The sequence below is a fragment of the Synchiropus splendidus genome, chromosome 18 (assembly GCF_027744825.2).
Source record: "Synchiropus splendidus isolate RoL2022-P1 chromosome 18, RoL_Sspl_1.0, whole genome shotgun sequence".
Lineage (NCBI taxonomy): Eukaryota > Metazoa > Chordata > Actinopteri > Syngnathiformes > Callionymidae > Synchiropus > Synchiropus splendidus.
Genome location: NC_071351.1, coordinates 10,213,075 through 10,772,487, shown reverse-complemented (window position 1 = coordinate 10,772,487; position 559,413 = coordinate 10,213,075). Strand labels below are relative to the sequence as shown.

At 43.9% G+C, this 559,413-nt stretch overlaps 41 protein-coding genes and 2 long non-coding RNA genes across 81 annotated transcripts in view; 22 read left to right on the top strand and 21 right to left on the bottom strand.

Annotated features, from left to right (window-relative positions):
• Nucleotides 1-9,049, top strand: part of kcnd1 (potassium voltage-gated channel, Shal-related subfamily, member 1) — a 37,232-nt gene extending 28,183 nt beyond the window's left edge. Inside the window, exons 5-9 of the mRNA XM_053850383.1 lie at nucleotides 2,857-3,019; nucleotides 3,477-3,560; nucleotides 5,559-5,654; nucleotides 6,005-6,255; nucleotides 6,328-9,049. Of these exons, the coding sequence (XP_053706358.1) occupies nucleotides 2,857-3,019; nucleotides 3,477-3,560; nucleotides 5,559-5,654; nucleotides 6,005-6,255; nucleotides 6,328-6,535 (802 nt within the window). The 3' untranslated portion in view covers nucleotides 6,536-9,049. The remainder of the gene's footprint in view (nucleotides 1-2,856; nucleotides 3,020-3,476; nucleotides 3,561-5,558; nucleotides 5,655-6,004; nucleotides 6,256-6,327) is intronic.
• Nucleotides 9,050-9,734: 685 nt separating this feature from the next.
• LOC128749573 (suppressor of tumorigenicity 14 protein homolog) lies at nucleotides 9,735-18,728 on the top strand. The gene is made up of 19 exons (XM_053849300.1): nucleotides 9,735-10,071; nucleotides 11,316-11,478; nucleotides 11,564-11,694; nucleotides 11,757-11,827; nucleotides 11,942-12,135; nucleotides 12,487-12,519; nucleotides 12,595-12,823; nucleotides 12,890-13,026; nucleotides 13,145-13,242; nucleotides 13,320-13,420; nucleotides 13,715-13,848; nucleotides 13,921-14,025; nucleotides 14,189-14,296; nucleotides 14,517-14,633; nucleotides 14,804-14,929; nucleotides 15,172-15,355; nucleotides 16,113-16,384; nucleotides 16,451-16,587; nucleotides 17,591-18,728. Exons 1-19 carry the CDS (start codon nucleotides 10,030-10,032, stop codon nucleotides 17,750-17,752), a joined length of 2,544 nt encoding a protein of 847 aa, XP_053705275.1. The 5' UTR covers nucleotides 9,735-10,029; the 3' UTR covers nucleotides 17,753-18,728.
• Nucleotides 18,729-21,459: 2,731 nt separating this feature from the next.
• Nucleotides 21,460-28,635, top strand: LOC128750057 (tyrosine-protein phosphatase non-receptor type 7-like). Of its 2 annotated transcripts, none has more exons than XM_053850199.1 (12): nucleotides 21,460-21,508; nucleotides 24,957-25,058; nucleotides 25,406-25,551; nucleotides 25,701-25,881; nucleotides 25,950-26,034; nucleotides 26,099-26,178; nucleotides 27,260-27,397; nucleotides 27,458-27,613; nucleotides 27,684-27,877; nucleotides 28,049-28,162; nucleotides 28,279-28,366; nucleotides 28,450-28,635. In XM_053850199.1, exons 3-12 carry the CDS (start codon nucleotides 25,451-25,453, stop codon nucleotides 28,558-28,560), a joined length of 1,248 nt encoding a protein of 415 aa, XP_053706174.1. In that variant the 5' UTR covers nucleotides 21,460-21,508; nucleotides 24,957-25,058; nucleotides 25,406-25,450; the 3' UTR covers nucleotides 28,561-28,635. The 2 variants fall into 2 exon arrangements, with proteins under 2 accessions (XP_053706174.1, XP_053706173.1); XM_053850198.1 differs by lacking the exon at nucleotides 21,460-21,508 and adding an exon at nucleotides 23,330-23,521.
• A 703-nt stretch (nucleotides 28,636-29,338) lies between these two features.
• On the top strand, nucleotides 29,339-34,143 carry LOC128750058 (ADP-ribosylation factor-like protein 8A). The gene is made up of 7 exons (XM_053850200.1): nucleotides 29,339-29,764; nucleotides 30,554-30,634; nucleotides 30,850-30,923; nucleotides 31,011-31,104; nucleotides 31,236-31,303; nucleotides 31,397-31,467; nucleotides 31,724-34,143. Exons 1-7 carry the CDS (start codon nucleotides 29,642-29,644, stop codon nucleotides 31,774-31,776), a joined length of 564 nt encoding a protein of 187 aa, XP_053706175.1. The 5' UTR covers nucleotides 29,339-29,641; the 3' UTR covers nucleotides 31,777-34,143.
• Nucleotides 34,144-36,769: 2,626 nt separating this feature from the next.
• Nucleotides 36,770-40,874, bottom strand: gpr37l1b (G protein-coupled receptor 37 like 1b). Its single transcript, XM_053849796.1, has 4 exons — nucleotides 39,995-40,874; nucleotides 38,579-38,887; nucleotides 38,134-38,505; nucleotides 36,770-37,563 (listed from the first exon to the last, which is right to left on the bottom strand). The coding sequence occupies exons 1-4, from the start codon at nucleotides 40,586-40,588 to the stop codon at nucleotides 37,390-37,392; spliced, it is 1,449 nt and encodes a 482-aa protein (XP_053705771.1). The 5' UTR covers nucleotides 40,589-40,874; the 3' UTR covers nucleotides 36,770-37,389.
• A 5,728-nt stretch (nucleotides 40,875-46,602) lies between these two features.
• On the top strand, nucleotides 46,603-75,275 carry itpr3 (inositol 1,4,5-trisphosphate receptor, type 3). 2 transcript variants are annotated; one of them, XM_053849074.1, is made up of 61 exons: nucleotides 46,603-47,010; nucleotides 51,214-51,284; nucleotides 53,020-53,141; nucleotides 53,479-53,565; nucleotides 55,385-55,543; nucleotides 55,624-55,722; nucleotides 55,785-55,868; nucleotides 56,027-56,173; nucleotides 56,252-56,347; nucleotides 57,046-57,090; nucleotides 57,178-57,320; nucleotides 57,556-57,655; nucleotides 57,758-57,918; nucleotides 57,982-58,123; nucleotides 58,238-58,402; nucleotides 58,533-58,705; nucleotides 58,781-58,900; nucleotides 58,975-59,050; nucleotides 59,255-59,370; nucleotides 59,482-59,733; nucleotides 59,946-60,090; nucleotides 60,161-60,302; nucleotides 60,694-60,902; nucleotides 61,636-61,756; nucleotides 62,413-62,439; nucleotides 62,581-62,635; nucleotides 62,734-62,899; nucleotides 62,997-63,164; nucleotides 64,611-64,685; nucleotides 66,184-66,303; nucleotides 66,405-66,527; nucleotides 66,602-66,802; nucleotides 66,872-66,987; nucleotides 67,174-67,309; nucleotides 67,422-67,547; nucleotides 67,625-67,750; nucleotides 67,828-67,948; nucleotides 68,015-68,196; nucleotides 68,592-68,740; nucleotides 68,832-68,940; nucleotides 69,013-69,106; nucleotides 69,181-69,356; nucleotides 69,761-69,920; nucleotides 69,998-70,215; nucleotides 70,280-70,480; nucleotides 70,558-70,668; nucleotides 70,743-70,838; nucleotides 70,967-71,068; nucleotides 71,144-71,227; nucleotides 71,377-71,487; nucleotides 71,561-71,753; nucleotides 71,821-71,940; nucleotides 72,033-72,208; nucleotides 72,295-72,459; nucleotides 72,520-72,709; nucleotides 73,009-73,113; nucleotides 73,181-73,299; nucleotides 73,432-73,597; nucleotides 73,668-73,828; nucleotides 73,903-74,064; nucleotides 74,206-75,275. In XM_053849074.1, exons 1-61 carry the CDS (start codon nucleotides 46,919-46,921, stop codon nucleotides 74,323-74,325), a joined length of 8,097 nt encoding a protein of 2,698 aa, XP_053705049.1. In that variant the 5' UTR covers nucleotides 46,603-46,918; the 3' UTR covers nucleotides 74,326-75,275. The 2 variants fall into 2 exon arrangements, with proteins under 2 accessions (XP_053705049.1, XP_053705050.1); XM_053849075.1 differs by lacking the exon at nucleotides 62,413-62,439.
• Nucleotides 75,276-79,032: 3,757 nt separating this feature from the next.
• On the top strand, nucleotides 79,033-95,744 carry LOC128749264 (myosin-7B-like). Its single transcript, XM_053848674.1, has 48 exons — nucleotides 79,033-79,164; nucleotides 79,578-79,987; nucleotides 81,477-81,576; nucleotides 81,650-81,753; nucleotides 82,151-82,294; nucleotides 82,405-82,561; nucleotides 82,722-82,749; nucleotides 82,901-82,994; nucleotides 83,063-83,155; nucleotides 83,226-83,289; nucleotides 83,361-83,459; nucleotides 83,549-83,652; nucleotides 83,736-83,874; nucleotides 83,971-84,089; nucleotides 84,164-84,313; nucleotides 84,643-84,813; nucleotides 84,901-85,080; nucleotides 85,153-85,285; nucleotides 85,352-85,428; nucleotides 85,507-85,594; nucleotides 85,829-85,946; nucleotides 86,118-86,241; nucleotides 86,320-86,456; nucleotides 86,528-86,698; nucleotides 86,770-86,854; nucleotides 87,039-87,281; nucleotides 87,405-87,581; nucleotides 87,656-87,801; nucleotides 87,968-88,058; nucleotides 88,130-88,287; nucleotides 88,404-88,635; nucleotides 88,753-88,879; nucleotides 89,048-89,166; nucleotides 89,316-89,512; nucleotides 89,592-89,775; nucleotides 89,835-90,000; nucleotides 90,068-90,192; nucleotides 90,269-90,384; nucleotides 90,445-90,631; nucleotides 90,852-91,061; nucleotides 91,123-91,248; nucleotides 91,450-91,540; nucleotides 91,595-91,674; nucleotides 91,750-91,854; nucleotides 91,917-92,012; nucleotides 92,079-92,213; nucleotides 92,357-92,762; nucleotides 94,106-95,744. The coding sequence occupies exons 3-47, from the start codon at nucleotides 81,477-81,479 to the stop codon at nucleotides 92,366-92,368; spliced, it is 5,802 nt and encodes a 1,933-aa protein (XP_053704649.1). The 5' UTR covers nucleotides 79,033-79,164; nucleotides 79,578-79,987; the 3' UTR covers nucleotides 92,369-92,762; nucleotides 94,106-95,744.
• Nucleotides 94,902-168,137, bottom strand: sulf2b (sulfatase 2b). 7 transcript variants are annotated; one of them, XM_053848676.1, is made up of 27 exons: nucleotides 162,026-162,169; nucleotides 160,458-160,549; nucleotides 146,499-146,581; nucleotides 140,529-140,706; nucleotides 125,201-125,250; nucleotides 110,485-110,714; nucleotides 109,965-110,085; nucleotides 109,043-109,161; nucleotides 108,828-108,979; nucleotides 108,369-108,538; nucleotides 105,501-105,651; nucleotides 104,656-104,755; nucleotides 104,069-104,144; nucleotides 103,866-103,994; nucleotides 101,941-101,997; nucleotides 101,063-101,192; nucleotides 99,459-99,696; nucleotides 98,891-99,083; nucleotides 98,640-98,736; nucleotides 98,261-98,355; nucleotides 98,130-98,189; nucleotides 97,470-97,639; nucleotides 97,262-97,404; nucleotides 97,072-97,195; nucleotides 96,968-97,004; nucleotides 96,842-96,898; nucleotides 94,902-96,770 (listed from the first exon to the last, which is right to left on the bottom strand). In XM_053848676.1, exons 6-27 carry the CDS (start codon nucleotides 110,642-110,644, stop codon nucleotides 96,740-96,742), a joined length of 2,610 nt encoding a protein of 869 aa, XP_053704651.1. In that variant the 5' UTR covers nucleotides 110,645-110,714; nucleotides 125,201-125,250; nucleotides 140,529-140,706; nucleotides 146,499-146,581; nucleotides 160,458-160,549; nucleotides 162,026-162,169; the 3' UTR covers nucleotides 94,902-96,739. The 7 variants fall into 7 exon arrangements, with proteins under 7 accessions (XP_053704651.1, XP_053704652.1, XP_053704655.1 ...); XM_053848677.1 differs by lacking the exons at nucleotides 160,458-160,549; nucleotides 162,026-162,169 and adding an exon at nucleotides 168,095-168,137; XM_053848680.1 differs by lacking the exons at nucleotides 140,529-140,706; nucleotides 160,458-160,549; nucleotides 162,026-162,169 and having other exon boundaries at nucleotides 146,499-146,516.
• Nucleotides 168,138-171,697: 3,560 nt separating this feature from the next.
• On the bottom strand, nucleotides 171,698-174,841 carry mrgbp (MRG/MORF4L binding protein). The gene is made up of 5 exons (XM_053849795.1): nucleotides 174,626-174,841; nucleotides 174,173-174,294; nucleotides 174,029-174,110; nucleotides 173,046-173,120; nucleotides 171,698-172,673 (listed from the first exon to the last, which is right to left on the bottom strand). Exons 1-5 carry the CDS (start codon nucleotides 174,765-174,767, stop codon nucleotides 172,453-172,455), a joined length of 642 nt encoding a protein of 213 aa, XP_053705770.1. The 5' UTR covers nucleotides 174,768-174,841; the 3' UTR covers nucleotides 171,698-172,452.
• A 1,922-nt stretch (nucleotides 174,842-176,763) lies between these two features.
• Nucleotides 176,764-182,688, bottom strand: hm13 (histocompatibility (minor) 13). Of its 3 annotated transcripts, XM_053850276.1 has the most exons (12): nucleotides 182,318-182,688; nucleotides 181,049-181,084; nucleotides 180,168-180,266; nucleotides 180,017-180,099; nucleotides 179,857-179,945; nucleotides 179,596-179,681; nucleotides 179,369-179,494; nucleotides 179,010-179,067; nucleotides 178,787-178,907; nucleotides 178,591-178,693; nucleotides 178,303-178,388; nucleotides 176,764-177,513 (listed from the first exon to the last, which is right to left on the bottom strand). In XM_053850276.1, the coding sequence occupies exons 1-12, from the start codon at nucleotides 182,537-182,539 to the stop codon at nucleotides 177,441-177,443; spliced, it is 1,182 nt and encodes a 393-aa protein (XP_053706251.1). In that variant the 5' UTR covers nucleotides 182,540-182,688; the 3' UTR covers nucleotides 176,764-177,440. The 3 variants fall into 3 exon arrangements, with proteins under 3 accessions (XP_053706251.1, XP_053706252.1, XP_053706253.1); XM_053850277.1 differs by lacking the exon at nucleotides 181,049-181,084; XM_053850278.1 differs by lacking the exons at nucleotides 176,764-177,513; nucleotides 181,049-181,084 and adding an exon at nucleotides 177,707-177,960.
• Nucleotides 182,689-183,303: 615 nt separating this feature from the next.
• LOC128749536 (deoxyribonuclease-1-like 2) lies at nucleotides 183,304-190,583 on the bottom strand. 2 transcript variants are annotated; one of them, XM_053849236.1, is made up of 11 exons: nucleotides 190,501-190,550; nucleotides 188,491-188,535; nucleotides 186,920-187,088; nucleotides 186,709-186,809; nucleotides 186,361-186,372; nucleotides 184,684-184,770; nucleotides 184,478-184,575; nucleotides 184,276-184,388; nucleotides 184,054-184,211; nucleotides 183,902-183,998; nucleotides 183,304-183,823 (listed from the first exon to the last, which is right to left on the bottom strand). In XM_053849236.1, exons 3-11 carry the CDS (start codon nucleotides 187,079-187,081, stop codon nucleotides 183,692-183,694), a joined length of 960 nt encoding a protein of 319 aa, XP_053705211.1. In that variant the 5' UTR covers nucleotides 187,082-187,088; nucleotides 188,491-188,535; nucleotides 190,501-190,550; the 3' UTR covers nucleotides 183,304-183,691. The 2 variants fall into 2 exon arrangements, with proteins under 2 accessions (XP_053705211.1, XP_053705210.1); XM_053849235.1 differs by lacking the exon at nucleotides 188,491-188,535 and having other exon boundaries at nucleotides 190,501-190,583.
• Nucleotides 190,584-191,049: 466 nt separating this feature from the next.
• Nucleotides 191,050-197,962, top strand: snx21 (sorting nexin family member 21). Of its 4 annotated transcripts, none has more exons than XM_053849232.1 (6): nucleotides 191,050-191,197; nucleotides 193,657-193,968; nucleotides 194,109-194,302; nucleotides 194,576-194,717; nucleotides 194,785-194,950; nucleotides 195,814-197,962. In XM_053849232.1, the coding sequence occupies exons 2-6, from the start codon at nucleotides 193,665-193,667 to the stop codon at nucleotides 196,280-196,282; spliced, it is 1,275 nt and encodes a 424-aa protein (XP_053705207.1). In that variant the 5' UTR covers nucleotides 191,050-191,197; nucleotides 193,657-193,664; the 3' UTR covers nucleotides 196,283-197,962. The 4 variants fall into 4 exon arrangements, with proteins under 4 accessions (XP_053705207.1, XP_053705208.1, XP_053705209.1 ...); XM_053849233.1 differs by lacking the exon at nucleotides 191,050-191,197 and adding an exon at nucleotides 192,585-192,750; XM_053849234.1 differs by lacking the exon at nucleotides 191,050-191,197 and adding an exon at nucleotides 192,761-193,192.
• LOC128749537 (uncharacterized) lies at nucleotides 191,891-193,779 on the bottom strand. Its single transcript, XR_008412943.1, has 2 exons — nucleotides 192,592-193,779; nucleotides 191,891-192,511 (listed from the first exon to the last, which is right to left on the bottom strand). It is a non-coding gene; the product is annotated as an uncharacterized LOC128749537 (long non-coding RNA).
• On the bottom strand, nucleotides 193,958-208,917 carry LOC128749534 (serine/arginine repetitive matrix protein 1-like). The gene is made up of 11 exons (XM_053849229.1): nucleotides 208,528-208,917; nucleotides 203,451-203,683; nucleotides 202,453-202,639; nucleotides 202,287-202,382; nucleotides 201,726-202,218; nucleotides 198,932-201,592; nucleotides 198,275-198,574; nucleotides 195,690-196,189; nucleotides 194,250-194,416; nucleotides 194,096-194,181; nucleotides 193,958-194,023 (listed from the first exon to the last, which is right to left on the bottom strand). Exons 1-6 carry the CDS (start codon nucleotides 208,552-208,554, stop codon nucleotides 200,658-200,660), a joined length of 1,971 nt encoding a protein of 656 aa, XP_053705204.1. The 5' UTR covers nucleotides 208,555-208,917; the 3' UTR covers nucleotides 193,958-194,023; nucleotides 194,096-194,181; nucleotides 194,250-194,416; nucleotides 195,690-196,189; nucleotides 198,275-198,574; nucleotides 198,932-200,657.
• A 2,231-nt stretch (nucleotides 208,918-211,148) lies between these two features.
• LOC128749815 (peptidase inhibitor 16-like) lies at nucleotides 211,149-221,037 on the bottom strand. The gene is made up of 6 exons (XM_053849735.1): nucleotides 220,426-221,037; nucleotides 213,784-213,934; nucleotides 213,325-213,392; nucleotides 213,144-213,253; nucleotides 212,901-212,992; nucleotides 211,149-212,696 (listed from the first exon to the last, which is right to left on the bottom strand). The coding sequence occupies exons 1-6, from the start codon at nucleotides 220,714-220,716 to the stop codon at nucleotides 212,179-212,181; spliced, it is 1,230 nt and encodes a 409-aa protein (XP_053705710.1). The 5' UTR covers nucleotides 220,717-221,037; the 3' UTR covers nucleotides 211,149-212,178.
• Nucleotides 221,038-226,460: 5,423 nt separating this feature from the next.
• edem2 (ER degradation enhancer, mannosidase alpha-like 2) lies at nucleotides 226,461-230,707 on the bottom strand. Its single transcript, XM_053849767.1, has 11 exons — nucleotides 230,502-230,707; nucleotides 230,193-230,303; nucleotides 230,042-230,081; nucleotides 229,858-229,963; nucleotides 229,675-229,800; nucleotides 229,388-229,599; nucleotides 229,179-229,320; nucleotides 228,954-229,078; nucleotides 228,747-228,891; nucleotides 228,552-228,673; nucleotides 226,461-228,044 (listed from the first exon to the last, which is right to left on the bottom strand). The coding sequence occupies exons 1-11, from the start codon at nucleotides 230,591-230,593 to the stop codon at nucleotides 227,577-227,579; spliced, it is 1,689 nt and encodes a 562-aa protein (XP_053705742.1). The 5' UTR covers nucleotides 230,594-230,707; the 3' UTR covers nucleotides 226,461-227,576.
• A 771-nt stretch (nucleotides 230,708-231,478) lies between these two features.
• On the top strand, nucleotides 231,479-232,974 carry LOC128750053 (macrophage mannose receptor 1-like). The gene is made up of 5 exons (XM_053850191.1): nucleotides 231,479-231,621; nucleotides 231,731-231,950; nucleotides 232,058-232,399; nucleotides 232,498-232,589; nucleotides 232,670-232,974. Exons 1-5 carry the CDS (start codon nucleotides 231,493-231,495, stop codon nucleotides 232,784-232,786), a joined length of 900 nt encoding a protein of 299 aa, XP_053706166.1. The 5' UTR covers nucleotides 231,479-231,492; the 3' UTR covers nucleotides 232,787-232,974.
• A 156-nt stretch (nucleotides 232,975-233,130) lies between these two features.
• Nucleotides 233,131-238,901, top strand: ccdc135 (coiled-coil domain containing 135). Its single transcript, XM_053849798.1, has 18 exons — nucleotides 233,131-233,220; nucleotides 233,942-234,030; nucleotides 234,100-234,265; nucleotides 234,342-234,467; nucleotides 235,233-235,427; nucleotides 235,570-235,722; nucleotides 235,800-236,024; nucleotides 236,160-236,240; nucleotides 236,317-236,386; nucleotides 236,454-236,582; nucleotides 236,652-236,780; nucleotides 236,857-237,065; nucleotides 237,137-237,334; nucleotides 237,395-237,505; nucleotides 237,950-238,060; nucleotides 238,198-238,392; nucleotides 238,459-238,598; nucleotides 238,751-238,901. The coding sequence occupies exons 2-18, from the start codon at nucleotides 233,942-233,944 to the stop codon at nucleotides 238,836-238,838; spliced, it is 2,415 nt and encodes an 804-aa protein (XP_053705773.1). The 5' UTR covers nucleotides 233,131-233,220; the 3' UTR covers nucleotides 238,839-238,901.
• A 151-nt stretch (nucleotides 238,902-239,052) lies between these two features.
• Nucleotides 239,053-245,597, top strand: LOC128749434 (PHD finger protein 20-like). Of its 5 annotated transcripts, none has more exons than XM_053849042.1 (18): nucleotides 239,053-239,091; nucleotides 240,231-240,310; nucleotides 240,475-240,646; nucleotides 240,876-240,960; nucleotides 241,147-241,220; nucleotides 241,291-241,501; nucleotides 241,592-241,675; nucleotides 241,845-241,904; nucleotides 241,998-242,184; nucleotides 242,271-242,380; nucleotides 242,447-242,587; nucleotides 242,776-242,862; nucleotides 242,954-243,099; nucleotides 243,179-243,278; nucleotides 243,346-243,541; nucleotides 243,608-243,815; nucleotides 244,153-244,381; nucleotides 244,493-245,597. In XM_053849042.1, exons 2-18 carry the CDS (start codon nucleotides 240,231-240,233, stop codon nucleotides 244,627-244,629), a joined length of 2,307 nt encoding a protein of 768 aa, XP_053705017.1. In that variant the 5' UTR covers nucleotides 239,053-239,091; the 3' UTR covers nucleotides 244,630-245,597. The 5 variants fall into 5 exon arrangements, with proteins under 5 accessions (XP_053705017.1, XP_053705018.1, XP_053705016.1 ...); XM_053849043.1 differs by lacking the exon at nucleotides 239,053-239,091 and adding an exon at nucleotides 239,112-239,156; XM_053849041.1 differs by lacking the exon at nucleotides 239,053-239,091 and adding an exon at nucleotides 239,861-239,879.
• A 683-nt stretch (nucleotides 245,598-246,280) lies between these two features.
• Nucleotides 246,281-253,554, top strand: LOC128749436 (protein NDRG3-like). Of its 3 annotated transcripts, XM_053849047.1 has the most exons (17): nucleotides 246,281-246,388; nucleotides 248,159-248,242; nucleotides 248,708-248,740; nucleotides 249,901-250,006; nucleotides 250,118-250,238; nucleotides 250,325-250,387; nucleotides 250,462-250,522; nucleotides 250,605-250,691; nucleotides 250,753-250,809; nucleotides 250,883-250,986; nucleotides 251,048-251,113; nucleotides 251,176-251,227; nucleotides 251,295-251,342; nucleotides 251,472-251,507; nucleotides 251,931-251,982; nucleotides 252,386-252,423; nucleotides 253,180-253,554. In XM_053849047.1, exons 2-17 carry the CDS (start codon nucleotides 248,183-248,185, stop codon nucleotides 253,195-253,197), a joined length of 1,002 nt encoding a protein of 333 aa, XP_053705022.1. In that variant the 5' UTR covers nucleotides 246,281-246,388; nucleotides 248,159-248,182; the 3' UTR covers nucleotides 253,198-253,554. The 3 variants fall into 3 exon arrangements, with proteins under 3 accessions (XP_053705022.1, XP_053705021.1, XP_053705020.1); XM_053849046.1 differs by lacking the exon at nucleotides 252,386-252,423; XM_053849045.1 differs by lacking the exon at nucleotides 253,180-253,554 and having other exon boundaries at nucleotides 252,386-253,173.
• A 995-nt stretch (nucleotides 253,555-254,549) lies between these two features.
• Nucleotides 254,550-256,079, bottom strand: rfc2 (replication factor C (activator 1) 2). Its single transcript, XM_053849048.1, has 6 exons — nucleotides 255,808-256,079; nucleotides 255,609-255,714; nucleotides 255,454-255,555; nucleotides 255,126-255,384; nucleotides 254,801-255,061; nucleotides 254,550-254,728 (listed from the first exon to the last, which is right to left on the bottom strand). The coding sequence occupies exons 1-6, from the start codon at nucleotides 256,034-256,036 to the stop codon at nucleotides 254,621-254,623; spliced, it is 1,065 nt and encodes a 354-aa protein (XP_053705023.1). The 5' UTR covers nucleotides 256,037-256,079; the 3' UTR covers nucleotides 254,550-254,620.
• Nucleotides 256,080-256,795: 716 nt separating this feature from the next.
• On the top strand, nucleotides 256,796-265,597 carry usp11 (ubiquitin specific peptidase 11). 2 transcript variants are annotated; one of them, XM_053850216.1, is made up of 21 exons: nucleotides 256,796-257,026; nucleotides 258,220-258,329; nucleotides 258,580-258,710; nucleotides 258,873-258,993; nucleotides 259,114-259,259; nucleotides 259,528-259,589; nucleotides 259,964-260,060; nucleotides 261,377-261,550; nucleotides 261,704-261,862; nucleotides 261,930-262,154; nucleotides 262,237-262,320; nucleotides 262,410-262,504; nucleotides 262,583-262,786; nucleotides 262,923-263,032; nucleotides 263,193-263,618; nucleotides 263,697-263,767; nucleotides 263,865-263,977; nucleotides 264,042-264,191; nucleotides 264,260-264,375; nucleotides 264,435-264,523; nucleotides 264,597-265,597. In XM_053850216.1, the coding sequence occupies exons 1-21, from the start codon at nucleotides 256,917-256,919 to the stop codon at nucleotides 264,759-264,761; spliced, it is 2,958 nt and encodes a 985-aa protein (XP_053706191.1). In that variant the 5' UTR covers nucleotides 256,796-256,916; the 3' UTR covers nucleotides 264,762-265,597. The 2 variants fall into 2 exon arrangements, with proteins under 2 accessions (XP_053706191.1, XP_053706192.1); XM_053850217.1 differs by lacking the exon at nucleotides 256,796-257,026 and adding an exon at nucleotides 257,264-257,427.
• A 193-nt stretch (nucleotides 265,598-265,790) lies between these two features.
• On the top strand, nucleotides 265,791-270,296 carry LOC128749893 (calcium-responsive transactivator-like). 6 transcript variants are annotated; one of them, XM_053849890.1, is made up of 11 exons: nucleotides 265,791-265,934; nucleotides 266,101-267,234; nucleotides 267,609-267,685; nucleotides 267,751-267,835; nucleotides 267,898-268,003; nucleotides 268,335-268,463; nucleotides 269,340-269,441; nucleotides 269,585-269,674; nucleotides 269,735-269,824; nucleotides 269,891-270,006; nucleotides 270,074-270,296. In XM_053849890.1, the coding sequence occupies exons 2-11, from the start codon at nucleotides 267,166-267,168 to the stop codon at nucleotides 270,098-270,100; spliced, it is 891 nt and encodes a 296-aa protein (XP_053705865.1). In that variant the 5' UTR covers nucleotides 265,791-265,934; nucleotides 266,101-267,165; the 3' UTR covers nucleotides 270,101-270,296. The 6 variants fall into 6 exon arrangements, with proteins under 6 accessions (XP_053705865.1, XP_053705864.1, XP_053705867.1 ...); XM_053849889.1 differs by having other exon boundaries at nucleotides 269,885-270,006; XM_053849892.1 differs by lacking the exon at nucleotides 269,585-269,674 and having other exon boundaries at nucleotides 269,885-270,006.
• A 1,250-nt stretch (nucleotides 270,297-271,546) lies between these two features.
• Nucleotides 271,547-273,879, top strand: LOC128749900 (mitochondrial ribosome-associated GTPase 2-like). Its single transcript, XM_053849900.1, has 6 exons — nucleotides 271,547-271,879; nucleotides 272,191-272,338; nucleotides 272,397-272,512; nucleotides 272,581-272,799; nucleotides 272,859-272,997; nucleotides 273,065-273,879. Exons 1-6 carry the CDS (start codon nucleotides 271,670-271,672, stop codon nucleotides 273,460-273,462), a joined length of 1,230 nt encoding a protein of 409 aa, XP_053705875.1. The 5' UTR covers nucleotides 271,547-271,669; the 3' UTR covers nucleotides 273,463-273,879.
• Nucleotides 273,880-274,414: 535 nt separating this feature from the next.
• On the top strand, nucleotides 274,415-276,769 carry LOC128749993 (uncharacterized). Its single transcript, XR_008412999.1, has 5 exons — nucleotides 274,415-275,170; nucleotides 275,248-275,314; nucleotides 275,393-275,661; nucleotides 275,764-276,300; nucleotides 276,414-276,769. It is a non-coding gene; the product is annotated as an uncharacterized LOC128749993 (long non-coding RNA).
• Nucleotides 276,770-293,158: 16,389 nt separating this feature from the next.
• Nucleotides 293,159-294,788, bottom strand: LOC128749717 (chymotrypsin-like elastase family member 2A). The gene is made up of 8 exons (XM_053849589.1): nucleotides 294,721-294,788; nucleotides 294,564-294,652; nucleotides 294,396-294,493; nucleotides 294,209-294,328; nucleotides 294,008-294,144; nucleotides 293,515-293,660; nucleotides 293,301-293,453; nucleotides 293,159-293,221 (listed from the first exon to the last, which is right to left on the bottom strand). The coding sequence occupies exons 1-8, from the start codon at nucleotides 294,755-294,757 to the stop codon at nucleotides 293,204-293,206; spliced, it is 798 nt and encodes a 265-aa protein (XP_053705564.1). The 5' UTR covers nucleotides 294,758-294,788; the 3' UTR covers nucleotides 293,159-293,203.
• Nucleotides 294,789-295,772: 984 nt separating this feature from the next.
• Nucleotides 295,773-297,378, top strand: LOC128749718 (chymotrypsin-C-like). The gene is made up of 8 exons (XM_053849590.1): nucleotides 295,773-295,826; nucleotides 295,892-295,980; nucleotides 296,051-296,148; nucleotides 296,207-296,329; nucleotides 296,385-296,521; nucleotides 296,586-296,731; nucleotides 297,075-297,227; nucleotides 297,300-297,378. Exons 1-8 carry the CDS (start codon nucleotides 295,790-295,792, stop codon nucleotides 297,315-297,317), a joined length of 801 nt encoding a protein of 266 aa, XP_053705565.1. The 5' UTR covers nucleotides 295,773-295,789; the 3' UTR covers nucleotides 297,318-297,378.
• Nucleotides 297,379-297,615: 237 nt separating this feature from the next.
• Nucleotides 297,616-300,138, top strand: LOC128750037 (chymotrypsin-like elastase family member 2A). The gene is made up of 8 exons (XM_053850161.1): nucleotides 297,616-297,660; nucleotides 298,194-298,282; nucleotides 298,367-298,464; nucleotides 298,525-298,647; nucleotides 298,723-298,859; nucleotides 298,921-299,066; nucleotides 299,132-299,284; nucleotides 299,345-300,138. Exons 1-8 carry the CDS (start codon nucleotides 297,621-297,623, stop codon nucleotides 299,360-299,362), a joined length of 804 nt encoding a protein of 267 aa, XP_053706136.1. The 5' UTR covers nucleotides 297,616-297,620; the 3' UTR covers nucleotides 299,363-300,138.
• Nucleotides 299,257-304,640, bottom strand: tmem51a (transmembrane protein 51a). The gene is made up of 3 exons (XM_053850162.1): nucleotides 304,403-304,640; nucleotides 302,043-302,490; nucleotides 299,257-301,841 (listed from the first exon to the last, which is right to left on the bottom strand). Exons 2-3 carry the CDS (start codon nucleotides 302,447-302,449, stop codon nucleotides 301,445-301,447), a joined length of 804 nt encoding a protein of 267 aa, XP_053706137.1. The 5' UTR covers nucleotides 302,450-302,490; nucleotides 304,403-304,640; the 3' UTR covers nucleotides 299,257-301,444.
• A 2,894-nt stretch (nucleotides 304,641-307,534) lies between these two features.
• Nucleotides 307,535-410,101, bottom strand: kazna (kazrin, periplakin interacting protein a). Of its 6 annotated transcripts, XM_053850590.1 has the most exons (21): nucleotides 410,037-410,101; nucleotides 408,852-408,948; nucleotides 407,237-407,466; nucleotides 406,447-406,733; nucleotides 393,757-393,914; nucleotides 376,747-376,936; nucleotides 338,617-338,724; nucleotides 319,707-319,898; nucleotides 315,548-315,684; nucleotides 315,169-315,339; nucleotides 314,929-315,012; nucleotides 313,737-313,926; nucleotides 312,988-313,124; nucleotides 312,714-312,834; nucleotides 310,212-310,420; nucleotides 310,033-310,151; nucleotides 309,034-309,265; nucleotides 308,862-308,963; nucleotides 308,416-308,582; nucleotides 308,199-308,340; nucleotides 307,535-308,054 (listed from the first exon to the last, which is right to left on the bottom strand). In XM_053850590.1, exons 4-21 carry the CDS (start codon nucleotides 406,514-406,516, stop codon nucleotides 307,896-307,898), a joined length of 2,688 nt encoding a protein of 895 aa, XP_053706565.1. In that variant the 5' UTR covers nucleotides 406,517-406,733; nucleotides 407,237-407,466; nucleotides 408,852-408,948; nucleotides 410,037-410,101; the 3' UTR covers nucleotides 307,535-307,895. The 6 variants fall into 6 exon arrangements, with proteins under 6 accessions (XP_053706565.1, XP_053706567.1, XP_053706566.1 ...); XM_053850592.1 differs by lacking the exon at nucleotides 314,929-315,012; XM_053850591.1 differs by lacking the exons at nucleotides 407,237-407,466; nucleotides 408,852-408,948; nucleotides 410,037-410,101 and having other exon boundaries at nucleotides 406,447-407,220.
• On the bottom strand, nucleotides 408,959-416,104 carry prdm2a (PR domain containing 2, with ZNF domain a). The gene is made up of 4 exons (XM_053850589.1): nucleotides 415,874-416,104; nucleotides 415,020-415,063; nucleotides 410,315-414,267; nucleotides 408,959-410,100 (listed from the first exon to the last, which is right to left on the bottom strand). Exon 3 carries the CDS (start codon nucleotides 414,201-414,203, stop codon nucleotides 410,337-410,339), a length of 3,867 nt encoding a protein of 1,288 aa, XP_053706564.1. The 5' UTR covers nucleotides 414,204-414,267; nucleotides 415,020-415,063; nucleotides 415,874-416,104; the 3' UTR covers nucleotides 408,959-410,100; nucleotides 410,315-410,336.
• A 3,423-nt stretch (nucleotides 416,105-419,527) lies between these two features.
• Nucleotides 419,528-426,939, bottom strand: si:ch211-156j16.1 (uncharacterized protein LOC564557 homolog). 2 transcript variants are annotated; one of them, XM_053848262.1, is made up of 4 exons: nucleotides 426,665-426,934; nucleotides 421,672-422,178; nucleotides 421,498-421,603; nucleotides 419,528-421,102 (listed from the first exon to the last, which is right to left on the bottom strand). In XM_053848262.1, the coding sequence occupies exons 1-4, from the start codon at nucleotides 426,726-426,728 to the stop codon at nucleotides 421,096-421,098; spliced, it is 684 nt and encodes a 227-aa protein (XP_053704237.1). In that variant the 5' UTR covers nucleotides 426,729-426,934; the 3' UTR covers nucleotides 419,528-421,095. The 2 variants fall into 2 exon arrangements, with proteins under 2 accessions (XP_053704237.1, XP_053704238.1); XM_053848263.1 differs by lacking the exon at nucleotides 421,498-421,603 and having other exon boundaries at nucleotides 426,665-426,939.
• A 756-nt stretch (nucleotides 426,940-427,695) lies between these two features.
• LOC128749066 (forkhead box protein J3-like) lies at nucleotides 427,696-481,672 on the bottom strand. Its single transcript, XM_053848256.1, has 13 exons — nucleotides 480,950-481,672; nucleotides 464,933-465,047; nucleotides 464,050-464,505; nucleotides 445,066-445,140; nucleotides 442,758-442,841; nucleotides 437,559-437,660; nucleotides 436,270-436,413; nucleotides 433,940-434,153; nucleotides 431,658-431,912; nucleotides 430,704-430,805; nucleotides 429,923-430,177; nucleotides 429,496-429,597; nucleotides 427,696-429,428 (listed from the first exon to the last, which is right to left on the bottom strand). The coding sequence occupies exons 3-13, from the start codon at nucleotides 464,407-464,409 to the stop codon at nucleotides 429,313-429,315; spliced, it is 1,809 nt and encodes a 602-aa protein (XP_053704231.1). The 5' UTR covers nucleotides 464,410-464,505; nucleotides 464,933-465,047; nucleotides 480,950-481,672; the 3' UTR covers nucleotides 427,696-429,312.
• A 2,901-nt stretch (nucleotides 481,673-484,573) lies between these two features.
• rimkla (ribosomal modification protein rimK-like family member A) lies at nucleotides 484,574-495,334 on the top strand. Its single transcript, XM_053848261.1, has 5 exons — nucleotides 484,574-485,172; nucleotides 489,261-489,491; nucleotides 491,684-491,770; nucleotides 492,511-492,714; nucleotides 493,562-495,334. The coding sequence occupies exons 1-5, from the start codon at nucleotides 485,010-485,012 to the stop codon at nucleotides 494,047-494,049; spliced, it is 1,173 nt and encodes a 390-aa protein (XP_053704236.1). The 5' UTR covers nucleotides 484,574-485,009; the 3' UTR covers nucleotides 494,050-495,334.
• A 78-nt stretch (nucleotides 495,335-495,412) lies between these two features.
• On the bottom strand, nucleotides 495,413-503,858 carry zmynd12 (zinc finger, MYND-type containing 12). Of its 3 annotated transcripts, XM_053848258.1 has the most exons (8): nucleotides 503,650-503,858; nucleotides 502,170-502,299; nucleotides 501,942-502,113; nucleotides 501,709-501,878; nucleotides 501,237-501,359; nucleotides 500,732-500,813; nucleotides 499,243-499,388; nucleotides 495,413-497,534 (listed from the first exon to the last, which is right to left on the bottom strand). In XM_053848258.1, exons 1-8 carry the CDS (start codon nucleotides 503,790-503,792, stop codon nucleotides 497,385-497,387), a joined length of 1,116 nt encoding a protein of 371 aa, XP_053704233.1. In that variant the 5' UTR covers nucleotides 503,793-503,858; the 3' UTR covers nucleotides 495,413-497,384. The 3 variants fall into 3 exon arrangements, with proteins under 3 accessions (XP_053704233.1, XP_053704232.1, XP_053704234.1); XM_053848257.1 differs by having other exon boundaries at nucleotides 501,709-502,113; XM_053848259.1 differs by lacking the exon at nucleotides 499,243-499,388 and having other exon boundaries at nucleotides 501,709-502,113.
• Nucleotides 503,859-504,520: 662 nt separating this feature from the next.
• LOC128749942 (epithelial membrane protein 3-like) lies at nucleotides 504,521-506,565 on the bottom strand. Its single transcript, XM_053849965.1, has 5 exons — nucleotides 506,124-506,565; nucleotides 505,593-505,684; nucleotides 505,427-505,529; nucleotides 504,992-505,132; nucleotides 504,521-504,891 (listed from the first exon to the last, which is right to left on the bottom strand). The coding sequence occupies exons 2-5, from the start codon at nucleotides 505,668-505,670 to the stop codon at nucleotides 504,716-504,718; spliced, it is 498 nt and encodes a 165-aa protein (XP_053705940.1). The 5' UTR covers nucleotides 505,671-505,684; nucleotides 506,124-506,565; the 3' UTR covers nucleotides 504,521-504,715.
• A 738-nt stretch (nucleotides 506,566-507,303) lies between these two features.
• On the top strand, nucleotides 507,304-515,352 carry ccdc30 (coiled-coil domain containing 30). Of its 3 annotated transcripts, none has more exons than XM_053848608.1 (27): nucleotides 507,304-507,383; nucleotides 507,904-508,040; nucleotides 508,610-508,783; nucleotides 508,844-508,964; nucleotides 509,033-509,202; nucleotides 509,333-509,410; nucleotides 509,801-509,957; nucleotides 510,509-510,580; nucleotides 510,754-510,869; nucleotides 510,953-511,044; nucleotides 511,111-511,303; nucleotides 511,364-511,462; nucleotides 511,720-511,854; nucleotides 511,909-512,046; nucleotides 512,107-512,276; nucleotides 512,341-512,506; nucleotides 512,568-512,621; nucleotides 512,716-512,886; nucleotides 512,951-513,160; nucleotides 513,222-513,379; nucleotides 513,458-513,623; nucleotides 513,685-513,806; nucleotides 513,868-514,009; nucleotides 514,086-514,222; nucleotides 514,287-514,404; nucleotides 514,472-514,536; nucleotides 514,624-515,352. In XM_053848608.1, exons 2-27 carry the CDS (start codon nucleotides 508,026-508,028, stop codon nucleotides 514,805-514,807), a joined length of 3,423 nt encoding a protein of 1,140 aa, XP_053704583.1. In that variant the 5' UTR covers nucleotides 507,304-507,383; nucleotides 507,904-508,025; the 3' UTR covers nucleotides 514,808-515,352. The 3 variants fall into 3 exon arrangements, with proteins under 3 accessions (XP_053704583.1, XP_053704582.1, XP_053704584.1); XM_053848607.1 differs by having other exon boundaries at nucleotides 512,568-512,648; XM_053848609.1 differs by lacking the exon at nucleotides 509,333-509,410 and having other exon boundaries at nucleotides 512,568-512,648.
• Nucleotides 515,353-515,849: 497 nt separating this feature from the next.
• On the bottom strand, nucleotides 515,850-523,453 carry znf362b (zinc finger protein 362b). Of its 2 annotated transcripts, none has more exons than XM_053848612.1 (9): nucleotides 523,095-523,453; nucleotides 521,075-521,138; nucleotides 520,630-520,852; nucleotides 520,318-520,422; nucleotides 519,231-519,549; nucleotides 518,833-519,057; nucleotides 518,681-518,759; nucleotides 518,462-518,620; nucleotides 515,850-518,379 (listed from the first exon to the last, which is right to left on the bottom strand). In XM_053848612.1, exons 2-9 carry the CDS (start codon nucleotides 521,135-521,137, stop codon nucleotides 518,263-518,265), a joined length of 1,290 nt encoding a protein of 429 aa, XP_053704587.1. In that variant the 5' UTR covers nucleotide 521,138; nucleotides 523,095-523,453; the 3' UTR covers nucleotides 515,850-518,262. The 2 variants fall into 2 exon arrangements, with proteins under 2 accessions (XP_053704587.1, XP_053704586.1); XM_053848611.1 differs by having other exon boundaries at nucleotides 520,630-520,879; nucleotides 523,095-523,452.
• Nucleotides 523,454-523,886: 433 nt separating this feature from the next.
• si:ch211-112c15.8 (tumor necrosis factor receptor superfamily member 1A) lies at nucleotides 523,887-528,622 on the top strand. Its single transcript, XM_053848613.1, has 10 exons — nucleotides 523,887-524,496; nucleotides 524,945-525,017; nucleotides 525,084-525,200; nucleotides 525,260-525,382; nucleotides 525,452-525,494; nucleotides 526,017-526,114; nucleotides 526,209-526,355; nucleotides 527,322-527,359; nucleotides 527,437-527,521; nucleotides 528,079-528,622. The coding sequence occupies exons 1-10, from the start codon at nucleotides 524,482-524,484 to the stop codon at nucleotides 528,417-528,419; spliced, it is 1,080 nt and encodes a 359-aa protein (XP_053704588.1). The 5' UTR covers nucleotides 523,887-524,481; the 3' UTR covers nucleotides 528,420-528,622.
• A 1,125-nt stretch (nucleotides 528,623-529,747) lies between these two features.
• ttc34 (tetratricopeptide repeat domain 34) lies at nucleotides 529,748-534,162 on the top strand. Its single transcript, XM_053849724.1, has 8 exons — nucleotides 529,748-529,972; nucleotides 530,371-532,012; nucleotides 532,066-532,288; nucleotides 532,498-532,690; nucleotides 532,752-532,918; nucleotides 532,998-533,271; nucleotides 533,330-533,544; nucleotides 533,632-534,162. The coding sequence occupies exons 2-8, from the start codon at nucleotides 530,406-530,408 to the stop codon at nucleotides 534,160-534,162; spliced, it is 3,210 nt and encodes a 1,069-aa protein (XP_053705699.1). The 5' UTR covers nucleotides 529,748-529,972; nucleotides 530,371-530,405.
• On the bottom strand, nucleotides 533,941-538,465 carry alas2 (aminolevulinate, delta-, synthase 2). The gene is made up of 10 exons (XM_053848610.1): nucleotides 538,322-538,465; nucleotides 537,098-537,437; nucleotides 536,934-537,029; nucleotides 536,641-536,863; nucleotides 536,384-536,568; nucleotides 536,145-536,324; nucleotides 535,897-536,061; nucleotides 535,274-535,542; nucleotides 534,897-535,059; nucleotides 533,941-534,825 (listed from the first exon to the last, which is right to left on the bottom strand). Exons 2-10 carry the CDS (start codon nucleotides 537,420-537,422, stop codon nucleotides 534,662-534,664), a joined length of 1,770 nt encoding a protein of 589 aa, XP_053704585.1. The 5' UTR covers nucleotides 537,423-537,437; nucleotides 538,322-538,465; the 3' UTR covers nucleotides 533,941-534,661.
• A 371-nt stretch (nucleotides 538,466-538,836) lies between these two features.
• LOC128749231 (N-terminal EF-hand calcium-binding protein 1-like) lies at nucleotides 538,837-549,261 on the top strand. The gene is made up of 12 exons (XM_053848614.1): nucleotides 538,837-539,078; nucleotides 541,662-541,686; nucleotides 544,734-544,842; nucleotides 545,040-545,065; nucleotides 545,123-545,220; nucleotides 546,413-546,665; nucleotides 546,720-546,799; nucleotides 546,859-546,912; nucleotides 546,978-547,090; nucleotides 547,153-547,230; nucleotides 547,296-547,387; nucleotides 548,555-549,261. The coding sequence occupies exons 1-12, from the start codon at nucleotides 538,962-538,964 to the stop codon at nucleotides 548,581-548,583; spliced, it is 1,074 nt and encodes a 357-aa protein (XP_053704589.1). The 5' UTR covers nucleotides 538,837-538,961; the 3' UTR covers nucleotides 548,584-549,261.
• Nucleotides 549,262-550,250: 989 nt separating this feature from the next.
• LOC128749957 (large neutral amino acids transporter small subunit 1-like) lies at nucleotides 550,251-558,202 on the bottom strand. 2 transcript variants are annotated; one of them, XM_053849991.1, is made up of 12 exons: nucleotides 558,064-558,202; nucleotides 556,160-556,331; nucleotides 555,303-555,824; nucleotides 555,025-555,150; nucleotides 553,693-553,798; nucleotides 553,583-553,627; nucleotides 553,023-553,146; nucleotides 552,846-552,949; nucleotides 552,462-552,558; nucleotides 552,239-552,388; nucleotides 551,926-552,100; nucleotides 550,251-551,726 (listed from the first exon to the last, which is right to left on the bottom strand). In XM_053849991.1, the coding sequence occupies exons 1-12, from the start codon at nucleotides 558,112-558,114 to the stop codon at nucleotides 551,641-551,643; spliced, it is 1,758 nt and encodes a 585-aa protein (XP_053705966.1). In that variant the 5' UTR covers nucleotides 558,115-558,202; the 3' UTR covers nucleotides 550,251-551,640. The 2 variants fall into 2 exon arrangements, with proteins under 2 accessions (XP_053705966.1, XP_053705967.1); XM_053849992.1 differs by lacking the exon at nucleotides 558,064-558,202 and having other exon boundaries at nucleotides 550,256-551,726; nucleotides 555,303-555,844; nucleotides 556,160-556,314.
• Nucleotides 558,203-559,413: the final 1,211 nt, after the last annotated feature.

The window sequence follows — 559,413 nt, the reverse complement described above, 5'->3', positions numbered from 1 at the left end:
AATGTTATACATCATCTCATGCAGATATCAGCGCCCCAAATTTAAACTAGTCAAATTCACCTCTATGTTCTACAATCTGCTTGTTGTTGCATGAAACATATTTTCAACATAGTATTTCTGGTCCAAACATGAAAAATTGAAATCGATTTTTTATGAACAAACCAATTTCCTAAGTCACTTGTGCTGCATAAACCAACAAAGAGACACCAGTAAGCTGCCGCACGCATGCGAATAAACAATACCAGTTTGGCGTTTTGTTTCAACAGCTTCCCGGCGTTCTGCCACAGAGTCGTGCCAAGTAAACACCGTGGCAGTCACTTAACATGGAAAGCACTCTGCTTCAACCAGCTGAGCCAAAACCCTCGTAAACATAACACAAGAAGACCTTACAACAGAGACATTTAAATACAATTTAATTTGCTTTTTTTTTCATTTCCATCTTCCGCTAAACAAGAAGAAGCTGTGTCACGGTCCTAAGCTTTACAACAGTCTATAAACTACAGCACAGTGGGTTGATGTTCCAGCTGTGCAGCACGTTGACATCTGGTGTATGTTTTAGTGAATTACTTGAAATGTAATCGGAGTAACCTCGAAATCTTGAGGACCTTTGAGATCATGAGACTTGATAATACTTTTGTTTCATAATAATCTGCGCCCCCATGCTAATGGTCGAGCGAGGGCAGTGAGATTTGTCTCCACTTCTGGCTTTCACAGGAGCTGCACATCACTCGCTATCTTGTCAAATGTATTACAGAGTGGACGCCCAACTTTAAACACCAACACTGAGGCCCTTTGTCCAGATTCATCCTCTCTGTTTGGCCCCAGTTGACATCTGTGTCAATTACTTGCTGTGTTTTTGCCAACAATTACAGATGGGTCTTGCTCCTCAGCGCCTCTCTGTTATTCATCGATCTGCTCCCAGCTGCCAATACCAGTGTCGGCTGAGGAAGCTGCAGGTCCAGGGAGAATGACCTGTTTTTGCTTTCCAACTTGTCCCCCAACTCGGCACTCTAAAATACAAATGTTAAGTCGCCAGCATGCACAATGTAATGGTAATATTTCAGCTCAAATTGTTTGTAGTTTTGTAGCATTCACTGTTGTAACACCTTTATTACCAGGCTTCATGCGTGTCAAGCTATAGAGCCAAACTTGCTCAGCACGTGACAAGATGACAATTTCTGACCTAATTCTGTCTTCTTGGTGAGATAAAAAAAAAAACACAATGAGGGATTAGGATCAGGTGAAAAATCCAAATCCCTCAGTGTAGAATAATCTGCTACAGACTAAATTTGAGGCTTCATGTTAATTTGCATCTTCAAATATGAGAAATGTAAGATCGATCCAGTGTGATCTGCATTGGAATATATTTGTAAAGTTAACATGAGTACAGCTGAGAAGGGCGACTTCCTTTTCTGCGGACATAATCCTCAGTGCTGGTCGACAAGCGGAGCGCTTCACTTCATTACCTGCATATCTGATTTGCTGTAAAGTCTGCACTGATTTGCATTTTGAATAAAGGAAGTTTAATTCCACATCAGTCAGATAATGCCTAAGAAAAGGAGGCAATCGTTTTATCGTCATAGTTCATACCGTGCTCAGCAAGATTTTGATTCATTCAGTCTCTCTCTTTTACAGGACAGTTCCTCATGAACCGCACTGAAAGTTTTGTATTATTCAGCTTCACTCTCCCTCATTGATAGTGTTATTTTTTTAAATGCAACCTGCCTTATTTGTATAGTACTTTAATATAGAAATACAATTCAGTAAGGAAAAGCAAAAGGGAAAAGGGAAGTACTGACCTGAGAACTGAATCCTATAGGTGAAAGAAAATGGAAATAGTGAGTCACTTGTCACAAGATGTTTTGTGAAGTTTTTGTTGCGGTCAAAACACAAATGAAATATTGGGAATAGTTAAATTGCAGAAGCAGCGTACATACATCATGTACTTCCAGAACCATAAATGATGGCAACTTTCAATGGAATCTGCAGCAAAAATCGGGCATTCAAAAAAAAAAGTTGTGCTACATCTGAAGTGAGGCAGAGATGAGCCATCGAAATCACTTATTGGCTGATGTTAGCTTCACATCTGAAGTCGGACCATGTAAACAGTGAGTGGAAACAAGCCTCCCTTCTTGCATGTCACGTTGAGACATTGATTTCTAACCAGACAGCACCCTTAAAGCACCTTTTTTTCAAAGGATGTGGGTGAGCGCAGCAGTAATCTCTCACTTATTCGGTCCAACTGAGAGAAACAACCACCTTGGCCACTTGCCCGCTCTGTAATCCCCCTTCTCCTCCTCCTCACCATCTCACTACCTGTGATTAATGGCTGGGCACAGTGAAAGGTGAAGGCCGTTGCTACGTGTGTGTGTGTGTGTGTGTGTGTGTGTGTGTGTGTTTACAGCTGGATTATTTAATCATCTGCTTGTAATAAGTCACTGCTGCAACTCTTCCACCGAGTCAATCGCACATGTTTACACTCCACATGGGTCCAGTTTCATGTTGCATTATGATCTGAGTGCAACTTATAAATAGTAATGAAGTGATACAAGATTTATGCTCACTTTTCCTCAACATTTCAGTGTTTTTCAGGACCGTTTTCTTCTTATAGGTGAGTGCAGTTTTTGCCATTGAAAAGTTGGCCTTGGAAAATCGCTCAGCTTCCATTGTTAATAATAATAATAATAGTGGATTGTTATTACACAGTGTCATAGGCTCATCACCCCTGGAGGGAATCCACCCCCCTGAAAAATGCTCCATTATGGTTTTGTTTCTTGTATGATCTGCTGAACTCAGTTTATAAGCCACTCTCACGGCACTTTGTTCGACTGATAATGTCACTGTCTCCTCCTGCAGATACGGCGACATGGTTCCCAACACCATCGCAGGAAAGATCTTCGGGTCCATCTGCTCGCTCAGCGGAGTGCTGGTGATCGCCCTGCCGGTGCCTGTCATCGTGTCCAACTTCAGCCGGATCTACCACCAGAACCAGCGCGCAGATAAGATGAGAGCGCAGCAGGTTTGTCATGGATCATTTAGATCTGTGATGTTGACTCTGCAGCCCAGCGGCTTCTTTTTAAACCCTGCACAACCACCACGAAATATAAGAAACTTGTGGCTGGGTGATTTAATTGTAATAATATTAGGCTTTTATCTTCTGCCTGTACAGCAGTGGAAATGATTCCCTGCACACCGTATCAGAGGTGTATGCCCATAGGAAGCTTCAGATAAGTGTTAACTGGCGGCTGTGTTTGGAAATAATCCTTTTAATGTAGGAGTTAAAAGGTGGAAGGTTCTCCCTTCGAGGGGTTGTCCATCATACCATGAGCTCAGAAGTTCACTTCGTGATAACCCAAATCATCTGGGATGCTTCGTTGGAAATAGCAAAAATACAGAAAGTCCGACTTGACAAGAATGTTCCGCATCAGATGTTATGTGCTGACTCTGCTATTTTGTGTGTGTTTCTGCCCAAACAGAAAGTACGTTTGGCTCGAATCCGCATGGCTAAGAAGGGAACAACCAACGCTTTCCTTCAGTACAAAGAAGACCAAGCACTTGGGGTGAGAGTGTACACACACACACACACACATACACACACTCACTGACAATTGATAGCTACACTTCCTGACAGTGATGTTGAAAGCCGGAAGCGCCAATAGAGACAAAGAGGTGAAGAAATAGATTCACCATCAGAGATATGAGAGTTACATTGAAGGAGAAAAAGGCTTGTGTCCAGTGTGAAGGCTGTTTCAGTCCAGAAAATATATCACAGTTCCAACAGTCAGTTAAGTTTTCTTGAGGTATGTATTGAAATAAAGTCAATACAAGAGGAAGACGAAGAGGGTGTTGTCTTTAAATTGCATTTTGGCTGTGTTTTTTTTCATAAACACCCGTGATCCTGACTCTGGGTCCCCACTCACTCACTGGCAGGGGTAGATAGAAGGTTCACAGCCTCTAGAGGATGACTCACGTTCACTGGAGGACAAAGTTTGCCGCCTCTGTAAGACATTATGAACGACTGTAGAATTTGCCGTGGACTTGCAAGTCGTTGCATATCCTTTTAAATCATTATATCTCCTTGCTTGCCATGCTTTCCAGGCCAGGTTTTATAGCATTCAATCCCAATAAATATCCATTTTGTGTTTTATTTCCACCATTTTACTTGATGAATATATTCATTTTCAAATTACTTTTAGATTCAGAGCATTTTACTGCTGATAAATGCACACGGCAGGTTCCATAATGCACAGCAACAGTTCCTGTAAGCTCTCATATAACAGATCTGGATTCTATTTTATCATGGTCACCTTCACTTCACCCTGTTTAAATGTAGCACATATTTCTATATTATTTAAATCAGTGCTCTTATGTTTTACACTTGAAAATTCCCTCCCACCTCTTAAGTTTGCAGTCACTTAATTTTGATTTTTTTTTTTTTTTTTCAGTAACATTACATTGTGCGTTACTATTTCTGTCTTTAAACACAACAAAAGTCCAACTTTGTGCTCAGCTTTCTGGAAATAAGAGTGATGAGAGTAAACCTATGTCATTGTACGCACACATCAATTCAGCTGAAACTATATATTTTTTTTCAGTTTGAAACACATCCAACATTTCTTGAAGTCAATCAAAACTAGGGGTTTGTGCAAGTAAGAAAATTGAAAAATAAGCCTGCACTTTGACTTTGACCTGCTATTTTAATTCAAATTCAATAAAGCTACGCCCTAATTATATTAGAAACCACAACAGTAAAAGTGAATATTAAAAATATATACGTTCTGCTATAACAACAAAGTCTCACAGCTAGTGAAATGAGTTTACTTTTTAGAAGATGAAAAAATGCATAACCCAATACATTGCTGCCCCCTTCAGGACAGGCGGGAAATGGCCAAAACATGTTTTTTTACAATATTTTTTTCATGAATAAATAACGGGGCGTTTATATTTATATATTCACATTTATATTGATTTGGTGTTTGTAACCTTAGTAATGAATGAACACACGGGCATCTAAGGCTTTCACAATGAAAGTTCAGTTGGAATGAATAACAGGAAAAACTGAGAGCTCAGGAGAAGACAAACATCCTGTCAGTGTAATGTGAAGCTCAAATGAAAGTGAGGCCTTATATATCACATACAGTGCTCACGGCTGAGCCGAGAATCTTCAAGAGGATCAGATGAAGCGGCGAGACTTCTTAAAATAGGGGCTTGAAAATGATCACAAATGGAAATCAGCCATCAAATGATCATTTTCATTAGATTTTAATAAGGAGTGCTGTCGTGCTCGGCGGGTCGCCGCTCAGAGTGACAGAGTTTGTGTCTTTTCTCAGCTCCCTGGTGATGAACACGCCAGTCAAACATGCATATATCTAATAAATGCAAATCTGCTGATGCTTTCTGGTATTTTGATGCTGTTTCTGTGTGCTATTATAGTGTTTCTGTGCTCTGGGGTTTTACTACCTGTTTCATTTCAGACTGAGGAAGGGTTGAAATCCTGAGTGTTGAGATGCTGAATTATGTAATAGTTGAAGTATGTGGGTGTGTGTTTGTGTGTTTAGGATCGAGACAGTGACAGCACCGCTCTGTGCGTGAAGAACAGATCAGCATTTGAACACCAACACCATCACCTGCTGCACTGCCTGGAGAAAACCACGGTCAGTCAGTCCAGACGCATGCACAAGGTTTTAAAAATGGGTCCTAAAATAACATAACTTACTTTAAATTGTGAGCGGCGTATTGATATCCTGATAGTAATAATGCACACTACGTGCGGAGTAAAGGTTAGGTAAGTGTTTTATTAGTTATGTAAATATGAGGTGTGGACACTGAGTCTTATGAGGAGAAACAAAAGTCATCTCTAATAAACTAAGATATAGATACAAGAGTATCATAGTGGTGACTATTAACTATTATAAAAGTTGTTAAGCTTATACACGCTGAGATTTTTTCATTTTTAAAAATACAAAATATCAAGTAAAACTTGTCTTTTTTTTTTCTCCTGTAGAACCATGAGTTTACCGATGAGATAAACTACAGTGAGCTGTGCATGACGGAGTCGGTGGGCTTCAGGACCAGTCGCAGCACGTCGCTGTCCAGCCAGCAGGGAGCTCAGAACAACTCCACGGGCTGCTGCCCCCGTCGCGCCCGCAGGAGAGCAGCCATGCGTCTGGCCAACTCCACCGTGTCAGTCAGCCGGGGGAGCGTCCAGGAGCTTGACACCCTGCACCTAAAAACCACCTCAATACCCCCACAAACGTAACATCTTCTCTATATAGTTGGACACAGAGCTTTTGGGTAGAAACTCATTGCCTTGTTTTTTCGTTTCAGTCGCTCAAGTTTGAACGCTCAAACGGAGAACTTGAAGCTGAACTGTGGAGAGCAAGACTTCACCGCCGCCATCATCAGCATCCCGACACCTCCGGCCAACACGCCGGACGAGAGCCTCCCACCGTCGCCCGCGCCCATCCCTGGCATCCTGCGCAACACCCGGGCCACCACCTACACCCACGAGACCGTCAAGATCTCATCCTTATAACCTCCGACCTCACCTGCCGCCACCTTGCCGAACCCACCTTGACCCCTTAATCTGCTGACATCTGAGTGCGAAGCTCCTCACCGGCTTCTACTCACTGATTTCAGGATGGCGTGGAGAAAACTTTCAAGACCGGTAGAATGTGCAACAATGCAAGAAGAGTTGGGAAACCTTTCTGGAATCACGCTACATGCCTACATTGCCTGCGACACGAACGTTACCCGCAGCACAATCTTCGACCTCAAACCTAGTCGCACAATACTTTGGGTTTGAAGAGCAGTGCAGGACTCTTCGCCACAATAGCCGCTTGCAAGCTCCTCTTTGAGTTCAATGCAAAGAAACTGAATGGTCTTGTCTGGGGAGGCTGTCTTGAATGAGGAGCGACCTCAGGTCTGGAGTGAGAACATGGATCAACCCTCCTCATCTCTTCTGCCTCTTTTTTTTTTGTGGAACGATTACTTAGCCATGTGTGGCGGAACTATTCAAGCCCATCCATTTGAATACAGAGATGCTTTTTTTTAATTTTCAGGATCTTCAAGGCCAGACTGCTCGGTTTCAGGTTCTCAGCCTCCTTGAAATGGACTGAGGATGAATCAGACATGCAATACTTCTGTCCAAAGTGCTCAGCAGTCAGTTTTTTTTAAAGGAACGCTGAAGGTGTCAAGTGAACTGAAACTGCAGTTTAGCACCACGCCGAAGCTGCTGCTCGATGGAACAGAATCTGGCATTAAAGGATCTGCTCACTGTTCACATATCTACACTAAGCATGTCTGAGCAGTGCGGAACTGGACCATTTCCTTTGGTGTCATGTGACCTCACCCAGACTGGGGTCTTTTCATTTCTGAAATATGCAACGTGCAACAACAAGCAGGAAAATAGCATCAACAAATGAAAATAATACGATTACATAAATATATAAATATATCTATATCAACGTGTGTCATTTATTGCAGGGAATAAAATGTAAAGCAACTAAGTTATTTATTTGTTATGCAAGGTCATAACAAATATTCTGCAATAGATTTCAATGGGGAAGGAAAAGCAAAGCGGAAATGTCTTCAGCATGAAACCCCTGATTGTTGAGATGGCGTGCACTTTGTGTTGACACAGATTTGATATCATTACGAACCTCTTCCATTCAGATTCATGTCCATGCTTTATATTTTCAAATATCCTGTGAGCTCTTTTGCTTTGAACTAAAATAAATAGCTAGTGAGTGGCTAGCTGAAATGAGCAGCGCGCGAACAGCTCAGCGATGGCAACTTCAATTTAAATACATTTTTTAACTGAACAGGCTTTGCATCAGTCATCGATATTCAGGAGCACATGATTTATGATGTCAACAATCTATGTGTAAATAGAGAGTGCACGCTATCTGATTGTTAACGTGTCAAGTATTTTAGCAAAGCATTTCCTCGACCATTCAGAAGCAAGTGTGTGACACGCAGGCCAGAAGACGTACATAATGTAACATATTTTGTATCATAAACGTTCACCTGCATCTTCCAACCAAACCCTCAAAAGATAAGAGAATAATACTTTAAAAAAAAAAAGAAAAAAAAGAAGAAGCTGGAAGCCGCCGGGTGTGTGGCCGGCGTTCCTCCGTGCATGAGCCTCGTACAGTAGAAATAGCACTACTGATCTTAGAGATTTCTCGACCATACCGAGGAGAGGAAAACACTGTAGAGGGGAATCTCATCAGACATTGTTTTGCATGATGACGCTTTGTTTATTTTTTCATCTTCCTTTCCCAAGACTTTTCAAGACGAGTGTTTGCACCACGACAAAATGTAGAAATAACAAAGTATATTATTGAATTGTTGATTTGAGGAATAAAAAAAAAAACATTTGGGCATGTTGATGGCAAACATGCGTACGGACGGGTGTGAGTGAGTGTGTGTGTGTGTGTGTGTTTATGAGGGCGTGTTTGAATGATGAGCAGTCACAAATATGCATGGATACCGTTATAGGTATTTTATCTGTTTTCTCCTGTAATTTAGAAAGACGTAAACAAGGTTTCTTCGCTGGAGGGAACTCAATGTTCCTAGTATTTTTATAGTTGATGTGGGTGACGCCATCACACAATGCAAGTAGACATGATTTGTGGGTTTATCATTTTTTATTGAATATGAAGAGAATGAGTCAATATCAGTGACCGTGATCAAGTTAAACTAGCAGAGTGCTGTTTTTTTTACATTAAAAAGACAGAATTCCCATGAGATACTATGGACTAAAACAGTTGAGGAAGTTTTACCAGTCGCATTTTTGTACTGTAGAACGACCTTCGACCCAGTGACCTAGATGTTTATGGTGCATGTCACCCAAAGCCTTGTCATTTCAAAGTCCCTCCAATTACCCAAAGAAAACACACCAACTTGACTTCTAGGAATCTAACAGCACACCGGTCTGCGGTCTGCTGCAGTTGCCTCCAGTGAACAAATGTGAACGCTGAGCGAATGAAGGAGAAAACAGTATTAAAGCACAGAGGTGTATATTCCATTCCACTAATAAAGAAAACAGAAACATCAATGTTGTCGATCATTTCACCTCAAAATGAGAATTGGAATGTAATAGTTCGATGTAAAGAACAATTCTTGTGTACTATTTTGCCCAAATTGTGTCACATCTATAGCTTCTCCTGGCCAAACTGCTTCTACTGCTTCAGTTTTACTTTGTTTCTTCACTTTGGTTAACATTAAACGCTCCAAAAGTGTGCAAAATATATTAGGTAGATGAGATGTTCAGACTGCTCCTGGTTAAACATACATCTTTTCGCGTGCTTGTTGAACTTTAATAGGCATTAAGAATTATAAATAATATATATGTAGTATACAAAATTCAAACATTGGATTTATGGCGAAGACTCCAGTGAGAATAAATGAACAAAATGAAATGGATGACTCTGTTTTACTCCAAATCTAAGCTCAAAGAATGTCTGACAGAAACTAAACCATTTTCTGTCGTCTTTTAACTCATTTTACTGTCTATGGCAACAGCTATTTTTGGCACATGCCTTTAAGCGGGTGATGTCTGTGACCTGAGATGTGACCCGCAGGCTTTAATACCCATTGTTTCCTTTCAGTTTCCGTCATTTGATCCTGCCAATTTAAATAATAATAGTGTAGTTCTTCTCTGGCGCTATGAATCATGGGAGGCGGTTGCGTCTCCGGTGTCTCTGCTAACAATCTCCTCCCCTCAACAGTATCTGTCTGATCTTTCACATCTAGCGCTGCTCTCTTCAGGACTGTCTCGCTACTTTACATATTTGGATTGAAACATCAAGTCTGGTGAAGAAGCGGCGCCGCCAGTGACGTCTTTTTTTCCGCCTGGATCGCCGCAAAACTTCCTAAAAGTCTCGTGTTATTTGTCGCGCACCTGTCGTCGCCATGTCCCTGGCTCGCCTGTAATGGCAGGAAGTCAGCGACCCTCACCTGAGGACGGACTGCGACAACGGCGATATTAGACATTGAAAACAGCTCGGAGAACAGAGAGCCGTCATGGATGCACTGGATGCCGGTCAGAGGTTCCGACCGAGACAGGTGAGTCTTTAGTGACGTCACAGGGGACATAGGTACAGGTTTGTCAGGATCTGACCGAAACAAAAACAAGAAGAAAAGGAAGAAGAAGTAGATACGTAAGCGAACGAATGCACTTTATGACCACTAAATTGTGGTAATAACAATAATAATAATGCAACATCTTAAAATGGATTTGGTAATTCTAAAGTCAGTGTTCGTTGTGGTTGTATAGTTGTTACATGAATTTTATTTCTTTCATTAATTTTATGCCTGTCATTGGAGGACAATAGTGTCCCAGCTAGACAGGGCGAGAGGCAGAGTGTTAAGCTCTTCAAGATGAGGGGTTGTTGTAATGTTAACTACAACCTGTAGGTGGCGCTCTTTTTTTCCACACTGTTCAGTTGCATTGGTTTGCCATGACAGGTGTTCAGTGGAATTGATGTAAATTTCACTGTCACTCAATATTCTTTCAGAATAAACAACTGTAGTTTTCAGTATTTTAATCTAAACATTTGATTGAGTTATTCTTCTTTTTTAAATCATAATGAAATGGCAAAACTCCGTGTTAGTCACTGAAGGCTCCAGGCTTTGGCTCAGTCCTGTCAAGTGGAAGAAAAGAAAGCAGGAGCTGTGAGGGTGTGGAGGCGACAGGGTTCGACACGCTGACTGAGAGTTTCAGCTGCACAACCGAAATTCCTGTTCAGCTCCACCCTGTTTACTTGTCTGATCGATCAACATATGTTAGCGCACTGTCATGCTTCAATCGTGGCACCTGAAAGATTTGATTTTATATCACCATAATAATAAAACAAATCATGACTGCGAGAATATATTGTATTTTTTTCTAGTGTACTAGTGATTCATCATATTTTACTGTTGGAGTTTAAGAACTACTTGTTTCAAAATATTCTCAATTTCTTTTTTTTCTTCAGTATTAAGTTATGGCGAATATATACTTTTAAACTTCCATTTTCAATTTCAGAATGTGTGGCTTGAGGCTTCATGTTTGTACCGTCAACAGAGCGGGAGTCACCAAGTCTGTGACAGGGACTGTCTTGCACTAGTCAGTACAGTTGCTGAGGTTTTATCACCCCCTTTTTTGTATTTTAGCACCAAGCTCACTTCCTCTTCGCCTTACAAAACATTAACCAATGAAAAGATAAGTCTGCACGGTTGAATGATACCAGCCGGGTGCTGCTATTTGCTCCAACATTTACGACCACAACTGTTAAGTGTCCTTGTAATGTGCCTGTCTCTTCTCACAGGATGGTGACTGGGACACCACCCTTCAGTTTCTTCCAGCATCGGACTCCAAAAAGCTTGAAAAGAAGCCTGGTTTCAGGAGGAGGATTTGGGTTGGCGTGGGCCTGGTGGTGGGAGCGGTCGCACTGTCTCTGCTAACAGGCCTGCTGGTGTGGCACTACCACTGTACGAGCCTTTTACACTTCAGTACTAGTTGTAATTGCTGTATATATATATATATATATAAAATTATTTTCTCTCATGCCCTCAGTGAGGACCGACAACCGTGTCAAAAGGGTCTATATCGGCTCCATGGGCATCACTAACCAACGCTTCGTGGCACAGTATGAGAATCCTCGAAGTACTGAGTTTTCCCACCTGGCATCTCTGGTCAGGAAGCAGGTGAGGCTCATCAGTTACTTCTGTTTTGTTTTTGTTTGTTGACACAGTTCTTTGTCTTTCAGCTGAAACAGATTTACTCCAAAAACTCTGTGCTGACCAAATACTTCAAGGACTCTACAGTCCAGGCCTTCAGGTATGCACCTCACTCTCTTCTAGTACTGACAGTAAAATACTTTCTACTGAGTGATCCCAGTTATTTCACGCTCAATGGAAATGAGCTGGCTAACATCTGTTCTTGCCGCTGCAGTGAAGGTGCAGATGGCGCTGACAGCATCACAGCGTACTACCAGTCCATGTTTGAGATCCCCATCACACAGGAGGAGTCCGTGGACAAGGCCATGGAGTCTTTAGAGCCGGTGGCAGGAAGTCAAGTGCAGCCGCGACAGGGACGCCTCAGGCTTCCCACCAACGCTCTCAATGTCAACAGCGTCCAGTCCAGAGGTTGGACCACATTTATTTTTATTACTATTTTTTAAAATCCAAATGTTAGCATGCTGCCAGTTATTCTCCAAACAACTCATTTTAAATGCTGTCTTTCTACAGTCAAATTTTGCACATCTAAAATGAGTTTTGCACGTACAATAAGATAGTTTTTTCACTTAAGAAGATATTTTTTGACCCATAAGGGCTGGCATCATTTAATAATCTTACACTTTATATTAAGGGCTCATGTCATTTATAAGTTGTTTATCATTGTTCATTATTATGTTTAGCTTATTTAGCTAAAGAGAGGAATATTTATTTTTGTTATTTCACTTCTGTGTGTCACAATTGTTTGTTGACCCTCTGCAGCCATCGACCCTCGCATGACAAAGCCTTCGCTTGGTGAGACTTCTTGGCTTTAAATTTAACATGTTTATTTAGAGCACTGGCTTTAACTGTATTGACTCGCACCTACAGACAAGCAAAGCTATGATATCCACGTGAGGAAACCTGGAATCATTCAGTCTCCGGGGTTCCCGGATTCCTCGTACCAACCCGACGCCTACCTGCAGTGGAGGCTGCGTGCCAGTCCGGGCCACAGAGTCCGACTGGACTTCCACACTCTGATCCTGGAGGAGGACTGCCAGCAGGACTTCATCAAAATCTACGACACGCTGGCCCCGATTGAGGACCGCTTGATGACAGAGTGAGACATCACATGCCTCTCTGATGGTGTCAGTCGTGAGATGCTTATGAGGCTCTGACTCCACAGACAGTGCGGCTTCCCTCATGAGTCGCTGACCTTCTTGTCTTCTGGGAACGTCATGCTGGTGACTCTGATCACCAATGAAGAGAAGAACTTTCCTGGTTTCAGAGCCAACTACTCGCAGATCCCTGTGGACGAGCAAGGTGCGGCCAGCATGAAACATCTTCCAGCTCGTGTGGGCTTATTTATCCAGGACCAGATTTAGGCAGTGGCTATATTGTTCTATGAAATATGCTGAAGGTGTTGATGCTTCTTCCCCAGAGTGCGGACGGTTGCTCACCACAGGCAAAGGCACCTTCTCCTCACCTTTCTTCCCTGCCAACTATCCCCCAAAAACAACGTGTGTCTGGCACATTGAGGTAAAAAAATAGAAAACAAAACAGCACTGAAGACATTGACCTTGATTCCCTCCAGCTGATCAGTATTTCTGCTTCAGGTCTCCAAGGATAAGTTTGTGAAAGTTCAGTTCAACAAGTTTTTCTTGGGGAATTACAGCGACGAATGCAAAGAAGATTACCTGGAAATAGACAATGAGAGGTGAGATTTCTTCTCCTTATAAATAAAGTAATAAAATATGAATAAAAGAATATGGAAAAATAAAATTAAAAATTAAAGAAAATAAGTGAGACGTTGCAATTACACGAGACAGCGATGCATAGAATTGTTGTTATGATTAAATATATAAAAATACACATTTCATTGATCGTGTTGCTTAAGTAGTTGAAAGTATTTTATACCATTAGTACACAGAGAACTATCCCAGCATTATATGCGCTCAGTGGAGGTGTAGATGTTCACTCAGTTGCTGAGCTCTGTGTGTCTTTATTCCAGACTGTGTGGCAGCAAACTGAAAAGCACAGTGATCACTAGCAGGACCAACAAAGTCACTGTCAAATTCCACTCCGGCCCGTCGCACGTGGACCAGGGATTCAGCGCTGAGTACGAGGCTTTTGTTCCCGACAACCGTAAGTTCTGTTCTCTTTGAAAGACTCCCCTGTTTTGGAAGTAACTTAGATTGATTCCATGTCGATGAGTAGCTTGTCCTGGAAGATTCCAGTGCTTCAACAATCTCTGCATCGATAAGATGCTGAAGTGCGACGGCTGGGACGACTGTGGAGACGCCAGCGACGAGCAGAACTGCAGTGAGTCCAAATGCATCACTCACTCCCACTATATAAATATATTACATTTTATTTTAGCATTTAATGAAGTGGTTTTTTTTAATAAAATATGAATAGAAACAGAATTGTGTGTCCTTTGCCCTGTATTCGTGCAACTAAAAAGGCCTCTTCTGTGTCCGCACAGAGTGCAATGTTACTCAGATCAAGTGTAAAAATGGTCGCTGTCTTCCAAAATTCTGGGAGTGCGACGGTTTCGATGACTGCGGAGACTCTACGGATGAAGGAAACTGCGGTGAGACTCGGCCGTACATGATGCTCAGCTCGCTTTTTTTAAAAAGATGATAAGTGTTTATCCAGAAACATGAAGATAAGGTGGTCAGGAAGAGGTACTGCAGCATGAAGGCAATTCAGCAATAATGACAAAGGGACTTTAAATACACAACACAGCAACAACATGAGATGCGTTAGAAGCGTTTTTTTTATTTGGTTTTTGTTTTTTTTCCCTCCATAAGTGAGATGCAAACCAAATGAGTTCCTGTGTCGGAATGGTCGCTGCATCCCAGACAAGATGAAGTGTGACGGAAAAGACGACTGCTTGGATGGATCTGATGAGTCCAAATGTGAAAAATGTGAGGAAAAAAACTGACACTTAAACACGCCATACAGTCATGAATAAAGGACTTTCAAATTTGGGAAGTTAAGCTTTGAGGGTTATTAAAAAGCAGAACAAATCGGTCGTTTTCTATTGAACTTTTATTGTATTTAAATCCACTGACCACCGGTTCTTGCTGTCGCTCAGCTCTGGTGTTGCAGAAGTGTTCTGAATTCACCTACCGCTGCAAAAGTGGAAGCTGTATAAGCAAACTGAATCCGGAGTGCGACGGGGAGCCGGACTGCGAGGACGGTTCCGATGAAGACAACTGCCGTAAGTTAGACACACATCTGACCCATGGAAACACATCTGAGCTGAGAGAGAGTCGCAGCTGAGTTTTTCCCATCCTGTTTTCACTTCCGCATCAAGCTCAAGTGGCAACTGAAGTGGATGAATATTCTGCTGCTTTTGCCTGAATCATGATCAGTTGACCTGGAGTCATGCTCATTGCTTCCACCCCATAATATATTCAGGCATTCAGATGTTTGATTTGTGTGCTAATGTGTTTTTTCCAGAATGTGGGACGAGGCCGTACCGCAGCTCCCGGATCGTGGGCGGTCAAACGTCCCGGGTGGGAGAATGGCCTTGGCAGGCCAGCCTCCATGTCAAGGGCACAGGTCATGTGTGCGGAGGATCAGTGTTGAGCAGCCGCTGGCTGGTGACTGCCGCCCACTGTGTCCAGGACAGCGGCGTGTTGAAGTAAGAGCTTTTTACTGCCGAGCGAATGTGGGAGAGTGCGTTTGTGAATATTCTGGGAACGATGACTTCAACTTCTCATCTCCGTCTGTGGTCTTTTCTAACATATTCAAACATTTATGACTCGTAACGTGGATGAAAGTTGGTGGAAAAGTTTGGGCCGCAGAAGAACCTGCACTGAAACATGAGCCTATTCCACTTTTAACACTGCAGTACAGATACCAGGGCTGTCAAATGGTGTCCCTACATGGAATGCTGCTTGTCAGGTTTTTTTTTTGTGGCAGTTCGGAGCCACAAGGAAACTTCATACACCAGAACTTGAGCTGTGAGATCCCCATGAAGACGTCACCAAAACCCCCTCTATGGTCTGGCGTACATTTCTTAACAGCGCTCCTCAGAAACTTACCTCCATAACAGATAAACCTGTACAAATCGTTGGCCTAGTTGGTTTCACCACCGGTCACATCACCAGCTCCGGTGAATACAAGCAGATTTTCTAATTTAATAAAACACAACACACAGTCAAATCACTGCAATGAACCATATAGACGTTTGAAAGGCTTTTCACTCCTTATCGGAACCCCGTAGTGTTACTGCCATCTGCTGTCCGTTTGACCTCATTACACTCCTGATATTTAACCTGAAAAAGATTGTATGACAGTGACATTGGGTTAAAAAAAATGACTATGTGTCATTTGGCGAGTGATTTTCTTGTTTGTACTTGTGTGTGTGTCCTGACCTGACCTTGTGGCGCTGACAGATATTCCCAGGCTCAGGAGTGGGAGGCGCTGCTGGGCCTCCATACGCAGAGTCAGACCAACGAATGGACAGAGAAGAGGAACGTGCGGAGAATAGTCGCCCATCCTGATTATGACCCGGTGACCTTTGACAACGACATCGCCTTGATGGAGCTGGACGCCAGCGTCCCGCTCAACCAGTACATCTGGCCCATCTGCCTGCCCCCGTCGACGCACCACTTCCCAGCCGGTCAGGAGGCGTGGATCACGGGCTGGGGGGCCACACGAGAAGGAGGTGGGCTTCGATGGTTTTGTTATGGCGCCAGGCTGAGTTCATCCATGTTCAAATGTTCCCCGCCAGGTTCTGTGGCGAGGGTCCTGCAGAAAGCAGAGGTCCGGATTATCAACAGCACCGTGTGCGCCAGTCTGATGAGTGGTGAGGTGACAAGCAGGATGTTGTGCGCTGGAGTCCTCAAAGGTGGCGTCGATGCCTGTCAGGTGAGGGGTTTACAGTATTATCCTGAATGCACTCTAGTGCACCAATTTTTCCCATTGACAATGAATGGGAAGAGGATTGAACACTTCAGAAATTTGCCTCTACTTCCTTGGCTCGCAGCTCCCCCAAACTTTGGCCTAGAAACTCTGCGAAAAGCTCGAAACGCAGCCACACTCGTCCCCTGCCACCCTAAAGAAACAGGTCGGAGCCAAGTCGTATTGTTCGTCCATAAATTGGGCTCAAATACCCCATGATTTGCCAAAAATCGAAAAGCAAAAGTGGAGCAGAGCAGTGGAAATCTGGTCATGTTCGAGTTTCTAAACTGCGATAGTGGCCAAACAGTGGGGCGCAGAAATATGAAAATCTCCACTTTTTTTTAGTCACACTTGTGCTCTCTCGTAAAATGTGCTCAGAATTACTGTCACACTTTCGGAATTTGCCTGAGAGTCGCCAACGCGAGGTAAAATGCATTGGAGCTGTGTGGCTGCTGCTCGAAAATCGTCGTTTTCGACGTTAGTCTTTTTCAACTCGCCATCCTGGCTAAATCGTGCACTGTAGACACATGAAATGTGGCTCAGTTAGAGACCAAAGCCTCAGGATTCTCATGGTGTGCTCGGTTTCTCGGCTATCTGCTGCGTTTTCCGAGATTTGTTTGGGGAGTAGTTCAGCTCAATGATTCAGCAGTTCCGCTGTGTGTGAAAGGGAGAGGGAGTGTTGCCGTGGTGACGGAGCTGCAGAGTAGGGGAAAGGTCACAGCCTGGTCAAACTGCAGTCACACTCTGGTGCATTCAGAAGCTGTTTATTCATAAACAGCAGCGTCTAGTTTACTATTATTATTATTAAGATTTCCTGCTTTTAAAAGTCACTGTAAACAGACTTTGTCAAATCGACAGCTCACGAAACATTAATATTTATTCAACTGTTGCAATGCTTTTTGGGAGATGGCTATTAATAAGGTCACATGTGCAGTTCTGTCTCATCAAAGTCATTCTGGCTCTCTTCCAGGGCGACTCAGGTGGGCCACTGTCCGTCACCAACCCGAATGGACGGGCGGTTCTGGCTGGTCTGGTGAGCTGGGGGGACGGTTGTGGTCGCAGGAACAAACCTGGCATCTACACCCTCATTCCTTACTATCGCAACTGGATAAAAAGCACTTCTGGAGTGTAGCAGAAAGAGCCACGACAGGAATGAGTCAAGAGCTTTTGAACTGACTAAATCGTAATCATCCACAAACTGCGAGTGTCTTCCGACGGGCACACGCCTCCGGTCCATCCTCGACTTACTGAATGTGTTTCCTGGAGTTTCTCTCCACGCCTTCCATCACCGTCATGTTAAACCAACTCTTGTCTGTTACAAATACTCATGGCGATGCCACCAAGTTCTTTTTTGTTAATTTATGGAAAGTAGAAAATATTTATTAGAAGTAGTACCAAAGATTGTCTGAACATTTTTGCGTTCAAGTTGTGCTTTTTTTCAAAGCTTTGTCAGCCTCATTTTTTTCTGAAGGAGAACCTCAGGGATCCACGCTAGGGCCTCATTACAATCTAAACACTTCCTTTGCCTCAGAGAAGCATGAGTCAAAGTGATGGAACTGTTAAGGAGCGTTTAAAATATTCATGAAATGCAGTTTTTAATTTTCATTTTAGAGGTTGGGAGCTTTTTAGGATGTGTTTCCTGTACCAGACTATAACAGCAGATATGTGTCGGTCTTTTCTTAACTTTTATTGTTAGTTATTCCAATTAGTCTTATTTTTATTATCCCTGATGGCAACTGTATTTATTTGTATATATAAAATCCTTTTTTAATTTCAGTGTTTTCAGTTGCCTTGGTGTTTTCTGTTTGCTGTTATGTGTGTGTGTATGTAAAATACACTGGTTAATACCGTGGAGGACTCTGACTCGCTGACATCTGCTGCAAGATACTGAGAGAATGATGGCATATTTACAGTTTTATAAAACACGTTGCTGCTTTCTAACTCTGGAATGATGAGCTATTTTGCTACATTCTCCTAACTAGTCCTTGTGTTTTACATTTAAGTCAATGCTGGATCAAAATAAATGAATGAACTATGTGCAGTTCGAAGAGCCATGTAGAATGAGAACGTATTTTTTTTAAGCAGACATTGACACCTGGTGGATTAAAGTGAACTGTTTAACTGTTTCTCATCATGTCATAACATTATGACCACCGAATAATGTGTGTGTGTGTGTGTATATATATATATATATATATATATATATATATATATATATATATATATATATATATATATATATATATATATATATATACAGTGGTACCTCGGTGTCCGAACGTCCAGGAATCCGAACAAATTGGAGTTCGAACAAAAATTTCAAGATGTTTTTGCATCTGATTTTGAACGAAAATCCAGAACTCGAACGCCCCCGAAATAAGCCGGAAAAACATAGATCGATCAGCTGACCCACGACGCGCTTTGTTATTGTGTATAACGCAGCCTCTGTATGCAGACGTGTCCCGTTAGCTACATTTACTGACTGTTTTTTCTTCATATTGAGGTGTAAAACCTTTTACTGTCTCCGCACTGGACCGTGGTAGAGTGTCACAGGGGAGGTGCTCGCTCTCCACACCTCCGAGGCTGGAGCGCAGCGCACTCCAGGGTTTGATGTCCTGTTGTGGGCTGGAGCTGGGACAGGGATGAGGAGAGTCTGGGACAGAGCGTTACTTGGTTTATGACTTTGTCACAGCCAAACTGCACAGAAGCGCACATTCAGAGCTGGACACGCACCGGGCACCTCTTCACTTCTGGAGAGACGTCACTCACTCGGCAACCCCTCCCACATGCAGCGGCCACACACATAGAGGAACAGCGCACCTGCAGCAGACACTCTACATTCACTCCTACAAAAGACTATTGTAAGGCTTGGAACGCATTCTTTCTTTCTCCATTCATTGTGATGGGAAAAATCGATTCAGATTTCAAACAATTCGCTTCTCGGCCGTCTGGAACGGATTGTGGTCGAGAACCGAGGTACCACTGTATGTATATATATATATATATATTTATCTTATATGTTAAGTAATTTCAGGAGAAAATTACAAGCGGTTCTATGGGTGGATCAGAAATTGTGCTCTCATCACGCTTCCCACCACGCGCGTGAATTACCATAGAAAGGAATTCACCGGGTCTAGGAGGACAACAGCGCCCCCACAGCTCTGCCTCTGTCACACCCCGGGGTTCCGTAGAATCACTGCCGCTCCTTTTATTAATCGGAGGGGAAATTAGCATGAAGACACACGCGACATGCAGCTAATGACCCCAGCGAGCGTGAGGAGGGACTGTGGGGCAATAAAAAGTTCCTTGGCGTGTGTCGAATAGTTTGGCAGAAGCTGGAGGATTCATATGGAGCGGAGATGGCGCCGGCTTCTGCGAATAGAAAGAAGATTAAAAATGATTTCAGCAAAATGGATTTGTCTCCGTTCGCTGCCTCATTCCCGTCTGCAGCTGCCGCACTGCTGGTTTGGCTCTGAAAAACTGAAACTGTCACTGGTTGGAAACAGGTCAACTTACACAAGTGTTTTGACTCAGCCCACGTTCAGTCACGTGACCCGCTCCGGTTAAATCTGGGCATCTTGACTTAATAAAACGCAACAAACAACTGAAACTATGTAATTCACCAGCTTTCATGTGACTACGGTGACGGTATATGGATTTACCAGCGTTTTTTAGGGTTTCTAAATCGTACCCAGAGTCCTTCTTCTTCGCTTCTCATGTCTGTCATAGAGGCTCCGTCGTCACGCTGCTGCCACCTGCTGTCAAACTGAGCTCATTGCACTCTCAATATTTTGAACACGAAATAAGTGATAATAATATTAGTGCAGGGCAATAATATAGAAGTTAAAAGAAATGAATTGAATATAGTATACTTAACCCTTATAATACTGAATTGAAAAATTGGATTGTCATCACATTTGACTGCTATTTTCACTACTGCTGATTAAAAGTTAATGTTATTATTCCCACAAATTTCTTTTCAAGTACATTAATAATGAAGTTACTGCTTCTTTTGGTGCTTCCCAACAGCTTCCTCCTGTCTTGTCCTCCTTCCCCAGTGATGCATGTCCTCTTCAGGTCCATCATCCATGAACCTCATTGGTTGACTTCCTCTTCTCCTCTCACCTGGTCTCTTCATGAAACACCCTTGTCCACTGCTTCTCCTTCCGTCTGGCCTCTTGAACTTTTATCCTTGAATCGGGCTCTAAACAAACAGTGTCAAAACAACAATAAATTAAAGGGGGCAACTGCATCGACACAAACCAAAAAGCAACACATGCATCTGTTAAAAATGCAGCTCCACTTCTTGTTCCCTGCCAAAAGAAATTACTCTGTAAATTCCCTCTAAATGGGTTCGTCCTAATTACCAAGGCAGAATGATGTTGTGACATGAAATCCAAACTGCAGGTTGTTAAGTGCACAATAACCAGGCGTCCCTCGACTGTGTCATTATCTCCTCTGACAGAGAAGATGAGTGCTCTCATCAACACCGCCGTCTCTGCGATTCATTTTTATTTCCACGACGACTATAAATGCTGGGTAGCCTTCTCCTCGGCATCCCGGTAGGATTGTTCACTTCACGACTGGAGAGAAAACAACAGCATCATCTGCATATTCCGCCAGACCGTGCAACACAGCTGTCGGCGCCCCCTACACAGGCGCACACATCTATAAATCTACGCTGCTGGAGCCGGTGGCGTGCAGTCTAAGGGGGACCGGTAACCTTGGACGAGGGGAATAGAAAGTATATGTGTGTGCTAAAAAGTGTGCGTGGCAATGAGAGTGGGTGGGTGCAGAAAAGGAAGTGGTGGCGAAGGTAGAAGTACAGACATGTGACAGCAAGAAGCAGATGCAGAAGACGACAAGAGGACCCAAGACCCAGACGCAGGTAAAGTTCCAGAGAATTCACTTTTCATCTTAAAGTCAACTGGAATGTTTATTTAAATGCTCTACCATCGAGTTGTGAAGGACCCAGGACATCATTGTGGCCCCAAAGCATTGCTTGGTCGTCCCTGCTGAACAGTGCGACGTTTGAGAAATAATTTTGCCTTGTAAACATCTCTTCATCTTGAATAACTGTTTTACTTCTGTCTGATGTACCTCATTTTTCATAGTGGATTTCTGATTTCATATAGAGTTTATAATAATAATAGTTTTACAGTAAACTATACATGTCACACTAACTGTTTCCTTTGTCATCAAAAGATATGAAGCTTATTGCTGATGTTTTGAGGAGTAATTTTTATGTCAAACTTTACGTCTGAGTTCCGTCTTCATCGTCTATTCCGTCGGCACTAACTTCTGGATTGTTTGTAACCGAACCGTATTCTTGTTTTTTGCACGACTTTTTTGTTAAGTTAATTTTTCAAACACATATTAATGGAAATTGCCATGGACAGTCTAAAAAAGTGTGGCTCGGGGGCCACATCTGGCCCTTTCCCTGGATTCATGCGGCCCTCCCGAGGTCAGGGAAAATTCCAGTTATTAGTTAGTTATTTTTAGGAGTATGAGTTAGATACTTTCAATGAATCATGCTCACTTTAACGGTACTTTTTGTAAATACCTTGTACTATTTTTATGAATTAATTAACTTTTTTACCCATAATTCTATGCAAAAACATTCACCACTTAAATAGATCATCCAGTATTTATTTCTTCTGATAATCTTTAAATAAAATATATGTAAAATAAAATGGTATAATTAAATCATGACATATCAATTGTATACTCATTTTTTATTATTTATTTTTTATTATTATCAGTAAGGTAAAAGACAACTACATGTGGGAAAGATTTTTTGAATTAATGTCAGACATGAGAGAAGCATCAGCAGGCGGTCGAATCTTTTTATCCACGGCTAAATTCACCTGTGGTGTTCCACCAGGTTCTGTTCTCGGTCTGATCTTATTTTCCATCTTCGCTGGTCCTCGGATGACATTTAAATTTATGATGTCACCAAACGGATGGGGAAAATTTCACTTAAAAAAAGAAACATTTCCCTCGCCAAAAACTCTCCCAGGTTCCCTGATAGCAGCCGCGGTTCCTTGTCCAAAAACATGACTCAAATATCTCTTAAATCTTGGCGGCTTGTTTCGCTCCTCACTTTTTCTTCAGCTGTTTTCTTCAGTTAAAAATGATATCTAAGCCAAATCTATACTGTCACATGCTGGTTAATATGTTCATATTCTCTCGCCTTGAACTCTCCTCTCACTGGCATCGTACCTCAGACATGCTGACCCTAGTCAGGACATGGGTCCTCACCGAAGGTCAAGACTTCAGGGGGGGTCACGTTCCCACGAAGGGAACCTCAGCCTAAACCCGTATTTCATCTGAAAACCCACCGCGAGTGAGAGTTTTCTTCGCTCAGCAAGCGGTGGTCATGGCGGTCTGGAGAAGTTTTGGCCTCCAAATGTGAGCGTATTTTCTCCTGTGGACAGAAAGCACAATGCGGAGGTGTGAGCTTGAGTCAGCGCTCATTAACCAGGTAGATGTTTTTAGCCGCACACCTCTGAGCTGGCGTGTGTGATTGGCCATGCATGATTCATGAGCAGTTGTTGCTGGTGTTTTAGTAATCGACGCCCCGAGCATCTCTCCTCCTCTCTTTCACTATCTGTCTATCTCTTCATTCACTCTCCCTCCCTCCCTCTATCCGCTCCTGAACACATCATATCAGAGCAATAACAGGCAGAAAATATCAGGACATGTCTAATCCTGCTGCTTCGTCCCTCGTTCTTCCACACGTTGCCGGTTTTTCTTTTCATTACTATCACTTTCACGCTCCCTTCATCACTCCTGCGTGTTTTTTCTTGCCTTCCTTCGTCAGTTTGCTTCGGAGGAGAAACCAGGAAAGCAGGTCACCTCCAAAGTTAGATTGACAAAGTACCACATGGGAAAAGACTCGGTAAGTCTTGAGTTTTGAGTCCATGTGGCGTTGTTAGTTCTGTTATTGCTCAATACGTGTTCTTCTTCCTGACTGTTGGTGATCAGTTCTTTCCCATCGTGGGTGTTTTTCTTCCCGCAACATTGAATTTTCTGTTGAACAGTAATGGAAGGGCTCCAGAAAAATATCATATGGCCTCGTGATGAAAACGGCTGCTGGGGAGTCCGGTCGGACTGGAATCTGACTAAGCAGTGGCTTCACTCCGTATGCACACATGTCAATGAGCTCCAGGAGGGAGGTGACATGAGGACTACAGGTGTGAAGCGAAGGCCGATGAGGATCCTGTATGGGGCTGGATTTAATGGACGAAGCTTTGATGAGTCACGTGCAAAGTCTATTTATTTAATAGCTTGAATTAATGGCTGGTTATTGTACTGAGAGGGAAAAAATAAAGTGAGGGACTGTTTCATTTTATGGCACTAAGCCAGTGAATGTAACAAGGAAATTCAATGATAAAATATTTGAATTTCATTAAAGGAGATCAGACACATTCAAGCCCTACAACATTAGGGATATTGTTTATTTATTTATTATTTAATTTTCATTAAATTGAAAAAAAAGAAACACGCAAAATCATCTCATCTAGTGACACAACTCAGAGGGAGGCTTCATGATACAGTTCATTTTCAGAGCTCAATAGGTGGCGCTGTCTGTTTAAAAACAAAGTGAGGTTTCTTTCATAGCTGGAGAAACAAAAGTTTTTACAGCAGAGACTGCCATCTAGTGGACTCTGAACATTAGGACTCGGACTCAACAGCGATGAGATACGATTGCCATTTTCCCAAGGTGAATCAGACAGTTCTCAAAATGACAAGTAACTAGTATCCAGATGAGGTTGAGGCAGGGGTCAAAGGTCACGGTCAAAGCACCAGCAAGCAGGGAGATGGGAAACTTGGTGAGAGGGAAGTGGTGACATCAGGCCAAAGATATGGTTGGAAACAACACGACCTAAGAATTTCTGTCATAGCATGCTAGTAAAAAAGCCTTGTATCTCAAGTCCCATAATGCACTGCAGCAGTTGAAGCCATTTGCAAAAGCACCACTACGTGAACGGTTGAGACATTGGTGATCAATGTGAATGAATGTTTGACTTAGTGGCCGCACGGATGTTTTGAAGCAGAAAGCATTTGCTCACAACTGTTGAAACAAAGTAGCCATTTGCCGCCAGATATTTGCCACATATTTGCAGAACTGTTGATCAACTTTTGGAAGTCTGATCGCAGAGTTCTCCCGCCAAACTCGGTGCCTGCATGTTTGTGTGTGTGTCAGCGTGCGGGGGCGTGCTGACTTCCTGCTGTGAGGAAACGCTCTTCCGATGGAGACACTTTTGAACGTTTGAGATCCAAACTGATGTGGAAACTCGGTAATAGATTCTGACAGTTCTTTCTTTTAACAGCAGCTCATGACTCCGGAATAATCTGGTGCTCCAGGAGGACGTGCATGACCCGCTTCAGGCCAAACTCAAGAATTTACTAGGAATTGTCGCATCATAACTCGGGTGAGTGAGGTTTTTTTTTGCTCCACTTGGAGCATGATATGAGTCAATATTTTTTTACTATTGAGCCATAATAGTTATATATTAGAGTCTGTGCTGAACTTGAGTGGAGAAAATGTCAATCCCGACCAAATACACCTCAAAATTTCAGGGGTCTTTTAAGACATCACGACAAAACAGATGTTTTACTGCTGTAAACTTGCTTCACTTTTGTTTATATGTCCGGGGCAGGATAAGGAAGCGAAGCTAACAAGAATAGCATTGTGATCAGAAACAGAAAGAATATGAACCGAGGTGGCTCAGTTTCATGCTCGGTAACTAGGTTATAGAGACCTCTTGTTCTCTTGCAGGTTCTCAGCGATGACCTGTTGAACCGTCTGGAACACTCGAGCAAAATGGCGGCGGTGAGGCCAAATTCCCCGACTCCTGAGGACCCAATCACACCCCCTCCCATGACCACACCACCCCGGAAGGCTTCGGTTCGACTGCAGGAGAGGTGCGCATGACTTTATGAATGACTGAATAAATCTCAATTTTTGTTCAATCCACCACCATATATATATATATATATATATATATATATATATATATATATATATATTTTTTTTTTTTTTTTTTCTTTTTTTTTTTTTTTTTTTAATGCAGACGCGGCTCCAATCTGTCGCTGCTCCTGGATGTGAGCGGTTTGGGGGCGGAGCCTGTGTGCCTAGTGTCCACACCAAAAGAGGTGTGGCTTCAGCTTCTCCACACCTCCTCTCGCCCACTCACGTACGCCGACCTGCAGGAGGCAGCCTCGGACATAAGCGCCTTGAATGTGGAATACCAGGTACAAAACACATAAGAAATATTTCACGGCTCTGCGGCGTCATCCGATCGCCCTGGTCTTCTCCACAGAAAATCCCTCCGAACTTTGTTAGCGCCGCTGAGCTCGACGTTCCGGGACACACCATCAAAGACAGATATAAAACAATCTTGCCCAGTGAGTAACTTGACGTCCACATTTGCATCACGGGCGATTTTAACTCTTGTTGTCAACATCTTAGACCCAGAAAGTCGAGTGATACTGAAGAGTTTTGAGGAGGAGGCGGGGCCAGACCGCTACATCAACGCTAACTACATCCGGGTCAGAAGCACATTTATTTATTTTATGAAGAGGTTGCATTGTCTTCTGACGCTTATTGTCACACTTTATCTGAAATTTAATCGCTGTTTGTGGTACATTATTGTAATTTTTAAATATATATTTATTATGCTATCAAAACTCCTTCCACACAAACTACAAACTGACCGTTTTCTTCACAACATTATGAGGGGAACTACTATTTATATGAACCATGAACCTATAACACACAGCAAATAACTTATTTGTATCTGAAACACGTTGCGTTAGCATCCATTGCAAGTTTTACTTTTCTAAACAAGTATATGTGAGGACATATTCAATATTCATTTATGGGCAGTGTAGATACCTAATATACTCAAGTAAGTAGTGTGATACAAAATACATATTTTCAAGTGAATTATTTGTATATTTATATTTGTTTGCACAGTTGTTAATGCCACCAGCCAGTTTTCATGTAGCGCTGCAAAGCTAAAGATTGTAAAGCTTGCTTCATTCATTTTTATATCACCAAGGTGTTGTACTCAGAAACCTCACTGTTACTGAAGAATATTACCGAACGTTGGTTAGAAAACACTGCCGTCTGAGTTGGCTATTCTAATCTTGATGTCGCCACTGTTCATCCTATGATCGGCAGCGGTGAGAAAAATGTTTCCTCTTACTATCTGACAGGGTTTGACAACTTTGTCATCAGCGTAGGCGACTTCTTCTTTGTGTGTTTGAGTGTGTATCTCCGTGTGTGTTTGTGTTCGACAGCTGACAAACAATATCTGATATAAACACTCTTATGCGGAGTCTGACAGCCAGGAAAACCACAGCGAAGAAGGAAGTGACACGTCCTTGACTCACTTACCCGCCACTACCCGCAGCCCAATCCTCTCACTGCCCACGCAGCCCCAGCGCTCTGCAGTCCTGTTAGAAACACCATTTTAGCCAAGGAATTACATAATTCTATGCACATTAAAAAATGGTTTTTAACCTCAAAGCTCAATGATGTGATTAAAATTACCACAGGAGAACATCTGTCACCATCCACTTCGTGTGTTGTGAAGTTTGAAGATGTTTTTTTCCTGCTATTCTGCAGGGCTACAAAGGAGCTCCAAAGACCTTCATAGCAACACAGGGGCCAATGTTGCACACTGTGGGGGACTTTTGGGATATGGTGTGGCAGGAGCGGAGCAACATCATCGTCATGGTTACGAGACTCAAGGAGAACAATGAGGTGAGAGACGAAACACGTCTCAGGATGTTGAGCGCTTTGATTGATATTTAATTTTTGTAGAAATGTGAGGTTTATTGGCCGCAGCGGAGGGACGTGTGCAGGAGGCGGGGAAAAACAGAAGAGGATGAAAATTCCGGACAGTTTGGTCGGTTCCTTCTCAGGGTGAAAGACAGTGAAGACAAAGACGGCTTTACAGTCACTGACTTGGAGGTCCAGGTAGCAACACACACAACATGTCCTTGTTGCTTTTGATGGTATGAATGTTTCGGATTACTATTATTCCCAGCTGGGTGAGGAGCGTCGACTGGTCAGACATTACTGGTTCACGTCATGGCCTGATCACCACGTCCCACAATGCACCGCCCCTTTGTTGCAACTGATCAAGGAGGTGACTGAGCACCGTGATGCCGTCCAAACCAGTCACACTCACGCTGACTCCGGACTGAATGTGGCCCCTGGGCCGATCACTGTCCACTGCAGGTTGGTGCTTTCTTTTCTGGGATTTGTTCATACAACTGCAGTTGATCTGAAGCCACATCCCTCAAAACACAATACCGTCTTTATCATTTAATCATCGCACTGTTTACACTTGTCATTTTAAATACAATTATAATTTTAAAAAATGTTTCTCTGTCCTTGCATTTTCATCAGTGCAGGTATCGGTAGAACCGGCTGTTTTATAGCTGGCAGTATTTGTTCTCAGCAGCTCAGAGAAACAGGTCAGGTTGACATTTTGGAGACTGTGTGTCAGCTGCGACTCGACAGGTACGTGAGAAAAAACAAAACCCTTTTGTTCCTCCTGTATGCATTAGAGATCCACAAATCTCTCATTAGCTTTGCATCCATCTGGGGAGTGACTCTGCCCATGTCTTCCTCTACAGGGGGGGGATGATCCAAACTACAGAGCAGTACCAGTTCCTCTACACACTCATGGCTCAGCACAGTTTTCAGTTACAAAATGATGATCAGGTACCACATATATTATTAAATGGTTGGCGGCATGTGCAAACCTGATTTAAGGAGCTTAAGAAAGCTGTTTCTGTGTTTTCCAGGTTAGGAGCCAGAATCTGCCTCAAGCGTTGAACCAGCAGACTCCAGACGAGCAAGTCAGATTAAAGCTACTGTGTCTCAGACTGGAAAACTCACAGGACATACAGGAATGATGCTCCGACTTTTTTATTTCATGTGTTTAAAAATATTTGTGAGTAATGGAACACAAATAAAACAAAATGGCTTTCCGTTGGAAGTTTTTTGAATGTGGGGGAAAAAATCTGAGGTGTATTAAGTGAATCTATTGCACTAGTTTTTTATGACAGGAGATGCAGCTCCGACACCGTGACCTGGTCCATTGGTTACTCACTCATGAGCAAGACCCAGAGAGGATCTCATCTTCAACCTGGACGGGACATTCCAACATTTTCTAGCCGAGAACCATGTTCCTGTGAGAATTCAATTCTATATCTGACAGAGACGACAGCAGTCCATCAAAAATGCAATTGCAATGCATTAAATATTTTGTAAAATTAAATTCATTATTATTTTTTATTATTTCTTTGTCAATATTTGAGTAGCTGAATTTGTTGCAATGGGAAGACGGATATTGCATTCCATACAGTAACTTCAGCTCAACGTTTTTCACCCGAAATAGTTGGTGTTTGGTCGAGTTCTTGTTTTTCTCTAGAACATTGAGAGAATTACATACTATTGACGGCAGGGGGCAGTGTCTCATAATGACTACTCATCGCAGTCTCGTCTTTGTTCCGCTCTCGTTGGCGTTTTTTTCCGTAAACCCCACCCAAACCGGAAATGTAATCGACTATTTGACTTCTAATATTAATTTGATGTTAATAACGTAACGTATCACTAAAATATGACACAAACCTGATGAGCATTCTGTAAATTCAGTATATTTGATGGGGAGGCTATAAGCGTAGTTATCCGCTGACAACGCTTTGTTAGTTTATTTTGAAGGGTTAAGCGGAAGTACTTAAGAGACTTACGCGTGATTTGACGTTGCTGGATGGCAAAGGCGTAGCTAGTAAACATCTCAGAAAGCCGAGGAAAGACAGCGGGCGCCGTCGCTTGACAACACCGATTGAGAACAGATATTATTCGGCTTGAGTCGACCCAGTCTGTGTCTCTCGGTCTCCTCTAACCTGCCGGGACTGTCACGGCAACAACCGCCGCCTCCTAAAGCACCGAAGCAGCCGGAGTTAGCGTTAGCATTAGCATCAGACGACAACCATGATAGCGTTGATCAACAAACTGCTCGACTGGTTCAAGGCGCTCTTCTGGAAGGAGGAGATGGAGCTGACGCTGGTGGGCCTGCAGTACTCCGGGAAAACCACATTTGTCAACGTGATAGCGGTGAGCTTTGCCGTCGCCAGATGTTGGTTAGCATCTGGGTGCATCTATTGTTACACAGCGGTCAAGTGATGGCACGGGGATGGTGAGGTCAGCTGATCTGGGCTTTATTATCGAGCAAAGGAAAATATCTTTTCGAAATTGCTATCGCGAATATGTGATTTATTTTTATTTTTTATCTTAGTAGGAGCTAAAAGCAACCCTTCCTCCCTATACTATACTTCCACTTCTGTTGCATTTGAGTTTCGGATCGTGCCGCTGAATTCAACACACGTTATGCTTAGTTTATGCTCGGTCCAGTGGTCCAACTGAAAGTGGGTCGACTATCCTCCTGACAGAGTGACCTTCCTTTTCCTCGAGATGAAGTCACTCCCTTTCTTGCAAGAACAGCTGACATCAATCTCCGGGACTCCCGTGTGTCACATTCACGATTGGAAATCCATTAGATTGATCTTCTAGCCTTTGACTAGATTATTTTCAGTTTTAAAACGAGAGAATTTCACTGCCATCATTTAATTCATCAATGTTCTTTTCAGTAGCATACATTTTTTTGGTTATTATTAATACACATCAGATTTTATATACTAATAAAGTGTGATGAACTCATGATACTTTTCTGTTAATGCCTCTGTTGTATATTGTTTGATCACATTTACTATCAAATCCAATTTGAGCTTACCTGTATATTCATCATCAAGCTTCTCTCTGCAAAGTTACTTGACACAGCTGAACAGTGCTTATTTGTGGGGAATGTTTTCCAACCATCGGTAGCATCTATGTTGTGTTTTCCAGTCTGGTCAGTTCAGCGAAGACATGATTCCCACAGTTGGATTCAACATGAGGAAGATCACCAAAGGCAACGTCACCATCAAGGTGACTATTTTTATGTTTGTGCTCATGGCTTGTTTGCGCACCATGCTAGCGTTTGACTAAGAGAAACAAAAGCGTGTGTGTTGTGGTCACATGATAAGTGAGTGATCAACAATGGCTAGAAATGGATCACAAGACACACACTGACTTTTTAATCTGCATCATCTTGGCCACAACATGATGATATCTTTGTCCTTACTCTGCAATCTACTTCCTAGTTGTGGGATATTGGCGGGCAGCCTCGCTTCAGAAGCATGTGGGAACGTTACTGTCGAGGCGTCAGCGCCATTGTGTGAGTCCTGAGGTTACTTTTCTTCACACTTATTTTTACTATGAAAACAAAATGGAAATCCCCTGTATACACTGCTTTATAATGCAGTTACATGGTGGACGCAGCCGACCCAGAGAAGATTGAAGCCTCTAAAAACGAACTTCACAACCTGCTGGACAAACCACAGCTGCAAGGAATTCCAGTGAGTCCTTTTCAATAGATAGTGTTTTGACTTCAAAATGAAGAATACAAAATAATGTCAATCACAGTGTTTATTACACTTTGCAAACCTTAAAAGTCAATTAAAACCAGACTGTTTCGTCTGGTTTTTAGGTTTTGGTTTTGGGGAACAAGAGAGACCTCCCCGGGGCGTTGGATGAGAAGGAGCTCATCGAGAGGATGTAAGTGAAACACTCATTATTTTATAGTGGTTATTAGGATGCATTCATTTTTTCGCTACTTAAAAACATTCAATTGATTGTCTTATTATTCAGGAATCTGTCGGCCATCCAAGACAGAGAGATCTGCTGCTACTCCATCTCCTGCAAGGAGAAAGACAACATCGGTATGACGCTCACTCTTGTGAACTAAGTTTTCAGATAACAACCATCATTTAACCTGCCGTTATTGAACACATTTTTTGAAAAACAACATGAAAGTGAGTTTAAAATATTGCGTCAAGTATGCACATAAATTGCTAGTGCTTTTAGCTTTTGCGTTTTGCGTCTCGTGAAGCGCCATCTATAAAGAGACAGGCTTCTTCAACACGTGGGACAGAAGCCCAAATTCATGCTGCTGACACCTCACTGGTCTTTCTGCAGACATCACTCTCCAGTGGTTGATCCAACACTCCCGGACTAAGAGGAGTTCCTGAGAACAGACACACTCCCTGCGTCGGAGCAGTCCGTGCCCACAAGATCAACCCTTCCCGTCCCCTTCACACGCCACTTTTCCCACTCACCACCATTCGATCTCGCTCTAAACATTCTTTTCCAGACGCTGTCGTCTCTACCTCGGGATGCACTGACGCTATCATCAACGATGCTGAAATATAAATATCTTTAGCTAAAGTTTCAAAATCATTAGTAATTTGGTGTATTTGTAAAATCCAATTCGAATAATTCAGAGTGTCAGTGCATCGTCACATGTCTGCATCCCTCCCATCCATAGCGTTTTATTAAACCCCTCTGAAACTAAAAGCCTTTTGTAAATCCGCTCGACTGTCAGCCATGTTGACTTTTAATCGTCGCTGAAATTGCCGTCACTTAAAAAAGGTGCCATCGGATTCTTTCCCATGAGCCTCCTCTTCTTTATTTTGCACCCAGAAACAAAAAAATGCCTTCATCCATTTCTTCTCCTTCCTTCATCCCCCAAACATCCATTCATTCCTTCGCATTTATACCTAACCCGACAAGCGCCGCCCCCCTCCTGGCTCCTCCTCCGTCTCTTGTAACCAGCCCGTGCTCCCTCCTCTTCCTTCCCTTTTTCTTTTACTTGTGTCCTCGCCGCCTCACTCCCTTTCGAGCGAGGGATGAAATCTTTTTATTGCACTGTTGATTTTTGGTATTGTAAGATATAATTAATGACAATAATGTTAATAATCTTATCGTGACATAACCTGTCCAGATTTAAGGAGGCGGTACTAGAACTGGAGGTGTTACTGTTTCTGTGTATATGTAATAAGCTTTTTTTTCCTCATACGTTTTATATTTCTTTTTTTTTTATTGTTGTTTTTGACATCATAAAGACTACGCTCGATGTGTAACCAGTCCAAGTGTTTTTCGCTCCACGGCGCCTGCTGATTGGACCGGAGCTGTCATGTGATGTCATTTTCATGTGCGACACAGCGAAGCAAGCGTAGTAGTTTGGTTCACTCGTCCATACTTGATGCATCTTTCGACTAATCCTCTGCGCTAGGTCATTTTCCAATTATTAAATCAGAGCGTGATTCATCTATTTATTTTAATCTCGACAACAAATCATCACTCGCCACGTTATGGAAAACATGTATTGATTTTTATCATCCAAACTGTTCAGGCCTAATAAAGATGAAGAACTATTTATTGTTCATCCGAAAAAAGCTTTTTTTTGTCTTTTTAAACTCACTCCTTCATCATGTGACACTTTAATCTCGATTATTTAAATGTTCAACCATGCAGACACCAACATTTGAAGTGCAATGTCTGCCTTTATTTATTTATATTTTTGGGGTGCCTTTAGGTTGCAGCATGTACATTCTTTGTTGGTGTATCTGAAGGGATGTGAAGGTGAAAATGAGTCAACGTGGAGCAGACTTTTACATTTTTCAACTGGGCTCCTATCTTGCTCCTGTAGACAGTGACATCACAGGGCCTTCTCTTTTCAGGAGATGAGATCACCAGCACACTGAACCCCTAAAAAAAATAATCGGACTCTTTCCTTATCTCCTGCTTTATTGCCTCACTCATAAACTTTATGAATAATGATCATTTATGGGCGCGATGTGAGCGTTTTTCTTTTTTCATGGACTCGAAATAATTGTGCGTCTTTATGTTACGATATCTAAATGATGTAATGTAACCTGCCGTGAGTGTCATTACTTCAAGTGCATGAATAAAATGATGGGAAGTCGGTCAAGTTGATCTGATGATTTGTTGACCTTCAGAAATGCCATTCATGTGAATCTTACAACCCCCCTCCACACAGGCTCCTCCTGTGAGAGTATATTCATGGTGTCATACAACACCATTGTTTCGAATTTAGGTGCCGCGTTTGGTGACCGGTGAATCGGCATGTAGGTTCTTTTGTTTGTCTCTATGTTTGCATGGAGCTAAGATCAGCGGGTTTCAGTGAAATTGGAAAAAAAAAGTTGAAGGGCTGAACCTGGATGTAGAAAACTAACTCACAATTCAAACATTTGGGATTCGTGTTCAGTACTGCATGTCTATTCAGTATTTTCACATGATCTTATTGAATATTTATGGGTCAAAATTGATATTTTGGCGTTTGATGATGAGACGGTGGATGAGCTTGAGGCGTGGGTCGAGACTTGGCGATATTTTGGAGATCCTAAAAGCCTCCGTTGATTTGTAAGTGGCCTCATCGTGGCAGGCAACAACACAACGTGAGTTTTCAAATTGCTTTTGATACTGGTTTATACACACAAAGTCGGGCTGTTGTTTTAACTGGATTGTTTGGCTCGGTGAAACATGTTGAAGAGAATCACACATGTAAATGATGCTTATTAAAGGTGTAAGAACAATGATGTCACTATTCTGTTTGGTCCTTTTCCCCTGGCTGATGTGGATCTTGGCCTCGATGTGGCCCCGGAGCCACTGTTTGAACAAGTTGTGTGACTACATTTTCCTCTCTGGGTGTGGCATCGCAGTCACTACATGTGTTGGGTTCCGCTCTTGTTGTTTTCACCCAGCTGCCCACACGTCGCCATGTGCCTTGAAGTCTTGTCACCGCTCTGGTGGCAGTTAGCAGTCAAGAATCTGATCTGCAGGTTAGAAACCAACCCAGATGAAGTGCTTCGCCGGGAGCCACATGCAGCCATTTTCATGTGTTTATGCTGCATTAATGATTGTGTTTTTAGTGTTATTCACTACATCTTTGGGTTTCTTAGTATTAGGACTTCCCTTTTAATGTAGCTGTGAACCTACGAATTTAAGGTAAGATTTCATAATGAAATAATCCCCCCATGTTTGAAATAATTAATAAATTATAAAGAATTTAACAACCACAATTTCCCTTTATACCCTGTGTTTAGTTCAATTTATAACCATTTTTTAATTAAATATGAGGGAAAATACATGGTATATTACATTTAAAACGGTACTCAAATAACAATTTATGTGACTATCACTTTAAGTTTCACTGTGGCCCGTCGGACACTCACTGTGGCCCGTCGGTGATTTTGTGTCCGCAATTTGGCCGATTAAACAGCAGAGGGCAGCAAACAAACGTTGAACAATCGTGTTTGGCCGATGACTGAAGTCGCTTCTTGTCGTTTTTCCGCCCTAGAATTGAACTTCAGCAGCTCCACAAATAAGTCAGAAAAACTCCTGCTGTCTGACTTTGTCCCCTGCTCTTTCGTTTCTTTAAGCCTAGTCGACTCAACATATAAGGTGGATTTGTCTGACAAAAAAATAAATCAATTGGAGAATATAAATAAAACAAAATCAGTTGTTGAATTTAAATGAGACAAACCGCAGTTCACCAATGACCAATAACAAGCTATAGATCAGTTATGCATTGGATCAGTTTTGCGGCAGTATCTCATTGGCAGTGTAGGAATGTTGCATTACGTCACTGCGGCTTCTCTCCCATGATGCGATAGAGATAATTGACAGATTAGAGAGGAGACACAGAGTGGGGAGCCGGGTTTTTCTCAGGGGAATCAAAAGCTGAGTGACAAATGAAGAAGTGAAGAACTTGGAAGCAGAAAAAAAAAGCGGTCATCTGGTCACTTGGCTTGATAAAAGTCCCTCTCTCAGTCCGCCCATCCCCTCCTCATGTCAGCCGCTGGCTGGAACTCTCCTTTGGTGGTGTGAAGTGTGTGTGTGGATGTGCGTGAACCTTTTAGATCTTCCAACAAAGAGAACGGCCTCGGCACTTCCTGTCCGTGATGCGAGGTGGTCCAAGCACCTCGCTCTCCGGCGGGACCCCATGCTTGTCGTCATGGCAGCATTACAACGGTGTCCCCCCAAAAGTCCTCCTTCCCTCATCAGTTTTCCCAAAGAACAAAACCAACATTGTGCGCTTGGTTCCCTCGCTCTCAGTGAGTGTGAGACATTCAGGTCAGATTAGTTTGTGCTCATTGAGCCTGAGCTCACAGCAACCCACACGGACTCTTGATTCACTGCGTGTACCTCAGTCTGAGCAGCGTTTTAAAGCTTCTCCTCTGAACTATATGAATTCAGTCTGCATTATTATTGACCCCTGCTTGTCTTCAACAAGTAACTCATCGTTGAATAGTGAATTTGAAATGCTTTTATTCCTTTAAAAATCCTCTTTCGTTGTCTCGCCCGTGGATTTGAAGATCTTGCTGACTCACGCCAGGGCCCCAGATGTACTAACAAATATGCAGTTGACAGCCCCCCCCCAGAGGAATTTGATGGTTTGGGATGAAAGATGGCTTTGTTGGAGCAACTGGCCTGGTGCCTTGCTGTGATTTATATTTGACAATTGTGCGTGGAAATGAATGATATTCAAGAATCCGGTTCACCAGCTTGGAGCGGCTTTTAACCTGAACCTGTGGGTGTGGATTGACAGGGCTGGGCTCGGACCTGCGACCCTCGGTTTTACGTAACCACGAACCACCCTTGGTGCCCAACCAGTGTGCTGGCATGACCAATGCAGGTCTAGTCGACGCCGAGTGTTGGTGGCTTCATTAGCGAACAGAGGCGGTCTGTTCCGCCGCTAGCATCAGCTCATCACTACTAATGAGAACAACATCTCCCTCCTCCATCAGTCCTCTCACTCTGGAGGTCCTTTTTCTCACTCACAAAAGCCGATCTGAGGCCACAAATATCACACTTTTCTAGCTCGGACTTGCAAAAATAGAGAGCTTGTTGTCACTCATGAAGCTCCATCTTTAAGAAGCTAATGCAGGCAGTGTCCTTTGAAACCCTAGTGTGTGTGTGTTTGTGCGTGCGTGTGTGTCTTTCTCAGGCGTGAGTCTGGGCTGTAATCCCATAGCGACGGGACAGTCGTCAGGTCATTGATATTCAGAGCAGCAGCTGAGCTGAGGAGCACAACTTCTCTCTCTCTCTTCAAAATGCTTCCACTTCCTTTCTCTCGATGTCGATAAATCATCTTCCTCAGAGACGACCGGTGAGAACATTAGATCATTTTCATCATAAAATACCTCTGACTCTCATGAGGAAATCTGACCGTTTATTGTGTGTAACTTTCCCGATCACAAAAGCACAGGTCAGAACCTTAGGTTGCAGTCAAAACTCGAGCTGTGTTTTCCGCTCACGTTCCACTTCAGCTGTTAGTCAGCCGGCTTCTCTGTCCAAAAATATAAAACGGCAATCATTTGAATAACTGTTTTCATTCCCATCTTCAATTTGGTCATTGAAATCCAACATCAACTCGCACATTTCATATTCCAAGAGCTAGTCAGCGTTATGGGTTTTACATCGACTCCCCTCTACTGTTACAAAGACGTTAGCTTGGTTCTACGATACTCTTGCTACGCTACAGTCAAAGGAGTCCAAACTTCTACGTCCATCACTCCGCCAAACAGACCCGACCAGTCACATTCAGGTTAACAGCCTACAACAAACTTGGTAGAGCAGATGAGTCCTCGTGGAGTCGTTCACTAGTGCAAGCATCTCTTCCGACATTTCTTAAGATTAATGGTCATCCTCAGTCCACAGTTCAGCTGCATGAAAACACGGCGTCAACCAAGATGGCTTGGCTGCAAACAGAGCTCGACAAAAAACGCTACAGATGTAGAAAAGTGGCACGTGTGGAGCAGATCATTAGGAACACAGCTCTAGCTGGAAATGGAAAGGATCGCAGATGTGTCTTTAGCCTTGTCGTAAAAGATGGACGTCTCGTTGGAGGACTTGAGTTTGGTGTGAGCGCAGCTCGGAGAGCCCTGAGCCGTGGACCTCTGGCACTCCTGACAGCAGCAGCAGCAGCAGTCCATGAACGCCTGGCCCAGAGCCTGCAGACAGGGTGGAGATACTTTTAGCTGCAGGGTGGTTTGTAAGCTGGTAGCTGAAGAAGGGGACGATGATAATGAGAAACGACAACAGGAGTAGAAGACAGAGAAGAAAGAGGAGCTGAAGGAGGGAGGAGCAGGGCAAAGAGGAAAGTGAAGAAGGAGGAGGATAAAAAGGAGGTGAAGGGAAAGATGAAAATGAGAAGAAAGAGGAGAGGAGGATGAAGAGGATGTGAAGATGAGGCTGAAGAGGAAGAAGGAGAAGGATGACAATAGACGATGAAGAAGGAGGGGTGGAGAAGAAGGAGGAGGAGGATGATGGGGAGTTGATGGGAAAGATGAAAAGAAAAGGAGAAGAAAGGAGAGGACGATGAAGAGGATGTGAGGAAGGTAGATTAGGAGGAGGACAAAGAGGAGGAAAAGAAGAATGAGGGTAGAAAGAAAGAATGACAACAATGAGGAGAAGAAGAAGATGAAGAAGAAGTGGGAGATGAAGAAGATGGATGACAGCAAAGAGTTGAGGAAGATGAAGAATGAGGGGGAAGATGAAGAGTGTGTTTCTGAGCGACCTACCTTACACAAGCAAAGCAGCAGGACCGGGGTGACGGACGACTTGAAGAACAACAGGAAGTGGTTCAAGAGCGCCAGCATGGCTGCTGTGTGCTCAGAGATGGTTATCCGTGTGTAGGCCAGCGTGATGCTGCACACGTGCTCGGGCAGGGCACAGATGCCGTAGACCACGGCCAGCGCCAGCAGCGTGCAGTTCAGCTGCCGCTCCACCACCTGGTGCTGCTGTCGCTTCTGGCTGGACGAGCGGTCCTCCTGGCTCCGTTGCTTCTGGGCGGAGCTGGAGTCGCTGTTGACGTTGCGGGTGGCCATTTGGCAAAGAACGGTGAAGAGAACAGGGAGGCAGAAGTAGCATCCGAAGCACCACCACATGCGACCCTGGAACACATGACAAGCGTGTTGTAACCGAAACCTTGATTCACTGGTGCAGTCAGAGCAATGAGCAGCTCACCTGTAGGTACCTCAGCAGCAGGGAGTGGAGGGAGTCGGGCAGGTAATGTGAAAGAGGAGAGGAGGAGGTGATGGTGCAGGAGTCAGCCAGCTGGCCAGTGGAAGGGGACACACTCTGCGTGAGCTGCCAGAGGAAGATCTCAGGGCTGGACAGCAGGAGGGCCGTGAGCCACACCAGCAGCAGCTTCAGCAGCACCGAGCGGCAGCGCTCCACTCGCCGTTCCTTCAGGTGGGAGGAGCTGGTGGCAGCGTGGAACCGATCGATCCCCAGAGCACACAGGGTGAAGGAGGTGATGCCGAGAGACACGACCTGAAGCGGAGTCAACAAAGACTTGACTCGCTGAAACATGCCACTCCATCATCTGCTAAAAATCCAATTTTGAAGTGGCAGTGTTCCCAGTGAGGACCGACACAAAAGCTTCGCAGTCCACCTACATTGAAAGCCAACTCTTTCAATAGAAGCTACAACTGTTGCAGTGCATTATGGGACTTGTAGTATGAGTGATGCCCATTCATAATAGACACACTGGTATGACGTGATGAAATAAGAGACCACTTCTTGTTGATAAATGCCAGGCGCGGAGGAAAGTTAGCCGCGAAGCAGGACGTGCCAGCAGATAACCATGGCAACTGACTCTTCATGAACGCAGCTTCCAATCAGGTTTGCTAAGTGGGGGCTGTGGCCCCCGACGGTCGCTCCCTGGTCACCACACTATTTAGGATCATTAGACCAAAACGCGGCACTGTGTTGCAAATAGCTCCGCCTGACACGGCGTTTCCGCATGGACGCACTTGACTGCAGAGCACAACAGACTTCCCACAGGACTCTCCACCATTACTTTGGTTGGTTCCTGTCATGTTTTCTCTTGGTGTTGACTGTGACTTGAGTCAAACAGAGAGCCTGAGTCCTCACATTATGTTATGCGCTTATGTGTTCCTCGATTTAAAACCAATTTCCTGCACAGTCATCTTGAACTGACCTGCAGCGGCACTGTTATATTCCCACCTATTTAGCTTTATTTCAGCCGGACAGACTACTCTTCACATTTTGGTGTGTTGTGAGTCCATACCCAGCCTGTAATGTTAAGTATCAATAAATGCCTGATGTTTTGACAACAACAAAATATGAACATCAGAAATTGAAAACATCAATCTAGGGCACTTGGTACAGGCTGATATGGTGTTTATTATCAGGGTTTATTCTCAACTATTTACTTCATTATTCACCGTAAATAAAAGTGTGTCTGCAATGTAACTGATTCAAATTCAAAGAAATTCAAATTTAAGATGGAATGTCATGGATTGAATTTCATTTTTGATAAAGTTTCCCTTGCTCTATTTTGATTCACCATGAAGGACCAAATATAAAGTGTTGACATTGTTTTTTTCCACGTTCATGTGTTTTGGCTCCGCCTACCTCCATATAAGGCACCACGCGACAAGTGATGTCACCAAGGATCCTCCTCTGGGAGAGCTGGTTGAGAACCACCACCGGAAGGCAGATAATCAGGACTAGGAAATCCCAGAATGCCATGCTGGCCAGCAGGTAGTTCCAGGCCGACCTCATGTAGAAGTTGTTCCACACGATGCACATGACCGCCATGTTTCCCACCACACCCACCGCCAGCACCAGACCGGCCAGAAACAGGATGGCGTAGGCCACATAGGAGCTCTCGTCCAGCGGGTAGAAGGGGTTGCGGAGTCCGGGGCTGGCCCTGGTTTGGTTATGTCTTCTGCTGGATGTGTTGAACTCACTTTCCAGCGGAGCAGTGACGGTGTCAAACTCAAAATACTGCCCAAAAGTGGACTGCTGCTCGTCTTCATCGGTGCCACGGGCCTGCCGATGATGCTGGTCCAGGTCTAGATCGAGGACCTCCTCCAAGTGTAGGCTGTGATCAGGGCTGATGGCGTCGTCCCCCTGGCTGCTGAGCTGGTTGGTGGTCCGAGCAGAAGAGAGGCTTCTCACACCTGTTATCAACAGCAGCAACCACAGAGCTGCAGATGCCGACATGATGAGGGTCACCGACGAAGACCAGCTTGGTTCTAGAAAAGTCCTGGATCTTGAAGTTCTCTGAAAGTTCCTCACTCGATCTTCTCGCCCTCTCCTCTGCTGTCTTCTCTTCACTCAAAGACTTTCTCTTTCACCATCCATCTGTCATCCCAGCAGCTGGTGGAGCTCCGGTCGGAGGGGGCGGCAGGGTGAGGGTCCGCGTCTGGTGGAGGCAGCAGTGAGACTGTGGACTGTCCTGGGGCTCTGATGGGAACCCGTCGCTCGCCAGTTTGCCTGGCTGAAGCTTTTGTCAAAACACACACATCCACACAGGCATACAAACAAGGTTGGCACAAAACTTGAGTCTGCACAATCATGCATGCACACTTTTTGTTCTCCTCCACCAGACATTTAACACTCATCTCTGCTGCCACCTACTGGCGATTCAAACTCTAATCTTCTTGAAAAAGCTTCTTGGTGCAACGTGGAAGAGTGGAAGAGAAGAGTGGGCGGCGATCTAGGTGGAAGTTCTTACCAGTGACTCCAGTTAATGTCCGTCTTGTAGGACAGGTGCATCTCATCATCTCCTGTGGCAAACAAAAAGTTATATTTCTATTTTAATATTTTATTCACGAGGCTCACCAGCAGGCACCTCACGACCGCCTGGTGACAGATGACCAGCATGTTCTCCTGCCTCTCCAGCTCCATGATGCTCGGCTCCAACGGCACCACCAGTAGCTATACTCCTACCTCAGAGCAAACTCCACCAGGTCATTCTCATGGGTGTCTTCATTGGTCATGTCTTGACACACAACCGGAAACGCACAGGATCTAATACATGGAAAACATATGAAAAAATAAATGTAAGACAAATGACTGAAGCATGGGAAGACTGAGCCCCCATCTGTGTTTGAGTGTTTGCACCATCATGTCTCACTCAAACTCCTGCTGGAGTCTGCCCAAGGACATCACACTGCTGGCAACTGAGGACATGCTCGCAACAAAAGCAAGCGTCCACCCACCTTACAGCGTGACTTCAACACACACATCAGAATCAGATTCAAATGTATTGCCATGGTCAGTGGGGATCCCACCAACTAGGAAAGTGTTTTGGAATAAACCAGCTGTGTCTTGTGACCCCAGCTGTGTGATGTGACCCCAGATAACCCAGCTAAAAATAGTCCACTCACATATGCAAGTATGTTATTTAGAACTCATGTCATTGTACAATGACAACATGTTGACATATTCTAAGCTACGTATCTTCCTTCTGTATGAAATCACTGCAAGAGCACCCAACACCTTCACACCTGAGCATCAAGGTTCCCTCTAATGTTTCAAGTGTGCGGTCACCTGGACCTCTGTGAGCCACCTGTCGTTGTTGGCTGTGGTGACTGCCATCATAGTTCAGAATAGCGTTTAGAATTACTTACAATTTGTGAAATTTAAAATATAAAAAATAAAAGCCATTATTATTGTGCAATAATAAAATATAATGTTAAGCAAAAACAAGATTTATTATTTTACAAACCAATCCCTTCCTCGTACAGGAAGGTCACGTATATATATGACCCCTCATCACCCCTTTCAAAATTAAAAAAACATTATCTTCACGTTTACACCAAAACGCTGTCCCTTTTTTGTTCCCTACAAGAGTGCTTGCAATACCCTTCATAACCGTCAGAGGGCGTTGAACGACCACCAACATAAATCTGAGATTGTGGTTGACCTGATTTTTTTGGATCAATTATCACCTATTAGTAATCGTTTGACACTTTTAGAACATCTTTGCAGCTACTAATCGTCCTTTCTTTACACATAACCCACCCTATAAATTGTCTCCAGTCAGATATATCCTACCCATGTCATCATTTACTCACCAACACGTCCTCACCTCTTATTGCGTCCAAGGAATCTGTCTTCTGGAAACTTGTCTCGCTCCACACCAAGATTCCCTGTGGAACAGGGAGGACGCTTTGTCTTAATAAATGACAAGTTACGTGTTAAAGACGGTTCAATTCTCTATCCAAATACAACTGCAGTGTTTGTTTTGTTTGACATGTGGATACAGTATTGCAGTGATGGAGATGTGTAACCTTCACTGATGTATTTGCTGACTGGGTGGAGTTTGAGAAACAGCCTGACAGTTTTTTGGTGCGCGTTCTTGACCGTGTTTGAGAAACGGGTGTGTTTGTGTGTCTTACAGTTGGTCCTCAAAAATAATCAGGAGTTAAAGCTCAATTTTGCATCTTTTATGGTTCAGAAATATGCGCATATTTGTTGTCAGTCAATGCAGCCAGAGACAGTAAACATTTGCCTGCAACTGTCAGGGAAGAACAGATCGAACACTAAATAGTTGACACAGCGAGTATTTATTTTAGATAGCAGTGATGTATTTATCTTGGGTCGAGTTTTTCTTGAGTGAAAATGACAAGGTAGCAACTTTGGTATTTAATGTTAAGATTACCAATCCAGGCTGTTTGTGCCCTGTTACGGAAGTCAAAGGTTTTGAAGAAAAAAAAAGTTCTACGTTAGAGCAAAGAAGGGACAGCAGGACAAACGCTTGTTGACTTAACCAGATTTTACTGTTTTTTGGAAGACCATTTCAAGCAAAATAATATTCTAGGACTTTTTTTTTTACGTCCAGTTTGTCCATCATTAAAGGATTTAAACTTTTTACATGTACTAGAGAGCAGACACTAAATTGTTTTAAAAGTTTTTAAACTTCTGACTTAAAAAAAAAAACAAGCTTTGACACAATTAGTTTTGTTTACTTTCTGCTCTCTCTGTACCCTGAACTATAGATCTCTACCTCTTCTAAAGCGTGTTTGTCTTTCCTTGTTCATCCAGTTTCCTCATCAGCTCCTGTTTAAACATTCTTGCATATTTCCACGCCCTAAATGAGACATAAAACAGTTTCTTCTTGTCAAATCTGGAATGAAAACGTGCTGGGCAATTGGTTAAAGAATATGTCTGCATTAAACACTTAACAACACGACGACATTTGTGAAGTTTTGTGCATTTTTTTTCTCCAAACAGCATACTTCAGTGTTTGTCACAACCCTGAGGATGAGCTATAAACCTAATGTCTTCTGAGTATTTATAGGAGGCACATCAATATTGTGTCATCCATCAGTTATAGTGTAACAAAGCAAATGTATAACAACCATTTAAGTGATTGAAGGTGGCTAAGATGCCACAGGTGGGAGCTCTGGCTAAGGTCAGCGCACTGTGTCCGCAGTTCTATAAAAGGCTCTCAGTCTCTCCAATGGAAATATGGAATGGGTCAATGCACACTTAAGCCAGGACAAAAACACATGCACACACCTTATATGGGAGGGGAAGGTGGATGGAAAATGTGTGTGAAACAACAGAGCCTGGAACTTCTCCTTTTCTGATCTTAATCTCCCCAAACTGCAGTTACGACCCCCTCCGAGCTCAGCCCCTACTGTCCATATATTTAGTTGAGATGAACGATATTACAAAGACGCCTGGTTTAGTCTCTGAATTTCTGTCGGGAAATTCAGGAAAGACGTTTATTTGAGGTGAATTTTGCATTTCCTGACTATAGATAGGATCACTTGAGTAAATAAGGTTAATTCCATTGTCTTTCTAATCACTCAAGCTTCCAAATTTTTGGTTCTCTTCTCACCTGAGCAAAGGTGACCAGGTCACACCCCAAGGAGGCAATAACCATTCTACAAAGGGTGAATAAACACATCCCCACTCATACAGCGACAAGCTGCAGTGCTGTCCCATTCAATTGACAGACCCATGTGAAGAACAGGATTTTGATCATTTGCTAATACTGCCTTAGGTACCTACTGTTATTTTTAATATGCTGCATGTCTCCACCTGTAAACTAAACATCTGCTGACAGAGTATTTATATTTAAAGTAAATATTTGGGCTAATTTTCTTGCGGTGATCGTGTCTAACCCAGATCATCTTGAGTAAATCTTATCTCATGTTAATGAGCAACTAAAATAAATTTGACTGAAAATTGTGTGGTGGCAAAGACACCACCACACAATTTAAATATTAAATATAAACTGCCCCAGGGTTTCCCAGTTGAAATAACAGTCGTCGTGTGCCTCTATGATGATAAATGATTCTCTTATAGTACCAGAAGTAAAAAAAAAAAAATCATTCAAGTAAATAAATAAACTAAAGGTAATGCAAAAGTTAACTATACCCATCAGAGATTCCAGCTTTCGCTTCCCAACTATATGTATTTGTTTCCAGATTATTTGCATAACTCATGTTTGACATGGCTATGTGTGTGACATCAATAATGAAAATGCATGGAAAACACTACATACACAACATGACTTCCTCGATTTGTAATATTTAAATGGGCAACTGGTGAAGGGCAATTTAGCGCCTCTAGTGGATATAACGGGAGGTGCATCACAGTTATTGCCTTTCCTGAGATTGAAGTTACATTTTTTTTGTCCCATCACCACATTCCAAACACATTGGAAAGTGATAAATCGATGCTTACGGAGGCAGCTTCCACCAAAGTGAGCCAATGAGATGTGAGCTAAAGCTATCCATTATTTGATCGACAGGCTTTTTTTTGCTTTTAATTTAAAACAGTTTTACACTAAAAATACACTTTTTTTTACACAGACTGAGCACTACAAAGCCTTAAGTCTCAACAGAGCAGTGTTCTGCTCCAGCAAAGAAACTTAGGGCCCCATTCGTGCCAGCTGTCACCATGACGAACACACTATAAATTTGTGGGTAAATGGGACAGAGTTGGGAGGACTACTAAACAGGCGTTACAGCAATGTAGCTGCAGAGCTGGTGGCAGACAGATATATGCATCAACTTAACAACATGGATCGCTGTTTTAAAGACAATAATGCAGGGAAATGTATCAGATGCAGTTTGCTTTTCACTTCAAATACAGGGTTTAGCATGTGATACTGGGATGGAAATATAAAGATTGCGAGTCAGAAGTATAATAATATTGTTAGAGGGTTTGAATTGTGATCAACTTTTCTGGATATAAATGTTTGGCCTCACACTTTAAGATTTAAGCCAATGAGACACACCTGGGTGCCATCAAGGTCAACCGGTCTTAGTTGGAATGAGTTGTGTAGCTGGATTGAATCAAACGCACAGGGGTGAGATGGCGCAACAATCCAGCTGCCAAGCGTGTGTGAGCGCGCGTCAGGTCCAGTGAGTTCAAACTGGTTTATGGTAGCAGAGTGACAGCATCAGACCTGCTACCAGCCTGTTGCCTGCTGCTTTAACTGCTCAAACAGGAAGTGCACCCGCCTCTCTCAACACAAGCACGAAAACACACGCACACACGCACAATCAGTTTGGAAATTGTTGCTTTCCTTTACCTGTTGCACAAAAGTGTGGTCCACCACAAACCTCCAACAATTTCCGCACTGTGCGCTTTAATCACTTGCACGTTCTCAATGGGGAAACAGGACTCTGTTTACTCTGAAATTCCTTAGAAAGTTGAGAGGAATGTTGCCGTAAAATGCAGCAGATATTCAGTACGAGATCGAGGTGTGGCTCCATTTGATTTTCACATTTGAGTTTGTCACTGTAAACTGACCAAACATGGTTTTGCATACATATTAGATGCTACAATTAATGCACCAAAGTGGGGAATGTAACTGGAAATGTAATGCAATAATACTACTGAATGAGATGAATATTTTTTTCAGTCTTTCTTGTTGTACAGTAGAGTAATAATAATCATAAAAAACCATTAAATGTCAACATAAACACACCTCAGTCACACAAAACTACAAATGAACGCCTGTCAGTCGTCACTTGAACGCATCATTGATCATTTTGAATGGAAAAGGTCCACGCAATTGCTTCACAATTCTAAACTCCAGTGACACCTAGTGCTTCGTATGAGAACTGCCACCAAAAAGGAGACGTTCATATGTTGTGACTGTGTGTGCTGGGCACATTTTGACTCTGTTATTCTCATTTGTAGCTTGTCATCCTTATCGACACCTCGATTCACTTCCTGGTTGCACACACCACTGTCAGCGCGCTGAGGAGGGAGGGAAGAGCAGCGCCGACACTTGACTGTGTGAGCTCCGAGCGACTCACACACGCTTCGAAAACTTTTGTTCCGCGGTCATATCGGGTTGTAAAGTCAATGTATCTTTCAGAAACTCGAGCACCACGCTGAGCGCTCATGAGCGGAGTCGCGCGCGGGGAACCCTGGAGGTTGACTTGAGAGCTTTGGACTCCAGCTGCTGCAGGACTCGGAGAGACATGGAGCTTCAGTGAGTTGTAATGCTTTGGGGTGTTTTCAGAAGAAACGGGACCCAGAAGTGAAAGGTTTTGGAGACCCAGAACCAGCAGCAGCATGTCGGACTCTGCCTCCAGCTTCCTTCACATTGGAGATATCGTGTCTATGTACGCGGAGGGAACTGTCAATGGCTTCATCAGTACTCTGGGGTGAGTGTCTCAACCTCTGCTTTCTACTGATGTCTTCAAGAGTTACTCTAAATAAACAACACCTACTTAGTGTCTTTCAAAGATATTCATTTCTTTGTCTTACATGTATTAATTTACACTGTAATTCACTAACAAACTCCACTTACAAAGCTACATTTTACACTATTTAGATCAACTTATTCATCTTTTGACAAGTCAAGCCTCGTAAAAGACGAGTTCTGTTTAATGTCATTACGTTTATTTATTTATTTTATTACTGGCTGAAAGAAGGTTCTGATCACAATGTGATGGGATAACAAAACTGAGATGAGAGTTAAATATTTACAAACCTTTCATTTACTTAGACAACATCAATACACCCCAACATTCACATCTTCCCAACACAAGTAGACAACAGCACTTAACCACTTTGTAAAATACTCATTTTTAAATATTCTAAACATATTCGCCACATAATACAGAGCAGTGAGTGCTTTTATGTGGATACACTTATAGGTGTCCTGTAATAAACTGACCAGTCCCATGTAACTGGAGTTTGCTCTTGTAATAGGAACAAGAGGATGAAAAATATTGAGTGAATAGTGTAATTTCATACAACTTATATTACTATCACGACAATTCGATACTTGTAAGAAACTTTTTGTGTGTTGCAAAGATAAACCATAAGATTGATGTGAAATGATATGACCACGTCACTGGATTATCATCATCATCATCATCTCAGTTGTGTGACAAAGGCACATATCTTTGCAGTATTTAGAGTCAAATTATTTTGTCCCATAAGGAAACAAAGAAGCACTTCCCTGTGAACTATTTGTGCTGTGGATCCTGAAACTGTTGCTTGCTTCAGGGTGTAATTTGCAAAGAAAACAAAGGACTGAAACACACACACACAGTAGGAGCAAATAAATACCTGTAATTGTGTCAGTTGTGTTCTATAGTGCGGGAAACCTGGATTCACTACAGGCTAACTGACATCACACTTACACATCTAGTGCCTAGAATGTGAAAAGGTGCTACAATATACCATCAGATTTCGACCTGTGTAAGTATCACGTACATGGCCACTGCATGTGAATGGAGATTAGGATCTGATGGCTAACCCGTTAGGTTCTGGTACCAGTTCTCACTGGAAAAGAAAATTCATGCTCCATGAAAAAGGTGGTTCCATGTCCTGTTTGTTGGAGATTTAGAGCATAAAACTGCAAATTTGAGATCAAATCTGTTAATATTAGCAACCTTTTGCACAGTTTCATGAAAGTACATTGTTTGGAATAAATACTACCAAAATAGCTATAGTTCACCAACACGTCCGTCTTTGTTCTCCACTTATTCTGGTTCTGGGGTTGTATTTTGTGGGGCCTATCCTAGTTGCATGGGGCGAAAACTGGGGCACACCTTTGATTGTTTGGCATTCAATCACAGGACTTGCAGACAACCAATTCAAGCTGAGTGGGGACAAAATTCAAGATAAACGGACCCTACAAGGCAGCAGCTCTACAGTATTTCAAAGCTACTAATTGCCACAAACCTAAAAACTAAGTTTCAATTTAATATTTTCATCTATTACAATATGGTATACATATTTTTGGTAGGGTATGCTGTATATATTGTCACCTGCCAGTCATGCAGTTTTTAAAACCATTCCGCCACTGTGTCAATGTTGTCTTCATCACGCTTGACCCAAAATAGTTGGTATTTCACATCAAACATGTTACCATGTCCGAAATTACCGTATCGCATTAACATTGCATAAAAGATCCATAAATTCACTGAAATTTCATGACCACGCCGCACCAACATGCTCTTTTTCTCTGGCACAAACAACTTCCATGGCAGGAAGAGGATGTGACTCTACGTCTGTCCTGGACTGATTCACAATGTGCCAGTGTGTATGTGTATGTTGTGCTGGGTGTATTTCCTGATTCGTGGTTTTTCACCCACACTTTTACATTTGACTCCGTCCTGACCTTTCCAGCCCATTTGTGGCCTCCACAGTCACTTGTTGACTTTGGCCGCTCTCCCTCATCTTGTATTTGAAGAATAATGACTCATCATATGGATGCAGGTGAACTTTACTTCTTAGTTTTCGCCAAAGTAGTCATTTTGTCCAGTTGCAGATTTGCTTCAGGAGGTGGTTACATTCATTTTTGCAATACAAGACTACATTTTGTCATGAAACTTTTCTTTTTACCGACTCACTCTTCAAATTCACTCGGAATGTGCTTCTTAATTTCTACTATGTTAATTAAATAATGTCTAAATTGTCCAAACACGTGTGTATTTGTGTTGCTGTCTGTGCCTAGTGATGAAGCGAATTAATACAGCACTCTTTTCTATCCATTATTAATGGACAAGTGTTTAAGTTGAATGAATGAGCCTATTCGAACGTATTTAATTTCAGTAAAAAGTAAACATACTTTTTGTGTCTCTTAAATGTGATGTAGGAACTTGAATGACTTCCTGTTTCTTTACTCATACATCATCAAGTCACATATTGCAACACTGGTCTAGAATTTTATCTGGAAAGGCATGTTTTGCTTTGAAATGTAATTCAAGAAGTTAAATCTGGAATGAGAATGTACTCACTAAGGAAACAAAGGAGGAAGTGGAAATTCCCAGCGTGTTAGACAAACTGGTATTTGGGTAAAGTACGAATTGATTAACTGTATTTATAACAAACACATTTTTTAAATTTAATTTTCAATGCTTCTATGAACACATGAGACAACGTGCTTGTTTTCCCAAACATTATGAAGAATTACATATTACTACAACTCTCTTGAGGTGAACAGGTTTTTAGGTATAGAGCTACGCAACTCATTCTAATAGGTTTTGTGATGTAAAATTAACATCTAGATCATTAACATTCTCTGCTGTTAATAACTTTCTCATCTTTTTTGTGACTGGCATAGTGGACAGCTGTAACAACACATGCCACATACTGCAGGTCTGACTTCACACATTTGATAGAGTTTGGTTCCATGATTCTTTCTTAAGGCCAGATTGGTTCAAGTTTAGTGTGCGTATATTTGAAGTACATTTGAATAAGGAGTGTCTGCCTCCAGTGCTTTCCCTTTAGTCAAATTAGTTTCCTGTTTCATTATCAAATTAGATAAATAAATTCAATTTTGAGTTGTTGGTTCATATGAAGGGAAATTAAATATTCTTAAACTTTACTAAAAAAAAACAAGGGATGAAATACATACACAGTGCTGTGATGAGATGTGTTTAAGTTCCTTTCAGCAGAGGAAGCCCCTTTGCCTATTCAGACATACAAATTCAAATGGCTGTATTCAAATCTCTTTATCCTGCCACACAAGACATATGGGTACGGGAAAAATGAAAATGCGTTTTCCTCCAGCCACTGAAAGAAGCATGTCAATGAGATCAGTCACCTGTGAGAGTAACATGCACAAACCTGCCATGATAAACACACATTACCATTAATGCATGTCCTGGTCTGCCAACCCCATAAAACTATTAGGCCGTTGACTGTGAAGCTTGACCGACAATAGATTTTTTTTTTAACAAAGTGTATCAAAAAAGATGGAAAAATAGATGATGATTGATTCGAATGGTGACTTTGATTCCAATTTTCTGCTTGGGTTAATGAAGTGTTATCAGCTGACTGTTTGTGATCGTATCTGCATACCTGAGGGTTTGTGACTGACAGGCAGCTGCCGTAAATGGAGCCCACCTGGCAGGTAGACAAAAGAACTGATTGGCTGTTGTTGTAGTGGTGGTTTAGAGTCTGTGGGAGGCGAGGTGCTGTGAAAACAACAAAGAGGCCGGGGTGATGGTGGCAGGGAGCAAGTCTTGACACTCAAGCCAACAACATGCACAATAGATTCTCCAACTCTGGAATCGTTTTTCACACTTCCATTTCATTATCGACTCCCTGGCATTCAGAGATGAACAGGTAATCCAGCTGACTGTGTGAGAGCGTGTGTGTCAGACAGCCAGAGGCCAAGTGTTTCCTAAACACCGATGGTAATACTTCCTTTAATGACCCCCGACACAGCCTGGAGCCCAGACACTTGTAACACATTTACCAAACATGGCTCCTGTGAACACCAAATGAACATCAGATAACCTCTGCATTTTGACTGAGACCTTTCATTTCCTTACTCTTTTTTTGTTGCCTCGATCAAAATCCTTCTAAAATGGATAGTTAAGTTGTCATGTGGTCTTTGTGTGCAGGTTGGTGGATGACCGTTGTGTGGTTGAACCAGCTGCCGGAGATTTGGATAATCCTCCGAAGAAATTCAGGGGTAAGACTGATGGGTCAATTTCTATCGAAATGTTTTTGTCTTTCCGTAGTTGGAAATGTGTCATGAGGAAAACTTGGCGTGGAGTGCTTTTTTTTTTTAATGACCCACAGGCTAAAAATCGTATTTGTATGAACAAACATTGGCTTCCAAATTGATCACTGAAGGAACTGTGAGGAGATCTACTCACATATAGATCATCTAACAGGATTTGTGTATTCTCTCCCGAACCCACGATCTCAATGCAGCTGTTTTTAATTTGTCACAGCTGGATCCTTTGAAGTGGAGAATCCATCCTCATACTTCTCACAAAGACCTCTGATAACAGCAACATGGTCCGGGATGCTTGCAGAGCACCAGCTCATAATTTGAAGTTAAAAATACCAAAAGTATCAGCAGTGACTGGATTATCATCTACTAAAATTAGGATTGGGACTTTTATAAATTGTTTTCACTTCATAAATTACTAAAAAAATACCTATTAGTCATGTATAGACTTTATATTGAAGCACAAAAACTTTATGAAATAGCATTCCAATGAGCATTCCACCCTGATGTTGAAGCTTATGTACTCAGATTCATCTAAAATTAGATCAGTCTGCCTTCAAATATTAAAATGTGATCAATCACAATAGATAACTAACAATGAATAACTTTTTTTCCACCCCGGATTATGAGCCATATTTGTATTTGTATTTGTATGGAGATCACACTAAGCAGATGTGCATGTTTTGAGAAGGATCAGAACAATTATTGCAAACATCAGACTAGATCAGGGACTGTCTGGACATGTCTGCTGTTGTCTGAAGGTCACACACATGCAGATACAAAACACAAATTGCATGATACCATTTGCTCCCCTGAGTTAGTTTTGACAGTGCAGACTTCAGACTAGAGCAGTGCTTCTCAATTATTTTCTGTTGCAAACCCCTCAAAAAGAAGTGAACATTTCGCGCCCTCCCAACTCTCCATCGCCTCTGTAAATAGCATCGCTTGTCTATAAGTAGTCTATATTATAAGGAGTCTGCATAACATTGTATCCTTGTCAACATTAAAGAAAAGAAAAAGAAAATAATTTAGATCAACTTTCAATAAAGAATAACTTCATAAACATTGTTTTTGTCTGTAACAGAAGTGGATGTGCAATTTTTCTGTATTGTAGTACGGCAAAAAAAGTATGTTGTTGGGGGAACTAGACATATCTCACGGCATTGCTTCACATTTTGAAAGTAAAATAATAAATCTATAATCTAATAGCAATAGCTTCTGCCAGGCGAATGTATTCAAAGAATCAATAAAAGAACATGTGGTTTCAAATACAAACATGCCAAACATTTCCTGCCATATTTTTACATTTGCACTATGATGAAAACCATACCTAACTGAACAAATTATATTGAAGCATATTCTACAAATATGATTGTTTGCAATGCATAGTTTCACTATCTTTATTTGCATTAATTCAATTAAATAAAAAAAATACTTCAGTCATTTCCATTGCACAGTCGCGGTCTCTGACATCCAGCCATGTTTGACTTGGAGGCAGCCAGAGTGTTGACTGAATGGTAGGCGGATGTTGAGCACTCATCCGAATATCAGGAGTCAATTATTGTGAAATCAGTGGCACAAAAGGGAGACAATGACAAGACTAAAAAGAAGAGGATTGAAGTCCTTGTTTGCAAGTTGATCCATGAACAATTATCGTAAAATAATGTGCTTTTTAATGCTTTATTTGCAGACTGCCTGTTCAAGGTGTGTCCCATGAGTCGGTACTCCGCTCAGAAACAGTTCTGGAAAGCGAAGCAGGCCAAACATGAGAAGGATAAGATTGGGGATGTTGTGCTGCTACAAAAACTGCAGGTATGTATTTGCATCTGGTTTCAGCTTCATTTTGCTTCCATTGCTTTTATGCCCATCCATCTTCCCCTGGTTATCTGGGGATGGCTTTCAGGGACAACAGCTCGAGCAAAGAGGCCCAGAAGTCTGTCTCGCTTGAAGCCTCTTTGAGCTCTGCTGGTGCAATACCAAGACCACAATGTGTCAGAAAACCATAGCATTGTAAATGAAAATGGGAAAGTAATAATCATTGAAATGTGTAGTTGTATGCGCCTTACATATTGGCCTTATTTGACAGTTTCAACGCCTGTGAAACTATGATTTGATTTTTAAAGGACACTTCATGTCTGTCCTGTTTCAGCATGCGTCCAACCTTGAGCAGAAGCAGAATGAAACAGAAAACAAAAAAGTCCATGGAGACGTAGTGAAGTATGGAACGGTCATACAGGTGAGTCACATCTGTAATTTCCTAAACCTGCCTACTAGTTTTCATCGCTTCTATTATTTTCCAAGAGGGTTTATGAAAAGAAACTGAGGCGTTGGGAGAAATGAACGATTTCTACTCTGTATTAGAATATTTACATTTTATTGTATTAAAACAAAATAGTGCTCCTTAAGGATCCAACATCAAATGAAAGTACTTGAGAAGAGAATAATAACAGATCTTTAAAATGTCCCATGTGGGTCAATTGTTTAGTCCAAAAACATTATGTCAACCACAGCCGTTGAGATTTACAGCTGTCATTAAATTTTACAGTCATTTGCTCACCTCGGTAGTGATATCAAAGCGCTCAGGAATTTGGGCTGTCCTGGTGAATGCTGTCTGGTCAGTGATTATCTCTCTAGTAGCTCTGATTCATCGTAGGTGTAGTAAAACAGGCCTTGGGAAAAGTGTGCCAGTAAAAGAGAAAGATGGTTGATGGAGTATGAATATGGAGAGTATGTTTTGGACAGTGCTCTACTGGTGGTTTGTTCCTGGTGTGGGAGCAGGAAGTCAGTTTCCATGTTTGCCCCTTGTGTCTTCCTTGACTGCTTCCATGAACCCCATTAGTTGTCTCTCTCTTCTCCTTTTATTTATCATTCTTACTCCAATACATCTCTCCTCTCCTCAGATGAAGCTCTGTTATAAGCTGCATTACTTGTGGTTCGCAAATGCTGTCAAATGAATAACTGAACAAGAACTGAACATTTGTTCAGCAATACTTTTTTTCAGATCACATTATTTCTCCTTGACAAGTTGCTATCAGGCAAGTGACAATCTCAATAAGGGCAAACCTTTTCCTCTCTGTCCCATGACAAGTTTCCTAATTTTATGTTACTTAAAAGCACTGCTGGTAAACGTAAAGATCATTGTCTCTCCGGCCCTTTTTTTTCCTTCGCCGTAGGTGTAGGAACATGTGCCAAACCTGTCTGGAACGCACACAGAAAGTGACACACTCTCCTCGCAGGGATGTGCTGTTATCTGATGAGTCAATATTGACCTTGTTCCAAGGCTTTTGACCTGTCATTTCGCTCACACACATCTAGGTGTGGCTCTCCTGAGCAACGCTGCAGCTGATAGCGCTCACTTAATGATTCACGGTGAAAACATTCTGCAGCTCTTCTAATACATTTCTCTTTGCAGATAGCAGCGAAAGATAAAAGCCGGGCTCCGATGTTTGTATTGCATAAGTCTGTAAAATTGTGGTACGAAACTGTATCTTAAAAAAAATGTGTGAAAACTGGTCTAAATTCTAACGGAGGTCTGAAGATTATTATTTATTATTTGCTCAACATGACTTGCTCTGGGGCATAATGGTTCCAAAAAAAGTGTAAATAGTTGCGCAATATTGAAATTCTGATCATCTCAAGTGCAAGTGAGTGCTGGTACATAAACATATGAAGTAAATGAAAGTGCTGGCTTTTCAAGCATGATAATGGCATTTTATGAATGGCTTAATTTGAATACCAATAATGTCTATCATTTTCTGGACTGGGCATCCTCATAACGTGTGGGGAATAGGTAAAGAGAAATGTGAATATTAGACTGGAGAGCTTCACAGGATATTAATGTGAGATGAAATGAAGAAAGTCTTGCATACTATACCGTTTCTTGTCAGTGTATTTGTTGGTTTTTCTGCGGGTGGTTGCTGGTTTATGCAGACCCTGTTGGCTGAATGAGAAGGAGGTGAAGATCAAGGAATGATATATGTGTTTGTGTTTTTGGCTTTGCCTCTCTGACTGTATTAGATTATTATTATTGTCTGAACTATTGTGTCTCCATATAGTTGCTCCACATGAAGAGTAACAAGTACCTGACGGTGAACAAGCGTCTCCCTGCTCTGCTGGAGAAGAATGCCATGAGGGTCACTCTGGACGGCACAGGGAATGAGGGTTCCTGGCTTTTCATCCAGCCATTTTGGAAGCTGAGAGCCAATGGTGACAATGTAAATCAAAATATTACGTTATTACTCGTACATTCACTCTGTTGATGATGAGCCACTGATATTTTCTCTGAACGGTCCAGGTGGTGGTGGGAGATAAAGTCATCCTCAACCCTGTAAATGCAGGTCAGCCGCTTCATGCTTCCAACTATGAGCTGACTGACCATCCAGGATGCAAAGAGGTGAGACATCATTACAGGAATCGCCACCAACCATCTTTCTAATGACTGTCCCTTTCACACAGGTTAATTCTGTCAACTGCAACACCAGCTGGAAGATCAACCTGTTCATGATGTTCAGCGACCACAGAGAGGAGGTTCTAAAAGGCGTAAGTGCAGTCCGAGAGCAGTGTTCTTCTAATGTAATATTAACCCATTGGAACATTGTCAACGACTGAAGCAGATTCCATCGCAAACTTAAACTTAATGTGAAAAAAAGAACATACAGTTGCTTTGGACCATATATTGATGGAGGTAACTTTTTCAGGGTGATGTGGTGCGTCTCTTTCACGCTGAGCAGGAGAAGTTTCTCACCTGTGATGAGTATAAAAGCAAGCTCCACGTCTTCCTCCGGACCACACTGAGGCAGTCTGCCACCTCAGCCACCAGCTCTAACGCTCTGTGGGAAGTTGAGGTACTAAGTATGTGGACTTTTGTAGTCTCACTGATGCACATTTTGTTAAACTTAGATATTTTCTCATTGGTATTTTAGGTAGTACATCATGATCCATGTCGTGGGGGTGCTGGACACTGGAACAGCCTCTACCGGTTTAAGCATCTTGCCACTGGAAACTATTTGGCGGCAGAGGTAACTCAGTTGTTTTGGAAAAAAATAAACCTCGGTCTTTCACAAAAAAAGATGCTCTTTTTTCGTTTTATGATTGTAGTGTATAGCGATGACTTTAAACAGGAGTAGTCTAAATCTACATGAAATGAAATGATTGGGATTGACACATATGTTGAGGTATACTATAGGAAACTACATAACTTTGATATTGATATCATAAGTTTGATATTGAAGAATGTCATAACATTTGTGTGTTAGAGACTTTTGAGATGTGTAAATCACACAGTAATAAATGCTAAAATAGGCTGATTTTCCTTGGGGGAATGTGGGATAAGTAAAGTGAGAAACAGATGTTGGACTGGATGTGATGATCCAGACGTTCCTTGTGAAGGGAGGGGCGGCGTGTGCAAAGAGGGCAGTGGCGTGCAGCTTTGATCCACTGCTCCAAGATAAAAGTAGTAATAGAAGTTTATTTTTCTTCTTTAGAAAGTGGAAGTCCATAAGCAATAGTCTTTTTATTCCCTGTCCAAACAGCCGGACCCAGGAATGTACCAGAATTGATCCTGCATTTAGAGCTTGTTTGGATTTTGGATCTCACACTTTAGGCAGATATTGCATCATCCTCGTAATAGTTAAAAAGCCAGAGTGAAAGTGTGACTTGTCTTAACAGCCAATAATGATTTCACTGCTCACAAGTGACATTTTGATTTTAATTGCAGGAGAATCCTGGATATAAGGGCGATAATGCTGAGCTCTCTTCGTCTGTGAGTTCTGGACTTGGGTTTCTTTAATGGAACTGCACTGCACCTCATTTTTGCTTTAGTTCATGCATGTGTTTCACTTGATTCCAGTTGGATAGCAGCCGTAGCAACAAGCGCTCCCATGGTGAGAGGATCAAGTACAAGCTCGTCGCTGTGCCTCATGGGAACGACATTGCTTCGCTGTTTGAGCTTGACCCCACCACACTCCAAAAGACAGACTCCTTTGTGCCACGGTAAGCTAGCTTGTCACTCCTTAACCTGTAATGGCTTGCTGCAAAATTATGTTGCATGCATTAGCGTAAGTGTAAAGTGTATTTATGGGGTTATTGGGATCAACTTCCTTTTTTTTTACTGTCATCGCTCAACCTTTGTCCATCATTTCACTTCATAATTGAATTGAAATAAGAGTAGTACAACACAGAAATGATTCCAATGGCACTTGTGTAAACAATCTTTTAACATCTGCAGGAACTCATACGTGCGATTAAGGCATCTGTGCACAAACACTTGGATCCAGAGCACAAATGTCCCTATCGATATAGACGAAGAGAGACCCATCAGACTCATGGTGTGTTGCATTTGAGATGATCCTACTGCCCCATTTTGTTCATCCAAGTGATAATATTTTTGTTATATATTTGGTTGTAAATGTGTCGATCTGCTGCTTCAGTTGGGAACCTGCGCGACTAAGGAGGACAAAGAGGCTTTTGCCATCGTCTCAGTTCCTGTGATGGAAATCAGAGATCTGGACTTTGCCAACGATGCAAGTGCCATGTTAAGCACCGTTGTGGACCAATTCAGTCAAGGTTTCATCAGCCAGAATGATCGTCGGTCGGTTTCCTCAGCACTGAACCTGTTTCAAGTGTAGTTCTTGACTGATTCTTTATTTCACAGCTTTGCCATCAAACTGCTGGAGGATGTGGTTTTCTTTGTGGCAGATGTTATCAACAGTGGTCAGCCCGTGCTTGACATCGTCATGACCAAAGCCAACCGAGAGAGACAGAAGCTGATGCGAGAGCAGAACATTTTGAAACAGGTATGGCACAGCATTTGCAATCTACTCCTTATTTTGATGCTGTTTCATCTTCATTCAAGTTAGTCCTTTTTATGAAAATGCATGCTGATCTGGTGTGTTTGTGTGTGCCCTCAGATCTTTGGGATCATTAAAGTTCCTTTTAAAGACCGAGGGGGAGGTGAGGGGCCTCTGCTGCGGCTAGAAGAGCTGGCCGACCAGAAAAACGCTCCCTACCAGTACATGTTCCGTCTGTGCTACAGAGTCCTGCGTCATTCTCAGGAAGACTACCGTAAAAACCAGGTGAAGTCAGATTTAGAGATGTCATCTTTCTATTAAATTGGCTCCAGTTCATGCCATGTCTATATATTTGCTGTGGGTCACCAAAAAAGAGGTATTGTGAATTTCTCTCAACTTTTCTTTGCCTCTACAGGAGCACATAGCAAAGCAGTTTGGTGTGATGCAGAGTCAGATTGGCTACGACATCCTGGCTGAAGACACAATCACCGCGCTGCTGCACAACAACCGAAAGCTACTGGAGAAACACATCACCAAAACCGAAGTGGAAACTTTCGTAAGCCTTGTCCGGAAGAATCGAGAGCCCAGGTAAATATGGCCAGTGACAGAAAAAGCATTTCTGGCAGCAGGTATTTTAAATGTGATTTTTTTTTTTAATGGCAGGTTTCTGGACTACCTGTCAGACCTTTGTGTGTCCAACAATGTGGCCATCCCTGTCACCCAGGAGCTCATCTGTAAATGCGTCTTGGACCCCAAAAACCAGGACATCCTCATCAAGACTGAGTTGGTTGAGACACATCGCATAACAAATGCATTTGTATCTGTATCTGAAGGATTTACATCCTCTTTATTTTCAGACGTCGCATCCCCAAAGAGCCGCCTTCAGGTGGCGTTCAGGGTGACTATCTGGACGATTTTGCCGATGAGGACGAGGTGGATATTTTTAATCCTGCTCTCAGATATGAACTCATACTCGATTCCCCACTAAGAGGAGTATTTGTTTAATAAATCTCAAATAATACACACAAAAAACTATAAGAACTAGATGTGTACGTGCCGTATGATATATATTTTTTTCAGTCAACAAATTTGACCTATTCCATCTGTGGATTGAGTTTCTTGCCTTGTTTGCTGCAGGTGTGGCTGGTGTGGACTGACAAGACCAACGAGAGGCAGGAGAAGAGCATCAGACACCTGGCACAAGAGGCCAGGCAGGGGAACACCCATGATGAGAATGTTCTAACCTATTACAGGTAATTTCAACTGAAGTCCTTCTGAATGAATCATCAGGCCGATCAGGAAATTAAAAGTACAATAATATATTGGCGTTCACTTCCATTGCTTCCATTTTGCTCTTGTCACAGGTATCAGTTGAAGCTTTTTGCCCGGATGTGTTTGGATCGTCAGTATCTTGCCATCGATGAGATCTCCAAGCAGCTTGATGTGGAGCTCATCTTCCTGTGCATGATGGATGAGACTCTGCCCTTCGACCTGCGAGCCTCTTTCTGTCGTCTCATGCTACACGCACATGTAGACCGAGACCCACAAGAACTGGTCACCCCAGTCAAGTTTGCCCGACTCTGGACTGAAATCCCGACATCAATCACCATAAAAGAGTATGTTTTCAAACAAATATTCCATAGAAATGTGTTGTTAACTACATTGTTTAAAGAGAATTATACTCGAAAAGTCATTTTCATCAAGCAGTATCTTCACTTTACTTTAGTCGGTGCTTTTATGTTTAATAAGCAATAAGATTGAAGCTGCACCCAAATGGTGTTCTTAGTTCAGTGATCTCTTTATCAAGCGATACAATTTTTGTTCTCAGTTACGACTCTAACATGGATGACAGCAGAGACAACAAGAAGAACCGTTTCTCCAACACTATGGTATTTATGGAAGAATACCTCAACAATGTGTTGAATGATGAAGTTCCATTTCATAATGAAGAGAAGAACAAGCTCACCTATGAGGTCTGACTGCAAAAACTACTCCGTATATTCTGTTCCATCTTGACTCAACACTGTTTCTTTACCTTCCCAGGTGGTGAGTTTAGCCAGACACCTGATCTACTTTGGTTTCTACAGTTTCTTTGAGCTTCTCAGACTCACAAGAACGTTGTTGGGCATCATTGACTGTAGGCCGAACCCAAATACTGGGATGATGTTCAGTGATGACGGATCAGGTAAATAACTAAACTATCATCCATTGGCTCATGTAGTATGTAGCTCTTACTATTGAAACAGTCGCTGCTATGACCTAATAGCAATGACAGTGTTACATTGATTTTTAGGATGTGCATTTTTGCAGTAGCAAAGATTCCTGTACTGTAGACTGAAGCATATCTTGAATAATGTCTTTGGTATGAATGCTTTCCGCCACAAGGGGGGAGTTCCTCTACCATTGTTATAGCTGGAGTGACTGTATAATCATAAGAGGTAGTGCCAGAGCCTTCGTAATTATAGATATAGTTCACAGTTGTTGCAGTAGTCATTGTTATTGTTCTTGGTTCAGTCGTTAAAAGTTACTATATAACTGTAATCCATTGTACACTGACTCATTGCTTTTGTCTGCAGGGAAGAACGTGAAGCGATCCATACATGGCATGGGTGCGATGATGTCCACCATGGTCCTTGCCAGAAAGCAGTCTATATTTGGAGGTCCAGGGGCAAGAGGGGCTGGACTGGGTGCTGCACTTGATGGACAGAGATTAGGAAAAGATAGTATCGACAAGATGGACCTGACAGTGATGGACACCAAGCTGAAAATACTGGAGATATTACAGGTAACCAGATAGAGGAGTGAAAGTGAGGCAATACAAATACACTGGTGGGAGTTTGGAGGAGGGAGAAATTACTGGAATACTTGCCAAAATAAAGGTGAAATATTTCAAAACCTCCCACTGAAAGTTGTGTCAGTGTTGAGTATTGGTACATCATCCTCAGGGCTTATGCATACTACTATAAGTGCAATGCAAACTTGGCTCAGCAACATGAGAAGTTGCAGGCTTTTGTTCAGACAGAAGTTGTGTGACAATCACGTCCAGCTTAAAGGCTGGACAGGTGGAAGCCATGAGGTGTAAACACCACCATTGCTGGGTTTTGCAAATGGACACGTTCACTTATTTTTGCTTTTTACTTGCTTTCAATATAGTGTAGAAGATTTTTTAAAAAGAAGAAACATTGATATTTCAGATTTTCACATTTGTTTTTATTTAAAGTCGCGTGTGTCCAGTGGAATCCAAATGTCAGTGTCCGATTACAGAGTTCATGTGAAATGCATTCCTCTTAATGATGGTGGATGACATTGCTCTTAGAAGTTTAACGGTGTTGCAGTGTGGAATTTCATCTCGGAAAATCAATTGAACGTCACCTGTCGCTCTCCCGGGAATGTTCTGCTGATGGACAAAAGAATAAGGCTTAACTGGCTAATCCTTATGATTAGCTCAATCTTTATTTTTTTCTTTACAACTTGCACTGGTATTTATGCCATACCTTTTTTTTCTTCCCTCTTTACAGTTTATCCTGAATGTCCGCCTGGACTACCGCCTCTCCTTCCTGCTCTCTGTGTTCAAGAAAGAGTTTGTGGATGTTTATCCAATGGCTGACGCAGATGCGACCACCAATCTGGAGCATGCCGGTATTTCTTTTAGCGCTTGGCTCTGGCTATTCTTGCAGCACCTTCTTTTCTTTCTTTCTTTTTGTTAAAGAAGATGGCACTCAATCTTAAGATCCAAACTGTGCATGTTGCGTGAAAAATTTTGCATGCATTTCTGTAAAATGCTTTCTATAGAAATGAATGAAGGGAAAGATGGTGTGTTGAAACAGAGGTGCACAACAAATCCACAGATCACGTAATGCTACTAGAATGTGCAGTGGATGATGCAATTTTACGTTGTTGCCAAAAAGTATTTTATCTATATGTACTCAAAAAAGAAATGCTCTATTAAAGAAGTGGTGATTGTAACTACTCGATTAAAGGCACTGCTTTGGCCAATAATGCTATTTCATAATGTATTTCAAGATTATCAAGAACAATTTGCATACCTAGCGTAACAACATGGTAGCATCACATATTAAAGATGTCTGTGACGTGCATTGGCTACGTGGTTGCAAACTATTATATCATGTTGTCAGGTTTTGCATCTTTTCAAAACCAGGTTTTTTCCTTCAGACTTTTCTGTGGTGGTCATGGGCATACACATCTATAGAAGCCATAGAGTTCATAACTGATAAGGATCAAATTAATCTTTGCATCTTTTAAAAAGATGTGTTGTCACTCTTCGATGCTTTCAGGCATTCCAATCAGCACGGAAACTACAGGTAAAACCAGAACTAAAGTAAATTAAGATTGCATTCACATAGACTTAGAGTTCTGGTGCAACAAGGCATCGTTTTTGCTTTTGTTTATTTATTATGTGCGCTTGTGATACATGCTAAATGTTTTATATTTCTCTTCCAAAGCTACAATTAACCTTCAGCACATTGGAGAACAAGCAGAGGCCATGTTTGGAGTTGGGTATGTGCTTTTGTCCTTTATTTGGTCAAGAAGGACCAATTGTTTTATAAAATAAATCACTGTTTTACCTCTATTTGTGTGTCTCTCGGTACGATCAGTAAAGGGAACAGTATTTTGGAGGTGGATGATGAAGGCGGCCGTATGTTTCTGCGGGTTCTCATCCATCTCACCATGCACGACTACCCTCCTCTGGTGTCTGGAGCTCTTCAGCTGCTTTTTAGACATTTCAGCCAAAGACAGGAAGTGCTGCATACCTTTAAGCAGGTGAACACACACAAAAAATTATTCATATTTTGTTTATATATTTTTCACAAAATAAAATATGTTTGAATCATGTGAGTTCTGCCTTGGTTTATCATAGGTGCAACTGCTGATCTCAGCTCAGGACGTGGAGAACTACAAGTTGATCAAGGCTGACCTGGACCGCCTTCGCACCCTAGTGGAGAAATCTGAACTCTGGGTGGAGAAGAAGAGCTCAGGGGGAGGAGATGGAAAGAAGGAAAAGAAAGATAAGAAAGAGAAAACTGAGGTAAACAGTGGCAGTGTTTGAAATAATGTTTGAATGTTTAATGTGTCATTGTTTTGACTTCACAGGCTGAAGAGGTTAGATAATCAAATAAAGCATAATGTTTAAGTATTACGAACATTTTATTTATGAATAAATCTTACCACCAAAAGCTCAGAGCATGATGACAGATTCATCTGCCTCAAAAAAACTCTTTTACTAAATAATTTCAGATTTCACATGAGTTAAATGAGTTTATGAACACAAGTTGATTGGACATCCACAAACTAAAGATTTGTAATGTCACATCGTGAGGAGGCCAGCTACACTAGATAACAAACTGTATTTCTTGAACTTCACAAAAGGGACGTAGAACTCTGGATCACAAAGTGTGAAAGTTGCCATCAAGTGTGACTTCTGAACCCACAAACACAATATTTGTCTTAACCTCCATCACTTTATTTGGAGTGATCACTACAATATGATGGTCTGACATGTCATTCTGGTTGATGTTTCTGTGAAATCAGCTGTGAAAAACTGGCCTCTTTGCTTGTCATTTACAGTCTAACTTATCCACTAACTATTCAAAGTACTGTACTAACAAAAACAACCAACATTAAACAAGTTTATGGTCATTTAACTAATCATGGAATTTCTCTTGCATACTAATGCACCCACTTGCTCAATAGCTAGCTTTGGATTCTCAACAAATGAACCAGCTAACACTTAAATTATCATACGTCAAGTAACAGTGAGAACAGTAGGTGAAACGGCTGAGGTATTGTTAAGCTTTGCATCTTGGTTTTTGAACTTGTGTACTACTGGTGTGGGGCTTGCTTGTGTCTTCACTGGCGGAGGTGTAACTACATTCTACTGGGCTTGGATTTGGATACCTTTACTGCATGTCACAACGTCCTCTCTTCTGATACGCTTCTGTAAAAGACACTCAGTGCAGCAGAAAGTCTGCACTGATCACACCGACCAACTCTGGCCAGGTATTTTGTCTTTTTTTTTGTTATTTTAAAGGTGATTTAGTGATGGAAGGTGAGTTTGGTGTATTCATGCCGGACCTATTTTGTAATTTTATCTCCCTGTATTGCATGGAAACAGCCAAGTAAGATGTGGCTGTTTGAGGTGTGACGTGTGACGTGTGAGTCACTTATGAAAATTGATGAGGGAAGATTTGTTAGATTTGAGTTTTTGGAACGGATCAATTTGCACTGTTCTCGTTGCTACAATATATCAACAACTCACCCGAATCCAGACCTAAAATTGTGATGCTTCATCAACTTGAAAACGCATCCTTAAATTGATCAAAACCACTGAGGCAGTGTAACTATTAAGCACCTGGATTAAGCATCCGCTATGTGATTTTTAACATGTTTTAAAAATATAGGAGAAATAAATGATGATGAGTAAGAGTTGCCCAAGTAGACATGCACATGCCGTTTTACCCTCTGCATCCTCCAGGGGGCTTTAGAGGACAGCACACCCAAGAAGGACAAACAGGAGAAGAGCAACGAGAACTACCAGAATGTCAAAGAGGTTAGAACTGTTTATTATTTTCTCCTCCTTCACTTCTTTGGTGTTGAGTGCTCATTGCTGTATGGTTGCTGTCCTGCACGTCCTTAAGATCGCCTGCCAATCAATGTTTTTTTGTTTTTTTTAATAATTATTTTTCATTTATAGGGGTTTGTTTGCGGCATTCTTGTCTTCGACTTGTCAATGTTTCTGGTTTGTTCCGCTTATGATTAATATTAAGAGACTAAAATGAAAATAACTACTTTTTAAGACAGAAATTCCTCCAGCAGCGTAATCTTGTTGCTTCTAGTGCATCTTCAATTTGACCACAAAAACAGTGTCCTTACTGTGTAAACATTGACTTAAAGGAAAGACCATTCTCTATAAAGGAAGATTTCACTTAAGTTTCACAGATTCTTGGCTCAATAGCTATTTAAAAGAATGCAAACGTAAGTATCAACCAGGAATGTATCATGCTGTTTTTTGTGTTTGTTTAATGTTTAGATATTATCAAACCAAATGGTATTATTCAGCTGCACGTATGGTATTCTTCTTCACACACACACACTGGTTACAGCAAGTTGTCATTGTACAGCACCCATATGACCTAATTCTGCTTCCAGTCTGCTCTGGCCAAATGTATTGGAAAGTCAAGTACCTGTAGCGTCACTGAATCACGTGTCTTAGTCAGCCCAACTATGATGAAACATGGAAACTTAAAAACCATGATAAGGTGTGTTTTGGTCACACAGAAAAATGGGTTCAGCCTCTGTGGAACTTACCAGAGTTTCAGCAATACATTGTGAACCTGGTTCGTCCTTCTGATTATAGTAACGCAGTGCTCCTGGCAAATGTGGTGAGACTGACAGGAGGGTAATAATAATTTGGTGAAACTCATGAGTCATCCATGCCACACTTGCACAGTAGTACAGACATGCAACTCATATCCTGAAGTTGAGAGATACAAATCAGGAACTAAATGTAAAACACAGCGATCACTGTAACTCTTCTTCAGAATGATCTTATAAGTTCACGCTGTTGGTCTCTGTTGCTGAAAATGGTTGGTACTGACCAGACACTTTGAGGTCCAGATCGCTGTACCAACACAGGTGGCATTCTCACTCTTTCATTTTTGCACATGTACCTTTTGAGCCTGTCTAAAAATGGGGTATAAACATGGAATTCGACAGAGAGTAGAGTCAGTCCTGCTCAAGGTGGCATTTTTGAATTGGAAATGAGGAGTTATACAAGTGCTGTTTTTCTTGTTCACTAAAAGCGTTTGGCTCACTATTGGTTAATGAGATGGTTACTTAGACAAGGATCCAATATTGCATTGCATTTTCAAACACAACAGTGTCGGCAAGTTTCAGAATAATGAGGCATGATTGTTAATGGTTAGTTTGATTGTCACTGGCCCCAATTTAAGTTAAGCCTAGTAGCGTAGCACATAGGGGACTTATTCTTGATAATGATTTTACTGTCACATCGAACAATGACTTTGACCATCACGTCTGTGCTGCAGATCCTGGAGAGGTTGAATAAAATGTGCAGCAGTGGAGTTTGGAAGAAGCAGCAACGGTTGCTGAAAAACATGGGAGCACATAAAGTCATGTTGGATCTGCTGCAAGTGTCCTATGACCAGGTATGAAAAACTCTTTTGAACTCCACAGTTCCTCACAGTAATTCTGACATAATTTAAAGCCAAATATATAAGTAAAAATGTTCTCGTTTCTGTTTCTGCAGAATGACGTGAAGATGCAGGAGATCATCAAGTTCACTCACCTGTTCCTCCAGAAGTTTTGCATGGGGAACCAGGAGAACCAGGCTCTGCTGCACAAGAGTCTCAACCTTTTCCTAAATCCTGGGGTATGACACTTGAAAACCAATACTCTGATACTGTTTTGCTTCACATTCACATGAACCTTTTTATATCTCTGTAGCTTCTAGAGGCTGAGACGGTGCAATACATCTTCAGCAACAACTACCAGCTCTGCACTGAGATCTCTGAAAGTGTCCTCCAACACTTCATCCACTGCCTGGCCACACATGGCCGCCATGTTCAGTACCTCAACTTTCTCCACACCATCATTAAGGCTGAGGGAAAGTATGTGAAGAAGTGTCAGGACATGATCATGACCGAGGTGGGAGAACAGACCCTAACCCTATTCTATGTTTAGTTCCCTGTTATAACACTATGTTTCTTTTTGAAGTTAACTAATGCGGGTGAGGACGTTGTCGTCTTCTATAATGACAAAGCTTCCTTTAACACCATGCTGGAGTTGATGGCGGAGAGCAGGGAAGGAGTTGCAGAGAACAGTCCACTCAGGTAAAACTGCAGCTGCAGTACAACTGCAGTATTTCATTGGAAATATATTAATCAAATAAAAATGAGAGGGGATACCTGCAAAAGGTATCTCCTCTACTTGATGTAGGAATTGTACAACAGAACCCCACTCCTGTTAACTTTACTGTGTAAATGTAACTAATCCAAGGACTAAAAATTCTCTTGCAGGTATCACATATCTCTGGTTGAGTTGTTGGCAGCCTGTGCTGAAGGGAAGAACGTTTACACAGAGATCAAGTGCACTTCGCTGCTGCCTCTTGAAGATGTGGTTCGAGTTGTGACACATGACGACTGCATCACAGAGGTGAGTTTGGACTGGGCTCATTTTCAGCCTTTGCATCCTGACACTGTGCAGTTTGGAGGAAACTCTGAAACTCCTTGAAAGACCTATGATGTCACATGCTTGATTTTTCAAGGTCAAAATTGCATATGTGAACTTTGTCAATCACTGCTACGTGGACACTGAAGTGGAGATGAAAGAAATCTACACATCCAACCACATTTGGAAGCTGTTTGAAGACTTCACCGCTGACATGGCCAGAGTAAGAGAAATCCACTCATGGTGGAGTTTTTATTTCGGCATGCTCAGTTCCTCATATGAACCCATATCTTTTTGCAGGTCTGTAATAAAAGAGACAAGCGGCTGTCAGATCCAATCCTGGAGAAGTACATCATCAATGTTGTGTTTGACACCATCAATGCCTTCTTCAGCTCTCCTTTCTCTGAGAACAGCACCTCTCTTCAGGTAACTGTCAGAGCAAATTACTCTCCTTACTCCAGCCACAGAGTCATGAAGAAAACTGCTCTACTTATCTTCCTCAGAGCCATCACACCATCGTCACACAGCTGCTCCAGTCGTCCGTCAGACTACTGGACTGCCCCTGGCTGCAGCAGCAACACAGGGGTCAAGTAGAGACCTGCATCAAGACATTGGCTATGACAGGTGATTCCTCAAGTTGGACCATCAACATTTGAGCAGCTCAATAAGTATCTGTTTCATTGTCTCTAGCTAAAAGTCGCTCCATCGCCATTCCTCTGGATCTGGAGGCTCAAATCAGTTCGATGTTGTCAAGTTCGGCTCTCAACATGCTATCCCGCTCCAACCCCAACTACAAGTCCTCTACACGTTCCACTCGACCCATTGCTCCCAGCAACCCCTGGGACTACAAGAACATCATCGAGAAATTGCAGGTACGCCATGAACCCAGCTAAGGAACTTATGTGAGTCTTTGGTTTATCAGTTAGTCTTCTAGCAAAATACCTCGTTGAAATTTTTATTTAACATTGATAATGGAATGAAGATTAGATTATGACATTTTGACAGTGTTCAGAATCAGCATCTGGACTCACAAATCTGCTGACTGATTGACTCTCACCGTCAATTGAGAGCTTCTGCAGCGTGAGTGTCAACAAAGTTCTTGCTCACATTTAATGCACGTGCTGTAAGCCAGTTGCGGAACGCTACTGCCATCTGCTGTCCACATGTGGTTTTTAACATACAGTAGACGTTTTTAAGTGACTAATCATTCACCATAATTTCAAGATTTCACCCAACACAGTTAAAATATTAATTGTGCATCTCTCAGGACATCATCAACACACTGGAGGAACGTCTGAAGCCCCTCGTGAATGCAGAGCTGTCGGTACTGGTGGACGTACTTCATCAGCCCGAGTTGCTGTTCTTAGAAGGGACTGATGCCCGACAGAGGTGCGAGTCGGGAGGCTTCATCTGCAAGTAAGAAAAGCTCAACATATTTTACAAACTCTCTCGTTGTTTTGCTAGTGAGTTCATGAGTCTGTAAAATGCTAAATGTGTTTGTGTGCAGGTTGATTCAGCACACCAAGGCGTTAATGTCTTCAGAAGAAAAGTTGTGCATCAAAGTGTTGAGAACACTTCAAGAGATGTTGATACGAACTTTGGATTTTGATGACAAGGTCAGTCTAGCGTTCTAAAATTAGGCTGACCATTTGTGTTCAGGCACTCACAAAATCCTCTCAAACCTTCAGGGAATCAGTCTTCGGAAAGTTTTGCTTCAGAACTACCTCTACCCAAACAAGAAAAACAGCCCTAAAAACGATCTGGCTGAGCTTGGCGCAGCTGGTGAGTTTCTCTTTCCTCTACACTTTACAGTCATATGTTGAATACAGTGTAGATTGTGTATGACTGTGTGTCAGGAGGCGAGCAGGAGCGTGACTGGGCGGCCGTGGCAGCAGTTCAGTGTCGCCTGGACAAAGAAGGAGCAACAAAGCTGTTCACAGATCTAGTGATGAGCACAAAGACTGACAAAATCTTCCAGGAGAGTATTCAGTTGGCTATATGTTTGCTGGAGGGAGGAAACACAGAGATTCAGGTAACTTGGGATGCTCCGTTTAAGCAGTTGCTCATGTACACAGAACAACTTTATGAGCTTGTCAATTTTCTTCCAAGTATTATGGCTCACAAAACGGTGTAAATAATTAAATACAGTGGAGACTAATGTTGCACAGTGATATGTAAAACCTTTAGGCACCAGAGTGTTTTCTACAAAATATTCAACTTTGATATCACCATTTCAAATCTTGAAAATCATTAGAGATAATGGTGTTCTGTAAGTGAGAAAACTCTTCACTTAATTTACTGCCTGACCAAAATAATTCTGTATTTGTAATTTCTGGAAATAAATGTAATGTAGAGAATGTAATACTATTACTTGTCATGTATGGTGTAAAAATACTGCACATTTTTCACACCATAATTATTAAACATATTTTGTAGAACTCCTTCTATAAGCTAATGATGGGCGACAACAAGTCAGAGAAGTTCTTCAAGGTGCTGGATGACCGTATGAAAGAAGCACAGACTGACATCAAAGCTACAGTGTCTGTGAACGTAGGAGAGATGACTCACAAGGCCAATGAGAAAGAGCTGGAGAGTGGTGAGGCGAGAATATTCATTATCAGAGTGTTCAGTGGGAGGACCGATTGATGACTGAGATCTTGACCTCTTGTCAAGGTGCGTCTGCGGCTTTGGTTCTAAACGGCACAGGTGGTCACCAGTTATTGGTCCCGGGTCCGTCCATTGCCCCGGTATCAGGACCCTCATCCCACCCGGCCCAGCCAGAGTCTGAACAAAGAGAGATTGACACAGAGATGGGTCCAGCAGTCACCATGATGAAGCCAATCCTGAGGTTTCTGCAGCTGCTTTGTGAGAACCACAACCAGGACCTGCAGGTACGTCATTTGGTGGTTTTGCCTCTAACCTTTTTGCCAACTCAAACTTTCATTCTTGTTCCAGAACTTTCTGCGTTGTCAGAACAACAAGACCAACTACAACCTGGTGTGTGAGACTCTGCAGTTCCTTGACATCATGTGTGGAAGCACCACTGGCGGGTTGGGTCTCCTTGGCCTCTACATCAATGAATCAAACGTCCACCTCATCACTCAGACCCTGGAGACCTTGACTGAGTACTGCCAGGGCCCCTGTCAGGAGAACCAGGTGATCACGCATTTTCCTGGGAGAAAAACCCTAATAAGTTCTTAACTTAATAACTTCATGTTATGTTTTCATTTCAGACATGCATTGTGACACATGAGTGCAATGGTATTGACATTATAACGGCTCTGATCTTGAATGACATAAGTCCGCTCTGCCGCTACCAAATGGAGATGGTGCTTCAGCTGAAGGTAGTTTGCCACACACTGAGCCTGACTTACTTTTCTAAACTCACTTGATTCTGGTTTGTCCTTGTTGTTTCTAGGACAATGCTTCCAAGCTGCTCTTGGCGCTGATGGAGAGTCGTCATGACAGTGAGAACGCAGAGAGGATTCTGTTTAACCTCCGACCTCGAGAGCTGGTCAGTCAGCCTACCCTTTAGGATGTCTAAAGATCTCTATTTGGACTTAAGGCTGATAAAAATGAATGATTTGTTAGTTACAGAGCCTGTGATTTGCTACACCTGATGAAAACAATTTTGGTTTTCAGGTGGAGGTGATAAAGAAGTTGTACAACCAAGAGAATGAATGTGAAGGTGGAGAGGTCTCTCCTCGTGAGGTGGCACACAACATATACATCCTGGCTCAGCAGGTACAGAAAAGCTTCTCTGTCATGATCCAACCTTCCTCACTTCCTTCAAGTCATGTCATGCTGTTGGTTTTCTAGTTGGCGCGACACAACAAGGCACTGCACAACCTTCTGAAACCACCTAAAAAGAATAAAGAAGGAGATGAAGGCATATCCTCAATGGTAAACATCTACTGCTCCAATCAAAGGTTTTATTTTGATTTGTGCTCAAACAACCAACATGAGCCTTTTACCCTTGATGTTTTCGATTTATTTTATTTCGGGTGACATATTTTATTGGAGCAGGATGAACGCAGTCTTCTATTTCGCAGTTGAACCTGAACAATCGCCCGCTGTCCCAGATGTTGAAGTCCACTGCTCCAGCAGATGTTTTGGAACAGGACCCGCTCGAGTATTATGACCAGCTTACGTCTCAAATTGAGGTATTTGTTATAGCAAGGATGAGACTCCAGCTGCCAGTTTGAACAGCTGCCTGATGATGTCATGATGATGCAGATAGTGCGAGATGATCGCAGCATGGAGCAGATCGTGTTTCCTGTTCACCCCATCTGTGAGTTCCTGACCGAAGAATCCAAGTGTCGCGTCTTTAACACTACAGAGCAGGATGAGCAGGGGTCAAAGGTCACTCATTTCTTTGAGCAAACCTCTTTCCTCCATGGAGAGATGGAGTGGCAGAAAAAGCTCAGGAGTAAGAAAACAACCATTATTTACTAGTTTTATCTGACTGGGGCTCTAAAGGTTTTACCGTGTTGCAGGTATGCCAGTGCTGTACTGGTTCTCCAGGAGGATGACTCTGTGGGGAACCATTTCCTTCAACCTGGCTGTCTTCATCAACCTCATCATAGCTTTCTTCTACCCGTATGCATCAGGACAAGGTGAATCAGAGTGTCAGCTAGTGATGAATGCACAACAGAGCGACCATGACGTTTCTTCTTTAACTTCTTTGAATCATCTCCTCCATTTCCAGCTGGAGCAATAGATGACTCAATGCTGCTGATGCTGTTCTGGATCCTAACTGGCCTGTCAGTGCTGGGTTTGTTCTCGCAGCGTTATGGCCTCCAGCCACTGACCCTGGCCTTGATACTGAGGTCCATCTATCACTTTGGCATAGGAAACACTCTCATCGTGCTTGGAACACTCAATGTACGACAACCAAGCTTCTGTTCTTAAATAAAATTAGAAATCTTTTTTCTTCCAGTTAACATGCTTGTTTGTTTATGTCTCCTCAGCTTATAAATAAAATCGTCTTCGTTGTAAGTTTTGTTGGAAACAATGGGACCTTCATTATGGGATATAAGGCCATGGTGATGGATGTGGAGTTTCTGTACCATCTGGGTTATGCCCTAACCTCCACTCTGGGACTGTTTGTCCATGAGCTTTTCTACAGCATCCTGGTGAGTCAAGACGTTTTGTTTTCATTTGCTTGTCTTGTTAATCTAGTTCTTCATCTGCAGCTCTTTGATCTGATCTATCGGGAGGAGACCCTCTTTAATGTGATTAAGAGTGTGACCCGGAACGGTCGCTCCATTCTGCTGACGGCTCTGCTCGCCCTCATCCTCGTCTACCTCTTCTCCATCGTCGGATTCCTCTGCCTCAAAGAGGATTTCATCATGGAGGTCGATCCGCTGGCACAAATTGCACAAGGTAAAAGTCAAAGTTGCAGCTCAGCATTAACTGGGGTTTGATGCCCAGTGAATTAAATTATATCCCACTCTCAAAGAAAGGGCAGACTTGAATTTTAATTTGAACTTCAGTCCAGTACATAATTTCTTCACTATTATCACACACATTATCCTGTATAGTTTGTATGTCTACAGTGTCACCTCGACTTTGTCCTTAAAGTATTAATCTGTCAACTGCACGCTCACAGCTAATGTAGCTTACTATGTCCTACACAATGTAATTCTTTTTTTAAATTTATTTTTAATTTTTTATATTCTTAGCTCCTCAGCCGAGTGAAGCATCTCAGGACTTCCTCAACTCCTGTTCTGCAGACAAAGTGAGCTGCACAGCTGAGACCGGTGTCATGGCGGACACAGAAGATGAAGGTGAGACTTAAACCAACATCAAATAATATTTTTATGACTAAATGAATATTTTTTATTTGTATCGCAGAGGAGGCCAACACAGAGAGAGCGTGCGACACGTTGCTGATGTGTATTGTGACGGTGTTGAATCATGGCCTGAGGAACGGCGGAGGAGTTGGTGATGTTCTCCGCAAACCTTCCAAAAATGTAATGTAATATTTACTCCCAGGAAAAACTAAGTGATTAATGTTGTGTGAAATCTTTTCATGCTTCCAAAAAAGATACTTTAGAGATAGTTTGCTTGGTCTGTGTTTACCTTGAACTTTGTCATGTGTGCAGGAGCCATTGTTCCCAGCCAGAGTTGTGTATGATTTGCTGTTCTACTTCATTGTCATCATCATCGTCCTCAACTTGATCTTTGGTGTCATTATCGACACTTTTGCCGACTTGAGAAGTGAAAAACAAAAGAAGGAGGAAATCCTGAAAACAACTTGTTTTATTTGTGGTAGGTCTTCCTTTAATTGCTCGGCCTGTGTTGAAAGCCTCCCTTCCATGATGTCTTTGTCGTTGCACAGGTTTGGAGAGAGATAAATTTGACAACAAGACGGTTTCATTTGAAGAGCACATCAAACTGGAGCACAACATTTGGAATTACTTGTACTTCATCGTACTGGTCCGAGAGAAGAACAAGACCGACTACACCGGTCCTGAGAGTTATGTCGCTCACATGATCAAGGTGCTTGGTGTTTGTGAGAAGAATCCACCTCTTGAGTCAGCGCTTTTTACCAGAGAATCTCTTTTTCCCCTCAGAACAACAATCTAGACTGGTTCCCGAGGATGCAGGCCATGTCCCTGGTGGTGACCGACGGTGACGGAGAGCAGAACGAAATGAGGATGTTGCAGGATAAGCTGGCTTCAACGATGAAGGTGGTGCTCACCTTGACCACACAGCTGAACGAGCTGAAAGAGCAGGTGCGGCGACACATATATTTGGAGACGGTGTCACTCACTCACCGGCAAAACTGCACTGATATGGGTTTTAAATCGATAGATAGATAGACACCTGTTTTATGTTAAGTCTGTATAATAACTGTCACCTGTAACTTGCTGCAGATGACAGAGCAAAGGAAGAGGAGGCAGAGAATGGGCTTCGTGGATGTCCAGCAGGGAGCAGCCAGCGCCGCTATCCCTCCCAGCGCTGCCGGAGGAAACCACCAGGTGTACAAAACGTAGACCTATGGTCAGACTTCTGCTGCTGTCAGTCGCCAGACAGCTGGACTTTTGTCATCTGGAAAAAGAGAGTAGCTCTGAGGTTGTTGTTTAACGTACTGCTTTCATGCTTCTAATATGGAAGTCATTCATCTTCCAAGTTTTCTCTGGCTTCTAAAAATAATAGAAACAGATGTACAAACATTGCACAGTTCCTTTTAACCCTTTGAGGACACACCTTTGCATAAAGAGGGATTCTATTTTTTTTTTTAATTGTTCCCTGGTTGCTAGAAGACTTGAACATGGTCATTTTGTCTGGGGTGAAGTGTGGAGTAATATATTTATAATACTGTGGGATTTTTTGTTTTAACAATGTAAATTAGCTCAGTGCTAACACTGGATTGAATGAAACTGCTCGTGTGAGCAGTAGGGTACTACAAATGTCATGAAGTTTGAACCTTGAGTTTGAAGTAACTAAATATATTTTCTGTGATCACTTTGTGTTATTCTTGTTTTGATAACTTCATCGGGAGGAAGTCCGTCTGAAAATATTTGTCCGAAACACTTCTGTATTTGAGCTTGCCACTGACATCAGCTTCAAACATTTCATTGGATTCATATGATTTGTTTTTGGAGAAGTTGCAGATTAAATCGTCCGTGGTGTTTTTATTTTATTTATTTATTCATTCTTGAGGCTATTACATTATTCAGCCACAAGATGGGGATAAAACACGGAGCTGTAGATAACAAACGTGTACATCCCGTAATGTCATATTAAGAGCCTGATCATTATGAAGACGAATCACAAGATTTTTTTCTTCCATAAATAAGAGTGGTATGAACCAGAGTGCCAGACTATCGGGACAGTTATCATGGCCCCTCTGCGGGATGGCAGTCCCTGGAAGACCACCCTGGTCAAGTATTGTTTTCTACATTTTAAAATGGCTTAATCTCTCCGTCCAAAAGCAGTCAGCTGTTATCGACAACAATAATAAAATAAATAAAAAATGGAGAATCAAAATTCAGTAATTATTTTACATAAACACACGTCTGTATTTATGCTGCAGATAAGTCACATTTTTGGCAACAATTTCAAGCTAAAAATCAATTTAGCCACATATTTATCTGTCAAAAAATGAACGAACAAAAGAGCAGAGACAGGTTGCTGCGATCACAATTGAACGTCTGTAGTGAGGAAATTAAAAACTCAGTGGACGACTGCTGCTGATGCAGCTGGACAGCTGGAGGTTTCCCATCACTAGATGACTTAGAAGTCTATTTTGGAAGGTCCTTGACAGTGAAACAAAGCTTCTGGGTCACACACAGTCATTTATGATGAGATAACACTGGCATCAAACCTTTTTATGATGAGGCGAAATAAGCTGAGGATTGCAATGGGATTTCTTTCCATGAAAACACTTGAGATTGATTCGAAGAAGCTTCCTCGCCCTTCAGCTCTCTCCATAAACCACTCTGTCATTGAGGTTATATAGCATTATGGGATGCCATCTTACGTGGTATATGCAGGACAACTTTTTTTGTTGTAACTATTTAATTTCTCAGTGTTTTTGTATTTAAAAAATATGTATTTTTCATCCACTTAAACCCAAACACAGTGGCAGGATGCTGCAGTTTTGTGAAACATACCTCGAGGTTCATGGACTTCAGAGTCAGATCCCTCCCCCCTACTACATTAGTGAAGCAAGTGCACGCAGTCAGGACTTGGCTGGCCGCTACTAAGAACCGCATTCCTCCGAGGCTCCATGGTAAAGCCTCAAAATCCTGCTGGCAGATCCAAACATACATACGCAGACGCAGATACACCACGACAGAACCCCTTTTATGGAAGACCGAGGGGAACAATGGATCAGTCAAGGGTGAGACATGCTCATATACTGTATAAATACATGCCAACAGATTAGATGGAGCACGAGCCGACCAATAGAAGCCAAAGCAAAGACAATAAACACTATTTATAAGCGATCACCTCATGAGTGTGTGTGGACTGATACGCCTCAGATGTACCTGCAGAACTGAAGCACATCTGCAAAACATTTTTTCCCTTTTCACTTTCCTCCACACGCCTCTGCTGACTTGCTTTGACTAGCTTCTCAGATGGAGAGACTCTCGGGAGTCTCTGTGACCTGCAACATCAAGTCACATGTGGCTCATATTTTTGCTTCACAGTGCTGAGATGAGTCGGTGGCAGCATTCAAACTTGTGAAGCATGACTTCCCAGGTTTAAAGGGATTCCGTCTTTAAAGGGGAGATTGTCGGGGCGCTCGCCAAACCTTCAATGACTCACGCCAAGACAGCCACCTAGAATATTCTGCAGATTTGTGTTGAAAAATAAAACTGTCAGCGCCCTGTCGAGGAACAATCCATCCACCTCTTGTTGATTTTTCCCCCTGTGTCAAAGAGCTGACTTAGCAGGGATGAAGAAGTGAATGGCCAGGGAGGAGACAGCTGGTCGGGAGCAGAGGTTGGACCGACAACTGGAGGGCTTACCCAGAAATGTGCAGTCAATCCGAGTAAACCTTTATATATAAACGCCTGATACAAAACAGGTCAAGTAGGGCTCTGAAAAGATGACAAATGGTGAGCAACTGCTTGCTCACGAACATGAACCCAGCAGATATACAGGGAAATCAGAGCAAAGTCTGTCATGCTTTCAGAAAAAAATGAGAAAAATAAGTTTCAATATTTACCTCGCCATAATTTGTTTGGCCAACTGGACCACTTTGGATCGATCACAGTCCAAATAGTTCTCACAAAGGGAAAGAGTGAATCACCATTCTATAACTGTTCCGATTTATTGCTGAGGATTTTGGTAAGTATTAAACAGGCATGTTCAACGTGCCACTTTAGTGTGTGCGGTCAGGTGATGAGTCACATGCTGCCTACGTTTTCCAGCTCTATCTATTCTTTCACTTTAGTTCTCTGTGGTGTGTGTTTGTCTCAGCCAGCCAAGCTAGTTCTTGTCGGCTTTTCTAGTTGGCATGGCCAGGTTTGGCAGCCAGTGTGGACCCTTGTCATTCCAGAGTCGCACACTGGGGGATGTGTGTTGGCCCGTGTCAGTCTTCTTTTTGATCCTTGCATTAATAAATTGTTCTTTTAAGTAAAACATTGGGTGTTTGCCTGCAGTTCTTGGTCGGGTACTCATTTAGAAAATTCTATAAATATCCATGGCTTTAACCTGAACACGTACAGTATCATTTTTATCCATTATTTTCCCCCAGGTCATGCAAAAAGCTACTGAAACAGCTGCCACTTCTTCAGGGAGCCACAACCTGGCATAGCATTCCTAGAACAGCAACGTGAGCATCGGCGGCTTAGTCTAATGGAATTTAAATTTGAGATAACTGAAGATTTTAGAATTGAAACAGCTGTATAGCCACTCCACAAATTGGGAGAATTTTTAACCGGATGAAGGTCAAAATGTTATCTACCTGTTGTACAGGATCCCAACTATCTCCCTCTAAATGATTCTGATGACCACCAAAAGTTTTGGTTTTTACTTTGTGCTTTGTCACTGCCATTCCAAAAAATTATAATTTATATGAGTCAGTGTATCCTTGACTAAAAATAATGACACACAATTAACTTACATTCTTCATTTGCAACGGCCAGTTTGGGAATGAAATCTGCAGCGTGTAAACAGAAGCAATCTGGTCGTGTATGAGTCCCAACAGTTCAATAAAACCCAGTCAATCTCCCTGCGTGTGTGAGTGGTGTTTGCTACTGTAAATGAAAATGTTTGTCATTACCGCATTAGCAACTTTTGCTTACCGATGATGGACAAGTGAGCAGGACAAAGAGGAGTGGAAGGAATGGTGAGGGATAAGGATGAAGGCCCCGCTGGGATCACTGTAGGGCTGCAGTCTATTACAACCGGGCTTCTCATTGTCACAAACCTGTCAGTCATTTCTGACCTCTTGGCTTCAGCTGCTGCCTCTGCGACCTGACACCAGATAAGTAGATGAATACTATAAATGTATTTGGTGTTTGAGTACTCTCATTTGTATATGTCCGCTAATTTATTAAATCGGTATTTCATCCGGCAATATTAGAAGAATTATTATTTAATTCGGTGAACGTATAATGTATACTGCTTATTTGAATTTTACCTATGAATCTGAGCTATGACACTCCAACAAAGCGTCTCCCTCTGAGGTGATAAAGCAGGTCCAATATTACAAGTTTTCCTGTGTTTTGACGGTGTAGTCAAACTATAAATTCCATTTCTGAGCCCACAGTAGCGCCGGCGAATGGTTCCAGCTCAGCTTTTAAGTCACACCTGCTCACATTTGTGTCAGGTTTTAGACGTGTCATCGCAGTCTGGCATGTTTGTGCTCCTGCGGATGACGTCATGCACATCACAGACACTATGATTCTCAAGCCATCATTGATCTCCACTGGATCAGTTCATAACTGGGTGTGAAGCTGGAAGTATGATGATAAGCGCAGTAATAATTTTTGAAAACAATGGCTCTGCTTAGAGTGTAATTTTGACCATGAGGCGAGAAACTGTCAGACCAAAAACCACTCTCTGTTCTCTGAACAATAATGGCTCATCCATGAGATTGTACTCTAGAAGGATGTGCCTTCCATTTTACTTTTCTACGAGAGTAACTTGTAAATAAAACTATGTTGGGATTGTGCGTCCTGTTAAGTGTGAGTGACAAATGTAAGTGTTGTGAGAATTGTCCTATATCCTCCTGAGGCCACCGTAGTTGGGAGAGCAGCAACTGGGGGCGCGCGCGCCGCCGAGGACCGAAATTCATTACGTAATAATGGATGCACTGATTCGAAGTCGATTAATGAGATTTAAGGAACGTATTTCGCGTCAGTCGTCCTCATATGGTAACAAGTGGACTTTTTTTTTTATCTCTTTAAGAAAAAAACACGTCGTGTTATTTGGAAAAAATGTTCCAAAAGTTCAGTTATGTAATTTAACTACTCGTAGTCAAAGTTATTGTTCGTTCAACATGTTGTCCGTTGCAGGGTGGTGAAATATATGTATATATCATATTAAACTTTGGCGTGTTCTACATTATATAAAGAGCAAAGTACATAGCAATTCAGAAATAAGACTTGACTGCTTGAATATAACCAATGTTTAATGTAATGCACTAACAATTTAATGTCTAAGATAGCGACCTTTTTAATATGTTTTTTAATCTTTCTTGAATCATGTTTAATCCTTTGAAATAAATTCTAAATAATGCACAATTTAATTGCATTCATGCCCATGATTTGTTCTGTCCCGTTTTCAGAGGGGGAATGGTGCTCATTGCTGGCTCACCAATGTCCATAAAGATAAGAGAAATGTGGACAGAACAATGGACAGAGTTTCCATAAATAACTCCTGGATCAGAAGGTGAGAGGGACAGAGAAAAACAGGATTGGTTCGGGAACACATGTGGGCTTTAGTACCGTCCGTCTGCCTGCAACCTTTTGGTATTCCACCCTGTCCACAGCAGGCCTTTTAAGTCCACAAGCCTGTCTATTATAACCAGTTAGCTGTGGAGGAGAAGGTCATGTGACGCTGCATCCTTCACGTGAAGGTTATAAAGTAAAGTGATGCTGTGAAGCAAATGTATTGGGTCCGTCCTCTCATCCGAACTAGCAAATCTGACGCACATCTGTTGGAGACCCAGTGACCAGAACAGACAAGCGTGTCACAGTGAGTATTTAACGTACCGGATGCGCTTGATGCATGTTATGTTGCTAGGACTTGTGCGCAACACAGTTAACTAAATGTCTTATAACAGATTCAAAACAGATTCACTTCACTCTGTAAATGTAAGCTGCACTTCAGTAAGTGAGCGTTGTGCTCACAGGTAACTAACTTTCTGGTGTTTATCCGTCTCAAAAATCTTCCTCAGACAGTCACTGCAAACAATTTGTAATGTATTGCCATGACCTATTTAAAATCTTAATAATTTACAAAAAAGATAATTTTATTATCTTTATTTATAATTTTATTATCTATTGTTGTTTGTTTGTATTGGATTTGTTGGATCTGAGGTTACGTTATCAAAAACAAGTTCAAAATGCAATTTAATCTTTTTGATGCAGTGTGGTGGTCTTGTGCTTGGCTTTTACTTTCTTTTAAATGTGCAACCCTCATATCTATGTTCTCAAAAAAATCCTTTTACGTATGATCTAAAGTGTTAGGTGGATGTATTACATTCATTAAATGTTGCAGAAAACCAAAATAATAAGGATAATTCATGATTTTTTTTTTTTACAAACTGAAGAACAAGTTAAATGAATGTTATTGAGCCTTGGACTTCCTTATATCTTCTGCCCTACTGACTACTTTTAAAATGTACACTGATATCCATCCTCTCATACTAAAAAACTTGTTAGGATTGGGGCAGTTGTTTGCTGTTCTCCATCTTTGTCAGTAGCTTCAAAGGACATACAGTGCCAGTGAGTTTTCTAATATAACTGAATTCTGTTGACTGCAAATCTGTCGAGTGGTACCATCATGTCGCCTTCCAAACCACCTCCAAGTGCTCTTTTTGAATATCACTATTCAGACATCAAGCTGATAATAAACAGCAACAAATATATAAAAGTGAAACCAATAGAACTGAAGATAAAATGATATTGTTTTTGTTCATCCATTGAGGGATGCTGAGATATAAATAAATCGAGGGGACGTCGCATCAATGGATTTGAAACAAAAAATAGAACAAGGCAGCGCTCTGCGCATTAAAGGATTCTTTTGAGCTGATATAGCAGCTGTCAGCTTTGGCTGTAATTTTGATTCCGGAGGTAAACCTGCACTAAATATATTTGCAGCAGATATTTGCCATGCCAACCTGGTGAAAGCATATCTCTGTTTATTCAGTGTAGTTTGAATCGCTCTCCGAGGGCGGTGAATGCAGTGGATTGGTGAGAGAATTCTGAATTGGTTGTGAATGTAAGGGGTGTGGATCTTTTGGGAGGGGAGATTAGAAAAGATTCCAAGGTGTTTATGATTATAAGCACATCCATTGCAGACATGAATTTCCTTTCAGTAAAAACACCATTCAAAGCTTTGTATTTAATAACAAATTTAATATTAATATTTTGGAAGCTGTGTGCAATGCATCGCATTTTTTGTGAGGTGCTTCTGTCTGTGAAAGGCATGTGATCTAATATGATTCTTTTGTTGTGTTTAGATGTCTCGGTTCTTAGACATCAAGGAGCTGGGAGAAGCCGCTCGCTTTCTCCGCCTCACCAACCTGGAGCAGTTAGCAGCCTTGGCCAATGCTTTCGATGGTATTACTGATTTCTTTGTTTCATTTTGTGTTATCTGTGTTTACATGCTTTCATATGTTGTCTTTTCTCCAAGGCACGAAGCGTGTGTGGATGCCTGATAATGTTGAAGCTTATGTTGAGGTGGAAGTTCGAGAACGGAATGGAGACAAGACCACCGTGGAGACCAAAGACGGGAGGGTTAGTTTGCAGTTCGTCATTGAAAATCACATCCACTAGCTGTAGGAAACAAGTAAAGAACATAATACACAGGTGATATACCTGTTGATGGAATCTAGGGTAAAAATATTGAGTGAAAAAGAACACAATATGTTCATGATGTAGTCGTTGACTGGCCTCCTCGAGGATTTATTGATGAAAAATAAAACAAACTCTGCACAGAATGAGCCTTTTTTAATACATAAACAATAGGAGGAAACAGAAGAAAACTTCAATCATACAGTATTGGACATCACATATGAAGTCAATAAGTGATTGACACTAGCATTATTTATCTATGAATCTGATAATAATACACAATTCAAGTCTCTGATTAATTTATGGATTGTTAAAAACGGCTTCAATATTTGTGTTTCAGTTTGTCATAGTGAAAGAAAATGATCTGCAGCCGATGAACCCAGCCAGGTTTGACATGATGGAGGATCTCTCGACTTTGACCCACCTGAACGAAGCCTCGGTTCTCTTCAACCTGAAACGGAGATATAGCATGTGGATGATTTACGTGAGTATCAGTCCTCTTGGAATTCAAAATGTCTTGGTGAATCCTAAGTTTTGGTGCAGGAGAACCTCTCAATAACAGCAATTTGACGGCAAAACTCTTCTCTCAACCAGACTTATTCTGGTCTGTTCTGCGTGACAATCAATCCTTACAAGTGGCTGCCAGTGTATTCAACTCAAGTTATCACGGCGTATAAGGGGAGGCGTCGCAGAGAAACTCCGCCTCACATCTACTCAGTGGCTGACAATGCCTTCACCGACTTGCTGCAAAGTGAGTGCTGTAATGAATGCTGTGATATTCCAAAAAGGAGATGCTATTTCTTTAAAGTTCTGACTGAATATGACTGAAAACTTGTATCAGTAAATGTAATCTTTCAAATGCAAAGTCTCACAATAATTCCTATTGATGCCTCATTTTATGTCCTCTGCAGATCGTGAGAACCAGTCAATGCTGATTACGTGAGTTCATGACAATGGAAATCAATATGTTGCTGTATTTTATTTAAAAAAAATGAATGTGTGCCACAGCTCAGACTCAACCATTGATGCCTTTGGTGTTAAGGGATGTTCTGAATCAGTCATGTGTCTCATTGCCATTTCCCTCTGACAGTGGTGAGTCTGGTGCGGGGAAAACAGTAAACACCAAAAGGGTGATTCAGTACTTTGCTATCACTGCTGCTCTTGGAGAAAATTTGAAAAAAGGAGTAAGTAAATGGATCCTAAAGTGCTTGTTAAGCAGTTCAGGATATGGTTTTTAACACTGTCGTCTCAGGCAAATTTGGAAGACCAGATCATTGAAGCTAATCCTGCCATGGAAGCGTTTGGAAATGCCAAAACTATTCGCAATGACAACTCCTCTCGTTTTGTAAGTTATTTTAAAAAGCTTCATTCTGAAACTAAAAACCCCACCTAACCCTTTAAATTGCATTTTGCAGGGGAAATTTATCCGAATTCATTTTGGACCGACTGGGAAACTGGCGTCTGCTGACATTGACATTTGTAGGTTCAGGTTTATGGATTATATATTGGAAGTGTCTTTTAATGTAACTGCATGCTCCGGTGTCTGGCAGATCTGCTTGAGAAGTCCAGGGTTGTATTCCAGCAGCCCGGTGAGAGAAGCTATCATATCTATTACCAGATTCTTTCCAATCAAAAGCCAGAACTTCAAGGTAATCACAATGAACACATTTTTTTCCACACGCATTCCATGAAATATGTCTTTTTTTATGGATAACTGCTGGTAAACATTCTTTTCCAGACATGCTGCTGGTGACCAAAAATCCCTACGACTACCACTTCTGCTCCCAGGGTGATACTAAAGTGGAGGGCATCAATGATGGAGAAGAGTTAATGCTCACTGATGTGAGAAGTCATTCTTTTATTTGGGATGCATGATCCTAACGTAATAAAATCGCTGAGCTGTGTGCATTTGTCATTGTGTGTAGCACGCCATGGACACTCTCGGCTTCACTGCAGAAGAGAAGTACGGCTGCTACAAGATTGTTGGCGCCATCATGCACTTTGGTAACATGAAATTCAAGTCAAAACAGAGAGAGGAGCAGGCTGAAGCTGACGGCACTGAGAGTATGTATTTTTAGATCTATGCGATTTAGTTTAAACACTGTCTTTGTCTTAACTGAACTTTAGATAATTCATTCAATGTGCATGTGTTGCATTCAGGTGTGGATAAAGCAGCGTACCTCATGGGCATCAGCTCTGCTGACTTAATAAAAGGCCTGCTGAATCCCCGAGTCAAAGTTGGAAATGAGTTCATCGTAAAGGGACAGAATGTGGAACAGGTATTTATTAACATGCTGTTTTCAAATAAAGCAGTTGATATGTATTAATGTTCCATTTATGGCGTTCTTTGTAGGTGTACTTTGCTGCTGCGGCACTTGCAAAAGCAACATACGACCGAATGTTCAAGTGGCTGGTCGGCCGCATCAACTTGTCCTTATCAACCTCTTTGACTCGCCAGTTCTTCATCGGCGTCCTCGACATCGCTGGATTTGAGATTTTTGAGGTAAAAACAAATCTTCTATTCATCATTTGTATATTGTATCTACTGTTTTTTTGTTTTGGGTGAACTGAAATGTATGGTAATTTCATCTCTTTCTATGGTGATGAGAATGGTGAGAAGGATCATTTCAGTGTTCAGCTAGCAACATTGTAAACATGCAGAAACTCTGTTACCCTAAAAAATCCCTCATTTTACTGCTTAAATGTATTACAGTACGTTCATTAAAACTGGTGATTCTTCCTCCCACCATAGAGGAAAAGCCGGCCCACTGTGTTGTAGTTTTTTGTTATGGTCGACCCCAAAATCTAAGCCTTTTTCTGCGTTCTTTACAGTTCAACAACTTTGAGCAGCTGTGCATAAACTTCACCAACGAGAAGCTGCAGCAGTATTTCAACCACCACATGTTCATCCGGGAACAGGAGGAGTATACGCTGGAGGGGATCGAGTGGACTTTCATTGATTTTGGCTTGGATTTGCAGGCCTGCATTGACCTTATTGAGAAGGTATTCTTTCATGATTACTTTAGGATCTGTACACATGGAAAGCATAGCAAAATGAATCATATAGATAATGTTAACTTTCTACACCAGCCCTTAGGTATCCTGTCCATCATGGAGGAGGAGTGCATGTTCCCCAAGGCCACGGATCTCAGCTTTAAAACCAAACTGTATGACAACCACCTTGGAAAATCACCAAACTTCCAGCGTCCTCGCTTGGACAAGAAACGCAAATATGAGACTCACTTTGAGGTCGTTCACTACGCCGGTGTGGTGAGTATTTGCTGTGAGTGTGAGAGAGTCATTGTTCTGAAGCCTTCAATCATGCTGTGGTTTTATTCCTAGGTGCCTTACAACATCACTGGCTGGCTGGACAAAAATCGAGATCCCCTGAATGAGACTGTCGTTGTTTTGTTCCAAAAGTCTTCAAACAAGATGATGGCTGCTCTGTTTGAGAGCTACGTTTGTGCTGAGACAGGTCTGCTACTTTAGAAAAGTTTGGCCTTTTCAAGTTGTCACTAGCAACACGAATGTTGTTTTTCAGTTAATGATCCGAAGCAAGAAATCAAGCGCAGGAGGAGGAAGGCTGCTTCATTCCAGACAGTTTCACAGCTGCACAAGGTGAACTGGACTGAAGAGCACAAGCTTATGTATAGATGTGTGCAATGTATTCCAATAACAGGTCGTTGTCCTTAACAGGAGAATCTAAACAAACTGATGGCCAACCTCAGAAGCACAAGTCCTCATTTCGTCCGCTGCATCATTCCCAATGAAAACAAATCGCCAGGTAATCGATTTATCTCTTCCAACAGTAACTGTTGATAACCTATTGCCACTGGAGAGCGCCATTTGCGCTAAAATGAAAACACAAGCAACCACTATTTCATACCTTTTCACCTTAAAAAATACTGCCGGATAGTTTGAAGTCTGAGTCTGACTGTTCAAAGGCCCACTATGTAGAGGGCCCTGATAACTTTGGCCCAGTTTGCTGAATATTGAAATATGTTTTTTGTGCATTCAGGAGTCATTGACCCCTTCCTGGTCCTTCATCAGCTGAGGTGCAATGGAGTCCTGGAGGGAATCCGAATTTGCAGGAAAGGCTTCCCAAACAGAATCTTGTATGCCGAGTTTAAACAGCGGTGAGTTTCACAACCTGCATCTGAGGAAACTGCTACATTTAGAAATGTTTTGTTGAAATAAATGCAATGGACGACATCAAAGGCATACAACTTTGAGTGCATATATTTATATATACTTTTGGTACCTTACTTAATTTGATAATGCACAATTGTGTTGTTTTCATTGTCTAGGTACCGAATCCTAAATCCCTCAGCAATCCCTGAGGATTCATATGTGGACAGTAGGAAGGCAGTGGAGAAGTTGCTGGGCTCCCTCGACATCGACCACAGCCAGTACAAGTTTGGACACACTAAGGTACGACGACAAACAGGTTAATATGTCATTTCCTCACTGGTTTGCTTTTTATATTTTCCTTTTGTAAATCATGCACAGGTGTTTTTCAAGGCCGGCCTGTTAGGTCAGTTAGAAGACATGCGAGACTACCGGCTGTCCCAGATCCTGACCATTGTCCAGGCAATGTGCAGAGGGAAGCTGATGAGGGAAGAGCGAGAAAGGATGATGGCACAATGGTCAGTGTGGCTGTAAATAAAATATTAAACATTTTTTTCAGTTCATTTATCACCTTCCTTTCTTCCTCCAGGTACGCCGTCTCAGTGATCCAGTTCAATCTAAGAGCATTCTACACAGTCCGAACCTGGCCCTGGATGATGCTGTTTTATAAGCTCCGCCCAATGCTACGAAGCGCTCAGGTGGAAAAGGAGCTTGCTGTCCTGAATGCAAACTTGACAAAATTAAAAGAAGCATATGGCAGGTTTGTTCCCCATGTTTTAAGTCTTCAAACTGCAGGTGTGGACATTGTGCCCTGTTTGTACCTTTTATCAGATCTGAGTTGAAACGGAATGAAGTCGAGCAACGACAGGTGGTTCTGGTTCAGGAGAAGAACGACTTGCAACTGCTACTCCAGGCTGTAAGTCAGATTTTATTTTGTACTTGCTAAAACATATGACTTTAATTGTTTTTCTCATGAACTGAATATCAATTAACTAGCTTTTGTCATATCTGGCAAATTGATCATGGATAAAAATAGTAACTGAATGATACATTTACTGTTTCTAATGATATTGTGCTGCTTATCTCGTGCTGCTGTTTAGGAGCAAGACAACCTTGCCGATGCTGAGGAGCGCTGCAGCCAGCTAATCCAGTGCAAAATCTCCATGGAGTCCAAGCTCAAGGAGGTGCATGAGCGGCTGGAGGACGAAGAGGAGGTCAGCTCTAAGCTGATGGTCAAGAAGCGCCAGCTGGACGAAGAGGTGATTTCACTGAAGAGAGACGTGGACGACCTGGAGATGACCTTGGCTAAAGTGGAGAAGGAAAGACATGGGGTGGAGAATAAGGTCTGTGATGTGTCTGGGCTCCAGAAATGAGAAAAAATAGGACAAGTTTTTTGTCTGTCTGAAACAGAAATGTCAATGATCGTATTGTTTTCTTATGAAAGTGCTCTGACTGCCTCTGTCCAGGTGAAGAATCTGTCCCAGGAAATGTGTGTTCTGGATGAATCCATTTCCTCTCTGACAAGAGAAAAAGGCGCCTTGCAGGATGCTCACCAGCAGGCGCTACATGACCTTCAGACTCAGGAGGACAAAGTCGCTATGTTGGCCAAGGCCAAAACTCGACTGGAGCAGCAGGTGGACAATGTAAGAAAATCTAGAGTCCTGATCAATCTGTAATGGACTGTGTGAACAAAGTAATGAGTCAAATTCTCCTGTAGGTGGAGAGTTCTTTGGAGCAGGAGAAGAAAGTGCGTATTGACCTGGAACGAGCCAAAAGAAAGCTGGAGGGCGATCTCAAGCTGTCCAACGACTCAGTGAGGGACCTGGAGGGTCAGAAGGAAGAGATGGAGGAGAGACTGTCTAAGTAAGAAAAAGATCTCACTGAAAAGATGTTTTGGCTTCATAGACTCATGCGACAATGCATGTGTGTTTACATACAGAATATGCATGTTTTTATGATGGAAAACAGTATATTTTTAGTATATTATTTTCATCAATCTCACAACTTCTATTTACGACATTGTCTATAGAAAAGATGTAGAGGTGGGCCAGCTGCAGGCGAAACTGGAGGATGAGCAAGCTTTGGTGGCTCAGCTCCAGAAGAAGATCAAAGAACTCCAGGTCTGTCCCTACTGGCATGATGTGTAGATGAATCTTCATGAGCCGCATAAACGAAGCAAAATTTCCACCAGACTCGTATCGAAGAGTTGGAGGAGGCGTTTGAGGCTGAGCGGGCCTGGCGCACAAAGGCGGAGCGCCAAAGGAACGACATCGCTCGAGAGCTGGAGGAGCTGGGCGAGAAGCTGGAGGAGGCTGGAGGAGCCTCTGCGGCTCAGATTGCGCTCAATAGGTGAAGACTGCTTGGAACATGATAGTTCAGTTTTATTTGCACTGCTTTATTCTTGTTACTAAAGAGGCTGATGGCTTGAGGACTGAAAAATATCTGTTGTGTCTGACAACGCTCAGGAAGCGGGAGGCTGAGTTTCTGAAGATGCGTCGCGAGCTGGAGGAGACCAGTCTTCATCATGAGACGACAGCTGCTACACTGAGGAAGAAGCACGCGGACATGGTGGCAGAGCTCTCGGAGCAGATTGATGCCCTGCAGCGACAAAAGCAGAAGCTGGAGAAGGAGAAGGCAGAGTACAGGGTGGAAGCCGAAGATCTGTCCAGCAATGTGGAGCAGCTTTCCAGGGCCAAGGTGCCAGTGAAATCAGACACATTGCATATGTTGTTGCTTTAGTTAGCGCTGCACTGTGGGTGAGCAAATCTGATAAAACTGCGGGTTGTTTTTAATCCTCTGTATGTGTGTGTGCAGACTGCTGTGGAGAAGATGTGCAGGGTTTATGAGGACCAGCTGAACGAGAGCCGGAACAGGATGGATGAACTCCAAAGACAACTCACTGAAGTGTCTGCCCAGAAGGCACGAGCTCTGACGGAGACAGGTGAGAATTGAATTCTACGACTGTATTCAAACATAGCACTATAAAGTTTGGTCAAAGTTTTGTAGCTAATTTTCTTCCTGCAAAAGCTGAACTGAAGACGTCAGACTTTTACAAAAAGTCTGACTATCAAAAAGGCTGACTAGAAAGCTCTCCTGTTTTCTTCCGCAGCTGAGTACAGTCGTCGTTTGGAAGAGCGAGAGGTTCTGAGTAACCAACTTCAGCGCTCTAAGGCTGGACTTTGTCAGAACGTGGAGGATCTGAAGAGACAAATGGAAGAACAGAGCAAAGTGAGTCTCCTTTAAAGGATACTTCACTGGCTGAGGTTTGCGCTGTCTGAGTGCTTTTCCAGTTTTCGTCATGTTGCTTTCTGTCTCAGCCTGTTTTTTCTAGCCAGCATTGAAATCATTCCCACAGAAAATATGTCGGTGTGTTGCAGGCTCGTGTGGCGCTCGCTCATGCTGTTCAGGCTTCCCGTCATGAGTGCAGTCTGCTCAGAGAGCAGCTGGAGGAGGAGCAGGAGGCCAAGGCCGAGCTTCAGAGGGCTCTGTCTCTCGCCAACAGCCAGACTGCTCAGTGGAGGGCCAAGTACGAGACCGACGCCGTGCTTCGGATTGAGGAACTTGAAGACGTGAAGTACGTTACAATGAAGCAACTCAAAATCATATTAAGTTAAGTGCTATGTACAGGTTGTTATTGCTCTGCTTTCTATCAGGAAGAAGTTAGTGGTTAAACTCCAGACGGCTGAGGAGGCAGCAGAAGTCTCTCAGGTGAAGATAGGTTCTCTGGAGAAAACTAAACAGCGCATGCAGACAGAGATAGAAGACCTGGTGGTGGAAGTGGAGCGTTCGAATGCAGCTATCCTGGCTCTCGAGAAGAAGACACGCAACTTTGACAAGGTTTGTCAGTCACATGAAGTGTCTCCAGAGACAAGAAAACCATGTTTTTTTTAATGCAGCTGATGATGGAGTGGAAGGAAAAGTACGAGGGCAGCCAGTCGGACCTCGAAGCTTCTCAGAAAGAGTCTCGCAATCTGAGCACTGAACTCTTCAAGCTGAAGAATAGCTATGAAGAAGCCCTGGACCATCTGGAGACTGTCAAACGAGAGAACAAGAACCTCCAAGGTTTGTGAAAACATTTCATAGATGAAGATATAGTTGTTGACTGTGTGTTGAATTGACTGCTTCGCAGAGGAGATTGTTGACTTGACTGAGCAGATAAGTCATGAGGGAAAGACCATCCATGAGCTGGAGAGAGAAAAGAAACTTCTGGATGTGGAGAAGAGTGATATTAAAGCAGCCCTGGAGGAGGCTGAGGTAGTCACTTCCTCCTCATACCATGTGACACTTGACTGGTCTGTGCACGACAAAACCCTTTGCCTCTTTTGTCCAGGGCACCCTGGAGCATGAGGAGAGCAAAACCATGAGGTTTCAGATGGAGCTGCAGCAGATGAGGGCAGAAATGGAGCGCAAGATTGCTGAGAAAGACGAAGAGCTGGACAATTTAAGGTGCTGTGAGTTGTTGTTTTTTTTCTCCATGATCATGTAGTAACCGCTCTTCTCCATTAGGCGGAGCCACCAGCGCACCCTGGAGACCATGCAGGCCAGCCTGGAGGCAGAAATCAGGAGTCGCAGTGAGGCCGTCCGCCTGAGGAAGAAGATGGAGTCGGACTTGAATGAGATGGAGGTTCAGCTGGGCCAAGCCAACCGAGAGGCATCTGAGAGCCAGAGGATTTCCAGGCACCTGCAGACACAGGTCACTCTTCAGACGTCTGGGTGGATTGTGAAGGCGTCTGTGAAAGTTCACTCTGAGAATTTAACCAGAAGATATGAACAACAAATGTCTTGTGTGTTTAAAATGAGGCCGTATTAATGAAGGTGAATGCTGACTACTGAAACTTTGTGCCAAAATTGGTGAGACGTGAATCGACCCCAGGCTGGCAGAGCGACAAAAACAGACATGTTCTGTGCTGCAGGTGAAAGAGCAGCAGGTGGAGCTGGAAGATAAAATCCAGTTGGCCAACCAGCTGAAAGAGCAAGTGGCCCTGGTCGAGCGACGCTGCACCCTGATGGCGGCCGAGGAGCAAGAGCTCCGCGGCGTTCTGGAACAGACCGACCGCTCCCGCAAGATGGCTGAGCACGAGCTGGTGGAGGTGGCAGAGAGAGCGAACCTCCTCAACGTTCAGGTACCAGCCAGGCCTGTTGAACTGCGCAGTCACACAACCACCTGACTGGGCTGTCTCCCAGAACACTGGGCTGCTGAACCAGAAGAGGAAGCTGGAGACCGACCTGTCGGTGCTGAGCAGTGAAGTGGACGAAGTGATGCTGGAGAGTCGCAGCGTGGAGGAGAAAGCCAAGAAGGCCTTCAGTGACGTGAGTTACTCCAGCCGCACATTACATACCGAATATGTAAAATACAACATTTGATTTTATTACAAAAAGGAAACTGTTGTTGTGTTGCTGATGTGTTCGAGAATTACTTGATTTCCACTGTATACTTTTATTTATATTTGGTCACAATTAGATTTCAAATATTACTATTTTAAGTGTTGCGCTCGCATGTGTCGCCACTAGGCGGCAGGCATGGCCGAGGAGCTGAAGAAGGAGCAGGACAGCTGCAGCATGCTGGAGAGGATGAAGAAGAACATGGAGTCCACAGTGAAAGGTGGGAACTACTGAAGTTTCTGATGAAAGAAAGGCTGATCTGTGAACCCCGCAGAACTGCAGGTGAAGCTGGATGAGGCAGAGCAAATGGCTCTGAAGGGAGGGAAGAAACAACTTCACAAACTGGAGACCAGAGTAAGTGAGAACCTCGGGAGGACAACTCTTCTGAAATAGATGGCAGGGTCCAGGATGGTGCCACTCTGTGTTCAGGTGAGGGATCTGCAGACAGAGCTGCTGGTGGAGCAGAAGAAGAGCGAAGAGTATAACAAAGGCGTCCGTCGCTACGAGAGGAAGGTCAAGGAGCTGACGTACCAGGTCGGAGCCTTGTGCCATGTCTGTGACGTCTGCTGATGCCAACTAACTTGAGCTGGTTTCAGTCAGAGGAGGACAGGAAGACTCTGCTGAGGATGCAGGAGCTCATCAGCAAACTCCAGTCCAAAGTCAAAGGCTACAAGAGACAAGCCGAAAACGCTGTGAGCAGATGAGCGCGCTGCTTTAGTTTGGCAACGGAAGGCTTAGTTCTGCTGTTTGTCCACTAGGAGGAGCAGGTGAGCTGCAGCACTGTGCGCTTCAGGAAGCTTCAGCACGAGCTGGATGATGCGGAGGAACGCGCGGACATCGCAGAGACGACCGTGAACAAGCTGCGGATCCGGACACGCGAACAGTCGACCAAGGTTGGTCACTGCACTTTTTTAAAAGGGACATTCAGAGAGTTCATATTTGTAAGCTACAAACTTATTGAAGAACAGGATAAAATGTGAATGCAGTTCCATCAATGACTGCTTGTGCCTGACCTGTGACCTCTGTGCTCCTGCAGGTGATTGAGTGAAGAGCCTCCAGTTAAGTGTGGAGTGAGTTGCTGTGAGTTTGTGTCAAGGTTTGTCAACTGCGCTGCGGTGACACTGAAGGCCTGAAGGATCTTAGACAGAACAGTGATGTTCAGTGTGCTGTGTTACCGTGGAAACATGACCGCCATCACCACTTTAAATCTTAAAGAGGTAACATGTTGTTGTCAGTGTGTGTTTGTGAGGCCCCACAGAGTCTTTCCACTGCCCGAGGTTAGCCTCGCTGAGACAAATAAAAATGGTGGCTGCTGGTTTCTCCTTTCTTTTTTCAGACGTCAGTTTTCTGGTGCTGAAAAGATCTGCTCCCAGAGACCAAGTGGGTCAATGAGGACCTCACACAGACGAACAATTCTCCCTCTAACTGGAGGAGATGATGAGGTATAAGGTTTAGAATGGAAATGTTCAAATGAGAGGATTAATATTAGAAACGAAAATATCACCTGTGTGGTCGTATAGCTCACTGGGATCTGCACTTGAGTTCCATGCAGGTGTGGTTCCTGGTTCGAATCCCACAGCTGGATAATACGACTGCTATTTTTGAGATTTTCTACTGACTTATTAGAATTACCAGGATAAATATTAGAAACAAAAACTTCATCTGTGTGGTTGTATAGCTCACTGGGTTCTGCGCCTGAGTTGCATGCAGGTGTGGGTCCCGGTTCGAATCCCACAGGTGGATAATACGACTGCTGTTTTCAACATTTACTGCCGATTTATTAAAATGACTTGGATAAATATTAGAAACGAAAACTTCATGTGTATATCTGAGTAGCTCAATGGGATGTGTGCCTGCGTTTCATGCGGCAGGTTGCAGGTTCGACTCCCAGCTAGGATCTTTTTGTCAAATCAGTGTGAAACTCAAAGATAAAAGTGTCCAGACCAAGTGTCTCAGTGTGAACGGCTGTGGTCGAGTGGTTAGAGCAAAAGTCCCTGCTCAAGTGTGAAACCCTCTGTTCCGATTCTGTGCGAGTTCGAATCCCACTCAGGAACATTAACCCGAAAGATGGTGGTTGGTCGGCCGGTGTTGCATTGATGGTTGTGTGAAGGATCGGAGCGAAGTACAGAAGGAATCAGGTGGAGTGACAGAGGGAAAAAAGAAAAGAAGGTGTTAAGTTACTTAAAAAAAAACTCAAACTATTGAAAAAAAAAAAGACATTCATTTGCTCTTTTTTTTTTTCTCCTTGTCCTCTGACCACACCTTTGCTCCATTCAAGCCACGCCTTCACTGTATTCAGACACCATCTTTGTTTTTTCTTGCCACCACCATCTCGCCACACTGAGACTTCACGCAACTTGTTTTAACACATCATTTCAAGTTCCCATAGGTGGAAGAGTGGGATTTGAACTCTCTCTTATTCAGGGTGCGGAGGTTTCACGCAACATGAGCATCTGCTCTAACCACTCGACCACAGCCGTTCACATGTTGACTCCTCATCTGAGCGCTTTTACACAGCACTTTCAGTCAAAAACGATTAAAATATCTTGTGGACGGACTGGGATTCGAACCAGAAACTCTGGTTCCTGCATTGCAGGCCTTTATCCCAGTGAGCTATACAGCCACGCTGGATGACAACTTTTTGTTGACAACTCACTGCCTCAGTAAACACTTAAAAAAAGATGATGAAGGCTGAAGACTTGTATTTAGTTTTCACCTGTCAGTTCACAATGAAGAATCAGAGTCTAAATAGCTTCTTCTCTGTGTCTTGTCAACATCGACCAAGAGTCAAGTGAAGTGAAGACCAAGACAAAGGTAGTTCACCAGGGATTTGAACCTGTGTCAGAAGAGGTTGCCCCACAGTTTAAAAAGGAAGAACCCGTGCTCTACCCACTTGACCATGCAGGCCAGAGGTCATCGGTCAGATCGGCGTGTATCTAGTGCTCATCTGCGAGTGGTGACGTCAGCTGACGTCTACCAATCCAAAAGTTATGAAAAAGTTGGACGGTTCATGATTCTGCTACACATCTTGTCGAGCAAGAGTCAAGCCGAAGTGAAGACCAAGTGGGACTTGAACCCATGTGTCGCAGGAGAAGTGGGCTCAGTAAAAGAAGGTGCTCTAACCACTGGACCACATCAGTTTCAGGGATGTGCATTGACCTCGGTGAACTCAGCTTTCTCTCTTCAGATGTTGACGCAGAGAGCCACCACATGTTGGAGGACACTCTCCTCCCTCACACATGTGTGTCACTTCCACACATGACCTTTTTAGGATTTTGATGTTTCAATGCACTTGCTACCTAGTGATGTCAGACATGCAGAATTTATGATTATTTAGCAGATGAGGGAAGAAACTACATCTTATAATGGAGACCAGAGACGGTCTACAGTAAGTGTCCAATTGACATTTGAGAACACCGTTCAGTATTTTTAAAAAAAAGTTCAAATCATGACCACTAGAGGGAGACAAACCAAATAGTGACCGTCGCTGGGTAGCTCGTTTTGCAGTTTCTGCACGTTGCCATGGGAACTGACGCCAAGTTGGAGTCACTTGAAGTAGAGACACAACACTGATATCGTTTTGGCATCAACACTTTATTCACAAACTATCACTGTTTCCACAGGTCAGTGGCGACTGTACACGTTAGATCAGTATCACATGGCAGGATTACGTCATCACAACAAGACCATGGCTACGGTCGGTTCAGTCCTCCATCAAAGTGCTCAGCAGTTTGTCCTTCAGTGTGTGTGTGTGTGTGTGTGTGTGTGTGTGTTCAGGTCAGATCAGTTTGCATGTGCATCGCGAGAAAACACATTTACAAATACATTCAAACACAGTCAGGAAGGAGATAGTTGTTGGACACAGAAGCACCGCAGAGAGGAAACATTCAGGGTTCAGCTCCACTTCATGTCCTCAGGGGTCAAACACTCGAGGACAAAACAAACACCCCCTCCTCACCTCTCTGACACTTTTGAGAGCGTTTTTATAACACAATGAAGCAAATGAAAGACTTTTTCATTTTGTATCGATAATAATACTTTATATTCTCAAGAGTATTTTCACTCAGTCACACTTATTGCTAGTCATTAGTTGTTCTTACTTTCGCTGATACTCACTGGCATCATTACCATCAGTGATTTACTCCAATATTCTGACACATTTTCTTTGAAATTTCTCATTTTTAAAGTTTTATTTTACCTTTAAAATGCAGACTCACTGCTCATATACAATATTTTGGCTCTACATAAAATATTCCGTCTTTAAATCCTTTTAAAAATGTCTTAATCTGAACTGGAACGTAAAAAAAAATCTAACTAAAACCTTTGCTTTCTTATAGGTTATATTTATTTAAATGAATTAAATTTCAACTGTCACTTTACTGCAGTTTTCTCACGTTTGTATTAATTTTTTTAATAAATATTTTATGGGCTGCAAGTCAGAGTTTTGTGGTCACAATTTAGACTTTAGTGTCCATTAAATTCCCATAAAAGAGGCTCTTTGAATAAAACTTTATTTCCTGTTTGTCCAGACGACAAACCCCGCCCACGCGAGACACACACTTATTGCCAAATAATAAAACATTTCAAGTTAAGATCGCTCTACACTGAACATCATGACTTCTTCATGTTAACACTAAAAACAGGGACCGGGGAAGAAACTGCAGCTGCGGCGATAATAAATAGCAGATGGAAACAGTAGGTGGCACTAGAGAACCAGAGGGAAACGAACATGAGCGAAGAAGGAGAAGTTTCCAGCCTTTTAAATGGCAGTTTTGTCAGCGAGTGAGTTGGTCTGGAGGAGCAGCAGCACCGCTAATGTCTGTGAAACCACCCCACCCAGTGAAGCTGTGAAGGAAAGGTTGCAGAGGTGAAACTGGTGCCCCCCGCAGGTGTGTTTTGAACACTGGAATAGAACTTAAATATCAAAAACTCTACATAGTCAGTGGTTTTGCTGCTCTCAAGCTTCGTTCTTAAACTTCGCGACATCATCGCCGTCGTCTTGTGTAAACCCAGAACCTTTTTTGTGCCATTTGTCATTTGGCTCTTCAAGCATTGCATCACCGAGTGTCACAGTTTATGTTTAGTAACATTGTTAAACAGAGGGGACAACAATGGCCGCTGTGCTGGAGAACATGGGGGGGAAGACAGAGCCTCAACTGAAGTGCTGGGAGTGTTGTGGTGCGACTGGACAAAACCAGTGCGAAGGTTCCGTCCAACTTGAAAGCAGAAGCCTCAGTGGCCACGAGTCCCCAGATTATTTACATTCTTAAATACAAAACGGCTCGAGAAAGTGAGGTGAAAATGACTGCGCCTCCATCTCTCATGCAACTCAGACCCAGGATGAAGAGAGTTTTTCTGCTCGCGACAGATGAAGAGTCTCCCGGAGGCGGTGGCGGGTGAAGGCTCTCGGTCCTGAAGCTTAGCCCTTCCAGCCGTCCCAGATGGGGCCCCTGCAGGCAGGACAGGAAGCTGTGAGCAGGGAGCAGCACACAGGGGAGGAGGGTGGGGGGGGGAGACTCACAAGGTCCGGGATGATGAAGGCTTCTTGACTCGGGGCCACTTCCTCCTCTCAAACAGCCTGATGCAACAGACACACTGGCGTTATACACACAGCCGCCCCCCCTACAACATGAGTGCGTGTGTGTACCTATAGTGGTGGAAGGTGCCGTGCTCCCGCTCTGCTGCTGCAAACACAGTGGAGAGTGGATCAGTGGCGGCAGAGGCCGAGCGCACACGTGACGTGAGTCTCACCCGGCTCCACGGAGCGCGTGCGGGGGTTGCACTGCTTGTGGCCGCGGCAGCCGCGGAGCTCCATCAGCTGAACGTGCAGCTGGTTCAGAACCGTCCGGTCCAAAGAGCCGACGGCGTTCACCAGCTGGGCGGAGACAACAGAGGGTTAGAGCCGCCGCACGAGGAGGCCCGGCGGACCAGTCCCGGGTACCTGGTACGGGTCTGTGTTCAGGTCAAAGTACTCCAGGAAGCCGGTGGCGAACTCGCAGAACAGGAAGTTGTGGGTTTCATTGATGGTCCTCATGCACCAGTAGGTGTTGTTGTTGGCGCTGGTGCAGGCGCAGAACGGACCCACTGGGGGAGCGCACAGTTAGTTAGTACACAACAGCAGCCACCGGAGGACAGAGTGAGAGGCGTACGTGTCCAGTAGGGGGCGGTGTGCCAGTGCTGGTTGTCGTGGGTGAAGCAGGTGAGTCCCGGCATGGAGCAGGTGTCATTGTTCCTCAGCCTCTTGATCAGCTTCCTCATCTTCTTCCGCCGCTTCTGCTCCTTCAGAAGCCACGCCTTCTTGTCCCGAGCCCCGCCCTTCCTGCGCCGCCACCGACAAGCAAACAAAGTCTCTTTAGTGGCCTCTCAACGGCAGCGCTCGCTAATTGTCGCCATCTTGTGGGGAACAAATACATTGCACTCCGCGGATGGACTGAATTTCACTTTAAACAATTATAAAACTGCGGAGACAGCTCAGTAAATAGTACATATCTAATGCAGAACGGTGACAAAAACATGCATGATCGCTTTTATAGCAACATCGTCACCAGAGAAATCCATGAATTTCTCTTTGATACAACCCCTATTTTTCCCCACATTTATCATTTGAGTATTTCTTCTTGAGGTTTTTATGTGGACTAAACGTTAGTATTTATCATATGCATCTATGGAAAGCAGGATCGTATCGATTACTTTAAAAATAATTCACTAAAACATCCAGATAATTCATTGATATTATTTCTAGAATCTAAAAAAGAAACCTTTTAAAAATGACTTATCAGTCTTCAAAAAGCGCACGTCTGCAGTCCCACCTGAAGGGGTGGATATTTCCTCCGCGGTACCGGAACTTGTTCTTCAGTTTGGACTTGTAGCTGCACACGACAAGAACATGACCTTTGGTTTCCGTTCCTGGAGTGAAACCCTGTTCAGCGGCGCCACTTACAGGTACTTATTACAGTCGCACTCCAGGGGGCGCGCCTTCTTCAGGTGACCTTTCACCTCCTTCAGGTTTTTGATTTTCGTCTGCAGCGTCTCAATCTGGAAAAAAAAATGACTAAGGACTGATTCAACAAAAAACACAAGTTAAAAAAATAACTAGAAAACATTAGTAGGTGTTCAACATTTACATTTACAAACCTTAACATTATCCCCTGAAATTGACCCCACATTCCATTTTCCCCTTCTTCATGGTGTTAACTGCACATACTTGGACACTTTAAGTCAACATGTCACTGAACAGAGATGTTCTAGTGGTAGCTACTCTTCAGAAATGAAGTGGAGAGTGGAGAGTTGTGGTGTTACTGAACAAGCAAGTCAGCCACCTCGTGATCGATGTGCAGCTTATGGTCCCTCCAGGCCTGAAGAGACTGATAGACTCCAGTGTCACACTTCACAGTGGCGTTGGCCAGGATGAAGCACCTGCAGGAGGGAAGGAGAATCAATAGAGCATGACATGAATGAGTGAGTGAGTGAACGAATGAATGCACCCGAGGAGAGAAAAGAAAAATCTCACAGCTGACGGTGTGCGTCAGCGCAGGACGGGGATAGAAGCCCCACACCAGCCGCCGCTCACCTGTGCGTGACCTTGATGGAGTCGGACGGGCTCAGCGTGGGAGGAGCCGCTCCCATCCCGCTGAACTCCTCCTCAGGGTCAAATGCTTCGGCCCAGGTCTGGACGGCCAAGCTCTGGTTGCCAGGGTAACCGTTGGTCATGGATGCGGCGCGAGTGTAGCGGTTCCTGGAGAAGCTCTTCAGGACTTTGAACTCTGTCAGAGGTCATCGATAGAGAAATCTTAGCATCATCTCAATATTAGGCAATATTCATACATTTTATTTTCTACTGCGGAACACTTTTTATTCCCTATTTAACTTCATCACAATGTTTTCAATCACAGCTTGACTTGAGTTTCCTGAACATGATGTGACTATACCTCAAACTACACTGTTCAGTGAGGTTATTTCCTCTTGATAATTTTTCCAGGGTTTATCATTTTATATGTGTATGTATGTATATGTGTGAATGTGCTGTCTCCAAGTCACACGGTAACAAAACAACGTAGTCGATTGACCTCTACGTTTCTGCGCTTCCACTACGCACCGCTAGAGGTCAGAGTCTCCCCAGCTACCAACGCATCACTCACTCTTCTTGGAGAAGAAGGACTTCTTGTTGAAGGGACGCATGGCGGAAGGTCGCAGGTTGAAAGGCGGCAGGTCACAGTTGCAGGGGTCCAAGCTGCGATTGTAGAGCTGCGACTTGATGCTGATGGGCCGCAGCTGCCGACTCGGCGCCTCCCTCTGCTCGCTCTTGTCCCCCGGCGACTCGTTCTTGCATTTGAAGAGGCGCAGTTTGCCGGTGGAGTCCTCCACACACTGCCACTTCTGCACACATCACACCAGCCACGACGTCTCAGAACCATCAGACTTGACAAACTGGGAATATATATATCTGGCTGGTGGCGAGCAGAACCGAACTGGGCCGGCGCGTTATTAAAAAGTGATGAATGCAAGCAGACACGCGGTTCACTTCAGGCCGTTTATCCCGCAGATCCAGTCGGCGCCGTTGCTAAGAGACTACTTAACCGGCCAAAAGGATTTTTTGACAAGTGTAATTAACCTCAAACAAGCGTCGGCGCACTAACACAAACGTGTCTTGGGGAAGAGTTTCTCCTGCTTCATCCTCACTCGGCTCACGTCTCTCCACTTCGATCCAGAAGACTGGAGTGCTGCTGGTTCTGTTGTTGTAGCACTGTGTTTGGCGGAGATGTCATCTGGTTTGCATTCAGGCTTTGGTCCTGAGCCACGTCTGTTCGGGTTGTCACTGAAGATTTCAGTCAACAAACTCAAGCACGACTTGTACTTTCCCGAATATTGAATGGTTAAAGAGCTGCGCTCCGTGCCCGGAGGTAGTCACAGCTGCTGAGTCATCTGTTTTACATTGTTTACTTCAGCGACTCAGAAGCCCCAGATATACGTGTTTCAGTCAGGCCAGGCCGAGTCAGAGGAGTAAAGGGGCGACGGAGGGCTGGAACACAGCACTGGAAGTGGAAGACCGGGTCACGTTAGAGCTGGATGAGGACCGAGGACATGGCTGGACCTCTTCACTTCGACTGCTGCCCCCACGGCAGATCAGGGGAAATTCTTTTCTCAAAATCCTAGTCTGTTGTGCGGCAAAAAACAATGTACAAATTTCAGATTATTATTATTATTCCAGACTCAGAAAGGTCTGATAATTATTTGTATCGCAACAGAATCGGACTTTGAGAAATAATTATTATTATTTATTTTTGGTTGTGAGCGCAAAGCCAATGGACAGTTGACATGACAGGACTGAAAGTGAGTGACTGAGATGTGAGGAGCTCCGGGGGGAGGGAGGATACTGACGGAGCCCCTGGAGGATCAGTGGCAGCAGACGGTCATGCTGCTTCCCCCTCCAGCAGACTTGGTTGTAACACACGTGTGACTGTGTGGACTCTTTTGAGGAGCAGCTTTCTCTAACTGTGTGGACAGCGAGGTCCAGGTTTTACTCATGAAAACATGCAGTAAAGCAGGTTTTAATACAAGGCAACGTTCAAAACCACTCAGAGGAACCGAATCTCTCCCCTCTTCAATCTCTGGCATCAAAAAAGGCATTTTTTTCCACAACTCAGTTCCTGTTTTGATAAATCCTAATGCAATATTCTGTGACAGGAATCACACAGGTTTTTTAGGTGCGACAGAACTGCAGAGTGAGCCAAAGGTGCTGTACCTGTCCAGTCTGCTGACAGGGAGTCTGGTACTCGGCTCTCTGACACAGGTCTTTTACACGCTGATGCTTGGGCAGGAAGTTCTCCTCCTGTGACACTTCCTTTCCCTCCAGATGCTGATGCAGGAGCTTCCTGTGAACGACAGAACCCACAGTACATTAGTCGAAAGCCTAATAAATCATTTTCATCTGAAGAGGGAGGTTCACGCTTAAAATGCACAGTCAATAACAGAGAGGATCAGACCGGTTCTTCTCTTTGCAGCAGAAAAAAAATGAGCCAGAGAGCCTGAGGACTCACTGCTGACCTTTCAGTTGAATCAGGAGTGAGACGGACAAGCTCGGAAAAGGTGAGCAGAACACAGATGTCGATCTTATTAACACGTAACCAAAATGGTAGGTCATCTTAGTGGAAGCAGGAAGTAAACTTGGAGAGCAATGATCCTTCCACTGCTGCACTGTCACCCATAATGCACTGCTCAGAGGGGGACTCCAGGTTATGACCAATAAGATGAGTAAAAAGACAAGAACTGAAAACTATAGGAAGAAAACGCCAGGAAAATAGAGGGAAATATACTCGCAAAAACAATGTGAAAAAAAGTGAAAATTGGAAGATGGATTTGTGTTTTGACTTCATTAGAAAAATAAAAATAAAATAATAATAATTGTCGGCTTTTATAATCACAGCTTGCAAGAAAACAGCCAGTCAAAGTTCCACTTCAATATTTTTTACACTTAAAATTAGCGGATGGTGATAATAGCGGATATCTATTTGTTAAAAGAAGGATGTTTTTAAAAACATCAATAGATCAACTAAAACTATTCCACTGGTCTCATTGCTTGTGGAGGACACCAGTTTAGTCACTTAACTAACTGGCACTCACCCTCGTTCAACCAGAAATGAGTCTCTCCAAATTTTGGATTTCTTCTTCACTTGGAACCTGGAAGAGAAGAGTCAGTTGAGTCGCTCAGAAACATAGTGTGAGGCCAAGTTAAGGGGATCAACTCGTGTTATCACTAAACTTGAGTTCATGTGATCGTGGTGGTGAATCGCTCAGCTCCAGCGATTTTTCAAGCGCTTCCATCTTGTGAATATTCTCCATATTTCTGACACTTATGGACAGCAGACGTCGACGCTGAGGTCATCACATCACAGCTAAAGCAAGAAAAGGTAACTCTTTGCTCCCGTCTGTCGAGGGGAAATTGAGTTCACCATGGATCAAATGGAAAAAAAAACCCACTTTTAATTTAAATAACTTCCAGGATGGTGTTCAAGGATGTTTGAGGAGCAGCACCTGGGCTGAACAACAGGAGAGGCTTCTTCTGATGGTGGCAGATAATGGAGCTATTATTAACTCTCTCAGTAGCTGCTGTCCTTAAGCTCCTGATGAAGGACGACGAAACATTTGCATTCACTCCAGCTTGACTTCAGCCTCCTCCACCTCCAGCTCTTGATCTGACCTACCCAGAATTCTTCCCAGAACATTGAGGTCATGACCCTCACAACACGCTTTAATTCAACGTCAACAGAAGAAAGTCAACACACTCTTTTCCACTGAAAAGAGTCAGGCAATCTACTGGTCCTGTTGGAAGCCCAACAAAAAATAGCAGCATCCTGGCTCTTTAAAAAAAAAAAAAAGGTGGCTGTGTGGAACAGTTTCTCAGCGACTGTTCCCAAGGGGCCAAATGTGTCTGTACTTCAGAGGCCGAAGATGAAAAGAAAGAGGTTCGGTACCTCGCTGCGCTCCGGAGAACATACTGAGTCGCTTCAAAAAAAGGAGCATAGGTGAGCAAAAGAGAGTCCACACGCAGAGATCACAATCGTGAGTGCCACAATGACACTTCAAATAACGCCCTGCGTCTTTCATGTGCTTCCAGGCGAGCAGCAGTCACAAATGTTTCAGAGGGATGGCTGCACTCACTGGCCAAAATGTCAGAGTTGGTTCTCTACATCTACTTTATAGGACCTTTTGACTCTGCATCCTCCAGAAGCCACACATTTTATACAACCGATATAACCGATCTCTCTCTTCCAAGAGAGCCCAACAACTTGAATTGACCTCAACCCTTTTTCAGCTTTGCTCTGCAGAACACTTTTAAAAATCTTACCATCATTGTTAACAACCCTACTTAACTACTAACACATAAATAAGATGCATTAAAAAAACAACTGAGTTGCCATTGAAAATGTATGCCCATAAACTTGTGGAAATAATTCTCCTGAATATAAATATTAGTCTTACTAGTCAAGTACCCCTTGGCCGGGTCTGTGCAAAGTGTGGCTCGGGGGCCACATGTGGCCATCTGTCTGCCTTCTTCCTGGCCCTCCAGTCAGATCAAAACAAAGTAAAAATGTTTCGACAGTTTCAGAATTCTGCTGCCATGTATTAACAGTGGCTGTTAATAATTTAAATTTTACTTTTCAATTCAACATTACAATACAAAAATCTTAAAAAAAGACTACAATAATGCCATTTCAATGCATATTTGTATAAAGACTTATTTCCCTTGGTCTTTCCTTTCATTTCTCATTTCTTCATTTCCTTCTGGAGATGTTTCTGTAACTTTCTTATCCCGGATTGTCATTAAAAGAATTTTTTCTCATTTTACAGCAACATCACATTAGATTGCATTTACTTACATTTAGGGCATTTTTTTCATGTAATTGAACATAAACAAATCAACAGTAACTGATGCCCGTGTTAAAAACCATGGCCTAATTTCGTACTAGCTAATACATAAGCAACAACTCAGTTTGTGATTCGACCAACGTTCCTGCAGAGAAGATCAGGCATTTGTGTGTGGGTACCTGTTGGCAGCTTTGTCAGTGTCCAGCAGGCTCAGTATTGACTTCCCGTCCATGTCTGGTGGAGCGTCAAGTCCTGCGATGTCCAGGATGGTTGGAGCCAGGTCGATGTTCAGGACGATGTGGGGATTACTGAACAGTAGAAGTCACATGAGTTTCGTCCAAACCAACACCACCATTGTCGTAGAATTTTTGTGAGTATTTACATGCTGCCCTGCTCCACGTTGGGTCCTCTGATGTAAAAGGGGACGCGGATGTCAAACTCATATGGCATGGATTTACCTACACACACAAAAACAGAGGAGGTTTTGTTAAACTGTCCACATAGTTTCAAAAACCACTAACAAGAAAAAACAAAAGCGATAAAAGGACCAAAGAAAGTCTCCGTCCCACATGACACAGCTGCTGAGCATCCAGAAGACCTTGAGTGACAGCGAATGACGCCTGAGGGACCAACAACCTCTCAGATGTAACTGAAGTCAAAACTTTAGGTTGAGACTCACAGAAACGTTCTGCCGCTAACTGGATTACGGCTTGGTCCTGAATAAGAAATGTGGATTAATCTCCTTCCCAGATGATTATGAAAGCAGATGATGCAATGTCCTATAGGAGTATTTTAACACAGCCGTCAGCCACTGGAGATTCAGCTTTGATGCAGGACATGATGCCAAATGCAAATATTTTAATGCTCTTGACATTGAGAATTAACTTTAGAATTGACATTAGAAACATATAGGATTCACTCAATATCAGTCAATATCGGTGACACACAAGAGGCACTCGGATGTCTCACCTTTGACAAGCCCAAACTGTCCAATATGGTAGCCGTGGTCAGACGTGTAGATGACGTAGGTGTTCTCCAGCTCCCCAGTCTCCACCAGCATGTTATACAACTGAACAAAAACATAAAGAACAGACTTTTTTTTAACACTTCTTGTGACATTTACAGGTTTCTATTCAGTCACAAGTCTCAAGTCTCCCCGACTTTACTTTTTATGTCATCCCTCTTCAGAGATATGTTTATATTGAAAAGCTAAGGTTGGTTTTTCTGTCTGAAACACCTCACTCTTCAAACACAGACTCATCATCAGGTGTGTAAGTCAATGTAAAAGAAACAGAAGTGCTCACAAGGACGGACTGCTTATTGACATGTCTTTTCTTGGCAAGTCTAGTTCAATGCTAGACAAATCCATCGTCTGGTTGGAGACCCCTCTCTGACCCCGTGCCAGACACCACCCCCTGCAGTGAAATATTCCCCCAATTACTGAAGGAAGTGGTGAGAAAACAGCGCTGCTTCTGTTCAGACAGACATATTGTGGCAGTTAAACCTGCCAAGCGTGGACACCGAGCATAAAAGCTGCTGCTACGGGGGGGAAATGATGTCATGATAACTGGAGCTGTCAAGATCTATATATTTGAGTGTTGAAAGAGCCGCTTCAAACACCTATGTTTTTTTTTCTTCTCCTACTATCTGTGATGACATTTTAACTTTTCACAGGGAGAATTATTGTTACGCTTCCTGTGACAAGTAAAAGATTTTTTCCCACTTTGTGGAAGTTAAGAAAAATGCATCAGATGACAGAGACTCTCCGGTGTATTTAAGAAGTCCAAACAAGTGTCAAACAGATGAACACACACCTTCTCCATGCTGTCATCCACTGACAGGAGCGTCTGCAGCCGCTTCCTCTGCAGCACGTTGGTGAACTCCATGTGGATGGGCTTCATCGCGCCGGTGTACCTCATGATCCAGTGCTTGTCTGGGTTTGGAGCGTAGTTATAACTCGGAGTGCTGCCGATGAGAGAGATAAATCATTTGGTAAACATGGAGTGAAGTAAAGGACATAGAAGCATTGGAGAAATGGAGACTTTGATTACGCCTTGAATGCCTCCAAGCATGAATACAAAGAGACAAAATCTATTCTAAAGGAAGGGAACTTGTAAAATGCAATGTAAATTTCAAAATAAATCGTTTCCAGTTCGCTTTTTTTTATTTTATTTTAACTAAGGACATACCCAATTTCCCCAGTCCACTCACCTAATTCACTCTTCATTACTATTATCATCACTATTATTATAAAAATATTCATTTATTTCAACATAAAAACGTTCAGGAAATGGCAAGTGACATCACAGACAGAGAGGTCTCAAGCTGGCGAGCTTATTTGATTTTATTTGCTTTGTTATTATGATCATCTTTAAAGTCAGACTGGGTGGTTAAGCTCAAGCTTGCTACCCCATCATCCTTAATAGTTCCGCACTGTCACAGAACATTTTGAAACAGGACCAGCTCATCTGCAAACCAGCAGAAATAGGTCTTAATAAAAAAGACAGTAAGAAAAGAAACTACTATGAAAGTACTATGGTAAAGTCATGTGTGCGACTGAAGCAAGATGGCAGAATGAGTGTGCAATGACAACAGCTGTACAATAATTACACATCCCAAACCATTTCCTACACACACCCTTCCCCGCTGGGTTCACAGCAGCGGCGTCCCTTCAGTGTGTTGTGTCTAGATAATGAATGAGTCTCATCAGACCTCCCTTCTCAGCAGCTACATCCATTCATTCACCTGGACAAGCAAATCTGCAGCACCAGTTAGGAGCCGCTGCTTCCTGCCAAATGGACAGCTGAAAACATCTGTTTTACACCGAGCGAACACCATGCAGTGAAAATAGTTCATCATGTGGTCGGCACAGGATGGGAAACGTTTAACCAGGTTGTCCTGAGCACGTTTTTTTTTTTTTTACAGGAATTAAGTGAAAGTAAATTTCGCATTTGTGAGGCTCGAGGAGAAAACATTTTTCATTTGACAACACAATGATCAAAGGCAGCTGAGAAAACAGACAATGAAACACAAGAGTTCTAGAGAGATGCTTGTAAAATCGACAGAAAACAAAGATAAAACACAACCGTTTTTTCATAATTGAGGAAAAGAAAGAGGCAGCGAGGAAACTTGAGTCAGATGAGGGACAAAACAAGACAGCATCAGAGGGCGCGATAACAACGTTGAAAAGCCACATGGTTGACAAAATATTTAATAAAATGATATATATACGAAGGAATAGAAAAACAAAGACAGTCAAAGAAGAGGATCAAATAAAAAATGATACCAAATAAAATAAAACAAGTTGAATTAAAAGGGGAAATCAATAAGTGTGTCTCAGTACTGAAAGAAAAACAATAACAGGGGCGAACAATAACAAGATATATTAAATCTGATAAGAGTAGGTTTATTTTCAAAAACATAATTCAAGAAAAGGCGGGACACAAAGAGGAAGTTATAGCTGGCTGCTTGCTGAAGGAGGAAAACTGCAGCCCATCCAGGTGATAGACCAAAGTCAGGCTTGGCAGACTGGATACCAAAGAAAATGCAGCAGCAGCAGCTACAATAGCTATAACACAGATCCTTCCCAATGCCATTGTTTTCTGTTTAGACAAAAATAACCTTCAGTTTAGAGTCTGTGGTTAGTTTATTAACATCTATTAACCACCAATAACTATGGCTGGAATACTGCAATCTAGTGCTTATGTGTGCTTCATCTGAAATATGACTGAGCACTGAGGTCAGTTCTGCATCAGTGAAAACAGAGAAGGCTTGATAAGATAATGGTGTAATAACCAAGTGACAACATTGCTCTTGGGCTGCAGGAGAGTGTGTGGATGCCTTCAAAACTCAAAGAAAAATAAACAACAAATATTTTGTATTCATATTTGAAATATAGCAATTTTTAAAGTCAGGGGAGCAAAATATTGAAGTCTGTGTGAAAAACGTTTTTTGTTTTTGTTTAGCTGGCTGTGATCGTCTCCAGACTGAAGTGCACCAGGTGGAAAAGGAATTGTTTGACAGCATGATATAAAAGCCCTGTTCAAAGGAGCTTTATTTATATGGATTTTTTATGAAAATAAAAACTCTATAAACTGATTCGTTTATGAGGTATAATAGCGTCTGTGGTAGCATTGGAATGTAGCTACAGAAATAAACAACCAATGTAAACGACAGCTTACCTCAGAAGCAACTGAATAATATGTGATTAAATCGGCGCCTTCAGTGGGTATTAGCGACCAAAATGAGAGTGGGTTTTAGTTTTTGTGAATATTTTTGGCATCCAAAGGATGAACCCACTGAACTATAATCATCCTCTGACCTATGACCTTTAAAGCAGCCTAAGATGTGAGCTTTACGATGTTTTCAACCAAGTGGAACATTAGATAAAGCACCAGGATGCTGATAGATTTGGCTTTACAGATAATTCCTGATTTTACCGCCAAAAACCTGACTTTCCATAAATTAAAAGAGACACACAGAAGTGTGAGCGCACACACATACATTCATCTCAGGCTCAGAAAGCCACTTTAATCCAACTGAACAATAGCGCAGTTATGATTCGCGCTCTGGGCTAAATCCAGACACAACACAGCTAAAACACCACAATCCTCCGGATGTGTGTGTGTGTGTGTGTGTGTGTGTGTATGAGAGAGAGAGAGCGAGCCTATGTAAGGACCTACATGTGCTGTGATGCATTGGGAAAGGCAGTGCTGTACTGTGGCGCCGAGTCTTCAGGTCCATGTGGGGCAGCGTGACTCAGAACCATCATGACGGGCCGGTGAGGATAAACCCGCTTCGAGTAGCGGAAATAGCGAATGGACTCAGCTGTGATCAGATCAGTTAGGTAGTCCTGGAAAACACACACAAAACATTTGTTTTTATTCCAATTTCCATCAAACCATGTCCACACATTTGGACTTCAACTATAGCAGAACTTGCAATGCCCTTAAAGTTATATAACAAAGAACATGAGACAGTCTTTACATCTTGTGAACTTCATTTCTGTGATTAATTTGGCATATTCATATCTGCTATCGGGACTTGTACTGGTATGTAAGTGACAACACTGCTATCTAGTGGTGGGGGACATGAACAAATGTAATTAATGATTCCAGTGTTTTGGCAGTGTGTGTTCATGCCTGAGGATACTGCGCTCCGTGCTTCTCTCTGACTCCATTTCGACTGAGCGTGTAGTTGTAGAAGCGGCTGTTCTTGACCAACCCGAGCCACTCCCTCCAACCAGGGGGAACATAGGAGCCGTTATACTCGTTCAGATACTTCCCAAAGAAGGCTGGGCAGAAAAAAAAAAACAAGAGTCAGAGGGAACACGCTTCATTGTCACCACCTCTTGTACCTGTCCTGTATCCAGTGTTGTTGAGGTAGACTCCAAAAGTCCGAGGCTCGTGCTGCCGCTGCCATGACATTGAGGAACAGTTCTCATTGTTGGTGTAGGTGTTGTGGTTGTGAACATATCTGAGGGGATATCACAATAATCATATGTTCAGTTTAAATATAGTTTGTACTCACATGATATCATTTCACATGATAACATCATTGAAACTGAAGCGCACAAATACTAGGCCAAGGTTGATGTGTCCTGCGCGGAAAGTCCCTCCTTCCCACACTCCCAGTGGCCTGCAGTCATGCTACCCAAACTATATATACATTGTTACAGTCTAAGGTCACCTGGGGCAAGTGAACGACATGGACAGAGCAACACTTATTAAGCAATAAATAGTTTCATTCCAAGAGGGGAAAAAAAGTTGAGATCATCTCTGTAGTATGCCTGCTACAAGCCGGGATGTTGAGCAGAGGCTGAGAACACAACTGAAATCTTCTTTCTATGTCCCAAGCTGATGAAGCTGCTGCAGGGCGCCTTCAGAGAGGCGTATCTAACTAAGAAATGGCTGCTTTTGTTTCACATTTCACATGCATGTTGAGGCACCAATGACCCAAAATCACCCCAAATTAGTAAAAGGTTAATTTTGCATAATACAGGCCCTTTGTGTGGACCAAACCAATTACAATCAAAGCACCCTCTGTGAGGACGTGACGTACAGTGGGTTTTTATTTTGACACTTCTCGGTTAAGAGGTGTGACTGTTTGATTGACTGCAGTCCCAGCAGAGTGTCTCTAGCTGGTTCATGTTACACGACACCAGCAGCGGGATGCTGAACACCAAAGGGAAGAACTCAGCATGGAAGCCTCCTGAGTGACATTACAGCTGTGTTTACACGTTTTTACACCGCAACCCAACAGATGGAGGCCTCACTTACTTGCCAGTGAGCATGCTTGAGCGTGATGGACAGCACATGGGCGTCGTCACAAAGGCGTTGGAGAAAGAAGTCCCACCCTCCTCCATGATGCGCCGAGTCTTGTTCATCGCCTGCATGGAGCCTGGAGCAGATTTAGGAATTTGTTTACTCTGTAGCCATTACATTCCTGGGAGAAGTTCAAACTCCATCAGAGCCCAAATTGATTCAACCGCTAGTTCAGCTCACGTCTATGCGCGAGAAGGTCAGGGAAAATGTCACCCTCGACGGCTACTTTCTATATTGACATGATGTCAAAACATCAGGAGGCACACTGGATGAATGAAAAACTATTTCTTTTTCAAATAAATGAAGGTCAGAGTACTTGTTTTATGAATCAATTATTTCCAAGTCCAATTATATTGCTCAATGTCATGAGTTGAGATTTCAACTTTGTTTCAATAACACTAGCCTCACCCTCTCAAAGCCAATTACTTTTAAAGTTCTGACACGGAAATAACTAAAATGTCACATGGTTTCTTACCCAGCTCCAGGTCCTGGTCATCCGTCAACACCAGAATGATGTTTGGTCGGATGTTGCGCCTGTCCCTCTGAAGGCGGGTCTTCAGCCGCTGACCAGAGAGGAACTGAGAATCACTGAGCGTCACAGAGACAACCAGGAAGAGGAGAAGTCGGCCCGCCATGACCTCTCGGCCGCTAGGCTCCTTCAAAAGGTCCACCAATCGACTGCTTCTGTCAGCGGAGTCTCAACCCCTAAAAAAAAAAAAAAGATTTGCGGTTGAGTGTTAACTGTAAGACACTTCCAAACATGAACTGAAAGTGGGACTGAGGTCAAGGTCATTTCACTTTTCCCACAATTCTAAAAAAATGTAAAACTTCTGTTGAGAATTTCCACGTAAAAGGTATATAACTTGATATCATAATTGTCATTTCTACCTCGAACTTATGGCATCATAGCATAACATACTTGCAGACATGCTACACATTTTGTTCCTTGTTGGTTCAATATTTTCTCTCAATCATGTTAAGGCTTCTCTTTCTTCGTTCAACCGTAATGTGGCTCGAGAGCCCCACATAATGTGACCCTGAAAGAAATACAGCTGACCGCACCTGCTCCAATATGATTCATAAATAGAAAAATAAAGCTGGACAACCACGCTGCACCGTGATTGATACTTAACACGCAGAGACGTTATTCTCCCGTTGTTCTCACAGCGAAATGTCACTTTAGGAGGAGTGCTTATTTACAGAGAGAGGATATTGATAAAAATGTCGCCTTGAAAGCTCCTCTGAGGACGAGCAAAATAAGAGCTGCTGGGTTTTATTTGGATAAAATGATTACGGGGGCGTGACGTGAGGCTGAAATCACCACTTCACTAGGTTTTCTCACGCAGTGGACGACAACAATGAAGCCTAACTTGCTTGTGCGTGTGTGTGTCAAGATGAATTTGACATTGACAACATCTTGTCCTCTCACACTTTACAAGGGTCGTGTGAGAATTGGGGACTTGTTGTTGGGTTGGTCCAGGTCTCCGATGGACCCCAGAATAATTGTGAGTAGGTGTGTGTGTGTGTGTGTGTGGGCTCTTCGAGGTGTGTGATGCAAATGAGCTGGTAATGAAAGCAGCGGTGGCTTTCCGCTCCCTGAACACTGAGTGTTTGATAGTTCACTCTCATCTTTAAGCAGGCTTGTGTCACGTGCACGTCTTGTTAGGAGAGAACAAGGCACCAATCTTTAATTTACACAAGTTGTACAGCTTGACCACAAACAGCACCCGCAGTTCTTTCATTCTGTGGTTTGGGGTTTCCAGATTCAATATTTGTAATAAGCGTCTTTGACGACAAAGTTTCAATAATATGAACTTGGGCCACAACATGCTCAGAAAGGTGAACTCGATGACCAGCAATGTAAATGTATATTGAAAGGAACTCAAATTTACAGGTCCAACAGTTCCGCTCACAAAAATGGATCCACTGTACTTACGATGAATGTCCAGTGTTCTTTACAGCTAAATTAAGATTTAGAACCAGTGAAACTGTTGAGTAAATTCACCTTCAATGTCAGTGTTTGACAAATCTATGTGGAAATAATAAAGGGCATTAAACCTCACATTGTATGTTCGAGATTGTTTATTGATATTTTACAAGCCTGATTTATTCTGATCGCTAGTAACACATATTTTCTGCCTGCAGTTGCTGTCTTCCAGCACGAGGCTGCTGGAGCGAGAGTATAAAACATGGCTGCGGTTTCAGTGGTGGTTTGTAATGAGGCTCCGGTAATTGTGCAGCTGTCACGATCAATGTCTGCTTCACGTTTCTCCCGCACAAATGGAAAGTGGAGGCCTGCGGTCACGGGAAGTCTCGGAGAAAGAGGACCAAGTCCGCGAAGCTGACAGGTTCGTTTTACTAGTGGTTCGTCTTGATATTTCCAACGTGCCTTTTTTCCATTCCAAACAGAGGTCTGCAATTCAACTTACTTAAGGGCACATTACTGGACGAGCGGCAGCTGCTGTGGTAGGCACGTTCGACACAAGAAAAAGAAGCTTTAATATGACGAAAAAACACTTGAAAAATATTTCATGAAGAATAAGAAAAAATATACAATTCAGCAAATGCAGTAGAATATTCAACAGGACTTAACAGGATTAAACTGATTTAAAAGGAACCGATATATGCTTTGAAGGAAATCATGAAAATATGTTTCACCAGAAGTAAATATTGCCTTTGAGACTTCTTGACAAAATCAAATAAAGACGTAAAATAATTTTTAAAATCCGGATTCCAAAATGTACATTTTCAGTGAGCATTATCACCATAACTCTTACTACCTTGGGTATGAAACAACGATATGGGTTCCACAGAAACAGGATGGATGGGAGCCTACAGCCAGCCTGCTAAGAAGTGGGCTAAACAGTAGGAAGAATACAGTCGCTTAAATAACAGACTTCAGTGCTACCACAAGGATAGGGACTGGAAAAAGAAGCGGATAGCAAAAAAAAAGACATCAACTTCGGAGCGGGAGTAATAAATAGATCATGTTAGAGTTCAACAAAGACTGGAGGAGGAGTGTAACTTTCAGCCATTTTTGGCAGACAAATGATTTTATTAACTTGGGCTTTTATGAGGTTCAGGTGCAGGGCTCTTTTCTGTTGTGATCGTAAAAACCATCTTGAGTCATCAATCAAGCCACATTTCCCAGCCTCTACATATAAGAGAAGAATTTTCCACCAGACTCCTTAATGTCATTTCCGATTCTTACCAAGAAGACAAGCAGGGAGATCCAGGACAAACAGATGTGGGATGCGATCCAACTCTTTTTATGGATTTAGATGATGAAACGCACATCTGCACAAAGGCAGATGAGTCCAGCTGTGGATTTCTGCTCAAGTCCAAGTGTGTTCTGTCCTGCAGCGCCCCGTACCAAGGCACCTTCTTTCATTTGGTTGAATGACAGCCAAATGCTGTTATGTAATATATGTGTGGAGGCTTTGAAATGTCCCAAGCAATCGCTTATCACCTCGGAGAGATTGTGAGGTTCTGCAAGAGTCTGTCCCTGAAACATTCCTGAATATCAAGTGTTTCATTCCTTCCTGATATTCTCACTGAAATATGAGAAATGCATAAAAGCAACATCGTCATTAACGTATTTTAGTTTCCCCACATTCATCACTGAACAGTAAAGTGGTGGAATTCTCCCGCAACACTCCCAGAAACTATAAACCAGCGTGACTCAGTGGTTCTCTTGCTAATGAAGCCCATCTGATTTCATGCTCATCATTTAGAGAAATAAAAAGATAGTAGATAAACGAGACAAACGTTGCTTTTTACCCATGGGGGAAAAACACAGAACACCTGACAACAACCATAGAGGTGCTCAGCAGTTAGCTGGTTTCAACGTGTGGTCAGACCAATGTCACTGTCCTTAGCTTTGCACAGTTTCCAACAGTGCTCAAGTGAAAAAACAGGCAAAACAATTCCTGCATAAACACCTTTTGGATTGAATGGAACTGTGGACTTCAAGTACTAATGTGCTATAACTGCTTTTCAAAAGTGCCAAAACACTTTTTGTAGCCGGGGTGGCTCTATGCATGGCAGGCAAGCACCGTCGTGTGGGACAACTTGGGCAGGTTCAAGGCCAGTCTAGATGCAACGCTGGCTGGGTTTGAGGAGACCAGTCGGCTGTTAGATTGTGAACCAGCTGCAGTGTAATTACAGGGATTCATTATGGAAACCAAATTAAGCCGTTTAAATATTAACTTTCAGTCGATCTACACTGTATTGATTGTAGTACAATTCATCTACTTCAGTCATAAAGCAAGAGCAAATCAATATGCCCCGGGTCTTTTCACTGAAGTTAACCACACGCTTCCCATTCGTGCTACTTTTCATTGAAACAAAGGCAGAGTGGGGATGGATACGTGGTGGAATTGAACTGCATTGTTTGTTAGCACATGTGCAATCGTGCTCTCCTGAACCGCGACGGAGAACTCCCACCTCCCCGCGGGACCGTACATTCTGTCATCTGTCACCACGGTCTGCCCTCTCCAGCTCTCGATCCTCCGTCCCATCACACATGCTCATTCATATTCATGAGCTGTGGGCGGGAGCGGCGTGGATGCAGCTGGCCGATGGCTGACTCAATATGAAATGTGGTGAATGTCAATAAAGCGACGCAGCGATAATGAGGGAGCTCTCCTCCATATTCATCAGCAGCAACGCACGATACAGCACCAGGAGATCCATTTAAAGAGCACAGGAGGTGAGGGTCAGAGGTCAGGGTGGAGGGGAGAGAGGCCAGAGGTGAATGCATAGCTTCCCGACAGCCAAGAAGCCAGTTCAATACAATGAAAAAGGGTGAAGGTTGCCTTGGTAACGGTGACAGTGTTGCCCAGCAGGCTGAGGTCAGGACATACAGTATATCAGATGTCATAGCAATGAAATTGTCAATTTCTTTTGATCAATATAAATATGCTTACATATTAGTTAGAGACAGACAGTTATCAATAAACCCGTCAGCAGTTTTATGGCTATATTAAATGCTTAGTCATCTTTCTTACAGAGGCAACTTCATCATTTTTTTTTTTTATTGCGGTCAAAAGACCACGTTTTTACTTGAACCTAATTCAAACTTAATGTCAGCATCAGGATCATTTCCAAAACCAGGAACTGCTTGTGATTAGCATGAAGAAAAGACCATTTCCTCCCAAGAAATGCATCGAGCCGACATGTCCATCTCCACCTCTCCTCGCAATAATGTGAAAAGGTTTTCCCTCTCTCATTTGTGTCACAGATATCCTTTTCTGTCTGTCACAAGAACAGTTGATCCCAAATACTTTCAACCTTCAGCACCTAAACTCTGGGTAATTTAGGCCTCTTTTTGCACGTATCGCTCTTCCCTTCCTTCAAAGTTTAACTGTAACCCAGATGAAACCCAGTAAGACTGCAGTCTTACTGCAGGACATCACGCCGCGAAGATCTACAACTGACTGGAATGATAGTCACTTGTTTTATAAATAGAATAGCGGAATATATTTTAAAGTTTCTGAAAACTGCACTGGCATCCCAGTACCTGCTTGTGCCTGGAACACGTTCTGAGACTGACACTGACATTGAGAATAAACCCTGAGTCAGATATTTGACATCCTATGACCTTTATGGACACAGACAGCCTGACTGATGACTAGATCAATCGCTGTCCGTTGTTATGCAGGATGCATTTCTGCAGTTTTACGTCATCTACACATGAACTTTGCTCAGAGAGCCTTATATTTTTTTCAATGTCTAACCAATGTCTTACTCTCTTTAGAAGGATTTATAAGCGCAACAAGCACGTGGTGTGGAACTGCGGAAGATTTAATCTGGTTTTTACAACCAAATAATATTGTAGTTTACAACCAAAGCAACTGTTGGAATTCTGATTCCACGGAGAGAACTAGTATTTGCTGCGTGTAAGGATGCGGCATGGATCTCATGTGACACATGGAAAAGTAAAAGCTTGTGGAAAAAGAGAAGGTCTAATTTCCCAAACTTGGCTCCGAATATGACTAAAAACCAGAGCCGATGTGTGTTTGATCATATATATTTTCCAGAATTAGGATGGACTTATTTTATTTACGTTCTGCGTCCACATATTTATGGTGTGTTTTGTTAAGAAAAAGGAATACTCGGGACACTACTCAACCTTTTATTCATGGGTTACTCCTACAGCATTCCAAACAGTGCTTCAGTTTTCAAAGATTCCACTTAACAGATGTTGGAGAAATACATTGGCAAGGAGCCCCAAACTACCATCTTTCTGTCCACAGTGACCACCTCTGAGTTAGGGATCCCTTGATATTCTAAAATCTGTAGGGAGAAATTATTCACCACCTGGTCCTTGGTCTGCTGGCCTCACTCCAGCACATACAGAGACGGCTTAGTTTACAACTTCAAGCTGTATTTTACTCTGCATTTCAGGAGTATACTTTCTATTATTCATTCGCGTTCGCAAACAGCATTTTCACAGGAAATAGACCCTGTTTTTTCTGTCTTATAGTGCCACAAGTCATGCTGAAATATCCAACAAACATGTTTTGGCTTCATAAGAAAACACATTATATTCCTGGTGACAAAACTGTGGGTCACCTGAGGTCACAGTCTTGGGAGGTTTTATCACAGCAATATCAAATCACGGCTGCTCAGTCTCACTCTGGAGCCAGAGGCTGATAAACAGAGAACAAGACCCTGTGGTTCAATCAACGCATCCCTTTCCTTACTTACAACAGACACAGCAAATAAAATCACAATCTATTTGTACTCTTTAATAGAACATGACAAGGTTGCGAAGCTACAACCAACATCTAGCAGTGTGTTGAAAGATTTTCTTCAAATAATATTACTCAGTCCTTCAGCAGAAAAGAACAAGAAACCGTGTCCTGGAAAACTGTTTTTACACCATACAATGCAATGAAACGTTAGTTATTAAAATAAAAAAATACAATCAAACTAAGACACAGAGAAGTTAAGTACATCAGCTCAAAATAAAAGAAGCAATAAAGCAAAATCTCCAGAGCTATGAAAAGAATCGCTTCTCTTTTTCTCTTCCTCTTTAGTGCTTCCTCTTGAAAAACAAACTCATGATTCGTATTCCTACAACCTCCTCGTCGTTCATCTTTGTCCTCCTTATTGACTCAAAATTTGCTACTTTCCCCCCTACCTTGTCTTCATGGTTTCCAGGCTCAGCCACCAGGTGAACCATCACGCTCCTACTCTTTAAGTCCTGTCAGCTGTAACTACGGCGGCAGACATGGCAATAATCCCTGTAGCAACGGCTCTCCTCTCTCCACAACAGCACGCTCTCATGTGGTACAACTGCCAAACCACTGTTCCTGTCCCTCCTCCTCCATCCTCCGTTCCTCCCACTGCCTCCCCCCTCCTCCTCTATCACTTTCTACGGACACTCTTTTCTCTCCTGTGCACGCTCTTTCACTCTATTGGATTTCCCATCGCTCCAACATTCCTCCCTTCTGTGTTTTCCATTGTTTCGTCCTCTACATAGCTTGTCCTCTGCTCTCTTCCGCTCCTCTGTCTCTCATAGAGATTGAATTACAAACACAAAAATTAAATCCGGAATTAATTTGCAATATATTAGCAGGAACAGCAATTTGATTCATCATGCGCTATGAACTCGTGACAGTTCAGTATGTATGCGCTCTAAACAAGCAACAAACAATGTTTGCTGTGTTGATGCATCTGGTTCACCTAAGAGGAGGCTTTAGATTTCTATGTGAAAACACTTGAGACTAAGTTGCCCTTTGTCAGTTGCAGGCCATGTAAAGGTGTAGGACACCTTGGAAGTTCCCCAGACCAGATGGATGTCCACATCTTGACTCTGATGTCAATGATGGTTTAACGTAATTCTACAAAACATAGGTGCAACGCAAAATAACAATATAATCTTCACATTTAAAATCACCAAGATAACAAGCTTTTTTTATCATGTCTTTGGGTCAGAATTTATGTTATGCTGCCAAAATTTGTTAAGGAACACCTTAATTTTTTTTTTTCTGGGCACACCAGTGCACCTCATCTTAAAAATCTTGTTCAAATCCAGCTTTCGATCTTTGCTCTTGTGGTCATGCCTTCATCTGGTCATGATTCTGTACCATGACAACAAAATAAAAACAACACCACAGAGAAAACATCTCATATTAATCTCAAACTAAACCCGAAATATAAAACCAGAGCAAAGTACAATTCATAAATCAGTACTAATCTCAATCCACTTCTAAGTTATTTTGGGTGACCAAGCAAATAATGCGATGCCAGATTGTGCTTTGCGGGAATGCCAGCTCAAATAAATAAGTCTCCACCTGAAGAGAATCTCAGGAGAGCTCTTAAGCCTGTAGGAGACCCCTATCAGAGAAATCCAATTTCAACCACCTATCTTTTATCTTCTATAGTGGTCACGGCCGAGGTGTTGGCATCACAGGTAAGGTAGCTCTCAAAATTGGTTGGGAAATGGAGAACTATCGCACCTCACAACCCTGCTTCATCCTGTCCCACACTGTGTTCAGGTTTTTGGTAGTTAAGCGGTAGTTTCTGAGTCACAGAATCTATTTTTTAAGTAGGTGATCAAAATATTGGGGTAGAACTGAAATACTGGTTTTAAATATTTGGCAAAATGTGAAACTATGTTCATTAACTTGTGCAATTGTTTTAAAAAGACAGAAATGGGCACTTTCTGACATTGTTTGCTCATAGGCTTTAGTTCTTTTTCATTTTCAGATGGTTATTAATATAAGTACCAGAAGTATTTAAATGTCAATTAGTACTGAATCAGCTCCAAAGGACATTCCGGAGATTCAGAAAAACAGCACATATGGTCCCTTTTTAGTCGCGTATGGATATTTCATTTGGGAGGCATTTTATTTGGAATGTGCGTCGTTGAAAGTACAGAGTGTTCCAAGTTTAAATCTCAATGGTTACAGAGAAACAAACAAAAAAAAGCGTCTGCCGGAAAAAAAAAAGAAAACCATCCAACTGCAAACGGTTCACCAGAGAATTCCTCGTTCCGAGATTATTAGGATGCCAAAATCATTTGCCTTGATGCGCTGAGCCATTGTCTCTGTCTGTGATTCATCACACACTTGGTATCAGGTGGGAAAGAGCCAGTCGGTGGACTGTTAATATTCAATCTGCTGTCATGGTTATCCAGGTCATCAGCTTAACTACGCTACCAACAACTTTCACTGACACTGAAATGAACAGACCTGTTCAGTCAACTTCTTTACAGTATCACTCATGCTACAACAGCTGACCCTTTTAGCTTCGCACACTGAGATAGTGAAAAAAAATTGGCAAATATCCAGCATGAGCTGATGCCACACATACGAGGGAAGACTGTACAAATATGAAATTGCAAAACCAAGTTAAAATATAAAAACAACAGGGACGATAGCAAGGGTGAAATAGCAATACTATAACGCTATAAAAGCACAAGGAAGTTGAGCTCAAGGGCAGTGAAAGGTATCAGTGTGGCATATCAATGGGGCAACCGGATGCCCCGAGTCTCTCTGTGGAGGATCTCTGTGACAGCAATGTGCCAGAGGAGATCACACATTTAGCTGAGTTAAATTTGTAAAAATGCTGGTAAATAACCACTAAATGTGAGTGGGTGTTTGCACATACAGATTGTCATCATATGAAAGACACAATATTATTTCATATTATATATACTTCAGCCAAGATGCCAACAAGTGTCCACATATCTAAAAATACACCAAGTGACATGAAAGTGATGAGCCAACAAAACCTGAAGGAACGGCATATTTTTACATGATGTACTTATAGTGTCAGGACACACCATGGAGAGGGAAAGGTATTTTGATAGAAGGCATAATTTAGCGCATCAACATACAATATAGACAGCTGACCTCTGTGTCATTCTAGGATGCAGAAGTCTACTTGATAAAAGCTGATATTTAATGCCTTAGGACTGAGAAAGTGTTGGTAAAACTAACTGAAACTAAAAGACAAAGAAACACAGAAGAGGGAAACTGACAAGAAAAGGGGGGTAAAAAGTCACAAATTTCTCCACTTCAGTAAGAACGCCACTGTAAACTCAAGTTTTAAAATGTATGGCCTCTCAACCTTGCTACTTCATACACTCACATCAACACCAGCCATTTAGAGTTCTGCTTTTTTCAAGCCATACTCCCATTTTTGACACGTAGTTGACATTTTTTTAACTCTAATAATTATGCAAAGGCTCTGCAGGAATCAAAAAAAACAAACTCACGCATCACAAATTTCACTCTGTACTTTTGCTTTGGAAGGAAAGGTTTTCCCACCGATAATTAAAAGCATTCCGTCCAACTCAAACTGAGATTTTTTTTTTGCCCATGTGAACTACTCAGATATGCAGAGGAGGTTTTCAATATGGTGGTCGATTAGAATGCAGCCAGACTGCAACAACAAAACTCATCCAGGATTAAATTCAGCACCAACTCTTCCTAAAGCTCTTAGCACTGCGTTCACTTCAGCATGGAACCAATCTTAACTGGGGAGCAGTGATAAAGAAGTGTGATGAGGTCCTACAACTCACAAAAACAAGATTACCCTCCTGGTATAAGCACTAAAGTTGCATTTTCTCAGGAGTCTTCCGTTATACAAAACATCTGCAGGACGCGAGCGTTCGACATCCCCGTAGAGAAGCTGAGTAAAGTGTCCCAGGCTGACATCATCTTCATCAATAAAGCAGCCGAGAAGCAGCATGCGATGAGCCATCGCATCTACTGCCGATAAATGATTCAGCTCTGGACACTGTGTGACTGCTCCATGAAAACACAAATTAAATCTTAACACTTTGCTCTGCAGTGTTCATATTATTTCCAGAGAGGGTGAGGCATTAACCCGCAATGTTTGCGCTGTTTAACCGCCACAGCTGAGCGCGACAAAATCAATGGGCTAATTTGGAAGAAAGAAAAGCTTATCACATCAGTCAGTGTCGGAGAGATGCACCCTGGCTGTTCATCAAAAGACAGTTTAAGTCCCACGGGACAACAATCCCCGGGGTTTCTGAGAGGCAGTGGTGTGTTTTATTAAACATCCGGTTAGCTGAATTTGTTAAACTAGACATAAGGGCTGTTTTTCTTCATAAAACTACTCTTCTTGATAACCGTTTTTTTGACTCCAGACTGATATGCGTGAATATTTCAATCACACTACGCGCTGTTGAAGCCATTAGACTCCTTTGAAATATTTCGATGCCACACAATCTCCATGACGCGGGGGATTTATGGCCAACTTTTAAGGGCAAAACAAAACCTTGCAGAGTATACAGTACCATACAAAACATCCATGTCTTCTGATCATTTAACAATTTAACAGGCCAGATTTGAAAACATTACACGCAGCCATATTCAAAGTTTGTTATCCAAGTTGTTCTGTAACGCCACTGTTACATAAGACAGAACACTTTGATGTTTATGTAAATTCAATTTCGCCTGCCTCGCTTTTTTACTCATAAAAAATGTATAGTTTTGAGAACATCCAAAGATGTTTCCCAGCGAGGATTTATTAAACTCCCCCATTATCTTTACATCTGTGATCTATACTCTGAGAGGGAACCTGCACGACCTCATCCCTCCATGTTTACACATATAGTATCCATTTTTTATTACGCCGCTTTGGTTTCTTGGTTCTCTCCGCTTCACCCTTCACCTCCTTATCACTTTGAATTTTTCATCATTCACACATCCAGTCACGTTTCATCCAACCCCCCATTGATCATGATGTCATCCCACTCTTGAGGATACAGTAGAGGTCCAGGACACAAATGAGTGCAATTTTTCTCCACAAACTTAACCTAGGATTAATTTTTGTGGTCATTTACCGATTGGCTAGGTACAGCAGTTTGGCAATTGTTTTAGTATATGGCAACAGATGAAGCAGTAGGCACACAAGGTGTCGCACATTACACCATCAATGGACACTTCTACAGCAGCAGCGTTACAGTAGCAAAACTCATATCCCCTCAGCTATATGAGAGTCACTTTCCATTTTGTTTCATCAGCCCATTCTCCTGTCAGCCAAGCCCGCTTTGAAGCGCAGTTTTCATTGAAGGACAAAGGACTGTCTATCAATCTATCTGTCACTCCCTCCATCTGCCAAACTCCTTGTCATTCAGTGAAGCTTCCTGATAAGAGGAGTTCATTAGTCAGATAACACATCTCACGCTTGTCTGCTTCACTCCTCCTCCTTATTCCTGCAGCAACTTCTTAACTCACCCCATAATGTTTGGCTGCGTGATAGATCTTAACGTCTCTTTTGTCCACCTACTTGGTTACAAAACTATATACCTGATGACTCTCCTTGTTCTTGCACCCTGCGCTGTGTGTGGGTTCCAATATGTAAAGCCTCCTACTATATACACCGGAGAAAATAGAACACTGCAGGCTACAACACTGGAGTTAGGACATCATGGAAGGAAGTTCTGACCTAGGATGCCAAGAATATAACGTCCTTCCCACCAATCCAGCATCTATAACCCTGTCTTACAAAAACATACTGTCAGGGTTTGAAATTGTTAAAATAAAATATTGAGCGACTCCATGAGTCACAAGCCAACACTGGCGTTATATCTTTCAAATATACAATCCTTTTGGATTAAATAGTAAAAACCAGGAGGTGAGTATTAAATGGAATCTTTACAATAGCATATTCCGAAGGTGAAAACTTTAGTTTCCTTTATTTTAGCTGTTGTTATGCAATTAAAAACAGTAATGCTGCTTTTTTTTTGAGGACTGCCAGAAATTCATTGATCACCCACTTGCTGAAATGTTAATGGCACAGATGAAGAAGGTTTTCCTGAGACCCCAATGAAAATATCTCCCAATTTTGCTTCATATAAAACGAGTTTATGTCTGACTGCTACACGAGGTTCTCATGTAGAAGAGCCAGAAATTGTCTACTGCAGCAGGTTCATATTAAAGAGAAACCAGAATGCCAAATATGTCTGCTTTATTGAAACAAACTGTGGGAATATCTAATTCATAGCTCCGTCGAGTGCAGCCTTCCTACACTTGCGCCCACAAGGAATTACTCACTTCTGTGTGTCATTTATTTTTATTTTTGCAAAAGAATGCTTATCTGGTAAAATGGGTTTGGGCTTAGAGTGAACTGCATATATATATATATATATATATATATATATATATATATATAGATATAGATATAGATATAGATATATATGAGATACTGCACAGGCCAGGAGTAAATGTTTGTGAAATGTACTGTATTAAATTATATGTGTGATGTCATCAACAATCTACGTCATTCACCAGCGATTTCAAGCAAGAAGACTGCAAAGCAATGAACCACATTTCACAGCAAAACGCTGACCGAACTGAAATTGAATGCCTAGAAATGATTATATATTTTGTCAAGTCTAACATGGTACTATAGCCTTGTTTACTAGTTTTCACAAGTGTTTGTTTGACCAACAAAGTTGATATGAAAATGTTTTTTGGCATGGCAGAAAATGCCCTCCCCCCAACACTCTTTCAGTAATCACTGCCCAGTTGTGTATATGTGTGTGTGTGTGTGTGTGTGTGTGTGTGTGAGTGGGTGTCTTTTCAAGCGAGCAACAAAAGAGCTTTTAGATTCAAATCCAGTCCAACTACGTCGATGATGGAAAGCATTTAAAAGCGGAAAAGGAAGCAGGGGAGACTCAAACTGGCAAAAAGAACATCTCTCTCAACTCCTTTCACACACTGTTGCCACGGAAACCACGTCTGATGCGGCTTATTATGGTCTGCCCTAATAGGTGAGCTAATGGAACTGGAGCGTCAGCCGAGGGCTCGCAGGGTGACGTCGACATTTCTTTTGGTTGTGTCCTTTTCGGTAACAACACAAATAAGTTTTGGAAAGTTAAGTGATACTATAAATTCATAGAAAACACAGGGGAGGTTATATTGGTCCAAATCTGCCTGTAATAAAACAAGATAAACATTACGCACAATCAAACATTTGATTGCAGAGATCAAACATAACAGATCCAGTTCTAAAAATATTGCATTAAACAAACAGTATTGGTCAAAAAGGATTTGCAAGGATAGAGCCAACTGAAGATATTCACCACAAATGATCAAGCTTCTTCAGCTGGGAATAGGATCTGATAAAAATTGAACGCATTTAAAGTTTGTATTTTTTCTGCTTCAGACGTTTTAATGAGATTCCGGAGGATGTTTTATTTAAATTTGCCTTGGAGGTGTCTCGAAATTCACAACATGAGACAGTTGGTCTTCAAAAACGTCTATTTAACGGCGAGTCCTGCAGTTGTTTTCCACTTCAGACAGAGTACAGATAAATAGACAAGTGGGTGTGTGATTTCTGTCTGTTATTCTCATCCTGCTCACGTGATCAGTCCCTAAGGAAGGTAGGACTGATTCTGAAGAGACAAATCAGGAGAACCTGTCATTTTCAAACACTTCCTTTCTCCAGAAGAAACACCAGAGTGTTGTATTGTTTCTCCAGCAGAGGACTACATGTCTGCATCTCGGCATGCCTGCTCTAACAGAGGGACAAAGCCGGTGACAGAAACACAACATAAGTCACTGCTCTTTTAAAAATGAATATGTTTAAACAATCCCTGTCATTTACAGAGAGAGTCACCAGAGAAGAGCATCGTTCCTCTTCAACCACCAGAATGATGTACTTAATATTCACCAAAGCGAGACGTCATTTGTGGTCAAAGCACGGCAGAATTGCATGATTAGTCAAGAGCATCAGGTGTCTGACACGTTTCACATCTCACTGGTTTATGAAAGCAGTAAGACAAATTAGGAGAAAACAAAAGCATCCACACAGGGAGTGTATGAGGTTGCCTACTGGGCCCATGACATCATTTGGCAACCAGTGAAGCTCTGTGAGTTGCATGTGACAGCGTGTGTGTGTGTGTGTGTGTGTGTGTGTGTGTGTGTGTGTGTGTGTGTGTGTGTGTGTGTGTGTGTGTGTGTGTGTGTGTGTGTGTGTGTGTGTATCCAGCAGTTGCCAGCCTGCTGCCGGCAACAAGGCTGAACTGATCAGTTTGCGAGTTAGCTGCAGTGCTGCTTGACCGTTTGACCTCCGGCAGCTCTAATAGACACGTCGAACATGAAAACTGAGCAACCTTCAGGCCAACTAAAATATCCACGGTTTGAATTTCTCCAATTAAGTTTGAACATTGGATTCAGTGAGAGCTGGTGTGATTGCGTTACCCGCTCAGACGCGCTGTCTTGAAGCTATTAGAGTTGAGATCTGTTGACGCCTGAAAGAGACACACAGAAACACACCATATTAAAACGCATAAACGCAACCAAACCTTTGCTAAACAGAACAGAAGACATGCTCACTTAAAACTTTCTGATGGACAGAATTTTTTTCCAACTCTGCATCATTTCTTCTTCTTCTCCTCCATCTTGAGCTCCTCCCAAAACTCATCCAGCATTTTATTCACTACCAATTGAATTTACACTTGTCCTCAAGCCTTACCCCCCGCCTGCATTCTCCTCTTCACCTGCGCTCCTACATGCACAGTATGTCCATTCTTCAGGATGATTGACCTCAATCTCCTCTTCCTCCTTCTCAACCACACACAACTTCCAACTGACTTTGGCTGCTCTTCACTCCAGTTCATGCCTTCACCTTCACCTCACTCACATAACTATATCATTAGCAAACATCATGGTCCTTGGAGACTTCCTAACTCACCTCTTAGTCTGCCTGTCATCATCGCAAACAAGAAGGGTGAGAGCCTTATATAGTTCATTCTGTTAAGTGTTTAGCGCTAATTCAATTTGCAATTTTCTACTTTATTTCCTTTCATTCACTGTAATTGTGTTTACCAAATTAAAAGAATCTGAATCCGTCAACTGTTGCGTGAAGATGCCATTAATAAGGACAAGTGAAAAACACAATTAGTCCGTAGAGAGGTTGCAGTGTAGAACATGTCATAGGATGTGTTTGCCTTTTTAACTTCAGCTGTCAAATTAACGTCATTGGACTCACAAGGGAATTCTCATAAAAGCGGCAACCAAGAAGGTTTTAATTTCTTTTTTTCCCTTTTTAAATCAGGGAGTTCTACTCTGAAGCGCTGCCTCCTGACACGTGTGATGACGCCAATGTCAGTAGAGAGAGCTCTAATGAACACCGTCTTATCAGCTTCTATTTTTGACAATAGGACAGTAGTCAAAACCTGAATCTAACTGAAAAATATTTGGGCTATTTTCACTGATGTCCTTGGTTAAGTGGCTGGTAGGGTAGCCACGAATCTAAATACGTATTTAAATGTGTAATTCAAAGATAAACGTCCAACACATAAACTGCAACTGCCGTTGAATGTGTGTCTGTAATTACTTTCCCTGTCAGCGACGCATGCCTGAAGTGAATCCGCACAGATCTAGATCCCTGTGAGCCACACACACACACACGCAGAAACAATATCTACGCAAACACTGCTGCACACAAGATGACAATTTTAAAGGGGCACACACCCACACACACTGGCTCACAGCTCCACAGGTAGAATAATGAAACGGTAAATCAACATGGTGACAGGAAGTTTGCCTGGCCGAGAGGAAATGGAAAATCTCTCTGGGCGCTCAGTCTTCTTTGCTTCACATCATTGCAATGTCTGTAGGTGTGGTACCATGTGCGTTCTTTCGGGAGCAAAACTAGCTTCTTTTTTTTGTGTTCTTTTTTTTTTTTTATGAAAAATTAATCTGCACATTTTCGACATTTTAGATGGCTACTTGAGGATGACTATAGACATGTCATTCACGCACTTACAGTAATACACTGACATTAATAGAAGCTTTGGATAGCACACTCTTTTCACCTACTGCAAACTGATTCAAGATTTTTAAAACAAAATACACTCAGGAATGCAAAACATCTTGCAAAAGAATGCATTGCCTTTGTCGTCCCTGCAACAAATGGTAAAATATCCATTACAGAGCACACATTTCCCCAAATATGTTCTAGACCTGTTTACTCAGTATCCTGTTCCCTTGTGTATATAAATCCATCGCCACGGTTTAAATATTCTAAACATCAGCAAAGCGAGCCAAGAGGGACACTTGATTCGTCCTCGAAAGAATCCTAAGAGATTTTCTCCCGTCTTTTTATTTATTTATCTTTTATTCTGGCCGATAGCTGAAGGCTACAGGAAGCCATGGTCATCAGTCACACTCCTCCTTTTCACCTTTCTCTCCTCTACCTCATTTATTACTCCCGTCCTCCCCCTACAATGAGAAGACTGCTGACCTGTCAGCACACTCCAGTGTGAGAGTGCTTTTGTGCTTCACAGTGCTTACAACTTCCAACACCGGCTCTCCACACTCTCAGAAAATCTGATATAGAATGTCGGCTCACTGAGAACAGCAGGTGGGTATTACTCCTTTTCAACTGCTGTACAACCTTTATTCTCTCTTTCTGAGGCCAAGAGAGACTCAAAACTGGCTGTTTGGATTATTAACAACTTGACATTTCAACATCACAATGGGAAATCAAACCAATGCTTCCCATGGCAAATATCAAGCCACCACCTTGTGAGTCTGTAAATATTAAATATGCTTGTGAAACTGGACTATACCAAACGTACAGACAAACCACAAGCATGTGAGTCAAACACCATAAGAACATAAACAACGGGAAAATAAAATTATTGTATTATTTTGTTCATTGAATGTAGCTACACCCAGCTCACACACACACATTGTTGTCTTCATGTGATGGTCAGATGCAGATTCCACTACTTGTTTACAGCAACTTCACATCAACAGGCCGACATTTAGAAAATTGCTCATCGACATTTGAGTATTGATTTGGAATAGTTGTCTGTGAAAATGGAAAAGGTGATCAATGTTTCCCTCCATCATGATAGGTCTTTAAATGTATCCACTTCCCTCACTCTATTCATCCCATGATAGTATGTTTGCCATAGAAGTTGTTAATATCAATAGAATTTAAAAAACAAATCCAATGTCTCTCCAGCATCGATGTTCAAGGCAGCTGGTCAAATTGGCCACTGCTGCCAACTCATACCGGGGAGTAGCAGGACACAGGTCGACATACTGTATAGTAAACATCTTCAATGCTGTTTGCAAGGGCATCACAACACCTGGCATATGTGCTTCATCGTTCTCATCTAATCTGAAGTTTGTGTTCTAGCACTTGAACTATTAACCGACAACCCTCTGACACTGTCTCTCCCATAGTCTACAAAATTGTGGCGGGAAAACAGAAATCCATCTTGAGTATTTGCATCAAACTGCGACCTCTGAGCCATCAAAGCCAATAACCATTTTTCTCATTCGTTTTTTTTTTTTTTTTATCCACTGCTGGCTTTCACAGCGCTGCTCTTTATCTCTGATGAAGTCGGTTCCTATTAAATACAGCGAGCTGTAAACATAGCACACACACTGTGGAGAGCTTCAACCAGCGACAGGGGTCATCAAAACAGTGAAGGCAAATACATAACATTCATTTTCTCTATTGTCCCTCAGGGTCTTGCATCTGTCCACTCGTCCATCCATCAATCCATCCTGCCCACTCAGAGACTGAAATAGACTGATGGAGGGCTGACGCTCTGCTGGGAGATGTCAGTGGGATAAAACACACGCAGATATTTCTCGACATAAACTGGATACCGTCTACGGATCTGCTCAGAGTAGAAGCCCACTCAGCAGACTAGATGGGGATTTTATTGTCAAATGAAAACATGAATGACTGGGGTTTCGAAGAAGTTGCACTCCTACCAATAAATGGTAGTAGTAGGGCAAATAGTGGGCATAATAGTAGGGCAAAATATTCAGAGTTTTGGAAGCATTTAATATTAGTAAGATGAACCAACAAGCTTCCACCGATTCTGTGATTTTCACCCAATAATACTGGGCCCCACATAAACTGATAGTCAAGCTCAGCGGGGCAGCAAGTGGCACTAGCGTTCCAGAACTTGCTTGCACAGCCCAGAAAGAAAACAAACAAGAAAGTCGATTGAGCCGACGCTATAGAGTGGGCTGTACCACAGTGGTCTTGCAGACCATCAAAATGTAATCCTTGTCCTATCATCAATATTTCCTAAAAACGTCATTGAAATACAGTATGTATATAACTTTTGAAGTGTGTTGCGAACAGAGAGCAATAACCTCATGACGTAAACATGAGGATGTGACTCTCCTGGGGGTCGCCCCTTACTTCCGGTTCCGTACGTCACTTGATTGACTGAATTACAAGGGAAGTGAAGGATGAGGATGGTTTCAGTTCGAACACCACAGATTCTAGACTGTTTACAGATAAGGCTTACTCCCTCAGGCTGACACCTGAATAAGGATCATTGTGTCTCCTCCAGAGACCACGGCTCACAGAAGGAAAAGGGTGAAATGTAGCGAAGGTTAAAATTGTTCTGCGATTCTACACTGCCAAAACAAAACAAGTCAGTTTTTTCTCCACAGGATGGCTTGGTTATAGAGGAAGGGTGAGGATCTTGGACAGTTCAGACGCATTACAGACTGATGCATTTTCATTCGTAACCACGTGAACACGCAATGCAAAAAAACCACACATTCACATGTTAACTACATATGCAAATGTGAACAGGCAGTTGGAGCCTTTGGTGACTTCATTTCCTTGCTGGCATCTTGGCAGACGTTTTAGCATTCTCATACCAGCTAATATTACACAATAATGATGTCAAAGGTCGCCCAATTTTGCAACGTCACCTACCACCCTGCCACGGATCGATCAAGCAGCCAGTTCAATCAATCATAATTGCATCAGTGAAATGAAAAATGTCGCCGTGCCTCCGGCCTTCTCCGCTCCATCTCCTCCCTGTCTTCTCTCCCAGTGATCAGAAACATGTGAGAAAACACAGTCAGAGGAATGTGGAGGAGTGCGGGTCATCTGGAGCGGAGACGTCTGCAGGGAGATGTGCCGTGTTTTCTGCCGAGGCCATCGGGTTCAAACCGAAGCAAACTTTAAAATACATGTATTTCATTCCTTAATATGAGTGAGAGCAGATAAAAACTGAAGTTTTATCGCCGCAAAATTTGATGCTGGAACAAATAACTGGCATCACTACATGATGATAATGAAGGCACATCACAACATCTCACATGAATCAAATCCCTTCCTGTAAAATGATACGTAGAACGTCACAGTATTAAGGAGTATATCTGCACCACTGACCTGCAGTAAATTCCCAAAGTTCTGACGGCCAGAAAATCCCAGTCAAGGTATGTTCATGCCAAACGCAACTTGGCAAAATCCGCTGTTTCATATGTCACATAAAAAAAGCAAAAAAATATATATAAATAAACAAAGAAAGATTTTGATGCCGCAGTCTCTGGCCCCATCAGAACCAAACAGCAGCAACCTGAAGATCAGATTCACTTCCATTTCATTGATGAATTTTCCCTCTCTGCACATGTACCATAAAATTGTCTGGTTAATGGGCTGCGAGTGTTGTTCACATTTGTCATCAAATACAAACTGAGCCCTGAGAATAAAGTTGGAATGTTACAAAAATAAAGCCAGAATATTTAAAAAGTAAAGTGGTAGTATTATGGGAACTAAGTTGGAATGATAGGCCATCTACATGACTTGCTTGTGTGCTTTCAGTCATTGGATATGTACAAATTCTAGAAAGCCGGATCCATGTCTCCGTGTGGAAAGCTGATCCACTGATGTCACTGCCCGACTGTATCGCCCCTCCCAAGAAAGTTGTCGCTCCAGAGCGGACTTCAGAGTACAGCTCATTCAGCAACAGCTATTGGCCTACTTGTAAATATTAACTCTTTCATTAAAATAAGCAGCTAACAAACACAGGCGATAAAGAAACTGATATTTGAAATAAAGCTTCACAAGATGCCCAACATTACCCATTTTAAAACAGGCATACTCGTTCCTGTAATATTTTATTCTTGATATATTACGTCTTTAATCTTGCAATACCGCGATTTTAATATTGTTCCGCAAAAAAATAAAATAAAAAGCTTTTTCCTTCTGTGGCCCTGGTGCAAAAAAGAAAAAAGAAATCAGCTCAAAATGTGTTTTGTGTCAACACACATTACTTACAGCAAGTCAAATCAACTGTTTAAAACTAAGATTCATCCCAGGCAGCGCATTTATTTTCTACATCCCACATGTCACCTGGAGTAGCTGTAAAACTCCATCTCTTCTGCATGCTTGCAGTCGAGGTGAAGTGAGTGAGAGCTTAAGGCTGTTGCTTTTTGTGTGCTCATTGTTTGTATCCAACCTGCATCATTAATCTGGAATGTGAGAATGCAAGGCTCGTGTTACTGGGTCACAACGAGGGAATGAATTGCGAGAACATGTTACACTGACAGGTTGTTTCCACTCTCAATGGCATAAGGCAAAATAATAAACAAAGAAAGCCGTCATCTTTACATCCTACTCTTACTTGTGAATAACAAAAGGAGGTGGTGCAACAATAAAAAAAAAACTCAAAGTCTCACAGCTTTTACTTGCTGTCATCACAAAAATGAGCGGAAAAAAAATGCACAGTGCTCCATCATTAACATCTATTTCATTCAAAGAAACAGCACTCCAACATTTTCACTGTTATTAAGTCTCTTCTTTTCACTTGTCGGTGTATTGCAACAGAGAACAAAAGAATTATTGCTCAAGCTTTACCAACAAAAAAAAAACAGTTGTATATTGATTCCCTGCCTCTCTAATCTGCGCAAATCTAAGTTCCACTGGTACCCGAAAACAATCTGTCCCCCAAAGAATACATGAAAAGAAAAATATTGTCAGGATAAGTGGTGAAAGCTTGGTGCACAGCGTCTTTTTGAAGACAATACTTCAGCACTGTCTTGTGCGAGTGTTTCAGGGCACACAAAGGAGTCATTCCCGTTTACAACTGTTTTTCAACCCCAACAACTAAAGTAACAAAGCAGTGTCACACACCCACGATTTACCACAAACAGAACTTTATTTTAGCCTTTTCCGTGACAACACTGTACCATGCAATGGAATAAAGTGTTAAAATACATCTATATGAACCGTCTAAGGTGATGCCGCTCCTCACTGCTGCAGTTGTTGCTGTCTTCATTTTAATAGTCCGTTTTAAGACTCCAACACTGCACCACCTAATTGGGCTTGAACTTTTGAACCCCGTAATTGCAACTTCCCATTTACACATCACTTTGACATTCAGCGCAGCTTCTCCCAGAGCTGTTGTTGAGCATCTCTGATTTCAAAACATCCAATCAACAAGAGCTTCAACGAACGGTATTTCAGTTTTTAACTTCTTCCACAACTCGCACACCATACAGTGCCATTCCACTCACGTCCTCCTCAAATCCCCTGAATGAGAGGCAACAAGGAGACGATGAAGAGGAGGAGGAGGCGGAGGTGACTGAAGGCACATTTACCATCTGTAATCAAAAGAACTCGGTGTTGGACCGCCGCCTCCCCTCTCCCCTTATTCGCTCTCTCTCTTCAATTTCTTTCCTTCTGTTACAAAACATGACCAGCATACTGATGGTAGGATTACACATACATCCACACACACACAATCTATACACATACACACTCGCAGACACACAATCTAGCGCAAGGAGTAATGACTTTCTGCCTTCTCTTTCTCAATTCGCTTCGAGCTGCCAATTCCCACTGGGACACCGGTGTGTAAATGTGTGAGTGTGAGAAAGAAAGAAAGCGAAAGAGCAAGAGACACGAGGGAGGTGATACAACATCTCCAATTAGCTGGGCTGGTGGTCGGTTTGGGGCGTTCAGTGTGTTGACTGGGAGGAGATAATAAGACCACACAGTCAAGGCCTCCAGGGACCAGAAGGACCTGAACTTGAACCCGATCCCTGGGCCAGTTTGGATTTAGACACCAAAATGTTGAAATATAAAGAGATTAAAGTGTGTTGCCCTCCAGGTTACAGTTAAGCACTTGATGCACTGTGATGACTTTGTTACACAACGTAAAGAACAAGACAACGATTTCAACTTCACCCTGGACGGTGGTGATAAAACTGTATTAATTCCCGGATGAGAATTGAGATCAAGACAGGCATATACCGACTTGCTCCAAGGAAACGGGCTGACAAAATAACGCATAAAAAACACAGAAAAAACATGAGTCTTATCAACACATTGTTGGCAGTCTGCAGTGTAGTGTGTTGAAGCATTATGCTTTCAATTGAGTACAAAAAAAGGCACAGTTTAGGATTTGGCAAGCCATGGGTTGGCGCTCTTTTCATTCGACACGGCTTGACATGTGGTCCACATCACAGGGAGGAAAAGGGTTTTTTTTTTCACTCCACTGAAATGCGAACACGGAAGGCTGCCCTTGTCGTCAGTACAGGACGCAAAAGTCCACTTTCCCAATGTCAACATATTATTCCATGGGAATAAGGAAGGGTTGGTCTCAAGTTTTTATCTTAATCCTAAATGTCATGACTGGAAAACATGCATAAATAATGACAGAAAATAACTTTTTATGTCCTTTACAAACAGCATGACTTTTTAGCAGAAATAACACACTCGACCTCTGCTATTGGTTAAACAGAAGTCTATCATTTTATCTTTTTAATTACTTAACGGTCAGAAAGGGGTTGAGAGGAAAGCAGTGTAAACTCTAAATCCTCAATTGAGCAGCTGGTTAGTGTTGACAGATGCTGCAGCAGATACAGTTGGGGTGTTAAGGGGTGGGGAGAACATTTGATCAAGAAATGAGATTGCCTTGAAAAATGGTCAGTGATGCTGGATGAGGTCGGAATTTTAAGTGGTCACTTGTGTGTAGGCGTTTTCCATCAATAAAACCCCTCAAATTCTCATTTCATGGTTCAGCGGAAAGCTTCTCAAGCGTCGATTCTTCTCATCATCGTCACCTCCTTCGATTTCATCTCCTTGCTTACGTCAGTCACGCTACCACTGGGTGTCCACTAGTCTGTTTTGGACACTAAATGTACCTTTGACCTTGCTTTTTCATTCTCTAAGAGCTTAACATGATGGTCAATATCTGTGGATTGATCAGATGCTACACTTTTACAGTGGCAAGTTGCTGTCCCATAATTTTAAAAAATTGTATTAAACTCAAAAACATTTTTTATGACAAACATTTTTCTTGATTGAGTTTTTTTCCTGTATTGTGGACAAATGAAAATTGACCATCTTACTATAATAAGAAGGCCTAAGCATTAAACATACACTTTTTTTAAATGAAAAACCAGCAAAATAATTGGTTTATTTTATTTTAAGTAAGTCCCAGATGAAGGAACTAGCAGAAATGTGATTAGATCAAGGTCAATATTGGGTGCTGTTGGAAAGCATCAAACACAACAACGGATTTAGAAACCTACAGTATTATATATAATAATAATATCAGAGCCATTGATGTGGACATGAAGGATTTGAATCTGACATTAGAGTAGCTAGGTTAGTTGAAGAAAAGAAAATGTATAGACACATTCACCGAGAAAGAAAATGACAATGACACAGAACTCTGTTCAACTCTGCAGCACTGTCTCCAGGATAGATGCTCATTAGGTCACTATTTGTGCCTGTGTTGGTGTGTGTGTGTGTGTCTGCAGGGCTTCATTAGTTGTGACACGAGAATAAAACAGAGCAGAGTGAATGAGACAGACAGACCGGGGAGACGACAGACAGAAGCAGGAAGTGTGGAGTGTGGAAGGTCACAAATGATTTTCGTGTCCCGTGGGGAGTTCTGTTGGTTGTGTAGATGATTGTAGCAACTGTCCGCTCACAGGCACCATCCCAAAATACTTCACCTACTTTGAGAGAAGAATATATTACTGTCTACATCGGAACCTCCCGAGATGAACTTCCAAAAACAATGCCGGCCAAAAATCATTGTGATCTTTAAAGTAAAGAGCTCATCATGTTATATTTGTCTTCAGCTTTATGTCAGCAAACTACTTAAATTCTTCGCTTTAACTAAGAACGACCCTATAATGGCTTGCTTTGTTGTGACTTTATTTGTACAGCGGGACCATTATACTCAAATCTAAATTGTTCCAGATGCCATTCGCATCATGAAAAGTTGGACACTGAATTAATCTGCTCCTGCTGGAGTCGTGAAAAACATGATTGCTGAATAATGCCAGTACTTTAGAACGAGTCAACAACGCAAGTACCAACTATAACAGGCATTAAACACAAAAACTGATGCCAAATCATTTTTTTATGTTTTACCCTTGACTGGCTGACTGCAGTCATACGAAATGCTTGTTGCAAAGTGCTACATCCAAGTGGTTGTTGGTTTCTGTTGACAAAAACAACTGCCCCCAGAATCTCAAGGTCTTAAGTTAGCGGAAATATTGATGAATTTTTCCTCCGCAAACATTGAAAAATCTGATTGGTTGAGAGCCAAAGTTCAGATTTTTCAACTTCATTGTTTGACTTCTCAGCAAGTCTCAGCAGAAGAAAACGGAGCAAAAGCTAACGCAGGTCTTCCTACCGAATTTAAAACTTGTATCTAGCATTTCATACAGTAAGACTTTATCTTGGCAATATCTTTTTGTGGCACTTTCTTGTCAACTCGACGGTGGTAAGCAACACTGCCTGCCTTGACTACACTCTCCTGAAAAAAACCACTCAGATTGCATCACAACAATGGCAGTGTAGGTTAAAAAAAGTCTCTCTCGACTACTCCATAATAAACCATTATGAACAACACATCCTCTGACAAGTGCCTCCCAGTTAAATGTTCGATAAATTAATCTTCAATATAGAATTTTCATGCTCAAAGAATCGTGACAATGAGTGGTTTCAGATTTACTGGCAATGAGGGCATCTGTGGTGGTAAACAGGAAATCTGCTTATGCCACAGAACAAACACAGTTGTTCTTAATTCTGAAAGGCATTTCAAGCGACACTCCTGGGGGTCATCACAACGACATAGCCACACACAGGCGGATGAGAACTATTGTGTTTTTTTCCCCGACCAGACATGTCTTCTACAATGAGGTCACCGTCAAACTATGGCCAACTTAGCAATGGTTTTTATTTTACGGTATTCTAGTTTATATTATACTAACTTTGATATTATTTCTATTTTCACCAAGACATTTTAATAAGTTAGTTCATCGGGCGCATCAAGGCACCATCAATCGACTGAAATGGTAGGTCAGGACTTCTCTTATCACATATCTCCTCTAAGTTTAAATTCTAATTTAACAGCTGGCAGATGGGTTGCCTCCACCTTTGCTGCAGCCTCGCACAGGATTTACAAGTGCTGGACCTCAAATGGAGAATGGGTACTATTAAAACCTCCGGGCCTCCTCCTCTCAGAGTGGTGCTGAAGGTCGGCGAGCCAATGCAGCAGTCTATAACAATTACCAATTTCATCAATTCTGCTACAGCGAGGGAGGACAAGGGAGTACGGAAGGGGGGGTAGATAGAGAACAGCTTTATCATCGAACAGCACGGGGAGGGAGAACAGCAATCAGAGCGGCTTTAAAAGGCAGCTAGCCGACCTTCTGTCTGAGTGAAACAAAGTGAAAAGGACAATTAAAGTGCCGGAGATTTATGGAGTGATTTATGAGACGCTGATACAAAGTCGGAGTGCAAACAAGTCCGGTGAAATTGCTCCTGCACGTCGGGATCAAAGCGCAACGGCGGTAATGAGAACTCAACCGCTACCAGCGGCCACTAGGGGCTAAGGTGTTCAGTACAGTCCCATGCACTCAACATATTGGATCGATTTTTGAAACGATCAATTTTGCCTGACGGGGGTGACAAGTTAAAAGTAAGAGCGGTGTATGAAGTGATTCAGGGTGCAATGATTCAAAGTCATACTGGCTGGAGAGGTGCTACAAGTATCAAAGGGGTTAAAGTTTTGAAGCAATATTTGTACATTTAAACATTTACATGACTATCCTACCTGAACCCATTGGTGTCATGCAAAGGAAAAAAGGAGATATTTGAATGATCAATTCCAACTTCAGCCTCATTATTTGTCATAAAACGAAGAGCTAGAAGGTCTCTATCTCGACTTCATGTCAACAACAAACGATTGGTTTTCACAGTGGGAAGCAACGGAATTCATTTAATGTTTCGATCCTGGATTCAATAGACAATTGGTCCAGTTCTTCCCTGAGGCCAGAGAGCCAGCCACTTTAACCAGCCAGCAAGGGGGATGCATCAGCTGGACAAGTCACTTAACCAAATCAAACAAACAGCAAGACGAATCCCATGTTGAGATTTACACAAAAAGACAACACTGAAAGGTGTGATGGTTGATAGGTCTCACAGTGTGTGTGAAAGCAGGCAAGCATTAATGTGTGTGGCGAAATACCTTTCCACAAGAGGACGCCTGCTGTTCTTTACATCTCTACATGTGACCTCACACACAGGTCACATGCTTCAGACCCCTGCCATTCTCCTTTAATCAGGGTTACAGGGAAAGAATGAATAACACTTTGAAAAAAATTGAGAGCCTGCATGTCACCAATGAGTCAAGTTTACATCATTCATTCCTCCCAGTCTCTGGTCCAAATTGTGAATATAGAAAGGGAGCTCAGAGTTAAAGTCAAGCGTGAGCAACTTCATGCACTGGTCTTTCTCAGCGTGTGTCTCTTGGCCCTGCAGGCTCCCAACTGTATCAGGTTCAAAGTTCATCCAGGTTGCTATGGTTTCACTCGAGTGATATCAGCTGAGAGCCTGTAATGATGTCATGCTGCACTCAATTTTTGGCATGACCGCACAGTGCCAGGTCCAACGTTTCACAACCAGCTGGCAGCTTTCAAGGAGTATGGTGGGAGAATTTGAAAAAAAGTTACATTTAAATAAACAATTCAGCTACCTTTGAGATTAGAGGCAGAGTTGGGAGGTACCCGAAAGGACAGGATGTGATATGAGCCTATCAGGGGTCATGTGGAGAGGTTTGGGAACCAGGTTACAGATAGATGGAAAAAAAGAAGAGAAAGAAAGAGGATAGGAGCAACTCGAGAGAACACGTGATACATTAAGGTGGCCAAGGCCAACTCGCTGTGAAGAAAATTAAATTCAAATTATTATTATACAGATTAAAAATCCAACCTTGGGATGTTGACTCGAGGGGCGTGCAGACAACTCCTAATTCCATTTCAGAATTCTGTTTGTTATTTTACTCTCTCATATCAGTAGTGACGCAAATTCAATTTGGTGAACCTTTTAAGTGGCTTCACAAGATTCTTTCTTCAGCTGATGTTTGATCTTTTGACGCTGCTGACAGTCAAATATAGGATGATTTGATCGGGGTCTCAACGTTAATCACACGAGCATGGATAGAAAAAAAGACATCTATAGACCAAAAGCAACCCTCGGGTATTTTGTTTGTCTCATACCAGTGAATTATGCAGTCAAGTATAGTGACTGCCAAAACCTCAAGGTGCAGTAGACATTTTCATACGCTGTCATCCCCACTTTGATCACACTACTCGTCCACGATTATCAGGATAATCTTGGAGCCTCTGAACATTCATGTAATTATTCAGAAAAAGCTGCAGCACACAACTGCGAGGATGATTCACCCAGACGATGCTCTTCGGCGAATCAACTCTACCCATCATTAAATAAGTCTGAGCTTGTTTGCCATGTCGTGCCACACAGTTGTGATGAAACATGAAGAGACACCATGACATTCAGTCGGTGAAGACCAGCGCCAACAAAAGGTTGGTAGGTCTAAGGCCATCGTGCTTGTGGGGCATCTTAATGCTGTGCCGTCATTATCAGGGCTGACAGTGGCACAAGCACGCTACATAAAGTAGTGATCACACTCAGCTCTGCGTGCCAACAAGCTGCTGTCCTGAGTTTGAACCAGTTTGCTACACTTCAAGTTAAAGATTGATGAAGCTAAATAATCCTAAAAGCTTCCAACAGTGAGGATGAACAAAGCATCTGATCGCTGCAGTTGGCCATCATGGATGAAGCCATATCAATACAGACAAAGCAAAACGATTGTCTCATGTCAACATAAACACTCACAATTCAGCTACACACTTGTCGTGTACACTGCTACAGTGCAGACTTGGGGGAAAGATGTAGCTCGAGGACTTTAATTTAAACACATGTGCTCTTTATAAACTATGAAATTCCAGTCAGTAACATAATGAGATTTGCTCAGGAGTATTACTTATTAAGACAGCACCATGCTTTTCTCTGTCACGTCAGCCAAGGATAATAATGGAACTTTGGCCTTTGGCGTGGAAGATCAACAATTTACCACGTCATCGCAAGCACAGAAATTAAAGTAAAACAGAAACTAAAGCAATTACAAGACACAACAACACCCCTCCTAATGAGCTCACAAGATTACATTAAACAGAGACTGGCAGTTTAATGTTACACTTGCTTGACCTCCAAATCACACTTCTAAATTCCATTCATAATTCTTTTAACATCATGTCTTCCTGCTTACACGAATGCAAAATGAATGACAATCCAGTCTTTTTCCAGAGCCAATTTCACATGCAACATACTTAGACTAACTGTTAAATATCATTGCTTCACATGGTGCCATTTCAATAGAATCAACTTCTTTGGACAAACAACCGAATAAACAACATTAGCAGTGAAAATATAAATACTATCCTTTTGTGATATTCTTTTATTATTATTTTTTTGTAATGACCTGCGAATTTCTTTGGACTGACTGAAAGGAAATGAGGAGCTACATCACTCACTGACATGGCGCAAGTGGCGCAATGCTTTTTCAATCCATCACATTCAAATTGAAGGACTCAGAAATATTTTGTAAATACAGCTCCACCTGTCGTGGTTCGGGGAAAGATTATTTCACTCTAAAATTATGCTCATCGACCAACATTGGTCACTGTGAAGCAAACACATCTTAATCGAATATGCTAATAATAAATTACTGAGGTCAGACATGTCGCAACTACACTGAACAAACTCCAGACAGCAACAACTCTTAGACATCATCAAAACTTCCTGCATCATCTTAAGATTTACGATGAAAGAATTATTGAACAAATGAGCAGCCACAAGTCGAAAATAGCTTTAGTATCCTTTTATGCTTTACTGATTTGTTTTATGATCCCACAATATAGCTGGCTGACATATATTTAATGACTGTAATGAACGTTTATTGTCCCGGAGAAACCATTTGTTACCTTGTTAGTGCACTATAAAATCATAACAGCGGTATAAAAGCAGAGCTAGGTGTGTCAGCCTCACTCCTTTCCTTCCTCTACCCTCATCCATCACCTCTCCTACTTGTTCTTGTCCTCTCTCCAAGCTGACCTCAGTGTGGCAGCTGAAACCCACGTGTTCTTAAACAGGAAGTCATAAATGTATACACAAAGCAACACACACCACCGCTATGTGAAACTACCAGCAGGCAAACTAGTTTAATAACAACACGGGCTCAGCAAGGACGTATGAGTGGAAAAAGTGGAGCAACAGTGCGAAACAAAGCAGCACTGAGCAGCAGCTCAGTGAAGTAGAGCAGAACTGAAGACTCTTTACAAATCATCCGAGAAATGACGAACTGTGAAGCGCACAAGCGGAGTTTAGATTAGACGGAAAGTCGAATGGTAGCACTCCTACCTCCCACTTCTTGTGTTGTTTGTTATGGGTCCTCTCCTCCCTCTGGAGTTCCGAGCTGTCGGCAGGTGTTCTCCTCTCTGACCTCCGGGGAGGAGGGGGTGACTCAGATCACACTCTCATCTCTTCCACAGAATTCCAGCCAACTTCTGTGCACGCTAGACACCTTCTTCCGGACCGTCTGCAGAGGAAGAGAGAGCGCTCAAAGAAGCGAGCGAGCAGAAGTCAGACTTCTGTTACTTCTCCGTCTTCTTCCCTCGCGCTTTACGTCCTCGAATCTGAGTAACGGCGTGTACGCTTTTCTCCGCCGCTGGACGATCCATCTGTTGCAACACGTCCACCTCACTTTCACTCTCCCTCCTGACTGACAGAGGGAGCCAAGGGGGCGGGCTTAATTTGCCAAACAGCCAATGAAGGAGCTGGAGCGAACCTCTATGTTAAAAGCGGGAGGAGTCAGCAGACGGCAACTCATAAACTGCAGTACATTCATCTCTATATAACGGATTTGTGAGGACCGCAGACCAAACTTGAGCCTTCGAAGAGTCAAAGAAAGGAGTGACGATCGATTAAAAATGTAAAGAGATGAAAAAGGATCTTAAATAACCTTTCAAACGGCCACACAGATACACACATTTCAAAAGCAAAAAAGTTTAACAGTTTAATTTAATGAGCAGAAGAGCGCTAATTTTGAGAAGAGTGACGAGTTAAAGTTGGAAATTAAATCCTTTAGCTGCTGGAAGAGTATGTTGGGATCTTGATTAATAGATTGAGACATACAGTACCAGTCTCCAATGGTATTGAGCTTAAGGCACATACCACAGGAACAGGATAAGAGCAGCCAAAAGGTTTCTCCCCACACAGCCCCTTTAGTCCCTTTAGTTTGAGTGAGCAGCGCAGCCATCCAGTATCTCAAATGAGATCAAATTCAGGGCAGGTACAGAGGACGCCTCCCGGCCTCCTACCAGAGGTAGAGCAAGAGGTGTGTCCCAGCAGAAGGAGGCCCTCAAGCAGATGCAGAACATGCTAAACAGATTGTGTCTATAGTTCTAGAGCACCTCAATATTGACCCAGGAGGTTTCTGGGGAGACCTGACTGCATAAAACACACACTAAAAGAAAATGTGTATCTTGTGGCTCAAGAGCATTTGACAAATAATGTAACAAATAAAGTGTTCAAAAAAAAAAAAAAAAAACAGAGCACAAAAATAAAGAGGGATGAAACAGAGCAGCAAGAGGTGGCGAAAAGTAGGTGGAGGGCAGACTCAAATCGAGCTGCTGGCACAACTCCCGGCTGCTCATGTGTGTCCATGAAACTGGTGGCCTCAGTTTAAGAGAGAGAGGTGAGAAGTGAGACTGGTGCAGAGTTACAGCAGGACAAGCAGTCTGCTTATACTCTTCCCATTAAACACTATGTAAACACAAACACAACCATCAGCACCGAACACCACGTCACACACTCTCATTTGAAGATATTACACTTCACACTTCACATATATTTAGTAGTTCAGCAGTATGTAAATACTTTTATGTGGCGCATCAACCTTACATATTCAATCTAGACATATCTTTAACTTGGTTGGTGATCAACTACATATTTTAGTACTTGTTTATCTTCTTGCCCATGAATACAAAAGCATGACACTCGTGACTTAATCCATTTATTACTTATCAGTGCGTGATTCTTCAAATGGCATGTTGGCTGATCATCCCAATGTTTTTCTAGTTTGTCCCACAGTGCACGGTCATTTAATCATATCACTGTTTTTGTTCACATCTAGAATTCACTGCAAGCATCGAAGAGCTTGGCAAACAGCATCATTGTGCCCAAGAGACATCATCCAGTATAAGCAAATCTATCAACAGCAGCTCTATCTCTGGTGCTTCAGCCTTTTTTTCTGGAGAGTAAGAAAACACAGTTTGTACATTAATCCTGTTTACTGCAGGGTGTTGATTTTCTCTTTAGGCTCCCTGAAGGCATGAGCGCTGTCAATACCATCGAGTGAAAAGACAAATGGACCAGCATGTTGGGCTCTAACAACACTGCAGAGACTCTTCGTATCCCTGCCGCATGCTTTGGGTCGCAGTGACCCTGCATTTACTTTATCAACCGAGGAGTCTAAACTTCTGTAAATTTGAGTACGACACAAATAGTGACTTTGGAAAAACACGATTCCAGGATGACAGTCAAGCGGCACATCTTACAATTCAGAATTCAGCCACAGACTGACATCTTCTCCACTTTGGACCAATGGCCATGTGGAACACAATTAAATCCTGGAAAGTGACCTGACAAAAAGATAAGCGGGTGAAGATGATGAATGCTTGAATGAATAACTGGTGGAGGCAAACATTGAGGGAGAAAAGTAGATAATGACGCACATATAATCTTCAACTTGTCAATCAAAACACATGCACAAGCATCTACAGATTTGGTCACATTTGAATTGTATTGATGAAACTGTGAGGTTGAGATTTTTGTAGAGTATTTAAAATCAATCTTCCTATTGCACACAACAGCACAGTCAGTTTCTGTACATTTCAGTAATTTATTTAAAACAGCCAGGAATCTTAGAAGACATAGTGTCACATTGCTGACTGTGGAAAGTAAACTGTTACCGGGATGCCACTTCTATTGAAGCAATTTGAAGATTGTTTACACTTGCTAGGAGCAGTTTTATGATCCAGTCTGTGTCTGTCTGTTGTTTTTTATTAGATGTTTAACATGATGAGATGTACTTTTTTCCCAAAACAACAGTAAAACATCATTCACAGTACAGGACTGAAGACAGGTTGACTTCTAAAAGTGCTCTTACTTTAATTGTCAGTCTGGAAACTATTATGCACGTGTTTTGGAGAATTCATCTCTTACTTGAAGCATATAGTATGTTGACTTCAGAATTCGGAAAAGTCGATGAGATTCCAAACAAAGTTTTTCCATAAACCAAGCAAGTTGGTCATCGAAACACAAAAACAATCTCTAAATTGAAATCAGAGGATTTCCCAAAAAACGTGGGAAGCAAATAGAGAAAACATCTGAAAGGGAAAATGATCAAGTATTATTGGGCACTTTGTTTTAGCAACAGAATCATATTCATGTTGCTTGCTGTGGGATCTCTAAATATCTTGCGTGAGAAAGGTGACTCACGCGGTTGAGTGTTTTGGTGCTCCGAGCCCGACTGGAAATTGTAGTTAGTGATCGTCGTGCTGCTGCTATCACAACAGAATTCCGTGCATGTGTGTGTTTCCAAGCATGCGCGTGTGTAAGAGGGTGATAAATGAGCGTGCAACCAGCCCGGCAGGGTAATTCATTTCTCAACCTGACCAACATTTACTGTCTGACAGAGTTAATAAATGGCTGCAGTACTCACGCTCGCCACCAATGCTCACACAAAAACGAATGCTTTGGAGAGTGTGATATTCTAGTTTTGCAGAGTATTATGTTATTAGACAGCCAAGAGATTGTAATGACATCACCACTAACAATGGCCTTGAATTTCAGTACACTATACCTTCAGGATAAGGCGTTCCCAGCCTGCATAGGTCAGTGCAAGAGGTCAAACAAGGGAAAAGCAGTTAACTGACATCAGCATGATTAATGTACTTGGAAAGCTGAGGTGACCCATGTGAGCACGCTGTGAGCTACTCGCTCTCCCTATAGATGTCAGATGTATGTGTCACGCCTTGTCACAAGCCAAGCACAGTAAGACCAGTCATTAGAAAGGAAAGAAATTCATGTACACATCTGGGTTGCATTGCCGGCATTCGGACTATTCTGCAGTGGGAAAGATGACTCACACCCATCTGTGTTTCTTTGATATCAAGCAGTGTCCTCCCTGTGCTTCATTTACGTCAGTTTTTACATTTTACTTAAAATATACATATGTGGCACTGAAACGAAACCTAAAGGAATTTGGGGGAAAAGCCAAACTTGAAATTGAAAAAAACTAAGCCAAATAAATCAGTGAATGAGGCAAAAATATCAAAGGGTTTTGTGCACAATTGAGGAACAGATGGATCATAAGAGAAAGAGCCAGATTGGTGCAGCATCTGAAGTCATCAGATTGTGCAGAAAGGCTTGCTTACAACTGAACAGTTCATTAATGTTCCAATGATCACCCCCCACAAAAAAGCTCTCATGCTTATAAGGGGCTGGATTCTGATCCTGACACAGGTGAAGTGTGCAGATAGCTCGGAGTACAGCCGCTGATCCTCCACCCTTACAGGAAGCCAGAGGGGATGATTTGTGCTCCCTGCTAGTGTGCCTCCAGGATGCTGCCTGGTATGGAGTTCCCAGCAGGGAGGAGGCCGCGGGGCGGGCCGAGGGCCTCCATCAATCATTTGGTCAGCCAAAGCTACTGGAAGTTAAGTTTCCTCATTCAGATACGCAAATGAATGTGAGACGTTACTACACACCATTCAGAGAACAGTATGATGTTTAACCCAACAAGGCAAACACAGGCTGAGGCGCGATTAACTGCAGAAAAATGTAACACCCTTTTTGGAGGTACTAACTTATGACCTGATTCTAACCCACATTCAAGTGGTCATTGAATCGATCGCACAATTTAGAAATTCAGGGAATTTAGCAGCAGGTGAAAAGTATAATAGCAACAATTATTTCGGTGTTCTCCACAGTCCTGACTGCTGCATACACTCACCCGCGCACTAAATGGGAGTGGCTATTAAATCTCTCCCTCCTCATGACTTCATAGATTTTTCCTGTCATTCAATAAAACTCAGCAGCACCCTTCCCTTTCATCACAGAAGCTTTTCAATTACTAGCCTTTAGCAGTCATCGCGAACACGTCCTCGATTGTCCTTTTCGTACTGCAATTGTATTCTCTGTGTATTAAAGTGAAGCTAGAGTTACATCATCATCAAATAATTTACTATGACTCACCTGCGAATGATCAATTTAAAGAAAATTGTTTTGTTTTTTTTTTTACCTGACAGACAAGCTGCTGCTGCCAGATCATAATGTTCCACTTTCACCCACACACACTCATGAAAATACCCCCACCCGTCCCTCAGGGGAAGCTTGTTTCTATTCAACAAACTGCAAATTAGACTGACCCTTCTCCGCAGCCCCCTAACCCGCACACATACAGAAGTACACTGTATGTGGCACACACAGCTGCAGACACAATCCTCATATGCTCTATGCCCTCTCCCTCTATCCGTCTTGGCTCGCACGCTCACTTTTCTTTCACTTTGACTCCACTCTTTAGAAGCCCCGTCAAGCCCCAACACACGAAATAGCCATTGGCTGGACCACACACACATACCAATCGGACAGACATGGGAAATGAGGGGGAGAAGGTCATTAGATGGACAAAAGAGGCAGAAAAAAAGGCATCAGAAGAGTTAAACACCAGTTGATGGATGAGGGGACGGACATATTGGGTGTTGATGCGAGTGTGAAAAGAGTTAAGCACAGAGAGTTGAGTGGCTGAATAAATTGAGGGATGCACAGATGGGAGAAGTGGTGGAAAAGAGAAAATGACTCCACAATGATTCCACAGAGATGCGTTTTCTTCCAATGTCAGTGTGACATTTCTGATGCCACGTACTTGGCGCTCAAGTGTGTGTAGAGCTCTGGCGCACCTGTCAACTATATCATTTTATTGAATATGAGCTTATTAAGGGGAATCAAAAAAGCATTAAAAAAGTGCACTCCATCAAATGTCGGCGTTTAAACACACAAGCTACATCATAAAGGGCTGTATAGAATACCTGTGATGTTTGGGACTAGGTTTCTGCCTTTAAATCCCCACTGATGCAGCCACTTTCCTGGACTCTTCATTCAATGTGTATATTTCATGAGGACAATTAAGGACAATGAGATAAAGAAATCAATTCAATATTACATGTTGGAAGCAAACCTAAAAGGCAGGGACCATCTTCACAGGAACTCATGATCTCTGATGGCTGAGCTTTACATCTCATCCTTCATAGGAAAATGCCAAAAACTCACCTAAAGAATTCATCTGAGAACTTGCGTCACTGAAGGACTTGGAGTCTCCTTATCATTAAGTCTCGTAAACAAGGTGGAGGGAACTGTGGAGAAGACGAAGAGGGTTAAGATAAGCAAATGAATGCTAAACAGATGCAGATGCCTTATGGCAATTGGATTAGCAAGCCCCCTTGATGCCTGACATTGAAGTTTGTTTTTTGGATTGGTTCCTAGATTGATCTCCTGTGACCACGTTAATGTAATTCTGGAGGTGGTCAAAGCTGTGCAGTGTAGACATTTGGGGGTGGTGTCATCAGACAGGTGCCTTCTGAACATACCAGTGCCGCAAGTACACGAAAGGCAGTTTTGAAGTAAGATGATAGGGAAAGAAAGGACGGACAATACTACGTAATACTTGTTTTGTGTTACTAGTTGTAGCTGAGACCACCTATCTCACAACCGAATCAATACCATGCCACAGCATAACTGGACGGAGACAAGTCCAAGACTTTTAGAGGTTGAGACCAAGCCCAACATCGAGACCAAACTGAATACAGCATACAGTACAGAAGCATGAGTCAATTTGGCAGTCTGCCCTAGACCACCCAAAATAAAAATTACTTCCAAGTAAGCCAACCACCCCGGAATGTTTTAAAGAAGTGTGTTTGGACACATAGCATATTTCAGATATAGAACTTTTTGCGGTCTTATTAAAATGGGTTTTCAGGACTAGCTAAATTATGAGAATGTAATTCTCCCAAAAACGTGTTGTGGCCTGCAGCAGCTGCAGCAACCTTAAGAAGAAAGGTGCAACATTGCTGACAACTGGCGTTGTTACCCGGCAACAGCTTATGACTGTACACGCGCTGCAGCTAAAACTGTACATTTGTGCATGCGGGTGGTCAGAACAATTTGGCCTCCGGGGGCCGACAGAAAATTCTCATTGGAATGAGGAATGAAGAAGGATATATGTTGGTAGTCATGGCAACAGTGTCTGCTGAAATACATTCATTAGAGCATTGACATGCTTTGTTGTGAATTCTAAAGCAGACTGTATGAATGGAAATGAAAATAATTAGCTTTACTGACAAAGATGAGCACGATTCAGGTGTAGAATGCAAAGAGGAAGAGGCATCATAATCATTCATAAACAGTGAATTAATAGCCAAATTTGAATGCTGATATGTAGTAAATAGATTTGCTGAATTATTCTCCGGACTAAATCATAAACAGAGCCACAAACTTTTTGAATTTTCATCGAAAACTCTCTTCAAATACCTATACGTCACTTATATCTATACGTGCAATGGTTTAATTACTCCTCCATTGATAATAAAACTCTTTATAGTCACCATCCAAGCATATATCACACCTAATTCCATTTTTCCGTCACTGCCAGTAAATAGTAGGCTGTCAGCCCTGAGTGACATGTGGTGTGTGTAGGTGATGGACGCATGGATAAACCACTCCCCGCAGCCAATACACACACCAGGGGACACGGGCGATGTGAGATAAAAGTGATGACACCGAGCTCAACACACATCATGACAGCATGAGGTAGAAACGCAAACCGAAGATGAACATTTAATCTCAACACAAGCATGTGATAAAAACAAACTCATAAGTGTGGAACATGAAAAGCTTGCAGTGCATCAGGATTACATCTCTGCTGTCAGCAGAATCTCCACTCTGTTTTCAATTATTTCCTCCCTCGGGACACTTCATTGCAGGAACACCAAACTCATTCACCTTAAATTGTTTGGGTAATAAAGATTAAACAGTCATTTTAACACTGCCTTCACATAATTTTGCACCTGCTACAGAAATCATTGCATAGTTTGGCTATGTCTCCATCGTGCAATGGGATAAGTTCTTCGTGACTAAGTGTATTAAAGAACATCACAATGACTTGAAGGGACTCGCTCCAACTTGGTTACAATATGCTCTTCTAAGCTCACTTTACTTCAACATGTTTATTTATTTCTTATGCATCATGGGACCATATTAAAACACAGGTTTTATTTAGCTGCCCATCGTGGTTAGAGTACCAAAACCACACCAGTGTTCTTTCTCAAAGCTTTCACTATTGAACACTCCCTGTGTGATCATCACACACTCTCCCCATCCACACACACATCACTCCAGTAGAGCACACGTTCTTCCCTCTACCTGCCCCCTGTCAGGGCTCTGCTCACCTCCTGTCAGACTTCACATCCCTGCACAACCTTTTAATCCACCACTGTTTCTCCAACCAATAAGGATCATTGTTAAATGTGCTGTGGCTTACAAGGCAGCGGCGGAAGTATAATGAGGACACTGTCAAATACAGAAACATCATTAGATGGCGGAAAAACCTTGCCAAACCACAAATTTAACTTTGCATTTGTGCCATTTAAAAGCCCCAATCGCTTGATGGACTAACTATCCTTCAGTTATTATGATATGTGTTATTCATTATGCTGGTTTACCAGGCTCATGACACACACTCACATATATATTCACACACTCCCCAATTAGCACTGACTGGCTTGAAGCCAAAAAAAAAACAGACTTCACATTGAAATTCAGGCCCATCGTAATAGACGTCAACCAAAAGTTTTCCGCTGGAAACCAAAAATATACTGAGCAGGTGTTGATCTGAGGACAAAAACTGAGAATCCTAAACATTATTGTTGGCAGTTTAAGTAGCAATAATGTTGGCACGCTCCTGCGATCACAATATCAAGTACAAGTGCGCATCATAAATTAATAGTCTGAATTTAGTGTCTGTAAAGAGTGCAAATTGTTCAAATGATAAGTCCTCCAAAGTATAAATTTGATTTGTTGCTTGCACAGTTGGCAATTTATTAACTGTTAATCACCTCATTACAGTTGCAGAGTGAAGTGTCTCCTTCCTTTCGGGTTTTTCTTTTGCCTCCTAATTATTTCACAGAAATCACCACAGTGTTTCATTCATCTAGCGGGGGAGAAATTCTGTCTCAGAACGTGACTGCAGCAACCCAAACTTTGGAGACAATGGTGAAAATGGAAGCTCAGCTAACGTAAAACGCACTTTAAGAATCAGACCACAATTGATCAGAGCAACATGCTGCACTATTGACCAGATTGATGGTAAGATTGAGGAGAACCAAATGGAAAAAGCACTGAGACAGTGCATACCTCCACTACAGAGCTAATTTCACATTACTTTATACAATCAAATGACTACAAAACAAGTACTCTGGAGTACACTGGAGTGATGTTAGTTTTGCAGCATTCCCAAGTGGGATGGATGGATGGATGGATGGATGGATGGATGGCTGGCTGGATGGATGGATGGATTAAACTACATTAAAATATGTTGTTGCACCAGAGAGACAGTTATTGCACATTGAACAAGTGTCCATTACTATGTAGTGTAGCGTACCCTGCTACTCTCCCCCCCCCCCCCGTGAGGAGTTGTAGAGTACGATGGCATGGTGTGCAAAAGAGTTCTTGAGAGAGACAGACAGACAGACAGACAGACAGACAGACAGACAGACAGACAGATAGATAGATAGATAGATAGATAGATAGATAGATAGATAGATAGATAGATAGATAGATAGATAGATAGATAGATAGATAGATAGATAGATAGATAGATAGATAGATAGGGGGAGGCCAGTGGGAGGTGATGGTATAATACATTTTAGTCAACTTAATAAAAATTGTCAATTGAGATTGAAATATCTCTTTTGCATAAAGCAATTCATATTATCGTGAAATTCTCAAATCAAATTACCCAGTGGCATTTAACTAAATTATAACAACAAAGCGGCTTAACTGTGTGATAAGAAGGAAATGAACAGGTTCCTAGAATTAGTCCAAAAATAATACGGTGTCATGGGTTTGCGCAAAGAAGATATGTGTATGAGCGATCACCAGGCAAATGTAATTGAACAACAAGTGGTCATCTGCAGAAAACTGTCTGCTTGTTGCAGAAAATACATTGTTATAATATACAGAAATGCAGTCACAATCTTGAATCAGATATTAAAATATTAAATCAGTAAAGTTTTGACCTGAGGAAGCCAAGGACATGGTGATGATGGTTGTTTAAATGCACCTGTCTGTTTTTTATCAGCAGGTTTTCAAATAATAACATGGACTCAAAGAGGTTATTTGGAAAACACAGCTGCATTCCCTCCTCTGGCAAAGAGCAGTGTGGGTGGATGTGTTTTTGTGAGTCTGTCCAGACAGCCTCCTATCAGATCTCTATCAGGTTATTGATGACCAAGAAAGTCCGATCAATACAAAGGGAGGTCACCTCTCTCCCCTGCGCTCACTGGTGCTCCTCTGTCACCTCCAGCCTTCCACTTTCTCGCCGTGTAATTTCGCCATCCCCTCGTCTGCAGGAAATGCGACTGCCTCATATCAGCCCACACTCACTTCTCCCGGCTGTCTCCTCCTGTTCTCGCCAACTTTTACTGGAATCGCATGATTTCATTCCGCTCATGTGGTGCCTGTTAACATTTTACTATACGTCACTATACACACATGGGCACGTACACAGGCGTACAGACACACACACACACAGTAGCAGAGGAGACAGTAGTCCACTGTTTGTTTCTTATTAAACAGATTCCTCTCTGATTACAGGCTGAAGGTTGGACAATGAAACGCTTCTTCGCTGCATCGGCTCGTCTGTGCCACAGTTTATAGCCACAATTGCTGGTGGCGCTTTCATCCGCCGGCCCAACAATTCTCAAGAAGGGCATGAAGTTTGTTTTAATTTGATCTGGTTTGAATTTCATCAGACACAGGCATTTTTCTGCAACAGATTGAGGCAGATTTCAAATGCCGAGCAGGGTGAACACCAAACCTGGGGACGCAAGTTCTTCGACTTACTGAAGACTACAGATGATCTCAGATGCATCTTTTCATAAGCTATGCAACACCTGTCAAGTTTATTATCCAATAAGGCTAAAACCAACACATTTACTGATTCAAAATTTTGATGACAGGTGATGATTAAAATCTGATCTTAAAGAAGTCAGCAGTTGTTGGACTGCCCCCAGAGATGACCACCAAGATCTCTACAAGGGACACACTGTGGTATGTAAGAACACAGCATTTAGTGTGGAGAGGACAGCAAAAGGTCCAAAACATATACATCCTGTTTGTATTTGTGTGGTGGAAAAAGACTGTAGCTCTAGTCACACGTGTAATGCTTTTCTTTCAATGGCCAAGACGCAACCACCATTAGCGCAACTCCAAATTTAAGTGCAACACTCACTAACTGTAGAACCATACAAGAGGCAGCTGGGAATTTAAATTGTGAAAGAAATCCAGTCCAAGTTGAGCAACGCCAGCGTGCTTCTTCAAGTGCTTTTTGTAGTGTGAAAGAAACCAGACTGCCTCAGCAGACTCCACTCTTCCTCTCTCAAACACAATTAAATCCTTCAAACATCCTCATCCTCCTCTGCCGCGAGTCTTTGCCACCCTCATAGAAACATCTCTTTGAGGACAGAAACCAGACACAGTTTCCCTCTCACACTCTGCTCGCCTGCCAACGGCGGGGTCATCCTGTCTCTTTGTCAGACTGAATGAACAGTGAATCCACAGTGGATTATTCTGCATCTGTTTTAGGTTTTTCCCAAAAATAGTATCTAATGTTCCAGACATAATCTGATGGTATTTAATCCCAGGTCTCTGTGCTGGGAAATGATGGCGGAAGAAATTCAGAAACTCATCAGACGATACATTATCGAGTGGAAGTAGATTTGGAGTTCATGAGGTCCACTTAAAGGGAGCTGCGATAGGCGGCTACGTCGGTTTGTTGAAAGGAGCATGTGAGGCGTTTCTGTCCAAATAAACTGAAATGAAATTTCACACCTGCTGACCTGTTTTACAACCAATTATCAGATGCAATATTTGGGTTGCCAGGTCATGGTGTTAACAGGTTCTGCACGAAGCCACAAACCCCATTTCCCGTGTAAACAACCCCTGACGGTTACATTTATTTAGTGATGTGGCGAGAGCAATGGAAAAACAGAGCTTGGCTTCTCTATCTTGATATGTGGCCTCACTCAATTACAACCTATCCAGCGGGTTGGTGATAGTTTAATAAAGAAATAATTTGGATATCTAGTACATTTGTGTTCAAGAGTGATAACTGGAGGTTAGCCGCTGGACATCATGTGGTGCTGAATGAATCGTTCATTTGGTCAAGCCCTAATGTGCTCAGTGTGAAGAATATTTTTTTCTCTCAGAACATTTCTAGTTCTTCTCTTTTAGATCATTTCAACTTTGAAATTTTATAATCACAACATCCATTTTCCTGTTTTCAAATAGCAGGTAGGCAGCAACACACCACTCCACAATGCCGGCCACACCAGCAACTAGAGCACCGAGACACTGCGTGAGATTCACTGACGTGGACTTTGTCACACCTTACATACATACAAATGTGTCTGCCTTCGCACTTGCTCCGTGACATCTGTTAAGATCGTACAGAACAAGCTGCAACAGAGAGTGATTGCTGGCACTATCACCATTCAATGATCCTTCATAGTTAAACTTGTGTTTTTGACTCCCAATGATGTCATTTATTTTTCTAAAATGGATGCATCTCAGCCCACACTACCTACACTTGATCTCCTTAAATCAGTTAATAAAACAAGTTCATATTTCTTAGGACATAAATTCAACACAAAACATATTCATAAAATGTTACCCGTAAATCTCACTCACTGTATTCAACAATGAGCAGCCATCAAAACTGGACTTAAGGACATCAACAAAACAAACAGTGGATCAGTCAATGTGCATTTTCACCAGGATATTACATGCTAATCCCACCGAGCTGCCTGGTTTGTTGAAAAAGCTCTAAAAATATCATAAAAGAGTAGATCAGGAATTGACAGGAACAATTAAATCAGTGTGTCTGGAGGAGAGGACAGAAGATGTGAGGAAAGAGGAAGTGTTATGTGGGTGATGCTTGGGAGGGGGACATGCTGTTACAAAAAAGCGTGAACACCACCTGTCAGTTTTGTTGATGCATTCGGAGTGGTATAAGCAGGATACAGCCCGTTGACTCCTGACCCTGAAACATGACTGAGGTCATCCCGAGGGAGGATTTGAAACCAGCAGCAGCTACATACATCAGGGATTATAGATTATCCATCTGTCAGCGATGCTGCTGACCCATTCCTCAAGAGCAAACAATGGCGACATGTCCCCGATGACCTCGCCGAAGACAAACAAGTCGGAAATCGCCGTGACATGACAGGTGTTTGGTAAAATGTGCGGAGATATTTTAGCAAACGCAGGACCTTTTCTTTAAATTGGTTCTCCTGCGCTCCATCACAGTTTCAAATTACATGAATATTAAAAAGAAAAGTTGCTACGATCCTGCTGACAGCGGGTTTTTGAAACTCCAGTTTCATCGCCCAGCGGTTGAACGGAATGAGTAAGAGCAAGATAATGTCAGTCTCACTGACAACTTTTAAATGGAAGCAGTTCCCTGTGCATAACTTAACATGCCAAATTTATATTTTCAGTCCAATTTTTGGGTCTGTGGCAGCACTCCAGATTTCAGGAACCTCGCTATATGTTCAAAATGTATTTAGATAAGACTCTCGCCAGATGCACTTGTACACATAAGAGAGGCCTGTTGTGTTTTCATGTTTTAATGTGAACTCATAGAACAATCTATATTAAATGCAGAAATAGAATGGGCCCGGACTATTTGTTTGTAAGGTTGAATAGGGCTCCATCAAACTGTCCGAGACATGACCTTTTATGTGGGGATCGGTGTCTGTGTGTGTGCACTTGGGTGTGTAGTGGGGCTTGGGAAAAAGAGTGTGACTCACACTGTAGGCTGACTCTAATAGACCTGTTTGGACATGCTTGATCAAACAAAAAACTCTCTCCACCACTGCACATTTCACTTTTTCCAAGCAAGAATAGTTTCAAATGAGTTATTTATTTTTGTATTTATTAGGGGAATTTATATCAAAATGCATCATGAAGCAGCGGAACATTCAGTCCAAAAGTCTCCTTCAGATCAGTTTAGAACAAAGATGAAAGAGAGAGAATAACACATAGATAAAACCAAAAGTATATGGAATAAACAACCAGAGTTTCAGAAAATAAAATGGTACATTTCAATACAGCTTGATTCACCTGAGCATGGAATGGAATGAAGCTCAAATTACATTTGGAGCACATTCCTCCTGAGATGACTTGCTTTGATTGATTGCCACCGATCCAAAAACCTCTCCCAGTCATAATCTTTCAGATCTAATCTTTCTATTTGAGTTTGGATCCTACACTCTTGACAGTGAAAAAAAATATTTAATCCATGCGAGATTATTCACTTCCACAAACCTTTTATTCCACGACTCCACTTGGACAGAATGAAACCACCGCTCTTGATGGAAACAAATCCAAATATCTGTCAAGCATGAGGCCACCACACTGGTTTTGGGCGGACAGTGATCGGATTAGTCACCACTTAAATATGCAGCATATAGAAATTAGAGAAATGCACAAGTCAAAGACGTCAGATTCAATCACAGAAGTAACCAAAGAAATACAAGTCCATCCAAAGAGGATCGACATAAATGGAATTTTCTAAAATGACTCTTTAATCTGAATACAAATTCGATTTAACCCTTTGTCTCTTGTCATGTTTAATAAGTGCTGAGCATTATGGAATTATTATTATTATTATTATAAATGTTTTTTTTACTAGTGTGAGCAAACACTGGCTCAGAGTGAAGAGAAAACTATACAGATTATATCTTTAACACATAAACAAAGGCTTGGAATTTGTTTATGAACTGGATTTTTTTCATACAGTAGTGGAAAAAAAAAGTGATTTCTTCAAAGAGTAAACAAACTTATTGCGGAAGCTTTTGCCTCCCTCAGCAGTCTCGTGGTTCTGGCCATTAGATGTGGAGAGCTGAGGGGTCACTGATCTAACAACACTAACAACTAAATGACCAACATATGGCGAGCAGAGGCGGGAAAACGACAGTGGGCATATGGAGGGAGATAGTGCCGCCATTCCGCAAGTATTAGACACTTGGTTGTGTTTGCTCGCACAAGATGGTATTTCTGAAGTGCAGCTGATAAGAGAGTAACGATAGCCTTTGTTTTTCATCCGTTTGTTTTTGCCCGCTGACAGAGAAACAAGATTAAACTCGGAAAAAGTTTGGCCGAGGACAGTGTTCTCGGAGTTTGTTCCCACAAAGATGGGATGTTGCATAAAACATATATTTATATATTTGTTGACTGTGTTCCAATCTGCAGTGCTGCTTTGCTGTCCAAGCTCATAAGAGTAGCTGAAGATTGACGCACACTAGCTGAGCTACTAAAGTGTTACTCAGTGAAAAACAAATAACAAACTGTGTTTCTCTAATTAACTGCATGTCGCTGATTTTTCTTCAAGGTTGACAGCAGAGCACCATGGAATTTTTTATTTTTTTTAATCAACTGCACTTCACTTCCTGTTGGTAACAAGACAACAGGTCTCTGCATGCGGAGGCAGCAGCTATTCTTTATGTCCAGAGTAGATATTAAACATTTATACAGGTCATTTTAAGGAAACTTTACCGTTATAGAGGACAAAGAGACAAACAGTTAAAAAAAAGTAATGCACTGGGACCAATTATAGGATGAAATATGAGGATATATAAATGTGTGTCTCAGTGTGTGAGTGTGAGGGAGCGATAGGCAATGAAGGTGGTTAAGTCCTGGTTCACTGACACTCCCTCAGGCACAAATTTGTATCTGCTGACTCATTGCAAACTAACAGACACCGTGCCCAGCTAATGCCATGTGTGTCTGAATGTGTGTGTTTTTGTGTGTGTCCTCCCTCGAGCTTCATGCAGCGCATAAATATATGATAATATTTGGCAACCATTCCAGCTGTCCAATGTCCTGTTGTGCTGTGCTACAATGGTTCAATGTCTAATAAAAATGTATATACAAAAAGATGATGAAATAACATGTAGAATTCTGTCATTCTATTATTCCATCCTTGTAGCCCTCCAAATGGGACCAGAAAAAGTCAAGTATTCTCTGAATAAAAGTCACATACTGAGGTGTGACTTTTATTCAGAAAATAAAATGTCTGTCTATAGTGTGCTCATCTATTAGTATAATATTATGTGCTGTCGCCAAGCAGCTCTAAATGTGGGTGTAACTTCACCATGATAAAAAATGAAATTCAATTTGCCACATCTGTTGAAACAGGCCGTCTACTACCTGTCTACTCAGCATTCAGAGGGTCTGACTGCAGCTTTGAGCAAATGTTCTCCATTTGTTCAATAATAAATGAAGGTCTTTTTCTTCTACAGCCTCAACCTGAAGAGGTTGGATCGGAACAAGCGCAGCACAGAGAGTTTTTCTCTCTCTCTCTCAAGAGTCGGCAGTAATGGTTCCCACTGGGAACAGCCTTATCAATATCCCAGTGGATGCAGTGGAGATGAGGGGAAAAGGATCAAAGGTTGAACAATTAAAGGCGCAGTACGTGAACCCAGACTGGAGGGGGGTCTTCGGGGGAAATGTAACTCATTCCACTTATCTGCGTGTATCTCCATGTTTGTGTACAACAGTTGGATGAGAAGTTTCTTAAATCTGCCCCATTTCACATGCATCATGCGTGACTGGCTGGGGAGCATAGTGCAGTATGACACAGATTTTAGGGGAAATTTCATGCTGCCAAATATGGTCATCTCCCTTACAAGCCACTGCAGCATTTCATTCAGAATTTTGACTTGGTGTACAAAATAAAGGATGCGGTTAGTAGCGAATATCAAACGTTTTGTGTTGTGGAGGGGGAGGATTCCTGTCTGGGTCAAGAGTATGAGGTTATGATAGGAGGACACATTTGTAAAGGCAGCCAGTGTCGAAAATCACGAAATGAAGTGCCCTGAGGAAACCCATTGAGGGATGGGCAACATATTCTCTCTTTGCAAGTGGACTTGTACACAAATACAAATACAATGCAAATAGTCAGTATTTTACAGCTTTAAGTTTTTCATACTTTGAAAAAAGTCAAAGTATGAGTGTTTTCTATTTTTTGTCTTGCATATTCAAGTTTTATCAGGGCTTCCTTTCTGCATGAGATTTTATTTTAACCCTTTTATATATATTTGCACAGAAACTTTTGGGTGCAAACTTCAGACTAGGATTCTTTAAAGTGTTTTCAGCTACTGTGTAAGCTTTAACTGCATGTCAGAGCACTTCAAACCGCTCAGCTTCAAAGAACTCCATTAGAAGTCGGCTTCAAATATTAATATCTGCATCCAGCCAGCCTGCTCTTTAATCAATACTTCTACTGCTGCATTTTCGCTGTCACATATCAAAACATTCGCCCAATACAGACAGAAGAAGACATCCACAAGCACCTTCACCAGTCTGCGCGCCTGATTTCCATTTGATTAGGTATCTATTATTTCCCCCGCAGACGGAGAGAGGCGCCGAGACGCGGTGATTATGATCATCAGGGTTTCGGAGTCTCAAGTTTGTTTACAATAAGACACTTTCCATTTTGAACCCCTGACAACTCTTTGTCATTATCAGTCTGGAGTGTGAGTCAACACAAGGAAAATCATGTCACTTCACAAAAGCACTCCACACTGGTCTTTCAGGGTGAAGACAGTGTTGTTCAGGCCAATGTTTATAGGATTCAATACTTTGAAAGTTCCATACAAGTTGTCAGAAGTTATTTGACACCTTTTCTCAGCAGGAACTTAAAGACATGATAGTAATAGTTCATAGCCATGACACCATTCATTATTAGTTGTTTAGGAATAGAATTAAATTAACTAAAGAATGAAGTTTTGAACCGTTTCATGTACCTTTTCATCATAAGAGCAAGAAGCGGGTTGTAATTTGTAAGGTTGCATGACTAGTATATCACATAGTTCTGTTGGTGTAAATAAGTATGGGTGACCTTTGGACTTTGCAGGACAGGATCACTTTCATACCGGCTTGTATGTGTTCTATTCAAACAGTGACATACCAAACTGAGTTGTGTTCAATGTGTAGTATTTAAGTACATGCATGCTGGATAAATCGCGTGACGCTAGCCGGCAGCAGTATGCACCTGGGCTGACACATTCTGATGACGCCTTTTCAGATTTCCATTGTTGAGCTTTTATAGCCTCCAAAAAAAGAACCTTGAGAATGAATCGGACCTGGTACACACCATATGTCTGTGTTGCTCCCTGGTAATGACATCACACTATGTATAGTTCATAGTTGACACTTTCTTGAGCTGAACAGATTAAAAAGTGAAACAATGGGCGGTGGTTGAGTCGAGTTTTAGGATGTGGACATTTGTTTTGCCAGCTGAGTCTTTATTTATTAAGCGGAAAATTACGTTTGTATCATTCTTGTGCTTTTTTAATGTATGGTGTTAGGTAAGTGTAACATCTGGCCTATCACTTCTTACATGGTTTTTCATCCCAATGACAGTCACAACCAAAACCATATGGGAGCACAAACAAAATTCTAATCTGAATAAATGGTCACCAAAGAATGGGAAGAACAGAAAGGTAAAATTCAAGTCATTGAACAAGGTGATATTGGATGCAGACAATGTGTTCCAATTACTTTCTGTATTTGCTTTTAACTGCCAATACGCTTTATTTGAATCTCCAAGTAATTCTAGACGCAATGTGTGGACTGTTTCATTCAACGGTATCTCAGCAACCTGCCGATGACTTCCCTCTGGGTGGAAGCTATTCACAAAAGAATGGGGGACGGGGGCATCGCCACACCTAACTGGACCTGGGCCACTATATACGGGAGTAGGAGAAGAAAAACACGCGACGCCTTGATTGAGAAACGAGATCAGGATGGTGACTCTGTGCGTCCGCCCACCGCCTGATTATGTTGCTAGGCTGGGCAGTAAATTCCATATTTCTTTCCAACTCAAACTGACGTTGAAAATGGCAACACAAGTCAGTGCATGTCAAACAGCAAACATACACACACACGTTTGTCAAGAGACAGCAGGTATTCATTATACAAGATCAGACAATCTGTAGTTTAATCCAGGAGGCCTGCACGAAGACACTGTCGAGATAAAATCCAGATATCTGAACCTTTTAAAGATTACAATCCTTATACTTAAAATAACCCAGAAATTCAGGACAACGGTAAAAATACACAAGTAGTAACTAAATTCCAGATCTACTTGATCAACCACCAGAGATTACAATTATAAATCCTATAGAAAATAGGATTAGAAAACGATTTTACCACTCTTCATCACAGTGGCATGACGGTCAAGACAAAGTTGCCAATACACAATATACAGTCCAATTTTCTCAAAAGCTTTCGCAATGCATTATGGGAATGGATTGATGAATGGCAGGTGAAAATTACATTGCAGGGCTTTGAGTTTGATGTCTTATTTGGCATGAGGAAATTGCTACAGCAGAGGAAACATACATAAAGCACATAAATAACTAGATTCAAACTTTCTTATAGGAGCAGAAGTGTTTCACCAAGCGGCCCAATCTTAAATAAATGACTCATTAAAAAGCCAGCCTTACTCTCAAATTTCATCAATGTTTCTTTCCTACATGTATAAATCTTTAAAAGGAAAAGCAGCATCAGTAGGAGGACAGGCATCTAGACTTTATTTGACTTTCAATATGGCAGAAAAAAACGACCCCATTAGTCAGTAGCCTAATGCTGCTCTGGTTTGAAACATTATTAAAGGAAAGTTTATCACACGGACCTCACAGTAACAGCCCTTAGGAAGACTACAGTCAGTAAAATATGTCTGTACATGAAAATGTACGTCCACCAAACTCTGAATCACGACCTAAACAAACAACTAAGAACCAAACATCAATGAACTGAGACTAGTCGGGAGGGGCACAAATGTAACTCAACCAGTTAACGCAGCGCATTGGCACATCTGTGAGTATCAGCGACTCTGGGGCAGGTGGAGCACAACACGTGGCGAAATTAATTAGCAGCGTGACTCACGGTTTGATGAAATGGAGTGAACGACTCTGTGTAATGAACATGCCGAGGACAGAGCCTTCCCTTGGAGCCGGGGCTTCTTTGCGCATCTGTAGCTGGAGAAGAGTTTGATGTCACAGTCAGTGTGTGAGAGCAGTCAAATGGTGATTTCATGAATTGTAATGAGCTTTACAATCTTAGTTCTTTTAGAGGTGGATCACACATGTCATCACAATTCGGATCTTATTAAAAGTGCATACACATTTTTAAATAAAAGTATACCATTCTCCAATACAATATAAAAACAACAATGTTTAGGTAATTAAAAAGGATTATTAAACAGACAGAAAACTTAGATATTAACAACACACTCTTAAGAGCAAATAAGACATGACATATTATTTTGCCAATGTAAGAAGACAGATAAAGGATCCTACTAGTTCAATGCCCTGGTTGCAGCCTGAAAACTATGAAGTAAAAATACAATTGTATGTGAAAATGCATAACTATTTAAATATTTTCATGTTATAATACACTCACTTTTGTTCCCTGGTTTCGATCCACAGGATAAAAATATGTGCCCCCTGAATGGCTGGACCAATTGCTTTAATGGCTTCTGACAGCAGAAGACGTGTTGTCTTTCTCTAATAAGCTAATGGTCATGAGGGGTGGGATTTCTGACCAGCAGGAGCAATAGAGTGCATACAGCTAGTGCTTATGAATATGTCACAGGGCAATCCCTCAGTCTATATTTATGCTAATCTGTGGGTCAGAGCAGAAGATTTTTCTAGCTGCCAAGCAACAAGCAATTGTAGTTTCATTCTTTAAAGCTCTATATCACTATAATTCCCAAATTCGAGGAATCAACGTCAGGTAAAAGAAAAACGGACATAAAGGGTTTAAAAAGTTTTGGGATCCTTAAAGGCAATAGTGTAGATGTGTCAAACTTGAGGCCCATGGGCCACCCATGGACAGAGATATCACTGTATATTGCCTCATACTATTATAAAGGGATTAAACGTTATGTCACTACTGATACTATACATGCCATTGTGCACCGCAACAACTGAAGATCCGATGAAGTAGCAGTTACTGTAATTAAAGTAAAATATTAAATCAAATATATAATCTTGCTTTAGACTAATTTCTGCGGTGCAGCGAGTGGTTTGGTGAAAATATCGGTTTGAAAAGAAATCTGTGGTCAAACCACCAGTAAAAGATAGCAGGGGTTAACATACACCACTATGATTCCAACCATCACACCCTTAAAACACATTAGATAGCTTCATATAGGACAAAAGCACCGACCCAGTTCACTCTCTGGTCACTCCTCAGGGAATCACAGACATCAGACTAAGGGAATTCCCAGACTATCTTAAACCAGAGTAACGATTTTGCTTCATCTCCGGGATTATCGTTCCCGGTCTCCTCCCAGCAGGACATGCATGAACAGCTTCTCGGGAATAACCCGGAGATCTACTCTCACAATATTTTATCAGTGAACTAAGATCACTTTTTCTGACTCTGGTCCTGAAGTTGAAGCTCGAACATGAAGGTAGGGAGAAAAGACAATCATAAAAAATGGAATGAACCTTGCGGAATGTGGAAAAGGGACTTCCTGCTTTGATTCTTCTATCAACACGGCTTTTCATCTCTTCCAGGTTAATGCAAGAATCCTTTTGATTTGATGAGAGCATCAGTCCCCCAGATTAAAAGCTGCTGATCTCCACGCCAGGCATTAGAACTCAGATGTGAATACTGCGGGTGATAGTAAAGCATCTGCTTAAGAAGTGCATGAAGAAATCAGTAGCTTTGGTTTGTATATATCAGTAGCATCAAGCACACACACAATGGGTTCAATGAAAAAGAAGATTTAACAGCATAAACAGCAGTAATAATGGTAACACAATGGGCACACAAATCCACCGGCACGGCAGTTTGGACAGTTGTTGCACATGAAGAAGACAACAGCATAACTTACCACCATGGAAATGTGTCAGTACGTTATCCCACACTCTCTGCTACACACTACTTACCCATGAGATTACTACAAGAGCAAATATCCTTTCAAGTCTTTTGCATGTTAATGTTTCAATAATGCAGCCACAACTGCATCCCACATGTCTCACTCGATCCATCACATTGACTCACACTGCGATATGAGCCACTGTTAACAACTTAATTGACACACACCCGCACAATAACATCCTATTAAGTCGCTATTGAACAATGACAGAAGGAATCTTCACGCACGAGAAGCTCTCAGGAGGGCAAATCAATACTTATCCAAATCTGTCTGTGGTCAAACGTGCGTGCTCTAGCTTGACCCCCAGAACACGCGATTGTGTTGACATAGTGCAGATGGACAAAATCAATGTGGACAATCTGCAGACATAGCTCATTGGCTAACATTTAGCCACATGCAAACATGTTAACTTATATGCTAGGTTTTTTTATGAGAGGCTGTCACACCAATTCTGAAAAGGGGACGGGAAGTGTCATGTTCTGAGTATTGTAAAAAAAATATATATATATATTATGATGAAATTATTTTATACTTTAAAAAAATAGTCTGGAAATTCAATAAAGTCAAGTAAATACAGATCCAAAAATAAGAGGGATGATGCCCAAACTTTAAAAATGTAAGCCAAAATATCATTTGAATACTGGAAATGAACACTTAATTTAAACTAATAAGTATAATGGGGTACAAATAAAGGTCAATAATAACATTAAATGAAAGGCATAATAATAAATAACATTACATTTCTACTAACTAATGTGCATGTTTTGTGTTATGTAATTTGTATGTGCAATGATGTCAGTAGGAAAGTTTGAAAACAGCCCCTCTTTGTGTATATGATCTTAAAAGAGATGTCTGATAAACACTTAAACCAGACGCCATTGACATTTTATCTTCAATTTTGTGAGCCCCGCGGATTCATTGAATATCGTGGCATTTGAAAAGGCTGCCCAAACAAGACACTTTTTCACATCACTTCATCACATCACATAAACAATGTTGTTATGAGTTCATTTTAAAAGTTCTCTTGGCAGCCCTTGCCATGTGCTGGGCACATTCTCAGGAAACCGTTACCTTGAGCAACATGGTGCAACAAACTGAGTGGAAAGAGAGACCTGTCCAGACTTTTTAGAAACCATCTCCAAAAGACACTGTTAAATTCATAATAAAGTTTTAGTTTAGTCTAAACATCCTAATGTCAATTTTGAGGAAGAAGATGAAAAGGATAGTGACATAGTGACTGAGAAGCGAAGGTTGAAAACGTAGGAAACCTTTTTGGAAAATACTCTGCAGTATAGTAAATCATTGGGGAATTCCAAACGGACAGAAGAAGAGTGATTGTATAAGAGTCAGACAAAGATGTTTGGGCTACTCAATTATTCAATGCTTTTTCAAGTGAAAATGCTTCAGTCATTATGAAGACATTCACTCGAGGAACATTTCTTCATACAATATGGACATAGTTTTTAGGACAACCAAGCTTTAGCATACAAAGTGGGCAGCACTATGCAAGGAATCACAGGAAATAAAGGATAGGGAAAAAGGACATGGAAATGAAATAATATGGAGTGAATATCTGCACATCTGAATCCTGGAATCATCTAAAGATTGTCGCGCGCTTGTGCAGGAGTAGCTGAAACAAGTCCCTTTCTCCCATTCTCTATTAATGTCTAGGTTGAGCAAGTGACTTCCATAATGCTTACTGCCACACACAGGCCCATTGAGCTTGCTGGTAGCAACAACATCGCAAATACCAACCATATTTATGATACCTTTCCCAATAAAAAAAAAAATATGGATTTGGGTCGGAGTTTCAAATGTGGAGTTGTAGCATATGCAAACATCCAGAGGAGTATCAACAAGCCCCTTATGTTTTTGTTTACTCGACACAGAGTCGAGGTGTGCAGCAGGAGTTTTATTATTTACCAAGTTAGCTTCAAATCAATAGCAACTTGACGCGAACAAACTGGAAAACTAGCCGTATGAGCTTCTGAGAACTTTAACAACACCCTGCAGAGATCAGATTAGCACTGTCTTGTCGAGGTCACAAGTCAAAAGCCCCGAGAACAAAAAACCTGCATGTTTTAGAAGGAAAACATGGACAATTCAGCGCTCACACCCTGAAACAAATACATCATCCTCAGCTCTGACAAGTGGTTGCCACCAGTTACCATCGCTGTCCGTCAATCACGGGCGAAGAAACAATGCTGTGATTGGAGGGATGACAGACAGGGTCACCATGACAACACAAAGACCCTCAGATGGCTCAATGGGGAGAGAGCGGGTTTAGTCTCCTGCAGGCTGCCTTCAAGTCCCTTGCTGGCTTTCTGTGTTTGAGTTGAGTTTTAAGAGGATTATCTGCCCTTTTCAACAGCTGCTAATAAGACTAATTGGACCAAATGGGAAATGAGAGACAGAGAATGGAAGAGAGAGAGAGACGATGGAGAGGAGGAAGCGCTTTATCATGTGCTACCTGTCTGGAATGCATATGCAAAAAAGGGATTACAGACACTTAAAAGGAAACTCGATTCAAAGACCTGAACATACACGCACTGATGCAAATATTCACAGAGGAAGGGGCTAAAATGTAAAACACAAACATAGTTTTGTCCACATTAAAGTTTTCTTAATGGAATATCCATCCTTTCACTCAACCACCTGATATATGATGGAAACAAAGCACAGATGAGAGTTGAAATGAGAACAAAATAACAGGTCAACTTACACAGGCGATAAAGTTGGATAGAAAAGCATTTCTTAAGTGCAGTCTAAACTCTTCCCTCATTTGAATAAAGCTCTTTTAAGATCTCAAAGAAGCTGAGGTCGAGGTTTCAGACAAAGACGTCTCATCACGGAACTCGGTTACAACACAAACTAATTAGAGTTTAGAAAATTTAATTAACTGTGAAGGGAAAGGCAGAAGGAGCCCAGCCAAGAGGAGAATCCACCGAGGACGGCGCGGTGGTCTCTGAACAGGACGCGCAGACAGGAAGCGAATCACAAATGAATATCGATCTGAGTGCAAGTGTGTGCGTCTGCATGAAGTATGTTTCGATGAATCAACATTAATCAGGTTTGATTTGATATTTCTTCGTCGACCAACAGATAAGTAACTGACGGAAGGGAAGGATTGGAAAGAGGGCGACTAGTTTTGAATAATGGATGAGTTGTCTAAAAGGTCTAGACCACCAGAGTCAACAAGCATCTTCTGTTTTAGGTCTGACGGTGAGGCAATGCTATAATCTGACTGAAAAACACACACACACGCACGCACGCATGCACGCACACACACACACACACACACACAAGCCTGTGAGATTCTTCTGACACCAATAGCCATTGATGCAGTTCAGGATTATACAAAGACGTTGTCGTTTCTGTCTCGTCGACCAGCTGAATACATAAACAGACAGAAACCCCCCGTGTGAATGTTTTATTAGACCACTCCCGATTAGACAGTCTTCAACACCATCCATATGGAAACTTGTTGAGCAGTTTCTAATGGCGTCCAGATCCTGAGTATACGGATGACAACCCGAAAGAAGTGGTGCATCCGTGAAGCCATGCAACTCCATCAAAGCTTGAACGCACTACACTGGAGGAAGTCAACGTTCCATTGTCACTTCAGCGTATACGTTTGCGTCACTATGGTGGCCACAGCAAGTCAGGGGTCATATGTCTGTCTCAGGTTGTCTCAGAGTTAAAGTTAAACAATGAGTGAAACCAGGTGATGTGCCTCCACAGAGGGAGAAGTTCTAGGATACAATTAAAAACTTCAGCGAAAGAGCACACACTGACACTGATAACCCGAGCTTCAAACCACTCCCAGGAACCACACAACTTCATTACAGAATCTGTGCTAAATAAGCTCATCGCATCTTTTAATAGCTTTTTCAACTGAAAGCACTCAGCGACACTCATTTGTCTGTTATCTCTAACAGCAACTTGGTTCATGTAGATATTTTATCATGAATTTAGATCCCACACACAATAGCACCCATTGAAACAGGTGGAATATTGCTGAGCAAAAACATGGCAACAGAAAATAACAATTTCATTCATTCACAGCTGGGGCATAATCCAGACAAGAAGCACCCAAAATCCGGGGGAGTTTAAAGCTGGATTCTAACCAGGGACTTTCCTTCTGTGAGGGTGCAGTACAACCAAAGCTTCTCTCAAAACTATTTGTGAAATAATTTCACATGAAAGTGCCATGAGACTGTCACCAAAATCGCTCAAAAACAGATGAACAGATTTCATTTAAATTTACAGGAAATAATAACAGTTGGACACACACTAGGAATATTTTTAGTTGAGTCCAGTTTAGAACCAGATGTCACTGCCCCAAAACAGGAGTGATGTGACACACATAAGACACTTTAAGAGGGAAGAAGCTGTGGAGATGTTCTCTCAGTTACTGGAATCTGCCCCCAAAATCAATGACCCATTTTTGTGTGTTCAAATAGTGATTCAATAAAAGGTTTTCTATTGTTTGTTATTTAAAAAGAAACCAGTTGATGCATCTAGTTCATTTAAAGAAAAGAAACGTTGCATTTACATTTGCCGAACCAAAGCCTTAAAACCGTACTGAGACGTAGAAGGGAAATTGATGATACCAGCAAACCACTGTTCTGCAGCTCTGCTCATGAAGATCAAGCACACAGAAGCACACACAGACATTAAGGTCATCAGCTGTTGACTCACTGCTCTGCTAACTAGCGGAAAATGCAGTGGCGCACAGTACACACAAGCATGCATGTACAAACAGAAACTCGCATGTATGCTCATCTTTGTAATCATTGTGCTTCACACAACGGGGGGCCTGGGACCCCCAAGTGTGTGTGTGTGCATGCATGTGTGTGTGTCTAAGAATTGACTAAAAAGCTCCTTTGTGTTTTTGAGATGCTAATCGTTCTATTATCAGCAGGATAAAAGAGAGTTTAGCCGCTTAAAAACTAACAAATGACTTCTGGCACACACATTGCTAATGAGCTGTGCGAGAGTTGGTGTGTCCGTGCGCGTGTGAAGACTTTTTATGTCCATTAAGTGACAGAGAGACATCTAAATCTGTTCGGAAGTCTCCAGCTTTACAACGCCGTCCTCACCAGGAGAAGAAATCTCATCATGACAGCGACAGCAGGCATTCATGACATCACTTCTCATGTCAGCTTACAACCTCAGGCCAACTGTGATGTCAGCGAAGCCGCCGATACGTCTTCATCAAGTGTGAGAAAGTGTTTCTGGACTGTATACAAAAACACTCCATGGCTCTCAAACAGTACTCTATTTAGTTTCTGCCAACAAGCGATAACTCACAAATATGGTGAAAATACAGTGCTATTTAAGCTCTTTAATAAACACATTTAAACATTTATTTTTGCAGGGACGTCAGTGTAGTAAATCACTCTCAGTTGTATGGGAAAGAATGATTCCCTTGGTGAAGTCTGGGTGTGTCTGCCAGAACATCCTTTACATTAGTGTGCAAATGCACTGCTTTTATGCCTGGAGATACACTCCTACTCAGAACAAAAAATACTTTCCTTCATACTCAATTGTCACATTCAAATGCAGTGTAAGTGGTAGTAAATGACTTTTTCTGTGTGGACTGCGCAGGTCATCTGTGTGATCTGACACTCACCTCATGTTTGGCTCCTTTTGTAGCTTTGTTGTGGAAGTATCACCTGAAAAAAAAACAGAAAATCTTCACTAACATTTATAGCTATAGTGAAAATAATATTGAGTGACATTCACATAATAAGAAAAAAACATTTTTTAATTCTAAAAATGATTCTTATGCTGGTAATCTGGGCACTAACCTCGCTAAGGTACAATAAAAAATAACTTCATTCCAGGCGAGAGAGGCAAGTTGGAAAACATAGACTGACAGCGCCTCCCAGAGGTTAAATTTAGTTATGTGAAAATGTCCCTTCTCTTGAGACGTTCCGTTTAATTTAGGGATAATATTATAGAATGCTCTTTCCAAATGAAATTACAGGCTTGTAATCGAATGCCTTGCAGTGCTTTGCTTTCAATAATGACCCCATGTAATGAAGTGCTGGATGGCGGAGGGTTCAACCCCACACCACCGTGGTCTGACTGGAATATGAAGTGTTTCTCTCCTCACGTCCCTGTGGAGCTCAGCGGCAGTATAATTTATGAGTTGAGATGTAACATCTCACTCTTCTCGCTCCTCAACTCCAGCTCTTTCTTATCTCACACCAACGCTGTCTGCAGTTGTGCTCCGATTTCCATCAGTCACAGTGTCTCTCCATTCTCCTAAATGTGATTGAAAAACTGGAAATTCTTCACAGATTACTTCAATAGCACAACAGTAGATCAAATGGGGGATCAAAGTTTAAACTTGTTATGAACTGACACAGCATTTTGAAGTCACAAAGTCTAAGCCATGTTGAAAAACATTGATGCCACATCCTTTTCAGCTCCTTATAAGTAATTATAAACATACATGCATACATATATATATATATATATATATATATATATATATATATATATATATATATATATATATATATATATATATATATATATATATATATATGTTATATATATGTTTTATTTTGTGATAAATGAATGATTTTTTTCACTTTTGTGTGACAGTTATATGTGGCCAACAATTGAAAGAATGACAATGTTTTAAAAACTTAAATATTAAATAAATAAATAGAACAAATATAATAAATAATATAAATACTTAAATAAAAAATATATATTAAATTAGTAAACCTCGGAAGACACCGCTGCTCAGTAAGAAACATCTATCAGCTCGCCTGGCCTTGTGTAAACGTCATCTGAAGCAAGATCTCTTACTGAGCAGCGCTGTCTTCCAAGGTTTACGTCCATGGAGACCTCCTCCATGCAAGACTCGCTCAATGGTGGATCGTGACACCTCTGTCCCTGCCTGGTCAAGTGTTTCCATGAGGACCTTGGTTGCCATCTGTGGGTTGGTGTTGACCTCTCGGCAGATTTTCCTCGCAAGTTTGGGGGACACCTTACGCTTCCGTCCACGGCCACGGAGGTTTTTAAGGGTGTAGAACCTCTTGTACTTGTTGATGATGCTCTGGAAACAGGGACATCATACTGCTTGGAAATAGTCTTGTAACCTTTTCCTTCACTGTGGCTACAAACAAGACGCTGATGCAGGTCCTCGCTGTGCTCCTTCTTCTTGACCATGATGACCAGAAATGAAGAATGACCTGAACACTTTCCCCCTATTTATAGTGTTCTGGAAAGATGTCTTTTTACACTTTAACATTTGGCCAACAATGTTTACTTCATTGTGACATCTTGAAGTCAGTACTAGACAAAAATTACCACATTTAGCACATTTTTGTTGAAAGACTGTCAGGGGTATGAACAATTTTGAACATGGCATTTTTGGGGATGCCAGAAATAAAATACCCCAGAAATAAATATTGTTTAAAAAATTGTATTTTTGTTATTCTTTCAATTGTTGGCCACATATAACTGACACACAAATTTGAAAAAAAAGCATTCATTTCATCACAAAATAAAAAAATCATGAATAATTTTGAGGACCAGTGTGGATGGATGGATGGATGGATAGATAGATAGATAGATAGATAGACAGATAGACAGATAGACAGATAGATAGATATATACTGTATCTGCTAGCATACTTTTTTTATGTAGTCTCAACATTATTGACTATTATGGTGAGTTCAAAGGCACTTGTCGAACAACTGCTATGTTAACAACAGTGACTTAAAAAAAGTTATAAAATAGTAAAATGGTGACGCTTAGAATGTTGTAAGTTCAGCGAAGTTGGGCAAAAAAAAATCTGGAGGTAGGCAACCGCTAAAATTAGCTTCAGTTTTACTCATGTTCACACACTCAAACAGCTTCCACAAATGAAGTATACCACCTATGATAAACTCAAATGAGAAATACACGAGAAAACGCGTACAAACAAAGTCAAGTTGAACGAATAACTGACCTGTTATTTATGTTTGTAGACCGTTCAAGTCGATGCTAAGTGCTCTCACGTTTTCGCTGCAGAAGCCACACACTGCCATCTACTGCAAGAATGCAGTCACTGCATAATCAAAATAATAACTTAAAACAAAAATCTATTAAGTTTAGTAAATGATTTATTGCCATTCGAATAAATCTACGCGTAATTCCATTATATATTATATATGTATTATTAGTGATATATATAAAATTATCCCATAGAAAAAGCAATTTAAAAACACTGATGTGATTTATTACAAGTATAAAAGCACAAACTTGAACATGATTTTACTAAATTCACTGAGCCTGAAAAATATGAATGCATTATAGAAAATGCAGAACATAGTGACAGGATTCTCACTACAGCATATACAGATAACATCACCCTTTTACTGAAATAAGACTTTTTATTTATTAATTTAATTATTTATTTTTGGTCGAATACCAAAGCGTATGCTTGAGGTGAAATTGATAATAATATTGCGGCAAAAGTATTCAGAAATAATAACCTGAATTTATTAGATTTCAACTTTAATCCGGAAATAAAGTTACCTTTATTCCAGGTTTTGGTCCAGGTGGTCACTCAGGTCTCTGCTTCAAATGCTGTGCTTTGTGTTTTTGATGCTTGTGCGTGTGAGTCCGCCCACAGGCTTGTTTACATAATCCAGTATGAATAAACATGAGATGATTTATGAATAAACATAGGAAGGAGCAACGTGAAACAACCAGTAAGTGCTGGGAACCCGCGTTGCTTCATGAATATTCATTGAACTGCGTTCGTTCTCTCACACACTCTATCGCTTTTGTGTCGCTCTCAGGCTGACTGACACTCACTCCTCCTCCACTTCTGCCTTTCTGTTCTTCCACAAATGATTTCCCAGCAGTGGAACATCAAACTTCCAAACACCTCAAGGTGACCTTGACTGACCTCATAAGGCCTGTTGTCAGGCCTGCTGGTCATTGGTTGCCACAGCAAGTTACCTGTCTGTACCTTACCTTCATTATCATCCCCGTTATATGTTAAAATAACACTATTTTATTTCTCAAAACAAGAGTTGGTGATGATTCAAATTTTAATGACACAACCAGTTAAAGATACATTTAAGATTGTATATAAAGTTATGCCAACATATACATGAAACACTTTTATACACTAAACAATGCTATTTTGGACAATGAAAACAAATATTTTTACATACAAATGTAAAAGGCATGTGTTTATAGGAAATAAGTAAGAAAAATGACATGCAGAAAAGGCTTCAAGTTTATTGCAATTCATCATTCGACAAGATGGAGAGACTTTGCTTTGACACAGGCTTTTAAGCTTTAACACCAGGAGACGAGGAGTTTTATCAGCTGTGGGAAGGTCTTAAAAAACACAGAATTAAAATGCGACAGACAAAAAAAAGAAAAAAAAAAAATCACTTTAAATTATACAAAATGGTTGGACTTTCTAACAGAAGCTTAAACTTGCGCCTCTTTATTGGAAGGTTGATATAGTCGGAGGTAGAAAGTTTGATTACAACATGCACAGCGGAAGCCGATTTGAACTGGACAAGCTAAATACACTCCACAAAAAGATCAGCAGGTTTCATTTTCTGTTCTATTTAAAATAAATAAAAACATCACATGATGAGTTAAATTTAGAAGCCATTCTGACTCAAAAGCTGTTTCGATTCAAACGCACCAAATAAAACCCCAGTTTCACTCAAACTGTTCCGAAAACATTAAAACACCAGGAAACAAAATTAAAATGTAAACTTCATTTGTGGCTTCACTCTTGGAACTAAGCAACAGTGGAGGCCACTGAACGCTACAGGGTACATGATGGTTACACACACGACATGAACGACATTCAAGGCTCTTGGATCTGGTTTTGCAGCAGTGGCTGGCTGTCGCCACGGTGACGCTCTGCATCTGGCGCAGCAAATCAGACTTGAGTCACGGATGAGGATTTGATTCCAGAGGCACCTCTTTTGATGGGAGTGTCTTCCTTTAGGCTCAGGTGCGCCTCCTTTTGGCTCCTCCAGGACTTGCAGGGTTGGAGGATGACAGTAGCTTATCAGCAGCTCGACTCCTCTTTCTCTTCTCGGCCTCCTTGGCGCCGCCTCCGGCCGCCGCGCCTCCCTCGCTTCCCCCTTTCTCCTTCTCACGTTCCCTCTCTCTCTCCTTCTCACGGCTGTTGCTGATTCGCTCAGACATCTTCACGGATGAGTTGCTGCCTGAATGTTGCAACAGGAACAACCAGCAACATTATTGTATCAGGAAGCAAACGCAGACTGAACAACAGCTCATATATTGTTTACATAACTGGGTAAATAGTACAGCGAAACTGCCATATTCCATGACAAGATTGTGAGGGTATATGTGATCAGTTGACTTCGATATAACTTTAAAATGACAAACATTTGGAATTTTACTTTGATGCTAGGCTAATTTATCGTTTCTGATTTGACAAATAGGGGTTGTTTAAAAGTGAGGCAGCCCCAACATTGGTGGCTACAGCATATGTGCTTTTTTTATACATTACGTTACTCAGAGAAAAAAAAATTGTGTATATTAAAAGCATTTTAATATTTATCAAAATTGATCACCTTCTTCTTGTGTTGCAGGAGGTTCCCTCTCCATCTTGAACTCCTCTTTGGTGTCATCCTCAGACCCCACCTTCCCTGAAGACATCGTCCGATACACATATTTTATATCAACACTGCACCACTGATGCCTCCAGGTTTTTTATATATATATATATATATATATATATACAGGGGTGCCTCGGTTTTCGAAGAACAAAAATTTCGAGATTGTTTTGCTTCGGATTTCAAACGGAAATTCAGAACTCGAACCCGAAATGAGCCGGAAAAAACATGACATGCGCGGACCGATCAGCTGACCCACGACACGCTTTGTTATTGTGTATAACGCAGCCTCTGTATGCAGATGTGTCCCGCTAGCTACATTTACTGACTGTTTTTTTTTCATATTGAGGTGTAAAACCTTTCCTGTCTCTGGTAGAGTGTGACAGGGGAGGTGCTCGCTCTCCACACCTCCGAGGCTGGAGCGCTCGCACTCCAGGGTTTGATGTCCTGTTGTGGGCTGGAGCTCAGACAGGGATGAGGCGAGTCTGGGACAGAGCGTTACTTGGTTTATGACTTTGTCACAGCCAAACTGCACAGAAGCGCACATTCAGAGCTGGACACGCACCGGGCACCTCTTCCCTTCTGGAGAGACGTCACTCACTCGGCAGCCCCTCCCACATGCAGCGGCCACACACATAGAGGAACAGCGCACCTGCAGCAGACACTCTACATTCACTACTACAAAAGACTATTTTAAGGCTTGGAACGCATTCTTTCTTTCTCCATTCATTGTAATGGGAAAAATCGATTCAGATTTCGAACAAATCGCTTCTTCTCGAACGGCCGTCTGGATCGGATTGTGGTCGAGAACCGAGGTACCACTGTGTGTGTGTGTGTGTGTGTGTGTGTGTGTGTGTGTGTGTGTGTGTGTGTATATATATATATATATATATATATATATAAGGTGACTAGAGAATGCTCAAATAAATGTGGTATCTCACCTTCTTTCACCTCCTGAATGATGTCATCAGGCAAGAAGAAGCTTTTCTCGTTGTTTGGGAACGGAAGAATTTCTGACTCATGCTGCACACACAAATATAAATAACCATTTGACTTATGAGTCGTTGTTGAGCCGTTCTCCTCACCAGCGCCTGCATGTCGTACATGGTTCCCAGATGGTCCCAAATGACGGAGGAGGAGACCTGGCGCCCGATGTTTTGACTGAACTTGTCTCTGATGCAGATCATGTGGAAATGACGGTTGACTCCTGCATCAACCCCAAAACACGAAGGAAAACCATCAAACACAAATCACTTATATTTTCACTTCATAACAGAATAAATATTTTTGGGAATCTCTTCTTGATCGCTCCTTCGAGGTCCAGGTCGCGTCGTCACAAAGAACCACAAAACAAAAGCAAACTATGACGATGAAAATCATAAAAAAAAACCTATTTAGTCAAAAGTGCTTTGTCGCTGTAACTATGTGTTTCGTCGATATTACTCTTGATGAGTTACGATTCGAGTCAAACAACTCCACCGAGTCAAACTGGTCCCCGCAGCTCATGTTAGCTAGTGAGTGTAGTTGTTGTGTCTCACCGACGGGCTTGTGTCCGATCATCGCGTGAAACAGACAGACCTCCACTTCGTGGCTCCAGACCACCGAGTCCTCCCCTGGAACCACAGCCGTGTCCGGAGGCTTCTCGTCGGACTGGCTGAGCATCACATCTGCCTCTCCCATCTTTCGCTGCAGTTGCGTACTAACTGGACGAGAGAGAAACTCTGCGCTCGGAACGGTAGCAGGTAGCTCGGAAGGCTACAGGAAACGTGGTATCACTTCCGGGGCCAACGGTTTTTCAAATTAAAAAACAAACATCCACTTCTTTCCATTTTTTATTTGTTCAGATTAGATTTCCTTTTACCCACATTGGCAAACATTTGGTTGCATGCATATGTATGTCGTAATTATTTATTCTTGTTCAATTTGGTTCTATATTTATTTAATTCTTTTAACTTAAGGAATTCGAATTGAGCAGGGAAAGTATATAACGTATGAAGGCTTTTAGTCATCTGCTCCCTGATAAGAATCAAAATAAACATTGGAATTTTGTTTAATTTAAAAAAAATAAAGGCACAACTGTCCATTGTAAACACAAAATTAATTGTGCTACATTAACTGAATATGAATAAACAATGTTATAAAATAATTATATACTGTTCACTATATTACATTTTTAAAAAAGTATTTTGTTGTATTGTTTTGATAACCTAGTTGCCATATTAATAATTCATGACAATAAGCAAGTTAAATGACGAGACTCTTTTCCTGCTCATAAGAACAAGTTTATCAAAATAACTGTAGTGTTGAATGAATCAGACCATCCATGGTGCTTCTCTATATGGTGAACAAAACACCAAGTTTATTGCAAATGAAAGGTATTCAGGCTCACTTAGAGCCATATGCACAAATACAACCAGAAAGATGAAGGGAAAAACAACTCCTCAGAAAGAAATGAAGCACTGAACTTCACCGATTTTTGCGCATCAACCTTAAACATAAAAAATACATTAGAAACGATGAAAGCCTCAATATCAGCAATAACAGCAAGCATAAAATAAAAATAATAAAAATGCAGGACCGTACGCTTCCCGTTCTAGAGTCCATTTATTTTTCAAGCATCAGAAACTCATTTGATACGGCAAAATGGAAAGAACATTCTCAACCTCACAGTGTTACACAAGTAAACTCTGCGGTTTAAAAACCATTTCCAGAACTGTCAATGAGTAGCAAACGTGTTGGCAATTTTTAAAACTATGAAATCCATATACATTTCTTGAGAAGAGACACGTCTGCACTGTTAAATTCTACACACACACTGCCACAAGGAATCACAGGAGGTGTTGGAGACGAACCTTCCCTGTTAGATGAGGGGAATATTTATAGTACCAGACAAACTAATTCCATATGAAATCATTCCCTTTGAAATCAGTCAATGAAGGGATGCAACTCCCCCAAATACTGTGTACAACTCATCCACTTCATTATACACTGCAGTACGATACTTTTTAGTTGTGCGGAGTAAGGTGAGCGGATATGTCTTTACTAGGATTTGAGGATTCTGAGATGACATTTATAGTCTATATAAAGCTCTAAATCTCCCTGACTCGGGTGCGATCGCCTTGAAAACAAAAAGCCATTAAAAAAAAACATTCTGTTCCTTATTAAACAAACTGAAGGAGCTTTCAGTAAAATGGTGCTTGTAATTGAACTGATCCTATAACCAATGACTTGCTTCTAAATGTATGGAATGACTTTGCAGCTGGATAACCTTAGCATCACAAACTAAAGACGACAAAAGGCAGCAGGTTTCAGTGAAAAATTGACTGGTGAAGAGGGTAGAAGACCACTCGTGTCCACTGACAATGACCAAGGATTGCACTGTAATGTGGGCCAACACTACACTGGGATTTGAACCCACAACATTGTGGCAAACTAATAAGGCCAGAATTTTAAGTCAAAACTAGAGTAAAAATCCTACTGCACAGCTGGGGGTCAAGCTGAATCTCAAAAGGGCCGTGTGGCTGCAGGAGTTTGTTCCAACTCTGCAAGCACATATCAGCCACCTTCAGACATCAGTTTGGTTGGACCGAAAACCTGCACCCACACGGCCCTTTTGGGACTCAGTTTGACACCTGTGCTTTACATGCTCTTTAACTGAGAAAAGAACAAGCAGCCCCGACGTTGCCGTTTTATTTCCTGTTCGGGGGGGTGATAATCATGACGAGTACATTCAGCATTCCAAAGGAAATGACGCACAAATAAAGAATATTTTTACTCTAGTTTGCGTTCTAAAAACACTAGCCTTCCACAAAGACGCACAAAAAAGCTGACATGAGTTGGAGGAGAAGAACCCATGGGGAAGAGTCACAGCGACCTCAGTTCCCCATCAGCTGTTCTTCGATTTGAACGGAAGAAAAAGCGAAAATGTTTGTCAAGTTTGGTCTGTTCAAGGCTTAAACAGAGTGCTAGATTCAACTGGAAATGAACAAAACTCCTGTGCCATCCAAGCTGCAACACATTCTTTTCCCGGCACACATGCAGGTTTTTACCAAAAATATTGTGCTCTCTTGTGTGACTACAGCTTTAAGACGACAGGGGGAAGCTAGATAGGCACAGTTTGTAACAAAAAAAAAAAAAAAAAAAAGACCTTTACATGATCACACCACTGCTGCTGTTGTTTACACGGAGACCAGCCATCATTGTTATGGCTACATATAGCATACACGTCGGCGACATGGCTTTCACTCCCCTCAGGTGAGCGGAGGACTCGGGCGGGATGCAGCTCCTGTGAAATGTGGTGGCAGCAGGCTGGATGAAGGTATTTGAGGGAAGGCGGGGGAGCAGCAATGAACACTACTGATCCTTTTTCTCTGCTTCTGAGGACTCCTCTTTGGCTGCCAACTCCTCTGGAGAAGACTCTTCATACCTGGATGTAGAGGGAAAACATTGAAACGGTGTACAAAAGGGAGCGCACAAAAAGAAGGGGAAAGTCAATGCTGCCCTCCCTCTCTGCATTAGCATGCATAAGAACAGGGCTGAATGAGAGCAGGAATGAAAATAGCTTTTTGAGTGAAGGCACGGTTGAGATGGGTTTTGGTCCAGTGGTGCACAGGGGAAATGATAAATGAGCGGCCAGGTCATGAGCTTATCTAGGGCCAAATTACCTGCCCGGCTGAGAGCAGTGGGGGAGGACAGAAACAAGGGGTCTGGCCTCTACATGGATGAGGGCTGTAACCAACGGCGGCGAGGGGAGGAGCCTGTCGCTGGAGAGAAGGCGTCCATGGAGCTAGCCAGGCTGGCAGGGGAGCCACTGACAGTTGGGAAAGAAGTTAGCCGAGGAGAACCGGGGAAAACTTCCTCTGCTGACTCAAAGCTAGCCATGTTTGGAGAGAGAGAGAGGTGCAGGCGGAGGGGCAAGAGACAAGACAAGGAAGTAAAAGAAAGATGGAGGCGAGTGTTACTCAAAAACGCAGCTGATTGAGAAGGATTACAAGGTCTTAAGGTGCAGGAACTGAGAAGATGTCATGAGGAAATCACAGTGGATTGCAGAGGAAGGCTCTAGATGATTTGTATGTGTTGTGCAGCAACACATATTTGTAATGAAGAGGGAATTCAACCTTGAGTTTCACCTACAATGTCAGCAACTGACATCCCAGCACAACTGGAAAGGTTGTGAACTCAGATGAACTTTGCCACGGTCGTCATGGTAACTCACCTGAACATCTCTGTGAGTTCTCCTTTGAACAGTGCTACGATGACAGGGAAGCCAATGCAGGCGGGCACCAGGTAGAGCAGAGCGGGCTGCCAACACACACAAGTCCAGATTACTTTTACAGCAAAACACCAGGTATTATCATCAACTTAAAACTTAAAAACTAAATTATAAAAAAAATGGTGGAAAAGCACGAGTTGCAGGCAAGTCAAGTTTGTGCAGTTATGCAAATGTAGTCAGAATAAAACTCTTTTCAAATTCATGGATTAAAAGAGGCCGGCGATCGCTTACTTGTGCGTGTTTGAAGGTGTGCATGACGAAGATGGTGAGGCCCAATCCAAAGATGTAGGCCAAGAAACTAGAGTAGAAATACGTCCTGCTATTCTTCTTTAGGCTGCAACGACACCAGATCACATCAGTCCACAGAGCAAAGGACATTGAGGAGGATGATTCGGGGCCGTGATATGGTCTGTGTTACAGTCAGTACCTGACATCAAAACGCAGCAGCAGGGCGATGAATATTCCTGGGATCACGATGTCACCGAGGCCCAGCATGGCAAAATTACTGGCATCGAGGCCTCTTTCCAGCAAGTCCTGGGGGAAGACCACTGGAGAAGAGACAGATTTATGATGAGATTATATGCGCAGAACTAAGGACACCTGATTTGAATTAAACATTTTGGTAAGGGGGGGTGATAAACCAAGCTTACATTTGATTGGTGCTTCAAATGACTTGGCAACGGTCACCATGACGTTAGTACCGAACACCTGTAAAGTGAAATAGATCATTGTGTGGAGTGAAAATCTGAAGATTCCTGAGAATCTGCATCATGAGGAGTCAAGTTAAAACAGTGCCCCTTTATCACATCCACGAAGCCTAACTCACTAGTTGTCTCCCCCTTCAGCTTTCACATGGTACCACAGAGTAATAAACAGGCACAGTGTGCAACTTAGTTAGTCTTAAAAAGATATCAAACATTTTAATGTATATTCCCTGACAGGCTTTTAGCTAGGGCGGCGTCTGGGCGTTAGCAAGACCGTAGCTCAGCCGCCGGATTACTCCACTCACCCAGAAGACGTCGTAGACGAACAGGCCGCCCAGCAGGATGCAGCCGGTACTGACATTGTTCAGGTGGAGAAGCTCGACGCCATTCAGAGCAAATGCTAAGCCAAACAGGTTGTTGGCTATCCAGTGCTGCCAGGTGAAAAAATGCAAAGGGAATAATAGATTTAGGGCTCCTAAAATAAGGCAGGACAAAACGTAACTAGTTAAAACTTTAAACAAAACAAGCTCACCTTCTTGAGCAGGTACCAGACTCCCACCACACTACTGATGACCAGACAGACAAGGTTCTTTGTGTCGAATTCATAGTTGAGTATGTCTGTAGAAGCAAAAATATAGGCAGCAAATCACTTTTTTTCTCAAAACTTTGTAGTACTGTATAATGATATAGGGTTTTTTTATGTTGTGTCAGCAGACAGAATACACCTGCACAGGTCATCTCTCATGCCGTCACTATGACAGCAGTCATCGTCACACAGAGCAGCAGGACTCACCTTCTTTGGTCTCCCCGATGCCCTGAGTGAAGAGCAGCTGGTACTGTTTGTTTGGTAAAGACGTCGGAAATATTCTCGACATCAGGGGGCTGAAGGAGGAAGCAGGATATGAGGCGTTGGGTTTGGAAAAGAGTGATGCCACTCATTAGCTAGCTCTTACCTCATGGTGTGAGACAGCGCCAGGACGCCGAGCACGAAGAAATAAACAGACAGCAGCAGGTTTATGTATTCTTGGGAAAAGACCTGAGAGAAGGACAAAATTTGTTAGGCCTGTGTTTGAAGGTCTGTACAATGTGGTTGCATTACAATACCTTGAAGAATAGATAGAGTCCAAATAGCGTACAGCTGGCTATGATGGGAAACCTGGCGGCATCCCGACTGGTGATCGTCTCCGGCATGTCTGAAGCATTCTATGGAAAAAACAAAAATAGTTTTTTTTTCCTACATTCATATTACAGATAGTCAAAACTAGCACCATGTGTTATTAAGAATTTTGAAAAAAGTGCTGTTTACAGTGACAGAATGTGATCAACATGAGAAAGAGAGCACTTCCTGTACAGGGTTCAAGTATTACAACAAGCGTAATGCAACCGTCCAGCCTCACTTCCAGTTTGAACAAGAACCAGTCTGAAGTTCTTAGTTGTTAGTATTCACAAGCCTGAGCAAACAAAACTAGCATTAGGATTCACTATGTGGAAAAATACAATCAGAGGCACAAAAGAAAAATTGTTTCGCTTATCCTCAAATTCAACCCGGATTAACTTTATTATTAAATCCACATGCTCGTCGTTGCCTATTAAAAATGACTAATGTTGCCATGTAACTCCGGAGAATGAGAAGATCTGTTTGTGAAGTAGTTGCAGCTGATGCCTCTATATTTTATCTTCCTATTAAAAACAAAAATGGACCAGCATCTATCTCACAAAAAAAAGATGGAAAACCCTTAGACACTATATCAAGTTCATATACATAAACGCAACAGAGCAAATGCAGTTGACAAATGTCATGTTGTCACTTCAGTTTTGACTGATTCTGAACACCTGAATAGGAAAAAAATTGTTTGAAACAAAGGGGCGATCCCATTGGATCAGCCAGTTGACGCAAGCAAGACGGCGCTAGGCAGACTTCTAAGCTCCCAAATGTAAACCACCAGCAAGTGTGTATCGGTGCTCAAGGCGGGTCTCATACTCACTCTGAACCCAGATTCGTAACCATTTTCTCCAAGCTCCTATTAGAGACAGACAGACGTGCACAGACAGACAGGGAGGGAGAAACAGGGATCAGAAAAGCAACAGAGGAGAAGCAACGCAGAGCTGAAAATCAACTTGGAGAAGCACGAGCAAAAATACATTCTCGCTGACATAAAAAAAATCTGAAGCACTTTTGTAAGAAGGAATGGAATAAAGAACAGAGAAAGAAGAGGGTAAAAAATTATCAAGGAACTAAACATACAAAAGGGAGAAAAGAAAAGCGTCTAACTCACACAAGTTCAATAGAGTTGGTCAAACTAAGTTCGTAATTCTCCACTGAACTGCGTACGTATTGTTAGACGCAGGTAGCAAAAGGAGCAACTTGGGAGACAGAAACCAATAACATTCATTTCTTTATTTATTTATTCTAAACGTATTTATTTATTTATTCTTATATGTTTTTTATTAATACACAATTGGAAACAATGCTCTATATTTAGTACATTTACAGGACTAAATCAATGTAATTGTTATATTGTATATTATATTGTTGTATTGTTGCTTTGAATTGATACAATGACGTCCCAGATGGATACAAGCCATTTCAAGATGCAACAGTTAAGGCAGCAGTGAAGAGAGGCCAGCATGAGCACCATGTAAACACAATCCAAACCCAGCCCAATCGTTCGGCTTCAACGACCATTTCACTGGCTTTCTGCTTCTTCTTGACCAATATGGATTCCACCAAACAAAACAAGTGGATGTCATAAGAAAACTACACCATCAGATTGAACAATACAAGCTTTGAGTTGAATAAGACACGACTGCGCATGTGCTTTAAAAAAAAAAATCCCTAAAAAGAGTGCAAATACATGCAACATGTACACGTCAGTCACAGCGCAGCTGCAGTTCTCGCAACAAGAGCTTGACACACCACGACTGTGTTTTGTGGCTAGATCACAAACGATGCAATGCTTCGAGCGACAAAGTTGAATGAACTGCATCAGCAAAATCGATTCACCTGGCACAACAAGACCTTAGTCAACCGTGATCAGACCCAAGTAAACAGACAACACTAGTGATCGTCTGCTAACAAACAAATATGAGTCGATGTGTTGTGTATTGTTCAATCGCTACATTCTAACGCTTCAATATTTGTCGCTTTAGCACAAGAATAAATCAACCTTCCTGGCTAAAACTCGGCTTCAAGTAAAGCTAACAAACCGGCGAAAGCTAACAATAGCCGGGTGGAACCTGAGCCTCGGCGTTACCTTGGACTTGGAGCAGGAGACTGAGCGCAGGGCTCCGAAGAAGATGGGCAGCAGGGCCATGATGACCAGGCTTCCATATGCCAGCGCTGTGCCCTCCGGGGTGGCCACGAATTTGGCAGTGGCGTTCAGCGTTTCGTTGACGCTGGGATCCGTGGCGTTGAGAGCGTCGAGGATAACGGAGGCAGGGGCCTCCGGGGCCGCCACTTGTTCCGCCTCGGACATGGCTCTTCAGGTGGGGTTTACAAAGAACCGCTGGTGATGCTGGAGCTGCGGCAGAAAGTGACAGAGAAGTGGAGAAGGAAACTCATTTATCTTCCTCGCTGCTACCGGAGTCTGGATAAGGCCACGTTTGCTAAAGCAGTGAGCAAAGATGGGACTATGCCGAGCAGCGATCACTCTGTTGACAATTTTCACAACCATTACCAACAGCAGTTAAGATTTTATTTCCTACGAAAGGAGGTTAAACACAGACTCAAAGTAAGATTTTTATTTCTTAAATATCTGCTCTAGGTCTGATATTGGTCAATATAATGGCATCTACTGGAAACATTTGGCAAACCAACTCGCAAACTGCACCACACTGCATCATCACTACAAGAGAAGATCTATGTTTGCTGTGGCGCCTTTCTTCTTCGTTGATTCATCAATTCTTGCAGCATTATCACCACCTACTGGAGATGTGGCAACAATGCGGAAATCCACTCCAGTGTAATCAACATTTCATGCTCAGAAGTAGAAAGAAAATAAAAAGTAGCGTCAATATACGAAGATTCTTAACCATGTTCACATAATTATGGATAAGGTATAGTTGTGATCGCAACAAGCCTTAATGCTCATGAGACAGAGGCCAGAATAGTGTCATCCAATGGTGAAAAACAGCTCTGTTGAAGTCTGACAGAAGGAATGTATGATTTAGTTATTTATCAAAAAGAAGGGTCAATGACAAAAAAAACGAGTGCTGTAAGAAATGCATTTGATGAGCTCATTTTAATTTCCACAAAAATCATGAACTAAAAAAACAAATTCACACAAGCATTAAAATGAATATCTATTAAAAACACAGTCAAAACGACCCATCATGACAAAGATCATAACAAATATTAGAAATATACATATTTAAACAAGTATGGCACCATATTCACACTGTTATGTTAGCATTACATGTATTATTGATATTAATTTAGCATGGACAGCTTTAAAAGAGTCGGTGCCTCTGCAAAGAGTGCGATTCTTTTTTACTCTGCAGGCACATACACAGGCTTGAGTTTGTGTTCCACGATCTGGATTCAAGACTAAACCAGGGATTGCTGTGATAACTAAAGTTATGAAAGCCATATAATTCGACTGGAAGGTGCTGTACAATCCCAGATGCATTCACAGACTAGCCACAAGTGAGCGGACGACCACAACGAAACTGAGCAGGAGGAGGGGAGATGTCGACCGCAGAAGAAGCCCGTGGTTCTTTAGCGTCACTTCGATTGGGTGGTGCCCGCTCAATTGCTCCACCTGCCAGAGGGTAAAGCAGGTTTGAAACAGATCCTCTTTGAAGACTTCTCTATGGTCCATACAATGTCACATGCATACCTGTGACCGTGGAATTTTGAACGTCTTGCCGACATTGAAGACGTTCGCCGAGTATGGTTTGATGGACTTAAGGAAGGTTGTACCATAAACCACCATCCTGAGGAGCGCAGACAATTTGATGGATGGCCAACATTTCAACTGTCATGACTTACCGATCGTACGCGCAGGTGGTATCTTCTGAAATGGTGGTGTCCACCTTGTCCTTGATCAGCCAATGGAAAGTGGTGTTGGTGAACAGCCTGATTTTCTTCTTGTCTTTCTTTGTCATGTGGGCACAGGAGGCATGGAAATCCCCCAGGAACATGACGTTCTTCACAAATAAACATTCATCAACTCACTTTATCTCGGACCACTTCACTCACATATTCACCCACTTTGTTATTCCACTTCTTAACAATGTCTTGAAAGACATCGTAGAGCTTGTCCATCTCCTGTACAGCTCGATCCGGATCAGTGTGCAGAGGGACTAATACAAATTTTTTGATCGCTGAAAAGGAGAGACAGTAGCTTTGTTTCAAGCTATTTTACAGCATCAACACAGCAGAGTGTGGCGAGGAAATACTTCACTATCCTGACCTGTTTTGGGACACTCAAACTCCACTACAAATGGTTCCCTTGCAAAGGATTGTTTGTCCTGGACTTGATATTGACCCATCACTTTAGCAGTGTCATCTCTGTTGGGAAGACACAGCAGTCGATGATGTTAGAACACACAGATAACAAAAAAAAAGAGTATTGTTTTCAATCACCTGACACAACAATAGAGAGAAACGGAATTGTACCTGTAGATGAAAACATATTTCTGCATGTCACCCGGCGACTTCCCCAGCTCCTTGCTGGACACTGCCTTATATGTGTGCCCCTCATACCTCCAAAGAAAAGGACAATAAATGTCATTGGATTCTTATTTTTCTGGGTAATATTATTCAAGAGTCAGAATCAGGCAACACATAAGAATCAAATGTAAACTAGACTATTGACTCAAACTGAATAGCAATGTCAATTTACATTCAACTTAAGCTACTGCTTTCTTCTGAGTTTGTTCAATACAAATCAGTGCTTGCGACTTCAAAATGAAATCCCATTCATTGAAACACCATGTGACTTCAGATTTTGCTGCACGACAGTGCAGTGAGAAAGATTTCTCTCAATACCCTTCATCCTGGGAGTAAAAGTGCCACACTTCAGGGGGCAGAGTAGATGGAATATTTTCTGTTGGAACCTTTTAGTTTTTATAGTTTGACAGCAAGAAAAGATTTTCAGTTCAGTCACCAGTGACTCTGACATATAACAATCATCAAATTTATTGTCATTTCATGCAGGTTACGGATTAAAGCCATTTATATATGTCCGACCATGAAAATAAAAATAAACATCGATAGCCAATGTTGTTGATGATATAATAAACCTCGCTTGCAGCAGTTTTGGGTCGGGTGTTTATCGAATTAGACCTCTATAAAAGGTGCTGCCTTTGCTGCCCCCAACTGTCCCTCATGTTAGACTTCAAGTCCCAAACATGCATTTAAAGTGTTTCCTTATGCACAGTACAAGCTAAGGATACTGCCAAAAAATGTGCAAGACAAGTAAACAAATACCTTTCGGTGTGAAATTGTGGGTAAAATTGCATCAAAACACCCCACAGACTGTACATGACTTCAGAGTCAGATTCATTTGGGCTAAATAGTCTCTATATTCTTAATATACTTTAAACAGTTTGATAATTTATTCGAGGAGTTCATTGACCACCAGCATATAAGGAGAGTCATAGAACAAACACAGCGGAAATCTTCACTATATTAACAGTGCGCACATTTTGTCTACTTCTGACAGTGTCCTTACCTCATATTCACACCCAACACCATCATGTGGACTACGATAGTGACTAGAAAGGCACGTGTGTTGAAGTAAACAAACCTAACAATAAGAGCAGCTAAAAGGAATGGGGAATTAGTCCGTGTTAGCAGGGGCTGGAGATGAGAATTATTTTCATCCAAACCATTGACACACCAGATATTAAGTCGACATCGAGGCAGCATGCACTGTTTTTTAGTCACGAAATAAACAGCCTTTTGAATGAAGTCATGTTAGCAGAGTGATTTGTGTCTGGACACATACATGCTTTTATTTAGAAACGCAATTTATCATCGAATCAAAGCTTCCTTCAAACATTTCAAATACTCACAATCATCGGTTCATTGGTTTTCTCAAAGACAAGTACATCATTAATGTAGAACACTTTATTTTCCCAGAGATTGTCAACAGGAAGCTCAAGTTCAGATCAACAGGACAGTGTTTTCAGCAAAAATGAAATGCAGGATTCCTGAGACACACACTTGTTTTAGCACAAATGCAATGATTCAGCTGGCATCTCCAAAATAAAGTGTTGTGTGTTACAGATGGAATGAGGATTAGTTATGAAGCGTGACTGTTACGATTAGGTGTTACAAAATCCACCGTACCTGTGTTTTTCCCTGTTGGAGGCAGACAGCAGACAAAAACTCTGGTTAACAACAGAGTCAAAGTGAGTACAGTCTTAAATGATTTGAAAGACAAACCATTTTTTAATCGATGGTTTGTAAAATGAAATATAATTTCATTTCATTAGAAAACAGATTCTTAAATGAGGAAGCTGAAGCACTGCCATCTAGTGGCAGGCGGCCATCACTTTTATCTATCTTTTGGAAAAAGTAAACCTTCAATTATTGCGCAATATTTCTCTTAAATGTGGTTGTCAGAGGACAGAAATAGAGGACATCTTTTGAATCTCATTGATGACAATAACTTACATCAATGGCGGGGAATCATACCTTTCACAGTACCTGTTTATGGATGCCAGAAGTTTGTTGACGACTGCACTGTCTGGATCGATCACCTCTTGCAGGAGAATAATATTACAGCCAGCTGCCACCTGAACACAAAAGACCAAGTCAGACATTTCATTTATTTATTATTATTTATAATTATGGTGAGATGACAGACTGTTCTAGTCTTTCAGAAATCATTCACTATCGATCCAACCTTTGTCAAAGTGTGCACGGCCCTGTAGTTGGCTAGCTTGGCTTTGTCGAACTTCTCTACATTATAGGCGCAAATCTTAAATCCAGTAGCTTTGAGGACGCCACCCAGGCCGACTAGGAGGAAGCAGATGTGGGAGAGAGGCAGACCAGAGTTCCAGCGCATCTTTGAACTGTGGAGAAAACAAAAAAGATGCCCATGATATTCCTGAAATGAATGACAGAACTAGTAACATAGAACAGAAGCTTTGTCTTTAGTGAAATCATATTCAATAAGAAAAAATACAGTGTGTATAAAATGACTTAATAAATTCAATCATAAGTGTGTTTTGATAAGGCCTTCATATTTTGGTTTGTCATACAAAATCATTCAGCTGGATTATTTTCAACTACATTCTTGTTCAAGGACTTCCTCATTCCTTTAACTTACGAGTTGTCAACTCTCGAAAGGTCGGTGTGTTTGAGGCACAGATAAACCTCCCTGCTAATGACTGACGAGCAAGTGCTTTATTTTTTTGGCTCTGAGTACTTTCGCATCTGCTCACGCAGGAGTCAAAGTCGATGAGAAAGAGGGGAATATTTCTGCTGTTAGTTTCAGCAACAATCTATCGGAAACATTATACGAGAAGAATTCAAATAGCCTCTGACAACAGTATATTATATACGCTGAGATAGTTGAGTCATTGGACATATCACAGAGCATCCGTCATGTTAACATATTTCTGGGTCAGCAGACAGGAAATGTGGCGTGAAGCATCTAACATATCACAGAAAAGGCATTCATCTTGTAAACAATCCGTCCCGGTTCCTAGATAGCGGCTGGGCTTCTGCGTTTGGTACCACACAATCTTTGCCGACACAGAATGAAGAGTTGAATATTAGCAGAGAAGGGAGATCATGTTTATATTGTATTCATAGGTTGAGTGTAATATCAAAATTGTCTCACTTCACCCGCTACCCAACACTACAGTCCATTACCTTGTATTGTACACAGTGTTGTATACTTCACTTGTATTTGTGGAGACTTTCTCCTGGAGCTGTTTCCTGCCATTGCACAAAAAAATCCCTCCAGTTTGATTCAAACTTTGGTGGGTGTTCCAAGTCACGCCTTAGATTATGGGTTCAAGTCAGACTCATATGTCTTAATCACCTCAACTGTGAGTCACAGCTCTTCATTCAAGACCATTCACCTGCTCATTCCCTTTATAGGGTCTACTACAGTACTTCAGGTAACAGGAGAGGGACACCCTGGAAAGGTTGGCTGCTCATTCTTAGGAAGACAATCATCCACCTTCTTGTTCTACTCACCATGCTAAAATAAACCAACAACAAGGGTTGATCGAAGAAGCGTTAAACCAAACAAGATCTCATGAAGTCAAATGAGACAAACTGCTTCCATGATCACTGAACTACCTGTAGCTCAGCATTTATTAGAGATGAATAACAGCAGCTTAATTTAGCTTTCAGGGTGCAGGGGGGGGAGTTTCACGCAGACAGGCGTTAGTACATTCTCAAATCCACACCAGGTTGACAGCTGACAGAAGAAATATGAACATTGAGGAATTGGTTGAAGACCTGGTTCAACTGGTCTGCAGTCGGCTGTGGACAAGTCTGGACCTGCTGCTTTGAGATGGTTGCGTTGTTCAACCGAGAAGTGGAAGAGGGGAAACAGATTTTGAATTGTCAACCTTGAAATCCAGAAGTGAGATATGAAACTTGGCAAATCCTCAAAAACGTTTAAACATGACAGCAATCTGGGAAAAATGAGCAGAATTAGATGTGTAAATATACAAAGGCTACATTTTTTAACTGATGCTGAGAATATATTTGGTATGCAGATGATTTACTGTTTTAAAATGTTTAATTTCAGCAGCTAAAAAGACACAAATCAGTGTTGTCCAGAACCTGCTTTTGAGAGTGAGTTTTGAGGATGAGTTTGACATGTCATGATTAACCCTGCTACATCAAGTTCCTCTACATTCTAGTACTAGCACTTTCCCATGGCGAGCATGTACCAGCAGTAGCAGCTCTAACTTTAGCAAAGATTGGTTCCATCTCATGGCCACACAGTAATCATCCCAGACAAGTGCCACTCTAACTTAGTATAAACAGTGTGATCTGTAAATGGCTCAGTTTCCACTTCCACCACAAAGTTGTATTGTTGTGTGATTCAGACCTTCAAGCTCCTCTCGGCCACTCCCACGCCTCGGGTGGTGCGACCGGTAGAGTGACTTCTGCTCTCAACGCCCGTCACAACTTAAGCACAGAGACCCTTCTATAGCTCATACAGGGGACGTTTTATGATATGAGAACACAATAAGGGAAAAAAAAAAGACAACTGGGTTCACAACCTTTAAGAAATGTCTGACATATTTCAAGACATTGGTTGTGTTGTTGCTGTTAATATATAATCCAGTAGTCACCAAAAGTGAGTAATAAGACAGAACGGTTACTTAGAAATGAAGTCATTCTAGCACACATATCAAAGAAAGTTTTCAACACATTAATATGTGACATATATGGAAAACAAATGCACAGTGGCTTAACCTATTAACCCAGTCTTTGAGTGACTGACTCATATTCATTGACTTGAACGAACTGAACAAGGAAAACGCGGGCACCAGTCATTGTAGCAGAATGACATCATATCTCCCTCATTTAGAATGAACCATACTGTTTAGGCTCTATTTCAAACTGCTTATCAAATGCACAATATTTTTTGATGATTTTTATAGTTACATTTTGAGAGTCCAAGTCTGGCATAAACTAGAAACTGCATTCTCAAGATGAAAACTTTAGATCCAAGTTGTATTAGCCTCTCATAAATGTACTTCTTTTGTCATTGATAAGACATGGTTTGGTTTACCCTCCTGCTTCTATCTCTGACTGACAAATCGTCATCACTGGAGGAATAAAAGAGGAGGCTGAACTGCCATTCAGACTTTGTCTTGTATTTAGTTCATGAAAAACAGATTCATAGTGATGCATGTTTACATATTCGCAATAAAAGTATGTCAAAGTTCAGTAAGATGTCAACCAGAAAAAAGGTTAAAGATCTATTGCACGTCATGTGCCACACCATTTAGAAATCTCTAATCCACCTGTGGAGGATTTGTCAACATCTTGTGTGGAACTGCACACAATCCTGTTCTCTCAACATCTATTACTGACCAGAGCTTTCACCATGCCATTTTGATCCCTACACTGACAATCAGTATATTAGAAAAGATTTGATTTTTCACGTGAGTTAATACAGAGTGTCACCTATGTGTCCTAGGTTAAAGAAAACATTCATGCAAATGCTAATAGTAACATAAGACGACATCCAACAATTATATTTATTTGACCTGAAAACGTTTAACATTCGTAAATTTAGGAAGCTAATATTTTTTTGAATGTAAAAAAGAAAAAAAGGAAAACATTAAATCGACGATTTGCCCAGACAGCAACAGCATAACAGAGTCAACAACACACAACTTTATAGTTTTAGAACTCGTTGTAACACTTCATTACAACTTAAACCAGTGTTACTTATCTTAACCGAATTAAGTAAATAACATACAATTCTGCAGTCAGTTCACTTACCTGCTTAGACGGTGAAGAACAAGCGCTAAAAAGTGCTGATAGTTAGCAGGGTGGCAGCGGGAAAATAATATATGCAATGTAGCCCATCCTACTTCCGTGTTCAGACAGGTGGACCACGCCCAAGACGTATGGTGCATTCAATAACATTGAAAAAGTACGATTTTTCTCTAGTATGAAGTTTGTTCAGGCTTTCAGCAAATAGAAAGTTTCCTTTTGAACATAAATGTAATTTAGGAAATTATAATGTTATAGTATATCTGTATGTGATTCCAAAAGTTAGAATAATACTGAAAAGTTAGAATAATACTGAACTGGTATTTTCCCGAGCTTTCGGTTATGGTGTGGCTAATATACTCTTCATTTCATTTGCCAATTGTATTTTTCTGTGAACAAAATGCATTGATTTTGAATGTTCCATTGTGGGACAAATAAAGGATATGCAATCGAATTTGCCATGTTTAGTATGACCATTTTATATCGGAAAAAAACGTCTCGTCAAATAGCGTCATCTGCTGTGCAGACATTGCAGTGCAGTTAGTGGGTGTTCGACTTGGACCGAGCAGAGTTCTCCGCCAGCCTGCAACGGGACGACAGGCAAATTCAGGGGGTTGGTTGCCCGAAACCGCACATTGAAACTCGTCACTAACGGGACAGCGATGGGAGCTGAGCGGACGGGGCGTTGAGGTCCAGATCCGGGGTGAGTCTCCTCAACACAGAGCAAAGAAAAGTGCTCCAACATGTCAATAAACTTGTTAGCATATTTGCTAACTTTGAAGTCCACGGAGCTAATGACTGAGCTTTCCACATTTCCTCTTATTCGATAAGAGGAATATTCTATTCTGGATCACCTCAGCACTAACAGTTAACATTGTACAGCAGTTAGCTTTGCTGCTAACTATGTATCGATATGGTAGCAATCCTGTTTCCTCCGCTATGCTTAAATATCAAGTGTAATAAGCTTGTTTATTTTTTAGGTTATTGCATCAGTAAAACGCTCTGATCGCTGGGTTCTCTGGATTACAGTACATGTACTGACACGCTGTAAACTATTACCACTCAACCAACTACTTATTCCTCTAACCACTGTCGATGCCCTTTTCGGATTTTGCTTTCCCGTTATACATTTATATCTTCATACAACCTGATGCTAATATTTTATGCCTGTGTGAAAAAGTAAAATATGCAGCTGAAAATACCACTCCTCTTCTACTTTTTCCATATACATTTTATATAAAAAGCTATTATGATCTCTAAAGTGACATAATAAATCATACTATTTAAGCCCAAAATTATTCATACCCCCGTCAAAAACAAACAATTCTTTGTTTTTTTCAGTTACACATTAGTATTTTGCTTCCGATTTTACTTAAATAAGATAACACACGAGAAATACTGAAGCCATAACCAATTTATTTAAGATAGAAAGTGTAAATAAACATCTTTAACAGGGTGAAAACAAAAAAAAATCATACTGTACCAAATTATTCATGCCCTAAGTTGCAAACCCCTTATTTTTTTATCACAGCCTCCAAACAATTTTTGCTCACAAAAGTCTTGCATGTATTGGCAGGAATGGTGGACCATTCCTCCTTTGCAAATGTTCCCAGATCTTGGAGGGTTTCCGTGCTGTCACCCGTTTCATGAGCTCCATCCAAAGGTCCTCGCTGGGGTTTATTTAAATCAGGACTTTGACTTGGCCACTTCATAACATTGTCCTGGAACCATTTCTTCGCCGTATGCTTTGGATCATTGTCCTGCTGAGAGGTCCAATGCTCCCCCAGGTTCAGGTTCTCTGCTGCCTGCGTGAGGTTTTTCTTGAAGGATCTTGATGTGCTGCTCTTTCCTCATGATTCCTTCCACTTTAACCAAGCTGCCAGGTCCATTGGCAGAAAGGCAGCCCCACAGCATGATGCTTCCACCTCCATGTTTAACAGTTGGGAGTGTGTTCTTTGGTTTAATGGCTTCACCCTTTCTCCAGATGAAAGCCCAAAAAGCTCCATCTTTGTTTCATCTGACCACAGAACAGATGACCAGTATCTTTGATCTGTCTTTACGTGTGTCTTTGCAAAGGTCAGACGAACTTTTACATACTTTGGTTGAAGCAGGGGGGTCTTCCTTGGTCGACGTCCATAGAGGCCACTTTGGTGCAGTATTCACTGGAGTGTCTGCCTTGATAGAGTCACAGCACCAGAACGCAGTTCCTTCAGAACAGCCTTACTAGTAGTAGCTTGATCCTTCTCCCAAGCTGAGGTGAGACTATTGACTTCCGTTGAGTTTTTTGACGGTGTGAAAATTTTAGTATTCTGGATGATACTTTGCACTGTTGCTACTGGCACCTGAAATAGTTTGGGAATTTTTTGTGCCCTTTTCTTCAGTTTTTGACAGGTGTATGAATAATTTTGGGCTTAAGTGTATATACTATTTGTTAATGTCATTGAGCCAATATACATGTAACGGCGGCGCAAAAGGACAAAGTGCAGGTCAGGATTAACAGCAAAAACTAAAATAAAACCAGAAGTCATGAAAGTAAATAAATTGCTGAAAAGATTCTTCAGAAAACAGTATAATTATTATTATAATATTGTTATTATTATTGTAGTATTAGTTTGTTTAGTTTCTTGTTCAACCTACACTGTAAAAGCCTCCCTATAAATGATCATGAAGCATAACAAATAGGATGCGTGTAAGAAAGGTCAGTACTGTGTGCATTTTCCTTCATGATGATTTAGAATCCTCAGAATCACATCTATGTTTGAAGCAATTTCTAAAAAGAAATAATTGTCTATACCAATTGTGTGCTCAGTCTCAGCTTGAATCCTCTCTTCCAAGCTTCAGGCTGTCCTGAGCAGGCCACTGCATTATTAACGTGTGACAGGATTTCCATGCAGAGTAGCTGGAGGCTCCGTAATTGGAGCCAAGTCAACCTGCTGGCATCCCTTTCTGACACTGACCTGGTCCACATATACTTCTGCATATCTGTTGAGTCGTAACGGAACACAATGCAATTTTCCACTGACCTGGATATTCTCTGTGGATGTCCATTTTACAGATACAATATATTGGTATATTTACACTGTTTTCTCTGAAGACAGTGTATGAGAGCATTTTTAAAAGTACTTTTTTAAAGCTATATTTACCTTATGTTATTTGCCACAGGTGGCATCATGGCTTCCCGACTTCTGGACCGTTTGAAACGCTCATTGTTTAAAGATGGGGTTGCGACAGCACCCCCAGAACGGGAAGCAGAAGGTGGACAAGAAGGTGGAGAAGATGAGGCCTGCAAGGACCACTGGGAGGCAGAGCTGGAGGAGGAGGACGAGTGCGTGACTGAGAGACTTGGAGGGATGCTGTGCTTCGACAGCAGCGGAATAGGAGACGTGGATGACGGGGCGGACGGGGAGCTGTCAGGAATGGACAGCGACTCTGACTTCCTGGGAGAGTCGATGGAGGAGGGGTTGAGCAGCATGGGTGAGTTAAAACTTTGATGTCTGATTTGAGGTCTCTACTTCACCAACAGCAAAAGCTAAAATAAAAACAACAGTGATATTAATAAATCAGAAATGATCAAGAAAACGTGTCATTTAAACGCCCTCACGGATCTTCTCCAGACACCAGTCCAGTAGGCATGTCTCCAGTTGGTCCCTCTCCTTCCTCCCTGCTGACTCGGCAGCTTCACGACAGCTGGCGGAGCACAGTGTTCAGTGAGAGAAGCCCCACCTCTCTTGGGAAGCAACATGCTGACAACATACTGTTCGAGGTGACGGACGCCAGCGTGGTGCAGGACGGCTCCTCAAAATATGTGGTGAGTCGACTGCGAGGTCAGTTGGAAGTCAGCGAAACAGACTTAATAAATCAAAAGTTTCTACTTTCTACTGGAAGACGGTTCTGCAAGGGGAATCCACAGCAAGTAGGTCTTCTGTAATTCATAGATAAGGGAATCAAATTTTACAGAGCAACTTCCTCTTAAAGGAAAAGTATGTCAGCCACACTTGGAAAACGTCTTTTCACAGGGAGAACTATCACTTTTCTGTTGGTGAAACAAAAGTTTCACCTGAATGTATTTATTTTGCTCCAGCTTTACACGATCCATGTGATCCAGTCCGGCGGCAGCGACAAGACCCCAGCCATCATCACTCGCAGATATTCGGACTTCCAGCGCCTGCATGCGACACTACGTCGTAACCACGGAGACCAGATGGAGCGTGTTTGTTTCCCACGTCAGTATAACTCTCAATCAAATCCCTGACTCCGACTATAGTATTTTGACTGATACTTTAAAAACAGGGAAGAAGCTGCGGAGGAACTTCACGGCGGAAACCATCGCTAAGCGCAGCCGAGCCTTCGAACAATACCTGTCTCACCTCTGCTCCCTGTCCAATCTGAAGGAGGTGCAGTGCGTCCGACAGTTCTTCTACATGACTGACCTGCAGGCGGGGCAGGTGCTGATCAGGTACTCATCTTTATCTTCTCCAGAATGAATATTTTGTAACTTGTAAAAAGGTTTTGGCTTCATAATCATCAACAACACCTCTAAGATCGTCTTAAGCCGCCGAGCTGAAGCAGCTTTTACACCATTTCAGCAGTGGACAGTAGCTGTCGTAGGTGACCCTCTGCTTAAAATAATAAAAAAATATGAGTAGTCAGAGCAGGTAGTGGATTTCATTTGGTCCTGACTCCTATCGAACAAAGGTTTTGAATATATATGGACCTGTAACACGATAATCATGTGTCTGGAATGGAGTTTAGTCATCGGAAGAACAACCTGTTATGTGCCCAGATAGGCAGATTGACACTGTGGCACCCTTACTGGGGTCACAGTATCCTGATGCTTGTTCAGGGTGTGATGCAAGCTCATGGACTGAGGGTGCAGAGAGCCAAGAGGAATCAAAGAATAAAAGCTAGAATCAAGTGACTGTTGTTGTCAGGCCAGTATTTTCAGAAACTTTATCCACAGTAGATGACACCAAAACAGACCAAATGTTCTAATCCATTTTAGTTTTACCAGAAAATGTTATTATCAGTTGGAAAATGGAAAAATTCATGACGGCTGAGGAACATTTTTGATGAAGGATGATGTGTTGTGGTAAATATGCGACCTGGTTTCTCCGCCAACAATCTAATCCCCTCACCCGTGGAGACATCTTAGAAACAGAAATACATCTTTGGAAATAATTAAGCTGCTAATTCACCTCTGGGTGTTTTGCATCAGTGGCGTCATGAGCTCGTGGCAATTCCAGGAATCTTTTTTATCATGTTGTCGCTGTGATCCTCAAACTCTAGTTCTGAGACTGAAGCTTGTCTTGTTCTGTTGAGGGTGGGACGCTACCAGGAGGCGCTGGGACCTCTGCTTAACGCCAAGAGACTGCAAAACAAACTGGGCTGGGCGTGTTACTATGACAACCTGGCTCAAGCACCGCCACCATCGTCCACCCATTGGATCTTCACTCTGGTGGGACTGTCGAGCTGTTTCCAGGAGGTGGACCAGTTAGAGGAGGCGCGGGACCACTGCGAACTCGCCCTCCGTGTTCTGACACCAGCAGAGACTAAAACGGACAATACTCCAGCCGACAAGCCGGTGCCTCACCTTGACAGGCCGCACTCGCTGCTCTTGCACTTGTTGAGGGTGGTGGTGAGACTCTCATGGCAGACAGGGAAGGACAAGCGGTGGTGGGAGGAGATTCTGAAGCAGCTGGAGGAACAGAGTGAAACAGCGGACAATCAGACGACCATCAGAGAGTTTCTGGTCAAACACAACCTGCTGGAGAGTGAGGTGGAGAGCTAGAGCGGTCATTCAAAGGTCTTAAATCCTGGAACATTTTTAGGTTTTTACATGGCATGAAACTATTTTCGTTGGCCCTGAACATGGCACAACAAGATACACAGCACCATAAAGTCGTACTGATAAGAAAAATGCAGTTTATATATCCACAGTGACTTTCAACATTCAAAAACCTGCCAACTTAGCAGCAGTTGGCCAGACATGACTCAGCAAAAACCTAGCAGCAGGTAGCTTTTATATACTGCATCTAAAATATATGACAGTTAAGAAGGGCAGAGGCATGTAAGCACAACTTTCTTGCACCACACAATCAACTTGCTGGTTACATGCTGCTTTAACTACGCACGACAACAGCTCTTTTGCTGCAGTGGTCAGTAGCTGTTTTATGTGCATTAAGCCCGACTGATAGGGACGCAAACGCTGACCTCGATACATGTTTTCAAGGCGGCCATTTTGTAATCGCACACTATGACCTCATGAAATGATGAGGATGCATTTTAGTTTTAAAAATATATATATGACATTGATTTTATATATATATATATATATATATATATATCAGGGACTTTTCCGTCTTGTAGTTTAAGCAATTTCAATTGTGTCAGTCAAACGTCTCTTTCACTCACTTACTAATGTACTTTGATTTACAGGATTGGAGCTCAGACTTATTCCCGATGACACTAGTCGTGGTACTCTGTCTTTGTGCTTGACGTCTGCAGCTAAAGTGAACAAAGACAACCACTATCATTGTGACAGACGTTTTGTTGCCTTTACTCAGCTCCTTTACGCACTGCAGGATAAGCTGTTAAAATGTCACCAGTTGCACCTGTGTGTTTAAACATGTATGTGGTAACTATGGAGACCTGTGTCTTAAGTGCTTCTGGTGACGTATATCAAATACAGTCAATGATGTATGCGCTATAAATAGGCAGGATTTAAAGGAACAGTAACAATGGTGCTTTGATTTGTTCTTTCCTTCCTTCCTCTGAATGTGATAATATAAAGTAGTTCATGAGGGACAAAGACAGAATCACCAGCGCACTATCGTGGTCTTATATCTATATTAGCATGCACATCCTTCTGGGGCATTTACATATGGAATCATGTAGCGCACATACTATACACTCCGTGGCTAAAAGGGACTTTTTAAAGTTGTATTTCTATTTAGAATGGGTGGCTAAAAGCACGTTTTGTGATGAAGAGTTGAGTGATAGTGAATATGAAAATTTGGAAAGCTTTTTAATCAGCTCTGATGCTAATTTACTAGTTTGTTTCACATGATTTTAAGTTAAGTATTTACGTCTGCACTACAAAGAACTTGAATATTTCTTTTAATAACCATGATCAATCACTAACCAGTCAGATGATTAAGGACATGTTTATATTGTTTATTCATGCCTGGATTCATTGTTACTCAAGTGTGTACATCAGCTCAAATTGTGTCTGAAAGTGAATTAAGTTTGTCTGGGGCTTTAGAGATATTTAGATATTTGCATTATTCACCTAAACATCTTATTTTGAGATTTCTGTGACCATTTCAGAGCATTCAAAATTGAGGTCCAAATGCTGCCTTAAAGTTTGCATTCTTTTATAAACGTGCACTGGTTGTACTTTTTTATTGTATTCAGTTGCATATAAATTTGTTGATAAAAATTGTGTGTTGAAAAAAAGCGTCTCCTTCTTTTTAACATCATGTCCGTGTTGTTGCTAAGAGACCAAGTTATCGTCATCACCAGATATTGATCGTTCTGTTCCTCCCACTTTGAAAGCGAAAATAATTACCATTGAAGTAAGGTCTGATTTATGAGAATACTTTCTGAAGTTATGTTACATTAATCAGTCAGTGCTGTTTGTGGTTTGTCAAAGGACTTTCCTGTGTGGCTGGGATTGCTATTTTTGAAGGAAGTAAAATAAGTGGATATTTATTGCACTGCTTTTAGATTTGGGGTTGTGTTTTGTCTGCTGTAGTCTTTCAATATCACCAGCAGAGGTCACCGTTGTTGTCAACTGAGTTGATGACGCAGTTGAGATTCCATCAGCGAGGTTTCTGAAAAGTGACTCCTTTGTTGAATGTCCTTCGATTGCCCAGTTTTGGTTCCTAAAAACCAGCCGAGAGGGTCTGATGCGACGCCGGGGGGTTGAATGCCGCTGCTGCGTTTGGCCTCTAACTGACGCGCGTCAGCAGGAAAGGTACCGTCATCCTCCACAAACCATCTCCATGGTGATCAGGCCAGGAGCTGAGCGATCAGCAGCTATAGAATCCCTGGTTGTCATAGGAACGGTCACAGAGCAGGACTGAGGAGACAACATGGATGTCAGAAGGGAATGTGTCACCCAACAACATGAGCTCTGTCAGTCAAATCTCATCTTGATCGAGCAGAGCTTTTTCAGTTTCCTGACATCCTTAAATTTCTGAAATAGTTCTGTGCTTATAATTTTAAATCATTATCAACAACTACTGTTTGTCCTATGTTCTAAATCAATGTAGCAAAGCAGTGAAGCCAATCGCAACAAGGAAAATAAAATTTCACTGTTAGCTGCCAAATGCTAATCCTCTGAATTCCTCCTGACTTTTCCATTAGCATCAAAAGCGACTAGCTTGAGCGATACTTGTCCCTCAACCGTATGAAATGACTTGGATAAGGAACTTACCTATCTGTAGGTTATGAGTTTTGTGCCTCACTTCGCTTTGTATGCTCAAAAAACATTAATTTTATGTGGCTTTGCTACCAAATTGGAAAGTTGCAATCCAAGATGGCTTCCCCAAACGTAAACAGGAAGTAGAAATGTGAATCAATGAACTACGCCTAGAAAATAATTTGCATTTCCCCTTCATCCTGTGGGCTTGCTAGCTGCAAATGGAGTTATTTATATCCAGACAAGGCATGTGTGAGAATAGCTTACCTTTATTTTCCAACTTATAATTGGAACGCAGACGTGTCATTCCCAGCTCCGACTTCCCACTTTCACAGTAACTGGAACACACTGTTAAGGCTGTTGCTGGGCGGAGCTATGAAGAATATGAATGCAGAGAAGAAGCATCATAACTAACGGTAACCTATAACTATCATTCTGCTGTATGTTGTTCTGTATGAACTGTCAAAGACGCCATTTTTTTATACTGAGCGCTACCAACCATAGCTCCGCCCACTTCTGCCTCAGTAACTATAGCACTAAAACCACAACCGGAACCCGTAACTGGGTGCAACAAGACGTTTCTGGGGCGGGCAACGGATGAAGACCATGTCAACAAGTGTTAGGCATTCTTTATTTGCTCACTGCATGTTGTGCACAGACATCAAAACACATACAGCACAGCCGTCGCCAATAAAAATAGACATTTCAATAGTAATATAAACCCACTGAGAAGTACTCCGTGACATCATTACAGGTGGTCAAGATTGTCAACAAATATTGACTTTTCTACTAATATAGAAATGATAATAGTGACACCTCACATACAAATCTGTGTTTGTTCAATGTGATGATGTGGACAAGAGTCAAACCTCCACGATACAAGTAAGAAAATATGTTTATTGTGAAATATTTCACATTATTGGAGAGTGCATTTGGTTGTTCCCTCCTGTTAGCTATCCACATGACATGCACATATAGCATGATAAATCTTTTGGGGTTTGTGGGATCCAGGCGCTGTTACCTGTTGCAGAGTCTTATTGTTAAATGCCACTTTTCTGAATGAATAATGCTCTTTGCCGTGGAGTGCTCTGACATTTTCAGTGTCACTCAAGGAGCTTTCTTCTCTAAAAAGCTTTTGTTTAATCCAGGGATGAAAAATGTGCTTGTAAAATGGACTCCATTGTGTCGTTGGTAGTGACTGAGTCAAAGAAGAATGGCACAAAGAGCCGATAAGATGTTTTTCCTTGAAACCTTGGCACACATTAAAGATTAAATATAATCCTGGTCAGCTGCTGAGGACGGTGTTTAGCCGATTCTGAGGCGCGGAAATGCTAGGGCGAGCAGAAGCACCAACTGTTCGCACTTTTGGAAAGTTCACCGACATTTCATGATTCAGATTTGCAATAAAAAGGCAGTAACTAGAAACATAAACACATTTTTCCTCGAGGTAGCACAACCAATAGTGTGATATTTGGGACCAGTGACAAGCAATCTGGGGTGTTAACAACCCGACCGAATCCATCCAGGCCCGAGTTGTAATGAGACGGTATGGGCTGTAAGATTGTTGCTCTGCTTCGGCTCTTTATTTTTGCAGCGATAAGATATCCAAAAAAGTGACATCTGGAGTGCAAATTTCCTATTTTTGGCAAGAGTGCATTCAGAAACTTCTCCAAAATCTTTTCACCAAATTATTCTGGGTGCAAGGAACTGAACACTCAGGAGTGTGTGCAAGTCTCTCTCCTCACACGGTGGTCACTGACAACAGAGGGTTGGGGCAGAGTTGACCATCGGTCTCCACTCTGGTGCCATGAGTCAGAAGCTCCTCGACGGTTGTCCAGTCGTCCAGAAGCTTGCTGTTCCTCAGTCGGTTCTGCTTCATGTGGCTCAGCTCCAGGACAGTCTGAGATGACATCAGCCCCTGACCCCCCTCCGCCTGCTCCTCCCCTCCTCTCCTGTCTCGATGCTGCCGCGTTAGCGCCATGTGACGTTTGCGCTCAGTGCGATTCCAGTATCTTCCCACCCACTGTCCGTTCTCTCCATCGCCCTCGCCACCTCTCACGCCGTCACCCCTCACCTCCTCATCTGTGGTGACCTCGCTGCGCTCCCTTGCCAGTCTATATGCTCGAGCTCTGAGGAGTTGGTTTCGCACCGACTTCTGATTGGAGAGTCTTGATCTGGGAGATGGCGGCGAGCGAGGGCTCCGCTGAGGAGCCCCTAGTGTGCTGTAAAATGGCACAGAAAGACCTCTTGGTTTTTCCACGTGAGTCCCAAGTGTCTGGAATCCACGCCACTCAGGAACTTCCACTGAAGCCGAGCCAGGCCTCCTTGGGGTTGGCTCGTCCTCTCTGCTGCGACTGGTACTCTGACTGTTTCTCAATGTGTTTTGATGATTGGTCAAAGTGGTCTTGTCCAAATGAGCAGGTGGGTGACTGTTTGGATAACTGGCCCTGCTCCTGGGTCCCAGGGGGCCCCTGGTTGGGCTCCTCTGGTTGTCTTGCTGCTGGCTTCTTGGTTTGTTGGGATCCAGCATGTGGGGGTGACTTGCTCTGCGGTGGCGCTGTCTGTCGCTCAGATCTGTGATGGTTTGACTTCGTCCTGGTGCCTCGATGGTTCCACTTCCACGATGCTGCTGGTCCAACCACAGCGCCCTCCGCTGGCAGGGCTCAGTGCGGCAACCTTAAAAAACAATTTATTCTTTGTTTAATTTGAATTCAACAGCCTTGAGATCTAACCTATTAAAGTTGGTGGGTCGACTTCAGTGGTCAATTTTAAACCGAAAGTGTAACAAAATTTCACAAAAAATACAAACCAGTAGAGGGTGATGGTGGTGAGCGGTGACGTGGTAATGTCGGGCTTCTCTCCGCTCTGTGAAAGTGAACAGTGGTGGTGGTGCTGTTTCCCACGGAGCACCGGGACGACTGCGGCGCTGTCATCGGAGTGGTCTCAGGAATGGACTCCAAATCCCACCGTCCTCTCTGCTCCCGCGGGGAATGGCCTGAGCGAAGGTGGTGTGTGTGTCTGTGGCCTCCGTGGATCTTGTGAAGAAGCCTGTGTTCCCCGGTGCTGACGCTGTGGAATCCCGAATCGCTGGGCTCGGAGGAGATCAGGGACTCGGATGAGGAAGAAGAGCCCTGTGAAGAGGGTGTGTGCCCAGGAAGCGAAGACATGGCGTCGGTCTCTGCTTCAGAGAGGGGCACTCGATGATGTGGGCTGTCTGGGCCGCATCCAAGACCGCTGTCAAGCTCGCTGAGGGGAAGGTAGCCAAGATGGTGGTCAGACCGCCAAGGAGGACGGTAGTCAGGCTGTAAACAAACACGGCATCACTGCATAGTCCAAGAATACTGACAAAGATATCAAAGGAAGGAAATACATGTCTCCCAAAATTCTTTGGATCGACTTCCTCGGTGTTGTAGCAGCCGACGAGGCAGCTCTCTGAGTTTGGCTGGAACGGAAGCATCTCCGATCCCTGGTGAACACATTCAAATGTTCAGCATGTAACACTGTAATACAGGGGTAATACACTGTAATGCACTCACCTGGTACTCCAGTCGGTCCAGGTGGTCCAAGCTGTACGAGACACTGGGCAGGTAGTTAGTTGGTTGATGCTGCTCATTTGACCCTCTGGACATGTAGCCATTGGTTGGAAAGATATCATGGGTCACCATCATTCGATTATTGCCTGGATACATGTCAGCTGGCATGGTCACATGACCGTAGTAGGGCCTGCGAGGAGATAAACATCTATAACAATGCGTGTCGTACAAATATAACATTGTATTTTTTGACCTTGTGCAACCAGATTTTGTGACCCATGAAATTGATATTTCTCGATGAATATTTATAATCTTCATCTGCAATATAGCATGTGTAACACTGACAGCTGCCTCAGCAGAACAGGCCTCCACACGTGAATATTCATGAGTCATTCGAGGGTACTGCTGCCCTTGCAAAGTCCACCTGCTCCAGAGCCCCCAGGTGAGAATTGTGCTTTAATTTGGAGGCTGTTTTTTCACTCACCTCATTTGCTTCAAAACTTCAGACAGAAGTGTACTTCAAATGCATCACGACTCTTAGCTGCTGTCCTCAGTTGTCTATTTACCACTGTGAAGCCTTCAGGTGTAGCCGTTTACGCTTGTTTGGCTTAAATTTCAATTTCTTGCAGCTTCCTTGTGAAACTTATGTTGTGTTTTATATTATGTTCACATTTTGCTTCAAATGCTAACTGTAACCTTTGATCACAATTTTTTTGTGCAATGGCCACCTTTTTTATATCAAATATCCTAACTAAATTGGTAGAAAAATATAAACTAAGCAATGAAGAATTCTGCTTTTTAGCCCAACCATACCACTGGTGAAGACTGGTATTATAGCAGAGTCAAGGACTCTTGCCATATTGATATTGCTGATATTGTTGCGGTGCAGAATGGGGCTTTGTTGGGAGTGAAGCCTGTCTTTAGAACTTTAAATGATCACAAGGTATAGACAATGCAGATCCTTGAACTTGGCATGCAGATCTATGGTTCAAATGACCTACCTAGCACTGTAGCCCTCTCCTTGGCCCTCTTCCCCTTCCATCAGTCGCATGGCCCTCAACGCCTCCCAGTGCCTCTCCGTCGGAACGCTGTGGTCATTTGCGTAATGTGGGCGTCTCTTTCTATGATCCCGCCCCCTCCTCCGATCCACCTGCACCGATATCGGCTGCCCGTACTCGTCCACATAGCGCAGCTCCTCACGATGTCTTTGTCGGGTCGGCTCTCGAGTCTTCGCCTGAAAAATGAAGCAGGAAAAAAAAACATTCCTATCTCCCATTTTCCAAGTTATTTTTAATATATTCTTCTTCAGTTAAAAGAGCGTTTCTGAGCCGAAGTGCAAGCGCAGATAGTGGGAGTTTTTCCCCAAATATAATGGCTTCTTTTTCCCTTGCAATCTTTCCGGCTTCGCTGAGTACAATTGTGTTGCACAACACGGTGCATGAATCACACAGCATTTATAAAGAGCCTAAAAAGATGGCACAGTTCAGCACGTCGGTGTGAAAATGAAGCTGCAGGTGTATAAATTATCTGAGTGCAAAAATAACAAGTCGCAACCGTGTGATAACGTCACCCCCCCTAAAGGGCACTCGTGCGATATTATGACCGCTGAGACTTCATGTCTTCATGGGTGCTGATGGCCGGGCTTTGTGCTATAACACCACATTTGTGAAAGTTAAGATGCACTGAACTCAGCCCACATTACAAGATGTAGGTCAGGACGCCACTGCCCCTGGTGAGCCCGCACCAGCACAGCGGTCTGTACAGTCAGCGGGAAGGAAGCCTGCGGCCACACGCAGTCACTCACAAATCCCAGTGAGAGTGAAGTGCTCTGCGGCCTGGAGAAGTGCGCTGCGCTTCAGTGCACTTTGACAGTAACACAGACTGATCTCTTTCTCGCACCCTCTTTATCCGTCTCTTCTTTTCTCAGCTGTTCTTTCGTCTGACAGGGAAAGCCTGTCTTATTGGCAAGAAAAAAATAAACCACACCTTTTCTCCTCTGTCTTCAATGTATATAGAAGCGTAGCTTAAGCATGGAATCAGGAAAAAACAGAATATCCTTAAAAGCAGTGCCCTTTTTCAGAAATTACTTCCTAGTCCTGGTACTGATTGCAGTCAAAGCAGGCACATTTTTCTTTTTGACCAAGAGTGATATTTGGAAAATGGAAGTTGGAGCTGTTCAGAACGGATGATGTGGAGAGTGAGTCATGTTTTGTTCACTTTCGTACAACGCTCTGATGATTCAAGCGGCAGAGTGTTATAAAACAACCTTACAGAACTCGCTCGGAATGGAACATAATCTTTGTTTTGCTCAGGTTTTGTTGAAGTTTTCTCTTCTTTTTATTGGCTCTAATTTTTGCTGTCATTTGGAGCCATTAGCCCTGCAAGCACCACCACCACCCATTTCTGTCAAAGTGTCAGCCTTTATACCGTCACATTGCCTGGATGCGGCTGGATACTCTGTCACGTCTGAATCGCATAACCAAGCGTGATGCTGCTCAGAAGAGATTCGTGATCTCACAAATAAAGGAGAGGACAGTGTATCTGGGCTCCGACTGTGTCACACCACTCCCCGCCGCCCTTGGTCCACGCCACCGCGCTACAGCGCATGAGTGACAGTGAAACTGAGTGATCTTGATGAGGAGGCTTAGCTGTCAAACAGAAAAATAGCGGGCAAGTTCGCAAAGCTTCTCTGATCTCGGCGATAGATTTACACTCACATCATCATCAGCTCGTAGGAGCTCTTGAGCTGAAACACTGGTTGATCTGTGAGAAGAAAACTCATCTCATACCTTTTAAAAATAATAATAAAAAGTGTCCGGCTCATGCATTTCTCACTTTGATTCATAATAATTCATAATAATTAAATATATTATTTGAAGAGGATACAAAAACAACTGTTCACTCCACTCCTTTTCTATCTCTGTGGTATGTAAAATTATTGTGTATAATATTGACTGAACTGTATTCAATTGAACATAATAATGTCGCCATGTTCCTGTAAATAATAGTCCTGCAAATGTATAATATACACTCATTCATTCCTAAATTAAGTACATAAATTAGCATATGTATGTTTACAAAAGGTTAACACATTCATTATTCCTTTTGGGCTGAACAAGAGATCTGCTTTGCTGGTTCAAATCCAGATCAGACCAGAGACAGTGTGGGCCATATTTACTTGAGAATGACCACACAAAAAGTGGCTTATTCGGAAATATACTCCACTGATCCCATTCAATATCTAAAATATACACTCAGTATAAATAAACATGATGTACTTTTAGTAATCAATTGTGTATTGAACATTGAATTTAGATGACTAAAAATTGTACTTAAAGGTGTTAGCCTACAGTCATTTTTCAATATTTTTTCCGACTAACTGTCTGAGAAAATGTGCTCTTAACATTTTTAACATGTTTGAGGCTTGATTTTAAACTAAATATTCCGACTAACTGTCTGAGAAAATGTGCTCTTAACATTTTTAACATGTTTGAGGCTTGATTTTAAACTAAATATTCCGACTAACTGTCTTCAAAAATGTGCTCTTAACATTTTTAACATGTTTGAGGCTTGATTTTAAACTAAATATTCCGACTAACTGTCTTTGAAAATGTGCTCTTAACATTTTTAACATGTTTGAGGCTTGATTTTAAACTAAATATTCCGACTAACTGTCTTCAAAAATGTGCTCTTAACATTTTTAACATGTTTGAGGCTTGATTTTAAACTGAAAAGTGAAGTGGTAGAGCAAGTTCCATCAGCGACATTCCATTTATTCTTATTTAAAATCACGATAAATGAAAAACATTCTCAGGTCATAATCGCTGATAAACAAGGTTCCGCCCATTGTTCCGCCCTCAGTTTTGTGTTCATAAACCCAGCCGACAGCTGTCTTATAGATGTGGTCACCTCAGCAGCCATCAGATCAGCTCTTAAGGTCCCTTCTCACTGTATCCGCTGTAACTGTGCACGAGCCACGTGCGGTCCCCTCTCATGAGGTGTGTGTGTTTACGTGCGCCCCAGCCTCAGTTCGCCGTGGATGAAACCCTCTTTGACGTGCGTGGCTGGCTAATCATGTGTTCCAGTTACTGAGAGGACCATGTGCCAGGAAACATCGGTCCTACTGTCGTTGTTTACAGATTGTTCAGCTCTGCGTGACTAAACAGCATTTTGAAGCGCGGCCAGCAGACGTAGCAGGAAATAAAATCAAAAAAGCTTGCTCCCGATAATCTTGAAGGGAGAAGAGAGCTGCTCTCAGGATGTATCATCCACCATAAATGTGCTAGGATACAGCTTCCGCTCCACTTCTCACGGCGGTGAATATCATGCTCCACAACTTTACAAGTCACACTGAAGTCACAGTGAAGTTAAGAGCAGGCTATTTCCATAACAAAAACACAGTTCTACACACTCCCTGCCACAGGATTCTCTCCAAACCAACGGACTCAAGCATAACTGCGTGCTCCCAAACTTGGAGGATCCTGTTCCTTCTTGACTATAGATTTCTCCAACCAATCTTCATGAAGGTTGGCAGAATGAACCAAGTCAGAGAAGCAGATGGACGAGTGCAATTTGAAGGGATTTCAGGTGAAAGAAAGCTACGGATGCAGATGAGAAATTCCAACCATGGCCCAAGCTGAGTGCAGAATGGGCCTCTCCTTGCAGCCAAGCACAGGTGTCAACAGACCAAAGAGGCGCCCCTCTGAGAAGCAAGACCCTCTCAACAACTCTGCCACCTCCCTTTACTGAAGGAAACCTCTGACCTCTTTCTTCATCAACATTGACGGCTTGCCCTATAGTGCCACCTGGACATCCTTTCTCTCCCTCAAGCCATCCATCCATCCGTCCATCGTCGTCCGCTTATCCGTTGCCGGGTCGCGGGGGTAGCAGCTTCAGGAGGTCACGCCAAACGGCCTTCTCCCGAGCGACATCCACCAGCTCCGACTGGGGGATCCCGAGACGCTCCCAGGCCAACGTAGAGATATAATCTCTCCACCTGGTCCTGGGTCGACCCCTCGGTCTCCTCCCAGCTGGACGTGTCTGGAACACCTCCAAAGGGAGGCGTCCAGGGGGCATCCTGATGAGATGACCGAACCACCTCAACTGACTCCTCTCAATGTGGAGAAGCAGCGGCTCTACTCCGAGCCTCTCCCGAGTGACAGAACTTCTCACCCTATCTCTAAGGGAGACGCCTGCCACCCTTCGGAGAAAACCCATTTCAGCCGCTTGTATCCGGGACCTTGCTCTCTCGGTCATGACCCAAAGCTCATGACCGTAGGTGAGGGTCGGGACGAAGATTGATCGGTATCTAGAGAGCTTTGCCTTCTGGCTCAGCTCAAGCCATGCTACTTCTTTATCACTCTTTTGCTCCGTGGACTTACAGTGGATCCACAAGTAGCACCAATGATCTTCACTTAAGGGGGGCGCAGACATAGTGAGGCCAGTTACATCCCGATTTTGCCTGTCTGACCAAGGACTGGAGACACCCAATGACCTTTGCTCTTATAAAGTTCTTATAAAATCCTTATGTCTTGGGTGTGAAATGTTGTCTTTCCCTGTAGCTGTGATGTTTCCGCTTCTTTCCATCACAGCACATTTCTGCCTTATATGTGTGGTGAGCTGTGTTGCGATTAAAGCAGGGTTTTCATGTTTGCTAAACTTACTTAGACTTTTGAAAATGCTAACCTGGGAATCTTCGCTTAAATGTCTTGTTGCTACCCAGTGAACTCACAAACTGCCAAAAAAAGTTCTGGTTTGAACTGAAGATTTTATTTTATTTTATTTTATATGCATATTTTGTGAACCAATGCGAGTGATTCTTAGTTTGTTTCCTATATTTAACAGACCTCAAAATCTCCCTCTTTGTTCTACATAGAAATCAATGAAATCCAGTCTTGATAATGGCAGTATACAATATCTGAGGGTCGAATATGGAGTGTGTGACACGCAAACAAACTTAAACTCCAAAATTCAAGCTTGTGCTTGACAATAACCATGTTTTATGTTCTGCAGTGTGATTCATATGAGGCAAATAGTTTATAGTTCTGGCCCATTACACTCATTTATAAAGTCACTAACCTTGGCCCGAGTTAGACGGCAGCCCATCCTGACCTTTCCTCGCACAGCTGGATGGTTTTACGTCGCGGGATTCCCAAAAAGGGCGATGGAAAGCAGCAGAGTTTTCTGGTCTTTGTCCATCACATTTCCAAACTCATCAGCTGCACCAAACCACATCTCCCATGATGCCCTAGTGTAAACAGCAGCAGCAGCAGATGCACAGTCAGTGGGCAGCATGTCCGTCGCATTTAACCTGGAGAGGCAGGAATCCAAGCAGCATCGGAGCAGAGGTGGACCACGGAGGTAGATCCTGCTGCAGGGGACGCAACAGAAGAGACGCAGGGCTGGAGATAAGATACGTCCTCCTGAATACTTCTCCTCTCTTACACTCTCCTCAGTCTTCCCTCTCTCCTCTCCTCTGCAGCTCAGCTCCTCTCAGCCAATCACAGGGTCTGGAAACAAGGAGGCGAGAGCAGCGGCTCTGATAGGTCGAGTCCAGCATCGCTTTAAACATCCATTCATGTCTAATGTCTCTCCTCCCCCGCCACATTCTTCCGTTTAATGCCTCATTCTGAGCATCCTTGCCTTTTTCTCTCCCTCACTGTGTTCATCAGAATTTCTCTGCCTCCAGCTGGGTCGGATGCTGACGGCGAGTATTTGGTGCTGAGGTTTCACGTCATGTGTGTCACCATGTGAGATGCAGCTGAAGTTCTATAAAAGGTGGCGACATTTATTCGGGTAAAAATTGAAATAGAATTAAAAAAAAATCTTCCCTCCCTTGCCGGTGAGTCATGTAAGCGATAAGCAGCGTGATACTCACTCAGCGCTGTCCCTGACGGCTGAGAACATTAGTGTTATTTCTGTCATTCAGGTTGCCCGATCTTGCTCTGAAATAAAAGCCTCTGGTTTAAATGGCTTGTGTTCGCACCGCTGTCAGTTTTGCAACGGATGAGTTTTTGCTTTGGTTAAATTTGTTCCCAGGTGAGGGACGATGTCTTCAGTAAGAGCTGAGGCTGAAGTGCTTAAGCTTCTGGTGAGAGGTTGGGTGAGAAGCTTGGAGAGACAGGCCTCAAGAGGGAATTCAGGGCCTCTGCGTTAAGCTGCTGCCCCCTCGATCCAAACTCCAACCAGGAGAAGACGCTGCAGTATAAAGGCACTTCATATTTCTCTTTAAACCGCTTATTCCATGATTCTCCGTGCGCACTTTCTGCCGCAGACGTTCTCCAGCGATCGTACCTGGACAATACTTCCGCGTCAGTCTTAAATGTGCCATTTATTTCTCAGACTCAGAAGCGTATTATCATGCTCCAGCTCTTCAGTGAACCCCGAAAAACATCACCAGAAGTGACGCATTCACTGAGGCGGACGAGACATGCTGAATGAAACTGATTAATAAGGAACTTCTAAGAACTCTGGAATACTAATGCACTTGCCCTTTCATGAATCACAATGGGGGAATGATGCGATAATTGTCGGTGGTGATGGAACGTCCTCTTCTCCTGGAAAATGGAGTTGATTACTGAGAGGGAGATTCAAATGAAGACAAAAAAAGGATGTTCCCACCGAATTATGCAGATTTTTTTTATTAGTCACAGTGTTCAATAAAAATTACAGGAAGAAGAGGAATTCAGTGTGATAGGAGGAGGTTGGAAAATGACTACAATGATACCATTTAAACACTAGACAATGTCATATGGCAGCAAAATGTAGATTAATGCCGCTGGTGCTGGCGGTGTGTGTGTTGTCCCTTTAGGTTACTGCCACCTGCTGTTTAGTTGAGCGCATTGCAGTGTATTGACCACATATTGTATGGCTAAAACAAATGTAGAGCCCCAATATCGAAATCACACTTTTGTTAAAAATAAGGGGCTTGGCTGAGAGATACAGAGCATTTACTTGAGAACTGTACATTTTAAATCCGTAATATGAAAGTCAGGATTGATTCCTGCTTTGAACTTTATCCTAGCAAGCTTGCTATTCTTATCTGAATGAGCCTTTAGTCGGTTGACATCCTCTCTTATTTGCTCGCAGCTGTATCTGTATCCTGTAACAGTGTGACATTTCAAGTGAACACAGATCCTGCTGCGGGGAAGGTTGTTGGTGATGTGGTCACCAGAGGCCCATCAGTGTAGGGAGAGCGCAGATGAAGGACCGGAGAAGGTCAGAACAGAACCCTGCAGTAAGCTGTGTTGCTTTTTCTGCGGATTTCTCGGACTATTTTGTGCTTCGTCAGATGAGGCTGCATCAGCACCGACTATCAATCTCTCCATGCACACTACAACTGTTTAATGTGAGGAAAATATTGTCACGTATTAAGTGTGAAAATCTATTATTATGAGCCATATTGGAAGGTTGTTGGAATGTGCACTTCAAAACCTTATTTAGGGCTTTCGGGGTCCAGGTCATGACCCTCTGTTAAGTATGAAAAAGTTTCTGTATTTTTCCTGAGATTCCCAGAGGCTCACTGCCAAACACATGCTAGAAGACACGCTTGTATTCCTACATGCTGCAGATTAGCACTAACTATAGTACTAGAAATAGCCTGAGAGCTTCGAGTGCAGTTTGCGATGAATATTTCAGCTGTTCTCTTGCTCTTCAAATCTCTTCCCCGTTCCATCGCATTTTCAGCCTCTTCAATTTCCACCTCTTTAAACTTTAAATCCTCTGTCCTCCACTTATCCTCTTGAGATCGGTCCACTTCAAAAAGCTTCCGGCTGTTTTCTGTCCACACTTTTATTTTACTCTTCTAATATGCAGCTAGAGATTTTCAGTCTTAATAATAACATCAAGTATTCATTTATTTATTTATTTATTATTATGTACAACCATGTACAACAAATGCAATGCAGATACAGTTTCTTCCCACTTTCTAAGACAGTGTATGTGAAAATATTATAGATTATTTCCCAGTTTTAACGTTCAGTCCGAGTGTATACTGTATGCTGGACAGGAGGAGTACATGTAACCATGGCAACCATCGAAGAAGCAGGGTCGTCAGTCAAAAGTCTAAAATCTCTAAAGTCTCCTCCGGGTCATTCACTTCAGAAAGGAAAGTGGTTCCCTCCAGCCATCGCACTGCTGTCCCTGTGCCGTCCACTCATGCTCACTTCAAACAGCACATCTAGTATCATAAATAGCTCAGCAAAGTCGCACAATCGCAATGAAATATTTGATCATTTATGGCGCCTTCGAGACCAAATCAGGTAGAAGGAGAAGAGGGAGACAGGCGTGATGAGATGAAGATGGAGGAGGCTGACTGAGAATTTTTTCTGAATTACGAAAGATGGTTAGTGTTTGATCAAAGAAATGGTTTATTGAGACAAAAATTCAAGACCTTGAAAAAACTTGAAGTTTGTTTTATCAGCTTGAAAATGACCATAAAACAGAATGAAAGTTGAAACTCCATAAAGAACCTTCAAAAAACGATTTGAAATAAGCCCCAAAACGTGTTTGATCCATCCATCCAGAATCAGATTGATCCGTAAATATGCTCCATTCCCCACCATGTTGGGCCTCATTTTTCACCTTCTTCCTGGCCTCCCGCCGACTATGTACAGATGTTGCGGACACCTCCGCTGATGTTAAGGAATTAGGGACGACCCAGTTTGCGACAGAGAAGCGAAGTGAATGAGTGAATTACCACTGAAGACTGTTCCGCTCCGTCCCTCCGGCTCACAGCTCCAGAGCCAGGACAGCAGTCAGACAGGTGAGAAACAGAGGAGCTAAAAGGGCTACAGCAGCACTGGTAGCACTGTGGATTTTGTTTATCCCTCGTGCTACCGCCTCAGACCCTTCTTTAGCCGAAATGTCTCTCCCTATTTCCTTCCTTTTCTCCTGCTCTTTGACCTTCTCGACCTCAATCTTCACCTCCTCCTCCACACTCATCTGCTCCTGCTCCACTTCAGCAGGGAGTCCAGCAGCGGTCGGGTCGGTTGGTTCATCCGTGTGAGAGGTGGGGAGCCGTGCTGCTGTGGGTCTTGTGGTGGAGACGATGCTGGGTGAACTGGTGGGTTCCAGAGTCAGGATGGGCTCACTGAAAGATGGAGGAGAGGCCTTCATCTCCTCCTCCTCTTCCTCCTCCTCCTTGCTCATCTCTTCAGGCAGGATGGGCAGAACTGTTGTTGTAGAGTAAGGATCTTCTGTAGCATCTTCACCCACCATTACATCCTCGTCCTCCTCATTGTCTGGAACTTAAAAGGAGAAAAGGATGAGTCAGTCAAGTCATCAACAACTCTTTTTTTTTTTAGCTAAGATCTCAGCTCAGATATTTTTTAACACACTTTGAAGCTACTTTATTCATTGGATCTGTTTCAACTCATCTTAATGAGAGGAATTCCTGTCTTCCATTTTCAGTTTAGGCCCCCATTTCTCCATAATTGATAGGAAGCACGTACCACAGAGGTTGTTTTCACATTTCTGTAGATTTTCGGGACAACTTGAGCACCACTCTCCTTCCACGTACGGCCTCTCGTCTTCATAGTTCCCCCTTCAGACAAACAGTGCCAAATTAGGAGGAGAACAAAACAAATCTAAAAAGGAAAATTCCAATTGAATGTATTTCCATTTATTTTTCCGGTTAGATTCCCGGGAACATTCCATAAATTAACTACTCGCTCACATGTGTACAAGCTACTCACGCTGGGTAGTAGTTGCAGACCAAAAAGGAGACCTTCTCCCAACCAAGGCCTTCCATCATGTTGCAGAGATGGAACGCACAGCCGACCCTGTGTGTGTCGGCCCAAACCATCTGTAACGCAGGTTGGAGTGAGAACCAGACAAAAGCTTCATCCTACACTCGACTGAAGGTCGATGTCTTACCTGTGTGTAGTGTCCGCAAAGCATGTCTTCTTCACAGCTGTTGTTGCTGTAGTTGTAGTTCAGCCGTTCTATGAACGTTAAGATGGAATCAAATCATTTAAGAGACTTTGACAAACATTTCTAGTTGGCGAATGATTGATAATAATTGTTATTTTAATGTTACAAAGACCCAGATGAGGAGTACTTTGTGCGGGTCAGAGTCACCTCATACCCACAGGGATTTGAAGATAGTTGGGTATGATTTTTTGACAATTTTGTGTGCTATAATTATCCAGAAAAGTGCTATTATAGAATACAGGGTGAGAAAACAACAATAAAGCTTTGCCTTGGCCGGTATTTACGCTTCCTTTGCTACCATCTAGCGGCGATTTCTTAAAAATGCAGGCCCAAAAAATTCAAAAGGCGACACATATAAAATGACACGAACTGTATTCCTGTTTTTGTGTAGTGAAGTCGTACCCAGAAACCATTTTTCCATAGCTTCTCGCAGATCCAGTTGTCCAGTGCCGGCAAAGAGGTTCTCTCCAGTGTCTTCCAGTTCTGGGTTGTGGCTCCAGATACATTTGGCTGCATAGTTTTCTGCTATCAACTTCAAGTTTGCGTCCCATTTCTGCAAGGACATGAGATCAGTTCACACATGGTACGTTCTGAGACAGTGAAACTGTAGGATACGATCACAACTGTGTCAAAATACAGTTCGCAAATGTTCAGTAGTTTCATTAATGGCCTGTACCTGACCTGCCGCCTCGCTGATATTTAAAAAGAATTTTCCAGCTGTGTTTCGCCTCACATTGTGTGAATGAAAACTGTCCTGAAAAACATATTTATCATCTTAAAACCAGCTAAAACATAACTAGCTGGGAAACAAATGAAGAGAGTGTGAATCATTTGTTGCTCATCGAAACGAAAAGTCAAACAGCACCAAAAAAAAAAACAATTTTAATGGGACACCACCCTTCGATGAGTTGCTGCGGGTTAAATGAATCTGCTTTGAGTTAGTGTCCACCCTTTATTGTGAAGCTGCCTCTCATTTGTTGGTGCTTTGCTGCATGTAAAGTTTTCTCTGGAAAAGGAACCACAAAAATACTTTTAAAGTTAAACACATGTTGTGTTCGCAGTGATACACAAACACATTGTGACTCTCATGCCTTGTTCTTGTTGAAGCCAAATGTGCAAGTACGTGCTATATACAGGGCTTGGACAAAATCATGGAAACACCTTAAAGCTTTTTTAGCTTTAAGGTGTCGCCTTCACCCCTTTAGCAAGCAGAGGTGAGGCCTTTGGTAGGGGGAAAGTATGAAAAAAACTATGGCCATTGGAGAGGAACTGAACTGGTTTCTCTGTTTAACAAATAAGAGCTTGTTCAATAAAGTTGTGTTCACCGCAGCAGCATGTGGTTTGTCACAAATGCAAAAAGAAAGGGAAGAAAAATCCCCAGATCAACAGAGGTCTTCATCAAAACAATCGGAGCCAGCGGCAGTTACTCTGACGCAAGCTGACTATCAGGATACAGTCAGTGCAACCAAGCTTACAAGCAACATCTGCTGACCTGTGCCGGTGAGGCCACGCCCCTTTGTCATCTGTTTCCTCAAGTCACCAGCAATGGGTTTTTTTCCAGAATTCATGATCTACTCTATTTGATTAACTGGAGGTGATGAAATGTTGTATTTTTTCAGATAATGTCCAACCACATTTAAGTTATACCACTGCATCTATGTGAGTAAATCGCAGAACCACAGCGTCCAGGGTCACGAACCCCCTCCGCCTGGTCTTATTTGTTTTGGACAACTTCCTGCTCACGTTTTTCTCTCCTCCTCTCTGTGTGTCTGTGCCCGCTCTCTGTTGTTCCACTCCCCCAATCCTGTGGACGTATTTCTGTGCCCTGGACACTGGTTTCTTCCCATCCGTTTGCGCTTATGGACGCTTGTTTTTGTTGTTGGATTGTTCTATTTCATTTATCAGACTCAGGTGTTAAGGTCGAGTTTTCATTTCTATTTTATACCTACTTGGGTATTTCGGTTCCTTTGTAATTCTGACCTCCTTCTTGTGTAGAAATTGAGTATAATTCTGTTTGTTGTCTGTTGAAACTTCCTTTGTTCGTTTGCCTCTGCTGCATTTGGGTCTCCCGTCTTAAAATCGTTACACCTCCATCCTTACATCTGGTCGGAATAACATCCCTCCCATTGTTGAACTTCTAAAGAAAGACAGGACATGCAATAGTAGTTATTGCCATTATTTCTACCAATCATGGCCAGAAGCAAAACACAAACTCAACCATAAGTTTCTCCCTCAAACACAAAAATGGACCTGGACCACATACTCGACACAAAACTACTCAAAACCTTGCTTGTAACTTGAAAAGCTGAGCGTCAGCGTCAACCAGAGGAGCATATTCAGGTGGTAAATACTGTACTGTTTGTGTGAGACAGATGGTAAATATCATAATAATCATGAAAAGCCGCAAAGAACTAGAATCTGCTTCACAGATTGGAGCCCTGGCAAGGTTTCCACATGATCCCAGCTCCAAACAATTTGCTGCATGAGACAAATAATAAACCACGTGTGGATCTGAGACGACAAAAAAAGAGACTTAATGGAAATAGAATTAATGGCTGTCTATGTTAAAAAGCACCATCTTGTGAGTCAATTGGAGCTGTGATTCAACAAGGTCTGGGTGTGTGTTTTTCCAGTGACAACACCACTCACAACACAAACAATAGTCAGGGGTCTCCTCGACATTCCTCGCACTCTCTCCCCGGGCTCTCTCAACATCTGGTCTCTGTTAGGAATTACAGGTCATGTGCACTGTCAGCTTCGACACACGCTTGTCAGAGGGCAGTTGTGTCTTCCTCTGATACACAATTCTGGGACGGTCTATTGGATCAAGGTTGCGGCAGGCAGCTCATCGTGATACAATGTTTTGGGTGTGTTCGAGGGGAGGGGTCGATATCTAATATGTATGACTAAGTATGAATGACATGCTGCTCATAAGGAATGTGTTTGTGTTTGTCCAACCGGGCAACAAAGACCCAGATGATTATTTTGCATGGTAATGACACAATTTTAGTCGAAGGATTTCACCGGAACGTCACTTCTTTCTTCATATTTCTTGTGAATCTGATGGTGCAAGCACAATACGTTTAGGTCCGTGGACAGTTTCTCTGGATATTTTGGGGCAACTATTGCCGACATCTTGCACATTACTTCCCTAATACTGTGGGACCAAGTTACGAAAAAACTAATTTCAGCCTAAATTTCAACTGTATTTCTTAAAAATATGTTTTCATCAATGAGAAAACTAGTGCGTCAATTGATAATCTTCATGTTTATGATCTTATTTATACTTATATTTTTTTATTTTTCGCTGAAGTTGTACCTTTTGGAGAACAAGTCTTTAGACCAAGACTCTGAGGGCCGGGGACCAAGCGTGACTCCAAACTGAATGCAGAATATAAAGCTTTGTTCCAATGAAAACCCTCCAGTTCTAGATTTATTTCAATAAATGACTACCATTCCTTTTGCAGGAGGAAATAAATATGTGTGTCTATATCTGTTTTCAGCCCTGGGGTTAGTCCCGCCCCCTCAGTGTTCTTGGACTTGGTGTCTGTGTGCGCTGGTCTCGACCCAGCCTCTACTACAACACCATGTTTGTGTACTTATAAGCTTGGATTTCTCTATGGCATCGTGAACCAATGTGTTTATTCCATTCCTGATTTCACAACTCAATTAGGTCAAATTTAATGTGTGTTTTCAACACACAGCAGCTTTAACCTTGGATTTTAAATAAGAAATAAATAAATAAAACTCTAACAACTCACTCCTCTTTCATCTTCTTCTGGAATCAAAACATTTAATTTCAACTGTATTTGGATTGTCCTCCCTCAACTCTTCCACAGATTTAGTTTCATATAAACATGAACAATATTCTCTGTCTTTCTGTTTCACATCCTTCCATTCTCCTCTTCTCCTCAGATTTCCATCCGGTCTGTCTTTTGCTCCTCAAATCTTGTTGTGTTTTCATTACTTTTCCACCCCCTGTCATGTAACATCAGCGGACGGACAACCAGGATATGACCTCCCCTTGGCGACACGCACATTCATTCACCAGATTTCATCCTGTTCTCAGTCGAAACATGATGTTTGCTTACTTCCAGAGGATCAAATGAAGTTGTTGTTCAGCTTGGTCTGAAGAAAAAGGGGCATGGAGGGTGGCTGAGGTTGGTGGAGATCCAGGGGCAAAATGAAGGGCAACCCTTGCAATGATGTATGGAGACTCATGGAGACTCATTCTCCATGAGTCTCCATTGCCATTGTCTCCAAGTCTCCTTTGTGGCTATAAGAACCATCACTTTACTACCTCAATATTGGCTTTTACAAAGACTTTTCAGTTACCAGCTGAACCTACAGTAAAGCACTGCAGGTCCTCCTTCAAACTGACCAATATACAAAAGTGAAGAAACACTTTTCTCTCTGCTCTCTGTATTTTGTCTCCTGTGGAAATATGTGGAGTCAGAAGGGATCTTATCCCAACCAGGAGAGCAGATGGTTTTATCTGACGCCCCAACAAGCCCGAAGGAAAGCCTCGGCTTTTGATGAACAAAAGTGACTCGATGCTGTTTTACATTACACTGCTGTCGGTGGTAAACACAGCACTGTGAGACATTAAGACAAGCAAGGCAAGCAAGTTTCTTTCAGGGACCAAATCAGATAGATCACAAACAACTGTTTAAATCCAAAGCCGATGTGCGACGTGCTTTAAACTCTGCCACGACTGTCAAGCTGTGCAAATTATTTGTTTATCTTGATATCATAACCAAGAGTCAGACTCGGAGGGTCATAAAAGTTTGATTCTCATATTGGAGCATGTGGTCCAGCCAAATTCAAAACATCCTCATCCTGAGCTGAGGTCATAATCGAATCCATAATCTGATTTTCATCTGGATGATTTTGTTTTTCATTGAATTCCAAGAGTCATGAGGCACTTACTTTTTTTTATGGTATATATTTGACTATTCTTGAAAGCCTAGCACAGCCAACTCCCAAGTAGCCGGAGGAAAACACAGCAGATATTTTACTGCATGAGGCCCTCAATATCAAGAGTTCATTGTAAACAGGTGAGGAGAAGCTATGTGCTAAATACTAACCCCTTTCTTGTTTGTTCTATGAACAGTCAAGTTGAACTACTTGTATTTGAACTACAAATTGCTGAAACTTACTGGAAGTAACTATCTACTTCACATCATGTTCCACTCAGTACAAGTAAGTTATTTACGCACCACTATTAACTGCAAATAACTTGGTTCCTCAGTGTGCCTCCAAGCTCCACTTGCAAAGTGCCTTCCAAAAGAGGATGTTGGCATCAGCAAAGATTAAAATGGCTAAATAAAGATGTCAGCATGGTGTAAAACTGCGATATATTCAACCATAGTGGAGCGTAGACCTCCACTAAGCTGCTGATTTTCACCTAAAATTACTTTGCAAACGTTAAATTTATCTCCATAATAGTCGCTTTTTTAAAGTTTCTCCTCAGCAGTCGTGACTTAACCTTGCAGAGACCAAGTAAAAACATTGGTCAATCCAATGCTATGGTGTGGCGTGTGCAAGATGGCCGTGCGTAGTCTGCTGGAGCCAGACTGTAATGTGGATCTACACCATCATGTTATCAGTATGTTGCCAAAATATTTCCTGTAATGTTATTGATAACTTTCTGAGTTATCTTGCCAACATCTGACAAAAACATTTTCTCAAAATATGTGCTTATGCTAATTCAACCACCAGAATTATGGCATATGATGATTCATAAATAAACACTGCCTGTTTTTATGTTTTAAATAAGCACTAGCAAATCTAGACTAAGAACCAAGCTATTCTTTTTCTGACAAAGAACTGGCAGAGGAACATTCGCTCGCTCACAACATTTCAATTGCCTGCATGTGTGCTCTCCAGAATACAATGCAGCTTGGTTGCCGCTGTAAACAACAGCGGAGTGTTCTCCTATAAATAATGACAAACTTGTGATCCTAGGAATTTGGCGGAATACAGTCCCGGCAGGGATATTTGCATCCCAAAGAATCACATTTTTTACAGGAAAAGCTCTCGAGGGACAGCTAATGCTGAAAGATACTCGAAGACTAGAATTGAAAATGATGGCGAGGGGAATTTGAGTGGAGGCGTCTTCTTAATTTACCACTATTTGTTCTCCTCCCACGATAAAAAGGTTTTAACTCTTTTGACTAAACAAGGGTGTGTCAGCATTTCTTTGTGTCAAAATCTTAAAAGTGCAATTGTCTTTTAGTCATAACCTCATTTTCGCTGTTATAGAAATAATTTGAAATGAAGCATTATGTACTTGCAAATGCAAATGTTGTTATTACATAATGCATTAATGTTTTATTACATAATAATTATTTTTTGTCAGTTGCTAATATGCACAAAAACCACACAAGATTTGTTTTCCTGTTGACTGTAGTTCTGTTCAAATGGGCGTGTCCAGGTCTACAGTACAGAATATTCAGATGAAGTAGTCAAACCCATTATAATGACAAGACTCGCTGAAAGATGGATGACACCGGTCGCCCTGGTACTGTTGGATTCGATTTAAACTTGCTTGTTTATTCTGGGTCTAATTCTCAACATAATGTTTCTGGTTCTGAACACAAACACTCTGAGCTATGTCTAAATAAACCCAGCCCAATTGGGGAACCAGTGAGGGAGCTTGTGTCTGACTGAAAGTGAAAACAATCTTTAATTTTGCGTAGCAACTGGGTATAATTGATTTTTATTCATGTGTCAAATGATTCAAACGTCAACGTTTGTCGGATGACAACTACAGCTTGAGCTTCTTGTTGAATGTGTGTGCTGTGCTAACAAGTCCCGGAACTCTACTGCCACCTTCTCTCCCATTGAACTCATTGATATTAACAAAAGTTAAGAAAACAGTTGAATTTTAAATAAATTGATGATCAATAGATATAGTATAGTTTTGCTTTCTTAAACTGAATTCACAATTAATACTATAAAAATCATTATCCTCCTGTTAAATTTCATTTTAATTCACTGTTTAGATGAGCAGGAAGTTTGCTCCTGAGGCAGGTGTCTTACCAGGGGCATCATGGCCGACGCACTGGGTGACACCACACCTCTGTAGTGGTTGTGAAGCTCCACCAGCAGCTCCTCTTGCTCCTCAGACAAAAAGCTCCAAGCTCCAGGCACCACCAGGGCCCCCATCAGAAGCCATGCCCAGAGAGGAGCTGCTTTTCTGGGGTAGAAACCACGGGCTGCTCCCCCGTTGGTGCTCATCAGCTGATGCCGGGTCCCTTTCACTTGGATGAAGACTCCATCCTGGGCAGTTCCTGAGACCCCTTGGAGCTGTGAGGAGCTCCGATGGTGCATGATGGGACGCACAGTCCTGAGGGGTTTGTCCTTGCAGTCCAGAATCTTTGTGTACCTGTTGAGTGTGTGTTGCCTCCTCTGTGACTCTCTCTCTCCAGTCTGCCGATCTCCTCTCTGACCCAACTTTAAGAGAGTGGTGATCCTCCCCTACACACACGCATGTTTCAGTCACTGCACCGAGTGGTACGCGGAACACTCACACCCCCTCCTCTCCTCTTCAGTCTCCAGCTTGATTTCTCATGTCATAACCCTTTCCTATCTGTTTCACCCCCGCATTGAACTTTTAAAGTCTCTCAAGCAGACCGTGATCTTGAGCCCTTTATTTCAACGGCAGCGTCTAAACAGGCCTCAGAAGTGTCTAGAAAACACAGAGAACATTGTCATTGTTCTGATGTGCATCTCTTTGTTTGGTTCAAATAAACGCTTGTTGAAGTGGGGGGACTGGAGGTGAAGGGGACTGACATGGACACAATCTCTTAGTCATTGATCAGCTGATGCTGACACATTAAATGACGCACCAGCACAATCGCATCTGCTCAGCAGCGGCATGAGGAGCCATTGTGAACCCGTTGTCCACACAATGATCTATAAGAGAATTGCGCAATCTCCTCAGACGTCTGTGATAGTGGAACTGACTGTAGCCTGAATCCAAGCCATCATCTGTCAGGACTGTTTTTCCTTCCAGCCAAGTTCACTCTGAACACTTTAAAATTATATTATGTGAAGTTCAGCAGATGATTTACAATATTAAAGATAGGTTACTCACAACTCATTGATAAATCATCAATCTATGAGCAGATTTCCATGGGATGCTAAATCAAACAGCCTGGAACGCCTTGCTTCTGCAGTCAAATATCAATTTATGTCGTGCTAAAAGTGTTTGTGCGTCCAACACAGAGGTCAGTGCGCACATGTGCAGACTGTAAACACGGTGTTATGCTAGAGAGACCCCACTGGATTCAGTTTCATACAGTCACTCCGGCTTCCTCCACACACTCACCATGGAATGTGTTGGACGGAGAAATCTGAGACTGTGGGTACAGCTGGGTGTGTTATGATGGGATGCACTGAAGAATGAAAGTGAGCAAGCACAGGTCACACACAAGCTGGAAATTCATGAGCCCTATAGACTCCACTCAGGTACAGAAAGTGAGATGTGAAGTTGAAGTTATTGATAATGCAGTGGGGCGGTAAGCTGTAACCTGATAATGTGGCTCTTCCATATCACAGGCAACAGGAGTTGAACATTTCCACTGTATTCAGGAGTGACCATGTTGTGTCTTTTAACAATATTCACAGGCCAGAAGTGGGCCACGGACCTTCAGTTTGACATGCTTGTTATGGAACCAGTTCCAAGTGGAGCTTATTAACTCATAAATAAGAAGTTGTTAAACTGAGTTTGTGGTGGATTTGGGGATTAGCACTTGCCAACAACAGTGCTGAGCTGCTCTGTCTTAGTGGCATGAAGAAACTTTGTAAGATCTGATTTCCAGAAAAAGATGTGAAATCTGCAGGGTGGAGTCCAGCGCTGGGTCCTGTAGCTCGCTGCAGCTGGGGAGTGAAGAACAGCCAAGATTCACTTCTCGAGTGTGATAACCTAAAAAAAAAAAAAAAAAAAACAGCGTGACTTCACTTGCTATCTGGGTTACTTCCCAACGTCATCTTTTAAGATTTAATTGCCCCACTTCTTTCTCGTGCTCGAGCCCTTTGTGTACTTCAATGACGCACTGACAAACAATAGCATGACTGCTTTTATGTGGACATGGTCATGTGGACTTTGTCGTCTGATCTCGAAAGAACACGTTTGGAATTTGTCTCATTTCCTACCACAGTTTACAGCATCTGATCGTTGCATGAGGGAGGCTCTCATTCGAATTCACGAAAGGAGTTGGTTTATAGATTTGCTCTCACAAGACGACACATTTATGAAGCCAGTTCCACCCTTGCAGAAGTTTGAAAATTGCTCTGAGGGATCTGAAGGCAGAGGCCAGAGTGGACAAGTTCCTGCTGAAGACTGCTGCTGCTCCACTGTGTGTCAACATTACCACGCCACACGTCTTTCACAATATTGATCCGTAGATGTGGATTTTCAGCTAATCTAGTTATGGAGTCATGACCTATATTTCCCAGCCTTGACTCAGCTCCTTTGAGGCAAAAGCAAACTTAGCAATGGCTCTGTAATTCCCACGAGTACAACCAACAGTAAACATTGGCATGTGGACTAAAAGTGACCTGAATTCCCTCCATTTACTAAATGAAGTTATGATGTCAAAACATTCCATTTGGGAAAAATCCCCTCACACTACAAGTCCCATACTGCACTGCAAAGTTTTCAGCACTTTAAGCAGTCCCGCTGGAGAAGTGAATTTTGGCAGTCCTCCACCCTCCAGCTGCAGCTGCACTCGAGGCTTCGACTCCACCCTGTGTCTTTCAGATCCGTGTCTGAACATTAGATGTCACAGGATGTGTCCAATTGTAAGGAAAACTTGAAAGAAAAATCAAGACGTAAAATGTTGACTGGGGAAGCTGAAGACGCATCCAGCCACTTCTTTCCTGTTCAGGTGCTCTCTATCTCTCCTGCTTTGACCGAGCCTCCCCATCGCTTCACATGCTTTTTATATCCTTGTCTTTTAACACAGTCACAGACTGGACATTAAAACAAGCTTGCTCCGCTCATCGTCCCATAATGCACTGCAGCAGTTTACATGAAGGTTGACGCCATAACCCCCTCTCCATGTGTTTCATTTCTTTTTCTTTTTTTTTTTTTTAACTCCAAGACCTACAAATCAACTTTAAATGAAACATTAACAGCACATTCTTCCAGTCAAGCCAAGTGTGGTGGGACTGGAGCCCATCCCTGCTTGTGTTGCAGGACCTTATTGGCTCCAAAGGACAACGAGAGGAAGCACCTAACCTGAAAGTTTTTTTTTTTTAACAATTGTTGTCTAAATACCAACCCTCACTATCTCACTCTTTCCAATTCTTAATCTGTTTCCAGAACCTTCGGGGTTTACTCCCTGGATTATTTGGGTGATGAGAAATCCTCAACAAATGTTAGACATTATACAAAACACATGTTTAGATTTGTGTATTCTCTGGCTTTATAAGCGACGCATTTATGACCCAGAGAGAGGCTGTGATGGAATTTCCCAGCAGTCAAAGCGGGACACACACACACACACACACACCTATACATCATGAGAACAGTATGTGATGGTGTGTGAGAGCAGAGAGCCCAGCCCTTGTGATGCTGTTGTCATTGACTAGTTGCTAATGGCTAACAGATGAGAGCGTATGAGACTGTCCGACATGTTTTTCTGCTTCGGAGAGACAGATTTTTTTCAGTTAACTTCACAGATATATGCTTATTTCAAATGTGACTAGATCACAAACACAAAAAAGAACATTGAAGTGTGCGCTTAGGGGTCTTCACAACTGGGAGAAACATGAATCTGAGCGTGTGTGTGTGTGTGTGTGTATGTGTGTGTGTGTGTGTGTGTGTGTGTGAAGGGTGTGGACCCTCTTGTATGATTAGTCTGGGGACCTGGAGCCAGCACACGCATTATGCAACAGCTCTATAGAGGTGAGAATATGAAACCATATGTTCTGAGAATGCTTGTCCTCGACCTGTCTCTACTGCACGTGCTCAGTGATGATGTCATCGGGACAGGGATGCCGACCGCTCCTTAGAAACAATGTTTAACAGTCACTGTTATTACCAGTCTGCAAGCACCTCGCCCACTGCTGGGAAACTGGTTGCTCTCTGGGGCTCCTGTACGAGTAGCCTGGAGGTATCAGATGGAAAGTGCACGCATTACAATGTTCAGCTATTGTCGTTTCCAATAATCTTCTTGGCGATGTAAACCATCATGTTGATCCTGAACTATTGAGACACACTGACAACTGCTTAAAATTCAGAGCCATCAGTTAGAACTCAGGTGATATGATTTCAGTATTGAAATCTGCAACTGCAACTGAAAAATATGGATTTTATCAGGATCTATCTGGTCAAACTATCTATAGATAAGATGATAGCCAATATAGAAAAAAATGAAATATTTTGGTAAAAGAATAGTGGCTTTTGAAAAAAGAGTGACAAGTTGCACTCACAATAAAATAAAAATAAAAATAAAACTTAAAAATTAAATAAATAAATAAAATGGGGCTCTTTGTTATTTGTCATTTTCACAGTTACTACTACATACTCTCACTCTGGGGGGTTTCAGTCTTAGGTACAGGGGTCTCCAACTGGGTCCACAAAGGGCTGGGTGGTGGGTATAGTGTGCACACTTTAGTGAGCCAAGCAGGTGTCAGCTGAAACAAGCAGCACTGGGCTAGCATTCAACTATATGAGCCACATTGGTTGGAACAAAAACCTCCTCCACCCCTGCCTCTCGAACCATGTCACCACAACCTGGTAATAAATTGATAATGACACTAATAATAAATTCCTTGTGGGAAAATGAAACCTACTTTTCTCAAAAAAAAGAGGGTCATCATAAGATACATTGTGTTACGCTTATAAAAAGCATCTTAAACCAGCCATTATCAAGCTGTTTTTGGTCGGAAATTATTAAAGCTGGAGACAAATCACAAAATGAGTAGGTTGACAAACTTGTTGGAAGATTACAAACATACCAAGAGGAATGAACCAGGATGCAAAGTTTCCTTCCTGAACAGGTTGCGGTGTGGCCTAGAAACATTAATATCACATTGAACTCTATGGGATTAAATAAAGCAGCAGAGCGGATCTTGATCATAAAATGTGTTCTGTGTTTTGTCTTATTTAACTTGGGTGGCAAACTGAATTACAGCTCTTTTCCAGAGGGAGTCACCTAATCTATACATTTTTGAGAGTTTTAAAGGGTGAGACCCACGAATCACTGACATAAGATGACGAATAACCTCTGAGTGAGTTCACTCAGGAACGTGAGATGATGGATTCCATCGCTCCGCGGTGAGAGAACAGAAGAAAACAAATGAATAAGGTAACTGATTTATTGCTTCTGTGTGTTACATTGTTTTAAAAAACGTTTCAGATTGTAGGGAAATAGATTGAGAAGAATCCGAGTGCATTTGAATGTTTAAAGCTGTAGATTTGAGTTGAGTGAAAGCAGAGATCGAAGGAGTGCGAGCAGCCGACACTTTGAATCTCCTTAATAGATGTGTTGGGAACTAAATCAAGAAGAAACTCGCTGTAGTTTGTCATGATGCAGTGATTAATTCGGGCCAGACAAGGCCAGAAACCCACCCTGAGAGCCAGGGAAGGGAGGAAGAAGGCTGAAGTCATGGCTGGAAATAGGGAAACGTTTAAATAATCATTGAGTGTTGACTGTGGAGACGTACACTTGGACAAGAAGTGGCTGGACGGAGAGCAGGTTGGAGTCACATGATGATGGAAGCATGTCCAGACTGACAAGCCAGGATGTGTTTGTTTAATGTCTGACGTGTTTCAGAGAGTTGATGGTGCGAGAGACTGGAGAGGGGTTCTGGTCTGCTGGCTGTTTCCCCCTCAGCAGAGTGCCTTCAAAACGTTAGGCCATAACAAAAGTAGCCGCTTTAAAGGCTAAAATAAAAAAGCACTTTTCATTTTGGGCTACTTTTTTACGTGAAAAAAAAAACTTTTATTTTTGGCATTTTGTCACCGCAGAGCTGTCACTGTTTTCATAGCAATTTCTGGTCTTGTGATCTAGTGTTGGAGTGGTGACTCCCCCATCACTGTCCTCACAGAAGGACTTTATATGGACGCAGTCAGTATGATATACAAGGCCATGCCATGCTGCCACTTAGTCACAGAAATAATGACACTTATTTGCTGAATGTTTTTCCCCATTTCATGACCACAAAATTATTAAGGAACATGCCAAGCCAGAACCGCTGGAACAATAGCAGACACCATGCTTGAAGAGTTGCTGTATTTTAAAACTTTGCCATCTGATTGAAAACACCTGCCTTCCTGGGTGTGTGTTGTTACTGGGGAAATGAATTCTACATCATCCAGCAACTTGATACATGCGGTAATAGACAGTATATAAAGAGTAATGCAGCGGCTTGTTGACTATGTAATGTAACTAACTCTTTCCCACAAGTCAAAGGTTAAAGAACCTATTAAATGTAGATGTGAGGGGCAGGTGCAAGTTTGTAAACCACCTGGGAAGATGAGGAATTACAAAAGCAAATAGGAGTGGTTTTGGATCTTGGAGGGATTTCCCTGTAACCACAACCAGAACATGATTCAGAAGCAGAGCAGATCATCGTCATCATCTTCGTGCTTTTGGTGGCCTCTAGTGGTCAGAGTGAGTAAACCACGGACCATAGAAAAAGGTCGAATTACAGATGAAACTAAAATTTAGGTTGGGAGCTTTCTGCCTTGATTTTAATTATTGAATTACGGACAGATTATCGCAACCACGTATTGACCTTTCTTTTGACGTGACATCACCAAACCATCCGTGATGGAGATTAAATGAGATCACGTGGATGGAAGTGAGAATGCGGTTTGAAACAAGGAACAAAAATGTTCTGTGCACTTTCAATGGAGCACTTCCACCCTGATGTTTAAGATAAAGTGTATAGACATAACTCAAATCATAAAACACGGTTAATCGGAATAATACATTTTCCATCATGTCTGAGCCCTAACTAAGACACACACAAAAAAAAACGACAAACTACTTCATAAATAAAAATATATTTCTTCATTTTCAATTTAAATAAAAACAGACCTTCAATGAGTTCACAGTTTCTGGGGAACACCAAGCAAATAAATAAATAAATGTTGAGTGTAATTTCTGTTTTAGTGATGTCCATCTTGATTCTGGCTCATTCTAGATCTTGTGTAGCTTTGAAAGACTCCTGTTTCAAGTGTTATCAGAGAAGACCTGTCCCAGTATGGAGAGCCGAGCACTGTAAGACTGAACAGGACAAGAGAGCAGTGGTGTTGTCTTTTTCTCTCCTGGCTTTAGAGCGATGCTCTCCGATAGACCCCACTGACGGTCTTCTAGTGTGGGAGGTTTAGTTTTGCTGCCTGCCGACTCCGCCAGGTTGAGCAGGATGTTGCGGAGCTCCTGTCGATCTTGAGCGTGGCGGCTGCAGCAGTAGAGCGCTGCGGGGTCCAGGGGGTGAGCCTCGGTGTTGAAGATGAAGCCCCCTGCACCTAAGACGCACTCCCCGTCCTCGCCGCCCACCTCCCAGGAGCTCTCACTGTCCAAACTGCCCCCATGCAGGAAGTGCGACGGGTCGAACAGCAGGTAAAGGTATTTAATGGTTTCAGCCAGAAAGAAGGACTCCATGCGGTTGTCCAGCTGGTGATCGCGCAGATCTTTGACCTAGAAATCCAACCAAACATAATGTCAACAAAGAGACACACATTTATACTGCGACTATCAAAATGAATGAGGTAACCAACAGTCAGGATTTCATATTTCACCATATTACTCAGTGATTCAATTATAGACGCCGTACAAATGTTGCCTTATGTATATATTTATTTATTTTTAAACCCCTATTGTTGCCCTAAATTTGTTTTTTCGGTGTCGAAACTCTCCTCCAAGAGCCACGGAGAAAAGCTCCTGCAGCAGCGTGCAAAACAAACTAGTAATAGCAATGTTGCGCTCTTCTTCAGGAGACTATTGTTGGTATTAATAGCCGTTTTGAGCTGGTTCTCTCAGTCAGAACAAGCAAAAATGAACAATGGAAATCTTTATGCCGTTTGGAAAATATAATGAACCTAAGTATCACCTCCAAAATTAAGTCAGATCTAAGTTACCAAATAAATTTTGTGGACTAACAAATGAACACCACTCCCTGGGCGGTGGAGGTAGCAAGGCTCTTACACTAGCATATCCGCAGGGGGTCTTTGCGATCTTCTCGATGGATTCCACCGCATCAAGTCCCAGCTGCAGGTAGGTGTGGTCACCTGTCGCCTTGAATAGGTACATGGCACTTTCTATCAACTCTGAATAAACACACAAGTACAGAAACAATGTAAAACTGACTGACAAATCCGAAGGATGATCTTAAGAGCAGACCTGGCCTGAGAGGATAACCCTCCCGCTTGTCCACCGTGTAGCCCTGAGGGATGCTGTAAAACTCAGGCAGACCTCCAAACTGCCTCCAAACTGAGTAGTAGTTCTGGAAGGTTCTGACTGCCCCATCAAGGTTTCCAAGGAGGGACTGCAAAATGAACAATGAAGGGTCAAAATCATTCATGTGGTTGCACAGATTTCTTCAGGTACCTGAAGTCCAGGCCAAAAGGCCTCCAGGGACTGAAAAACTGGCATCGACACGGTTCCTTTATGCATCTGGACCCACAGGTACCAGTCATCAAAGCGGGTGTAGTTCTGGATGGCCCGGTTGTAATCTGACCAACATGACATTTCATTTTAAATCATAGAAAAGAAGCCACAAAAACATGTGGAAAAACTGTTATAAAATGCCTGCTGAGTCAGCAAAAGAATTACCCTGAAACATGCTCAGCAGTTCCTCATCCTGCAGCATGATGGCCCCTTTCACCAAATACTCAAAGTATGAGTCAACACCAGCTCCAATCCCGGCATCCTGGGCGACCCATTTCTTGGATAGAATGTCGATGTGATTCCCCACCTGACCGAGGAACAGCAGCAGAAAAGTCAAACGCTTCAGCAGATGTAAGGAATGTCTGCAAACTTACGAGTCCGATGTCGGATCTGGTCTTCCACAATGCTCTCAGTGCCTGGCGAGCTTTGTTTTCAAACACAGGGTCCCCGGTAAGTCGGCTCAGCGTGGCAAACTCCAAAATAAAAGTTCCAACACCAGCCGTGCAGGTGACGGGCGTCTCCGTAGGACTAACCCCGTGAAGCAGGTTGACCGTACCGTACGGCATTCCAGTGGGAGTGTCAAAAGCTGGGAGAGTTGCACAAGCCATTCGCTACACTCATACCAGTACTGATGTATACATCATGTTGAGATGTTTGTTACCAGGCAACAGTTTCCTGGCAGCCTCCTCAGCCATCCGCAGCAGTGGACCCGAGCAAGGCCAGCCGGGCTCCAACTCCATCCCTGCTCTGCCCGCGAGCAAGTGAGCTGAGAGCAGGCCTCCGACAACTGAACACAACAGAAGTGAGTAGAAGCACTGTTTTTTGCCATGTGAGGTTGCCTTACCTCTGATGTTAGTTTCAAATACAGATGCGTTGACATCAATGTCAAAATCTACAGTGTCTTGGAGGATGGACGCCACACGCTGGAACTCTGTATGGTTCCCAAGCACCTTTAAAAACAAAGTTAAGTCTTAGCAGAAGGCTATATTCTCAGGTAGGAGAAAGATATCTTAGCACTTGTATCATACCAGGAGCGTGTCCAGAGCATCAATTAGAGTTAGAGAGAAGCTGCAGGTGAAAAAGACGACATTTACCTCAACATGTGTTATTCAGTTTAGCCAGAATACCACTAGCAATACATACAAATGAAGCAATAACAATAATAATGGTGCATCATACCTGCCCCAGGTGTCTTGTCCATCACAGGTGAGGGGGCGCAGCTCATCGTAGGGGAAAGCATTGTCCAGGTAGCTGTTGTACGCGTGGTAGAACATGCCATTGATGCGCTGCCTGAAAATGTACATTTACTCAGTGACAATAAACAGGAATCGCGCTCCCAGCCAAATAAAAGACTCAAATCAAAGTATCATCCATTACTTTTAGGATTAGCGCAAGAACTGGTACGTGACATACTGCATATATCCTTGCTTTTTTTTTTAATTTATTGCTACAAATTGTGTTTTATTCTGGCCCCAGTTAGTGCGTTACCTCACTTCAGCCATCTCCTCCTCAGTGAACTGTCGGCTTGCTGCATTGTTTAGCAGCCAAACTAACAGCGCGACAGCCACGGGGACCCGCATGAAGAGTCACGGAGAAACGGACGTCTGAGGTGGACCAGCAAGACCGGGGCAGGTACGGGTCAGTTAACTGCAGAGACAGGACCGCAGCGCAGGTGAGTTAGACGTGTTACTACACAGCTGACATGAAGCAGGAAGTGGCAGTGGTTAGGCGCATGCGCCCTACGGAGCGCTGACGACACCCAAAAGCCGTGATGCATTCAATACAGCAGGGTTTTTGAGTCACAAGCCGAAAGTTAGTCACAATTCCAATGAAGAACTGTTTAAAACGTGGTTTGTGTTCCGAAATGCGAGAGTAGTCATACACATGTAACGACAACACCCCGAACTGCTGCCCACTGAATTTAGATGGACACCATCTTACACGTGGGTCATGCAATTTAGTGTAAATTACATGTAAATAATTAAGAAAAGGTCGGACGCACTTTGCATGTCAGCTTGGTAAGAGATTACCGATGCGCCTCAGATGTTCCACGCTACAGCTAAACAGTGAAAGGCGAAAATGATGTTTCCCATTTTTCTGAATATCATCGCAGCTTCAGGCAAGTCATGACACAACTACTCTGCAAGAGTCTTATTTTATTAATACTGAATACTGTTGTTTAAACCGAATGAATGTACCGTTTAGTTGTATACAGTATATATTAGCTTTAAAAACTGATGCTTGTGTATTTTACTTTATTCATTGATTTTTTTTATCTATTTCCAAATGGATGATCAAAATATTTAATCTTACTGCAATCCACAAACTGAAGAGGTATCACTCAGCTACGTTATGGGGTTATGAGTGTAAGGGACTGAAATACTGAACACACCAACCCATGAAAATAACATTAATGTGTGTGTGTATTTTCACAGTGTGTGTCGCCTCACTACCTTCACGTGAATACCATTTTGTGAACATGTCTGTCAGCCATTCTGAAGCTCTTGAACACTGCAGAAGTAAATACGCCGACTTGGTCTCTATACACGACGTGGAAACTGTCAACATCCTCGCTGACAAGGCCAAAAGGGCACAAATGGATGATTTGGTAAATAACCGTGAGACGTTTAGTCTAAATAATGATTAAGTACCTTTAAGTCCCAACACTCTCAATGCGTTTTTAAATCTAGAATGAATTAACTTATGACTACTTTCAGGAGGTCTGGATTGGATTGCACAAGGTCTCTCATGGCTTCACTTGGTCGCTGTCCAACGACACATTTTACGGACCAGGGGAGAGACTGTTCAGGAAATGGAGTGGTGCAGAGCTCAGTATTCTGGATGGTCTACAAGGATGTACACAGATGAATGAAAATGGGTACTGGACCAATTCCATTTGTGCCACTCTACAGTATTCAGTCTGCCTTAATGTCACACGTGAGTGCTCAAGATTTTTCATTTTTATCCTTGTCTTATATGTTGTGGCAATGTGAAACAACGTTGTGTACAATGTTGATTTTTTTTAAAATATCTTTCCCCTCTAGATAATGCAACAGAATTTGTCTTCATTAAGGACCTCAAAAATTGGAGCAAAGCTCAGATCCACTGCAGGCGACATTACACAGATCTGGCCACTATAAGGCACGAGGACGACAACAGAAAGGTTCGGGAGATCAGCTCCAATACAACAGTCTGGATTGGCCTCTCCAGTGGCTCCTGGGAGTGGTTGGACAAAAGCAACTTTACGTTTCGATTCTGGCATCATGAGCAGAATGAGCCTGACATTTCTGACATTGGAGGTATTTGTGTTGTTGCAGACTTTAGTCAGGGAGGAAAATGGAAGGACAGGCGGTGTAAACACCAAAGGACATTTGTCTGCTATGAAGGTAGGATTGTGTCGTAGATTGCCACTATCCACATGTGAATTCTTGTCTCTATCTGTGTTTTATTCACTACGTTTGTTTTGTTTTCTCTTTTCTTGGAGAACCTGATTCCCTGCAAGTGATCGTGGTGCAATTTCTGACCAAATCTCTGGATCTGAACAATCAAACTCTGAATGTGGACATCTTGAAGCAGGTGAAACTCCTTTTGCACTGTTCTAACACATGTATAATGCATTAATGAATTGCTTGACTAATACACTTTTTACTTTATAGTTGACACAGAAGGTACAAGGCGGACTTCCTGGAAATGCGGCGCTACGCTGGAAGAAGTGGTTAGCTGGGAAAATCTTCTTTGAGATCAAACTATCTTCTGCTGCTGATCTTATTTGACTGCGACACCACAAAATGACAAAATTCTTCGATTGTCATGATATACTCTTGATGAGAGCTGGAGTATTCGATTTGACCCAGAGATTTTGCTTTGAATTCTTCACTGACTGTTTTCCTGCTTTGAATAAACATTTGCTTTAAATTTGCTTTAAAAGTTCATGTAAAACAAATAATGCAAATAAATTGTGACTGATCTGAATCCGAGCAGAAAGACAATTCTTGTGTTTTTTTCGATGTCTTGTGTACTGCACAATTTTCAAGACAGTAATTGTGATTATTAAAATAAACACCGAACGTTGTTTTCTGTCATCATTGAGACGTCAACGTCATGACGCACCGTTACCATGGAAACACACAACTCCACTCGTCTAACGTAACCTCAGTAGTATGGATTTCTCTCCTCAAAACTCACATTAACAAACCATTAAGTTAACGTAAGTCCGTTCACATCTTTCTCCTGTGCTCTCTAAAACGGCGTTGCAGTCACAGACCAGATAAACGTTTGCTCAGTCATGTTTGCATTAGCTGTAGCCAGTCATGTGTCTTCACAATGTAATGAACGATTGAAACATTATTGTTTTAATATGAAATGTGTGAACTGTCGACTGTTTAGGTTCAGTTAATATACAAAAATAGTGAAAATTGTTTTTTTCAATTATTAAAAATATAGTATGTAGTATATAGTAATGTATTTGTTGTTTTTATCTGACTAAATTTGAATAAGTTGCTATTCATTCTGTTGCATTGTCACTTATACGGGCTCATATTTTTGTCCACATTTGCCCCTTTGATAGATCACGGCTTTAATGAATCAATGCCAGAATTTTTACTTTCTTTTTTTAGCGTTTACGGTTCCAAAACCCGTGTCTTTATTTGCTCATGACCATTTAACGTTAGACTTTTGTTTATTTCTGTCTTGTTTTTCATTGTTCGTGTACTTTGTGATGAAGCAGAGTGGAGGAAGTGGCCTACGCGTTGATCAAGTTGTTTGTTTATGAAACTGTAAGTCGTTTATCTAAAATAATTGAAAAAGATGAGCTGGATGAAATTATTACGTCTAATCTAACAGTCGATGTGAAATGTTAAGACGTTGTAGCTGCTTTATTTTTGCTGTAACTGTAAATACAACCCCTTTCTTAAACACTCTCTCTGCAGATGGAAAATCCTCCCGTGACTGATGGTGACCAGCAGGTCAAAGATGGAGACAAACCCCAGAACGGTGAGGCGGACACTGGCCAGGAAGAGTAAGTCATGCTGTAAACACATTTAACAGTTGAAATGGATGGATTCACAGCATTTCAATGTGAACACAGGGATGCGGAGATGGTAGAAGATCTGCCTCCGGTGTCGTACCGAACTATTTCAGATGATGAAGCCGTGCTGCTGAGGATGGCTGACAACTTTCAGCGTCAGTATTCACACTACTGTCCGGAGCGCAAACCACTCTTCCTGTGTCCGATCAATGAGTGTGGCATCAAGGTCGTACTGATACATCATCTCACGCTATCACCCCAGTATCATGATCATAACAGTTCCTTATGTCTACAAAATACAGAAGTTTGTCTCAACGACTCTTCGGCCGACTATGATGGACTACTCGGAACTTTACACCTGGGATGGCGCTGCCTCTTTTGTTGCTGACTACCTGTCTCTAGAACCTCTCGAGTCACCCGATGAGCTGGTCAGTCAAGTGTAGTTTATTACTATTGCTTTAAGTTTATTGCTAAGATTCTTCACTGATTCCTGTGGTGTATATCACAACTTGCAAAGATTCATCCTCTCATGATATAAGTAGACGTCGATTTTTTATCACAGTAAAGTACATTCAGAAACTCTCTGGAGTCATCCTTCTCATTTGAATCTAAATGACTGTGACATACAGTATGCAAACACAGATTCAAACGAGGATTACTCATCCAGAAGATATATACAAACTTTGTGGCTCTTTAAACTGTTGCCTGGTATTGGAAACATTTTCCTAATGTCAACATGTTGTTTGTGTTTTACAATTTCTCCCCTGGAATGTGAAAAATGAAGAGTAAAAATACTAAATAAATTAAATTAAAACTTGAACTGTTATTTTAACATTTAACATCTGAGAGTACTGCAATCGTGTAGAAGTCATGTTCATTATTTTTATTCCACTTATTTTGTGTGTTCATTTATTTTTACTTGGTCTCATATTCATGTTTACTCCAGTGTTTATTTAAATTTAATTCTGATTTATTTGCAGTCAGTTGTCAAATTCCCCAAAATGTATATACATTTATTTGCAATACAAAATATAGTATTTAAATGTTTTTTGCTCGACTAACGCCTACAAACAACATTGTTTCTATATAAATATATAGTAAATATAATTCAGTTCAGTTCAGTTTTCCTGTTTGATTCAATATTTTGTGACCTATTTGCCGTCATTTTTTGCTGATGATGTTTGTTGTTTCAGCCCAAGTACCTGTGTTCACCTACGTTGGTGCTGCGGAGACAGAAAGGCATGTGTTTTGAATTTTCCACCCTGCTGTGTAGCCTGTTGCTGGGCGCAAACTACGACGCTTACTGTGTCAGCGGCTATGCGGTCAAAGAGATGTGTCAGCTCAACCAGACGCATCAGGAGTGTCCTCTGCTGGACCCTCAAGTCAAGGTAGTTCCAATGAAAAAAAGAATGCGCAGTCACTGCTGCTTTGCCCTGTGGTTTTCTCATTGTGATTGGAAAAGTATGTATTTCAACACACAACTTATGAAACGTATTAACTCTTGCGCACATCGTAACTTCCCTTGTTCAGGTGCGTGCTGCAGCGTCGGAACACCGGTGCCACGAGTTCCAATATCAAGTGAAACCTCTGAAGGAGCTGAAGAGTCGCTTTGTGGCGGAGAAAAATCAGAGGACGAAAGAGGCAGGAGAAGCTGCAAAGTGGGAGAAGCTACGGCAACAAGAGGTGATGGTTCAGATTTATCACTGTTTGGGTCGTATGAAGATGTTAAAGGCTCTGCTGAATGTTTTTTTTATTCACAGAATCTGGAGATGAAGCCACCGTCTCCTGACCCGCTGCGAGGTCTGCGTTTACATAGCTGGGTTTTGGTCCTGGCTGGGAGCCGTAGTATCATGGAGAACTTCTTTATTGACCCTCTGACGGGGAAAAACTACAGCACTGCTGATGAAAACTTCCTTGGCATCGAGAGCATTTGGAACAACGTCAACTATTACGCCAACATGCAGGACTGCAGCAATGGCTGTGCGGTAAAACACCCAAAATATTTTGGACTAATTTATTTATTTTCTTAAAAACACACGTTGTTGCAGTAAAACTTCATTTTCATGAACTCAGCTGTGTTAGTAGGGTGTGCAAGGACTAAAACGTCTGTGTTCATATAGGATATGATGTACGATCTGGATGATATCAACATGTGGGAACCATTATTGGCAGCCAAAACTACAAGGGATCAAGATGATCAGGTACATATCTGCCCTTTGTCTACACAAATGACCAAGTATTTTAACAAATTGAAGTAGCTGTTTCGAACTTCTGAAGGGGAAAAAGCCCAGCGGAGCTTTCATAATGCCTGGCTCATGGGTCGATCCCTTGGCGATCTCCAAAAAAGGTACACGGTTCAACACACTGATATTGCTGAGTTATGCTGTGTAACTGTTTGTCTCTCTCTGCCTCAGATTTGGAGACCCGCTGGCCAGGAGGTTCAAAAGTCACCTTTTATAAGAAAGCCAAACTTGAGAAGTTTGCTTTAGAAGTCAACTCATGTGGACTGGTAACACGACTCACCACGTACAGTGACATGGACTGTACGTCTGCCTTTTGTTTTCAGGATCATTTTAACATTTGAAGTTCACTTTGTCCTCCATTTTCGAAAGGCACCAACGTTGTGGCAGTGAAAGAGTGGTACCGTTTTAGAGACGACCACCTGGAGGAGAGAGAAGTTAACTATGTGGAACACTCCACCACAGAGAGCTTTGGGAGAGGGAGACGATTTCACCTCTTGTGTAAGAGCTTCTCTGACTTGCAAGACACGTTCTAACTTTACGTTGTGCCAAAAAGGGATGCTCTTGCCTTGCTTAGATCACAGGTACACAACCCCACCGGCAGAAGTCGAGCGTGAGATGGAGTTCAGCACTGCTCGTGTCGATGGCTTAGTGCGACGGAAGGAGTCCCCGGGCCTGATGACAGAGACCTATGAGGGCAGGGAAGACTTCCTGTACTACCGTCATGTTGTCTATAATGGAAACTTTACAGATGCCAACATAGACCTGGAAGAGCTACCACTTTTGGTAATATTAAATACATCAATAATGTGATATTGAAACCAAATAAATAATTCATCTCTGAACTCCCACGACAGAAAGTGGTGGAGCGGTTCGACCGCAACAGGAAGAAACCAGCCAAAGAAGACGTTGCTGAGCGGGTTTTTCTTGTCATTGAAAAGCGAGTCAATGTCACTTATCATTTAGAAGATCATCGATTCATCCCTCCAAACAGACGCTTCATAAAACCAGGGGAACATCAGGACTTCACAGCTGACATGGTGTCCAGCTTCCAGGTGCAGTCACCAGGGTTCTACACTGTTGAACAAATTACAAATATCTGAGTGTTTTCCCAGGTGGATCGATGTGAAATTCCGCCCTGCCCCCGCAAAGTGTATGACATGCTGTTACATCTGATGAAGGACGAGGAAGTTATCGTTCAACAAATCAAAGCATCTATCATAGAGGTGCATGTTTTTTATCGTCTTCAAGTTTTTCATTTCCACATTCCCAATTCATAAATATTAAATCCAGTACCCAGGCTTTTGAGAGTCGCATCAACTGTTGTTCCAGTGAGCTAATACAAACAGAAACATTATGAGTCATGCGTACCATATTGTACCATATTATTTGATGAGTAGATACATGACAGTAAATAGTCTGGAAAAGGTCAATACTGATGCTACTTCAACACTACATCGACACTACATGTGCACTAAAGATGAAAAACTATTGTGTTGTATTGTGAATAATAGTGTTCTTTGATAGAGTGGCTGCATTTTTTGTTAAAATTATTTATTTTCTTAATGCGAATTTCCTCATTGTGGGAGGATTGAAGGACTGTTATCTCATCGTATCTTCTGTACCTGATGTATTTTGCACCTTAAACGCTTACCTCTGTGTGAATGCAGATAAGAAACATTGTGGCGTGCAGGGAACAGGAGAATAAAGATGTGGAGCTGGATTTCCCGATGTCTACCACAAAGGGAGCGTCACTGATCCACAGCCAGAGAGAAGAAATGGTACATGCTCATAATTACTGCAACCCATATGTTTAAAATATCTATGGGATAGCAGCCACATGAAACAAAGGCAATGTAATTTCTTATTTGTCACAAGTCAAATGAAACCTTCTGTTTCTCGATTTTCATATCAATAGAAACGTCGGGCTGCTGAGGAATTGAGGCTGCTGCAGGAGAAGAAGATAGACATCCTTGCACCCTTCCTCGCCAGGCTGAGCAATCCCGAAAATCTGAATGAAGTGATTGCCCAGCAACTGTATGAGGACTGTCTGGCTGAATTTAAAGAACGATTGGTGGCCCAGGCCAATCTCATACAGGAGCGCTATGACAGGGTATAAATTACTCATGGTATTTTAAATATATATATATATTGTATCACCTCATTTTGTTTGTCACAGGAGACAGAGGAGCTGCACGAACGGCAGCACTGGTTCCACAAAAACCAGCTCAACATGACCAAACAGCAGACGGAAGAGTACCATGACTACTGTGCGGAGAAGACCCTGAAAATAAACGTGGCCAAGAAACGGATAAGCTTGTACTTTCTCACACAGTTTTATCTCTTATCCTTTGTCTTTGCAGTACAAAATCTACTTCCTAGTGAAAATATATAAGTGTAATAATAATAATAATCCCAGAATACACGTCTACAACTCTGACATGACGGGTTCCTCTCTTGTTTTCCCGCAGGCATCAGGAAGCATCGACTCAGAAGTACGTTGAGTTTGTGCAGAAGCTGAAAAAAGATCCTCGACTTGCCCCGTACTTGCACCATTAATCTGAAATCTCTTCTTTATTCATGCATGCATTGTTAATATTCCAAGCCTGCAATAAAATATTTTTCTACCAGTTGTCATTTTCAATACACTCTGTCTATTTCAGCAGAGGATGCACTGTACTATGTTGCATGCCAAATGTAGTTCCTCTCTGAGACGCGATATAAATTTTGGGTGACGAAGGCTTTATTAGACTGCGCATGCGCGCTGCAGACGCCATAGTGAGACGTCACTCATGAGTGCACTGCCAGAGAGGTAAACAAGCTTTTATGTTGCTCATTCAAACTTTAGGAAACCTTTTCTAGATTACGAATGAGTTGGTATGTTTTTAAACTTTCGCCTTTTTTGACTGTTCGGTCTTTGCCATAAATTGCCTTTCTTTTTGCAGCTGTCAGTTAAGAGTTTTCAGACTGAGCTTGTGAACCCTTGAAGCTAGCAGTTAGCTGCTATTCTGCTGTCAAGGGAGTGAAAACAGCCGCTCACTTGAAACGGACGAGTCAACAACTGACATCACTTGGCTGTCGCATTGCTGCTGCATGTGATGTTTTGGTGCATGTGTTTCCAAGATGGTTTTAGGTCGCCTGTGGTACATTTCTGCCAGTTCAATGACGCCAACCCGAACATAGCTAACGTTAGCATTCCTGTCTCTGTCTGGACGGCTGTTAAGCCGAAGGCGGGCACTTGCAGATTGACTTGGTTTTATGCCAATCACAAACTAGAATAACGCCCCACAGCAGCCCACGGACCAATCAGTTGTTTGTGCCCCTGGAATGTGACTATAAAGTGTTAAAACGGCTTCCGTCACAATTGTACCTTATTGACGCTGTTGTAAAACCCGAATAGCAGTTGGACACATTAAAGCAAAGTATGATGCTGTTAAAAAATAATAAAGTGCAGCTGTTTTAGTGGTTACTTAAAAAGACCATGATATTTTCAGTATCGTCAATATGGCCGTGCTATGATATAAAATGTAATCACATTTATTTGGTGTGTTAGCCAGTGATGCATCTTGATCATGGGGATGTCAATTTGCTAAGAGAATGGTGCATCTCAAAAAAGTAATCTTGCCAAGATGCCAAAATGAGGTCTACTTCAGTCGCTTACATTCATTCATTGATACATTGCATTTGGCTTTGAGACCTTTGAAACTTTAAAGTGATAGAAATCATGTTATATATTTGTTGTAGTTAGGAGTCAAGAGCATTGTTTTTAAATATACTATTAAAATCGGACGTATTTATGCTTGACCCAACTGAAACATCTTCCATCTGATCTACAAATGTACCACACTTGATGAAAATGAGTGAAGAATAATGTCACTCAAATGAGTATAGCAGTATCATGGGTTGAGGGAAAGTTTGCTTACACGTCTCTGTTATGTCTTGACTCGTCAGATGAAGACCCCTCCAGAGAGGTCGGGAATCACCTTTAAGGTCGGAGCTCAGCTGCAGGCCAGAGACTGCCAAAAAAACTGGTACGGACTCAAACAGACAATATTCATTTCATGAAATTTTCTCATTATCACCTTGAATAAATGTAAGAAATGACAAAATGTAAGTCTATCGGGATTTGATTTCTATTACAAACCATTAAACAAACCGTGTCCTTTTGAAATCTATATTTTTTTATTAATGTTAGGTACTCTGCCACAATTGAGAAAATCGACTATGAGGAAGAGAAAGTACTCGTACACTTCAAGCAGTGGAGCCGTCGTCATAATGAATGGATTCATTGGAGCTCGTCCTGTTTGCGTCCACTGGAGCGCATCAGTCTGAGGCGGCAGGGGTTAAAAAGTTCCCGCTCCTCCCCGGTATGGCACTGTTCAGAATCAGTTTGATTTTCAACCTCTTGACACTTTTTTGGCTGTTGGCTAGTCCTATGTGTAATAAAGTTTTGCCTGATGGACTGCATGAAAACCAGTGGTTTTCAATCTTGTCTTCTGCAATACAGAAGCAAAACATGATTTATATAGTGCAGTCTAACAACTGTATACAAAAATGTAAATTTGTTGTCTCACTAGCTGTTTCCATGTTTTATAGGTATTTGTTTCTGGTACAAAGGTTCTGGCATGTTGGACAGACTGTCGCTTCTACCCAGCCAAAATCATTCGTGTCAACAAGGAGGGTAAAAATGACGTATTTTACCTTGAAGCTCTGTATTTTTGTATTTGAAATTACAGTCAACATTGCATTAATGCTATTTGCTTTCACTAGCTTATTTAATAACAAGTGTGTTATCGCCAGTTTGTATTTATTTTGTGCTTTAATCTGCAATCCTTGTTATCAATTGTAATCATTTGTGTGTTTTCAGATTCCTACACAGTGCGATTCTATGATGGAGTAGTTCGAAATGTGAAGGCTGCTAAAATTAAGCCTTTCCCAAAAGTAAGTTTTCCTGGATTTGCGCCTCTCAACTTTTCACAATATATGTACCTGTGTGCGTGTGTGTTCTCAGAGGTCAAAACGGGAGAAGAAAGCAGTTGGAAGTGAAGGATGGGAGGAGGGGGAAAGTGAGGAGGAGGACGGAGACAAAAGGGAGAAAGAGAAAGAGGAACAAGGAGAGAAGGTTTCAACTGAGGTGAAGAAAGAAAGTGCTGACAGTGAAAGTGTGGAGGCGAATAATCATACTTCACTGTGCCTTCCGTCACCTGGGCCGAATGAAGAAAGTAAGAATGATTCGTTTTATGTTTAATGCACTTAAACCTGAAAGACAAAGAGAAACATTTACTGCTGCTCATTAGCACATTATTTTCCAGGTAGAAAAACTGAGACGCTAGATGAACCAGGCACTGCTTCCTCCATCCAGCCAGCTCTTTCCATCCCACCACATGTTGACAAAGGTGAACCTATCAATGTATAGTCATTGGAACTAATGCTTGGCAGTAAATACTGAGTGTTAATTTTAAAGGAGGGAGAACAAAGCAGCTGTTAGTGTTTGAAATTTGCACAATGATAAGATGTTTTAATGCAAGTGCAGTAATAAAAGATGTTTGCAATCTTGTCTATTAGACATCCTGTTGGAACGTCAGTCCCATCTCCCCACCACACACAAGTACAGTCGAGAACCACGTAAGAAACGAAAACACTAGACTATTAAATGAGTTTTATCATCCTTATTAATAAACTAATGCCTGTTTAAAAATTGTGTGTTCTAATCCCTAGTATACAGAGTGATAAAGAATCAACCACCTCCCATCCTTTCCATTGATTTGGACCACAACCCTTTCAAGTGCACGTCAGTGGGCTGCACTAAGTCCTTCAGAAAGGCCAGTTTGTTGCATTACCACATGAAGTATTATCATTCTGATCAGCTACAGGACAAGAGAAGCAGTGGGCAGGGAACTTTGAGGTAAAATTGTGGTTTTAACTGCAGAAAGGCAAAATTGCAGGTGCCACTGGGGCTGTTTTTGAAATACTGTTGTCATATCTTTTAAGGAGGAAACGCTCATCTTCCGAAGGATGCGAGTATCTACTGGAAAGAAAGATGAACGCACAGGCCAGCACATTTCATCATGATGACAGAGAGCACAGCATAGTAGAGACAGGTTGGACTCTTCTTTACATGTTTATTGTCTTTTAATCTGTAGTAAAACCTAAATTGTTTGTCGCAGTCCCACCTCCGTGTCCGAAATCAGAGGTGAAGAAAGAGGAAGCGAGAGAGAAGCCATATGGAAATGATCGGAAGGAAAAGAAGAACTTCTTAAGAGTTAAGCTGAAGAAGAAGAAAAAGAAGAAGAAGAAAAGCCATTCAGGTAAATGTAAATCCATAAAATGCCTATAGAACGCCTTTTCTACCATGGATTAAAGTTTGAAAGCAAAAGTAGTTTTATAGTCCGACCAGGTGGGCAGATGGTGATGGTCTTTAAATAACTCTTAATTTCATGTTGAAGTTCCATTGTTCCAGCAGCCCACTCAGTCAGCTCTTTTGTTTATTCTTCAGGACTTTGCAGCAGTGACGATGAACTCTTAGACCATCCACGAATTATGCTCAAACTCTCTCCGGAACACCCAAATATATTTACACAAGGTGAGGATGAGCTCACAGCCCCACGTAATGCAATCCAAGCCGAATCCATATGATGAAAGGCCTTTTTCTTAATTCTTTATTGTTTTTCTAGCAGCTGATGATGGCAGCGATTGGTCAACACTCACTGCTGAGAGTGGAGAAGACACTACTTCCTGGCCAGTTGCTATGGAGACAGAAGAATGTGAGGTAGTGAGGTGCGTCTGTGAGGTGGACGAGGAGAATGACTTCATGATCCAGGTAGAGAAAAGGAAATCCTTTTTTAATGAACACATTACGTGGACTCTGCCGTCAGTTAATATTGTTTTTTTTGTTGCAGTGTGAGTCTTGTCTGTGTTGGCAACATGGCACCTGCATGGGCTTGTATGAGGACAATGTCCCGCACAACTACATCTGCTACTACTGCAGACACACAGCAGGTATGTTTTTGTTTTGAGTTGAAAGTGTTTTTTATTCCTGGGAAACGAATTTACAATGTGTTATCAGGTTGGAGACGTAAACAACATTACTTGCCACAACCGGACCTCCTGACCTCAGGTCACATGTTTGGCCTGTCTTGCGTAAAGGAGAACTACTCTATTGCTAACGCCTCCAAGATCCTGCACACTAGCGGTCTTCTGGCCCATACCTATGGACTTCATCAGGTCCTTAGTGGACTGCAGCTGAAAATTAGTTTGCTCCAGTAAGTGACCAACATCTCTTCTGTTTGTTTGCTTGAACACATTAGTAAAGTTGGTCCTTCATTTAGCTCCGCCTCTCACCCTGACCTGCGGCTGTGGCGGTTTCCCTGGAGATGGCTTGATGAGGAGCCACTGAAAACCGAAGATTCAAGGGAAGACAGTTCTGTAAGCTACGTGAGCAGTGAGCACTGTTACCAGAAACCTGGTGCTTTGAGGGCTAAATCGGAGCCTGAAGAAAAGGAATGTTCAAAACCAGAAATAAAGCCTGAACAAAAGGTAGGACATTTGGTTTTCATATTGAATGAACTGTATAATTTTTGTTTAGGAATGATTTTAATTTGTTTTCTCTTGTTCCATTCAATAGGTTGACAAATATATAAAAGTATGAAAAGTAATTTAATAAAGTCATAGCTATGTAGTTTGAGTAACAGTGCAGCACACACTCATGCCTCTGGTGACTGTTGCTATGAGACGGTTAAATACTCTGGACTCTTTTTGGTAAATGCTGATTTGTTTTTCATCAGGTTCTGAAAGTATAAGTGAGAAGTCAGTTTATGTCTTCGTCTGTTGTCATTGTTCGTGGGAAAATATCTCTGTTCCCCTTTTTCCTCAGGAAATAAAGCAAGAAGATACTGACAGTGATGCAGCGGTTGCACCAGAAAACTGTTACCTTGGCGAGCGCCGTCAGTTATCCGTGAAGAGCACTGATGTAAACGAAGAGCATGCACTCTCGCTGTCAACAACGTCAACGATTGGGTGTCAGTTGAACCTGTGCGAGCATGTTGAGTCTCTTCATCAGCAGATCAATGACAGGATGGATCTGATTGAGAAAGAGCTGGATGGTAAAACTACTCATCAATAATCCCAGCACTGAGAACTGACAGTTTGCTTGTTTGTTTGTGACACTTTTTCTGAACCTTCAGTTACATGGTGTTAATGTTTTTTGTCTGCAGTGTTGGAGTCCTGGTTGGACCACTCCGGAGAGCTTGAGCCACCCGACCCTTTATCCCGCCTCCCACAGCTTAAACAACGAATCAGGAGGTTGCTGCATGACCTCTGCACAGTGAGACTTCTGTCTGTCCAACACTGAATTTTTGCAGCACGCATTTGAACTTTGACCCAGCGCATCATGACACACGTGGTTGCACTTGGAAAAAAAAATGGACCCGCAGTTGCTTTGCAGCAACAAATGAAAAGGCAATCAATCTAGTTTAATATATTTTTTAAATGAATTAGACTGACATTTTTGGTGGACTTTGTGTTCAAGAACATTTCCATGATGCTTTCAGTGGAGTCTCTTGAAGGTTTCAACTAACTGACTAATGGCTTTCTACTGTTGGAAGTGGTTCTTTTTAGTCTAGAACATGGTTTACCAAAAAACATTTCTTTCTATTTACCCTGGAATAACAACCTAATTAGTGACTCCCAATATATAGTTTAAGGTTTATAGTATTCAGAAGGTAACCCATATTTTTAACTGTAGTTAAATTAGATTAACTTTTATATATTCAGAAAGAAATATTTGGTTTGTAATTTTTTGAAGTTCTGGTAGTTCCACCTGTAGGAATGGCAATTCAACAGATCTACTTGGATTTAAGAAATGGGTGTTTAAATTGACAGTTCTTGTCAAAACATGCTTCTTGAGGCTTTTATCTGAAGTCATTGGATTTCATGCCGGTTTTCACGACCCAAACAGATTGCCTTCTCTTTTTGACACCAACATTTATAGTGAGTAAGCCTGTGTACTGTAAGTGTTCATTCTGTGTTCCGTTTCAACTGCGGAGTTTCACAGTTCACAATTTGCAGTTCAGTTCAAGCCTGAGACGACCGTATTCAGGACATGTAAATGGGAAGTTTTCTATAAATGTACAGGAGCCAACTGTATAAAGCTGTAGATTTATTTTTAAGAGAAGGTCTGAATGGGTGAACAGATTCTGTTCCAGTTTCCAGGTGGTTTCATTTTGCTGTGTATGGAGTGATCATCTTGGCTTTGTGTCATTACAAATGTTTGTAATGCTTATTTGGATGGGAGTTCATATGCATTGTTCATTATAATAAAAAGACATTTTCAAAAATACAGGTGCACTGTTCTTTCATTCATGTAAAGTGACTTGCTGATATTAACTCTCTAACATCATTTTAGGAACACAATAATTGCTCTCCTCTTTGTGTTATTTATAATATACGCTTAAGTGTTTGCATCATCACATATGTGGAGAGTGCGCCACAGTGGGTACATGCTGGTTGACAGATGGTGGCACTGCAGAAGAAGCAGGCAGTTTCATTGACCCTGGTGTGGATGACCTCATTATGCAGCATCAGCATGGATGAACAGGGGCTGTTGAAAATCGTTACTTCTAATGCTGTTCCATGTCAGTGAGTATCTTGTTTGTTTAAAGACTTTTTCTGTGTTCCTAATGGTGACATGTCTGATGTTCTGACAACGAAAGTTATCAAAACTTAATTAACAAGTGTCAAAACTGGCAAGTAAAACATAAATCCCAGATTTTATTTGAGTTAATATGAGCTTTTAACATCTCATACAGACACAGCTACATCAGTCTTACATGTTGCTAGCATATTTGGGGTTTTTTTTAAAGCAAAATGTAATGAATTTCCCTCGAATCGTCTATTTACGTGGAATATGTGTCGTATTCGTAATAGCACCATAATAATAGCGAGACCTGCGTTGCCATGGAAACCCACTGGGTGACCTCGTGACCACTTCTGTTTAGGTGCTCTTAGCACCGCCCCTCAGTGTCCGCGTGCGGCTGTCAGCTTCCCCGGTGCGACTATTATCTCTCCGTCTTCCTTCGGAACCGCTTGGGTTTTGGATTGTACGGCACCTGGTAAGTTAACCTTTCAATGGCTGCTTCCTACGCGACGACGAGTCAGCCAAAGCGTTCGCTAGTATTTGGTGTTATCGCCAATGGCAGAGTAGTCGAGCCAAGTTAGCTCGACCACCGCGGCTGTTGCTTCTTCCCGTGGGAAGCTATTCTCACTGTTTCCTTATACATGTGGATTAAGGCGCCAGTTATCACCGAGGTGAAACGTGGCCGGCTTGTAATGGTGTTTAAGCCCCAAGTGTGTGTCTGGAACTGGCATTAGCGACGGGCTTATCAACGAGGAGCTCCTCTCCCGTGACTCCTCCACATGTATAGACGCACTTACCATGCGGACCTAAGTACATTTCATCACGTTTGTCCTGTTTTCAAATCCCAAACTAGCGTCTCTTCAAACTGAATGTACAGTATATCTATATCTAGGAGGGTATTGGTGTCAGAAACACCTCATTTCTATCAAACTAATGACCATGGAGTATTGCTAATACAGTATATACATTCCGAGTTAGCATCCTCATGCTATGCAAAGCGAATGCTACCTGTTGAAAACAGAACAAACTGATGAAGTGTTGGTGTTCCTCTCAAGATCTGGATCAGAATATGTGGGTGGACGGCTCACCAGGCGCAGAAGTACACACAGATAAACATGGAAACAATCTGAGTGGAGCGCTGCTTCACCAGACAGATTTCAGTGGCTAATATTTTGCCAAGCTTATGTGGAATTTCTCTAGTGTTGTGGGGGAATATTTTGTAAAAAAAATATTTTTTTTTTCTGAGGATATCGACCATCATCTCATGATACAATGACCCATCATGGATCAACTGTCCGTCTGATATATGGTGGCAGATCCCGCTTCCAATAAGGCTTTCATCTCCCTCTTGCTGCTACCTTCCTGTCACAGATCACACCAGATAGTTGTCTCCTCTAGTTCTACCCGCCTGCACGTTCTTCTTCACCTCCACTAATCTCTGATCTAGCATCAAAACATTAGCTCATCTGTTACGCTGTCTTCTCCATGCCTCCCTCTCATTCTCTAACACAATTCAACACAGAAACAATGTATTAAACTAAGAGTTTACCAGTAGCCATGATGGCGGAGTGACATCAAGACATATGATTCCAGTCTTAATATATTATTCATATGCCATTCAAACATATTGAAGTCAAGCTGTTGCAGTTACTGTATGAAATTGAAGCAAAAACATGACATCAGCTCATTTATTACAACATTTGTGTGGCATTTTTAATTGTACAACGCATTGTTGATATGTTGACAAATATACAAAAATAAAAGTCAATAAATCAAATATAAAAAAAAATACAGGGTTCTCTCCAATGCTTTGGAAGCATTGGGTCCCACCTGGGATTTTCACCCTTTGCGCTAACTCAGTTTGTTAGGACCCCACCTTTGCTTTTGTATTCCCTGTCTTCAAAATCCGACACATCAATGCCCCCAATTCCAAATCGGAGACACTGTGGCAAGAAAAATACTGAATTCTGACACATGCATGTTTTTAGATCTATTGCACAGTCATTCACACATCTATTGTTGCTCAGAGAAATGCACACTATCAGAGGATTTGAATAAAGGTTTTAGCTGTACATAACTCCATGGCCTTTATTTCAAAAGGCCTCTTCGTTTCTTGGTTCAATGTTTTTGAAATTGAAGGTTAATAACCATTATAGTGTCATGGAGACTGGATGATAGAATCAGCAAATCGTTGCTGACTTTATGATAAAATAGTGGATTTTGACAGCTGTTGTTATCGCCTCAGGATAATAGGCAGGCAAGTGGTTTCATGATGGAGGAGCTTCACGATGTCCAGCTGACTGAGATCAAGCCTCTCCTGACTTCACAGGTAAATTTCATGCACACAACAGTTTATTTATGCAGTGTTTTCTTCAAGCTGCATTTGTGGCTGAATGTTTGATATTATGTTCCCCCTCGAGCAACACCTGCTGGATAACAATTTCACTCTCAGTATGGGAGAAGTTTTCCATTTTTGAAATGAGCACTCTGTAGAAGGGAATGTGACTTCAGGGGTTTTCTTTCAGATAAATGGCAATGGTTTTGATTGAAAAACAACAACTTAAATTATAGCCTGTAGGGTCTGCAAAGCAGAGTTCTCTAGAATTTCTCAAATAAATATAGGTCCCATGGAATAGCAGTGCTTGTGGAGATATTTCACGTCTATATGCTGGGGCCATAAATTTGCCTCGTGTAATGTTTCAGAACTGTATAGGGCCTAAATGTCGACAGTCTACTACGAGTAATGACCAGTAGGTGATCAAAGAATCTGATTTTTTTTTTCTTACTTTTTTAGAATGGACAAAACCTCCAAGACTTCGACTGTCAGGTGAGTTTATTTTTTCCATTTCTAATTGTATTTCAATTGGAAGTGACAGTGATGTAAAATCAATTTCAACACATGGAACTGTCTTTTGTCGTACATATCAGTATTTTTTTAAACATCATAACACGTTCCAAATGCCGCTCTTTAACAAAGCTTTGCTTAAAAGTAGAGCAGGAGGATTCTGCTGGCAGTGTAAAATGGTTCCCTGAAAACATTAATCATTTCAAACCAGTAGCACACATGATCCAGGGTGGAAAAAAAAGCATCACTGCGTGCTTTGCTGTGTGGGAGTTGCTTCCAAAAACAGAAAATAATGTAGTGTCGTGGAGCTTTGCTGAACCCATGCAGAAAGAGAATATCTCCATGCACAGAGACGCGCAGCAACTCCAGCTCAGCCTGAGCACCATTTTAAACTTTGCACTGATGAAGGGCAGCAAATAAGAAGGGATCAAGAGAGCATTTCACAGGAGAGCAAATATTTGTTGTCATACACAGCCTAGGAGAGAGCTCTTCGCTTGCGTTGTGTCGTCTCTGAGCCAACCGATATCGATGATGTCGAACGTTAGCAGGCAGAGTAGGTCAGTTTTCATCAATAACTCACCACCACTGTGTTTTGAACAGTGATTGGTTGAAACTATTTTTCATTTTGATTTAAAAAACGTCTTGCTTATGTCATAAGTTGTGTCTCATTCATTGGGTTGTCGAGCCACGGAATTTAATTTTAAAATCAAGGGAGGATTCCTCTGCTTTGTTGTTGTTTATTTGCGTATTTCCATCTTTTTAATTTTTTGAGTAGTTCCCTCCAAAAATGTTCTAATTTTAAGCCAACTATTCCGCCTGAGCGTCCATCTGTAGAGCCTGCAGTCAGGCTCTCAATAGAAGACTGACAACATCAATGTGCCTCTCATTGTTAGTATGTGTGACTCTTGACTCACGCTGCAGCTCCTGTCAGGTAGAGACCGCTGTGCTAAGTCACATGTCAACAGCTGCCACCTCATGAGACTAAGACTTTGAGCCTTTTGCTTGTCTCATCCTCCTGACTTTGTGGTTGGACGTTTTACTTGATAAATACTGCTCTTAAATGGATTGCCAGAGCAAAGTTCACTGAACCCAATTTGTTTCTGCTGTGATCAATATATGCATATATCTGCTTTGTTGCCTAGGAGCATGATGTAGAGACTCCACATGGTGTGCTGCATGTTACCATGAGAGGGGTTGCTAAGGGCAACCGACCCACAATTCTCACCTACCATGACATTGGCCTGAACCGTAAGTGAACATATACAGGGAGGTGTTGTTTTTGTTTTGAGTAGAGTTTGAATCATCTGAACATCTTTGTGTGTTGATGTCATACAACTGTTTTTTTTTTTTTTTCCGCAGACAAGTCTTGTTTCAACAGCCTGTTTAACTACGAGGACATGCAGGAGGTGACTCAGCATTTCTCGGTTTTGCACATTGATGCTCCGGGTCAACAAGAGAACGCTCCCACATTTCCCACTGGGTAAGCTACACTCGAGCACTGAGACAGCATCACCTTTTTGTGGTGCGAAAAGGAGAGTGACTGTGTATGTATTTTTCTGTTCAAAGATACCAGTACCCCACTATGGATGAATTGGCTGAGATGCTGCCTTCAGTCTTGACACAGCTCCAGTAAGACCAGCAGCTTAGTTTCACTTGTGTTTTTGAGAGTGAGTGTTCTTTAAATTTGCCTTTCTGACGTCCAGGGTGAAGAGTGTTATTGGCATCGGGGTTGGAGCCGGGGCCTACATCCTCACCAAACTTGCTGTAAGTGAACTTGTGCTGACCCAACTGCAACTATAAGGCTTTTCCATTTCATGGTTATTTCGTTTTTGATTGTGTGTTTCAGTTAAATGAACCCATGCTGGTTGAAGGTTTAGTTCTCATCAACGTCGACCCATGTGCCAAGGGTTGGATGGACTGGGCCGCCTCAAAGGTATGTCTCACCTCCCTCTGGTTGGGTTGCTGTGATGCCATTTGAATCTGACGTTTCGCAGCTGAGCGGCTGGACCAGCAACCTGGTGGACATCTTGATGGGACACCACTTCAGCCCTGTGAGAACCCAAAGAATTGTGTTCATAAAGTGATGAACATCCAGTGCGAGCAGGATTGTCTGTCTGTTTGTAGGACGAGTTGACTGAGAACAAGGAGCTCATTCAGACGTACAGACTCCACATCTCTCAGGATATACCACAGGACAACCTGGCCATGTTTTACACCAGCTATGACACGTATGGACAGAGAATTGAAAATAATATTAACCTCAAATGAACACTAATTTGTCCCCACTAGTCGCCTCGAGTTGCAGATGGAGCGTCCAGTTCCTGGCCTCAATGAGAATGAAGTGAAGACACTCCGGTATTTAGTTTTAAATCATTCATTTTTTTATGCTAAATCTAACCCAAGTGTGCAATTGTCAGGTGCCCTGCTCTGTTGGTGGTTGGAGACACATCACCTGCCGTGGATGCCGTCGTGAGTATCTGATTTGTTTCCATTAACCAGGACATCATTTCGCTGATCCAGTTGTGTGTGTTTACAGGTGGAGTGCAACTCTAGACTGAACCCTATAAAGACCACACTGCTCAAGGTGACCCAGTCTTTTAAATCTGTTGCGGTGAATAGTGATGTGAAGATGCATGTAATATTAAGAAGCCTCAAAGTCTTTCTTCATTTATTTTCAAATATTTTTTTAAACTTACTCTTTGTTTTCCTGTAGATGGCAGACTGTGGAGGGCTTCCTCAAGTGGTACAGGTCAGTGTCCGAAGATGAACAACACATTTAATCTGGCTTGTTTCTTTTCTTTTTTTTGTAGCCGTATAAAAATCCAATTGGAATATGATGGAGAGGTATTCAGATCAGATCAGACTGACGGCTTCTTCTTCAGGAGACTATGAGCCAGACCTTTTCCGGCTTCTCGGCACTCACTGATCAATTTCCAAATATCTCTAGACGAGATCTGTAATCTTGCAGCACCATGTCCAGACGCAGCACACATATCGGTCGTGCATAAATGAGGCTTTAATATTCACAGCCACGCTGTTGTCAGTAGACAAAGTAAAGACTCGTCTCATGCATTCTCATTTGCAAAGCCCTGATGTGTTCCACTACTGCAATGCTTAGTCATTACAATCCGCTGAAAGGTTTTTAATGCGACATTTGTGTTTCCTCTCACAGCCTGGGAAACTCGCAGAGGCCTTTAAGTATTTTGTCCAGGGGATGGGATACAGTAAGTTTCTGAAATCCTGATGTGTTGTTTCCAATGGTGCTTTCTCCTCATCCACACCAACGTGAGCCTGTGGCTTATTTACTGTCATCTATTTGTTGTTGACCTTTGTGTGTGGCTGTCACAAATGTCCTTCGATTCCAAGCAGAGGTTGAAATATTTCTCTCAAGTGAACAAATGGATACCACTGATTTATTATCTTATCTATAACATATTCATGAACTTTGTCTTTGTGCGCACGTCAGTTTTCAGTGCGACTTCATTTGCTGTAAGTAGAACATCCAGAGCAGCAGGTGATGAATCCCTGTGCTGGAGAACAGTCTGTGTGTGTCCTGTGTGATTCTAACTTTAACAACTTTCTATCGATTTTTTTTTTTGTGTGCTGTTTTCTCTTTCTGCCCTCCAGTCCCTCATGTTGTCTTAAATCACCTGAGAGCCAATCAGGTATCAGGATTTTATCAGAGCCCCGCCCTCTCTCCATCCTCTCACCATGATGTCAGTCGGATCGTTTTTGTCTGCATGTTGCTGCACTTTTTCTTTCCCCACACAGATTCTTTCTCGGTCAGTAGGCGTGGCCAGCAGGTCGTACAGCATGCCAACACTTTCAGCTCGCACTTTGTGATGAGATTCTGCAGTTGTTTTTTTTAAGTGATGCTTCCTATGTGTAATGAATCTCATCAACAGAACAAAGCTCCCTTTTAGTCAGATTATAAAATGTACCAAAAGTTTTCAAGGAAGTAGAACCTGGGACAGACTCATGAACCAATGATGGTCCATGTGGAGCCAAAACTGCCCCTTATGGACTACAATCTTTAAATATAATTCTGGTGCAGATTGTAGCGGCTCATGGGAAACTGTCTCTGGTCTTTACCTTCCTTGGTCTATTTTTGGTACTGACCACTGCAACACTCAAAAAAGAAGTATCTAGTATAAAAAATATTTTTTATCTCCCATCTGTCATCCATACGAGCCAGCTGAAAGATCATCTTTATCTTGATATGAAACACATTATTATTATAATATTTCACTCTACATTATTTTACATGAAAGCAGCAAAAAGTGATCTTTGCTTTGACTGTTAGGATTTGAACCCCGCCACTGTGCAGGCAATTCAAATCCGAGATGGAGATGATGACTCATTTAAAAAAAAAAGGGACACCCAAGAACACTAACATTAAGCGGAGATTTGCTTCCCCTCAGTGCCAACAGCTGGAATGACCCGCCTGGTTCGCTCCAGGACCCACTCGGCCTCCAGCGTGGGATCATCAGATGGGGCCCGGACCCGCTCCACCACCCAAGCTCTGCCAGATGTCACCGTCAGCCCTCAGCGCAACGTTGCCCAAACCTTAGAGATGACATAGAACTGCCTGTTTACTCCGAAAACCCTGAGTTTTCTGTTGCTTGGAAGCTCAGACTCCATGCAGTTCTTGTGCTTACTGTTCTTCCCAGGTAGATGAGGACGCTCCCACCGTGTTCCATAAGAAAGTCATCAGATGACATGTATATTTGTTAGAGTTCCGGGGATAGTTTCGCCAGCTCAGAGCAAATCATTTCCCTTCAGGTTCAACTTTTCAATCTCTTATTTCATGTACTGTTTTTGCTAGAACTGTGGTAGCTTTAGGTGCCGTTGTTTGCTTTTCTTCTTAAACTTTTTTGTCTGCTACCAACTAGTTGAAGATATACTCCTGTGTTCTCAGATGTCTACTGATTCTCCAGGATCATTTTTTTAATTGCAATTCAGTGCCACTCGGCTCATAAATCACTGGCTGTCTGAAGCTTTAAGGAACTACTCTAAGCAGTCCCTTAAAGGTGAACATCACTTTTAGTAACGGTCCAATGTTCTGTTCTGGTTTGAAGTATTTCTCATGGTTTTTACTTCTGCTGTGATTTCTTTTCTTTGGTCTGAAATCTTCCAGTTTCTTTTGTGATTATTCTTTGGCAGCATGCTTGTTGTGAAGTTTTAGCATGAACAGTACAGTGGTCATGTTTAGTGAGAAAGTGAAATGTCCTTGATGCACCTCCATGTATCATGTTGGTTTCAGAAAGGGGGTCAATTGGGTGGTTCACTCTTCTGTGGTATGAAGTCGCCATGGTGGAAGTGAGCACATTGGATACGTTTGAGGCACTTTAAGCGGCTGCAGTAAACAGGGCAGTGACGTTGTTTGGATTCTGTTGATAATCTGTCCCACGCTGACCTGGTTGCTGTGACAGATCAGAAGTGGCAGGTGTTAAAGATGCATTTCTACATGTTTGTTGTGAGACTGCCACCTAGTGGAGCTTTAAGTTATATGTCAACACGGGTGGGGAAGTTCGAAAGTTTTTTTTTTTCTGTAAATTATCGTCATGGACAGGCGCCAAACTCGCAAAGCTCCTGTCTGTATCTATTCTATAGAATTGACTGCTGTCTGTAAGTGCTTATTTTGTATTTGAGAAATATTTTCCCTGTAAGTATGGCACTTGATGGATGTTTCAAAATATCTTTGTATTGAATAAAGCTTGTTAATGAAGATGCGTGTTCGATATATTTAGGAAGCAGTGAAAAAACCCAACTCAAAACTTAAGTGATCATTTATTATTACAAATGTTACAATGTTTTGATCTGGTGGAAACTAAATCAAAACAGTAGCTTTCGTGAGGAGACTCAAGATGCTGGGGGGATGGATTTACTGCAGAGTCGACCCAGTAATCCTGCCATCTGCAGCAGGGAGTTCACACCCTCACACACCCGCATGTGCGTGTAACCGATCTCCTGCAAGAGACATGGAAAGCATTAGGACACGGAATGTGAGTTCTTCACTGATTTTTTATAGACTTATTTTACCTTAATGAACTCTAGCTTCAGGTACTCTGCCATCTGGTAAGTCTTGCAGACCCTGAAGATGTTTCCGATGATGTCCTCCGGGGAGTAACCCAGCGCCCAAAGCTGCTCAATCACCCTGTAGGCTTCGTTGATGTTTCCCTCCACACAGTGTCCCAGCATGCTTTTCACCAGCAGAGGGTGCGGCTCGTCGCACACTTTGAAGACATTCTCGCTGTTGATGTAGCCGAAACCAGAATTGGTGGACTGCAGGTTGTTCAGCGCCTGATGGAACAGGAGCATTAGAGACGGCTTGACTCGCCATCGCCCAACATCACTCTCTGCTCACCTGTCTCATGTCCCCCTGAGCCGTGAAGATGACAGCCTCCAGCCCGTCATCGGAAACAGCCAGCCGCTCCTGCTCCACCACTTCCTGGAGCCGGGCCAGAATTTGTCCGTCGGTCAGCTTTGAGTAACGCAGCACGGCACAGCGCGACTGGATTGGCTCGATGATTTTGTCGGAGGCGTTACAGGCAAGAGCAAAGCGTGTGGTTTTTGAGTAGATCTCCATGATTCTTCTCAGAGCCTGCTGGGCTCCATCTGTCATACTGAATAAGGACAAGAAAGGCATGTTAAAGTACAGGCTGATGCCCAATAAGGGGTCGTTGTTGCCTCACCTGTCAGCCTCATCCAGGATGATGATCTTGTGCCTTCCTTTAGGGAGTGTGACCTTCTGTTGAGCGAACATCTTGATCTTGTTCCTCACCACATCAATTCCTCTGCAGACACCATTCATTAGGTAACTGCCACTGTAAGAGAAGGTCATCAATACCTGTCATTTGAGGCGTTGAGCTCCAGAACCGCATCTTTCATTGAGGCTCCCAGCAGAGCTCGAGCCAGACACAAGATGCTGGTGGTCTTTCCAGTCCCCGGGGGTCCTGGATCAAGAGCATCGGTTAGTTTGATCAACTCCTGGCTACATACACGAATGCACTACCACAGCAAAGGGTAGTTGTTTTTCCAGCAGCGACCTGCAATGATGATGTTTGGAACGTTGCCCTCCTGGGCGAACACCTCCAGCCTACTGACGGTCTCCTCGTTCCCCACGATCTCGTTAAGCTTCAGAGGTCGGTATTTCTCCACCCAAGGAAGTTCGTAGGCACTGCAGCTTTTACTTGAAGTTTCACCGGTATCACTTGCAGTTTTTTGTGGACCTACTGGTGCCTTAGAGGTGCTTTCCACCTCCATGTCTTCCTCCATTGTCGCTGCAGATGCCTGTCAACCCGCGAACAGCAGCAGAACTTTTCCCTCCCTGGATTCCACGAGACAGTAAACTCCCCTTGGATTGGCCGAAGACTTAAAGTCGATTAGTTTGATTGGTTGGCGTGTAATGACGAGAATCTCGCGAGAGTATTTACCAAAACACCAATGGTGGTCGTCGTGAAACGCGCTGGACTGTGCATCATACATACAGTACATGCGTCGTGATGTTATTTATGGCGTCCACAAATATTATAACCTCACATTATTATTAAAAAAGACATAGAAAAAAAAGACTATATATATATATATATAGAGAGAGAGAGAGAGATCATATATATATGTGCATGTATGTATATATATATATATATTTATTTTTTTTACATAATAATGTGAGCTTATAACACACACACACACACACACACACACACATATATATAATCTCACATTATTATTAAAAGACAGAAAGCAAAAAAAATGACAATATGATCTATATATATACATAGAGAGAGATTACATATATCTATCTATCTCTCTCTATCTCTCTCTCTCTCTCTCTCTCTCCCTCTCTCTCTCTCTCTCTCTCTCTATATATATATATATATATATATATATATATATATATATATACATATATATATATATATATATATATATATATATATATTTATGTGTCTGAAATGTAGATGTATTTTATTGTGTTTGTTTCCCCCTACAGGTAGAACTGAAGAATGCAGGTCACAGTCAGGAAGTCGTCACACGGCTTGTCGAACTACTTCCTGCTTCCGCAAACACTGCTACTAGATGCTCTCCTTTGACTTAACGTTGCGCGGACCCACATTTTAACCCTCTTCACATTTATGAATTATTAATAAAAGTCATGACGGCAAACAGCCGCTGTTCCGTCGCTGAGCCCCCTGGCCTGGAGACCCAGGGGCGGGAGATTGACTCTCTTCTGCGGGAGTCAGAGCTTCGAGCCGGGGACAGTTGGTAAGACTCCGTCGCGGCGAACCGTCATACACAGCGACACGTATCGTTCCCCCCTGCACCACGGTGCTGCTGTGGGTTATAAACACACATTTACAAGTGGAAATAGTCCGCGCAGCCGTTTGTGTCGGCTCGGTGCTGAACGTCTGTTGAGCTGCTACTGTTGTGTTAGCTCGCTGTCACCGGGCAGAATGTGACGTTCATGGACGCCTCGTTTGATCCACGATCGGAATGGTTTCCTTTGTAACGTCACACACACTTTAAAACTGTCACCAAAGGCGTAAACTTATAACGTAACACATCTTTGAGTGAACATCTATGTGTGGCTGCACACGCTTAGTGACCCAACTCATCTATTTAAGAAGCGTTTTGAATATCGAACTAGAAGGCAGATCTCTTTCTATGTAAGTTGCTTTGAAATAGAGACATTATTTGCTGTTTCTTTAGTGATCGTAAAACTCTGACTCAAAAGAGTGCTAATATTCTTTTAGATGTTTAGTTTCGGTTTCTTGCGAGTCATTTCGAGCAATATTCTCCGCCTACAGCCCTCCTCTTTATAATATGAAAGTAATTTTCGTCTACATCTTACGTAATTCATTTCGTCCTCGAACAACCACTAACACCAATGGCTTCATATGAATGAATAGTGCTGTTAGAGAACCATCATGCTTGTTATATATTACTATACTTTTATGGCACCTTTCTTTCAGTTATTGTCCTGTTGTAAACATATATACAGATTGTTGTCACAACTCAAAACCTTTGCTTGAACTGCTTGAATATGTCAATGCAATTTGTTTGCTCTTGTTGCAGCTCTACCTTCAGTTATATTTGCTATTGGAGCAGAAAGAGTGTTAACATCGAAAACATTGAGTGAAGCAAAATTACATTTTTGTACAGTTTCATGCTTTGTTTCAACATATTAATGGCATATTTGATTTCTAAAAGTCAAAGCACATGTAGAGAATTTATTTTTTGTGGCATGACTTGATATTAAACTTTGTTATAAATTGTGGTATATCACTACAGCCTTATTTTAAACCTTGGGTTGCAAGAAATATTCGGCAGATATTTCTGTTATTGTCTCAAACTGCTCCATTATCGGAAGGTGATCATCCAGAAGGGTCAAGATGTCATCCTGCAAATGTAAAAAAAAATAAGAATCAGGCCAATTTGAACCCTGGTGTCTTGTATAGGTATGTGATGACTCGTCGCTGGTATGAACAATGGAAGGAGTTTGTAGAGACCCGTGAGCAGAACTCCTCGTCCTTTCCTGGTCAGATCGACAACACTGAGCTGTTCGAGGGTCAGAAAACACATCTCTTGTTCATATACTTAATATACATGTGTGTATGCTATTCTGTTGATCTAAAAATGTGCGGATTGAAATGATCTGATCTAAAGGCAGAATAGACAGATCTAAGTGTGATGTCATGTTTTTCGTAATTTAGTCACATTGTATTTGTTTACAATACATGTTTAGATAAGGATGTGTTTAATAGCGTCGGTTGTGTTTGTGATCATGAGGGAATGTTTACGTGGTCTTTTCTCTTCAGATCAAGAATCCTATCACTTAAAGGAGCGTCTGGTCGAGAATGAGGACTTTGTCCTGGTGCCAGCTGAAGTGTGGCACAAACTGCTGTCCTGGTATGGAATGGCCGATCAACAACCACCAGTGGAACGCAAGGTCTGTGCTCAAGATGCTTCTTTTGGGGTGAAGAAGGTTTATGATGACTCTATGTTCGTCCTTATGAAGTGGGCTGATGTTTGAAGATTGAGGTGACATGATAATAATGAATGTTGTGCCCTCTAAATGATGCAAATGTGTTTTTTGCGTTTGTCCGTGTAGGTGGTGGTGGACCAGCCAAACACTCTGAAAGTGGAGGTTTACCCTGTCGAGATCTTTCTCTGTCTCCATAGCAACATGGAGAACATTGTCACTGCACAGTTCAGCCGCACTGATAAAATCCGTAAGTGGTTTTGTTTGAAGTAGATTGTTATGCTAGTTTTTTTTAACCTTACAATTCACCTCACAAGTCAAAATAAAAAATCAAATTCTCATGGCTACTTGGGTTTGTGTGCTAATACAGAACTAATTCAGTCCGTGATGTGTCGGACCTTCGCCGTGCCTGCGGGATCCGAGTGTCGACTGTGGATAAAAAGTTCAGACAGCAACTGTGAGCGTCTAAGAAACCTCCATTTGAGCGTGTTAGAGGCCTGTTTGAGCTCAGGGATGGTGAGCACTTGTCCTTTTTCTCATGCTGTTTTTTTCTGCTCTTTCCCTGCTGCTGTTATAGGGGTTTTCTTTCTTCCCTGTTTTTTTTTTCACCAGCATTATGGTTTAGTCAAAGACTATGGCTCCTTCTTGACTAATATTGTATTTGAACTGTGTTGGTAGCTGTGTAACTGAGGCAGCAGAAAGAGTTGAATTATTTCAAATAACAACATGGTCAAACCGCAGATAAGCTGGAACATGCCTGTGTGTCTGTGTGTGCGTGCTTCAGACAGTGATAATGGAGACGAGGAATGCGGACGGTACCTGGCCCAGTTCCACTCCTCAGATCATGTAAGAATATTGATGTTCCTATTTAATGCTTCTGTTTCACCCAAAACTCCCGGTGTATTTCTTTTATATTGTCCTCATTCTGTCTCCCGCTGATGTTATCCTTTGATCATGTCCGAACAAATCCTTATCTGCTGTTTCTTGTCTCGTCCTTTAAGCCCCTCCTACTATGTGTCGACTTTCATTTCCTTATACTCCTAAGAAGGAAAGTCTTGTGCTGGCTATTCATGGTATTCACAACAGATTTTTTAAAATATAGATTGGAAGATAATTTCAATGCATGAAAAGACAGTTTTATTCACAGCAAACTCAGTATATTTGCAGGTGACAAAGTGACTCACCAACTGGAGTTCACCATGTGACACGCTTTTATGCAGGAGGACGTCAGATGAGCAGGACTCTTACCGAGGTCAGCCAGGAGTGTGTGGCCTCACCAACCAGGGAAACACCTGCTTCATGAACTCAGCTCTGCAGGTAGAGCACACACTTGACTTTAGACATTGAGGAACTAGAGCCGGAGAATGTAATCTGGACTTTTGGACTCAAATTAAACATCCTGGCCTTTTTTGGTTCAGCCAATCATATTCTTTATCCCGATGTTACTCTTTGTAGTACGTGGCTGCTGACTAATATTTACTCTTGTGATTACAATATGCAACGTATCTTCAGACCGCTCCTTTGAAGTGCATGCTTGTTGGTGTAGAGGTCTGAGTGCAGGCTTCTCCCTCTGGAGTCCAGTCTGAGACTCAATGTTTGGATTCTATCCCTTATGAAAACATTGTTTTTCTCTCGCAAAAATCGTTTTTTTTTTAAATACCAAAACCTAGAACCAAAAAAAGTCAAAGTCAACTTTATTGTCATTAATACTAAATGCAAGACATCGGTATAAATGAACTTGCAGTCGTCCCAGCACACAGTTAAGAGTTTAAAAACAAAATAAAATAAAATTAGATTTGAATTCAAGTACTATGAAGAGAATACATAACTAAACAGCTAAACAACTAACAACACAAAAGGTTTTAGCATCTCAAATACCAGAAATTCCTTCATCGTTCGAGGGCTGCATGTTTACAATTGACTTTGTTTGGCTTCTGATCAGGATAGAAGTGTCCTCTTTGCTGTTTACTCGGACGGAAGAAGGGTGCTTTTGATGTTACCAGAGCTATGAGACCCACACATAAACAAACTATAGTAAACAATGCATAACAGGTCCGTAATCCGTAAAGATGGCTTTTGTGTTTATATACTGGTGAAACGAATGAGGGATGGTTACAGTGTTTGTCTGGCTCATATATCTGTGCCGCCACTGGACAGATCGCTCTGGTGTAAAGCAGGGGTCATTTGTATTATGTTTTGGGATACAACTGAAACACCATATAATTATTATTATCTCAGTATTTATTTGTAGATTATGGATACATTTCAGTCCAAAGAACACCCAGGGTTGCATGCAAACGTGGCATCATTCCCTCTTGTGTGTGTATTCGGTTCATTCAAACCTCTTAAGTGAGACTTTGAACTGACTCAAAGTCCGGCTGGAAAAGAGGCATTAAGGAGTTGATCTCGAGTTTTGTAAATATTGGCCGTCTCTCATAGCTCAGATGGGTTTACATACACCAGAGTCAATAGTCTGACTAGGATGTTTACATGTGCTTAAGTTGACCTGCTGCGTGGACTCCATTCCTGCCCACTCGGTTACGTAAAATTGCCATGAGCCCAAGCCGTCTTGAAGCTAGTCAAACCTTAATGGGATGTCATAATGTACATTTTTTGTTTGTCTCTCCTGCTAGTGTCTCAGTAACACTCCCCCGCTGACGGAGTACTTCTTGCAAAATGACTATCTGGAGGAGTTGAACTTCACCAACCCGCTGGGTATGAAGGGGGAGATTGCCGAGGCCTACGCCGACATCATCAAACAGATGTGGTCGGGGAGACACTACTCTGTGGTGCCGCGTGTCTTCAAGGTAAACTCTCTTCAGTAGAATATACTGTGCTAATATGAAGTCCAGTTCCGAGCGGTATGTGAGGATTCTCTAAATAATTCCAACTACTTCAAGGATTCTGGGTGTCCAGTGTTGCGTCTGCTGCTGGCTTCACTCTGTTTGTTTGTGTTGCAGGCAAAGGTGGGTCACTTTGCCTCCCAGTTTCTTGGCTACCAGCAGCACGACAGTCAGGAGCTTCTGTCCTTCCTCCTGGACGGGCTGCACGAGGACCTGAACCGAGTCAAAGTGAAAGAGTACATTGAGCTGCGGGATGCTGATGGACGACCGGACCAGGTCTGCAGCTACCGTTTTATACGTCTTTTGTTTATGGTTTTAATTCTCATTTTCACTCTGCTCACAGGAAGTTGCGGAGGAGGCGTGGCGGAACCACCGCAGGCGGAACGACTCCGTGATTGTGGACACTTTTCACGGCCTCTTCAAGTCCACCCTCATCTGTCCGGAATGTCACAAAGTCTCAGTGACGTTTGACCCCTTTTGCTACCTGAGTGTTCCACTTCCTGTCAGCAAAGAGCGAGTCATGGAGGTCTTCTTCGTCTCTCTGGACCCCTATGCCAAACCTACACAGGTAGCAGCGCGTAAAACACTTGTTGTGTCTTTTGGTTGGAAAAAAAATCTAAATTTAAGGATTTGTCTTTCTCTGCGGTCAGTATCGGGTGGTGGTTCCTAAAGCTGGAAAAGTGTCTGACCTCTGCGCTGCCTTGTCAGAGATGACAGAGGTTCCTGCTGCACAGGTGAGTTTCTCTTGAGAATTTTTGTTGGTATGAAAAAAATGTTTTGACTAATCAAAAGTCATTTTTTAAAATTGGCGTGTGTTTTTTAGATGGTCGTGGCAGACGTGTTCAACCATCGGTTCTATAGAATCTACACGGCTGACGATTCACTGAGCTGCATTCTGGACCGAGACGACATCTTTGTGTATGTACTCCTTGCTAACCACGGGACGCGTGTCCGGGCTGAGTTGAGTTTGGGTTCCATGGTGCCACCTGCCTGCAGGTACGAGCAGAAGAAGCTGGAGGAGCAGCAGCAGCAGGAGGAGGAGGAACAAGTCCTGCTGGCCCTCTACCTGCGGGAGCGGTCGCGCTACCGAGAGTACAGCTCCAGCAGCACCACGCTATTCGGCCACCCGCTGCTGCTCAAAGTGCCACGCAACAGCTGCAGTCAGGAGGCGCTCTACAACCTGTTTCTGCAGAGACTAGCGTGAGTTCAGCATGACCTCAACACCATACTGCCACTTTTGATCGGATCACATTTCAGGATTAGAACCGGATCATTTTGAGAAATGGATTCTGGTGTTTTGAGATTTTGTTTGCTGAAGCTTTGTCTGTGTGAGCAGGCGATATGTTCGGCTTCCTGAGCCTTCTGAAGAGCTGGAGGAAGAGGAGGAGGAGGAGGAGGAGGAAGAAGAGGAGCTGTACAAGACTCAGACTAACGGCATCAGCGATGGTATTCACACCTTCCAGTCTTGCTGACATTTAAACTCACTTGAAATCTCATGTGGATTCTCACAAACTGACCAAACAGTTTGTGTGGATATATGTTGCTTTTTCTCTGTCATTAGATGAGTTTCAATGGTGTTGACTGGCTGGGTTTGATCTTCTCTCAGATGAGGAGCAAGCTGACACAGAGAAAGCTGGTCCCTCAAGTGCACTCACTGGCTGCAGCGACAGCCAATCAGAGAGCAGCACTGCTCCGGAGGCACCTCCCCACGCCAATCACGTGGAAGCCTCCTCAGACTGTGAAGCCACCAATGGCCCTGAGGCCGCCCCCGATAGCACGGAGTCCTGCGAGATGAACAACACCGGCCACTCTGAGCCAGCGAGCCGGCAGCCAGACGACGGAGTGGAAGAAGAGACGGAGGAAAACAAACTGGAAGAGGCATGTTCCTCCGAACCTGCCGCCGCCGTCGAGCAACCCATCAAGAAGAGGAGGTGCCGCAAGAGGAAACGCCTGTTCACCATCCAGGCGGTGAACTCGAACGGGACGACGGAGAGAGGGATGGGAGACGCAGGGAGCGCCGTCTGCTTCGATTGTAAGTCTCTGTTGTGACCATCGAATCCTACATGGAGACTTTCGAACGGCTGTGACTGTCGCGCTCCTCCCTCTTCAGCTCAACCCTACGTGGCCATCGACTGGGACCCAGAGATGAAGAAGAGATTCTACAATGAGAATGAGGCCGAGGTGAGAAGATATGGATCACTATAAAAGTCACTCCTCTCTATTTTTAAATGCTGAGCAACGTTTGGTGGAACCGCCGTCTCCTGTTCTGTCTGTGCAGAAGTACGTGAAAAACGCCAGCATGGAGGTTCCTCAGCAGCAGATGACCGTGCAGCTGGAGGAGTGCATCAAGCTGTTCACCACTGTGGAGACCCTGGAAGAGGACAACCCCTGGTAACACACGTGCTCACCCCTGTGGCAGAGCCGGATGGTGACCAGGCGTGTGTGTGTGTTTCAGGTACTGCCCTGTGTGTAAGAAGCACCAGCTGGCCACCAAGAAGCTGGACCTCTGGTCTCTCCCTGAGGTTCTCATCATCCACCTGAAGCGATTCTCCTACACCAAGTACACCAGAGAGAAGCTGGACAGCATCGTGGAGTTCCCCCTCAGGTTTGCTGGCTCCCACCTGGGTGTGGAGGACAAAGCGTTTAACCAGCCGTTCACTGTTGTCCTGGCAGAAACCTGGACTTCTCCAACTACCTTCTACGGAAGAGCACGTCCAAGAGTGAACCTCCAAGCCGCTACGACCTCATCGCCGTGTCCAATCACTATGGGGGACTCCGAGACGGACACTGTGAGTCCTCCTGCAGGTGACCAGTCTGGAGCTTAGCATTCATGTCTCTCTGTGTCCAGACACCAGCTACTCTCAGAACAAGGACAACGGACAGTGGTATTATTTTGACGACAGCAAAGTCACCTTCGCCATGGAGGACCAGATTGTGGTGAGTTCGCCTGAATCTCTGGGGTTTTCAGTGTGGGCCGAGTGGTGAGTAATGTGGCTTCGGTGTCTTCCAGAACAATGCGGCCTATGTCTTGTTCTATCACCGACAAGACAAGGTCCGCACGCCCACTCTGCCCAGCCCGAAGCTGAGCCCGCCCTCAACCACAGAACCCAAAACTGACATCACTTCCTCTGAAGAGGACGGAGCTTCCTCTTGCGTCTCCATGGAAACAGACTAAAGGACACTGCCGACACTTGAACGCCTCATGAGCTGGAGACTTCCGGTGAAACTCATCCTCAGCAGTTATGGCCGACGGACACTTTTATCTCAGGGAGGGGTCACGTGACCTGGAGCTCAGAGTTCAGGAAAAGACAATATGATTTGTTTTCTAAAGTTAAGGTTCCACATGATGTTAAGTTGAGGCTGCGCACATTTCTGGGACACTTTTTTCTTCAGAAAAAAAGATTTGGTTTTTACAGTAGTTCAACCCCAGAGTCATCAGAGGGTCACAGAAGTCCGAAGCAGCTCAGACTGAAGTGACCTGCCATTGTAGCTTCAGGACTTGATTCTTATGAAGCCTAAAGGAAACCCATAAGGTTGAGGTGCTCCGTTGCTGATATCATTACATGTTCATGTTCCTTTGTTCTGTGCAGCCCGAACTGAAGCCATTTATCTCCAAATTCTCAATCTTATAACGAAAAAGTTCAGCAGGAGAGTCGTGTGGATGATTCCAACCCATTTATTTATCACACTTCTGCCAGATGATTCAAGCTGTATATATTGCGTTCTTTGGTATTTATTTGGCTTTTTTTATGTGAGAAGTCAGAACGTGGCCCTGTTGAGACGCTATTTTCATATTTATTGGGGAAATAGGTTTCAGCCAGTCTCCCATCACCCTCAACCCAAGTGTGTACAGTATTTTTGTATCTTCAGAGATGTATCCGTGTCATTCCTGGGTCGAACGCGGTGCACATGCTGGGCGGTCACTTTCTCTGGTCTTCCTGTCAAATATCAGATGAGAATATTTTATAGTTTCTTTAATCTTTTGATATAAATAAATTGATTATTACCTTGTCCTTGTTTTTTTTCTTGTTGATGTGTTCCTTCTATAATAGTCCTTCTATAAAATCCTTTAGATTGCGTGTAGTAACATGTCTTTCGCCCGCTCCATCCTCTTGTGATGTGTGCTCCCATGTGTCGCCACTAGGCGGCAGTGATGGCCCAGGAGCTGAAGAAGGAGCAGGACAGCTGCAGCATGCTGGAGAGGATGAAGAAGAGCATGGAGTCCACGGTGAAAGGTGGTGCGACTGAAGTACTGAAGTCCACTAGGAGGAGGAGGTGAGCGTCTGCACGATGCGGAGGAACGTGCATGAACAAGCTGCGGATTCGAACACGCGAACAGTCACGCAAGGTTGGTCACTTCACTTTTTTAAAAGGGACATTCAGACAGTTCATATTTGCTGGCTACAAACTAACCGTTCCACAATGATCTGGATTTTAGGGCAACACAAGCATTTGTTGTCAATGACCGCTAGGAGCTTCCTTGTGCCTGACCTGTGACCTCTGTGCTCCTGCAGGTGATTGAGTGAAGAGCCTCCAATGAACCAAGAAAAGGCTGAAGGATCTTAAGACAGGACAGTGATGTTCAGTGTTCTGTGTTACCGTGGAAACATGACCAGCATCACCACTTTTTTCAGACGTCAGTTTTCTGGTGCTGAACAGATCTGCTCCCAGAGACCAAGCGGGTCATTGAGGACCTCAATTGTTCCTTGAACAAGGAGGAGGAGGCAAACACTAGAGGGGCTGCGACATGGGATTGGGTTTTTAAACTCCAGCACTCAAAGTTCAGGTCTTGACCTTCCATTCATCAACATGAGAAGCCAGTATTCAACTCTGAGTTTGACATTTTGGGACCAAATTGCTACTACGACAAGGCAAAATCCTTCTTTGACAAAATCTCTTCTGATAATAAAGTCAGGTAACTTTGTGAGTGTAAGTGACTCACATCCACATGTAATGGCCCAATAAACTTGATATTTTTAGATGTACTTTAATGAGAGACATATTTTCAGGGGGTTAATGAAGGCAGTGAGTTGTAGTTGGTTCCTTCCTTCCATCATCCTTTACATTTACCATAATAATTCCACTCTCATCCATTCAGATGGTTGCTGAATGGATGATAGTAATAGCTTGAGGAGCTTTTTCATCTCCATATAAACAGTTTTAGATTCTTTGACCGTAAATATGTCTGAATACTAAATATCAACGACATGATTTAAGGCTCTGATCGCCGCCACTTGAAGGCTGTTCCCTCTTGAATCGGAGGATTCAGGAGGAGAGGCGACTGCTCACCATCTGGACGCAACCATTACCCCCGAGGGGGCACAGTACTCGTCTGCTCTTTTCCTTATTGAGTTAGTCAAGTTTCGGTGTATCGTGGGCGAAGAAATATATATACTGAAGGACATTTGAGTTTCATTGTAGTATTTTCGTCGCTCTTAAGGAGGCAAATCATTACTGAAAATCTTGCATCGAATTTGCCCCCCCTTGCACTTGCGAATGGACGCGCCGTCGAGAAACCAAACACAGGGCTAAAAACAGTTAATAAAAAAAGAGCGCCGTTTTATTTCCCACATGTCAGCATGTCGGTGCCGCTGTCTCCGGCGCGTCCAAGAAGCAGAGCGGATGTGACTCCTCAGGCCATTCAAAAGGTGAGTTAACATCGCATTTTTGTTTGAATAAACAGTCGTGCGCCTGAGGTGATGGATGTCAGTTATTGAAATACACTCACCTGCTGTTCTTCCTTTAACAGAGGAATATAATAGTAACAGTTACTTTTCAGTCCGATCGGATGGAAAACATATCTCCTTTAAGTTTCCCATCTCTTGTCATGGTGATATGAGCTGCGTTTTTTAAAAATTCTTTTTAGGATGATTAAAATAGTTGCTCTAATTCAACTCAAAGTTAAAAAAAAAAAAAAAAGCTGACCCAGAAAAAATGATCAGAGGCGTGATGAAGCTTTGAGAATCCAGGGCAGCTTTGACAAGTGATGCGACCTTGTGAAGAGAAGTCTTCTTCCTCACAGATGCTGGATGAAAATCACCAGTTAATTCATTGTATAATGGAGCAGCAGAGCAAAGGCAAGACTGCTGACTGTGCACAGTAAGTAGCACTGGGCTGATGTGTTTCAGGAAAAGGCACCTGGATAACTTTTTATTTTGGGGCAGATATCAGCAGCTCTTGCACCGGAACCTTGTGTACTTGGCCACGATGGCAGATTCCAATCAGAACATACAGTCTCTTCTACCTGCGGTGAGTTGTATGTCTTCATGAGGCGTGAACTGGCAGCCTGAAGTTCTCTGCTTTCTCACCAGCCTCCGTCGTCCAACATGGGTGGAGGTTTCTCTGCGAGCAACATGAATGACAGCATGCTCGCCGGCGTGCCCCCTGCGTCCATGATTCCGAGTCAGCTGAGTAACGGTAAGATGGAGTCACAAATGGCCACCACAAATCTTGAAAGCTTGTGTGGTTGTGTGCATTCCCGCCTGACCGGATGAGCAGACTGAACTTGTGCATCACTTGTGAATTTCCTTTCAATATAATGGCTTCATTTTTGAGCTGCTGTTCTGGCAAATGTTATTTTTAAGGGGAGCGTGTTTAAATAAAATGCATCTGCAACAGAACCCCACAGGGAATGTGCCTTTTTGTGCCTTGACGCATCAGCACATTCAATTCTCTGTTTCTCCTCCAGTCTTTTCTGTCATTTAATATCTTTAATCCACTCCTTCCTCTGCACTCCGATTCTTTTTAGCCTCCATGCTGCACCAGCAGTCGGGTCCTCACTGCTCAGCCGCGCAGGCCGGAGCCCTCTATCCGGGCCAGTCGGTGATGGCTCAGGGAAGCGGTCAGAGGAGCACAGGAACCTACCGCTCCACGCAGGGTGAGGCGTTTCACTTCAAAGGATCAAAGCGTTCTGCTCACCCGTACTTTTGTTTTTCTCCTAATTTCAATATGAATAATTCATCACTCAACAAGCAATTCTTAAGCCTGGGGATGGTGAAATAAAATGTATAATAAATGGAAAAACATACACTTAAAGATGATTAAAAACGGAATAATTTCTACTCAAATTTCAAGATTTCAAACCAAACTGAAGAGGTTTGCTCTCATGTGTCTTGTGATGGACTGCCCCCCTGCGTGTCACCCCTAGTAGCCAGGACACTTTTGTGTCATTTGGGAGAGAATGTGGACCTGTAGAATCAGCTGCATCAGTTGAACAGAAGCCCTGATGCATATGGCTTCAGGAGGCTGTGAGTCCTTTGGCTCTGTTCAGGTGCTCCTGATGACCTTGAAGTATCAATCAGCCAGGCTTCACAGCAGGTCTTCGCCTCTGTCCGTCACTGTTGTTGGACCTAATAATAGCTCCAGCCTGTCCTGTCGTGTTTAGTCCCGGATGTGCAAGCCGAGCATGTCGCCGCGCTGCTACACAAGAACAAGTGAAATCCTTATCAGGAGCTACAGTGGTCTCTTCACAGGTTCTCATTCTGCAGCCTTGCTGTTGACGCCGCTGCTGGCTCAGCCCATTGGTGGTCGGTGATGAGAATGTTTGATGTCACAGATCTGAGGCAACAATTACTTGATGGGGAGAAGACGGGACTGTTGCTGAGGGTGTGTCTCTATCACTGTGCTGCTTTGAGTAGGAACTTTTCCTACCTCACCAGATCCTTGCCAGTCTAATTGTGTGGTCCGGATCTTCATTGTTCTTCGTAGCTTTCATGGCTTTTTATATCAGCTAGCAATTTGCTTTGTCTCGCAGGTTCTGGTCAGCAGTATGTGGGCCATGATGAGTTCTACGGAGACCAGTATGGAGCCATCAAAAGCTCCAACGAACCTTTGAACCAGTCGTTCTATCCTGAAGGTAACATGCAACGCTGCTTCACCCCGAAATGAGCTGAGGTTTACCTGTAACGCAGCATGTGTCTGTCATGTGTGACAGTCGTACAGCGCTTAGTGACAATGTTGTGTTGTTTTATAAATAAATATGGTGTGGTATGTCTGTAGGCCCCGGCGAGTTTTCATATCAGCAGTGCTCGTACGGAGAGCAGGGTTACGAGCGGCCCTACGATGACTCGTCACATTACTACGAAGGAGGTACTGGCTGTTGCTTTTCTCAGTTAAATTCAGTGTCATTTCATCTGTCATTGACCTCAGGTAACCCCCAGTACAGTCAGCCGCCCGCTGTGTATCAGCCGCCCAGCCAGCAGCCCTTCGCCTCTCAAGGCTACAGCGGACAGGGATACGGTGGGAGCCGCTCTCCTTGCATTAAGATTGAGGTTTTCACGTGTCATGTTCTCTCTGTAGGACCAGGCCAGAGTGGATCTCTGCAGTACTCCCATTATCCATCCGGCCCAAACCAACAGTATGGATCCTATCGAGGGTCTGGTTCTGGACCGCAGACGCCAAGGTCCTACACATATGAGCAGGTAGGACTCACACCCATGTTTCCTGTAGAATCATCTGCTCTACATATTGTGTTTGTTTGTGTTGCAGGGTCAGTATGGGAACTATCAGCAATAATGCCGCTCAGTAAAAGACAGCGTTCACTCTTTAAATCAACTCAGCACAGTGGTTCCTGATGACCTGTGTGACTGTTGATGGAAGCTCTGTTGGATCAGTTGGATCTTAAAGCCTCAGCTGCCGCTTAAGTTAAGCCTTATGAAGGTGTTGCTTGGCTTTTCGTACTTTGAATCTAAATAAATAATTCTGGGTTGTAGGTCTTCCGAGTATGACTCAAATGTATCTCATAAAAGTTTGCCCTTCTTTTTTACTTGTTGCTTCTAAACTGGTAGCACACTGGGAACATCTGATCAGGTAGTTTACTTAAACAAGGGATAATTCATCAGAGAGGTTTTGTGACAACAGCTTCAGAGCACTGAAATATATTGTGTCCTTCAATACAGAGTGGTTCTGAACATATTGTATTTGAAATGTTTATTATAAGCAACTGACAGGTTTCTCTGCATTGGTTTTAAAATCTATTTACAAGTTCACAAAAACATTTTTTCCCATTTGGCTTTAAGTGGAGGGTCCGAGATGAGGATCAGAACCTCTTAACTGGTGCTGGTCCCTCTTGGATTCAGCATGAGACTCAGCAAGGCGACTACCTTTGTTCATTTATTTATCCTTCACTGTTCATTTGAGAGCTGTTTCAGAACGCTGTATCATATTTTGAAGTACTTGTTGGGCCTTCATGTCTGATGCTGTAAATTTGGTTACTTTGTTATACAAAATAGACCTTGTTCTCAATGAGTGATGTGTCATCTGTCCGTGGTGTCCCTGCCTCACACCCTGAGCTCTTGCGCCAATCCTCAGCGCAGTGACTCTATTCTGAGAAATAACTTATCAATAACTTATCAGTAACTAAGTTAGTTCCTTCAATACTGAAAGAAGTGTCAGTAAAATAAACACAACACAGCGCGAATAAAATCCCGCAATTGGATAAGAGGTGGCAGGCTGCAACCGATAACCCAGGACCCAGAGACGTGCAGGTCGAATCAGAGCCGACCCTTCTCACCCTGGACATGGACTGTTTGTTCCTCTTCCCTCTGGCAGGAGGCTACGGTCCATCCAGACCAGAACCTCCCGTCACAGTAACAGCTTCTTCCCCTCAGCCATCAGACTATTACATTTGTGATCAGCCTTTGTTATTTTATTTTATTTTATTTTATTTTATTTTATTTTAGTTTAGTTTAGTTTAGTTTAGTTTAGTTTAGTTTAGTTTAGTTTAGTTTAGTTTAGTTTTTAACAGCACTTTATTTCGAAGCACTTTCCTCGTTGGTGGGCCCCTTCTGACCATGGCAATAAATTCTATTCTGATTCTGAAAGAATCTGAAAGAAGTTGTATTCCGTCTCGGCTGCTCGCACTCATACACATTCCAGGCCGGAAGGTGGCAGCAGAGTGCCAAGCACTCTTTAAACCTACAATTGTCCCGTCAGACTTCCCGTAGTTGTTTTGCCAGGGAAGTCAAAGTAGCGTTACTGAAGCCGCACATGTCCTTCATGAGCACTTGAATGATGGTCAGGTGTTTTTTTCGAGCGAGGACGATGTGTTGAAGCTTAATTGTCTTCAGTTTTGGGACCGCCGCGATGTTTGGAGTGAAGTGTTCTCGCTCAGTGTTCGTGGATCCTGTAGTTGGACAACTCTTTCAGAAGTTCAGTGTCTTCGTGGGCGATTGTTTATCCTCATATGCGGGAAGAGTGATTGTCACCGATCGGGTCAGACGCTTCTGCACCTCGGCGAATCTTGGAGCCAAAGCCCGAGGATCCCGCAAAGAGCAACTGTCAGAGAAGAAATTGGTGTGTAAATCATGATATGCATGTTGTTACTGTTTCAGTTTGAACCTTCATTCGTCCATCCTACTGCAGCACCATTGGCAAAGGAGCACTCTGTCTTTGATCTGATATTTCGTTCAAGTTATTCAGGGTCTGTTTAAGTCTTAAGGGAATATTTTGATGCGGTTTTAGAGGCTTTTATTACGGGGGTTGTTGCCTATTCTGAGAATTTAGTGCACAGTTTTCCCACCATCAATAACGTTCTGGTTGTTTCCATTCACTCACATATGAAGGCTGATATCTTTGTGGTTATTATTCCTCATTTTTCCTAAAAGACCCGACACTTTGTGGATCACCGGCGGGTGATGCTTGTGGCTGGATCCGACGGGAAGGGCGCCAGCTGCTTCCACAGTGAGCCCCGGAAAGAATGGGGGGGACCTGATGGAGGCAACGGAGGAGATGGAGGGAGTGTCATCATCAAAGGTGAGTTTAAAATGACCGTGTGTTGCGGCCGATTGAGCGAATCCGTTTTTTTTCCCAGCGTGCCGAGTGGTCAAGTCGTTGGCTCAGATAGTCCCTATGTATAAAGGAGAAGATGGGGAGCCGGGTCGGAGCAAGAACTGCTACGGGAAGAACGGCAGCCCAACCTACATTAGTGTGAGTCAACCAGAACCAAGTGATTGATGAAGTGGAGCACTTGGGTGTGTGATGCTGTCAACTTCCAGGTCCCTGTCGGTACAGTGGTGAAGGAGGAGGGCAAGACTGTTGTGGACCTTTCGCAACACGGCCAGGAGTATGTCGCTGTGTTTGGAGGTGCTGGGGGGAAAGGCAACAGATTCTTTTTGTCCAACGAGAACCGCGCTCCTGTGATGTCGACTCCTGGGGAAGCAGGGGAAGAGAGAGTCCTTCAGCTGGAGCTGCGTACCATGGCACATGCAGGCCTGGTGAGAGGTCGCTTACTGGTGTGTCTTCAACATTTAATTCTGAAAACTACACTCCTCAGGTTGGATTTCCAAACGCAGGGAAGTCGTCGCTGCTGCGAGCGATCTCCAATGCCAGGCCGGCGGTGGCTGCTTACCCTTTCACGACACTCAATCCTCACGTCGGCATCGTGCAGTACCGGGATCACGAGCAGGTCGCAGGTAAACCGAGTGCTTCAGGTCCTCGTGAGTGTCGATTCCAACTGAACCCTTCTTCTGTTGCGCTCAGTTGCCGACATCCCCGGCATCATCCAAGGAGCTCATCTGAATCGCGGCCTGGGAATGGCATTTCTGCGTCACATCGAACGTTGCCGTTTCCTCCTTTTTGTCCTGGACCTGTCGGCTCCAGAACCATGGACTCATTTGGACCAACTCCGCTTTGAGCTGGAGCAGTATGAGCCTGGACTGTCTCAAAGGCCTCAGGCCATCGTCGCCAATAAGATGGACCTCCCAGAGGCAAGGGACAATTTAGTGAGTCTGAAGAGCAGGGTCACCCACAAGGTCATACCCGTGTCTGCACTCACCGGTCAGAACACCGAGGAGCTCATCCTGCACCTGAGACAGCTGTACGATGGCTATGTGCAGGGAGAAGGGGGCAGAGGGAGACACACGATCGTGAGGTGGTAATAAACGCAGGTGATGGAAATAGATGCTGACTATGTCTGCAATTTATGTAAACTCAATTTACTGTAACTGTTTTAACTTTTTCAATGAGATCACATATGAATTCGGTGTCATGCTTTGTATGACTTGCGTCGAATAAAATTTTTCCTGCTTTTCTGCAGTGACCTTTACTAGCCATACGATGGCAGCAGAGAGCCATGTAGTAACTTGGATGACGCTTTGTATTTAATGTGTGAAATTGCTGCGTTCATGACGTGTCAATTCAGATTGTTATTGTGACACAGAGGTTGTTGTTGATGTCCCACTGTTGCCTTCATTTTTGTAACCCTCCAATTGTCGACAAAGGGCCGTAATTGTGTGTTATTTTCCTTGAAAAATACTCAGTCTGCCCTTCACTATCCCCGGTACAAATAAACTGACATGTGTAAACATGCCTTGCTTCAGTGGAGAGCAACAAATAAAACCCTGCATTTCCAACACCCAATCCAGTCTGGGAGAGTTTGATGAGCCTCTTGGAGGGCAGAGGTTGGGAAGTGATGAAGACTAAACTCCAACTGGAAGAAGGTCCATCCTGATGACGCACGTGTGAAAGCTTGATGCTATTTGAGCCACTGGGAACTCAAGGAATGCTGTTCTCCACTGAAGGCTTCCACCATGTTGTCAGTGCCTTTGAAAATATGCAGGTCACATGACGGCCAGCTGAGTATGATCTTGGATCTTGGATACAGGACAGGGGTCTCCTCTTGACCCCTGTCCTGTATCTCCGAATGGCTCCTTCCATTTTAAACCAGTCAATCAGAACCTGCCAATGTTTCCCGCCATTTTTCATGTGCCGCACACCCCAGACCCGCCTCTGCAGGAAACCTCAGCCAATCAGAATCAAGCTTCTTCAGCAGCTCACCTGCTTTGCGTTTGCTCATTACTCTCTTGAGTTTGAAGCCACCACAGCCTCTGCTTGACTTGTGGGTTCTTTGTTTCCTTTCCCACCTGTCGTGTGTTTGACCTGACTGGACCAAGCTCAGGAGGATCCCTGGAAGCTGAGCTAAGTGCTTTGTCTGGTCAAGCTTTTCTCATTGTGTTTGTAGCTGCTGTGTGTCGGAGTGAAGCTGAACAAAGTTGGTTCATGTTCCTCAAACTTTCCTGCTGAAATGTCTCTTAAACTGCACTCGACTGACTGACTGAAATGACTCATCGTAACCTCCATTGACTCACAAACTCGGCGCGAACGTCAAACCGTTACCTACGCAAGCGAAATATCAAATGAAGCTTCATTTGTTGTTAGTCACGTGATTTCTTCCGCTTCGACTCGTGCCGTGAAACCGTGCTGCGTTTGGATGTCACTGGTGTCGATTCTTCTTCGTCCTGTTTGTGTATCTGCTGGAAGATGTTGGCTAGTCTCACTCTACTCCACAGCTGCCAGTCTGTTTCCTGAGAGACCAACTGGACCAACTCTCCCCTGCCTCTGGACCACCGGGCTCTAACGGTCACACCGGACAGCTCACCTCACGCTGACTTTATCTCTAGAATTCCTCCGAGTTTTTTATATATATATATATATATATATTTTTTTTTTCCCTGTAAAGCCAATCTGTGCTGCTCTCTAGTGCCCACGAGAGCCTTCAGGGAAACCACCTGGATCCACTGAAGGTTCTTCTCGCCAACATCCCAGGAATCAACGCTCCACTCGTTCTCCTCAGTGACTCCAACACAGGTGAGTCCACCTTTCACTCGCCTTCCTTTCCTCAAACTCTCTTGGAGTGAACAGCCCAACTGCTTTTCTTTGCACAGCTGCACCGATGAAGTGAAGGTCACCCTCCACAGCTCTCATCTGAGATCTGGTTCATCTGTTGCACCAGTTGAGTATCTGGCTTCAAACTTGTATTGAAGAGGTAGTAAAGTATCAGTACTGAAGCCAGTATCCTTCAACCTACAGGCTCAAGAGCACGCTGGAAGAACCCGACACTGATGCAGTTCAGGATCCACTGTGGTTTGATCCTTCACACTCTACATACCAGTGTTGTAGCAGCAGACTGGTCTCTCCCTCTTCTGTCATTGCAGGCTGCAAGGTCAAAGTTCAGCTGACCAAACTCGTGATGCTGGTGAGCTTCCTGGACATCTTCTGCACCACCTTCAGTCTCCTGAGGCAGAACCGAGTGCATTGAGGCCTGGTTGCATGTCATGGAAATATTTCAGCACCTTTGAGTGAGAAGATCCTGTTCTCTTGCTTCTCCAGTGCTTGAACTCATTACTGCAGATGACCATGGACTTGATGGGCTGACTCGCCAACTGATCTCCCATTTCCAGGGGTTCTTGGACGTCGTGGGTCTGACATTCATGAGTGAGGAGCACCACCTACTGCACACCAGTGAGGCCAAGATGGAGTCAGTTGGAAAAGACCTCGTCCCCATTAACCTCCTCACCGACCTTCCACAGTAAAGTATGATGTCGTTGCTGTGAGAAGTTCTTCCTGCTCATGCTGATGTCAGCACTTTTTATGCCAGTCCTGGATTGGTCACATGAACCTGGAAGTTCACAGTGCCTTCAACACCATCCAGGCCGTCACTTCTGAGTGTGGAGCGTAACAATGTGGTGACCTCCATCGTGGACTCTTCAGGAAACACTGTTCATTTCCACTCTGATTTGAGCTAATGTTTATTTCCTGTTCTTGGACCACTCACTCCACTTCACAGCAGTGACCCCTCCTTGGTGGCATACAGAACTGCCAGCCTGCCTCCTAAACCGCCAAGTTCTTAGGTGGATCTCAGCAGCATCTGAACAAAAATATAAGAATCTGTATCTTCATCCAGAGAAGGATCAGGATGCTGGAAGGCGCCAGTAAAGGTGAGTCCATCCTTGTTTCCTCCACTGTTCTGTCTCATGTTACTCAATATTTGGACGGTGGTCCACCCATGGCTGGCCTCCATCGCTCCTCTCACGCCTCTTTGTCGTTACAGAGGAACATGTGGATCCAAATGGAGTCCGGTTTGACTGCCAGCTTCAGCAGCTTCTGTTTGAATAAAGGACTTTGATTCTGAGGTGCACAGGTCTGTTACTGTGGTCAAATGTCTTCATGTGTTTTTACCTCCAACCACCCAGTACTGGAGTATAAATAGTTACTTCTGTACTCTAGTACTGTTGTGACAGAGTTGGTCAGGTTTCAGGTCTTTCAAACCTTCTGCTGCGTGATGACCCGGGTCACTGAGCTCTCCCAAACATCACCTGTGTTCCACCTTGTCTCTCCCATATATGATTCATTACGGTTCTGGTGCTGCGCCGTCTGGTTCTAAGGTTGTCTGAATACAGTTCATGTGTTGGTTTTGTGTTGTTTTTTTTTTTTTTTTTTTTTTTTAAAACCTCCAGCCACCCAGTACTGGAGTATAAATCCTCGCTGCAGTTGCTTCTGTACTCCAGTGCTGTTGTGACGGAGTTGGTCAGGTTTTTGGTCCACTTGAAGTACGACTATGATCCATCCAGGGTGGATGGACTATAGTAAATACAGATCAGTCTATCTGTTCTGGTGGTGTAATACCGTGGGTTCTGCACATGGCCTCCATGGTACGTTTATCAATGTCTCGTGTTCAAGTGTAAAACTCTTAAGTGCTGATTCAGCATTTAAAAACACTATCATTAAATCCATCCATTTCCACTTGTTTGAACCTTGGTCCGGTTGCCATCTTCAAACCTGCTGCTGCGTGATGACCCGGGTCACTAAGCTCTTCCAAAGATCACCTGTGTTCCACTTTGTCTCTTCTATACCCAGTGTTTGATTACTGTGTATCAATGATATCAAAGAAATAATACCAAATACTGAGCCTTGTTGAACTCCACTCTCAGTTCTGGTGCTGCTCCTTCTGCTTCTAAGGTTGTCTGAATACAGTTGCAGTTCCTCTTGAGTCACAGCAGCTTTCAACACACATGAGGTCACCTCTGGCTCCGAAACAAAGGGTTTGCACAACAGCTTCCTGGTCTCAGACTTGGAGCAACACTGAAGTACATTCATTCCCTTCACCCTCTCTGGTGTCCAGAGCAAAATGTCTGAATTGTTTTGAAAATGAAGCCTTTACTGCATTCAACCTGTCCTCTCATAGTAACATCATGGTCCTCTCACCTCTTCACCACAGCAAATGAGCTGAGCTCTGTCCTCATGTTCTTCACTACCCTCACATACTCCTCACTTCCTCCAACAGTCACTTCCTCTCTGACTGCTGACAGACTTTCTGGACAATGACAACTGCTGCAGCTCTCTGACCTCTGCTGTCTTCAGCATTCTAAAACGGTGAACTGAAGAGAACAGAATTGCGTGTTTGTTTTTTGTCATCTGTTCATGTAGTTTCTTGTGCATCTGTCTCTATTCCTCTCATCACACCTCAATAAGCAACGTTTATGACTTTCCTCCTTGATCCAATCTCTCACAACAAACAAGAGCTGAGCTCTGGTTTCACGTGTACTCATTCATGTTCTGAACTACCCTCACACGCTCCTGATGATCCTGAAGTCCTCCAACTATGGTGCACTTCCGCTACACATGCTCTAAGCAAATGTATTAATGCTTGCAGCACGTTGACGTGTTCTCCTTCCCTGTATTGTTGATGCCTGTTTAAGTCCTGGTTTCTTCATCCTGCTGCTTCTGAGCATTTTGTTCTGTACAGTTGAATGAACTGAAGTGTCTCATGTGATCTTCCAGCTGCCTGTTGAGTTAACACTTCCTTCTATGATCCTGTTTATATTCAATGTGTTTTTTTTTTTTTTTTTTTTTTTTTTTTTTTTTTTTTTTAAATAATACTTTCAGTTTCCCAGCCTGGGATCAAGTAAGTCAATCTGTCTCTACAGAACTCAACTGCCTGTGAATTGCTTCTGCTTCATTGCAGTTGAAATGTATTCACTAGTCATTCAGTCTCATCCCTCCACCTCACCTCTGCCTTCATATGCTTCAGCATACTTCCTCTCTCACTGCTGCCATGGACTTTGTGTAGAACTCCTGCAGCACCTTTCCTCACTGTCAAGTCTGGTCTCCGGTTTGAACTCGTCGGTTCTGGTCTTGTTTTTCAGTGAGTAGTTTAACATGAGTTTAAAGCATCTTCCTGGTGTCTCATTTGTTCAGTATCGACTGAGCTGCTTTGTCATGTCTCTCTAACGCACCGTTCCTCTGCTTATCTTTCGCCATCAACATGTTTGAAGCAGGTTGTCATCCACAGATTTCACCCCTCCAATGACCAAACTGCACTTTGTTTCATGAAAGTAAAATAAAAGATTCTAGACTTGAGTCATGGCTGGTCATTTCTGGGATGCTTGAGTATCAATGGGTATAATTTTTCCTTCTCATGTGAAGGGAAAAAAAAATCCTTGTTTGTTACATGCTGTGAAATAAAGTTAAATTAAATTCTAGATTTGAGTCACGGCTGGTCTTTAAACCGATCTTTACAGTCAGAGCCGGTTTATTCCATCTACTGTTTGCCTGGTGTTTGGACCACAGGGATTATCACTCTATTGATTCATTTAAGTTCATGAGCCGATCATTAAATGGTGAGGTTCAACTCTGGACTTCGCTACATTATAACTCGGCTACATTTGTGTCTGTACTTGGGTGATTGTGATGTTTGGGGTGCCTGTGTACTGACCTTTACTGTGTGGGTTTTCCCTTTTAGTCTGCTCTCAGGAGAGTTTATTTGAAGCCAATTGTGTTGGTTCGTTCAAGCTGCTTGTCTTCTAGTTTTATGCTTGGAGTGAAATAAAGAAGTGTCTTATTTCTTCAATTTTACTTTTTTTTTTTTCTTCCCTTCTCCTGTTGGTCATCACTTTGCTTACCTCAGTTTCTCCTCAATCCTTGGAAGTTGGACCTGCTTTCTCTTTATTCAGTAAAAATCCCTGGTGTCTTGTTTTCATTTGAGTGAGTGACTTGTTTGGTTTCAGAGGTGAAAGATGTTTCAGAATCTGCCCTTCTTACCCAGAGCATCACCCCGACCATCCTCCCAGCCGCCCCTCCGTTCCTGCATCATCTGCCTGCTCAGTCATGTTCTCGCTGTGGAGGTGAGGGATCCACAGGACATGATGGTGTGAAGTGTTTCTGCTACTGTTGACAATAAATGGCAGCTTCATGAAACAGATGTAAAGAGACACTCCTGCTCTCAGTTTCCAGGTCTGATGGAGGAGCAGCAGTGGACCTGCATGAACGAGCAGGTGCAGTTGTTAGAGGTTAGGATTTGAATCCAGGTATTGTTCATGTAATCATGAGGATTCAATATTTCCACGATATTTCCTGATCTACAGGTCACAGGCCTCAGCTGGCTGGTGAAACGTTCACTGCACCTGTCTGCCTGTGATCCTCCCTGCCACTTTTCTTCCTAAATGTGTTCCTCTGTCTCTTGGAGGTACAGGTCCACCGATGCCAATGCCATCCTCTGAGCAAGCCTGCCACCATCTGGCCTTCAGAATGCATATTTGCTTTTGGAAAATTTGTTATCACTGTTGGCTGACCTATGTGAAGGGCCTTTACGAGCATGTTTCCACTAGAATCTATGGATGTAAAAATAAGCCTTATTTATGTTACGTGTTATGAAATCTGCAGTTCTCCCCAGCGTTTATATCGGTATCCCAGCATTCAACAGGGTGATGTCAAGCCGGTGGCTTCCTCAAAGGTGCGGCACATATAGAGCAAGAGGCTGCAGTGACAGCTGGAGAAGTGGCTCATTGGGGAAGATGCATGTGTTTGAGGCTCAGTCAGCGCATGGACCTGGGTTCAACTGCACCACAGTGCTCAGGTTTTGTTCAAGTGTTTCATGAAATATATTGGGACGAATGCACCCAGAGCCTGACCCAGTGTCTGTAGAAGTAGCTCACTGAGATAAGTCTTCCCACAGTCCTCTGTCTTCCCTTGTAGACATGGGTTCAAGTCCATGTTAAAGTGACCTTTCCAAGGATTTTGAGTTTTCCCTCTGACACTTTGTTCAGCCGATGACGATAGTTGCAGCCCGAGTGAGTTGCTCTGTGTGGCCAACTGGAGTAAACGGGTCTGATGCAGAACAGTGCAGTCGACACCTGCTCAGGTTCAAGTCCTGTCTGGGACACTTTTAGTGACATGTTTTCTCTTTCAACCCAAATGTCTATGAGAATGTCTATGAGAACCAAATGTGACAGTGAACTGGATAGAGTCAGTGGCAATGTATAAACGCTCTGACAGGTGAAGCGTGGGTTCGAGTCCCACAAGTCTTGTCGGGAATGAACTGGGGCAAAGTATAAACGCCCCCGTGTGGGTGGAGTGGACCTTGTCAGTGGCAACGTATACTGCAAATGCCCTGATGTGTCGCCCCCGTGTGGGTGGAGTGGATCACGTCAGTGGCACCGCATAAATTCGTGGGTCTAAGTCCCACTCCCTCCCCCACTAGCTGGTTGTGAAGTGAATTGGGACTCGAACCCACGACACATCAGGGCATTTATACAGTGCCAATGACATGGTCCACTCCACCCACCATGTGGACCCACCATGTCCACCCAGTGTCTGACTTCATCTCCTCATGTGGACTGTCATTTTGAGTTGAAATGTTTTAGCGATCGACGTGATGCACGTCATGGTCTGTAGGGGCAGCGTTTACAGTCTGACTTGGTGAATGAGTCTCTGCTGTCTTGTCTTTGTTGATGTTGCGATGAGATGCTGCCTTGAACCTTGGCAGAGTGGAAGTGAATTAACAAGTGGCTTTACAGACTTCACACTGTGTCAGTGTCGTCTTGTGTCTTCTATTCAATCGGGACGCCTCAACCCTGCCTTCCTCTTCTGCACCGTGTCGTGCTTCTGTGCCACACTGTCCACTCACTGGCCTCTTTCTCCTGCCTCTGACTCTGGCTCCTCCCCTTCTCTTTCTTTTCTGCCTTTATTATCGCCCTTTCTACACTGTAACTTCGACCTCACTTTTCCATCCATCAACATTTTTCACTTCAAGCTTCCATCTCATCACGTCTAATGTCATTGATCTGTGGCCAATAAACCTGACCCTTGGTCATGAAGACAAATCGCCTGTAGTGTGTATGACTGACTTCTCTCATGTGGAGTCTGCGTGTAGCTCTGTTGTTGTCGCTGCTCCAGTTGTTGACCTGTCTTGCCTCCACCTTCTCTGCCTCTTCAGGTTTCTGTCCTCTGTTTTCTTCCCACCTCTGGCTCTCTGATCTCCTTCCATCTCTTCCTCCCCCCTCACCTTGTCACTCTGATGCTCTGCATCCTTCCCTTTCCATCCATGGATGTATTTGCTCCAACACAACAGATCCTCTCTGAGGACCTCAACCTCTCACACTCTCTTCAGCACCATCAGCAGAGCGACGAAGAATAACTGGTCAAACACCGCCCTCGTGTGGTTGGACTTAAACACAACCAGTCAATGAAATAACCCACTGTTTGTCCATGACGTCATGACGCCTCCTCATTGGCCAATGGCTGGCCAACTGGCCCCGCCCCCGAGCGCCAGGTGAACTAGTCCGCTGATGAGCAGCTTGGTGAACAGGTGGATGAGGTGAACGACAGGTGAGGCCGTTTGTCAGCCCAGAAGAAGAGGCGCTTTGTCTCCGGGAGCTGACCTTTGCTGCTGTTGTTGTTGTTCAGGTCAAACGTGTGTGAGCTGGAGGTGAGCTGTGTTTGCCTTGGTCTCACTGACACTGGGTGATGACGTCTTCTCACGCACGGTGCCACTGTCTGTGGTTCAGGTCACTGACATGACGCAGCAGTGTCTGCAAGATGTTTCATGGTCATGTGGAAGAGATGCATGTGAGTTGTGTGGAAGAAGAGTTGAAGTGTCCAGTCGCTGTGATGAAGAGTGGAACCCTGTTTTTCTGATCCATGACTGTGGTGTGATTTCACTGCCGTGTGACTGGGTTCCTCGAGGCTCCTCTCAGAGCTGGATCAGTGAAGCTGGTGAGTTCCGTTTGTGCTGTGCACCACACTGCACACAGGAAGTGAAGGAGTTGTCTCTCAGGACACCAGCAAACTGGAACCTGTCACTCCAACTGTGAGCAAAGAGCTCAGAACTCTCAGGGAAATTCCATCTGAGCTCCAGGTCTGTTTGGCTGAAAGTGGACTTGATGGGAGACTCTGGAGGACTGACACCACTATGGAAAAGAAACCGTATCTGGAGCCAAACCGGTTTTATGGCCAAACTGGTGTTCAGGCAGCAGCGCGGCATGTCCCAGATCAAATGTCAGTCCATCTATCACTGCTGTCTGTGACTCGGCCTCAACACTGGACCAAGTCAGCGCACTTTCACGGTTTTATCAAATTCACATTGTTTCTCAGGTGGTGGATCCCTGGAAGCTGATGTCCTCAGGATGTAGTGATGTTCTGGGTGAACTGAACTTGTGTTTCCACTGAAGTCTAACACTCATTGTGTCATTTATAGGGCGTCTGCTCCTCCTCTCCAGATGGTCTGGTTGGGAGCAGGTGGTTTAAAAAGATGCGTTTGAGCTTGTGCAGCTGGAATATTTCACCGAAGCATCTTCACATGAGGAGACACCTGGAGGCTGATGATGGTCAGTGGATCTTCTTGCCTCCTGCAATGGAGCACAGTCATCACTTTCTTCTGGAAATGACTGATTTACTGAGGCTCTGTCTCTCCTGGATCGTGAGGTCACCTAGGTGTAGGGGACCCAGGAGCATCTCTGCTGCTGCTCTTCAAGTGGGGCTCCATCAGCAAGTTCACCCCAGGATGACGTAACTATTCCACCTGCTGAAGCTCTCAACATGCCTCTCTAAAGTACTTGTCTTTTGGCTTCAGGAGTTCTTCTCTGGTCCCAGGATCCCAGAGGAGAGTGAGTCACATGATCATCTTTCAAATTAAGAGTCAAAATCTACGGAGCCCTGGAAGTGACATGCATGTTTATTCTGAGTCTTTCTCCTCCGCTGCACTGAACAACCTCCAAGAGGGACGAGGAGCTTGAGGTGGTCCCTTCCTTCAGTGGAGGAGCAGCCCAACTCTCCTGTAAGTTCATACCATGAAAGGTGCTCTGAGTCCACGCGACGACGTTGCATTGTTACTGAGGATTCTGAATTCTTGTCTCCTCTTCACCCTTCTCTTTCACTATTTTTGTGACATCCCCACTTTTATCCCTTGCTGACTTTTAGTTTTGTTAAGCCACCCCCCTCTCTCTCTCTCTCAAAACTCCAATGGAGGATGGAAGTATTTGTCATAAGCCCTTATAGCACCCAGCTGAACCCCGAGGTGGGGACACAGCCCCCACCCCGACCTGCGCCCAGGACGGCCGATCCAGATCACCGGGGGAGCGTGGGATTCGAACTCGGTACCAATCGAGGCGTACGAGCACTGCTGCATTGCCTGCTGAGGACTCGGTTGAAGCCACCACTACACCAGCTCACCTTCACACCTCACGCTGGGCTGCCAGCACGTTTCTCTCCAACAACTGCACCTGGAAAACTTCACTGAGACATGAGTGGGATTTGAACCCAGGCGGTTTCTGCTTGCCTGACCTTTGTGCGTTCATCCAGATTTCCACATTATGGTTTGTCCTGCACATTCAGTCAACCAAAGCCACTCACTGGATTAACCTCGTCTTGTGGTCAACATGTAGAATTGCAGAGAACCGACGCCATCGTCTGCTGGCAGCGACACTCAGGTGATTCAGATGTAGCTTTGATGAGAATGAGGGTTTCTATTCTCAAGTGATGCTGACTGAGCGCTGTACATTTCACCTGTGATTCAGTGAAGTCATGGAGATCAACACGTCTCACTCTCTTTTCCAAGGTCGACCTGGAGTGTCAGGAGTCACCAAGGACGGGCGTGACAGGGGTCCAGCCCGGCAGGACAGAGACGGCTCTGACAGTGACTGGATGAGCCAGAGTTCACCATGTGAACATCACCTGTATCTTGGGACAGTGTCCTTATTTTTAGAGTCCACAAGATGGCACTCTTTGCTCGACAATCTTCAGCTTTCAACAACCATCTCAAAGTAACCTCACATTCATTTTAAAGCTTTATCAGGTATCTCAGTGATCATTTGAAGCACAAAAGGTCAGCGACCCATGTTCCAGATAGTGTGTGGGGAAAGGTTGTTGTTTATAAGTACGGACATCGAAACAGAGCGTCTGAACACTTCTGAGTCATGACAGAACACACAACAAACCAAATCACTTTAATGTTCAACATCACTTGTCAACACTGACAGGTTGGCACCTCACGCCCAACAACATCCAACCAGTTTGGCGAGGTGCTTGGAACCGCAGTTCCTTTCTCTTTATCTGTTGCTGGAACACAGAGGCAGCTCAATGACATCGGCACCATCGCTTCAAATCACTCAGCTGCATTCCCACCCCCAGAACTTTCCGTTCCAAATCAGGCTGAAGGGTTCGTATCTACCCCTCGTAAAAAAAACATTTGCTTTCATAAACAGTAGAAACCATCGGAGCCTTGAGGTGCTCATTTCTGCTGGGATCGGACCACTTCACCAGAAGACTGCAGCTTATGAGTCAGGGCTGCCAGTGGTTACACTTTTTTTAAAGATTTATTTTCACTCAAAACTTGAACATTAAAGTTCCTGATTCATTGAAGCATTTGTTGATCAGGGCACAGAGAAGGAAGTCGCTCCATCACCATCGAAGAATGGAGGAGAAAGTGAAGTCAGACAGTTCAATTCATTTAGCACAGGCTGGGAAACTGGAGTGGAGCAGCGGTGTTTGAAGAATATAGACAGGACAGTCAAGTAACAGGTCTTTGTCATATCACCTTCGATCTTCACAGAAACCGACCTGGTGAATTGATAGACTATTGGCAGCCAACTTCCTGGATACGCAACAGCAGAGGACTGCGTCCAGTAAACCTACGAGAAGAACGGCAACCAGGATGATCCACAACGTCTTCACGTACCTGAAGAGTAAAAACACAGGCAAGTGCAGGCTCAGAATAAAGGGCTGGTGAAAAGCCAGAGAGGGAGAGATGAAGCCTCTGATTCATGTTCCAGAGTGGAGCGGTCGACAAGGACATGATGGACGTGAGGCCAAGGTTAGAGAACATCTGTAACCTCTGTACAAACAAAAGGTCACCCATCTTGCACAAAGGAGAGAAGCAAAACATGAGTAATTACAGAGCAGTATTACCTGAATTTTGAAAAATACTAGAAAAAAAAGAGGACAAAGAGCAAATGCATACTTCGATAAAATAAGCGTCTGGGCTCAGGAGGGAGAGATCGACCCCCGTGCCATTGATGAGTCTCATCGAAGGCATAACAGCAGCAGCTGACTGGAACAGGTATGTGAAGCGTTTAACGCCTTTCACCATGATATACTGGTCTCAAAGCTGGAAGGATTTGGGATGAGAGGCCCAGCAAAACGCTGGAGGAAAAGCTACCAACTAATGTGGAGTGTTCAGGGACCCAACCGATTGATGCTATATATGAGGTGTCAGAAAGAAATGAACCATGAGAGGATCTAAGAACATGGACAACACTGAACTGGAAATGAACAGCACATAACCAACAGCAGAATGAAAACATAAAGAGAGCTGTATACAATGAAGAAACACTACTTGAATGAGAGATTGTTGAGCACACCCTACTGTACTCCCACACCTCCTCTACGGAGTGGAGGTGAGGCGTAACACCTATCAAAGTGGCACAAGATCACTGCTTCAGTAACAGAAGAAGGCTGATAGAATCATGTACAAGGCAGATCACGGACCAATGAACTGTTTGCTAAAGCAAGGGTGCTCCAGCTACCTGAGAGGTCGCAGATCATCTCCAAAGACTGTTGTAAACTAACTCCCGATGAGGAGGAGCAGAGAAGAAGAGGGAGCTTCTTCCACCCATATGCTAGAACCACACAGAGACAAATGTACACGACATTAGTGGGAGTGAAAACGTGGAACTCACTGACAAAGGAAGTGGGGAAAAATAACTGCACAAGCCGAAGTTCATGAAGGACCTCACACAGACAAGTTTACACAGCTACACACAACCACTGTTGGAAAAATACTGGAACAAAGATTATTGAGGGGCAAAAATTATTGGAAATGTTAGTTACCGAAATGTAACTTCTATGAATACATGCAAAGGCCTTTGCTATTGGTTACAGCCACTCTGAGGTCCCGCCTCACGCCTGAGTATCGATTGATTGGCCACTACATGTCCTCCGTTGAAGTTACAGTAGGTAACTTCAGTTCTATGAATACGTGTGATTCCCTCTAACAGGATTTGCTATTGGCTACACACCTAGCTATAACTGGCTGATATTGTATGCAATGCAAGAAGAAGCCATGTGGTATTAAAGTTACGAAAGTTTATTTCAGTCCCATAACTTTTTAATCTTGCCTTGATCTGAAGGCTCAAAGAACAGAGATGAGTCATGACACTTCTGCGCGAATTACATGTCATCAGTAGGTTTACGATTGTGTAACTGTCAGTCATTACTCCTCACTCACACTTCTTCATCCTCCATTCGTCATGTATCAGTGTGCGCGAGGAGCTGCTTCTGGGTTGACAAATTTCCAAGTGTCAAATAACTTGTCACGTAGGGCATTGACAATGTTGCAGAGCAGATTAAAATAAACATGCTTGCTACGCCCGTGACACCGTTGCTACTGCTTTTCCATACGCCAGGTGTCACATGACCAAGACTCTAAGTCTGATCGGACTCCTGTTGCACTACTGCCAACTGCTGTCCATTTGATCTTATTACACTCATTAAATTTAACATGAAATACATAAATAAAATGTGTCTCACAGTTGAGCGCTGTCATTTAAGGAAGAGAGTGGGCGCACTTCAGAGGACGGTCGCTGCCTCACTTCAAAGCTTTCACTTTGTGCCGGGGCCACGTGCAGGGTGCTTCAGCTGGAGCGCCACAATGATGAAGACAGGATGGGTCGGAAGGGTCACAGCGCACTGCCCTGACACGCCTTCAGCCTTTCACTTGGAAGGAAAACAAATGTCAATTTTATTGTTCAGAAACTCAATATTTTGACTCAGACCCTGCTACGTACTTACTGTACATCTTGACCCACACCAATCCAGAGAACAGCAGACAACTCGAGAACGGAGGCGAAACAAACGTGCTCTTAACAGTACCCATGTCAGGTTGTGGTAGCGAACAAATGGTTCGATGAGGAAGCATGACTGGCCACTTGCGTTGATAAAAATACATCGGGTAACAATGGACAAATAACATTTATTTCAACCCACTCGACAGCATGTAACATTGAAAACTTATCAGTGAAGGGGAGTTGAATGAAAATCTGAACTGACGTTGACAACTCTGGAACAGTACAAAGGTTCTGTGTTCTTATGGGTTAAGCCAGTGAGAAGTGAACTGGAGCTATAAGACTGAGATGCGCATGAACCCCACTGTACACAAATGACAAGTCAATCTGAAACACAGCAATAAAGTGAACTTTATTCCAACAGAAAAATACAATTTGAACATAGTTATTGGTTAAGACTTGGCACTCAGGGAGGAGCATCAGAAGTACACAGAAGCATCTATTTAGACCACCAAAGCAATGGTTCTCATCTCCCCAAAATGACAAGTCATTCATGACTCAGATCGGGAAATGAAATTAACTGTAAATACATGTTAAAGGAGATAGTTTGAACCTCAACATGAGTGTAATCTGATTTTATTTTTGAAACATGACATTGTCAATGATCGAGATTTAAAAGCTGACTCACAATTCAGTTTTACACACAAGATATTACAGTGGAGGATAAGAACCTCTCCAAAAAACAAAAAAAAAAACTGCTGCCATGGTCATGTGTTATGCACAAGTACAGAGGAACAAGTACTGTTCAAAGACAAATTTACGTTACTATTGATCCGAGGCTGGGGAAACTACAGCAGCAACAGTATTGAAAATTTAAAATAGAGGCAAAATTACATAAATGAATCAGTGTCATAAGTGGAAGTGTTGAGAATTCAACAGGCGGGTTTTTGCTAAAGGCAGGATGGAGGTCAGAGAGTTGCAGCAGTTGTCAATGTACAGAAAGTCCATGTCAGTAGTCAGAGGAAGTATAGTATTGTTGGAAGTGAAGAACATGGATGAGGACAGAGCTGAGCTCTTGTTTGCTGTGCTGATGAGGTTAGAGGAGAGTCTCAAGGACCATGTATGAAGGTGTGAGAGGCATTAAAACAGAAAAAGCACAATAATATTACCACAGAGGGAAGAGAGTAGCTATGTCGAATACAGTATCAAGTCTTCAGTGTAAGGAGTTGTGAAATGGTGTTAGTGTTTCAAAAAAAATAATAAAAAAAATTCACTGAACACCTGAGAGCATGAAGGGAGTAACTGAAGAGGTCGACCTCATGAGTGTGTTGTGTTGAAAATGGCTGTGGCTCAAGAGGAACAGAGCAGAACTACAACTGTATTCGACCTTAAAACAGATGGAGCAGCACCAGAACTGTGAGAGTGGAGTTCAACAAGGCTCAGTCTCTGGGACACAAACCTTTGATATCATTGATACACAATAAATCATTGAATACAGAAGAAAAAGTGGAACACAGGTGATGTTTTGGAGAGTTCAGTGACCCGGGTCATCACGCAGAAGGTTTGAAGATTATCTTGTGTTTATGATCCATCCACTCTAGATGGATCATAGTATTACCTCAAGTGGACCAAAAACCTGACCAAGTCTGTCACAACAGTACTGGAGTACTAAACCAACTGCAGCGAGGATTTATACTCCAGTACTGGGTGGTTGGAGGTTTTTAAAAAAAAAAAAAAAAAATAAAATTTCACGACAGTAACAGACCTGTGCACCTCAGAATCAAAGTCCTTTATTCAAACAGAAGCTGCTGCTGAAGCTGGCAGTCAAACCGGACTCCATTTGGATCCACCTGTTCCTCTGTAACAACAAAGAGGCGTGAGAGGAGCCATGTGTGGACCACCGTCCAAATATTGAGGAATGAATTGAAATTGAGGAAAGAATAGTGGAGGAAGCAAGGATGGACTCACCTTCACTGCCACCTTCCAGCATCCTGATCCTTCTCTGGAGGAAAATACAGATATTGTTCCATTTATTTTTGTCTTGATGCTGCTGAGATCTGGCTTCGAACTCAGTCATATGGGAAGCAGACTGGCAGTTCTGTAAGCCACCAAGGAGGTCTGGAGTGGGATTTGGGTCACTGTTGTGAAGTGGAGTGAGTGGTCCAAGAACTGGAAATAAACATGAGCTCAAATCAGAGTGGAAATGAACAGTGGTTCCTGAAGAGTCCACGATGGAGGTCACCACATTGTTGCTCTCCACACTCAGCAGTGACGGCCTGGATGGTGTTGAAGGCACTGGGAACTTCCAGGTTCAGGTCACCAATCCAGGACTGGCTGTAGTCCAGAGTCACTGAAGGAACAGGTGTTGAAGATCAAGTATCTGAAATGTGCTGACATGAGCAAGAAAAACTTCTCACAGCATCAACATCATACGTCACTGAAGGTCGGTGAGCAGGTGTGTTGTTGATGGGGACAAAGTCTCCTTTCCCAGCTGACTCCACCTTTGTCTTGCTAGAGTGCAGTTGGTGGCGCTCTTCACTCCCCATGAATGTCACAGACTCACATCCAAGGACTCCTGGAAATGGCAGATCAGGTTGAAACTCGAATAGTTTCACTGTGGAAATGAACAGAATATTGCCCCAGGTGCCTCAAGTCATCTCCCAGCAGTTTGGTCAGCTGAACTTTGACCTGGGAGTCTGCAATGACAGAAGAGGGAGAGACCAGTCTGCTGCTTCGACACTAGTGCTGGTAGTGTGTGAAGGATCAAACCACAGTGGATCCTGAACTGCATCAGTGTTTGGTTCTTCCAGCGTGCTCTTGAGCCTGCAGGTTAAAGGATACTTGCTTCAGTACTTTTACTCTACTCCAACTTCAATACAAGTAATTGAATTGAAGGCAGATACTTTCTGGAGCAACAGATGGACCAGATCTCAGATGAGAGCGGTGGAGGGTGACCTTCACTTCATCGGTGCAGCTGTGCAAAGAAAAGCAGGTGGGCTGTTCACTCCAAGAGAGTTTGAGGAAAGGAAAGAGAGTGAAAGGTGGACTCACCTGTGTTGGAGTCACAGAGAACAAGCGAAGCGTTGATTCCTGGGATGTTGGAGAGAAGAACCTTCAGTGGATGCAGGAGGTTTTACTGAAGGATCTAGAGGTTGCAAGAGAGCAGCACACATTAGCTTCACAGGAAGAATCAGTGAGGAATTCTAGAGATAAAGTCAGCGTGAGGTGAGCTGTCCGGTGTGACCGTCAGAGCCTGGTGGTCCAGAGGCAGGGGAGAGTTGGTGCAGTTGGTCTCTCAGGAAGCAGACTGGCAGCTGTGGAGTAGAGTAAGACTAGCTAACACCTTCCAGCAGATACACAAACAGGATGAAGAAGAAACAACACCAGTGACACCCAAACGCAGCACGGTTTCACGGCACGAGTCGAAGCGGAAGAAATCACGTGACTAACAACAAATGAAGCTTCATTTGATATTTCGCTTGCGTAGCTAACGGTTTTACGTTCGCGCCGAGTGTTGCGAGTCAGAGTTTGTGACAAGTCATTTCAATCAGTCAGTCAGTCGAGTGCAGTTTAGGAGACATTTCAACAGGAAAGTTTGAGGAACATGAACCAACTTTGTTCAGCTTCACTCTGACACACAGCAGCTACAAACACAAACTGAAAAGCTTGACCCGACAAAGCACTTAGCTCAGCTTCCAGGGATCCTCCTGAGCTTGGTCCAGTCAGGTCAAACACACGACAGGTGGGAAAGGAAACAAAGAACCCCAAAGTCAAGCAGAGGCTGTGGTGGCTTCAAACTCAAGAGAGTAATGAGCAAACGCAAAGCAGGTGAGCTGCTGAAGAAGCTTGATGCGGACTGGCTGAGAGGGGGAGCAAAGGGCGGGAACTGAAAAAAATTGGCGGGAAACTTTGGAAGGTTCTGATTGGCTGGTTTGAAATAGTTAAGGAGGAGCAGGTCAGGGGTCAAGAGGTGAGAGATGCTGCAGAGGAACCCATGACACCCTTAGACACAACAGTTGGAGTCTTCATCACAACCACTGATCAATACATGATTCCATCTTTCACATATTTGTAGTAAAGATCATTGCTCTTGAGGTGCTGTGATGACCCTCTATATATGTTCCACAGAAACCACCAAGAACATCATTTTAAGACGATATTGTCATCATAAAACATTTGACAAGAAGAGAGACAGAAATGTGACAATAATGTTTATGTTCTCCAACAATGGTTCAATAAAACAAGTGGAGCCTCAACAGCAGTGAGGACCTCCTCAGTGGTCTGTCCTTGATCTTGAAATACTGTTAGAGGACTCACAAACTGCTTCCCATCGCTCATGCGTCTCGCATGTATGATGAGGCTGGCAAAGCATCACAAGGGCTACAGATCTTCCAATTCATTTCAAGTGTCAGATGAAGAGCGGCAAGTCTGGAGACCACTCAAGAACTCAATGACTTGGTTTGCTGACAGAAAAGACAGTTGGTGGAAATTCCAGCATCCACTGAAAAGCACACGCACAGACGAACCTGTTCGACGTGCAGAAACTTTATTGTCGTTGGCACAGAGCATGTCAGGGCTGTAAGAGTGCAGGCAATTTGAGGAGACACCGACAAATTATAGGTTTGTCTGAGGCCAAGGTATGTTCAACCGTCGATTAAAATCTCTTGTGGACGCACTGGGATTCGAACCAGAAACACTGAGGTTCCTGCATTGCAGGCCTTCATCCCAGTGAACTATACAGGTATACAAGTTCTTGTCCAGTTGTCTTTGTTGACAACTCACTGCCTCAGTAAAAGCTCAAGATGAAGAGCTGAGGCGGGATTTTCTCCCGTTCCTCATGAAGGTGCTCAACCAACTGAGCTACTGGAAGACACAAAACAGGTGGAAAAACACCTGTTGTCATAGTGAAAACACACAACAGCTGCGAAGAAGGGAGGAGCAGGACTTGAACCCCAGATACAAGAGGTCACCCCACACTTGAAAAAAAAAAAAAGAGCCTGCGCTTTAACCACTGGACCATGAAGGCTGAAGGTTGAACGCTTGATTCGCATATATTTAGTATTCACATGCATTTTAGTTGACTGACAATGAGTCAGAGTCTGAAAAGGTTCTCTGGATCTACTGTGGTCAACATCAACCAAGTGAAGTGAAGACCAAGACAAAGGTAGTTCACCAGTGGGATTTGAACCAGTGGCACAAGAGGTTGCCCAAAACTTTAAAAAGAACGTGCGCTCTGACTGCGAGGGCTGAGGATGTGTTTAGTTCACACCTTGTAGTTGACTCACAATGAAGAATCAGAGACAGTAGCTCGCTGACTGTGGTACAAGGGACAAATTTGAACAGTCAAGCAAGGTTGGTCACTTCACATGAACTTTTGAAAGGGACATTCAAATCTAGATGAGTGGAATCTCAGTGCGTTCACATTTGTAAGCTACAAACTAACTGTCCCACAATTTAAGTAAAGGGAAAAAAAAGTTTTATTCGGTGGAGTAACAATAATGGCCGCAGGGGGGAGACAGAGAACAATGTACGGTCGTGTAAAAATTCAACTCAATCCAATTCAATTTTTGCTTTTTAATTGGAATCGAACAACATAAATATACATTAACTTTAATGCGTATTTTAAAGGAAGAAAAAATAGGGAACCCCCACACTTTCCCCAACTTCAATGCATCCTTGGAGTCTGCTTTAGTTGAGTGTAGAAGTTTTTTCATGTGAGAAAAAGAAACAGGACACATGGAAATGTTCACATTTTCTTTATTGTGTAGCCAGAGATGACAGCGTCTTAGTAGGTGGTCATCACCTGGAAAAGAGAAAAAGCATTTTGTTGACGTCCATAAGGTCTTTTTCAACATCCCCGGTGGTGATCGTAGGGAACTTACTTGGTTGATCCAGGGGATGTAGGCGCTGACCTTGGTGAAGACCGACGGCTTCTTGGGGTAGTTGCAGCCCATGCTGGAGCCGAAGCTCACAACACCGTGGACGTCCCAGGAACCGTCAGAGTTCTGACAGTTCAGGGGGCCGCCGGAGTCGCCCTGCAGCGACAGAGGGAGCGTGAGACCTTCAGGGGCCAATCACTCCGGAGAGGGGACTTACGTTGCAGCTGGCCAGAACTCCATCGCCTCCAGCGCAGATCATCTTGGTGGTCACCAGGCTGCCCCACCAGTCACTCCTGCTGCAGGTGGAGTGTCCGACCACAGGGAGGAGCGCCTGCTGCAGGATGTCAGCGATGGGACCTCCAGCTGGGTGGAGAACGCAACATTGGGATCAGTCCAAGAGAACATGGAGCGGCTTGCTTACAAACACCTAAACATCACAATTGACTAGTAATAAATAAATCTTTAAGACAGACCAAGGATTGTTTGAAAATGAACATTATATCACAAAACTATGGTTGAGGTTAAATGACAAAATTAGTTGAGGCAGAGATATAGAAACAAAAGCAACAGTTGAGAAAAAAGACAATAAATCTATAAATAAAATAATATTTTTTTTCTTCCTGTAACTAATTCTTATTTTTTATGAATGAAATGTGATGATTTTTAATAAAGTACTTGAATGTTTGAGAGGAATTATGGAGTGAACTCACTCCAGAGACGACCCCAGCCAGTGACGTAGCAGGGAGCGTTGTGAGGGAGGGTCTCGCCGTTGGCGGGGAGGCAGGCGGGCATGATGGAGTCAGAGAGCTTGACAGGGTTGGCCAGTTTGATCAGGGCGATGTCGTTGCTGTGATACAAAGCACGACAGTGAAGCGCTTCAGAGGACCAGTGCCTTGCGATGGAGGGTTTACCGGATCCTGTAGGAGTCCCATTCCTCGTGGACCACAATCCTGGCGGGGCTCATGGCGATGGAGCCCGGCTCGCTGGCCTCCAGGTTGTGCTTCCCCAGGAAGACTCTGTAGGTGCGACTTCTGCTCCAGGAAGGAGACAACGGTGGTCAGGATGGGAGCCTTCATGAGGGGGGTGAAGGGAGCCTACCCAATGCAGTGAGCTGCAGTCAGCACCCACTGGCTGGAGATGAGGGTCCCTCCACAGGTGTGGTAGAAGTTGCTGCCACTCTTGTACTGCAGAGACACCTGAGGACAACCAACCGCCGCGGTGTTACTCCCGCCCCCTCTATGGTCAGCATGGTCAAGCTTGACCTACCTGCCAGGGCCAGCTGCTCTGGCGCACGTCGTCTCCTCCGACCACCCTGCTCAGGATGGGGGGGAAGGTGGGCAGGCCGCACCCGTAGGCTGCCAATGAAAAACACAGCATCGTTGAACACCAGGACAGCTTTATTCAGAGCATCTTCAGGTCTTACCGCCAGCGACAAACAAAGCCAAGATCACAAACTTCATCGTGACTGTCTTCAGTGGAGCGTCAGTCGAACCCCATCCCGCTTTTATAAGGCTGGAAGCATGATGTAACGGTCGCCCGGAGGCTGCGCCAGGAAACATCAGCAGGAAAAATAAATCGACACAGAAGATAAGGCGGCGTCTGATGTCCCCAAATAGACTTTATCTTGGAGCCATTTGTGAAGCGCACAGGTGCGGGCGGGCGGGCGCTCAGACCTGGTTAGGAATCGCAAACAGGAATCTTTAGTTTTAGATCACTTGACTTAAAAGCCTCGTCAATAAAACAGAAAATCTTATTTGATGTCTGACAGTATTTTTCGTTATGGAGAGATGAAGCTGAGAGACAAAAGTTTTATTTGTCATTTCCAGGTACCATGTGTACATAGAGGCAAAATAGTGTTTTCCTTGAAAGCAGGTGCCAAGTTAAATAAATAGAATATAAAATAGAAAATGAATAAAAATAAGAATTAACAGGGTTAAAACCAGGGGTCACTTTGATTATTGTTTTATTAATAATAATAATAATAATAAAACTAAACATAAAATGTACCTATTATTATTATTATGTGGCGACAGAGAAGTGTTGTATTTTTAAGTGGATTATTTTGGAGGAATGTTTTGTGTTTCAAATCTCACTGTGAGGCATGAAAACGTGGTTTGTCGTCTCAACTTTGGACTGTTGCAGAAGCCTGATGCCAAGAGGAGAAAGAGGGTGATGTCAGTCGGAGGACTCCTCAACATTCATGAATGTCGCTCTGTTTACCCAGTGAATGAATGAATGTTCTCATGTATTTTAAGTGCAAGAAAACAAAATTCACAACAAACACAGTGAGCTTTCTTCACCGTTGTTGTTTCTCCTGCCTCACCACGAATGCTTCGACCCTGGCCTCCTGTCTGGTGACACTCTGCCAGAAGTTATCTCCAGCGTCACAATCTCAAACTGCTCACTTTCCCAGGTGTGATCCAGATTCTGCTGGTGATGTAACACCAGGCGGGACATAAAAGCGGGCCATGTGGAGCCGCGTGCGGTGAACCATGAAGCTTCTGGTCCTCGCGCTCTTCGTTGCCGGCGGTGAGACTCCTCTCTCAGGTCCAAACCTGTCAGGATTCCGGGGCTCACCTTCTCTTTGTCCACAGCCTACGGGTGCGGCTTGCCCACCTTCCACCCCGTGGTCAGCAGGGTGGTCGGCGGAGAAGACGCCCGGCCCAACAGCTGGCCCTGGCAGGTGACGAAATGAGAACAAAAAAACAGAGTCACAGTGAAATAGAAGGCTCAAGTGAGTGTGTCTGCTTCAGATTTCCCTGCAGTACAACAGAGAGGGAGAGTGGAGACACACCTGCGGGGGCACCCTGATCGCTGACCAGTGGGTCCTCACCGCTGCGCACTGCATCAGGTAAGGATGGAAAAATCCAGGCTGGAAGACGGATGAACTGACCAGTGCACGATGCCAGCAACGGGAGGCAGTACAGAGTGGCCATGGGAAAGCACAACCTGAAAGAGACGGAGGAGCACGCCGTGTTCATGAGCCCCGCCAGCATCATCGTTCACGAGAAGTGGAGCCCCTTGTTCATCCGGTAGGTGCGACACTTTCCCGTCAAACGTTTCCCTGCTCATGTCACACGCCCTCAGGAACGACATCGCCCTCATCAAGCTGGAGTCTCCCGTCACCTTCAGCGACGCCATCATGGCCGCCTGCCTGCCTCCCGCCGGGCTCATCCTCCCCCACGACGAGCCCTGTTTCGTGACCGGGTGGGGTCGCCTCTACAGTGAGTGGGACACCTCTCTTGCTTCCTAGTCACAACACATCCCTTCAAATTCCTCCTCGCACAGCCGGAGGTCCCATCGCTGACAACCTGCAGCAGGCTCTGCTGCCAGTGGTGGACCACCAGACCTGCACCAAGCCTGACTGGTGGGGCTTCCAGGTGAGGGACACCATGGTCTGCGCCGGCGGCGACGGAGTGGTGTCTGGCTGCAACGTAAGTACACACAGAATCAAACTGCCACTCGTCTAGATATGAACTAGAGCATCTCGAGAAGTCACCCAGGAAGTTTGACGTCAATCTCATGTGTCATTTCAAAATAAGGACCTTTTGAAAATGATGCATATTGAATGTGGAGGACCTGTGGAAACTGCCGGTTGCGGATAGACACACGTGGTCGAACAGCGCTGTGAGCGCTTCATTTTATTGGTCGAATCTCACAAGGCTTTATGTCTGGATGGCAAGACGCCCCGTAGTCCGCTGAGATCGGATCAGCTGAGCGCAATTGCGCACGCGCGCAGTTTAGAGGGAACGTCGCTGAGAAGCTTGCTCCTCACAGGGCGACTCTGGAGGACCTCTCAACTGCAAGAACGCCGACGGAGCCTGGGAGGTCCACGGCATCGTCAGCTTCGGACTTGGACTCAGTTGCAACTACCCCAAGAAGCCCACGGTCTTCACCCAAGTCAGCTCCTACATGGACTGGATCGACTCAGTAAGGCTGCCACTGACCCCTGACCCCTGACGCCGTCTGACAAGCCTTCTAAATACGCACTCTCTTTCACAGAAAATGGTCGCCTACTGAGAGGAAGTCGCTTCCTGAGCCACTGCATGTACATAAACAATAAAGATGAACTCAAATCTCATCTGGTGTCGATCATCATTTGAACATTTTACAAAACCAAAAACGCTGCTCTGGTTTGGATTCTCCGGGTTTCGTGTGGGACACCGGGAAACTTGTGTCACACGCCACATGCCAGCACTCGCCACTCGCCTGTTGTTTGACTGACTGGACACATCATCTGCTTATTTTCACACGGATCCGCATCCACACAGAGTATAAATAAGAGCTGGTCTTCGTGTGAGGTTTGACCTGACAAACTCAGCCATGAGGCAGCTCCTGGTTCTCACTCTCACCATTGCAAGTGGTAAGATATTTTTTATAAAAAAAGATATTTATATTGAACAGATTCATTTTAAATGAATGCATTTTATTTTATATTTAATAAATGTATTTACAAACAGAGATTTAAAAAAACCCCAAAATACTAAATGTTAATTTTTTATTACTATTCATTGTTATTATTTCGTATTATTATGTATTATGTCAATGTGAATTTCTCGGCATTTATCATTGAAGGTCTGGCTCCGCACCCTCTCTTTAAATAATCGCTAACTTGCCCAAATCTTGTGGCTGTTGCTCACATTTTAACTGACTGTTTACTTTTTTTGATAGTGTTTAGTCATTTTTATTTTCAGATTTACAACATGATCACAAAAAAAAAAAATCGGATGCATGAGGGCGCCAGTGAGTTTATTCGATGGTGTGGCTTTCACAGTAAAATCGTCGTGGGGTTCTTAAAAAACAATTCCACGTTTTTTAATATGTTATATGAAAGCAAAAGTCTGACTGGGGACGATTTTAGCACCTGACCTTGTGACCCCCCCGACACGTACCTAGTTTGTGGATGTGGCGTGCCGACGTTCCCTCCGCTGCTGAGCAGGGTGGTGGCAGGAGAAGACGCCAGACCCCACAGTTGGCCCTGGCAGGTAAACACCGGAGCGAGAGATGAAGCGTCAGCAGGAGCAAGTGGAAAGGCTCTCACATGAGTGATGGATCACCTCTCTGCTCAGGTCTCGCTGCAGTCAGACAGCAGTGGGCGCTGGAGACACGTCTGTGGCGGCTCCCTCATCTCCTCTGAGTGGGTCCTCACAGCAGCGCACTGCTTCAAGTAGGTTTCCTGGGCTGGCGGTTGGAAAAGACAGACGACTGTTGAGGGTGTGTTTTCCAGTGAGCGCTACAGCTACAGAGTGGAGGTGGGCAGGCACAGTCTGAAGGAGCACGAGGAGGGCTCGCAGGCTGTGGCAGCAGCGAAGATCATCGCTCACGAGGCCTACAGCGTCCTGCTCAGTCGGTGGGAACTGCTGTGGAACACAAAAACACTTCAGTTTTGGGAGGGTTGATGTGTTTGTGTGGTGCGGTTTGGCAGCAACGACATTGCCTTGATCAAGCTGTCCTCACCCGTGAGCTTCTCGGACACCGTCGAGCCCATCTGCCTCCCGGGAAGTGGCTTGAGTCTGGCGCACGGAGCGGCGTGTTATGTGACCGGCTGGGGTCGACTCTCCAGTGAGTGCTTCAGCGAGACTCTAGTTTAACAGAGAAGCAGAGATGTTTTGAATTCTTCCAGCCCAGGGTGCTCTGGCAGACATCCTGCAGCAGGCCCTCCTGCCGGTGGTCGACCATCAGACCTGCTCACAGCCGGACTGGTGGAGCGTTCTGGCCACCGACAAGATGGTGTGCGCTGGAGGAGACGGAGTGGCTGCCGGCTGCAACGTGAGTCTGCAGAGAGAGAAGCTGTAAAAGCTGTTCCTGCTCTGAGATGCTCCACTGACCTGCAGGGAGACTCCGGCGGCCCGCTGAACTGCCAGAACCCTGATGGGTCCTGGGAAGTCCACGGCGTGGTCAGCTTTGGTTCCGGTCAGGGCTGCAACGTCTTCCAGAAACCCACCGTCTTCACACAAGTCAGCTCCTACATCGACTGGATCAACAAAGTGAGACAAATCCCTCCATAAAAAACGCCAGAAACTCAACCGTTTTTCATGGTCTTGCAGGTTGTGGCCAACAACTGAGGAGCTTCCTCATCACTATCTAATCGTGAATACAAACAGTTCCAGCTCCAAGATAACAACACTGCTGACTCTGTGACGCGTCACCAACCTGAACCATCACGGTCTGAAGCCAGCTCATGACAAAAAACTGAAAAACAAATCAGCGATATTACACCTCCATCAATGAATAAAACAGAAGGCAAATAAATATCCTGCACAAACAGCTTTTTTTCATTCAGTTTAACTTTAAAATGAACACAACACACAAGTCAATCTCACAATAAACAGATCACAACATACTGAAATGATGCCGGGTAAACACCAATAAATTCAATTCTTTAAGAATATTTTTTATTATAAAATTTGTTTCCAAAAATGATTTCAGAGAAAGATTTCACAGTACAAACAAAAACAATACATGACAGCATAAAAGGGAAAGTGACTGGAAATAACATTTAAAAAAGATTTTGGCACCATGAGAGTAAAACAGTGAGAAAACCATCCAGATCATACTCCAGCACTTCACACTCCAGTCCAGTTATGGTTCAAACAGGGACGACCAGGCGGTTCGGTATGTACAATGAAAAGCACAAGAGAAACAGAAAGGACACACTGGAAAGCAGTGCGAGAGTTTTCAGCCTCAGGAAGTCGGTTTTTACCTGGTGGTTCATTGTTGGCAGTAGTTTTGGAACATCCAAAATGGATGGTTCTAACAAGTAGGATAGCATGGAAACCAAGATATTTTATGCAAACACTGACACCGCTTGCTGGCATTTTCCCACATAAATAACAGCAGATAAAACCCCAAATAAATGTTTCAAAAATGAAATGCTGAGGTGACGACCTTGAAAAGTCATTCGGGATCACACCCCGGTTGAAATACTTCACTGTTTCAGTCGTCTGGTGTTTGTTTACGGAAATGAAACGGCGCTTTTAACTCTCCTCCAGTTCACTTCTCTTGAGATATAAAAACTAGTTGCAGGAATGAAGATGAGCAAGCGAGGAACAGCTGCACTGTCAAAGAGCTTCTGTGTTCCTCTTCATGAATAAAGGAGCAGGGAAGAGAGCGCTAGCATCACCGCTCCACTGTGTTCACCATGGCGACGGAGGGGGGAGAAGCCCTCCAGCTATTCCTCCGCCTGCCATTTCCTTCTCCAGAACTTTTGTGCAGCAAAAACTTGTAGAATCTCACAAAAATCTTGGCAATTCTTTTGAGCGACGAAATCGATGAATCCGTGGATCTTTCGCCTTCAACCGTCGCAAGTTTACAGACCAATGATTTGAACAGGAAGTGGTGACGTTGGCAGTAAAACATGATGGTTTGGGGGTCTCAGCAGTTTCAAGAACTGTTTGTAGCCGACACTGTGTGCTGATCATTCAGAACCGTTTTGGGCAACAGCCAGTGAATCCATGGAAAACAACTATCACATACAATGTTCACCAGACGGCATTAGCACGACGGTGTCTCCGACACGTTTCTAGACTGAGGCCCGTACAACCATGGAGACGACTGTAATACTGGTGAGACTTTATGAAAATAAACACTAACAACTCAGAGGAGTCACCTGTGTATCGACATCACGGCAACAAACATCACGAATAAACAAAAGAAAACCTGTGGGTTGCTCCTGCGATGACTAAAACAATAGCGATGGATTTTTGTCTCGCTTTTGTGAAAGGGTGTGTACTGAGTTTGTGTAACCTTTCAGTGTGTCGAGGGTGCTGATGTTTGTTTACTAAGCATGATAAAGGTATAGGGACACTAGCTAAGTCAGTTAGCTCATGGTTACAGTTAAAACATCCTTAACTGAGGAGAACCGAGCTGTCAGTGATGGTGGAGTTACCTCAAGCCACTCACTCTGAAGAGATGAGGTCCTCTCACAGAGGAGTCCTCCTCGAGTTGGTGAGTCAGAATCATCAGCGGAGCCTCGACTGTGTCCAGTTGCGAGATCCGAGAGGCGAGAGAATAAAGAGTCTTTGAACTTCTGCTGGATTTCAATTCAAAGTGCCTCTGAGAGCAAGTTTAGCCGCCCCAGGCTCAGCGAGGCAGATCCCGAACCACATCGTGGAGAGTCCCGTCTCTGAGAAACCATCGCTGCCGTCTTAGAGAGGAGGAACTTTGTCCTCGTACTGCGGCGGCGGGGTGAGCGGTTCTATGCTTAATGCGGCGGCAGGTTGAGGGGTGTCCCCGGACTTGGCGGGCATCTTCTCCGACTTGATCCGGCGGATTTTGATGGGGAGGAGCTTGCGGCTGTTTTTAGCCGCTCTGCGATTGGAGGTGGAAGGAGCGCCGCCGGTTGCAGGACCGGGCTGCGTCGAAGGAGGCGCGACCTCTGGCACCTCGGACTCAAACTGCACCCCGTCGACTTTGACCAGGTCGTCGTACGACGGCAGCTGGGAAGCGCCGGGCTCAAGGTTGCTCTGACTGACCGGGTACTGGCCACTGCCGACAGCCTCCTCGTACGAGGGGACCGCGTAACGCTGGGCTTGTTCCTCCGCCCTGCATGAGGCCACACAACATTCAACATGAGAGACTTCCTAGTTTACAAGTGAAAACAGTTAAAAAACAGGATTTTATTTGACAATTCATGCTCGGTTTAAGACACCGATTTAATACTGCTTTATAATTCGGTTCGCGTTCTGAAGCCTGCCACTAGGAGGCAGCAAATCTCAGCTCTGTGAAAGCCAAAGACAGACTCACGTCTCTCTGCGCTCCTGCTCCCTGGGTGAGGCCGCTCCATTGCTCTGAGCCTCCAGAAGTCTCATCTGCTCCCTCTGTTTGTTCCTCATTCCCAAACACAGGGACAACAGCAGCATGACCACCCCGGACCCCACCAGGACAAAGGCCACCGACGAGGCTTTATTCTTCCTGCTGCCTGTCTCGCTATCTCCGGCGCTGGTGTTGTTGGCAGACGGGTCAGCAGGAACCACGCTCCACACAATCATCACGATGCCCAGAGCTACGAGACCCACGCCGAGGGCACAGAGAGCATACTGGGAGCCCGAGTTCCCAGAGTTCTCACTGCTGACGTTATTGTTGTTGTTGTTGTTATTGTTGCTGCTGCTGCTGGGGGCGCTGTTGGCTTGTCCGTCGGCACCTGCTCGCATCTTGTCAGTCGCACAACTTCAGTCAAGGCCACAGTCAAGATCTGCGGAGATGATTCAAATAAGAACTTAGCAGCACCAAATAAACCCACAAAACAAGGAACAGCTCCACCAGCAAGCGGCTCTTGTGAGCCCATAAACCCATATTTCACCACGAGAAAAACTCCAGTGATGCTTTTATGAAAAGGCGAGTCTCGTCGTAAAAGAGTTGCAGCAGACTCACCTAGTTATTCAATGTCAGGTCATTAAATGAGAAGAACACCAGCAGGAAAGAGACTTGCAACATGCACTATTCCTGGAAGTTATAGCAATCAGTGGCCATGCAGTATCAGGATTGAACAATGGGAATTGGAAATACTCAAGCGTTGGTTTAAAACATTGGGGAAAAAATGACAATTTCTCGTGGGATGGCAGTTCTGAGTAAGCAAACCCAAATATAGTTCACACAATCGCAGTACATTAAGTACATTACGTGGTTTAATAGCTTGAATGGTATTTGTTTATTTTTAAAGATATTTATAATATGAAAGAAAAACAAAATGGAAGCGCATGTTTCTTATTGAATGGACAGTAACCCTTTAAACTCAACCTTCGCTCGCAACAAGACTTGACCCGAGTTTGAGCTCTCGGATGCATGAAGGGATTGTTTTGGTGAGCAACCCGCCCAGACACGCGGGACACTCTCGGCATCAGCTCTTCTAAACCAGATAGACCCTGTCAAAATGAGGAATGCCAAGAATGGAACAGGAATACTGGGCTCAGGGCAGCTGTGCATTCTACCCACAGACATAAAAGGACCAGGAGCAATAAGATGGGAATTAACTGAACGCTTTGTTTAAATAGAACTACTTCACTTTCCAGAACATCATTTGAAAATTCAGCCTTTTACCACAGCACTATAAGGAACAAAAGCGGAACCAAAACAGAGGGTGTAGCTTTCGACCTTTGATCTCAGAGTAGTAAAAATAAATAAATAGTAAACATGAAACGTAGGGATGCAACAACAAGTAGACTAGAATGGACGATTGGAAATTGGTCGCAGACATCATCGCTCTCTAACTACAAGCCGCTGCAGCGAGGGGACCATCGCGGCCCAAGACGCCAACAGCACGGGGTCATTTTACAAAGGACAGATCAAAGGACAGTACCTTTCTCATCAAACTTTGAGCAATTTAACTCTCTCACTCTCCCCCCAGTCGTATATCAGATCATGAGCCCCATGCAAACTGCTGTTCCTGGCGGACTCCCGGGTCCAGATCTCTGCACACGCCCTTCTCCTTCAGCATCCTCCTACATCAGTCTCCATCACCAGGAGAAGCCGATCCACTCCCAGCTTCTCCCAGATGACCATCCTCACAGACGGGCCACGCCCCTCAGCTGGGGATGTTTATAATAGGATCCAGTTGAGTCTCCAGGCTAAGCCTCCAAGTCAACACAGCAGGTAAATACAGAGCTGTCACGGTTCTGTAACATCTTAAATATATTTTTTTATCAACCACAGAGACTTTCAGGGTCAATTCAAAGCACTGTTGACAAGAGCATCCTCTGCCTTGAGGGTGAATAAGCTGCTTCGGAGTTTATAGAGGCATCAACATCGACGAAAAGATCCTCGCTTCTCTTCACCCACGTGACACATGCACGTCCCCAGTGAATAATAACCTCAGCTTGAATCATCTGGCCATGCTAGCTATGCTAACGAGGACACTTCTCCTTCTCGAGAGTGACAGGATGACAAAGGGTCACAGACAAGTTCTGGAGCGAGAACACCCAACTCGTGGTTTGTGATTCAACCATGCTAAAAGTTGGTCTCGCCCCGAACACGGTTTCACCGACTCCGGTCTTCTGAAGTTGCTCGTGACGTGTTCAGACACTCCGGGAAAACTCTAAATATCAACACGATCGAGTAACTGTGAGCCACATTCCAGCACAGGGGCATGAAAACAAGGGGACGCTTACCTTCGCATCGTCCGCTGAAACACTAGCAGTTCTAAACCTTCCTCTCTGTTGGGCGCGCGAGACGAGGAAGACCGTTGGGTTACTTGTGACTACGGCAGCGGGAGGTTTACGAAGACACAAGCGAGAAAAGTGAAGAAGAAAAAGAGGGGAAGGCGTGTGAGGACTTCCAGGAGTTTAACCCCTTCGCTGTCGGCGGACTTTAGCGAGGAAGAAGGGTAGTAACTTCAGTTCGAGGAGTGGAAGAACCCCCATCTGAGGGCGTGGCTTACGGTTCTTGTGACGTCTTTTCGAGTTGTGTCGTTGGTTTCAATAAAAACAAAAAGTTTTGGTTCCAAAAAAATGCAGAACCAAGATGGAATTGTATTTTTTAAAGTCTAGTCTCTAGTTCTCTTTAGTTTTGTCCTGTTATTTTTGTGATTTAAAAGGACGTTATTTTGAAATGTAAAACACACCAATAATAATAATAAAAAAAACCCTTTATGTTCATAAGAGGTTGTGCTTCATAGATTCCCATCAAGAGTTCTGAAATGAAGAAACACTCCGCTGCAGATGTGAGACCCTTCTGCGGGCCCCCACCATGGATTCTGATGTTATCTAAATAAACTCCACATAAATTGCCTCACGTCAATCGTCTGAAGGTGATCTTGGTTTTTGTTTTGACTGCAACAAAAGTAGTAGCCACGACCCAGCTGGGATTTTTCCGCTGCCCCGTCCACTTGCAGACCCTCTAACTGACAGCTAGAGTTACATGCAGGTGGAGCTACATGTCCAGGTCACTCTCAGACCCCAAAGTCACCGGGATTAACAGGAAATACAACACCATATTGGCCTTTATTATTTCTCCGATTGTAAAGCTCCCACCATAAAAGCGTTACTGGAACTCCAAACTTCCTTCAGGAACTTCTCCACTTTCAGTTCAGACTTCTGCAGCTCCTGCTGTGTTTCTTCTTGTGTACGTGATCCAGACTGGACTGCACTTCCTCTCGCGCCTGCAGCCTTGCCTCACAGTAATGACAAAACCATAGCCCCCCTTCATTGTTCTGTTTGGTGCCGTGGACCAGTCCCTGGAGAGCTTCTCTTCCTCTCACCACCAGTCCTTTAACTACAGCGGCAGGTTGGTGAGAGGGTGAAGATTCAAAGCAGACGTCAGCGACACACTGGCACTGTGCGGGGTGTGGCGCGAAGGTCTACAGATGTTGACAGGAAACATGTTACATGAACGGCAGCCGTGTGGTTTCTCCACCTCAGTCGATATTTTAGTGTCAGCTCTCAACTGCATGTAAATGTTTTACTCTGTAAAGACAAGTGTTTCCTGACACTCCACACCTTAGCTTTCATCACAAATAATGGAAAAAGAAATGTATATTTATTTTCCACATGCTGCGCAGCACTGACTAGTGTTATATTGTGAATAAAATAATGATAATTTATTTTAAAATGTTTATAAAATTTGTTTTTATTTCATTCAAAATATATTTTTAATTATTAAATAAAATTTAAAAATTTAAATAATTTATATTTAAATTGACATAAATACCTGAATCAAAATGATAAAAAAAAATAGATAAAAAAATACAGACTAAACAGATGCAGACATAAATCGACATGAATCACATTGAAGATGTTGAAACTTTAGCATTCTGTAAAGTGAGCATCAGAAATCCAAAGTGTCCTGCTGTGTGTTGCTAAGCTGGACACACCCTCTGTAAGGACGTGTTTATTATCATGCTGTCGTGCGGTCGCCTTCGCCATGACTTCCAGGATTGTTATCCTGGTTACACTGTCAATCCATGAACGTGATTCATGGCACTCTTGCTTCACACAGCCGATCTTCATGGATCTGTCTGACGTGGTCAGTTATTCGTGCGGCCCCATGATGTTTCAGTTTATTCTCAAAGTCCCTGAATGTATTGTGTGTCTTCGTCCACTGAGTGACCTCTGGATCTGACCCTCCTTTGTACAGAACTGAAGGACACGAATGGTGCACATTTCCAATTCACCACCTAGAAAAGTCAATAAGCGGTGTGTCACGCTGAGATGTTCTACAGTCATGATGAGTCAGAGGAGGAAGTCTCGCCACATACAAGGCATTTGACATGTGAAAAAACAGCTGATTCGCCGATGACTTCGCACACTGGACGGCGCCATCATCCTGACGGACATTCCTGTTTCCCTCTTCACAGATCAGCCATAAGGTCTGCGAGTTACTCCGCTGACGTTTACATCACCGCTGCCTTACACAATATTGAGCGTGTCGCAACAGGAGACTGCAACAAGCGTTTGTCTGTGAACGCACCTTAGTCATGACCAAGGTGCAGCACGTTGTGCTCCACTCAAATGGTTGCCACTGAAACAAGAAATGTCTTGGATGGGCAGATAGAATGGAATTCAATGGGGGGAAAAAAGCAGATAGTTTCTATAGATAGAAAGATGGAATCACAGGAGTGCTACACAAGCAGAAACACATTCACTTCAAGTCGGAAAACGTTCTTATATTTACTGTATTATCATTTTACATCCTCTATTTACTTCCTAGTTTCAGATTCATGGGTTATATGGCTGTTTTAAATATGTATTTTCAAGTTTCTCCCTTTAATTTCAACAGAAATGTTGGACTATAAAATAAAAGGAGAAAAAAATTAACAGGTTTTTTGAAAATATGCAAAAAAATTACTCAATAAATAAGTATAAAAATAGAATAATAAAAGGAGAAATATACACATACAGGAGTATGAGAGTGTCAAAATCTCTATTTAAGGAAATAGGTCTTTATTGTTATATGGATGGATGTATGGATGATGGCCATATTTCTGAAATGTAAATGGAAATGTTCAAGGTTGTAAACTTGTTATAAATAAATACATTTTATTATTATTATTATTATTATCAATACAATAATAATTCCTCCTCACATCTCATGAATTAAGAAGAATTAATAATATACTTGTGTTTTAATCATAATAATTTGTTATGTTATTATGTTATATGTCATGTTATAGTTATGATTCATTGCTTAGGTCTGTGTCACATGGATTCACAGGAGCATGGATGTGAGAACGTGAATAAATGTGAGTAGAAGCAGGTATTAATATTTCCATATGAAATAAAGACAAACTGAGACGTCACTCTTGACATTTTTGTTTTATTCCAAATTGTTTCCATCCACACAAAGTATGTACAGGATATTCATGATTCAGACATTGTACAAATGACACCGTATTGTATCAAACATTGGCGGACAGTGCTACATTTGTTGGACACCACAGTGAGAGTCACATACCGGTTCAAGTTAGTTCGATCAAACAAGGCATCACAGACAGTCAAACATTGATCACATCAGGAAGTTACAAGTCCAGTTTCCTTCAGAGAAACGCTCCAGGAGTCCGGTCCCATCTTGGGATCAATCATTCACAGATCCAGGAAACAGCCCGGATAAAAAAAGTGCATGACGTATCACAAAGGCCCCTTTATTCCAACACATCCTCCAGCTGAGTCACACGTTGGTGATCCCCACGTTGGCGTAGCTGTGGATGGGGCTCCCCTGGACTCTGCTGGGCGTCGAGTCCCGGGTGTCCCGCGGCAGCGAGCCGTAGCTGCCATGGCAACTCAGGTCGCGACCATTGCGACCTTTTGGGCTGTAGCCAGTTGGAGGCTGCGACAGATAAGATAAGATAATATAAGAAGGCTTATGTCAAGTATGAAATATTTACACTTTGATTTGAGTTGTCCTTATTTTTTGCATCTTTTACTTTATTAAATTTCAATGTATATAAGAGAAACTCATCTGCCTCCCCACCTTCACTGCTCTCCTCCTCAGTGAGCTGTCCTCTTCAGTCTGTCGACTCGCCGAGCTCGGCGACCGGCCCGCTGAGTTCTGGCGGCACGGGGTTGGCGGCGTTCCCGGGCCCGAACTCTGGTGCTCGTGTGGTCCATCGTTCCTGCCCGGGAGTGTGAAAACAGAAGCTCGGCTCTGTGGCGGTAAATATTGACTGAAAACAATCTTTGGCTCTCACCTGGCTGCACCGATCAGGCTGCTCATCTCCTCCACTAGGTGGCGCCGGACCATGTGTTTGTTGCTGGGGATACCCAACACTGTTGCCATGGTGTCCGAGGTGAAGGTGGGGTCCAGCACCAGGACGGCTCCATGGACCCCACTGCTGAGCAGATTGTCACCGAACTCCTGCGAAGAAAAAGAGCTTAATTCGAAACACCGATTTCCTCCCACTGGGGTGAACAGGTTTGTCCAAACATGACTTCTACGAGAGCTATGGGCCTTGAGTTTGACACTACTACATCAGTGCAACTGCATCCTCATTCACATCAGTTTCATGTTTTTCACATTATGATATATGTTTATATTATTTAAAGATGTGTATCAGCACAGTGTGCTATTTTGTCGAAACGCTTTATGATGCCTCATTTTCCCATCACTAAGAGCAGCTGATGGTGTTTAACAAACCTTGAGGTCGATGTCTTTAATCCACTTGATGACTCGATGCGAGGTCCACACGAGTGGATCCACATTCTGGTGTTCACACTGGGCCCTGCGAGCCTGAAGAGCCTGCAGAGTATTGTCACCCGATGAGGTCAGCCAGTCCATTTTCGATGCCCCTCGTGAGTCCTTCTCTCACCTCCTTGTCAAAGTTGAGCGAGTGCAGCAGCTGGATCCCCAGCAGCAGGCTGTTCTGGTGGAACTTCTTGGTGATGTTGAGGTGGCGCTCCAGGTCGCGGCGGGTCAGGGAGTTGAGCAGGCGACCGTCCACCAGGTGGGTGTGGAACGACTGGGAGTACTGAGGAAGACCGACGTCGCTCAGCCACGCCTTGGCCACCCAGTGGTGGTCCAGCTCCCCGGCTTTGGACAAACTGTGAGTGGTGTTCCATAAGATTTAATAAGAAAACTAGATGCTGCTGTTTGTGAATAAACTGCTCGTGAATGCACCAGAGCTTCTCGCCGAGTTTCGCTGAATTTCTAGGCCAGAATTCAGCGACCCATTGAAGTAGAGGCAAATTTCTGATTCAAATTTCTTCCCATTCATTTTCGATGGGAAAAATTGGTCAGAAAACCTGGAATATATCGGGAATTCGGGCACCTAGATCTGAGAAAAGTAATAGAAGGCGATTCCCGGTCGGGCCGCATGCTGAGGCTTTGGAGTCGCGTCTCTACGGTGAAAGCTCTGGGAGGAGTTGTGTGCCGAAAATTTAAACAATATTGTGAATGCACCTGTCACGACAGTGAGTCGGAAAACAATGTATTTTAGTCAGGACTGATTTCGGAGTGTTGTTTTAGAGTTTGCAAGAGAAAGACCACAAGGCTGCTCCGACCACAACTAAAAAAATCCAGAAATGGTGCCTGTAATTTGGCAGATAAAATGAATAAAGAACGAAAGTGAAAGTTAACAGTTTAAACTTGCGATTCAACATCTCTGTTCCTACCATGTAATTAAAAATGAAAAAGTCAGTTGTGTGTTTTGTCTTTTTCCTATTTAAAACTATTATTTCATAGTGTCAAAAACTCATTAAGTTCCTCTCTGAATGACTGCGATGTATAACAAGTACTTTTTCAGAAAGCAAAATAAACCCATGTGACCTGCGTGCAGTGGCAGTAGTACTAAAGCGGTGCAGTCCCTCACCCTCTTCCGTTTTCAGCGTCTCTGTAATCCTCAATGGCCAGACGCAGTTTCCGGCGATGCATCTGATTGGTGACCCCGAGCCCGACCTCCAGGTCCTGATCCGTCAGGCCCAGTAGAACCTGCAGGAGGACGTAGACCCCTTATGACGTTCAACAAACGCTTCCAAAAGTGCCTCCTACCTTCCCACTCTTGACGTTCTCGGCGCAGGCGCGGATGTACATGGGCATCGCCATGACAACCTCCAGCCAGGCCTGCACTGTGCCGGCCCGCCACTGGGACATGGGGATGCTGCGGGCCAGTTCCACCTGCTGGAGTCGGTCCAGCTGATCCTCCGGCCCATCGGAGAGGTTCAGACTGAGGCGGCCGGAGCTGCAGAGGCTGTCCGAGTCTGCGTGGGTGTGTGAGGAAGGGAGGAGGGTGAGGACGGTGTGTGTGTGTGTGTGTGTCAGAGGTGGTGACGAAAAGCAAGAGAGCATCTTCAGACAGATTTGTGTCCACACAAATCCCAGCTCTCAATGAATGAATTTGAATACTACACAAATAATGATGACTGACTTTAAAGCCAAACTTGAAGAAGCACTCGGTGACTTTGGTGATGATTTCAGGGTTAGAAGGCGTCTCACAACACTGCAGCGACCCAGAGTGTCTCGTTCAAATGACCTCAGCTGTAGGTGGGGGTCACATGACCGTGCTGAGAGAGGCGTGTTATCAACACACAAACAAGCTTGGTGTGGGCTTCCTTTCCTCTCTTCTAGGAGAAATCTGGTGCTACACATCACTTCAGAAATAATAGGATTTGAAGCCAAGCGAGGAAAGGAAGCTGTTTCGGAGATGCAGTCAGAGCAAAGGGAAGTTAAATGGCCGACCCCCGAATCAGGAGTCAAGATTAGAGTCACAGCACAAAAACACAGACGAGGGAAAGAGACGTACACATGGAATTCATTCTCATGATTTTTATTTTAAAATAGTCTTACTTTCCGTTTTTCAGACTTTAAAAGCTCCGCAAACATCTCCTGCCTTTGTCGAGGTCTTTAAATAAACTCTCTTCCATAATAATAATATTCATTTTTGCAGTTTCATTTACAAAAAACAAGAACAGATACGACTCCGAAAAAAAAAAAGTTTTTGTTCATTTGATATGTCATCATCAACAGTTCAGTGAAAAAATAATATTTCTTAATGAGGTGGCGTGGTACTTTATTCACAGGAACTAAAAACTGAATTTCTAGACAAGGGCTGCAACATATGAGGGGGAACTTACAAAGGAAATAGCCCAGAATGTGACCCTTGTTTTATATATGAAGATGGATGATAAGCCAGTGTTGCTCAGTGTGTGTGGTACAAGAAGAGACACATGATGGCAGGGGGAAAAAGTTAAAGATAGAGAGACCAGGTAAAAAGAGGAGAAGAAGACAAGCAGTGAGGTTCATGGTGAGGTGACTGAGGACATGGAGAAGATAGTTGAGGCTGACTTGCTTGGACAGTTGCAACGTGAGCTCCTGTGTAGGATGATGTACCTGGTCATAATGTTTTGGACAACAGGTATAACTTGAGATTAACATTTAAAAAAGACTAACCTGAAACTGTTGTGTGAAAATAAGCTACTTATAGACATTAACCAATGTTGACAAGCTACTATTTTATTTAATCTAAATAAACATTAGCCTCATTTTGACATCGATGTTCAAGTTTTCTTAGATCTAAGAAACAGGAAACTATTCCCAAATATCCTGCAGCCCGAGCCCAGATGCATTAAACTAAAGGAAGGTGCTTTCAGCTTGTAAATGACTGACGTGCTAAAAGATTCCACCAGAGGGAGCCAGAGAGCAGCGAGGAGGAGAACCTTAAGAGATGGTCGAGGTAAAAACTGAGCAGGTGAGAGTGGCAACAGCTCGAATTGGCGCAAAAGCAAATATATTCCCGGCATTTTTGAAAGCCCACGGACGAAGGTTTGTCCTTCTAATCCCTCATCTTCATCAAATGGAACACTGTTCATGTGAGATCCACACATTTAGTTAGTTTCATCTCAGGTGGAGTTGTCCTGCGGGAGGCGCCGTGCCGACTCCTGCTCCAAGCGATCGATCTGCTTACGGAAAATGCTGTTAACCTTTTGCTCAAATTTAATTGCCTTTTTTCGCCCGTGACCTAAACTCTGCGCCGGGGTCACGGGGTCGGGGGACGTGCTCTGGTTTCTGATAACCCTCGGCACCACGGCAGGTCAAAGGTCCTTCGTTCATATTGAATATTGACTTTTCATCCATTTTCTGACGGTGGGGACCAGATTGAGGGTGTTAGACACACAGGAGTCGGCACGCCGTCCCCGGGACACTATGGAGGGACGGAGACAGCAGGACAAGTGAGGAGTTCAAGTTCAAGGCAGTCGGGATGACGGGACTGGAGGGTCCAGAGTGAGCATGTATAGGGGGACATTTACACATACACCAAGTGTTATTTACAGGTTCAGCAGTCCTTCAAGTTTCCATTGACAGAAATGGGATTGAAAAGAACGTCCGCCAGGTCTATGTACAGCTCAGAGAGGACGCACACATGCAAGGCGTGCGAGTCACTCACACTCATCCTCTCTGTGCTTCCAATAACTGTGTCTCTTTTCTGCTTTGTTATGACGTGTGTGCTTTACCAGTCTGCATCTTCCTCTATGTAATAATCAGGTGTGGCACTACCATCAAACAGACCCGGGTCCAGGGACTTGCGCTGCTTTCCCCGGAAGACGCGTGACAGAGAGCCCAGACCCATCTTCTCCTTCTTCTTCTTACATTTCGCCACCTCCAGATCTTCTAGAGACTGCGGGGAGAGAGAGAGAGAGAGAGAAGAGCAGGGGCTGAGACGGAGTGGACCAGCGAGAGCGGGAGCAGGGAGGTGACGCCAGCAGGGAAGCACGGATCTGATCATGAGTCAGCCATGATGACAAGCGGCACAGGGGTCAGCAGCTCTTACATTGCAGAGGGAGTGAGTCCGATGGCGCGGTGAGTTGATGTCGCTCGGTGTGGATGACCGGTCCCCGTCTACGGCCGAGGCGTCGGAGATGATGGAAGGCTGACGCGAGTGGCATGGACTCACACGCACAGCCGCCACTAAACATGATGAGAGGGGGGGAGAAAAGAAAAGGCTTGTTTGGGAAACGTTCGGGCCGCACTGCCTTTCAACCAAAATACATGAAATTATTCCAATCCACTGCTGTTGCTAGGCAACCAGAATACCTTAACAGAGTGGAACAATGAAAGTCCAACATTTGATACACGTCACGGCGTTTTCTGTGTCTAAAATCAAAAGAAGTTGATTCCTATTGTTGGTGGCAGACTGCTGGTTCTGCTCTTTTATTTATAATGTAATTTTCTTTAGTATATTTAAACTCATATTTAATATATATTTTCCTGGCAACATTCTCCTATCTTCGATATGTGCTGAACAATTTTAATGAAATTTTCATCTGCTTATCTGAGGTCGCAGGGGCAGCAGTGGAAGTACAGAGGCCCAGATCTATGTGGATTATAATCTGCAGGAATAATTGAAACTGCTTGGGACACAGTAAAAGATCAGGTCCACTTCGAGGAGCAGCCGACTGGTTTCTTCCATGGAGCTAAAGAAAGCGAATGACATGTTGAGCGTCGTCGGTGAGTCCCAACTGATGGCGGTGGGGAAGCCCATGAACATGCAACACGCCAGAGATGACTGTGCTCCAGTACCTTGTCGGTCGGTGGGAATCCCAGCGTGGACGTAGAGCGTCTGCTGGCTCTGCCGGATAGCAGCGGTGAGCGGGAGGTCCGCCTGCATCACCCACTCCTGGTTGTTGCCGTTGACGACCGTCTCTGTGGGCATCGCCAGGGAGTGGCGCTTGGGCACATCCTTGGTCAGTGTGGCCAGAGACTGCTTGGCCTTAAGAGAAGCAGACAGACGGAGCGAAGGGACAACATGATCGTGTTGTTGGAAGAAAGACTTCACAGCTCCAACATGCCAAATGTTTTGGTTTTACAGCTCCCTGATATTCAGCTCTGTGGTTACATGAGGGGGAAGTGTGAGGAGGATCCTGATCCTCACACTGGGAGACCAAAGTCTGACCCCCAGATGGTGCCAAAATACTTCGTGGTGTACGTGTTAGATTAAAGGTCATATCCAAAACACTCAATTCACAGCATCCAGATCAGCGGAAATTATTCAGAGAATCCTTTTTAATTTCATTATTGGAATTTAAATTAATAAATAAATAAATGTATTGTTATTTTTATTAATTTTAGCCAGAAAAATATGTATATATAATTTAGAATTAAATGCAAAACAAAATAATAATAATACAACCACTACATTTCAACTTGAATCATATTTTAAAAAATAGATAAAATATTACACACTGCTATTACATCATTGTACAGAGTGCATAATAAAAAAATCACAATAATTTCTAATAATTTTGCTCAGTGAATTATGCAATGTTAAAAAATATATAAATACCTTTAATATTAATACATACAATTATTCCTCATGTTATATCATAATAGAAAGTGGGGAATAATTATTTCCTCATCGAATTATGCGATCTTTGAAAATAAATAAATTTTAAAAAATCCAAAATATAAACCTTAAAATTCAGAATTATCATGATGCTATCCAACACTAGTTTCTCCTCAGTTGTGAGACAAACCTATATCTCACAATCCCTTGAATCATCAATCTGCAGTGTTGACATGCGACAGGGACCAGATCACAGTCACGTGTCGGACTATTGCTGAGCTCTCTGCACTCCTCTCACTCCATTAGTTACATTCCCAGCAGGATTCCAGGGGTCACTCAGGTTAGTGTTGAAGCGGTTGAGAGGGAGGAGGTCCAAGATGAAGTCAAACGGAAGGAAAGCTTTCAGGGAGCAGGAGGGGCCCATCTTACCGCCAGAACCCTGGGGGAGAAGTCCCTTTCCCCGAACCGCTCAAAGATCCGGAATTCCATTCTCTGATTGAGACAGTTACTCATCTGGGGGTTGGAGACATGAGGGGGTTTTAAAAAATAGGAGATGATGCGGCGACAGGAGGGGAGTCTGACAGTGACAAGTTCTCATGGCCAACAGCTTTGTATCCATCTCGACCCTGGCCAGAGAAGACTCCCGACCATCATCATCGTCATCCTCACCATGGCGAGCTCCGCCTCCAGCTCCTTGATCCGGTTCTCCTTGAGGTCCAGCTGGGAGCGCAGCATCCCTGTGTGCTCGGTGGCTTCTTTCGTCTGTCGCCGCAGGTCCCACTTCTCCCTCTCCAGGAGGTCCTTCTCTTTGGCGAGGGTCTTCACCGCGTCCTCGCTCTCCTGGTGGAGTCAAAGCGAGGAATATTAAGTCGACCGGAACCCATGAACTGTCGACCCAACATAGATGAATTGGAACTGGTGACAGAAGTGCAACTTAAGCAGCAAACTAGGTGGTCATAATGTAAAGGCATCAGTCTGGAGGTGTTGCTTTTCACTCTAAGCTCCAGAAGGAGCATCGGCGAGAGTCGTGGCACGGAGATCCTCGTACTTTTCTGTGCTGATCGTAGTTGCGTATGAAATCCCGGAGCTGTTCCTCGCGGCTCTCCAGTGTGGCGTAGAGCTGCTGCATCTGATTGGCCAGATCCGCCTTCTCCGCCTTCAGACGCTTGCGGTCAGACTTCATGGCTGTCGGGGAGAAGATGAGCGGGAAAGAGCAAAGAGAGAGTTCAGCTCTGAGGAATTTCTTACACAGCGGATTGAAGATGCCGAATGAATTCAGATATCTCCTTTTCAGCGCAAGGAGAAGGTTATTATAGTAGTTTTATTAAACTATGAGTCATCAAGATTGGTCCTGCGTGAATATGGAATTTAAATATAAAAACATATTTTCTCATGATGATTTATTAAAGATAAACAAACAATTTTTAAAATAAAAATAAAACAAATTTTACCACATTTTAAATACATCTAAAATAATGTTGCAAGACGAAAGTTACGACAAGATTCATATGTATTATATTATATATTATATATGGATTACTGTTTTAAGTGATTTGTGGATGATCTACATAAAAAAATCTGATATAACCATAACTAGGAAATAAACACAGAAATATAAAAATGAAATATATATATGCTAACTTGCTAGATTGCAATCTGTGGAATCGCCGCTAGATGTCAGTATCCTTCTCGCCAAAATAATGTCATTTATTTGACATATTATGAGTTAAAAAAAAAACTGAGAATCTCTTCCAGATCTGAGGAGCATTGGTGCCAGCTGCACAGGCAGCTCTGATGATGCGACTTCACGCTGTGCAGAGGTGAACTGCAGCTGCTTCTGGGCTTGTTTCAGGCGAGAGCTGTTTTTTTTCCTTCTTTTCGTCACATTCTGCCTCTGATTCTCCTCCCACACGGTGACAAATGGTATAGTGTTTATCGAGCAACAGTGAAGACGCTCTCCCTTGTGCAAGCAAAGAAGTTGATCAGACAGTTTAACTATGACCATTGAGGGGAAAACCCTGTACAGGTCCCCAACCCAGGATGAATGAAGCGCCGCCCTCCATTGACAGTGGAGCAAATGCGCAGCAACTTCTCCCACCCTATCGCTCTCTCTCACCTGTTCCTCAGAGGGGAAATGGACGGAGCCAGAGGGTTTTTCCCTCTGCCAACCAGAAAACAACAAACACCCCTCATTGGCTGAAAGAGAGAGAAACCTTCTAGCACCTGCCTCGGGGAGTCAAGTCAAAGACGCCTTTGAGAGGAGCCAGAGAATGTCTGTCCTCACATCCGGCACCTGCTTGGCAACCCTCACCTCGGTAGGTTTAACCCTTGCGATTCTCCATGACATCAGAGATGAATGGGGATGAAAAACCTCTCATCTGATGTGTGACAGGTTTCCTGTCGGGTCCGCACACCGAGCAGAAGCTGCTTAAATGTCACAGTTTATCTGCTGTGTGAAGCTAGTGATGCCACTGTTGAAGGTCATGGTGGAACACAAGAAGTCAGGGAAGTAGCACTAGTTCAACGCACCCCATAATATTCTATATTTCCCCTCATATCTTTGATGGACCCGCCCCAAAATGAAAATAAATAGCAGTGGAGACGGCGAGAACTTCAGTGCAAACTCACGAGAATCCAGCGCCACTGCTCAGCTGTTTCCGTCCGGGAACAGGGAGCGACACCTGCCAGCACCGTCCGACACTCTAAAATCTCCCAAAGTGCTTTTTATTCCGACACACAAAAGCTCTTCTGAATGCAGCGTAAGTGGTTTAATGAGAGCATCTGCAGCGCACTAAAAGCTTTTGTTTCCTCTTTGTTGATTCGGTACAGGAGAGCTTCAACTCAGGGAACCCGGTGTTCACATTTAATTCCTCCCAGTCCGGCTGCGGAGGTAAACAAATGATGGCGGCAGAGGGAAGTAAATGTTGACAAAACTCAGCAACATTATCCTCAGAGGGATTTGATAGTTTATGGAATTAATTCGAGATTGTAAAGTAATCTTTGGCAGGCTTGGAGCGACTCTCCTGATGCCTTCAGGGCCCAAAGACTCAAAGAATGAGACGTCGGGAAATTGCGTTGTTTTATTGCATGTTTGCAGGAGGCCATGAAGGATACGGTAGGAGGTTTTTTTTCTGCCGAAAGTCCCCTTCACACCCGAACAACAAGCGTCTTCTCTCGCTTATCTGGGACCAGGTCGAGGAGGCAGCGATGCCCGAACTTCCCTGTCCCCACACACCTCCTCCAGCTCCTCTGGGGGGACCATGAGGCCTCCTCAGTTCTCATGAAAATGACCTGTTTAAAGTCTGACACCAAACCACAGAGGAAGGCTGACATTTTGTGAGCCCCAATAGGGACTTGTTTCAAGCCACAGACTTTAATATCAGAGCCATGGCAGAAGATGAGGCTTCATTTCAAAGCAAGATATGAAGGAACCTTCAAGTGTGGAGGTGTTTCTCGAACGCAAATGAGTCATGACACTTCACTCAGGAAGGTAATGTAGATATCCTCCAGCAGTCACTGCCACTTTTTCACCATCTTGACAGTGGACTGACAGCAGAAGGAGCCAGGAGGAGAGCACATGCCTGGTTTCTCTTTCTCCTATGAAAACATGTCACCACTGCTAAGTGTCTTCATTATGACCATAGATCCACAGTCAGGAACACCACTTTTCCAGGCTGTGTTTTCTTCCGTAGAGAGACTAAGTGAATTTCCTTGGATTACTTGGCTTCAGAAAAAAAAAGTCTAGATGTGTTGCAGCTTTCAGAGAATTCAGCGGCGAGTGATGGATGTGCAAAGTCGGCCGCATCAGCCAATTCGCAGCGATGATGGAGCGGCCGTCAGTGCCAAGGAAATGAATCAGAGTGAAATGAAACGCATGAACCACAATGACAGCGTTTTTAAATTCAAGCGGCAAAGTTTGTTGAGGAAGAAGCGACAGGAGAGGCTGGCGGGACGCAGAGAAGTGCCTTGAAGTCAAGGACAGAAAGTGTCCCTGTCATGGAAGAAGCTGTGGCCGGAGCAAAGAAGAGACTTCTTTTACAGTGGAAGAAGAAAAAACAGCTGGAAGAGGGAGAGTCTGGTGGAAACAACTCAATCCGAAGCAAAATTGAGCTGAAACACTCTCACTTGTCCAAAGTGTCGCGAGCAGGAGGATGGAGTGTGACAAGAACTGAGGCACAAATCTACGCAGGGACTGTTAGATAGAAACAAAAACATCAATAATTCACAAATCTCTCAAAACGCGTCTGTCTGCGCAGGACAAACAAGCGTCAGCAGCCTGTGTGAGAGACAGCAGCTCATTTCCTGCAGCTCTTCCTATAGATCCTGTCATAATTGTGCTTCATATCCGCCATGATTAACATTTGGGCTTCTTATAAGTCGACTCAAGAACCCTTTGTATAGCTTTCATTAGCTTCAGATTAAAGCGGCTCTGCTGGGGCTTTTATTGAAGTTCTATTTGAGGAAGTCATGGTATTGAACAAGGAGCTCTGACTCTGGAGAAAACTCGTACGGTTGTGTTGAACCTGCTCGGATGGAAGGAAGGAGGGGCCTGGAGAGAGAGGGGCCCGGAGGAGGACCGCCTCAGGAAAAGAGCAGCCAGGCATCAGAGGATGGGTTTACTCACTACTAACCAGACTCCTCTTTTGTTTTGAGTTCACCATAAGGAAATTCATAAGGAAGTCGCAGAAAATCCTGCAACAAAGTGTCAAAGTTTTCCCCATATTTCTGTGACAAAGATATTCCAGTATTTATGATTTATATTCAGAATATTTAAATAAAGTGTAAGTTGTCATGTCTTTTTTTTCCTGTTTTGAAGATACATCAAAATAATTAACAAATAAAACAAATTCTTAATAAACTAAAAGAAGTTTATCAATATAAATATCTACGTGAATATACATAAGCAAAGCCAACTAGGAAAGTGCTTTGGAATAAAGTGCTGTCAATAAAATAAAATAAAATAGAGGACATCCCATAGAATCAAATTGAATTGAATCAACTGTATATTTGCACTTGAACTTGCCAAAAATATATATTAATTTTTAATAATAATAATAAAAAAATTCAGACATATAATGTTTCCCCTATTTTATGTTTCAGCAACAAAACTGAAGTTGGATTTAAGGTTCTTTGCCTTGTGTCAGTTGACAGCATGTCATGTCTGTGTGTGTGCCGAGGGCCCACAGGGGAAAAACAAATTCACCTACCTTGCAAGGCCTCTTTTGCCCGGACTAGATCCTGCTCCTTCTGGGCCAGCTGGACCCGCAGCTCGGTGGCGGAGAGCACGTCGGCCGAGCAGCTTCCCTGAGTCTCCTCCAGGTCTTTACTCAACATGTCCTTCATCTGCCGCAGCAGGCTGACCTCCTCCTGGAGCTGGGCCACCTCCTCGCGCAGCAGGACTGCAGCAGAAGCAAAAGAATTCCCAGAAGGTGACTCAAACATGATGGAGGTTCCATTTGATCTCAACTGCTTTTGGGCGAATCAGTACTGGAGGAATAATGCCATTTCAAAGATGGCAGACGCTACAGTTCGTGGCGCGGTGGATCAGAACCCAGAATTTCCTGCCTCTGAAGTGAAACTCCACAAACAGGCGTGCGTGTTATGAATGCACCTGACAAGGTGAGTAAGGAGAGTCATTTACACACAGATGAGCGGAGTGTCATTCTGCCCAATTTCATACATCCGCAGGGCAGAAGAGGAAAGCGCTCAGCCTGGTCTCACGGCGCCACACTATCAAGCGGCCGGCATAAATCACCGCACATACGCTCCGATCAGCGCGCCACTGCCGAGGAACATAAAATCAATTAGAGATGAATGAGGTGGCGGAGAACAGCAGGGGAAACGCTGTCGACAAATAAAAAGCGGGACGTCGCAGGTTGAAATGAAGAATCTCAGGACACGGAAAAGAGTTAGCGCTGATACAGACTCACTTGAGCTGTACTATATATACAGTATTTTTGTGTATGTGCACCACTAATGCACTGGTACTAGTCAGACAGAATTGTACGCAAGGCCTCCACCAGCAACAACCATGATCATCCTGCTCCTTCATCTCCAACATTGTTGGTCCACCACTGTCCCTCCTTCATTTTAAAAAAAAACTGTGGCGGGTGGTGGTGGCTGCATCCTTCGCCCTCCACCAACAAAATAAATAAAAAAGATGTAAAAAGTTTAAAAAGAAACCCTCCTAAAACGCGTCCCTTGCCACTGCTCTGCATCACAGTCGTCTCCTTCCGTCCCAACATGTCAGCACTCTCTTCTTCGCCTCCCTCACTCCAAACAACCACAGACAAGACAAAATGCTTCCCACAGTAAAACCATCAAAAACAACTTTTATTCTGATCTGATCATTTAAATAAAGAGTTTTTTTGAGTCCACCAAGAGTAAAAACAATTGCTGGCTATTAAAGCTCTCTATTTTATGTCTGCTGGCGCGAGGATGAGTACTGTTAAATATGGAAAATGAAATGTAAAGAGGGGCATTAGTCGGGAGTGGGGTCAAGAGGAGGCACTTGATGCAGCTGATGATGGAAGCGTAATTACCAGGGCATTATCATTCTCAAACAAAAGCAGCTCCAGAAATGATACACGACTCAAATATCAGGTTTATAATGACAAAGCCAGATTTGCTAGATAATTATTGTGCGATAAAACTGACTTTCACGTTTGATTCTCTGAAAATGAACAGTGTTCCAGGCAGCACATTGTGAATAAACTGAGTGTTTAAGGCTCTTTTAGAAACTGAGGGAGTCAACAACAAAACAAACAACCTGCCAGCTTCTCAGAAGTGGCAGGCTTAAAAACCTAAACTATTCATTACTGTTTTATTATTTGGATTTCAGAGGGAAAAATGAAAATGATTTCAAACCGCAGCTGGGAAGACGTTACAAGTACAATCCGTCTGCCCACAAAATGACCTCCCAAATCACTGTCTCAGAACCAAAACGTGTGGGTGGACGCTGTCTTTTGATCACTGGGGGAAGCAGTTACACACAGACATATGCAGCAACAAAGCCGACTGAGACGGCAAACAGCATCCTGGCGATCATCTCTGCGCAGCTACATAGTGAATAAGATAGACTGTGTTCAGCAGCATCGGCCAGATGGCCTGCAACACAGTAGCTTCACGCTCGGCAGATAAGATAAGGAATAACTGAGTCACCCGGAGTAAGGTCGAGTACACTGACACTTGTGATCGCACTTACGTCACAGCGGGAATCCAAAGATCACTGTTGCCAGCATTAGATCGCGTGTCAAACTCATGGTCCGAGGGCCAAGTCTGGCCGGCCGCAACATTTAAGGAGCCTGCGATATGGTTGGCTCAAAAGTAGAGTTAATGCACATGTATGTTGGTATAGAGCGCGAAGGAATAGAGAATATCAATGTCAGAAAATATTCTGAAACTTCCAAAAGATGAACAGTTCATGTGGAAAGAAGGACATTTGATCAAAAGGGAGAAAATGTTGGGTTCAGTATAGTGTTTCAGGCAAAGGGCAAACACATGAGGCCCTCAAGATTTAAAAGAAAATATCAAAATAGATTTTGGGCCCTGGTGTGAACCCTGCTTGAGGTAGAGATGGAAGGAGCCAGATCTCACATAGAAAAAAGTGTTCATTGAAGGGTGCCAGAACTTTCCTGAGCTTTGAGTGAGAAGCTCGAGAGTCTCAGTCTCAGAGGTGGCTCACACATCTCCTCAGAGACCCAGGACACATTTCACTGAGGAGGGTAATGGATTTCTTTGCTTTGGCTGCTGCCCCCATGATGGACTCCAAACGTGTCTAATGTAGCAAAGAAAGCTGTCGTCAGCTCTGTCCAATACATTCAGTCATGTTTATATTAACCAGTCAATCCTGTGTGGGATGGAAGCCTGTTGCTATGACAACCTGAGCATCAGCCAGCTCCATGCTTGTTGCTGTTCACTCTTCAGCGGCAGCTGTTATCCTCATGTCCACAGAGGCGACTGAAAATTCACGGAGGCGTGTTGATCAACAGCTGAATGTGGATCGAGCTCAGCACGTGTGACAGGGCTCACAAAAAAGAAATGTTCAATTCCATTCAGTTTCAAAGAAAAATAACTGTTCTTAATGTCGACTTTTCAGCTCATGATTGAATGAGGAGTTGAAATCTAAGTGAGAATAAGAGATGGAGGGAGGCGAGGAGGAGAGTGCAGGCAGGGTGGAACAATTGTGATGTCAAAGCGAGGAAGAAAGAGATGATGGGCAGGATGAGAGGCATCTCATCTTATGTGCAGATTAAATCTCTGGCCCCAGTTTCTGTGGTTCAAGCTTGTGCTTCCTTCAGAAGCCCATCTGGGAGGAGAGCCAGGACCAAGGAGATAGGATCTCAATCCAAACTTCAGAGCGGGTGCTGAGAACTTTCTGCAGGAAAGTGACTTCACAAACGTTCCGTGGTGTGTGACTCGGATCGAACACAAGAGTCCGACAGAGCTATATGAGAGAGGAACGAGGTGGATGCTAACGCCGCCTGATTCCCTGGAACCAGCATATGAACCAACAGCACACATCCATCTCTGCCAAGGTTTGTTTAGAGTCCTTGCCGGGAGTCGCTTTGACTCAGTGAAACTGTAAATAAAACCTCCAGCCCTCACCACTAAAACTGTCCCCAAGTGTGCATCGGCATTAGCGCTGCTATGCTTCACCTGACGCCTCCGATTCGCAGGCATTCAATCATCGAGGGGAGGAAAGAATGGCTTGTCTTTCAGGAACGCCTAGCTTACTAGCCAGCCTCCAAACGTAGCTCCTAAGCTCCTCACCTCTGCACCACACAGATGCATCTATCAGACAACAAAATCCATGACCAAGTTTGTCAACAATGTCTTGTAACTGTGTGTTCTTTATCGCTCCGTGTGACAGAAGAACGGAGGTCCCGCGGCCACGAAGCAGACTCAGCCGTGGCGACGTCGGAGGTGGAGAAATTGAAGGCCTGGGTTTGGGGATGGATTAGTTTGTCAGACACAAGAGCAGGGAAATGTGGGATTAGATTCACTTTTTGTCCGGGACCGCAGACAGAATCAATTAGCAAGCCCATTGTTCCGGCTGATTTCTACAGTCAGGCCGCGTTCCGCATCCAGGACATTAGAGGAATGACAAAACGGCGCCGGCATGATAGCCGTCCTCCTGCCGCTGTTTCTGACAGAGAAGTAAAGAAGAAGCCCTTTTGCTTTCACGCCATTATCACATTGTGTTTTCACTGCTCTGTTAGTGTCCATTAAGAGAAGCGATGCTGGGTGTTGTTGTAAACATCAATTCTCTGTCATGCTCAGATAAAAGATAGTCCTTCATTTGAGTGATTTGTCTTGGAGGAATTTTAGGGTTTTTTCCACCAGGGATCTTTTGAGAACATTTTCACTTCACACGCAAACACTTCAAGTCTACACAGTTATGACCATGAGACCAAATATCCAAGAACTGTACTTTCACACAAAAACACTACACCATATTTTGAATTTTTAGAAAAAAAAGCGATATCTACTGCCCTCTTTTGTCTGTATGATCTCACTGCAGTCAACAATTTTTCAAATACTACAAAGAAGCCATTCAATTATATATAAAAACAAATGCGGGGATGTAATATTGGGGAGTAAATAAAAATAAATAATAATAATAAAATAAAAGTCACAATTTTCCTCTCAATTATTCACGATTCTTTAAAGAGAAAAAAATGTTTTCAAAATGTTTTTGAAGCGTACCAAGGATAACCATAATGATTTGAACACAACAAAGTAACAGTACATAGCAAAGAACATTCTCCACTTAACAAAAAAACCCATAAATCACTGACTCTTTGACAGTAAATAAAATAAACACAGTAATGTGCAAAAAATCTCAGAGAGCGAGCTGCAGGAAGTGACATCATGCCGTGTCAAAACTGGTTTCCTAGATAGACTGGTTGGATGAATGTACTCTCAGGTTTAGTATGTGTATTTTGAACTGACACATTTTCCAGGCTTCCCTGTCATCGGTCAGGTGCAGAACACAGCGACCTCTGGTGGTCAGGGAGGAAAGGTGATCTTGGTTGCTTGTCCAGTTTTTAAATCTCCTTTAAAACAACATTATATAAATAAAAATTTCCCAGCGAGGAAAAAATATACAATGTGAAAAAAGATTAGAAAGTAATCTTGTGATACAGTTGTGTGCCCTCCATTTTTGTATTTCAAATCACCTTGCTTTTTTTTATCATTCATTCCGATCTAACATGGAAGGCGGCTTCCAGAAGAACAAGGCTGAGAGCAGCATCCTGTCTACGCCTCCTGGAGTTCCCCGGCGGCTCGTAATAAAAAAGACAAGCATTGAGAAATGTAATCCAACACGGCTGGAGTTTGAACTTGAGCTGCTTATCTACAACACACTCCAAACTGCTCGCGACTCGCTCCACTGTCTGAACTCTCATCGCCGCGGAGCAAAGTGTTTTCAATCAAGTCGCCGCTCGTGGATCGATACGAAAGCTGCTCAACAGAACGCTACAGGCCACAGAGCTTCTTGGGATCCCACTTCCACCAGTGCTGCAGAAACACTGCCTTCTAAAGTGACACGCCAGGATCCACTCCGCCGGGTCCTCAGGATGCACAGCAGGGCATCGGCGGCGTCTGCCCTTTGCTAGCATGTTTACAAATGGCGGCCATTATCTGACCTTTCCTCTGCCGGGGAATCTATACCTGTGCCCCGCTGGGGACCAGCGCAGACTCTCTGCTGCTAATCTGCATGCAAACTTGCAGCGGCGGTTACAAATTTACATCGTTTCATAAGCATTTGGGAGCAAGTATCTGGAGGAGAGCAACAGTGACAATGAATTATAGAGACCATGCTAACTCAAGGTATTTTGAACCGCCTCACCGCGAGGGCTGAAGGACCATAGAAGGAATCCCAGCAGTACTGTAGGTGCAGGGGTGTATTCTCTGGCTTAAAACCTCAGTTGTGACATTGAGAGAGGCGCTCCCTTTCCAGTGTGTCCATGCATAAGATAACGCTTCAGCATAGCTTGTTTAGATATGTTTATATCAGCTAAAACTAGCCGACAAATCCCGGGATTATTGAACTAGAAAACCCATAAACTAGGGTTAGCGAATGTCTTTCATTTAAAACCACCCTGGTTAAACACATTTCAAGGGACGCTTGCATGAATTGAACACGGACATCCACCCACTGTCAGCATGTGCTAGTCTCACCACCAAATTCTACAATCTGGCACGCTGAAACTGTGACCAGCACTTCTTCAGATGCAGAAGTATCAATGGAAATCATGACTAACTGAACTTTCTACCTCGGTTTCAGTTAATCTCAACTGGATTTATTCCCTAAATATTTTTCATTTATTTCTGTTCACTCTTACTAAATACACAAAGCTGTTGTGAGCAATAACAAAGTGCAAGACCTTCTGTCAGCAAAAGTTTGGGTCTTTAGAGATGTGGATCTGGATTAATGATTATTGACTGAAGCCCTTGTTTGATTCAGTTTTAAATGTTTGCTGCTTGTATTAACGCGTGTTTTTGTTTGTCTTAACTCACCTGAAGCACTTTCTAGAGACGTAACTGCAAGAAACTCTGGCAGAGAATAACAAAAGGACTGACAGTTTTACGGCAGTTCAAAGCTTTACATTTCGGTTTTGTTAGGAGTCGCACTGATATGAATTTTATAGATCAGCAGATGGACATTTTAAGTCCAAAAATCCATTAAAAATTCTGCGAAACATCGAGGATGTGTAAAGTGAATCAATAACTGGTGAGTGACAGATGAATGGATCAGTGTGAGAAGCTTTTTCCCGCTGTTAATGCGGAGCATCCGTCAGTCGTTCGTGCGCTGCGATTGGCTGATGACATGCAGCAGATATTAATAAAAGTCACCGCGCGCCTGGGAAGCACACACTTATCTTCATAGACAGTTAATAGCAAATTCATCAGCGTCGCTGGCTGAGCTCTGACAGATGAAGGCGGCCTCCAGAGTCTGCCGGGTCGGCGGATGCTTTGCTCTGGATTAGCGAGTCTATTCTCATGAGCAGAACAATCTCCCCGAGTCGTCTGTGGAGTTGACAGGGTCACGCCTGATGTAAACGAGAAAATGGGGAGCAGAAATCTGGAGGTCGCTTCTGGGCTCTCTATCGTCTCAGAGATAAGACTCTAATATCGCGTCTTTGTGATGAGAAAAGATCTGAATTGCTGCTTATCGATGAGCCCAGGAGCCTTCATGGTGTGGGGACTTGAATAAAGTCATTATTGCTCCAAGGTTGGAAGATAAAACCAGAGTCCATTTTAATGTGTTATATTGCTGTAATAAAATTTGTGTAAGGAGGAGAGTCTCCAACTGATCTACAGCAGTGACGCCATCGTACTGAGACAAGATAAGCGATGAACGTGTGGAGCTCTGTCGACATGAACCTGAGCATCACGTCGTGACATCAAGCCTATTTCATGCTTCAGGTCTTCGGAGTAAGGCGGGTGTGATGCCTGGATCACACTGGAGCCGGGGAGGAACCAAACACGGTAATCTCCAGCTCAATCCCGCTAACACGTAAACAAAGTCCGGGAAAACAAACACGTGGAACAGTTCTTCAGGTTGGCCAAGTCACACGAAACAATGGGGTCTTTGAAGTCGGCAGATGAACTGATAGGTTGAGCCGTTTTTCTGTCATGGAGATTAGCAGCAGAGTTTCTATGAAACTGATGCGGACCATGCGGGATGAACTTCGCCAGACAGACCTCTGAAGGGTTTCCAGGGAGTAGGAAACCAGAGAGATGAAGGCAGGTGACCAAGATTTGTTCATGAAGTTAACCTGTGTTCGGTGTGGGAGAGCTGCTACAAGCATGAAAATAAAGGCAAAGGCGTTTGATAAAACAGCTAAAGTTTGGACAGAAACTGGGTTCCAGTTGTGCTCAGAGTTGGAAATCCCCCACCACCAGTTTATATGATGCCGAAGTTCCAAGTCTGAGAATCGGCAACACCCCGACTACACAATCCAAGATGTCTTCCTTGAACGTAAACAGGAAGTAGAAGTGTAAAAGTAGAGCACACATTCATCAAGAAGTTTCCGATGTCTGGATTTAAACTCGGATGTGACGTCATTCCCAGCACCAACTTCCCGCTTCCCAGATACCTGGAACGCAGCACTGTTAATGTTAAAATAACCCTAAAACTCCACCAGTCTTTTCATGCAATGATCAAGCGCACTGATTTACACAAGGCAAGCTGCATCTTGCCCAAGGGCACTACAGCAGCAACATCGAAAGAAGGGGATTAAAACATCGGAACACTACACTTCAACAATTTCCAGATTGAAAATGACCTCACAAGGGCCAGATGTGTGTGACTAGTGACCCAACGAAGCCCACAGACCGCATTTGGTTATTTCAACCCCAAACAACCGAATCCTGCTCTAAACTCAATAAAAAGTTTGTTTTTTAGAATCACCATAGAACACACCGCGATCCTGAACCTAAAGTCTCGGGTCCTCTAACGCTTATTGGGCTGGTGTTTGCACTGCCGCTGACCTTTGCTGCCGTGACCAACAGTGCAGCTATTTATAGCCGAGGCCGGCCGAACATGGCGTCACCATGGATATGTCATTAATATAACACACAGGGGCTACTTTGTTGAAATAAACTCATGTTGCCATGTCGACGCCGGTGGTGACCGACGTGAGCGTCACCGCGACACACAGCAGAAATTACAGGAACAATCTCTGGAGAAGTGGCGAGGCTTTTTTTCCGCTGACATGGCTGGCAAATATGAAAGTAAATGAATTACAGGGGCCAAGTTTGACATCCGTCCATGTATATTTAATGAAGCGGGACGAACAGTGCCGCAGTCGGGAATAAAGTTCAGCATGATGAATTGTTTTACCTGAAACACGGCAAGATTAAGAGCGAATGCTCCGAGTGTTCATCAATCATTGATACGTGAAATGACTCGCCGGTAATACCGCCGGCTCTGACTCATGATTATTACTGTGTTGTTGACTTAATTCTGACAGGCCGATGATTATCTTCGCTGGGACCTGACGGAGCAGCCGGCCGCTTTCACCTGCAGCACGAGAAAAGAAACGCTCAGCCGCGCTCGGAATTATGTTGTCAAACACGCGCCCACATCTTGGTTGACTTCAATGCAAAACTACAGGGAAAAGGCCAGCAGATGTGGCTCGTGGAGAGTTCACAAGTCCAACCACTGCAGGTTGTGTAAACCACTGAAGTCTTCTTTCCTCCTCCGGCAAAAGTGTCTTTAGATGTCACCATATCAGAGGCTTGGAGACGGTGAGTCCTCCAACACACAAGAGGATAAAAAAAAACAACTGAAACCAATGGTTAAAATGAGACCATGAGGTTGCCATTTGATATAAGAGCAGAGCAGCCAGCTGAAGGTTGTAAAGATGGCGAGGCAGTCGTTGGTTCTGGGAACTGTTGCAGCACATTATGGGACTTATGAGTGATGGGAGTGCTTTTTAGGAGATGGTTATTACATGTACATGACAAAATGTCTGGCAAACTTTTTCTCGCCAAGTGTTCCAGACACTGAGATATACAACCCATACAACACTTTGGGCATACGAGACAATGAGGAGGAGGGCAAGTGAGGATAGCGCTGCGACTGATAGTCTCCAGAATGACTGACCAGAGACTGAGTCGAGACAGAGACCAATGAGGGGGGGGGCATTTGGTCTAGCCAGTCATCGGTTTTGGTCTTCTCTCTTTCTTTTCTTATTCACTTTGAATGAATTTGGTGTATCACTGAATCATATGATGGACCTATACATACATTTGTGTTATTATTTATTATTTTATTATTATTTATTTGTATTTATTTTGCACCAATAGCACAATAAATTGCGATGGTGGCCATGTTCACGTTTTTATATCACCTTTAAACTAAAGCTCTTTTAATGTCTTGAAAATAGTTGTCATAATAAAATATATAAAAATATGCAATAATATTAAATTAAATTAATTCAATTATGTTTTTATTGAATTAATTAATTGTAATAATGTTACAATTAATCGTCTGTTAACGTCCCACCACTCTCTGTAGTGGCGACAGAGTGACTCACTTTAGCGTAGAAGCACCACTAGCTTGGCGGTAATCACAAATACTGCCACTGAAACATGAGACGGAAAGGTGATGCACACCTGAGTGAGTCGGGCAGGGACCAACCGTAGCCTGAGGGTTTGTTTGGCTTCAACAACACCGACGGTGTCACAGCCACACCTCCAGATTAAGAGAGCAGGATTAGCATCATCTACTGCATAAACTGACTCCAGATCTGCAGCGCCCCGGTGTTGAGGGGCAGGTCAGCCACCGCTATGGAAATGACAATTCGGAGAAAAACCAGCGGACTGGTTTTTCTACTCTCAGTCATTGAAATGGTGTGAAACTGGCCCAACTGACAGATGCAAATGTGAGCTAAACAAACACAGTCAGATCACAGTGTTTAGAGTGGCAACATGGCCGTCCCTTAATCTGACTAAGAACACATGTTTGTTTAACAATACACTACAAGACAGGATTTTCTCTCTCACTACTGCCAAATTCTGGAGTTACGTCACGAAGCAGAGCTGAACTGAACCTGCACACACAACCTGGAATATTAACTTCATATTCATATACACTGCTTCAGAAATAGTCAAGTGAAACTACAGGTAATGACAACAACATTCATATGGTTAAAACTCAACTGCATTTTGACTTTAAAACCAGAATTTCCTTGGTGTTACATCAGAGTTACAGTTGTAATCTGATGACCTTGTCCACTGACCCTCCTCACATGGTGTAACCGTGGACTTTAATACATGAAATAAAAAGGTTTTTAAATAAACAACTCCTGCCTCGAGTCATGAAAGTCTTGGTCGATACATAAACTTCACTCCAAATGGACTCAATCTTTTCATGAACGTCACTAGTCGACCAGCTGACTCGCAAACTGAAAGTGAACATACAACACTTGTGAGGAAAAACACACAACATTTGCCACAAACAAGTGGAGAAATGGGGAAAGAAAAGATCAACATTGATGGTAGAAATCTGTTGAGCCACAGATGATTCCACGGCTAATAAAATCAGAGCAAATATAAAGCAGCTGTCGGGAGCCTTGGAGTGGTTCTTGTACAAACAAACAGAGCTGAGTTAATGGTTCATTTTAAAATGAAACCTTAAAGGAAGGAAAGGAAAGGAGGTGACCTCAGGGAGGACACAGCGCTGAACAGAGAGAGACCGAGGAGCCTTCTGAACGACTCGGTTAAGGACGAAGTCAAGCTCAAAAGCTGGTGGTTTATGACCCAAACTCGACACCCTCAAGTAGCTGACTCGAGGTTTACACTTTCATTTTAAACTATGTCAAGCAGTCACATCCATAAAAGCACAGAACAAACACTAAAGCTTCCAGAAGCTGAGAAGTTTTTAACCATAGTGGGATTCTGTGTCCGGTCATAAGCTCTTGTCTCCAGTATGTAGAAAGACTTGGGCTCAAGAGACAGATTCTTGGGGACGTCATATCAACCGGTGCAAGGTCAGGGCAGGTCAAAGTCTACCAACGCGCCACGACTCCACCAGGTGTGTGTTTGAGTCCCGCTCAGATCGTGGCACGTGCTGTCTGAAGCAACATCAAGTTAATTCCCGGCGTTGTCTCCGTCACTCACCAGACTTCCCCGGCTCCACGGCTGACTTCATGCCCTCCTCACAGGAGGACTCTCTGGGGGGTTCCAGGATCTGTCACTTGTTCCCAGCTGCTCTTAAAGCAACATGAAAAGCAATCAAACCAAGACGACTCGATCCCCCGCTTTCCTCGGAACAGGAACTGTATATCCAGACGCTCTGCCTCTCTCACTCTCAGTGTACCTGTCCGACACCCACAGGTCCAGTGATCAAGTGCGTCAGGCTCCTCCCCGCCTGTTCAAACAGGAGCGCTCGGTGGGGGTGTATCTATTTTCCCACATTATTTAAACACACAATCAGGGTGGAGCCACTGAAGGTGTGGAGTTGCAGGCCGGTGTGTGTGTGTGTGTGTGTGTAACCCAGCTCACACTCAGGTCTGCCTGCTGTTGCCTGGCCGGAGGAGCTCCGACACCCAACACCGAAAACCTTCAGAGCAACAACTCCAGAAGAGAAGGGGACCAGCCTCTCTGGCTGAACTAGAATAAAAACAATGTCAACCCATTGAAGAAACAAGGATGACAGTTAGGCGTGTGGAGGGTCGACTGACCTTCAGATGTGTGTTTATTGCGTCACCTCAAACATGACCCGTGAGGGAGGAAGGTCCGAAGTCTGGCCAGACAAATAGACCCAAGCACAAGTTTAACTTCATAATAATATTCATGGCAGAGTTCATTTATTTAGACAATGAACCTCAAAGATAAAAAAGTCTTGGTGAAGTCATTAACACAAGTTGGTATTCTCGAGTGTGTTCGCCTCCTGGCTCCGTCTGAATCCTCCTTTTTCATTTCACATCTCACACTGCTTGAATGCTTTGTGTATTTTTACATTCCAATTTGTGGAATGAGGACTTAAGCAGAGATAAACGCAGCTCCCGGGGTTGCTGCATTTACATTTCAGCTATTGATAGTTTAGTTTAATTATGTCTTTGAAACGTCTCCGACTCACGGATTAGTTTGGATCATAATGAGAGGAATTGTTGCTACAAATCGCTCCAACGCACTTTGTGATGATAAATCCCCCCAAACTCTATTCCTATTGTTATTACACTCGACGTAAACAGAACTTTGAGCAGTTATTTTGGACTCCATCTTGAGATTTATAAAGTACATCCAACCCAAGACTCCATTCCCACCTACTGAATCCTGAAACACTCCTCAGAAGAGTGTCATCTCTTTCTTGTTCCCCATATCAACCATAAAAGACTCACCTCATCTCACCCCCCTAGTCTGGTTTTTGATTTCCTTCCTTATAAAACCAATAAATGGTCATTTATATTATAGGTTTAAGGCATCTGCAACACAGGTTTAGTACATGTTTTCAATAAAACAACACTTTTTTACTTCTAAAATATTTATTCTTTGTCATGAATCCCTAGTTGTTTTGTCCTTTTGAGGCCACCGTAGATCAAGCTGATAGAGCTGTTTAAGCTATAAAACAAGGATTTGGTGTCTTTTTCCATGTCTCAATCTCTCGGGAGACGGAGAGAGGCGGATCCATGTTGAAGCGATCGACCACTGTGATTGGTCGACTGGAGTGCAAAGCATCATGGGAACCATAACTGAGTTTATTATTGTGAGGGATGGGACAAATGCTCTACTGCGCTTTGACCATCTACTGCGCTTTGCGCTATTATAGTCACCATTTCAATGATCTATTACGCATTGTTAGATACCAGTAGACTCGGTAGGTAGTGTGATCGATCTGGCTCACGGGGAAAGCAACTTTATCGCTGTAAAAGATGTAAAAAACTCAACTCACGCTACATTGTTGGTCTTCACTTTCCTGTTGTATTCAGTATGGAGTAAGTGGGTTTTCGGCTCTGTCTAAGTCTCATGTTTGTGGGGACATAACGTGTCTTTCAGTCACAGTTCATTGATGTAAATTCGATTCAAAACAACAGACATAACCCAACAACAACAATAAGACATGATCCAAGACACACCATCTCCTCTCTCTCGACACAGCAGCTCTACTTTCAGTCTCTGCTGGATGACCTCCCTCCAAAAGGGTCCAGGCAACCCTCTTTTTCTCCCACTCTCTTCTTCAGCCTCTTGGCAAAACACATTTCCACTGATTTTTTGGTGCTAAAACTGTTGTTGGAATTTATGACTGATGATTAAAAACATTTCCCCACGATCATAATAATCATAAATGAAAACATATTTCCCAGCTATTGCACTGAGCGCTTTATAAAGTTTCCACCGGGGAACACTTCATTTTACAGCCCAAAAAGCCACAGTCATGGTGCTTGGGCTGTAATAGATGAGTCCAGACTCTCAGCCTACAGCACGGAGTCGGCGTCCCGGTGGCCAGAGATGAACCCTGAAATCTCCTGCACAAACCAGGACAGTGGCATCCAAACAAACACAACCTGCTTGTGTAATAACTGCCAATGTTGCAGCCGGATTGTTCAATCCAAATAGTCTTAAACGAATCGATTAGAACAGCCTGAACAGACCTCCATGAGAGGAGGAGTCCTGCTGGACTCACCACCTGGAAACAGCAGAACTCTTTCCGTATTCAGAGATTTTTCCAGCTCATCTACAGTAGCTGGGACACAGTCAAGATGCTGAAACCCTATGAAGCATTTGAATTCTCCTTCAACTAAGACTGAAGCGAGCAGAGATGGATACAGGTAAACTCCTACAACAGTTATAAACAGTCCTACGTTCATTGAGACTAAGTGTCGACAATATCTCCAGCCTCCCACTGGAGCCTCAGACAATTCAAAATCACTCCCCTTTCCTCCAAACAGCAGCGCAGTATTGGAAGAAACATGGTTTTCATTAACGCGTTTATTGAAGTTGAAACGTGGAAATAAGAAAGAGCGGACCGCAGCAGGTGTTTTTCCTCTGATGGTTGAAAAGGCAGAGAGGAAACGCGTTGGTGACTGCTCCAGAGTCGCGGTGATTTCACACCGTGTAACAAGGACGCAAACAGAGGCCGCGATGTTTCTTGAAGCCTTCCCTACACGGGGTTTAGAAATGCAAAAGAGATTCTCAGGAAGTGGTGCAGTTTATCACGCTGTGCTCTTGCCTGCGGTTAAAGGACTGTGCTGATCAAACCGCTGCAGGGCTGATGGCAGCGGCGCTTTCAGAACAAAGGCGGGCGACCAACTCAAAAAGAGGGTCGAATTGGTGCGACACCATCATCAGAGCAGGTGACTCACTTGTCAGAGGAGCATGTCTGACATGAGGTCTGACATTGGGATTCTGGTGTTTTATATTTATGGAGTGAGGTAAGAACTTGTCCATCCACACAGCTTCCAGATCTTCTCCATCTGCTCCGCTTTAACCTCTCCTCTTCTTCACCTCCTCCAGTTCTGGTCCAACACTGCCTTTCTGAGCTTGCCCTCCCTCATGCCTCAGCATCTTCAACTCTTGACTCTTCTAACGCTTCCTGTTCTGGTGTCTTAAGCCATAACAATGAGTAAATAACAAAATTTCCAGTGTGAGAAAAGAACGTCGGAGAGTGTTTCCATTCAGCACATCTCGCCATCCTGGCAGGCCCGAGCAACTCTCTGAACGGAAATCAATGAGCGCCGCTGCTCGCCTTCGTCTCTCGCTGTCTTTACACAACACTTGAGCAGCTCTGCCAAGACCATGTCAACCTTTATGGCTCATGCGAAGAAGAGACAGGAGAGAAACACACATTGTGAATCAACTTTATGTGCACTCCTGTTTTCCCGCCGCAGATCGCGAACTATAAATATGATGAAGCCTACAAAGCATCGACAGTTCCCTCTGCTGTCTGTTTTCACACACTATTTATACATTTATTCACTGATAAAGTGCACAAAACAGATCGCAAACCCTCTTGACTTGGCGGTTATTTATAACTCTCGCCGTAAAGGTCTCTCATGTAAATCTGTTTACATCTGTGAGAGACCAAAACCTTTAGTCGCAGGCCACGACCATTGAAGAGAAGCTCTTCAGAAGTACTGTGAAGTGAGCTCATGAATAATGAAGCCATTGTGTTGGTTGTTGCTCAGTTGTGGATCAACTATCGTGTCTATTTTAAGATCACTGAGGCTCAATATTTACTCCACTATAAATAGCTCACCTACTGTACCGTGACGTGACTGTAATATGTGTTCCCTAATGTACACTTTTACACCGAGCCGTTGATTTTTGACATTTTCTGTCAATTGAAAAGCGTAATGCACAGGTGTTTGTGGTGTGTTGGGAGTGAGCAGCCTAGTGGTCTCTCTCTCTCTCTCTCTTACTCTCGCAGACTGCAGCAGTGCCACTCAAGCATAAAGTGCAGAATGAATGACGAGTTTTTAGACAAAGTTATGAGGCTTCAGTCACACAGAAGATTATGTCGACAAACTTTATTTTTTGACATTAAAGTAGGACTGTCTACACCGTTGGAGCCCTTAATGTAACCAATGATAAACTCCTAAATTTCCAGATTTAAGTGACCAAGTGGACATTTGAGGGATGCAAATATGAATCAGTTTACTGCATCATAATGTTGCTGTGATCTTAAAAATAAAATTGCCTCTCCTCCAAGTTCCCCTCTAGCACCCTCTGTCTAAGATATAAATCGATTTATTCCCTTTGAAATTCTAATATTCTCCCCACAGCTTTGCGTCCTAAATAAAGACACATCGCTCAAGCTTCAAAGTCCGCTCCACAGCCAGAATCAGTGAGTTGAGGAACGATCGTGGGAAATGGATTCCGCTCCAAAGACCCCACCGAAGCCCCCCTGGATTCCCTCTGGCTTTTGTCGAGGTGAGGGAGAAGGTTCTGGCCGTCCTTCCCCACACCAAGCACAAGGTGGAAGCCAGGAATAGAGGCTGGGCTCACAGCTTCACACTGTAGGTGCTAATCCAGAGGCTAATGAGGTGTAGGCGGTAAGTGAATATTTTGGAACAGCTTTTCACTAAAACCACAGTCAGTTCTATCGAAAGGGAACCAAATATAACGTGGAAGTGATTTAAGCGCATTTAGGTTTTAGGGGGTGCAATGTGCTGTGAAATGAGTTTTTGATTTATTCCATACGTTTAGTGGCCTGACTCCAATATGCTACTTAGAATGTCTGATCTCATCTGGGAATTTCAATCTCATGATTTAATAGCACAACACAATTTTTAGTCGACTGAAAAGAAGCACGTTTCCCAAAAGGAGGGGGTCGAACTCCATCACACAAGAGTTTAAGCTCAGTCCAAGGGAAAGTTGCACATTACATTACATTGTGATACACAGTACTGGTACACAGACGCTGTAAATCTGACTCACACACGTTTGTATCTCTATCCTTGTGGGGGCCGCTCATACACATAATGCTTTTTCCAGCTTCTCACTCTAAACATAACCATCCAAAACACATGGCTCACCTTAACCAGGACTCTGAACCAAACTGAATTATCATGACCAGTTATTTTGATGTCTTCACCCACAAACTGAGATTTGGATTTTGTGGGGTCCAGCCAAAGTCCTCTCAAGGAGGTGTTTTGTCAAGAATTGGTCCCCACACGTAAGGATAAAGCAGGTACACACACAAACACACATCATGTTTACATGTTTTGTGGGCACCTCTCATTGACTTTCATGCTTTCCAGCCTCTCCCCCCTAACTTAACCATCCAAAACAAATGACTAAACTTAACTAGGACTCTGAACCAAACATAAATTCAGTAATAATGAGAAGTTTTAACCCTCAAATTTCATGGCAACCAGCCAAAATGTCCCCACAAGTAGGTGGGTTTCCAAGTTTCACAAGCCATGGAAGCCTGGACACATGTCAACTTGGATGACTTTAGATGGAAATTAAACTGTTAAGGATGTAATATTCAAAAAAGTTTGGGGCGTAGCTAAGCAACCAGTTATGTTGCCTTTGGCAACATTAAGCTTTTCTATTGTAAAAGTGTGTTTTTTAGTCTCTTTCCTCTTGTTTTATGTTGAAGACATCTAGCCATGAGCATTCGGAATCATCAGTCATGAGAAGAATTTCTGAATTAAAAGTAAAGTTCTTGCTGGTTTGGTGTCACTAGTTGACACGGGACATCAAACGCTTCTCATGGCTAATATTTGGATTCAAGTCTACGTCAGCGGTGGGACAGTTTCCCAAGTTTCATTCACCAAGTGCTGCTCAAACAACTGCTGGAAATGTTTTTCTTTCCCTCCAAAAAAACTGCACACACACTTTTTGTTCCGATCTTAAGGGCCACTTTACATCATCATTGTGACCAGTGTTGCCGACATTACTGATAGTGACATTTTTAAAGACAAACTGACCAGATAAGCTACAACTTTAATTCTTGATTTAAAGTTGCTTTTCGCCAGTAAATGTCAACTAAAGTAGCGCTCATGTGCAGTCGCTACAACTTGGATCACTGCTGCGACAGTAACTACATTTACAGCTGAGATACTGAACAAAAACTACTTCTCTTAAAGTACACTATACTTCCAAAAACCCCAGATGAGGACAGCCATGACACACCGCTTCACTGAATATTGCTGCCGGAAGCACTTTCAAGCGCTGCGAGGGATTTTTCAGCGTCAGCAGCCGAACAACCAGATACCTCCCCTGCCACTTCCTGCTCTCTGGACTTCATCAGAATATGTAAAAAAGTGTCCTTGTGTGTTGCGTAACGCCTGTCCCGGGTGACCTGCCGTCTCATTTCAGCTGGATCACACGCGAGGCATCAGCAGGGACTCCAGGTTCACACAGGTAGCGATGGTGACCGTCCCTCACATTAAACTGGGTGGCCTTGAACGCTGCAGGGGGCGGGGGCGGTGTTCACATGTTTGTCCTGACTCGGCACATTTGTGTCACCCGGGAAACAAGCGTTCCACACTGAGAAGAGCGGTGTGAACAAAGCTCTCACTGCAGTATCAACATCTAGTTCAGACGTCCTGCAGCTTGAGCCACCATCTACAGCGACATTTCTGGCTGCTCCAGTGCTGCTGACCTTCGACTCCTCAGGTCGCCAGGTACGAAATAATCGACTCTTTCAGCAGAATTCAGTTTAATCCCAGTCGACAAACACTCATACAATCCAACTCAAAGGGAAAGGAATAGGATCACTGCGGAACCTGAGCCGTTCACGACTTTGATCACAGGCACAAGTCCCTGAGTTTCTGACTCGCAGGACACATGAAAGAGTTTCTTGAGTTGCTCTGTCAATCAGAATTAAACAGCGGGAAGATTTCAGGGCCAATGTGAAGATACTTAAACAGGAATAAATAGATTTTATTATAAGAACAGACCAGAGAGAGCGTTGTGTTAAGGGACCTCCAGGCCTCCAGGGGGCAATCTCCTCCCTTCACTCAAACTTTCTGACCTCCCGTCGAGATCAATCATGTTTTCCATCAGATATTTTCCCTCTTTATTCGTCATTAAGGTAAACAATCTAAGATCGCAGGATTTCAGTCCCATGAAGAAACACTTCAACACTCTCCTGAAGCAAGGCTGGAGGTCAAACTGGCGGCACACACAGCCAAAAATTGCAGGTCGTACCTTTGTCCAGGGAGGCGTCTGGAGAGTTGAAGTCCATCAGGCTGCTGATTTCAGTGGAGTAGCAGAGGTCAGTGGCCGGAGGCTTCTGCCTCTGGTGAGGAGACGGATCTGGGAAGAGAACAAATCACAGACAGGTGGATTAAATTACAGGTGATAAGGAGAGGAATTCTCCGTTTTTGCCTTCCTCCCCGACACAACTGCTCAGCTGTGGCATCGATGGAGATCAGAGGAGAACACCCAGGCGTTGGCCAGAGACGATATGAACACATGTTGTACTGCCAAGTTCCTGCGAGTTACGTCACAGCCAAGTTGAGCATTCCAGTTATTGACGTCCAAAAACAAGGACACCAGTATCCACAAAAGCTATTCTCATGCTTGCCTCCTGCACATATAAACTCTGCTTGCAACTCGAAAACCAACCAGGTATTTCTTCCTGGATCCAAGTCTCAGCAATTTCCAATGGAGAAGATAACATTGAACGCAAAGCTGTATTTTGTGAAAGAATATGGGGCTCTTTTTTGGAGTAGAAACAACTCGTCTCATCTACTAGAGGAACCAGAACAACATTACTACATTAGTGTTGTCTGTACTTATTAGAAAATAATATAAAATATGTAATTCACAAAAATAAAAGTCATTCATTTCAATGTTTAGGTGGTAAAAGTAATTATCGGCGCAGTTCTACAGTTAGAGGGGAAAAGCAGTTTTTTCTAGAACAGCATAGAACATCTCAAACAACATTGGAGAACAAACGCTACAGTAGCTCCACAGGGACATTTCTCATGTCCCATGGAATCTTCAGTAAAGAAGGAAATAAACACGCGTCCTCCAGAACACACACAAACCCGGGGAAGCAATGATGCAGGCAGTGAGACAAGCAGCCCAAAGCATGCAGACAACCAAAGCACCCCATTGTTTGACTTTTAAATCCTCATTCATGTTCATTTCTGTCAACTGTTGCACACGATAAACACAGTAGGAAGAAAAGCGGAGGGACGTTGAAATGATTCTCTCCATAAACGTAAGGGTAGAACTGCTTCGGAATGAACACAAAGAAAGCAACAGCGCTTGGAATTCACATTTGGTCCTTTCACGTGGCAGATTTTGGTCTTCAGTAGTTGCAGTGATTCAGACATCATTCAGCCAGATGGCGCTATCAAGGACGCACGCGTCAGTCAATGCGGCTTCAACGACAGATTATTTTTCTTCAGGTGTCTCTTATTGATTTTGGATTTTTAATCTCACTTCATGATTGCCTCCCTGAGTGAGATGGATGGAGCGCAGGAGATGGGAAACATAAAGGGATAATGAGAGGTGTTTATTCTGACGATACACGCTCGGCCCGCAGCCTCACCACGAGTTGGAGACAAACTCAGCTTCTGAAGGCAAACCTTGGCACTCAAGTTTCCTCCCACAAGGTGATTTAGTGCTCTAAGTCGCTGGGAAGGACTTCACCTCCCGTGACCCCATGAGGATTTGGTGGGAACTGGACAACAATTCTGAAGAACAAAGGAAAGTACTTTCTAAAAGTATGTAACCTAATATGTCACAAACACAATATTTCTGCTCCAAACACGAAGTGAATACTTGAACTCTGAATTGTTCCTATTGACATGCAAGACAAGGTGCAGAAGCTCAATGTAGATGTCAGAAATAATGTGAAAATATGAGCGTAAATCAGGAAATAAAAACAATTTCTCCCCTCACTTGGGTCGGATGGAGCGAGTCCTCATGTTTCCGTCATTACTCTCCCAGTCAGGCCTCGCTCCCTACTGCACATTACTACCAACCGCAGCTTCATTGACTCTCAGTTAACACACACATTAGCACGTCTGTGCTCATGAATACGCAGGGTAATGGGCGGAGTCGTAAAATCCAACCCTGTAATGTCCTCAAACTCAAGTCTCAGAGCTTTGGCGAGATTTATGGATCATCGTTGGGGCATTTATGACTGAACTGAGTGCACTTCAAAACTACGTTTACATACATGAGGAAGGATCAGTGGTTGAAAGATCAGGTGTCACCGTCACCCCTCTCTTCCTCCTCAGCGGACTGACTCCCTGCCACTTTCTCTGTCACTCTTTAATAGGTTTCCCCCAAAGTCGCTCTCTCCTCACAGCCTGCCATATTTTATCTGCTGGCAGCGAGCAGGAAGGGAAGTGACGGCTGGAAGAAAAGAAGGTCGTAATGAGTAGTGGAGGTGATTAAGGATTGAATGCGCTCCTCACGGCGGTCTGTCGTCGGCAGATAGGCGCCGTCGCTCCATCCCCACATCTGCCACGTGTCTTAAGTTCCACACTGTGAGGGTGAGACAACCTGCATGCATCACCAGATCTTCTCACCCTTCCTCGCACTAACCTCCGTTCAAGACGGGCCATAAATATCACAGAGATGAATTGAACTAATGGATCGGGGTTGGCGCCCACGCCAGCCAATCGCAGCCCAGAAGTGACTCATTGTCAGCTTCTATTGTGATGAAGGGCTGTGCGAGGCACACCATCAAGGGGAAGCGTGTAGGCTGGAGGTGTGAGGAGATGGAGAAAATGAGCCCAGGCACTTCATCCAAGCCGGGGAACAGGAGTGTTTTGGAGGCAACTTGGAGACGGACGTGCACAACTTCAAGCATGTGACTTGTTCGCTGTTCTGAACAAGGATGAAGGGGTGAAATGGATTAGTGGGTTCACTGTCGGTTTTCAGATTGTTTTATTTTTACCTCCCACTTCCTGTTTCCTGCTCCTGGTTTTCTTGTGCTTTACGTTTCGCAGGCCGGCCCGAACGCCTGGAGGCCATTTGCAATCGCAAGTCAGAGCTTCCATGAATGCAACACCAAGTGACCTTGTCGTCTGACCTGGTATTCCGGCAAATACTCATGTTTCCTGGACTTTTTCTTTTTTCTTTTTTGGTTTACTACCGCTGACGCACGTGTCTCCAGTCATTCCCAACCTCCTGCGTTCTGTTCCCATTTTGGATCATTTGTGTTCTTCATCTGCTGACACCTTTCTGGATTCCTTATTTGGCTACTTAAGTCGGTGGATTATTAGCGTTTGGATCCCCTGCACCTCTACACGCCACACACAAAACAATGCAGAGAGCAGAAGCTGACAATTAAGACATCAAAAAGCTGAGGTTTTAAAGTTATTGCGACAGAAACTTCAGTCACGCTGCCATCTCCAGTGAAACGGTTTCACTCCGCTGACACTCCTCCAGCTGATTCTGATAGCTGAAGTGAGCTGCCTCTCATTGATGGTTCAAAAGTTTGGAAGACAGGCAGAGAAAGCTACAGTGGAAAGTGAGTCCACGTGCTGCTGCGTAACAAATACAGGGAGCTGAAAAAAAGGGCAAACAGGGTTTCCGCTACATGTAAAAGATCGCTTTAATGTGAGCCGCTATTCATCCAGTATAATGACCTCTGTTTAAAATGAAGTGGAAACATTGAAACAAGCGGGAAGCACATCATGAATCATGGAAGTGGTTGTGGCTATTGTGTTTTTTTGGTGTGTTTCTCTCAGGAGAATCCTGAAAGAAACATAATAAAATGGCAGGAACACGTTCGCTCAGTTTATTCTCAAAACGTTTTCTAAAAAGGACCAGTTATCTTTGTAGATTTAATTGTATGGATTAGGGAATAGATTTATCAAAATATGCTTTAAATAAAAGTATGAGAAGAAATACTGGAGAATAAAACCTACAAAATAATGTTTTACTTTGATCTTTTCTCAATTTATTATTATAGTTTTTTGGGGGTTTTTTTAAGATGAAATTTATGTGAATTCCTGGGACGAAAACTTTTTAAAGATTAATTTTGCCATAATTTTGAAATGTGAATTAATAACTGTAATTAATGCGTTATTATCACTGAAAACTGAGAGCTGGATAAACACACAAAAATAGAAAAGAAAGCAAATGGAAGAGAGACTGACTTGAAAGGTGAAGTCAACATGTATAAAGTATTCAAATAGTTTTGAATGTATCTCAAGATCAATTTAATATTTTCATCGAAAAATGAATCTCTGTGAGGAAAAACAGTGCGTTGTCTCAGCATCACAGCAACAGTGAAACCGAGAACATAGACAGCTGACACACACCTCAAAGTAGAGGCTTGTACTTTGGAGTAATTCAGTCATCTCTGTAACCGTTTTTAAATGGTAAATATTGGACGGATCCTCGTGGATTTTGGCGGTACGTCTTGTTTTTGCTTTATTAATTAGGATTGTGACATTCAATAACAGCCAGGGAGCACAATTAAGGGACACTGTAACGTTGCTTCCTGGCAAGAGCCGGAGCGCTGGATGGATTCCCAGATCTTGGATCGCCTGCCACCGAGGAGACACAGAGCTAACAGCTGAGTAATAAAGTGTAAACCACAGTTTTAATGAGCTGCTTGTTGAGTTGCTAAAATCTTTTTTTTTTTTTGTGCGCACAACCACTTCTTTTTTCTGAATGATCCGCCCGTGGACTTTGCTGTTGGTTTATTTCACCGAGCACCAACTTCGACCGTGCAGCTTTTGTTCCCGGGAGGTGCTGATGGATCTGTCGGCAGCGCTGGTGAGATTTTCATACGTGGATGAAATGTTTGCCGTGCAAGTCGGCGCTGCGCGGATGACTCACGCGTTTAATGATGTCGCTGCGGCTCTGTCTGAGGACAGAACGATGGTGGATGGTTTGTTACTAGGAGACTGACTTGAACAAAAGAGTCTGACAGCCGAACTCCAAAAGTGTTGAGCAGCGCAGTTTACCCTCAAGCTGTTCCCAAATTAAAGATTTATTCTGCAACTTGAAAACTCACAGTTAATGAATCAAACTTAAGTCATATGAAGAAAGCGGGTGGGGTGTCGGCACACCTGCTGGGCTCCAGAGGGCCAACAAATGTGCCTCCAAAGCTCCACTGAGGCGGTGGCGCTGCCTTAAAGCGCAATCGATTAGCTAATAGAGGATGGAGGGTGGTGGCAGGGGGTCGCTCTGCTTTCGGGAGGAATCTCAGCAGGGGGCAGCAGCCTGGGACGACCAGCAGTCGGTGCGTGAAAACATCTGAGCCTCAGCAGAGAAGGGATCGATGCGCGCTGACCACGGCAATAAGTGCAGCCTGTTTTTCACAGAACTTTAAAGAACATTGAAGTCTTTTTGTATCTTCTCACTCAGGGTGACCTTACGGAAGTTATGAAAGGAATGTCTAAAAAAAGATTTACTAAATTAAATGCTGCACGGAATATTTTGGAGATGGAGATAGCAGGAATAATGAGGTTTAAAGATGAGGTAAGGGAGACTTGCCGAGGCCACCTCTGTTGTGGAATACTGGAAGAAGAACAAGAAGATTGTGAATGGGAGCAGGCGGAGGGAAAAAGAAGAGGGACGACAGGTGAACCCTGAGGAGCGCCGTAGTGTCGTATGATGATTCCAAGGAGAAGAGGCACTGCCTTATTTATCAGCCCGTTTAGAGTCGACTCAAACCTCTGAGAGGAAAGACAGAACACTCTGAAGTCACCAGAGTCGGAGTGATCACACTCAACACACATAACAGACAGAAGCTTTCGAACCATTTCTTCCACAGTTATCTGGTTTACAGAGGAACAGAAGGGAGTGTGTTTAAATAAGTCTGTGCTGGAGGGAGTTTCTCGACAAGCTTGGTGATGTAAGCTGTTGATACTTGTGTTGCTAGGCAAAGTCATGTGGAGAGTTTTTAAGTGCCACTGTCGCTGCCGCAGAGAAGAAGTTGCACTTGGAATATAGATGACCTCTGATTCATCCAATCATCACATGATGCTTGTTTCCCTTTCACAGGGGTTCATGGCATCATTGAAGCTCTCTGTATACTATATTTTCACCAGAAAAGTGATGAACCACACAGGTTTCATCACGACACGATGGCTATTCATGACAAGACACAAGCTGGGTTCAATACTGCGACAACAAAACCACATGGATCATGTCCTGTGTTACATTCTACACAGCATCATAAATAACTCCGCCTTTCGCACTCAAATACATCCAAAATGAGAACAAACACTGGATCCACTTCCACCTTGACCCTGGTGAAGGTCACACCTTCCTCTTCAGGCGATACACCTGTTCTCTAATTGGTCGACCCAAATACGCCCGGCACCCGAGGGGAAACGTGACCTCCACATTGTTGAGACTTTGTTCATAGAAGCAATAGGAACTGTTCTGATCCTCTTGAATCATGTTCCCTCCATCCATCCATCCATCCATCCATCCATTGAGACAGCAAGAGCCGTGATGCCAAGCGTCATTACTCCCACTGTAGTTGGTCCAGCATGTTTGTCCCTGAAATTCTTTCTTCTTTACGCTGAGCTTTTGAGCCACTGCATCCCACGGCACCTCTTTGTTTGCTTACGTCTGCTGGGAAAAGATGCAGCTCCGCCAATGGTAAAAGTGAGGGATGATATGAGCGGAGTAGAGTTGAACCTTTCTGACACAGTAAGAGCATGAATGTGAATGCAGCAGCAGCTTCCCCTAGTCCCCTTGCTTCCTGCACGCTCCGTGCTTCACTGCAAAACAAACCACACTGTCCTCACTGTAAACAAAAAAACATGGCCTTGTTTGACCCCTTCCTAGGGCTAACTTTATCACATCACTGTTTTCCTTCCTTCGGCTCATGGTCGACACACTTTTGACTCCTGGCTAAGCTGGTTTGTAGCCCCAACCGGCTGAACCGTAAAGAGTGTGTGGCACAAGCACACGCACTCAACAACAGCAAGGCTTCCGATGACAGCCGGGTTTATTCAAATAATGCGGCTATTTCTGGAATCGTTTGAGAGATTACAACTTTCAAGATTTATGGACTTAAAAAGAGAGCCAGAGTGCATCTGCAAAAAGTCGCTCGGCCGGCCGGCCCAGATGATAATTGCCTGTGCCGGTGCCAGCTGACAAGTTATTAGGAAGAGAGACGGGCAGGATGGAAGTCGGAGGGGAGACAGTCTGAAGGGCTTAACGCCGGAGCTGTTGGGCTCCAAAGGTGCGTCCAGATGATTCATTGTGTTTTTGAGAGCTAAAAGCCGGCGATCACAACACATTCCAGTGACTCAAGGAGACGCGCGTGAAATGTAACAATGACAGTTTAGAAGAGGGAGGGAAGCATGTCAGCAGCTAACTGCATTGATTCTTGGCTAAAAACCCCCAAATGTTCTCATCTGTGAATGGAGGTTTATGAATGTTTCATTTGATTCATATTATGTCACCAAGTTGGTACTTAAATCCCTGCAAAACAGAAACAAATTCCCAATAACTTTAATAAGTAAAAATAGGTTTATAGGTAAGTAAATATAATTCCACTTCAGGATGGTTTGGTTAAACACTGTCCTCACTATGTTTACCTTTGTAAACAAAAAGAAAATAAATAAAATAAACCCAAGAGAGTCTGAGGGATTTGTTATTGTTCAGGTAATTCCGATTTACCCGTGTAGACAGAGAGACAAATTCATAAAATTTAAAAAGTCCAAAACATTTTTTGCAATACAACTTTTCAAGGAAAATATCTGCTATTTCGAAGAAAAAACAAATTCTCCAAAATTTTTATCATTAAATATAGTAGAACATCCTCCCAAATAATTACTTTTTATTGTCAGAATTTGTTCAAAAGAACATAAAAACACTGGCAATAAATACATTTTAATATATATATATATATATTTATACATTTTGTAATTCATCATTTTCACATTTATGATTGTTTTGAAGTATTTATTGTGCTGAATTAACAAGCTTCAAAACGACCTTCCGAAGTAAGGGGTGCAAGATATCAAACAAAAAAATACTACAAATATTTCTGTGCTGAAAATAAACAGATAGCATCGCTGGCCAGATACACATATATTCCGGGCTGTATGTGGCCCACAGACCTCAAGTTTAACTGAGTATTATGGTGCTTCACGTTCTAACAGTTCATGTCTCTTTTGATTGGTGTTACATAAATAGTGTCAGCTAAATGTATATAAATAAAATGAACAGACAATGGTTTGATATTCCCTGCACCTCACGGGTGCCACCAGCCATGAACCAGAAGGTGACCACTGAGTTGGCATCTGTGACTTCAGTGCCAGGCTTCCGTGGTGACCGTCGCCACACCGGTCCATCACTTATCAGAGCGCGACGAACGGCGGGGGTGCCAAGTCACGAAAGGCCCTTCTCCGGGATGATAGATGGAGACGAGTGGAGGTCAAGACTTCCTCACTCTCAGTGAACAATCCTGTCATCTTCTGCTCCAAATGGAGGCAAGTCAGGGGGAAACTCAAGCCAGAGATACGGAGAATTAAACCCTACCAAGGGATTTCCAGGGGATTATATCATCCAAGTCTGGCGGAAAGATTGAGATGGATGTCTAAACTAAACATCAGACCCTAAGGAAACTGAGAGGGAGGGGATTACGGGAGTCAAAATGAGAGTCAATTCATCACATGCATTGTTTTAGATCGCACCAAACTTCTGGATGGACCATGAGTGGCTGCTACAGTCCAGCCCTGCTAGAACCAGCTGCCAACTCGAGTGACGCCCCAGTCTGAGGAAAATGGGAGTCACATTTAGTCACAAAGGCGGAATGTAAACACCATGTTTCCCTCATCCTCACCTCTTAAGGCTCAGCACCGTGCCTGAAAGAGCTCGTGTCCGGGGTTGATCGATGTATCTCTGTGGCATAAAGCACTTGGCACTCGCCCAGGTGTGACAATGTAGTTTTAACCTGCCATCTCTCCAGGGTCAGGAGGTCAACTTGACCTTGAGACACACAGGTCAGAGCAGGAACTGCTCAGCAGTCCCTCCCCTGACGTCGCTAAGTCAAGTCTTCATGTTGACAGTCTCGCATCAACCCTCATATTAATCACAGTGTGAGACCCGGCGCGCCGGAGCCATCTTGTTTACTCTCCTCATCCACAACCGGAGCCATATTGATTTGTAATTCCTCTGTAGCTACACATTACATTTGCTGGAAATCATCTATTTGTCTTTCAACAGAGAAATTGTTCTCCTGATCAGACGGGATTCTTGGAATTACTTTCTCTTGTTTGGTTTTCATTTGGGAGCCGCCGGGGCGGGCGAGAGCCGATGGCTTCGCACGGAGATATCTCAGGTCTGAAATAGAAATATGTTTGAATGGAAATCCAAATATGTGTGTGTGTGTGTGGGAATGTGGCCGGTTAGTGCTGCTAATGTTGCGCTCATAAAAACTGCACATGGAAGTCAGAATGCAAAAGAAAATGTGATTTTTGTTCCTTTCATTTCATGATTATTTCATGATTTTATGTAGTTCATTTTCACTGGTTTTGTTTTTATGTTCATTTTTTTTCATATTTGTGGAAAATGGAGATGAAAATGGAATGAAATATCTTCTAGGGTATTGACATCAAGTTCTCCATTTCAGCTTTGTGACAATGCTACATTGAACAGCAACATTTATAAAAAGGAATAAATGAAAATGAAGGTTGAGGACTGAGTGAAATCTTACACACAAATATGAAAAAGGGTTCCAACGTAGCTGGGGTGTTTCCGTCCGACACAAAACGCCCAAAACGATCGTTTCAGTTCAGTACCTTTTCCCGTCTCTGTAGTTTTTCCTTTAGATTTACGAAAGACCATCAAAACATTTGAGCACTTCACGTGCTTTTGCTTCAATTTCATGCTTTGCAGTTTGTATTTGTGTTAATACAGACCTTGTTGAAGCCAGTTTCACAAAATACCTTTGTCTCCGTGTGGTGACGTCACCGGAGGGTCAACATGATGTGAGCAAACTTATAAAAATTGTACTTGCATTTACGTGTATACTAGATTATATATGCTCAATATTGAAACCAATGGGAATCTGCTGAAGTAGATGTGGGACAGAATCACTCTGAAACTGCGCAATTTCAGATATCAAGTGACAGCCGGAGCAAGTTATGCCAACTGTAGCCGAGCACGTGGTGTCGCCTGGCCACCATTTTCAGTCTTTGTTTACATCTGGAATAGCTAGAGAGACAAGAGAAACGCATGGATTAGCAAACACAGCCATGGCAGCGACCAAATCTTGCATATAAACATGTGACTTTTTAAAGTTACAGGGTCAAACACTCCCAAGTGCTACACTCCGTATTGACTCGCGGGCTGAGGAAAAAAGGCTGAAATTATGCATTCAGCACGGCCAGGAGTTTGGAAGATAAAGATTTATGGGATCCATTATGCACCCACACACACTGCCAAACAAACCTCTTGCCTGCAGTCTAAAAGGTAATGAATGGTGATAGTTCGGATAAAACTATTCTCGCTTTGAGTCAACAGAACTCAGCCGAACTTTAGATCCTGGATTCATTCGATAGCTTCCAAAAGGATTCGGAGCAATTGCAGTAGTAGAAAGTGGAAGGAGTTTCGCCAGGAGTTGTGTGAGACTGCTTTGTGTGATAATAGCTTTCAATATAGCAGCTGTGAGAGTGGCGGCGACCCATCTGCGATCCCAGTCATGGACATTGATTCGGTCCTCAGCTGTAAGGGACAGTTGGCGTCCCGGGGGGAGCCGCACTACAGAGAGGGCATGACTCAGCTGGCTTCCAGGCCGTGCATCATTTTGCCTCCGTTTGTTTGGAAACAGTGACCAACACATTTTGGAGGCGTCTTGCTTCAGTGACTCGGCTGCTCATTTAATCCCCCTCCCCCCAACACCAAGGAGTTCATCTGAGGACAATTAACCAGAAAATGATTCAGATGTGTCAAAAAAAAAAAAGAAAAAAAGAAAAAAAAATCTTGGCTCCCAAGAGCTTCCAAAAATGTCCCAATACTGTCTTGTCCAGTGACAAGCCAAAGAAGATTTTAGAGAACGTGAAACAGATCTATTCACAGGACCAACGTCCGCCTCTGTTTTCAGACGTGTTTTTGAAGTTTGCTGGCTCTTTCTGGGAGGATACATCACTTCCATACTTCTACCCAAAAGTGCGTTCTGAGTCAGACAAAAGCACGTGGCGGAATAATCGCTGACCTGCATTCTGACATTCTGAAGTCATCCTCGTCTCTTATACGAGATTGTAAACCGCTAAAACGGAAAAGTCTTCCATCAATGGGCTCAGATTACCGGAGATTATCTCGCTCGCTTGTAATCCAGGCAGTTTTATTGCGTCAGAAATGCTCATTGTCTCTTTATCGTGGCCATTCCAGGCTCCATTTGACTGTTTGAAACTGAGGATTAATTCATTCAACCATCAATACTTAAGTAAAAGAACCACTTTGGACAGGAAATATTCCATTTTAATGTGTTGTTTGAAGTTTTTGATTCTCAAATGTACACACATTTTGGAAAAGTCTCTTAGCAATTTAGCATCAGCCTTCATGTCGGCTCCATCTTTATTTATTTATTGTCTTTTGAACTGAAATGTGCCACATTCTGGTCACGTTCTTCATGGGTGGAGTTGGGGAGGAGGTGAGGTGTTAAACTGCCAGCTGGTTTGATGATCTGCGCTCGCTGTGTTCTCTCAAACCAGCAGATATCATTTAAATTCTGCCAATCTTGCCATCAGCCGCCTGCCAGAACTGACATATTAATTGGGGAATTCAAATCCCTGCCAGTAACAGCCAAATTTGCACCGCAGTAATCTGATAGAAGCAGCCTTTAGCTTCTGACCTGACTAATCTGTGCAACATGCAATAACACCTCGCGCCCAGGGTCAGATGAAACACTACAGCAACAACTTTTGGAGCCAAGGTTGTGCAGTTTGAGCTGAATATTTTGAGGTAATCTGGGAATCTGTATCATAATTCAGCAGAAAATGTAGATCTGAAGGAAGGAAGGCCTCAGCTCGGAGGTCTGTCAGCAGTTAAAGATGAAGTATGAAACTCTGGATCAGGGTTCTACCCTGATTTTAGCGTCCTACGCAGGGAGTTTTCAGCTGTTTCAATGATCATACAATCACAAAATACAGTCAGCGCTCCCTCGCTGTCAGTATAGTGTGACCACGCCTTTTTCGGTGAACTGTTAAGGAGGACAGTGAAGGGTGTACAACGCACCCATCTACACAGGGGGAAAATTCCTGGGATGAACCCTGCATAATGACGCAGCACAAGCTAAACAATGACTGAAAAGTTGTGCTGAGAACACTGGAAAAACTTTGAGATCTTTGGGGCCACTTCAAGGGTTTAAACTAGAGACAAATATGCATAACAAAATGAAGGTACATAAATGAAAAAGACATCATCGGTGTACTAATTGTCTATTCAATTTTTTCAGAATTTAGAATTCAAAAGGCAAATGAAAATATCAGATAGTAGATCTTATTGCAAAGTGGCGATGGATTCAGTTGCGTAGCTAACAGAGAGATATGCCAGTTGGCAGCCGGATCTACACATAGGAATCAGATGCGCTAACTGTCTCCATAACAAATCTGGGAAGGACACGCCAGACGGATAGCCAGCACGGAGACAGTTGCCATTTGGAATCTGGCTATGATATTTCGTCCGGATCTGGGCCGGATGTGGCCTCGATCAGTACCGGAACTGGGCCGTATATGAGCATGATTTTGCTGCTGCATTTTTGCTATTGCTGGCCCACAGTCATTTCAGATCTGGATCCAGATGTGGCCCATCGTTTCTCACATGAAGCAGCATTTAGGAGACCAAACTAGGGGTCCAGGTCTCATGGTGGCTAAGCTAGAAGAAGAGGACTTGCGGGAGACTGCTGAACCTCATAGGCTCTTGGGGAAAAGATGGTTGTTACATGCATCACAAACTGAAGCACAAACATTCACCATCTTAAGTGTGTTCCAATTAAAACCGCAGCCATCTAAAAGTGCTGTTCATCTCTCTGGATTCATCAGGTGGTGTCTTTTATCTCGGGGAGACTGGCATCTGATAGGATGTTCTGAAGGGATTTGCAGATTGGCAGCTCAGCCTGTGCTCCTCCGAGATAACCACGTTCCTAAAACTCATGAGGGAACTTCAGACGATAGTGTTATCAGTCATTAAAGGAGCCTTGAAACACGGCGACAGCACCTGCCAGTCTTTCATCTACACAGTCATGAAACAACTGAAGAAGACATGAAAACGGACAAACAGCACTTAGGAAATGTTTGGCTTGGTAACAGCCTCAGCAACCACTTATCTTTTACAAATGGCTGCTTTTTATATACTGAACTGGCAGTCGGCAAGAACGCGCCTGTGTCGAACATATTTCCGCGTGTCACTGCAGGGACTCGGTGACTGTCAAGACTGACAGCGGCACTGGAGCAACACATTGAATGGCATCATTAATGCTTGGCGGGAACATTGGCAGCAGGGAGCTGATGATCCATTCCTGGATATGAAAGAGGAGGGAGGGTAAGGACAAAGGGAGGGTGTGTGTTTTGGGGATGCTCTAATGTGATTCCAACGTGCCCTTTTCGTAATAGGGCTTGTCGTCGTGCCAGGGGAAGCGGGTGGCATGAACCACTGGTTCATTACGTTAAACAAATCACTGCCTCATTAGCACCAGCCCAAGAGTGCTTCATGAGTTTAGATATAAACAGCAGAGCGGAGCATTCGGCCCTACGCGTCAACAGCGCTTTGTACAAGGAAAGGGGCAGGACACAAAGAGAGGCTGTGGAGTCGGAGACGCCTCCCTTCCAGTGGACTAATTAACACTCTCTCGCATGCTATCAATTATCTTTGGATGGTTCGACACAATGAACAGACGTGTCCGACCGGCGCACGAGCAGCCGTGCTGGAAATGAGCACATTAGCGGTGATATTAGCAGACGCAGCTGGTGAAAAGTTGGACCGACACCACCGCGTCATTCGGTTTAATGGAGGGGATGTAACAACATGGTCTGGCGCAGCGGCTCCAGCGCACACATCACCCTGTTTCAGAAACTACCAGCACCGCGAGTGGAAGTGCCCTGACCAGACTCTCCCGCTGGAGCGCCTGTAAAAGCACAACAGCAATGGAAGCTACTTTACTTGTCAGTATTTAATCGCCAAGGACATGAATGCTACTGAAGAGGGCAAAGGGGGAACCTGAATGATCAAGGTGATGCTTCATCAGCAACACATTCTCATCCCCTCGGTGTCACATGGCAACTATTTCCAAGTGAATTTTGCGTTCTATGTTGACACCAAAGTCTGCCTTCCGCGCTGAATTTCAATTGAAAAAAAAACAAAGACGAAGGTTGGGCTTAGGGTTGGCCATGGGATGACTCTCCTTTCACCCTATACACTGTCTTGAGTCAGTCACAACAGGTGCTATACACTGTATACCATTGAGGGCTGACTTGTCGTCAACATACAACGCAAAAGTACACTTGAAAAAAGTCGCGATTTGACACCTTGGACGCTGTCATAAGCTTGTTACAGCAAGGTCACAACAAGACAGAAGTAGAGCGAGCTAACTCTTGTAAGCACCCAATGTTGCTCAAACTACAGTATGTAAAACTGTAATGCGGAAAAACCCGTACAGACATGTCGAAAGGACGGCAAATCCTCACCACCCTGAGTACAAATCCAAGATGGTTTCCCTTCGCGTCAACAGGAAGTAGAAGTTTTGAATCAATGAAATACGCAGGAAGAAACGCAGTGTGCGACATTCATCTGGTGGGTTTTCTAGCACGTATTTATTAAGAAGCTGCTTATATCCGCTCAGGGGACATTTGAGCGGAGCCTTCTTGCCAAGAAAGACGTTGGACGTTGCCAACGTTGTGACATAACTCCTTGCTCCGACTTCCGAGGTAAGATTGTGCTTCAACTGTGGCTATTTCATAGGGTGCCCCATTGGAACCAAGTCAGTAGAAGAAGCATCATTCCATTTTTGAGCGGACAAAATACAGTTAAAAAACTAACCAGTCCCACTGTGGACTTATTTGACTGCTGTTATCAAAGTGGCATCAGTCGGCTTAAGCTGCTTTTCAAAGTCAAGACCAAGGATAGAAAAAACTTTTTAGCTGCCGAAAGACCTTTATTTGCGGAGTAGTACACTCAAATCTATAACACATTCAAGGCTAATATGAGGATCAATAAGTGGCCGGCTCAGATTAAAACCAACACTCATTAATTGAAGATGTCGATGCTTGCCTTTACTGAAAGTGCTTTAATGTTTGATGCGGCCAGTGTGTTTTCCGCCACAGATGGCTGACTACATTATGGTCTGCTGCTATTGATTGTCTTGGAATAATAATCGGGTTTTAAGGCGCAACAGGAAGACTTGCCATGGAGGAAGCTTCTTCAGACTAGTAAATAATGCAGCGGCTGATCTTGTAACGTGTGTGGAAACAAACAAGCCGGAGAGGCTCAAACAGTGGAGAAGATCGCGGCACTTTCGGGACGATCCTTGAGGAAGCTCAATGAGCTCCCTGACCAGCGGAGGGGAACTTCCCTGACCTTCTTCTGAAGATGGAATTGGTGAATTTACTGTGCAGAGGGGCGGAGAGCCTCCGCAGGGACGCTGGGCTTCATCCGAGCACTCCAGCATCTGCCCCTTGACCATTAGCTAAATAATGCATGACTTTGCTGATGCGTGGCCTGTCACATGGACGCTTGGAGATACTACAAGGGCAGCAGGAAAAAAAGAAAAATCACAAAAAGTGTTCAAGGAGAAACCCTAAATACAATATAAGGTGTGGCATTTGGGAGGCTTAAAGCAAATGCGGGCAGACATCAATGGATTAGCAAAGGTTCTTGAGATAATGTGGAGCGGCTTAGATGTGGACAGATTAATCCCGTTACCAAAGCAAAGTTCAGGAGCAGTTCATCTATCGAGGCGGGGGAGATTACACAGCATGATCCTCCGAATGGCGTGGAAATGTGTGGAGTTTTGTGGGGCGGAATCGTTGGGAAGGTGTGTGGCTTCCTGGTGTATTTCCTCCGGACCTAATGTCACCGTGACCCAGAACTTTCTCATTCTCCTTGGGTGTGTTTCCTATCAGAGGCCTGTCACAGCACAGCAGGCTATTTTAGTCCCAGAAAAGCACATCAGGGGAAATGTAATCTTGGCTCATATACCCTGAACATTATCTGGCGGCTGGCGGACGGACGGCGCGCTTTCAGATGGGAAAATAAAAGAAATGGGAAAGTGTTTGAAATCCAAAGAAATATGTAGACAACGTTCAGTTTTATGGCGTGCAAAGTTTGTGGGCTGGGAGAAACACCAAGACTTAACAAGACATATTACGCCATACTTATTGTATAATTATTTTACATTATAACACTCAATATAAATAATAAACACACTTCTTTAGAAGTGCATTCAGAAGGCATTTCTTCACTGTATTTAGTTCATTTTGAGGGACAAGAAACAGCTATTTCCGTTTTTTCCCGGTCACCTCATGCAAGCAAAGGTCCGCATGTAGCCCCTCACCTCACGAACAGGCTGAGAGCAACACGAGGGAAAGATATATTGATATACTAGCTGGACTCCCCCGAGACGGCAGGACGAGGTGTGCCGACCGAACCCACTGGGACTTGGCAAACTGCTCTCAGCTGCTCCCCAAATTTCCAGAGGCAACGATGTGAAGCAGGGGACGTCACCGACAGCAGAGCAGAGGATCTGTCTCCTCGCAAAACACACACCAAATTTAGAACCCACGACAAGATCACACACAAACCCAGGTATTCCAGACCATCTGGGCAGGTTTCTACGATCGGCTCGATTAAACAAACCATCTGTTTTAAATGAGCAGAGATTTTTTTTTCCCTCAAATTTACACCAATACAAGTCTGACGCTGTGTTTGACCAATGAGATTTTAGACCACCAACCGGGCAAAGTGGTTTAGATGCAGACTTTCAAGCCTTGTCTCCTTAAGACTAGAGGACCAAGGAGCATGTTTAAGAAATGGGCAATTATGCCCAAGAAGTCAAGTGAAAAAGACATCAGAATTTAAAAAAAAAAGGGTGGTCGGCAAAACTTTCACAGTTGTGGGTCACACAGAAGCATCTAGCATCTAAGGCTGAGGCAGGGAAGAGACCTTTAAGGGTTAAGACTTCAAGGCTTAAGACCTGAACGTGATCCGAACTTCAAGGTGCTCAGTTCTTCTCGGGTTCAAAAACCTGAAAAGATCCAGCCCCTTAGGTGCATCGCTTTGAGGGTTTCAAACAGACTGGTTCAGGTTCACAGAGTCTATGACCAGCTGAAGAGCAATGCTTAGGCTATGATTTTACAAGAAGCCTTCAGTTTTACGACTAACAGGAAGGGGACACCTTCATGTTGGTGTGAACACTGTATTTTAAATCAAGTTAAATGAATTTCAGTTGTGACTCATTGACACTCTGGGGAATATTTAGGGTTAAGCCAGCAGCGACAATTGAATGAAGGCGTTCTGAGTCAGAGGATTACGTCCAGAGGGCGACAACCTTTAAAGGAAAGGTTTTCTTAGTCACACAATTCAATTTGCAGCCGTATTTATCCACAATTGGATATTAGTGTGGACCTTTCTCCGTGGGCAGACGCGCCACAAACACGTGCCGGACGTCGCCATGATCACATTACAGCACTGCCATGGCAAATACGTCTTTTGTCTTCCCATGACAGAGCGAGCTTAGCTCCAATTTAGCGATCAAACAGCACTAACCCCACCAATTAGCGTCTCATAACTCCAACAGCGATGGCTTTTCTCCTTCATCCGGACACGTGCAGGATTAATACGGACCATCACAGTTAAATGCTCTATTGACGCTGGCTTCATTACGGAACCATCAGCTCCCAACCATCTGGACTGAAAGCGCACGGGAGAAGAATGAAACCTGGGCTTGTGTATCGTGGAGAAAAATGAGTCTCTGAAGTGCTAAGAGCAGCTGCTGCTCCGCTAGCGCAGGATCTAACCAACAATTACAACTGCAAGTACCTTTTACACAATCGATGACAAGTATGGAGTGTAAACACACTGTGATAAACATACTGTACACATATATATATGGTACAAAACTCATTTTTCTTGCGACGTATTATGCATTTTTCTGATCAAAAAATAAAAAATGTTTGAATTAGAGTCTCTATATTGAAGATAATTTGCTTGTCTTTACAAAGCACTGCTGTGAACACACTGCAGGAGAATGTTGTACATCGGGAAGCCAGAAGTTTCAAGTCCATACTTCCTTCTTTTCCCTGATGTGGAAACAATATAAATCCATTTTATTCCAATTTATTTCCATATATAGTTACAACTACATATGGAAGCTATTTATAAGTTATAACTACATACAAGTTATAACTACATATTTATATTTCAGAAAATCATGCAACTCAATCCAGTGTTTCCAAAAAACTTTTTTTAAATCCTCCATATTATTTGACTTTTTTCAGTCATGAAAAGACAAACTTCATGTCTGAAGTGTGTAGGTTGTTTGGAACAAATGAAACTTAAACTTGGAGACAGATTGTTTTTGAAGGCAGCATCTCTCCAGGAATAACAAATGACTGAACTCTTCAGCTTCAACATGAGCCCACTCTCTCCTCCTGAAGGGAACATGCGCTGCCGGTACCTGCACTGCTCTGCTTCCCTCTGTGTTCCGGGCTGATGCATATCCAACGTGGTAGCCGGTCAACAGCAGCATGCTGGGACGAACAGGCCATCATCCGCGCAGCTGCCTTCCCTCCCTCCAGGCTCTGCTCTCCGGCTGTTTGCTCACTGCCTCCCCTCTCTGACCGCATTTATCCCAGAAGAGCGACGCAGCTTACTCCGCTAATCTTTGTGCCTGTGCGTCTTCCCCCGAGTGTGTGTGTGTGTGTGTGTGTCTCGACGCATTGCCATTCAAGTCAACCTCCCATTGGCCCCTGATCTGAAGACACACCCAGAGCAACGGGGGACACGCTCTGTCGCACAAGTGCAGCACTCGGGCTTTGTGCTTTCAGTGGAGGTCACTGAGATCATAGAAGTATAGAGGAAATAGTCCGCAGCCTTTCACCCAGATCTGCATCAACTGTGCATTATAGCAAAACCGCTGCAGCGAGTGATGATTCCTGTGGTGGATAAATAACGTCCAGATGGTTCAGGTTTCACCGGTGGAATACAGCTTGTTTATAAGCTGTAATGCCCAAAACCCACCCACAAAAAGACGTCAGACAGCGGGGTTAGCGGTGGCCAGGAGGCTCAGACCACTCTCTCCTCTGAACAATTGGCTTTTCTGATGTAATATTGATATCAGTTCAGTTCTGGGTCTGCCCCGGGGTACCCTCCCATCCTGGAGCTCACCATCCTGACTCAACAGGTGTCTTTCAAAATCACATTCTAAATGAATCACCATTATAACTGAAAAATACATTACAATAATGCTAAAACCTTCAACCACAACGCTTTCTTGAATCAATATTTGAACACAAATTGACTGATTCCAGTAATGCAGAGAACAAACCAAACTACTTCACTCTCTACTGCCACCTAGTTGTCAACACAGGGGACACACATCTTTGAGCTCCCAGATCCAAGACTCTAGGTGACTCTTGTCCATCCTACACTCCTGAACCAGACGCCAGGACACTCCCCCCTTTCAGCCCATATAAGACCTGGACTTCACAGATCTACTCTGCACTTTGTTACAACACTTCCCAGCCCTTCACGCAGCACCAGCTGGATCAAGACTACAAATGAAACTGGCAGATAAAGAGTGAATGAAGAGACTTTCTTGGCCACAGCACACCTAAACACAACAAGAGCCTAAGCAAATCGCCAACTGGCCGCAGAGAGAATAAATATTTGTTCCCGATTGAAAAACACTTTTTCAGTATCTCTTTTATTTTGGTCTCCTTTTACGTGTTCCAGCTGAGAAAAGTGGATGTAATCGTCTCAACAGGTCTCCGGAGCATTCTCTGGAACGTTGGAAAGCAGCGCTGCTCGCTCTCGCACACAGTCTGCCTCGGAGTACGCCGTCAACATTAGCCTGCGAGGCTTTAGCGCGCATGGTAACAGCTCGCCAAACTGGTTACGCTCAAGAGAAAGTCTCCCATGTTTGAACTCTGACACCCAAATGAACATTTCAAAAGGACAAAAGCCAAAACGATATGGATGGTTGTGACATGGAAGACGTTCAACTTTACACCACAGGCTTTACCAGAGATGCTGGCGGCCATCTTTGATTCTGGCATGGGTTGGATGTGGCCTGTACAGGAGAGTTTCATAGTGCTGGACAAGGGAGGCCACAAAGTCAAGCTCCAAGTACCAACACTAGACAAGGGCTTCCCAGGAGTACGGCGGGTAACTAGCTCTGGACCCAAGGTCAGTGGTGGGAAGCCGACAGGTTGTGAGGCGAAGAGGTCTGGGATCTAAGGACGCAATGACTGACAGAGTGTGGAGCAGGTGAGGAGAGGCCATGGAGAGCAGGCGAGGGGGAGGTCAGAAGCTAATGGGGAGTTGATGAAAGTAGCCCGCCTAAAGAAAGCCCCATCAGTGACGCCACCGCAGACAAGCTTTCCAGGCTTCCCTCAGCCAAACCCATTATCTTGAGAAGATCCCACGCCGAGCCAAAAGCCAAGATGTGAGATCTTCTGTCTCACATGGGGAAAAAAGGAATCGGCCTGGGTGAAATTTAAAACCCCTTGGGTTCCATCCGCCTCACATTGTCCCCCTTCAGCAGACTGAACTTGGGAAATCGGGTTCTAAACCACCTACTTGAGGAAAACATCCATCTCAAGTGCGATGTCTTACAAAGCAGATTTACTTCTGAGGCTCGTCCTTTTTATCATTTCCAACACAGTCCCTCAGTGACAATTGAAAGTTTCACTTTTAGACTGCAGAGCACTTGAAGTCCCAGAGGTAAAAACGCAGCCAGCTCCTTCTTTTAAAAGTGACTGATGTGCGCGCAGATGCATTATTGCCCGCCGTTCATCACCTGGCCCATTAGGACGTCCACTGAGCGTCCAGCTGAGTCTCTCACTGACAATTGGATAGGATTTAAACAGCAGCTAATTTTGCCTGACCAGCGTCTCCTTCACCACAGTGTTCTGCAGTTGAAGTTGATAGTAAAACAGCTGAAATGAAAGGACATCAGACAGAACACGCTGCGCCGGGTTGACTCGGCATCTTTTTTTTTTTTAAGGAATCAATCTCTATTTATTTGCTTCTCGCCTCCAATCTGTCTGCAGAATGTTCTGTCTCTCCTCTCCAGTTCACAGTCACCCCCAATTTCTCTTTTCCAATTTCCCGTCTCCTCGTCGCTGCTGTTGTCCGTTCGCTGCACTGCAGATTGCAGTAAACCCAGAAAATCCTCTTCATCACTCTGTGCAAATACCATCTGTATTGGGTTCTGCCCTCAGTGCCCCGATTACACGCTTGCTCTGCCCTGTGGCTCCTGGGTGTCGACTCTGCTCTAATATAAATGAAATATTTTTCTACTTTTATGATTTATTTGATTATTTTCAACTGGTTTCCACCTCCGTCTTTCACCTGCAATCCATTTTCTGGTGAAAGCAACAGCCAACATAAATGTTCCGCTACATAAACTGCGCAGACGAATGTTGCCAGGCACTGTTCCCCTAGTGCCCAGCTTCACACTGCATCCACAGAACATTACACACAGTGACAGAAGTTTGTTGACTAACTGTGTACAGATGCAGCAGCCCACACTCACACACAAGACAAGCGGCAACGTGGGACTGTGCTGCCGAAATGTGTCGCGGAGGAAGACGGTGAGTCACCGGAGGCATAAATAAGAGCAGAGCAGCCAGAACAAGGATGTTAATAATTAAACACAACAACAAATTGCAGCAGGTGGAGCCCAACATGAGGGTCATTCACTGGTGGCAACACTCCGCAGGAGAGTGTCGACTCAGTTCACAGTGTTTCAGAATCTTATGAATGAAATGATGGGCTTCTCTTCACCATATTTTCACCTCTCTTAGGAAGACATCTCAATTAATAGGGGTATTATTCTTTTTTAATTTGTCACCTTTCTATTTTTTAATATCAATTTGATGAAAAATATACCTTTAATTCCATGTATTATTATCTTAATGATTTATTAAATCATACATTTCAGTGTGGTTCTCCATCATATCTTTGACTATCTGACATCTATCTGATATAAGGCAGTCTTTTACAATAGGAGTCCTGAAAAATAGAATTCTAAAATTATTTGGTCATTTATTTATTTATTGGGGAAGAGGAGTGCACATACACCACTTAAAATCTTAATACTTCTGACTTATTTTATTCACATACATAAGTAACCTGAGAATTAGCATGAATCTCATGACAACCGTCATCGCACTTTCAATTTTATTTCTATGACTTTTTCATACCTCTTCAGCCTAAAAAAAACATATTTTCCATTCTTCCATTTTGTAGATATTCTTATTGTTTTTGTTCATTCATCTAGTTAGAAGTTAGCAAAGTGGTAGAGTAGTTTATTCAACTACTGACGCTTCAATATCTTAAAAATGTATTGCCGGTACATGCGAGGTGTGGCAACAACGATAGCATCACACCACTGTCGCCTTTGTGAAGTGTGAAAGTAAAAGTGAAGTAAGAGTGAAGAGTGACTCACGAGTCGGCACGTCACAGTCACATGTCTGTGAGGTGAGTCGTAAAGTGATGATAAATATAATGTCGCATGAAACCAATGACGTCAGTGGCTCCAAAAGGACTCACGCAGCAGCGTCACCATCGTGTGACTCTGAGACTCACAAGCTCACAAGTTATGTGTGTTGCTAGGATGAATGATCGATTCAAATATTCTTAAATCACAGCTGTGGTTAATAAAAAATGAGAGACAGTCATCATTAAAAACACATTACACCTGGAAGCATGAGGGGATGACTCATGGTGCCACAGTGAGTGTGGTTGACTATAACAGCAGAAACACGATCATAAACTCAGCCGGGTGCGTTTCTCTGGTCAGAGATCCAAACTGTGTTGACCTTGCCCTTGTTTACTGCCAGAAACCTTACTCTGGTCTCCATGGAGACACTAGTGAGCTGCTGACTGGGAACTTTCGACATCATTACTCCACCAGGTGGAGGCGACCGGCGCTCCCACTGCAGTCTGGGATTTGAACAAATAGACAGACAGACGGACGGACGTCTGAGGGAGAGAGGTGAGCCGCATGTAGACGGAGGAGAAAAAGGAATGGAGAAAGGTTAACTGACCAGAAAAATAAGGATTGGGAAGGAGCGACGGCGATGTCTTTTAAATGTCAACTATTCCGAGAAATGTTTCTGGGGAAGGGGCGAGGCAGTTCTCTCGATAATTATATATCTCGATGCAGCCGAAACTTCTGCTGGAACATCTCAGTGCCTCAAGATTCAAGCCGTGTTCAGAGTGTTTCTAATGAGAACGGCGCACTGACTGTAGAGTCCTTTAGCTCAGCTCTATACATGACTGAAGACACTGCAGCAGTCAATCTGCTGAGCTCAAGCTCCATCCATTTCCATTCATTTGAGCTGCGACTCTACTGACCAAGAACTTGCCAGATGTTTGCATAGCTACAATAAAAGGAGGGGAATGCTGCTCATATAGTCATCAAACACACTCCTGACCAGAGCAGGTCATGCCTTTTAACAGCAGCAGCTGAGGAAAGAGAGCGGAAGTGTAGCCCATCCACTTGGACACTGAATCAACGCCGTGAGGTGAGTCGGACTAATGGAGCAGAAAATGGCCGAATCATCAGCCTTTTATCATATTCAGAGCAGAGGAAGACGCAGAGCGCAGGGTGGGTTGTGCCGAATCATTCCTTAAATTGTTATCACAACTCCCCAACACTTATCATTTAGCAGTTTTTCTCTCCCCTCCTGGGAGTCTTTCTGTCGGCCATGGAGTCAGACAGCTCCATTTAGCTCATTCAGCCTCACAGGGCCAACATTCCTTCCCTCCTCGTGCCCACCACTGCTCCGGACTCCAGTTTAGTTTTGATCTATTTCTGGCTGGCTCTCATCACTTCTCTCATCTCAGTCTCGCTCAGCGGCCACTGCAGAATCCTAACAAGCAGAGAAAATTCCACTTCAGGTCCCGGCGCATACATGCAGCCAAGCACTTATCTCCTGTCTTCACAGAGCACAGCCACAAAGGCAGAGCTGTGAGGTGAAGCTAAAGGACATAATTAAGCTTTGAAAGGAGCGGACATGTGCTTTGATAGTGATCATCTAAATGTTGCCAGACTGAAGGCAAGCAGATGAAAGCGACTCTAATCCTGAAGCTCTGATCTCACACGGCCCAGCCTCGAGAGCGGCTCCACAGCACCGAGCGAGCTGCGGTATTCTACATCACGTGATGGAAGCTTCAACGTGGAGAGACGTACTGTACGGTGGAGAGGGGGCGCTTTGCTGCTCTGGAGATGGACAGAGAAGATGATGATGTTTGCAGATGATATGGTGATTTTTAAAAGGTAAAAAGGCGGAGCTTCAGTAGCAAAAATAAGAACAAACAAATGCCATAATTCCATCAGGTCATCTTGATGAAGAAACACCCTTCACTGACAATAGCTTTGTAAAATTGAGCTCTCCACACTAAACCATTAAACTGTAAGGATCTGCTAGGATCAATGAGTCTATTCTATGAGTCTATTCCACATCACGTGATGGAAGCTTCAACATGCAGAGACGTACTGTACGGTGGTGAGGGGGCGCTGGACTCATAAGATTTGCTGCTCTGGAGAGGGACAGAGAAGATGATGATGTTTGCGGATGATATGGTGATTTTTAAAAGGTGAAAAGGCGGAGCTTCTGTAGCAAAAATAAGAACAAACCAATGTCATAATTCCATCAGGTCATCTTGATGAAGAAACACCCGTCACTGATGATAGGTTTGTAAGATTGAGCTCTACACACTAAACCATTAAACTGTAAGGATCCGCTAGGATCGATGAGTCTTTGAGGCCGGTTGGAATCAAGGCGTGAGGTGGAGGATCATACTGGAGCAGCAGAGCAATATCTAAGCCTCATGGAAGTCAATTTTGTGGAGCAGGAAGACGCCGACAGAGGTTCACGCTTCACTCTGGGCAGAGATCCATTGTCCATGAGGTGATAGACTTCACTAGCTGTTTCAACCAAGCCACTCGTCCCTCCATGACTTACTAAGACGTCATGAGGTCTATGGGATTGTTGTTGCTTCATTGACACAGAGATTTAAACACCAATAAAAAGCTGATGTCAGCTGAAGCCGAGACAATAACAGGAAGATTAAGGTTTTCAGATGAGGTCCAAAAGCTACTGATCTAAGATCATTGGCAGGTTGAAGATCATTCTTCAGCGAAACGGAACACTAGTTTACGATACAACAAAACTGTAACGGGCATTGTTTAGAAGCTCACCCAGTCGGCCACCTTTGTCATGAATCTGCAACTCAGAGACCAATGAGAGAGCCTCGAGATGATCTGAAGTTGTGCCTCACATATGAGCAGTGTTGGGCAAGAAACTTTAAGTTCGTAACATAGTTCCAGTTACATCGTTCAAAAGTGACCGTGTGACTTCAAGTTACTCATTACTTTCAAAGTAACTAGTTACTAGCAAAAGTAACTGTATATTATAGCGGAGCTGAAACATAACCATCTTAGAACAGTCACGGTCATCGGGCTGGGTCAGGAACAAGCAACATTGGGACTGTATCGGCCCCATTATCCTTATCTGTGCGGCCTGCTAAACCAGCTAGTCAGGCAGTGAAGGCTATCTATCCATCTGCTGTACAAGATCCTGACCCACTTCAAGTGCAATCCTATTACAAAGCCGCCACTTAGTGACCTAAACGTGCAATGGCAAGAGAATGAATGACAATATTGAAACTTTTGATGGACATATCTATTGTAATAATTTTGAATAGAATATATACTTTTCGACGGGTAACGCAAATGTTTGAAACACTGTAATGATAAATATGTAGTTCCTATAACGCGTTAGTCCCAACACTGAACGAGTCAAAGAGAGTCCAAGAGTTTAGGACATGACAGGCTGAGCTAAAGCTGCACAGCAAGGCAGCACAGAACTGTTCAATTTGCCACTCTTATTCCATTTCAGCGTTGGCTTCACAGTTTGATGCCAAGCATTGTGCCATTATCCGCCCAAACAAAAGAATCCCTGACAGCCAAGTGCTTCTGCTGTGAATACATCTATGAATTTTCATTCATGAAGTTTCTGCATCCCAATGCAACACCACGCCCCCTCTTAAACACGTCGCTCTTTGGAGCAGACGCATCCTGAAGCAAAGCTTCCTAATGTGCATCAGTTAAAGCAAGCGTCCTGGCAGAGGGAATCTGTCTGGCTGCGTTTGAGAAAAAGCCTGTCAAACTGACACCTTCTATTTCCAGAAGAGCAATACCCAAAAATACAGGGAGTAACTGACAGAGTGGGTCGGGAACACATCGCTCTTGCGCTCCACTTGCCTTTGAACCCTGGCTGAACTTCTGGTTTGGATGATAGACGCTGGAAAAAAGCCACTTTGCTCACCGGAGAGAGATGAGGTGTCATGATGATGACTCCTGGAGTGACGTGGGAGCCATTCCCTGCATCACGGCTCAGACTGATGCCAAACACTTTCCAGACTTTAAAAACACGACCAAGTGGTGTTTCTTTGCTCTTAGAGTGGAGCGGTCGGGAGCAGTCAAGTCATGGCGACCAGCCACCAGTCTCTGATTCATTTAACTATAATATGAGCTACAGAAAACACACACATTTTTGGCTGCCAAAGTTGAATAAGCATTCACATTGACTGTCTGAGCATTTAATAGTGTATCTCTGATGCACCCACAATTTGTCTTTTCAGCGATAAACTGGCAAATTCCAGGAGAGGAGATCACTGGGGCACCTCAGGGCTCTAGTCTAGGGTTGTTCAACTTTCATTTTTGTCTCAGTTAAATCATATTGATTTTATTTAATGCCTCAATCTCTAGAGCAGAGTCTTGTGGATTATGACAGAGGAAATTTGACTCACACAAGCTGGAACTTTAACTGTTTTTGAGAGTCACATCCACTCATTTCACATATTTACATCACATTCATAACCAAATATAAAAACACGTTCATGTCTACTTATGAAAACAAATCACTTAAGTTATGATCTTAACCTGTTGCAGTACATTATGGGCCGAGAAGAATGATTCATAAATGAGTGATTTTGGAGGGGATTTAATACAAGAAATGATTCCACTGACTCAGGATAAACGTATACAAAGCCTTATCTGGACCTTGAGTTTGAGAGTCACACCTCCTCCAACAGGCTCTGACATCTGTAGCTCAGCAAACAAAAGGCTTCTGATGAAGATTCTGACTCCTGAACACTTCAAAAGTGTGGAAGACTATACAGCATTCTAATGGGTTTACGTCCTTGTCCCCCTGCAGGAGAATCAAAGCACTGTTCGGGCGACTATAGGAAGAGTTTAGCGAAAGATTCTGCCAACAGTGTGCTAAGCTAAAGCGCTCTCAACAAAGGCTCGCAGAAGAAAAGCTGTGGCTTCTCACTCTGTGACTCGGAACAAAGGGCTGGGAGAGGTCTGAAAAGAAGCACGTCTTGCGTGACCATTCATCAAACATCTGCCGATATTTGCACGCTGATAAAGATTGAATGGCTTTTTAACAGGCATGGTGACACATTGACCACTTTTGTGAGGACTTAACATCCGCACTTTAAGAGGCGTTCGGTCCGGGGTGGAGAGGTCATGGTGGCTGCTTGAGGGTGAAACGATTCGGCGACTTTCCTTGTACTGCATCGACTTTTTAAAGTCCAACTGCAATTCAGAAAATCAATGGAGCTGAATTAGCGATGCAGAGTGGCCAGCATCTGGAACCTTGGTTTAATAGCTTTATTACAGATTATCAATATCTTTATTGAAGGGGATGAACCCCGCCTGACTGCACGAGCGCTGGGGCTCTTCCACCCTCAGCCGTCAGCCTCACACTGGCACGACTGCCTACCCCGAGTGGCTCCCTCCAATTTGTCAACATTGGCACACCAATCTCAGATGTTGTCATCTTCACACACACACACCATAATTTCCCTCACGGCGCGGCTCGCTGTCAGCCGGTGCCAGTGGGCAACCTGGTACCTGATGGCCGAGCCCACCTGCCATCGCTGTGACATCCAATCTTGTCTAATCTGCCTCTCCGACTTCACAGGCACCAGCTGGCGGGGCAGTCTGCGTGCTGGTAGACGCACACTTTGGAGCGGAATGATCGCTCGCATTCAAATCGAGGTCTTCACACAGTCAGCAGTGGACTGCTCTGATGATCACATGCAGGGGGACAAGGACGTCAGAGCATCAGAGCCGCAACACATTTGCACAAACCAGACGATAGGAAGACGTTTTGCGGACCATTTCAATGCTCTTAAGTGCACAGCCATTTCACCACAGAAGCATGAATGTAGCAGTTTGGTGGCTGGGTGAATTACATCATCAGGATCGCAGGGAGTGTTTCGTAATCGGAGTAGAAAATGTTGTGGAAACGCTGCAGTCAAATTCTGTGTCCAAATCAAGCTGCTTGTTTTTTGAGACAGCGACCAATTTTGAGATGCACTTATGAGACAGTGGTAGTTAATCCTGGCGGTCGTAAATGCCAAAAGCTCCTTGAGACTCCAGTCCCTGAAGGTTGGCGGTGTTTTGGTTTATTAGGTTTGGATTCATGAAGAATGATGAGGCATCTTTGAATAGCACCACCTGGATCTCTGTGTTTTTGTTGTGCTTGTTCTTTTCATGGACCACTGTAAGTTTCCGGTTCCCTGCGAGGGAATTGAACCCAAGACCTTCTTGCTGCACAGTGGACATGAAGGAAATGTATTATATATATTTTTTGTGCCTGTTTGTTTTTGTGTCTGTGAGCTGGGAGCGTTTAAAATCATAGTTTCCCTTTACACTTCTGGAACCTGAAATATCAAAGTGAATGTGAAATGAAGTGGTGCCTTCAGGGTCACTTTCAACCATCGCTGTAGCGACTCGTGAATGAGCATCATGCTGCATTCAGGTGAGGGCGTGAGTGAAATCGTGTAGGAAGACACAGTAAAGATCACAATCTTCTTTGCTGTATATTAGTCATGACATTAACCACAAATGAAAGGGTAATATGGGTCCTGTTTAGGGCAGCAAACACGGACCTTTAAACACCGAAGGAAGCTCCCTGGCCGGTCCTGCTGTTTGACACACCAACGCAGCTTTACACGGCTGCTAATCCCAGGTCCCGCCGCATTTATCAACTTGTAAACGGCTGCAGTGGGACGTGCGCGAGGAGAAATCTGATCCTGGAGCAGCACGCGTTTGACAAGGCTCCAAGGCAAAGAAAGCATCTGTGGAGCTATGCGCTTGTTCAATTCAGCAATACCTGAGCCCAAAATACCCGGATCAGAGCGGGTTACACACACCTGCCACGCTGCAGTCGGCATCTAAAAACAGCGGAATTTAAAGAGGCAAATAATTGGAGGGAGTCGCTCCCACATGTTTTACAGTTGAGTACACAGGATTTACTTTTGTCGTGCTCCTCTCAAGGTTTGTGGGCCGTGACACTTCCTGATGTGTGAAATATGTTGAACAGTTCTGCACAAAGCTCAAGCAAAAACAAGAATGTGTGCATCTCAAGCTAGACAGCCGTCTTTTCTTCTTGTTTCCCTTCAGTTTAAAGCCAATTCCACCCCAAAACGTATGCTGCGGTTAGACTAATCCACCAAGAGTAGATGAGTACAGGACGTTAAGAACCTGTTCTGAAGCCTCAAGATGTCAAGAGAAGGTGTGGCTCACTCCATTGCAGTACTTTTCAAAACTACTCGTCGTCCATCACCTTCATAAACAGCCACACAACTGACCTCCATCCCCAGAACGTCCGCTCTGACATGGTCCTCCTATCCTTGCTACCCCCCCCCACTCAAAATTCTTTGGTGTTTTTGAACAGTGTCTCTAGTTTCACTATATATTTGGACTCATAAACTCTCATTGTTGCTACTCTTTTTTCAATTATTGTAAGAATGAATTCACAAAATGAAAAATATTTCCAGCGATTTGTCTCCTCCTGTTTTTAGCGGCGCATTCTAGCCTTAAAAAGAAAACAAGAAATTCGGTCAAAGAACTCAAAGTAGATTATATTGCTTGTTAAAATAAATGTTATGGGATTGGGCTGCACCTTTTGTGCCTTCTGTTACTGAGTTTGAACTAAGAGTGTTAATCGTACGCTGGATACATTTCATTTCCCGTAGTTGGTTTCAATCAATTTTAGGGAGATCAGTTCGAAATGGTGTCGCACTGAGCTTCACATGCAGCACCCACACCACCGGACATCACTTTATTAGCCTCAACAGAATCCCCGAATGATCGACGGAGACGGAAAATGTCGATTCATCTGGACGAACGCCTCCGTCCGCCACTGACTGCAGCTCATTGTGAATAATTGCGAGTTAGAAAGACCTCGCAGCAAAACCTCCTCCTGCCCCGTCTTTTCATTTTCCTCAAGTTCCCGTCACATCTCATCACTCAAAAATCACCAGAGGTATTGAACTTCGGGGAGTCACACTCCGCTGAACACAATTTTCTCATCTTGTAGCCGGGCCCAGTGTGGCCAGCAAAAGAGGAGGAAGATCGCTTCTGAGGCAGCAACAGATTCCATTATCGACTCCCTATATACAGTGAAGAGGACGCAAAGTTTTCATTCCAAAATTCATTGGAGGGTTGACTTTATCGAAATATTATATGCTCTCGCCATCCAAATGAAAGTCAGGTGACAAAAAGGGGAGCATTTTTCCACCCGCGGCCTTGCAACAGGAGATGAAGTCAAACTGACAGGAAGCTTTACAAACAAAACTTCTGTTGAAATGATAGCAAGAAAAACGCAATCTGTGTGGATGGAGGGCGGAAAACATGGAAAGGCCATTAATGAAGCTTTCCATCAGACTGATGAGAGTTGTAATTATTGTTCACAGCAGTCGATCTCCACAGTGCACTATCCATTACCGCGTCCTATCACCTTCATGGAGCTGCTTAATATTCAATGTCAAAAAAGCCCTCCTGAGACTGAATGACCTTTTGTGTTGCAGCAAAGCCGTCTCGCGTCTCTTTCTGCGGCTGACCAAGCTTTCTAGCTTCATGCCTTATGAATATGTGCAGTGTCATCCCTGTCTGCGACCCAGGCCATCTGCTGTGCGACGGCGAGAAGTTCGTGACCTTGGTGGACCTTCTTGTCACCTTGTGTCTCTTTGTTTACAACCCAAGTCTGCCTGCTGTCAGTCAGAGCACATGACACGAGCATGGTGTTTGCCCACTGGTTCCCATCTTCTACTCTTTCTACATGGTAGAACATTCTTCGTCCAACCCTGTCTCCTGTCTTCAGCCTCCCTAACTTTGTTTCCAAACTTCTGCCCCTACAATGACAAATGACAAAAAGAACACTGGAGCTTTAATACTTTTAAGTGTCATAGAGGTTGTTCTTATGCAGTTGGAGCACACAGAGAGCAAATTTGAGGAGGAATATTCAGACACTGTTGATGTTTAGCTGTACAGTGAGACAGAAAGTGACAAGTCATGATCGCCATGACAATCCACAAGCAGCACAGCCGATACATCACAAGCAGACCCGTTCTAAAATACAGACATAGGATACAGACAAAGCCTTCTGTCTGTGCTCTGAGTTCATTTCCATCGTATTTCTGGACGTTTCCACAAAGGTTACAGATATGGGCAAAACAGAGCAGTACCACCGGAAACCATAGGGGGCAGTGTTGCTGTTACTACCTGGTATGGACCTCAATTGAGACACAAAGAAGACATAACAATGCTGGAAATTCTCCATCCTCCAGTCACAATATATTTAATGGTCTCACCGACCACCGCATCCTACGACGCTGCCTCCATTTTCCTCTTTAGTGCAAGGGGTACATTATCAATACTTCTTCCACATTTGCCATGTTGGTTTTGAAGTTTGTTTGTAGTCATAAACTTTTGACTGAACAGCAATACCAACGTAAGGGACACATGCAAGCATGTGACCAGTGAAAAGGACAGGTAGATTTTCGTGCGTAAAGGGAGCATCAGGGGACTTTCTTGGGAAAGTAAAGAACTGCAGGGAGCTGCAAGAGAAAATACACTGCGACTAGCAATATGGCTGCTGTGGTGTTCAGGGTCCCAGCGTAAACGATAGTTCACTATGGCTACCACCAGTTGGGGTCATCATATACGAATGAGTTGAGTTACAGTAACCCTACATTCACAGAATGAGCGGAAAGAGTCAACAACAAACCCATTTTTCAATAGCAACGATTGTCGAGAAACTCAAGTGTCGCTCATCACTATTGCAGACCAAAGACAGCAAGGCACCTGACCTAGTGTGGTGCCAGCATGGGCACACACTGCAGGTAAGACATCAATAATGTGTGAGCCGCGCTGTGGGAGTGTGGATCAGACTGGACGTAGAAATGCCGAACAAACTCATGGAAACAAATGAGAAGGCCGGCGACGTGTGCGTGCGTGGCGACAGCACCATGTAGTCAACACCAGCTCTACGCAACACGCGACCTTCAAGCATCAGTCACATTGCACTCCTATTCATTAAAGAGTGAGGAATCTAACCTCCAGTGGGCGGTGGTTACTTCTGAACTCCACATTAATTAGGAGAGGAGCTGCAGTGTGGACCAGAAGCGGCGCTGAACAACATTCGCCAGAGGCGAGTGCAGAGTTACCAATTTCTCTTTATAGACTTTTGATGAGTTACCATCTGGTGGGGAACTGACTGACAAATAAACACCCACAAGATGAGATGAAAGACGAGTGCGAGAGAAGATACGACACGGATAATTGGTGGACTTACAGTACAACTGCTTCCAATATGCTCTCAGTTTTCAGTTTCTCTCGAGGATGTCGAAGGTTAAATCGACTTGTTTCATGAAGACAATGGAACAAAACACTCTGTTTAGCAGGCGATTTCACACTAGCATTCAGCAGTCTACAGCTATTTGGTTTTGTAGTTTCCCAAAGAAATGTTCCCTAACTGAACTAGCTCAACCACAATCCATCTTAGCGTTGTGGACCCTCTACTCAGGTTTTAAGATTTTGAATTTAAGCATGACAATGCTACACAGTGCTAGCTAGAACCAACAGAACTAGACTCGATATAGCTCACAAGGAGGTAACTTAAAAAGTGTTCCTCGCTATAGTAACACAATGATTTCACCAGGAGATGGCAGCATTATTACATACCCCCTCTTCAAGAGCGTTCAAACCAAACTCCATTCGGCAACACTTTTGCGCTACTCTCAGTTCAAGTCAAATGTTCAACTCTCCCTTTGTCAAAATGGCCGCCTTTTATTCTGGAGGCGAACTGGATACTATGGCGCTGAGCCCAACTCCATTTGCTCTCCGTTGATACGGTCCACAACTTTGAAGAAGATGCAGCGTTAGCTCATGAAAAAGTTCAAAAACGCAAGCGAGGTAATTTCACTTGGTTCTTGTGAGTTGGTTCCAGCTTCCCTCCCTCCGTGTCGCTGTGTCTTTCACTTGTCTCCGAGTGAGTGACAGCAGCTTTACACCTATCCCGGCTCATCACGTCAGTGAAAGGGCATCAGAGAGGGTGGAAAGGTAATGTTGCGCTGCTAAATGTCAGGTTAGCCGAACACTGACAGACCAGATTAAAAACAGCAGGAAATGTAATTCCCCAGAAAACCTGTCTTTTCTGGAAGGTCATCGCACACATCTGTGACTTCAACACAAGACAATGGTGGCATGTGATGAAGCTCCATGAAATGTTCTGAGCTTCTCGAATTTCGGCTGTATGGACCAACATACCAGGAGGAGCCACTGGAATGTGCACCAGATTTAGGCTCATGGTCGAGGGACGTCTCCGTCCCTTCACTCGCGGTGGCGTCACAAGCATGACACCATGGCATGCTTTGCATTCACTCAGGGGATTGGATATCAGGGGTCAACCTCAGTAAGGTTGGGGTTCCATCGCGCTTGGCGCTCTGGACTCAAGACCATCGCAAGGCAACTTGTTTGAGGAGGAAATCAGAGTGCCACACAAGCTGGGAAACAGAGAAACCCTAGCGTTTCAGTGACAGATTGACTGAAACAGGAAGTTAGACTTGTTACGACAGGTTCCTCTGCTCCTCGCCCTCAGGTTCGGAAACAGCCTCTTCATCCTCCTGGTCCTACGTCAAAGTCAGGACGCCTTTTCGTGAGGCAAACTAAGAGAAACCAAGCCTTATCTGAGCAGCCGCTCACTATGCTGAGCTTGTCCGCTCATGAATGATGAACGGCAAATCGTCTGAGTTTAATTATATAACGTCCCAATCTTCGCCCTAATCTGCTATCAGCAGATGAATATAGCAGTGCATTTTTAATTACGAGGATCAGACCTCAGTTCTCTGAGCTTCCTTTTAAATATGAATTTGGCTCCCGACACATAGGGGAGTCTTGATGATTTAGGGATCCTTCCCCGACCACCATGTAAACACGCTGACTCAACAAGTTTCTTAACTGACCCTTCCCCAAAATCCTGCATTTATGAATATAGAACATGATCATCCGCCCGTCAAAACATAGTTGCAGCAACAGGAGTTGGCACTGGTCGAGGTCAGGATGGGAAGTAGCAACAAGATATTTACATCTCCATCTCACCTCACAGTCAATGTTTCACCCCTCTTTTAAACACCAGATCTGGGAGAAAACTCTATCCCTTCCGTGCCAAGTTCAAATGTTTTCCTGTGAGCACTGCCATAGTATTCACTATACATAGATAGATCTCAGTCAGATTAGTCTTTTGTCCACACAAAACTGGCGTGGAAAACTCTATAAAGCCGAGTCTCAGAAGGGACAGATTTGAAAACCCTGGTTTGGGATCAAGGCGTCCCATCAATTTGCAGTCAGGTGACCTGAAATAGGAGCTTTAAAGGTGCTGTAAACGGGAGTTGACACATAGTTACAGTGTTTCACCCCCTTTACCAAGAAAGGAACGGCCCATAAATTCAGCAAGAATTCTGGTTCCCACGGACCAGTCTTGTGACCAGGAGGCACTTTTACTAAATTCGTACTCCCAATTAAGCATTGTTTCCTGCATAAAAGACAGAATCACTCAGTGTATCAGATTGCATCCTCCTCACAATGGGAAAGACCATAGGACGTCAGGGACAACATTGGCGAGAAGGCGTCAACCGTTGCGATAAATGGAAAAATGGAAGAAATACCAAGTGACCATCAGTCTCCCTCCCTCCGCCCAAGATCTCAGCATGTGGAGTGAATCAGATCATGAGAAAGGTGAGGGATGTCAAGGCAGCTGGCATCACAGTCACCACGATGACCATTGGTGACACACTACGTTGTAAGGGATTGAAATCCTGTCGTGCACACAAGGAACCCCTGCTCAAGAAGACACATGTACAGGCCCGTCTGAAGTTTACCACTGAGCACCTGGATGATTCAGAGGAGGCTTGGGAGAAAGTGCAGATGAGACTAAAATCATGCTCTTTGTCATCAACTTGACTGTTTGGAGGGAGAAAATAGCTGACTTGGATCCCAAGTACACTATCCCCAGGGTCAATGTATTGGGAAATCTTGGGTGAGAACCGCCTTCCCTCAGTCAGGATACTGAAAATAGGTCATGGATGGGTGTTTCAGCATGACAAAGACCCAAAACATACAGCTAACGCTACAAAGCAGTGGCCCAAGTAGAAGCACATTAAGGTCATGGAGTGGCCTGGTTAGTCTCCGAACCTTAATGCTACAGAGAATCAGAGCTGAAGCTTCAAGTTGCTAAGTGACAACCTTGAAATCTTCAGGATTTGGAGAGGCTCTGCAAAGAGGAGTGGGTCAAAATCCCTCCTGGGATCTGCGCAAACATGGTGACCAACTAAGAAACGTCCGACCTCTGTCCTTGCCAGCAAGGGTTTCTCCACCAAGTACTGAGTTATGTATTTCTAAGGGGTGAAATACTTATTTTTCCTTCATTATATCTTTATTACTTTCTAAAACACAAATAGATGTTTAGAATAAATATAAGATTGTTGAAGATGAACCTACCATGAAAAGTGTAGACCATTCCTTTCTTTGTCAGCGGGCAAACTCACAAAATCAGCAGGGGGTAAAATACTTATTTTCCCCATTGTACATTGTGCGGCTTTCCTAACCCCAACCTCCATCGATCTTTTGTGTGCCTTGCTGCCCACGATGTCAGGAACATGTGCTTCTATTGAAAGCGTAAAACATGTAATGCTGAAGGCTGCCTTTGGCGTCACTGTAGGAAGCAAAAGTCCACTTTTCCCAGGTCAATATAAAATGCCATGGTAGTGAGGAGGGGTTGATCTGGATCACTCGATCTGGAATTATGAAAGGATTCTTTAGAGGAGTATTTTCAGACTCTATGCATTCAGCCACATAAAACATGGTCTAGGCAATTGGGGAAAAGTTCCCAACAGATTCTACAAGACCTGAAAGGAAAATGGAACAAATGGAGGTATGGACATGCAACACACCATACAGCCAAGGTGGACTGAAGCTGCTCACCAGAGGTTTGCCCTCTCTGAGTACTTTTCTGGTTTAGCTTATCAGATCTGAGTTCAAAGGTCTCCCTGTCCAGCAACACTCTCTGAAAAAGTGTGTTGCCATGGTAACATGGTCCACGTCAAGGCATCATTGAGCAAGAAAAGAATGCATGAGGATGGAGGGGAAATTCAAAATGATCGATGTTGAAAAGTGGAGCGATAATATTGAGAAATGTTTACGCTTTAATATGCAGTGGATTAAATCTGACTGGAACTTTAAGCAGAACCGGTGCCTGAGAGGTGACTGCTGCAGTTAGCGAAGTGCCAGGTAGCACCCGCAACTCAGCCCCCTCAGGACTCCCACTGGACCAGCTGCGCAATGAACCTGCGACCCGCAGCACACGCCTCCCTTCCCAACACCGTCGCTGGTGATAAATTACCTAATCCTTCTGTCCTCTGCAGTTTCCATTGTGCACTGTGGGCTTGTAAAGAACAGTGAAGGAAGAGGGGAGGCAGAGAATAGACAGCAGCAGAGGTGGGTGTGAAGATGTGGTGGGGGGAAAAAAAGCCATTGACTCAATGACACGACGAAACCAAAGTGGAGGGCTAAACAAAAGCAGCATGATCCTCTCGGAACAGCATCTGCTCAAGGAGGAATATTCACATCATGATTCGCCTCCAAAAACATGTGTCTTCCTCTGAGCACAGCTACCAGCGACAATGACATCAGTGCTGAAATAGCCTCAGAGCAACCGTCGCTCGTACTAGCACGGGAAAACAGCAGGCGTGTGAGAGGGAGACCACGCTCAGTGACACACTGTTGGGGAAGATAACTGTAAACCCGAGTTGAAAACAATGACACGAGCAAACTGTTCCAGACCTCCATGTGTGGACAGCACAGAGTTCAGCTGAGGACTGGAGGGCAGAGGTCAAAGAGAAGGGAAACTAAACTGACTTTCCAGAGGAAATGAAATGTTATATAATCATGTCGACTTAAGTAAACAGCAACATTTGTTTTTGTAAAAGAAGCTTCAAAAGTGAGGTCTGACGTTTGACGCAAACTGACTAGGATAAAGCTTTAAACAACTACTTTTTTTTTAATGGTTTGAGGAGACGAAAACAAATATTGACAACGTAACATCTTTTAGCTGTTTCAATGAAAACAAAAGCAGCGTTAGCTCAAGTGGCTAAACTGCTGATGAGAATGTAATCTTTTATGTATTTTACAAATCATGACTCCAAACAATAGTTTTTGTGTGGGTGCAAAGCTCCTTGTGTATTAGCCTCCTGGTACATTAGAACTGTGGAGCATTTTCAGCAATCCATCTCAAAGGTCCTCCAGGAGGAAACACCAGCTGACTGCCATGGTGACAGAGTGGGAGCCCCAAGTATGTTTGCGCCAAAAGTTGAGAGTATTTGTAAAGCACGCCCAAATACACACATGTGCTCGACACTTGGCTGAGGGTGGAACTCGGGTAAAGGAGGCCAGTCATCTACAGGATGGCATTCTACAGACTGGGCTGCCATTCAAGAGCTCTCGGTAACAGTAACCCACGGCAACCTCCAGAACCAGCCCCCTTCTCCCGTGCTCCTGGAGAGACAGATCCATTGCCCAGTTGAGGGTGAACTGAATGAACTGGCAGATGGACAGAGAGCAGGAGAGAAAAGAGGCTGTAACTTTAGCCACTCTGCTCTGACTGGAGCGCCGCACCGACCCCCTCTTAAAGGTTCAGGAGGTTAATTATTCAGCGTGAGAGCAGATTTGTTGCAGCAGTGGACGCCTCGCTGCTGTGGAGCCGGTGGACAAGACCAGAAAAGAGTAGAGCCCCTGACACGCTCTCTTACCGTTGTGGTTGTGCTGGACGGTCTCCAGCATGCCGGCAGAAGAGTCGGCCGCCCCCAGCTCAGTCAGCCGGCGGCTGGTGGCGCTCAGCTCCGACCGCAGGTTGGTCACCTCCTGGCTGGCCGACTGGATGGCCCCATCTATGCGCTGAGCCAACAGCTTGTTGTCATCCATCATCTTCAGGATTTTTGCCTGAGGAACAGAGGGGAGACCACAAGGGTGGTCATTCTGACAAGTTGGCCATGTCCACAGAAAAGCTGTCCCTCATTCAGTCCCTTCTTCAGAAGTTTAATTCCTCCACGCAGAGTGTCCTTTCCCTCCCGGAGAGGAATCCGGCTCAGGGAAAATGTGTTTGGAATACAGCGCGTGTGTCAGTGTTCACGCATGCTTGTGTGTCTCGGAGAGTCCCGCGTGCGTGTGAGTGTGTGTATCTGTGTGTGTGAGAGAGCCAGCACTGCCTCCATGCAGCTGACTGTTGAAAGGACACAGAGCATGGAGAGATGACAGGCACCTTTTTAAATGGACTATACCAAGAGGCGAGGCAGTCACGGGGGTGCGACACACCACACGCGCTCATACAGCTGCTCCCCCGAGATACGACAACAAGGCTGGGGGATTTGGTCTTCAGCAGACTCTTAGCTCAAGCAAGTCTCTAGAAAGTCAGTTGAACAAAAGTCATTGCTCCGCTTCCTTCCGCCGTCCTGCGTGTGTGAACTCCCGGCTCCCCCGCCATGTGCTCACGGTCACAAGGAAGGAAACCATTAGTCTGACAAAGAGGCACTCGCCAAGAGAAACAATTACAGTTATGCAGACTCAATGTTGATCGCTGCATCAGAGGGAAGTTTTGCAAGTCAAGTCAAGCGTCGACTCCTCGGGGCAATGGAGGGATTAGATGACGAATAAATTAGCAGGCAGCGGAGCGCAGCCCGGAAAACAGAAGCAGCGCTGCTCCTCATACTGTCAGAGACTAAATGGTTGTTATTCTGCTTTAAATCCAGAGTCCAAACGTCCTAGCTTGAGCGTGGCAGCCCTCTTCCAGAGTGTTCTCATGCTTCCCAGGGTGCTGCACGCTCAGCTTGAGGCCAGGCAGAACCTGCTCTAGGCACTGGAGGCTCAGCTTTCGGTGCTGCAATCTCTGCATGGGGCATCACATGCTCAGCTGAGGGCGCTGCACCCCAGTGGGGGGAAGTCCTCCTCACTTCAATCCCTGCTCAAGGCATTGCCTTCTCTCCATCCAAATCCAAATTCCAAACCTACAGCCAACTTCCAGAACCGTGGCATGGTAGCCAAGCTCCAGAGTTCCAGAGCAAACTGCAGGATACACATAAGGCAACACTTGCTTTGACTGGATATCAACCCAGTACTGACCAGTTAGTTTGAATATGCTTCACCCACGTACTTCCTGTTGAGACGCCATCTTTCAAGATGCCTTTGAGCACATGGGAAACTGACTATACAATACGACAAAAAGACCATACTTGAGACAAAGTTAAGACGGGATCCATGTGTGTGAATGAGAGGGACACAAGTGGACATGTGACGTTACAGGATGCAGAGACAAAGAAGGTGGGGGATTTGAAGTACTTAGGCTCAACTGTCCAGGGTGATGGAGAGTGTGAGAAGGAGGAGAAGAAGCGGGTGCAGGCAGGATGGAATCATTGGAGAAAAGTGTCAGGTGTGATGTGTGACAAAACGGTGTCAGCAAAGATGAAAGGGGAAGTGTCCAAAACGGTGGTGAAGCCAGCAATGTTGTATGGTTTGGAAACTGTGGAGCAGAGGAGAAGACAGGAGGCAGAGCTGGAGGTAGCAGAGATGAAGATGCTGAGCTTCTCTCTGGGAGTGAGCAGGATGGATAGGATCAGGAAGCAGTAGATCAGAGGGACAGCACATGTGGTTAGGAGACAAAGTCAGAGAGGCTTGATGGAGATGGTTTGGACATGTACAGAGGAGAGAGAGCCAGTACATTGGTAGGAAGATGTTGAGGTTGGAACTGCCAGGCAGAAGGTGGAGAGGAAGGTCAAAGAGGAGATTTATGGAGGTGGTGAAGGAGGAAATGAGGTTTGTAGGTTTGAGAGAAGAGGAAGCAGAGGACAGGGTGAGATGGAGGAAGATGATCCGCTGTGGCGAACTCTTTAGGGAGAAGCGGAAAGAAGAAGAAGAATACTTGAGACCCAGGTGGCAACATCTCTCTTGAGACCAGAGGATACTTTGAGGGCCCGCAACCGACTTGAGACCAGGACCAAGACCAAACTACCATTTTGTTCCAATGAAAGCATTTCAGCTTCTTATTTATATTGGAAAAATGACTTTTTTCATTCAGAAATAAATGTATGAGTGTTTGACTCTTGCTTTGGTCTTCACCAAAATGGTAATAGTATCTCTGATGTGTAATTTTGAAAGGGGTTGTGATTTCTTACGCGACACATTCTCCATTCTACATGTTCCGGCCAATGCGGTGTCAAAACCCTGCAATTCAAAATGTATCAGTATGTTCCGCTGCCATTTCAGGGTTTGAACAGAGCTAGATCTTTTCCTTTCAATGGGCCATATGAACATCATTTAGATAGAAGAGACATAAATAAAAGTAAATGACTGGCTTATAGGGTGGAAAACAGAGATGAATCCAGAGTCACGATTCACCCCCCTCTGCATGTCCTGCAGTGTCCAGCAGGAACACTCCGCTGACCTCAAGCCTTTAGTCCAGACATGAGTCTGCCCCACTCTGCAGACGAACATCATGTTATTTATAGGTAACCCGCTGCCACATATGATACATTAGTCACCAGGGAACGCAGGCGAGACACACACTCACACACACAGACGCACTCAAAGGCTAATAATCCCACAGCCATTTGATGTTTATTCATGATATTCATAGCTTGTCAGGCGACATAAAAGTTCTTCACACTGATCTGGGTTATTCAGATGCAGAGGTGTTTAGTGCACTCGTGGATTTACTTGTTAGCATCTATTTATAGCCTCCGCCTTAACACTGCTTTTAAATAAATGTACACGTTTTTTATTAGCCAAAAAAAAAAGTGGCCCGGTTTGTGATGTCATCAGCTCAAACTTATTTTTTTCCGACTTGCCACTTCAACCCTCAATGATATGAGGGAATAATTCATACCAAGAATTTGGTGCGGTTGTAAAGTCAAAACAAAATAACTTCAAAGCTCTTCGTGCTATTTTAAGACGGTCAAGAGTGAAGGGGCAGCCGCTGTTGTAATCTGTCGCCATGGAAACACGTTTTGTGTTGCTAATTGCTGAGGAAGAATGTTCGTTGGGTTGGAGATCTAAGACAATGACTCCAAAATCTGCCTTTGCAAGTCAAAATCAGGTTTGAAAAAGCCAAAGTTAGGGCTTTAAAAACGTATTAATTCAGCAGACAGAGCGGCGCAGACATGAAGTTGGATGAGGAAAGTAGCTCACATATTTACATGGAGACATTTGTGCCACCTTTCAGTTGACAAAGCTCATGATTCTGACAGCAGTGCGGCTCAAAACAAACTTTATATTTCTGTTTATCAGGAGCACATTTCACAAGCTTGACTCCTTTTGTCTACTTTGTCCTGTGCCAGCATGCGGCGTGGATTTATCGTACTTCCAGTTCAGTTCATTTTCAAGATATCGCAGGAAATTAAAACCATAACAACGTCTATCAGCAGCTATTAAATTTGTCACGCTACAGCAACCCCCGTCTTCCGCTACTGTCCAAGAAGCTGATTCTCCACCTCTCAGCAGGTGGCGCCGACTGCAGCTCCCGTTTATCCCACTCGCTGCAGGAGACACGTGGAAGTGTGACGGGGGAAGAGTACAAACATTTTTTCAGAAGCGCTTGTCGATGCAGCTGCCAAAAATAAAACCTCCACCTGTACATTCTCTTTCAGAAATAGTGCGATGCCGCAGTGCAACACACTTAAACACAATGCAATGAAATACTGAAGTGTCTATTGTCCGGTCTTTTCTTCCTCTATTGCCCCTTTTGTCTTTTTATTCTGGGGCAAATAGCCGGTCTATTGCCTCATTGCACAGGCGTCTGAGGGGGAGGAGCCTATCACACCAACAACCACTCACACCTATGGACAAGTTATAGTCAGCTCTGCATGTTCATGGACTTTGGGAGGAAACCGGAGTGACCGCAGTTAGTACAGTGAAGAGACTAAAAACTTCACATGCACTGAAGCAATTCCAAAAAGTGTTCTGTGTCTTCCAAGTTTGTGGAGCGTGAACAGATCGGATCATGTCACACGAGGCGCCGAACGTGTTTGCTGGTCAGTGAATCAACTGGAGACAAAATGGCCGTGGATGAGTGATCAGTGGACGCGTCCAGGCGCTGAGGCTAAATTAGCATATGAACAGAGACGTTAGGGAGTGGAATCAGTGTCGTGCGACCATTCATCATTGTGTCGAGGCGGCGTATCCGTCCACAGGCGAGCGCCTGTTCACGGCCAAGTCGCCGGATTCAAGCAAAACTCGTGCAGCTGCGGGTTCTCATAAAGACGCTGGCAAGCCTCGGTGAATTCATTTTACACATTCGGGGAGGGTTTTTGTTGCTAAGCAATAACATTTAAGACTTAAACACTGGGGCTGAATATGTTGCCTGGCAACTAGGAAAACAGATTCCAGCAGTGGTGGTGGAAACAAGACCAAACTGTTGATAAACTATAAACAACTTGGATCTTTTTTGAGTACGTCACATTTGACTCAAGCACAAATCATACAGTCAGCAGCGCAGGGTTTGAGACGTAACTGAGATAAATACTGAAGCTTACATTAACAGACCTACAAGACTTCTCTTCGCGTTCTTCAAGCAGTTTTATTTCACCAGTCTTTTTACATTTTGCTGTCATTCCTCCTGAGGTTGCAAAATGGCCGTCTAGAGACTGAACCCACCATGGCGACAGCAGAACTCCACTCAATTGTTCGACTCTTGGTATCTGGCTGTGCAAACCATGACACTGCTTTTTCTGCACGAACATCCCATAAATCTCAGTCTACTCTACTGTACTGAACACTATGACTCATGCATAGCTCCACATCATCAACAAGCAGCAGCCTGGACATGTTTACTAGGCCAGATCTGGGGTAAAAACGCATGCTACAGTGTTGTTTGAGAGCAGAAACTGGAGGGAAAATCCAATAAATAACAATAGAAATCACAGCCTGCATCCTGCTTTAATAATGAAAGTAAAACACTTTGTGTTGATACTGTATTAAAGCCAAGGATGTAGCAAGAGGGCAGAGGTGGCCAAGATAGATAGATAGATAGATTCCACTTTATTATTTAGTATTTTTTAGTATTTGCCCTTCAAAAATAAATACTTGAAAAAAATATTTTTCTTTAAAAAATGCTTTTATATCAAACTGTAGTAGCCATAATTTCAAGAATACTCGCCACTACCAAAAAATGTTTTATATTGAGCTTTATTACTTAAAATATATATATTAAATCAAGGAATATATAGATGATCAGATAAAATCTTTTCAGCATATAATTTCATGACCTGACTAATTTTATGTTACTGAAGGAGTCAAACTGGAGTTATAGTTATTACATTTAATATACTTTTTCTTCTGTCCTTCACACTAGTCTGAGTAAATGACGTGTCTCATTTGGTGTCAATTGTTTATCATACTTGAAGCTTGAGTTCTTAGAAAGGGGCAGCAAACCGTTGGAGGCAGAAGCCTCAAGAGAACCAGATCAACAATGTCTCTCCTCCATATGAGACAAACTGACTGCCCTTCTACCTCTGCTTCTACTGTCCTAAAAAGCCTTCCAGTCCCCGTCCCACCCTGCCTGCACTCTCTTCTTCACCCCTCCATCAGATCATTCCACGAATACTAGAACAGTTCCTCTCCATCCTCACCCTTCCTCCTGCCCAACATTGGCGAAAAGCTCTCTCCATTGATTCAGACCTGCAATGCAGATCTCTCCGGCTGCACCAAAACCACCTGCTTATTATTGATCTGCTGAGGTTTTTCATTTCATTCCAAGCTGCCTTGGCTGTAACATCACTTCCAGTTCCAGCCACTCATCTGTTTGTGTAGCAAGGATTGTCCCTGCTGTCGGAGGAGCAGCGTTTCTCCCAGACATCTGCTCATGACTTGTCAGACATGACTTGCAAATGACTGACTTGTTCACTTCTCACTGCAAAGTCTTCAATCATGAGGCAGTTTTTTGGGGATCCAAACGGTGGTGTTTAGTTTGAGAAAAGAAGGCGACCAAGACGCTGGACTGAAACTAGGTTAGACCTACGAGTCGGGCCGTAAATGTAAAGGAGTCAAGAGACGTTGAAACTTCATTTACGTCTTTGAAGAACTGGCAATGGCACCGACACACTGAAGTCACCGTCCCATTTCTCCTCATGTCTGTCCTACATTCCTCACGCCTGGGCTTTCACACATCACAAGACCCCATCTACTCGGTGGTGAAGCTGAAGGCTAATCCCAGGCACAAACAGATTTGCAAGCTCTGATGGGAATAAAGATACATCCAGCTTTGAAGTGCCAGGAAGTGAGGTATCACCCCGCTGAAAGTATCAGAGCGGATAAATGGTATTTAAATGGGCGATGGAGAGCGTGGGGCGACTGGGGTGCAAGGTTATCGCATCTCTACAGTGCAGCTGACGGGGAGGAAACGTCTCCAGTCGCTCTATCCGCGTACATGAAGAGTGACTCTCTGATCATGCACACGACGCCGCGGCTGCCATTAAAATCCAGGTGTGTTTCACTCTGAAGAGTGCGTCTCCTTCCTCGAGGGTGACCGAGAGCGGGGGAGAATAATTGTATGTTTGAGGTCTGAGGGCAGCTCCTGTCTCTTCTGCTCAGTATTCAGCGGCCGTCGTTGCTGTGACAAGGATTGAGAGGAGCTCTGTTTAGGTGCTATAGGGGGCTCACCGCTGTGAAGCAGCCTTTCACAACCGCTCGCTTTCAAAGACACTAAACGTATATGACAAGCTCCTTTGCTCCCCAAAACCAGAGAGAGGAGAAATGAAGCGCAAATATTTTCCTGTTGCTGTGAAGAAGTTTACTCTGGCTCCTTTATGTTGCCTTTATTTGGAAGTGTTTTACTCCCAAATGGCCATGGAGTTTGATACACAAACAAATGGCAAAGGCGACTGGCAGACAGTGAGGTGTGAACAGGGTGATACCTGGCATGCACGGGCAACTTTGGGTAGCAAAGTGATACCTATAACTACTGTCCTGTGTACTGACCAGTGCTTCAGCAGCTTCTCAGTAGGAAAGCATCCTAGTACAATTCACCTCACAATTAGATAAAGGAAAACGCAACACAATAAACTGTTTTAAATGCAGCCATTAACACAGGAGAGGAACCTGAACTGTCTTTGTACTGAATAGATTTCTTGTCTACATGAAACGGATGGCCTTCTTCTAACAGGAAAAGAGGTCTATGATCTCCCGTCACGTGCATGTTTACTCGCCTAAGACACTTCGAAGGGGGAAATCAATCCCCAGTTTGTTATGGGTGTCACACTGCAGCGGAACAACAATCGATAAGTCAGAGAGGAGAGGCGCTACAGGAGAGCTAACCTTGGTTCACTGCTGCCACTCCACGCCGCTGCACGAGAAGTGTCGCTGGCCACTTGCTGAAGAATGTATGTGTTTATGTATCTTTTGATGGTCTTTGTCAACACGTCACAGACAACACCCCATATTCGGCATGTCAAACTGAAGGCCACATCTGAAAAAATGATAAATGGATGTAATACAGATTTGTCGTTGGTTAATATTGTCACTGCATGATGTGGTCCGCTGGAAATTCCGGTGCTGGAACAGGACGTTTACTGGTAAGTCCATGCATACATGGACTTACCAGTAAACGTACATCGGGCAAAGGTTAGAAATGTTTTTAATGTTTTTTAACTGATATTCCATTTTTTTCAATTCAACAACATAACCGGACTCAGGCACCGCTCACTCCTGCTGTTAAATCTATGTGAAAAAAATGAAAGAAGAAATGTTTCCCATACAATAATGATAATGTATCGGAAGCAATACATCACGCAGGCCAAAGGTATTGGAGGAGCTGAAATGTTGAAATGTTTATTCTCTAAGGCTAGATAAAAAAAAACTAAACTATAATATCAGATAAAAACATAGTCTTTAAATCTAGACTATTTTAAGTTAAAAAAAAGTACATTAATAAGTAAAAAAACTTCATCACTGTTGCGCGATATAACCATGTACACATACACTTACCACTAAACAGTTGGTAAAACACGCACCAGCACCGGAATTTCAAGCGGAGCATATCAGGCATATCATCTCTCTCACCGCTCCAGTCCCATAATGCACTGCAACAGTCTGAAAATGTTTACATTATTCATCCTCATTGGTTGGAACCATGCTTTGTTTAAGATTAGACCGGACACTTCCTCCTAAAATAAGTTATTCTTCTTCATTATTATTATTATTTGTAGTATAATTATAGTTCGGATTTATTTTATTATACTTTTTTACACTTGATACTATATTTTATTGTATTTTTTGTCAGGCAGAACAGCGCCCTCTTGAGGAAGGTCTTGGTGGAGCTCATCCTCATCTTGAATCACAATTGTAAACTCCTTCCTCTCTCTATCTCCAGTTGCGTATTAAATAGCAAGTGACAGCACCAACAGCAGTTATTGATAGTTTAATTCCGGAACAAAACAAAATGAGCAGTGAAGATGCGGCCAGAATATGACTGAGCTCTTCCTCATGAACCATATGTGCATGAAACAACAAGAATCAAACCGAAATGACAGTGTTGCTGTGACTCGAAATGTTTTCTGAGGCAGATTCTCTCATGAATGAAAGCATCCTGTTCGAAGCGCTCGCTCACTTCCATTATCAAAGCAGAGGGGGGGGAATGAGCGGTGCAAATGCTCCTGACACACGACAGGAGAAGAGCTTTTTCATCACTCCTGCTGTTTTGCATGTGAAATTTTTCAGAGAAATATGCAGATCACCATGAGCGGAGCCATTATGTTCCGTATTAAATTAGCTAAGAGCACTCGCAGACAGCGGGGGTCCTGATCATCAGAACCGTGGGGTGCGAACACATATGGGTCGGCACCAGAGGAAGGTGACGCGGTTTGTTCACTGCTGTTGTCATCGTGTTGTTCTGAAGCATTAGCAGAATCACGGCAGAAAGCTACAGGTCAGCTGGTGTGGAAAACACTGGGCCTGGACTGAGGAGGAAGAGCTCCAGTAGTGAATCTGAATCCTTCTGAATGAGATAAAATACATCCAAGTTTCTGGGTTATTTGGAATGGTTGCAAGAGAGGAGACGGTGCGTGAGAATATCTGTTATTGAATGGGAATTTAGGGCAACAGGGTGTTTTTTTTCCTGATAAAAAACAAGCAAGTTTATCTCTAAACAGGTAGCTGTCGGCCATAACCTGGCTGGCTTCAACCAGTAGCTCCTGACTATGAATAATAATACGATGTTACAGTGTTTTGGGAGCAAAATCAGAGAGTCTGAAGCAGAAACATTAGTGAGATGAGAAACATTTTTGAGGTGAAAAAACATTCTTAAAAATAGTTCACTCACTCCACATTCGAGGGATAACATTTCTTGGAACGTATTATTTTCAAAAATATTAGTGGTGGGACTTCAATGGGTTAATTACAATTAATTACAACATTATTACGCTCAATTTAATTTAATTATACAAATATGTTCAAGACATTAAAAGAGCTTTAGTTTAAATTGGTGATATAAAAACTTGAATATAGCCACCATCGTGATTTATTGTCAAACTGATGCAAAGTAAACAATATTTTGTTGTTTAAATGTCATTTGTTTCACTAATATAGCAAATTCATTCAAACTGAAAAATGTAGCGTCTTGTGGCAAATATTCTTATACCATGAAACTGCGATTAATTTAGATTAATTAATCGCAAATTCTATAATTAACTAGATTAATTTTTTAATCGAATCCCACCCCTAAAAATTTTTTTTTTTCCATAAGTATATTGAAGTTACAGTGTTTTTGCAGTAGTTTATCGATGCATGTCATTATTTTTATTTATTTTATTGCACTGAAAGTTTTTTTTTATTTTATTTTTTCCAAACTCCACACATTTAGATATTTTTCAATATTTATTTATTTTTCGCCAGCTATTTTTATTGCACTGATTCTTTTTTCCACACATGTATATATTTTTCAATACTTAGTTGTTTAGCCAACCCTGCTGCAGAAAAGCCCTCCCACTTCCCATACAGCACTGCAACAGCTGAAAACAATGATGAAACACTCCAATTCAAATGCGTGTTTCGATTTCAGCCACAGACCTCCGCTTTCATCAGACAAGTGAAGAATCAAACCTTCCTCTCGGATGTTGACACCCTGGGAATTGGAATGTTTGCGTTGTGTTCTGACAAACTTCTGAGGTGGAGCTCAGGGCTGTGCTCCACCGCTCGTATCATGCTTTGACCTTTGCAAATAGAGCTGCAGCTCAGCAGAAAGAAAGAATCCAGACACAAAGGCAGTGACCTTTGCTAATGTAGTGGCAGCCGAGGCAGACAGTGAGGATATCAGCCCTCTGCGTCGGCGCTAATAAGAACAGACATCAATCATGCGCCGGCCCAACTTCTCCGCCTGCTGTTTGTGTCTTTGTTAATCGCACCAGCGGCTTCGGTTATAGACGCCGCTAATTCGCCGCAGACAAGGGTCATTTCCATCTCCAGCTATTAATTAACATACAGAACACGACAGATTAATCTTTCGCGATTAATTGGAAGACTTCACTTTTGTTTCCTGGACACTTCAGCAGCTCCAGCAAATGGTCCTCACATCGAGTTTGGGACCGAAGCATAAGTCAGGCACTAACATCCTCAAGCAAAGCACTGAAACAAACAGATGCATCTGTGAAAACAGGCCGATGTTACATGACCGATATACCAGTGCTTTGTATTGGCTCAAATTCTTCTCCAACCTCCTTTCTCTTAAGGTGGTAAAGTGACTACACTACATACATCGCTGTTGTAGAGCTGTTTTGAAAGGACAAAAAACATCTACTTCCCACCAGGCTAACTAGATTTGAAAACACGAAGATATACCAGAGGTGTGAAGGAATTACATCACCCCCTTTTTTGTCGCTATGGTGACGGTCTGATGCACAGAGGAGATAAGGGAGGAGCCTCTGTGAACAATGATGTTTGCTGATGATGCAGTGGTTTGTAGCAAGAGAAAGAGGAGAAGATTGAGAGGAGCATGAGGAGAGTCAAAGATACAGCATGAGTACAAGGGATCAGAGCAAGGTTGGGCCCTTAAGGGGCCACATTACACAAGTGGGAGGGGCCGTCAAGGAAGAAAAAGAATGTGAAGTTTAACTTCAATGTCTCTACTTCAGTGCATTTTATATAAACATTCTCAATAATAAGCATCAATATGAAGATATATTTTGAAGCGGGGAATATATAGGTGAAATGATCTGATAATAAGGCAATGTATTTTTTTTTAATAATTGTACTTGTAAGAGGGGACACATAAAAATAATGAGTTTAGAATGTGAAAAGGAATGAATAATGAAAAGCATCTTTTATAGTTGCTCAAGAGGCCTGTGGCCTGGGCCACAGTCTGCCCACCTCTGATCCAGAGTGATGGGGTGGCGAAGAAAAGAGTGAAGGCAGGGTTGACATGACTGAGACGTTGGAGGAGGTTTACAGGACAGTGTGTGACCAACTGTGATGTATAGTTTAAAGACTCAGGAGTCAGTCAGAGATGAAGATACTGAGGGGAGTGACTGGAAAGGATTACTTGGACAAGGAGATAAAGTTAGAGGGGTCAGTATTGGACAGAATTTTTAGAAACTCCCCATTTCCCAGCTTCACTCTGCCAGTCAAATACAGTCTGGTGTTTGCACCACTGCATCCCCGCCACCTCGCAGAATCCCCCTGAAATCACACCACCACTTAACACATGCCAAACACAAACGCGAGCAGAGGTCGACAAACGCTTGGCGATGAAGATAAACCCGCGAGTGAAAAACAATTCATGAAAACAAGCGTGCAGATAAGCTAATAGGTTTCCGCGCCGCCGTGTCCCGGCGTATCTCCCCATATGAAAACGGCAGATGCCAGATACTGCAGAGCAGCTTCAGGATATCAGCCCGACTCTGCCGGAGCCTGGAGCTGAGGTCTGAGGCTGCTGCTGCTGCACTGACTGATAACAGCCAACTGCAGCAGCATTCTGCGTGACAACACCATCACACAGACACCGCAACACTCCTGCCAGAGAGCCCCATGCTTCGTCACCCTCATCCTAAAGTGCTAGTGTGACAGCAGGGACGCACATTTTGTCTTCCAAAATACTTTCACACACCTAAACAGGCTTATGGGATTACATCCTCCCCTGGAGGGGGCGCACATGCTCCAAAATAAACACAGATTTGTGGGCAGATTAGTGGAGCACATGACACTTATCATGCAAATGTGTGAACGATAGCTAAAAGCCTCTTTAAAAAAAAAACACCTCTCCCACAAAGTAGCGGCGGAAGCGCTCAACAAACCTGGCCGTGCTAATGTGGAGCCAGCTGGCCGCTTGTTATCGATAATGCAAAGTGTGTTTCATTAGCAGCTGCGCCGTGGCGCACTGCGTTTTGTTGTTCTGCATTTCTCATTACAGATAGCGGCGGTGCTGGTGAGGCAGGCGCGGTGGGTCCCTGGGGAAGAGGACGCCATTCTCGCGGAAGGGGAGTCATTTGTTCTAATTTAATACGTATCTATTGGAGAAGGCCCAGTTGTCTGAAGCAGCTAAATTGAAAGACATCCAAGCATGGCCCACAACGGGTCATCGGAAAACACGGGCTCGGCGTCGACATAGAGGAGGGGCCGCCGACGGCTTCGACAAACTTTGAGGAGTGAACCAACACGGTTGAGGCAAGACTCACGTGAGCTCACTGACTTTGGTTATCTTTCCGTCACTCATCACTGTTGCAGTGATGGGCTGATCCCAGCTACACAGGGAGCAAGACAGAGGACACCTACGCATTCACAAACTTGCACGGCTATACTTGTTGGGACCTCTCATTACCATAACCCTTTCCCCAGCCTCTCCCCGAGGCTTTTATCTAGGAGGCGTCTGGGCATCTGCAAAACATAAAAAATGGACGCCCGATTCTCGACCGTAGCTTGGCCGCCAGATGCCGCCATATACCAGCGTAATCTGGCGGCCAAGCTACGGTCGATAATCGGGTGTCCATTTTTTAACCATTTCTAACCATCCAAGAAATATAGCTAACCTTAACCACGTCTCTGAACCAATTTTAATCCCAGCTATAGTGACCTAGATAGTTTGAGGTTTTAATCCTCAAACTGAGGCTCAACTTTGTGGGGACCAAGAAAAATGTTCCCATAAGTATAGCTAAACCAAATACAAAATACAAATAAATATTTACTAGTATGGCACCATCACATTTCTTCCATGTCTTGTTCTTGTCTTATATTTTTGTCACTAAATTGAATACTTTTTTTGCAATGATCATAGAATATATCTGTTATAACCCTGTCATACATAATGTTATTACCATGAATCAGAAGCTAAAAACTCCAGATGACTTGTGTTGACTGGTTTTATTTAGTGAATGCTAAATGCTTGTCAGTGCTGAGGAGGTAAAAACGCCTTATCAGAGTTGCCCTTTGAGAAGTTATCTCAAAGTGGCGACAATAAATTCCTGAGTAATGCTGACTCAGCTGAAAACTGAGCTGAAGACCTGACAACGGAGGAGAGAGTGCGGCCAGGGTGGACATCAGTGCATGCGAAAGGGTAGCTCAGAGGAGTGAGCCCAGCTGGGATGCACAGCTGAGACTCAGGAGGCAGAGACAAGAGAGTCAGATGCTGAGTGAGGGAGAGGAAAAGATAAGAACAAGCTTCATGTGGAGAAGTTTGGAGGCCTAGTGAAGGAGGAGGTTTGGAGATGTGGAGAACAGCGAGAGGAAATGAAGGAGAGATAGCAGCCACGGAGGTTCATGCGTGAGCTGAACATGAAGAGGAGAGGCAGTGTCAGATAGGAGTGGAATTTATCTCCACGCCTCCCTGGTCAGGAGGTCACAGTTTGGGAAGACAGCGGAGACACACATCAATATTCATCTGAGCCCAGTGAAACGGCAGGCATGGAAGACTTGCACACTTTATTAGTAGTGCGTATTGATATTCAAGATATTGACTCTCTCATGAAAACAGTTTTTAATAGGTCGATAAGCTTGTCTTTCTCTCGATTGAGCAGAAGAAATAAACCTTTCTTCCATTCATGAAATCAAGCCTCAACCTGGAGCCATCCAGGAAGCAGAAGTGATGGCAAAACCCATCACATTCTGAACCACCTTCATTCAGAATCCAACCTTCAGACGTCTCATTGTGAACAGACGTCATTCTTCACAATATACCACTTCATTTTCACTCTGCCATCAGTCCTGTATTCCTGACTTCACTGTTCCCAACTTGAACAGACTCTGGTCTAGAGCCTGACAAGTCTTCACTAGCCACCTCGACACGTGAATATGAGTCAGTAAAGTTCAACTCTACATCATCTCAAACTTTATCCCCCAGTTTATAACAGTTTCGGTGAGAGAAACCAGTCTGCTGCCCTCAGCTGGCGACACGAAAGAGGTCAAACAGACTGCCAAAGATCAACCACTCCTCACTTCCTGGATGTCAAAGTCACCTCGACTGACCACCGACCGGCACTGGCTACCGCCTCTCTCTCTCTCTCCCCTCTTCTCTCTTCTCCGTTGAGTGATAGCCGAGCTAATACAGTAACAGCTGGGGTGGGCGCATGGAAGAGGAGGGGTCAGTGGCAGAAGCTCAGTGGCCTTCTCTTCGCAGCTTGACTGCAGGATGCTCAGCAGATGGGCCAATGGGGGGAACGGAAAAATCCACACAAGCAGATCGGCGCTGCTTTATTTCCCACCAAGAAAAGTCAAAGCAAAATGAGCTGAAATGTGTTATGTCACGTGAACATGGAGAAGGTTTTAAAGTCGAACTGAAAGAGGCATTCCTGAGCCAGAGTAATCCCTTCACCGCTACCTTTTCACAGAAATGGATGAGTAGGGGCATGAGGCCAGCTGCCACATGGAGATGAACTACTCGTGGTTTGAATTTAAAAATAGACTGCCATCTGGTGTATGTTCAAATGTTTGCAGCACGATGGTTTGTACTTCATCCCCTCATGAAGGAGGTCAAAGGTTCAAGTCCTCCTTCAGGCAACTCTTGGAGTAAACCTGGGTTGCTGCTGAAGTTTCTCTGGTTCACCTTGAAAAGTTGACAGTGAATGGCCTGCCTGTCCTTGTCCTTGCCTTGAGTTGCTGGGAATTATTAGAACTTTAGCACACAGTGTGAGGTTCAGCTTTCCATGGATCGTTCTGCTCTCTAAATTTCCAGATAAATGAAAGCTTCTCGCTCAGTCACCAGCCTCATCCTGGTTTCATCTCAGCAGGTGACTTGTAAACAAGCAATTCAAAACTCCAGGAAAAGGCTTAAACAAGCTTCGCTGGCGACACAAAACAACGCTAGAAGCAGGTCCAGAGGATGCCAAGGCCAATAGGCTGGAGACGTCCCTGGAAATTAAAGAGTTAGGAACCAGAAAACGAAATGAAAAAGGAGTCCAGAACCAGCTTAGCTGCTTCACACTATCCAGACTCTGCATGGGACTCATTTCTGTCGGAGACAGTCGCTCATTTGTGGACGCTGCCACAGGTGCGGGGGGGAGAAATTGACAGCACGGCCGGAATAAAAGTCTCAGTTAGCGTCCCACTTCCTGAAGGCTGAACTGCGTCCAGAGAAAGAAATGAAACAAAAACATCCAAAGTGCTGGAAGCTTCTTTCACCGCGCACACAAAGCCCACTGATAAACACCTGCTTCGTGACATTTTACTTGCGCGCAGACTGAAATGAAAAGACAAACGTTCAACCACATCCTGGCTGTGACCTTAATTAACTTCCCTGCCGCTGTCGGAGGAGCGGACGGACGACTTGAAGAGGAGCAAGATAAAGAGTGTATATTCCTCGTCCTTCATCCACAGAGTTCGCTGCACGCACCCCGAGATTTGACGCTTGCTTCATTTGACATAAAGGGAGAGACGGAAAATGCCTTTGTTTTGGATGCAAACATCAGGGCGCTTGTCAAGTTGCTTCAGGAAATGAGTGACGTTTGAAGCGCTGTTTTGTTTAGGTGCATTAAAGGGAATGTGGGGGAGCTTTCCTCTGTCTCAGCTCAGATATCTGTCTCCTGTGTTTTTCAAGGTAACATGCTCCACTGCATATGCATCTCCTCAGAAGGCGAGATTTTTATTTTTTTTTTTTATAAAATTCGGCGGAGCTACCATGTAAATATGAGGAGGAAAAATGGGGCATCCTTTTAAGTCTGAGCCAAAAGACAATGCTCTGCATTTACCACCCGACTCCTGTTCTCACCTCATCAGTTTTGCGTGAGAAATTGGCAAATACAAAAAAAAAACATTTCGTTTCTGTTGTTCTGAGAGGAGGAGGAAGCCATGGGGCAGACAGTCTAAACTCCAGGCCTCTTTGCTTCAGCTGCTGCCCCCATGACCACAGCTATAGCTAAAACGGTTGGTGTACATTGAGTTGTTTTCATGTCTCCAACACGCCACGTACACTGATCCCATGCTTCTCTCATAAGTAGTGACTGTAAACTATAGAAATATACATCATGAAATACAGTTTTTGCATGTTTGTGAGAGATGGCAGGAGATGAATTCCTTCAGCAGCTCACTGCTGGTGTCGACATTAACACTTCGCTCTGTAACACCCTCCCTAAATGCAGTGTACAGACGTTCCTCACCTCCTCCTCCTCCCAGTTACATGTCGTCATAAGCAGCAGCATAAAAACAAGTAGATAAACAGGTAAAATAGTGTGTGTGTCTTAATGTCAACCTTCTGAGGAATAAAAGTGACATTTTTTTGGCATATTTTTGGAGTCAAAGTGTGTATTGGTGAGGGTGACATCACTAAGGGTTGTAAGGTTCACTGTGCAGTGTGTAGTTACCTGAGCGTCCACTAGAAGGTGCCTCATCAGCGTCATGGACTTCTGCATGGTCTCTTTCTCAGGCGGAAGGAAGGCGTGCTCCTCCTGCTCCACAGATTTGGGCCCAGTCACCATGAAACTGGCAATCTGGTCGTTCAGGCTGTTCAGCGACTGCACCGCTGGAGGGGCAGACAAACACACGCAGGACGTCAGCACACACACACACTCCGGGTTCAGTTTCAGAACCAGCAGCACCCCCATCCTGTTTTCACTCGTGACTCTGAGCCCTGACTTCCTCTCCATCTCTGCAGCATTAAAACCCCTGCAACTCTCACCATTGTGGATGCATGATCTATACTACCAGTAACCAGTGGGACTCTCGGATACGATAAGACATTTTATTTTCCCCTTTACTCACACCACTGACACTAGACGTTTCGACAACAACGAACAAAAATAGGATCCCTCATGTGTGTCCATTTTCTCATGCATAACTTTGGCAGAAAAACGCAGTTTCCGGCCAGCGAATGCTTCTGAAGAGCTGCGTGTTTGAAGTTATTTCTCCACAGAAAAGTTTTGGCTGCATAAACAGATCCGAAGTGGCGACAAATGTGAGGCAAACTTGAGGCCACACACGCAGTCAAAGCTCTCACACACAGACACACTTTTCCATTTAACATTTAATCCGCCTCAGTCAGTCAGAGGTCACCACTTCCTCCCTTGGATAAATGAAAGCGTGGTAAAAGAGCAATTTCCATATTTTGTGCCTTTTTAGCATAACTCTCTTTTGTATTTTTCATGAGCTAACCCCCGCTGCCTCATTATCCACATTCAGAGTCTTAAAACTTTGCGGTTCAGAGCTGCAAACTTGGAGCGTTTCATCTCTCATAAAAAGGAGGTGCAGCGATCAGGAGCCCGGGTGCAGGGGTCATCTCTGAGAGGAGATGAGCCAATAATTTTCAGGGGGAAAAAAAGCTCTTTCTGCCAAATAAAGACGATGAACCTGTGAAATCCCGAGCGCGTGGGATGAATTAAGGCCAAGATTTGGAGTCAGGTCTATTTGGGATGCAGATGTAAAGCCTCTTTCACACACAAAAGCCCACGCAAGAGAAAATAGAGTGAGCGAGGGGAAAGCATGGATTAATGTGTTACATAAGCCGGCGTTCTTTCACCGTGGCTGACATTTCTGAGCAAACAAGCTTTGGCGGTGGAGATAAGAAGCAAATGAGGGGGATGAAGAGGAGGAGCGTGTCCGCTGGAGGTGCCAGTCGAACAAGCCATCAGATGTTTGACTACACAAGCGGCCTTGTCTTGTCACACAGGGGCCAAACACTGACGCAACACTTGCCGTCGGAGATCATCATTTCAAACGATCACTGTCATTCAAACATGTTTGGGGGGCACCACCCGTCTGAATGGCTCTCGGTAGCTTTGAAAGTGTGCCTTTACCGTCATCTAGTGGACAAATGGTGACAATACAAACAGATGGGATCATGTCGACCCTCATTCAACACTCTCATTTTAAAATCATATGAGGATTATTTTCGCCATTACCGTCGGATAAAAAACAAATTTCAAAACTTTTTCTTCTGCCTCATAAACACTTAAATAATAAAATCAGCAACAATCTCGACTAACTCTGCATTTTCAATTTCTGTAATCGAATACAATGTTCACGTTTATCTCACCTAGTTTTGTTAAAACAGAAAGATGAACATGGTGAAGTCATGTTACAATGATATTTTTGATAACATATGCCAGAGGTTCAAGTGTAGAGTCTGTCTTTCACTTCCTGAATACAGCCATTTGCTCCACTTTCTTTCACCCGACTAAACCGCAGAACAAGAGGACTGAGTCATAAAAGTTTCAAGTCGTTCAGAAGTGCCTCTCTAGTTGAGACCGAGCTGAACTTTGGTCTAACTTTCTGTATCTTTGGAGTGTCTCTCTTGTCCTCCTCTAGAGAGCCAACAGCATAACAATGAGACCAGAGCGGCTCCGTGTCAAGCTTTTATCTGCCCTGAAGGGAAGGTTCTGGGAGTCGGAGGGAGGGAAAGATTCTGTTAGAGATGGTCATGTGAAGCCACAGCAGCGATCACCTCGGGCTATTTCACACTTCAAATCCATTTTTCCCCCCATTTTTTGACTTTTAATTTGATTTTTCGATGGAAAAAAATGTTGGTATACATTCGTGTTGGAAGGGTGAGGAGCTCAGGTGTTCACCTGAGACCTGGAGTCTCCACTCATGCAGTGCAAGAGTCAGCAGAAGCTTTGTGTAGCTTTACTAAAACACGAGTCTCTCCCCATTGATGAAGTGAAGGAAAGAAAAAGGCAAACATTTTCAAAGACAGTCTTCATTCACGCTAACAAACGCGCGTCACACCGCCGTGGCCCCAGAAAACACTTCCTCCCTGGTGATGACAGAGACAGAAGCGGCGAGGACGCGCATCATTTGTTCAGCGCCGGACCCTCGGGGGGAGCAACTACAAAGCAGAGCGCGGCGAGCGACGCTCTCATCTCTGCAGAGCTCATTAAAACCCACTAATCAAATCTATTACAGCTGTAATTGCAGGACGGGATCGGAGCGAGGACTCCTGCAGGTGGAGGAGGCGTCGAGTGATGGGTTCCTTCCGTCACCTCCAGGCCCCCTGCACGGGACGCAGCCCGCCAGATTCCCTGCACTGTTTCTGCTGAACTTGACTGGAGCCACGCTCCCGTCTGCTCTGGCCTCATTCTGGTGTTTTCCTCACAACATGCCCAATTGTTGGAGGGATTACAGAGCAGCTGGAGCTGCTGTTCCACTTCAGAATAAGAAAGAGAATAGCAAATAAAGGATCTGACGCGGGGCCACGGAGGGACCCCAGCGCTGCTGGTTCGTCTTCTTCACAGAGTCAACTGCCACTATAAATAGACTCAAAGTGGAGTCTCATGTCTGGAACTCTCTCATGTGCAAGGGATTGCTATCTGACCCCTTGTTTAACAAACTATTTATATTTTTATGAATTATTTCACCATGTACAAAACAGTGGTGAGGCCAGCAATGTTGTATGGTTTGGAAACAGTGGCACCGAGGAAAAGACAGGAGGCAGAGCTGGAGGTAGCAGAGATGAAGGTGCTGAGCTTCTCTCTGGGAGTGAGCAGAATTGATAGGATCAGGAAGCAGTAGATCAGAGCGACAGCAGGTGTTTAGGAGACAAAGTCAGAGAGGCTCGATGGAGATGGTTGGGACATGTACAGAGGAGAGAGAGCCAGTACATTGGTAGGAAGATGTTGAGGTTGGAACTGCCAGGCAGAAGGTGGAGAGGAAGGTCAAAGAGGAGATTTATGGAGGTGGTGAAGGAGGACATGAGGTTTGTAGGTTTGAGAGAAGAGGAAGCAGAGGATAGGGTGAGATGGTGTGGCCACCCCTGAAGGGAGAAGCTGAAAGGAAAAGAAGAACGAACTCAAAGATGGAGAGTAAGACCACAAGCCTTTTCATTTACTTTAGTCATTTTCCTGAGCCGGAAGAATGGAAGCTATTCCAGCTACTCGGGGCAACAGGCAAGGGACACCCTGGTCAGACAACGTATCCATGCATTATGTCCTCTACAGTGTACGATTCAGAAGTGCTTTAGTCCTAATATGAAAACAAGATGGCCAACAGAGGCGATGAGGTGCAGCAGAGTGGAGGAATATCTAACATCCTGTCCAGTCTAGGAGACTCTAGCCCCTCAGGGGCCTGACTATATGCTGTGAGGGGCCAAGTCGAAAGAATGAAGGCACCAAGACAGCTTTGTTACCTCGCCCATGAACCCCGACTTGAACTCCGCTACCCGGGAATGCCCTCTCTTCTATCCTCTTCCGACCGGTTCACACTTCAGTCGAGACGCCACTCACCTGAGCTTCAAGTTCAAGACAAACGCTCTGCCTTCCTCTCTTTGAAAACATTTTAATTGCTTCTTAACTGAGGCATCTTCAGTCGTAGAGCGCCAGCGAATATCTGGGTCAACGATCGATCCAGTGACAGTGATTCAGAGGTGAACTCCTGGAGACCCTGCGAACGCCTCACATCCAAGAGGCAGGACTGGGATGTGGCGCTGCTGCTGCTGCTGTGACACTGTGACTATAATTGAGGCAAAAACATGTTCTTGCTGAAACTAAGTGAAATAGTTTCAGCAGAACTCAGACGGGAACGTGCACTTTGGCTGAACCCACTGCTGCGCAGCTCTCACCACTGTGAATCACAGCGAAGGGACAAATGAGGCTCGGCTGCTCGACGTGTGGTTGCCCCACTGTATACAGGAATATACCGCAGCACGTGCTCATGACGTCGGACAGGAGCGCTTGTTTTCACCTGCAGGATTCAGTCAAGAATGTAACCAGAATCCAGATTTCAATGATGGAAGTCAGATCAATGTGATTTTTCAGTTTCAGTGGCTGTTTTGTGGGTTTAAAAAAAGGATTCATGACCTTTTATTTACAGCATAACCTGGAAAAAAATGCTTGTTATTTAAATATAAATAGGTTTTCTGAACATTTTTTTGAAGTGTTTTATCCAAACAAAACATACAAAAATAATGATAAATAAATGACAATATAGCCATTTTCAAAAAAATAAATAAAAAACAACCAATATACTTGTTTAAAGTAACTGTCATATAAACTTCATGATCAGTTCAATTTGTTAGCTTCATACAAAACACTGTTGTCAAGTGTCCTGCTGAAGTTAGCTTCGGCTACACACAGGTCAGAGATACATTCCAGCTCAATGTCCTTCTTTGAACGCCATTGTGGGCATTAAAAACAGGCTGAAGACTCAATGTTTCCGTCACAAGTGAACTGATCTGACCGGCCAGAAGACGTCACTCCAGCCGGGTCGATATGAGGCGCATCTGAAAATATCATCGCTCTGAAGCTCAAATGTTGAGCGTTATGACACAGACACTGAAGGTAGGGAATGTAAAGTAGAAGTCAGAACCAGCATGAATAATAGAAATGTGCAGCCGGAGCCGAGGGGCGCAGTGAAGAGAGTGAAGAATGGAACATCGCCGCTGATCTGAGCCAATCATCAATCAAAAGAGGTTTAAAATTTAAAGAGATTCGAAGACGCTCTCTCACAAGAGAACTCTTGGGATTACAGCGCAGTAGTTTCTGGAATATTCACAACAACTTGATCTTTTTTTCTTTCAGAAGGAAGCAGAGGGATTGTTCTGTAATCCCGTGTGTTTGGTCTGAACTGTGATCATTTCTCAACAACGGAGGAGGAATTAAGTGAAAGCAGAAGGAGGGATTATAGACTGGTAATCTGGTTTCATCATCCGGGAGGTAGTGCAGATTAACGCCACAAGAGGGAGGTGCGGAAACTACCGCGGGACGCCTGAACCTCAGAGTCTGATTAGCAGGGATTACAGCCGCAGCACTGAAAGGGAAATCATTTCTCACTACGCCTTCTAAACTCTGACGTTAATCTGAGCTCAAACAGAAGGAAACTGCATTGGTGTCAAGTCAAATTTCACCTGGTTGAAGTGGGCCGGAGGCTCAAGAGAAGCTCTGGTCAACAGAAAAAACTCCAACAAACTACAATAAAAACTAAAATATAATATTACGGAGGATGTCACAAAATGACTTGGTAATCTGAGGAGTCCAAAGACAAGTGGGTGAGGCCACTCGGAAGTCTAGAAAGTCTGGATTAGGTTGGGAGAAATGGGTCGGCGAACTAGTGAGTCACCAAGATGGTAAGATGCCCTCTGACCAGGAGAAACTGGGGTGCAAAAACTCGGCAGTCTGAACCAGACCTGGCAAGATGGACTTGAGAAATCCAAGATAAACCTGCTAAATAGACTTGGAAAAGATTGGTGAAGCTCTAACTAGGAAACAGAAGTGACTCACATGGTGCTGACTTGGAATAGAACTTAGACAGGAAATAGTCTTGGAGTCCATGGTAACATAATAAGTGGGAACAAGACTTGTAAAATAAAAAGTCAAAACTGAGCTGAATTATCTGGGAAAGTAAACCGGGAAACTCAGAATAGACTTGGTGAGCAAGTCACTCAGAATTAGCTGTGGTAGGAACAGACCATTTATTACTATTGTAGTTGAGACAATCGGACCCAAGACCCAGTCCAATGAGGGCAGAGACTGAACTGAATAGAGTAGACACATTTATTTCTTACTGCAAAACAAACAGCAGAGCTGACATGCTATCACTAGACTTTCTTCTGGTACTGGTCTCAACTCGGTCTCGAGTTAGGTGGTCTGGACTCCTACACTGATGTTCACGTCTAAATAATATACTTGCTAAAATACGAAAGAGACTGGTCCACTCAGAGGTGTGAAACAGACTCGGTGTGAAGAATAAAAGCGCAAGCAAACTCGATTAAGACGAACTGACTTGGTCTCCGACTGAAGGAGACATGCACGAATGGCTTCCTGTATTTGCATATCTCCTCATTAAAAGTGACATCTTTTGAACGAGTCAGCAAAAAAAGCCCTCGAGTTGTTCCTATAGAAGCCAAATCACATTGAGTCAGAGAAATTGCAAATCGCATTGTAAGTCCCCGAGTGACAAGGACGCACTCGGGCAGATGGTTCCGACCGGTGAGGGAAGAATGGATCTGCTGACACATGCCATTCTCCATCGCAGAGTGTTTGAGAGTTGAAGGAAGCTAGCGGGAGGCGTCGTGAATTACTCAACGGCTTCTCAAGCGTCTGCCTTGACTGCACTTCACTGCCATTTGATGTGGAAGCTTTAAAGATCTGTGCTCGGAGCATGAGGAGCAGAGGGAGCTGCACATGTGGTTGACCCCATGACAGCATGCCTGGTCTCACGCAACAAATCCTCTATAGCTATCCCTTCGTGATGACCATCTTTGGACAAGAGTGAAGAGAACCCAGACCCAGATGGTCACCTTCTAGTTCCGTCTCCAACTATCTTCATCCATCCATATGTTCTGCCGGGTCAGAGGGACAACAATCTCACCAGTCTCTCCACTCCCAGTCCAATTCCACCCGCTCCTCCAGGAGGATCCTGAGGCAGCAATATCGTTTTCATATCCTGATATAGATACAATATATCGTTCAGCTCTAGTAGCAACGTAGATCAACCAGTAAGTGGCGAGGCTTCTGGCTCAGCTCTCTCTTCACTATGACAGGTCAACACACCATCCACATCGATACAATCGTGTCATCCTCCCTTGCACCTTTACTCCTGAGCAAGACCCCAAAACACTTAAAGAATCCCTTCTCTCCCACCTCTTCTACTGACCACTCCATCTCCACCCTGTCTGCACTCTCCACTTCGCCTCCTTTCAGATTGTTTTCAAGACACCTTCAGTGTCCCTCTCTATCGCACCCTACAGGTCATGTTGGCATTTACCTCATCCACCCTTCACTAACCAACGCAAGTGGTTAGTGATGGACACCTTGGTGCAAATGTTAGAAAGGTCTTTCGTCGTGAAGCATCATGTTTACAGGCAGATAAAACAGAATATCAGACGCACACAGCATTTCACATGCTCTTTGTCGCCAGCTGCTCTGATGTGAATGATTATTTATCCAGAGAAAATGAAAAATGCATGATCAGCTGATCTATGTGATCCGCGAGGTTCGCTCTCTGAAGTGAGGTGAACTCTCTCTCGCAACGTCACCGGCTCCAGTTCAACTCAACAAGAGATGTTCGCAGAGTCTTCGTGCAACGTGACCACTTCTAGCTGATTAGCAACAGCAGGAGCGTGAACGCTAATCTCCCTCAGCAGGAGAGCCCCGTCGGGAGGGAAGGTAAGGAAAGGAACACACGTGGGAGACGGGAGAGGAATTCATCACTTCAAAGAAGACTTCAAAATGTTCTCCACCTGCAGTGGTCAGAGATTACAGCTGCGTATCACGTCCACTTCAGCGAGCTGGGATTTAGTGACGCTTTACCGAGGACTTGCGAGGACGCTGAAGTTTTGTGCGGAGAGAAATCATCTCCAGAACTAGGAGACTGCTCAATATATATCACATATTGTCTTGTTCTTATTTGATATCACACCAAAATCAGAATGGACTCCTTGGCAGACAACTACGCACATCGGAAGATAATTCTTTCTTTCGCCAGGGAAAACATGTCAAGTACAGGGTAGGACCGAATGGGTTAAGGGTGAAACTCCTTCATGGATTTTGTCAAAAAAATATAACATTATATATTTTCAGATGAGTAGAATTGTCTGCTGATGAGTGGATTCTGGTTTTGGTGCAAGATCAAATGAAAGCAACGACTAATACATGTCAGCAAATCATGACACGTTTTTCCGCAGACCACGGAGAAGAACTTCACAAACGCAAAGACGACAAACATCGTATTTTGCGGATATAAATGTCACACGTGGTAGAAAGTGCCGTCATATTCTTCATCTGGTGCATTAAAACATTCGCAAAAAATAAATAAATATTGCATCTGCCTACTGTGACGGCATCAGGTTGGACACATTGGGTAAGCGGACAGATTTGGAACCTACACCAGGCATATACTGGATTTGCATGAGGTGGGGACAAAACAACCCCTATAACTACGAACCTAATGCTCTGATGTTGCAGACAACAAAGATGGTAGCTCCAGATATAACACCTGCCATGTATCGTAACATGTCATATCGGGATACGTACCGCCAGATTCCTGCAAGCTTCTATTCCAAGTTACCCTACCTACGACACCATCCGTGTTTGAAAACCTCTAAAACATTCATGCATCCACTTTCATGTCACTCAGAAGTTCACACAGCAAGCACTCATCCCTTTTCTCCCAAACTGAAGACACGCCTTAGTGTTTGACGACAACACAGCATCCCGAATGTGAAGCATGTATGATTTATTTTCCGACAAGCAGAGCTCACATCCCGAATTTGGGCCAAGCAACCAACACAGAAAATCATAGCAGGTTTTTTTTTATTATTCACAGGCAGTGACAGCAAACGGGGGAGTAGATGACACTCTGTGGCAGGTAGAAAAATACACTTGAACAAACATCTTTTGTTCCAAAGAGAAGCCTGTTAAGTCTCTTGTTGCTGTGTTTCTTCCGACAGTTGGAAAGTTGGCCGAAAGTTTGCCACCTGGAGATGACGACGGAGGCCTTCAAGTGACTTTGTTCGGCAGGGTGAATTCCTTTTTGCGAAGCTGGCTTCAAATCCCGGGATTCCCGAGGTTTGTGGGCTCAGAGAAGCTTTGAGCCACAAAGGTCGCCTGCCTATCTGACGCTGCAGCACTTCATCCGGAGACCTTCTCCTCACAGAAGACCTCACCAGGTGAGATGCTCAGCGAGCTCTTCTCCCACGAGGCCATTTTCTACAGAAAAAGTTTGACTCCATCTCCAGAGACACGGCAACTGAGAACAACAGGGGTCGGCTTCCAACTTTTCACAGCCCCCGTAGATCCCTGTGAACTTCTGTGGCGGCTCCAACAACAGGCTCTGTGCTCCATTGCCAAATATTATGACAAGAAAGTTCCCAAATACTTTAGTCGCAGCAACAAACCCCGGAGGATCTAAGTTGTCACGCTTCCGCTCCAAAAGAGAGAAGCGCCTGAGGACTTTTTGACAACACAACAAATCAGAGCACCAGTGGGGAGCAGGAGCGCTCAAGCACCTGGAAGTGCCACGTGAACCAGAGTCTGCGCGGGAGTCAGTCAAGTGTTTATATCACCAGAAAGAAGCATGTTAATATTCACATTTCTGGCGGCAACAATGGAGTGGATTTTCTTCTCGGTGGGTTCGGCCTTTGCATATAGCCGAGGGGCTGGTGATCCAGTGATGGGTGACAGCCAAAGATAACAAAAAAAAAATCCCTCCATAATTACTCTTCATATACCGCCAGCCAGCGCTTCTGTGGATTAGCCCTCCACACCGTGTAACAGTATGTGAGGTTGCTGCTAAAAATAGCGGCAACAAAAAAAATCCATCTTATTCACACAATTTGCAGCCGACTTTCTTACCTCCTCTCGCGCTCTTCCCTCTCACACATCCGACATCCATGCCGCAGAAGCTTCAAAGAGCATAGATAACTCGGCGAGCAATTCATCACAACACTTGTGATAATAACGTCATTTTCGCTGCCGCCACAGTGGCTGGAGCACGGCTCCCTCCGCAAACCTCCAAGTGATAAGTAAACATCAGAGGAGTCGCTTTACATTTCTGTACGACTGTCGTGGAACGCCACCAATTTCGAAGAAACTTTCATTAGGGTGACATTAGTTTGGCTCACCGCTGCTGATACACAAGTCAGCAGTGATGTTTGTGTCAAAAGAGTTTAGTTTTTCAGCTATTTTGCTCCGCTCATCCATGTCAGGTCGCAGGGGCAGCAGCCTCCTGCTCTGCTGTACTATTGTCTACTCAGGTACAGCATGTCCTGGGTCTGCCCCAGGCTTCCTCCCAGACGCTGGAGTTGAGGAGACATCCTGACATCCACAACTGGCTTCTCTTGATGGAGGTGGGTCTTCAAGGTTGAGGTTCTCATTCTATTATCATGAGACACAACTGCAAAGACTTCATTCGGTCACCACCCAAAGAGAGATGGACCATAGATTGGAGAGGTGAATAGTTGAGTCTTTGTTCTCAGCACCCTGAAGACTGCGGGGTCAGTATATCTTATGCTCTGGTCCTGTAACTTGACGCCTAGAACTTTGCTTCCAGTCCAGACCATGACCTGGCTTCAGCTTCCACCTCATCCCCATCTCAGAGGTTCATCCAGGATCAGGTCTTCAGAGCTTCTGCTGCAGACTTAAGGCCCATTTATGCTCACGCCCCATACACATCAGGATTCTTCATTCGACCGCTGTAGTTTATCCACAATTTACGGATACGGACCAAACGGAGCAGTACCACCAGAAACCATAGGGGGCAGTGTGGCTGTCGCTACCCGATACCCAGCTCACAAAGAAGACATAACAATGACGGGGAATATTACGACCTCACCGATCACCGCCTCCCACGACACTGTCTCGGTTTTTCTCTTTTGTGCAAGAGGTACATTATCAATACAGCTTACACCGTCGCCATATTGGCTTTGGTCACTGTCACCTTTTGACTCTGATGTGCCCCCCATGGAGGACATATTGGTGAACAGCAATACAACGTAATGAAGGCATGGAAGTATGTGATCAGTGACAGTAATTCCTACTTCAATTCCGTACATGAAGGGAGCATTAAAAACATCCCCCTCACCTGGTCCTCTCACCTGTGTGTGCACTACAGTTCTGTCACAGAAAAACATAAAGGAGTGGCGCCTCCACTCTCCTCGAAGCGAAGCATCACTTATTAAAAAGTAAGAAATCAGGAAAGTGGAGGGTCAGCCGAGACGTTCCAAGGCTTCACTCTGGCACAGGTGAGGAGAATAGAATTCCTCTCCTTCGCAGCGAGGACCCGGCCGGCAGATACGCTCGCCTTGACAATCTTGGCAATTTGTTGCGGAAGCTTATGAAAGGGAGCAGCTGTGGCGAAAGGTTGATGTCCTCAGCTGCTACACCTGAATGCGAAGGAGCAACAGAAGCGCCAGTTTCTCTCGGAGGGCGCCCGCGTGACAGGAATAACACACACACCCGGGGGTCAGTGTGAGGGGCGGCGGCACGGCAACATCCACCACAGAATCAATGACCGACACTGCTCATCCTGACTTCATACTTTCCTTTTAGTGTCCAGTAGCAGCGAGTCTGTATTCTCACTGTGTGCTGTGTGTATTCTTACCATTTTTGACCATATTTTTTAACATCGTTTTTCTCATCCCCAGTGATAGATGGTTATATTTGTCACATGTTTTCCTACCTCCCTTCAATATTTACATTCAAATATAGCAGTGGTGTCAGATTGCATCATGTACAAGCCTAGAATATTCAACGAATATTCTTCCGTTTACTTGTTGGAGGCTCGCATGAAGCCAAAGTACATGTGCACTGACTCCCCTTCCTGAGACAAGAGATCCTTCTTTTCTCCCCGAAACTCCAACATCCATCCACTTTCCCATCTGTCAATCAATTTTTCTGCTGTATTACGATAAAAAATAAATATGAAATTAAATAAAACAAATATTCTCCTGGCAATTTAGTAAAAATAACATGTACATTTCTAGACAGCTGAAATTATTTTCATGTTTGCGCAAAAAAAAAATGGCAGATCACTGGCAGCAAAAAGTGACTCACCGCGTCGATAAGTCGTTCAGTTATAGCTCAGGAAAAGACCTTGGAGTCTATTAGGGTCACACATTTTCTGAGGAGCATTTTCAGGATTGCCCTCTTTTGCAGATGATACAGTTCTGTTCGCATCAACGCCAGGTTTTGACAGAGGAAGATGAGAATCAGCACCTCAGAATCTGAAGGTGTCAGAGTGTGGGGCTATTCTGAAGGGAGGGGCTCAGTTTTACAGCAAACCATTTTGACAGAAAAGAAGCTAAGCTAGAAGGCAGACGACTGCGGAGATCAGTTCAGGCGCATCATCATATGCAGCTGAGGAACACCTCGGCTGGAACTGGATCACGACTCTCGGTCTATTCTAAACTTGGCGAGCGTCATTGTGAGTCTCACAAAAACCACAGCACACATTCTCACCTGACATCTCCCCCCTCATCACCCTGTCATGTGCAAAAATACCCCCGTGCTTTTGCACACTAACACCTGCAGGATCCAGACATGACGGCATCAAACACAGCAAACTATGAATATCCCAATTTTTTTTTGTGCTCTGTCGCCACTGGTTTCTGTTCGGGCTTCACTTACTTGCTTGCATGAGCTGACCCTGACGCCCGAACACCTGAGAGAAAGGACTCCGACTGCAGGTGAGCTCCATGGTTCTTGGGAGGAAGACGGTCGGAGCGAGGGTCCAAGTGGGGCGAAGAGCGTCAGACGTGCGACCCTCCTTCTTCTTCTTCAGAGAGGCTTTGAAGCGCTCCTACGCCTTTCCCATGGACGCGCTGTGGATCAGTGCTTCTTCTTGTGGTCCTCGGCTGACGACAGATCAGAGCCAGGATCCTCGCTGCTCGCTCATTAGTGCTCCCTGCTTCTGACTGAGAGAAGAGCAAACACAACATGAACAAAGCAAGAGGAGCCGGGGAGAGAGGGAGAGAGAGAGGGAGCGGAGAGGGAGAAGCTGCACAGTCGGGATAAATGTGTGTGTGTCATCAAGAATCTGCTGATGTTTGGAGCTGCTGTCCACGGTTTATTCCTCCTCTTTAATCTCATACTTCGGGTGATCTAACATTAAAAACCATTCACTGGTGAGTGCAGGCAGTCATCTTCTGGAACCATCACGTGTGGGTCCAGGCTACTGTCAGACAGTCGGAAGAGCTGTGAGGTGTGACTGACAGACTGACTAGTTACAAGGGGCCACAAGTTGAACACTCTTTCATCTCAGGGTCAAAATAGAAAAAGAAAAAAAAAAGAGTGTATAAACCTTTGGGAAAGCAACAGGTTCTTTAAGACTGAAGAATGAAGAGACATTGTTTTTCATCTGAAAATGTGCTGATGACTGAGTCATTCCATTTCGGTTATTCAAGTCACAGAAACTCACCTGTTGGTCCCTTAGAACCTCCCCAAAACCTGAAGTCATTTCAGCCTTTTTCAGAGTAGGTTCTCAGCTCAACGCAAGGTTCTGTGTTGGGTTCAAGACAACCAAAGCAGTCGTGTATTTCCGGTCAGGAGCGGACAGTGATGAACGTGGGTCTCAAATGCTTTAGGCTCGGGGGCAGACGGTGAAGACACTGTCAACAGCAGGTGGAGGGCTTCACCTTGAATGAGGAGCTGAGGGTCGACAAGCAGAGGGGAAAACCTGAAGTGGATTGTAGATTGTGTCCCAGGAGGCAGCTAGTTTGGTCCTGTATTACTGCCATCTCATGACCCACTGACGCGCCACTGTACACACATCAGCTGTTTACCACTCGCCTTTCATGAATCCCATATAAAGAGCGCGAGAGTGGATTAAACACGAACCTGATTTGGGGCCATCAATGGAACGACGCGAACAAAGGCATTTGATTCTGTCCTCTGGCATCACTCTCATCCTCTCTCTGTGATCTCCCCTGTGTTTAATCCCACAGTGCGACGCCACTTTCGGCAGGAGAAGGAGTCAATTTCTCTTTTCCTTTTCAACTTCCTCTCACACAACGCTCCACCCTGGAGGGCTTCACCTCCACACTCCTTCTCTGCACCATCTTCTCCTATCTTGAACTCCCACAGTCCAATTCTGGGGTGAACTTAAACAGGCCGATGTGTCACTGAAGAGGCATCTGCATGCTTTATTAATGTGCTCATTAACACGTCTCTTCTGTACCCACATGAGCTGCACGTCGACTAACAGAGGAGCCAGGAAGATAATCCTGTCTTCTGTTGCCGCAGCGCTCCAAGGACGCCGATGATCGACTACTGTTCTCATTTCCTCTGTTGCATCTTTGAAACCTGATCACTGGAGAGGTTTAGATTTGGGTAACATACTTGGGCGGTTGCCATGCCAACAGAGAACCACTTCCACCGTCTTGCTCGACAAATAAGTTCTGATGTTGTTGTTGTTGTTCCACTCATCCAAGTTGTGAGTCCGGTTCCCGAGGGTGCAGCATGTTGCAGGTATGTCCAAGTTTTCACTGATATTTAGTATCAAAATTTCATCCTGTAGCTGGAAGGTAAGACCTGAATTCCCACAAGAGGAACGCACCACAACAGAGAGGCAAGTCGCTGTCAGGTGAAGGACATGAAGACAGAAATAAACTCATTAAATTCAAGGGGATATTTCTTCATTAGGATATTGAGGTCAGGATTTCAAATTTCATTGTTTTCGTGTGAGAGCCTGAAATAGAACAGGTGAGCATATTTAGAGTGTTGATACTGGGCTACAATGCTGGTGAGCATTGATTCAGTTTCATATCAGAAAGAAATCTTCAGTAGAGAAGCACTGAAAAACTCTATGGTCATCGACATTGGCGTCCCTCAGGGATGCGTGTTGTGTCCTTTTAAACACCTCATTTGAAGTGATTTAGAGCACTGACTTTTGCATATTTTCTTTTGCTTGACAGTAAATGGAGACCCCTCTTTTCCTTAAGGGGACTCACTGTGCTTCAACAGAATACAACACACATCCCTCAAGTTGCAGAATATAGGGTCTGAAGACACATTCTAGGTTCATATAAATTCACCTGCTGCACAGAGCTACGGAGGAACTACTGGGCCGTCAAGTGGAGGAAGTGCACCACCATCTGGACATGTGAGGCACACTCACCATGACCATGAGAACTGAAAAGACACAAGCGTTTGCACTTTTAGATTCAGCATTTAATTAAACACTCCGATTGAAAAGAACAAAAAAAAACGTTTAGTGCAAATCAAACTTCATTGAACGCTTGACAATTATAAATATACGAGTCTGTTTACACTTTGAAATGCTACGAGCACTTTTCACAGTTAAATAACAGTCTTCCTGTACAACCAAAACACACGAGCCAAACACAAGCAGCTCAAGTAGTCAAGTAAATGTGCGCGACATCATGGTACATGTGATTCGAAAGGTGGCGCTACCCTGTTTAATAATGAAGCACATTTAAATCGGTCAATTTTGAGGTCAAACAACATTCACATTTCACAACTGAATCATTCCAGAAGGCCAACAGACGAGAGTCTCGTCCTTCACACGTTCATCCCTTTAATGCCACAGTCATCGTTCGGCGGCAAGCCGTTCTTGTTCAGCAGAATTTAAGCTTAATTTACACCAAATAATACATTCAATTCTTTTATCGGACATCTTGCAGCAGTGTGTTATACTTCTACAAATCTATGTTCACAATGCCCCAGTGACACCACAGCTGTCTGCCTTGGCTTTAGAGTCAAAAGTACCAGTGTGTGAAAGTAAGAGTCTGGGGGAGACCGGCCGGATGTTATCAGGTGTGACAGGTTCATCAAAGGTTTTGTTAAAGCTAAACATAGCTTATTATTTACATCTCAATTGTTGAATAACTCATGCAGTGTGGACACTTCAGGGCTTCCTTCACTTGAAAAGCTGCTGACAAACATGTCATGGCATCGATCTGAATCAGGGTTTAAGGCCAGATTGAACCGACAACATCAAGTGAATGTGCAGTCAAAGCATGCAGGTATTGTCATCTGAAGAGAGAGAGAGATATCAGCAGGAAAAGTGCAAATGCATGACGGACAAGTGTCTCAAGGCGCTCGTCCTCCTGGGACACCAGCCACGTCCCCTTCCCAAACATGACACGTCACCATCATTTTAACTTTGAAGTGCAAATCCAAGCAGTTCACAGAATATATATATATATACACATATATATATATATATATATATATGTCAGCAGGATGTCGAGGCGCACCTTGAGTCCTTAAGTCAGTCTAGGATTTACAGTATGATAATCCATGGAGGCATCCAGGACAGTCCTGGAACAGAGAGAAAATATTCATATCTGTTGAGCTTTTCCATGCATGAAGAGTTAAGTTCACAGTGGGCAAGACAATCTGAACTTTTCTGAGGAACTACATGTAACTGGAAATGAATACAAGTATTAGGTGCAAAGCTACTGCGTGATATTGAAGGAGAAAAACACAAGAGGGCTCCTTCAAAAACACGTGGAGATGCACTGTTAGCATTTACCTGACCAGGAGCTGGATGACAGTCAAGCTGTTGTACTTTGTGTGGAGCTGCATGGAAGGATCCCACTCCCCCGTCCAGTCTGAGTTGCTGGCAGCTCCTCTTGATTGTTTTGCTGCGGCGCCACTATGGAGAGTTTAATGGGGAGGTCTTTGACGCCGTGCCTCATGCGGCTGTACTGGCGCATCGCCGGGTGAAAGGTGCGAGTCACTTGAAGTTCATTCAGAGACGGCGACTCGGGTTTGGGCTGGGGGCTGTCTGAGTCCATCTTGCTTCTCTTGTGGGGCGAGACGTCGAGTCCTGCTTGGACGGTCGGTCTTTTGGCAGGAGCGGATGTCTGGAGTCTGGTCTTGTGTGGAGAGGAGGTTTGTGCTCCTTTGACCTGCAGGCACTGATCGTTCTCCTTCGTCACGGAGATCTCGCCGTCCTTCCTTGCCTTGGCCTCCTCAGACTTTTTGAGACATACGGCCATGTGTTTGGTTCGGCTGCGCCGCATGCTGAAATCCCTGCCACAGCGTGGACACGGGAAGACCTCATGAGCCGGCAGCTCTATGTTCGTGGAGGTGATGGCCTTGTTCCGGTGAGGAAGGACCCTCTGTGCTAACTTCTTCTTCCGTCTGTTCAGCATTCTCAGCTTCTCCTTGACTGTCGACTCCTCCTGATGTTTGGACCGGCTGGACTGGCTGGCTCTGTTCGGAGCATTAAATTCGTTTGAGGAATTAGTGGTCGCCAGAACACCGTTTTGGGACTTAGCAAAGTGGCGTAAAGGGATGGGATTCTTTTTGGGCGTGTATCTCCTCTTGTCACTGGCGTTGGCGCACGCCAGGATGTGCTTGTGCAGCTCTGGCATGTTGTCGAAGCTCTTGCCACACTTGGTGCAGCGGATAGCCGTGGTGAAGGTTTGAGGGATGTTGTGAGTGGTGAAGTTAGTCGCAGAAGCCGTTGAGCCGGCAGGTGAGCGGTTATGATACGGGAAGGGAGGCGGCTTGAAGCTAGGATAGTGCTGGTTTATTCCAAGCCGAACATCCGGCACTTTATCCTCATTCGCGGCCAGGATTTTGATGGTTGTTAGCAATTCTTCAGCTGCCACCTTGACCTGATCCTCTTCCTTCTTTACAGGTTTGGGTGGCTTCTCCGGGACAGCAGCCGCTGTGGAATCTGTGGTGGCTTTTGTTAAGGTGTTGTAGTTCTGCGGCCGCAGCTTGCCCATCTCCTCCTCCGTGTAGCTGCAGGTCTTGCCAGGGTGCAACTCCTCCTGATGCTGCTTCAGATTGCTGAGGTAGACAAAGTCTTTCGCGCACGCGCTGCACACATAGGTCTTTCCGACGCCGTGTAGGCTCGACCGATGGTTGAGCAGCGTCGCTGGCTTGTCAAAGAGCAGCACGCAGAACTCACACTTGAAGGGCCACTCTTCGGCATGGCTGCTGACGTGATGGCCCAGTTCCTTCATTGAATGGTACAGCTGGTCGCACACATTGCAGACAAAGTTTTTGGTAAAGGTCTGCGGTTGGGGGTCACTTGATGCCTCGTGTTGGGATTCCTCTGGGTCATACGTTTCTGGCGAGGGTGAACACTGGGCTGTGAGCACCGGAGGGTCCTCGGGTCCTTCATCATTCTGGACTGGTGTATGTGCAGCTGCTAGTTCGCTTGGGTCACCAACGGGCGGTGGGTCAGGACTGCTGGGTGTCACGGTGGACTCAGTTGCTTCAGGAGTCGACTCACACACAGCAGTGCTGGACACCAACTCTGCAGTTGAAGAGAGTAAAACTGGAGCTTCATCTGAGGGGCCGGGCAGAGACAGAATCTGCTCCTGCTCGATGTGATTGACAACCATCTGTGTTCCGGGATTCTCTGCAGTGTTTTCTTGTGTGCTAGCAGGCGGGAACACATCGGCGGGGGCGTCCAGTGCGATGGTGCACTCGATCAACACAGTGTTGCTGGTTATGTTGTAAGAATTCATGAGGGAGTCGTTCAAAGCCAGAGCGGGCGGAAATGGCACTTGAGAAACGGAACAGGTTTCAATCATGGGCGTGATTTGATCGGCGAGGATCACAGGCAGATTCAAGGAAGGGTCCAGTGTCTGGGAGAGGGTTACAAGGTTTGCCGGGTTCGAGCCGCTGAAAGTGTTTGTTAAATCACACTCTGCTGGGTTCAATGCATTTTCAGTGCACACCACTAGGGGCTCCGGGGATATATTCGAAGACAGAACTTGGATGGGCTGGTTTGGGGGGTTTGGCAGAAGCGGCGACGGCGTCAGCACTGTGAATAATGAGGGCGGCGTGGAGAGCACGCTGTGTAAGCCGGGCGGGGCGAACGTGATCGTGCACGGGGGCGCAGGCTGTAAGGCAACCGGGGAGAGAGAAGAAGGGATGGGAAGAGGGGTCAGGGAGCTGGAGGGAAGTGCCAGTCCATACACCAGTCCCGGGTCTGCCATCTCCGGACCCGTCACTAAGGTCAGGTCAGGAAGCAAACTGGCTTCAGGATTCACCGGAGGTAGACTTTCTTCGCTGACACCGAGGGGGCACTTCTCAAACATCGAGGAGCTGGTCTTCCCTTCTGCCCGTAAAACTGCCTGGAGGACTAAATTGGACAGGAATTCCGACTCCACCACACTCTTCTTCTGCAGACTCAGATCCAGTGCCGAGTTGGGAGGGTCACCGGCGTCACCTCGCTTCATTGTGCTGGACAGATCCAGAGGTTGCTGGTTACATGACTTACTGCTGACATCAGCAGGTGCACTCTCCACTGGCTCCTCCACAAGCTGAGGTGTGCGCTCCGTCTCACCGACAGAACACTCCGGTTGAGTCCCAAAATCATCCATGCTGGCAGCAGCACAGTCTTCTGTGACAACATCGACTGTTCCCTCACTCGATGAGGGCTGTGGTGAACCTTGTGGCGAGCCAGTCCTCCTTTTGAACCTCCCGCCTCCAGCAGGAAGGGAGGCAGAGGAGCTTTGGCCTTCAGCGACGACATTAACGGTCTGTTTAAGACTGTCTTGCTTTTTCAAGAGCTGCTTTAGCTTTTCAAAAGGAAAGACTGGCCGGTGCTTCTGGACTTCTCTTGTCTCAGAGGCTCCCCCTGATGAAGCCACTGATGATGATGGTGTTGTTGTTGTTGTTGTTTCAGCTCTGAGTTCAGTTTCTGGTAAGAGAGGTGGCGCTGCAGTCTGTCTTTTAGTTGCTGCCTCCAGGCACGACTCACTGTTGGACTCTACAGGGTCCGCTATCAAGACATCAACCTCGACCGAGTGAACGTCAGTCTCTTCACACACACCAACTGTGTTCGATGAGATGACCTTTCCATCAGGGTAAAAGCCAAGACTGTCAGAGATGCTGCTGGAGACATCCAGCATGTATTGTTTTGTGTGCCGTCTTTCATTCTCCTCAGCAGCAGCTGGCGCGACACCAAGCTCTGCTTCCTGCCCAACTGTCATGCAAGGACTCGTCTCAAAGTCTGTGTCGCCCAGGTGCCGCGCATGAACATGGCTTTCATGTTGTTCCCTGGTGGCCTCTGAGGTGAACGTCTTCTGGCAGTCGCTGCGAGCGCCAGCTACTTCCCATTTTTCTGTTGCAGAAACTCCATCATCTGTCACAACACAAGCATTTGGACTTGTTGGGGGTGTAATGTGATGCTGTGGGACTGAACCCGATGAATCCAAAAGCTGTGTGCTGTCCTGAAGCGTCTGACCCGGACTTGAACCAGAGATGCGCTTGCTCTTTTCACTTTTGCTTGCATGTCCCTTGTTGACAATGTGTTGATCCAAGTCATGTTTGCTGGTGTACAGGGTTTGACAGCATGTGCAGAGAAATCCAGCACAGAGAGGCTGCTTGTGAAAAGGGCCAGACTTGGCTTCCACCAGATCAGAGGTGCGGTCATGTGACGAATCCTCCATGTTTGTCGACGGGAAGCGACCCAAATTTCAGAGGAGCATCCGCCACACAGCACAGATATCACACCTGGAGGGAAACAAAGAGACGCTGGTCATGGGACTTTCTTATTACAGCAGATGGAATAGAATAAATATGACACTCATGATTAATATTGAAAAAACAAGAGGTTACCACAACTAGAGTCATGTATTTGCCATTCACTCTCGATATAAAGAATTATATATATTATATTTTGATATATGGAACCAAAAGATTCTTGAAGAATCAGGTCCAAACCAAAAGAAAAACCACATTAATGACTGAAATGAAAATTTGGGTTTAATTAGAAATAAATAGGAGAAATATATAATAATGACAATAATAAAAATAGTCAAAGGGTGGGTCAAGAGTTCATTGTAATAAATCAAGCTCGACTTTGCTAACAAATTAAATATTGTCTGGTGTCTTAATGGGGAGATACAGTTCTTAATAATGCACCTGTTTGAAGAATATTTGATATATTTCCTCAGTAGAATAAAAGTTTTCCCTGCCTAAATTTCATGGTCAATTGTATTATAGAATGTGTATATTTGAAGAAAAAAAAAAATCTTGCAAAGATGGTGGAGGCACATTCAGGGAGCTGTGATGCAATCTCAAAGTGGACCCACTGGACAAACCTGTATTCTATTGCTGCTGCAGGAGTCATATTCAGTCTCCATTCAGAACCAAAGTCTGATCTATTCCATCTAGATTTCACTGATCTCATACCTGAGGTTATGACGCACGTGACCTCACATGACTAACCTTTCGCAGTGTTTGTGGAACAGTGACTGACTTACCATTTTCCTCTCCTCTGTTCTTCAGTCCACACAGGTCTTTCACTCTGATGGAGGAAGAACACGAGCACATTACAACCACAAAATGTGTTTGGTGCAAGGAGCGGCAGGTTGAACCCTGTTCAGAGTCTGCAACACGTGCATAAAACCGACAGGAAATGAAAGTACAGAGTACTGCCACCAACCAACACATTCACACTGCGCCTGTATTTGTGTAAATAACCAGCGCTCTCACATTTGTAGTAACAAATCCACCCATCTCGTTTATAAAATGTCGATGGATTGCATCATAAATGACTAGCGTGAGCATATACTCCGACATTAGGCCCAGACCATCCTATCTAACAAGCCTCGTTTTTAGAATCACTTACATGAAAGCGTGCAAATATAGTAAAATATGTTTTAGCAAGTCGCATAAAATGGATGTGGGATCCACAGATTATGGTCCGCGACATTGGGCCTCCGAGTGTGACGCTTTGACGACGCTGAAAAATGACTAAGAAGGGCGACTTGAATTGAAGTTCCATTCAATACGTCACATTTTGCGTCCTCCCCACCCACAAACGCCTTATCAGACATCGCAACCACCTAACCTAACAGCTTATAAAACGCCCATTTTGTGATGCTTTAATGAAAAACACCCCATACATATAGAATAATATCATTTATAATCGCTATATTTGAGGTAAAAAAACACTTGGGGAGGCCTTGGAGGAACATTCGAGGCCAGTATTGACCAACCATAGTTTGAATAAAACGTATCGGCGTTGACTTAATGAACAAAAAAAAATATTTATTAAATGGTGAAAAGGTTTTATTTCCGAAGATGAATTGGTGTTTACGTCCGTCTGCCTCACCTGATTCGATGACGCTCGTCCTTGCACCATTGCTAGCTGCTCACTAAACACGTCGTCACTTCAGCGCTTTAATGTAGTGGTTTCGCTGGATAACACGCACGTTAGCCCACTGCAGACAAGGCTAGTAGCGCCGGTGGATGAAGAAGAGACGATATCTCACTGCCAAAGGCGACTGTTTGCAGTCCAAAGACTAGTTGTGCAGTTTAATATTCCTCTGATGCGTGTTGTAAACAGCTGTGCACCCTGGAGCTACCTCCACGCTGATTGGATGAAAGGCGCAAATGTCAGATTTCAACCAATCAGCGACGCGCTTATTCAAGCAAAGCAGTCGATACACGCTGCGCTTTAAGAATGCGTGGCTTTGAAATAGCATTTTTATTTCTTTAATATAACAGATAGATTGCACCAACAACCGTAGCTGAAATCAGACGACTGGTTAGGGTTAAATTGTAAAAGCGATATTTAATACTGTGGAGTGCAGTGTCAAATTTTGTCCAGCAGATGATGGTATACAGCCGCTTTTGACTACTGTTTGTACAGCCAGAACCTTTTAGTTATTCGTGAAAATAATGCGTTGGAAAATCATTTTTTGATGGGACTCCTTGAAAAGCGTGGGACGCTTTTCAAGGAGTCCCATCAAAAAATGATTTTCCAACCTGAGCCTTAAGGTGATTTATGCATGATGACAAATTATTGTTAAATGACATGAAATTTAATTGAATGTATTTTTTTTATCTTATATATATTTGTTGATATTTTTTGAAGTTCATGTTTATGAAACACTTCCTCCTGACTCCACATTCTGGGCCCCGGTGACACGTTTGTATTCGCTTCTCGCTGCCAACTACATGCTTCCATCGTCACATGACCTCAGAGAGGGAAACATCATCCGCCACTGATCCAGCGGACAACTTGTTCAGCTGCCAGATTTAAGGTCAACACGCACGTTGCTGCCACACTCAACATACAATCTGCTGGCGTGGCGGCCGAAATAGTCATGTCAGTGTCAACTTCCCCTCCTCAGCGAGAGGGGATTTGTTTTCAATCCATGCTGCATTGGTTTAACCTGCTACCAACCTCAACCTGTTTCTCTTTGTCCCAACATCTTAATAATGATTATATATGCGAGCAAAGGAGTCAAAATGTTGCAGTATATTATGGCGGGTGTCCTCATAAATGTAGCGGTAAAGGTAAAGGAATGAATAAATTAGAGAAGTCTTTGTTATTGTTCTTGATCAGAGGAGGAAAACAGAGGAAAAACTATGTCATATTGTCTTTAAAGTAGGAAGCCAGGGTGGAGATGGAAAGCCCTCCCCCTTCACCAGTGCTGGGGACACAAGGGGACACAAGGAAAAGTGTTCATGACTGAGGAATATATTCCTTGAACGAACTGCACTGACCTTTCACCTCGGCACCGCCATCCATGCACGCCACAACAATCCTGCAATAAAGGCTCCCACAGAAAAGTGACAGGCCATGTGCACTGACATCCATCATTCTCCCATTACACCCTCTCTCCATCCATATGGTGTACAGACAGACAAACCAGGACATGACGGGTCTGTCCCCGCCCCCTCAGCTGTCTCCAGCACTCAGCCCTATGGACGCATGTTATTACAGACAAGTCATGACTGTGCAAAAGCCTTCAGGGCGGATTGAGAAAATGAGTGGCCTGCAGCAGAGATACAGCTCTTGATATTGTTTTTTTTAGGATTAATTATTCATGAATAATGAAAAAACTGAGGGGAATTTTGGTGAGAGATTGAAATGCAAATCTGAGCAGTGTATGAAGAACAAATGATGGAAAACCACACTGCGTCACTGCTGGCGGCTGAGCAGAGATGATGAACCGCAGAGGAATGGTCAGCTGAATTGGAGCCCAAGAGATGAGCCGAGTATTCCGCCAAAACTCAGCTAAATGGAAGCGGATGCAGGGTTTGGAGTTCAGGATGCATCACAAGGAGAACTGTGATGCTCAGGCTGGTGGCACAGCTGTTGTCAGAGGCTGAAAAAATGCACAATGAGCTGTAAAAATAGTCAAAATGGTGGTACAGCATTCGTATTAGGCTCATTCAGCAACTCTGATCTTCGTCATCACCCTGAAAAATATGAAACTGGAGGCTGAAGTCTCAGCTGTCTCTGTTTCAGAGGTAGAAATATTGACTTATTTTTGGTTTGGCTTCATGTGTTTAACGTTGAAAAGTGACATTTCAAGGTAAATCTCACCATTGATGCAGACAGCAAAAGGAAAAGAAGCTATTGAAAGATGATGTAATGGTGTGTCACAAGGCCGACTGTGACTCACCGGGTGGAATACCTACTGGAACATCCCCGCCTGCACACACAAGAGTGAGTCAGGTACATGAGGATCGGGCCCACCCAGGAAGTGAGTCCTCCCTCCCACTCCACTGGGGGGACCTTCCCCCCCGACTCCTGCACAGGACTGCATTGTTGGCTGGAGGCCGTTATGAAGTCGAGGCGTTGGGAGTTGGACTGCTGCCTAAAACCACACGGCCAGAGGCAGCAGACAGAGCATCTCTGTGCTGCTGTGTTTGGGCTCACAAGCAGCTCCAGCTAACGGACGCAACCGTCCAGAAAACACCAGCAACCTGACTCGGCATTTCCGACACGTTTATGCTTTTAGTTGGGATTTGAATCAAACCAATCAGAGTGGACGGACGAATGCAGCCCCTCGAACGTTGGTGCACTTGCAAAACACACTCTGCTTCTTTCAAAACAACATCTGAGGTTCCTCAAACTCTACGACAGATCTTCTTAAATCCATATTCTGGTTATTAATGCAAATGTTTTTAGTGATGCATTGATTCCATTTTCTACATGGGAACGTAGAAATACAGGAAAATATTTTATCTAAAAGGGAAATAAAATAAAATAAAAATCTGAAATCTTATAATTGTCTTTCTTTTTCTCACGCTTTATCCGGGACCACACACAATGTTGCAGGACTGGTTGACACAAAATGACATAATTTATAGGGAAAAGGTACATGTACACAAAATAATTACACTTTTTTTTGTTATTAAAGTTTAATTTTATCTAAAAAAAATAATTAATTAAAAATTAGATACTTCAAGAAGGTTTTTCAATAATATATGCCAATATAAAAAAATACAATAAGTTTTAAGGCAAGTCAAAAATGACAAAACAAAAACTCACTGTTTTAGATTTTGTTAGATTGAAACAAAAATCAAATAGATGAAAAGTCGGAATTGAAAATTAAACGTTTCCAAGAAAGATGGCTGTTGTTAAAAGTAGAAATAATGAGATGTAAAAGGAACTAAAAATGTGGAAATGTCAAATACAATTACTGGCTACTGTTTATAATATAAATAAGAGGGGGAAAATGTTAGAAACCAGAGTTATGAGCTGAAAGCAGAAAACAGTTGCAATAGCTAGCTGTGGCTAGCAAAATTAAAAGGTGTGTAGCATTGAAACGCTGGAATCAAAAGTCAGAAAAAGGGAAAATAAAGAGTCAAACATTATGAAATAGAAGGTGATGAGACAAGAACTAGCCGGTCATAATGTTCCGGCTCGGTGTGTGAAGCCTGCACAGACCCACAGGAAGCCAGCCGTCGGAACAATAAGCGGCCTATTCAGAGCAAATTTGACCCAAACAATAGGACAAAGACTGGAATGGTTTTAGGTTTTTAATGGAAACAGCATGAACAGAAACACTTAAATAAAAGGATCACGTCATATGGCACAAGAGAGAGACAGAGGAGTCATGAGCGAGCGAAACAACGTCGACTCGTAGCAAACATTTGCAGTGTCGCCAGCCTCTCAAACATCAGTGCACGAGTGAAGCAAGCTCGGGACTGTGACCATGACTCGGAAGCAGTCGTGAGCACCACGCCTTCCAGCAACAGCGGTGATCAGAATCAGAGGGAAGCGAAGTCCCCGCGCTTCGGTCGGATTTCTGACGGGTCACTTTAAGAGCAGTGGCGCAAACTTCCCTGCTGAATTTCACAGATACGTATGAAGCTTTAATACTTTGGTGCTGAAAAGCAGAGTCACAAGACTGTGGAGTGCGAAAGCTGCTGTGTATTCTGAACTCTTCGATGCGATTCTCTATCAGTTGGCGAACAAAATTCCACTTCGGCTTTCGCTCCAAGCCACGACACAAACGGAGCATCATCTCGTGCATGACAACGCAACACAGCGGCCTGAAAAATACCCACTAACTTTGTCGATCCGAAGCCCCGATACTTCAGGTGTCACGCTGTCAGCCTAGCTAACACTAAGTAGCTAGCGCTCGGTCATATTTACATCCTGATGAGCCTAATTTTGTCTTCAGACAGACGGAATGCTCAACAGACACACGTCACAATATTTGGCGCACAAGTCACATGACAACCTTTGAAACGTAACAGTCCATGAGGATTATTAATCTGTGCCAGTGAATTTTCAGGGACAAGTTTTTCCAAAAAAGATGTCAACATAAATGTACCCGATATAAATTAGCATGTTAGCAGCCTGAAGCTAATGTTCTTGAAGAGCAACATTAGTTTCAGCCTGCTTTTAACATGTTGTCTCTCTTTTAGTTTTAGTTTTTATACGTCAAACATGAAGAAAAAACGCCGGCCACAAAAATCTCGCCATAGAACATGCCAAAATCTACTGTTCGCAAACTGAACAATCGCGAATGGTTAGCATAGAAGCAATGGTCCGATCGGCCTGAACTGGCAGGAAAGCATCATATCTGACTCCCGGTCAAATTCTCCACCGAGTATCACGCTTTCACCCTGAGGACAGTCGTGGAAATAAACACGATCTTTGGAGGGACGGGAACAGAACAGTCCTGATAAGAACTGATGGGCTGAGTGGGAAATGCGAATTCTGGGGGACGGAAAATGGCGGTTTGGACAGAGAAACAAATGTCTGATTCGAGGGAAGTTTTCGGGGGGTGATCGTAAATAGTAGGCCGAGTGTGTATTTCAAAGATAATCTCCTTCCTCGTCTTTCATTCCCTCTGAGAGAGACTGAGGAGAGGAAGACGGAGCTTTCGTCCTTATCAGTTGCTCCCAGAAGGTTCGGAGAGGAAGGTGAGGTTGTCGGTCACCCTACTTGTCTCACACACACACACACATTTGCTTCCCTCTTTCACGCAATCGCTCCAGAGTCTGTATCGCCCTGGTTCCTTTTTTTCCAAATCGAAATGACGTCACAGTTCAGTAGTTTCTCCAGTCGCTCCGTGGTCTTCTTCAGGGCCTGTGGGAGGAGACAACAGAACATTAGAGCTCGGATGGAGGCTACACTAGTCGACATGATGACCACGCAAACGCGTGTCAGTGTGCAAATCTGTTCAATAGACCTCCCTTTCAGGGAGTTTTGTTGCTTGGGAGCGGAATGTTTCATTATCTGGAGCTGCAGGGCCACAAATATTTGGGAATGCCAAGAATATTCCAGTATCTGGAACTTGTTATGTGTCCTCAAAACATATCTCATGAAACACTGACCACCTCCATCTCTAGTGCGTCGACCACTCCGGAAGCTCTGAGCTCAGCGCCACCCCACCTGCACTCTCCTCTTCGGCTCATCCTTGTTCAGTTTCAGGCAAGTAGTCCTAGTGTAATGTATGGCCAGTGCAGTCTAGAAGAACTTACGTGTATTTGCCCATCCTCCTGAAGACAGAGATCACCACAGCAATGACAATGGCGATGGCCAAGAGCGCTCCGATCACGATGCCGACCACCTGACCCGTGCTGAGGCCTGGAGAAGACCCATCTGAGGTCATTCAAACTGGAAAAACTGTCACTGAAGTCCAAACTCATGCTCACCTTCTGAGTCTAGATCTTCAATGGCCACTGCATCCGTGGTCCCGGCCCCTGTTGGCTCGCTTGACTCTGCAGCTACAGTGTCCGCCTCTGTCGTCACATCCGCTTCTGTCTCCGCCGCCACACTCTCAGCTTCCGTTGTCGCCGTCGGCACCGTCGCCGCTTCAGTCAGGACTTCTGCTTGCACTAGCTTAGTGATGGGCTCCACCGTCGGGGCACGAGCGGTGACCTGCTCTGTCGTCATGAAGCTATGTGTTGGGGCTTCCGTCAGCATGACACGGGCCTCTGTCTTGGCCGGGTCGGTCACCAATTCAGTGGCAGCACCAGTCACATGTTCAGCAGTGGCTGGTTCTGTCGGGAGCGTTCCGGTCACAACCTCCAGGTGGTGTGGAGAAGTGGGGTGGAGGAAAACGGTGGGAAAGGTGGTTTCTGGCAGCCCATCAACTGGTCCCTCTGTAGGATCTGAAGGGGGTTCATCTTTGGGATGTGAAGCGGGTCCATCCGTAGGAACTGAAGAGAACCAAAGGAGCATTTGAGAGAAATTCTGGTGAGCTGAGACTTCAAGATCTCTGTCAATCACGCATCGTAGATAAGATTTTTTTTTTTTTCTGCTGGACTCAAACCTACTTCATACTTCAAACTAAAGCCTAAATAACATTTTAAAAACTCTTCAAATAAAATCAAATGAAGGAAACAAAGTATGGACTTTTTATTTCAAGCTACGTGAATGCAAGTTTCAAATGGTTGAGTTCATCCACACTTGGTTCCATGACGAAACGTGGCAGCAGCAGAAACCCACTGCTCCACTTCCTGTCCTGAAGGGCCTTGCAATGACTCACTTCCTGCAGTGACGCTGGCATCAATAGATGTGCTGGAAGACTCTGAACTGACTCATGAACTGACTCCAAATCCAAAAACCAGTTAGGATTAGCAAACTTGTGCAGTGTGGAATGTGAGAGAAGGTCTGAAGAGAAGCTCAGTTATCTGCCCTTGGATCTCTGACTCTGGTGCTCACAGTGCCCACAGGCTCTGGCCGCACTCCTTGGAAATCAAGAGATTTCAGCCGCAACACAATTACGGACTTCACTTAACTCAAGCCGGCCGCTTCCCCAGTCCGGCATCACACACTACTGACTTCAAATAATGGTGGTAAAAATAAACGTCGGCTGACGGGCCACCGGCGCTCATTAGCAACAGGCTGGTAAATAAAACAAAACATTTGTTCCTGTTGAGGACGAGGGAGGAAGGAGGAGGGGCTGGGCCGAGGCCCAGACTGATGATAAAACGTTCTGTGCGTTGTGGCCGAACACAACATCCACCGCTAATAGTTTCATGATGTGAACAGTTCCCACAATTAGATCTCGGCCCATGTTTCCTTTCAATGGACCTCCAGAAGCAGCGAGGTATTTAGATCCACTCCACGACTGCAGTGACCTCAGCGCTCCTGGCTAGTGTCAGACTGGCCTGGACTGTTCCACCGCCAGTCTGTCTGGGATCATCTCGGCACCAACTTCAGCTCTGTTTTAGAGGTGCGACATTCAAGATGGCGGCCCTCCGATGAAGCTCCACGCTGACAAAAACAATGTTCCACAAAATTTTACCGGCAATTTCAACGACAAAAATTTGCGATGTTCCAAGAGTGCGAGAACTGTGAGAAAGGAGAACAGGTGCTGCAGTGGCTCTTCATCTCTCGACTATGGCAAACTTAGCTGTCCATGACCGCCATTTGTGCTCAAGAGCGCCACCACCCTGGCGAAAGGCAGCAGTTCAAACCTCGATTCTTTCGTATATCCAACTGAACCTGCAGAAGATCAAGTTTACCCACAAACTGTTCTACTGAAATATGTCGGTCTCATTCAGAGTTATCCCAGTCAGAACCGAACAAAGGACCCACAAAGGTCTGACCGGAGATCCGACCAATGACCACCGCCGGCTGTGCTCATGTGGTGAAGCTGCTGCACTGCATTATGGGACTTGTTGTGCGAGGACCTGATGTGGACCTCAGGTTTGACTCACTTCAAAAGAGTCCAAAAACGGTCCTGAGAGAAAGGTTAGATCACAAACATCGCTGCTATGGAAGAACCTCAGGAGCATCTTGCAGCAGTGAGAAAACCAACAGGAAGTGGGGGCAGAAGACAAGGTTTTCATAGAAGCACAGTATGACCTCAACAGGGGCGGTTACTGTGGAGGTGTGTCAAGGTCAGTCGGAAAATGACGTACCCAGAAAACCAGAGAAAATAGCTCCAGCCACGACACTCTGACATCATCTTCACCACAGACACCTCCACCATCCTGGAGCTGTGCTCCAGATGGTGTCTGGCCATCACCTTCGATCTGGTGGAAACTGCAGATCTCTGGTCATCTTATCACAGAAACCCAGCATGTGGATCCAGCACACATCTCCACCAGCAGCACGTCGGTTTCTCAATAGCAGTGTGAAACAGGAAGGAAGCCCAGGACCAGCCTCCATCTATTATGATCCCTATCAGCTGTCAACACCCCCCCTACAGTCCCCCTTTATGAGAGAAGGCCTCATAATTTGCGGTTCAGTGTGGGAGGCAGTGCCAGGGAGTGTGTGTGTGTTCACCTTTCGGAGCCCCTGGAATGTTTTTGTGGCGCTGAAGGAGGCGCATGTGAGAGATAGGCGCCCGGCCCATCACACTGCTGCGTAAACTCCTAAAGCAGTGGGCGTCGGGAGGGAAGTGCCAGGCACCGCCGGGGAACATTAACAGTCGGGAGCAGAGCCTCCCTTTTCGATGATACCAGTGCATCTGGTGAGCATCACCGTGGAGATCACCGGGTGACTTGGAATATTGTCACCCCTAAAATATCAGTCCACACGGCGTACATCAGTGAGTAAGATCCAGGTCCAAGGTCGCGAATAGTGAACCAAAATGGGGCGAGCGGCGACAAGCTAAGATATGAACCTGATTCATGCCACTCCTGTGCATAATAGGATCCACTGTTAGTGCCATAGAAACAGCTGCCTTGTGCTGTGCTTGAAAAAAAATAATTATATAATAAATTATTATCATAATAATAGGGCTACATGGCGGCCTAGTGGTTAGAACTCTCGCCTTGCAGCAAGAAAGTTGCGGGTTTAACTCCGATTTCCTCCCACAGCCCAAGAACACGCTCAGTAGGTTGGACACTTTTTTGAAAGGCAGATATGATGAGCTAAATAAACAGAATACTGAATTTGGATAACTGCAAATGAAAGGTTTTATAAGTGTGAGAGATGAAACTTGACTGGAACCAAATTCAGGGAAAGATTTGACTCCAAACGCATGACATATAAACATATCAACTGTGGATGAGGTCAGTCAAAGCCCTGCTCACGTCGGGACCTGTGGAGTTGTGTAAGAGTGGCTGAGTCAGCGTCTCCTTCCCTTCTGCACCATGTCGCACCCTGATGCAGACAGATGCTACAGATGTGAGACATTTGATCTGCCTATTTCGGGACGTCGCTCTTCCACAGATGTTTTTTCAAATCCTCACGGAAAGTTCTGGAAATGTGACGAAGCGTCCCAAAAAGCGCGTTTCTTTCATGAGCATATTTGGAGAGTGAGCGCAACATTGGAGTCCTGGCTATAGAAGTGGGCGGGGCCAAGAGGGCATTGACCTCTCCCGTCAGCAGCCAGATGTGACTGGGATGTTATTGGACTGCGGAGGCAGACAAAACTCATTAAGGCGACTGGAGGAGGGGGGTGGGGGGCTTTTACAGGATACATGCGGCGTGCTAGTTAACTGAGGAGGGAGGAGGACACTGTGGCGGAGAAATGCCTTGCTTAAACACAGGGCATCACGGTGGTGAGCCACACCAGGAGAATAAATACGATTCAAACCTTAACTGATGCAGGGCATTATGGCACTTTTTTATTCTATGGCACGCCGCTAACAGCTGTTTTGAGACCAAAAACTGCTTTCAAATTTGTCGCCACGAACAATACTTATTGTTTCTGCCAGGAAATGAGACAACGCTAACAGCAGTATTGTGTTGCTGGTCGTGTTCAGTCAATGTGGCTTGACGTTCTTAGAGATGATGCGACTGGGGATCACAAGCAAAATGGTGGACAGACAGGAAGTTAAGCAGGGGTGACGGCAGTGGACAGGAGTCGACGTGGCTAACACACAGAGCTGAATGGTGACAGGCAAATGCAGCCTTGAACTGCCAGCTAGGTCCAGTTGTCAGTCAAAGTTCCAGGGCTGCCGAACTATCAAACTTTTTTTCACCTGGAATAAGCCTTTACATTTCTATAACCTTCAAGTCTATTTCTCATTTTCAATGAGAATTCTCATTCTCATTTTCAATGGGAATTTTCAAGACCAATTCTTCATAATAACTTTCTGGAAAATGAAATTGTTGACGGACAAAACCTGAGCACTGTCGTCTTTGCGTCAAGACATACTGAACATCGGTGAATCTTCAGCCAAATCTTTGTCGGACCACCTACGATGACTCTGGAGGCCGAATGTGGTCCCTGGGACCCGAGTTTGACACACACACGCATTCCCCATATTTGTAACGGTCATTCACTTCTGGCTTCAGCTGTTTTTTTTTCCATATAAAATTCAGAGTTTAAACATGCGGGACCCCATCACACAGCCCTGTGCTATCTTAAATATAGACCACCCCTCTATTTATACCCCCCAACCAGCCCACCCAGCCTCTGCCTCTGAGACTAGAAAAACATGAAGGAAGGAAAGGAAGGGAATAAGCAGGAACAGTGAAGCTTCAGTGAAGTTAAAGTCATATGTAAAGTGAGAGTGGGTTCCAGATTATTTCTGTGTCGGGTGTGTGTTACAGCCCCCCGCACGAGCGCCGTTTTGGAAATGCTCCAAAAGGATATTCCTTTCTTCTTTCGGCCACTGCCAAGAATTTACAGACACGAGGCCGCCTGTGCTTACATCACTGCTGTGGGAACCGTTGAGTTTAACGTCTGGCTGGGATTAACGCTGAACAAAGGGGAGATGAGATAATCCAGAATTCACTTACTTGAAGTGGGGAAGGTGTGAATCGGTACGGCAAGAGTGAGCAGGAGCAACAGAAGGGCCCTCATGGTGGTGAAAGCTCTGGTCGGTCGGGTGTAAACTTCAGTGACTCCCTCAGGGCAGAGAGCAGGACACGGGAGCCCTCGCACACGCCAGGCGCACGGCCACGCTCCAAAAAAGGTGAGGAATGAGAGTCTTCAGAGGGATCCTGAAACCTGGTCAGAGAAGAGGAGAGGAGAGACACAGCAGCTCTAGACACTTGGAGCAAAGGAGCGAGAAGGACTGGCACACAGCAGGAGAGGCAACGTTTGAGAGAGGAGAAGGAGGGGGCAGGAGGGGCTGGGTCAAGGAGGGTGAGGGCACGGAGGTGGTTGGAGTCAGACCGAGCCCTCCTCTGGTGGGCAGCCAGCCCTCAGCAGTATCGACAGCACACACACGGAAGCAAACCCCTTCAGACGTGTTATCGCCGTGGAGAGTGGCGGTTAGGAGAGATAACAGCCGAGAAGTTCCTCAGAAAATACCACCCTTCAGATGAGACAGAAACCACATGGTGACGGACACCCAGTTTTGCTTTGGGGACCAGCTGTGGTGGGCGACTGGGAGACACCTGTTGGTCAACTTGGTTTTGAAATGTTCTCCATTACTTCACAAAACTGGATTTTTAAGGCAAACTCTTACTGTCTTTAACTTCAACTGTCAACACTTTTGGGCAAATCTTCAGGTGAAACGAAACTCATGTGACCACAACTTCGAGACCGAAAATTACTCCACAGCTCCGCCACACAGAAGAGAAGAGAAATACCTGCAAACACACAATGATGTTACGACACACACTCACCTGCACATCAGGATGGTTCTCTGGCTCCTATTTGCAAAGAAAAAAAAAATCACAAAATCAACATAGAAATATGATTTAAATTGCACCATAAGGACCGATATTTGGTAACAATATATAACAATAACCAAACAAGCTCCTTGAAACTCAAAGCAACACACGCAGATTCAACTTTAGGGCTGTAAAAATGAGCAATGACATTTTTAATAAACACTGAAACAGATTCCGTCGCACATAGATTAAGTTCGACACACAAAACAACCATTTGGATTATTTACAAAAACATATTTACACACGTCTGTTGACATAACAAAATATTTTCTCCTTTTTTTAACCAGTCAATGGCAAACAACAGAGAGTTGTTATTTACACGGACAACAATGCACACACATACACAATATATGATGCTGGTCACTGTTATACAGCTTTTCATGGCAATATTTAGGGGTTTATTCTTCTTTTCTACCGTGAAGCCTGGTTCATGTCACCAGAGATTGTACACTTCCATTTCACATCCTTTTTTTTTGGGGCGATGCAGAACTGTACACAAAATTAAGTCAGACTATACAAACTTGCACACAAAGACACAAAAGTTGGAACATCACAGTAAAAAAAAGAGCTATTTGTTTCGTCTGCTGCGTCCGTTTTCTTTTCCGCCGTTCAATTCGACATGATTGATTTTGTGCAAAATAAAAATGCCAAAAATTCTCTGTGCAAAGCAGAATTCAATGTGCTTAGATGCTGAAGTCAATCTCAGTTTTTTTGTTTTTAGCTTATGACAGAAGCAGAATCTTCGGGACTGGAGATGACGAACGTCTCTGCTGCCCATCAGTTGTCGCACACACACACACACACACACACCAGGGCAGGTGTGTGTTCGGGTTGGAAACAGTGGTGCATAGATTCTTTTTTGTAGAGAAGCAGGACACTTTGTAGCCAGATGGTGGGGCTGTTGTCACACCTTTCAATGACATCACGTCTGAGAACTTACAACGTGAATCCCCCTTTTTGATGATGTCACCACGATAATAGTTATTCCTCACGTAAACATTTGAGCCAACAGTTGACTTTGATGTAAAATAACATGAAATAAAGCTTTAAACAAATGCAAAAACGCTCAGTTTCAAATGTGATATGGTAAAAATGTCTAATAAATACATAAAAATATACAGGTTTAAAGGCAAGACTAACTTTTCAGTTGTAAAAAATAAATTCTGATGACTTAATTCAATATAATATATTTAGCTACTGCATCAAAAGGGAATTAATCCATTCCAAATCTGGTAATAAAAAGAAAAGATGAATGAATAATAATATAAAAAAACACCAGAAATTATAATTAGAAAAACATGTCATCATATTTCTTGAATGCACTGCATGCTTAAATTGTTTTTTGATAATAAATAGTGATAATAATAAATAGTAAAAATCACCAAATATTTTGAGAATTTTTATGCACCATGCTAAATCCTGTAAATAAAGAAGCTAATTTTTAAGATGAAAGTGTGAATTTCACTCCCCTTAAACAGCAAATTGAAACGGGAACAAAGGATAAAGGCCGTCTGATCTCATCTAGACTGTGGCGGTGGCATCATCAAGGAGGCGGAGTCTGTGGTTGTAAAGCCATCAGCGAATCAACTCACATGAACGTTGCGACCCTGGAGTGTTGGCGACAGGTTGGAAACCTCCGGTCAGTGATTGTCTGTAAACCCGTCCGCTCGCAGATTGTCTTTCTCTCCGCGCACAGGTGTAAGCAGCAGTTAGGGGGGGTGGTGGGATGAGGGGGTGTGGGGTGTCCCAAACCTTCTTCCTTCAGTTCAAACTATGGAGTCCCAGTCGAAGTCGTCCTGGATCTCGTCCGTCACCAACATGCGTCTCACCTGGAAATGCCCCGGCGGAAGCATGTGCTGCTGACTCAGCTGGTTGTGATGACCTGTGTGCGGGAGGGGTCAGAGGTCAGGGGTCAGCTCGACAGCGGCGTCAAAGATGCGGCAACTGACCTGTCATGCTAGGGGCTGTGGTGCTCATGGGGGGCATGTGAGGGTAGCCAGGAGGGCCCATCAGCGAAGACATGCTCTGTCTGGAGTCCATGTACATGCTCCCTGGGGGTCGGAACAAACGGTACTGATCAGCTGCCAGATTTATTTTTCAAGTTCTCTACGACACTGAGCCCCACATTCATCACTCTCTCTAGCCGCTGCTAAATTGTCATTCAAGTATCACAATATATTTCACTGTAAAATCCTTCCCAGAATTCCTAGCAGCGGTTCCTCTGGTGTTCGTCCAACCACTGTGCGGTAGTATCCAGTACTGGCCAGCAGAGGCCACTGTTGCTTCCACTAAACGCCTCTTCAAAATGGTTCATCTTCACCTGTATGTTTATGTTAGACGAGACGTGTGTGTTTGAATAAGAATCATCGGACTGACCGGTGCCGATGTGTTGCCCGTGCTGGTTGTGTTGGCTGGCCTTCGGGTGCATGGCCCGGTGCGGCTGGGCCGGGTGCTGGGCGGCGCCGGAGGGTGTGGGGTGTTGGACCTGAGGTTGCGAATGGGGCGCCCCCTGCGGGGGGATGACCCCGGTGGCAGTGAAGAACTGGTTAATGGAGGAGCAGAGGTCGGCCATCTGCGTGGGGTCCAGGGTCCAGTTGTTGAGCTCGGCCTGCTGCATGCTCTCCTTCAGGCCTGCAGAGAGAAGAACCACCAGGACCTGAGTCTCTGTCAGCGGAAGACACGCCTGCTTCCATTTGTGTGTGAGACAGGAAGATGCTACCGGAGTGGCATCCAGGGAGAGGGCAGAGGATGCGGTTGCGGGGGTGTGAGGGAGGTCGAGCGCAACAGGAGAGCCCTCGTGCAGTACGACCGGCCGTCATCATCCATCATGTGTGGATGTTGCCGGCTTTGTGCGTTGACCGTGATAAGAGGCTGTTACTGAGCCGGGGCCTAATTGGATTATTCACATCATACAACTGGGAGATTGTGTGTGTGTGTGTGAGTGTGTGTGTTGGAGAGACAGTAGCAGAAACAGAAAGTGGCAACCACTCAGATGCAGCGTAATGACGTTTATTAGCCCGGCACCATTACCATAACAACACTGGATGTCGTGATACCGCGCCTCGGGGGAAGGAATATTAAAAAATAAATAAATACGCATCAGCACTGGCTTGTTAGTTTCCATCTGAGTTATCAGCTTCACAAGCGTGTGTGTTACCTTGGAAGGGGGAGAGGTCCACGTCGGCCCAGTTGTAGCTGGTGGCGATGCGGCAGCTCTCCTTCAGCCAGTCCACGTTGGGATACCAATCTGGTGCCAGTCCTGCTCAGAAAGATGGGAAAATGCATCCTTTGAAAAATGACGCATTTTCATCAAACCTACATGTTGGAGGCCCAAGTCTAGGCTGATACCATGAGTTCAAAGTGAAACAGCTGGAAATGTTCTTCTACCCTGATTTATTTGGTCCTTTGTAATAAATATGTCTCATTCAAATAGCTGCTTTTTTCACTGTTTACATTCTCATAGAAATAAACTAAATTATATTCTCATTTAATTATTTAAAGTGATATAAATATTGAGGGAAAATGTGTTTTTCTCAATGGTCATTTGTTTCTTCAACACAACAGAAACAGAATCAAAAATAAAAGGGAAGTTGTGTAGTGTGGAACAGAAGCGCAGTTATTAAGACACGCATCGCATTTTTACCCATTCAACATATGTGAAGAACGTTTCTTTTTTTTTCAAATCCGGAAGCACTACATCAATCAACCAGCAGGTGGCGCAGTTGTACACTCGACAACCCGTTCCTCTATTTTCTTTAACTCACCGTGAACTAAATAGCAATATTCTCATGGTGTGGCTATATATAAAAATGAGAAATGAAATATGTAAATATATATATATATATATATATATATATATATATATATATATATGTATATATATATATATATATATATATATATATATATATATATATAAAAAAACCAAAACACAGTAATTATTAACGTAAAATCATCTTGAAAATGAATTATAATGATGAAATAATTGGATTTATTTATTTATTTTACAGTTGGATTCATTTTTATTGTTATTATTGTTATTATTATTGTTTTTTCAGCATAGGCTTTCACGCATTCATCTTCTCCTTGTGACCAAAAGGCTTCCCCTCACCTGTCGTGGGGCAGTTCTGTCCAGTGAGACTCTGGTGGGACAGCGCCGGGTGTCTCTGGGGGAGACCCGCGTGCTGCTGGTGCTGCCCGTGTACCGGGTGCTGACCGTGAGGAGGCAGGTGGTGCGTGTGGTGTGGCGCCTGGCTGTGGTTGTGTTGGTGGTGATGGTTCCCGCTGCTGCCGGCACCAGGAGAGTGCTGGTAGGAGCAGGCGGTCCGCGCTTGTGGGCTGGAGTCACCGGAGAGACCCATCAGAGCTGCGGAGAAACACAAGTCAGTGTGAGCTCCGTGCTCTGTAAACAAGAGCCACGATGATCGACCATCACTATGAAGAGCACAAAGAAGGTCCAGATCATGGCTTTGTCTACTGCAGATAAAACCAGGGAATCGCCGTGATAAAGGAGCGCGCCTGAACAGCTCATAACTGGTGATGTGTAAACTTTCACGGCCTCCATCAGCGAACCATTTCACTTGACCTGCGAGTAAATTCTTGGCAAGCTGCCGCGGACAGTTTATAGCAAACATTTGTGGATTTATTGCGAAGCAGCGGCAGATTAAGGTTGTATTTTTACCTTCTGAAAGACCCTTTAAAATTTAATACCGTGTTTCATGAGCGGCGCCGTGCTGCAGGAGTAAATCAGGCTCTGCATCCCGGTGAATGTTTTAATGGGCGTTTGTTGCAGAAGCCGCATTCAAGTTGCTCAGTTAAGTTCCTGGTTAGACTGTGGAAGGATCTGTGTCAATGTTTGGCACCACAAACCTGAGAGTTGAGTCAGATTCTGCCAGGTTTGGGCTGCAACTCTTTCACTCTCAAGTCAGGTCGGGCACAATTGCTCTGCAGCTGAAATTATTATTCGTAATATAGTAATTATTACCACGTGTGTACTACTATAATAAAGGTAACAATATCTTCGCACCGATATCTTCCAAAAGTTTTTAGTTTTGGGGAGAGTTTTAAAAGTTTTCAAAGTCTGAATGAGGTTTGAAGATAGTTTTGAAGACGGAGGACAATTAACCAAAACCAAAAAAACTGCAACCATTTTTCGTTTCACATGTATCTTTACTCATCCATCCTCCTAAAATGATGTCACATGAAAGATTTAGCGGCACCAATCTCTGACTGTGTATGTGATCATATGTAAACAATGCTAAGATGCGTTAGCTAAAGCAAAATAGGGAAATAAAAAATACTTTTAATTTGTTACTTATTAAAATAAAATAAATAATACAATTATTTAAAAGCATAAGTTGAGAGGTTGGACAGGAAAGACGTTTTTAAATATATATTATAATAAGGGGTAGGATTCAATTAAAAAAAATAATCCAGTTAATAAGAGAATTTGAGATTAATTAATCTCAATGAATCGCAGTTTAATGGTATCGGAATATTTGCCACAAGAAGCCACATTTTTCAATTTGAATAAATTTGGTTTATCACTGAATCAAATGAAGGACCCATACATACATTCAAACTACAAAATATTGTTTATTTTGCATCATTTTTTGCATTGTACAATAGTACAATAAATATTTATATAACCTTATTTCTCTTTTAATGTCTTGAAAATAGTTGTGTCAGAAATTTAAAAAAAAATTGCATTTCATTAAGTCTGATAAAGGATTTGGGAAACATCAGGAGTGTCTCAATAATCTTCGTTTAAGTCCAGATTTTTGAGGAGGATTTCTTGAAGGACACCATCACGTGCACTTCCTTCAGAGGACTGTCTCTCCGGCGGAGCTCAGCGGAGCATATCAATCTGTTACTGAACACAAATAGACGCGCGGCGTAGAAGAAAGAAAGGAGGTGATAGGAGGGGGCGGAGCTGGAGGGGGGTGGGGGGGCGTCCACGTGGGAGGAGGCCCGCTGACCTGAAAGCTTCAGGAAGCAATTAGTGAGCTGCTTCACAAACTTTAGAACCAGTCTAATTAGCTGCTATCAAAGCTGCAGAACCTTTAGCTCTGTGCGCTTTTTTTTTTCCGCCTTCTGTTGAATTCTTCTTCTTAATTGCCTTTACTTGTTTGACTGAACGAGCCGTAAAATGCAGATACGCGGAACAACTGATTGTTTGTTTATTAAAATACAATAGAGTAGGAGTCGTGTGTGGTGAAGGTTAATACACGGATTCTGCTCCAGCGATGAAAGCAATATTAAAATCCTTGTGCTGCAGTTTGACAGTTAATTATGAGCATGAAGCCTGACAAAGGCTTTTCTTGCAGTAAACACGCGTGTCAGAAGTGGGACAAGATAAACACTGTGTGGAGGGAGAGCCGGGCCGACACCCACCTTGCTGCGAGAAGGACTGCTCGAAGACGCACTTGTAAAGGCTTCGGAAAGAAGCGCTCAGGTCCTCGAAGTCGGAGAAACACAGGTGCTTGTCGCGCGACTCTGGTACGGGGAGGCCGTACTGGGGCTGCGGGGGAGGAGGGGGGAGAGGCGGCGGCTGGGAGGGCGGCTGAAGGCTCAGGGATTGGGAGGACGGTTCGGAGTGGCTGGTCACCTGGCGGGGAAGAGGCACGTTTCAATGAACGCTGAGTGACATGACTCCGACCCCCAGTGCCTTGATGAGTCACGGTCACGTGCCAAAAATTCTGCTTATTATCATCATTACGTTACAAAGAATTCCGCATTCACATCTATTACTTCTGGTCACCGAAGGCAGAAATAAAAACATAAAATGTGACTTAAAACAAACAAACACATTTTGCATTTCGCCAGCACTCACACGCCTCACGCCGGTAAGTCAGGGAACAATTCAACCAAAAACCCCAAATAAATGGGTGAAATTGATATTAACTTTTTTTCTCAGGAAAAAAAAATAGACGGGGATCTCTATCTGAGCATGTGCAAGGTGCGTGTGAGAATTACGACAGTTTGGGTTGAAAGATTTCAGAGCAGACAGTTCCCTCTAGTGGGCTCTGTAAAGGAGGTTTCATGACGCTCATTTGTTACCTTATTTACCAGGAATCTCTGAAACGTGACATGAACTTTGTAGTTTAAAAGTTTTAAGCAAGGCTGGAATGGATGAATTTAGGTCAATACTCACACACAAACAAAAAAAAAACAGTCATTCAAAGAAACATTTTTCAGTGTTAAGTTAAGTCAAAGTCGAGTACATTGACTTAACTTCCTGCCCGATGTAGACACTTCCGCATACATTTGCTCCTTCTGGTATCAAATATCAATTTTATTCATTGCAAAACCTCTAATATATTCGACTTTTTTATTTTTTATTTTTTATCAAGTCTCACCATCAGCTTAAAGACAAGGCAGAGACATGATTCAGCGTCGGCCCTGTCTAAAATCTATCGCAAGGTTTGGTACGCCGGAGCAAGCTGAGGTTATTTATGGTGGTTAAGTTAAAAAATAATTATTCTCAGACACTTTTCAAGCCAATCACGCAGTAAAAAGCCAGACATTCAGCGTCTACAGCGAGATTTGAACCCAGCATCATGGGAGCTGTCCTCCAGCGCTGACACCAAACAGACGTCTTGACTGCTGGACGGGAATTTCCAAATGTAATAAGTCTGGCTGCATATTTCCAGGTGCCTGAATCAAACGGAGGAAGTTTAATTTCGACTGGGAGTCGCCAAGTCACAGTTAAATAAATAAAATTCAATAATAATGACGTTAAGGAAATGGAATTTAATTACATTTTCCGAGTGAGCCCTTTAAATTGAATTCTCACTTTAATTAATTCTACAAATCACTTTTTAAATTCAGCCATCCAGAGTAGCGATAACACCAAGTTGTGTCTAATGTAATTATGACTATCCTCCCGCGTCCAGGCCAGAATGAAGTGATTCACTGCGCTTGTTGGGAAGCCGTCAGCCGGCCTCTTCTCAGACAGCCCCGGCACATATGGGCATCCTGACACACACATCAGCTGTCAATAAAACTTCACCTGCAGCAGGTAATGAGGCGGAACTAACCCCCCGAAAGAGAGACTGAATGGAGGCAAGCAGGAGACGGCCTCTGGAAAAGAGGTTAATGAGACGGGATGGTGCTGACCTCTGCTAATGCAGGTGGGAGGTCAGCGGGGAGAAGAGACGGATTGGAAGAAGGTGAGCAGCTGCTACAGTGGAGAGATAATGAACAGCTGTGAAGCTCCCGGAGTCTGGATCAAACCTCTTTTTGACACTCAGTTGAGCAACTGGAGGGCTATTTAAGAGCATTTTGTTTTTTAGGAATGTTGTGGAAAGGATGATACGATGCTATCCATCACAAAGTGAGGTCATCCATTCACCTCAGACTGTAGAGAAGACAGGGAGGACAATACACTCTTGACCCCATACCTCCTAACTCACAATTATTGACAAACTTGTCTCATTTCCATCATTCTGGTGGGGGAATAAGTAATACTTAACAATGTTCAGTAGTCGGCAGACACGGTGATAGTACTCTTAAAATAATTACACTAAAATGTAATACTTCCTCAACATTTAAATGCGGTTATTATCGGTGGTAAGGACTGACTGATTTTTCGACAAGATTATTGGAAAACTCTGACTTAACTTTGGTCCAAAAAAGTCCATAAATAAGAGATGCAGAAGGTGGACAGCAGAATAAACACGGTAAACACAACCCTGACAGGGAGAATAAAAAATAGATCTTACTGGAGTGTAGCCGCCGCTGTTGACCGTGTTCATGCTGTTCAGGTTGACGGACGCCAGGCTCTGGTCCGAGAGGCTGTTGCTCAGACTTCCGGCCAGACTCCCCGGACTCTCGCTTCCTTCTGCCTCCGGGTTGTACAGTGCTACCTACACACACACACACAGAGGTGGGAGCGAACAGTCGAGGGTTTTTAATTTCCCAACACACCAGAGTCAAACGTGCGGATTGAAAGATGGTGAAAGATAACAGCGCGTTGCTCCCTCAGCGTGAGGAAAGTTCAGATCACAGCGCAGCGACGGATCACACAGCCTTTAAAAAGCCCGAGGATTGTGTTGAATCATGTTCTTCTTGTTGTCTTTGACTGTCAGCACTTAAGAAGCTGCGTGTCAGATTCACCTTCAGGCTACGTTTAATTGTATAGACAAAAATCACAACGTAGCCTTGGGGTGCCAGACACTAGTAAAAGACACTCTGGGGTCTGGCGCTCAGCTTTACCGGAGCCCTGCTGCAGGTGATCGATATCAGAGGGCAACGGAATGTAGATTTTTCATTTAAAACATCATCACTTTTTGGAAACCCACTGCAGCAGAGCGCTTGACAAGGCTGCTGTTAAACTTTGAAGCACTTTTTATCGATTTCACGCAGCTCAGTTTTATTATTTCACAGAAGATCTGAAACACAGTCCGGTACTTTTGAACTTCAGGGAAGACCTTGATTATTGAAACAGAAGTGCTTGATTCCAACGTGAAACCGATGATTGAAATGAAGTGATTCAGATTCAAGACACTTCCTGGTGTTTCCTTCAGACCTCTACCTTCACGCCCTTTTGTGAGCATCTCTGAGGGCGTTCGCCTTACACCAGGAGGAAAAGCTGAGCGACAACTTTCTCCTTACAAAATATATACACCAAGATCACTGCACAGCTCTGTCATCCGTTGCAGACTTGGTGTAGAGCTGAAGTTTAGGTTCACACGCACATCAGACTAAGGAGTTTCTAGAATTATTTCTAGTTCTGGTTTATTGAGTCTAGAGAGATAACTAAGCTCAAGTTTCTCCTGCCTGTGTTGCAGACTTCAGCGCTCTCACTCTATATTTCATACCCCCAGTTGGGAGGCATAAATATTTCAGGTGAAAGTGTTACTATTTGAAAGGTCGGGCACCGACCAGACCTGAGAGCTGCAGTTCATTGTGGAGGCAAAAAATAAGCCTGATCATTTCAGTTTAATCACCAGCTTTAACAACAGTAATGGAAGGAGTAGGGACACCACCCACGAAGGTGAGGCAGGCCTACCTTGTTGGTTACTGGATGGATGGCCAGAGTCGGAGACGTCCCCCCGGACATGATGCAGTCCATCCTCAAAGATTCGGACTCCAGACTGTAAGGTGTCGACGCCTGAGAGAAAAGTCATGAAAACCTCAACGTCTCTTTAAATTCTCTAGACAGGAAGCTCACACTCCCAATCTTTGACCTTGAGGATTCTAGGTGGGAGACCATCAGAAAATGGAGGGGCGCTGAGAGAGCTTGTGAGACCGGGTCTTGAGTTGAGTGGTCTTCACAGGAGTCAGGGAGAAACAGGGGGGCACACCGCCCCCCTCAGGGTGGCTCCACAAAGCCAACACCCCAACTAGTGGTTAAGTCTTTGGTGCAGAGTTGAGTCACGTTCCAACAGCATCAGAACCTGAGCTGGTCAATTTCTGTTCCACTTTCTTTCGCGGCGTGCGCTTTTCAATAATTCATATTTGAGACAAAATTTCCAGAGCTTTCTTTTCAAGGTCTCGAACAGTCAGACTCAAGCGGTGTTTATTAATATTCAGCGTGTGTATCCACTAATTAGAAACATGCAGAGGAGGGTGACAATAAAAATGAGACAGGAAATAAAATGTGGCAGAGGTTATGATGAATGCCTGAGCGCTGCAAGTTCCTAATTCCGAAACGAGCCTCCTGAATCACCAGGACGCCTTGGGGCTCCAACTTTGTGGAACTATTAAAGACACGATTCATTTTAATTGCCGGACACTTAAAAAGCCGGCGAAGTGGACGTATTTTGTGCACTCCAGATGATAGATGAAGGCGCCCTCATGCATAATTCACCAGTCTCAAATGTCTTCTTCCAGTCTTTAACTTTCTGTTGTCCTCACAAGGAGCTTAGGTAAGATTTAATGAATGTGAGGAACCATCCTGAGATCGATGAGAGGTGCGCTCCACGTCCAGGAAATGTTTTTTACCCTTCTCTTTCAGGGTTCAAGACAGCCAGACTTCTCCTCAAACTGCTTACAGTAAGAGGATTGGTTGGTAACAATGCAATCTGTAATTTATGATAAACTCCCACAGGAAACTGGTTGTTGGCTTCCTTTAAAAAGAGACAACAGTGAGGTGACGAAAGGCAAGAGGCTGCGCGGGAAAGACGGAGAATAGGTGGGGATAATTGAGTGCTGACAGACAGACAGACAGAAGCAGAGAGGGAAATAAAGAGGGTGATTATGCCAAAGATTCAGGCGGTCGACACATTGGAGCAAGGAGCCGACGGTTCCTCAAATCTCTTCCATGCATATAGACCACAAATGAATCAGGCGACTTTTCAAATTCCCTCAGCGAATTCAGCTGATAAACACAAGTCTTCGCCCTTGTTTCTTGGCTGATATTCATCAAGTTGATCACCTTTAACAGACCACAGGGGTCCTACTTCGGATTGTTGCAGTTCATTATGAGACCTGCAGATGGAGTAGCTAATATCCAAAGACATCCTAATGTCATGAATCCCCTCCTACTGGTCTTATTGTTTAGGACAACTTCCAGTTTTCCTCTCTTCTTTCTTGTCCCACCATCACTGATTGCTCTACTTGAAAGCCGACCAGAAGACAACCGGCGTCATTTCGTAGCGTTTGCTTGTCCTGTGTGTCTGTGCATGCTCTCCGTTGTTCCACTCCCCCAATCCTGTGGACGTATTTCTGTGCCCTGGACACTGGTGTCTTCCCTTCCGTTTGCGCTTATGGACGCTTGTTTCTGTTCCTGGATCATTTTATTTTATTTATCGGACTCTGTCTCCCTCTGGTCTTGAGGTTAAATATTCTTTTTATTAAATATATCGTCTGCTTTTGTCAGTATTTTGGTTCATTTGTTATTCCTGTCTTCTTTTGTTGGTTTTTGTTTGAGGCAGATTCTGTGCTTACATTTTACTCAAGTAAGATTTTACAGCGTATCTCCGCCGCTAAATATACGTATACGTATACGTGCCTACAAAGTGACTGGTGCAAGCCTGATTCAACAGTTTATCTATTAACAGTTGGGAATTCTGGCCTGAGATTTTGAGGAGCTGATCCCCATCACCTCACCCAAAAAAGTGCCCTCCAAAGGAAACAGGAAGTCCATCTCAACATATTCCCATATTTCCACACTTTCCAAACTGCAGCATGTATTGAGCCAGCCCTTGGTCTTCCCAGACAACACGCTGCCATGAATCCTCGCTCTGAAACCCTTCCTCTCTTCTCTTTAGCCCAAGTGACAGCCGGCAGTGTGCCTGCCAGCGCTGTAAGTGAGGCGTAAGGAAAGAGGTTGAAGGGCCCATCCAAGTAAGACGAGATGACAAGACTCGGAATTAATTAATGTTTGTAATAGAAAAAAAAAAGTGGTTGGTGAAGAAAATATGTCTAACGGCAGCCCCGGGGCCCTCGGTGGTAATTAACCGGAACACAAGCGCAGAACACTCTCCCTCTGCTTCTTCTTACTTCTTGTTCTCCCCCGGCTGCTGGACTTTCCCCTCTTTTTTATCTCCACCTTGATGTCTTTTTCTCCTCCCCCTTTTTCATTTCATTCTCCCTCAGCCGGCGTCTGGAGCAGATGAGCCGCTGTGATTGTGCACTTTGCACATGTTCACCAGAGAGGATAAAGCAGGTCTGTGCCGGCGGAGAGACGAGTGGCAGACAAACAGGAAGATAATGAAGGAGATGCGGGAGCAGTGACAGAGACAAAGGACGGAGAACAGAGGAGAGGATGAAAGTATGTGCTGCTTTTTCCCCTCACTGACATAAGAAACAGAACACGGAGCGGAGCCTCTCCAGAGTGGGAGGGAAAACACCGCGACTGGCGTGCTTCACCTTTCTAACCAGTTTGTTTTGGAAGCATCTGATGAGGAAACGCCTCATTTATGGTGACAAACTTTCAGACCTGAGAAAGTTCACCATGAGTCCAATTATTTCAACTGGTCAAGTCAGTCAAGAGGTTCAAAACTGAGAGACATTACTGAGGTTGATCAGACAGAAGTCGGAAATCTAAAATGAAAATCGCTTTATAATGATCATTTATTTTTCTGTATCTTAAATTTTTTAACTCAAATTTATTGCCATGGTCAGTGGGGATCCCGCCAACTAGGAAAGTGCTTCGGAATAAAGTGCTGTCAAAAAAATAAAATAAAATAAAATAAAGCTGTTCCTGTGACGGGAGGTTCTGGTCATACAAATTGATAATAATACAATTCACAAAGAAAGAACAAGATCATTCTGAATTAGAAAACATTGAATTGGAAATAGCAATTATATAATTGTATAATAATAATGTAACAAGAGCAATAATGTAATTACAATAATGATCAACAGTTAGATCAGGCTGTATCAGAAAGAAAAGAAAGGAATTATTGTGAATAAACTCCAGAAACATGGCGTATACGAAGGGTGTAGCGGTCAGTATTATGTTCTCTCGACTCATTTTAAGATTAAAATGTTAGAAAATGAAAAGATAAATATTGATTGAAATGGATTAAAATAAGGAAAGTTGGCAAACCAAACATTATCATTACAAATCAAAGTGAGGAAAGATCCAGAACTAAACATTCATTATTATAAATCATCATCAAAATAATGTTGAAATGAAGATGGAACTAATTTCAAAGGGAAAAAATATTGTTACTTGTATGAACTGAAGTAGAAATACACAAAGAAATTGAACTTTGCAACAATTAATGAGACCAAAACATATTTTTCTAAGAATAAAAGGATATTAAAATAATGTGAGGGAACATGAAAACAAGAAGAAGAACCTTATCTGATCTATGGCAGGGCCACAGTGACCAGCCTTGACTCTGTTCCTCACTATCCACCTGCCTCAGGACTCTGGTGGCGTCATCTCTGCGCTCTTCACTTTTCTAACTAGCAACCGTGAAAACAAGAAACTACAAGGTCCAAATGCTGCACATTTCTCCCCCCCTCCCCCCGCTGGATCCAACAAAACGCAGCTGTCAATCAATGAGTAACATAAAAAGATTCTAAATAAATAAATAAGACTGTTCCCTCCACTGTGACGCGCGAGCCTGCTGTTTCTTCGGCATCTCGAAAATTACAAAACCCAGCCGCCCGTGATGAATGTGTATTTACCTGCAAGCCTCTGCTTCTTGATTTTAATTAATTAAAGGAGCGGTAAAGCTGTTGATGAACAACAACGGCTGAAATATATTTTTTAAGTCTCACCATGCATCGCAAACCACTCACAGTTTCAACACCCAAGTTCAAGGAACGCACGGAATTTCAATGAATTAATGGCAGAAAACAAATAGTGACTACAATGAATGACACCTGCTTTTGTTAAGTTCATTTTTTGGAGGTTATTTAAGTGAAAGGTAGTTTAATGTTGAAGATGAAATCACTTTTCTTTTCAGAACTATGGATCAATAATAAAACAAATATGAGGTGGGATTCATGTGGAAATCGGTTCCAAATCAGTTACATTTATTGAACATACATTTGCATTATTCGTTTTTGCATTTATTAGCAAGTGTAAACATGACTGTTTTGTTGGTTTCTTTTCGATTTTCACATTATTTCAGTAGTCAATTTTTCTCTGCAGCGTATCTGCGAGTATCTTCCTGGGTAGTCACATCAAGTTTGCAGTTCAAGTGCTTGGACTAACCTGATGGTTATGAAGGCCAGATCTGCCCATGGACCTGACACGTGTTTTGGACCAGACCTCATATTTGGAAAACACAAAACTAACTGTCAAAGAAAAACTGAGAAGAGCTGCCTGACATGGTGAAGATAGGGATAATGGAACCCCCTCACATCATCACTACTAGTGTGAACCAGCACTCCAAGTATGATGCAAAAGTATGTACTCTTATGGTCCACACACCATCCTCTGCCCTTTCCACTCCCCAGTTCCCTCCTCACTAATCCAGCTCTGCACCTGACTGATTCGAATTAAAGCCACTCAGAAAGAAAAACAGGGGCTACAGCAGCATGTTTTAGACTTTCTCTCAAATCCACGTCTCAGCTCTGCTCAGGGCTCCAGAATCTTTATCTTCAATATCGCCGGTGTTTGCAGCTCCTCTGCAGCGTTTCCACCCCGGCGTCTCCTCGCCCCGGAACATCATGAATATTTCCTCACACAATGTTCACTTTTGCATCTCGAGGAGATTAAACTTTAACTGGGACAAAAAGGGAAGTGGCTACGCGGGCTGTCGGGAGAATACAGAAGATACTTTGAAAAGGAAAGAACACATACCCTTTCCCCGGAGCGAGGTCTCTTCTTCGGCCTGCTGGGAACGCTGTCTTCTTTCGGGTTGGTGTCTATAGCCCAGTAGGAACCCTGGAGAGCGAGACCATACTCAGATCATCCACAGTTTCACTCCTTATTTTAACATCTAGTCCAGAAGCAAACGGCCTCTCTGCTCCTGTCTTTGACAATCACAAGTCAGCATGGTGGAATACTCATAGTATATCACTTCATTAATAGAAGTTGCTCCGGCGGTGGAAGAAGCTCTCTCCAGTATCAGTGGTCACTTGGCCAAGACAATTGACCTCTAAATCGGGGGGAGGCTCTTCCTCGTGGCTGTATCAGAACACGTTTTACTTTCATTTTCAGCACCTATCCAGGTTAGAAGTCAGCACTTCCTGATATTAGAGGATTTTCGGTCCATCTACAAAGACTGCAAAGACCTTGTGTGAACAGACCTATGATGAAGAACAGACTGATCTGAAGGTCAGGACCTCTCCCGTCGGACATCCCTGGAACAGCTAGGATCCTGTTTGATTTCCCCTTCCTGAATCCTGAAGCTGAACTCATCTCGATGCACTGCTGCATCCCAAAAAAAGAGCCACCGTCGATTTCCTCCTGGTCTGCTTTTTTGTTCAGCCTTTTCATTAATGCAGCGAGTTTCATCGCAGCAGACAAAATTCAGGAGGTACATCTAGGCCACACACACACAAACATCTCAAATCTAAGAACCTTACCCCTCCCTCCCCCCTCCTCTCCTCCTCCTCCTATCTCCCACTCCCACATCACTGAACAGTACACAGCCAATTAACGTTAGCCCATGCATGATTTAGCTTCCACCATCCCTTTATAGCTTCAAACAACAGCAGAACTTCTCCACGCACACGCCTGCTTGACCCCCACCACCTTCCCCCGCGCCAACTTATCGACCACTTCGATCCAGCCTGCGAATTAAGGTGCTGCTCAGGTCCAAGTCCAGCTAATCTTGGGGGAGCCCCCTTCTTTGACTCCGACTACAGACCTCCACTTCAGTCTATACGGATTTGCTGTGAATAATTCAGGCCTTCTTCCTCCTAATTCATTTTTCAATGGCTCCAAACTCCCCGCTGTCTGAGAAACTCCAACACATCCCCACCCTGGAAGATGGAGGAGTTTTAAGAGCTCAAAAAGATGTTTTCAGAAAAAGCAAGTTCCAAATGAGCCTGATGAATGAAGCCTAAGAAGACCTTAAAGAATTTCCTTCTAACTGCTGACCTCTTCACTCTTCAGTACAGGAAGATCCTCACCTCTGCTGAACATCAAAACACAAACCCAACACTGAGAAGAAGGACGCAAGAGAGATCGCTCATTCAACGCTCATTGGTCATGTTGTTCCTCTTGCTGCCTCAAGGGGGTGACTAGAGTGTACCCTGCCAACTGCAGGGCGAGAGGCGGGAGACTCCCTGGAAAGGTCACCAGCCCATCACACCTTAAGACTAGCAAACACTGACACAACAATTTCACTAGACATGAGATCACTAGACAATTTAGATGTATATATATATATATATATATATATATATATATATATATATATATATGTGTATGTGTATTCAGTTTTGGACTGTGGGAGGGAACAGGAGTTCCCAGAAAACAGGAGTTGAATTTGCATTCACGCTAAACAGGACTTGCACCCTGCTGGTTTCCAGCAACAAAAGTCACGCTCAAAAAAGTAGGTCAGTCTGGGTGCGGGGCTAAAGCTAGCGAGGAGTCAATATGGTGGATCGCAGAGGCAGCTGAAGTCGATTTAAAGCAACAAAATAATGACACGGCAAGAAAAGTCTTTCAAGATGCCAACAACTTTAGAACAGATAAAGCTATTCGTATGAAAAACAGATGTAGCTTGAACATAGCATGACGCATCCACTGCGCTAGTTGTGAGAACTCTCTTTCACACTAAAACCTTATAAACAAATGTATTCCGAAGCTAATTCAGCATGCCGTACATGGCGCAAACTTCCCCTTAACGGTGAAGATTTCTGCGATGATATTCAGGCTGAGTACTTTGAGGGACAGCGAGGGAAATGGGGCCTAATCCTGCAGCACACACATGCCAGCGTCCTTGTGTCGGCATCAGGCCGCACCTGCTGCTCTCAGCAGTTAATATTCATAATTTCCAGCAACTCATTTCACCTTGACAGGATCAATACGCGAAAAGCTCCACTGTTCGACGCCAAGCCATTCACGCTGCCGAAGCATTCAATCTGTCTCACAAAAGGCGGGAAGTAATCACCAATCTGCTTTTGTGTCAAAGTTCAAGCTGCTTGGAAACACTTACTTTCCCAGGGTCGTCTTTGGAGCGAGGCACTTTGAGGAAACACTTGTTCAAGGACAGGTTGTGTCGTATGGAATTCTGCAAGACAGAGCAAGAAGAGAAATCTTTCTTTGAGCAGCAATTTCTGACTTTAATTGCAGTATTTATGTATATTCTGTCCTCAGGACGGAGAGTCGGAGAGGAGCCCCCCGCGGTAACACAGTGAGATGTGACAAGCTTGATAAATGTTATGAGCAAAACAAACCACATCGCTCCTACACAAAATTATGTTTCAGCCGACCTCGCTGCAATTACTGCCTTTTTTGGAAGAACACTGAGCTGCTTTGACCTTTTAAGACTCAGAAAAGTATGTAACAATAATTGCAGTATCATGATGATGAGCGATGCTCAACAAACTTGGCTCAATCAACTGAGAAATTACACATTTATTACGATGTTTTTTAGACTGATATATCAGAAATGTATTTACATCTCTCGCATTTTTAATCTTTTGTTTTACTTCTATCCGTATTCAAATAAAATTGAACAGTTTTCATTTACATTTTCTCAAATTATTCATTATTTTTTTCTTGCACAAATGTTTGATTAAATCATTTTCATGAGACAAATTATATTTTTCATTATTTTTGTGATGTGTATAGTTTTTCAGTGAAAGTGAAAATTCAATAAAAACAACATTTAAAGAAAGAATTTTTTTTTTCTGAATATTTCACATTAAAAATGAATTAATTTCAAGTCAAATTGTATTTATTTTCTATGGAATATATTAAGAGCAAAAACAAAAGCAGCATAAAAAAAATAACTTGAAATTAAATGAAATCTGAGGACAAATGAGAAAATGACTATTTACATATTTTTACAGTAAATGATAAAATAAATTTGATCAGAAAAAAATGCTGACTGTAATTTAAAAATGTATGTGAAAAGAAAGTCCATCTTTTTTTCTGACTTTTTCTGGGAATACAGAGGCATAACAAGCATGGGACTATTTGTCCAAAAAAAATCAAATTTTAGGGATGTTTACATGTTGCATACATGCAGACTAAAGTAGAGGCTTGCAAACAACACACAAGGAAACCTTAAAAAAAACTGAAAAACATTGAAAAAGAACATTGCAATGCATTTTTTAGATGAGTAATGAAACAAAGTGCTCACTTTTTGGGAGAAAACATCTAAGCGTCAGTGGAAATGCGGGTTTTTCAACAACTATTCTAGGTGTTGACCAAACCTGAGTGAGAGAGGAAGGAGAGAAAGAAAGGAGTTCTAACCTGACGTGAACCTGTTCTCCCTTCAGGCTCCCACACTCCACTCATCTGCTATTGCTAATTAATACCACTGGGGAGGAGGAGGAGGGGGAAGACAGAGGGATGGGAGGAACCTCTTCACTGGCTCTCTTCTCATTTTGTTTTCACCAAAACACACACACACACACACAGACGAAGAAAATCATGTTTCACTCCATGGCAGCTCGGTCCACCGCCGCCACTAAGGCAGAGTTTAACCCGAGCAGGTAAAGGTGTTCTCTGCCGGGCTGTGAGTGATGACAGCCATGACGTGGGCTGGACCGGCACCAGCGCCGAACACAACAGCAGCCATCTGTTTGGAAGACTTTCCGGTGGGCAGCGGATGAAGCGCTCGCCATCACAAACCAGCGTCTGATCGAGCAGCTAATGTGGAGAACAAGTGGAGAATCAACTTCTCACTGAAGAATCTGGTCCCTCATCAAAATACAGAAACATTTTAGTTGGCTCACTGTAAATACCAGTCATGAGGTTCGAGAATATTTATTTCACCCAAATAAATGCCTCACATTTCTAACTTCACCTTTCATTATTATTTTTCAGCATTGAAATATTTCATTTATATTTTTCAGAGCTGCCTTTATCACTCCTTTAACACTTACTATTATCTTTAAACATGTTGAGTGTACAACTCCAAAACATGCACCCATATATTTATTCATTAAATATTGATGCTCAAGATGACATGTGATGCTCAATGATGAAATGTGGTGGGAGTTTACAAAAATGCAGATACACTCGAATATCACAATACTTTATATATTATTTATATATATATATATATATATATATATATACTATATATATATATATATATATATATATATATATATATATATATATATATCAATATATATATATATATATATATATATATATATATATATATATATATATATATATATATATATATATATATATATAAATAATATATAAAGTATTGTGATATTCGAGTGTATCTGCATTTTTGTAAACTCCCACCACATTTCCCCAGAAAACTACCACCAGGGTGAACTACATGTAGCGACACTTGCAAAGTGACACTTGCAAGAAAGAAAGGCACTGTTTATTGTGAGACAGCCACCATGTTTACAACAACATGAGCTCTCCCCATAGCCTTCAACTAGCACCCAGCACACACTCAGAGGAGTCCATCCTCATCCCTGACACTTGAAACTTCCGACCAATGCAGAATGTCTGTGGCGAAACTGACGCCTGCATGACCTCTTTATGACTGTTCGGGTTAGTAAACTGCAGCGATCAGGACTGCAGTGAAGGCAGACAGTTATCACAACTAGGGCTGCAACGATTAGTTGACGCTAAAGTCGATAAAGATATGTTAATTTCTGTTCCTTAAATTGGTTCCTGACTGAGGTCGGACTCCAACTCGCTGCCGTCACTACGCGCCCCTGGCTCCACCTCACCACCATTGTCCTCAAGGGCCAATAAAGACCTCAGTTTTAAAGAACTGGAGCTCTCTGTCAACTGTGTTATGCTTCATGCTTCACAAGGTTAATACATGTTCCTGGTTTATGTGTCATTATTTTAATATACTTGTTTCATAATGTAAGGAGTCTGAGTATCACAGTGAGATGATTTAAGCAACTTTAGATTAAACAGAAATTCAAAAGAGGTCCAAGCAAAGGTAGTCGACTAATCGAAAAAATAGTGATGCAGCCTTAGTCACAACATCCAGCCGTGCTGAAGAAAGGCCCTGCTTCCAGTCTCAGCTGGGATCGCATCCTGCACCGCCTGACCTTTGGCTGTGGAAGCTGACCGAATGAATCGCGCTGCTTGTCACCTCCTACAGCAGCTCACATTGTCACTAATCTCAAGGTGGACCCCGCATTCAGACCCAGGCGAGCGCTATCACTCTTCTCCTTGGCCACGGCTGTGTGGTTTACATTCAAGTTTAGAGCCACAAGCATCCGCCGTTGAATAAGAGAAGCATTTAAAAGGTTTGCATAAAACACAAAGACTCTCTGCCGCCCACGCTGTGACACTAGAGACGACGTTTCTTTCCGTCAGTGACAAGAAGCAAAAGAAATCCACCCATTCAATGCCCAGGCACTGAACTGTGTCTATGTAGCAGCAGAGAAAAATCTGTCCTTTCATTCCCACGGCATTCGTCACACGTCAAATGGAAGTCCAAACCAGCTCTCGACAGCAAAATAATAAGTGTACATTTCGTGTAAAAAGTCATCATCAATACGTGAAGTGATTTGCTTTAAGCGCTTCTGTGAAATTACATAATGAGATTCCGCAGCGTGTCCTCCTTCCGCCCACTCCTTGCCCTATCTGATTAATGTACCAGGGTCACGCCACGATTTCCTCCGCCACAGCTAATAGAGAGCGCCGTTCCCGAGCAGCCTCTTGTGCGTTTGTTTCAGGAAGATTCTAAACTTCAATTCCCTTCTGCAGCACCAACTCCGACTCGCATGTCGACCAGCTGGCCCCACCGAATTTCACACTGTCTTAAACAGTTTAAGGGTTAAAGCTATATGCTAATCTAAATGTACATTTCCTACCCGGATTATAGATACAATGTTTTCATAAATATTAATGGAACATCTTTTTTTAAATTTGATGCTGCTTTGAGCCACAACATTTCGACCACCTGCTGGATTTTGTGACCTGTGAAGGCGTGCTATTCTCGAGGTCTTCCGAAATACTTGACCAGAAAAGCCCACAGACGCTCCACCAGACTGAGAACTGGGGGGTCAATAACTTGTTATCATCCCGCAGAGTGTCGGCGTTGAAACCGTGAGGAGGACGCACGCCAAAGTTTGGTGCTTCAGCTTCACTTCCAGTCATCCTTCAGTGCAGAGGCGTCAAAAGCAAGCACACAAGGGACCAACATTTTTAAGTGTTGTATTGAATATCTGACAGGAAATAAAGTAAAACCCGGCTTCCTCACATGTGGATCTACTGTCGACCTGACTAGGCTGGATTTGAGTGGGACCTGGTTCACCACAGGTTTTCACCAGAGGACAGGCTTCGTCACAATATCAACCCTGGTGTTACCAATGTGAGCAGCACTTCAGTGTTCCTCCACTGAAAATGTGACTGTTTTGGTATTGGGAGCAGGATCCTGGAAGAAGCGGGTTACGTAAGGCGGCTTTGATAAGCTTGGCTGACTTTTTGACAAAATGCAAAGTGATATAATGTGATGTGTGACCGCAGAAAAAGCCTGGTTTTGGGGACAAGCTTTCGGGTGAGGGGGGGAATGAGGAGGATTGAGATGTATGACAGAGTGTGTGTGTGTGTGTGTGTGTGTGTGGTGAAGAGAGTAAACATCAGCTCAGTTGAACATCACATGCATGAGGTCTCCTGCAGGGGGCAGAACTGCATGATTCATTGGTCCTCATTTTAGGAGGTGTTGAAAGTTCAAATCTCACTGGAGAAGGGATGTGTTTAACTATATCTAGCTTGCGGAGATGGAGGAGACAGTGCAGATTCCTATCTTCAGTGGCTTACTGATCAAAATTGACAACATTTTTGAGAGTAAGAAGACGACCTGGATGGTGTGTACATTCAAATAAATCAATAAAGTCAGCGACTTTAGAGAAGATTCTACTTTGCATGGATATTTAAACGAGTATGTTCCCCACCATTAGTCACCTAAGCAGAACCACCATTAAAACTTAAACACAGAGCCGTAACAAACAGCAGCAATGTCGGTTCCTTTCATGAGCGGATAAAGAAGGTGCTTGACTGAAACTCAGAAAAGTGGCACGGCAGCAAACCGGAAGGATCTCGGGGGGCTAACTTTTCAATCCCATGATGAAAGAAGTAGAGAAAATACAACTCCCAGAGACAAACTTCGCCCTCAAATCAAGCTAAATCTTATTGGAGCCGGCGATTAGAGAGTCGTTGTGTCTGACTCTCTGCAGAAGGTTTATTCATTAAGCAGGAAGAGTGTCGTTTTCTGCTCAGCTTGTCATAATGTAAACTCAACAATTGCCCCGTCTGGTTCACATTAGAAGTCTCACAGTAGCTCCCAGGACTGTATTTACACTTCTGTGTAGGACACGACATGAAGCAGACTGTAGATGACATTACAGCTAAATTAAGACGGAAATATTGTATTTATATATATCATGTTGTATTGTATTAGCATTTTTGCATCAAAGCTTCTGAAAAATCTGGTGTTGAATTGAAAACAAAAGTGCATGTCTCACTATAAGCTGCATGCAACAACATTTGCTGAGTCATTGTTGACGTGAAGCAAAATAATTCCGGTTTTCTTGACAAGAAATCGCAAAGGACAAAAAGCAACAAAAGGGATCGATACATTTTATTGCCATGGTCAACATACAGACAGTACCACAGACTTCAAAACACAACTAGTTTCATGCTACTTTTGTTAGCAATGCTATTATAGTATTTACAGTTCAATTCTGTGATGAAGAAAAACTACCCGTAACTAAGAAAAGTACATGGAATTTTAGTTTAGTGCCCCCACAAACAGGGGAGGCAGCTATAGGAACTGACTGTTGCAAAGTGCCCAATCCATCCATGCATGTCGGACTCCCATAAAATATCAATATATTTTTTTTCTGGGTATCAATTATTTGTCTCAGATGATTGTGTATTGCAATTCCTATAGTGGCTGCAACATCCCCTTTATTGGGTGCTACCAAGCGAAATGTGAAGTTATGCAATTAATTTGTAAATTTAAAAAAAAGGATTATTGATTTTTGAAAATAAAATAGTAAATAGTGTTAATTAACAAAACACTTTAATGAGTGAACTGGGGGCTAAAACTGAAACGAAAGATGATGGTACAGTCTTACAAAAAGATTTAATATCCTCATTAAGTTCAAATTTATGGCCAGCGAGGAGACTATTAAAATAATAAACAGTGCTATTGGAACAATGAAATAAAACAATGAAGTGGATTCGCTCCGAGGTTTCTTGTATTAGCGGGGTTTTTGCCCGCGCTCATGAGGCGGCTAACGGGTCTCAGCTTTAATTAAAAAAAATGCCCAGAGTTCAAACTTCGCCTGTTATTCCGCTGTTTAAATCAATTAAAACTGAATCACACCCGTCTCTTGGACATTTGAAAGGACAGGAAGTGAAGAATAGGAAGGTGTGGCGACGTCAAAACAGAGCAGGAGCACAAGAGCCGAGGGATCAAGTGGCTTTGCTGGCGGATTACTGCGTTCAAGTTCAGCATCTTCATTCACATCCCACTTAACTAATGTGTTTAGAAATGAGCAGGCTTATACACTAAGTGCTGCACTGTCCACATGCCAACTTCCTCTATGCTTTTAATTTTCAAAACTGGCAGACACCACAGTTACATATTTGGCCACTGCGCTTTATTTACCTTTTATTCATGCGCTGTGAAGATACTGATGACAAAGCAGTGATATAAATACAAAGAGAGAAGTAGATTTTCATTCATTGACTTGTGTATTTTTCAACTTGTAGCTAACCAATGAGGGTCACAGTAACATTCACAGTCTCCATGACTGCAGGACTCTGGGGTCGTTCACCTTGAAAAAATAATATTTTCCAAAAAGAACGCTTCGACAGCTACAAACATCAATCTTATTATGACTTTAAAAACCCTAGAGTTACATTTCAAACCACTCCGCTTCCATGAAAGCAATTGATGTTGTGATTTACAGAAACTGAATTTGAATGACTTCTGAAGGAGCGTTTGAGTTAAATGTTTTGACTTTTCATCCAAAATTGAGCTCATACATCACTGAGATATAGTATAGACAGAAGTGATTTAATCTCTCCACCTGGCTCTGGGTCGACCTCTCAGTCTCGGGCCGTTTATTAAACACCTAAGAAGCCCAGGCAACCTCATCTGGGTCCTATCAACATAGAGAAGCAACAGCTCTACTCCAAGTCTCTCCCAACAGACGGAAATCCTCAACCTATCTCCAAAACTCATGTCAGCTGCATGTATCTGAGATCCTGTCCTGTCTGTCATGACTCAAAGTTCATGACCAGAGGTGAGTATCGGGACCAAGACTGATCGGTAAATGGTGACACCCAACAGTGTGGTAGAGTGATTGCAATACCTCCCCTGCTCCACCAATCTCCAACTCTCTTACCCCCTCGCATGAGAAGAAGACTCTGAGATACTTCAACTTCCTCACTTGAGAAAAGGAATCAGTCCCAACCTGGTGAGAGCAATCCATCTTTTTCCGGCTGAAAACCATGGACTCAGATTTTCAAATCTGCCCCGCCGTAATTCAAACCTCAGGTAAGGAGGATTTGCTTTGTTGCATGGGTTTCAACAGAAGTTTACAGTTCTGAGATGGGGTTACACACTATGAACTCAGTGCTCCATTCAACAATCTGAGCTGTGAACCCTTATGGACCGGAAATTGACTCCGGCTGGAGAGGTGGATTTTGCCCCTGATTTCACCTGAGGCAACTCGGCTCAAGAAGCAGGAAACGACATGACTGGTCTCTTGAACAACTCAAGGAAAGACACGACAACACTGAAGTTCTCAGCAGCATCAACATCGGTAGTGACTGTCCTCTTCTTTGTGGCGGGATTTAGTTGGTCTCCAACAGCTGTGCGCACGTCACCCCCCAAAAACTCTGTCTCACTGGAGAGCTTATCTTGAGACTGAGGGAAACCTCCAGGAACATGCGTGGCACAGCATGATCTGAACTCATCAGCTGCTTCCTCCCACACCTGCTTCCCTCAGTAGTCTTCAGTATGGTTTTACTAAATTGCAGCCCAACTTCAGTAGCTGAATGGCCATATAACATGCAGGGAACAACAAGAGCTACCCTGTCCTTCTACCAACTATCGGAGGCCAGGATGCGTGGGCAGCAGTGGACTTTAAGAAGCCCCTTCCCCTCTCGCAGCACCTTCTTTGACAATAAGCAGGTTCTTTTTCATTGTTTTGGAAGCCATTTCTGTTACGCAAGCTGTGAACCACCTGAGCGACATGCAGGACTCTTTCCTTTGACTCCCAACTCAACATTAGAAGATGTATGTTCAGACATCATCTGCACTAGGGAGCCCTTTGGAGGCCAGCAAAGTCACACGCCAACGCTCTGATAGGTTTGTTTACACACCTTGGTTTCCGCACTTTGGCTACAGCACATCACAAGAAAGCTGCTCTGTACAAAGTTGTGAGGCGTTGAAGAGAACCCTTCATAAGCAACAGCAAGAAAGCGGGTCAGAGGGCAAAAGGTTTGCAGCGACCGTGAAGAGTTCTGAACCCAGACGGCAGCTTGAGAAAAGTCTTTTCTCCACCCGGCAGGATAGATGTACCGCGGTGTCACAGACAGTCCTTGTGCACTCACTGAAACATCCAGAGCTGGAGGAAGCGTCAGCGAAGAAAGAGAGGAACAGCGGGAGGGGATATTTGCAAGGAACGGGGACTGCAGAGGTTGTATTAACTTTCGGCTGAACCCATGCCGCGCATAAAAGGAAGGGTAAAATGTTCTAAAGTTTAAATGTGTGACAGAGTGGAGGGGAGGCAGGAGGGAGGAGACAGCAGCACAAAGAAGAAGAGGGCGAGAATGTGGGGGTACACACACATATACTGACAGGTGTCTTTAGATACCGGAGTCTCTCGGGTTCTGAGACGCATTATCATATCCTGATGGAGTGGCACGCCTCGGAGGAAACGCACAGCTGAATGCAAGTCACTACTTCAAAATCCTCTGTATCATCCATATTCATTTCATTTGATGGACCCCACCCCCCCATCAGCTTCGCATCTGCCTCACAAAAGAGGTGCGTGTGTGTCACTGTGATAGAGTGTCAGACATGGTTACAGTATTTGGTTCGTCGTGACAATCCAACCCTAAATTATAAAAAAAAGGTTTATAATCTTTTCAGAGTTTAAAAATGTCTTTGTCCACCCTATTCTGCTCCTCCACGTGTCCATTCTAAACTATCCTTCATCTGCTTCCACAAATCTATTTTCTACAGAGGAGGACAACTAGAGATTCCTAGGCTTGAGGAACCTGCTGGTGCAGCTTCACATGACCTGCTGGTTCTGCTCAGCTGCTGCAGATAGGATCATCTGCACCAACCTGACTGACACATGACAGACTCCGGACCTGGATTAATCACTTTAAAAGCAGAAGAGTCTCCAGAGATGTTGTGGAAAAGGCCAATCAAGTATCCAGACTTAAATACTTAACGGCTGAAGAAGAAACTAAATCTCCTCTGCGAGCCACAGTCCACCATCACAAGATTTCAAACCGCTGATGTTTCCGACCCCGTAATCAAAACCACAGTCAAAGCGGTGAACAATTGTCATTTACTATTATCAACAATAATAACGTGAATGTTTGGTTCATCTAAGGATTAGTAAAAACCATTTAACAACCGGAAACATCCTCAAATGCAACACTAGAAAGGCACTCTGGGAGCTCAGACCTCTGACAAGCAGATCTTCTCCACCCGAAAGAGCAAAGTTTTAAATGAAAATACTAAATTCTCAAGCATTTTCCCATTTTATTTCAATTTTGTTGCCTCCGTCTTAAATTGTTACTCATATTTCGATATCCAAAACCTGCATTGTAGTGGGTAAAATTTCTATATCTTGTGGTTGACAAGCCAATGCAACATATTCTCACTCCCTCAGCGTCGAATAGTGACTGTCTTCCTGTGGCATTTCTGTCTTATTTTTACGCAGAACTCAGCCTTCAGTGTTGCATGTTGATGCATTTGGCTTTCAATGGAAGCACACGTTCTACCTTCCAAGGCACATCCTGACGCAGTGGGCAACGAGTCATGTGAAACAAAGACAGAGGTTGGGCTTAGCCATGCTCCTTCTGCTCTGGTACTTTAAAGCACCTCAAATGACATGACCTCTACAGCAATGTCAGTTCAAGGGAGACTCACAATGAAGTTGTGATGGAAGATGCCGATCCTCTCCCCCAAACACGTCCCAGCCTCTCCCTCTCCGCTAGGAAAGTTGCACGCAAAAGCCAAATTTTTCCTCTACTGAAACACCTGCTTCAACATGCAACACTAAGACTGAATTCGGCGTCAACAGAGGACGCAAAAGTCACTTGACCAGAATAGCTTTTTGACAAATTGGGAGTGAGAATGGGTTTGAAACTTGACCAGTGCTGGCAGCACTAGTAAAACACAAAGAGAGGTACCTATTCCTATTGTAGACTCCTTCTGCTTCCAAGGAACCACCATCACTGAGGACCTCAAATGGGAGCCAACCATCAGGTCCCGCATCAGGTAGGCCCAGCAAAGAATGTTCTTTCTGAGGCAGCTACGAAAACTACGACTACTGACGAAGTTGCTGGTGGAGTTCTACACAGCTATCATCCAGTCCATCCTCACCTCCTCTATCACTGTCTGGTACAACAGCGCCACCTCCAGGGACAAGAGCAGACTGCAGCGCATCGTACGATCCGCTGAGAAGGTGATCGGTTGCAGCCTGCCACCTCTGCAGGACCTGTATGCCTCTAGGACCCAGAGATGTGCAGGTCGGATCAGAGCCGACCCTTCTCATCCTGGACATGGACTGTTTGTTCCTCTTCCCTCTGGCAGGAGGCTACGGTCCATCCAGACCAGAACCTCCCGTCACAGGAACAGCGTCTTCCCCTCGTCCATCAGACTGTTGAATTCATGAGCAGCCCTTGTTGTTATTTTATTTTATTTTATTTTGTCAGCACTTTATTCCCAAACACTTTCCTAGTTAGTAGGCTCCCCACTGACCCTGGCAATAAATTTGATTCTGATTCTGAAATTTGATTCTGATTCTAAGTTCTCCAGGTATTTTGGGAAAAATCTCAGGAGAAGAGTGATCAAAATAGAGTGTGAATAAATATAAAGAAATAAACCCTTAATAAAATCCATTTGATCCTCAACAATCGGGTGTAGGTAAGAGGAGGCAGCCATGCTTTTTTCCCCTCACTCCCTAAAAACCTAAAAGCTCCTCCTGTGACGTTCTGGAGTTCAATAAAAGACAGGCTCGTGTCTCTATTTGGGAAACAAAACCGGGGACTTGCTAATAAGCTGTGGTATAATTGTAGCATTCCGGCGCTGTGAAAACCCGCCGTAAGCCTATTATTAGACATATGGAGGGAGCGACGGGTCTGGCTGGTTCGAAAGAGAAATGGACCGGTGCCAAATCCTCCAGGAGATAACAAGAGAATTTCCTTCGTTTTAATTAAGAATTTAATACTGAGACTGCTATTAGTGATTAGTATGTAATTAAAAGCTCGAGCAGCCATTTTGCTTCCAAGTATAATTAATAGCTGGTGCTGGTGGGGTGGTCACATGACGCTGATAATCTGGATGCCTCCGTCAGACGATATCAAGTTTATATTAAAACGCAATCACCGTGGAAGGAAGGTGCTGCGAGTTGAGAGGCGGCGTGGTGGCGTGCGGGGAGGGAGCAGGGGCAGTAAGTCTTCCTCGCTTCACCTTTAACTTCCAGCAGATTTACAGAGAGCGGAATGGATGAGTGTGAAATCATTCACAGCACTAAATCTCTGCCCATAAGGTGAAGGGAAAATGATGTGCTATATTGATGATAAGGAGTCTTTTTTTGAATGCATTTGTTAAGGAATGGAAATGTGTTTGATTTGCCAAGAGCTGTAGAAGTACGCCGGTTTTCACCATAAATCACGTCAGGTAATGCCACTCATGATCTGACTGTTCATTCGCAGAACATTCCAACGGTTTCCCAAATGAAATGATGGAAAGAAACATCTGCTTTGATTCTACTTTCATATTGCATACCGAGATAACCCAACATGAACGCCGAACAGTTTCAAAGCTACGTGACTCAACGTCAGGCCAAAATCCCTCTACCCATTTTTTCAGAACAGGTTTGTCTGAGTCTACCCCATGTACAAGTAACATCTGACTTATGACCTGCTCAACTTGCGTCCACCCGTACTTGCGACCACGGCCAGCAGATGCTTTTTTTTTTTTTTTTTTAATTCAATGTCTGGCACTGCAGCATGTAGCAGCCCGGCAACGCATACGACAGTTACAGCAGCACAGTATCCCAGCATCTCACTCTCACACAGCGATCTACCACGTAGTACCTATAACCCTCGCGTCGGCTATTTTGACTTATGACCGGTTGGTCGGAACCAATCCCGGTCTTAAGTCGGATGCTACTTGTACTACGTACAACAATGACTTTATTGACGCTCTGAGTCGGACACCCCTAACATGCTGCATCCTCCACTCCTGTACTCGCCTCTATATAAGCTTCACATGGAAATACCCGGTTCTAACCCATCATGTGGTTGGTGTGAACGTGTAATATAGCTGTCCAAACCGGAAAAAAAAACATGATTTATCGCATTGCAGACACAAAAAAAGAATAAACTAAGAAGGCTAGCGAAGACTGTGGGCTCTACGAGTGAGTGAGAATTTGTCCCAGTGCCACAAATGGCCCCCAGACCACACTTTGGGTCCATAAGCATAAATCCTGATATAAACTTTCTCTTTCTGATGTGTGTCAGCAAAGCCCAAAACTCACCACAAAACTCAAAGACTAGTTGATGACCTCAGATGTCAGTTTTTCTAATTTCTACTTCCACAGACATTTGAGATGCTAAAGCGTCCACTGCGTTACATTCCAAACACATGACAGCGGTCAGAGACGGGCGCGAGTGCCACTCAAGTGTCTCATCATAACATCTTGACAGGAAATAACACCTCTGCTGCAGAAGGAGGGGAAAAGAAGGGAGGAGAGGAAGCTCGGGGTAAACAACAAGACGTTCATTATTACAGTGTAACATGACACTCTTAATAACACTTATTTGCGGGAAGTCAGACTCCCATTCATGACTGTGTTTTTTTTTTGTGGTGAGCATCTGCTGGCCGTGTCCACGTGCGCATCACATTGTATAAAGCGAGCAGAAGTTTCATCAGTGACAGCAACAAGACATTTTCACCACAAGGTTTTGCATATTAAGAAACTTCCAAAAGATCAAAAATACATGCCTCAATGTTGTGTTTGGGCGCGTGCTCTGTGAGAGGCGCACACACACTTAGGGATATTTTCAGACTAAAATTTGTTGAATAATCCAAAAAGGACAGTTCAAATTGTTCATCTATTTTATTCATCAATGTATTTACTATTAATAGTTCACAAATTTGTTCAGGGAGATGTTGAAAAATCACACACAGACAAGAGAAAAAAATGTGGGTTTGATTCAAGGTAAAAGAGAAACCGGTCTGCTGCACAGCTGCAAGAGGTGATGGTAAAGGGATTGAGCCACCTTTGGTGCTCTACAAAACTGAATAACAGAATACTTTCACCAGCATTTGATCCAAAGTCTTCATACTTGCACTGTACACCGTTGTAACTTCTTCAAGAGACGTACGGACGCACACTAACAAGATAATTATTCTCCTAAAACATAAGCAGGAATTATGGATTCCTCCTCTGAGAGCGTGGCTAGTATTTTCAGTGCAGATGAGCTGCTGTAGCAAAAGATCTAGGAGGCGGTTGGAGAGCCATAATGATTCACAGCACATCCATAAGTACACTTGACACTGTGCACCGACCTCCACAGCGCTGTGGCTGATCCCCCACTGAGCAGCGGAGGAGGGGCTGGAGCAGAGGAAAGCGGTCCAGAGCTGATTCCTATCTGCTGATTGTCTGTGACGTGGCGTCCTGCCAAAGGACAAAGGGCAGCGTGGTACTGCTGCCCTTTACAACAGCAATTAGCCTGGCTGCATGCCGCTCGCCCCGGGGCCATTTCGGAGCACTTTAGTCAGCAAAGACTGCAGCCGGCAATTTGGTGACTGTGCAGGTCTGAACTGGGATTCTTTTAATAAAGCACAGCGTTTAAACAGCCGTGTAATTGTGAGCATTAAAAACTTTCCGTGAGATTGAAGTCGGCTGAAACGACAGGAGCACAAATGGGAAACTTCACTAACACACAGACAAGCGACTTTATATTCAAATTCAGATGTGGCTCCTGAAATGTGGGCCGAGCACAAGTAACTGGTGACAAAGTTCTTTTGTGTGTGAAATAGAAACAGAAAATCATGACTGCTGTACCACTTGGGACTGCAGGGACTACTCGACATCAGTCGCCGACATGTCAAGCTGTGACAACAACGCTCTTCACAGTGGACACATGAGATGTAACATTTGCCAAACACACTTTTTCCAATGAGAGTTTTAAATGTTTTGTGGCTGAGTTTATGATCGGCAGAGTATGTGGGACCAAACATTGAATTCCTGAATTCACTACCAAGGACAAGAACATGAGGTGCAGATGACCAAGTGGGGGACGCAGAAATGACTCAACAAAATATTCATTCATATGCAACGATATTGTCTTGAGCGATGACAGAGACTGTTGTAGACCAAAGTCAGAGGAACTTATAACATATAAATTCATTTCAAGCCAACCCTATTTAACACTGCTGCAGGGACAGACCTTGTGCCCGGACTACACCGACTCTATCACCCCTAAATAACAAGCTGTGACCCAGGCAAAGGTAATAAATTGAACCGGAACTTATTGAACTTAAATATATATATTTTTAATTAAAAGTAACTAGTTTAAGGATATTTTCGATGAAATAAAAGAAGCTACATTTTTTCCCCAGGAAATGACACAGACTCATTGAAAGGGGCATTGCGACCCACTTTTGGATTCCGACCCGCCTGTTGAAAACCACTGCCCTAGATGATACACCAGGCCTTTTTCCAGACAGACATTGTGAAACTTCGTTTCTCAGCTGATGTAAGTGCCTGCCACTTCATCTTATACCTAACTTTCTATAATGTGACGAAAATCCTTTGCTTGTGGAGTTGGTGTGGCACACTGCCGAGGTCAAGGAGGTAAACAAGTTAATTCAGTAACTAACAGGCACTTGAATAGAAACCATCCACAATAGAGGCAGACGCATGTGGGAGAGAAAGTGACTGGAATCCTGAGAGCCGACGTAGAAGAGGCTGAAAATTCTGTTTTGTTTCAGGTTCTCACTGTGGTATAGGTGAGGCTGCGGGTCATGAAGGTAGAAGGACGTGTGGGCGTCAAGTTCTGATGATGTCATGGGAATTCAGAATGGCATGCAGATGTGAGTGCAGGATCTGAGTCACGGAGGACAGGAAATAAATGAGTCTCAGGGGAGGAAAAAATGTGTTTCAGCAGAGGAGGGCCAGAAGGACAAAGGTACCCAGACAAAAGTAGTTCATTTAACTTTCTAGAATGCCTGAAATGAGACGATGGAGATGAGAAGTGAAGAGACCGCAAGAGTGAAAGGGAAGCCGAACAGGAGCACCTCCATCAGGTGAGAAGAGTCATCCCAGGGGATGATAGTGAGGCCTCATAGGGACAACATCCTAAAGGAGTCTATCAGTGGGAGAAGTTTGTTGAGAGGAGTGCAAGGTCTAAATGACTGAGGACATGAAGAAGACAGGCGCGTCCTTGAAGGCGGATCCAGATCAGTAAAAAGGGTGGAGTTGGAGTGGAGACCCTGATGTAAAAAAATCAAACCATGAATTCAAGAGCTGTGACAGCACAGCACGCCACAATGACAAGATTTTGACTTCCACTTCCGGCGACCACGGTAGACTCTGTGTCACTGTGAAGGCTCTCCACTCTGAATGATCAGCTAGGTCGACGAAAACTCTTCCTTTGGTCGTATGAATAATAGATTTTTGTCAATTAGCGCTCCAACACTGACAGCCCATCCAGCTTCCAGCACATGAACTGCTAAAATAAATAATACAGGAGGCTGATGCAAGGCTGTTTGCATTCCACTCGCCGTATCCTTCACTTCCTAAACACAGAGGCCATCGAACTTCAAAAACAAAAGCCATGAGTGCTATTCCACTTCATGATTACTGTTGCTGCATATTATAATCCTCCTCCACAGATGCAGGGAAGAGCTCCTCGCTGCTGCCGCGCAGATAAAAAAGAATTCTCCATATTCAATTCCGGCGCAGACATAAAAATGTCACGACCTTGGAAAGCTACGTGATTATTGCGGCTAACTAGATAGGCCATTTAAAGCGTCTTAAGGTGTGTGTGGATGCACGTGAGGAGCGGCGGCATGCATGTCTGCGGCGTGAGAGTGTGTGACTGTGTGTTGTCCTGGTTTCAACTCTGCCGTTCCTGCACTCTCGCATTATCATACAGAGCAGACGGAGTGCGTGTGCAGGGTAGTAAACCTCTCCTCTGCTCTGCTCTGACAGTCTCCCTGCTCCCCCCGCTGCCCCCACCCATCTTCTCTCCTGCTGAGCTCCCAGTGTGTAATCTGTAGACTGCACACGTACGCTGCCTACCTGAGTCTCTTGGTGGGAGAACAGCCGCACGTCTGTGTGCAGGCATCGATGGATGGAGGATAAAGGAAACACGATGGACCACAGATAAGGCCTTTTGGGTGGGTGGGACGGGAGGTTGGGGGGCGATATCTCATTTCGACTACACTCACAAGGTGTGTATGATTGAGTTGAGGAAGTCCGCAGGCAGAAAATCTCCATGTTTGGGTCTGACAGATATCACCTGACCTACGATCACTTCCTCGGCAATGGCTCTTCTCATCGCTCCAGAACATTCCAGCCTCACTGAATTCACATTTAAAAGGTTTCTACCTGACCCAGGTGACTCATGTAACGGCAAGCTGAAAGCAGGGGTGTCAACACTTCACACACAGACCCACAGCATTTACATTTATCGAACAGACTGGCTGGTATTCTTTGATCGGAAAAAAAGTAGTTTAAACAGAATACGATATCGGTGTGCCGGTTAATTATTGAAGGCTAATATTAGCATCTCTGTGGTTAGCTCCTTCACCACAGACCCACAACACAGGACACTATGGTTTTCTTTTGAGGCACAGCCACATCCATCCACTTTCACATTCCTCTTGCTGCACTACACTGTATGTTTTTAGCAATGTTCCAGATGAACCTGCTGCCTTGCCAACATGTTGAATGCCAGGGTTTAAATCATGTTGGTGATCCAGCCTTTCATGCACTTTATGTGAGTTCTAAAAGCTGTTGCTGGTCAGATTTGGATTTCCCCATGCCTTCAGTTTCACACCAGTCTAGAGGTGTATGTAACATTACTTCATAAAACTGGCTTTATTTTTGATACTGCTCCACCAGAGGAGATAAGCGCTGCTCTTTATTGATCAAAGTTTGGTAACCAGCCTCGGCTCCTTCTCTCCATGCGATTGCTATCTGAGATCTAAAGAAAATCTCTCACACCTTCACTGACAAAGGTCGTCGGTTCACTCGCTGATTTTTGCCTGAGTCAGAGTGAATATTTGTCTTAAACTGCCTCATTATTGTAGACAAATGAGCTATTTTAAACACTTCAAAGGAGCTACAAGAGTACAGTGAAACAATAGTCTTGAACAAAGAGCAAAATCCGTCATTTTATTGTCGAATAAAATTATTTTTTTTACTCAGAGAAAGATCATCCTGAAACAGGAGATTATCATCTAAACATGATGTTGAGATTCTAACAAATGTCGGAATGATTATATTTCTCAAACCTGGATCTGAGGTGGGAAGAGTAACACGGCCATATATGGATGTCTACTTAGGTATGACACATCCAGCCTACCATCCAACAGGCTGCTGAAAAACTGGCTCTGTTGGAACCAAGATAATTCACAGATCAAACTACCTAATGAGTCATGATCTTCTTCACTTCTCAGGTTTGCTTTTCTCTTTGGCAAATCTACTGACCACCACCAGTCCAGAATGGCCTTAAGGTGAATAAACAAATGACATGAGCTTTTGCTAAACTCCACACTTTGACTTCAGAAGCTCCATGAAACACCTGAGGTAGACGAAGCATGACTTGAATTTATAGAGCTTGTCCTGATATCACGCGGCGGAACAGCGCTTATGCTATCTATAAGAATACGGCAACCTCACATACAGACACACAAACCATGGATGAATTATTCAGGAGTGAAACATTCTGTCACCTGAACACAGGCAGGGTAAGAAGCCGTTTATAAGCTGCAGTGAGAGAAAGTCTGAAAGGTCTCAATAAGCGCTATCTCCTTTCTCAGTGCAGGAAACTAATTGAGTGAATCCTAAATGCAGGTAAGAGGCTCTGCCAACACAACCTGGCGTGTATCGTAACCTTTTTGTCTCCATTTCTGGCATGCATCTGTGCTCAGGGAACGCTGTGTTGAAGATTACAGACAGGGAACAAACACGGGTTTGTGAAAGGGAGAAAGAAAAGCAGCGAGGAGGGAAGTGTGACGACAAGAGAAGGAGAGTTGTGGGGGATGGCGGGGGCGGTGTGGGGGACTTGGGAGATGAAGATAGAGAAATAATGAGAGAAGAAAAATATGTTCCCACATTCGCAAAGATGAATTGGTTGATAGTTTGCAGACAGCCTCTTCAATGTGTCAGTGGAAGGACTATATCCATCCTCCTCTCCACTAATAAGGTGCAGAATTCCCAAGACACAAGCGTTAGCATCTATTCATTTGTCTCCAATAACGCCGCCACCTCTCTGCTCATATTAGCCGGGATTTGTGAAGCTACATTTACATAAGGATTTAATAAAGTCGTCTGAAGTAGACGGAACTCGAACGTCAATCATCTCTGGCTCACTAAAAGGTTTTATCCTCTCCAAGGCAACACAAGGTCGCACTTGTGTATTTTGAGAAGTAGCTGGGAGGTTGCGTTTGATCAGATCTGCGTGTCAAATTTAGAAATGGTTCTTCCCAAACACAATGAAACTCTCAAAGAAACGCAACGTCTCTTACCTTCCAGCCACTTCCTGCTTCTCTGTAGTAGGGGAAGTTGTCACAGATCCACTGGTAAATCTCACTGAGGGTCATCCGTTTGCGCGGCGAGCCGTTGATGGCGAAGGTGATGAGGCTTGCGTAGCTGTACGGCGGTTTACCGTCTCTGTGCTGCACTGACTCTTCCTGGTCCAGAGTCGTCCCCGAGTCCAGGTGGGTGATCTTCTTCCCGTGTCCCGTGTGATGAAGACCGTGGTGATGATGGTGGCCGTGGTGGTGGCCGTGGTGGTGCATCATGTCGGATTTCTGGATGCTTGCCCTCATGCTGAGCTGAGGAAGCCAGTCCATCGAAGTCAAGCTACTTTCCAGCTCGGAGGTCATGGCGCTCGGAAGTCAAGGGAGAAGGACAAGAAGCTCTATGTCGTTGGACGCGGGGGAGTCAGTGAGCGGGTGCAGGGCAGCGGTCTCGGCTCGAGTCTGTAGGAGCACAGAGATGGTTACATTTATTGGAAAAATATGATCTTTTTGGAAGAGACTGTGGTCCTTACAAAACAGAACTATAAAAGCACCAGGAGAGCTCAGACCTCCACCACGTGACTTTTTAAAAACAGCATGCAATTAAATCAATCGAACTACTTATACAAACAACAAGAATGAAGTGTCTTGACAGGAACCTGTTGCCAAGGTGACAGCAGACCTGACCACGCAGCCACCTCCCATTGAAAATGAAAATATCCTTCTTGGCAGAGGTGATGGACTAATATTTTAGATACAAATTCAAATCATCTCTACTTCCCAAAACGGAACGTGTCGATGAGTCAAGCAGTTTCTTGAAGTTTAGGAACACATCTTGTGCTTGAAAGTCCTGCCATGTAAAAGAAGTGGAAGAAGAAATGCCTCTTACATTTCCCATGACTTTTACTGTCGACTTTGGCCAAAGCTTCCGGGGATGTCACCACACTCAGGGTCTTTCCCTCATCCATTTTCACGAGTTCTTCATTTAGCCAGTGCAAAGGCTGCTGCAACACACAAACGCAGAACCACACAAGACGGTGAGCTCGCACTGCCAGACTTCATGAGATATTAATATCGAGCAACCGCTCAACTGGCCTCGGCATCTGTCCAACCCGATTAAAAACCTTCTCTCCTTCTCCCTCCGTGTTCAGTCTAGATTGCCTCTCACTTTGGTTCACTCTAAAGTGGAAATGGCAATAGGATCTGCAGAGTGACTAAAAGCTGGGGAATTGTTTTCACAAGTGCCTGCCAAATGGGGGGAACAGCTTGGGAGAAATTCCAAACCTCGAGAGGAGCTGAAAGGCTCGTCCCCTTTCCCTGGCTGAGAACCCCCCCCACACACACACACACACATCATGTTCCCATTCTCCGTCTCCTGGCGTGCCTCACTCTCCTGTCAAATCTGTGCTCGCCACCACCAAGCCCCACCCACTTGGAGTTCTCAAACAGATGCAAACAATAAAAAGCCACAAGATTTTAATCAGATAACTATTTTTAGACAGAGAGAAGAACTTTGAAATGTAAAGACAAGTTCCTGACACGTGGAGATGTCTTCTATCTGCAAATGAGACACAGCAAAAACTAAACAAAATACGTATCTCTAAACAAAAATAAATTCACCACAGTTAGCCAAATAAAAGTTGCCTGTGTGTAGGAGGAGCAAAGAGTAGAGCAGGAAAGCAGAAGAGGACAGTGAAAGTGAGCCTGACAGTTTTTTTTTTATATTTTGCATCCAAAATATTAGTATTCAAATGTACTATTTAGACTAGGCACAGGAAAACTGTGGCCAGAATCAGGCCCGTTTGACCAGCAGAAATTGTGGCTAGCAGAATTATTATTGAGGCAAACTCATTTTTGAACACCAGTCCCAGATAGTTTTCCTCCACTCTAGGATTTTGACCCTGAACTCGCAACTCGGCTTTTAACAAAGACTGTTACGGATGTACTTGCTCTGTTCTGTATGTGCGTGCTCTGTTCTTTTTTTTCTTGCCATAACCCCCAAAAAGCATGCAATATCTGTCTCCCAATGATACATCACTTCACCAAAGCTTCAAGATATTCTGCAGAGAAGCCGAGTGACATTGTAATTATGGCTGTTTTGCCTGCATTTCTAACGTTTGCCCACGAGGTGGCATCCTCTAGACCTTTCATTGAGCTTCGTTGGAGAGTCCAGTTTGCCTAGGTCCTGTAAAAGTTAACGGAAGAAAGCAGCAGAAAAGATGAGCGCCAAATTTGATGGACAACAAAACGTCTTTTCAAATCAACCTACCTCTAAAAGCTCTTGAATTCTGAAAGAAAAATGGCCCTAAAGAAGTGGACAAAAAGCGGGTGAGTTTTACGTTTCAGCGATAACAATTGTTCAGTTGCTCGCTCAAGGATGCGGCAAATCTACAGCGAAACCTTCATCTTCAGCCCTATACTTTAACCTCTGCGCGTCCTTCGACAACAAAGAGCCCACGCGTTTTCCATTCATGCTCCCAGTATATACGGAAGGCAGGAGAACTTCATTCAGTCAGCCCACCAAGACGAACACGCGTTTTCTCTCCATCAATTCCCCATGGAGCGACAGAGGAGGAAGAATATGAGAAGTATTTAGAAGAAATCCTGTTCATTACAAGTGAAAAATGGGAAGCGGTAGACTTATCAAGCCAAACACGAGAGAGGAGAGGAGAGGAGGGAAAGGGAAAAGCAATATGCCTGATGAGGTTCCTTGCACACCACCACCCCCATCTCTTCCTCAAGGCCTTGCCACACTGGGCGAAACCATTGCCAAACCCCTCTTTCTCTCTTCCAAATCCCAGGAAGCCATCTTAATTAGTGCACTTTTTGCTGAAGGGAAGGTAGCTATGCTAGTTGTAGCAGTGCTGGTGGTGGGTGGTGACACACAAGATACAAAACAACAAGTACTTATTTTCCCCTCATTAAAAGGAGGCTCAAGCTGCAAATCAGCCTGCCACAAGCCCCGACCTGCTGTGCTGCCGTGGCTGTTGTTGTGAAGTTTGGGAGCGTGGGCTGCCTGAATGGCAGCACGGTGTAGCTTCACATAGCTAGTCTGCCGAGGTGTCGGGAGGATGAGTAACAGCGGAGCACGGAGAAGGACGAGGAGGGGCGCGGAGCCGAGCGCGGTGGGGCGACTTAACCAATTACCTAGTCAAGTCAGTCGACTGATCCCCGGGTGGCTGGGCTAACCTCAGCTTTTGTGTCTGATATGTTTCGCGTCGGTCTGGCAGGTATCAGGGGAGAGTCATCACTGCACAGAAGAAAGCTTGTGGTGAGCCTCTGCCTCTCTCCAGGCTTAGCTACTGGGCACATGAGAGCCAGGCAACGCACACATATTTAAGGCGGCACAAGTGATGGTCAGCGGTCAGTCTCACCTTGTGACTCTAGCTTGAGATATATCACTCTACACAGCACTTGTGATTATTCTGTTTCAATTGAGAAGCATAATAACACCCAGTTATTCACCATAATTAGCCGCACAAACTAAATTTAAAAAGGAAAATAGGTCTTTTTCATACATAAGCGGCAGGTTCAGTGATGTTGTCTGCACTGTGGACAGGTCAGTGGTGCACCGGCTTAAAAACGCTTTACAAAACTAGTTTTGAAAACGGGGTACAGCATCGAGAGTGAGGAAATAGCGGAAACAAGCTGCGTAATACGGAGCGTCTTGATTTATCCACACTGCTCTCACAACAGACAAGATGCTGCTCTCCATCCAGGATCAAGTCAGCGGCCAAAACCCAACTCACTTGTGTTCACGTGGGACTTTTGAGCCGAACGCGCTTTGTCTAGCAACAGCGTCTCACATCTTTTATTCACATTAAAGCCTTCAAAATGCGCTGTTTTCACCCTTGTGCCCAAAGTTCCGACACCACTGCTGGTCTCAGCGGCCGCTTCTCGATTCCAGACCTCCAGAAGATCGACTCTGTTGACGGCGCTGTGGACATGCGGGCGAAAACGGCGCATTTTGAGTGCTTTAAGGGTAAATAAAAAGCCTCCGATTTCATCTGATTTCAGTCTGTCAAAATCCATATGTTAACCGCGCTGTTGTATAAGCTGCAGGGCTCAGAGGAGAGAAAAAAGTAGCGGCTTATAGTGGCTTATAGTCTGTGAATTACGGTATTTGATGACTATAATTGGGCTTTTTGGAGCAAGATATTCTGAGAGAAGGATGAAAGGGAGGGGGCCGGGGGCAGACCCAGGACACACATGGGTTTCAGCTTGCAGGGTGTCTGAACTGAATGACCCACTTTTTTCTGCAGGACGTCGTACATTTCCGATAATCACTGCCCGTGTAGTGCCATAATTATAGTGCCATGAAACTGGTCTCCATGAAAGGGACTTTCTCCCAGGTAATTTCTCTGAATTGGATTGGAATTTGTAGGCTGTCATGCCTTCGTGGACCCATGGCTTTGCCATCGGGGGGAAAAAAGTTGTCCACATCTTGTGAGTCGCAACACACGTGGCATGGAAGAGCACTGTCATTGATAGGATGACAGAACATTAATGGAAGTCAAGAGCGTATTGTCTGTCTGTTGCTCCATGCCCCGCCTCTTACCCTTCACCCTCCAGTCGTTGGGACATTAGGACGTCCTGTCACAAAAACCCTTGCTTAAAAGCCTACACTGGAGAGATGATGAGTCTCAGCTCAGAAGAGCGGGTGGATGAGGAAGCTAGGGCTTTTTCCACGTTGACCGCTGGCCCCATGAACTGACCTCAGACAAGCAGAAGACAGTGACCAGACGGAACACCGCAATCTCTCGTGAGACACAAACACATTTTCACTCGAAAGACAGAACATATTAGTGCAAGTCAAGTGGACTGTTCCATAAGCATTTCATCTAATATTGACAGAAGAGTTTTCGGACAAGGACCGGCAAGTGGTGACGATCTGAAGGTGCACTTCCTACAGCAACACCACCAAAAGTACAACTTAAAAACCCATCCCCAAAATAGTATTAATTCAATTTAATTGGTTGGAAGTCCTGCTGAGGCCATGAATAAAATAACTCTGGACGGTTTTTAAAAGGTAAAAATTTGAGCAAATTTATCTGTGGCTCTAATCGTGCTACTTAACCAGCAATGCATTTCCCAGCCAACACTTCTGGCGCTGAGACTCCTCCCTTCTCACCTGTCTGCAGGAGCAGCCCTGACTATTATGAAACTGGACTGTAAATAAAAGCCACTTCAGGTGTGCCTGTCCTAAATAGACAAGTCAGCAGATAAGTAGAAGAACTTTTATTTGAATCCCAACAAACCAAATTTGACAAAGTAATCTCCACAGCTGAATACCTTGTTGAGACGTTGGGATCCTGTTGAACAGCTTTGATTGAATATTTTATAGTCGCCGACTGTTTTCGGAGGTTTGCTTCAGGCTCCTTAGTGATGTAACAGCTCAAGCTTTAATTTCATTGACTTCATCGTCCAGCCGATCACATGGCTTTAATATTACAGAACAACTGCAAATCCCTCCTTCTCTGTGAAGTATTACTGCAGCAAGGGGCTGCTGTGAACAGTGGTGATGCACTTCACCAACACAGTACAACTATTGTTGACATCTCTGTCGTGATTGTGAGCGGAGATAAATGAGGGCAGACACCTGGAATTTCTTGCTTCAAAAGGAAAGTCATTCAGTCTGTCGCTTCCAAGCAGTACATAAACCTCTCTATTCAACACAATATGCACGTCCTACATGTGGGTTTGAGTCAAGGCCTGTGTCCTTCTGTCAAGTGTCTGGCAGCCACTCAAATATATATACTTTATATCGCCTCCAAAACTCAATAAACAGCGACATTGCCATTCCAGCTGACCTCTCTTTCGCAAGTTGGTTTGCAGAGACGCAAACTTAAGTAATAATAATGTCCGCTAATACGGGCTAACACGCTAGCCAGGGTTAAAAAGTAGAGGTGTGAAAAACATAAAAGACACACTGATATGATATCGACATTTTATCTTTTATAATATCATATTTTGTATCATAATAATATTCTAGCCTAGTCCGACTCATTTTAGTGCTGCCTGTCCCTTGAATGCAATTCCTCCTTATTTTTGCAAGTCAGGTTGCGTTTGGTATGTGGCCAAATGTAAAAAATATGAAAAAAAAAAGACGTTTTTGATCAAATAGTTTCATTTAATTTGTCCTTTTAATTTAGAATAATATTATGTGATTTTTTTCAGTCAACTGTACAGCCATACATTACGTCAGACCTGAGCAAAGTGTGGCCCGGGGGCCATATGCGGCCTGTATTTTTATGGCCCTTTTGACGTCGTAAAACTATGATTGATATGTTTTCTGCCTTTTTCTGTTCTTTCTTTTCAGTCACCACCACTTCAGCAGTAAATACAGTATGTTCTTGTTTCATTGGCCATTTTGTGTGTTTTTCTTGTTCCTCAAAATACATTGAAGGAATATTGAAAATATATTTTGATATAGATTGCCTTTTTATCTGGAACGTCTGGTCCACAGTTATGTTGATTACATTTAAATTAAATGAATATGAAATGAAATATTTAAATGGGTTTATATTTACATTTCTTAATATCCTAACTTACATTTAATTTTTTAGGTTCATTTTTGTCTTTGTTGTAAGTATGGAATTCAAATATTTTTCCGTCATGTTTTGTAGTCATCGCTGCCTTTCTTTTGATGATGGCCCCTCACAACAGCTACAATTTCTAATGTGGCACTTTAGGAAATTTAACTGCCCACCTCTGCATTACATTGTCATGAGGATATCGTAATACTATAATATCACGTTGTGTATCGTATCATAAGGTTCTTCCCATATTTAAAACACAAAATCATGTGATTTAGTTGCAGGTTTGCGACATTGATATTAACTGCATTGCAGTATTTTTTGCGCTTTAAAAAAAGGGAAGGGTTTACCCTCACCCTTTTAGAAGAAAGCATTTAAATACACTCTTTACACGGGAGCTTTCAAGAGGGAGGGCATTGTCCCTTTAAAAAGTTGAGGGTCTGTGTGATTGAATGTATTCACCCATTAGACTCTGTAGCTGTGATGCACTCACTCAACTGTATGCATCACTAACAGCCAACAGTCCCCCGCTGCTAGGAGCCTTTTAGACTGAGAGGCTTTACAGTTCTGCATTTTAATAGACAACTTTCAATGGAGTGACGGGGGATGGGTGAAAGACGGGGGAGGCGACCAAAGGAAAGAGGCATCAAAATATTTTCTGAGGAAAATGAAGTAATGACAAAATAACCACCCGGAGCGTGTCGAGCAGAGGGGGTTTCTGGGAAAGACTGCCTTGGCAAACGGTCGGGCTAATGTGTCAAAAGAAAGTCTGTGAGCGTGCCGAGCGCTGCCATGTCTCCGAGTGTGGGCTATTCAAAAGAAAGAGGAAAAGGTCCAAAAAAGCAGCATTGAACGTCTTAATTACTTTCTGCTTCAGCGCCAGAAAACATACCCCTGAAAAAGGTTCAATTATGAGATATCACGCCAAATCAGCTGCCCTTATGGTGGCAGCCCGCTCTTCTCTCAATGGAACTGGGTTAAGCAATTATCGCTTGATCCTGAATGGTTTTGCTCGAAAGGAGACCTGGAGAGTTCTTGATGCCGAACAACTTTTCAAACTGTGTTACATCAAACTTGGTAATCAAAGCGGTGAGGGGGAATTAACGCTGGAAACGCTGCCGCCCAGGACAATAGCTCCGACACGCACGTCTGTCTTTTTTAAAGCCGCCTGCTGGTCGGTGTCAGCCGAGTGAGACCTATGACATCTCCGAAGAGAAATCAAACTGCTTTTGCCAGTGAAAGGGAATTTGAGGAAAAGAAAGCCGGTGTATCGGCAGCACGACTGTGGGTTCACACAGGAGGATCGAGGTTTGACTCATGCCCTCGCAGAGGTTGCATATCACAATCCAAAAGGTTGCAAACGTTTACTGACCCTCCAGGACCAACAACAGCATCGGACTTGTGATTCACACCAATTCCTGGCCTCTTCTCTTCGAAGGCATACATGCCCAAATGAAAGGAAAAGCCAATCTTAGTTATATTTTGACTGGAGTAGAGAGGACGAAATGAACTTGGCTCCTGAGTGGAATGATGAAGGTCAATCACATTAAGCTAAGCATGATTGGAAACCATGGCAAAAACAGCAAAGAAGAATTCAGTCCTGCACTGCGACTGAAGTCTGATCACACGAAGAAACTATAATTTCATTCATTATCCATGGGATCGCTCGGGACTCTGGAGGCAGTTCCCGGTTCTCCTTGCTCAAGGCAGCAGTTCATATGGGCCTGCGACTCCAAATCTGACACAATGGGCCGAATGTGGCCCCCAGGCCGCACTTTGCTCACCCAGGTCCCTGATACAAGCTACCCGAGTTAGGGGCACGAAGCTGTCTCATCAAAGTCCCACTCCTCTACATTCAACTGTGGTGGCTTGAGCGTTTTCAGGTTTTCAGGTAGCTCTGCAAAACATGAAAAAATGGACGCCCGATCGGACCGCAGCTTGGCCGTGCCAGATTAGATTAAGCTACAGTCGAGAATCGGGCGTCCATTTTTTCATGTTTTGCAGACACCCAGACGCCCTCCTAGCTAAAAGCCTGAGTGTCTTGTTCGCGGTGACAGCAGGATTTTGTCGAAAACCTCAGCATAAGCAGTGAAGACGTTCCTGGTGTCAAAGTGGGTCACATGAGACGAGTGAAAGGGAATTAAGGATTTAAAAAAAACGTTCTTCTTCATTGCTAATTGAACAACATAAACGTCCCGGTTTGAAAGCGAAATTTCTGAAAACGTACACAAGTTCAAGCCGACTCCCTCAGACTGAAACATTTAGCTCAATAAGCCCACACAGAATTCGCCACCTAAAAACATCTGCAGGAGAAAAAGGCATTCTGCAACCCAGAAGAGTGTCAACTCCTGCTATCACAATTCAGGATTTTGACAACGGCAAAGTTAAAAAGGCACATTTTGTCATAAATAAAACATAGGAGTGCAGCATTTCAGTATAATCCCTCGACGCAGGGTCCCACGAGAGCGATGCTGTTTGTGAACTGATACTTTGCACAGTAAAGGGAGGCTTATAGCACTGCGTCACAACAGCTCAAACTGCGTTCACATCTATTCAGCACGGACCAGTTCTCTTTAAAAATTCATTAATTTACAGCAAAAATAGATTAAAGCACCCAACTGCAGCAACCTAAAAAGTTTGGCTTATGAATAGCATTAATAATGGAAGTGAGCATCCCAAACCTCGCGGCCCTGGCTTTGAGGCACCAGCTCGGGTTTTGTTGCTCTTTATAATGGAGAATCATTTACATTTTTTAGAAGTATTACAGCTTTTTGATGGTTGTTTATAATTACATTGTTTTACATGCAAATTGGCTGACAATTGTTACTCATTAAAACATAACCAGCGCAACAACACCCTCGGTTTTCGGGAGAAACAAGCTTTACATTTGCACTGAACCCGTGTAAGAAGCCATGCAGACCAGATGACAGCCTTTATCTTTCTTATCCTCCTTTTTTTAAATCAGAGCCACACTCTGCTAACAGAATCAAAGAGAATTTTGACAAGATAAAAAGGATTCACCGCATTTAAATTCACATTTATGTTTACGTTGCAAGGAGACGGGACATAAAATACAGTGACTCCAGAGAGGGATTCCAATAGAAAACAGGAGGTGCTTGGCTTGTTCAGTTATATTCATCACAGCGGATTGTTTTTGTCATAACTCCCAATAGTTGGCGCTGCAGGTGGAGAGGGTAGCTTCGCTGTATGATAGGAAAATCATGCACAAGCTGAACCCTTCACACAGCTGGTAAAGCCTCCTGAGACCTTGACATTTTTGCCCTTCAGCCCCATGATACATATATTAGCCACACACTACTCTCACCATCTTGTCTTAGTATAAAGGCATTACACCAATTTAAGTGAAGTAGCTGGCAGGAAGGTCAGCAAAAGACTTCCGCACCATCTACCAGACCCACTCCTACTAATCCTTCTTATCACACAAAGCAAGGAACAATACGCCCAGAAAGAAGCACAGGTCTCCCCAGGTTGATGCCTCATTTATTCTTGGAGCGAGTCTGATATCATGGTGCAACAATACGAGCACAGAGACCACCACTGTTTCGCAGACTGTGGTGCGACATCTACCAAACAAGACTTATCGCTACCTTCTAGTCACCTAAAGACTTTCCTACACCTCTCAAGTCGTGTTAAAAAACAAGGTCAGTTTTCTTTCTTTCTTAAATCGGTCGCTTTTGTTGTGCACATTTGACTTGTTTAAACTCATTTTTATCGTCATGGTTTGATGAGCAACACTGAAAATAATGTAAGCAAATGTAACTGACTGAAAACATGAAAATGCTCTTGATTGACAGCATGCCTTCCATCCTCTATCCGCAGGGCTGAGGTTTTGAAAGTTTTGAAAAGAAAAAATCATAAAGAAAATGATGCCACCTCCACAAAAGCAAAAACTGTTCATGAATGCAGTTAATTTTGAAAATTAATTGGAAAATTTTATGGCGATACTTTCATTTAGGCTTTATTTATATCTTCTTCAGAGTTTATTTTGAAAATAATAATAAAAAATATTTTAGGATATTTTGGCATTGTTTTATTATAACAAACCAAAACCTTGTGAAATGACATGAAACCATGAGCTCATTGCAAAGATATTTGTTTGCCATCGAAAAGTCCAACCTGCAGCAGAACCAGGTGAAAGTCATGTTCATCAAATTTATTAAAGACAAAAAGAAAAAAAAACCCAAAAATAATTCAGAATAAAAGAAATATAATAAAACCATGTCTAAATATCATAAAATAAAAATATTATATTTATTTAAAATCCAAAGAAGATATAAGTGAAATGTAAATGAAAGTATCACCATAAAATGTTCTAAATAATTTCCAAAACTGCATCAAGAGGTGCTTTCATGAACAGGGGCGTCATCACTATATTATTTTTTCTTTTCAGGAACTTCCCCATAGTTGTTAAATATCACGGATCTGCAGCTGTCAAGTCAATTCAGTGACACACTACTGCCACCATATGTGGCTCATGTATTAGAAGCTGAGCGTTTCACGGCCCTTGTAGCCCAAAGGTGGAAAACAAAAAAACCTTTAGCGGCCCTCTAGGGGGCATTCACGGCCCAACCATCGGCCCCGGACCTTTAGTTCACAATCACTGGACTAGGGTACACAGCCTGCCAAGGGCGACATTCAAAACACTTATAGAGCCTGGAGTGTGAGAGGTTTGACATGACCTACAATATACCTCATTCTGAGCTGATACAGGCGCATAAACAAAAATGAACTCTGAAAGAGTCGTGTCATCCTGGTCCTCGCCTCTTTACTACAACACGTGTCAACAGACGATAGCACTTCCTGCGACAAATGAATGTTAATTACCCAATATTATTAGGTCATTCTAATAATCTCTCTTAAGGAATGAATTGATAAGTTCACACAACCCTTTGGTGATTAAAACCACCTGATATAATTGTAGCAGCAGGGTAATTACAGCGGCAGATTAGAAGGCTTCTGGCGGAGGCGAAGGAGCCGCTAATCTGTCTTCAAGCTAGTCGCCCCGTCACATCTGTGCTAACCGAAGTACTGCCGCCGCCCGACATCCGTCTGCGGCGCCGTGACAAGGCTCAGACGCGGCATTAACATGCGCCTGGGAAGATGCCATCACCAGTGGCCGGCGCTAAGCGCGCATGTTCACACCTGCATTAAAATGAGTCTCCACGTGCGTCTCCAGTGAACACTTGTGATGCGATCTCACTTCACCACTCTATATGCAAATACACTCATGCATCAATTCTGCCGGTTTTTAACAAGCAGCAGGCTGCAGTGCCCTTCATGTGCTCCGGCAGATAGAAATTAAGAGACATGCGGCATCACAGTCAAGACCCTGAGTGTACAGGAGAAATGACAAAACAGGAAGTTTGGGATTCAAGAGTCAAGGGGGACTCAATGCTTGCATCAACATGTGCTGTAAAAGTTAAACCAGACTTAAAAAATAACTTTAGTAACTTATCTAAAAACCACTCTCGCAGTAAGATCATAAACATATGCCTTCATTTATATGAATGTATACAAACTGACAGCTGACTAACCTTTGCTTCTTCAGAGCTTCAGTCTTACCAAACATGGCGAACCCACACTCCTTTTCCTCCGTCCGTTCATTCCTGCATTATCACTTCCATGCCACAGCGAATGAGCACCAGATGAAAGAGGATGTGTGTGGGATGTCCTCATGTGAGCTTTGTGTACATACATTCTTCACCGGCCTTCACTTGATTTGATTTCATCGAGTCCGATCAAAGAAGCGCTTCGCTCTAGTGGACGAGATGATAAAGCAGATGTTAAGAACGAGACTATCACAAAGAAAGAAGAGGAGAAGATCGAGGGGGCAGCTCATGCAGAGATGTTTGGAAACAAAGTTAGGGAGGCCAGATGGTTTGTGGAGAGGAGTGATGGACCTAGAACGCCGGGGTTAATATAGAGGACAACCAACATAGAGTGTCTTCACTCAGGTGGAGGGCTAGATCATGTGTCGCGCTGTTGAACACGTTTGCCATTGAGTTTGGTACCCACATTTATGATGGTGTTCCCCGAGTTAAACAAAATGCACTGAAGTTCTCCTTCTCTACATTCTCCTTCTATGCAACCCCTCCTCCTCCCATGGTGTAATATATGGAAGTTGGGAAAGTGGACTTGTGCGTCCTATACTGACGCAGAAGGCAGCAAAAGCAGGCTTTTAGCTAGGAGGGCGTCTGGGCGTCATGAAAAAATGGACGCCCGATTCTCCACCGTAGCTTAGCCACCAGATGCCAAGGCACAAGCACAAGAGAATCGGGCATGCGTTTTTTCATGTTTTGCAGATGCCCAGACACCCACCTAGCTAAAACCCTGTGCAAAAGAAATACAGAGGTTGGGGCAAGGTAAGGCATGGATTGGCGCTTCTTGCGTTTTAAATCTAACTACATGTCAGTTGCTATTTAAAGCCTCTCAAACGACCATGTGTTTTAGTCACAGTGACGTCTCTAAATTGCTCAGAAACCAAGGGGAATTTCCAGACATTCAAAGACAAAGCATGGACCATACTTCTCAGCAGCTCTGGGGTCTAAAAAAAAAAAAAACAAAAAAAAAAACAGCCAGAAACCTGAACCGCGATGCACCTCTGCAACTTCTCTCAACAGCGCGGAAGCCCTTCAACAGTTTCACTGGAAAAGGTTGACAAGCGCAATACCCTGCAGACGGGTGCTGCATGTCAAAAGGCAGTCAAAATATTTAAAAACTCAAGGTGCTCCATATGAAGAGCGGCGCCCGCCTAGTGTTTCCACAAATCCCACTCAATGCAACTTCCAAAAAGTCATTACCAAGACCCGTGTCTTTGCGCAGCATTTGATGACATTGAGGATAATTACCGCGACCTTTCCGCTGATAAAACACGAATCAGTAAAGCATCATGGAGGGGCCCCGACTCTTCACGTTCCATGCGATTCTGCGTCACATTTTTAATGAGGCATTTAGGGCTCTATGAGTGATCTACTGAGAGAGAGTCTACAATGGCAATCAGCAGCGAGTGCGGCAGCTGTTCAGCAATTAAAAAGCCAAATTACCCTCAATCAACACCATTTACAGGCGCAAGTAAATCTCAGAGCAAATAATGATGAAAGAAATCTGTTCAGACAGCTCTCATCTTGATAGGAATTAGAGAAAAGTCCAAATCAGAAGCAGGGTACTCTCCGATCCCCCCTCCCCGGTCTGTCACACGCATGCAAGCCTCTTTTCTTATCTGTGTTTTCACATGTCTCGCGTCTTGGCGGTGCAACGCTAATGATGGCCAAGGTCACCGTCTATGGTCAGGTAACGCTCTGTTCGCAGAGTGATGCACTCAAGGCAGCCTATGGAAGAGGATTCCTTTGTGATGAACGCACCGAGGGAGTCGGCTTCAAGGTTAAGATATATTTTCTGATTCGAAACTGGATGACGGCTAATGCACATGAGCTTCACTTTGAAGGCGCGTGGAGCAACGGAAGGGTGCTCAGGTGATGAAGTGCTGGACTGATCCATCCCCCAAAGTTGGGGGATAGCGATCACCGACACCGATCACAAGGATTGACTATGAATTTATAATCAAAATGACAAGACCTTTTGTGAAAAAAATGAACCATAAAATCATTTAAATTCAGGCATGTTTTATATACCTCTTCAAGGAGGCAAATAATAGAAAAACCTTGCAGCATGCAGCAACTATTATGTCAAAAGGACAAGTGAAAAACATTTAATTCGATGTGAGACGTCGCACTTTGGTGAATCCCTCGAGACTTTACTATGTCCGTGAAATATTTACATACTGGTCGCTTGTAGCGGGACTCCAAGACAGAGAGCCTGTTTATGAAATTTTCTACTCCTGACGTTTTCAAATGTTTCAGATTAAGGTGGCTAACAAAACAGGGACGAATTTTTGGACAATTAGTGTTCCGAATGTCATGCTCGGACCAGCGGGTGTTGTTAAGCTTCAGCTGCGCTAACAGCCTGCTGCTGAGGAACCAGCCGTCTCACTTTCATGAGCCTGGAAAACTCTCCGTGCAATGTCAAGTGCTGGCGCTTAAAATGGCGTGTTTAACTTGAAGGTGCTTCCCTGCGCAGCATTTTGCCGTGCATGTGCTGCAGGATGCAAACTTTACTTGACAGATTGAAAGAAGCTCAGCAGCAGACATGCTGCTGCCGAGTGAGCAGCCAGTGAGGAGGAGCGGACGCGTCACAACCAGCGGGGCTTCATGAGAACGCTGGCTGTCACATGTGATCGGTTGCTGTGATCGGCAATAACAGGTAGTGATCGACTGAAATCGGCCGATCATGATCGGTGACCGGTTGATCAGAGCATCCCTCCTTGGGAGGGATAAATGGCTGCGTGTATAAATGGTTGGAGGACACCATCGTGCCCCTGCTGACACCAAGTGCTTGATGTGAATGGTACTGACCACTGCACAATGACAAGCATCATACATTTTTCAATAAAATGGAAGCACTCCCTGTTGACTGGGAGATTTACATGCCTTCACACCAAAAGATGACAATTCAAAGCATGTTGAGAGACTCACAACTACAGTACGTGTGAAGACTATCAGCTCTTCTGAAGTGACTCGTCTTGTTTGTGACATAGGTCTAGAGGAAATGTCGCTCTAATTCCTGGGGAAGCTAAAGAGCTGAGCCCAAAGGAAACTGACGCCCTGCCTCTCCGCATGGAGAGGAGCAGGAGGGTCTGGCAGAGATCACATCCACACGTCATCCCAGGAAGAGGAGGAGAGGGAGGTCTGGGCCTCTTTGCTATGACTACTACCCCTGCGACCTGGCCTCGAATAAGTGGAAGCAAATGAATGGATTTAATCATTTGCATAATTAATGAATCTGGTGGGGAGAAAGTCATTCGTACTTAATATGTAATTTGACCTCTCATTCACAGCTCCAGCAGATTTCAAAACGGTCACTGCAGACACTGATGCATTTGCTGTGGCAAGTGACCGACTCCAGCGCGTGCAAACTGGTGAGACGCTTGGCCAAGGCTTTGAACTAAACCACTCGACGTTAAACGCAGCAGCAGCTGATTGTTATTTTGTACCATCCTGCATATTTCTTTGCTCCTGCAATCGCTCACATTTTCTTGTTTAAACAAGTCAACCGTGTGTTATTGTAGCAACCAATGCGGGCATTAAACCACTCGTGATTTTTGATTCTTTAGTTGCTGCTGGCTGTAAAATAGCAGTGAAATTCCAGCCCAGAGGCCACAGTTGGCCTTCTGACTCACAAACTCAGACCTTGTGTAAAATTACAAGTGAAATATTCCATTTTGTTTTTTATCAACTTTTCATGTTTATGATTCTCTCTTAGTCTGTTCAGTATCAAGTCAGTGCAGTATTTTGGTCACTAAGTTAAATGAACATTTTCCCCTTAATGCACTGGAGTGAATGTGACTAGACTGCAAAATCTCTCAATAAAAGAGAACAAATGTGATTTTGTTCAAAATAATGTTGAAAAACTACAGTACAATTATATAGTAATAAATAACCAGAAACTGATGGACCCAGAGATCAACACCAGCCAACAGATTCCCTTCACCCCTCAAGGAGTCTTGACTTCAGTCGTCCACAAAGAGGAGACGCATATTCACTTATTTCCGACCCAATATTTTCTCTCTCATTGAACCACAATCCTAATCTAAAATAACCTAAAACTGATCAAACAGGAAGCATCACCTGAATGACCTGACAGAGAACCTCCTGACCTCATTCAGCCCACAGTATAGTGGCAACAGTCTTCCTAAATGCTTGGATTATCCTGGCTACCAGGTGGCTAAAGAAGGGGGAGACCCTGGATGGGAGGCCAATCCTTCTCAAGGCATGCAGACAACCACTAACACAATTAGTTCACAGGTAGTTATAAAGCTACTTGACATAGTTTGTGACAGTAGGCGGTTTATTTACATGAAAATGAAAAGTGACTAAAATGAATTCCATGATATATTGCAAACTTCACATAACTACTCTGAGTTTGTTCAGAGTCACATTCTGATAATTTTATTCTTTATTTCTGTAAAGAAATTATGGCATTTTAAGTACATATTGTGTTTTTTTTTCTTTCTTATAAAGCCCAAATATATTAGAAATGATTATTTTGAGATGCCTCAAGTTAGCCCAGTTTTTTAAAAAGAATTAAATGCAGAATATTATTGGTTAAGAGGCAGTCTTGAAAGCTAACTTTTCACCGTGAAGACAGATACTCCACAGCTGTTGTACGGCGCAGTGACAGTGACAGCAGAGCAGCGTAGTTCAACAGCTGGATTCGCTTTTGCAGTCAAATTTCAAATGCCCCGACACAGCGGTTGAATTTAAAGAACGGCTGGTGAAAGAGAGGCTACTCACCGACGAGGATGACCATGAACCGGGGTGAATGTTTTGTCTGCACGCTGCCTCCGGAGCTCGAGACGTTCGTCCCCGCACTTGAGACAAAAAGCTCCAGCGGTGCGTGTCGTCACTGTCAGCCGACGGGTCGTGCTCGCCGCTCCGCCAGCCTCTCGCCGACCTCCTCCGCGGTCAGTCGCATGTCATGACGGGGACGACTAGAGCCAGCGTCCGCGCTCAAGAACCGAGAGGTTCCGCCGGCTCCGTCAGCTCGCTCGCCTGCTAAAGCACCGGAACTACTTGCAGCCGGAGCACGGGGGAGATAAATCCGTGCACCACAATAGAAACATGAAATTACGATCAACTAGTCCCAGATTTGACTCCCGGCGCCCATCTCGCTCACCTTTCACCCTGAAATAGGTCAGAGAGATTCAAATCTCAATGCATTTCTGAAATTACTTTCAATAAACGTGATGAGCAAAGACGCTGCAGCAAGACGGTTGTCGGTTCGAATCCATCTGGAGGCAACTCTGTTATGCTCTCCCGGCGAAGGGGTGGGTTTCCTCCCACAGTCCTAAGTCAGGCGCAGTGGTGTCTCTGAATTGGTATGTGTGCGTGGCTGTCCAGGGTGTCCCCAACCTCTCACCCCTTACACTCCAATACAATAGACAATGAATGAATGAATGAAACCTATATCTTGTGTAGCATAAGGATAGTCACAAAACATCTCATTCCTTCGAGGAAGAGTGAAAACTGCTTTGTTCTCTTCGTGACAGCGAAGGATGAAGTGTGCATGAGAGGTCCAATCATTAGTTCCTGATGGTAGCTTCCATGGACAGGGCTTTCTGTGACCCAACAAACACGGTTCTGGTTCAGAAAACACTGGATTCTCTTTCCCCAGGTGTGATAATTAAGCCAGCCTGAACTGGGGGGCAGTGAAATGTGACATTTATGAGCCACACTGAAGTAACCTAGTCTTTTCACATAGCCAGGATTCGCCCCGCCAGAGCCATGGAGTCATGAGAGTTCTCTGTTGACCACTCATCACCCCTCAACCACCAACAATCCACTCATCACTAACCATAAGACCTGGTGTGACTATTGTAATAGCGTGATCATTAGGTCATATAACAGTGGTTCTCAACTGCTGGGTGGGGAACAAGAGGTGGGTCAGGAAGCTGCCGTCAGTGGGACTATTATTTTATAACACTGACTATTAAACTGCAAGACCAGCCAAATATCAGCTCAAATTTCCAGAAGTTAGAGGTCATATTAAGACGATCAGAACTTCATACAGACAGACAGACAGACAGACAGACAGACAGACAGACAGACAGACAGACAGACAGACAGACAGATAGATAGATAGATAGATAGATAGATAGATAGATAGATAGATTTAGCATTTTGAGACATAACATTTCTGTGCACAATATAAAATATGGAGCTTTCGTGCCTGTATTCCCAAACACATTCCAGTTCCAAAAGGCCCTCCCTCTAATAGCGGAACATCAATTATTCTTAATTAACAAAATGCTTTTAATGACAAATGACTCTTTTATCCAAAATACTTTTAGGGGATTCTTTTGCTTGACGCAATTAAAATGCGTTTTTGACCAAAAAATATGAAAAAAATGAAAGCAAATCACTGGTAATATGATTCAATTACAAATACGCTGTTCTGATGGATAAAGAAGCTTTGGTCGGGGAATTAGAGGAGTGAATGAATGCTAAATCATTTTACTTTTCGAGTGAATTCTACAAAAAAATACATTAAGTTTGTCACGAAATGAACCTTAGTAGCAACTGTTTAAGTCAAGTGACATCTCGTGGTAAGTGGCAAGTCTGTTTCCATCCAGTTATTAACAGTGATCATTTAAAATGGCAGTTGCAACAGAATCATCTAAGATCTTAAAGGAGACCAAAACCTCTCAGAGGTAATGACTGCAAATCAATTGAATACTGAAAGACGTGAGCTCCTATGCAGCTCATTCATCTGCCAGGAACTTGGAGGAGCGCCACCGTTTGGTGATGAGTTACACCCTGCTCAGTGTTTATTGACACAGAACAGTTGCTATGATGGATAAACACAGATGTTTTAGAAGAACGTGTGCTACTAATACATCCAGAACCACAATGTCGATGAAAGGGGATACAGTAACGCAGGGGAGCCCTTCAAAGTACATGACTTTTCACGAGTCTTTTAAACGTCCACACAACTTAATGCACTGAAATTCAAGTGTTTTTTCCGACGTATTATAATAAGATGCTGCCCCCTAACGGTTAAGATGTGTGTAACACTAAATTCCATGAAATAGTGAGGGTCACTATTTCACCACTAAAAAGTTCTCTTTAAAAAGACAATATTTTAAAGTTAATTTTGCCGCATATTCTGCATTTATTCATAAAGTAAACTGATATTCGTGTCATCTTAATATATTAGATATAGTATATCTAATTTAAAACCATCTGACCCTTCATCAATTCACTTGGACTGTGTTTGCATTGGTGGAAGTGTGTTTAATTTGTCGACAATTTAATCAAATTAAATGTAATGTTTCATTCAAAGAGAAAAAAAAGGAATGTGTAAAAATGATGACCTATTTCCTTACCGACCACTAGAGGGCACTGCTGCCCGAGGCAGTGCAGCGAACACCGGACTGGATTTTGGAACAAGTTAAAGTTTCCAGTGCACTTGGATCTATGTGGAGTATCATTCAGATTTTCCACTTCTGGTTGCGGGTCTGGCGACACAACCATGCAACAGCGCTGTGTTTGTTTCAACATGGGACATTTGAATTTATAAACCTGTAATCTTGTAACCTTTAACGTGTGTACGCAGCAGGCGTCACTCTGGAGGGTGTGACGTGCTAAATCAGCGGATAGAAATAAACAATGGAGGGAATACATGTATTAATCATAGCACTATGATCCAACAAAGACTCAAACGAGATACATTCTATAATCATCATATCATATTACACGAAAAACAGTGCATAGAATGTGTAATAACTGCATCAATATGACGGATATTCGTGAAACCATCATTTGCCACCGTTTTATATTAAGTCCGTGCTCTCGATTAAATCTCTGAACAAACAAAAAAGGGTCCAAACTAGCTTCTAAATACAATAAAATGACCGCAAATTATATATTATTTTTTGTCACATCTCATATATATATATATATATATATATATATATATATATATATATATATATATATATATATATATATATATATATATATATATATATATATATATAGGAGGGGGCAACAACTACAAAGTGATGACGATGGCGAACCGTCGTCTCGCGGACTGTCGGGTCATCGTGTCTGACTTCGTGACGTCGTCCGCTCTGACACGGCTAAAAGCTCGGCCAGATCGCCGAACCATCCTCCGTCTGGTCTGAACCGGTTCGGAAAGTGCGCGGGCTCGTGCACACTGCAGACAGCGCGCGCTCATTGCCGCCATGCTCCCGCCCCTAAACACGATCCCTCCGCCCTCATTGGCTGCCACCGACAGCCCCCGCCCATTCCTGAGGGCAGCGACGTCGGCTCCGAGCTGTGATTGGCCACTCGCCTCATATTTTGGAACCGGGTCCCGACTGCGCAGGCGTACACGCACAAGAGTGGAGTTGTAAACGAAGCGCGTGGGTGTGCACTGTTAAAAAAAAAAATCGCGTGCACATTTTCAGCACCAACACCGCGTGGATAGCAGCAAACAGCGCAGTTCCTCTCACGAATACCAGCCGAACTGGACCTGATACGCTTGTAATTCTGTTGGAATCGCGGGACTCCGGCTGAGCTTTGTTCGCTCCATCCCAACTCAGCGTCAACAGTCGGCTAACTCCACCTCTGGGTGTAAATGGCTGCAAATGAGGGGAAACAAAGGTAGTAGCGATCACTCGTCCTAGCCGGTTCGGTGGAGACAGCAGCGCCTCCCAGTCTCCTCGCCGCCAGAAGCCGCGGAGGGTCTCCATTGTGTGAGCATCTCCGCTATTTTCCGGATCCCGCGCGGCTGCCGCCCCCCCGACCCACCCCCATCCGCTGCCTCTGCTTCCACCCGCTGTCGGCCACGATGTGTTCCCGGGTTTGGTTCGTGACTGACCGGCGTATCAGCCAGGAGTACCCCCAAGTTCAGATCCTGCGGGCCCTGAAGGAGCGATGCGCCGACGAGGATGTGGAATTCCGCTCCCTTCTCATGGATCAAATCGTGCTGACGATCAGCCAGGGGCAACTCGGCAAGTAAACCGTTCTGAGACGGCCGCGTCATTGTTGATCGCGGTGGTGAGAATTTGAATGTTCCGCGGGGGCTCTCTATTGTGTGGGGCGGGGGGAGAGAGAGACGGGGAAAGGGTCAGTGTGCTGGCAAGGAAGCCAAGTGTAAGCAAACGCATGACCGCCTAACCCACTTTCCAGACTGCCTGTGGAGTTCCACAGCACAAGTTACAAACGCGATGGTGACACAATAGAATCGGGAATAACAGCGCATTGCACGGCGTCATAAAGTAGTTAGACCGCTACATTCTCGCATATGCTTAGGAGCACAGACTAGAATGGAGGGTCGCCTCAGGTGTCTGGATGAGGAGGGAGGTCAGGGGTGCTGCCCTGCTTCCATGGTTTGACAAGTTGAGCTGGGAAAACAAGTCAGATGTCACAAGAAGTGGAGTGTTTGTAGGCTTCAAGTTTTGTTTTCCTATTCACTCCTGCACTCCCCTTGCATGTTTACACCTGCGCATGCTTCAAACATTATGTTTAAGTTTGGCTTTGTCTGAGAAGCAGAAAGGTGCTACATAAATGAAGCTGTACTATCACTATTATTATTATTATTTAACTGGACTGGTTTTGAATGAAGCATATTATCATGAGAAGTCAAATTTGCACAACAATCATGTGTGACTTGTATGACAGTAAATTTAACCAAACCTACTTGAGTGGCACATCAGTCATTTACTTTATTCTCTACGCATCACAAAGGCTTGTTTTGTGTTTTTGCCACAGCCTCCCGAGCTAATGAAGCCATATTTCATTTAGGACAGAGGGGTCATTTCGCAGCTCAGACTCAGGAGTCCTTCATGGAGAGATGACAAATGTCCGAGCGCTTCACGAACAGTCGCACTTCGAATTTGCTAGGAGCGTGTGAAGTGTTTGTGTCACCAGATGAGAAGCGTGTTGTTCCCAATTAACGTGTCGGTGCCGGTGTGCACCTCAGCAAGTTCTCATCTTGAATGTTCCTGGAGTGGAGGGGGAAACAGGTTAAGTGGCGCCGGCCTTGACCCGCGGATGTTTCAGGTAAATAACTGTCTAGACGTGCGGCTCGGAAACTTGTCCACAACTGGAGCACGGGAGTCGCCGGTGTGACGTTTAATCCACGGTGGCCCTCAAGTCGGCCCGCGGCAAATATCTCCTGAGCTTTGGCTTGACTTTGCAGATTAACAGCCAGTGGACAGATTGGTCAGGCTTAGCCTCGGAAGCCTCGGAGTGGAAGGTCTTCAAGTGCAAACAGAACCTTCTATGTTGTGCTTTTGCTGGATAATAAATAGCCAGGTCTCCCTAGCTTCGACAAGAAAGTCAGAAAATCTCACTTGTGCACCATGTAAACAGTGTTCTGGAAGGTGCTGTATTCATGAATTCATCATGATGCATTCACTCCAAATGATGAAGCTCATCTCTTTACGCGTCCCTGGCTCAGGTTTGTCCCACTTATTTAGCTCAGAACCAGACTTGGTCATGACCCCAGCACTGATAACACCTTTACTGCCGGCCTCTCCCGAGGTCACTCAGTCTCTGGCCATCTTAATCTCAAGTTTTACACCGATGTCAACAGGTCTACTGGGTGTCCCCTGGAGTTCATGCACACAGCACACCAGCGCACACCAACAAGAGGGTCTCATGTCAGCTCGACTGTTGAGCAACGCCCCAGGCATTTCACATCCCCTGATTGGTACTGGAAGACGTTTAAAGACGGTCATAATTGATTAATACTACAAGTGGTTACACAATCGGTCATAAACTTTACTAGCTAACTGTTGAGTGTTTGAGCTGGTGCTCCCTCATCATCATCACCTCCGTCTTCAGTTTCAATGGGAAACACAGTACGTCTCTCAGTGTGGCTGCTGAGAACCGAAAGGCTCCAGTTGAACCAGTGAACTGTAGGCACTTGTTGGGGAAACAAAATTGTTGCTTCCTTTATGCTTATGCAAATGATGTCATGACAAACATGGACTGTGTTGAATAGAGAAGGATTGATTCATCGGCCTGCTTCGCTCGTGTGTATGGTTTCCATGGTGAAGAGATAAAAAACAAGCGGCGGATACTGTCCATCGCGAGTCCTCCGACACGCCCCACTGTAACACCAGACTCACAATCTGTGCGGTGCAGAGGGACCTTCAGCTCTCTGGTTCCTCCGTGGTAAGACAGTGGAGGAGGGAATCCATGGGATTCTTTTCATGCTCCTGTTCCGCCACATCCTTTTGTCCACTGCATTCCCTGACCTTTACCGTCTGAAGTCTTCCCCCTCGTTGTTGTCTGAGCGCATCAGTCGCTTTTGGTATTACAGATGGAGCGTTAGGTGACCTCCGCTGACTGGCTGTCACTGCTGTTCGTCTGCACTGTCTGAGGAGAGGCGGAGATTTGGGCTGTAGCGGAGCAAGAACTCCTCTTGTGTCACTTGGTAACGGGAAGATGCCGCAGAGGCATGGTGTGGGCTGCAGCTTGTGTGCTACATTTCAGGTACATGTGAGACTTTTGGGGCTGGACGGTACGGGGGGAATTAAAATACATAGCGACCCGTCATGTCATTCTCGATCACACAGTGTTCATTGTTGTTTATCACTGTGCTGGATTTTGGATTCAATAGGGATCTGTTTTTAATTTGTATTTTCTTTAGTATACTGTATACTAGAATCCACATGTTGATTATACATATTTTTTATTCTAATTTTAAATATTCTAATAAATAATGTGTATATTATTACTACTATTAACAATTACTTTTCATCCTCATGTTTGCAATAGTTCGGCAATAGTCACATTTTTATTTGGAAGATAAATAAATCTATTTATTTGTCTCGTAATAATTGTTAAACAGTTTATTTTTATATTATTATTTTATATTTTGGACACAATTCTACATGAGCAAAACTAATTTCCTTTTGTTATATTTCATAAATATTTTTAAATTACATTTATTTCATGTTTAGATAATTTAACCTAGGCTTCATCTTCATCGATATTTATTATCTATTTTCTGAAATCCTAATTTGTGGCGCAGTCGCCCACTCTCCCTGCACCGGACAGACCTCACCCACATCGAGTTCTGTCATCACCCAATCTGTTCCCTGTGGCTCCTCTTCTCCTCCATGGTGACAAAGTAACACCAGCCACCAGAAAAGCTGCAATATCTTTGGCTACGGCTGCTGAGTTTGCCATCTGTTCCACGTTTAACTTGCTTTGTGCTTCGCTGCTAATAAAGGCTAGCGACGGCTAACACGTCTGATCCACCTGATCCAGATAGGTTACGCTGACCAGTCGCCTCCTGCCGTTTGCTCACTCGCTATTTGCATACCCAACATTTGCATAATAAGATTCAGGCCCGAGCCATTAAAGCCAAGGTCAATTTGACTCCCATTATAACGACAATCTCATGAATTCCATACAAAAGCTGAATGAATCATCAGCTCACTTTGTGTCCAGACTGATCCTCTTTCACAGCAAAAGCAAAGGAGTTTATATAACACGCTGGTGCTGCTTTGTCCGTACAGCCACTATTTTAAAGAGCTATGAAGTTTACGCCGCTGCAACAATAGACGCTGACACTCACTGCTACTCGGGCTATCCTCTACCATAAATTAGCCGAGTCAACGTTTCCATTTTTGGAGGCGGTTGCTTATTTCGGAGCCTTAAACCCTGCAATTCAGCGTGATGAATACAGCAGCCGCGTCCACAAACAAGTCAGCTAATTCATCTTTTCCAGCCCACGATTTCCAACTACGAGCTTTCCAGCCACTTTCTATGACATTACTAATGAGAGCTATAAAGAGGGACTTCAAACGTGGCAAGCAGGAAGGACGAGCCAGATGTTGGCCTGGGTCTGTGCCTCGCTGAGATCCAGAAGCAGTGAGTGATAAATGCCACGTCAGGCTCTGAAAACATCCTTGGTTCACCATTTCTCACGTGAAGAGTGTGATCATATGACAAAGGCAAACAGCAACCATCAAAACAAACTTGAAATCGCTCAAGTTTGTAAGAAATACCATTAAAAACTAACAATTCTGGGCCGAGTCTGTAACCTGAACAGGTTCTTATGGGTCTCTGTTTCCCTCTGCAGGGCTGCGGGTGGAGCAGGAATTGGTGACGTCGTATCCCCAGGTGGTGGTGGTGCGGGTGCCCACGCCCTGGGTGCAGTCCGACAGTGACATCACTGTGCTGCGCCACCTGGAGAAGATGGGCTGTCGCCTGATCAACCGACCACAGGCTATACTGAACTGCGTCAACAAGTTCTGGACCTTCCAGGAGCTGGCCGGCCACGGAGTTCCTCTACCGGACACCTTTTCATACGGTAAAAAAAAACATAATCCTAACCTCGATATGGTCCTAGACTGGCGTCCTGCATGCACCTCAGTTTTAAAGGAGTATCCTACGTCATATTAACTTTGGTTAGCAACCTGACTGAAATACCATCCCAACTGAATACGATAAAATGTCGACAAAATACAATTTGACAGCTCTGGGATTTTTGAAGATATAAAACACACGTACGAAAGACATGAAAATGAATGACGACAAACCAAGTTTTAAATAAGGGAGGGACCCAAAATTGCTCTTTGCTTTTCACAATAAAAGTCGCCAAGAGGATATGGGAAGTCGCCAGATTTAGCAACAATGCCGTCAACACGGATCAAAGTTTCCATCCAGCCAAAACTCTCTCAGTATCTCTCTCCAAAATGTAACGCTGCTACCGGCAAGCAAACGCTGCTGTTTGGAATTAGCCCCGGTTGTAGGGGGTTAGTCTAGCAGTCCAAGCAGGCTACACACTAATGGCAGCAGGTGAGTCCAGTCCCGCCAGTCTGAGGAAAATGACTTGTTTGGGAAGGCCAGAAACAATGTGAATGTGTCAATTTAATTTCTGGCGCTCTTTTGTTCTGTAGCTCACAGAAGACAGAAGTTTGAGGAGCCAGTTTAGTTCTCAAATATAACCAACCTGGAGGGGAAACAAGAGGACTGATCGAACCTTTATGAAGGTTTGAATGAAAGAAAGGTGAACACATTAACAGGAATCAAACCGGACTCTGTCTTGTGAATCACCCGGTCATGTGATCCTCTGGTCTCGGAGACGATAAGGAGACAAAAACTCTCTTGTTAACTTTTGCTCCCGTTGAACAAACTATTTGCCTTTTCTCATTCGCTCCCTTCTCTGCTGCTCATGACCGGCCCACGCTCAAGGCTGAAAGAACCTGGCAGATGTTCCGAGAGTTCGTCAAAATAAATCAGCAAATCGTAAAAAAAATAGTTCTCTCTTCAGGCTATAAGTCAGTGGTTTACCAACACTGTGCTCAGGAAGACAGGAAGTGTGAGGCTTCATTCTGCAGAACAACATCCACGCTGTTATTGTCATTTGTTGTGGTTGACTGAAGACAAAAGCAGTGGTTGGTAACCAGCACAACATTTTTCTCCTTTATCCCCAAAATAAGTGACAATGCCGTGCTGTGTGTGAGAGGGATGCAGACAGAGGACAGGGAGGGATCCAGAGAGGGAGAGCAGAGGGGGAGTGTTTGGCCTACATTCCACTGGTCTCTCTGCACAGTAGGTCTTGCGCTGCATGCAGAGCAGCACCAGAGCTTATGTAACCCACCCTCCCCTCCATTCCACCCCCCTCATGAGGATTTTTCAAAACACAAGATCCCACAGCCTATGACGTGGTGGGATCAACATTTTTTGTGGTCCCCCCCCCCTTGTTGCCTCCCTCTGGTGTTTTTTCCGCCTGTTGCTGAAAACACACGTGTAGAAATGTGACCCACTCATTCACATTTGCTCCCTCACTGGCTGCCAGACAAGAGCAGACCCACAAAGATGTGGAGGGAAGTGGGATTTTTTATCGGACTAAATATGATTATTCTTGGCTTCACGCCCAACAACCCAAACAATTAAAGGCTTGACTTTTAAATGAAATTGATGAAGGTGAACCGCAGACGGAAGGAGAAAGGAATGTGGGAACTGTGACGCGAAGGAAGGAAAACGGCAAGGAAAGGCAGGACACGTATTCAAAATGAACCGTTCAATTTCTAATTTGTCATCACCTGTTGGTTCAATTCGGAATTGCAGCAATATTAATACAAAATATTAACATAATGAAGGCAAGACAACCCAGCTCCACCCAACCCACATCATACGATATACTGACACACTGATGGTGGCGCCAAAACAGCAGCTCCTTTAAGAAGTGAATGCATGAAGACATCTGTGTTCGCACGTGACATATGGAGTGTATCCTCTCAACATTTGAGGCGCATCTGTTGCTCTGAGCTCCTGTCAAAGTCAGAAACGGTCATCTGTTTCACATTAATGCTCCCCTCACTGGCAGCTCCCATCCCATGATGTAGACGGAGGACAACAACAGCCTCGCTTTTTTTTAAAACTGGCTGCTGTTGCCATAGCGACAGGTTCCCTCTTCACGCAACGACAGCTGAAATTTGTGATCCACTCTCTCAAACATTCTTCAAACACTTAATGCCTCTCTGTTGTGCTTCCCAGGAGGACACGACAACTTCCGCAAGATGATCGACGAGGCGGAGCCGCTTGGATACCCGGTGGTGGTGAAGAACGCTCGTGGCCACAGAGGTGAGATCAGCAGCCAAATTCCAGGCTCTTAACAAGCTACGTTTAAATGAGCTTGACATACTTTAGAATACTGTGGAGGCCTTCCCAGAGGCAGAAGCCTTCACAGAACCAGGCGCACAACCAAGGACTGTTTTGAACGCGCTGCCCACACAGTTCTAAGCGTCTCTCTAGAATGGAGCGCTCCAAGACAAATCCTCTCAGGTGCATTCTTGTGTTCCCTTCATCTCATTTCCTGCTAGCAACCGCTAAGCTTAGCGGGATGAAGTTAAGTTATGTGTGAGACTCAGTATCTGCTGACTTGTTCATGGTTATTGACACTTGACTGGTTGGGTTATTGCTGGACCCTCCGTGGCATTGTTCAGGAAAGGAGCTGTTGGCCAACTTGACCCGCCAGTCCCGCCCACCTACTCCCATCCAACTATCTCATGAGCTCAAACATCTATGCTTTGTTTACGTATCTCAGATTGTTTCACTGCCATCACATGACACGATGTGCCCTAGACATGCAGCAGTCACTTCCCCGACTCTGGCCAAGGCTGACAACAAAGCCATGGAGCCAAGTGGTGCTCATTAAAAAGGCATGTTCTAGTGTGAGAAGAAATTCCTTGGCTGCTAAGGATGGATGGAGACGCAGGAACTGACATGGGACTTCTCAGCTCATATCTGTCAGCAAAACACCGGGAGGGATGTCAAACATTTGTAATGGATGCCTAACAGATCCCATTTTTTTTCCTCCCCAGGAAAAGCAGTCTTCTTGGCGCGGGACAAACACCACCTGACAGACTTGTGCCACTTGATCCGCCACGACACCCCCTATTTGTTTCAAGAGTACGTCAAGGAGTCGCACGGCCGCGACGTGCGGGTGGTCCTGGTGGGCGGACGTGTCATCGGATCCATGCTCCGCTGCTCTACTGACGGTCGGATGCAGAGCAACTGTTCCCTAGGTAGGCTCGAGCTTTGAACACACACTGCACAGTGAGCTACGCAGCTGGCATCAGGTCACTTGGCTCCTCTTCAGCACAAGTAGAGATTTATTATACCGAACTGATATGTAGCGAGATGCAATAAAAGCGCTCCTGATTTAAAAATAAATTATACTCTGTGAAGATCCAACAGTTGGATCTGGCGCAACTCTCCCATCTGCTCAATAACCCAGCGTTTAGGAACGCAGCCCAGTCGACAGGCCGAATCTGCCCCCAGAGACCCTGAGTGAAGCTGCGCTCAGCTGATCGGACGGATTTTCAGTGTCAGGACGCGAGCTTGGGTTCAGATGAGGCTGTAATGCAGGCTGACATATTTGGGGCATCTGCCATCAGGTCTGTCCTGAATTTACGTAACATTCCCCGCTGACACTAAGTAGATTTGATCTGACTGTAATTTTGTCATTTTATCATCACCATCCTCATGGGCATGAGGAGGAAGTGGGGACGCTGGTGTGAAACCATTCGGATTCACACCTCTTTAAATGGTCTTGCACAGATAAGCTCCTAGAATATCGGGCGTTGATCTGCGCCTGGAAAATATGTCTCGAAATCCACGACCGTTGAAGGTCAACCTCCTTTGTGTCTGTTGTTAGCACAAAGTGTGTTGCTCAAAAATGCAAACAAGGTTGCAGCTCACAGCAGAAACTTGAGATTCGCTGTCCGAGTCACTGTGGTTGTGAAAGAGTTGCGTCCTACGTCAGCGAATGTGGCATCTGTGTAGCTGAGGCTCCTCGTGAAATCTTAAATATGGAATTTCAGACCCACAACAAAGGGCTAGCTCATTATTCTGTCCTCCTGGTCTCTGTAGGTGGTGTAGGGATGATGTGCCCCCTGAGTGAACAGGGCAAGCAGCTAGCCACTGAGGTGTCGAACATCCTCGGCATGGACGTGTGCGGCATCGACCTCCTGCAGCTCAACGATGGCTCCTTCGTGGTCTGCGAGGCCAACGCCAACGTGGGCTTCATCGCTTTCGACCAGGCCTGCGGCATGGACGTGGCGGGCATCGTGGCCGACTACGCCCTCTCCCTGCTGCCCAGCCGCCTCACCCGCAAGATGTCGCTGCTCTCCGTGGTGTCCAGCACCAGCGAGACCAGCAGCGAGCCGGAGGTGTGCTCGGTGCCAACGGGCGGGGGGTCACTACCCGAAGCCGTCTGCAACATGAGCGTCGGCTCCACTTCCAGCGAGAGCGACCCGGAGCTGGCGGAGCCCTCCCAGGCCTTGGGCCCTGTCCTCCCTGACCCCGCTTACAACTTCAACACTCTTCTTGCCAATGAAATCAAGTTATTGACTGAGTGAGAACCTGACCATCCTGTCACAAACACACACACCCGTTCGCAACATACATTCCTCTAATGACACATATCGACCCCAAAACAGTGAGTGGAGACACACGTAGACACAGACATAGACGTCACCTGACTCCCTTCTGAGAAGATACAAAGATCTGTGGCTGCTCCCCTGACTCTCCTCTATGCACCCTCCGACCCAAACCTGGTTCTAACTGCAGCCATACATCTAACTGATGATGTATGTATGTGATTCAAAACGGTGATGAAATTATTCAATGTAGCAAATTGCTTTCAAAACAGGATAAAAAAATTCATTTGAAAAATGATTTGTCACACTGTGCACAAATTTCCCACTCACTGTGAACGCAGCAGTAGTGTGCCCAGTATTCGCATCAGGTCAGTCTCATGACCGTCTGGACGGAGAAAAAGTCAAGCACTTTATGCTAAAGAAACTACGCCATGTCCACACCTGCCAGCCGAATATACCTCAGAACTAAAACGGTTGCTGCCACCAGTGTAGAGTCGACACATATCAGCCCGGATCTTCGTTGTTTTGTCCCAGGAAATTCTCTGTGTCCGTTCCAGGAGCCGAAAAGGAAGTTTTGTACTTTGTGTTTTATAAGTTCTGGCCGTTTTTGTAAATATGTTAGCGGAATTAGCTTTAGAGTGTGCGAGCGCCCAGCGGCGGAGGAGCCATGGCAACCAGGGAGCCGTTCGAACAAACTTGTACAGAATCTAAAGGAAATGTTAAAACAAATTGGTGCTAACATTTTGGAGTCCGGTTCCACGCAGGTCTGGTTTGGATTGTAGATTTTATTGCTTTGACCTTTTCCTATTTTGTATTCAGACAAATCCTAACTCTTGTTGGCATGATGTACAGATACAAAATGGAAACTATATTTTTACAGTCTTTTTTTAATTGAATGTTACTTTTCTTAGAAGAAAAAGGCCAAAAATCCAGCAAGGTTTTGACTCACCCCCTCGTACTGAAATGGGGTGCTGCCTCTTTTTCATTCAGTTCCGATTAAAAGCACAAACACTTCCACTTTGCGAACACCTTTTTTTAGTTAGTAGAGTTGAACAAAACTCAGGGAAGCAGCCTGGATCTCCCCTCCTGAACGCCACAAAACACCACGACAGTACACCCCGACTCACACTAGAAACATTTACAGTATAAGATGACGTATCGGTCCTGTTTCACATTGTTCCTTGTTTTCCTAATTTATGGAGGGTTCTAAAGAAAAGAAGCTTGTGTGCACTAATGTTGTCTCAATAAAGTGAAACCGCTGTGACACTTGAATTCAGTTTTTTCTACGTGGGCGCCTGAGGTCAGGGGTTCAGATAACGTAGCTGGGAAAGACGTCACGTCACGCCTGAAAAACCAGAGACAAGAATGCAGCGAGTCGACTGGAAACACATGCTTCCACTAACATCCCAGCGTGGTTGCAGAGCGAAACGGTACAACAACAACCTGCTGCTAACACTTCCCCAGACAAATTCAAGGAAAAATTGAAGCTGAACATCCCAACTAGCTTGCGGCTAATGCTAAAAACAAATGTCAAACACTAGCAATTGTTCATTGATCATTTATGATGTCAAAAACCACATTTTACTGACTCATCTGTCGGACTGTAGCAGAGCGTCTATATCTGTGTTTGTGAATGAGTGAAAATGGGACGTAAATAAATATGTTTTGTTAAAGATCTGTGTGGTGATTTGAGATGGTGTGAGAGGCTCCACTGACTTTTCCGTGTCACACTCTTCATGCTGCTTATATAACACATGCTAGTCAACAGGATTGAAAACCATCTGTCGAACTTTTATCGGAGGAAATATTAGCAAATGTTTTTACGTTTTGGCTGTAACTATGTGTCACTCGTGGAGTCTGAGTGAAACTTGATGGCACGGAATACTTCCTATTTTGTTTTCTACATATTTTTTAGCATGCATAATGTTAAGTCAAACATTAAGTTCAACTCTAAATAATACTTGTAAAAATTGTTTTATTCATTATTAAAGCACACTTGAATTGAAAATATATATATTGAAATGAATATCTAAGACACATTTTATACAACAAATTTTTAGGAATTAATTTCATAATTACACGATACATTTTCACAAACATTTTCCCATCATGTCAACCATTTTCCTTCTTCATCACCTTCCTTATTTTGGTATGATGGCCCCTCTCAACAGTCACACCGGCTCCTGAGGACATTTAATAGCTGATGATCGCAGTGACATCACCGCCTCCAGAGTCACTGAGCAAGTCTTAAGTGGCAAAATTACATTTTTCAGAGACGACTGACATAGAATCTGACACAGACCTGAGCAAAACAATTTACAGCCACTTGTTTATCATTAAAATCAGAGTGTTATTCACTGAACTCAGTAAACGACTCACTTCCCAGTACAGCTACTCTATTTCACTGTGTGGTGAAAGAGCCGCACTTTATAAGCTTCTCGTAAACAAACCCCCACAGTCAAGAGTGCCGGTTAAAATTCACTACTATCTCCACATTAAATTTTCACCGGAGCACAAGACATGATAAGCATATGTCTGTCATATGTCTCCAAACTTTTGTCCAGAACCCAATGATCGAGACCCAGATTCTGCTTTAAAAAGAACAATAACAGCGGCTGTCTACTTTCCTATCCTCACTGAATTCAATCAAACAGAGGCGGACCGATGTTTAGTGTAACATCACAGTTCTCCTCACACAAGCCAGCAGTTGCCTGAAGGAGCTTGATGTGGAATTCCTCTACGACTATAAACCGGTCCCGGGATTAGCACGCGGGAGACAGATGACTTATACTGCAAGTTTTATTAAAGAGCAAATTTCCAGGAAACCTTCACCCTCTAGAGACAGCGGTTTATAGGGACGATATTACCTCCAAACAAGCAAAAGAATCACCACTCAGCTCCACTGAATGATAAACATTGGAACCTTGAAATTCTGCAGCGCCACCCAGACCATGACACCAGTACATCCTGAGTGTTGTCATGTCTAGGAGTTGCTCGGTTGAGTCATGAGAAAGACCACAGAGGTGATCACCCTGTGCTCCTCAATTCCAGGAAGTGAAAATGACACTTTACATGTCAACAAATGAACTCCAAGTATTCACATTTGCTGTATGTCCATAATATTGAGTAACATTTCAGCAGTATTTCGTTTTCACTCCATGACTTGGGTCGGTGAACTGAGCGCCCTCTGGCTCAGCTATACTTATCGTCACAAAGGTGTCGTACAGAAAACTCTTTAAAACAGTGTTGTGATGTGTTGTAATGATGAAATATCTCCTGCCACCAGGTGAGTAGCAGTCGCAGTGGAAGGTGTTTCAGTGTGACTGACTGCTGACCGGACTGGTGAAAGAGTTGTGACCTGCATCCGTTTGCATCAGCTCCATCAGGTGGCGGACGGCGTCGCTCAGGTCATGGTTCGATCTGGACTCGCAGGCCAGCAGCGCCGCGCAACAGAATCCTCGGGCCTGAGACACAAAGCACAAACACTTAGGAGAGGAAAGCTCATACTTGATGGTGAAGTGCTGAGCGAGACATTATATCTTGAGCTGTCTTCTGACAGAACTCAAAAGCAGAGGTCATGTGAACAGTGCAGGTTGGATTCCAGAGGAATTGACCCACAAACAAGGTGATCTAACGCTCATCCAGTTCCTCTCCGGGAGCTGCCAACCAGCCGAGGCCACTTTAAATTTGGATCAGTCTTTCCTATACCCTTAAATACAGGCCAATCCCTTTAAGGCTTCATCGAATCAGTGTATAATGCTGTGCCTCCACACTGCAGAACCTGTGTGTGCGAGTTGTGGCCCATTGACCGATGTTTATTTTGATGTCAGCACCAGGAAGTAAACAAATCCATGTCTGGCCCCACGCGAGACGCAGCAGCCTGAGCTCATGTGCTGCATCCTCTCTGGAGTTCAGCACCATCCTGGCAGCTTCGCTGCCATTACTACTGACTGACTTCCTGTCTGAGGTCAGCTTGGTGTTGATGTTTTGTCTGTTTAACTGAACTTTATCAGCCGGTACCAAGAACCAACGTCTGCTGGTGGGGAGATAAACCATGTAAGCTTAAGATCCAAATAAGTGAACTGCAGTTGGTTTTCCTGAATTTTTGAGTTGGAGTTTCATCCATTGGTAAATGAGTAATGATATCGAGACATTTATTGTATTTAGAATATTTATTTTTTAGATATTTTTGTTTATATTTAGATTTTACTATTTTTCACGTTACACGCGTCAAGTAGAAATGGCTACTGCTTCAGAAGTGTGCTGTTCAGTGTTTATTTTTTCCAAACAGTTCATGAAAACACACGAACACACACTGTACAACCCAAACAAATGTAATGTCACTACATGATGGTTAATGCAGTATATAAGAAGAGAATTTGCGGGGAGGAAAAAAGGATAAAAATGAATAAAATAGTGATTATTTAACTGCAGCGTACAGCGTACTTGTTATAAACTAAACTAAATAAAGGTTTATCAGTTCATAGAAGAAATTAATTTTGATTTTATTTAACATATTAATAGATTCCACTTTACATTAGGGAACATATTGTACCATATATAAACTACTTATTAATAAACATACTGTCAGGACATCAGCTCTATAGGTAGGTATTATAGGTATTATAAAGTAATGATTAGTGTCTCATGAAACCCAACTACAGGAAGAGTACTGATTATTAGCATTTAATAAGCAAGAATTCTGTTTAATCATGGAACCAAATGAGGAACCACCATCATGATGGCACACAACTACACACTTTCAATGATATACTACAAGTACTTCATAAATGATTCTAAATGACAAGTATTAAAACTTGAATGTCACTCGTGGGGGGAGGGTAAATGTTTGAGGCCCAGCAGTGTATCTGTCTAAGAGGACTTGCAGGGCAACAGACGGCGGGACGGAAGCAACATATCAGCCCAGGTAGTTCTGACTTGAGGTATTAATGATGAAGACTTAAACACCGCTTGCTCATTAACAACGTTCAAAGACGAGTGAACTCTTCAATGAAGCGCTCACTCACTCACTGCCGCTACGCTCAATCCTTCATTCAGCTTTAGAGCTTTAGCAATTACTGGTAATCCCACGGTGAGACGCCACGCTGAAGTGGAAGCCTCCGTGTCAGTGTGTCACTGGGTAATGAGGCGTGACCTTGTCAGGTGACTCACCTTGCTGAAGTCTCTGCCCAGGAACCACAACATGGCCAGAGCGTGGTTCACCAAGGCCACCCGGGCTGGGTCTTTTCGGGCATCTGCGTGCTCAAAATCCAAAATGGCTCTCAGCATAGAGTCGACTTCTGCTGGCTGAGGTTCGTCTGGTTTATTCGCAGAGAAGAGGGTCACATTATTGTACACTTTTTCTTTAAATTTTTGGTTTATATTTTTTCTTTGCTCAAAATCGATATTACGACACATTAAAAATTAATTTTCATCTTATTATTATTAGTTTATTCCGCCTTTTAAAGGTTTACAGTGAGCAGACACAGTACCTCACACAAGAGGATTTGAATTATAGCTGTCATCTCTGGGAAGCATCTTAGTTTCACAAAATGTGGAGCAACTAAATGTTTTTCTTTCCTTCATTGATCCGTTGAGGATTTGAGCCAAACAAATGTAGGTCTGATTGAATCTGGCCGGTGGCTTGCGTAACCTCTCTCCTCCAGAGCGGCGCTCCTGAAGCTGATGAAATTGAATTGCAGCTAACAGGCTTAGGATCAGATGTAGGGCAGCAGCTGTGATGTCGGAGGGGAGCGGACGCGCTGCAGCGAAGGATGTGTCAGCAGTCGTCTCCGCTCGGATCGGAGCGTGCGAGCGCAAATCTGGGGTGTAGCTTTCCACTTGCACAATAAGACAGCTAGGCTAAATTTAGCATCGACGACATTGTTTTATTTTCATTCATAGAGGGTTGTGTTTGACATCCGGTGCTGTGTGATGTCACCTGGACCTTTGTTCAGCTCTTATACTGCGTGATTAGAACGCATCAGAGTAGCAAAAAAATCTATATAAATGTAAACATATATCATAGTTGTTACTTCAGAACTCACTTCTTGCTGACTCACACTCTCACTTTTTCTGAGTTTTCTTTTTAAATGAGGTTTTGAGCCGCAATATGAGTTTGTTATGATGAGGAAAGAGTTGAAGCAAAAGCCTCACTAGTGTTCTGGAGCTTTGGGTGGTGATCGTGGATGAATGTTAGTAAGTTGTCTAGATTTCATTTATAAATATAGTTTTAGAAGCTGTGCTGTGCAGGAGAGACTAGAAGAAGAAACACAGCACAGGCAAGTTGAACTGGAGGGATGACCCTAACCACCCAGGACAGATAATGCGCATAGGAACACCATGGTGTTCCGCTGAAAGAACTGGTTTCTATCCTGGTTTTAACTTGAGCTACTGGCTCTGCCAGGCCACCTCAGATAACAGAGGACCATGGAATTTCTTTTCACATAAATATTATTAGTTAACTAAGAAATTGTGCTAAAATTAAACACTTTTATTTTACATTCAAAACATCATTTTTGCAATTATCATTAATAATAATTGATTATTTTATTATTTATTAATGTATTATTTCAGTGCCTGCAATAACTGGTTTATGGACATAAACTTTGCGAGCACCTTCACTGAGGCGCCTGCAGTCAGGACTTTAAAAAGTGTTTACCAAACTCCGACATGACTTCTGGTTCCTTTCCGATGAAGCGCTGGACCAGTTCAGCCAAAAGGGCGTGCCAAATTCTTGCAACCTGAGGACAAGATGATGGAGTTTCTCCTCACTAAATGAACTCAAAGACATGAAAGAAATTCTCTCCACTGATGCCTATCTAGGAATGAAAGCCTGAGGGAAATAAGAATAGTTACTACATAAATGCAAGACTAAATATCATTTAACCAGCATTTTGTTTTGTTTTTTCAAATATAGGGCCATATAAAGGGTGGGAAATTTAATTTCCACAGGGGGCCACACTATCATCCAAATTTTTATACATAATTTTTTTGTAATATGATCACATCTGGGTGCAGCATGGTGCTAATGTAAGAGAAAACACTATAAAAACATACACAGATCAATAGATAAAAATATTTGCTCAAGCTTTGTTTGACACTGAGAGGGCGACAAGTTATGGAGTTGTACATTGAGGTTGTGTTGGAAAGTGACTTGATAGTACCTCAGCGTACATGGAGCGAGCAACAGCCATCTTCTTCTGTCTGACAAACACAGCAGCCATGAGGAAGTAGCCGCTGCAGGCGGCGGTGCTGTCCGGGCCCAACTCCTCGCTGGCAAAATATATCTAAGAAGATAGAAATGATGATGGCGATGATACTGCCTGTTCATGCGTATATTTTTGAGTTAGTGGTTGAAATCACAAGATCCCATTAAGCTCTGGTTTCCTCTTCAGCTTTGTGGTTTGTGTTCCTGATGGGCCAAACACAACAGAGGAGACACCGCACAACTGCTCATTTCATTTCGGAAAGCTTGACAAGAATGCGAGACTGAACTTTCTGACCCGAGTCAACCTCAAGTTTCGCATTTCTCAGGCGGAGTGAATAGATGAGTATTTTCAACTCTAGTGCATCTGAGTCTGAAGTAAGATCACTTTCAGAAATGCTGTTTAAGTTGCGAAAAGTTAAGACACTGACGTCATTTGCAAAGTGAAACAAAGCTGCATCCAGGTTTCCAGTGGCAGTGTGGAGGCGGCCCAGGCTCCGGTGCAGCTGATGGCGCACTGAAGCGCCACAATCTGGACTCTTCAGAACTGCCCACTCTGCCTGGGACAACAGCCCGGACACCACAGCAAGATTTCCTACACCTGGATCCAAAAACAGCCAGACTGAGTGAGACATGAGCTCGAGATATGACACGTCCTCATTACCTAGGTTGACATCAGCCAGCAGCAGGTAGGCAGGAACCATCTGAACAGTACTGGGACCATGGATTTCTGCGGACAAGCGTAGGCAGAACTGGGCAGCGGGCAGTGCCCCCTGGTGTTTCCCCTCACACATCTTGTTCTGAGCCACCAAACGGCAGAGCTTGATCAGCTCCATCTAAACAGAGATGAAAGCTCAGGCCAAGTGCAAATGAAACCACTATTCATGTTCACCTTTTTGAGCTGCGCTTCATTGCGGTCTGTTGGTTGGAAGGTGTTCAGGATGGATGAGCCAGCAGTAATGAGGGACTGGCAGATCCTGCTGTGGATGCCGTCCCAGTCCTCCCGCTGGTGTGTGTCATCACTGAGGGAGGCAAGAGCTTTCACTTCTGCTGATTTCACTCCTTGTAATTTCCTGGGTGAATTCCCCCTGGCATCATTTGAATTTACAGGCAGTGCTGAAAAGACAATCCTCTAAACAGAGACACGTTTTGTTCACTTTGGATTCTGGCGATGTTTTCCACTGTCTCCAGTTGGAGCGCTCTTTGGATCATCTGAGTGAGAGCGGTTACATAACGCTGCAATTTAGTTCATCTGGAGCTCAAACTCTTAAAACCATGTCGGTCTCTCTTTTCATTTTTCCCACCCCAAAAGAATTCCAGATGAGAGACGGATCTTGCCACGTCACTTTAACAGTAGATGCATGTTAATAAATCTATCCAAACACAGACAGGCCAACCAATGTATGCAGAATAAATGCAGAAAAAATAGTGTGAGGGGGGCAATGCTTTTTCTATGGTAGGTGTGACCTGGCGATTTATAGTAGTTTGCAAGCAGAAAATGTGTGGGCATTTCTGACTAAGATGTTTTTCTGTTACTTCAGTTGAAGCCATTCTTACCTTTAACATAATATTACGCATCACAATAGCAATTTTATATATATATATATATATATATATATATATATATATATATATATATATATATATATATATATATATATATATATATATATATATATATATATAAACCATTACCTGGTGCTAAAATGTTGATGAGTTCCTGTGTAATGTGTATTATTGCTAATAGGTATGTGTAACATACCCAAAAGGCAGCTAATTATTTTATGATAGTTATGGAATTAAACAGACAGTAAATGCAGTGTGTTTAGTGCTACTCTAAGAAGCCATAATTAGAATTATTTCTGTGGAATATTTCACTCATCGCAACTGAGTGGGACAGTTTCTAAGCTGCATCTCAGAGTCTGGTTTAGTGGCTCATCCCATTAGAGCAGGTAAATCCTGGCAGATAAGATATATCACCAGATGCTCCTCGGTTTTTCCTCCTCATGCAGCTCTGAGTCTGACCCAGCACCATTTTAGTCTGCGGTATGCTAACGTTAGCTTAGCATTCGACAAATGGGTTTCTGTTGGCGACTGCAAACGGGAGCTTTGGGAGCCATTCCTCTACAGTTACACGAACAAAGATGCCCGTTGTGTTAATCTTATTTCCAGCTGTTCTCTCCCTCCCTCCCCGAGAGACAGAAGCGTGGAAGGATTCAGCAAAACAACAACATGGCGGACGCTGCCATCTTGCGGCGAGGCTTGTGTAAACCGTCAGTAATAACTTGTTAGTTTTACGAAGCCTAACTTGGATGTCAATACAACAGTAGATAATTATATATTGTTGGGCACATATGAAACCGCTTTCTTACCAGTAAAAGGTGACACGACAGCCGTTGCACTGCAGAAACGCGCGTTTCTGACAAAGCGCGCACAACTTCTGTGCTCCCTTAGGAAAAGCCAGAGGAACTATCTTGGTCGTTCCTGCCGTCGAGTTTGGCAGCTTGGATTCCATCGAATTTCAAAATGCTTGTCTGCACAATGGAAGTAATGTTTCACGACGAAAAAGTTTGACGACTGACTGTATGTTACTGGTCGTCATGGCAACGACGTCACTGGCGTATTTGCCCCGAATGTATCATTTGTTATGAGTTTATTTTCTCATGTTGCCAATATATAATATGTTAATATGTAACCAATACTATTATAGTATTTTTAAAATTATTATTATAGTATTGTTTATAAATTTTGTATGTATCTTTTTGCTTTGGCAGTAAAATCAGTGTAAGTAGTCGTAGTAGTAGCAAAGTAAAACCGATTTTTACGTCAGTAGTGACAGTGTGATGTAACCTTTATAAAGCAGAAACAACATTCATGCAGTAGTGATGGAAGTAACTGCATAAATCCAATAGAACTAGAAGTAGGAAAAATCAAAACATAAATACATTCCCACAATAAAAAAAGAGGTCAACCATCAAGACACGTGGTCCCAGTTACGCTCCACGTAATTCATTCAGCTGAGGTCCAAAACAATGTTATCCACAGGCATATTTAGACATCACATGATCTTTGATTTTCAGTAAACTAAATTGTTTTTCTCCAGCCATAGCTGCATATTAGTGTAATGCTGATGATGATGATCACAAGAGCGCATGACTCTTCTTCATAATGCCGACATTCAGTCGTGAAGCATCACAAATGTGAGATTGAATGATTCAAATGTGCACCAGATTTAGTCAGCAATTCTGATTTATTGAGCGAGGATTGAGAAATATATACATCATTAGAGCAGATTAAATGACCTTTCCTACAAAACTAGATCAGCTTTCCATACAAAAATATAAACTCTAAATCTAAAGTAGCCAAAGTTGAAACACATGCATGGGACAGCACTTAAATGAAGGGTACTTCCTGGTGAATTCCGTCACTTTGCCGTCGTCACTCTTTCTTCCGAAGGTGGACGTAAATGAACCCGCTGCACAGCAACAGCGGGACACACACCCAGGTCAGGATGACACAGTAGCCAAAGTGTCCAGAGGTGAGCTCTCTGGAGTCCTGCAGGATTTCCTTGTTGTGTAGAGTGTAGATGAGTGCTGCAGAGAAGGCCGTGAGGCCTGAGGAAGAAGCGGTTATACATCTGGAACTCAGTCAAACTGTAAATCAACGTGACGTTCAGAAAACCAACCACATAAACACAGTCAGATTCATATTCACCTGCAAAGACCTGGCAAAGCCCTGTGAAGTAGAAGAGTCCTCCTTTAGACATGGTGAACAACTGACCAAGGAAGACGAGGAAGGACACGGAGGAGAAGACCACCGAGAGGACCATCAGAACTTGAACGGCCTGCAGCCACTCTGATGAATAAAAATACATCAAAACATCTCTATTTTCATCCTTTAATTGACATTGAATCTTTCTATAAACCAGTGAGTAACCAGCAAAGGTCACAGAATTTAATCTTGATAGAGGGCTTTTGGGAGAGAGTCAGACTGGAAAGGCACAATATAAAGCCCAAAAGAATCAAAAGGTGAGGACTGGGAAGCCCGCTGCTTTGACAGTTGATGATGAAGGACCATAAATTAAACATTTATTTCATTAAATACATAATTTTCTATGAAAAAAATCAAAGCAAAGTGGGATAATTTTACCAGTTTCCTTGGAGGACGCACACAGCCACGTCCCTGTGAGGTTATCAAAACGACAGTTGTACCAGAGGTCCGAGTTCTCTGTCCCGTCCCACACCCACCAGGACTGTGGAGAGAGATGAAGAGTAATTCCCCTGGGCTAAAGTGTTGCACCGCTGGTGTCTATCACCTTCTCCATGGTGGCGATGAACAGCATCGCCAGTGTGATGAGATGCAGCAGGGTCACAAACATCAGCAGGTAGGCCATGTTTTCCAGATTTTCTGTTCAAATAAAGACGTTCCAGACCAATAAAACAGGAGCAGAAATCATGAAACCAAAATATTTACTCAGGTAACTGCACTTCTGATGAATGGCTGCTTCTTTGTGACATCAAACACACATTTGGTTTTCATTAGAGGCTGTGAAACTAAGGGAAGTTAAAAGCTTTGACTTGGCCCACGATGCTCGGATCCTGGTGGCACCAAGTCAACGTGCAGAGGGTTGAATCAAAGAGGCAGCTTGTTTGTTTAGGTGCTTATCAGTAGGAGAGGTCCAGCTGGGTGGGCGCAAGTGGAATTATGTCATTACCCACAATTACATCCATCAAAAAAGTGTGCTCTGGATTGATTTGAAATAAAGTCATGAGGTCGTCATCCTTGCGTTCAGAAGATGAACAGAAGTTTAGTTCAAGAGAATATAGTCAGTGAAACTTGGGCTTACCTCTGAGATACTTCTTCCTCTGGACCAGCCTCTCCACTCTGGAACATTGTGCCCCTAGGTGGTCCTCCTTTCTACTCTAGCCACCCCCCTTTATTTTCGCAGTCGCTCCATCCAAATTTCCAAGGTGCACGCCCATTTCCTCTCGGCAGAACAGAGCCTTCTTTGCCGGGCCAGAAAATACCAAAGTACATCACCGTCCAAAATAAGTAAGGGCAGGGTCCCGCCCATGCGCCGCAGAAGCGTATTGAAACCACATGAAAATAATCTCAGCGACGCGCTGGATTGGAAAGCCACACACAGACGCCACATTTCTCAGGTTTCTGCTGCAGGTCACACTTATAATTCAGGTGGTCACACTGGGGACATCAGGGTGGGGCATCGCAGGCCTGTTTGACTCAGTGGCAGGGAAGTAGAAACATGCACAGCCATGGAGATGAAACACATTCCACTCCAAGTTGGACTCAGTGGAACACCACACCATGCGGTGGAGCTGCTGTTCGACTATGAGGCAGAGCTATAGTAAACACAAGACCCTCTAGTAGATACGAGACCTCGGAGCTCAGCTTCTGAACCACAGAATCTGAAGACCGGAACCCAAACTAGGCCGCTGCACTTTGACCCTTCCAGTAAGGACTCATAAGGGCTGCAAATAACAAGCATGACTAGTCACCAACGATCTTGTCGGCGTACGACGTGCACAGGTCGATGAACAGACTTTTATGTTCTGTCATTAGAAATGAGAAAAATCAATTATCGTCAATACTAGATTGCGACCATATTGACGACAATCTTAAATCTTTTTTTTTTTATTGTGGTATTTGGAATTTCCTCTCACACAACAAAAAAAACAATAAATAAATGAATATAAATAGAAACCGAATAATAAAAAAAACAAGTAAAACGACGAACTAAATTATTTAAACAATAACAAAAATGATTTTTTTTCTGTATTAAAATGTTTGTTTTATGGGTCAGCACAACGGGGCGAACCAAATCATACATGTATGGTATTCAGATGTCACTGAGAAATCATTGCAGCCATATATTTTAGGTGACAGGTACAAGTGTTAAACAGCTTTATTTATTTATTTAAAAGAAGTTATCATTGTTGTCAATCACGCGGCATAAATTAAATGGCTGCTACCGAGAAGGCACCCCCGCGACCCTCAGTTGGTCCGGTCCGTTGCCAAGGCTCCCGCAGAAGCCAGTGACTCCACCACGCCTGCCCCGAACGTTCTGTCGCTTTTTGTCTCGGCAAGTGTGAGTAAAACTTTGCAAACGTGTAATCGGGTGTCATTTAGGATCTTAAATGTGGAGTCTATCGCGCGTTTGCGCCAGATTTGTCATCCGTAACGCACATCGGAGTAGGCAGTAGCCACCGCTAGTAAGTTAGCATTAGCGATATAAAGTGAACTAACTTCGCTAGCGAGTGTGAGCTGCGTGCAAAATAACCTCCGCGTTCAAACGAAACAACACTTTAAACTACAAGTTAAACGTTTTTGCCGTAACGTCCGTGGAGCGTAGTGGAATGCTGCTGTCCTACATTAAACGTTTTGCCCCTCCTTGTCTGACATTTTGTTGAGAATGGCTGCTAAAAAGTAAAACAACAGTTAGGGACGAATAGTGATGCACGGTGGTTCTCTCTCCTTCATAGGTTTTAACAAAGCCACTTAGATTATTAACCAGGCTTTGTGTAATGCGATTAAAATGAATTTACTTTCATTGTTTTTACTCACTGTTGTGCTTCAATTCATTGACACAAATGTTTGGTGTCTTTCAGGTACGATGGACAAAAGAAAATACCAAGGATGGAACACTACAATTGTAAATAAAGGTTTAAAAATGCCATAGCCTTCACTGAGTTTTTTTTGGATCAGATGCAGTGTCTGGTCACTTGTCGTCATGGAGGATGAAGAGGTATTTAAAAGCCATTTGCTCAATATTTACCCCATATTTTTATTGACCTGGATTTTAGGATCAGGTTTATTCATTTATTTTTGTTCAGTTTTGAGCACCTGTTATTTGTTGACATTGATACTGATATTGAAACTGTCAAGAATTGTTTTAATAGTACTTGTAAAGAACAAAGAAAACCACAGTATTTATGCTGTATATCTACATATGAAGTGAAGTTCGCCTCTTTGAAGTGTGTTGTTGCACAACTCATTCGATGTTTAACTACAGCGTGAGATCTGATACCAGGCTGGCTACAATACAGTGCGTGCTGTCGGAGCAGACACGAGCCGTGAAGTCTCATGGCGGTGGTCTGCTCAAGTTACAAAGCCGACAATGTGCAGTATTGAATTCAACAACAGGTGTTCAGTGCCGGCACGTCACTTGAATGTGTTGCAGCCTAGAACTTTCAACAGGCTTGTTGATCTTGACCTTGGTCATTTACTGCTATTGTTTTTGTGTATGCAAACTGACAATCTTTGTTATTTGACTGGTAATATGCTTGCCTTGTGATCATCTGGCGGGGTCTTCAGGTGCTGGGCCAGATCTCTTCAAGGCTCCAAGAAGATGGTTTGCCTCCGGAGGCCAGTCCAGACCAGCGTCTGCTCCACCTCTGGAAGCAGCTTCTCACCACAGAAGCCAAGCTTTCATCATCCACGCAGGAGCTTCACAGCGTACAAGCACAGCAGGCCAATGAACTGAAGGAGGTGAGAGGACAATAAAATTCTCCACAACCAACTCCACAATACTCCCATTTGACCTCTCAGGTGGACAACTATGTTGAACATATCCGAGGTCTGTTGCAACAACGGGAGTGTCTCACAGCGGGGTATGAAAGGGAGAATGAAGAGCTGCGACATGAGCTGCACATCGTGAGACAACAACAAGGTGACTTCTTCTCGTGCGAGTTCTTATTTTAAAAAAGCTCTCTGTTTTAATGGCTGCTTGTCTCGCAGAACTTCAGAGTAAGGAGCTGGCGGAGTTGCTGGCCCAGGAGGACCTCAGCGACATGGGTCTGAGCAGCCCCAGCGAGCAGGTGGCTTACTTACTGGTTGAAAGGGCGACGCTGCTGGAGCGGCTGGACACCGCAGAGCGGAGTCCGAATGGCAACACAAGTCATGTCCAGGTAACCCACTGTTGTAGAGCAGATCACTGTGTTCTATGGGTGAAGCAATTTGCTTAGAAGGTTTTGATGGTAGGAAGTGATTCCTCTGACACGATGCTCTGACTCCGCACACACTGGTCTCTACTGTCAGCAGGCTTCGTCCCAGCCTCCGTGGAAGAAACTGTTTGGGCTGCGCAGGTTCGGTCCGAGCAAACACAATATCACTCCTGTAGGTTCCTGCCGGACGTCACTAACACGACACATTAACAGATTTTTTTGGGGGTCTGGATTCCGGAGGCTTGCATGAGTGCACCGGAGGAGGCACTAACACCCAACCGTCTGTTCTCTAGCAATCATTTTCTAAAGGAGATCTCTTCCAGGCGCACGTGATGCCACCGCCATCTTGGCCACACTTTTGTGACTGTCCCTAAACATGTTAAGATAAACAAATCTGGTGATCTTCTTCTTCCTCTCTGTGGTGTTAAACTTCTGCTCAAGATGGCATGATGTGTACTCACCCTTTTGAACACACACATGGGAGCTGCATGACTCTACTTGCTTCTCTGGTCAGTGTGAAGATCACCTCCTTCAGCTTCAATCACTCGTTTCTTCTGTTTAGGCTCACAGTGAGGAGATCTCCAATGAGTGTCTGGCGCGTCAGCGTCTGGAGCGTGACCTGGAGGAGGCGTCCAGCAGGCTGGCCATGGCCCATCAGGATATACGAAGACTCACCAATGAGCTAGATGTCGCCAAAAGTAACAACGTGCACCAGAGTGGTACGTATTTAGAACATTTTTCATTAAAGCGTCAGTCAAAATCTTTAAACTCCTCAAAGCTCTCCATGTGCTGGTGGACCAACATAACCATTCTCACCTGAAACCACAAGTTTTGGGTCATGCCTGAAGATCCAGAAAGCAGCTAAGAGGTTTCCTCTGCAGGGCATTTCAGGAGATCTGAATGAAGCTCTGCTAAGCTGTCAAGTGAAAACTGACAGCTTAGGGAGTTGACCTGCATAAGCAGAGGAAACAGATGACAAACAATCTTTATATATAGATGAATAACTGTTCCAAATATATGTTTTAAAAATCCAGTTTATATATATTTGGAAACAACATTTGTAAGTGGAATTTGCTATTTTATTACTGTAATGACATCATCATTCCAACAGATATGAAACTATATTGCATGATGTCTCACTTAAAACATTTCAAATCAGTCTTTAGGAAGTTTTGACATGCCAAGTCAGCTCTCACCTCCAGTTCAATTACAGTCATTGAAGAAAAGAGATTTAATTCCACTTCTCGACATTTGCTTCTTCTGCTCTCAGGATTGGAGCTCCAAGAAAGAGCCGACGAAGTCGAATTCCTGAGAAAGGAAGTGGAGAAACTGAAGCATAACGGTGAGTGTTGACTCTCAAGCAAAATTTCCTGTAATGCTGAAGACGAAAATCTTTCACATGAAATTCAGTTTTTCTATTCCATTTGACTAGTTTGACTACATGCGTGAAACACCTTCTTACTCACTGGTGTAGTTTTAAAGTTTTCAATTGAAGTGATTCTTTTGTATCTTAAGATATGGTGAAGCTCCAAAAAGCAAGAGAGGAGGGTGAACGGCTGGACGCAGAGAACAGGAGTCTGAGGGAGAAAGTTCTCATGTTAGAGGCTGAAAACAACAATCTGCTGGTTCAGGTTTGTCTTTTTTTAATGGTGTGATCAAGTGAGAAGAAGCTGAGTCTGTGTAAGAGCAGTGAGCTGATGACTGGTCTCTCCAGTTGGAGCGAAATGATGCAGTCACAGAGAGTGGACTGGACGATTCTGAGACTCAACAACCGCAGGCCAAAGAAAAGGATGTAAACCACAAACGGTGATTATTAATATACCCTGAGGTGGTTCTCATGATGTTGTAACGTCTTGCCTTGTTGTCCACCAGGTGTCAGGCGGCCATGGAGGATCGGCTGGTGCAGGTGAGAGAGCTGGAGCGACAGATCCAGAGGCTGCGCAAGGAGATGGAGGAGTTAGGGGAGAGGAACGAGGAGCTGGAGGCCTTGTTGGGCGAGGCCCAGAACGCCAGCAAGGAGGAGCGACATCGACACGAGGGGGAGCTGGAGGGTCTGCGCCGAAAGGTAGCTGGGGAATTCACTGCCCTAATATCGGATGTGTGAGGATCTGAACTGGTCACACAGATCAAGAACCTGGAAGCGGAGCTGAAGAAGCAGGACGCCAGCGAGAAAGTCTTGAGGAACGGAGAGGAGAGCAAAACCACAGAGTCCTACTTTCAGATGGTGAGAGAAGATATTGAAAGTGAACACAGTCAATGTCTTACTCTGATTCACACAATTGATTCTACATGAGGGACAAAAATGATGAAGACATGCTCAGGGTTGGAGGCTGACTCCCCTGACTGGAAATGCTCCAGGACAAAGAAGATTGTTCCGCTGGTCAACGTATATCGGAGTCTTGTTACAAAATAAAACTTCAGGCTTCTTTGCAGAAGACTTTGCCGATAAGTTCCAACTGTATGTGTCTGGTGTGTCTGCAGCACCTGAGCAGCAGCAGCAGCAGCCAGGAGAGACTCGCTCTGCTGGAAGCTCGACTGACAGAGGAGAAGGAGTGGAGGAAGCAGCTGGAGCTGGATCTGGGTGCGGCCCAGGCGGCACTGAAGAAAGACAAAGAGGTAGAACATTCGGTCAACCGTTGAACTCAGTGGAAGTCACATTCTGCACCTTAGGCTCTGCAGATCGGAGAGAGGGAACTGAAGAAGCTGCGGCTGGAAATCAACAGTCTTCAGACCGAATGCCAGCAGGGGAAAACTCTCATCAAGAGTCTCAGCCAGGTGAAAGGAGAAAAGGGAGTTCTGGAGGAAAAGGTTGGTGTGACGAAACAGGCTTCTGTTTTTGTGGTGCTGATGTTGTTTGGTGGTCCTCAGGTGGCCCAGATGGAGCGAGCCCATCTGCGTCTCCAGAGTGAGCTGGACCGCTGCAGGGATGGTAAACAGATCCCGCAGCAGAACACTTTCCAGGTGGAGCAGCTGCAGCAGACCAACCAGCGTCTCAAAGAGGAACTCAGCAGCCTTCAGTCTGCACACCACACCCTGAGGTGGGTCAAGTTCGGTGGCCTCACAGCCCTCTGTCAGATGGAAGTGACCTTCAACTCTCATCAGGGAGGAGATGGCTGCAGAGAGGCAGGGTGTTGCAAAGCTGCATGTGGAGCTGAGCGACAGCGCCCAGAAGAAGCTGGTGGCCGAGGGGGAGCGGGAGCTGCTGCAGCTTGAGGTCCAGCGTCTCTCAGAGGAGCTCCAGAGACTTCATCAGCTTCCTGCAACTTCTGTAGGAGACACTCTCTTCCCAATGTTGTGGTCTTTAACTCATAACCGGACATCTTTCACAGGAGACTGACGTGCCACTGTCCGGTTCTGAGCAGCAACTGGCACTCCAGGCTCTGGTCAGTGAAGCTCAAACCCACATCAAGGTACAGCCTGAAATTCCAAGACACAAAAAGTGAATAACAAAATGTTAATATCTATCTGTTCTTTCAGTCTCAGGACCTGGTTCTGAGTCAGAAGACGGAAGAGGCCAAGCAGATGAAGCAGGACCTGCAGAGGGCGCAGAATCTCTTCACCTCAGCTGAGCGAGAGCTGCGCTACGAGAAGGAGAAGAACACGGACCTGAAGCGACACAACACCCTGCTGGAACAGGAGAAACTCAAGGTAAGTGGCCAGAGGTAGGCAGTGTTTACTAGTCTTCAACACATCCTTCTCCTCTTCTTGTTAGCTGTCCGCCGAGCTGCACCAAGCCCAGACCAAATTAGTTCAGCTGGAGCAGAGCGTCCAAGCTTGTACAGCAGACTGTGAACGGCATCAGCTCAGGGTCCGGGAACTGGAGTTGGAGCTGGCGCGCAGCTCTGCCAACCGCAGCACCGCCAGCAGTCTGCAGGAGGAACTGCAGGCGGAGAGAGCTCGGGTCATCGCCACTGACAAGAAGGTCCACTATCATGAGGAGACTCAAAGGTTTGCGACATTCAGTGACCAACAGGTGTGGGCAGGTTGTGGAGCTGCAGCAGCAGCTGAAGAACACCCAGCACCAGCTGCGGATGGAGGAAGCTCGGGCTGACGAGAACAGTCGACTGGAGAGAGACAGCAGGGATCTGTCTGACGCTTTGTCAGCTCTGAGAGCTCACCAGCAGGAGGACCACATCACCAGGTGCACATCTGCTCTCACCTTCCTCACCACCACCTGATAGATCTAAATGAACGCTCTTTTTCTTTCTGACTCTTGCAGGAAGCTCCTGGAGCAGCGTGAGGAGGAGCTCCAGCAGCAGGTCCGCTCCCTGAGGCTGAAGGAGGCAACTTTGACCCGCACGAATGCAGAGCTCGTCCAGCGAGTCAAACAGCTGGACACCCGTCTGTCGCTCCTGGAGGCGGAACTCCACAAATCCAGAGAGGAGGTGAACACCAGAAGTCACTTCGAGGTCAGATCTTCAGTGTTTAGAGTGATGTGTTCTCCAGGCAAGAGAAGGTCAGACGTCTTGCCAAAGAGTGAAGGAGGAGCTGGCAGCCAGTCAGCAGGAGTGCGAGCGAGCGCAGGAGGAGCTGCAGCAAGTTCTCCTTCAGCTGGACACGCACGTCAGGTAGGACTCGCGAATCATCAGCTCGGAGATTCGAATCAGAACACCTACCTCTAACAACCAGGAAGTACAACGAAAAGCAGAGTCAGCACAAAACCAAGATGCGCCAGGCCAAACAGGTCTTCACCAGAGCCACCACCCAACGGGACGCAACCATCCAGAAGCTGGAGAACGAGCTGTCGCTGGCGAACAGCCTCACGCTGAAGGTCAGACGCTCGTCCTGCTATCGAGCTAAAACACGCGCTGCGGCACGAACAGGCCGTGATGACTGTCGGCACGCAGGAGAAGGAGCGGGTGTTCAAGGTGCTGGAGGAAAACGAGAAGCTTCTGGAGGAGAAGAGGGAGCTGCTCCTCCAAATTAGCGAGGCCGAGGAAATGGGCAGCAACGGCATGAGGGCCGCGTCCGCGCTCCAACACAGGTCAGTGACTCGCTTCCCCAAGATATTCAAAAACAGTGGCATTACTGGGCATTGTGTCTGTCAGATTCAACGTCTTGGAAGTGGAAAACCGGCAGCTGCAGGACCGAACAGTGAAGCTGTCCAACCAAGTCAGTTCCCTAGAGCGAGCCCTGAGGAATGCCCAGTCTCTCTACAGCTTGGAGGTGAAGCCAAAATATACTTTACAGATCCCGTTGTTTGGGAAAATAAGCTTCATATTATGTTTTGCAGAACGTAAAAAGAGGCCTCTCCACTGATGCCTTCTGTGACGGCGCGCTGCAGTCTACCGCTTTCAGGTAAATATCCAGCTCTTCTTCAGGCATCAGGCTCGCTCTTCATGTCCTCATTGGCTACTGGTCTCCTCCCACCTGACCACACACTAGCACCAAGTCCAGCTCTTACGAAACGCTGGACATCCTGGACGCTATCTGCCGTGCCAAAGTGGACCGGACGCCTGACGGATCGCGGGTCTCAGCAGAACAAGGCTACCTGAACCTGGCCTCGCCGCTAGTTCCTCCTGATGTGAAAGATGTGAGAGATGCTCCTGATGACAGTGCCAAGCGGTGAGGGAGGGGGGGAAAAAATCCATCAGAGCTGACGCACAATCTTTCAGAACAACAGGCCACTTTACGGTATGTTTAGGGTCCACTCAGGATTCAAGAATCAAGTGTTAATATTTGGTCATTTGAACCGCTGGTACTTGATAATAGCTCTTGACAAAGCACTTTATGGAGAGCATGTTTACAATTTGTTTTTTTAATCTAAACAGTGTTTTCTATGAAAAGAGGAAGCCAGTTGTAGAATTTGTTGGAGAGAATTCTGGGTCTGACTATTAATTTCTGTAGTATTTAAGAAGCCAAACGCCTTCTTTATTACTCCAGACCTGCACGATCACCACATCTTTCATCTTCTTCTAGACATTTCAAACATCTCAATAAGTGCTTTTTTAAATGCTGTATTGGTGAACACTTTCCAGATCACCTGTTATTTTATACTTCAAATCTTGTTTTATCATGGACCACTTTGCTCTCTGCTCTCATGTGCCTGAAATGTTGCAGTGTTTCACTTCAAAATCATGTAAATACACGTTTGTTTTTCTAAATAAACTTGTTTTTATCACCGCTGCACTGAAAAATAAGAATATATTGGGACCAGGAGTGGAGGTTTGTGTTGGTAAATATTCTATAGGTGAATTTATTGATGTCAATCTCCTCTCTTCTCCACAGTGAGTCATACAGTGCTGTGGCTCAGCAGTAGAAAATGAAGCCAGCAAACATCATGTACATGAAATATCAACCAAATAAACCGACTCACCGGGAGGTCATGAGCCTTCCCACATCTCCTGCTGAAGAGTGGAGACTGGAATCAGAGAATGTGATGTGAACTAGCACAAGAGTAAAATGAACCAGGGATTTCCATCTGAACTCACCTGGAAATCAGAGGTTCCTCTCGGTGGCAGGAAAGGCGCTCCACTGACCAAGGTCTTCCCTGGAGCTGAGACTGGTTAGCCGATCACTGGCATTGTGACCTCTACTTCCTAGATCTCCAGCAGAGCCATTTTGTGCGAGACATCGACAAACAGAAGCACACACAGAACTGGGTCCACTTCTGTTTACATCTGCAAAATCCCAGCACCACACATGACATCACAGTTGGATCGGCACGACAGGTGACCGCTTCCTCCGCAACAACAAAAGGTGAAGTGAATTTATAACAGTCTGTTTATTAAACAAGGTAAAGATACAAAGCTTTTTTAACTCTCAACATGAATAACCCCATTAAGTTCTCAGTCGTGGTTGTGCATATTCTAGAAACCGTATATGAAACCACAATGCAAGACAGGAAAAAGTTGAATAAATCTACGTCATAGTTCTTTTTTTTTTGCGTCCAGAGAGAACGTGGGTTAGACAGTTATCTTACAGGTTACAGCTCAGCGGGAGGAGCTCCATGCGGAATCAAAATAAAACGGTGTACAGGACAGAATACTGGGATGATAAAACAGTTAAGGCTTACATGTTAAAAAAAACTGATATAAACCAGATATTAATAACATACAAAGAGGCTAAAAAATTATTACAGTAAGTCCGTAACTGGAAATGTAACAAAAGGAGAGAGAACTGTGAATGAGAAACATTGAACAGCAACATGTACATTTCCCTCTCATCTCAGACGAGAGGAAGGTCTGTGTGTCGTTTGGTCAGTTCTCAAAATAGAAGTTAAGAATCTGAGACTTTGAAGTATTAAAAGACAAAAAGAAAAAATAATTTGAATGTTTTGATATGCGTGTTGTCTTTCAGTGGTGTGCTCAACGTTTGAACTCTAGTATGCATTTAAACTGCAACACCAACTTTACAAAACTACAGTATCATGTAGTGAGTGGAAGATGTTTCATGAAACAGCGTCCTGCTTTTCAGAGGCCACCAGATGGCACTGTCTGCTGTAAAATTTGCCTTGAAGAACGAATTCAATGAAACCTCTAATTGTTTCTAAACCAAGAGCACCATCTGGTGGCCTCTGAAAGTTAGGACACTGCTTGATCAACCCTGCAATACTGTTTCATGACAACTCATCGACCCACCACTACCAGCATGAGGAGACTTTTTAATGCAACAAATGTGAAAAACCAAACAGCGAATCTTGGAAACCAGCCGCAGCCAACGCCACAGAATGAGATCTCCAACCTGATCCAACACAGCATCCACCTCATATGTTCAGAGACCTGAGTCTACTCTGTGTTTGTTTCCCTCTAGGCACTCCTCTCTCTACATCTCTAACGTTAAAATATGACTTTTAAAGAAGCAGATTCTTAAATATTTGAGAGGAAATTCCAATGGAACAAACGACACACAGACAGAAGAGGCAGGGTCTGTTGTTGGTGTAAATGTTTTGTTTGTTTTCAGGCCAGAGCCGAAAATTAATACGTTTTTTTTTTTTAATCTTGAAAACATACTATATACTGTATATGTATTTTACATTTTCTGAGTTCCGTCTTAACTGCAGCACCATTTGGTAAGTGCCCTGAAGAATGCAGGGGACCCCAAGAGTACCATCCAGAGGTGAACCAGTTCATAACACTAAAAATAAAAATACTGCGTACAGTAATAATACAAACAATAAAAGAAAGGAAGAGACCACGTCCACGTGAGTATATGGACTCGTGGATCGTGATTCATACTGCAGTGAGTTCCAACTGGATAAAGCTTATTAAAGACGACAAAGAAAACGCAAATGAAAAGGGGAGAGCTGTACAGTCGTTTCACATCTTGGTCCGATGATTAAAAGTGATTATTTTTTAGGGTTGTAGAGCTTAAAACTATTTTTTTTTTGTTTTCTGTTTTTTTAATGAAACTTTTTTTTATTTCATTGGCACTGGAGCGTTTGATCAAATCTTAAAAAGGTGCTACAAAGTGTATCTCTTTCTGAAGCTTTGCGTTCACTTGAGGAAAAAAGCTTGTGTTCTGGGATTTCAGGGTTTATTTAAACAGAAAAAATACTGATTGTTATTGTAATTTAAAACATACTTTTAGAGCTATTTTATTAAACTTGACTTTCAAAATGCAATATCACCCTGTTTCTGTTTGAATTGAATCTGTATCTCCCCTCTACACAGCCTTTTCCTCCGGAGTGAACGCAGCTCTGCCACTACAATCATTTTTATCGCTCAATTGTCACCCACCGATTGCCTTCCTCAAGTTCATCCGTGCTCTTAGCTGCCACGTGCGGGGCCTTCTGGCATCTGTGTTTCGCCATTTTAATTGGAGCCAATAATACAAAGGCCTAAAAGTGCTTCAAGATTCTCTTTGGATGAAAATACACCCAGAAATATTTGCTTTTTTCTTTTGAGCCGGGGGCTGGGGGGAATTTCGGAAACCCATTTTATGGAAGAGAATATTCTAGTGGCTGACGAAAGTGCTCCGAAATCTGACCTTCGCTGGACGAGCTGTCATACATTCAAGATCAACACTGTGCTCTGTTTGTTCCTCTGGTGTCAGCTGTCGTGGTGAAAGCCCGCTGTGGACGGCTCAGATGAGGGAGATGCGTATGGGGATGCTCGGGGACTCGGTCCTCTGCGGAGACTGGTGGCTCACTAGGTGTTCCACCACCGTGTGTTTGGACATGTGCTTCATTAGGTAAGTCTCCTGCAACGACAAAGTTGTCATTACTGTCAAATAAAACAGAGCAGTGGTTGGGGAATAGGGTTCGGGAAGCCCATCCACTCACTGAGGTGTAAGCGCGGCCGCACATGCTACAGCAGTAGGCCTTGGCGTTTTTGATGGCGTGCGCCGACAAGTGGATCTGCAACGATGCGGAGTCGGAGTAGGCACGGTAGCAGTTTGGACACTTAAAGGGCTTGTCTTTGTTGTGCTGCCTCTGGTGAGACTGAAACACAAAGGTGAGATCTCAATATGGAGCAGGCGACTGGGCAGGCGGTAGACCCACCTGGAGGTTGGACAGCTGAGTGAAAGCCTTCTCACATCCGGGGTGAGCACATTTGTAAGGCCGGTCGCCAGTGTGGATTCTGAGGAGGGAGGAGTTGGAGAGATCAGCTCAACCTGAAGCTCATGCAAAAGCGGAGTGAGTGAGGAGCCGACCTGGTGTGCTGCTGCAGGTGCGACAGCTGCCGGAAAGAGTTCTCGCAGTATGAACAGTGGTAAGGTTTAATGCCGAGGTGTATGCGCAGGTGCTGGGCCAGGTAGGAGGCGTTGGCGAAGGTCTTGGAGCAGTGAGGACACTTGTGAGGTTTGGCCTCAGTGTGGGACTTGGAGTGGATCTGCATCTCTGACTTGGTTAAGAAGGTAAGGGGGCAGACTTTGCACCTGAGGGAGGAGAGAACCATACAGTCAGGGTGGAGAAACAACCCACTCTCAAGCAGAAGATCGACATCCAAGCCCTTCACAGGTGAAGGAAAGAAGAGCAGCTCTCTGGTTTGACTTTGGTTCTCCATGAATGCCGCAGTTCAGACCCTGTTAGAAGCCATGAATGTGTTTACCTGTAGGTCTTTCCCTCTTTGGGCGCTACAGTAACACAGCCTTGGTCGGCCAGGATCGGGTACGGCACCACCAGCAGCGGCCCGGTTGAGTTCTCAGCCTTGATCTTCTTCCTTCCCCGGGTTGCTTTCGGAGGCGGCCCCAGCAGCCCTGCCAGGCCTCCGGCTTTCATGTGGTCCATGCCAGGACCGCTCGCCAGCCCGGAGATGATGTTGACTGACGGAGCGCCACCAAGGCGGTTCTGGCTGCTGGAGGTCGGGGTGGTGGGGGTCAGAGCCTCTGAGGTGTTGTGACTATCAGGTCGGGACGTTGGAGCCAGACCTAAGATGGGAGTTTGAAGTGTTAGAACTTTGTGATGTACCACAAACTGAAATAGCATTTAACAACTAAAGCCTGGATTTCTTTTTTTTCTGGAAATTTTTGCGAGCTATGAATAGAAAAGCAGTTGCTTGTTGGCAAACGTTGCACCTCAATGTGGATCTTTGGTCATGTCCTTGTGCTTTTGATGGGTCAGCTCTGGAGCCTCAGCCATTTCTCTCCTTGTTACATATCGCGGTAAAGCCACACACTCACACGGAAGAAAGTGATGACAACATGACTCATCGACTCATGAACCCGCAACTAATCCAACCGTCGATGATAGTCCAGGTGTTACGGGTCCCGAGCTGGACCAATTGAAAGAGAGGTACTCTAGGGAAACACTGGGGCACCCACAAGATTGACAGGGGTGGAATTTGAGGACCACTGGAAAGAGGAAGCAGCGGAGGAGTCTCTTCTTCTGCGTCCCTCTCTCAGCACTAGCATCGCCATCACGTAAACAGAGGAAATTCAGGGAATGGACAAAGCTGCTTCTGCACTCAGCTACAAAACTATTCCAGGTTTCAAACCAGGATTTTCTTGCATTTTGAGGAACATATTTTGTGTCATGAAGCTCAACTCACATTTGTTTGACTCTTCATTACAGCCTTACAAACTATCCCTGGAGTTTTCTGACAGCGTGAGGGGCCCCACCACACGGAGCCTTGTCTATACTGGGTCTGGATTACAGCGTCTCCTTCTTGCAACCTAGTTCTGAGGAGTGGCGGTTACCTGATCGATGGTTGATGCGACCTGCCTGCTCGCTGAGCTGTCTCATGTGCCAGTCCTCCCACAATCCTTTGGCCTTCGCAGCCACCTTGTCCTCCATGCTTCCATCTGCAGTGTCCGCAGGTCAAAGTCAGGTGGTTTTTGACACACAAATCCATTCAATTCAATGATCATGTAGTAAACAATTTTAAGGCTTGTGCTCACAGCAGCGTAATTACAAATAACAACACAACCATAAAAAGTTCTGGCTCTGAGTCAGAACAATGCACCACAGCTTCACACTGGCTTCAGCCTCACTGAGATTAGAACCAGTACCTGGTCCAGAGCTGGAGGCGGGCCGGGCATGCAGGGCAATATCTGGCTGCCCGGACCCCTGCGGCTGCGGGTGGTGGGCCGGCACCTGCTGCGGCTTCTGCATGCCGTGTTGAGCGCCCCCATCTGATGAGGAGGTGGACACCAGCAAGGGCTGCTGGGACGGCGCAGAGGAAGGCGGCAGGTGAAGGGGTCGGATCTTCTCCGCCATCAGCTGCTCCTTGATCTTGTTAATGAGGACCAGGTTATCCAGCTGCAACGGTTAACGCGTCATGCTCAACAGACAACAGCCACCGTGTGTGAATGTCATTCCCCTCACAAGCAACACACAACCCCGGTCAGCATCCACTGACCAACGCTCGCATGAGGACTGTGTTCCCCGAGTCAGACTGGTGCTGCACGGCTGAAAGACATTCACACATGGACACAAGTCGCAGGGTCAGCTTACCTGGCCTGGCATGGAGGGAGGTGGGGGCCAGAAGTAGGGGTTATTGAACCGAGGCTCCGCCATCCTAGGAACATGAAGAGTATGAGGCAAACAATGAGGTGTAAAACCCGGCACAGACGATTTCATTCATCTATTATTAAGATCGGAGTCTGTCCCAGGGACACCCCCCAGCAGTGAAGTCCGAATACAGGGGACCCCCAGTGCTTTAGTCGCACTGGGGTCCCCTATATTCGGAGAAGCCTGCATGTTATTTAATTTTATTTAAATATAATCACTATAGGTCATAAATAATGTAAAGATGTAAATATTACTATTACTATTATTATCAGTACTTTGTAGGGATGCTCCCATGGATCTCATGATCAGCCGATGTCAGCGTGATCGGTGAATGCCAATCACTGGTTGTGACGCGTCCGCTCCTCCGTACTCACTAAGCAGTGGAATATCTCCTGCGGAGCTTCTTTCAATCTGTCATGTAAAGTTTGCATCCTGCAGCACATGTGCAGGAAAATGCTGCGCAGGGAAGCGCCTTCAAGTTAAACACGCCATTGAAAGCGCCAGCACTTGATGGAGCATGGAGAGTTTTCCAGGCTCATGAAAGTGAAAAGTGAGAAGTTGTTGGCGCAGCTGATGCTTAGCAACACCCGCTGGTCCGAGCGTGACATTCGGAATGATAAGAAATAATTATTAATTTCACCTGAGATGACCAACCTTTCTCAGGTGTCGTTTACGTGGAGACAGAAATGACCCAATCGGTCATTTGGAGTAAGGTGCAGTGTTTGTTAGCCACCTGAAACTGAAACTTTTGAAAACGTCCGCAGTTGAACTGTTCTTAAATGCAGTGCTCTCCCGCTACAGTATGTAAATATTTCACATACATAGCAGAGTCTCTAGAGATTCACCTGCCACATCTCACATCGAAGATACCTTGAAGAGGTATATAAAAATGTGTCGGAATTAAAATGATTTAAGGTTTATTAAAAAAAAAAAAAAAAAGTAAGTAAAAAGTAAGAGTTCAAATCTTTGCTCTGACCTCATGAGGGCCACATGAATGGAGGTTAAGGGCCACAATTTCTCTGATTTAGAGTGTCTACAACCCACTACTCATCTGTTATAATCTTTGGATCCCTACCACTGACAACTGCATCTCCAAGTCAATATTGTGTTATAGTCTCCCGGGTCTGCCCCGGGGCCTCCTCCCACCTCAGTTAAGGACCCAAGGGGCTGATCACCAATCACGACTTGTGCTGTTTGTAGACAGAAAATTGACTTAACACTTAAGATTAAAACATATTTAGATCAACTGGTCCCTGTTTATACATTCATAACGGCTGCAGAGAGGTCAGCTTCCCGTAGAACGGCGTCATTTGACTTTTTACACTTCACACTCAGCTGCTTCCTTTTGTTCCAAAAATGAAGTAAACGTCGCTTTGAAACTTTTGCAATCTGACTTTTGGATTCGCTTCCCACCTCCGACCGGAGTCTGGGCTCGAACTGGCCGACCGGGCCGAACCTCCCACAGCGCCCCAGACAGTTTCCTTAAAACATTTCCAGACAAAAGAGAAACAAAAATGGCAGCCTTATTTTTATAAGGCGGGACGCCATATTCTGCAGATCCCACATTTTTAAGGAGCATTTGGAGGAGGCGGTTGGGGATGAGTGGAGGGGCCGCAGCTGCAGACAAAGGTGTGTTTGTCTTGTCAAAGGCATGAATGATTGTTTACGGCGAATAGCAGTTTGAATAGCCCGGCCTGCCCACCTCCGAAAAAAACGGACACTTCCTACAAGAACCGCGCAGAAACACGGCGCTCGCGGAGCTCCTGCAAAACAAGGTCAAAAACCCAGCGTCTCGCCGCAGTTGCCATTTTTAGCGAATATCACTTTCTCTCTTTTTGTTTTTTCAAACACGTTCTGCAACTTTTGAACGAACCGAGCGGCAGCGGCTGCGTCCGCCCGCGACGATGCGCCGGGCTCGGACGCAGTACCGGCGGAGGGGACGAGAGCCATGCATGAGAAATACCTGTAGTCCGGCTTGCAGATTGAGTCTGGAGCGCAGCGAGAATATAAAAGCTGGATGTTCGGTCCGCCTGCCTCCAGTCGGACCACCGCTTCCGGGTCGCTTTGTTCACTTCTGGGTGCCGCTGCAGGCTCGATGGCTGCTGCTGCTGCTGCTGCTCAGCACGCGGCTGCTCCTCCGCTCAGCGACCCAAAATACCAGCATTTCATCCGAAATCTACGCGGTTTTAACAGCCAAAATGCGTCCACACATGCAGAAGACAACTCGCATAAGTACGTCTGTACCAGACTTATTCTCTAGGGATTGAAACATGCCATCAATAAAGAATATATTCCAGAGCCAAAAGAAGTAAGAAAAGTAAGCAATAGTAAAGTGAGAAACACTGAAGGCGAACATAAAGCAACGACACAATCCACACCTTCAAAAAATAAAATACGCGTCAATGCAAAAGTAATGTGCAGGAAAAGACAAATTATGTCTGTTTTATTGAAAGCTTCTCAGTATAAATCAATGATGAATATCTTGGAAAACATGGGTAAAACAATCTGAATTGAAAGCACGCTATTCTAAAATATGTATTTTTTCAAAGACAAGAACCATTGTTAAAGTGAGCATGGGAATAATCCAATTATAAAAGCAACTAAATCATTAAAAACAGTGCTACTTAGAATTTGAATATAATTTATTTTGTTTTAATTATAAAAAAAATATATATTTATATATTTCTGGTATTTCATCTTTTCTTCAAATGTGATATCAATGGAAATATTTGTTGTATTCTGTTACAGAAATATTTATTTATACAAATAGAATTTTGTTTTTTATAAAAGTGACTTTGCAATTGTATTCATTCATAGCTAATGTCCTATATTGTTTTTTGGATGTTTATTGATAATCTTAATCATTATTTTAATACATGATAGTTGTCTTATTATTTATTTATTTACATGTATTCGTTTCAAATATTTGGTGTTGTGACTTCAAGAGGGTTGCGCTTGTTCACCTCTGACCTCACCACTTCAGCTCGTGCGTGATTCGACAACAAGCTCCACGTTGCTTGCAACAACACGATGTAAACGTGCTGCAGTTGGACTGATCAAAACTGCAGGAATAGAAGTCTGGTGGTTCACTTCAAGGATCCGATTAAATCAAGTACATCTCTGGCCCCGCCCCTTCTGTGAAAAACAAAGGTAGTCATTACGTGAGGTTTTTCATGCGTTATGACAAGAACTGGTGGCACTTCCTGTCTGAAGACCGAACTGCGCCCACACAGTCGCTTCCTGAAAATGTGCGAGGAATCACTTCAAATGAAAGTGTCAGTCAGGCGTTTGTCACTCGCCATGTCGCGGCTGTGACATCCACACCGGCTCGTCTTTGCTGATCTCCTAAAATGGGCTTTTCTTCGGTGAGTAGAAGCTGGTGACTGAGTTCAGGCTCTACTGAAGTACTACTATTGATGGCTATCCCAGCCATTCAGGGTGAGAGGCAGACAAAATGTTAGAGGGGTTGGGCTGTGGGAGGAAAACAGTGCAACAAGAGGAAACCACTGCTGACGATGGGGATGAAAACACAGTAGTACACTGAAGTACTGAGGCACACACCTCAAAAAAGTCAGATTTAAGCATCTAATCTGGGCTTTCTGGTCACAGGGGTGCTGTTTTGTGAGATGTAGCTGCATGATAATTCATGTATGTTTTCACCCAAAATGTCCTCCTCCTGTCATCACCCCACTGACACTTGCATGTTTGGTTACGGACCTGCGACGATGCTTCTTCTAGATTTCTAACCTTTATCACCAAGCCAGAGAAACAGCCGATCACCTGCTCTTGCTGTCATGACCTCCTTGGTTCCAGGTGCTTCTGCTAGTGTCACTGTTGGCTCAGAGTGGAAAGACTATCAATTCTGGTGAATGGCAGTGCAATGCTGGTGAGTCTTGATATAAAGTTTGATCACTCTTGAGGCAAAAGGTGATGCTCCTGATCTGTTTCCAAGGTTCTCACTGCATTACTACAAGGACAGCAGCTTGCGAGTGCAGAGCATGTAAAGAGGGCACTTTCACAGACCGCGAAAACACGGCCAAAGAATGTCAACGGTGTAGAAAGTGTGAAGGTGCGTTTGCTGTTTTCGTGGGTGAATGGCAGAAGCACTGAAGAGAGTTCACCTGGCAGGATCCAAGAGACAGATTCAAAAGTGCAACACCACCAGTGACACGGTGTGCGAGTGCACGGATGAGTTCTACGATGAGTCCGGGGCTGTCGACTGCAGGTTGTGTGGCCGAGTCTCATGTGAAGGTAGAGCATGAATTCACCTCAACCCGCCAGAGCTGTTTTCCATATGAATAATCTGATTTCCAACTGCAGAATGTGAGAAAAATGCAAACTGCTGGAGGAAGTGTAATATGAGGTGAGTTAAGTGTGTGTTTATTTGTTTTAAGTAGATTATTTGTCTCTTCTTTCTGTGCCTTTTTTGGACATTTTGTTTTTAGTATTACAGGATCGTAATTGTTCAAGTTATTTAATTTTGCTCTGATAATTTTGTCCATAGAAATCATATATATATTTATATTTTTAATGTTAAAAGATCCTAAATATTGCATAATATATTCTTGGCTGTCCATACAAATATTTTACTTTACTTTTTTACTTTTAACTCTGCGTGATCATTTTCTCTAGTATTATTTAAGTAATCTTTTTAATACATTACTGTCTGTCTTTTTTAATATACATTTTTAGCGTTCCAAACATTTGGTGTTTTGACGTCAGTTGAGCAAGAATAATGGAAATGTTTTGGTTTTTTTACATATTTTCAAACCATAGTTGGCCACACTAAAGATTCATATCTTTATTTTATGCAAATGTGTGTTTCCAGCGCCTGTGGTTTTACTAAGAACTGAAAAGTGTGACAATATTAACTCTCTGTCTGCAGCCGTTGTGTGTCCAAAGGAACCCCAGTAAACAACGTGAGCAAAACACCCTCACTGGAGCCTTCAGTTGTGTCAGCCACCCCAGCTGGAAACCCTGCTGGTCAGTGCAATGGTTACACACCCACACACTGATCATCTGCCGATTGATTTTGGGATGCCAGGGTGCAGACCGGACTCTGACTCGTGTCTTTCAGGTCACTGGGCATGGGTCGTGATGCTGACGTCAGTGTTGGCGCTCTATGGCTTTCTGCTGTGCACCATCTACTTCTTTGGCCTGCGGTTCAATTTGCGGACCTGGTGTGTGAAACAGAGTGTTATTTCGCCCAGCGAGGAAACATACGGTAACAGTTTTTGGATACAGATGCTTTCCACCGTTAATGTCGACCTTTGTCAAGATGACGTCACGGAAGGTTCAACAGGAAGCCTCTCCATTTCACACCTATTAAGCCAGAGCATCTCGATGAGGCGCCTCAGGTGCAAAGTTTGGGGCCAGAAGACAGAAGGATGGAAGAAAACAAGTGAAAGATTAAACTGAATTTTTGCCACTTAAGCATGAAAACTGCGGCTGATTATCTCAATTAATCGCTCTGAAGCTGAGTTAAATCTCGATTTTGTGTTTTAAATCCATCTTAAAGGAAGAGTTTATCGACACCAGTGGAGCCATTCATGCTGAAGATGTGTTTCTGAGCCTCTTCAGGGCCTCTGAGGTTCTTCAAAATAGGTTATTCTGGCCGCGCTGGTGTTGATTTGTCATCAATAGTGAGTTACCTGAGCTTCAGTGCGATTGATTGAGATTAAAAATAGTTTCACAGTGCTGTATGAAACAGGAAAAAGTGTCATTACCCCATGATATTATCAGCTGATAAGAGGTTATTTGATGATGGTATGTTATTTCAGTTTGACTAACGCAAAACATATGCACAATGAAAGAAAATGAATACCATATATATATATATATATATATATATATATATATATATATATATATATATATATATATATATATATATATATATATATATATATATATATATATATATACATACATACAATCCAAACGGTAATTGTTGTTTTGGTCTGACCACTAGAGGGCCACACTACAGTCATTCCAAATGGAAAAACAACAACAACAAAAACAAACAAACCGGATGAATTTCATTGTTGAAGTGACACGTTTTGAGGATGAAAGACTGCATATTAATGGGGTCCTGAACTTGCATGTGGGTAGCAACATGTGAACAGACAAGAGCATCCTGCATTCTCGCAACTTTCAGCAGGAAATGACGTGATAGCGCTTTTCGTTACAGGCCCCCACAGTCTTCCAAGCAACTCTGCGAACACACTGGTACACTCTCTTTTCACAAGAATTTCAGAATCATATTTGTGGGCTGCACTGACCTCAGACTTGGTTTTCCTGTCAAGGTGCTGACGCTGTCTGAAACATCTCCCATGATGACACTGAGCCCCCAAGATCCAGTCCCAGACGCTCCTGCCAGTGAGCCCAAAAGTGAGATCACCTCTCTGTCACTGCAAACCTTGATCTAAAACATGTAAAAAGATGGATTTATTCAAATGGTTCCACAGCTCACTCACCAAAATATTAGTTTTTCTATCTGCTTATGATGCTAGTCCTTTTCAAATTTTCAACTTTTAATGGATAAAAATACAGCAAATATATTCTTTAAATATTCTAAATTAATATTTATAAGAGAATAATGTGAGCCATGAATAGTATATTTCCAAAATGTAGAATTAGGTTTTCGATTTATTTTGAGAGAAATGATCTGAAAGCATCCGGTGACAACATAATATTCTCTTATTTGAGTGACATTTCTTTTAACAAAACAGGGTTCAGTCATGCATCTTTTGAATATAAAACTAGATTTTTTTTAAACCTTGTTTGTCATCGGTCTGCTCTCATTCTTAATCTTGATGACCTTTAAACCCAACAGACGAAGCAGCAGAAGAACTCGTACGTTGCTTATCTTCGTGTGGTTTTGCAGAAAAAAATGCAGACACTTGCTGCATCTTGCTAAGTTTCATTTCATTTATCTCTTTTCTTAGTGTCCAGAGACCAGGCGTCATTGGAGAAACTGCCACCAAAGGTCCTCTATGACATCATTAAAGAGGTTCCTCTGCGCCGGTGGAAGGAGTTCCTGCGCCTGCTGTCGGTGACGGACCAGCAGATGGACCGCGTGGAGGTGGAGGCAGGCTTGGGCCTGGACTACATGGAGAAGCAGTACCAGATGCTCAAGATTTGGAATGAAAGATCGTCCTCCAAAATCGAGGAGGTCTTCTCCGTCTTGCACTGCATGAACCTGGCCAGCTGTGCCGAAATGTTGAGGGAGAGCCTGAAGAGCACCCACTGGACCAACATACCGACAGAACCTCAGACCATTTGTTAAGACAGCGGACCTCACCCGTCTCCTTCTTCAGCACTTGAACACCGGGACCTCAGTCTGAATCCTCAGACGTTTTCTGCAGCATCAAATCCCTATTTATATTTTCTGTTAAGACCATTTTTTTGCTTTAAAATCCTGCCCAAAATCCAGGAAGTGATGTATAATAATGTATATATTATTATTTTTGGTTGTTCACAGTTTCTTTCCATGACTGAAATAAACAGTTTTTTTAATGTAAAAGGACAAATATCTCATTAATGACCTCACACAAACAACCTCCACCTTCGTGAACATTAACTCAGAGCATTTTAATTCCACGTTTGAGTTGAAAACAATATGTCGCCATCAAAGGTGGAGGTAAAACCTTTTAAAATATGGTTTTGGCTGTGAGTGTAAACACTTTTCACTACACCGTGAGACAGCGTGAAAACCCCAACACGTCACACTCAGACATTTGGTTTTTTTCTCAGCCCAAGTCCATCATCACTGCTGGCTTCCTCTTGTGGTTTAGTCTCAAGGTTCGGTGAGCTCAGCATCTGTCAGAAATGACTCACATCTAGAAGGAATTTTGATCCTACTCTGGATTTCACTGCATTGCAATGTGTCCAGGAAAAGATGTTAGTAAAAATGCCAGCCTCTGGATGTCACCTGCAGGGTGGCTGGGCGCACCCTTGGAGACACAGCGTGGACTCTGATCGAGTGTGGACTGGTTATGGACGTCACTAATGTTGACCTTCGTAGGCTGAGGGCCAAGGTCACATCGAGAGGAACCAGCTGAGGTGGCTCGGGCATCTGATCCGGATGCCCCCTGGACGCCTCCCTGGGGAGGTGTTCCGGGCATGTCTTACCAGGAGGAGACCCCGAGGAAGACCCAGGACTCGCTGGAGAGATTATGTCTCCGGTCTGGCCTGGGAATGCCTCGGGATCCCCCGGGAAGAGCTGGAGGAGGTTTGTGCGGGCCGGGAAGTTTGGGCTTCCTTGCTCTGAATGCTGCCTCCGCGACCCGATCCCGGATAAGCGGCAGAAGAAGGTGCATTTTTGCTTTGTATTGTCAGGCTATGTCAATTACTTGAGCCTCTGCACCAAGGCTTCCATTTGTATATGTTTTTGATGGTAAATAAAGCTGTAATCTGTAAACGTTTGGTGTAAAACACACTATAATAGATCTATATTTGTATTTAGATGTGTTTGTATTTGGGTCTGAGCATGAGTAAATAATTCTAGACTACTTTTTACGACTGTTTTTCTTTTGTTGGTGCTTGTCTGCACGTTTGTATCTGCTGTCGCCGTGAAACTTGTTCGTCTTCCTGTCACATAGTTTGTGGTTTCCAATAGCAACCGGATCAGCGCCCCTGCGACGGCAGCCAGAACCCGCTTTGTTCGGGACAAACCGCCGCTCTTTCTCCCCGATATCGACCTGCTAACATATTAAAACCCAGAATTTCACCCATCTGTTTTTACAGTTCTATTTTCAGAGCCGTGTTGGGGCGCTTCTGTCTGCAGTTGTCGAGCTTCCAAACCAGGGTTCCTGCATGGCGCCTCAGTAGCATCATCCGGTGAGTCGCTTCTCTATTTACGAACACCGTGTCAGAATAGCTGTGGTCGGAACGAACGATCAAAGAGGCCCACGAGGTCTGGATGCACCTCAGGTTTTCCGCGAGTCAAGATCGTGATAACTGTTGACCGGTGACGTCAGGTGTTAAACTCCAGACGGTGTTCTCCCCACCCCCGTGACTAAGCTGCAGAAGTAAACGCGAAAAATTCCAGTGAGACGTACCTGCTCAACGCCCATATTGATCCAGGCCAACCACGTCAGAAGGCGACGGCCACGTCATGTCCATGTAGACTATTCGGAAATATTATCAGACATGTAGTCTCGCATCTGTGGGTGTATCTTAAATATTTCAAAACTCTTATCACTCTTGCTTATTTACTGATCTGGCCCCAAACAAAGATGACGTCACCAGGGTGATACCTGCCACCGAGAAGATGACGACAGCTGTGGTTCGACCGCTCAACGTGTCCGCGCTCTGTGAGGAAGGAGACAAGTTCTTGGCTGCCGGAGAGCTGGGCAGGGCCACCTCCTTCTACATGTCTGCCTTCAGCACCCACGTCTCCTCCACCGTGGCCCACATGAGGAAGTTGGACAGCTCCGCTCTGGACGCTGTGACTGCTACGCTGGAAGACTGGCTGGACGGTAAAGACAGGCCACCGGTGGAGGGTCTGAACAAAGGTCTGCTGGCGGTCTTCCTCTCCACGGTTTGTCCCAATAATCTGTCAGCCACCATTTTCAAGATGGAGTCTCTTCTTAGTGGAGGTCACAGCTGCGAGGAGATCTTCTCGCGCTGCAGCGCACTGCTGGAAGGAAAGAGGAGCCCTCATCCGGACGGTTCCTCTCGCCTCCTGCTGGAGGTCACGCGTGCTCTGGCCAGGTTGTTCTCAGACCCTGAGCAGGGCCTGAAGCTTTACCTGAGTGTCTACCACAGGAACAAATCAGAAATGGTCAGACTGGTGAGACGCAGGCAGTCAGCGCACTTGGACAGGATCCTGAGAACATTCACGGAGCAGATCTCTGATGAGAGCAAGACGAGCCTGAGCGAGGACCATGCTTCCGACACGATCGCGCTGTTGCTGGAGCTCTTACCAGGAAACGCTGAAGTGCTGGAACTCCATGCGTCACATTTGTTCGGGGCCGGCAGATTCGGGGAAAGTGCCGACGCGTATCTTACCATCCTTTCGGAGAAACGTGACTCTACTAAAGAGGCACCGGAGAGAAGAGCGCGGCTTTTAACAGGTCTGGCGGCGGCGTACTTCTCAGCAGGTGGACAGGTTCCAGAGGCGTGCAGGAGTTTGGGTGAGGCGTTCGAGACCCACCCTGCTTGTGCCAGACTTCACTTCCAAAAGCTCTTCACAGATCTGGGAACAGGAACGATGTCTCGCAGCCATCTCCGACAGCAGGCAGAGAGAGGTCTCTCTAGCTTCAGGGAGAAGGTTCTCCTGCGTTCTGACTTGAGGTCCACGGAAGGTGTGGAGCTCTTGGACCCTGTCATCACTCTCTTACGAACTATGTGCCATTTAGAGGCGGACGGAGGAGGAAGGGAGCTTCGTGTGCTACTGGCTGAATGTCTTCTTCTCAGAGGGGAGCACAAAGAAGCGCTTTCAGTCTGCAGCCAGCTGGCTGCTGCCAAAGGTCAGCAGAGCTACCAGAACACAGTGCAGGTTCTCCGTGGATATGCTCGGCTCCTCACAGACGACCCTAAGGGAGCACTGGAGGACTTCCAGGCTGTGATCGAGCACAACACCCCACACCCATCCAGCTGTGTGCGGGCACTCTGTGGCCGGGGGCTTCTCCGCATGATGGACAGCTTCAGCTACCTAACTGCGCTGGACTACATGACGGCAAGCAGGCTGCAACCTCAGGAGACGGCACTGACGGTCCGCTGCCTGGTGCCGTGGAACTCCCGGGGACTTCTTTTTACCGTGCTGCTGGAGCAGGGGCGAGTCATGCTGGAAGAAGACCATGCATCCTCATCGAACAGAGAAGCCAACCAGACTGAGGTGGACCACCAACCCAGAAGAGACCAGCACAAAGAGAAGTATGGTAACATCCTGTGGTTTCTCCATGAAACTGACGTCTACTTCCTTTCAGAACTCCGGCCGGTGTCCACGCCCTGGCGGCGCTGCTGATGGACCTCCAGCCAAGTGCTGATGGACCTCAGATCCTTGCTGCAGATGCCTTGTATCAGCTTGGCCGTGTGGAGGAGGCGTACAGACTGCTGCTGTCGATAAGTCCTTCCAGCCCAAGGGCCCCGATTTTAGCTCGCCTCGCCATTCTCCAACTCCACAGGGGCTTCCTCTACGACACCAATCAGGTACTAGTCCTCTGATGGACCACCAGATTACCTCAAAAATGTTCTTGAAACCATTCAGTGGTGTGACTTTTTCTCCCTCTAAAAGTCTCTATAGTCCAAGTGAGTATTTGACCCGTCACTTGAGAACAAAATGGTCTAATTTTATCAGTCAATCTGCCGCTGGCAAATGTTGTTTACATGTCAACAGTGAAGTTCATTTCAACCTGCAGCTCCTGAAGAAGCTCATCCAGTGTGGCGACACCAGTTGCTTGCGCCCTCTGCTGGCAGTTGCGCAGCCGAAGGATTGCTCACTTCTAAAGGTCCACTGCCACTCTGCAGCCAAACGCATCCTGGAGGCCACCAGAGATGAGAGCGCCGTCAGGGAGGCTGTGGCCTACCTCTCCATCGCCATCATTGTGTCAGGTGACTCCAGCTTCAGGATGCCTTTTGCCACGCCCCTGGCTTGATGCCCTGTTTTTTTAAGGCGGTGACGCGGCAGACTCTTTGCTGGAGAGAGCGCGGTGCTACGTCCTGTTGGGTCAACGGAAGATCGCTGTGTTTGACTTCAACGCCATTCTCAAGGAGAACCCAAAACACATCAAGGCCCTTTGTGGGAGGGGTTTCACCTACCTGATGCTGAACCAGCAGAAGGTATGGGAGGACATTTCTAGATGGCAAAGTAACTCTTGGCGGCCTCATGAGTAGAATGAAATGTGGATTCTTCTTGCAGGAATGCACCAGCGATATACTGCTGGCTCTCCAGATCAACCCTGACGTGGTCACTGAAGACATCTTGTCCCTCAAAGAGCGAGCACGGCAGCTGCTCTGCGACTGGCTGCACCAGCACTGCAGGACAACTCTGACGGACAGTGTGTGTCCTCAGCCTCCCGCAGCTCCAGAGCAGCTCCTCAGAAACACTTTAAAAATCAGTAAAGCTCTGGTGAGGACTGACCCCAGAGATCCCAGATGGCATCTTGTCTGCATCGACGTCTTGCTGGCCAGAGGTGAGACCAAATCGGAGGGTTTAATCATATGACCACCGCTCGCTGTGCTCTTCTCCAGGTGAGGTCAAGCCTGCCGCTGCTCATCTGAGCCAGGTGTTTGGGCAGGAGCCAAGAGATGCGGGGGCCCAGGGTCGGGTGGGTGTGGTGGAGGCATGGCAGCAGAACTTCTGCAGCGCGGCGTGCCGACTCAGCAAGCTGGCTGAGAAAGATCCAGGATGTCTGGAATTCACCCTCAAACTGGTTCCTCTTACTCAGCAGAAACACCTGGCTCAGGTATATTCATGTACTGACACAGTGAGCAGTGAGTTGCGAAGTTTCCATTGTGAATGTATTTTGAACAATATTTTGTGATGTGAGCAGGCAGCAGCTCAGGAGGCCAGTGAGCTTTCGTCCCGTGGGCGCTGGGATCATGCACTCCCCCTCCTGACCGTTGCACTCGAAGCAGTCAGCAGTCACAGACTCCAGTACGTCCGTCAGCGGTCGCTCTGCCTCGCGCAGCTGGGTTTACACCAGCGAGCCGTCGCTGACCTGGATCGGGTCATCCAGAAGCACACGGGCTCCGAGTCTTCCGAGGAGTTGGTGGAGGATCTGTGCCGCCGAGGCCATAGCTTCATCATGTGCTCCAGAGAGGGTCCAGCTCTGGAGGATTTCCGCCGGGCCCTGGACCTGCACAGGGAGCGGACCCTGCAGTGCGTGGAGGCGGGTCTGGGGAGGGCGAGACTGGCAGAGTGCTTCCTGAGGGGGGCGCTGCAGCAGTACGGGGAGCAGCAGCTGAGCACAGCGTGGACTCTGATCGAGTGTGGACTGGTTATGGATGTCACTAATGTTGACCTTCGTAGGCTGAGGGCCAAGGTCAAACGGGAGGTGGCCAGTCCCTGCAATGTCAACTAGCAGGAATGTAGTCTAGCTAGCTAGTTTTCATATGCGCCTATCACCTGAGTGAAAATAGAGAGGAACTAAAATGGCAATGATTCAGTGGACAAACCACCCAACTTTTTTCCATAGTGAATGTTAGCGGTTATTTTTTTAATGAACAGAAATAAATTTTAATTGTGTTTATTTTTCTAATAATAAATGTCAACTGCAGCAGCTCATACAGTCTCAGCAGAGAAATAGAAGAATAGATATTGTTATTGACTTTATGGCCACCTACTTGATGTTGTGTAGCTCTGTTTCAGGCAAGTACCAGATCAGAGCGGTTCCACACCATAGCAGAGGTGAACTTCTAATGCAAACCACAGCACACACTTGTTACATGCCCTCGAGGAAAGTGCCCAGTGTGCAGGATCGACGCAGTTTCACACAATTTAAAATAGCACTGAGTACAGAGCAGTTCTATCTCTACAAGTTGAAGGTTAATGTGTTTCAATAGACAGGCTGTAGCCTGTTCTTAGGCGAGCACAGTGATGTACTGGGGTTCCATGTTGCCAAAGTAGGACTTCTCCCACTCACTCATGAGGTCAAAGTGCAGCGGGCGGTCGCAGAAGGTGCAGGAGGCTGTCGCCGGCGTGCTGAGCTCCAGCCCCACTTCCTGCCACACGTCCACCAGTTTCTCTGTCGAGTGAAAGGCGAGGCGCCATGTCAGTGGGACAGAGTTTGGGCCGAGGGCAGGGCGGAGCACCTACCCACAAAGTACTCCATCATGGCAGGCTTGTGGTGAGGGGAGGGCGCTAGGCGCAGCAGCTCCTCGCCGCGAGGCACGGTGGGGTAGTTGATGGCCTGGACGTAGATGTTGTGTCTCTCCAGCATGATGTCGCACACCTTGGTGTTCATCTCAGCGTTCCCCACCTGCAGCAAGGACTCATGAGCCACGTCTCCTACCGTCCTCACACATTTTCCTCATAAAGTTCAGCAACTGAAATCTGGAGCAGCATTATTTAAATTTGAAGTCCAGGTTGCTATGGCAACAGCGCTGCTATCTTAGCTCCATCGGGCATGTATTTATTTATTTAAAAATATATATATTTTTGAGTCTACATCAGGCGCGACGCCGTGGTCTCACCCGTATGGGTATGATGTGACTGGGGCAGTTGACCACCGGCAGGCCTTTGTCCATCAGCAGCTGCCGCATGTGCTTGACATTCCTCTGGTGAGCGCGGCGGAGCATCTGACCTTCAGGGCTCTTCAGGACCCGAACTGACTCCAGAGCCCCAGCTAGCACCATGGGAGGCAGGGCGGTGGTGAAGATGAAGCCCGCCGCGAAGGAGCGCACCGTGTCCACCAGGGCGGCGCTGCTGGCGATGTAGCCTCCCACACAACCGAATGCTTTTCCTAGCAAAAAATGCACATTCCATTTCATGACTTTCTCTTTGGATTTCAACTCAGTTCCAAGTTGACTGAACAAGCGCGTGTTTGATCTTCAGCACCGCTGACAGGGAAGCTTCACAGCGAGCCTTGAAGTTGGCACTGACACTGCGATGATTCTTTTATCACGGCGGCCAGAGTGGCAGTGGATCTGACATCCAGCTGATAAAACCCCTCACCGTCCCTGAAGGGAGTGCTCATCTCTCATCTGGTTTGATCAGCAAGACAATTTTTTTAAAAGTTAGCTCGTGACAGTTTGTGCGGGGCAGTTCGTGACCCTCTTTTTCCAGGACAGGAGCCATATAAGGAGTGCAGTCTCACCCAGAGTGCCTGAGACAATGTCAATTTTGTGCATGACATTGTCTCTCTCGCCCACGCCGGCTCCGTGGGTGCCGTACAGGCCGACGGCGTGAACTTCATCCACAAAGGTCAGAGCCCCGTAGCGGTGTGCAACATCGCACATCTCCTCCAGAGGACAGATGCCGCCTTCAAAAGAATAGGCGTGGTTAGAATATGGAAAGGCTGATGCTAGTCATTTCTATTTTGACACAAGTGTTAGGGAAATCTACCGTCCATGGAGTGCACTGTCTCGAACGCCACAATTTTGGGTGTCTTGGGGTCGGAGCGCTGCAGCAGCTCCTCCAGATGCCTGCTGTCATTGTGGCGGAAAATGAAGCGCTTGGCGCCGCTGTTCCTGATTCCTTGGATCATAGACGCGTGGTTCCCCGCGTCAGAGTAGATCTCACATCCTGTTTGAAAAGAAGGGCACTGTTTCACTGTTTCTTCTTATTGAAGAAGGAAAGCTTACCTGGCAGCATCTTAGCCAGGGTGAACAGAGTGGAGTCATTAGCTACGTAGCAGGAAGAGAAAACCAGAGCAGCGTCTTTCTGGTGCAGCTGAGCCAACTCTTTCTCCAGGGACACGTGGTAGTTACTGGTGCCGGAGATGTTCCTGGTGCCTCCGGCTCCTGCACCGTGTCTGCTGAGGGCCTCGCTGGAGAACACCACAGAAGAAGAAACCTCAGAGCCATTTCTGGGCTGAAGTTCTGGTTTCGCTGGAGGGTACCTGACGGCGTCGAGGACCCGCGGGTGTCTGCTCATCCCCAGATAGTCGTTGCTGCACCACACAGACACTTGACTGCCCTCACGCTCAGAGACGGAGTAGTCCTCAGCAAAAGGGAACTTTCCAGCGTAGCGGTTGACCGTCTTGAAGACTCGGTAGGTGTGATCCATCTTTTTCTCAGCGATTTTCTCGACGAAGAAGCGGTCGTAGTCGTAGCTGGGGCCAACTGCACAGAAGAGAGGTTTCATGGCAACATGTTTGATAAAGCAAAGATGGCGACACTGGCTGTAACGCACCCATGTTGTCTTTGAGCAGGTGGGTGACGGGGCTGGCCGGGACCAGACTCGGAAGAATGGACTGCTTCAGTCCTTTCAGCAGAGACGACATGACACCTGAGGACAAAATCAAACTCATCATTCCAACGTCGCCGTCCAGTCGGATTATGTCCCGATCTCATCACCTCCTTGCACATCCTCCTGAACTTCACGGCTGGCCTCCACCACCCCGATCTGAGAGCTGACAAACGGACAGCCTTTGGATGCCGTCACGGCCACCTGTGTCGCCGTCTGGGCGAAGCTCCTCCTCTGGTCCATTGTGGCCCCTTTGGGGCCGTCGATGGTGGAGTCGTCCAGCTGAGCCTGCAGAGAGGAGGCGCCGCCGATGCTGATCTGGCGAGCGATGATTGGACATTGATCGGCTAGAGACATCAGAGAAGCGCCTGTTCTCCTCAGAGCTGGCTTGGTGGCCGACTTAAGGAAGGGGCAGTGGTGAAGGAAGGCAGCCATGACGCTCAAGCTATTCTGGAATAAGAGCAGAAAGCAGACAAATGTCTCTCCTGCACTGGATCAAGATTCTAAATTGGTGTCAGAGGTGGGATGCTCATTGACAATTCAGTGTTTTTTTGTTTGTTTTTTCGCTGCAAACAACGCCCCAAAAATTTCAGGAACCAAGACCAGCCCGGCTGTTTACATCTGCTGGTGTCTTACTACCTAAAACGACAAAGAAATATTTTTTTTAAGTTCAGCTAAATTTAAAACTTTCTCCACTTTTGACTTGAAAAGTGGTTTATCTTCGGGTCATATGCAGATAAGAGTATAAAGGGAGCCTCGCATCAACACAGGGAGGCGGGCCACGACTTCAGGGTGCGGCTGCTTATCTGCGCACCACAGCAGGTCCAGTTCTGGGAAATGAACGTCATCATCTGAATCTGATATTAAATAATTCCCTCCAGACCAGCAACCAAACCACAGGTTCGGTGTTAGCTGTGTCAGGATTATTATGTTATGTTTTCCATATCAATTTTTACGTCCAAGTTCATAAACCTGACGCGACCTTTCTGTTATGCTGATCAGCTGATAGCAACATATAAGTCCATTCTGAAACCCTCTATTGTGGTTTTATCTTTCAGTCTTTCTGCCAAGGTAAACAAAAGTAGGTCAGATAATCATCTCGCCCTATATTACTGTCAATTTATTCTATTATTTAAAATGAAACCTTTTGATTTCTGGTTGTAGTTCTCAAGTCCAGCTCAGAATTTACTGCGTAAATAAATGAATAAACATAGAACTAGTTGGAAACACATAAAATTCCATTTCAATTCAATAAGTTACAGATTCATTAGACACATTACACTGGTGAAATGAAGGCGCAAAAAGAGGATAGAAGACTTCTAGGGGTCACTCACCCGTTGACCTGCACTGAGGACGAACTTCCAAACAGCAAACACTCCAAGTCAAAAGTGACAACACTTGTTAGACCAGCCCTCCCCTCAGATGCTGCATCAGTGTTTCTGAGGACCACCCAAGTGTCTCTGTGTATCACTCATGATGTCAGCAACACGAGCTCAGAACCAAAACATCGATTTTAATGTGATGTTACTCTGAAAGTAGATTGTTTTAGAGGTGAAAAAACCTATTTCAATTACTCTAATATACTACTGATAAATGTCACAAAACATTTCGGACTTGCTTTGTAGTAATTTTGCTTCAGATTAAATTACAATATCAGTTGAGTTACACATGTGAATGTTGACGTCGGTTGTGAACTAGGAGACGCAACTTTACAACGCACTAAACGTTCCACAAAAAGACGAACTCGTCATCAAAATGTTCCTCTTGCAGTGCAACATATGTCCAGCAGGTGGGAGTGTTCCAGCGCTGGACGGGCAGGAGGTGGAGCTCCAGACGGAGCGGGCGGAGGGAAGCAGACGTAAGGGCTTTCTCATCCTCGCTGGAGCCCCTGACCATCACCGTCATCTCTCACTGAAAGCAGCGAAGTGTTCCCTTCTCTACACCCCGAGAAGCCCCCTCGTCGAGAGCGTCAGGATGCTGGCCTGTACCGAGCTCATCACCATGTGTCTGCAGTCCGCCAAACACGAACACTTGAGGAAGCAGCAGGAGCTGGACCAGAACCAGAACCACAGCATCGCTCTCATCCAGGACGTAAGTGGCGTCCACATTTCTGTTCTGTTTGTTCACTTGAGCCGGACAGAGGGGCAGAGCTGTTACGTAAGAAAGGTGAAGGGTTCAAGCCTAATGGAGCGTGAATGACAGTTCCACCACCTTGCATTCTTCGACAAACTCGTCCCAGCTGCGGTGGCGACGCGCACAGAACAGTCCAAATTTGCTGAGTGCACGTGTAGGACCGTGTCACCCAACAAAACCCAGTCAGCCTTTTCAACCTCCTAACCCTGCTGGTTACTCGGGGAACCGACTGGAGGTGGTCCAGGCTGGTCATGTGACCAGTCCACACTTCTATTCTGTTGTGATCAAGCTTAGTGGTCATATAAGAAGAGGTGACAATGTGAACCCAACCTGTTTTCTTTGGACTGTTTTGGTCTGAAGTTTCTTATATATATATATATATATATATATATATATATATATATATATATATATATATATATATATATATATATATATATATATATATATATATATATATATATATATATATATATATATATATATATATATATATATATATATATGAACATGACTTGCACCTGGTTCTGGTCTTTTCAATGACAAATATCTTTGCGATGGTCACATGGTTTCATGTCATTTCACAAGGTTTTGGTTTGTTAATGTGTAACTAGATTAAATATGGTTATGGAACGCAAAATTCTATCACTTGAATGGGTCCCGGGTCCATTTGTTGTGGAACCTCTGATCTAGACGCACGTTCATTTCTTCCTGCAAAAGAAACGGTCCAATTAAGTCAAGAACTAAATGTTTGCGTTGGTACAAACTTGCTGCCTGTCTGGACGGCGACACTAAGATACAGTGGAGGTCATTGCAGGAAGGGCCATCTGTGTAGTACAGCTTTCTCAGTGGGGATAAAAATATTGCATTATCGCAGGCACCTCTCACTGGAGTGGACGATTGGCTCAGTCTCCCAAAATAGAAGGCTACTGACCACTGCCAGGGGGTCGGATGCAATAATACAAGTCCAGTTGAATCATTGATGAGTAACACAGTTTTCAATTATTGAACAAGCATCATCTGCTGCTAGCGTTCTCCCTGGTGTTCCGATGATGCACCGGAGGACGGAGCAGCATCCTGCCTCAAATTCACCAGCTGCTCAATGAAATTACCTCGGGCTGACTATTTGGAAATGGAGGAGTCTATTAGTCTGCAGCAGGAGTGTGTTTGACTCCAGCGTTTCCTCCCCAGAGAAGACAAATACTTGACTGCCTTTTCGCCATTCCAGAGGTGGCAATGAAGGCTTGCCTCCATGGGTGTTGAAATCCTGCCTGAAGGCCTGGACTTGCGGGGTCCACCGCTGACAGGGGAGAGCAAATATATTCAAAAAGTGATGCTCCAGCTGCTCCATTCACAGAATCCTCCTGCGGCTTTGAGCGCGTACCTCATATCTCCTTCTGCCAAATGATAACTGCATACAGAGTCTTCTTACAGTAACAGGCTCCTGAAGACAGCAGCTTTTATGCATTTCAAACATCATCTCATGAATACTTGAGGCCAACTGCAGTCTGTCTCTGGCTGCTGTGTTGTTATTGTCATAAGAATCGAAACACCTCACATCTCACACGGATGGAGATCTCGGTTCAACTCGTCTCCAGTGGGACCTCATGAGTTGGTGATACTCGTATTGGAGAGCAGCATTCAGGTTTCCCAACGTCAGCAGCCGACGGAAACTTGCCAGCTCGACGGAAGCAGGAACAATGCTGAGATACATGCAGCTAACCAGCCCTCGAGCAGAGGTGATCAGGGATTCTAACTGCCACTGTGAGGGAGAGAGTCAAGCAGGTGAAACCCCGCTGTGTTCTGCTCACTCAATAATTGCTCCTATTCTCTCCGAAATTACTTTCTGGTTTCCTTTGTTTCCCTCCGAATGAAGTGTCACGGCGATGACAAGTTCCTGAAATGAACTGATGATGGATTCCTGAAGGCTGCCGTGACCTTTCTGTGACAGGCTGGATTAGAATCCTGTAAATCCTCCATCATAAAAATGGATTTTAAAAGCCAAAGCTGCGGTGAAACAGTGTGCGTGGGAAGCAAATATTATGGAAAAATGTATAAAAAATATTGCTAATATAGTCTTCAAAAAGGGTAATAGGAAGTAGTAAAGTAGAATAATATTAAAATAGTATCAGAAAATGCGCAGTATTTTGAGGGAACAAAAGAGAGCAAACACCTCTGCATTTCCAGTCCCAGCTACATGGGGTGAGAGGCGGGGAACGCCCAGGAGAGGTCGCCCTCCACCACAGGCCACACACAGACTACTTACATACGCTGTGAATTTAGATCAACTAATGCTAATTTTACTGTAAAAATGTTGAAAAATAATGATAAAAATATGCCACAAAAAAGGCAAGAACACAGTGAAATGAATAAAACTCCTGGTGAGCTCAATGATGCATTTAAATCCAATTGCCACTTCAGGAATGTGATGCTAATAAAACTTTTATTTCCCTCCTAACAGACTCTATTAATGCACATAAAAGCCTTTGTATTTGAGAGTTTAAATCTTCATCACCAGCTGTTCTCCTCTCCTCTCCGCAGATTCTCCGCCGGGCCGACAAAAACGGTGAGTAAAGCAAGTGCGATGTCAATGAGTTGACATGGTGGATTGGGTTTTAATCTGAGGCGCTACACCGGACTCATCTGCTCCGTTTTATGTTTTACTTGACCCGAGATGAGCGCGGCTGCTGTTTCGGTGAAGCGATGGGATGTGACTGAACAAGCTCCGTCGCTGCAGCTAGTCGCCCGGCAGCGCTCGCCGCCGATATAGGTCATAAGGGGCGCTGAGACACACAGTCTGCCAGGAAAGGCTAGTTTTCTGAGCTCAAACCGGACTCACTTTGAACGCTGGAGCCTGACTCCGGGAGTCAAATCAGCTGTAAACACCAGCTGATGAATTTAAGCCACCGTCTTGAATTCAAGTCAGTGACCTTTTGCCGAGCTTCTGAGGGCAAATCCTGAAGACAGGTTTGGGGAAGCAGTGCTTTGAAAGGTTTCATTCTAAAATTGAGAAGATCGGACGTGTTCTGTGTGATATGTTCAGCTTCATAACAATGGCTCACGGGTCTAGAGTTCCCACTCAAGTGCTGAAATTCATGTCCCGCATTTGGCTCCGCTGAAAACTATGTTCCTGTCTGCATTCATTCTGGATGTGGATCCAACCGTCCAACTGCAGAGAGGCGGATCAACTGTAGTCCGACCAAAATAAAGCCTACAATCAATACTGTTCTCCTCTCTCCGGAGTCAGTGACGCTTTATTCCGGTTTTAGTCTCCTTTCATTGACTTCCAGTCCATATGAGAATTGATTTAAGATAGATCAGGTGGAAGCCGTGGCCCGGAGGCTAATTACTCGCCGCAGCCAGATGCTAAAGCACGCGCATTAGCATCAGTCTGAACTCAGCAACAATTTCAATTTGAAATATACACGATTCAAGATGAAACTGGTGAAACAGGAGATGGGTCTTTGTGAGCTTCTCGTGGCCATTTCCTGTTTTGCAGCAGTGTAGCAGCAGCTAGCACAGCAGTTAGCTTTTAAACCTAAGGAATTAATTTGAATTTAAAACACATATTTAAAAATAAACATTTCCTTTCCATCATGACATGAAAAGTTAGTCACTTTTTTACTATTTTCGATTTTTTTAATGAATAAACAATAATAAATAGACAGATAATAAAAAGAATAAGTAAATCTGATCCCTTTAAATTGAGACTATTAAACGTTTACAAGTATTTTTTCTATACATTAAATAATATACCAGAAAATGATAAAATACATTTTATCATAACGTCGATAATTTCAACATTTAAACATAACAGAAAATGTGTGTAACAGAAATGTTGGTGCCACATAATGAGAAAACTGGACCTGAAGATATCATACTGATCTTCTGTTTTGTAAATCCATTCCAAATACACAGTCATTACTGCGAGAGCATCTCCAGAGTGTCTTACGTAAGAGCACGCTCCAGAATGTGATGAGCGGAGCTGGATATTGGTGCAGCAAGGAGCCCAAAACACATTTATAAGTCATGAAATATGCTTCTGTTCTTTTGGCTCCTCTGCTGTCGGGAAAGTGTCTGGCAGTACAAATGGATCGCCTCTGTCTTCAATGGAGGCGTTCTGTGTGAAGACTTTGAGCATGTGCGCTTGTTCTTCACCTCTTGATGAAACCGGCGCGGCCACAGTCGCAGCATGTTTCGGGGGCGCTATCTTCCCCTCGCAGACGAGTCCTTCAGCGCCACAGCGAGCGAGCGAGTCATGCGGCCTCCCTCGGTTGGATCTGAGTGGGCTGCTGTGACTCGCCTGCAGCGCGTCACATCTAAGGCTGGCTATCATCCCACTGTTGGTTTCTCTCAGAGTGGCACTGCCATGACGGAGAGAGAAGCCCAGTGGATGGAGTGTAGTTTTACGTCGCGTATGTTTCACTCTTCCATTCTGTGGTGAGTGAGTCAGAGAAAATGAGCCAGCCGAGTGTGGTATTGACTGCTCCACACATCACCACCATTTGTAATTAAATCTCCGCGAGCTGGAAGACACTAACAACCTCATTCCCTCAATCACTCCTATAATGGGTTTGTTTTCAGCTGCGCTTCAGAGAACCGCGTTCAGTGAAGGCATCAGGCGCGCACGTTGGTGTCTGATACTGAGCCGTTGGAAAGATTTCATTTACCAATTGATTTAGTACATGTGTGGCAGCTCAGTCGACTCTCAGACTCAGATTGTGCAGATGGAGTCTCAGACGGTGTGAAACTGTGCGGGATGAGTCAGAGGCCAACAGGGAGTGGAAATTGGAAACATATATCAGCATTGAATCTTAAGGAAAAAAACAGTCTTTTCACTCGGCTGTCAATATTTTAGTCTTAATGCTAACAATGCTATAGCTGCTAGCATCTGCTTTAAAGGTACATTTAGAACAGAACCAGAATGTCTGATTCACCATAAATGGCGAGTTAACTCAGCTTTAGTGCGATTCATTGAGATTAAAAATGGGCAGGCCTAGTTTTCACGTTGTAATATGTCAGCTTTTATTATGAGAAGGTCTTTGCATCCATTATAATTGTGACTTTTTTTATACAATGTTTTAGCCTGTGTATATTTGACTCATAACTAGTCAGCTTTTTATATTAAATATGTTACATTATATGAACCAGAAAGGCACTGTTGCATTCATACCTCCCCCAAACCTCTAATTTCTGTCCACAGTGTGGTTTTTTTTCATGAATTTTATCAGTATATATTTTTGAGCAATGAGAGCAATGAGTCCAGACTGACACCAGATGGCAGTGTTGCTAGGCCACACCAAAGGCATGAAGAAGAAGTCACTCTGCTAGGAATGAGTGATGTCACATGAAAGTTGATTTAGGACAGGGATTTCATTGTAGGCTGTGTTTTATGTTTTATATATGTTATCACTGAGCCTGGTCATGTGACCATTTTAAAAACCAATGGGGATTCTGTATATTAATACCAAAGGAGCATAGTTTACCTACTTTCAATGAGTGAATTCAACTGTATTTGTACTTTATTTGAGCCCAGCACTCGCTCACCATCCTCCAGAATGTCTCACTCATTCCTGGTCATTAAACGCTAAAGACTGTCTGTACCTGGCTCAGATGACGGGAAGCTGTCTCTGGAGGAGTTCCAGTCTCACTTCACCGACGGGATCCTGACTGAAGAGCAGATGCAGGAGCTGTATTACTCCATCGACAGGCAGCAGACTGAGTAAGCTCACCGCTCTTCTGGACCTCTTCCAAATCTGCTGCCATCTGCGCCTCCTCATGGCCTCCTGCTGCCTGCCACTGTCAACATTACACACAAAGCTTGAGTTGGAGGCCATGGCCCAAGAGATCGCTGCACAGTACACACACACATTTCTAACCTTTGCTTCTTCTCCACCTCTGCTTCTTTTCCTGCTTCAGCAATCTGGACATAGAAAAACTGTCAGGTAACTTCCTATCCTCCTCTTGTGACCTTCAAGCTCCCTGATGACCTTCTCCTGCAGAGTACTTCAGGCCCCATCTGGGAGAGTACATGAACGTCTTGTCGGCTCTGGAGAAGCTGAACGTGGCCATCTTGAAGGCCATGGATAAGACTAAAGAGGTGGGTGAGGAGGCTTCTCTCCTGCTTTGTTTCTAAGCTCCCCTCATCCCTCGCAGCATCTGACAGACACTTGTGTTTGAGCCGCAGCTGTCGGCCCGAAACCTTGGCCAGCAGGTCTGATATTTGTGACATGCTGACGTGAATACTGAGGCTGGTGTTACAGCATCCTCGCCTCGTGCGACGCTCTAACTGGAGCATGTAGATGTTGTTCTTCAGCCTCATTGAGGAGCTGTCTGGCGGCTCTCCACACGAGCCTCTAATAACGTTGTTTTTGGCTCTCACTTCAAACCACCGCGGATCAGTCGATACTGCGCATCTATTCTGAGCGGGCAGAGACGCAGGCCATGTAGGTGGATGCGGTTGCCGATCTATGGTGGAGTTTTTCGGAGCTCGCACAACAAAAGCTACTTCTCGGTGAAAACACTCGGCTCGAAGTAAAACCTGGAAGGTTCGGGTTGTTATTTAGAAATGGTTCTTCCCATCCACACTCATCCTTCCTTGCCATTTCCCTCCACTCCACTCTGTTATTTTATCCCCCGCCTCCTCCATTTTATCCGATATTTCCGTGCACCCATCCTCCATGACATGGCCGAGCTGATAGTCTCTCCTCTTCTCTCCTGCTCATGCATTTTTCATCGCGCTGAAAGTAGAGCTTGTGGCGCTTTTATAAATCCATATCAAAAGTAGAACTTATTTCTTATTGACTTACACACGTCGGTGCTGGCGGAAGATCCGTTACGCAAGAGTAAAGAAGGAGTTCATGCAGTATTGATGCCCTCAGACATGAGAAGTCCGGGCTTGATCTGGAGAACAGAGGGAGGCACGGTCGCAGCTGTCAGTCAAACACAGCTGACAGAAACAAGCCCGACTGTTTGAGACTTTATTATCCAGTAAATATGCTGCTGATGTCTGGAGGCGCGCAGCTGGAGAGGTGCCGCCGTGCTCTGCACTTCAGCCTCAATGAGAATTCTGAATTTATTTACGTGTTTTGTCCTATAATAATTTGTTGTATTCCGAGTGCAATGAGTGTAATCGGCCAGTAGATGGCGATGGCGTCACAGCCAGCGGTGGAGAAGAGGCTTAGGAAATTTGTGAGGAAACTTTCATAAGAATGGAGATGTATCCTCAGTTTGAGCTGCAGTTCAGCCAATTGGATTTTTTTGAAGAGAAATATTTCTTTTTCCACGGCCAGGAATATCAAGGCTCCTCCGTCTTGGGTCAGTTTGTGACCCGCTTCCTGCTGAGAGAGACCTCCACCCAGCTGCAGTCCCTCCAGTCCTCTCTAGACTGCGCTATGGGGGCCGTTCACGACCAGGGCCACGTGGAGAAAGTGAAGAAACCCGAAGACCTGCCGATCCAGAGGGCACCGAAGCGTCCGGGCCGGCGCATCCAGAAGAACATGTGCCTCTCCCCCACTGACCCGTACTCCGGCATGCTGACCACAGGTAGTGCTTTCACGTCAGATGAGTTTACGCTGTCGCTGACGGTGCGTGTCGCAGGGGTCAGCGTGGAGCCGGACAACCACTGGGGCTCCCAGATCAACCAGCTGGAGCAGCTCATCGACAAGCTGGAGTGCGAGGTTGGTTTCCTTGTCCACTGTGATGAAGTCCTGTGAGCTTGTGCTGCTCTCCCCTGCAGAGTCCACACCTGGAGCCTCTCAAAGAAGACACGCTGGCAGGGACGTATAAATCGGTACGTGACCGCATCGTCTTTCTCACTTGAAACCACGCCGCTGAACCTCTTTGTCGTCCGACCAGAACATCCTCCTGGTTCAGAGGCAGATGTCGGTGAAGGAGAGGGACGTGGAGCAGTTTCAGCAGGCTCTGAAGATCTACACCGACGCCACCAGCAGCCAGCTGGACAACCTGCAGTACGTCCTGTAGAATCAGTCCCTTCACCTGTCGACTAACCTCTGTCCCTTTCTTTATAAAGCATCTCGGTCCAGAACCTGCCGGACAGATCGTGCTTCATCATGTACGAATTCTGGCAGGATCGTCTCTCCTGGATGAGGTGAGATCAGAGGCGGCTGGCTTCAAACTGGGTTTCTTCCTGCTCATTTCCTGTTTGCTCCGCAGCTACATGCAGTCGTCCATCAGCAAAACCTTCCAGAACTGCATCATCGATTCTCTGGAGGTGCCGGAGATCGTCTCCACCATGCTTCTCCCAGGTACACAGACGCGCCATTGTTGTCTCCCCCTAGTAATAAGACTCCCATCGCAGCAGGACTGGCTACTTCCTGCTGCTGGAGCCCTGATGCTGCTTGGATTTCACATCAGTCTCAAGTCGATAAAGTTGTTTAGAAATATACTCCTCATACTCAAGTACTACAGCTACCTAAATTCTTACAAATAATTCTACTACACCTGCGATTTACACTACTACAGTTGCCTTTTCTACCCTCCATACTGCCTCTAATACTACAGTAGCACCTACTACGACTCCATAATACAACCTTTACAACTACTACTTCAATTTATATAGATAGTACTAACCCTACAGCTGCATCTACTGCTATTAGGATGTAACAAATTGTAACTACTACTTCTTACACTACAGCTTTGACAATTACACTTCTGGTTTGCTCCTACTACTACAGTACCAGTTAGTACTGGTTTCTACTTCTAGTGTAACACAGCTACATATGTCTACTATTACCGTGTTGACAAATTGAAGCTACTAGTACTTCCATTACAGCTGGTACTATCTTGACAATTTTAGCTATTACTATTATTCTTATAAAGCTTTCAGTTTCTAGTACTGCCATGAATGTTGCTGCAGTAATTCTATCACTGCTATCATTACTGCGAATACTAACTCTGAAATTGTAGCTACTACTACTACTGTTAAAGATGTCGGTACTGCTGCGATATTAATTGCAGTACAGGTCTGAAAATATACTTATATATATACTACCATAGCTAAGTTCACAGCAACTACTATTACAGCTGTTGTATTGTATACTATGTAACGGCCTGTGCCACGACATGCACACCAATAATACCTTGATAGTTTTCATTTATTTGTTGTTTTGATTTCTAAGTTTGGGAAATTACGTTTTGGAATTAATACTAAAAAAAATACTAAAAAGTTTACCTTATAAATACAGCTACTCAGTGTCCACTGAAATTACTACTGTTATAAGAATTTTGATAAGAGCAAGTTCTATTTATTGTATAGCTTTTGTACAACCATATTTTAAACTACAACTTGAAAAACATGAATACTAGCCTTGTACGTCACCGTGTAATGAACTTTCATGATGTTGCTTTCACTGAAAATCCTGGCTTTCAAAAGAAAATGAAATATTTTAATCTTCCTTTTCTGTGTTTTGCAGCCTCCTGGTGGATCATGAATAACAACTGAGGAGCTAGTTCCTTTTGAAGCTCCTCCCCTCATAGCATGGCCAAGATCGTGACGATAAAAGGTCTGGGTGGATCAGTGTGAAGCTTGAAGAGCGTGGATAGTTATTGCAATAGTAGCTGGTTTAGAATTTAGGTTAATAGAAGCAAAGAAAGCATGACTTATGATTTTAACTAACATTGTCATTTCACAAGAAACTCAGACCAAAACAGTCCTGCATCTTTATCTTACTCTCTGTGGTGTCGTGCTTCGTTGTTCCCTCAGAACTTCAGCGCTGCTGGTGCGCAGTGATGGTCCAGATCTGCTTCTCTGTGTGTCACTTTTGCACTTTAGAAAACTATAACCCAGACGTGGACCTGATGAAGGCGAGAGGAAGCAAATATTTATTGTTCTACTGAGGTTTGTCTTGGCTCTGCAACAGCAGCTCAAAGCCATTCATTCAGTCTGTCTGTCATGGAAATAGAGTTTTATATTTTGAGTACAGATGTTCCAGCGTGGTTAGGGTGTTAATAAATCCAGAGTGTGTACAGTAAATTCAGAGCGGTGGTACTAGGTGTTGGTTTGTCTGCAGCTGTGAGGAATCCTTCACTCATTTTTGACGTGACAGTTTGATGTGAATGCTCCGTTTTCTGGCATGTATTAAAGTTCATAAAGTGCACAGTGGCTTTGTGCGTATTTCTAAACCAATAGTGGCTGGTTTGAAATGAAAAAATGAAATACAGTGGAAAATAAATAAATAAAAAAAAAAAATATATATATATATATATATATATGAAATCAAGTGAAAAAATATCGTGGATGAAAACAAAAGGTAATTATTAATGGGCATTTAGGTAGTTTGATGTTAAATGCATTTGAGTCACATGACTAAGGTCAAGTGAAACGTCACGTTCGGAGCCATGGTGACGCATTCGCGCTGCTGCCGTAAAGCAGCTCGGTGATCACGTGGGACGATGGGTTGCCAAGATGTTGGCTAGTTTGTCGTAATAATAATCTGAAGAGCCAAACGGCAATGAATGACTGTTCAGAATTCTGCCAGTCATCATCGAAAACACATGTATTTATGTCATAATATGTTCCGATTTAACCTCTTACCATCACACACAGCTGATAAACAACATTCGGCATGATAATGTTTAATGTCTCGCGTCATCCAGTGTTGCGTGTTTTACCAACTAGTGACGCAAAGACCGCCTGCACACTTCTTCTGCCGTTCAAACAAACGTGGTTCCAACCGTCTGGAGACGCCGCCATCGTTCAAATCACCCACTTCCGGCGTGACTCCTGGTCACGTGACGTCAACAAGAGCCCAGCGAGTGACGTCACACTGACGCCGGACAAAAAGAAAATGTTAAAATTAAAATAAACCAAATGAAAATTGAAACAAAAGAAAACAAATTCATACTTTTAAAAAACATACCCAGTGTCTTAGATTTCTGCAGGCAATACACATTAAACATACTCCATCTAAAATACTTCTATAAGTGTGGATGGAGATGAAAATAAAGCAGCACCTGTGCATCATCTGGTGCCATTTTCCTCCAACCCTCCATCACTAATAACCCGGTCAGATGCACAGACACTGCCTCTATCAGCTCCCATCAACCCTTCATTTCCTCCTCAGCGGATATGAAGTGTAAAGCCACGGACGTGCGACAAAGAAGCCACGCTCCATATACACCAGCACAGCCGAGACACCAAATGAAGATGTGAAACGTCTGATTCCACGTGTATTTATTAGGGATGAATGAGCGACAGACATGAGCAAAAATAGCTTTATTGTCACCCCACAACGAGAGAGTAAAACAAACATCGACCGGCAGCACACACGCGGCTGTTTTAGGCACAAACACTTCAGCTTTTGCTTCTCTCTCCAACAATCTTCACACACAAAAGGACACGTTCCAGCACAACTCACCAAAAACTAGAAACAGTCGCTCAGACAACTAAACTGAAATCACTTCACGCTGCTGACAGTTCAATCTTGGTGCTTTCATTTCAAATTCCTCAAATTCAAATTCCTTCTTTTCATAAACACTGTGCAAAATAAACGTTGAATCCTATTTTAGCCAAACGGAAAACATCTCACATGAAATCGAAATAAATAAAATATATATTTAAGGTTGATTGAGAGTCTTCAAATCAGTTTTTTAAAGCCTGATTCATTAAAAAAAATAAAAAATACATGACCTCAGCTGTGATCATTACAAGACGCAACATTCGTTTTGGTCTAGAGAGACAACGGCCCATGAATACACTACACAAAACGCCACGAACCATGACACAGCAATTCTTCATCCCAAACAATGAAATATTTGGATAAACACACAAGAAAAGCCTCAGCAAATACCACAATCAACGTTTGTGCTAAATTATTGAGCAGCGATTTTCTTCAATGTATAAAACTAAACTTACAGCAGTAAAAAAATAGCGGTGATAGTTGTGAACCCTGTTTTATAGTTGGACTAAAATGTGTATAGCTTAGAAAACAGAATCACCGCCTCTAGCAAGAACCATGAGGAATGAGGAGGAGGAATCTACGGTTGTGCGTCCCAAAACAGCACAGGGGTGAGTTGATCCAAACATGTTCGGACACCACAGAAAAGGCCTCAGTAAGCTGCGACCAAGCGTATTGAAGACTCAAGGAGCCTCCCATCCAGCGAGAGTGCAACGCACCTGGCTCAGAAACATCTCCAACACCACCGAAGTGTTTATGAGGGCTACATGTGAACCAAGCCTGTAACTGGGCTGAGCAGCTCTGACAGCTCTCAGACACAAATCTGTTGCTGATACAAAAAGGGGGCTTAGTGTTGCTACACTAGCTCGAGAGTGGGAAAAGGAAAAAAAATGTCATTGGTCAGAACGTGAAAGAAAAAACGCTTGGAAACTGTCAATAAAAAAGTGTACAAAATATGAACTAACGGATCTTCATGTACTAGCCGCTACGCTAACAGCATACATTCACGTAATGGATTGTGACACTGTGAAGGAACAAGGAAATGCAGAACGAATGTAAACATCGGAACTAAACATTGGCTCTTCTTGGTCTCCATTCGAGTCTCACTGTGACACCTCGGCCGCTTCATGTTGTTCCTTCTCCTCGGGAACCGCCAGGAAGATCTTCTGACAGAACGTTGTGAAGATTTCTGAGGAGAAACAACCGGTCACGTCAACTGTTCCCGGGCTGCTTGTGCAAACAAACTCAGCGTATCTGGTGCTGGTGCTCTCGCTCCAGCTGATCCTCTCTCGGAACAGTCTCACAAAACAAGCCAGTAATGGACGCTGCTGCGGCCTGGCCTGAGCAAACAGACCCACCTGGAGGAACAACAGAGAGGTCGCACTCACCCAGCATCTTCTTCACCACATGGGGCTTCTTCCACTTGTAGCCCAGCAGGTACGCCGGGATACCTGTGAGAATGATGCCGCAGCCGATCAGGCACTCGAACGGAGCCGCCCAGAACGACACCACGATCATGAAGACGCAGCTCAGGACGAAGGTGACGGGGATGAAGAGGTACACCTGAAGAGAACACGGTCAAAGACACTTGTAAAAGCTAAAAGCCTGGTCACAGTCAGACGACAAGATGAAAGCCAAACGGACACAAAGATGCAGTGTTTGCATCAGACTAGACAAGAGGGCTTCACTTAGATCAAAGACCTTAATGGGACGTCGAAGGTGAGGCTTTCTGAAGCGCAGCCACAGCATCCCGGCGATGGCCATCCCCACACACAGCCAGGTGAAGAAGCTGAAGAGGTTGATGACGGAGAAGATGTCCTGCGAGATGGCGTACATCATGGACAGGAAGCACTGCGCCGGACACCAAGAGACGGTGAGATCATGACACGTGAAGGAGGCACGATGTTGTTGGTGGCCATCTTACAGTGAAGATCAGTGAGGGAACCGGAGTGAAGAGGTCGGTGTGGACCAACCCCAGAGCAGCAGGAAGTTGACCCTCCCTTGCTCCGACGTAGAACAATCTAAAGACGGATAAAACAGGGACATGCTGGAAAAGGAGGTGTACAGACACGTGCAGTCAGGGTCAGTCACACAGAGGTTCCTGGTGAAAATCTGGGCAGTGTTGACAGAGGAAGGTAGACACACTCCTCTTATTGGCAGATGTTGGTTTCCCTCATTGGGCAGCAGGACGGTCTGGTTTATCAACATGTGTTTCCATGAATGTGCACTCGGTTAGTGACTTGTTCACTGACTCAACAGTGAGTCAGAGCAATGAGCGTGTATTGATTTGAAGCGAGACGTCACGCACCTCGCCGAGGTGAACAGGGACCCGTTGACGGCTCCGAAACAGGAGAGCCCCACGAACACCGGGATCAGCCAGGCCATCACCCCCAGGTGGTACTCGCCGAAACTCTGCCGATAAACCACCAGATTAGAGGCAGATTTGAGACAGTGCGGCCACCGCTCGACTCTGCTGGACTCTCACCACAGCCACGGCTTCCGACTCCACCATGACCTGCGGCGAGATGGTGGTGAAGTAGGCCAGGTTGGTCAGGACGTAGACCACTGTGACAATGGGGAGGGAGATGATGATGGACAGCGGCAGGTTCCTGCAGAACGTTCAGAGAGAGTGCATTTTAAAACAGAGCTTCCGCTGTGTGTGTCACATTTTGTTTGTGCTCATGCAATCCTTCTAAACACGAGTGGTGTGTTCTCTAAATCAGATTAGAGCCGCTCAGCTGGCTTTGGCGGTTGATACAAACATCTAATCCAGTCGAACTTAAAGTGTTGAGACTGTGGTGTCGCTGCTCTGCATGCAGTCAACATGTTTGTCCACACGACTAGGATTTCCAAAGGTCCACACCCAGAGTAACGGCAGCATTGAAGCCAGTCAGTCACCTCACTCTGAGCTGCCAGAACATGACTCTGGTGAAGTTCAGAATTCAGCGGGATTTCAGCAGAAATCATGGTGGTGTGAAGTCATGCCTGAGGCTCGTGCTTCACAGCAAGTTCAAACAACCTTCACTTTAAGTGCGTTAAAGTCACCTCTCTGGATTGACCATCTCCTCCGTGACGTAGTTCAGGTAGTTCCTGAAAAACAAGAGCCGCTTCAGAACCATGTGACCAGGGGAAGTGCTTCACGATCCTGGACGCACCACCCGCCGAAGGCGAAGAGGCCGCTGTACAGAGCCAAGACGATGTTGCCCACGCCATATTTGCTGCCCTCAAACGCAACATCGGGTCTCAGGTAAGGCACATCACCTGAGCAGAGAAGAAGGATGAGCGTCCTTAGAGCCAGATTCATGATTCTTCACTGGACAAAACATCAGAACTAAAGCCAATAACTCTCGTTGGAGCTGCACTGTGTGTGTGTGTGTGTGTCAACCAGCGTGAGCTTGTGTGTTAGGGCGACACTCTCCTCCCCTACCTGTTGCTTTCACATGCTAATATCACCCTGCTCCCCTTGAACCCGACCACACTTGCATCATTCCCACAATCCGCGCCTCTGTTCGACGCCGTGAAAGAGCACAGTGTGACAACAGCCGGCGAGCTTCGCTGCCTCGCTGCCATGGCAACAGCGTGACGAGCACAATGCTTGTGGGCGGGGCTTTGCAAAGAGCAGCAGATGTAACGTGGACATGCAGCCTTCCCGCCTAAAACCCAGCCTCGCTTTTATACGGGAGGATACGAAGGTCACCACATCTTTCAACACACATCCTTCCTTCATTTTTATGGCCACTTTGGCTCCTCCTACATTAAAAGAAGTACTGATCTCGGCTCTCTGTGACAGAAGATGACCTGCTGACCTACACTGACATTATTTGAATCACCCTCACACGGTTTACAGACACAACTCAAAATCGCTGAACGTTTCAGACTGTGGGAGGAAACCAGAGCATCTGCAGGAAACCCCTGGCGTGGCAAGGAGCACATACAAAACCGGCGCCTTGGGGCCAAAACCTGCAATTGTTTTCATCCACTAAAAAAAAAAGATCATATTGTTTCACTAAAATACACCAAAGATCACAAAATGACGAGGTCAGCAATTTAAGCACCTGACTTGCATTTGTGTTCGTCTGGTCATGACAACAGCTCAGCCAGGCTGATCTCATAATGGCTTTATCAGAGTGCAATCGGACGCCACGGGAACAACAGGACACGGCGTGTGCACTGGCCCGGGCAAGGGAAGAACGTAGTGAGGGAGAACCGAAAGAACTGAGTACCGCATGTGTCTGAGGGAGCGGGTGAATACGTGATAGTGCTGGTGAGATCAAAGTTTATAGATGAGGGTGTGTATTTGTGTAAGCAGGCAAAGCCGAGAGACTGTCAAAGTTCTGCGCAGACAGAAGTGCTGTGAAGACAAAACTCAAGATTCCATCCAGCCATTTAAGGGGAGCAGCCATCTGAGGCGTTCCAACAAGACATGGCCTTCAACAAGCCGGGCGTTTGCTCTGGACCTCCCAGAACTGGCATTTTGCGAGACTCACCTCTGAAAATCTGAATGAAGCCGAAGAGGATGATGATGCTCAGAGCCACCAGCTTGGAGACTGTGAACAAGTCTTGAACTTTGGTCGCTGCTTTCACACTGATGCAGTTGACAAACGTCAGCGTGGCTGCAGAAGATGGAGAGAGTTGAGAGGAGACACGGCAGGCTTTTAGCTAGGAGGGCGTCTGCAAAACATGAAAAAATGGACGCCCGGTTATCGGGAATCTGGCGTCCATTTTTTCATGTTTCCGTCTCTGACGAGAGCAAAGCAGAACTCACCGAGACAGGCGCAGGCTATGAGCTTGGCAGCGCTGTCAGGCACTGGGCAGCTGGGGAACAGAGGTTTGAGAAGGTAGGTGGCGAAGACCAGGGACACCACGTACTGCGAGGAGGGTCGGATGATCAGCATCTCCACCCAGAGCTTGAGGAAAGCAGCCAGCTCCCCGTACACCTCCAGGATGTAGGTGTAGTCTCCCCCTGACTTGGTGATGGTGGTGCCCAGCTCGGCGTAGCACAGAGCTCCCATGGTGGAGATCAACCCGCAAACCGACCAGATGACCAGCGAGAGTCCGGCGGACCCGGCTTCTTTAACAACGCCGGTGGGGGTGACGAAGATGCCCGAGCCGATGATGGTGCCGATGATCATCCCCACGCCGTTGATAAGAGTGATGCTGCGCTTGAGCTTCACCTTCTCTCCCTTGGCTGGAGCACCTTCTGCGGCGCTCTCGGGGACCATGGCGTCGGACGGAGAAGCCGCCCGCTCCACACTGATGCCGTCGGCTGTCAGAGGAGCTTCATCACCTGCCAGAGAAGGAAAGAGTCTTTCTCCCATAAGCAGCGGGGAAAATATAGAACAATATTCATCATGTTTTCAGAACTGTTGGAACAGATTTAAAGTTTCAACAATGATTTAACAGCCGGATTCCAGCCCTCAGCAACTTTGGCGATGAGGAAAATGAACCGCCGTCAGGCTGCATCTCAGTTGTTTATAGACGTGTCAATCTGGAGTCATGTTCAAGCTGGTTGGACAGGACGAGCGCCTCGCGAGACGCTACGCAGGTTACACGCAGCCAGAGAGGTAATGTTGCATCAGAGCACATGGCGAGCGTTTAAACCCATGTGGGGACCGGACCTACCTCCCATCCTCTGGTGGCCGGCAGCCTTGGCGACGCTCTCCCGGCTGCCCCGTGACTTCAGCTCCGGCTCAGCCATCTTCACTCTGGAGCCTCTTTTCCTTTGTTGTCCCTGGCTTCCTTTACGTCCCCCCCTTCCTTCTGCTGTAAGGTCTGCCGCCGTCGCTTCCTTTCTCTGTTGGCCACACACACACACGTAAACCCCCACCCCCTCCACACCCTCTCACACACATGAACACTCTGCCTTCATCACTCAGACTTCAAATGAGCTGCTCTCTCTCTCTCTCTCTCTCTCTGCCTCCAGGCAGGGATAGTTTTATGATGCTGCGGGAGACAACACCCACACGCTGTAACTGACGGGAAAGCTAATAGCTGGAAGTAGGTTAGTGACACGATTTGGATGTGGCAACCACGTGACCCTGTAATCTTTTTGTGCGACGGCTAATCCAGTGAAACAGAACTGGCGCTTGTGTATGAGCAGGTGATGCCTGTCGTCCACTTGAGACGCCAAAAGAGAGGAATTCTTTTGTTCTTCTAAGTCCTGCTGTACAGCGACCTTCAACCCCACTTCTCATATTTAGAGATACATCCTCTCAAACAGACAACAATAAGTAGTCAGTATTTCAGTTGAAGTTTTATGCCTCTCAGGCTGGTGCTGTAGAATATATTCTACAAAGTACGACATGCTGCCTTTTTAGAGTGACATTTTACAGGACTCTATTCTGGCGTTTACACCTGCAGTTGTTTCCCCATTATGTTTTCACGCTATTTCTGACGTGGTTATGCAGGGGTCAGGGGTCGGGGGCCACCTTGCAAACCTACTTATTATAGCAAGTGAAGCGTTGCTCATTCGTGCCAGGTTAACTTCAGCACTTTTTATTTTCCAAACTTTGGTTCTGAAATCAAATTCACACCTGAATGGCACGCTGACTATGTCGGAGACACAGCTGCAGGGAGGCAGTAAAAGGAATAACGGCACGCTCCAACATGTCTACGTGCTGTTGCCCTTCAAGGTTTTATTGCAAATGTCTGGAGGCCAGGAAGTAAAACCGGCTCATGACACAAGGGACTCTACTGAGGTTTTAAGACAATTCACAAGATTTCTCTCTGACAAAGTCGCATATTCATCGACTTGTACATGCCATATGTCGTCATGACAACCAATTATTAAGATAACTGGGACTAATCTACTATGAATATGGCTGTAATTTAAGACTATACCAGTGTTTATGTTAGTTTACATATACGTTTCCATCACTATTTAGAATGCTACAAGCAGACTGTGTCTGTTTGCTGTTAAAGACAACAGTGAAAAGCCAACTTTTAAAAAAAGAAAACAGCTTTATCATGTGATTTCGTCTGCAATGTGGCCCCAAACTTGGCACAGAGAATGAATCGCCATCGGAGTGAACAGCAGCATTCAACAACTCCGTGTGCTCCATCCTCAGCGGGGTCACAGATCAGGAAGATAAAGTGCCCATCGGATCACGCACCGTCTCCTCATTTCCAGCTGGTTGTGTCCTCAGCACTGATTCGCTGGTTTGTTCTCCAGCTTATGTCTGTCGCTCTGGTTGTACTTGCTGTATACGCTTCCTCTTGGTGAGTAAGTGGCAGCTGCTTCTCAGGTGGTAAAATAAAGGTCACACAACGGAGTGGTCCTCAACCTCCTGCTGTATTCTACTGTCAAACTCTGAGTCAGGCAGAGACTTTGTGGTTCTGTTAAAACAAAAACTGCTCTAGTTTTATCGCATGGCTTCTTCGTACCTTTAGTTTACGTTTCTTCGTGGCTGACTGCGAAGTTGCAGGTGAGGCATGTTGTCTAAAGTGCTAGCTAAACTGCTCGCATTCATACCTTCAATTGCACTTGTAATTGTAAACAGTTTTTATAATGCTCCAAGTTTACTTACTGCTAAACGGTGGGAGTAGAGTGGTCTGTTCTGGAGGAGCCTCCACCTCATGCATCGCACTCAATTCGCCAGCGATTCCAGGTCAGCGTGCGCCGCATCCGCCAGAGGGCGTCGTGAAACAGCGCCATCTGGCGTCTCCTGCTAAGATGACACGCGGACCCATGTTTTCTGTTCACTCGCTCACCCGCGTCAGGTGACGCGAAGCAAGGGCAACGATTGGCTCTTGTCTCGGGCCTTCGTGATTGGTGGAGAGAAGAGCATTCAGCACGTGATGTCTACAATCAGCTTCCGCCCTCAGTTGGGCAACGGCGTTATCCAGGTCTCGATATAGAAGGCATTGACAATGTGTGTACTATGCAGAAGCAATTGTTTACTTTAATTTTGAAGCAATAATAATGACGAAAAAGCCTTTGTTGTCAAAACATGTCATGACGGTTGATGAGTCAGATTCCCCACTGTTTGTTATTTTATTTTATGTTATGTTATTTTATGTTATTCTATTTTATTTTATTTTATTAACAGCACTTTATTTCGAAGCACTTTCCTAGTTGGTGTTAATATAAATGTTTTACTATAACTAATAATTCACTTTGCTGAGGAAGAATAAATATATATTTTCTCAGCAGAAGTCTATGAAACTTCAAAACTTGCTGTTTATTTTCAAAAAACATTTTAGACTTCTCTGTCTGCCTTTAGATCCATGAAAATATTTGACAACATGATCTTGCTAGTTTTTCCTAGTTTTGCTTATTATGAGACGTTTATGGAACTAAGCTCATGCTAAATGATGATTTTTGTAATAAAGATAATATTATTATAATTACTATTATTATTATTCGTCGGCGATTATTGGACAATAAATCCTCAAATATAGACGACGTTTCTTAATTAAATTTGGGGAATTTCTGAACATGAACACAAAGTCAAAATTGTATCAAATACTTCATAAATATTTTTGAGTATGTTTTAGAGCAATTCTCTCGAAATAAATAAACAACGTTTTTCATTTTTATTTTGCTGATACATGTTGATGATATATAGACAATGAAAAAGACGACTAACCTTGTGAGTAAAGGATTCATGGTTCGCATACTGAAATTATATGGATATATATAAAACTATATAACTATTGGGTTCATGAATAGTGAAGGAGGCAAAAGTGCATTCGGAGATTGAGCCCCGTTCTGTTAACGCACGCGTCACTTGCATGTCTATGAGGCTGACAATGCCGACAGGTCCGTGCCGAGCTCGGTCCCGAGGGACTTCTCAGCTGCTGAGCGGCGGAGGACCAGTCAGGCGCGGATTCACCCTCGGCACTTTCTGCCCTGCGTCCGGGGACTTTCCCCTGAG

Coding starts and splice junctions, on each gene's coding strand:
- LOC128749573 (XM_053849300.1), top strand. CDS start 10,030: ATGGATGCACTGGATGCCGGTCAGAGGTTCCGACCGAGACAG. Junction 13,849..13,920: donor GGCTTTTGTTCCCGACAACC/GTAAGTTCTGTT, acceptor GTCGATGAGTAG/CTTGTCCTGGAAGATTCCAG. Junction 16,385..16,450: donor GGGGGCCACACGAGAAGGAG/GTGGGCTTCGAT, acceptor GTTCCCCGCCAG/GTTCTGTGGCGAGGGTCCTG.
- LOC128750057 (XM_053850199.1), top strand. CDS start 25,451: ATGGCGGCGGTGAGGCCAAATTCCCCGACTCCTGAGGACCCAATCACA. Junction 26,179..27,259: donor TCAACGCTAACTACATCCGG/GTCAGAAGCACA, acceptor GCTATTCTGCAG/GGCTACAAAGGAGCTCCAAA. Junction 27,614..27,683: donor TCACTGACTTGGAGGTCCAG/GTAGCAACACAC, acceptor TATTATTCCCAG/CTGGGTGAGGAGCGTCGACT.
- LOC128750058 (XM_053850200.1), top strand. CDS start 29,642: ATGATAGCGTTGATCAACAAACTGCTCGACTGGTTCAAGGCGCTCTTC. Junction 30,924..31,010: donor CGAGGCGTCAGCGCCATTGT/GTGAGTCCTGAG, acceptor TTTATAATGCAG/TTACATGGTGGACGCAGCCG. Junction 31,304..31,396: donor AAGGAGCTCATCGAGAGGAT/GTAAGTGAAACA, acceptor CTTATTATTCAG/GAATCTGTCGGCCATCCAAG.
- gpr37l1b (XM_053849796.1), bottom strand. CDS start 40,588: ATGTCGGCATCTGCAGCTCTGTGGTTGCTGCTGTTGATAACAGGTGTG. Junction 38,506..38,578: donor TGCTGCTGAGGTACCTACAG/GTGAGCTGCTCA, acceptor CATGTGTTCCAG/GGTCGCATGTGGTGGTGCTT. Junction 37,564..38,133: donor TGCTGCTTTGCTTGTGTAAG/GTAGGTCGCTCA, acceptor CCCTGTCTGCAG/GCTCTGGGCCAGGCGTTCAT.
- itpr3 (XM_053849074.1), top strand. CDS start 46,919: ATGTCGGACTCTGCCTCCAGCTTCCTTCACATTGGAGATATCGTGTCT. Junction 56,348..57,045: donor GAAACTATTTGGCGGCAGAG/GTAACTCAGTTG, acceptor TTTTAATTGCAG/GAGAATCCTGGATATAAGGG. Junction 69,921..69,997: donor TGAGAAAGAGCTGGAGAGTG/GTGAGGCGAGAA, acceptor CCTCTTGTCAAG/GTGCGTCTGCGGCTTTGGTT.
- LOC128749264 (XM_053848674.1), top strand. CDS start 81,477: ATGTCTCGGTTCTTAGACATCAAGGAGCTGGGAGAAGCCGCTCGCTTT. Junction 86,457..86,527: donor GAAAGGATGATGGCACAATG/GTCAGTGTGGCT, acceptor TTCTTCCTCCAG/GTACGCCGTCTCAGTGATCC. Junction 88,636..88,752: donor AGCAGCTTTCCAGGGCCAAG/GTGCCAGTGAAA, acceptor GTGTGTGTGCAG/ACTGCTGTGGAGAAGATGTG.
- sulf2b (XM_053848677.1), bottom strand. CDS start 110,644: ATGGCGGGCCGACTTCTCCTCTTCCTGGTTGTCTCTGTGACGCTCAGT. Junction 104,756..105,500: donor TGGATGACAGCATGGAGAAG/GTGTGTGTTCAT, acceptor GTTTTTGTTCAG/TTGTATAACATGCTGGTGGA. Junction 98,737..98,890: donor TCCATCAAGGTCACGCACAG/GTGAGCGGCGGC, acceptor TCCCTCCTGCAG/GTGCTTCATCCTGGCCAACG.
- mrgbp (XM_053849795.1), bottom strand. CDS start 174,767: ATGGGAGAGGCAGATGTGATGCTCAGCCAGTCCGACGAGAAGCCTCCG. Junction 174,111..174,172: donor TGTACGACATGCAGGCGCTG/GTGAGGAGAACG, acceptor TTGTGTGTGCAG/CATGAGTCAGAAATTCTTCC. Junction 173,121..174,028: donor CATTCAGGAGGTGAAAGAAG/GTGAGATACCAC, acceptor CGATGTCTTCAG/GGAAGGTGGGGTCTGAGGAT.
- hm13 (XM_053850278.1), bottom strand. CDS start 182,539: ATGTCCGAGGCGGAACAAGTGGCGGCCCCGGAGGCCCCTGCCTCCGTT. Junction 178,908..179,009: donor ATTTGAAGCACCAATCAAAT/GTAAGCTTGGTT, acceptor TCTCTTCTCCAG/TGGTCTTCCCCCAGGACTTG. Junction 177,961..178,302: donor GAACTCACAGAGATGTTCAG/GTGAGTTACCAT, acceptor AAACATGGCTAG/CTTTGAGTCAGCAGAGGAAG.
- LOC128749536 (XM_053849235.1), bottom strand. CDS start 187,081: ATGCGCTGGAACTCTGGTCTGCCTCTCTCCCACATCTGCTTCCTCCTA. Junction 184,212..184,275: donor TTAAGAAGTGGAATAACAAA/GTGGGTGAATAT, acceptor TTATTTGTGAAG/AACGTCATGTTCCTGGGGGA. Junction 183,824..183,901: donor TCAAAATTCCACGGTCACAG/GTATGCATGTGA, acceptor ACCCTCTGGCAG/GTGGAGCAATTGAGCGGGCA.
- snx21 (XM_053849230.1), top strand. CDS start 193,641: ATGTTATTTGCCACAGGTGGCATCATGGCTTCCCGACTTCTGGACCGT. Junction 194,718..194,784: donor GGAGCGTGTTTGTTTCCCAC/GTCAGTATAACT, acceptor CTTTAAAAACAG/GGAAGAAGCTGCGGAGGAAC. Junction 194,951..195,813: donor GCGGGGCAGGTGCTGATCAG/GTACTCATCTTT, acceptor TGTTCTGTTGAG/GGTGGGACGCTACCAGGAGG.
- LOC128749534 (XM_053849229.1), bottom strand. CDS start 208,554: ATGGGCTGCCGTCTAACTCGGGCCAAG. Junction 203,684..208,527: donor GCCGTCTAACTCGGGCCAAG/GTTAGTGACTTT, acceptor TTCATTTTTCAG/GCGAAGACTCGAGAGCCGAC. Junction 202,640..203,450: donor GGAGAGGGCTACAGTGCTAG/GTAGGTCATTTG, acceptor ATCTCCTCGCAG/GCCCTACTACGGTCATGTGA.
- LOC128749815 (XM_053849735.1), bottom strand. CDS start 220,716: ATGCACCATCGGAGCTCCTCACAGCTCCAAGGGGTCTCAGGAACTGCC. Junction 213,935..220,425: donor CGTCGGCCATGATGCCCCTG/GTAAGACACCTG, acceptor ATGTCCTTGCAG/AAATGGGACGCAAACTTGAA. Junction 213,254..213,324: donor TTTGCGGACACTACACACAG/GTAAGACATCGA, acceptor CCTGCGTTACAG/ATGGTTTGGGCCGACACACA.
- edem2 (XM_053849767.1), bottom strand. CDS start 230,593: ATGCGGGTCCCCGTGGCTGTCGCGCTGTTAGTTTGGCTGCTAAACAAT. Junction 230,082..230,192: donor GGACAAGACACCTGGGGCAG/GTATGATGCACC, acceptor TTTCACCTGCAG/CTTCTCTCTAACTCTAATTG. Junction 229,964..230,041: donor ATGCTCTGGACACGCTCCTG/GTATGATACAAG, acceptor TTGTTTTTAAAG/GTGCTTGGGAACCATACAGA.
- LOC128750053 (XM_053850191.1), top strand. CDS start 231,493: ATGTCTGTCAGCCATTCTGAAGCTCTTGAACACTGCAGAAGTAAATAC. Junction 231,622..231,730: donor GGGCACAAATGGATGATTTG/GTAAATAACCGT, acceptor GACTACTTTCAG/GAGGTCTGGATTGGATTGCA. Junction 231,951..232,057: donor AGTCTGCCTTAATGTCACAC/GTGAGTGCTCAA, acceptor TTTCCCCTCTAG/ATAATGCAACAGAATTTGTC.
- ccdc135 (XM_053849798.1), top strand. CDS start 233,942: ATGGAAAATCCTCCCGTGACTGATGGTGACCAGCAGGTCAAAGATGGA. Junction 236,583..236,651: donor CACGTACAGTGACATGGACT/GTACGTCTGCCT, acceptor CATTTTCGAAAG/GCACCAACGTTGTGGCAGTG. Junction 236,781..236,856: donor GAGACGATTTCACCTCTTGT/GTAAGAGCTTCT, acceptor TGCCTTGCTTAG/ATCACAGGTACACAACCCCA.
- LOC128749434 (XM_053849039.1), top strand. CDS start 239,877: ATGGTGCATCTCAAAAAAGTAATCTTGCCAAGATGCCAAAATGAG. Junction 240,961..241,146: donor CATTCGTGTCAACAAGGAGG/GTAAAAATGACG, acceptor GTGTGTTTTCAG/ATTCCTACACAGTGCGATTC. Junction 242,381..242,446: donor GCACAGCATAGTAGAGACAG/GTTGGACTCTTC, acceptor TGTTTGTCGCAG/TCCCACCTCCGTGTCCGAAA.
- LOC128749436 (XM_053849045.1), top strand. CDS start 248,183: ATGATGGAGGAGCTTCACGATGTCCAGCTGACTGAGATCAAGCCTCTC. Junction 250,987..251,047: donor TTTTACACCAGCTATGACAC/GTATGGACAGAG, acceptor TGTCCCCACTAG/TCGCCTCGAGTTGCAGATGG. Junction 251,228..251,294: donor CACCTGCCGTGGATGCCGTC/GTGAGTATCTGA, acceptor GTGTGTTTACAG/GTGGAGTGCAACTCTAGACT.
- rfc2 (XM_053849048.1), bottom strand. CDS start 256,036: ATGGAGGAAGACATGGAGGTGGAAAGCACCTCTAAGGCACCAGTAGGT. Junction 255,556..255,608: donor CTCAACGCCTCAAATGACAG/GTATTGATGACC, acceptor TGGTGTCTGCAG/AGGAATTGATGTGGTGAGGA. Junction 255,385..255,453: donor ATCCTGGATGAGGCTGACAG/GTGAGGCAACAA, acceptor GTCCTTATTCAG/TATGACAGATGGAGCCCAGC.
- usp11 (XM_053850216.1), top strand. CDS start 256,917: ATGACGGCAAACAGCCGCTGTTCCGTCGCTGAGCCCCCTGGCCTGGAG. Junction 260,061..261,376: donor TCATGAACTCAGCTCTGCAG/GTAGAGCACACA, acceptor CTCTCCTGCTAG/TGTCTCAGTAACACTCCCCC. Junction 262,155..262,236: donor CCTATGCCAAACCTACACAG/GTAGCAGCGCGT, acceptor CTCTGCGGTCAG/TATCGGGTGGTGGTTCCTAA.
- LOC128749893 (XM_053849888.1), top strand. CDS start 267,166: ATGTCGGTGCCGCTGTCTCCGGCGCGTCCAAGAAGCAGAGCGGATGTG. Junction 267,686..267,750: donor AAGACTGCTGACTGTGCACA/GTAAGTAGCACT, acceptor ATTTTGGGGCAG/ATATCAGCAGCTCTTGCACC. Junction 269,675..269,734: donor GTCACATTACTACGAAGGAG/GTACTGGCTGTT, acceptor CATTGACCTCAG/GTAACCCCCAGTACAGTCAG.
- LOC128749900 (XM_053849900.1), top strand. CDS start 271,670: ATGTTTGGAGTGAAGTGTTCTCGCTCAGTGTTCGTGGATCCTGTAGTT. Junction 271,880..272,190: donor AACTGTCAGAGAAGAAATTG/GTGTGTAAATCA, acceptor TTTTCCTAAAAG/ACCCGACACTTTGTGGATCA. Junction 272,339..272,396: donor AGGGAGTGTCATCATCAAAG/GTGAGTTTAAAA, acceptor TTTTTTTCCCAG/CGTGCCGAGTGGTCAAGTCG.
- LOC128749717 (XM_053849589.1), bottom strand. CDS start 294,757: ATGAAGTTTGTGATCTTGGCTTTGTTTGTCGCTGGCG. Junction 294,653..294,720: donor GGCTTTGTTTGTCGCTGGCG/GTAAGACCTGAA, acceptor TTTCATTGGCAG/CCTACGGGTGCGGCCTGCCC. Junction 294,494..294,563: donor AGAGCAGCTGGCCCTGGCAG/GTAGGTCAAGCT, acceptor GGTTGTCCTCAG/GTGTCTCTGCAGTACAAGAG.
- LOC128749718 (XM_053849590.1), top strand. CDS start 295,790: ATGAAGCTTCTGGTCCTCGCGCTCTTCGTTGCCGGCG. Junction 295,827..295,891: donor CGCGCTCTTCGTTGCCGGCG/GTGAGACTCCTC, acceptor CTTTGTCCACAG/CCTACGGGTGCGGCTTGCCC. Junction 296,732..297,074: donor GAGTGGTGTCTGGCTGCAAC/GTAAGTACACAC, acceptor TGCTCCTCACAG/GGCGACTCTGGAGGACCTCT.
- LOC128750037 (XM_053850161.1), top strand. CDS start 297,621: ATGAGGCAGCTCCTGGTTCTCACTCTCACCATTGCAAGTG. Junction 298,283..298,366: donor CCCACAGTTGGCCCTGGCAG/GTAAACACCGGA, acceptor CTCTCTGCTCAG/GTCTCGCTGCAGTCAGACAG. Junction 299,067..299,131: donor GAGTGGCTGCCGGCTGCAAC/GTGAGTCTGCAG, acceptor ACTGACCTGCAG/GGAGACTCCGGCGGCCCGCT.
- tmem51a (XM_053850162.1), bottom strand. CDS start 302,449: ATGCGAGCAGGTGCCGACGGACAAGCCAACAGCGCCCCCAGCAGCAGC. Junction 301,842..302,042: donor GAGCAGGAGCGCAGAGAGAC/GTGAGTCTGTCT, acceptor GGCCTCATGCAG/GGCGGAGGAACAAGCCCAGC.
- kazna (XM_053850590.1), bottom strand. CDS start 406,516: ATGGAGCTCACCTGCAGTCGGAGTCCTTTCTCTCAGGTGTTCGGGCGT. Junction 315,013..315,168: donor TGGAGGCGGAGCTCGCCATG/GTGAGGATGACG, acceptor TCCAACCCCCAG/ATGAGTAACTGTCTCAATCA. Junction 308,964..309,033: donor CGCTCAACTTTGACAAGGAG/GTGAGAGAAGGA, acceptor AATACTCTGCAG/GCTCTTCAGGCTCGCAGGGC.
- prdm2a (XM_053850589.1), bottom strand. CDS start 414,203: ATGGAGGATTCGTCACATGACCGCACCTCTGATCTGGTGGAAGCCAAG.
- si:ch211-156j16.1 (XM_053848262.1), bottom strand. CDS start 426,728: ATGAGGGCCCTTCTGTTGCTCCTGCTCACTCTTGCCGTACCGATTCAC. Junction 422,179..426,664: donor TCACACCTTCCCCACTTCAA/GTAAGTGAATTC, acceptor GGTTCTCTTCAG/TTCCTACGGATGGACCCGCT. Junction 421,604..421,671: donor TGAAGATCTAGACTCAGAAG/GTGAGCATGAGT, acceptor GGTCTTCTCCAG/GCCTCAGCACGGGTCAGGTG.
- LOC128749066 (XM_053848256.1), bottom strand. CDS start 464,409: ATGACCTCCGAGCTGGAAAGTAGCTTGACTTCGATGGACTGGCTTCCT. Junction 442,842..445,065: donor CCAAAGACGACCCTGGGAAA/GTAAGTGTTTCC, acceptor CTCGCTCTCCAG/GGTTCCTACTGGGCTATAGA. Junction 430,806..431,657: donor ACAGAACTGCCCCACGACAG/GTGAGGGGAAGC, acceptor CTTTCTGAGCAG/GACTGGCACCAGATTGGTAT.
- rimkla (XM_053848261.1), top strand. CDS start 485,010: ATGTGTTCCCGGGTTTGGTTCGTGACTGACCGGCGTATCAGCCAGGAG. Junction 489,492..491,683: donor ACCGGACACCTTTTCATACG/GTAAAAAAAAAC, acceptor TGTGCTTCCCAG/GAGGACACGACAACTTCCGC. Junction 492,715..493,561: donor GCAGAGCAACTGTTCCCTAG/GTAGGCTCGAGC, acceptor TGGTCTCTGTAG/GTGGTGTAGGGATGATGTGC.
- zmynd12 (XM_053848257.1), bottom strand. CDS start 503,792: ATGGAATCCAAGCTGCCAAACTCGACGGCAGGAACGACCAAGATAGTT. Junction 502,114..502,169: donor ATGAAGCGCAGCTCAAAAAG/GTGAACATGAAT, acceptor ATCTCTGTTTAG/ATGGAGCTGATCAAGCTCTG. Junction 499,389..500,731: donor AGAAGTCATGTCGGAGTTTG/GTAAACACTTTT, acceptor CGAATAAACCAG/ACGAACCTCAGCCAGCAGAA.
- LOC128749942 (XM_053849965.1), bottom strand. CDS start 505,670: ATGGCCTACCTGCTGATGTTTGTGACCCTGCTGCATCTCATCACACTG. Junction 505,530..505,592: donor TCATCGCCACCATGGAGAAG/GTGATAGACACC, acceptor CTCTCTCCACAG/TCCTGGTGGGTGTGGGACGG. Junction 505,133..505,426: donor TGCGTCCTCCAAGGAAACTG/GTAAAATTATCC, acceptor TTTATTCATCAG/AGTGGCTGCAGGCCGTTCAA.
- ccdc30 (XM_053848607.1), top strand. Junction 512,507..512,567: donor ATCAGCTTCCTGCAACTTCT/GTAGGAGACACT, acceptor CATCTTTCACAG/GAGACTGACGTGCCACTGTC. Junction 513,161..513,221: donor TCATCGCCACTGACAAGAAG/GTCCACTATCAT, acceptor AGGTGTGGGCAG/GTTGTGGAGCTGCAGCAGCA.
- znf362b (XM_053848611.1), bottom strand. CDS start 521,137: ATGGCGGAGCCTCGGTTCAATAACCCCTACTTCTGGCCCCCACCTCCC. Junction 518,760..518,832: donor CACCTGCAGCAGCACACCAG/GTCGGCTCCTCA, acceptor CTCCCTCCTCAG/AATCCACACTGGCGACCGGC. Junction 518,621..518,680: donor CTCAGCTGTCCAACCTCCAG/GTGGGTCTACCG, acceptor TTTGTGTTTCAG/TCTCACCAGAGGCAGCACAA.
- si:ch211-112c15.8 (XM_053848613.1), top strand. Junction 525,018..525,083: donor TGAATGGCAGTGCAATGCTG/GTGAGTCTTGAT, acceptor TCTGTTTCCAAG/GTTCTCACTGCATTACTACA. Junction 525,201..525,259: donor ACGGTGTAGAAAGTGTGAAG/GTGCGTTTGCTG, acceptor TTCACCTGGCAG/GATCCAAGAGACAGATTCAA.
- ttc34 (XM_053849724.1), top strand. CDS start 530,406: ATGACGACAGCTGTGGTTCGACCGCTCAACGTGTCCGCGCTCTGTGAG. Junction 532,013..532,065: donor AGAGACCAGCACAAAGAGAA/GTATGGTAACAT, acceptor ACTTCCTTTCAG/AACTCCGGCCGGTGTCCACG. Junction 533,545..533,631: donor AGCAGAAACACCTGGCTCAG/GTATATTCATGT, acceptor TGATGTGAGCAG/GCAGCAGCTCAGGAGGCCAG.
- alas2 (XM_053848610.1), bottom strand. CDS start 537,422: ATGGCTGCCTTCCTTCACCACTGCCCCTTCCTTAAGTCGGCCACCAAG. Junction 536,864..536,933: donor CCTGCTCAAAGACAACATGG/GTGCGTTACAGC, acceptor TCTTCTGTGCAG/TTGGCCCCAGCTACGACTAC. Junction 536,062..536,144: donor GACAGTGCACTCCATGGACG/GTAGATTTCCCT, acceptor ATTCTTTTGAAG/GCGGCATCTGTCCTCTGGAG.
- LOC128749231 (XM_053848614.1), top strand. CDS start 538,962: ATGCTGGCCTGTACCGAGCTCATCACCATGTGTCTGCAGTCCGCCAAA. Junction 541,687..544,733: donor CCGCCGGGCCGACAAAAACG/GTGAGTAAAGCA, acceptor TACCTGGCTCAG/ATGACGGGAAGCTGTCTCTG. Junction 547,388..548,554: donor CTCCACCATGCTTCTCCCAG/GTACACAGACGC, acceptor TGTGTTTTGCAG/CCTCCTGGTGGATCATGAAT.
- LOC128749957 (XM_053849991.1), bottom strand. CDS start 558,114: ATGAGGTGGAGGCTCCTCCAGAACAGACCACTCTACTCCCACCGTTTA. Junction 555,151..555,302: donor CATAGCCTGCGCCTGTCTCG/GTGAGTTCTGCT, acceptor CATCTTCTGCAG/CCACGCTGACGTTTGTCAAC. Junction 552,559..552,845: donor TCCCTGTTCACCTCGGCGAG/GTGCGTGACGTC, acceptor ATCCGTCTTTAG/ATTGTTCTACGTCGGAGCAA.